At 38.6% G+C, this 530,349-nt stretch overlaps 3 protein-coding genes and 3 long non-coding RNA genes across 13 annotated transcripts in view; 1 reads left to right on the forward strand and 5 right to left on the reverse strand.

Moving 5' to 3' along the window:
- Positions 1 to 84,980: 84,980 nt before the first annotated feature.
- LOC149917663 (uncharacterized) lies at positions 84,981 to 101,419 on the reverse strand. The gene is made up of 4 exons (XR_016467223.1): positions 101,338 to 101,419; positions 90,150 to 90,283; positions 88,967 to 89,151; positions 84,981 to 85,202 (listed from the first exon to the last, which is right to left on the reverse strand). It is a non-coding gene; the product is annotated as an uncharacterized LOC149917663 (long non-coding RNA).
- Positions 101,420 to 105,875: 4,456 nt separating this feature from the next.
- NELL1 (neural EGFL like 1) lies at positions 105,876 to 389,424 on the reverse strand. 4 transcript variants are annotated; one of them, XM_090140191.1, is made up of 20 exons: positions 389,244 to 389,424; positions 385,195 to 385,323; positions 366,996 to 367,146; positions 351,830 to 352,000; positions 334,995 to 335,091; positions 329,037 to 329,109; positions 328,721 to 328,803; positions 323,670 to 323,804; positions 322,728 to 322,830; positions 319,340 to 319,413; positions 312,013 to 312,112; positions 303,744 to 303,872; positions 250,747 to 250,872; positions 217,949 to 218,071; positions 173,106 to 173,201; positions 124,996 to 125,070; positions 115,823 to 116,016; positions 110,736 to 110,912; positions 109,125 to 109,349; positions 105,876 to 107,130 (listed from the first exon to the last, which is right to left on the reverse strand). In XM_090140191.1, the coding sequence occupies exons 1-20, from the start codon at positions 389,290 to 389,292 to the stop codon at positions 107,080 to 107,082; spliced, it is 2,361 nt and encodes a 786-aa protein (XP_089996317.1). In that variant the 5' UTR covers positions 389,293 to 389,424; the 3' UTR covers positions 105,876 to 107,079. The 4 variants fall into 4 exon arrangements, with proteins under 4 accessions (XP_089996317.1, XP_031463184.1, XP_089996318.1 ...); XM_031607324.2 differs by having other exon boundaries at positions 124,996 to 125,136; XM_090140192.1 differs by lacking the exon at positions 173,106 to 173,201 and having other exon boundaries at positions 124,996 to 125,136.
- A 9,235-nt stretch (positions 389,425 to 398,659) lies between these two features.
- On the reverse strand, positions 398,660 to 424,412 carry SLC6A5 (solute carrier family 6 member 5). Its single transcript, XM_031607310.2, has 15 exons — positions 423,906 to 424,412; positions 422,738 to 422,876; positions 421,461 to 421,592; positions 421,185 to 421,358; positions 420,545 to 420,686; positions 419,985 to 420,117; positions 417,477 to 417,611; positions 416,229 to 416,332; positions 414,092 to 414,216; positions 410,853 to 410,965; positions 410,443 to 410,574; positions 409,269 to 409,368; positions 403,617 to 403,717; positions 401,196 to 401,363; positions 398,660 to 399,182 (listed from the first exon to the last, which is right to left on the reverse strand). The coding sequence occupies exons 1-15, from the start codon at positions 424,410 to 424,412 to the stop codon at positions 399,027 to 399,029; spliced, it is 2,361 nt and encodes a 786-aa protein (XP_031463170.2). The 3' UTR covers positions 398,660 to 399,026.
- A 17,824-nt stretch (positions 424,413 to 442,236) lies between these two features.
- PRMT3 (protein arginine methyltransferase 3) lies at positions 442,237 to 496,875 on the reverse strand. 5 transcript variants are annotated; one of them, XM_090140193.1, is made up of 16 exons: positions 496,616 to 496,874; positions 496,333 to 496,415; positions 495,107 to 495,156; positions 493,704 to 493,806; positions 491,888 to 492,041; positions 489,736 to 489,877; positions 486,916 to 486,981; positions 482,690 to 482,811; positions 479,859 to 479,958; positions 472,693 to 472,771; positions 470,195 to 470,275; positions 467,322 to 467,509; positions 464,732 to 464,818; positions 453,968 to 454,018; positions 453,686 to 453,773; positions 444,814 to 446,042 (listed from the first exon to the last, which is right to left on the reverse strand). In XM_090140193.1, exons 1-16 carry the CDS (start codon positions 496,771 to 496,773, stop codon positions 445,933 to 445,935), a joined length of 1,662 nt encoding a protein of 553 aa, XP_089996319.1. In that variant the 5' UTR covers positions 496,774 to 496,874; the 3' UTR covers positions 444,814 to 445,932. The 5 variants fall into 5 exon arrangements, with proteins under 5 accessions (XP_089996322.1, XP_089996321.1, XP_089996320.1 ...); XM_090140196.1 differs by lacking the exon at positions 495,107 to 495,156 and having other exon boundaries at positions 442,237 to 446,042; positions 496,616 to 496,875; XM_090140195.1 differs by lacking the exon at positions 464,732 to 464,818 and having other exon boundaries at positions 444,812 to 446,042.
- Positions 496,876 to 496,937: 62 nt separating this feature from the next.
- On the forward strand, positions 496,938 to 505,472 carry LOC149917664 (uncharacterized). The gene is made up of 3 exons (XR_016466610.1): positions 496,938 to 499,166; positions 499,757 to 499,837; positions 502,575 to 505,472. It is a non-coding gene; the product is annotated as an uncharacterized LOC149917664 (long non-coding RNA).
- Positions 505,473 to 523,632: 18,160 nt separating this feature from the next.
- LOC149917665 (uncharacterized) overlaps positions 523,633 to 530,349 on the reverse strand; it is a 39,851-nt gene continuing 33,134 nt past the window's right edge. The window contains exons 3-4 of the long non-coding RNA XR_016467224.1: positions 526,922 to 527,056; positions 523,633 to 523,694 (exon numbers count right to left, since the gene is read on the reverse strand). This is a non-coding gene — a long non-coding RNA (uncharacterized LOC149917665). The remainder of the gene's footprint in view (positions 523,695 to 526,921; positions 527,057 to 530,349) is intronic.

Genomic DNA, 530,349 nt, shown 5'->3' on the forward strand with positions numbered 1-530,349 from the left:
TGATTACATATTTATCTTTTTCCTATTAATCTGAGATCAGTAGCTGAACTCTGGGGATGTTCAGCTCAGAGAACTCAAGGAAATTCAGCAATTATACTTTATTGTGAGACCTGGAGGGGTTTCTCTGGTAGTTATCTGCCATGGTTTTATGATTTTTGTTATCAGTATTCCACATCATAACATCATGTAAAGCACTGGGAGTTAAAGAGTTAATGCCCCACTTCTGTGGACTGCTGATCTTCTGAGAGCCAGGTATTCTCTCTCATTTTATTTATTAGTCTCAATTCCAATTAATATATTGTATTATAGTGTTATCTTACACTCCAATATCATATTTAGTAAATAAACTTTCCTCCTCAGATTGTTGCTGCTGTTCTGTTTTTTAGGCCTGTCTCCCTACCCTTTCCCAGGTGTTCTCCTACCCCATTAGTCATAGTACTGGGTCAAACCAGCCTGTAAACCATCAACACCCCCCCCTTCCCTTTTTGGGCTGGTGGGCCTGCTGTCCTCCTGTCACAGACACAGATAGGTCTAGATAACCCTGAGACAGTATCTTAAGAAGGTGCTAACAGTGCCAAAAAATCTGCTGGCGTGATGCATGTGCATGGAGTTCTGAACAGCCACTGTCACCTGTTAGAACTGCATGTGGTTTTGTCTGCGATGAGCAGAATTCCTCTGCCTCAGGGCGAGCAGACCCACTTCAAGAACCTACTCTGCTTCCTTTCCTGTTTCCTGCTAGGAACTGAGGACTTAGTGCTGCATCACCAAGAGAATGACTACCACAAAAGCTACTGTGACTTTCTACTACTTTGTCCCTAAAAATGTTTAGCTTTGACAGTATTTCTAATCACTTCATGTCCCAACAAGTCTCTTATTAGCTGTGACATAGAATCAGCGAGGTTGGAAAGGACCTCCAAGATGATTTAGTCCAACTGTCCACCTACCACCAGTATTTCCCCCCCCCCAAGCCATGTTCTTTAGTACCACATCTAAACATTTCTTGAATGCCTCCAGTGATGGTGACTCAAACACATCCCTGAGCAGCCTGTTACAGTGTCTGATCATTCTTTCAGAGAAGAAATTTTTCCTAATATGCCTCCTGAATTTCCCTGCACAACTTGAGGCCATTTTCTCTAGCCCTGTTGCTAGTAAAACAGAAGAAGAGGCTGATCCTCCCTTCACCACCACCTCCTTTCAAAAAAAAAATTTCTCCTGAGCCTTCTCTTCTCCAGACTAATAAACAATTCAAGTTCCCTCGGCTGTTCCTCATAAGACTTGTGCTCCAGATCTTCACAGCTCTGTTGCCCTTCCCTGGATGTTCTCCAGGGTTCTAATGACTTGTAGTCAGAGGCCTCAAACTGAACACAGCTTCACCAGAGCTGAGAACAAGAGGGATAATCACCTCTCTGCTTCTCTAACTTACACAAGCCAGGGTACCATTGGCCTTCTTGGCCACCTGGGCACACTGCTCACTCATGTTTATAATGATGAGCTGAGGTTGTTCAGGCGGGACCTTCCTTTCATGAGTCCATGCTGACTTGGTTTGATGCTCTGGTTGTCCTGCATATGTTGTGTGATCTCAATCAAGATGATTCCATAACCTTCCCTGGCACCAAGATCAAGCTGATGTGCCTGTAGTTCCCTGGATCCTCTTTAAGACCCTTTTTGGCAGTGCTGAAGCTGTTGACCATGCTGCTATTAGATGAACCCTGACACCCTTCAACTAACTGAGAAGTTAGTGTTGGTGAATTTCCCACATGTTGTGAAGTAAACTACAGTATCACTTTCAAGATTTAATATAAAACCTTTAGAACACTGCATTCCTTAAGGGTACAAAAGTACTATCCAGCTGAAATAATTTTGCCAGGCTATTTCTAGGAAGAAGTAAGAGTTCAGCCCCTCCACCCCCCAACTGAATCAGTCATCATGCTGTGAGCAGCTACTGAACCTGGAGAGGTGATCTGGGTGCTTATTAAGTTGTTGAAGGATGGATCTGACATCTGTGTCTCATCAGTATAAAAACATACAAAGCAAGCAGTCTCTTGAGAAATAGGTACTTGACTGTTCATTGGTTCTTTCTCATGACTTTTTAGTGTAAAGGATGCTTGATATGAAATGAGGTTAGGAGTATAAATAGCAGAGAGGATTAATTGCATACTGTGAATGAGGAAGGGCTGGTGTTCAGAAATGGTTTCTACTTAGCTGTTAGAAAAATTTAAACTGCTGCATCCTGCCTTGGGTGTATTTTATAATGGTGATGACACTTACATGTTCTCAAATCTGAAACTAGAACTGTGACTAGTATGTAGTTAGTCAATGAAGTCTCTTCAATCAGGTTAGTTTTAACATGTTCCAGGCTTTTTTCTTTTTTCTTTTTTTCCACTGATGATTCTGTTAAATAAAAAGAAATCTCAATATTCCTTATTTTTTTTTTTTTAATGTAAGATGGTTTTTGGTTGCTCAGTGGAATAAATGAAGACAGTTGTTCTTAAAAAAAAAAAAAAACCAAAAAACAAAAAACAAAAAAACAAACAAACGAACAAAAAAACCAAGAAACAGAAAAAAACAACCAAGGCTTTCATTCCTGTCATTCTGCTAGACTCACTTTCATGCTTACCATTAGATTCTCTATTTATGGAGAGGCACTGATGTAAAGTGTCCGTTATTCTAAGATTGTCATCAATGAGGAATTATATTAATGAGGCAGAAATTAGCTGGGATTAAAGAGTTATAAAAGGGAAACTGCCAAAAATGAGGAGGATTTCTCGCAGCTTAATAACTGAATACATTGTTCACATAATAGCAATAAAATCTGATCTAGTGATAATAAATTTGCAAATGAAAATGATATTTGGATGCATTTCACATTTTCTTACTGATAGAGGAAAATGCAAGAAATTCACTGCTGTCATCACAAAGTGATTGCTACTGTTTATGATTGTGCTGCTTAGTATTACTAAAAATTAAAATTGATCTACTGATAAAGCTTGTTATGAATAAGTCACAGCTCACTCATCTCCAAAACAGCATTATAATATATCCTGAACTTCAGGAATGTGTATCAGAAGGTGACAGGAATAGGCAGTGCAATAAGAGTATTTGCTTTGTCTGTTCCATCTCCCCATCATCTCTTCATTTTCACATGTAAAAATATGACTGTCTTCCTTGCTCTTTCTCTTCCCTTGCAAGTGATTCCTACAACCATTGTCATACCAACCTAACATCAAAGCACGAAATCTTCATAAGGATTTGCAGTGTGCGTATTGTAAATGTGGGTAAATTCTGTATCTTTCATAGAAGCAATAGAAAGGATGCTTATCCAGCCATTCTTGATCTTATTCAAACTGTATTGCAAAAAGAGGTTGATTACTACCTCAAAAATTACCTACTAAAATCCCTGTCATACAGCATAAATGGCCATACTTGTACTCTTCTCATGTTATCTGTAAACAGAATCTTGCCTTGTTGCACACTGTGGGTACCAGTACTCATCAAAATTGTTTGCCTTCATTATTAGCATTTATTAATAGTCCATTTCCTTATGTGAATGTTTTCTGAAAATAACTGTTTATCTTCCATTAATGAATCAAAAATGTACCTATGTGATATTTCTGCCCAATCTCAACTGGCTTTCAAAGAAGAATAGGTGTGTTTTTAAACACTGAAACAAACAAGGAAATATTGAAGACAATTCTGAATCTTGTTCTCATGACACATTTCTGTATCTATGCTCTATTATTTGTTTACATGTTTACAGGATAACAGCTCTGGTCCTCAGGCAAGCACTTAGCAGTAGCTATACTGATGTGATCAGGAGATTCACTTTGCTGTCCACTGGAATTAAACATGGGCACAAAAGGAATGGAGGAGGGTGTTTCAATGAAGGCTTACAGATCCGAGGTAGATCATTAAGAAGTTCTGCCTTTGAGGTATCTCAGGACTAAACCTATGCTTTCAATTTCACACAGCTACAAAGTTCTACTTTCTTGCAAGATATGAATCAGGCCAAAATTTCATTTGGGCCTTATTACGTTAGGCTATAGACCAAATAAAGAAGTTCAAACACTTGAATACACGTGGAAATGGAACAGTTCATAACCCTTGGGTTTCAAATGACTGGAAAGCTATTGTAAATAGAAGATTAAGAAAAGTAATAGGTTTTGTGTAATGTGACTAAACTAGAATGTCTGTGTGAGACATGCGTTGTATGGGATAGCTACAAATATGTGCAGTGCATTGTCCACTTAGTAAGTCTAACTCAAACTCTGCACAAAATTTCTCAGAAGCACTTAAGTCTTTTTTTTTTTCTCCATAATGCTGTACCTGTTTTTCAGGAGGGAGAATCATGGTAACGAATTAGAACTCTTTAAATAAAAATACTTTTTCCCATGATAATTAAAAAAGAAAAAAAGAGGGTGAAATGTCTTGCTGAAATTATAGAACGGACAAGAGTAAGTTACTAAACAAATTTTTGAATGGAGACAAAATGGAAGAGTTTGGACTAAGCAGTATCTCTCTAGTGGAAACAATCTACCAGCCTCAGTTACAGCAGCTACTGTCACCTTATTATAGTAAATTTATGGAAGAAATACTTTCCACGCCCACTTACAGTGCCAGGACCAGTGCTTCAGCACAATGACTTGCAGGTAAAGTAATGGATGTGCTTGGAACAGCGCTGCTTTTCTGAATGCATTAAAATACAGTGTATTTTATTTCACTCTCCCAAAAGGTTAAAATACAGTACCAGTGGCACATGCTTACAATTTGTTCATGTTGGATAGAGTTTCACATAAACTTTCATGAAGAAAATCTTCCTTTTGATTGCTTTGAATCTTGACTCATTGTTCAAGAATTTTATTTCTGCCATCATCGAGACCAATTTAGTTTCTTCTGCACAAACTTGTTTCCATCTATGGGCATCCAACTGCTGTCCTATGGTGTTTTATTTTCCTAGAAGTATTTAGTCCTAAAATACATATGTGTGCACTCAGCTGTGCCTGCACACAGAGAATACGCATTATGTTTGTACATACATTCACCTACTCATCTTTATAATTAAATGCTTAGAAAATATTTTGTTTTAACAAACAATTCTCTCTAAGTCCCTCAATGCCTATACAGGTATGTATGAACATACAAGTTAATTATATTTATTCCTGCTCACCTGTGATAGGAGAGCTAGGAAATACAGGGGAAAGGAGCAGCCTTCATGCCCTCAAGGGATGAAAAAGGGATGAGATGAGAAGGAAACCTCCAGCAGCTCCTATCTTGGCCATGTCTAAGAGGAGCAAAGGGCAGCTAACTGGAAGATGATCCCCTCTATAAGGCAGTTCTGTTCAGTGTCTCAGAGTAACTGAAGGTGTAACTTAGCCTCATGAGGATGTGGTTTTGAAGAATGATGCAAAGAACTAGGGATGATGTGCCGAGGGAAGATAGCACTCAATGCAGTCTTAACTGCGAACTTAACCTATGTTTCTCCACTGTTTAAGAAAATCTTGAGTAAAAAAAAAATTATTTCATTCTTTCATTTTGCTTTATAACAAATCTGATTGGAACTGGGTGGGGAAACAGAGCATATCCTTCAGATGAGAAATTCTTACAGCTCCATTGCAGGCCACTTTTTCATACTCCACAATGCTTATGCTAACACAGTTAATTTCCTCTGTGTAATGATGACTGTTTTGCAGATTCGTAACATGGTAAAATAATTGTTCCAGTGATCAGCAGTGGATAGAAATCCTCTGGGTATGTAGCAAGATAATGGGAAGAGCATGTAAAACAAATGTAGACTGAAACAACTTGTAGTAACAGTGATATCTGTACCTTTAGAATAGCGGGGGTAGTTGAAGAACATAAGGAGGAAGTCTGTGGGTAGAAGTAATACAAATTATTAAGATTTTACTTGATGTGAATAAGCATAATCACAAAATGCATGTGCCAGTGTATGTAGATAGATGCACTGTGAAACTAAGTAAAAAAAATTCTGGAAGTAGAAAGTAAAAAGACACTTTTATTATGCTGATTGACATTTAATTATTTGGATGCCTAGCATGCATTTTGCTGTTGATTAATTAGTTGTCATTTTCCAAAAGCAATTACATTTTAAATGTTACCACAGGTTTTCAAAGGGGAACTTAGACTTTTTTTCTTGTAACTCAATTGGTATTCAGATCTAAGTAAAGCCTTGCACAAAATGCATTTTCCTCAGTGGGAAATGTATTGGCAAGCAGTGGTAATACATGGCTGTAGTTTGTGTCTCTCGAAATAAATAAATAAATGAGGATTTCTAATCAAGCTAGCACATACAGCTGTGCAAAGTGATTCTCTGATTAACCTCATGCTCCATGAACACATTGTTTCCTTTACACCTGCAGAATTTCTCCCTTATTGTATGGATTTAAATGCTTTGGCTTCAGTTCTTGAAGAATGGTTTCTCCCATGTGTCTTGAAAGTGTATCCCTCTGCCAGTTGTGTTTCCTTAAATTAATCTACCTGTTTTCATTCCTATGGGAGATCATTCTTTACTCCTCCGTGTAGGTTTACTTGCAACAGCTGAGCTGGAAAACAGGCAAAAATTAGGGAAGCTAAAGCTATCTCAGTGGCATTCAGATACCATAGACATTTTTGCTGCATCAAATGCTTTATGGGTATATGCAGAATGTGTGCCCAGTGAAATCAGAGTTGAGCTGTTGACCCAGTTACAAGCGCAGGGAAGTTCCTGAGAATTTACTCGTAATAGTTTTGGATAAGAACAGAGATTGAGGATCACCGCAAGCTTTTCATTCAAACGCTTTCCTCAAAAAGTAAACTCAAACACAACGAGTAACTAAAACACAATTGCCCTCTGAGGAGTGCATGGAGTACTGGTGCTAACAGTGCTCATACACACACAGCTGCCAGCAATGGGAAAACATGAAGCCAGGGCTGCTGTGCATGCAAATGCAGCGTTCCATCTAGCAGCTCACAATGTATAGGAACTCTTTTCTGTATCTCATGCCTTTTTTTAGGTTTCAAATTTGTTCAGTACTAAAGTGGGATGAAATGAAGGCTTTTCAAAGCTTTCTGTGTGAAATGAGAAGGAAAGACATTTGCTGGTGATGTCAGAAACCTAAAGCAAAGCCAGATTCAAGCTGGATTTGAATTTGGCTTTTGATACGTTTCTGCTTTTATGCATCCTCTTGGAGTTCTTTCATTTACTGCAAATTGATATTCACTGGGCCAGAGAGCACACGAGATTGGTAAGAGCACTCACGGAAGATGCGTAATATGAACATTCAGTTCCTGCATTCTTGAGTTATAGACAATTTCAGGACAGTTCTAATATCCATATGGATTTTAGACTATTTCAAAAAGGCAACAGTTAAGTATGAATAGCTCTGTCTATTGTATTATTTTTGCTTACTGCAGAAATAGAGCTGAAGGCAGTGGCTTTTTAACATCCTGCTGTGTCAAAGAACAGAAAATGGAAGTTTGCTGATTAAGATAGTTTATCCTTTAAAAACCAAGACTGTACAACGACATTGAAGCAGGCTGATGCTGACTGTTATGTAACCAGACAAACTGCATTCTTCATGTCCAGATTTGGTATGACTTTGTGTTTCTTTCTCATTGGATAGATGATAATGTTGGCACTGTGTACAACTGACCCAGTGTTGAAGGATGAGAAACTGTTTTGTTGTTCCTAGATTAGTCTTGGAATAATGTTCCTTTTTGACCTGCTTGTATAATTGAATCCTTCTTGGACAGAGCTCTGTTGTTCCTTCCTTCAGAAGTATATGCTTGAAATCAAAAATGAAAGCTTATGCTTAGATTTTGTAGAAAGATTGGGGTCCTCTCTTTTTATGGCATCTTAACGGGGAGATTACAAGAAAGCTGGGAAACATCTAAGCTGGTCTTAATTGCTATTTATACTGCCTCCACAAATGATGATTTTTAGCTGTATTCCCACTTTACAAACGACGTATGTAATTGGGTTAAACAGAATCATGCACAACATTTGTTGGTCAATTACCTCTTAAATTATGTACATTTTTTTAATTTGGAAATGTGATTTTTCTTCCATGCGTAAAACTCTTCTAAATACGTACTCAATATTTATCTGAAATGATTGCTTGTATTTGTGCATAGAAGGTAAATTAAATAGTTATGCTATTAAGTATGTACATTTCTATAACCAGCAAGATGCCTATATTTCTGTGTGTATAGGGTGTTCTCAGAATAATGGACATAATAATCAATGTGTCTGATCTTAATACAACCAAATGCACTCACTGTGTTCATATTTATTAAAAGAGCAGAGAATGGATGTTACAAAGTTAATGTTATCCTAAGGCTCAATTATTTGAACTTACTTGATTCCAGTAAGAATGTTTACTTGATTCCAGTAAGAATGTTTGTCTATGAAATGACAACTTTAAGTACATGAAATTTCGTTTTACAAAAATAATTGATCTTTACCATGAAAACAGTAACTAAAAGTGTTAATGTTTTTATCTTTGCTTTCTCAAGAGAACAAGCTGAAAACTAATCTGACAAAAACAAGCATGATGTTTGTGATCATTATCTGCTTCACAAATCTTATCTTTGGAAATGTCCTTGATAGAGCTGGAGTAAACATCTAGACTCTTTGCTTGTTTAAATTGGTGCTCCCCTACTGACTACTGGGTCTATGTTGATTGGTACCCAATAATTGGATTGTTCATGTAAACAGTACTATTCACTCCTATTGTGAGTAGCATTTAAATATGCCCAGATTTTGTCTTGGGCATGAATCATAACAGTAATATGAATCGTCTAATAATATTTGTGCTAAAACACTACTTTTTCCATCATATCCACTTATGATTGTACTTGACTTAGGTATTTCAACGTCTAAGCCCTTTAAAAAATATTTCTTATTTATTTTTACATCTCAGGGCAATCTATCAGTTTGCCAGGTTTAAGTATATGCATTACTACATAGGACAGAGGATCATCAAGAAAAGGGAAGTCTTTGCCCTTTTTTGTAAGTTGTGTATGCGAGCAGGATTCTGAAAACGAAATTCAATGCAGCTTGTTATTGCAGACTGACTCTTTGCTAAGACCAAAAGAGGTATATAGTGCTGTAAAAAAATCATCGTTATTATAATTTTCTATTATCTAAAACACAAGAAAAGCTGCAGGGTGGAGCTGATGACAGATTGCACCAGCATTGCGCTGCATTCTTTTTTGAGATACTCATGGAGTTTACAACATACAGCTTATACTCAAGTCTGTCAACATGCTGTTTAATGAATCTTTAGGGTCACTTAAAACTGTGCCCCTTTCTGTCTCTTAATTGTTTGCACTAGTATGTGCATGTACACGTCTTCTGGAGAAAATTTCTTCATGTTTAATTTGATCACATTTTTTTTTTGTTTTATATCTTTTTCTACACTGTTTTCCTTATGCCTCTTTTTCCTCAGTGGCTTTCATAAACATAGACTTCATTTATTTCAGAAGTTGTAAATAGGAGAATACTGTCTTGCATGCTTGTCTGCCAACTGTTTTAAAAGCTGGTCTTACTTGAGTTGTTACCCAGTTTCACTATCTTACTCTCTTTCCTCTATAGTATATTAAGTTGTTGCAGAAGCAAAATAGAAAATGCAAAACATTAGTCTTAGCAGTCAAACTCTTTTTACCAAAGTGCAAATTAAAATTTATTTCATTGTAGTGTGTAGGAAGGTCTTGTGTCTTTGACAGTTATTTCAGTGAAACTAATATCTGAGTAGCTTATTTTGATTATTATTACACAGGAGAAACATACTTAAGTTTCAAGGAGATACCAACATATTCTTAAAATGGACCTGAAAAACCACTATATAAATGTAAAGTATTTGGATTAACTTTCTTTTTAGACTCTCTTGTCTTTGCTGCTGTATTCCTTGCTCCACCGTCTATCTTGCTTCTAGTGAGGATGTTTGGTCATTCTACTGTGGCTTCTAATTTCCTTTGAATATAAGATTGCGATGCTTAATCTGCCTTTGAATTTACTTCTACCCTGCTCATTGTTACAACTTCTAATTAGATTTCTACTTATCTTTTTTTTTAAGTCAGTCTGTTCTCAGGGCCTCATATACTCCTCTCTGCTGGACGGCTGTATCATAATCTAGCTATATCAAAAATTTATAAACTTCTAATTTTTTGTTGCAAGTTATTCATAGTTTTTCTATTACTACTTAGATTTGTACTAGTAGAAATATACGTATTGCCTCCTATTTATTTCCAGGGAAATAACAAGAGATGCAAAGAGCACAATAATACTATTTGATGGAGCAAATGCTCTACTAAGGAATGCTATTTTTCAACATAGTTACCACCAATTAGCCATGCATTTTTTTCAGCAAGGAACAAGAGCCTGCATTCTGTGCTTGTAAAAATCTGCACCAGTGGAAGTGACCCCCTATTTCACAGCTTCTACGATAGCATCTTTGCTAGGAAAAGGCGCCCATGCAGTCCAACCTTCACTGTACTAACATCCACTGTTTGGTCTCCATTTGTCTCCATAAGTGTTCAGCAAGCATTGATGAAGTCAGTAGGTGCAATTTGTTCCTTGCGGAGGGATTCAATGACACACCTTTTGCTTCATGTGCAATTTCATGCCAGAAACCATTTTCTCAGATCGTCCTGTTTTCTGTTGACTTTTTTTAATTGATTAAAAAAGTCAGCTTCTTTTACGTTTATCCAAAACAAACTGTTGATTCCTTTCCCCATTTAAGTAGGCCTTTATACTGCTTTCAATTCAGTTCATCTGTACTTAAAGCTGTATTCTAGATGAAAGGTCATCAGTGTTTGAGTTGTGCCAATGTTTCCAGTGCTACTGTAAGGTATCTTCTTTCCTCTAGCAATAACAGTGATGTAAAAGTAATAAGAAGGACATGCAGTTCTAAAGGGATAATAACTTTTCTGTTTCCTAGCTGCCTTTATGTTTTCTGGTAGTTTAATTTTCAAAGTCCTTCTCTTCCTTAGTCATTTCAGATTGAGTTCCCAGCTTTTAAAAGTTTAGGATTTTTGCTTAGAAGTTGAAGTTTCACAGTGTATGTTTGAACTTCATTCCTTCTCTATTTCAGAGCGTATGGTAACTGTTGAGTCATGGCCTGAACCACTGACTGATCACCTGGGGAAAGGACTGGGTCAGCCCCAGGAGCACACGTGAAGGAATTCAGCTGTGTGAACAAAAGGCTTCTCCTCTCTTAAACCCCATTTAAAGACTGATTGCCACTGGGGAAGGATCTCTGGTTGGAAATCTCTCTCTCACAGAGTTTTTCCCTGCAAGCCTAGATCCTCAGAGATGGATAAGCGTTCCTTTCCAGTTTGTCCTTTTGCTATTCCCCTCCAGTATTGCCTTTCCATTGCACTAATCTTTCTGACTGTAACACAGAGTTTTACAGCTTGATGTATTCTGTTGAAGATTGGCAAAACCTCTTCCCTCCTCATTGTCTTCAAATTCCAATAGAACATTCCTACTTCTTGTTTCAGGACTACGAATAAAAATTTACAGTCTTATGAATCCAATACTTGGTTTTAAACTATAGCCTGATATTCTCCTTTCAGCTCTACACAGTGCATTTCATCTTGTTTAGTTTCAGTTCAATTTCTAATCCATATCGTGTCTAACCCCGTGTGGCACTGTAAAATAGTGATCTGGATGATTGTAGTATTGGTTGTCTGACTTCAACAGAATGCAAGGATTTAAAGTAGATCTTGAAGGAAAAGATAATGAGAGCACTTATAGGGTTGATATAATTGCTGTGGTCTAAGGATATGTATCAGATAAGTTCTAATTAAAGAAACAGAGATAAAGAAAGAGGGGTACAAAATGAAGCAGAGATAAATGGCCTGAATAATTAAATGGTTATAAGTATGCCAACTGCTTTTCTCAAAAATGCAGCAGATTTAATCTACCTGAACTTCAAAATGTTTATCATTCCTCTTTCTAGAAAATCAGTTGTTGTTTTGAAGTCTGTAGCTCTGAAATCCATGAAGGAAGGAGCAGCTTCTGACTTCTATCCTGGTTCTGGAATGGTAGAAGGAGTCGGTGACTCTAGTTTTGGGCCTTTTTTTTTTCCGGAGAGGAAGGTTGTGCTACTTGTCATTGCTGCTACACTTTAGGGCCAGAATTGGCAGCAGTTGTTTCCGCTTATGAGTGTGCATTTCATATTTTGAAATGATTATTGTGAGTGTCATTGGGTAATAAATACATCAAATGATATGAATGGCAATTTGTTACTGATAATGAAACCATAGAGAGGCACAATGTGGTGTTATACCTTACTAATCTAAAGTAAGATTAGTTGGCTCAACACTTTTCTACCTGCCAAATCCTTGCTCAACAGAGCTATCAATAATTCCACTTGCTGGCGTTTAAAATGCATCGTATTTGTGATGACAATATAGTGTAACTTTCCACCAGCAAATATAAGTTAAAGATTACAAGAAAAAAATACAGAGGTGATGGAGAAAGTGAAATATTGTTTTCCAGAAGGCCTGAACTAAATATTTATTGTTTTCACTGTTTGTTGGCACATCTCCCCTTTGTGACAGTTGAACATAGACTAATAAGTGTAAATTTTCTTGATTGAGAGGGGTTTTTCTTTTAGCAGAAACAAAGGAAAAAAACAATTTAAGAAAAGCTAGTACATTTTAGGAAGGTGTACTACGGTATATGAGAATTTTTAATGTTTTCCCAGAAGTTGAAAACTATATTTTGTTTAGAATCAGCTGTAAATAGTCCTTGTATTACCAGGTGCTGTGCTTGCTCATGCACAGAATCTCCAAATTCAAGCTTTATTTTAAGAAACCCTGTTTAAGTTGCGCTGAAACTAACAGATATAATAGATATATTTTTTTTTCTCTTTCATCCTTTAGCAAATTCACCACTTTAGAGACCGAACTGTCAGGTGTGTTGCAGCCTGTATGGCTCTACAGTTCTCTGGTAGACAGTTTCCATCTTCACTTAGAGAGGCAATATTAGCTTTCCAACAGAAGCCAAGGTAGAGTCAAGGACTGTCAAAATGTGACAGACAGATGAGTTTCTGCTCAGAAGTTTTCCCCTGAGAATCGAGTGAATATAGTCTAAGCAAAAAAAAAAAAAAAAAAAAGCTGGAGGATTTGGACCTGCAGGATGCCAGCATATCCCTTTAGAACTCATTTATTAAGCTCTTGGGGATTAATTTTATCTTCCTTGCAGACACAATGGTGTTAATGTGGGGAAACCTAACAGAATTGCTGAGGAATTACATCCATACGCTTCACCCAAAAGTCTAATTGACCTTCATGGCCTTTCCAGGAAGTCTTCCATCTGTAGATTTCTCGCTTAAGCAGCAGTAGTTGTAGATAAAGAGGACTTGCAGGATCATTTATCATTAGTGGCTCTCCCCTCATAATTTCCTGAAACCTCAGGTGACACTGGTGTCAGAGGTGTTCTACAGGGGAAAAGATAACAGGAGATTTTACTTCTTTCTCTTAGATTAGCCACAACATACAGAATATCCTAATTCTATGGATTCTGTCCACTGCATTTTGTAATGGAATATCACCTTTTTAAAATAGCCTAAAATGCCAAACTTCACTTAAATAACTGAAAACAAAACAAATGTTTTAAGCAGTGTTTTACAAATTGCTGAACCCATTCCAAGTGTAGATTATGCCTTCCAATTCCACCTACAATCAAAACGGAATATATTGCTGTATTCAACAGCATTACACAGAAGAGCTGGTCTTCACTGAAACATAATTTCAACTCTGTGCTTTTGATGGATTGTTTTTGTTTGTAAATAATTCCATTTATTATCCCAAGTCCTTAACAAATATTGCATCTTCATTCACAGACTCTAAATCTTTCATAAGATTGCATCTTGATGTGATTCTTCAGCCCTGTTCCTCAGCATGTTTTATTGTATCTGCTCCATTGTGTATGGGCTGGAAATAAAACAAAACCAATTAATAAGTTTAACATAATCTTTTGTTGTTCAGTCTAGTATTTTGGACAGTAGCATGGCATACATATGATTTTATTGGAATTTTCAGTTTGCTCTCATCGCAAACATACATAGACGTAAAGCCTTAAAGTGTAAATACAAAACTAAAAATTACTACCAGAGAGGAAGAACAATATAACCTCAGAAATTAGTTTGAATTCACTGTCTAGCAGTAAAAGGAAGTCCTCAAAAAACCCATGACCATGCTATTCTAATAACTTGCAAGACATTCTGCAGGAAATTCCAATATTTATTTCATACTGGAAATCACAAAATCTTGCTATGTGGTAATATGACCATATTCTCTCGACTCCCCCTCCATCTAGGTTAGGTATATATAAATTAAGACTTTTCAGATATATTCCTTTATCTAACAGTGACACTAGCAGGTATTGTTGGCTTTGCCCTCGTAGTGTAATGCTGATGAATAAATGGCTAGATATCTAGCTGCATCTATTATGAATGGCAAGAGTTTAACCCAGGCAGGAAGGGAATATTATTATGTTTTTCTTGTTGTGTCTATGTTTCTTTTTGCTTTCTTTTAGTTTATTTCCTGCTCTTTGTGAAGAAATTAATTCTATTGTGTTGCCCTTGTACATTCACATAAAATTATACCTTAAAATAAAATAGTGGTGCATTTTCCAGCTCCACATATATGAAGGTATTTAGCTTCTAGTTTGCAGATAAATTGCTTTTCTCACTTTTGTTGCAATGTGCCAGGATTGTGACAGCTCAGTCAAAACAAGGCCTTTAATTTCTGCACCTTTGCAATGATAGGTTATTAGTGTCCACAAAATTACATGAGAAATTCAGTAGAATAAAAAGTTTAATCAACACTAAAATGTGAATGAAATGGATTCAAAATTTGATGGACTTGTCATTTGAAAAAAAGTTATTAACTTGATTCTTATAGCTTTTGCTTGTTTTTATGTTCTCACTGTATCAGTGACAAATGTATCTCCTGTACCAACTGCTGCTGTACAGTAATAAATGGGGAAAAGTAAGGCTTGAAGTCTATTCCTTTTTGCTAGTTCATGTGAAGTCAGTGAGTTCAGAAGACTTCACCGTCTTGCAACTTTGTGAAAGTTTCTGTTGAGTGTATCTACCTAAATTGCTTATAATGAGGCACTGTAACTTTAAAATATAAAAACTAATAGAAGTATAAAATGAATAGCAACCTCAATGAATTCTGTTTCTCTCTGTTTCCTTATGAATTTCTCAGAAACAGATATAGCTTCATTATATGAATATAATGTTCACTATTTGAATATCTATATCTGTTTAAAAATGGTCTATGGATATTTGAAACTTGACTTTTTTGGCTATAATATGCCATAGTTTTATTAGGGTTGGAGGAGTGCTGCATTCTGATATAATCGACTATGCTTTCAAAATCTAATTTCCTGTGAATATAGACACCAGTTCTGTAATGCACTAAAATGATGATTTTCTTTAAAGCAACTGTAAATATTTCTCCTGCTTTTAGACAACTCTTGCTTAATTGCACCTGTAAGAAAGCATGAGATAAGTTTTTTCTTTCTCTGCCACTTGTCATTTTAGTTTTCATGTATAGTGAAAGGATGAAAACTGAGAACAGTAGCAGTTTCAAGGAAGTAAATTGTTCATGAAGAAGTTTTGGTTTGTGCTAGGTAAAGGAAATTACAACTTATTTACTCTTTTCCCTCATCGATTCAAGTAAAAGAAAAATCTCATGCAGAATTTTATTGTATAAAAGAATGTATTCAGGGGAAACTGCAGGAAAGTAATGACACAACAGCTGCATTACTGCACAAATGTAGAGTAGTAGAAATCAAGCACACTTAAGTCCACTAAGTCAAGATGCTAAAAACTAAGTGGGGAAAAAATAAAACAAAGGAGAAAAGCAATATTTCTGTTAGATGTGGTGTTTGTTGCCAGTGGTATTGGATGTAATGTCTTCCTAAATTATCTACCTGCTTCTACGGGAAGCACAAATGGACTTGCATTATTCACACTTCTGTGCTGTTTACAGACCAAGGCAAAAGCTTAACCTATATACACTAGCTGTTGTGAAATGGGGATAAATTCACAATGAAGGCTGAGCATAAGTAGGTGGGCTTGCTCACACTTTCTCTTGTCTTCTGCTTTAGAATCAGGTCTTTCTTCTCAGGTGCATGTTCTACTGAAGAAAAAGTTATAAAAAGTTTCAGAATAGTTTCAGGCAAGCCTTGCAATGCCAGTGATGTACATGGAGGTGATTTTTCAGAGCCTGAGGACTGAACAGATTACCAGAGGAGAAAAGGGTATAATTGATTGCAGAGATGTATCCACAAGCTACTTCGATACTGAGATTCATGCTGTGTGAAAAATTCACAAGCTGTGCCTTCCAGGATTACAGAAAAATCAGGATGAACTTTGAAATGCTAAAATAAGCAAGTGGGATTGATAGCCACAGACTGCCACTAACCCTTCCATTCACAAATAGAAGTTTCCCTTGAAAGGACAGAATAATGTGGCTAAAAAGTGAAGTCTGGATGTTATACTGCCAATAACTTCCTTATTTATGATCATAATGCCTTTTATTCATGCCATGAGCATCTGGGAGCTTGTTAGAGCTACTCAGAAAAGGCACCATTTGTGCTTGGTGAGTAAATTACTAAAATGAAATCAAACCAATGAGTCCAGTGAAACATACACTCCAACAGCAAAGGTAAAAACAAAAGCCAGTGCATTAGTGCCATCCATTCACAAATGGCAGGCTGATTGCAGATAAATATACAGGCTTGTTAGATGAATGGTTTGAAAATTGCTGATAATTGTATGGCTAACACTTATACCATCCAAACCAGTTTACTTTTTTCCTCCTCACACTTGTATGGCAGTTTTGAACACATGCCAAGTTGAGAGGAGGTTTTATGAGGGGTCAGTTAGTGGGGAAGGGAGAGCCAGTGGCAGGACTACATTAAAACCTTGAGCTGAAATTCCTTGTAGGAATATAATAATCTCTGTAACTATTAATGTATTTACTATAAACGAGGAAATCTTTCTCCCCTCTTCAGTGCATAGCTTCGTGAGTAGATGTAAGCAGTACTTTCTGTGCTGTTGTTTTGTATTTGAGGGCTGGTCTAAGATTCCTCCTGGCACAGAAGCACCTTAGAGCACGTAACTTAGCAGGGTACTTGCTGGCATTGGCTTAAGCTGGACTAGAGGGTCATCCACTCTAGGATTTCTTCTCAAGAGTATTTTTTCACTTTGTATATAGGACAAAGTCAGAAAAAAATGGTGTGTCTTATGGTCGTAGGTGGTATCAGTTGTTGACCTCTGCCTTCCAACAGTTCCGACAAATTTCCACTTCCTGAACAATCTGTTTGGAATGCTCTTGTGCTGCTTCTGAAGAACATGCTCCTAACATTACAAGTGTATACGCTGGGTGACTCTGCCAAAATGGCTTTGTGCTATTTCATGTTTCTTATCCAGCTAAGATAAGATCATAGGAAAATTAATTCCATGTATTAAGAAGACTTCTTGACTTTTTTTGATGCGTTAGCAGTGTGTAAGTTGTTCAGAACTAGGGTTAGTGGTGGGAAGACTGCATGGAGCAGGCAAACAACGAATGAAACACTGGTTAGGGTAACATCACATTTTAGCATAGGGAATAGAGCATGGGTGTCCAACCTTCTTGCTTGCCTGGACCACAAGGAATGAAAAGGAATTGTCTAGGGCTGCATCTATGAAGGTTGCTCTGAAAATAATGCTTCCTGATCATTTCTGTGGAAGCTACATCTGATGCAATAAGGACAATAACACTAATTTGATTAACCTATTTTTCAGTGTAGTCACTGTCATTAGCTATGCTTTTTCACCGGTGATGAACAAGAGCCTGCTCATAACAATCTGTATCGGTAGAGGTGACCTGCTCTCACTGCTGCTGAAATGCACTGCTCACTGCTTTGCTGTGCTCACATCCACTGGTTGGTCTCCTAAAATGCTCAGCAAGTGTTTATGAACACGGTGCTATTTTTTCTGCATGGAGAAACTGAGAAATACACCATTGCTTCATATGCGCTTCCATGTCAGATACCATTCTGCCAGAGTGCCTTTCTGATGCCATCTGTCATATAGCAACAACATGTAATGTGTGGGAAAGTTCTACATCTACTGCCATACTACCAACATCATGAAACAGGAGGCATTATCTTCAGAGTAGCTCTCATAAAATACATAATTAATGTATGTTAGTAACAAAACTTTTTTTTTTTTTATTAAAGAAGGGAGCAACAAAACCATAAACCCAGTAGGATATGTGACTTATTTTTGTGAACCTAATGCATCAGTCTGGTTCCATGGCAGTGGATGCAATTCTTAGTGAGTTCTTGAGGTGTTTGATTTTGATGAAGTTTTTCTCCTCCTGTGTTTCATTCTTGAAAACGTTTGTTCACAAATGTATGTACTGCCATAATGTGATGATATGAAATAAGGTGTGGTTGTGAGGCAAGGGCTATTTCTCTCTAGGAAAATGAGGCTTATAAAAGTCTGATGAAGAGAGATGATCAGATTTCTGATTGCTTTGCTATACGTTACATTTGGAAATTCACAAGTGATGTATTTATACTGACTGAAAATGAAGTAAAAAAAATATACAGAATTATGATGATTTTGTTTGCAATCTTGACCTATTCTCAAGTTCCTATATCACAACAGAAAGCATGGCTGCATATTTTTTTGTACTGCAATCTATGCTGAGTAGCAAATTGGGAATGGTTGCAATAGAAGGACAAGGTGAGTGGTATAGTGTGTGCAGGGTAAATAGTCTGTGGGAGTGCTATGGGAAGAATTTGTATTGCGCTGTAATCATTCAGTTCCAGTAAGGGAAAATTTCACATCCAAGTCCTTTAAGAGTGATAGCACGTGTAGGGCAAATGCCATCATCTCTCTGAAAAGAGAACTGACTGATCTGAGTAGATCTACTTATACATACAAGATTTATCCACCAATCTTTTTCTGTCTTTGAATAGTAATATTGTGCAGTATTAGGCATGAGCAAATGTCAGCTAATAACACTTCTGTGGCTCCTCAAGGTAAATGTATCATGGCGCATTCTAGATTCTGTTCTTCTTAAAGGCTTTGGTTTTTTCCTTCATTTTGCTTTGTACTTCTGTGATGCTGTTTTTAGCTGTCTTTTTAACATTATATCCAAGAAAAATACTAGCTTATTTAAGAAAATAACAAGTACAAGCAGATTTTGAAGGCTGTAGCTGTGGAAATAGCTGCATTCACTGGAAGAAACACTTTGCAGATTGCTGTACTATTTCAGTATAGTCCAGACAGCGTCTCAGTGAGTAAAATAATAGGGTTCTTTTTCTTTTTTCTGTTTTCAATACTGAAGCATTTAGACTACCTCATTTGAACCTATATATGCTTAATAGCCTTATATCATTAGTGTTTCCATTGTGTGTTTGAATGCTACATTTAAAACTGTTGCCTGTCTTTAATTAACACAGGTACAACAGAGAGCACTTTGGTGACGTTTGAGTAATCCACCTCTAAGTAGTGTATATTTGAGTAAGAGCTACAGTAATATAATGGGTAAACTGCACCTTCCAGGGTTACAGAACTGGTATTATCACATAATTGTACTTAGGGACATTTGGCACTCCAATTCCTAATTTTGAGCTTCAATATCTATATCACAGAAGTTTTGGAGGTAGGGTTATTCTTTTTTAATAATAGGTCTGAGGTGTTGCTATTAAAATAAATGCTTCTCTTCTGTGAATTATCAATGATAATTACATCTGTTGAGGGATGGTAACCAGGTGACTCAATGCTGTTTCTTTGTTTTCTAGCTGTATATTTCAGACACAGACTTAATTCTAAGGAGCACTTAGATGTAAAGGATGTAAACTGAAGTACAGGTTTATTTGATTCATAAGCAGGTGGCCTCTGTCTATTGCTTGGTGTGGTTAAGTAATTATGAGTGAAATCCTCAAATATGGTAGGTTAGCCTTTGTTGTAAAACTTTTTGCTTGAACCTTGCTGTAGAAAAGTCAGTTTTCAACCTCTTTCCCCCTTCTTGAAAACCGACAGAAAAGTCTAGGCTTCTAGTTTTTTCTTCTTTCCATTTTTGTCAAAGATATCACTGAAATTAAGTGGACTCAACTCAGCTGAAACTAGTGGAATTACTGCCACAGCTCTTCTTAATGGGTTGTGTCTGTGCTCTGTGCCTCATTCCACAGACTCACCTTTTCTGAGTAATTCTGTGCTATGCAATATATCACTGCTGTTTTAAACTAGCAGTTTCTTATTAACATCCAATATAAAAGAGAGGTCCACACTTGGAAGGCTCATCCTTTCCTTCACGACATAATTATACAAAAAACACTTAGTGCAGAAATGAAGTTACTTTTCCCATGTGGAGCTGAGGTGCTGATACTGCTAGACTGTTGCTTGTAGGTCTTCATGCTTAGAAAGCAAATCCAAAATAAGATGAGGCATTTTTCAAAAATTATTCTCTTCAAATTAAAGACGAGTAACCTGATGCTGAATTTAATATTACTTTTGATTAAATTAATTGTAGTACTTGAGTGTGTCATAGATGTATGTTCCTAGTAAGCATGACTAGACCAGATTTTCTGGTAGCTGAACACTGGTGGTTTCAATTAATTTTACTTGTAGCTTTGCATAGTTGTTTTCAGGCTGGACTATTTAAAGGAACATCAGGGAATTTCAAGTTTGGGATCCTCATTTCTGCTTCCTTTCAAAAACTTGTCATACTCTAAGCACTGGACTTCAGGTGTCATTCAAATGCTGTTGCTTTACATTATTAGCCACATGCAAATAAAGGTGATATTTATGTCATCCAATTCACTGAGTACTCATTTCATTGCAAAGGACCAAGTGTTGATCTTATACAGTCTAAGCACTACAGATCAGTACCTATTAGAATAGCAATTGTTATTAAGGAAAATCAGGTGTAATGAGCGTTTCTAAAGTTGATACAAACCCTGTCATTTGCCATGAAACCAAAAGGAACATTTGATTATTAATTCTATTCTTTTTCTACAAGCAACCATGTCTTAAAACTCTTTCGATTGTGTAACTTTCTCTTTAAAAGTAGTGATATTTTCTTCTATTAGCAAACCAAATTTCTCTAGAATTTGTAACTTCTTTCAGTTTGTCTTTGTGATAAGCTTATGATCGCATGTTATTGTGACCATATTATGATCATAATTAGTGCATATGATGTGGATATTTGAGAATTTGCATAAATTTTTCTAAGCTTAATAATATTGTTCTGGGTACATACCACATGGTGTAAGAATGCCTATGAAAATGGCTTTGAACAAGATCATATGGTCTCTGCCCTCATTTCTGCCTGTGATTTTGATGTAGCTGAAGTATAGTTTGAGCACACAGTACTTAGAAATGGAACACTTGAGGTCTTTCTGTTAAGCTGAGCTGCTTTTACTTTTATGGATACAAACCTCTCCAGTGGGAACTGGAGAATGTGTTGAGATGCTGATGGTGCTCTGACTTTCCCTGCAGGACATTCTGGAGTTAAGCCAAAACTGGTTTAATCTGAAGTGTGTGTTTACAATGCTGATGCTGGACATGTCTGTAGACTGGACCCCCTTCAGCTGGCAGCATTTTAATCATCTTTTGAAGGACAAACACTGCTTAGTAGACCACCTCTGTTCTGATTAGAGAACATATATGAATTATGCATACAGTACTAGAATGGGAGCCAGGTTGATCCCACTATACAGAAATGCACATTTCGTACCTTTTGTAGCAGCACTGCTGCTTCCCTTTGGCAATCTCTCTTCAGATGCATGCATATTAGGATTACTTTTTTACCTGGATGTATTATGTGACTAAGCCACATACTTCTTTTGATCAACACAATTTCAAGATCATTCCTGGCCTCAATTTTTTTCAGAAAAAAAGATGTACTCTTAGTATTTCTTGTGCTTTTCCTCATTAAACTACTTACCTTCATGAGTTAGAAGGCATAACGAAATTAGCCCTGCCTGCAAAGCAACTGCACTGCTCTGTTACACACTATTATTGCTGTCCTCTCTGCCTTCTAAACCTTTTCCAAAGGCCAGACGTTATCCTTTCAGATAAATTCAGTGGTTGACAGTCAGATGGGTTTTGGTGCCAGAAGGCTCACTTACATCGTAAACTGCTTTTTGCCTACTTGTAACACAGGCTTTGAAATAAGCTCTATAAATGCTTTACTGCACTGATATTACACTTATGCAAACGTCAACAAACACTGCCACAAGCAAGAGAAAAAGAAGTTAAACAAATTAATTTACCATCTGGAAGATGGGGCAAATTCTGTACTAATATTTAGGGTCAATATTTACATTGTCCTCAATTTCATGCCAGGTAATACAGCAGTCTCATATGCAGATTTTTTTTATCAGGGTTAAAGCCAGCTATAACATGAGAGCCAAATAACGCCAGCCTATGGAAAAAAACAAAACACTAACTAGAGATCTGTGATTTTTCTACTTCACATCTTCAAATAGGGTTGAAAGATGGAAGCAGGAAACCAGAATTGTTCTGTGTCATTCGTGTGTATGAGGTGTACGATGTAATTATGCTTCAGCCTTGAGAGGACAAGTGTCTTAGGGTATGAGTTAGGGATTTATTGAATTACAGAATGTCAGATAAGAGTTGGGTATGGTTTCAAAGTGAAGCTTAATGACATTATAATCAAGACCAACCTTTCACCCTTCAAACCTTGCATAAGCAATTTTTTTTCTTTGTGGCTCTCTTTTCCAGACATATGAATAATATAGCAGGCATCATTTGTCTAGAACTGAGTAACATTAAAATACAAAGGCATATAAAAGCAGTTTTCTCCAAAATATAGCTTTTTATTTTTGTGTTCATATAAATCTCTTCAGTGAAATCTAATATGCAAACTTCACAGAAAGCATGTAAGGGCTTAGAAGAATATCAATCAATATAAAATAAATAGTGAATTTTGCTAGATGGTTTTGTCCAAGCAGTTTAACTGAATACATCTGTTTTCTTAAGTCTAATAAGTACATATTTATGACAATAATTGCTGTAATTGCCCCTTCATTATTCAAGATTCCTAAATAACAGAACAAATTTCTGTTATTCTGTGTCAAATTCACTTAACTAATTTTGCCCTGGACTAATGTTGCAAGGTGCTTAACTTTATTAAAGATAACAGCCGAGCGTGATGCCCAAGGATGACAGTGCTGATGACATTCTCTATTCTAAATAACCATACCAATTTAGGGTTTTAAACCAACTGCCCTCTAAGTTCTTTGTCCAATTACTAGGTGTTGAGTTCAGGCTGAGTAGGAGACATAAACTTAGTCTGCCTATCTGGACAGTAGCCATGCATACAGAGCCTGACTGAGGGTAAGCTTGATTTTTAGAAGGAAAACCATTGTCTAACTGAGGTAGGTTTTTGCCATATTATATTTGTAATCCTCTTGAAATGTCACTCAGCTACTAAAACAATTCTCTTAATCTATTTATATAATTTCACCCCGGCATTGTTTCACTGCCTTCTTTCAGGTAAACCTACTTGATGGAAGACTTACTAGTGGGTTCATATTACTTATCCCTCAGCGTGTAGGACCAGAACAGCTTAATCAGATTTAACCTTGAACCTGTTTCATCCTTTACTCCTTTGTCACGTATGCCACATACCTGGAAGTTGTGTGCTGTATTATTGCACCAGGCTCCAACCTTCATTTCATCCGATCTTAAGATTTGGTTCTGCCAACTGCCTCAAAGTGACCTGGGTGTAACCTCCTATTGAGATTATTGTCAGAAATACTGTCTCACTTCATGTTTTTACAGCTCTAGGAACAATTAGCTTTCAATCTTGACCAGTACCTCTGGGCACCACAGAACATATATAATGCACGTGAGGTGAGAGGATGGATAGATATTTTTTTCCATAATAACTTCTACACTTTCTGTCACAGCATGATCACAAGCTAATGAGAAACTTCAGGTGACAAAATCTAAAATTTATTCTTTTCCAACAGAAAAGTAATGATGTTTTCCTAAAAGCTCTACAAATGACCTTAAGGTCCTGGTATTTTTAATTTATAAGGTAGCTGTGGAATGGCCCTGCACACTGCTTTATTTATACAGCAGCACACAATAAAAAGTACATACAACCTTATTAGTTACTCCATATATCTAAAAATCAGTGTTGTATCACAAAACACTATGTGGAAATGAGTCAGAAATGCTGTATTCTGTACTTCAGCTTAGTCCAGTGAGTTCTTTTTAGAGTCAGTTTTGTGTTAATGGGAGTTACTGTGACTGCAACATATAACAGATTTCAAGCAAAATTACGAGCTTAACAGTTCTTGTTTACTTTTACCTAAAAACTTATCAGGATTCAAAGAGAGATTCTCGCTTTTTTGCTCCAAAGCTTTATATTCACCCTGTTCTTCTCCTTCACCCTTCTTAAAGTTTTCATTATTTCTTCTAATTGCTTTTCATTTTGCAAGTTCCATAGCTTTACCATAATAGTCTGGCACGATTACTCTGCTTGCATATATGGGTCACTTACTGCCTATGAACTGAAATATTTGCAAGGGAAAATACTGAATCCTTATGAGATTTGAGTTCTATAATAAAACAAAAGCAATGTGATAAATGTAAGTGCCATACATTTTTCAATAGGTCAGCTGTCCACTATTCCCTAATATATCTCTGCTGATAACTTCTGAAACATTCTAACCATCTAAGGCACTTCAAGCACATCAGCCTTCTAGAAATTAATGTTTTGCTCACAAATGAGCACCTTCCTCCTAATTTTCTGTGATAGTGTTCTTCTTTTCTTTTGCAAATATGAATTCAAATGAAAGCTAGTTTGAGACTTCTCAGTATAAGGTAAGTTAAAGTTATTTTGTGAGTCTTTGCTGAGGAAAACATGATTTTAATCAATTGGAAAAACTGCTTTTATAGAGAAAGAAACAAAAACAGTGCATATACATTGTAAATACAAATTAAAGCACACTTATATGTGATGAGCAAAACTGCTCAGTAACTATTACTGTGCTGCCAAAGGGAGATATTGTGATGCACTGAAAGACGATCCATAAAAGTCGGGGTTTCCCAGAATTTTAACCCCATTACCTACAAACATTATGGTATACTAAGTTTTGGGTTGGTGGAACTTAGAATCACTTTAAAAACCTGATATAATATTTTTTAATATCTCCTTTAAAACAGTGATCCAGCTCTAGTGCTGCTTAAGAAGTTCTCTGGTTCTCACCAGCGTAAGAGGAAATAGAAGCTATTTGAAACGGCGTAGCTCCCCCCCCCCCCAAAAAAAAAGGAAATTTACATTAAAAACATCGCCACTCAGGATAACATTTATTTTATAGAAGTTTGAATTATGTCCTCAAGGCCTAGAAAACAAGTAGTGAAAGCACCTTTTTCTCGGAGGCAAAAGCCTGCATCGGCTTGCTTTATCAGTGTCCACAGCTGTCAGTGGGGCTTAGAGCTGTAGTTTATACACAGACTGTTTTATCCCTGACTTCAGGTATCTGTCAGATCTCTAGTGTTGTATTTAAACCATGCATACCGCATTGAAAAAGGACCGTGCAGAGTGATGATACTTTAAATAGACTCAGCATATGCCTCATGCCAAGGGACAATTTAAACCACAGCAATATTATTACCGATACTAGGCAAACAAGCCCGTAAGTAAAATGATTGATGATGATGATTGTCCTACTGCAAGTTGGTGGTGGTTGTTTTTCTGAAACATCCATTTATTCACCAAAATCTAATCTGGAGAGAAAGAGTGCCGGATAATAGTGATTTTGTTCTATTAAGAAAAGAGCACAATAACGCATTTCTGTGCCGTTTTGTGATTTGTGTATGTCAGGCTTGCATTCTCTTGCAAACTACTTCTGGTATAAGCCATTACAGGACTCAGGCTATATTTGTTTTTGTCACGCAGACACATTCATGCTATTAACTTTTGGATAACACCAGTGCCTCATCCAATGAAAATTAATAGCATAGACAAAGAACTCAAAATATTTTGTTTCAAGAAAAATCTAACTGTAGACCGGTATTTTCTGCTTTGCCTTGTGTTACATTGTATGAGAGAAAAAGCAGTGCAACTACATTTATTTATTTCTTTTTTCTTTTAAAATAGCAGAACTGGTAAAACTAATATGTGATTCTGTCTAATATTTCTATATTTGCATATTTTATAATCTGTGCTGTGATGTGCCTCTGCTTGCTAATTGCATAAACATCCATGCATTGGTGATGCTATGAAGAGAGGGGAAAGATGGGAATAACCAATAAAAGTTAGTTGAGGGATCCTCTGTTCATTTTTCTGTTCTAAGACTGAAGTTGTTTTGGGACTGAAACTGATCATTGTTGGCTAAAAATTCTGGGGCTACAAACTCTGGACTGTAATTGTGGATCCCTGAAATCAATGAGACCAGTGGCAGCAGTGCTAGTTTCCCTCTTGTCGTTCTGCTAATACATCTTAATCAGTCTGGGTGGACCTCAGCTCATCATGGCCCTTCCACTGAAGTTGCCAGCAGGGATTTCAGTTGCTGCTAATGCTCTCCTGGTTTCCTTATTTGGATGTTTGTCTTGCTACAATCAAATTGCTAAGAGGACAGCATTTACTATTCTAGGTCTAGAGATAGCATCGTGATCTTGTCCTGTGTTGCATGGTGCTTGTGTTGGACCATGTATTCAATCACTGAAGTCAGTGGCTTTGGGGCTTCTCTAATTTGTACTAATTTCAAACCTCAACTTGCTGAAAACTTGCAGAATCTTTATTTGCTCTGCTACTGATTTGTCCTCATTGTCAAGGTGAAGGCTCTGGATCTAGAAGCTGTTGGTTAAAGGAGTATTTGTACTACTTTATTCCAGCTTTTTTAAAAATTATTTTATTCCAGTAATATGCCTTGGTGAAACTGAATAAGAAAAGCAGGGAAGAAGTGTGAGATAAAAGCATATGACAAAGCAGAAACTTTATTGTATGGGTGAAGTGATTGTCAGAAACTCAGAAGTTCTATTTATATTGATCACTATGAAATTTTATAGCCACTTGCCATACCACTGCATAATCAATACAATTCTTGTTTAAACTGCTGCATTCTTCCTATAAATACATTGCTTTGCAAGTTTAGATTTCTATTAATTTTTAAGATTCACAGAAGTTAGAATTAGTTTACCTTTCAGGATATCTCCCTGTCTCTCCCTAACATCCTAAATAAAGCAACTGACGTATAGCTTGTGCAATAGAGGGGTTGATGGTGATGCTTTGACAGCTCTATACATTTGGTACACAGGTGTCTGTTGATTCTGCTGAGAATCAAAATCTGAGTGATGCCTTTTGTTAGCAAGAATGTTTTTGTGGATGGATTATATTTAGTGTAAAGGAAATATGTGTATTTATGAAATGGTTTTTAACATTATATTATGTTTTGGTCTCTGTTCCTTTCCTATAAGAAAATTATATCATTCTCTGTTTTGAGTCTCGTTTAACATTCAGATGAGATTCATTCACAATATCTTTTACACAAGAAATAGAGCCAGTCATTCTGTATGTGCAGTTAGCCTTCAACATTTTTCCCAATATTTACTACTGTGAATTTACTGACAAGCAACTTAATCATATTAACACTCATTTAGTATGAGACCTTGCTGTGACTCCTGACACTCAGCTTCTAGATTAGATTATCTGTAGTCATTTTCTATCATTAGAAAACTTTCTCACTGCAATAATCATTTATTTCATGTTTTCATTTCAAGTGATGATGATCAAAACCTTTTTTTTCTTGACAGTCTCATTTTACCATTATTTTGTTGATGGCTAGTTGATCTTTTTTTTTTTCAGTTTGTGTTTTTTCTCACTTTTGGTGATTTTTGTTCATTTCTAAAATCCTACATACTCACCATAAAGTGGTGAAAATCTAACTCCTTATTTCTTACACGTATTTTACCCTTTGACTGTTTATTTTTCCTGTAACTTCTCATTTTTACATAGTTAGCATTATTAAAGCTACCCATTAGCTTTAAAGGTAGTTTTTTTTCTCCTGCAAAAATCAGTGTGTTCAAATATAAGCAATGTTGCAAAGTGGATTTTTGTAAACTACATCCTGAACAAGCTCTTTTGCACTAGTTGTCAGCCAATGTTATACAGTAGTACTTGAGCATTGGCTGTGCATTATTCAGCAAGAATTATTCCTCTTCCTATGGGTTCCTCTCACTAGTTAATAATTAGATAATAATTAAATAAAAAAATCATAAAACTCATTTAAAAAATCATAAAAAAATTTTGAATAAAAAATATGCTTATCTTACATGTTAATATCTGATGTGATAGTTAACTGAATTATCTGGTGATGTCTTTACTGCCTTCAGGGCTGCTCTAATGTTCCTTTGCATTTTGATTGTTACTGTCCTATTCCAATTATACATTTTAGTAGTACAGAATTTCCTGATTGTCAAACCTTCTGTTTTGTACTACATTTTAGTACAATTACTTATTTACATTACTTGACTTTAACTACAATTTTTGTTTGGTTGTTTTTTTCTCCTGTGCCAATATGCTTTCAGTTATACATTTATCCTAATGTTTTTATTGTAATGTTTTACCCCTTTTTATTATTCCGCCAAACTCATGATGTCTTTGTTTATTTTCCATATTTAAGAAGTCCATCATCCTTATTTAATGATTCTTTTTGATGCTAGAGCTTTTGGACTCCTAGTGTTTATAATAAATACCCTTGGTCTTGCTATTTTTTCATGTCTTGCATAATTACAATTTTGTGAGAGTTCTTCATTACCATCTACCTTAGTTGGTTTCCTCCAATTTCATTCCCTGAGATTGAGGTTTTTATCCCTTTCTTGATATCATTACCAGATAAAATACCTCATCTTAACATGTATGCTTCACCTATCAACTCTCAGTCTGTCCCATCTTCCATCTTGTTGCCCAAACAACAACAAACAAAAACAACACAACATTCCTATCACCTTTCAAATACTAATGTTATGATCTCATTTAGCAGCCTGTTCCATTTGTTTGGACTTTTTTTCTTGTTGTTGCATAGTGTTTATGTATTTGATCTGTTGGTTGTTGGAGGGTGAATATACCCCATCTGTTAAGATTAGTTGATAAAATTTGGTCTTTGATATTTAAAGATTCATAATGGAGTGAGAATATTTTCATGTACAGCATCAGTAGTAAACCAATCTCAATAGAGATAAATTCTAACGTGGTGAGGTACTTTGTCATGACTTCAATGCATTGCTAGTAATATTTGAGTATGCTAGAATAATAGGCTCTGATTCCAAATAATTCAGCTTTTCAAACCTGCTAACTGAAAGCCCTTTCTAGCAGTGTGTTAGAACAATGTGTAACCTGACTGATTTCCATCATCACCTAGGTGAAATATAGCTTAAATTCAAATAACAGGTTGGCAGTGCTGTACAACAGGCAAAAGTATAGCTGTATTTCAAATGTCTTTGGAATATCGAGGCTCTCATATATAAATGCCTGTATTTTCAAGACTATTTGAATGTGCAGAGCCCATAAAAATTCAGGATCATACAGATTGCATTATCAGACAAAATTGAGCTTACTGGCTGCTCATTCATTTCTTCAGCTGTAGTCAACCAAAACATGAGAACACCCAAATATGTGCAGTAAGGACACTTATTTTCAAGTCTTTATCCTGTTTGGCCTTTCTGTAGGGGCTTTCTGATTGTTGCTTGCACTGTCCGTAAGTTTAGAAAGTATCAGCCCCAGATTCGTTTTCAGGCATGTTGTGGGAGCACGTGTACAGCATTGGCCCTGAAAGGATAGCCTTCTTCCAGGACAACTCACTTTCTCTGGCTTGAGTTATTAAAAAGAGAGGAGATAAAAAGGAAAATAAACACAAATAAAAATTGTTGGCAGAGGTAAAGTGAGAAAAGGATCCTTTGGAGAGGTTATTTTTTTTTGTTATTGTTGGGTTTTTTTTTGTTCTTGTTATTTTGGTTGGTTTAGTTTGGTTGTTTTTTGTGTTGTGTTCGTTTTGTGTGTGTGTGTTTTTTTTTTCTAGGATAAAATATATCTGCCACTTCAGTGGCTAAATTTCCGGAAAACTTCCATTGATATCCAATTAGCTCTGCAGGGAGCAATCCAAGTGGGAAAGCATTAGATGGAACTGAACTTGTGATAAATCCTCCTACAGCTAAGCGTTAGTCAGAAATTCACTGATCTAATAGCAAGTCATGATTACAGTTTAATCCTGCCTGGTACTTTCAGAATTACAGATAAAATGTATCATTTAGTGTTGACTTTTATGATTCCCTAAGGTAACAATGTGGAGTTCTCATTAACTAAAAGAATTATTCAATTTGAGGCAGAAGCCATGTAACTGCGTGCTTTTTACAGGGCTGGGATCATCACTATTGTTGCAGAGGTGTATGTGAGTTGCCACTAAATCAGATACTAATCAAATCCCCTTTAGTAAATTTCTAAGCCTCTTACTTAAAACATTTTAACAGGTTTTTAAATTTCAAATGACTCTCCAAGTTTCTATTTGAGGAGAATTCCTCCTTCCCCACCCTTCCCAATTGTGATAGGCATTGCTCAAATGCTGCATTCATCTAGGGCCTGAAAGTACAGATGCAATAGAGTGAATCTCTGGGTGTGATAAGTAAGAGATAGAAATAATTTATATTTATAGTATTTCTAGATTTTGGTAAGATAAAAAAAAAGTGCCACTGGTTATTAGAAGTAAGATTACTTCTAATTAGTGTTAGAAGTGTAAACTCTAAGTGTTTTTACTAAAAATAAGCAATTTCCAGAAGATAAAAGATAAACTAATTCTTTTTAAGTGACTTCACATATCATTAAGCAGCATTTATGATTAAACTACATTTATTTTGTGCTATAAACATACATTACTTTTGAAGAGTTCCTGTACATGTTTGATTTCTGCAAGAGTTGTGCAATATATATTCTAAGATTACGAAAGCAATTAACATTAAAATTATTCATAAAAATATTAGGCTCCCACTGGCATCTGCTTGATAGAAAACAGTGCTTGCTCAGTACCTGCTTGGGTGATGATATGTCTTAAATGATATATAACTAGCATACATCTTTATTTTTCCAAATATTAGTACATGCTCCAAGTAATGATAATTACAAAGTCATTTTTATTATCACATGACCAAATAATATATTCCCAGTTCTTTCAGAATATTTCTCATGAGCCTATAAGCGAATGTTTTCAGATCTGGTGTGCAGTAGAACATGAAAATAAATTAGACATTGAGAATTTGAAAGCCAAGCACCGTTTTGCAGTTATTCTTGTTTTTCAGATTATCTTTGTATATAAATAATTCTAAGACCAAAAGCATACTAATATATTTCATGGCTCTTCTGTTCCTTGAAATGTCTTTTTGTTTCTCTCAGTATTTTGTCTCTCTCAATATTTCAGAATATATTGATTCTGGTGAAGTCAGACATTGGACTTCATTTTAAAAACTGAAAGATTTCCAGGGCGAAGAGGAGAAGAAATCTATCCTCAGATAATACTTCTCATTCATTTCAAAAGAAAAAAGCCCCAGTATGGGGAAAGATGAATGGAAGATGTGGTTCTCACTGCAGCTCCATTTTGGATCAGAAAAGAGAAAGAAGTTAGTGAGTTTTTTAGGGAATTTAGTCTGGAACTAAGAAATCCAAGTTGTTAAAAGATGAGGGAGAAAAAGGAATCTGATCTGATGTGGTTGCTGAACGCACAGCCAAAACAAAAGCCTTGAATGACTGATGAAGATCAGTGCTTAGTTAGGTTGATATAAATGAATAAAATATCTTTCTACCACTTTCCTGCAAAAAAAAGAAAAAAAAAAATCAACAACCAAAAAAGAATCCTGTAAAACAGTAAATCCTATGAGACCTCATGAGATCCTAGTGCAGAATTTGATGCACGCTACTGCTGACCGGGAGGAGAGAAGAGCCAGCTGTGGTTGCACAAGGGCCATCTAGTCTTACCCAACCTTCCTGATCTGGAAGAAGCAGTGAGGCTCCTAGGTCATCTTTCCTACATCTGCATTTCTGCTGCTTCCTTGAGAGTGGCTAAGGAGAGGTATCTCAGTCATGAGTCCAGAGTAGTGCATAAGACTGGACTTTACTGAAGAACCAGTTGTTTCTCTCCATTCTGGCACCTGAGAAAACAGCTGCCAGGGACCTGCTCTGCAGAAAGAGGAGAGCCTGAGGCCATTTTTACCCAGGGCGTGCCCCATCCCCCAGCATGTTAAGTATTCTCTTTGTTCCCACTTGGCACCTGGGAGGTAATTTGGAATATGCACATTAAATCTCATCCATGGCCAACTGGTCTGACAGTGTGGAGGGACAGACAGCTGCTGTGGTAGCATCCGAATTTTGGTGTCAGGTCTGACAGTAGAATTACACTGGCTTCTGTTAAGTAAATCCTAATTAAAAATTGTGCAAATGTAAATTGAATTGCATTCACAGTTGTGATGAGTTTAGGTGTGCTTTTTTCTATACAGATGTTAGTATATATTTTTATTTTAGTATGTTTATAGAATACCACTTACGATATAATCTTGTATTTAATGTCTTGGTGGTGGTGGCGGTGGCGGTGGCTTTCCTGCTGCCTTATAGGGTGGTCACCTTTCAGCATAAACAGTTTAACAATAATGTCTGTATGTATTCATATTCTAAACAATCATTCCAGCTTCGTTTTCTTACTGTTAAGCGACAAATTATTTAAGCCATACATGGCAATGAGTGTGTTGCTGCAAACAGAAACACCTGATTGGACAGAGAACAAAAGAATTTAAGATGCATGTTCATCTGAAAATCTCTTTGAATTTTGCATAATGACAAAGCAAAAGGTCCTTGAGTCTCCCACATGTTGAGGTGACTCACGTGTTTCACACTGACACATTTGTCACTGCCTGATGATATGACTCTATATATTGAAGAAAACATTTCCTGTCAGACATTTTTCTTTTGTTGCTGTAGTTCTGAAATATGAAAAACAACAACAACAAAGTGCTGAGAATTATAGTGTATTAACATAACTGCCAACTACAATGAAATAATTTTTCTAGTATGAAGCACTAGGGTTCTGATTTTGTGTAATGATTTATATTCATCTGTAATGTGGCCTGTTGCAAAATTACTGTAATAAGAGTTGCAAATATTTGTCAAGAAAAATGAAGAGATTTGAATTAAAAAATAAAAGCCTGTTTAAGAAAATCCAATACAGCACATAAATATGGAGATTCTACGATCCAGATAAGCTGCAGCTGAACAGCCCATCCTGAACATTCCACCAAGTTCAGGTTCTCAACTAAATAGCAATAGATTGCATTATATCTCTGGAAAGACAAGTGCTCTATAGCTTTACTCCAGGAAATTCATTTAAGTGTGAAGGAATCATAAACATTACCCAGCAATGGGCTTCTAGCAATAATCTCTCCTTTAGTATCCAAGGGCAATCTTTCTTATAAAGAAAAGCTCCGACGACAAACATTTCTTTTAGCAACAAAATGAATGCTAATTATATTTTTGCCTGAACTTCACTTTCCCCCTGTGGTGGTTTATTCTCTAGGTTTTTGGAGGCTCCCGCAGCAGTATTTTAAAGTATATTTTAGTAGGGATCTATTTTGATATTTAGTTATATAAAAAATTATTTTAGGTAATCAGGAATAAAAGCTTTAGATGAGGCAAATAGTAAGAGCTGATCTGTAGATATGCTTCTGTTACCCCCACACATCATAGGATGGATTTGAGTTGTCTTCTGAAATAAACTGTCATCCTATATATTTTGGCAATTGGTATAGCATAACGAAGTAATTAAGGTTAGACAGAGAACTTTTAGACTGCTAAAGCTGAGACTGTCTGTTAATCATTATTTTAAGAGCACAAAGTTTTTTTGTTAGTGTTAAGAACCCTTGATTGCTTTACAATTGCATGTGATATAAATCTACTTAAATCAACCTCCTCGTGTTCTTGTTTCAGCAGTTGAAGAGCTGCTGTTTTCCAATCCTTTTCACTACAGTGTTGCCTTGAGTTCTTTTATGTCTTTTTATAGGCTGCCAGAAGGGTGTAGCTGGCAGGTTCATGAGTTAGGAGATGCTAAAATTTCATAGGGGATCAGGAGGAAGTTGGAGAGTTTCTACATATGTAGAAATGATCTCTTGGCCTAGAAATAGCAAAAGTACTTGGAAAGTTCTGATCTGATCATCCTTCCCTAGCATCCTATTCTGGCATCTGTTATAGACATGGGCTTGGGCTTAAAACCACCACACCTGGAGTCTACTTTTGGGTAGACTGCAGGCCATCAGCTCATAACTTGTCTTCTGTGGATTGTTCTTCATATTTCTCCCTTTTCAAATTGCTGATGTCAGCGTGACAACTGTGGAAAGCACAGAACAGTGTGTGGAGAATGGTAATTTATTAATTACCTGGGTTGGCAATTAATTTGTCTCCCCTTTGCTTGGCATTACAAGCCAAGCGCTTCTGTAATTTTCACCAGTACAAATGATTTACTAGTGCAGCAAGTAAGTTTCCTCTTGTGTGTGCTTACATATAAACATGAAGACGTACACCTATACCAGCATACAGACATGAACTTTATTTCCTGTTGCTTTCCTTAAAGTGTGTTGAGGCTGAAACTATACAGGACTTTTATGTTTCTAGTTTATAAAGACCAGGAGTTTCAAAACATAATTTTATTCTGTGCTTACAGTTTCTAAGTATAAAACAAACAAGTTCAATGAATGACTAATTCACCTACAAATATTAGCTTTCAAAAGCTCTGGATGACCTAATAGCCAAATATACAGAATTCCTACTTCCCTTGTTCTCCTTCAAAAATCCTTGCTCTCGTAATACTTGTTAATAAAAACTAGTGTCCTCATCCCTGAAACTGACAGTTTGGATAAGCCAACATTGAAAATTGTGTTTATCTTCACATACTTTCAAGCTGGGATTTAAAATCCCCATCATTTTTTGTTGTTTACTTGCTTACTATTAGAGCACTGTCTTTAAGCTTGTGATTTTTATGACTCTCTCACTAGTTCAGCAGATGTGTTTTCATTACCTTTACTAAGAAAGACTGTTCAGGTCATGTATTTGGGGTCACACGTTCCAGCCCATTGTATATGAGCAATACTGTGCCTATCAGAGAGCAGTCAGTGGCAATGAAAAAGCAGAGGAGGTTATGAAAAGAATGTATGCTGCTCTTAACCTGCCACCAAAGCCTCATTTGAAATTGTTCTATGTGGTAGGAACACCATTAGCAAAGTTTCTGCAGGCAAAACTACCTAAAGGGATTTTGGAGGTCACTTAAGGCAAAAATCTTTAGAGCAAAATAGATGCTCTAATGTAAGATGCTCTAAAAAATGTGCAGAGACCTATTAAAAGTATCCAGTATTATGGATAAATAATGCCTTATTGCAGAAAATGTATTCAACTGTGACACGCTTTTCAATCAGTAGTAAGTATTCAGTACATTTCCTAGAGTCATTAACTGAAGTATTTTAAGAATCCAGCAGTAATGTTCTCTGCAGATAAAACTCATGGCAATTTTTGGTACTGGTGTTTCTGTTAGTCTTTTGTGAAGCTATGTGTCTTTGTTTGTACAGTTACTCATCCAGAACTCTTAGCTAAACAGTTCGTATCTTCTCAGTAATTTCCAAACAGGTAATTGAATTCAATAGGATTTTTTTTTTCCAAAGAATGTTATTAACGTATGTTACAATGCAAACTATTCTAGCATTAAATACTGTTGTTCCTCTGTTGTCCACAGCAGTGTATATTCATCCTAAATCTCACTACTTTTCAAGCAGTCAGTTTCCCCGGTAACAAAACTAGTAATACAAGTTTCTGCTGTAAATGGGAGCAGGATAAATACAGGCTCATACTGCTGACTTCATTTGAGGCTCTTCTGAAGCAATTGGAAATGGAATCAATTGTATAATCTCTGATTTAAAGCTTTTTTTCACTTCAGGTAATTAATCAATGAGCGGTGAGCTAAATAAAACTACAGTATACTCTATAATGTCTTTTGTTTTCAGATCCTTTGCTCTCTCCCCTGTCAAACTATTAAATGCACGAAAAATGTGTGTCCCAGGATAAGTCCTTTCAGCATGTCTGTAAGAGAGTAGTGTCCACTCTTCTGACTGGATTCATTAGATGAAGCAGTAGAATCTTAGAAGCACAATTTTAAAAGTGGGATTTTAGAAGTATGATCTGAGAAGCACCCTAATTCTCTTCCACAGTGTTTTCTAAAGAATCAATCTTCACATAATTCTGTTAGTTACAGGCTATATCTACCACTGAGATTGGACAAAGTTGCTTTTGTAAGCAGTGGAGTACTGTTTGACTTCATGTCAGCAGTTGCTGCATTGAAGTTGCTCTATTCAAACCAGGCTGTTCAAGAGAGAATAGCCAAATAATAAAACAGCGTATGATCTGTGCTTAGCAATTGAATTTGCTCACTTCAGCTTGTAATCTGTAGCTGCTTTTGCAGAATGCTGCTAATTTAAATGTCAGTAGTACTTGAGCTTCATGGTGTGGTTTTTTTTTTCTACAGGCCAGCAATTGGGAGTTTATGGAACCACTTATCTCAATTTTGTTGGATGAATGTCCAAGTTATGTCTTGACTTAACACTGTACTGAACAGTTGTCTGACTAATTTTGACTTGTAGTTATAATACCATTGGTGTTATCTAAATCACTGCCCATCTGATCACTGCCCATACATGCTTTAGTGTATGATGTGTAGAATAGGAAGAAGTCATTTGAATATGCAAATTCAAGGCATTTCTGCATATTTCTCTATCGGTCGTGCTCATTTGATTGTTTAAAGTTTACTTCACAGCAACAACAGCTGGAGACTTGTTTTGCTTTAAAGAATATAGAATAACCAAGAAGAATTCAGCCCCTGACACATGTGTGAAATGTTGCCATGCTCTGTCATGCTGGCACCAAGCCAATACCAGAATGTCTGCCACAGCATTTCATGCCCTGCTGCTTCCCTTTCTTGCCAAAATTAGATTTGCATTAATGACAGCATCTGGGACAAACCATACTGTGTCTTAGATCTATGCCTTGCCACCACCTGGAATAAATGCTGTAGATTAGAGCTGGAACTGGGGAAAATTTGACTTTGTGACCTGTGGGGAGCACAGCATTTCTGTTCGTCTGCTTTATGCATTTCACCTTAGATCCACCTGAGAGGACCACACGTATAACTAAACTAGCAAATGATGTTACCTTTTATAAATTATTCAACAGCAGTTAGCTCTCAAGCTTAATGTGAGCAGATGACTTCATGGTCCCTATTCCAAACTCATTGTTACTGTGCTACTCCTTCCATATTCCCATCCAACTTCCACTCTGGTTGTGACCTCTTTTTTTGTTTTCCCTTTTGAATATTTTTTTGCTTTCTTGGTGTTGATATTTGCTTGATTGCTGCAGAATCCTCTGGTTAAAGCAATGAATTGCAAAGGTGTAGTTTGCCAGCTGTGTGCCTAGGTGGCCAAGGCCAATGGCATCCTGGCTTGTAACAGGAATGGTGTGGTGAGCAGGACTAGGGAAGTCATCCTGCTCCTGTACTTGGCATTGGTGAGGCCTCACCTCAAGTACTGCGTTCAGTTTTGGGCACTTCAATGCAGAAAGAACATTGAGGAGCAGGTTCAAAGAAAGGCAACAAGGCTTATGAAGAGTTTGGAGAATGTGCCCTATCAAGAGTGACTAAAGGAACTGGGACTATTTAGTCTGGGGAAGAGGCTGAGGGCAGACCTTAGTGCTCTCTTCAAATACCTCAAAGGTGATTGAAGTGACAGTGGGGTTGGTGACAGGTGGCAGGATGAGGGAAAATGGCCTCAAGTTCTGCCAGGGGAGATTTAAGTTGGGTATCAGTAAAAACTTCTTTAGAGAAAGGGTTGTGAAGCACTGGAATAGGCTCCCCAGGGAGGTGGTTGAGTCACCATCCTTGGATGTGTTTAAAAATCATTTGAATATGATGCAATGGATATGAGACAAGATTTAGCAGATGGTTGTTAGAGTTAGAGTAGTGTGGTTAGGTTGCGGTTGGACTTGATGATCTTGAAGCTCTTTTCCAACCTGAGCAATTCTATGATTCTAAGTAATAATAAAAACAGACCTAGACACACAATTGGTATTTAGCCTACCTGCGGATATGAACCATGGAGCTCCACAGTTTTATGGTGTGTTTTCTTGTTGTTTTGTGTTTTTTTTTTGTTGTTGTTTGTTTGTTTTTTGTCTGTGTGGCTTTTTTGTTTGTTTGTTTTTATTGATTTTTTTTTTTTTTTTTTAGTCCACTTGATGGCTACGTTTTTAATTTGCTTGAGTCCCTATTTTAGTTATTTGTCTTTGGGCAGCTGCATCACTTGGTTATCTCTGAACTGCTACTCTAAGTCTGTATCCAGCCATAAATTGTCATGCTGTGCTAAGAAGCCCTATCTTTGGCTACTACTCTGTGAATCTTCTTGATAGATGGGCGGGTGCCTGTTAACCTATGGCCTTGGTGTCTAGTAGCCCGTGATCTCTCAGTGGGCTGTGTCATGGTACCTTGTCTTTGTAACATCTTGCAGTTTGTCTCTGCAATCATACTGCCACATGGTTGCACGAGGTTAATCTTTCTTGGAAGCAGGGTTGTTAGCAATTACATTAGTGTAGTCTGTTGTGGAGATTGGTTACTTATGTTCTTGGAACTCAAGTGTCTCAGTAATGCCAGGGTGGATATTTACCTGGCTGTCATCTCTGGATGATCTTTAGTACCAGCTTTACTCAGTTTTTTACTTTCTTTGTGATTGGTATATAAGGAAGGATAGTTGGGAATGCAGTTCTCTTACTATGCTATTTGAATTTAATTACTGGTGTGCTCAGCCAATACTGTGTGTCCCATATATCTTACAAAAGAGATTTAGTTTCTCTGTTACATTTATTGTCTAATCTGAATATAAGAGGGCTGAATGCCTCCTTATCTCTATCTTACAATGTTTGTTGAAGGTACAGGATTGGTATAATAAACAAATCGCACATGGAATCAAGCATAAATTAGGCGATCTGAATGAGTACTAGTTTTTTCTCTCTAAAATAGACTAAAGCCGTGTAATTTCTTGTCAGTCTACCTCCTGGAGATTTTGGAGGGTGTTCCTGGGTGGTGAAGTGTCTTATCTGCTGTTTATTATATATGCCAGAAGAAATCATATTTAATATGTCACAATATCCCAAGAAAGTCCAACCTTGGAATATCATGGAATAACAGAATTGTTTGAGTTGAAAGGGACCCTTACAGGTCATCTAGTCCAACTCCCCTGCAATGAACAGGAACACCTACAGCTCTATCAGGTGCTCAGAGCCCCTTCCAGACCTTGGATGTTATCCAGGGATGGGGCATCTGTCAGCTGTGAAAATGGGGCAAGCTGTTCCAGTGCTTCATTACCTGTATTATAAAATAGTTCTTTTTTTGTGTCCAATCTAAACCTCACTTCTTAAAGCTTGAAACCATTTCTCCTTGTTCTGTCACCACAGACCCTACTAAAGAGTCTGTCCTCTCCTTTCTTATAGCCCCCCTTTAGATATTGAAAAGCTACTCTCAGGTCTCCCTGGAGCCTTCTCTTCTCCAGGCTGAACAGCCCCAGCTCTCAGCCTGTCCTCACAAAGAAGGTGTTTCATCCCTTTAATCATTTTTGTAGCACTTCACTGGACATATTTCAACAGGTCCATGTCTCTCCTGCACTGAGGAATCTACATCTGGATGCAGTACTCCAGGTGAGGTCTCAACAGTTCAGAGCAGAGCACAAGGTCACCCTACTGGTCATGCTGCTTTTGATACAGCCCAGGATACAGTTGGCTTTCTGGGCTGTGAGGCACCCTGATGACTCAAGTCCAGATTGTCATCCATCAGTTACCCCTAAGTTCTTTTCAGCAGGTCTATGCTATATCCTTTTGTCTCCTTGTCCCCCCAGCTGGTACTGATAATGGGAACTGCCACAACCTAGCTGTAGACTTTTATCTTGGTTTTGTTGAACGTCATGAGGTTCACTAGAGCCCACTTTTCAAGCCTGTCTAAATCTCTCTAAAAGGCATTCTGCCCCTGGAGTGTGTCAGCTGCACCACACAGCTCGGTGTCATCCACAGATTTGCTGAAGGCACTCTCAATCCCACTGCTGTCACTGATGAAAGAGCACTGATGCCTGTACTGATCCCTGAGGGACACCATTTGTCACTGATCTCCATCCAGATGTTGAGCCATTGGCCACCACTTTCTGGGAACGATCTCATCCATCGAATAGTCCACCCATCAAATCCATATCTTTTTAATTTGGAGAGAAGGATGTTATGGGGTCAAAAGCCTTACTGAAATTCTGAACATCAGTGACTCTTCCGTTGACCACTGATGCAGTTACTTCATCATAAAAAGCCACCAGATTGGTCAGTCAAGACCTGCCCTTGGTAAAACCATGTTGGTCCCCACCTTCTGAACCATCTGCTCGAGAGCTGTGTGTAGAGCAGTCACTAGTGAAAACTGAAGCAAACAAGTTGAGTACCTCAGGCTTCCCCTTGTCTGTTGTAACTAGCCTGCCTATGTTGCTCACTAGGAAGGTTACATCCTCCTGGGCTTTCCTTTTCTGGTTGAAGTGCCTATAGAGGCCTTCCTTGTTCTTCTTTGCAGTCCTTGCCAAGTCCAATTGGAGTTTGACCTTGACCTTCCTGACATCCCTGAGCAGCCTAGCAGCATCCCTATACTCTTCTCATGTTTCCCATCCCTTCATCTGCTGCCTGTGCATTTTCCTCTTGCTCTCCAGTTTGACCAGCAGGTCCTGGTTCAGCCACGCTGGTCTCTTGCTGCCTTTTCCTGACTTCCTCCACCTGTGGATGGAGAGCTCTTGAACCCTAAGGAAGGCTTCCCTAAAGATCTGCCAGCTCTGAGAACAGTATGCCTGAGAACAATTTTCTCTGGCACTCTGAGTGAAAGGGTATGCCCCTTAAAATCTCAGGGTGTCTCATGGATGAATACAGTGCAAATTGAATCATCAGACAGAAAGGCAAGCCCTCAAAAGATTGTACTATTCTTTTTCTGCATAACCAAGTAATGAGGAATTATCTCTCAAGTAGGTCACTTCAGTTAACATCATACTATGGACACTTCCAAAGTAGATCAGATACAGAGAGAGAGGGATTGAATTTGTTTAGTAATTCACTTTGCTGAGCTTTGAAGTAAATGAATACATAAAAAACAGTTTTATAAAAGCAAAAAGCTCAACACAGTATTATCACAGAACTGATTTAGCTAGAATAAATCAAAGGGTAAGAAAATTCAGATAGGATTAAGCATGAAGATGTAGCGCACCATTTTAAAGTGGTTTGGAACAGCACAGACAAATACATTATTTGTCTTGTTCTGGTAAAAAGCAGATACACTTCTATGAGTATAAGACTTGAAACATTCCTAGAGTATCTTCTGTAATCAAAGGAATGACTGGTGTTTCCAAGTGTATGTTGTGCTCTTCTCATTTACAAAATCTTCTCAGATGTTGTACTTCAAACCTCTCTGGATATTTGATTCTGTGAGCAGTTGCTGAACATTCGGATTGATTGCTTCTCCTCCACATACAGTTGAAGAGTTCATTTACGCCTCTGAAGTCTGGTTTAGTTTATATATGAGAACCATCTTGAGCCTGTGTTCAAGTCCAAACACAATTTGTAGATACCAGGTACATCCATACTGCTCAGACCTAAACCTGTGCTTAGCAGCAGACCTTAGAAAACTTCGAGAGTCCAAGGAAGGAATGGATGAGAGCTGGATGAGGGCTGATTTTGTCAGCCTAAGTCCTGGTGCTAATCACTTTTAGCAAAGTAAAAGAAGACTCAGAGTTTCTAGCTTCACACAATTTTACATAGTTATTTCATAGGAATTAGATGAATATTTGTAGAGAGCTCTGCCCTTCTGCCATTCTAGCTATTAATGTTCTTACATGGAGGTTTTTGGGTTTTTTTGCTACCGAGAAGCAGTATCAGAAACGATATCAAGATGAGACATTGATATATTGATGATATGCTAACATATTTCTTTACTTTCTTCTCAAAATGTACTAAGGCTGTCTGTATTTTTTAGCCAAATATTTTCTTTAATCAAAAAAGAGTGATAAAAGAGATTTCTGTGTTTAACTATTTGATGCTTTGCAGTTTGATGAGACCTTTATACTTGATCAGCATTCCCACACTATTTAAAGAGTTCTGGCAGCTAACAGAAAACTACACTTCTGAACTTCTTTCATTTTTTTCCTATCTCACTTCATACAAATTTTTTTTTAAATCTTGTAATTAGCTAAAATGTTTGGTAACTAGCTAACCATTTGCAAATTAGTTTTGTTATGCAAAATGTAATTAAAATCCTGAATCAATAAAAAGCAATTGTGGATGAGCATTTTATAACTTTAAGAGCTAACAGTATCAAACAGAAACAGCAATTTTGAGTGCCATCAATATTATTGCAGAGGTTATCAAGCAGGGCATATTAGTTTTCACATGAGAGATGTGCTGTTGGAGAGAATGTAACATTTTAAAAGAAGCACTGCTCTCATTCACAAAAGGCAAGAAATTTTGGAACATTAGGCTACTCTTTAAGAGATGCTTTCTCTAACATCACATTTAATTTCAGGAAAAACTTAATGATAAATTTCTTCATTTTCTTACAAAATTTGGAAAGTTAAAATGGGATCTTCTGCAGAGTCTTCTGCAGCCAGGAGTCCTGATTCTGACTGGTGAAATTAATGAACTTCATTTAAACACAGCAACCAGCTCAGCTGTGAAAATGGGAGCCTGGTTTAATCTTAGCTATGAATGGAGAATGGAAAACATACATGGGGAGGACAGCTGTAGAGATTGCTCAGTTTGGGAAGTGACTTCAGAACAGCATGCTCCTCTTTGTACTTCTTGTGCCTCAGTTATTTTCTGTATGAAAGCCAGTCAATCAATTTGTTACTCCAGAGTGGTCTTGCATCTCTTTGCTGGTCCTTGGAAACCCAAGAGTGTGTAATGATAAACACTCTTGTGTTACCTCTTTTCAGCTTTTTGAACTTCAGAGTGTTCTTTTGCAATTTCATTCAATATCAGTAGCAAAATAAATAATCCACAATCATCGAAGTCTTCTCTCAGTAATCAGTAAACCTCACTGAAAGTTCCATTCAAAGGTTTTTGCTTATAATTTGTAGTTTAGTAGCGTCAACAGATCTCAGAAAGAGCTCTGAGTCAGATACTGAATGAATATATAAATACGTTTTGCTCCCCAAAATGCATAATGTAAAGAAAGTCTAAATAAAGAAGTCTGGTAAGCAGAGATTGTTATCCTAATGGCTTTTCAGTGATCTTTCAGCAGGCTAATGGGCATCTTTTCTGGCTGGAGAGAAATGTGAAGTGCAGTGAAATGATCTCACAAGCCTATTTAGTCAATGTTTAACATACAGAACAGAGTTTAGAAACTGATGCTAGTTGTGTTAAACATTTCTGAAAACACGCATCCAGGTATTTGAGATATGCAGAAGTAATGGTTATACATTTTTGTGGTATTTCATTTCTAGTTATGAAAATACATCATCTTAATATCTCACTAATATCTAACCTCCAAAAATCCATTACTGTCCTTTAATTAACGAGAGAAAATTCTAGTATTTTTCTCTCTGGTATAATTGCAATTCCCAGTGAAGCCTGAATAAAGCTAGAATTCTGAATAATGTTGATATATTGGCTCACTTAGAAAAGCATTGTTAGCAACTGATTGCTTATATAATCTACTTGGCAATTTTTTTACATTTACATTGTCCTTATTTAGTTAAAAGAAAAGAACATAGAGGTTTTTACTTCCATTTGGTCCATTAATTTTCCCAAATCATTTGAACAGCAAGGTATTTAACCAGTCTTCTATGCGTTTGCAATGCAATATTATTTCTAAAGCACCTAAATTGAGTGCTTTTAGTCTAAGGCTTAAGGCTTTCTTTAGAAACAAGCCACATTATCTGTGAAAGATTAATGCTTGTGTGAACAAGGAGGGTAATGTAGTCAGTAATAGTAGTATTATATCATCATAAAAAATGGAGCTCGCTGAAAATCACAGCAAAAAAAAAAGGTTCAGAATTTGAAACAACCCCCCATAACTGGTTCTTTTTATCATTAACAACAAATTAAAACTAATTACCTTCCAATCACAGAAGAACAGTCTGATGTTCCAATCATACTTTGTGGTGATTATAAAGGCAGGTGTGGAGCAAAGGCAATGCTCGACTCACAAGCGTGAAAGACATGAATGACTAGAATTAGTTCTGAATTTTATGCTAATATTCTTTTGGGTTTTCCAATCTATATGGGAAGTATATGCTACTTTTTTTTCCCCAAAGATGATCTGTTCACAGAAGTACATTTTGGTGATTTTGTAAATACGCAGCATTTCAGCCAAGTAATTTGAAGATGCATTCAAGCTGGATGCATTTCCCTGTAATTCTAGGAACTGTAATGATAGAGAAGGTAAAGAGCAACTCCAAAATTCCTCATGCTCATTCAGCTTTCTTTTGTTACATTTTCTAATATTGTGTTGGAGAATGAAGAGGCATTTGAAACAGCCAAAGAAGCAAAAACCCGAATCAAACTTTGATTACAGCTTGCTGCAAAGTCTCATTCTAATCAGCGTGCTTTTGAATTCGCTCTGCACGGTATATAATATTTTGCTGACTATTTATTTTCTTGTTTCAGAAAGAAAGCTGAATGATCTCACAGTCATATGTAGATTACCATGGGACTTAATTCTTACAAATTTTGATCATGCCAGGTTTGCTTCAATTTCTTTTCCAGTGAAGCTGATCAGTAAGGTGAACTTCTATGAGCAGTATCCACTGTGATTCCAAGTAAAATTGAGGAAGCCAGATCCTAGGAGAAGATAAAATATTCAAAAAGCAAACACCCACAAGTGAATTAAAATGATTTTAAACTATTAAATATAACAAAATAATGCCAGTTGATACTGTTTTAAAGAAAAGTGATAACAAAAAGTAATAAATATTTTAGAAACACGATGAAATAGGAGAGTCCTGACACTGAGTGTTTTAAGAGGTTGAAACAGGCTCATAGGTCGCTGGCCAAGTGCCAAGCTGTAAGGAGGAGAGGCTGCCATTGCACCATTGGATGGGAACTGCTGCAAAGGTAGCTCCAGGGCAGAGTTTCTCTGCTTATGGGATCACCACTACAAGAAATTTTATTACAAATATAATAAATGAGTGTATTAAGTGGTTGTACTTACTGTTTTCAGGCCACATGACATTTCTGCATCCATAAGTCAAGCTCTCACTTTGGATCAAGGTCATCATGTGCTTTTTATGTAATCCTATTCATGCTTTGCCAAAGATTGTAAATGAAGAGAGTCTTGGTTGGATTCTGCCAGGAGCTCTCGGACAAGAGTGCCAACAGGGTGCCTTCATCTAAGATCCTCTCTCACCTCAGTATAGAAAGTATGTTGGGCGTGAGGTTTAGCTGACTAAACTGTATCATGTTGGTCCTCCAATGTTGTCTTCATCTACATTCTAAAATTACGGGCAGACATGCAAAGTCCAATGCAGTTAATCTTGTCTTTCCCAGAATTTAATGAAACGTACATGCAAAAAAGAAGTTCATTCTATTTCTGTCACTGTTTGTTGTTTTTTTGATTTTTTTTTAATTATTATTTTTATTTTCATACTACATTATTTATGTATAGCAGCATTTCATGATTTTTTAATTTCTTTACCGATTATTAAATAACTTAGGCTGGAGGGGACTTTCAAGGTTGTGCAGTCCAGCATCTTGATCAAAGCAGGACAAGCTTTAATTTTAGAGCAGGTTGCCCAGGGCCATGCCTTGGTCAGATTTTAAATATCTCCAATGACAGGGTGAGCAACAAGTTCCTCACCACACTGAACCTGATCATATTCTCCTTTACATCTAGTTGGACTTCTTATGCTGTAGACTGTGGTCTTTGCTTCTTGTCAATTCTCTGCATGCTTCTAAGAAGTGTCTTCTCACTATAATCCTCTTTCAGGCAGTAGAAGACTGTGATTAGGTACCCTCTTATCTTTTTTCTTTTTTTCTGTTTTCTTTTTTTCTCTTTTTTTTTCTTTTTAAACCAAACAAGTCCTTATTGTACTCCATGTTCTCCAGCCACATAACCATCCTCATGGCCTTTTGTTGGACTTGTTCTAATTGGTCAATGTTTTGTTCGTATTGGGAAATTCAAAAATAGACACACATGGCAGTTGTATTTTCACAGGTATTGCATAGTGGGGAACAATTATTTCCCTTGATCTGCTACCCATGCTGGTAGCCTAGCAGCAGTAGTCCTTCATCAGCCCAGGAGCACGTACTGATTCTTGTTGAACTTGTTTGTCAGGGTACTAAGGTCTTTTCCTGTGGATCTGTTTCTCAGCCATCTGATCCCATCCTATACTGTCTCATGGAGTTTCTCTTTCAGGTGCAGAGCTTTGTCACTATTTAATTTCATAATGTTCTTGTCAGTCTATTTCTCGTGTTTGTCACAGCTCCTCTGAACTGCATCTAGGCTTACCAGTAGATCAGCCCCCACCTTTGCATCACTATCAAACTTTCTGAGGGAGCTTTCTTCTTTTGCAAGTCATTGCTGACATTGCCCAGAATTAGCCTCAGTAATGACCTCTGAGTAAAGCCCTCAAAGCCGACATTGAGTTAGACTTTAAACATTTTACCATTGCCTGAGGAGCCCAAAGGTCCAGCCAGTTGACAACCCATTCTGCCTGGCTCACCCTAGCCATCCACAAGAGTGCAATGGGAGACCATCTCAACATGAGGACTACAGAAATTGTGACAAAGTATTTAGTTTTTATGAACTAGTGTGCAATTTTAGGAAGCGTAATTGAACCATAAAATCATACAATTGCATTTATTCATAACTCAAGTAATCCTCTTGGTGGAAGATAGATGTGTTATTTATGTGATGAGGAATGCACATGCTGGTGCCCAACATCAGTTGTTCTATGTAGCAAATATGTGGAACTGAAAGAAAATTGTAGAGTTTTGCATGTTACATTTACTGTATTTGGTATTTCCACTTACATTTCAAGTAATTGCATTTTGTGAATCAACTAGTAGATCTTGTTTTACGTTACAGTTCCACAATTCAGGAGTTCATAATATGCAGAATGTCATACAAAACCAATAACTCTGGCAATACTGACTTAAGGTAAAAGGAACAGAGAATGGCATAGATTCACTATCAAAATTAAAATCCAGAAAAGAGTCTTCTTTTTTCAACATAAATTTCATGTTGTCTTATATTTGTTTCAACATCTTTATCTGGGCACTGCTGTAAGGAGCAGATTTAGTTAACATGAGAAATTTAATAAATTATGATGATCTCAGAGTGCCAAATCCCTGCTAAATCCACATCTTTTCTGCTCTCCTGTAATTTTAAAGTTCTCTATCAACAACACAAAATGCAATTTCCAATAAAGCATAGTTAGCTGGGGGTGAGTTTGGTTGTTTTGTTGGTTTTTTTAATTTCATGTATGTGGAGTTTTTTTTTAAGTAAACAGTTACGCATGAACGTTCATTTTGTGTCTGGTACTGATAATCATAATAATAATAATAAAAAAACTTGATGGGATTAATTGTTAGGCAATTATGTATTTAAGTAATTAAAATTATTATCTATTATATTGAATACTCTAAATATTCTCACATAATTGATGTTAGTCTTATCCAGAGAGTAGGTTTTGTCTCCAGTGAAAAAGAATATTATTCCCAGACTGGAAAAAGTGTCTGGCTTGTAATACACCCTCTCCCTCTTCAGCCTTCCCCTAGTGAAAGTATGCAAATCCTAAGTGGCTTGAAAATTATTTTTTTTTCTTTTAAATGTAGCTTGAAATGTAGCAAGACATTTTGAGATTACGCTTCCTAGATCCCATCCATATGTAATATAAAGAGCACAGTGATATTTTCTTGAAAAAGCTTGCAGCAATGAACCAGAATTTGCATAAACAAATGAAACTTATTTGAATGTCAGAATATAAATGCAACTTTTGACCAAGAAATCAGTTCCTTCTATGTTTTTATTTATATGAAATATATTGAATGTAGAAAGGTGCTCAAAACAAGTTGCAAATAGAAAAATGTCAATACCAAAATTTGTCTTCTGTGTTTGTGGTGCTGAGCTGTGAGAAACTGAAATGACACTGTTCTATGTTTTATAGTGCTCTATGGAGCTGAAGCCTCTATTCCTGCTAAATTTTCAGAGTATTTGCATTCAAAAGACTTTTTAAAATAGGTTTTATTAATATGCTTTGTGTACTCCTTGCCTAACCAGAGAAACCTGACAATTGTTTCCATATGGTATCACTAATAAGTCCTTTGAGACAGTTCAGCCTTCCTTGCAGCCAATCATTTGCGCAGAATATTAAATAGGCATCAATAAGGTGATTACCTATTTTCAGTTATTTGCTTTAATTTCTTTCAAAAATACTGGGTGAACAAACCATGAAAACTGCTGCTGTCAAGATGACTGCTACAGATGCAAACAATTATGAAGATTTCTTGGTTTTTATTTCCATGAAGGGGGGAAAAAAAAACAACAAAAAAAGTTCATTTAAATTTTCCTTTTATAATAAAATTTAGTAGGAATTTGGGTTCCCATGTAACTTCATCTAATGTTTTGTGAGAGATGCACCTGAATATCTGAATCTTATGAGAGTGTATTGAAAGACAAATGAAGCATGTTGCCGCAGTTCCACCAGCAAGGGACCAGTTATGTTATCTGTTATGTGATATGTTATTGTTATACTCAGTATAGTGTCTGTGAATTAATTCAACTTGGCTCTTCAGAACTTTGTTGAAATGAATATTAAGAGAACAGCCTCCCCTTTAAATACTACAATATGTGGGAAAACTTTCACTATCACCACTTTAAGTAATGTTTAGTGGCAAAATAATCTCACTTTGGTGTCATAAACACATCTCATTAGCAGCTATGTGTTTATATATCCAAAATTGCCAACAGTTTACAGTGTGATCATTATGGCTAATACTCTTGAACAGTATCTACCTGATCTTTTATTGTCTTTTCCCTGAATTCTAACAACCACCCAGAAGAATTAAAGAATGAAATTAAAATTTACATTTTGTAGAATTTTTTTCAAGGTGTTTTCCAAGATTATAAATCCCGCGTTAATTAGAACAGTAGTGTAGCTAAAACAGTCAGTAGGCAACCCTTACCTGTAAAGTGTTCAAGTGATGGTGTAATCTAATTGGATAGTTAAGGATTTTCTGTCTAAACTGAATGATGTTAATTTAAATAATTCTATACTTATTTTCCTTATTGTTTCAGAGTCATTAACAGAGTTCAGTCTTTTCTTTTTTCCTCCATGTGGAATAATTCTGTATACTTGCTGACCTCTAGGACAAGGAGTTGCCTACCTGCATAAAAGGATATGATGCAGGTAGCAAAGATGACTTCAGACAAAGACTTTTGTTTTTAATTAGGTATCTTCACTACTGTGCTATCAGTTTCAGAGTTGATTAGGAGTGTTTCTCAAAGTCTCCAAGTTAAAAAGGAAATTGTACCGTACAGTTTGATATGCAAGATAAATTGAAAAGCTTTCATGCTTTTGTTACTGCTATGGAAAATGAGATCCAGAAACCACATGTTCTTCAGAACCTGAGCACATGCATTTGTAACTACTATGAACTTACATCTACTTAAAGGAAAGCAGTTTTCTTTTATTCAGCCACAAAATCTTTCCAGCACGATTAACTAGAATGGTATTGACTTGCAGAATCAAACTTTATAACCACAAAGTAGTTACTTTGTGCTTATAAAGCAAGTATGTTTATTCAGCACTGCACACACATGCTGGATGCAGGGGGGGTTAGCCCCTCCTAGCCTGCATGATGGACACACATAAACATCTTTATTTATAGAACAAATACATGCATATTCATTATATCTCTAAGTAAGGTTATTGCAATTACTTCTAGGAATTCATTACAATATTTCATACCCATTCTATGCCCTGAACTCCACCCCTAATTAAATGCTTCTACACATGCGCAGTGCCTGTTGGTGGTCATCCAGTTGTCATTGGGATGAAGGCCATATGTCGTCCTCACAGTGTACTTCTGACCCTGGTGTAGTTTGAGGAAGTATTCCAGCTTCAGCTGATTCAGTTTCTGGAATGTGGCTCCTTGCACAAACCAGCAGGCTCTTTGGGTTACAGTTGAGGTACCCCACAATCTTTCCCATTGTTTGTGTTCTTCTACGATTTTAACAATATAACAAATTAGCCCTTTATTCTTTAGGATCTTTTTAGGAATTAATTCAGTTCTTATTGTTCCAGAAGTTGGTTTTTCATTTCAACATTCTAGGGCTAGAATAGTTAAAGTAAAAAGCCATGCTCTATCTCCATGCGTATGATAACAAGTTCCTTTGATGGTACAGGCATACAGATATGCTTGCAGCCATTCATCCCATGTTTGTGGTGATAAGATGTCAGGGTAGTATTAGGTATAAGTTCAATGCATGCTTATTGCAAACAATTATTTGCCTGCCTTTTTTTGTGTGTGTTTTTTTTTTTTTTTTCTTTAATATAGACTTAACAATTTTGAGAGGCCATACAAAAATAGGTTCAGACATTAAAAGTAATTCCCTTATTCAGAACCATATTGGACCAGTTTATTCTATAATGCTTTCATGCATTCATGTTAATGTTGGATCAATTTATCCAATTTAGACAGTCGACTTTCAAACACTGAAATATCTGATTTTGGAAGACAGAATTGGTTTGTACTTTGTTTCACACATCAAAACTGATAGCTGAATTTAGATCACAGAGTCTGCTGTGTTATATATTCATGTTTACAGATCTCAGCAGGACTTTAGGCCCTGAGCTTGTAAACTTTTAAAATGAGCTAATTTGGTTCGGAAGACATAAAGAGAAAAATGAAGTATGAATTTTTGTATCCATAGACCAATTTTCTCCAAGTAAAAACCTCAATGCTTATACAGGGATCTGACCAGACTGGAGACAAGAGGCATACAGGATGAAGTTTTAGAATTTAGAGCCCTAGTAGTAGCACTAAGGATCATAAATATTAGGAGCAAAAAAATCTCTCCAATAAGTCTTAACCTTATTACCTAGAATGAGGATAATGTATCACATGACCTTCTTCAACCTCCCATCTTTTCCAAACCTAAGGCTGAAACTGGGCTTACACTTTTTCATATCAATTTGTTCGACTATAACTGGAGCTAATTTGATTGTATTATTTATTTACTTTATAGACAGAGATTGTACTTCTTAATCATATGTAGTAAAAATTAATTAGCTAAGAAAACTATCAGCTTTTATTCTATCATTGAGAAAGAACTTGTTCTTGCTGTCTCTCACACCTATATTTTCTAGCTCCTCATTTCTTCTCTAATTACTTCTTGATTGTGGGGTAAATTCTCTAAGCTGCATTCGAAATAAAATCATTGTCTTTTTATCTTCTCTGTGGGGAATTCATTCCACTTGTTTACTGATGTGTGTGGCAGACTGAATAAAATTATTCCTAATTAGCATATATGAAATAATCATTGGTCTATCTGCAGTCATAATTAATGCATTAGGAAGAATTTACTGCGTGTCAAGGAGAAAGATATTAGCATAAATGAGCTTATTCTAGATGGGCTGCAATTGAGAGACTACTTTCCAGTAAGAATGTTTACCAAAATTAAGCAATGATAACATATCAATTTGCTAAGAACTATTAGTGTGCATGATCTGAACTATTAACTTCTGCAAAGAAGCTTCAGCCACTTGAACACCTTGCTAGCCTAAACAATTCATTGACATCTTAATAAAGTTACAACACCACAAGATGCTTTGGGGATGAGAAGCGGAGGCAGTCTGCAGTTGCACAGAGAGGTTTTCTTTAATGTGATCGTGGACTTTGGGAAAAACAGATGCTATGGAATCCTATTATCATCCTAGCTGATAACTTTGGGGCTTTATTGATTAAAACATTTTCCTACTGAGAGTGTAACCTGTAGATAATAGCAAGACAGAATGATGATCCTTACGCAGGCAGCAGTGTTCAAATAACTGTCTAGCTCAAATTTCTCTATTGATACTCTGTGAGTGAGGAAGTGACAAAATGGGATGCAATCTTTAGCTGTTTTCGTTCCTTTTTCTCCTTAATCATTCAAAAAGCACCTGATAGCCTGAAAATAGATTTTAATCTTTAGAGGACTCTGCACATTGAAGAATGAATGCTCAGAGAACAAGGGAATTTCAGGAAGCTTAAATATGAGCCCTTCATAGACTTAATCTTATAGGATTTATTAGCTTTATATTTTACATATTTTAGCATAGCTATCATTATGTTTTATGCTGAAAAGCTTTTACTGCAGATAGAACCCACCTGTGGTTCTGTATGCCATTGGGTTTGGCTAATTTCAGACATGACAAACTGACTAAACATGGTGAATCTGACTCTAGCGTAAGTCAGGTTAGTCAAACTAGTGAATTCCAGTACTGCATTTTCTTGATGAAATGGTAGTCCATTACAGAATTATAAATTTACAATAACCCACCAAATATTGTAGGAACGATCATAACCACTGTCATTAGTTCACATGGGGAAAGCCACAAGCCTGTTGATACCTCTTTCACTTCTTCACCTCTGTTCTTGTATATCCTATGATCTTGAATAAGAGACGTCACTGTTACATACTGTAAATCTTTGAAGTAGTTTTTGCTTCATATTCCTTACTTTTGTCTTTTAAATGAAACTCCACACATGGATAAGGCTGATGATGGTAACAAACCATGGAACACAACTAGCCACATACATCAATCTTTCTGAAGTCAAATTTGAGCTGATGTTTTCACTGTCATAATATTTGTGCTTCATCAAGTGGCTTGCAAGATGACTAATAACATTGGGAAAAATTCATCTGCTGACTGATGAGTTCTTTGTTATTGTAGCTAGAACAATCAGTATGTTGATTTATTTTAGTATTAGCTTTCAAAAGTGAATTGAAAAGTCACATTGAGGGGAACTCAAAAATGGAAGAAGGGAGTCTCAATAGCACTTCACTGTCCAGATAAATACAGCTATTCAGATTATTGCATGTATCAGTACAAAGCATTAAAAAAATCGAAGGGTAGGGAAATTCACAGTTTTAGAAAAGAAAACATATTTAGGCTTTCTCGCTGCCACTTTTATTACTTCAAGAGACATAAAATGCTTACCAGTAGCACAGCTCTGACCTTTTTTCTGATGAAGATGTGAGTCTTTATACTGGCAAAAAGTAATTACGATATTCCGTTTTATTTGTGCTCCTCCTAAGGAGATACCATATCTACCAACATGTCAAAAGCTCCATTTCAACAATTACATGCAAACCACTGTAACAAGTTATGTTAAGAAGTACCATCTGCATGGTACTGATGTCTTGGCCCAGTGATAAATACAGTAGCATAAAAAGACCATTTTCTCCAGAAAGGTCAAACCCTAGTGAATTGAGTTGCATAGAATCTGCTTATTGAAGAAGATTGGTTTGTTGGAAAAAATAATTGTCTTCATTTTTCTTTTGTTTAACATGTACCAAAATTATTTTATGCTTCCATGAAGTAAATTAAGAAGAAAGAATGTAAAGATGTCCTCATGCCTGATCCTGTCTGTCTCTGTAGATGTAAAGTTCTAGAAAGATTTGGGATATATGCCTTCATGACAGTCAGTCTTATTCTTCCACAGGGCTAACATGCCTGTTAATTTCTAGTCTCTACATAAATAACATCCTTAAAATATCTTTAAGATATTTTATCAGGCACCAGATCAGGTTGCCCAGGGCCATCCAACCCAGTCTTGAATACTACCAGGGATGGGGGCACCCACAGCTTCTCTGGACAACCTGTTCCAGTGCTTCACCACCCTCTGAGTAAATAATTTCTTCCTAATATCTAACCTAAATCCCCCTACTTTTAGTTAAATGGCATTCCCCCTTATCCTACCACTATTAGAGCATGTAAAAAGTCTGTCTCCCTCCTGCTTGTAAGCTTCCCTCAAGTACTGGAAGGCCACAGTAAGATCTACTTGGAGCCTCCTCCATGCTAAACCTTCTCCTTCAGCCTTTCTTTCTTTCTTTATAAGAGAGGTGTTCCAGCCCTTTGATCATCTTTGTGGCATATCATCTTCTGCAGCTGAAACAAGATAACCTCATCTGGGGGCTCCCCCTTATCAGGAGGTCTGTAGTAGACCCCAACCACCAGACATCCTTTACTGGTCCAGTCTCATCTTATGCCACAAGCTCTCAGCCTAATGATGACTGTTTCTCAGAGGCAGCTCTTCATACTCTATCCATTTCTTGACGTAGAGGGCAATTCACTTACCACTCCTTCCCTACTTGTCTCTTCCATAAAGCTTGTAGCCCTTGATCATCATGCTCCAATTTTGTGATTCATCCCACCATGTTTCTGTGATTGGAATTAGGCATAGTTTTCCAATTGGACTGTGGCTTCCAACTCCTCTTGCTTATTTCCCATTCCACATGCATTGGTGTGGAGCCACTTCAGCCAGGCTATCATCAGTGTTACCTTCTTCAAGGAGCCTCCCAAGTTCCTCTGGGACAAATTCGAGGTTTTCCCCTGCTGTTTCCTAATGTGACGATGTTCTTCAGCCTTTCATTGCCATTTAGAAAACCATCCCCTTAGCCTATTCAGTCTAGTTTAAAGCTTGTTTTCTGATGCTTCTGATCAGTATTCCACATGATAACACCATGTCCATTGGGAGTTAAGGAGTTAATGCTCCAGCCCCGGGTACCTGTCCTAGAAAAGAACTATTACATCCTCCAGAAGGCTGTTTGCTGTTCTGTTATCATTTTGGATCAGAGGGAAAAGACAAAAGGCCTTCGTAGGTCACTTCTTTTTTGATTGTCTGGCTCGTATCTGTAGTGGGTGCCGTCTCATCACAGCATTAGGCCTTCCACTTTTGGACACTCCCTCTCATTTAATTTGATTCATTAGTTTCAATTTTAATTATATTGTATTATATTGCATTATAATGTGTTATCTTGCATTCTGATATCTTATTTAGTAAATTAGTTTGTTTCTCCTCAGATCATTGCCACTGTTTTGTTTTTGGGCCCATCTCTCTACCCTTTTTCCTTTATCCATTTCCCAGGGCATGGGTCTGTGTGTCCCCCCGTCCCGCTAGCCACGGAACCAGGCCAAACCAGCCCATAAACTGCTGACAAAGCTATACTGATTAGTCCAGCCAGCTTGCTTCCCAGATATTTTTGCCCTTCCTGGTCAGTTGCATCCCATGCAGTCAACATGCCTGGTCTCTCTAAGGTGTATTCAAGACCAAAGTATCCCAAACCCTGTGTGTGACACCATTCACACAGACATTCATTCTGCTGATCCATTCTTCTACTTCTTACCCAGGTCCCACTTGCCAGCTGGGAGGATCCAGGAGAACACTGTCTGTGCTCCTAATCCCTTCAACATCCTCACAAGGAACATAAGGTCTCTTAATGTTCTGCAGTTTCCTATGATGCAACTTGAAAGAGTAGGAGTGGATATAGGGATTTTGTGAATATGCTGCTCTTTGCATACAGTCAAGTTATGAATTTTTCTGCACCATCTTTCTGACAGTGGATACAGCCTAACTCTGGGTATTTGACATGGGGATCAAAATGCACCATTACGTTTCTGTTTCACACTGTTCACACTGACTTTCTTTTAAATCACCATTTTTTGACTCTTCTATTGCTGAGCATTTTCTTAACATTATTTCTTGGCATTAATATGTTCTGACACACTATTCTGAGAATGTCTGACTTTGCTGCCAGAAGAGGATGACAGGTATGGAGAACTAGCCTCAGAAAATGTAAGACTTTTATTATTTAAAAGAAAAAATTACACAGATGTCACGCTTCACCTGTAGGAGACTGCTATGGATTCTCTGTCTATGATTTTCCTGTCTCAAGAGAAGTTTATTCAGAATGATATCCGTATTCTCTCTGCAGCACTTCTCTAGCCTGAGTGTTTTCCTTTCTTTTAGTAACAAGAAAGTTACTTTGGCAATTCTGCTCATTCCTCTTCTCAATTCTCTCCCCACCTCAGCAGATCACATGGCACAGAAGGCAGAAAACTTTTAGCTCAGGAGAGGGGTAGGGCATGATTTTGTTTGACTTAATCAACTTATGGTGTACCTAGGAATGCCCATACTTGAAAGAGATGGACAACAAACACTGCTCTGTGATATGAGTAAGGAAACAACCACAAAGTCAAATAAACAAGTTTGAATAAATGCCTTTTCAAGCAGAGGCTTTACCACGAGCATTTGGGCAACTGGAAGGAGTTGCACACATTTGCAGCTTCTGGTTCGTTGATTGGTGATGGCATCTCTCTTGAAGATGTATGTATTTCTGCTAATCTGACTTCGAACCAGAGCATTTTCATTTGATTTCTCATTCACTGTGTAATTGCTATATAAGAATGAAAATGCTTTTTATAATGTAATTCATAAAGCTGCTTATGGCCTTGCATAATTAAAATGGCTAAGTGGAAACAGCTCACTGCACTTTGAAATGCATGCTAAGCTAACCAGAAATTTTTCAGCAAGTATAGTTTCTAAGAGACTGAAAACTTTGGAAATGTTTGATAATGGTGCAATCTAAATTACTCTGGAAGGTGTGTAAAATTAGCAGTAATTATTACATGAGAGTTGCATCAGTGTAGAGGTTGCATCATATAGAGGTTATTAGATGTGGCAAAAGTCCTTTTGGTTTACAAGCAAATTGGATTTGTTCTGCCTTTTGTTCTCCCGTTTGCAACTGCTTTTAGCTGTTTGCACATGATCCTGCACTTCTTGTTTTTTTTTAATTATTATTATTTTAAAGAAATTAAACATATCTCTGCCTAATTGAGGCCAATCCAGATATTGAAGCAATGGGGAAACATTTGCATGATTGATTACATCTTTTTCTATCCCATCACATTCACTTTTCCTCTGTCAATCTTCAAAGATTGCTGCTGTGACTAATAAGTTAGGACCCATGTAGAAGTATGGGAACTGAAGCATTAGCAGTGTACTGACCATCAGCTAGTTAGACATGAAATGACAATCTTTGGAGCAAATTTTCAATTCATAATACAGCATTAATTAACATAATTGCATAATTAATCACTTAATGTAACTAGTTGTTCTACTACTCCCAGTTTAAAGCTGGAAAAATTGGGGCATTGACTTAATCAACTAGGAATCACAGTGATATTTCTCAGCCCAACATTCCTGAAATATTACATGACATTTTTTTTCAACCCCTTCCCAGTGGGGTGCCACACAGCATCCTGTTGCTTTATATTTCACTCTGAGGTTAAAAAGCACCAGGCAATAAAGTTCTCCATTGTCTGCAGCCATCTCAGGGCTGTCTGTGAGATGAGTCAGTCTGCTCAGAGGCTATTGACATGTTTCCATCTGTGGGTCATGGCTCCACTCTTTAAAGGCAGCTGTGTTAGTCTTTTTTGAGATGTGAAGATTCAGAGAGCAGCTGTACTATTAAATCCTGAACAGTGTGATTCCAAACACATAGATTTAAAAAAAAAAAAAAAAAAATTAAACCCATTTTCATGAAAATGGCAGATTTTATTCTTGGAAAACAAATAATTGTTGTATTCTCCTCCCTCCTCCCTGTTCATATGCTGTCATCATTCATGAAAATTCTTTTTCTTTCCCCCTCCCAGTTAATGGACTCTAATTATCATGCATATGAGGGACATGAACTTCCAGCATAAATGGGTGAATACTGCCAATAAAAAGCCTACACTGAATGCTGTACATGTGTCACCTCCCCCCATCATTAATTTTCAAGCACAGAGATGGCAGTCATTTCTGCTTACAAATGGCATGTTGATGTGTTTATTATCCTGTAGTTGAGTTCAGTGCTGTTTCTCATACCTTTTTTCAGTACTCTTCACTACCTGAATAGCTGCCGACTAACAGAAATGAGACCTTATCTAAGACCCCTGAAACCTTGTGCCTAGAGATTGGTTTGATATTGACCTGCTGTTCAGAAATCTCTGTTCCTATTTCTTCAAACAGTCACTGCCCTTTTATTAAGGTCTGAAAGACTGCACCATGGAATTTGAGCTTCATATAGGGATTATTTTGTTTCAGACAGTGATTCCTGATGATGTTTAAATAGCACTTTGGGAAATAATGTGGTTGTATCCCTGGCTGGGACCTCCAAGTGTTCTCATAAATGCGATAAGATACTGTTCCTAAAAAATCGCTCGGTGAAGCAAAGAAAAGAGGGATTATGCTATCTCCCTTGTAACCCTTGACTGATTATCTGATGCATCAGCTGCATTCATTTCCCTGTAAATGTTATACACTTTTGAGTCAGCATGAATTCTGTTCAGGCCATGGGTGCACGGGACTTTGTAATTGCTATGATGCTACATTGCCTTCTGCTAGTCTTTCTGTTGCAGAGATCTCTCTGCTGGCACTGGCAGAAGAGCCTGGCCTAGCTCCATTGCTACCATATGGCAACCAGTTGATACACAGATGCCTCTTATTCTATGCCGCTATAGGATAGAAGACTGCTCTGTCAATCCTCGACATCAGTACATATTGAAAATTTGCTTAAAAAGATCAACTCAGGAAGAACTCTTAGTCTTAGCACTGCTCTCATATTCAAACTGCCATGGAGTCAGGAACCCTCCAAAGTAGAGTCTCTCTGGTAGCACAAAGTCCATGGATGGCAGAAGGTCTCTTCAGCATGTACACAGAGTAGGGGTCCATGCCTTGGCATGTGAGGCAGCAGCTTGCCTCTGCCATCAGAGCAGATAGAGCACAAGCTGTTTCTGAGGCACTGGGTGGCCACTGGACAGATCATGAAGCACACTGTGCCCATGAATAAACCTTCAGCTTTTGCTAGAGGTAGTTGTTGATTTCCAAAGTGATGTATTTTAGTAACCCTGCACTTGTTAATCCTCAAAACAAAAAGAGCTAAGCTCTGCAACTGAGAACTGTGAACAGAAAACAAAGGCAACACATTAGGCTTCAGAAGATTTATGCTTTGGCTTTCATTGGGATTTTATTGGAGTTTGAATTGCTAATAAAAGAAGATTCACAGAACGGAAAGTGAAGTCAGGTGCTTGAGCTGGAGCTCAGTTCTCACAAATTAATTTTATAGTTAGATGTGCAAACAGGACTTGTATGAAAAGTACCAGAAGATCATTACCATTTTTAGATTGTTGATAGCATCTTGATTTTAGAGACTGGTTCAAATGATCCTCCACAAGTAAATTGCCTGGAACTTATTTTACTACTCCAGAAGGTGAAGGACTGAAGCCACTCTGCCAGGACTTGAACACGGAATTGGTGGAGGCCCAGGTAACACACACCCCAGGGCTGTGCCATACAGCCATAAAGACACTCTTCAGTACTATATTCTTGTGCATAGCTCCTGCTCTGTTGATTATAGGGGGACCAAGCTGTCTCAGTGGTAATGAATGGGAGGGGAGCTCTTTAGGTGCAGGATATGCTGTCTAGATGCTAGTCTACATTTAAGATTTCCAAGTATAACCGGCAATATTAAAAGTTTACCATTTTTGCATATTATAATTACACATTTCCATTCCAAGATTTGCTACACACAATGGTAAATTTGTGCTGCCAGTTTTAAAAGCTGAACAAAATACAGCAAAGTTTTAGACCATTTTGTAAACCAAGTCAACTGTATTTAAATACACAAGCATATAGCCACCTTTGCAATACATAACCTTTGGTAAAACAAAATTATATGATGTTGCTATGACTGATTTGTACAATAGAATTATTATGATTCTGTGAGCTCTGTGCTCTGAGCAGTACTCACAATCTCACAGCACCTGAAATGGACTTGGGAGTCAATAGTTACTATTGATGAGTAACAGTGGTTAATATGAGGCAATTCTGATTCTTGTTACTATTTGGCTACCAGTCATTGCCACTCAATTAATGGCACTCGGGTTGCTCAGCTCATCTAATAATTAGTCTGTAAATGTAATTTATTTTCCAATTAGAATGAAAAAAAATCAAATATTTCTGAGAAAATGGGATTTTAAAGTAAAGAGCAGCAAAGAACTAGTAGAACAACTATCTTTTGTAGCTTTTTGTGACCTGACAACCCAGTTAACCTTTGCACCTGTCTCTAGAAGTAAATAATTATGTTATTTTGAAATATTCTTGTGATAACTTGAAAACTTTAATATTTGCTTATGTAATATCAGACAAATGTTACTTGCAATAAGGTCTTGAGATGCTTGAATAAATCACACTATTCCACAGCTTTCTTAAGCAAGAAAGGAAATGTGTTTGACTCCTGTCCACTTTCTTGATCAACCTCTCCCTTGCCCACCTTCTCCCTCTAATTTGATCCCAAAAGTCTTGGGAAAATGAAGAACGAAGACTTCATAAATGCTCTTTGCATCATCTTAAAGTCGATATTAGTGATCGTACCACTGCATACAAAGAGTATTACCCCAGTTTTGTCTGCATGTTCTGGGTTTTACGGCAATAAAATCTGTTTGCTACAATGCAGGTAATACCGGGAAAAAGGATTGAAGCAAAAAAAATTGAGTCATTCTGTCTTTCCTCTCAAGGAATCAGAGAGTATAACAAGCTAATGAATACTTGATAGAAAAGGAGAAAGGAGGCAGTCCAGTAAAAATTATTAACATGTAAAATATTGTAGGGTTTTTGAGTGATGGAAACTTCTGCACAAAAATTTGCATGGTTTTTGAGATAGGTGAAGAAAGATGAGAAAAAGCAAATTTGTATAGGAATTACCCCTGTAATCTGTGTAGACAGTAGTGTTATCTAAATCAAATCCAAATTCAGATAATAATCATCATCTCCTTGATTTTCTAGTTTAAAATGAAGTATTATATAGCTATCCTCTTAAGACTTTGCTTGTGTAGTTAATATGCAGTAGTCAAAAATGAAAAGCTTGTTGTGCTGTTCCGCTGTGGTTTGGACCAAATAGAAATTATTCTTTATTTTCATTCACATTTTCTGAAAGTTGCCTAACTCTGAGAAATAAGAATCAGGAGATCTGAATTCTGACTTTGTCAGCAGCTGATTGTACTTGTTTGGAAACTTGTTTATTCTGTGCCTCAGCTTCATCAGTAAGTGGGATTTTCGTGACTTCTGTACTTTACCTTGCAGACAGTGATAATTAGTTTAATATTTTGTATCACCTTGTGATTTTTTGGGTATGGCTCTGTATTCAGATAGAAAGTAACACTTCTCTGCGACCGTTATTTCCCTGTTATTTCCCTCTACAAAGAAGCTTTGCAATGCCAAATCCCAGTACCGTTGGCCCAGCTTCAGTCAGTACAGCATGTCACTGAAGAGAAAAATTTGCACTTCTTGTTCTTCCTCCTACAGAACTCCTGATAAACATTTCAAATGGCAGTGGTGTAATTATCTTTGATTAGTGACTGTGCTAACTTAAAAAAATAAAAAAAAAAAGGAAAGTAGATGTTGATTACCAAGCACTAATGTAGTGCTTTCATGCACAGCTATAATTCTACTCATGAATATACATTAATCTTATGCATCAGTTATCTTTATCTACAATCAAAAGATACTAACTAATGCCGCTTCATTTTGTTTTATGAAACATAAAGAAAGCACAGAGATGACCACAGTGCAGGACATTTCTGGATAGTATAAAAATCTTAAATGTCTTTTGAGCTTTGCTATTGGAACTAAACCCTGGGATTGTTGAACTGTGGATTAGATACAGTTGTTGTGGTGGGAGCTCCTGAGGGACATGATTATTGTGAGGCTCAAACAGCCAGGAGTTGTACAGATTAAGGGCTCTGTTCTGTTTCTTCCTTTTCCACTCATTATTCTGACTGATGTTTGGCAGAACAAGGCAGGCACAGGACCTGTATTTCCAACTCCAATTCTTTTGGCAGCTGTGCAACAGTCTCTAAGATGGCAGGTTGGATGGAGCCCTGGGCAGCTGGTCTAGTATTAAATGTGGAGGTTGGTAGTCTCTGCCTATGGGGGCCAGGGTGGGGGGCGGGGGGAGACTGGAGATTCATGATCCTTGAGGTCCCTTCCAACCCGGGCCGTTCTGTGATTGTGTGATGGCAATTGATTTTACTGCTGTATAACTTAAACATATCCATGAAGCATAACAACTGTGTGACTTATTCTCCTGGCTTTTCTAAAACATCTCAAAGTCTTCTACATGTCTTCTGTGTTTTCCTGTCAAGCTGAATCTGTCAAAATTCTCTTTGCTTTGTTGATGCTTGCATTGCAATCACTGCAGTGAGGACAGAGGCAAAGGTTCCCCTCTCACAAGAAGAGCAATGCAGAAAGGTGTTTGCATTTCATGGTATATTGCTTCACCACACAGTTTGGTCAGTTAAGGCTTTGTATACAAGAAATGATCGTTCCAACCACTGTGACAGAAAAGCCAACTGCCTAATCCTTTCAAACGGTACTTTTCACTTTGATGTGCAAAGTGTTGCATGTTATTTCTTCTCCCAAAAGTGTATGAGTCATTACTGATAGCAGAAGGAGATGAAGATGTGCTTTCAAAGTAAGTTCAGCTAGATGTTTTGTGACAAAGATCAAAATTAACTCATAAGAAGAAGTGCAATGCTCTTCCTCTGCTGGCATAATTTGGTTCCGTGGTTTTAAGTGGACTCAATCTTTTGCAAGGAAAAAATGAATTGTTTTGTACTTGAATTTATAAAGGATTAGAACAAGAAAATAATGAGGCATGGCTGGGAAGCAGTGGCTCAATGTTACTGGTTGTGGATGTTTAACCAGTCAAGATAAGCCCAGGCAGTAATTGGTTCTGATCTTTCTTTCAGTAATTTTACAGCTATTTGATAAATCCGCAAGCAGAAGGTTTCTTTTTAAAATGGACGTGAGATGAGATTCAGGTCTTATTACCAATTCTGATTCTACTGCTCAGACCCATTGGTTCTAAAAGATTGAAGTGTGCAAGAATGATTCATACCTGTGGATAAAAGGCCACACTGAAAGCCAAAGCTAGCAAGTCTGTAAGATGCTTGAACCCTGCCCAGTGTACTAAGTTGTCTTTGAATTCAGCAAAAATTACCTTTTTTCCCAGGTGACATGCAGGACACTGAGTTTCTCAAGGTCAGAGAACTGCTAAAACTCAACCACTCTTTGTGGTGAACCTTTTGGGAGATGTGAGGGAGCAAATAGAAGCTTTGTGCTATTCTCCATTTCTCAAACTAGATTCCAGTTGTATCTGGCCCCATTTTACATGACTTTATTCTTCCCAGGCTTCCAATTTAAGCCAGTGACTGAAGGCAGCAAAATGTCAGTTTTGCTGAAACAATGACAAGAGAGCTGAGTTCAGCTAGTTTTCATTTAAAATTACCCTATGCCTCCAAATTGGATTTACATTAGGGGTGAATCCAGTCCAAATAAATTTCTTGACCTTTCTAAGATTATCATGGCATAGGATGGACAGATTTTCTCTAAGTCATTAGTTACTGTTCTGGAAATGTTCTTTTAAACTACTTCTAATTTAATTTAATATTCACACAGACAAAATATTTCATGTGCATACAAAAAGTAGTTGTTCTCATGCAGCTAATTTCATTTCTAAATAGCTCATAATGCCAAGCAGAATCTTTCCTCCTTCTCATTAACTGAATTTGGTGTGTAACTGTAGATATTTTGCAAATGGTGGAAACATCCCTGAAATTATGGCATGATGACACCTGCTCAATTGGACTTAATGTAATGCTTTACAGTCTGTAGCTTTGAAATCAGAAACGTAGTGAAAATAAAGAAGATTAAAAGCTATTGGAATTCTTTTTCACTCTGTTGGCATTACAAAGACTGGTATGCACACTGCAAGCATTGACACAGAGCACTACAAACCCTTTACCCTTGGGCACACAGAGGACATTGAGAGTACAGAGAACATTGGCTTCATGGTGGAGCACAGAAGGTATTATTCTCTGGAGTTCTACAGAAAGATTTGCTGTTCTGTGTACAAGAACAGAACTGAATTAATGTGTCCTCTAATATACAGGATGACAAGTTGTCACACAATTAGTACAACAAAGGGATAATAGTATAAAAGGAAAGGTTGCCATTTCATACCTCGGTGCTTTAAAGGGTATCTGTTAATCATATGTTCAGTGTTAGACCAAGAGCATAAATGAATGTTATTTGGCTTGTAACGTTTAACAAAACCTGGTCATTCTTGAGTCAGAGAGGAAAAACTCATTACATAATTGTACTCACAAAACAAATGTGCCGTTATTTGGCTCACGTGTAGAGCACCCCTTCCTGAATATCTAAGTAGAATACTTACACATTCAAATGCTGTGTTTAATTGTGTTTGTGCCTGTAATTACATCTTGCAATTACTGTTCATTGATGCCATGCATGCATTCTTAAAAATTAAACTTCATGAATTCATACCTCTAATTTAAATGGCTGACACAGATGTATCTGAAACCTGTGTATATAAAAATGACATTTAACTAAGGTGACACAGTCAGCTATTGACTTCCTGTTTTGTGAATGAAAATCTTGAGTTCAGATTTTAACTTCTGTATTCGTTTATTTGATGGTCTTGGAAGTCTTTACATTTCTCATTTGTTTCTGAGCACAAGCATGCCAACGGGGCTGCTAGAAACATCACATGAAAATCTCTTGATGTCTTTGCAAAATCAGCTTGCAAAGAGTAACAAAAAATATAAAAAGTAGAGCTAGTTGGGAGAAGAGTTTCTGTGATGTGCATGGTACTTCACAGATTTTTGGGTGAAATCAGCCAGTGCTACAAAAATTACTGAACAATAATCAGCAAGTAACCTCTTTGATCCCTTTCTGTCAGTTGAATTCAAAGTACAGATTTCCAAAAGTCTTCTCAGTGACTACTTAACACTGCACAGGCCTCCCTGTCCACTGTGATACCTCAGTGCTCACCTAAGTCTTTTCTTTAGTGAGCAGCATGGTACTTAATCTCTAGCAGGATTCAGAAATGAAAACTTCCCTTCCCCTTAACACCTGTAAAGACTGGTCAAATAAGTACTCTTAGAATGGAAATCCAGGTGAGATTTCATACTGAACAGAGCAGTGTTGTGCATTTCCCTTCTCTTTTATTTGCAACCTGGTGCTTATGGTTTTTTTGCTTGAAGGGAGTGATAAAATGAGTTTCAAATCCTCCTTTTGTTTGCTTAAAGCAGGCATCTACTTCTAGGAGCATGCGCTTGCACACTCTGAGATAAAGTTCTTAAAATTTCTGCTTTCGAAGTCTTCCTGCAGCCCTTTCCTTCTAAGGAGGTGAAGCTTAAGCCCATCTCCTTCAGATTCCTTGTAAAGAGTTCTGATAATTGAGAGTGCCATTTTCTCTGGATTCGTATAATTTTAGCGCTTGTATTGTGGAGATTATGGCATGGACAATAGCAGGGCATTTAGGTTTAGGTGGAGCTGTGCCTAGCTGTGTAATGTAAACCACTGAGAATGTTTTAGTCCCTTATGGGTAAAAAAAAAATCAGTAGTTTTCTCAAAGAATATAACTTATGCAAAAATCCACAGTAGAAAATATGGAAAATTGTTTCCAGTATAAATTAGAGGTGGAAGGAGAGTGATGTTTAGTACTCACAAAAAACACCTATTCCTGCATAAATTTTGTGTCTTGATGATTATACAAATCAGTCTTCAGCTTGTGATCTTATCTGAAAAGATGTAGCTGTCACCACAGACCACAGGCTCACTGTTTCAGTTCTGTTAAGATGGAAAACAGGCAGCTCCTCAGTTGAAGCATTTGTACAGCTCACTTCTGCCTAGCTTTGGATTTAGAACAGCCACAGAGAATAGCAGGACCATAGGTATCCATTCACACTGCATGCTTATTTCCTTTGTCAGCTGGAGAAAAAAGGAAAACTTTGAAGGGAATTGGTAATTAAGTATAAGATATCTGAAGGTGATAGAATACATATACGTATAAATATATAGTAGGTAAAGTGTTGTTTATTGGAACCAACAAGCAAAATATTGCTTGTATAAAAGTCAACTCTACTTAAAACTTATGCTGCAGTTACTTGATGGTATCTATATAAGAGTCTGTTTTTTCCTAAGCATTGTTAGAATTGAGTACCCAGTCCTGCCTGGTTGTTATGTTAACTTTCTGATTAAGATTGAAATTACATATTTGAATGGGACTCCATTTTAGCAGACTTGCATGTTACAAAGGCCTACTTCTTCCTTTTTCTTTGTAATAGTTCTCTGGAGTTTCACAAACAAAGAAGAAATTATTTCTACAGGATCCAAGCTCAACTGTAGTCCTGCTGCCCCTCATGGTTACATCAGATAACTTGTCCAACAATTAATAAGAGTTAAATTTGATCAGTTTGCAGAAATGTCATCCTCTTCCATGCTCCTGAGTGTCTTCAGTTGCATCCAGTGTACCCAGTTGCTCTCTGAATCAAGGCCTGGTTATGAAATAGAGACTCTCATGATCTCAGCCATGGACATTTGTCCCTGCCATTTATCCTCGTCTAATTTAAAGTTAATAATACTTATCTATTTCACATCACTGCTAAAATGTCTAATTCATGAGCTCATCCATCCTGGTAACTGTTTCAGAAGCCTATGATGATGTTCATCGTTAGTCCAAGGCTTTTTTGTGTGTGTTCTACTGCAAGAAACTGAAGTGCCCATGTATGTTTTGGTCTTTTCGATAAACTCTGGAGAGCTGTGTAGAACTTGTTTGCTCTATGAGTCAGTGGGTAAGTCTGTGCAGGGGAGTTTCTAAATTCACTTGACGTGTGGGATGTCCCATGGAATAATGTGAAATACTTTGATTTACTGATTAACTCTAGTGCTGTTTTTATCAGGTCTGAACAATGCTGTGTCTCACCTTCCCAGTATCCAACCAAGTTTCAAACAGAACATACAGAAAATGCTAAGTGAGTTGAACTGTAATGTTTTGTTTTTTCCTTCAATGAAAATTTTGTTATCATAGAATTTTTTGAGTAGAAGAGCACCTTTAAATGTCCTGCAATGAACAGGGGCACCTATACCTTCATCAGGTGCTCAGAACCCCTCCAGCCTGATTTTGAATGTTTCCAGGGACAGGGCATCCACCACCTCTCTGGGCAGCCTGCTCCAGTGCTTCACTGCCTTTACTATAAAATACTTCTTTCTTATACCCAATCTAAATTAATTAAGCAGCTGGGATTATTTTAGCTAACAAAACCTCTTCTACAGAATACTACTCTAGCTTTCCCTGTCAAAATAGCACAGTTCAAGAGGAAAAACTGTTCTGCTGATGCCTATTATACCTCTTAGCTTAATTAGTGTATTCTAGAAATATGCTGAAGTGTAACAGAAAAAGAGCCTTCCCAAACATTTCTTGAATGTAACCTGCAATTCTGGCAAGGCTGTGAATTCTGCACCATGGCATTGGTAGGGCTGTCTGGGATAGACAGCAACTGCAATGGTATTTATTGTGCTAAACATGTTCTACTAGAAATACCTGTATTCTGCAAGATGCACTAAAATTGAATGATGAAAAATAATAGGTTTGTGGTTACTAGCATCCCTGTCCAAATTCAAGAGAGAATCCTACAGATGAGAGACTGTCTCTCCCACAACCCATCACCTCATTGTCTCAAAGGAAATCTTTGGGTGAAGAAAGAAAGATAGAAATAATAGCAGACTTTATTTCTCTGGTCTTAATATATCAAGAAAAAAAGATTGTTGAGAATATTGAAACAGCTCACTTTCTTTTGCTGAAATATTCTCAGGGTAAATTGTACTAGTAGTAACTAATTAATACTTGAATATTGACTGCTCAGTAACTGCTGTAAGGTGCTGTGACCCACACCTACCATTTTACTAGGCTGCCTTTAGCAAGCAGGATGGGCTAGAGATTAATATTGTCTTTTTGCAATGAAAAGAAAAAAGAGATATAAACAGGAATACCCTCCTGGGCTTCCTGATAAGTATGCATGCAAAGTTTTTAGAAGGACTGGAAAAAAGAGCTTCTTTAAAGAGAAAAGCATGCTGATTTGCACAGACGCCAATTCTGTTAAGCACCAACTTGCTTGATTAAAAAAAAGGGGTTGAGACCTACTTAGACAGGTGCTTTGAAGTTAATTCTTTAAAGCACCATACTCATGGAAGGAGAGTGAGCATTATTTAGCTTCACAACATGCTGAGATAATATTCATTTTCTTTTCTTTTCTTTTCTTTTTCTTTTTTTTTTGGTGTATGTAATTTTATAATATAGAAAAGGCAGACAGAATATATCACAAGGTCCTCTTTGAGGCTTTTGACATTACAGTTGTTTTCCTCACCAGTGGATTTTATAATATAGCAGGTACACAGACTGAGAAACATAGAGGAAGGATGTAAAAGGGGACTGGCTATCTCAAACTTTGATCTAAATACTGCTGTGGTCCTATCCAAGAATTTGTAGTACCTGAAGAGGAAAGATTTCTGGGTTTGGGCCTAAATACTGACTAGAAAACATATAATGGCCTGAAATAGGCAGGACAAGGAACATACCATAGCTGAAAGTGTGACAATGTTTTCTTGCTTTTGAAGTTGTAAGGTGGAGCAGATGGTGACAACTTAGTTAAATACGAATGGTCTATTGAAATAACTTAAACTGTCAAGTTATTATTCTATAGAGTGTGGTCTATGCACCATTTTAACAAATTTAGAGTAGCCTTCATTTTACTCAATCAGTTGGAATTGCCTTATTCAGTGAGTAGTGAGTTATGCTGGACTTACAGGGCCTTGCAGAGTATTAACTGTTTCACTTTGGTGTCTGTGAATGTTATAAAGCTGAGGAAAAAGCCTTGCAAGTTAACAAAAAAAATCCATACCCATTCTACTCTCTGAGTCATCTTGCTGCAGGAAAACTTCCAGGCAGATATCTAATGAGATTAAGAGCATTAGCAAAAATGTCATGTCTTCAGTTCTCAGCCCAAGGACAGGCTGCTCTTATCAATGCACTCCAGATCTGCTCGGCAAGGCAATAGCCAAGATCAAACCAAGCTCTGTCAAAAACATTGTTTTCTGCTTTTGCTTAATACAACGTGTCTATGCTGAGCATTTTAGAAGCAGGTTGCCAAATGTCTCTGTGTAGGTGTGAATGAAAATGGCTGCTTGATGTGGGGATGGCAAAGCTTGCAGAGCCCCACACATTAGTTACGAGGCAGCTGAAGGAGATGCTGCTGCCTATGGGGCCTCATCACTGTGGTGTGATGCCCACCTTTCAGGACTGGTCAGTCCTAGCCCAGTCCCTTTAAGGCACCTAGGCTGTCCTATACAAAGCAAAAAGGAAATTGTACACACAGAACTGATATATGTATTAAAAGACTCAGTGGCATTCAGCAGAGAGATATCTGAGATTGCCTCTACAAATCTGGAGAAGAGGCTATGGCTTAACTCCCGGAAAGTAGGTGAGGCTTTGAGATACAAATACTTACTGGGAGGTAACTTGCTGCTGATGTTGCTAAAGCAGCTCAATTTGTGATAACCTTCTTTGTGAACGCTCTTTTTGTGTGATAAATTTGGCAAACGCAAGGTAGTTTATCTCCTTTTCACGCTGTTGTGCCTCTCTCTGATCAGGGGCACGAACATTTAATTTTTCACAGTGAATGTTCCTGTGTCTGTGCCATTTTACCTCCTTGGAACTCCTATCCTACCTACAGATAGAAGTGTAAGCAGTGCGCATCCTTCCTCAGAAATGAGAGAAGCCAGCATTGCCCCACTGTCCATGTGCCAGAATAATCATCTTTTTCTTCGGAATCCCTTTCCTACCTGGTCAGGAATAGAGATTTGTCCAACACTACACATGAATGTCCCAGCCATGGTATTACAGGTGATTTTGAGCAGAGTCCTTTCCAACATCTTCTATAGAAACACTCTATTGAGTATTGAACAAAGAAGTCACTGAAAATTAATGTAACATCCAGAGCCACTGGAAAGCTGGTTTTCACCTAAAAATTGCATGTGAACCAAGGAAAAACCCTGAATACCTATTTGATCAGCCTATAGCTAGGAATTACCTATCTATTTCTTTCCATTTTTGGAACTGATAATTTACAAGATAAGAAGCAGGATGAAGTAGAGAAATAAAACTATGTTTTGTTCTTAATCCATTTATACTTTTTTTCTGTGGGAGAGATGGCTACTTATAAAAATAACGCTTTGAAATTGATGTGGAAAACTGTTCTTAGATTACTGCTCAAAAAGTGTGAGAAAGCCATTTAGGCGTATTCAGGTACTTTCAAGTCCCAGGTAACTAATCCTTCATTCTGAATGGCTACAAAAGGTCTAATGCTATTATTCTTTAAATAAAGTATATAGCATATTCTTTAAGAGCTGCAAGGACATATTTTATGTGCCACATTGATGTAGTCTGCATTTAGCAGTGGTTAACAGCTGAAGTAAATAGCACTTTGCATATTCTTAAGGAGTGTAATGAATCTAATATTCTTCCTCTTGACACTTTTGACTCTGAGTTAATGCAGAAGAATGCCCTGGATAAAGAGTCATTCCTTTAGTACTGTGTGTTTAGAAGAAGGTGAAATTCCTTCCACTGTTGGTATATGTAGTTGGTCTATGCATACAATGAAGAGTACCTGTTAACAATCTTTTTCTGAGACTAAACAGATATAAAAGATAATATTAGTACATTTTATATGTCTGAGTATGTGTGTGTAAGTTTGTGTGCATAAATAAAATGATCTTCAGGCTTTCTTTTATCTCGAATACTAAAATGACTCTGTTGCTCTACTGATAAGGTAAAATGCTCTTTTGAAAATCGTGTGCAGAGGTTTTGATAAGGATATATCTTGAGAATAAATATGTCTTTGGCCATTGGATTCAATACACACAAGGAAAATATCAGCTTCCTAGACTGTAGTACATTCTGAGTCTACATAAAGAAAAGGAAGCTTAACTTATAATTGCAATTTCTTGACTTAAAAAAAAAAGACTGTGAAATGTAACACTTTTTCTTGTAACAAGGCCTCATTACAAGAAATTTCTTCATTTAGAAGAAAAGGAAACCCTACGGACTAGTGAGACTTGTTGTAAAAGCCATTTTGGCATTTGAAGAGCTCTCCTACAGATATTTTAGGTGGATTCCCCTCGTAACTCACCAATTTGTGTTTCTTAAGGAAATGTAAGCTCTAGAAACAAGCAATTATTGGTTTGGTGCTGCAATACACGCAGTTCTGTGTGTAACAATAGGGAAAGGATGTTATCATGAATGAGAATAGAGAACACAAATGCAATAAAAATGGAAACTAAATAAAAACAAGATTAGATCTATTAAATAAATTGAAGTCCGGGCTCCTTCAATCCTGGGAGCTAATGTAAATCTAGAGGAAGGCAAGTCCTTCAATTATTCATGGATGCACAATCAGCAGCTTTCCTTTCATTATAAGATTTAATTTGGCATTGAATACTTAAACCAGCTGTCTTTTTCAAAAAGAATGTACATAACTTTGACAAGACATTAGCACCAATCCCCAATTATCTCCATATTGGATCCAAGATGTCATTCAGGAGAACATTTGTATGATAGTTGTGATCAAAATAAAATATAGATATCATTCTGTTTATGTGAAATAGTCGTCCCTACACACATATACTTCCTTGTTGCCATGGTTTAATCATAATTTCATTGCAACAAGATTCAACAAGGAATCATCTTAGGAGAAAATTCCATTTGTCACTCACTACTGTGGAGGTCTGATTCAATTTCCTCTCTTATAAACTGAATAATTGTAAAAAGGCCAATGATTCAGACTTCTCAGAAGAACATCTAAGTATTTCTAAATTGCCACGAATAGTATTCCATAAATACACAAAGGGAGAGAAAAACAAAAATCTCTCTCTGCTTACTGAGTGGTGACAAAAGAAATTAAGTTCAGTTAGTCATTTAAACTCTCCAATATGGTTTTCTCTCCAGAGTATTCACAGGAGATTTGAATTCTTCCTATCTTGAGGCAGTGTATCTGTCTCTATAAGCTTTTGTTTTCACCCTTTTTTTTCTTCACATCCAATTTTAGCATGCTTTGACACTCCTTTTCAATTAAAATGTAAAACACTGGTTTAATGAATTAGATGAACTATTCAGCTTACAATCTGCTTCTATCTGAGTTTAAAACTTTATTAGGAATGCAAACTGAGACAGAAGTATTCACGAAGTTTACACAGAATCGTCCATCTCTGTCTCTTCTTAAAGCTGCTCAGTAATGTCCTGTGCATGAAGTCTGCCATTTGATAAAAGACAAGCAAAGGCAAGTCTCACGTAAGATTGTGGCAGTGACAGAGATATACTTTTCCTGTTCCTTATTTCCTTAAACTTTGTAATGCAAATGTGAACTTTCTAGACAAATGTTATTTGGGTCCACACATTGCATGACAAAAAAACAATCTTGTTTACAAGAATTTCAGGATGTATCTTCAGCTAAAAGATCTCATCGTTACAGTCACTGTCACTGGTCCTTCTAGGGAAGGAAGGTATTCCTTTGGTGGAAGTCATGAGGAAGGCTGTACTGTGCTGCATATATTCTACTGTTTCTAGAGATTTCACTCACTTGGCTGTATGGTTTTCTTTACTTTACCATTTCTGAATCATGCTGCTTTCCAGTGACAGAAGGGTATGTATTCTAACCTGAGGTGTGAGGACCAAACATAGTTGCTACTCTTCTCCTTTTTCAGTGCTATTGAAAAATAATGAAGATAGCATGTTGAACTTATAGACTGAATTAATGATGTGCAGAATAGAATACATTTCTTACAGTCAAAATGATGGCATACTTTCAGGCATTTAAGGAGTTACCTCTCTCATCCAAGATCATAAAGTTAGGACACATATTAAATGGTGGACTTAAGAAACTGTGGAAAAATCAATCTTAGCTTAATAGAGAGATCATTTGGCATAAGAGGTTTTCCTTTACTCTTCCCCATGGCCACAAGGAATGCAATGTCAACCAGCTAAAGAGGATGTCTCAGCACCTTCACAGCATCTGCTGGTTTGCATCAAGCTAAGTGAAAAGGAAAATTGCTACTGCAGAACAGGATGTCTGCAATCCTGTCTGGAGTTGTAAGACAAGAAGAGAAAGTGTTCTGATTGAGTAATGAAAAGGATGACAGGTCACAAATAACTTGTGCTGTCAGTTAAATGACACCTGAAACAGACCAGGTCTGTCAGAGGGAGCTTATTCCTGGTTTTCATGTAATCCTTTCTGGACTTTTTAATGGAAGTTTAATTAATACTCCTGGTAGACACAGGGCCTGGCAAAGGTCATTTGAAATATTTACTTTTGTTAGTAACTATATTGCAGAGGATGCACATTCAATACATTCTGCCTGAACTATTTCAGAAAAATATCATTTGGGGATAGACTGCTACCTTGTTAAGGTTAAATAAAAGGGATGGCTCAGTTCTCCTGCAGAATGAAGCAAAAGGATGGATTTTTTTTTTCCCTCCTGTCCAAAATAACAGATTTTTAAAGTATGATAAATTTGAGCCTACTGTATTAATAAGCACAGTCCAGGAATCTGACTAGTAAAATGCTGTTTCATAAAAAGCCAGCAAATCATGACCAACTCAGCAAACAATATGGATCAAAACTTGTGCTACGTAATACAGATCTATGAACTTAATTAAGAAAACTGATGGGCTGCAAAAGGTGTTGCCAAAGTAATAAATACTTAAAGATCTCAGTGTATTCATGACTATGGCACCCCGGTGAATTGAGAGCAGCAGTGAATGAAACACAAAGGCTCTCTGAGGGAAAAAAAAATATATAGTAAGTGGGTGTGGAATCCCTCTTCTCAGAGAATGGAAGACTATTTGATTAAAACATTCAAGATGCCTGCCCTAGAAAGTCCATGTGCTCAGATAGCCAGGTGGTCTAACAGAGCTTATAGCCCATATTCTTTCTGCCTTAAGCTGTGATTCAATGCCTTGTGTTGCAGCACAAACGTTGTTTCCTCCTGTACACACTTCCCAAGTAGATCCACTCTGTAATTTGTTTCTTCTGCTGTGTTCTGGCACAGCAAAGGTGAAAGCACTTTTTCTTTTGGAGCAGATTTGTTCAAAAAATAAATGAGCATCCAAGAAAAAGCAACATTTTGAATTTGAAACATCTGGAGGGGGAAAGAAAGACAAATTAAATCCTCTTCTACGAAAGAATACTGCTTTTGTCTTAGAGAACAACCTTTATCATTCAGATACGCTGTTGCAGCACTCAGCCATGCCAAACATCTATTCAAAGAGAATTCCTTTTTATTTTCCTTTTATTTCATACCTTATAAAATGTTCCAAGACAGCAATCATTATCTAAATGATTATTCAGCTGGGTAGTCCAGCCATTATCTTAATTGTCCATCCAACCTTGCTGCAATCCTTCAACCAGCACTGCTTATTTCAAAACTCCATTTCATCTCCTGGGAGGAAGTAGGAAGATTTAACCTTGGGGTAGAAACAACTAAGGAAAAAATTCATATGAAGTGTTTTAATGGATATTAAAAAGAGTGGAGAGAAGAGGGAGGAGCAAATTACATGGTTATTAGTAATCATCGTTAATCCATTTTAATACTAAATTAACAGATACTGTAGGATGTTGTGATACCTATACTATGAAGTGAAAGGTTCAGAAACTTTCATCTGAGATCTTCATCAAATGTTGTAGGAAAGGATATTTCTATTATATACATGTATTAGATATACATTTGACTGTGAGTATTGCTGATGGTTTTAAATTCGTCTTTTAAGAGAGGACCACCTATTAAAAACAGTATAGCTCCACTGGCAACTATTTAGTTGTGAGTTAGGAACATACATTACCCTCTGCAAGCACATCTACACCAGTTAATAGAAAATCAACTTTGGATCACATGAAAATTTAAGCAAAGACTGGGCAACCTGCAGAAAGTGGGAGGCAGTAGGACTAGCTGATTAAAAATATTACTGCCATAAGTAGCTATTTCTTAAGAGGAAGTTAAGCATGTTGCTGCTCACCAACACAATGTGCCAAAATTACTACCTTATGTTAAATGTTGCCCTTTATGCTGTTCCAGTTCATAGACTTTGAGAGGGGGCACAGGGGAGGTGGCAGTAGCCTGGAGGTGTTTTTCTTGCTTGATGCACTTACTAACAGCTTCAGCACAACAGCAGTCTGGGGAAGATGCCTACTTGATTCTGCTGAAGTTAGAGCTTCTGCTGTCTTCCCCTACATGCACATACACATTGCTGCTTGCAGGAGTGCAAAAATGAAAGTGTAGAATGATCTCCCTGGGAGAGTGCGATGTGATGGGTACAGGACGGAGCTGCAGCCCCAGGCCACTTTGCTCTGCTTAGTGAAGTGTACCCAGAGTCCGGAGCAGCTTCCTGCTGAGCTGGAGAGCCTGTTAGGAAGCAGGCAGAGAACAAGGAATCTCTGAGGCTGTTTTCTCTTACAGAAGATGATGATTTACTCCTGAATAAGGAATGCTTGTAGGGAGAATGAAATCACCTTTGTATTCCACTCATGCTGGGTGTTGCAGAGCCAAGCACCAGGTCTGTGACTGAACCACCCTATTTTCAAGTGGGATTACAGCCAAGACACCTCAGTTACAATGCTCACACGTTTGGCATTGATATCTGTATGAACTGTTTGCAAAATGGCTGCGGAGTGCAGAACAATAGCTTGCTTATACAATTCTACTTCTCTTCCTGATCTGTTTAAAGGATTTAGCTGGCTGAAAGACTGGGATGCGAAAAGCAAAATGGTGGTGACAGTGTGAATGAATCCTACTGGTCCCAGTGTCAGATTTAGAGATGCCATACACATCATTTCTGAGATGTACTCTTACTTTCTTAGAAATTTGTCCATGTAAAAAAGAGCAGAGATTAACATAGTGGTGTACCTGGTTCTTTTGATTCTTTGGCAGTTTTAACTGAGGGTTGCAGAGAAATGCCATTCCCTGTACTCAGATCAGCCACTCCACTGAACTACCCCTATGTGATAAACTCATCAGATTATGGCTACAAAATATGAGCATTCTGCTCATCTGTACATTTGTTGCCAGCTAGCATTGCTGTACATGGTGCTAAATGCTCTGCCTGGAGACTTGTCATGGATGCGTTAAGCAGTGGTGATGCACATATGCAGGGCTTGGACACATTGCCTGTATTTCTGCCCCAGGCTGGGAAGAAACAGAAAGGTGCAGATAACTGGTTATGCATCCTAGCACCACAGGGAAACATGAATCTAGAGACGATTTACTCTTCAGTAAAAGAAGATTGCTCTGCAGTGGTGCAATCTCATTTCTTCACCCTCTTTCCCAACTCACACTTTAGTTCTTGAACAAGTCCATGGAAAACAATGACTTGAAAGAGGGCAGTATCTGTGCATAACGTTTTGTCATTTTCTCTAATTTTCTGTCTCTACTTTTATAATCAGTGCCAATGCTGTCTCCAAGTCTCAATTGCTCTATTTTTTATCTAAGCTTACACGAGCTATTTCTGTGGTAGTATTCAGTTCATTTTCCCATTATTTCTTAGCTAAAACTTTCAAATTATTTTGTCTTTACTTAAAAGTCTTTGCTGCTTCAAATTCACCGTGGGCAACTTCATTATTTTCCTTCCCAGCTATCTATCCTGTGTCAATTATGGGACCATTACTTCCGTTACCAAAGCAATGATACTCCAGTTTTCTAATACAGAGATAACAGTGTTTGGTTCGTATTTATTTTAATTGCTCATGGATATTGATCTAATGTGAAATTCATTTGTCTTTCAAATGTGATGAAATAGAAATGTGGAGGTCTTTTAAATGAGTGGAGGGCACGAATACAGGCAGCTACTGTACAAACTGCTCAGTGCCATGGGCTGATTTTCACTGCTAAACGTGCCAGTTGGAGGCATTTCTAAGGCACTCAGTGCCACTGAACCAAAGAGCCAACCTTGAAGTAAGAATCTCATTACAGGGAGAAGAATACTGAGAATAAACAGCTATCTCGCGGGTGCCTATACTGCTTAAATTGCTTTGTTATTCTTCAAATTTACTAGTTGTCATTAGAAGCATCACTTAACCAAAATAACAGTTTCAGATATTTTGGAGGTAGTTAGGTCTGGCTCTGAAAACAGTATTTGCCTGCAAAAATTGCCTCACTGATTAGTTAAATCTAATTTTCAGCCCTAACTTCCTAAAACCTCAGAGATTATTTATTTTATTTGGAGCCCCAAATAGGGTCACTATTCTGACTCCCATTGTGGTTATTCATAATGAGGTGCTGAGATGAAGCTCGATGAGCTGTGCTGGCTCATATTCCTTGCTCTGTGTGACGCATCGTAACCAAATCCCAGTTCTTTCTGTAAGAGACTTTTGCAGTGGTTAATGGAAAAGAACAAAGCAGTGTCTTGGGGAAAGGGAGAACTGGAGGGAGACCTAGCCTGTGTTCCCAGGAGTGCAGGAGCTTTCCCCATGAAAAGTCTGGCAAAGGCAATGTTGGGTGGGATGACGTGAGTTTGGGGGATGGAGGTGGCTGCCAGCCACAGGATTTGTAAATCAAAAGAGGGGGAGCAGATTGGGAAGGTGAAATCAATACATAAAGCATCCCTTTTTATTTATTTATTTATTTATTTATAAATTCAGAGATTACCTAAAAATGCTGCAAAAACCTAATGTAAAGGCTTGTTTCTTCAGCCTTTAGGAGGATGTGTTGGCTATGCTATAAATACTATATTAAGACAGTACAAAGTTGTTGCAGGTGACTGGTCTGTTTTCAATTTCCTTCAGAGATTGTTTTTGGAACAAATGGCGTTCAAGTTGGGGCTTATCCCAAGGCAAAAGGAAAAGCAAATTAAGGGAAAATAAGTGCATCTCAGATCCTGTAACACTGTTGAGCTGATAAGTGCCTGAAGCGGGAGAAGTACAGCCTTCATTTCTCCTTGATGGCTCAAGCAGTGCCAATTCCTCTCTGTCAGAAATTTCATAGCCTGCTTCAGAAGCACAATAACTTTATCTCCAGCTGCTGAAGCCACCAAGAAGGGTTTGTTTCAATATGCTAAAGGTTTAGATTTCTACTAAAACACAAATAAGTGTATGTTCTTAGCTGACACTAAGACACATGCTCTTTGTAACATGCACTGTGTGCTCCACTGCTATCTAGCACACGTCCATTTTCACAGAATTGGAAAATATCCACCAACCAGTAGATTAAATTTCAATGAAGTATGAGTTACAATACAAGTCTTGCTTGCCTCACACATCTTTGCTCCCTCCACAGCACACCTATGTGAAATTATACGTTCCAGGAGGATGTATTACTTAATACCTAGGACAAAATGTCAGCACTGTCACAATTCCTGAGTGTGAAACAATTTTGCTAATATATATAAAAAATACTTTATGATAAGAGAAAATCATTTTCCAAAGTCACTGCATCCTATGTTGGAAAGAAATATCCAACAGAAATGTCATTCTTGGAAGTTAGGAACTGTCTAAGTAATAGTGAGATCTCTGGAAAATAAGGAATTTTTTTTAAGCATTATTATCCTTTTGGCGTGAGTGACTAATGGAAGAATGCTTTATTTCAATTAAGTGCAGAAACTGGACTCAGTGCCATGCATCCTTGATGAATTATATTCAGTTACAGCTCCCTCAGGTGCAAGAGGTGTACAAACAGCAGCTCTCTGCTCTCCTACCAGACCAACCCTGAGAGTGAATGTTCATTCTTTTCAGAACTCTTTATAGATACCTATACACGCTCAGAGTCTTTTGAATGTGCTTAAGGTTGGCTTTCCAGCACTCTTGCTGTTGATGATTCACCAATTCCTTTCTTGAGCTACTTCTCTCTTTTTAATTGCAAAGGAGTTCCAAATAGGTTTAGCTCAGAATTGACCAAAGTTTCTCTCTCCTATTGTTTTAAATGAGCAGCAGGAGATAAGTTGCCCATTCTGAAAGAATCTCACTGAGAAACCTAGAATAATTTGGGAGAGACTTTAAAACTGTGTCGTATACATATCTGGGGGCATTTGCATTTGAATAATGCCAATTAAAAGTGCCCTCAGAAATGGCTGAAATAAGAATAATTTCTGAGCTCTGTGTTGCTTTCTAATTACAGCTTGTTCAGAAGTTATACTCCCGTGGCACTCAGCCAGAAGTTACAAATGGCAAGTGCTTAGATGGCTTTCACAAACTGTTTTTTCTGTCTCGCACTGAATTTCCATAAACCTCTTGGACTGTTCAGTCAGTGGGCTGCCAGTGTTTCCCCCAGGAATTAGTTCTATATGCTGATATATTTTGTGTCAGAAAGTTTTTCTGCTATGAAAACAATCACTTTGCTGTTTTTAACATCATTCAGTTATTTCTAATCTTCTCTCTTTGATGTCTGAATCTTTAGCTGCTGGTGCCACATTCGTTCTGTTCAGCCCTTTATCATTTAATAGCTTCTGACTCCCAATAAACTATTCTAAGGAAGAGTAGCAAAAACTACTCTGACCACCAAGGTTTGGCAGTGGCCTTATTAATGTTGTTGCAGCAGAGAAGATTAATACTGTTGTAGAGAGAAGGATTAATGTTGTAGCAGAGAAGGATACCTATGTGTTAGTCAGAAATGCCATGGTGTGACTTAATTTTACAAATATTAAAATACTGTTACTAGACCTGAAAGGCAGGACACATTCACAAGAAACTTTTTCTGAAGTCTTACCATGGCAGGAAAGGAGATGGCTGTTGTCTGTGCTGCTCCAGCTGTCACCTCAGACTCTCATCCTGTTACCAGATAGCAGGGGCTGGGGAAGCCTTTGGTGTGCTTTGCGGCCATGTGAGGCCTTTGGGAGGAGCCAGCTATGGATGCAGAGGCTGTGTCAGCTCTCCTTTGCCTCCTTCTGATGAAGAGATGAGTAATTACACAATAGAAAAAAATATATATAATTTGAATATTCCCACTTAAGTCAACCAGTGCCTCTAAACAAGAGAGTCACACTGCACTTCTTAAAGAAATGCTCTTCCATTCACAAGGCTAAGTTGCTAAGAGTTTCCTACAAGTAACAATACAAGCACCCACTGTATTTTCTTTTCATTGTCTATTTCATCACCACTTATTTCCAGGCTTCCTTCTTCAGCTTTTACATTCCCAAGGAAGTATCATTCCTGAGGAAGTACATTCTAGAGGTTTTATCTGAGGTTTAGACCTCAGATCCTACAAGATGAGATACTGAAAGCCCAGAGTCCCTGAGGAGCAGCTAGGATTACCAAACTAAGAAATGTCAGTAAGATAAGAATTCACTAAGCAGAGCTTGTAGGTCACATTGTCTGCTTGGCTCTTTCTGTTGAATAAACACAAATCAGCAGGGAAAACACAATGTCTGAGGGGACCTAGTATTTTCACACAATTTTCAGCTTATGTAGGTGTCCATCTGTAAAGACGTGGATACAGCAGCCCTGGTGAGCTCCAGAGTACAGAGTACCTTTTTGCTTCGGGGTGTTAATGAGTCACTGGGACAATTCAAAGTGAAATTTATTCTTGGATGAATGATATTCAACAAGAAGTAAGCTTATGCTGCATCTCCAGTATTTCAGGTATGTGGGGCAGAGTGTGACTCTGTGACTGCAGAGTTCAGCTGGCTTGAAGCATCAGTGTGAAAGTAGTGCAACTGCCCAGATTTTACAGCAGTGTTCAGGACTGACCAGCTGGTAGCTGATTTCCTGCTACAAGGTAGGAGTACATTTTCAGCTCCATTCTTTCACAAGCAAGTGGTTATCCTTGGCTGTATTATTGTCAAGTTCTCAAAAAAAGATAGATGTGACTGCGATGTCAGACAAAACCAGAACATTTTAAATTTAAGGATTAATAGTAGTCTTGCTGGAAGGGAAAAATACCATGAAAGGTACTAACTCTGGCAGTAATGTCTATTTTAAGTAGTAATGAAAAGCAGTCTGCTATGTAAGAAAGCTATTGAAGACAGATCCAAAGAGCAAAGAAACATTGATATCACCTCGCTTGCCCACAGTGTAACTGAAGACTGGGTATTTTGCTTTTCTGGACATTGCTTTCTGAATTAGTGTCTGCCAAACTCAAGGCATTCATGGACACCATGTGATGCTCTGCTTTGACCACTGGCTTAGTGGCACCAGAAATTTTTTCTCCAACAGGCCCATTAATCACACAGTAGAGACTGAAACCAAAGCAGATGATATTTTACAAAATAGCTGCATAGCTGATGCATTCCTGTTAGTATATGTTTTACCATTAATGTGAGGGGAGCAGGATGTAGTACCCTTCACAGCAGGGCACTGCCAAGCGTAGTACTATTTAGATGTCTATTCATCTTCTAAGATGAGCCTAAAAAGTGCTGCAAAATTATTTATTGTCTTTATTAAGGTTGTGCTTCATTTATGCTGATTTTGTTAAGGGAAAGACTGTGTTCTGTATCACTCTTATGCATTTATGCACAAAGGCTGTGGCAGCAGGATGTGGCTCACAGAAAAGCAAGGAGGAAGAAGTTGGAACTTTAGCTCTTTTGGCTTCAGCAAGTGCTGTTAAAAGCCTGGGCATTTGGAAATGAACATATGGACTTTGCATTGTCTCACTGTTCTCCCTTGGAGCCAGTCTCTGTCCTTCCCTCTTGGAATACTTTACTTTGTGATGCTTGTTGTTTGTTTGTTTGTTTTTTGCATACAGTACCCTCACTGATTTACTTTGTTGTTTTCTTTTTTTTTTTTTTTTAATGAGAACTGGCACAGTGTATCTCAAAAGATTTGAAGCAAAGCTAAATCCAGCTTTAAAGAACTTCCAGAGGTCTACCACAGGGGGCCCAAATGTTTCTGAAAGGCACAGAGCCCCCAAGCAGATGTTGCTGCTCCTCCAGCAATTATTATCAGGAAATGGAGTCCCCTTCTGGCTTTCTCCTAAGGAGCAACCACTAAGCAAGGTGCTTCTGCCCTATGTGCCAGTCAGCTTGCTCAGCTGTGCCGGTTAAATGGCAAACAAATGTGCAGTGTGACATATAGGGTAATATAACCCAACTGGGCGTGATGGAATTTTCTCCCAGGCAGGGAATTTTCTCTCATGCAACCTCATTTGTCGCGTACTATAATGCAGTGTCATCATGATAATTGCAAAGTGAATAAATAGTTTACTGATTGGCTTGAGGTAAGTAAGTTAAAATTAACTACTTTTATTAACTAAAATGGTGAATGCTGACAGGAGAGAAGCTGAACGGACTCAAGGAAACCATTACAAGACACATGGAGACGTGTGCCATGGTGAGAGACAGGCAGCCTGGGAGATCTGTTGTCAGGACTGGGTGAAACTGGAGTTGTTAGGGGGTCAATGCTCTGCAAAATCTTCATAGACTATACAACGTAAAAGAAATTGTGGAAATGGAAAATGCTTTTGTCCACTTGGTAACAGTGTTCTTTGCCAAACAAGCAGCCACTTATAAGTCCCTCATGAAATAAAAAAGGGCTGGATACTGTTTTTCATTTCTGACCTTAACTCTTTGTTTAACTAACTCTGCTTTCGGTCGAGGACAGTGGTGGGGAAGGTATGCACCAGTCTCCCTTCTTTCTCTTCTCTCAAAAGATCTTGTCTGAAGGCTGAAGGTGGAAAACACAAACTTAAAGATGCTTTGTCCCATTCGCATACATTTAAAGTGACACTGGAACTGGAGAGCATCTAGGAGTGGCCAAGGTATTATAATTCAGCAATGACAGGCCTTGGACAATCTCAAGGGTCATCAGGTGAGTTCCTTTCTTCAAATAACCCCAAAGAGAGGATGAGGCAACTTACTGAGGACAGCTAAGCTCTGAAATTACATGCATGGAAAAAAATATGGCAGCAGTCAGCATGTGTGGGTTACCCTGTCACAGAAGAGAAGAGGAAAAGAAAAAAGCTGCTTACAGATGACAAGACACCCCCTTTTTTGACATTCTGGCTTGTCTCTGCTCACAGCCATATCACCTCAGATTACTTAGACTAAGGCCTTCAGTTTTCAGACACTCTCTCATTTTATTTATTAGCTTCAATTCTAATTATATTGTGTTATATTGTATTACAGTGTGTTATCTTGCATTCCGATATCTTATTTAGATATTTTATCTAGACTCATAGAATCAAAATTAGTTTGTTTCTCTTCAGATTGTTGCCGCTGTTTTGTTTTTATGCCCATCTCCCTACCCTTTCCACTTTTCACCTTTCCCAGGGCATGGGTCCATGGGTTACCCTGCTCCACTAGTCACGGAACCTGGCTGAACCAGCCCATAAACTGTTGACATGGGATCATTTGAGGGCCCTGCTCAAAAACTTTCTGGACTCAAAGGCCATCTAAGCACACTAACTAGCATTCAGGGGTCATCTGAGGTCACGACTTGGCCAGTAAGGTCATTTGAGGCCACCCATCCAAAAATTTTGGGACTCAAAGGTCATCTGAGGACACCAATTAGTACCCAGGGATCATCCGAGAACACAACTCAGCCAATGAGGTCATTTGAGATCTCCACTAAAAAAAACTTCTGGACTTACTTAAAGGTCCTTTGAGATTCCCTATTAGCATGTGAGGTCATTCACCGTTATTATTTCAAACCTCTCTGCAGCTTCTGATTTCCTTTAATTTGGCGGTACTTCGCTGTAGTGGGCAGTTTCTCAGCTCTCCTCTCTCCTTCCAGGATCCAATCAGCAAGTCTGAGTTAACTGAGCCCCAAACTCATACCCCATGTCATGCTTCTTGCACTCAGCATGCAGAAGGAGCAATAGTGATGCTTTCCTTGGCCTCTTATTTCCCTTACAGGTTTAGTTAGATCCCTTTTTGTTTTTCTTTCATTTTTTTGTTTTTGCCCGTTCATGTTACCATCTTGCTTTTGCTTCATGGATTGAATTCCCCTTTCTTACACACTGACTACTTAAAATGCTTAGACACTGCTACTGTGGCTCAGGATAACAGAGAAAACCAACACCACTCTGTACCCACTGGTATGCAGTAATAGAAAGTAGACTTCATGCTGGAGATAGCGTCAAACACAAGACTGTAAAATCACAAATTTATTTTATTCCACTGTTATTTATTTTAAAAAGAAAATAAACAGACCATCACTAGCTCCACAGCTGCTCCCATCGATCAGCTTTATTACATTCCACTGGGCCAACACTGTTTCAATGCTGTGTATTCTCACGTTCATTGTGGGGTGAAAGCTAATGACCAAAAGTTGTTTTAAATGCTGAGAGCAGAAAAAGAAGAACAGTGTGAAGTAAGTGAAGGCGATGATACTGCCTTCTACCATGATATAATCATGCGTGTAAAGGTGTTCATCAAGATGTAGTTCAGAAGAGTACATAGGGACAAGAGGCTTACCCTTTCTTGAAGGTTGGTGAAGTCTCCAGATGGGCTTCGTTTGATGCAGCCCAGGATACAGTTGGCTTTCTGGGCTGCAAGGGCACATTGCTGGTTCATGGCCAGATGCCCTCCACCAATAACCCCAGGTCCTTTTGGTAAGGCCATGCTACATCCTTTTGTTCCCTAGCTTGTACTGATAGTTGCTGCTACCCAGGTGCAAGACTTTGCTTTAGTCAATAAATTATGGCTGTCTAGACTGCATATTCTGCTATGCAAGTACGTATGACAGATATATACTCTCACATACTCAGGTTTCATTGTTTTATATTGACAGGAGAAATCTTGGCAGTTAGTTGCAATCTGTGTAATGCTGCATACGTGGATTCTGAAAAATTCAACTTAATCAGTTTAATCAATATAGGAACCTTTGCAGAGCCAATAGGAAATCAAAGGCTTTACAAACTGCTCATAATCTCCTGAATACAAACTTCCCCATCTGTAACCAAGCCAGCAAATAACTGCAGGAGTAGATACCATCATCACTCAGAGATGTATTTTATTGCTAGATCCACTCTTTAGCTTAGAATTTTAAAAAAAGAAAAAGAAAAAGCAAGCCCTGCTTATGGAGATCTCCTGTCTTCAGCCAGGATTTTGCTGATATTCTGGAGATGACTCAGATTCCAGTAAAACTGTGCGTGAGTGTAGGGATGTGGAGTAAACACAAAAGTCCTCTCCCCTCCAGGCTGCAGCAATGAGAAAAAAAAAGGTCTGTCTGGAAAGATTAAAAAGCTTTGTCAGTTCAGAAATATTCTTCAGGAGCCTAAAACTCAGGAGACAGAACACACACACAAGAAATATATATGTATATTTTTAGTCAGCCAAATATGCTGAGCCTGGCTTGGGTTTTAAAGAGATTACTCCACTGTTGACAGTGAGACAGCTGAGCACTGCAACCATAAGGCTGGGTGTGATCCTTCCCACTTCAATTAGCCACAGCATGTTCATTAGTGGCAGCTAAGACACAGCTGGGCCTACAAATTGAAAATCCCATAAGGAACTACTGCTTAAGGTAGTTTAATGCAGAACTAATTAATTGTAAGTGGTTTCTAACTAATGAAGTTATGCAATGATTTATATCACATTAAAAAACACAACAATTTATGGTCATATTGGTCAGATCACAGTACACCAAGGAGTTCTCTACACTGATTCTATGATTCTGGATTTAGTTATCTATTGGCAGTCCCTACCATAGGGATAGATTGACTATTTAGATCAGTATAATCTATTTGCCCACCCACATCACTTTATGTGGAACCCTAATGCACAAGTGCTACATCTGACACCCCGATTGGAATCTAACAGCTTGAAAAAATGGGCTCCTACTGCTCACGCAATAAATAAATCCTGCTTTCTACTGGCACCGTTTAATTCACAGCTTCCCCTAATGCTCACCTCCTTTCTGTCAGGTTCTTTCCTTGAAATAAAAGCTCTTCCACCCCCTTTTCCTTTTAGGACCAGCATGTTTTCTACAGTGAAAGAAGCATCACGCACTGAGACCACAATGGCTCTGCAGCCCCTATGAATGGGGGACCCATCAGCAAGTGCTGTACTAATGAAGAACCTTGGCTGGTGTAGCAGAAATACAGCCTGAACCAGTGATTTAGCACCTGGTGGGAAGGCAGGGCCAACCCTGGGGAGCTAAGCTGTATGCAGCACATCTGAGTGACCAGAAGGGATGAAGCCAGGATCCACCCCTTCCCAGACATCATTTAAGCATTGGCAGAGGCAAAGAAGGTATCTCACTTGAGATCCCTGCCTACCTGAGGCCCTCCAAAGGTAAGCAGCTCTTTTCCTCCATTTCTGCATCCATGGCTGATGCATCTGTGCTCATTTGCTGCAGCCAAAGGCTTTGCCACCCTGCTATTATCACAGTACTTTCCCTCCCATTATAGCGTTACACTTGACAAGCCAGACAGATACTTATTGGATTATCATAAAAAAAAAAGAAGTGTTGGAGACCAAATACACCAAAAGAGGAACTCTCATGGGAAACCACGGGACTCCTGGGTTTCCTGTGGTTAAGCACTGCTCAAGTTATTGAAGAATAGGGATCTATAAGGGATAATGGTCTCATTAAATCCCCTTCAGAAATGGCTGACTTAAATAAATTAGGACAAAACTTTTTGACAACTGACAAAAAGAGTAGCGCCGTGGCATGGCCACCAGTGCTTCTCACTATTAACACATATCATTCCTCAGAGGAAGAATTAAAAGATGAAAATGAGTTTTTGAAAGCTTTTTTGACCTGCACATAGCCCATGTAGTTCCCTCACATGGCCACCTGGGAAGTCAGACAGCACATGGAGAATGTCAGTGGATTACAGAGAATTTAATAAGGTCATGCTGCCCATTCATGCAGCTGTACCCTATATGGCCTCCCTGGTGGACACATTGAGTAGGGAGATAGAAACCTACCGTTGTGTCCCAGACTTGGCAAATGCATTCCTCAGTATTCCCATCCATGAACAATTGCAAGACCAGTTTGCATTTACGTGGGGAGGCAGGCAGTGGTGTCCTGCCGCAAGGGTATGTGCATTCACCAACATATTGTCATAACTTAATTGTGTGTGACCTAGCAGAGTGGAATAATCCTAGTAATATCAAACTCTACCACTGTAGTGATGATCTCATGTTGACATCCAACTCGCTGGAGGGATTAGGAAGGGCAGTAGACTCGTTAACTGATCATTTACAAGAGAAAGCCCTGTACAGACAGCCAAGACATGCCCCAGTGCAAGCCGAAGTGTTTATCCAGGACAGGAACACAACCTGTATCTTGCCACTGAAGGCAGACCTACCTCTTCTGGTACTTCTGAAACATCTATACTACACCCTGCGAGTCTCTTTGAGTCCACAATATCACTGGGAGGAACAACATGATATCGAGATGCTCCAGTGTCACTATAAGATCAGCATGACACCCAGAGGTGAACTATATGAGACTGATGGAATGCAAGCTGAACCTTCTCTTGTCCAAGCAGCTATGTGCCTTCAGGAGAGCCATTGAGTACTGGCCACAAAGGAACATGATTCTCAACTAAGAACCAATCATCAATTGTCTTATATTTTGTCAATCTACACCGAGACAGGCAAAATTATACAAAGCATCACGGTATACTGGATCACCATAATGGAAAGGGCTTATTACCTTTAACCTACTCAATCATTGGTTCACACTATGAAGGGGTGGAGTGTAGCAGAAATGCTAACTCACAGCCTGAACTAGTGATTGAGTGCCTGGTGGGAAGGTAGGGCCAACCCAGGGGAGCTCAGGGACATGCCCTTCCCAGACCTTATTTAAGGGTTGGCAGTGGAGGTGAAGGCATCTGACTGGAGATCCCTGCCTACCCAAGGCCTTCCAAAGGTAAGCAGCTCATTTCCTTCATTTCTGTGTCCACCGCTCCTGCACTTGGCTCATCCTCATTTGCTGCAACCAAAGACTTTGCCACCCTGATATTATTGTGGTACTTTCTATCCCATTACAGCATTACAGCTGGTATCACAGTAATGCTTAAATCAAGGCAGAAAAGGTGTGAAACCTTGTGTCCAAGGGAACAGAGTCACTTTACAAAAAAAAAGTGAGGAAATGAATAGGTCAGATTCAGTCTCTTATTACTAGACATTACTTCACCTATAGGCCCTCCTCTTGCCTCACAGATGTAGCTTTTTTTCAACAGCAGTTCATGCATTTCAGAGGGCCAACAGCATAAAAGGAATCTAAAAATAAGTTAAAGACTGAAACCTAAGAGCAGCTGTTTCATTAGCAATGAGAAGCAGAAGGAAAAAGAATTGTAGGACAACATATTGCTGAATGATTTTTATGTTATATATTTCATGCTATCTTACAGGTCTTCAAATATGTGGTCGTATTTCAGATTTGCAGTAACTGACAGAGCTAGAACCTACCATGTGTGCTCTTCTCATCTTCTTAAAAGGAAGATTATTAGGAAATGGGGATCTGAGACATGAACACAGCATGCAGAGCTATCAGATGTCTTACTGGATCATGGAATCATAGTATGACTTAGGGTGGAGGGGACCTTAAAGGGGACCTTAAAGAGCTTGAACCACCCTGCCATGAGCTGATTGTCCTCCACCAGCTCAGGCTGCCCAGAGCCTCATCCTTGGGCACCTTCAGGGATGGAGCATCCATAGTTCTCTGGACAGCAATGCCAGGGCCTCTGAGTAAAGAATTTACCCCCTACCACCTAAATTTCCCCTTTTAGTAGAAAGCCATTCTCCCTTGTCCTATCACTATTAGACCATGTGAAAAGTCATTCGCCTTCCTGCTTATAAGTTCTCCCTTCAAATACTGGAAGACCCCAATGAAGTCTCACCAGAGACATAATCTTGCACTAGAACGGGAAGCTTGAAGAAGCTCAGGTGATAGCAAGAGGCTGCCTTGTGTAGAACGTTCCAAGGGGAAAAGAGACTGCCTGCTGGGAGCTGCATTGCTGCTGTGCTCTTACTTACAAAGTATCAGCTGTAGAAGATGAATTTTCTGCATCCTACAGGTCTTTGGACACCTTCACTTCTGTACAGAAGAGATCTCTTCCATCCAGATCTTTATTCAAGAACTCTGCAATTCATCAAAATGCTGATCCCAGCCTTGAAAGAGCCTGACAAGCCAAGTTCTTCAGCAATCTTGGAACAACAAACTAAAAACAGACAGCCAAACAAAGTAGGATTCATTGTGTTAGCTGGGATGAGAGCAAACAGAAAATCATGTGTAAGTATGTGGATATGGCAGTTTAGAGCAGGAATTAGATTTAATAAAAACAAGGTTAGGGATGACAGCTCTCAGAGCTCATATTATGCAATCATTAGCTGGTATGGACTTTCAGGCCAAAAATGTGATCAGAGAAATAACAAGTAGGGTGTCAAGCCACTGGCAACTATATGATATGAGAAAAGACAAAGCTAAATCCTCCAGATCTCCAGATTACAGGGAAGAGATGCACCAACATTCAGGCTACAAGCAAGGCTTGGAAATGAAAATTTAAATCCTTCTTCTGTAGACACCTGAATTTATCAGTGACACTTCATTCCCCAGTCTCTAAGAAGCTACCTCAAGGGTCATTTCACTCTGAGAATGCCAACTGACACATGGAAATCATCACTGTCCAAGGTCAGTTTTAAAAGGAGGGATGAAGGATACCCTTGTTTGTGTCAGTAGAGAGAGAGCACTGTGACAAGATGGTGACACACAGGACTTGCCAGTGTTTCATCATTTCCAGACTTCATTCCTAAGGACATGCTTCACTGCCTACTTCTGTTCCTGGGATGGGCCTGGTGTGTGAATGACCACTGGTGACTTCCTATGGTTCCTGTTACTATTGCTACCATTCAGCAAAAGGTAAGGAAGATGGGCAGCTTCTGAGGAGCTGCAGAGAACTGTCAGGTTCAGTTGCAACCTGAGGGGTCAAGACAGAGGGCCATGAGGAGAAAGAGGGCAGGGAAAGAACAGGAGAGGGAAGGATTTGTCAACAGGAGAGCAGATGTTGCAGAGAGAAAGCAACTATAAGTCCTCTTTTTCTCACTGATGGAGGTCATACACACAGAGGCTGCAATGCTCTTAAGACTAGGAGAAGCAATATCTTTGAGAGTACAAAATGACCACAACCAGCTCAAGTGTTTGGCAGCAAAAAAATCATACCTGAAGAGATGCTGTTATCTGAAAATAGCAAAGCAAACAACTTTCTGCACAGCCTCTCTTTCTGTTTGTGTCAGCTTTAGCCTCAGAAGTCAGCTGATGTTTTAAAGACCTTGGCACCCAGGGGTAGAATTCATCTGAAAAAAATCAATTAACAGGTCCACCTCTGAGCTACTTGGATTAGCCTCTCTTTAAACTTAATGGACACAGTACCATTCATCACACACTAAAATAGGCCAGGTGAGTCATGCCTAAAAATACCCAGTCTTCTCCATTAACTAATAAGAGAGCCCTAGAGCTCTTGGTGCAGCTGTAGATGTATATCCGTCACAGATTTCTGAGGTGACAGGGGTGAATCCCTCCTCAGGTTCCTGGCAGTGACCCTCAGACCAAGGAATGAATCCTTGATCCAGTTGACCCATCCCTCCTTTTCCAGCACAGCCTGAGGATCAGCTGGGAGAAATGCCTGTACTGTGCTCTACTACATTTCCCTCACTTAGTGCAAGCAGGGGAGAGGAGTGAAGCTTTGGGATTGTCTCATCTCCAAGGCAAATGGGGAAGGAGAGAGAAGGTGAAACTGCCCAGGGGGATTGTTACTGACAGGAAATAGCCATCTCTGGAGCTGAGAACCACATAGGGCTCTTTGAAAGAAAAGCTCTTATAACTGTGAAGAAAAGGTTTTCACTCACAGGACTCAACAATATCAGTGGGAAGACTGATGGTCTTGAAAGCTTCATTTACTCACATTGCTAGCATCCCCCCAGAGGTTGCTATTGGGGGGGGGAATTAATTATTTGTGGTTCAGCAGTCTGGAGGGGATGGGAAAATAGTTTGGGCAGCACAGCCCTAAGCAGAAACTGTACCTGACTTCTGTGTCAATTCCAAGAACAACAGTTTTTCATCAAATCCTTTTCCAACATCCCAGGGTATTTCTCACAGTCATTTCTCCCCCATGACTATGCTGGAAAGTAGCATTATGTAAGACCTGCTTTCCTCATGGGATACCACACTGTCCCAGACTGGGACACCCACAGTGCTGCTGAGCTGAGGATGTGCTGGTGCTTGCCAGCAGCCCTCTGCCAGCACTCAGGAGTGAAGGTACAGCACTCAGTGCTTAGGCTTACAAGGAAATACTGATATTGACACTTTCATTTACCTGTTTATACATACACTTAATGTAAAGAATTTAGACAAAGCTCACTTTGGAGTTATCAATCAGTGCAAAGACAGATGCATTCTGTATGGATACCCCAATGACTGCTGTGCATTCTTTGTAATTTGCTCTACACTCATTAAAACTAATATAAAGTAAGTGCACAACTGAGCATGCTAATAATAGCACAGTCCATTTCTTATACTGTTTCCATAAAGATATTTTTTATAGCACCTTTGGCACAACTGAGACCTTGCATAATTAAATTTGATTTCACTTTCTTACAACTCTAAGCTTAACTGGAGGTCTCTAATTAGTTACAATTATTCATTTCTGAAATGTGTTCTACTTAGCATAATCTTGTATTCATCTAGCCAAACACCATATGTATTTATTAATATCTCCTACTGATAGCTTTGTAACTGAGACATTTTGACCAAGTGAGATAAATAACTACGTGCCTCACAGCCACAACTCTGTGTGGCATCTGCTTTGGGTGCTAAGACAAAATACTCAGTGAAGAATAACAGACTACACATTACAACTTCAGACATGTACTGATTATGTAAGTTACTTTGTCATAGCAATGCTTACCAGTTCTTCAGAGCTTTCTATTCACAGATGTAGGGCACAGTATGCCTTTGGAAGCTATCTAGCACACACAAGGCTTTGAAAAGATCCACAAATAAGTTAAAAGTAATGGAATTTGGAAAAGCGTTTGCACCTAACGAAAATACTGCAGGATCTCAACGTCTTCTAAGTCAATGCCACATCTAACTTCATTCACTGTTTTCTCAACACTTGGCATCCAAGAATCTTAAAGGTAACACCAACATTATGTTATGTAAATAAATAATGACACCATTTCATTTACTCACAGATTTCTGTGCACACAGGTTGGATGAATGCTCTGTGCTTCCAAAATGTTTTATTTATTTTTTTTCTGGATAGAAGCATCGTCAATGTACCATGGGCAAAAGAAGCTAAAGATTTGAGTTATTGCATTTCAGCTGGAACACTAGTGCATATCATGCCCTTCTCCCAGAACGTTCAAATCAGTGATGAAATTAAAGCAATTGACATTAGTTTGGCTTATTTTCAGACTGAAATGTAGTTCATAGAAATGCTCTAAAAAAAGAAAAAAGAAGTCAAGCTGAAATGTCATGTCTTCCATGATACTTCTGGGTACACTTATTAAAAGACAACTTTCTGACTTTATGAAAATTATTTTGGTACAAAGAAGTACTGTTTTATGGAATATAGTAGAATCCAGCCCAAAAATTTTAACGTGCCAGCATCAAACAAGAAGTTTCATGTTCTGCACTTACAGTTCTCTATTCTAGGTCACAGATAACAACCCTCACTGTAAAGTGGCTTTATAGTTTATACTACTTCTCCTTTTGAGTATTAAGAATGGTTTCTTATCTTTTTATCGGTTTGTATCTGGTACACCTACTTCATTAGTGATGTAAAGAAGCAATTCAAAATGCAATCATTAATTTTCACATTAATCTTCCCTGTCTAAATAATTTATGGGAAAGATGAACATGGACACTTGGAGTCAGCAGTCATTATTGCTTCTGCCTTTCTGATCTCTGTGGTAGCAACTCTTTGTCAAGCCACCTAGAGAACACGTCTTGAATTGCTCAGCCTCTGATGAGCCAGATTTGAAACTGCCTGAATACAAATCTCTGCTCACTTCTCCAAAATCTGTTTTCCAGAATCTACCCCATTTGTCTCACATATACTTAAGCGCCTGATTTTGCATTAAGTCCTCCATCTTCTGCATCACAGGGAATCTGGGAAGCCACAGGCTGCTCATCCTGCAGCTCACCTCTCTATCCAGACATCCAAACACTCTGGGTCACTATGCTAGGCAGAAGGTCTAGCAGCACAGTGCCCCTGCCTCACGACACTGCTGTACCCTAGCAGCACAGAGTCACATTCTACTTCTCTGCAAGGATCTTCCTCTGCTGCATTCATAGATGTCAATTTGGGAAATCCCAAACTATGGTCGCTTTCACAGCACTGAAAACTATGCCATCTTCATCCAAACTTTTCTAACCTTGTATTTCGTTATCCAGTAATTCATGTCAATATACATGGCCCAAGCCCATAACGAACCCCAGATCGTCTCTTACAATGCAATGGAGAAACTCATCTTAACCCTGAAACTGCTCATCTGCTGGGGCTGCCCAGGCATCTCCTAACAGGAGCAGTATCTTTCGTGGTTTTAGTACAGCTTGTGTTACATGATTTCACAACCATTAATATATTCTAATAGATGTGTAGGATGACCTCCTTTCATAACATCGAAGTTTAAAAATTCATTACAATCTGAAGAAAATACTCTGGACTGGAAAACAGTTCATTCTGAGGAAGATAAGTTGGTGGCTTCCTGCTAATCAGCACTGCTAACATTTTAATATATAAAGTATTTCCTCAGAATGTTGAATAAAATTGTAAGCTGTAAGAGGGAATAAATGTTATAAAGATAGAAATCTCTCATGCCATTTAAGTGATAAGTTAAAAAAAAATCCATCTTTTCATGCTTGGGGGTATTTTTCACTCAGAAGTCACTTTTTAATCTGATTTAAATCCAATTAAGTCTGAACATCTAAAATGAAGAACAAGTCTTTGAATTTATGTATAACTGATTTAACTAATCACTGTTTCACTGCAGAGCTACTAAGCAAACAAACTATGAAAAATAAATGTGAAATCAGACCCAAACCACAGACAGCCTTGATTTTAGTTTTTAAATAAATTAGTAATCATGTTGCACAAAGCACGGCCTTTTTTTTTTTTTCTTTTTTTGCTACCAGCAAGCCTAAGTTGCAATTATTAGATGTAGAAACTAACAGTGAAAAATGGTATTACAGTTCACAAAAGACATTTTTTTGCCTTCCCATTTAGGACAGAAAGCACTTGTGATCCCTGATGTGCCCAGAGACCCAGAAATACCAGTTTCTGCCACATATTATTGGTAAGTTGAAGAAAGAATGCATTACAGTCATCACAACTGTAGCCAGCTGCATGCCACAGAACATCATAATTGTATAACTACAGGATAATGGAAAAACTTTTAAAGCTCCCTGTCATAAGATATCTCCCATTAAGCTGCTGTCTGCCTGGCATGTGGAAACTGCCATCTTATCAATGATGATGCTGCCAGAGGATCAGTGCCTGCTGCAGCAGCTTCCTCGCTGTGGGTCACAACCCACTGCTACAGGATTGCTCCTCCCAGAGCGCCCCAGCACCTGGGCACCAGCCTGCTGGAGGCAATCTCTCTTCCATTTCAATCTCCCTTCTCACATGCACGCTCCTGTCCATTGGAACCGAGCTTCCAGAGGCTTTCCATCAGGAAAAGCATTACGCAGAAGCAGCTCATTCCTGAAATCCCAATCATCTGCCTATCACAGTGCAGAGACAGCTGCAAACACTGCCTCCAGCAACTGCAGCTGAGAAACTCTGTGGCTGTTTGGCCTGAACTGGAAAAGGTGGCAGCCCCCAAATGACAGCTCCAAACACCTCCTCACTCTTTCCCATGAAATAAAGCTTTTCTCCCCCTTTTTGAACTACGCAGCAGTGCACACCCATGCCTTGGAGATGCAAGGTGTACATAGGGGGAAATAAACTGTCTGAGATTATTTCTGAAACCTCTACACAATTCTGCAAGTCCAGCTCAGTACTGTGGCAACAGGCAACAAACAGTCAGCTCACATTGCCGTTTTCCAGTGAATTTTCTCAAGATTTAAATGAAAAGATTACTTAGAGAGGGGCTCTTTTGCTGTTTTTTGTTGTTGTTGTTGTTGTTGTCTTTTGTTTTTTTTTAATAATACTTGTATTGATAAACTAGTATTTACTATAAAGGGGAAAAAAAATCTTCCAAATTAAGGCAATTGGACTTTCTGTTCTTCAGTCCATAACATTCAAGCATTCCATTTTTTCATCGTTTGCTGTCCTTGCCTAACAACCCTTGGCACTAGAGAGGATTAACAGGGTGATGGTTATAATCATACCAGACCTGCCAAGCATTAGCTGAGTGCCATTAAAGGCCTAAGAATTTCAGCTGGAACTACAGGTATTTCTCTTGCTACAAAAACAGCACTGGGGAGCCCCCAGGCAACAGGAGTAATACAAGAGGCTGATAATGCAAACAAACCCCATATTTGATCTCAGAGATGATGTTTCAGTCCTGAAGCTTTTCATCACAGGCATCTGCCAGCCACATGAAATGGGTTGCATATGTTGACATTGTGCACAGCAAGCTGGTTGACATTGTGCACAGCAAGCTGTTTCACCTTGTACTTGTTACACCTCCACTTCATAGAATCATTAAGGTTGGATAAGACCTCTAAGATCCCCAAATCCAACCCCAGTTACTCAGGCTATCATGAAGGAGTACATTTCTGTGCACTCCACTTTTAGGGCTGACATACTTAGAGATGCTTCTGAGTTTGTTTATTTTTTTTCCTTAAACATGGACTACCTGGAAAATTAAAAGGAAAACATACCATTGAGAGATCTGAGCTATTTCCTCTCTCATATGGAAAAAGGTTAGTTACAAGTAACACAAAGTGATGGATTTGTGGGAGAGCAAAATTAGCTATGATACGGTTTAAAGCACTTTAATAAATTTATTAAAAGTCAAGATGTGCTTCAAAATAAATCTCAGTGCACTTTCAAAAAATTGCATGGCTTAAAAAAGATGCACTCAAGGAATGAAGCAACACTTTTTCTCTCTCTTTTTTTTTTTTTTTTTTTAATTGCATTGGGAATTATCAGTGTGGTTCCAGTAGCAGAGTTTTTGCTGGAGCATTCTAATGAGCACAACCAGATGTATAAACCTGACTGCTTCAAATTTACAGAAATGGGGAGACATGGTCTTACGTACAAAGCATCTGTACAGTGTTTATTACGGAGCAGTTTTCTCTTCACCTCCATATACCATAGTCACTGTAGGAAACACAAAGAATGGAAAAAAGAATGGATGTGGCTGACAGCAATTACTGATGAGTTGGTTCTCATTGTTTTTCCCTGTATGATTGTGTTTCAGTATGTTGCTATGTTAAATATAGCACACTCTGTCAATTAAGTTATATTTCCCACTTATAAACCCATAAACAAAGCAAATAAACCAGTGGAACGAGGGGGTGGGAGGCAGGCACGAGAGGGAGCACAATTTAGCAACTGCTTGAGACCACATACGATTAAGACAAACAAGGTATGGCAATTCATGCGCGCACAAACACGCTCCTATTATTCAAGGCTGAGCAAATCTCCCAGGGGACAGTTTAATGGCCTCTATCTACCTCAAACAGATGAAATCCCTTTTCTTAATCCCCAGTCCCCTGAACTTTATTCCACTGCTATTTAAATTTGTCATAAAATCTTTTATTTGCCTTGCCATGTTATTACCTAATCAGTGAGTATATTATGCTCTAATGATTTGTATGTGCTCGCTTCAGTGTGTGAGAAGAAGCCAGGTTACAGTGCCTTCCCGAGCAAGCTGTAAATAAAAACACTGTACAAAAAAAAGACAGAGAAGAAACCATACAGCAAGATCAAAAGGCCCTGGGTCCTCATCCTAGGTAAGTATCAGGAAAAGACAGATCCTTTCTTCTTTTGCAAACACACTTTTTTCTCTTCTCACCAGTATTTAGTCTGTGCCGCCTTACCCCTCAGCAATGCCTGCAGCAGGCAGAACAAGCTGATAGCCTCTGGGACCACATCTGCAGCCACATGTGGTGACTCTGCAGGCATAGGGTAAAGACAGAGGTGCTCACAGACCCCATTCTCTGGCTCCCGAGTCACCACTACCTGACAGGCCACAGGGTAACACCATGCTTTATGCTGCCCAAAAGCAGCAAGCCAGGTCACAGGCTGGATTAGCACCCAGAAAGGGGCAATAATTAAAATGTGAATTAAATTGGTGTGAAAAACCTACTATCATCCCCACGTCCACACAGGGTTTGGGTGTGTAACTCAGGGCAGGTGCGTGGTGCAAGTCACTGACTTGCTGTAAGGCTGTTAAAAGAACAATACTGGAATTGAACATGAGCTGATGGTCTGTCTCCCTCCAGCCTGAATGGAGCAGCCAATAAAAGCTATGAGAATACAAGAGGCAAAATATTTACTGCCTGTTTATTTATGCATGCTACCTTGAATTATAACATCACTCCTGTGTTTTACATCACTCCTAGCTGTGTTTTGAGCCTTCTAGACTCTTTTTTTTTTTTTTTAAACCAAGAGAGTAAATTGGGCAGGAAACAATATTGAACCCAACACATCACTGTGTGCTCATGGCTGCTAAAAACTCCATGACTGTCCTCTCAAGTTCCACTAAAATACAACATACTTAATACTTTTTTTCTAAACTAACTGTAACTGTATGTATAGAAAGCAAGTAGGAAAAAAAAAACAAAAGCCAGGGCCATGACTACATCTGGTTCTAGCAGAACCGTGAACTGCAATTTGGAGTTTCTTGACAGAGGCAGAAGTTATAAATATCAGCAAGTGTTGTGCATTGCTTCCCCCGTGTCCCCTCAGAGCAATTTGTTCATTGCTTCAAGACCTCAGACAGCCATGTATTCTACTTTCCCTGTCAGTAGCCAATTTGCAAGAAAGCGAGTCATAAAAATTTACTTTGTAACAAGCAGTACAGAACATTATCACTCAACACTGATGTTGTTACAGGATAGCAAATCAATCATCAGTTCTTATTTAGTACCGTTGTAAGCCACCTGTTTCTATCCCTCCAAAGCTGGCTCTGTTGCAACAGTCATCACTGCTGTACGATCAAACAATTATTTAATAAAGTCAAAAACAATGCTGCATCATAAGGTTTCTAACTGCCCTACCACTTAATTCAATGAAATGGTTGGATTAGAAAGAAATGTTGTGGGAAGAAGTAACTTGCCACTCCTTGTGGAGGTTCACTCTAAACAATTCTCCGAGTCAGAAGAGACCCTGAAAGGTCATCTGCTCCAACTCTCCACCTTCCCAACCCCAGCCATGCTGCCAGCTGCGGGCCCTTCTGTAACAGACTCCTGTCCACACATCTACATTAACACACAACAGCTCCCACCACCCAGTGAGGCAGCACAAAGGACATCTATCTGTTAGGGCACCGTCTCCCTTGCACTACTTTTCACGTTTGCATTGCTTAAGAGTTTTTCCTATAAATCACTTGCACACTTAGTGTCACCAGCTTCATGAATTCATTTGTCTTCACTAAAAGCATCATTGCGTGTGTTGATATCACCTGGTTCTTCAGCCTGTGTGTTTCTCTTGCACACTGGTCTTCTACTTTCAGCTGCTCAGTGCCCAGGTATCCAACACTAAGGAATATTAGTTGGATTTGCTTGACTTCAGTTCCACTTTTCTCTCATTCAACAAGCCAAAAGAATGCTTGTAACCTAAAATATTCAGTGACGTTCCATTACATATTTGATAATGGCTTTCCAGTTTGTGAACTGTTGCCTCTTCTTTGCATCTGGCAATAGCCTGAACTTAACAAACCAGTTATTTTTGCTATCGGCAGTATTCTCAGGTCATAAAAAATGCAGAAATCTCATTCTGGAGTTACTGCTCTCTTTGACATAATGCTTTATTTTCCATTTGGTCTCTCCGTTTGCAAGCGTTGGTATAATGATTTCTTTTGCCTCTGTTGCTGAGCATTACCCCAAGTACAGAGGAAATTCCATTAACCAAGACTTTTTTTTTTTTTTTTGCTATGCTACTCTGCAATTCTTTTCCTCTGAACTATCTGAACAGTTTCATTACTCAAGCCCTTAACACTTGTTATTTTTAAGCCATCACAAATCATTTACCTCTTTCAAATTAAGACCTGATAATTCCAGAAGCCAATCACATATTTTTAGCTTTTCTTATTTTTAGTTTTTTAAACTTAGTGCTTTGCCGATTGGTTTATTTCACTTTGACTGCATTTGTTGAAAGATACTTTTTGAATAGCACATATTTTCTGAGAGGAAAATGCTTCTGCATGCACATTTAAAACATGCCATGGTGCACAGTTCAACCACACTAGAACTTGCTGGCATGGTGCTAGATTCGTTCTTCTGCATTAAAGCCAGCGCTCTGAATTTGACCCTGCTATTGCATTATAGTACTCTCATTATGAACTAAAATTGCTAAAGATATATACTTTTGTGTTTGGCTTCCCTCATAGATTTCTGCTCCTACTTAAACACAAGAGTTGGTCTCATTTAAACACAAATTCAGAGCAAAAACTCTGAAAGCAGGTCAGCACAAACACCACGTTTGACTCTTTTCTAAACATAGACCTTCCTCCAGCTTTAGCTGCCTCCCCACAGTTCTTGAACTCGCATAATGAAAAGTAGGTATCTGCCACCCATTATTTTGATGAGGGCTCAGACACACATTCAGTTTGGGCTGCCACAGAGACTGATGGACCCAGGCCTGGAGCCGCCCAACCACTGCCTTCCTCAGAGGGCAGCCAGGCTCCTGCTCCAACCCTCCCCAAGACCATAGAATTGTTAGGGCTGGAAAAGGCCTCTAAGATCCCAAAGTCCAACCCAAGCTCACCCCCATCATACCCAATGACCACATCCCTCAGTGTCACATCTCCACATTTCTTTAACACTTCCAGGGACAGTGAGTCCACCACCTCCCTGGCAGTCTATGCCAGTGCCTCACCACTGACAATAAGTTGTTACTAAAATCCAACCTGAAACCTGCTCATGAAGCTCAGAGCTCCCTGCAGCCTACACTACAGACACGCAAGAGAAGTTTTCCTGCATATTTTCCCAGCCTATCCTCTCACTGCAGAAATTTTAGTTACTCGGCCCTCCTTCCTTCAGGTGTCCTCTAGACCAGGGCAGACTGGAGACTTTGCAAGAGTAACAACACAATTTCAGCACTAAACCCCCGGCCAACTAAAAAAAATAAAAATAAAAACAAGCAAAAAAAAAAAAAAACAAAAAATCCCCATGTTTTCAAATCCCATACTTTTCTAAAGCTCATCTCTTTAATTTTAGTACATCTAAGGCATAATTATTGAACATAGGAGACTGACATTTCTCATTGCTACTCCCGAAGAGGATGAACTTGCCAGAAAGACATGGCATACTTTTAATTCATTTGAAATAGTATTACTTACACTGGACAAGTTTTCTTTGTCACAGATTTAAGAGACAATTTTCAGGGACTGCCATATCATTTGTCAATTTCACATATGCTGATAGCGAATGCAGTGGCTAAACAGAGGTGAAAAGGACATCAGGGATAATTTCTCTTTTCTTGACTGTAGAAAACATAATATGCGTATACTGTAATCCCATATAGCTTACATTTCTGTAATGCTTTAACTCAGGAAGACAGATTGCTTTGAACTTTCTCACTGAGCAATACTTAGACAACAAAAACCTTCATCTTAACGCCTCTGAACTTTGCAGGCACATAGGAGGGCAGCCAATATTTGTGATTTAAATCATCCTACACGTTCCTAAATACTTTCCAGTGATGACTGAATTTTTGTTGGTTTGAGAATCGTGCTGAGGCTCTAAGCAGAAAGGACACTGAACAGGCAATCAGGGGCAATCTGAGGTCATTCTTTCAAATGGTAGAGATACAGATTCTTTGGTGCTAAAGAGGATAAAAATTTAAATGAGAGTTCATAAAACAAATGAAAAAACTGCTACAAGTTAGGTAACTGATTTAGTCACGTTTCCATTAATACTATCACTATTTTCTAAGACTGAGGTCCAGGATAGTACTGGAAAAAGTGACCTTGAAATGAAAAAAAATAATAATAAATCACGGTTCCAAATTTCCCTTTCCTATAAGCGTAAAAGCAAGTTTTATTTTACTAAGTATTCACACTGTCTTCCTGGTCAGGTTGGAAGACTGTAGCAGTAGAGAGGTCTGAGAGATGAGCAGTCAAGAGAGTGGAGAACGAAGTGTAAAGAAGTCACTTTCATTTGTTTTCTTTTTTAGTAGAATTGAAAATATTTCCCATTTAGAAAATAAAAATAAAAATTGAGCAGTACTTACTTGGTTTTCTAAGATGCCTCCTACCCTGAAAATTCACAGAACAAATGTGCGCACAGAACTTCATCAGCTTAATGAATGGCCAAAGCTGTGGTCAGGCAGCAAACCACCTACATCACAGCTGCACATGTACTTATAATCTACCTGCTTAGGTTTCCTTAACCCTTAACTTGACAGAGAAGAGTTTAACTTTAAAGTTACTGCTTACATTAACACGCCTCTGTGGTTCTGTGATTATATCAGCAGAGCTGTTGTGTTAAGGCATGCCTGCTCTGAGTCTTAAGGTACGGTGGTGGTAAAGCATTTTGCATAATATTCAGGTATGAAAACAAATCTGCATATTTAACACTGAAAGGGAGCCTGTTAAAATTAGTACAATGAGAAGCAATGGATTAAATCAAACACATTTGCATATCTTGTGACAGAAAAGGTAGACATAGTGCATCAACCAACAATCAATCAACTGCATTATTAGAAAGCAGGATTTTTCAACTCTGTTTGGTAGTGATAAACTCCTGATCTCTGCTCTGTGTTGGGGTGATAACGTGGTCAGCTGCAGAACCTCTAAGTCTCCCTGCACTGAAGTGTCCACTCAGTGTGCAAACACATAGAACCACAAAGGCATTTGATAATAAAGAGCTCTGGCACAGGTACTGGTGTCTGGATGACATGACTCATCATTTGAAAGGAACTACAGAACAGAGAATGGCAACCAAAAGCCCCTTGCAGAGGTCACCTGTGACCGTACATGGCACACGCACATCACAATAAGATCACAATGCTATCAAAGCGCTGGCTGTAGCAGTGCCACACAAACACAAGTGAGCCAGTGAGGGCACTCTGTGCCTTCTCCCAAGGAGTTTTCCCCAGCCAGGACTGGGCACGTGTAAGAAAGAAGCCTGAACTGCTTCACGTGTGCAGTAGCACAGGAAACATTCTAAGGCTTGCTTCCAAACACCACTCAAACCCACTCCATTCACTTAAATAAAACAATCTCATCTACAAATTTAGGAAGAAAAATAATTCAAGTGCGAAGTGCTTGGCCATCAGCCAGAAATCCACTCCTGAGAAGTCAGTACACCCTTGCACCGTGCAGCTTGAGTAACACTAAATAATTTAAATGACCTGGTTTGGGAGCCTTTTCTTTTTCTTTTTTTTTTTTTGGCTGGGGAAGGCCACATTTTCTTTCTTCGTGCTGTGAACCTCCTACTGACTGTTTCACTTAAAAGCCTGAATCTGATCCTTTCTGTCATCATAATGGGGCACAACCCTCTCAGGCATATGTAAATCTTATTTTGTGGGACTGTTCATTGGCAGCCAGTAACAGCAAATAGTATTACCACCATCTGCAAGTAACTTTTGCAGATTACAAGCTACAGCAGTGCTTCACTAACATCTCCCTGCAATGGAATACCAGCTAAAACAGTGTCATGGATTTATGACTTTTGGATATAGGTATTCCACATCATGACATCATGTAATGCACTGGGAATTAAGGAGTTAATACTCCAGGTTTGGGTATCTGTCCCAGAAGAGAAGAACTACTATGTTCCCCAGAGGACTGTTTGCTGTTCTGTTACTATTTCCACTCATGGGGAACAGATAAAAGGCCTTGATAGGTCATTTCCCCTCCCCTCTTTTTGGTCTCAGCATGTGAGCTCTTTTCCTTGCTGCTTGACTGACCACATGTCTCGCCTCAGCAACAGAGTAAGGCCTTCAATTTTTGGACACACTCATTTTATTTGATTTATTAGCTCCAGTTCTAATTATATTGTATTATACTATATTATATTTTATATAAATACTATATATATATATTATACTATATAATAGTCGGTGGGCATGGTGGGGGTAGGTACTATAATATATACTATAGTATATATTAGTGTATGCATATATATATAGTAGTATATAGTATATACTGTAGTATATATTATATTATAGTACCTACCCTTCCATGCCCACTGACTGTGGCCCTCAGTGCCACATCTTCATGGTTCTGGAAGAGGTATTTTGGTGCAGAAAGATCAGAGCCTGATTTTTATCTCCCTTGTATCATTTTACACTCCAAAAATGTACCTTAAGAGGAACTTGTTGGCAGGTATATATTTCTGGTGGCAGAGTATGCCCCTCAAACAACTTCTGTCTTATCACAACATTCACTTAAAATTTTCCATCAAACTGTATCATGGGACTTTTCTAAAATGCTTTCACTAATGACAATTATGTAAGTACCTTTAGAAGTGAGACATTCCCATATTGCTAGTAGGAGTTATGAATTAATTCTATTACAGTCTATTCCACCATTTGTGTAATCACTGCTGACATTTTACCTTTTGCTTTGCAAAACATTATCATCAAAACAAAAACAAACCAAACAATGTTTTGTTTGCCATTATAATCTGATTGGGAAGATGCTATTAATTAACTGCTGTAATTATACTTGAAAACTAGTGCTAGCTCTTAGGAGAAGATGGATTACAGAAAGACAAATGTTATTTAGGTTTCTGAAGCAATAAAGACATATTAACAGATCACCACACATTTCAGGTATTAGTATTTGTGGGCAATAGCTCAGATATGCTTTGGTCTGAATGGTTTTGTGGTTTATTGGGTGTATGACTCCAGGAGCTGCCAGAACTGAACACAAATATTTACTTGCTTCATCACTGCAGGTGAGTCTGAAAGTACATGAAGAGTAGAACTGAGCAGCCCCCTCCCTCACAAGTGGTGCGTGGCACCATATGTCGTATGATGTCCTGGTCTAATACACAGGCTGAGATTTTTTCCAAAAGAAAGCAAAAATATTTTACAAGATCTGGAATTATCTGTTTCTCACTTAGTTACAAGCAGAGGAAATATTCCTCTACAAGATATCAAGCAGAAACAGACACAACACTCCACTTACCAACAGTGACAGTTTGGACTAAGCCCCGTAACTAGTAGAAAGCTGCATGTCGACAATCTTCCTCACTTTAAAATTATTGCTCTTCTTTCACAAAGAAATTTTCAGAAAGCATGCTTCCTGTAATTGTATCTCTCCTTGTAATAAAGGAGATATAAAAATAATCATTATTTTGCAGCAGTTTTACTTCAGTGCCCACAAGGTTTACAGCGAACAGGGATCCAAGGCCCTTCAAATGAAAGAGGTTTTGAAAGTTCTTACCTCAGTCACAGACGATCACAGTGAATTGCATTTTGTGCCTCAATCCCATCTCTGAGCTGAGGATGTAGCTTCTGATAGGAAACGTGATGTGATTAGTGATCACACGGCTTCATATGGAAAAGTTCATCATAGAGTAACTGCTTAAAATGCAACGTAAACAGGTCTGTGCCAATATTTTGACTTCATGTAAACAATTCAAGCTGTGTAACTTTGGAGATAATGACACATAATGCAGTATAAAATGCTCTGAAAGAGTTTTGTTGAATTAATCTGCATTGGGTTCAGGAAGGAAATCCATATATGAAAGGCAAAAAATGAAGTTCTGTGTGCCTGTTGAATACACTCTTAACAAGGTCAGGAGCTTTCAGAGAGCATCCTGGAAAAGGGCTTCACTACTGTGAGTTAAATGGGAAAAGAATGATTTTGAAACCTTGTGCTGTCATTAATTCCATTCACAGAGAATGATTTTGAAACCTTGTGCTGTCATTAATTCCATTCACAGAGCTTCACAAATTGGTTTACGTGAAGACTGGAATGTATGATTTTGTGTAAGTATAAAGGAAGAATTTCTTGCAGTTCTGATACTACTTCTCCAGGCAAACACTCCTCCTTTTAGCAACATCACAAGTTCAAGCCTGGAAAGGACAGCAATTAGCAATTTAAAATCCCATTAATAAAGGAAAGCAATCTGTACATAGGAGTTTATTTAGATGCCCACAAGTTTTAAATCATTCCCCTTTATATCTCAGCCCACGGGATGTCTCATCCAACTGAATTACCGTTGGGTTTTACAATGTGATATACAAAATGAGCTGGCATGATTTACAGACATCCTTGGAGTATCATACAAAACACAACCATTTCCCTTATTATACAATCATTATGGCAATGCAAATATAGTCAATACATCAATAGCTGGAAATGATGGGGCATTTAAAGAAAACAAATTTACCACACAAACCCGTTAGATAAAACAAATAATGTTTGAAAAAAAAAAAAGGGAAGAAAATTGTCTGAATCATCACAATATTTTTTATATTGTTTTGCCACTTTTCCCCTTGTAAGAAACATGACAGTACTTCATTTAAGACTTTTTTCATTTCATAGTCACACTTCATTCTTCTTTTAGCAGTGTCACGTTTTCTGCATGAAGCTATGAAAGCCTCACAGATGTTGACTGTCCAGACAGTAGTCACTGTACTTATTCCTGCACTCCTTTCCACATACTCATTGTTCAGTTAATTGATTAAAAAGAAAGACAAACAAAAAAAAAACACTGCACAAATGAGCAGAACAAAATACAACAGCACATTAAAAAGGTGACATTTAAGCTGAAGATGTCATCATCATAGAAATATATTCTTGCTCTAGTGTCACAAACTTTCTAGCTTCAGGAAAAAAAGTAGGCATAAACAGAACAGAAACTAAACTCTAACCTCAGTACAGGGCTAAGAGTTTTCATTTGTATTTCTATCTAAACGTATGTACTAAAAGACACTGTGTGCATGGTAAATTTAAAACTTTTTCTGTGTTGTAAAATACGAAAAGAGAAGACCTGTTACTGAGCCATTAACTGGGTAATGAATGTTACCAACAGTTAAGGTCTGCTGTCCCGCATGTCACTGGCACAGCAGCTTCTGCACTTTGCCATTACTGTAGCAGTTACTGAGAAGGGGGGACATCATTATCAGTGCAAATACAAAGAAGAAAAAAATCTGAACTAATCGATGACGTTACAATCGACAGCAAAACCTAATCCAGTCCATTCAAACTGTATCATCTTAAGGCCGACCATTTTCTCACTGCAGTATTGAGAGGGATTATACCCTTTTTCAGCATCTGCAGTTTCTCTTGCAAAGCAGAACACAGATAAGGACTACTGACTCTTCTGAATATGTGTTGAAATGGCGGTGTGATGTTTTCGTAGCATTGCTCACTATGGGAGTCTTGCTGCAGCTCCACACACTTGGAAAAGAAAGTGCTTTTTGCCATGGCATTTAGTAAGACAGACTCAGTTGGATTACTTCCATTCTATCCAATCAAATATACCTTTCAATGTTTTAAAATGTTGGACAGCTGTGAAATATAAGTACTATGCAATCTGACTGTACATACATACATATTTTCATAAATACATCCGACAGGGACCTTGGAACTAAGTATGTGATATCATGGGACAAAAGTCACAACAGGCTGTCTCGTTTGTAACATTTAGATCCAAAGTAAGAAGAGCTGAATTCTATCATGTTGTCAATACACAAATTAAAACAAAAATACAGCATTAGTATACCCATGAAATAATTTAAACATGTTTGCAAATGTCTTGACAGGAAAAGTGTGTAATTTACAACACTGAAAACTTGTAACAACCATTGACTTATATGCGCTGTACTGTAAGTCACCCAGACAAGGCTAGCAAGGATGAGCATAGTGATAGGTCCCAAAGGCAACTCCCAAACATCTTCCTTTTGTGGAGACTTTGGTAATTGTCTGTTGTACAAAACACCAACGCATACGGCTTCATTTCAGATGTTAACTTCATCAGTTTTCCTCCCCCTGCACAGTCCAGTCCGAGGATGTCAGTTATTGTTGAGACACTCTAAATCCACCGAGCAGCAGACATTCCCATTCTGCACAGACAAACAAGTGGGTGTCAATCACTGCTGCAGAACAACTTACAAAAAGCACAGGAGATACTAGCTGGTGGAGGCAGATGCATCTACTACATGCAAACAATACCTGCTTAAGCCATCATCCTCAAGTGTCCCCATAGGTCCCAACTGTGGAGCCTTTTTGAGGAGGCTGCTATTCTAAATAGCAATTAAATTATCTCCACCTTTTCTCCCTGTACTGACTATTTACCAACCACCAGAACTGACCTGAACTGTGAATTAGAAACTGGTTGTGAAAGACTCTGGCCTCCATAACAGAATATAGCGCACAACAGTGACAACAAAGATGACTTGATTCATTTTCTCCCATGCACGAAAGTCGATGGCAGGAGTTTGGATCCTACCCATACAGAGTAGCTCTCTGTTTTTCTGAAATAAGAAAATCGTTCACGTTCTTGGTTCAGGGTAGATATGTATGAAGAAAAACACCATGTAGCTTTTGAGCTTTACTCTATCGCTAAATAAATTTCTGCAACATTCAGTCATTTACAAAACTATCATATGTACTAAAAACTACAGAAACCACAAAACCTCCAAATGAGCATTATGTTTATTTATCTATTTATTTTGATCCACCACAAACCAATTGGGAAAACTCTAAAGAATGGCAGAAAAGCTGACTTCTATAGTTTAAAACCCTGAGCAACAGTTTAGTTTGCCACAGTGAACATTAGAACATTTTATACAACACAAAACACATCTTCATAATTCTGTTCAGTAATTTTTGTCAAGAAGCAAGAGATCAGTTTTCACTACAAGAAATACAAAGCACAGAATTCAAGGCTTAACTTCTGTGAAGTCTGAAAAAAGCAGTGGAGGCCAGGTTGGATGCAGCCCTGGTCAACCTGATCTAGTGTCTGACTTCATGCTTGGTAGCCCTGCCTGCAGTGGGAGGGGTGGAACTAAGTGGTCTTTGAGGTCCCTTCCAACTCAACCTATGATTCTGTTATCTGTTCTTCATTAGTCCTAGTCTGTAAGCAGAATTTATCTACTAAAGCCATAAATCCACAGCAACTGGCTTTTGTGACAAGTACCTCCAGGTACTTTTTTTTTGTGAAGTTAGCTATCTTCACCTTTTTATTTTTCTGAACTATTTTGCTATTTCTGCTTATACTACAGCCTTTAGAACAGCTATTTGTGTGAAGGGCAGTGAGGTGTGGCAGAGGGCAGGAGCAGGTAAGAACCTAGTGGACCAGAACAGATGCAAGAAAGATTACAACTTCAAATAGCTTCTAAGCTACTAAACTCAATCAATTGGGAAATGCAGCACTCTGATAGGAGAATTGGGGTAAAAGGACCCAACTCCTAGAAAACACTGGAAAACACCTGGACACAGTACTCCAGATGGGGCCTCACAAGAGCAGAGTAGAGAGGGACAATCACCTCCTGTCCCTGCTGGCCATCCCTCTTCTGATGGAGCCCTGGATACCATTTGCTTTCTGAGCTGCAAGAGCACACTGCTGGCTCATGTTCAGTTTTTTATCCATCAGGACCCCAGGTCCTTCTCTGCAGGGCTGCTCTCAAGGACCGCTCCTTCCAGTCTGTATGGATGCCTGAGCTGCAATGAGTTTCTACTTTCATGCATGCTGGTGAAACTTTTATCAGTGTGTTTGTCTCTGCTTGCCAGCTCTGCAAAAAAACACATTTTCCTGAACGTTCACATTAACCAATTATTAAAATATTAGCCTGGACTCATACTAAAAATTCCTAAAGGGCTCTCCAACAGAATGCCTGAAAATTGCACTAGGATATTACTGATCTGTGCTCAACATTTCCAAGAAAACAAGGACAGATTGTTCTGCTTCCACCCTGCAGACCACAAAAGGCACAGCCTTTTGGTGGGTCAGTTTTTCTGCCCTCAGGTCTTATCTACATCCCTGCAACCAGAACGAGTGCATCCAAGGGCAGAAAGTGACCCTATCTTCATTACCACTTTATCTTGCTCATCATACCTTGCATTTGCAGGTTGTACAAGGAGATCCCACCATTGTCCATACAGCACCACTGAGTCTCGTGATTCCATAGCCATCTAGACAGGTTTTCCTGATGTCATAGGTGATGTTGTCAGCCAGACAGGGGTCACTGACACAGTGAGGACAGCACTCGCCTTCTGAAATGGCTGTGTACTCACAGTTTAGATTTGGACACAAAAGAGGCCAACAATCCACCTCTCCTTCCTGCACAAAGATGAAGGAAAGCTCATTGAATTTATTGCCATTTATTAGCTAGATCTCCATCCTGTTAAAGAGGAAAGTGTTATTTTGCCAAAATTGATATATATTTAATGGATCAGCTCTTGGTGTGGTTGATCATGCAGCTTCAGAGTATCATTTGGTAGTTTCTTGATTTAAAAAACACAGTGAATACAAGAAGATAATCTGAGTTCTTGGGGGTTTAAAAGGCAATATTGAATAGTGCCTTCCAATAGTTTTACATAAACTGTAATTTTTGCAGTAAATATTTATATCCTCTTTCTACTCATGGTCACATAAACGCCACAGTAACTGATTAAATGGGAAATTAACACTGCAGATACATGTAGGCTAGTATGTTAGAGAAACATTGAACATTGACCTAACTAGCAACAGTCAAAATGGGCTTTACTGTCAACTGCTAAAAGAATTGTTGGACCAATGGCAGGTACATTCCACTAGGTGACTTTATGTTAGTATTATGTTAGTATTTAGTATTATATTAGTAAAAAACAGACATTGCTTTAGCATTCACGCGTCTGTACTAAATTGGACTTGCATTAAGCTACTTTCTAAGCACTTCAGATATTGATAACATCATATAATGCACATAACCTGATTTACTGCATCACTGTCTTTCAGCTCTGTATGTTTGTTAACCTAATATTAAAATTAGGCAAAGAAATGCTGACTACAAACACGGTAACCCCTGTAAAACACATCATGTTTTATATTTACCATTGCTATTGGTGATGTTTCAGTTTCTAGCTGTTCTTTTGCAAACATTAAAAAAATTGTAGAATACAAAACAGAATACTTACTGCTGTACATTATGGATGATTATCACTTAATGGTAACTTAGCTTTGAATGTAATTTGTTTCCTGATGCTCAGACACCTCTTGATTAATATCATATGTGAAGACAACGTTATACAGACAGCTATAAATGGAAAACTGATCATTTTAATGAAGTTCACTGCTGCAGCAATTAGTATATCTGTGCAAAAATAAAGCTTTGGGGAAATAATCTACAGTGCCTAATGAGAAAAGAAGCACTCTTTATTTTTCATGCTTGTCTAGTAATTTTGCTTTGCTTTATTCCGTCTTTTCTTGGTTAATTTTTTGCTAATTCACCATATGGCACTGGCACTTCACCCTTCCAGCATCTCCTGAGTTAAAAATGCACTGTTTATATTGATAAGACAAGTGGACCAGCTGATGTAATTAAAAGCTGAAACTCCTCCAACCGAATCCATCACATGTGAAATAACTTTAAAAACCCATTTAAAGAACAGATGACCTTATAAAAGCGGGCTTTGCTAGAAATCCCAATCATTATCCTTGCTCCCCTCCAAAACGCTTTACCCATACCAGGCAACGACACTGCTGACAGCTGTAGGTCCAGTTGTCCCCGCTGCGGTAGAGCTTGTGCCCAGTTTGGTCGAGGCACTGGCTGGTGACACGGGTGTCACACTCCGGGCAGCAGAAGAGATCAGCGCTGGGATTCTCGCAGTCACAGGCCGTTCTCCTGCAGAAAATTTTCCCATCCTGCAAGGACATATTGCCCCAATGTCAACCACAAACCACCAAACGGCAACATCTGATGTTAAAGTTGGTCCCTTTAACTTTGTAGGAATACGACGTAGCGAAATCACAGTGGCACTAATTGTTCTTTACTGTGAACTCATAACTGGATCTATTCCACATCTGAACCTATGAGCTTAAAGTTAAACGGATTACAAACTATCAGCAACCATGATAACTCTTTCCATGTATTAAAGATAACTTGTTTCCCCACAGGCTCTCCAAAATATGGTTTTGCTAAATATTTACATAATGCATTGGATGGCACATTTTGTTAAAGACCATTAAACAGAATTGTTTGGGATAAACAAAAGATTTGCTTCTACATCCGAAAAGGATATATACTCTTTGCATCAGAGAAAAACAAATTGATTTTAATTCTAAACATGAAAATTGGAGGAGTTTTGTTTGAAATTATACTGTTTACTATAGGTGAGCCAACATACTGATATGCCACATGTAGACTTGGAGCAGAAATCATAGTTAGCAACAAGGAGATTATTGAAAAGTTTTGACATCAAATTCTTTTGAGTTTAATGCTGATTATCGGATTACTCCTTATTCAGGCAAGCCTCACCTGCAGCCAATCTGAAGCTGGTGCTGAGGGACAAATGAAATTATAGTCTGCTTTGAATCACATCTGTACAGTATGCAAGACAACTGCACTCATTTCATTGGAGCTTTTCCATATTGTCATCAGAACCTTGTTCTGAGTTGATAAACCCGCATCTGATGTAAGCGGGACACGTTTTTTCATTGCCATCAAATAAAGGGATATCTATCAAAGCAAGGAAATATTTTTCCTCTTGATGCTTTTCATCAGTGATTACTAAAAAGAGGCACAGCAGTCCTGTAGGAATTCGTTTGTAACTTGTTTTTAAACAAATCCAGGCTTGATCACAATGCAACATGTAGAAAATCAGCATCAGGTAATCATAATGTCTCCATCAGGCAGTGTCACTGATACATGCCATAGTATTTTTGCACTGATTAGCATATTGCTTTCTGGTGTAAGAAAAATTAGAATGGCCTATTAAGGAAAGATAAGAGAACTCAGGATTACAGAAATGTAGAAAATGTACCAGCTCAGCATGGTTCTGAAGTGCTTTTGATAGCCAGAGGGAATCTGGCTAGATTGCCCCACTGGCTTTCTTGTGCTCTGCATCAAATTAAGGTAACTGAGAATTCTGTGCTTGTGGCTGATTCGTCACTTTAGCGATGGGAGAAGGAATTAACAAGCTTTGTTTTCCCTGGCTCTTGTAGTTGGGGTAAATCAGAAAGTAAGGAATACAGTTCATGACCCAGTTCCTTGTCTGCTCCTACTGGCCAGATGCAACACGTGGAATTAAGCTTCTCCTCCTCAAAACCAAAGTCATCCTTGCATTTCAGCAAGTGGTGAAAGAGAACTGCAAATCTTCTCCAGTGGAGAGTTATGACCAAATCTCTGTTCTCAAAGGTGGGAAAGGAGGACTGTCTCTACCTCTTGCCAACAGCAGGCATCAGGTTCCAGACAAGCTGTGCCAGGTGTCTTTTGCAGCCTAGTGCCACCAACAACAGTGCTCTCTCTCCTCTTCGTAATGGAGTGCTGATAAATAATGGTTAGCAACTACCTGTCTGCTTGAGCCCACTTTACTTTCTGAGCTTTTAAGAATATTTTTCAAATTCCTCTTTCAACTGGTGACAGCACTGGTAGTTATCCTCTACTCTGAGCTACCACGCTCCTACCTCTGGGGAGCAGCTAACCTTTTACTTTGTCTTCACTCTCTGTATTTCAGAACACCGACTAGACTTGATAATTTTGCCAGAGACCTTTTTGTAATCATAATACACTGCTACTGTCCTTATTCCTTAACCATCTGTGTTTTATCTAAAATCTCATTAATTCTATGCCTTTCAGAAAATGTTTTTATTCCTATACTGCAAGGACATAAAACCTCTGAAGCTACAACACTATACTTGCATCTTTGCAGGTCTGCACTAGCATTATGGGTTTTGATAGGAAAAAGTAAGAAATAGAAAGAAAATAATTTATTTCCTTTTGATGGGATAATGACATTTAGCATCTTATTAGTATCTCTTCCTCTTTGATTTTCCTAAAGTTCTATGGGCTTCATAAGCATCAGAGCTATGAACACAAAACTGCTCTTAACAAAGATAAACTAAGTTGCAGAGGAATCAATGAGGAATCAATGTAAAGGGTGACTCAAGTTTCCACAGAAAACCAAAGCCAATGGGACAGAAGTCAGAACCTGAAGAAACCAGACCACCATGCTATTCTCACCATCAGGAACACACTTCATCTGGGCAGTGTTCCCAGTGCTGTGCTTATCTCCCAGACCTCTTTTGCATCACAAATGAAGGGTTATCTGAATTAGGGGACGGACACAAAAGCTCACATATAGCCTGACACACAACCAAATATGTATCTCTTTGCAGCAGAGGGGAACTCCCCTCCACTCCCCTTCACATTTCTATCAGTCTTTGTGTGTTAAATTCACCATAGTTCAGGAAGATACTTTTAGAGGATGCATCAAACACACTATTGCTACGTTAATTATACATTCAACTAATTATTTTTTGAGAGTTTATGGTTTTGTAAACTTTGTCCCATTTTGAAGAGACTGTGTCTGATGAAACACTGGAATAATCCTTCTGCTTCAGAATACAACTGAAGTAATACAACTTCTCATGTTTGATATTATCCTACTCCACCTTACTTAAAGAACTTCAAAGTGAAGTCTGCTATCTGATTTCTTTTGTACCGGATTCTGAGTCAAATTATTTTCAAGACAGGATCCATTCCAGTTGCTGCACAAAATATATTCCCCTCTACGATAAGTTTAACAAAAGAAAATCCAAAAGAAAGCATATTATTTTAAATCTGAAACACTGATTTGTTTCCTAGAGATAACAGGTGAGTAGGATCATTTTAAAGTCAGAGTAAGAAGTATAAGGAATGATTTAGTTACACTCTGCCCTTTTCCTCACTGAAAACAGAGCAAGCTGCACAAAGGTCAAGCAGGACCAGCTCTCCATGCAACTGCATTGAAATGGTAGAGCCCTGCAGTAGGTTTGGAGAGTCGTCTGGTATACTGGAAGCAATCACAATTTATAAAATACATCTCAATAACAGATTTCAATAAATGCTGAGTGCAGGCTTTTTTTTATGCTTGGGATATGATGGAGAAGTAGCTCTCCCTGTTTTACAGACAAGAATTTGGCTCTTGAAACAAGGCAGTTATTGGCATGAAATAAAATGCAAATGTTAATTCACAGAGAAAAAAGACTAGAAAATGAGGAAGATATAAAGGAAGAGTCATAGCAAAAAAACACTGCCAAGCTTAGTTTAAAATCTCAATGCACTAGTCAATCATTTCATGTATTTTCATATACTAATAACAGCATTCAACATAAGAAATAAGAGCAATGAGAAATGGCAAAGAAAACAAATTACAGGCAATTTAAAATAGGAATACTAATAGTTATAATTCTGCAAAGGCAGACCAGATGTCTTCACATGTATTAAACTGTTTACTCTATTGACTAGAAATCCTTTCATAAGCCAGCCTGTTCCCCAAGATTACAATAAAACCTTGATATGTATTCAGTGGAGTTGTATACTTCAACTTCTGAAGGGAGGAGTTTTAGGGAGCTTGAGGCTACTTGAAGTAAAAAAATACAGGAACTAACAAGAATATATTCCCATCTGAGCCCAAAACAGCAGGGTAGTTTGTGGGTTCTATTCATTCTAAAGTCTTGATACTTGATAGTTGATACCTTTCTGGTATCCTACTGCAATATAGATAGGGTGAAGTTTCCAGTTTCTTGTAACATGAACATAACTTTTCATCCCTGTACCCCTCCAAACCCTCTGGTGTTTCTATGGCTCACAAGCATTAGGACACAAGAACAGACAGACCACTTCTCATTCTTTATGTTCAGCTTGTCACAGTAGCCAGAATTTCATTTTAATTATGTAAGGACCAATAGTGTTTCTGCAGTATCTAAGCACAGCTTTACCAGTGCTGTGAACATATCAGATCAAAGTGGCCATGAAAGATTTACCATTCCTCAGACTGGTGCAATTCTACAGTTCTGCTGAATGTTAGGGTGCATTTCAGTGACAGTGCCCCTCTTTAACCAGTGGAAATGAAGAAAATATTTTAATTTCATTAGCATGCTCGAAAAGAATGGTCAATTTCCAGAGGGGGTGGGGGAAGGGAGGGAAGGAAAAAAAGAAATAGAGGGAAAAAGAAAAAGAAAATGGCTCTGTTAACTGTCAAGTTGTTTTTTATATATCATGTCTGGCTTCTCCAAAGTTGCAAAAAGTACCGCACTGCTTAAGTGGGAAAACTGCCAACACAGCCAAGCTGGGATGCAAAGGAGAAAGTTGGCCTTTGCCCTCTCCACTTGAGAGAATTAAGTGCTTAGTGATAAGTCCTCTAGTCATGCTTAGGTATTCCTTCTTAACCACTTAATTCACACGTATTCAGGCCAAAGAGAAACACAACTGATGAATACTTGTCCTGAGAGATGCATATTCACATGAAACAGAAGCTGAAAGCCCTTTTTAGCATCCAGAGTAAGCATGCTGATCACCTGCACGTTGCACTGAAGGGTGACATGAGATCCCCATGAAGGCCTGCCCCAAATGGCTCCAGCCCACAGGATGTCATGGTAGAAGAGTTAGTCACTATTCAGCTGCAGGTGCTTTGGCACAATAAAGAAAAAAGAAGTCAGACCCAGTGAATTTCCCAATGACTGCTTCAGAGCCCACAGTAGAGCTTACCTTCTGCCCCAGCACCGTGGGCTCAGAACAAGCATTTTGCCAGCACCAGTGGCACTGCAATATGGGGTTTCTGACATGATCTCACCTTGCAGGAACAAACGGAGCATCTGTCCTCCCTCAGGGTCCACACCTGCCCGTTCCGCTTGAAGCCGCCTTCATGGAGACAGTCTCCAGTACAAGATGGTCCAGATGGACAAAGGCAGTCAAACCCTCCTGCCAGGTTCACACAGGCTGAATCATTCCAACAGGTGTGGGTCTTTAAGGCACACTCATCGATATCTGCAAGACAGCAGATTTATAATGTTTTGGGCACGTTTTTCCACAGGGCAAATGCTATTTTAATAGTAAGTAATTACTGTGTTTTTACTGGTGGAAAAGAGTATCTTCTTTCTGATATCTTCCATGTATGTTTGATATTAATCACTGTTTTTTTCCAACATATTCATCAGTGTTCATTTAGATTCCACAAAGAATTCTTAAACTCTCACTAATAGGCTTAACTGTAAATGCTGAGACCAACACAGCTATGGAACTACCTATCACTGATCACTAATCTGCCTTCAGACAAGGGTGTTTTGTGATTTTCCAGTGACTAGAAATCAGTCTGTTAGACTACTCTGTTCTGGATTTTGCATCAAAATAGTGGGGCACTCTTCTTCATAAGCTCCTAGCATGGTCAATGTTTCCCATACTAATAGCTATGAACTGCATCCTTTTCCTGTAGTAGGAAAGCAAAGTGAATTAAAATAAAAACAAAAATCAAAGAAATCAGAGGCATCTTATACACACACACAAAAAAAAAAAGTATTGAAGCTGTGCAGGAATAGTGTGATTTAGCAATGGCACAAAGAAGAAAGTAACAAAATGAAATCATTATACACTAGAGAAAAGTGAACTACAGTATCCCATTAAAATTTCTTCTGGAGGAGAGCCAGTAAACCAGTGAGTCTCTTTTGTTTCAACCTTAACAATGAAAGCTCTAAACAACATTGGGAGGGAAACTAGAGAAGATCCTATGGAAATATCTGATGGTTTTTTTTAATGAAAATTTCTGATTACAATTACGTGAATTCAGATATTACAGGTAAGAATCTTCAGATCATTTAAAATGCCCTTATTGCTAGGGTGAAATTTATAATTGTTTAGTATTTCCCAAAAGTACATTTAATTCCTCTCTAAAGCAACAAATTTAACAATTCAATAGAATTTAAGAAGAAAAAATTGCCTAAACTCTAATTAAGTGGGATGTGATGGCTATTTGCCATGCTTCTTGGATAAGTGCCATGGGATCACCAGTCCTCTCCTCAGAAAGCCAGAACTTAAAAAAAGATGTTAAGAATTCTCTGAACAATCTGAAGGAAATTAACAATCAATTCACTAAATTTCCACTGTTCTGATTAGTAAAATTCCTTGTTTGATTCATTTCCTGTTGCCCAAATGGCATTAATCACCAAAAAAGAACATTACTGCTCTATTTTCATGCCACAGCACTACAGAGTATTTGAAAAGCCCACTAGCAGTGCTGTAGCAGGGATTCCACAAAGAGAAACTGAAACTTGTTCACTGTTGTAGCAGAGCCAGAGTATGACAGAAGTAAAAGCCATGATGAGTGACATGAAGAGAGCCATGAATAAATTGGTATGGAAGGAGTTACACACAAACAGCTAGAGTAAGACTAAAAATACTTTTTAAAATAGCCTGTTTTCCTTTCAATAAACTTTACATTATATTATTTTGTCAAAGAAAAAGGCACAGGTGCAGCATTCACTTGGTCTTTGTTGACATCAACAAGCAATATTCAATTGTCAATATCCTCTTTGCCATATTAAGGGCTTTTTGAGCTGCATATATAGAGTATGCAGTGGGATCACAGTGCAGATTAGAGGGGTATCTTTCACAGTTCAAAATGGAAAGGATTTCACAGGTGAGCATAAAGCCATACTGCCTACACAGCTCCATGTAATTTCTTATGACACAGAAAACTGATTCTGCTTCCATATAATTTAACAGATTTATGGAAAGCCAGATGTTAGCAATTATCAAAACTAACATTATTCATATTCTCAGTGGTGTTGACCTGTTCATACGACATTACTTAATGTGTTATATATATCCAAAAGGGAAGAGTGCCCAATTTACACACTGCTGCTTCTTTCAGTTCAGCATGCATAAAAAGGATGCCCCTATTAAGAGAGGCCCAACATGGTAAATGGGACATTCTTGACAAAGAAACCAATCGAGCAAAGCTGAGTAACACAGCATGAACATAAATTCCTAATTGCTACTCCTTTTGCTCTTTTTTTTTTCTTTCTTTCTTTATGCAAATGATGGTTTCTTATTATTTTATGACATTTATTATTTAGAAGTTTTAGCGATAAATCAAATATAAAAGGCTTGGACACTGCACTCATTTCCAGCTGAACTTTTAATAGAGCTAATTTTATGAGAACATCCCTCTGGCATTTTTTTCTTGTCGCTGATTACATTTCTAAAAGTCTGAACAAACAGTCAGCATTCCCAGGAACTTGAGGAAAATAAGTCATAATGTTGTATTTTTGTACTTTCATTCAGCAAGCCAAAAAGGAAAGAAATGGGGGGTGGGGAGGGAACATACACACACACACACACAAAAAAAAAAAAACACTGACAAATGCTTCCACATTTTTAGCTCCTAGTTAGCTTAATGAGGTACTTTAGCTTAACGGAGATCACATGGTATTGCTGACATTGATGTTAGATCAGCATGTATATGGCTGTGTAAAAAAATAAGGAAGAAAACACATAGAATCACTCCGGTTGGAAAAGAGCTTAAAGATCACCAAGTCCAACCACAACCTAACCATCCTACCCTAACTCTAACAACCCTCTGCTAAATCACGTCCCTGAGCACCACAACCAAATGGTTTTTAAACACATTCAGGGATGGTGACTCAACCACCTCCATGGGAAGCCTATTCCAGTGCTTCACAACCCTTTATGTAAAGAAGTTTTTCCTGAAATCCAACCTAACTTATCCTGGTGCAACTTGAGGTCCTGTCACCTGTCACCAGTGAGAAGAGACCAACCCCGCTCTCACTGTAAGCACCTTTCAGATATTGGAAGAGAGCAATAAGGTCTCCCCTCAGCCTCCTTTTCCCCAGACTGAACAGCCCCAATGCCTTCAGTCTTTCCTCATAGGGCACATTCTCCAAATTCTTCACAAGCCTTGTTGCCCTTCTTTGGATCTGCTCCTCAGTATCCTTTCTGCATTGAAGTGCCCCAAACTGAACGCAGTACTTGAGGTGAGGCCTCACTAATGCCAAGTACAGGGGTAGGATGACTTCCCTAGTCCTGATCACCACACCATTCCTGATACAAGCCAGGATGCCATTGGCTTTCTTGGCCACCTGGGCACTCTGCTGGCTCATATTCAGCCGACTGTCCATCAGTACACCAAGGTCCCTTTCCATCAGGCAGCTTTCCAGCCACTCCTCCCCAAGTCTGTAGGGTTGCCTGGGGTTGTTGTGACCAAAACACAGGACCCACAGTCATATTTACTGTGAAATTTCTCTTAACAATTGGAATTTATGTGTCAACTTAGCTGTTGAGAAATCAGCATAGTTTAAAATTCTGAACATGTCCAAAACAATCTTCTAATGAATATGAAAATTGTATGATAAAGCTCTTGCATATAGATTATTTTTATATTATTCAAATCCTTGCTCAGTTCAAATTCCCCATGCTCCCATCAGGTTCCATTTGCTTTCCCACAGCTGGTTTCAGAGGATATTGGCCCACAACTGCAACATATAACAAAGCACAAGGCAAAACTGTACACAAATAGTATTGCCCATCATAACAACACCAAGCAGAAGGTGAAATACTCATCGATAAAACTAAGCAGTTTTTAAGAACAGACAAGCAAATATACAAAACAGCAAGGAGAATTCCTAGTCTTTCTGTATACATAACTCAAGAACAAGACATCTTTATTGAATTTTGCAGGAATCAGTTCTTCCATACAATCTGCCAACCTGTGAATACAATTTCATTTTCCTCTTTTTATTCAAACTTAGAGTATGATTTTGCAAGATTACTCGTTATATTGCGATCATCTGTTGCATAAACTACTAATTAACACAAGTAAACAGGGCAGAGCTTTATTTCTTCACTGAACAGCTTCTTTTCAAGAGTGAAGAGTGCAAGAACAAACAGCATTGACTATAAACAGAAAGTTGTTTATGTGGCTAGCCTGCTATTTTATACCAACAATACATCGCCAACAGCAAAGTGACTGTTGCTAAGACTTGCCACCTCAAACATTGTACAGGGCTATTGTAAAACTGATCGAAATCTTCACTCTTCAAATACTTTAAATGTATGCTTCTCCTCACAAGCACACAACAGAAGTACTTGATAGATATTTTAGCTATAATGCAACCGGTCCTTTTGTGTGGATGGGAAAAAAAGAAAAGCCACACAAGACGTACTGACTTCTTAATATGCTTTTGAAGTACATAAATGTAGCTTGGTAACGTGGGCATACAAGAAAGCAGAATCAAAATGGAATAGAATAATCCCCTGAGATGCAATTTCCTTTTCCATCCTTTTTGGCTATAACGAGAAGTAATTTGCCTCAGATATTATGAGAGGTCCCACAGACATTGTATTTGAATGGGTAGAAGACAAGCATGACTGTACATATCAACAGAAGTTCATTAACTTGGTTTCACTGAAATTTCAAACCAGTCCCCAGCCACTCCATTTCTTAGCTTTTCAGGCTATTCAGGTTTTAATGGTGTGACTTTTCTATAGCATCTTAATAAATGTGTGCAAGCATGTCATGCAGCGAGGTGCTCTGTAATATCATGATAAGTTGTTGCAGAAGAAAGAACCCTACTAATGTGCTAATTCTAACTGTTATGCTACATTAAGCCATTACATATAATGTTATGTGAAAAATATATGCTTGACTCCCAAACAAATATGTGTAACTAAGCACTGTTTTGACAATTCATTTTTCAGATGCAATTTGTCACAAAATTATGTATTTCTCCTCCTTCTAAAACAAAAAAAAATTGACTTGGATTCATCTTTGAAAAATCACTAAACAGATGCATTCTTTTCATTAGAAAATATTTTATGATGGTACTTGTATTCTATAGAGACATAATGGTCTATTAAAGAACACTGTACAGAAAATGAGATTCAGAATGTAGGATTTACTAATGCTTTCTAGAAGTATAGAAACTACAAAGCACAATTATCTTAAAGACATGAAACTCAAATTTCTCACAGAACACAAGAATCAGAATTTACTAAGCGGAAAGTAAGCAAGATTATCTTGCAGCACAAAATCAACAGATAGAGACTAATATCATATGCTTTATGTTCAGTGAGCAAAACAAAGTTTAAGAGTTGATCCTGGATATTCTGTACACGTAAACCTTTCTGCCCACATTCCACTTCTCTAATGATAGGAAAGCAATGGCAGAGAGAAAAATTTCTGAAGGATGGGATGGATCTAGCTTTTTGTTTGACAGAGAAATAGGGCACAACAAACAGAAAACAAATCTGTTCTTCCATTGATTTCCAACCTAGTTAGTAGAGAACACTGTAGCACACTATGGAGTGTATTAAAGCCTACAGTGCATAAAAGGTACAGTGTATAAAAGGAATCGGAAATTCAGTGCTCTGTGAATTGAATAATTCTCTACAGATGAGAATCAACTCTCTTAAAGGGATATGGAGAGAGATGTGTATAATTTACTTTAATTTGCTTCTACTTTTCAGCCTGCAGATAGGAGTTTTGTGACACGCTGTTTACTTCTCCTAAGAAAGCATTTTCTTTGACAGTTATTCCCTTTTTTAGGTTCTGATAATCTTCAAGGCTGACACTGAAAATTCAGTGTTGAGAGTTTATTCAATAATAACCCATTGCATTAGCAGTATTTGGACACAGGTACTTAATGCAGAGCAGCAGCAATGCACGCCAGTTGCATCAGCGTGGTTACAGTGAATAGTAGTTAATACTGGGATACTGTGCATCTTGACAAGAAATGCTCTATAAAGCATTTTGATGGGGTTTTTTAATCCTAAATTGTAACAAAATTCATATTTAAATAAAGTAGAGAAGGGGAAAAGGGAGGAAAGGGGGAAGGGAAAAGGAGAGGGAAAAGAAAGGGAAAAGAGAAGGAAATAGAAACACCTAGCAACTACAGTCTATGTATTTTTTATTGCAAAAGAAATTTTGGTAGCAACTTAGACATAGCAATTGTCTTTTGTCTGCAAGCAGTATTCTAAATAATATAGTGCAAAAGGCCAGTGCCTCATCAAAACGATACCACTGGAAATTAAATTACATTCTCTTAATTTGAGTCTGCTCACCATCTCCCTATTAAGCTGACATCTTTTGTAAAAGCATGGCTGTGAAAATATATTCCCTTTTCCAAGTCATCTATGTTGACGTTTTGAGCAATAACATATTCAGTCAAGCTTGAAGCGCCCTGGCCAAGTCACCCATCTTTTTGCCCAAGCTCTAGCACAATATTATGACCTTCCCCACCACATCTACTGTTATCTCATAGGCAGTGAGGTAAAGCTTTTAGAATCCCAACACCCACCATATATACACATGTATATATATTTTAAATGTTCTGAAAGCATTGCTGAGAACCTACAAGCAATGACCAAGTGCCACCTCCAGAGGGAAAGGGGAGCCACCCCACACCAGCTGCCTGGGCTTTGGGCTGTGCACCAGAGCTCAGTATTCCCTCTCACTGCCTTATGATTTTTCATCTGTTATTATTATTATTTTATTGTTGCAGCTTTTAACATTTTTATTTTTATTTTCTCCTATGCCTGCTTATTGTTCTCCAAGATCTGTCCTTCAGGAAGGAAGAAATGCTTCAAAACATACTGAAGGGCAACAGGCCAAATCCAGCTCAGGTGCATACTAGGATTTCAGTAAAATACAATCCTAGGACAAAATGCTGTTGCTAAGCAAATGAACTCTCTTATTTGAAATAGAGAATGACTCTGGCCTTGACCCTAAGTACTCCACTGTGTAAATAAGCTGTGTAACATGACAAAAGCCAGTGTTCAAGTAACTAAGTTGAAGCAAGAATGTGCATTATTGTCGAGCTGTCATTTTGACCAATTTTTAGATGTGTTTTTAAATAAACTTCACATTTTGAAATCTCTTTGTTCATATGGATTAGCTCATATGGATTTTCAGTTCATTTTTAAGTGCTTAAGCAGTATAATGAAACAAAGGAAATGTTTATTCTCTTCATTACTGGTATCCTGCAGTAGTTCAGAAAAGCAACTTAGATAATAATGTCACTCGTTTCACATTCTGTTTATAACTTGCATGTGGCAAGAAGAGCACCTCACATAACCAACTCCCAGTGTGCTGTGCAGGTCAAAATGAGGGTGGTTTATCTTTACCAAAACTCATCCTTTCAGTTTCCACAGAACATAGAGAATTTGGGGATCCTTCTTGCTCTGAGACAGCCAAGAGTCCTTCACTTTAATAGCAACACAGACTTTTCAGCAACTGAGCCTATCTATGGGCCATTCAAAACCACAGCCATGTCTGTGCATCTGTCTTTTAGAATCATAAAGGTTGGAAAAGACCCCTAACATCATCAAGTCCAATGTCAACCCATCTGAGTCTTGTATTTTCCAAGCATGAAAACAGCTACCTAAGATCAGCCTGAAAAGAGATGGAGATCACCATGGCAGCAGCACAAGCACCAGCAGACACCAGGAATGCTGCAAATGCCCTTTATCTCCAATTTCCTCAGAGCTTTTCAAAGGCTATTTCACATCACTTTGATTTCTGATAAAATATTTTCAATATTGCTCTGCCCATCACTCATTTTGCAGTACTTAAACCAGAGCAGAATTCTTAACATCTGAGAACCTGGGGAAGAATGTATGATTTTCACATGGTATTTAAGTAATAAAATGCTGTAAAAAGTGATTAGGACAATATATAAGAAGCTAATACGTTAATGGCAGGGTAATCTACAAAATACTGTTTTTTGAAAATAAGTATTTTTCCTCTGCATTTTTAAATCACAATGCTATCTCATTCCAAGAACCCATTTCCTCTAATAGCTACAATTTGCGAAAGATTGGAATGTGTGTTACAACAATTTATAAATTCATATGAAAAAAAAATGATTCTAACTTTTACTTTAATTGTATACTTTAAATCTTAAAGAGAGCCCTTTGCACTTATGCATGATAAACAGGATTTAGTGTGTTAAAAGAAAGTCCTTTACAGAAGAAGCAAAATGCTCTTATAGAAAATTTATAGAACTGAGTAGAGATGAAATAGCTGCATTTCCCAAGAAAGGATAGAGAATTAAGAGAACTGCATCAGTAGTAGCTATAATGGCATCCTTGGCAAATTGTTTTAAACACGTCTGATAATATCATACAGAAATTATATACGAGACTTTCGAGAATAAGTAAAAGCTAGAAAAACTGTTAAGCAGAGGTAGCTGCCTTCACTATCCTTTCATTACTGCTCACTTGCTGTGTAGGGACACAAAATGTTATGAACATTCGGGGCACCAAATTGCGAGAACCAGCTCTAAATAAACCTTCACGGAGCCTCATCCTTTGTCCTCCCACAGAAACAAATGATCACAGGAAGAACTGACAAACTCCTCCACACCCTTTAAAAATTCCTCTCCCTTCATGCTTTCAGGGTGTTTTTCTCCAAATATGGTGCACAAAGTGCAGGGCGCTATTTGCATAATGCCAAAAATAAAATGATGAAGATACGAAAGAATGCAAAAATAACATATCAAAGTGGTAAGGACATGCACCAAATGTGTTCTCATAGTGCTGCGCTGAGATTTGAAAGCTGAGGAGCATCTCTTTCCCTTCTGTGGGCCATTCTCCTCCCCAGAAAGCCCTCCCTCCCTTCAGGTTGTAAAGCAGCTTATTGTGATAAATGGCAAAGCATACTAAGTCACACTCTGGATCTCCATGTGCCTCTTCTCCTGTAATAACCGTTCAGAAATCTGATGCCTCTTAAACTAGCACCCGCACCACATGGCTGGCGATGCTGACAAACGCAGACACGCTTGCTTGCTTTCTCATTTTAGCCTTAAACACAGAAACTGTTAAGGACAGTGTCTCAGCAGTGACTTTGTAACACCATGCAGAACGCATAAAAACAAAAACAAAAACAAAAAAAAAAAACAAAACAAACAAAAAAAAAACCAAAAAAAAACCAGCACTATGCTGATCATTGCTTACCAACACAGGACTCCCCGGAAAGAGAATAGCTTCCATTGTCATGGAAACCGCTTCTGCACTCACAGTGGTACCACCCTGGGAGGTTAACACAGCGTGAATGGTTGTGACACTCAATGATCCCCTCTGCACACTCATCAATATCTGCCTCAGAGAAAAACACAAGCCATCCAGGAAATTAATTTCCTTTGACACCAACGCTTTAGGTTGTTTTTTTTTTTTTTTTTGTTGTTGTTGTTTTGTTTTCATTTTTTTAAAGTCTTCCTTGAACGGATCATGGTTTATCATGCTTCCAAACAACAGACACTTCAACAAGACCAATGCAGCAGTAAAACAGAACAGCAGTACATCGTGGGATTTGATACATATATGACATTCATTCACAGTGCATTTGGTTTAAAATGCAAAGCAAACATACAGAAATTTTGCTTTTCTTGTTGTTGATGTGAGTTCGATTTGTTGGTTTTAAATCACAAGACTGCAAATGTAAAGCACTGTAGAGCAGGTTCTGGATTGGAGAGGCCATTCCAGCAACGGTCCTGCTGTACATACAGACTGTGTGTCCCAGAGCATCTTGGAAAGCAACAACCTTCTCTTTGGGATTGGCCTTCCCAGTGTTCAGCTGCAATACTTTGCAGCTCTCTGGCACTCCATGTGCCAAGACATCAGGACTCTTTGCAAACAAGAATTAATCATTCGTGTTCATATGAACAAAACAAATACCTAGTGCTTGCATAATAGACACAAAGAAAAGGCAGTTTGTGTCTCATCTGCAGTAAAGCATTTAGCTGGAAGAGAATGAAGCCAACGATACCACACCAGTAAATCTAAAGTAATGGAAATACAGAGCAAGTTGAAAACCATGCTGAGTTTCAGTAAAAGTGTTTTTAAAATTTCCATAACATGGTTAATAGAGACCTCCTAATTGCTAGTAACCTTGGTTAATCACGCCTGGCACCTGGCTGCTTCTCCCCTTTGAGCATACTTCCAGCACATTTTGTAGGGTAGTAATTAAGATTAACAAATTAATTATATGTTAACCTTCTGGTAATTTAAGAAGCGATTATATTTGATACCTCTTTGTAGCTCAGCCTTTTTATTATTTTATTTAATGTTGGACAGTTTTCAGCCAGTACATTATCAATTAAAAAGAATCTCAAGTCATCCCTAAATATTACATATACTTTCAGTCACTGAGATTTTTCCTTGGCATCCTGCACACTGAAAATACAAACAAAGTGGCCTTTACTGAATGCACAAATTTTGTGAAATTAGGTTCTCAATCTACATTTAGTTCTGCAAAAAAACCAAAAGACTGTCTGTTAAAAAACAAATACTGTCTGTTCCTGATGGAAGACTGAGTTAAGGCTACTGAGTAACCACAGGGTGTAGTTCTTATCTCAATAAAAAAAATACATACATCAGTGTGGTTTCATTGACTGCAGGAAGTCACGCTTACACACAACAAATATGATTTGAATGAAATATCCTTCAATACAATTCCTTCTTTTTTCTTTCGGTTTGTTTGTTGTTTTTTTTTTTTTTAATGTTTTACAATCTCACTGCTACAACCTTTTCTGCACTCCCTTTATTTCGTAGAAGCTAATTTTCGTGTTAAAACAGCATAAATCTAGCTGTCCATCAGTGGCCAGTGCTGCTTGCAAACTCAGACACTTCCAATTCATTATGGTGAATGGTATTTATAACCATGATCTCTTCACATGTCATGGCTGACAGAACAAGTTTAATCCTATTTGGAAAGTGAGTGACTTTGCTATTGCGGGTCAATTGTAAATGAATTCTTCCTGCTTTCTCTTCTTCCCCAGAGTCAAATCTGAGAATGTTCTCACTCAAAAACTGCTGCCATGGGGCAGTCCTGTCCTGGGGCTCTTTCCAGTCAATTTTATGTTTTTAACTTACAAAACTTATAGTTTTCTAAAGGTGCATTTCTTAAACTGAGCCCTTTTGAAAGTGCATCTGACTTAGGCTCATGCTATATCAAATTAGTTGACTGGTAAAACACTTTTCATACAGTCTGCCAGGATACCAAAGCTGATCAGCAGCTTGCTTAATGGAAAAAGAAGAGCATGTTTGAGTCTCTGTAGATTATGCCAATCAAGTTAAAATAACATACCCAATGATCTTAAGACTAAATGACTTTCATATGGCAGTACTCTATCCATCAGTAGCTTGTGGTCTCTGAACTTTAGGGAGACACAAAACAATTTCTTAAGCCTGCAGAGATGGAAAAAAATGACGGGCTTTCAGTCATATTAATTCTTCCTCTATTCCTTGATATCTTAAATGAGTGGAGTTCCACCAGCAGTGCCTTACCCATGCCAGGAACAGAAATAAATGGCGTGTCATATACCACGACACTAGTTCATTTGGTAGTTCATTTCAGTCTGGAAGTGCTATGGTTTCGATAGCAGTTCTTTTCATTCAAGTTTTCTTACAACATCCATGCAAAAAGCATCTTGTACAGATCCTTCCATTGCCTGCTTCTACCCCATCTCTGTTATCTAGCTGTCATTACTACAGAATTGTTAATGGATCTGGCAACACTCCACTATAATGGCTTTGCAAAAGCTCCAAAATGGCACATTTTTGTATTGTATAAAAAAGGCACCAGTTGGTTTTAAATAAGCTCTCGCAGGATTTTAATCCAGTCTGTTAAGGACAGCTCTGTAATTTTTACTTCTATCATCTCAACTTCTTGCATTATTCATAGAGGTATTTATGTATACAAGATAAATAGCATAATTTACCTCCAAATAAAACACAGTGGTTTCAGACCTACTGAAAAAGAAAAATTAAAATGATTCCTTTTTTTCTAATATTTCATCATATTTAAGTTACAGTATGATAATACAGAAAGGAAAACTACTCAGTGTGACACAATAGCTAACAATCTGCAGTTTCCATGAGTTTTGTAATAAAAGCATCTGTTCATCACACTCTATGGTACTCCTTTTCATGCAGAAAAATATACATCTCTATCTTTGGTTCGCTGTTGATCAGGAGACCTAAGCAAGAAAGACATGTACCAACAAGAAGGGGTTACACTAGTCTCAGGCTTCCTGAATTAAAATCATACCCTCACAGTTAACTCTGTTATCCACAGAGTACTACAGCTTTGTGTTCCACCTTACAGGAGAACACCAGAAAAATGCACCCAGACAACTGCAGCACGAGTTCTGTGCACAACACAATCTTCCAGGAGACAGCATTAGCAAGAAAGAGATGTCACACAGCTGCCCTGCTGCAAAGAGTCATTGCAATGCTTCAAATCAACCCTGAAAGCAGAGACAACTACTTCAGATGAGTAGAGATGAAAATGTCTCTCACTAAAGAAATCTCCCACGTGCCTAAATTGATGCAAGCAAATCAAAATCGTGCAAGTTCTATATGAAATTATGTACAGGCTGAATTTTGTTCTTTATAAGTAACTCTTACATTGGCCATATGATTAACTCCATGTGGGTTTTGGGAGTTCTCTGCAGTCACCAAGAAGGCACTGCATTTATTTTTAAACACAGACGACACAAAGCACTAATACATTGACAGTGGCCATCCTAGGTGTCTGCTACTTTTTCCTAGTGAGCAGTATAAGCTGCTACAACACTCTAACCCTGTCACAGGTTACAATCCAGCATGCCTGGAATACCAATGACTCAGACACAGTACAGCAATTTAGTCGTTAAACAAATGGCAACTCAGAATAACACAGATAACTGCATAATTTACTTGTATTTGGATAATGACTCGTGGCTGCCACTCAGCCTCATGAGGCCAGTTCGTTATTAAAACCACAGAGATGCTAAAAATCAGAATGGACAGAAAAACATCTCAGTCATAGTTACTGACAGCTTCAATAATCAATTTCTTGCCTCACCATTGGGGTGATAGAGACTCCACTTCTATCTGACCAAAGCCAGGGACAGGCTGCACAGGAAATCCTTCCTTGACATTTAGCCTCTTTTTTTAATTATTTTCATTTTAACTCATTAGGAGATTGGGGGGAGTGGAGGAGGGAGCAGTGCCAAATAACATATTCTTCTCTTCCCAGCAGTCATGGCTGTTTTCACAGACTGATTTTAATTGCATTATATTTATATTGGCCTTTGCAGTTCCTTCTCAGGCAGGAACAGCGTTTCCTCAGTAAATGGCACAGCTTCTGCTCTACTTTTCTATTTTAAGGACCCAGCTTTAAACTATAACACTTTGGATTTGTTGAGATAGTAAACACAACTCAAATTCAGGAATAATCAATCTCACAGAGCAATTTAATGGCACAAAATGGCTTTCAGAGATTAAAGGTGCACCCACCACTCGTTATAATTAAAGAACAGCTGTAATATGCTCTATTGTGTAATGCCACATTGGTGTTATCAAGATTTTTAATCATCTGAAACACAAGTGCAAATTTAGCATGATGAGTTTAACAAGAAAAAATGAAATTAAATTGGTATCAGTATAATAACACAGACCAGTGGTACCAGCAATTTTTAAGATTAATTCTTTTTATATAACATCTAATTTACTGAAACTCATTTTTAATACATGCGCCAAGCTGATGTTTTTATCACTTCAGTTCATGTCTCTCTCATGCACTCTTATTTGTCTGTTTGTATGCTAAACAGGCAGCACACTTGGAGTCTGCAGCCTAACGGACCTGAATGACACCAATAAATGTCACTTCACAGCACCCGAGCCGAAGCAGGAGTTTTTGATTGCCATATTTAGGGACTGCTAGGTGACATGGGAAACAAAAACTGCTGTCAGGCTGCTCGTTGATAAGCATGGCAGGGATATTCAAGGCAGGGTGAAGAACTATCTCATATTTAGTGATGCCTTTCAGTTTCCATTGCAAACAGGACTGTAATTATCACTTTACAAGCCAGAAACATACAGACTGACTTTGCAATTAGTAGGGTAAGTTTTAAACTGAAGCACAGGCTGTTTGTCAGATTTTAGGGTCAACGTGCCTCTCCAACTACATAATCCTGAAAACAGAAGGGATTTTAGGCCAATATAAATTTTCTTTGGGCTCTTCCCAAATGTTGGAAGGATACTGCGATCATGCTTGGTGTAGCTGGGTTAGATGGAAGAGAAAGAAACAGTTCTAAACATCCAGTTCACCAATTACAACTATTGCTGAGCTGATGACTCAACTTCATGAAAATAGGTCAGCCTACTTGTTTGTACCTGCTGGAAATCATAGAATCATAGAATGGTTTGGGTTGAAAAGGACCTCAGTGATCATCTAGTTTCAACCCCCTGCTATGGGGATGGTGCAGGGTCACCAATCACAAGACCAGGCTGCCCAGAGCCACATCCAGCCTGGCATTGAATGCCTGCAGGGATGGGGCATCCACAACCTCCTTGGGCAACCTGTCCCAGTGCATCACCACCCTCTGTGTGAAAAACTTCCTCCTAATATCTAACCTAAACCTCCTATGTCTCAGTTTAAAACCATTCCTCCTTGTCCTATCACTATCCACCCTAGTAAACAGACATTCCCCCTCCTGTTTATATGCTCCCTTCAAGTATTGGAAGGAAATACCCAAAACCCTCAGGAATTCTCCTCTCAGATTCTCTTGATTTCATGCTTTTCCTAATTGTATCAGAGCAGTTAGTCAGGACTCCAAAATGGCTTTTTTCTCTCTATTTTTGTAGAAATATGTAACAATTTTGCATGATCTCCATCCTAAGGTCAACCATGTACACTTAGTCTGTAACAGTTTTGTACAGAAAGCCAGACCACTAGTCAAATAGTATTTATTAAATTTCTTTGGTTAGATTTTCTGCAGTATCATGCACAATTTACATGTGAGATAACTAAGATACACTAAACTGACCACAGCTGCCCAAAGCAAATATGTGAGATGCTCCTTAATCTTTAATTGCAGTTTCCTGGCTTTGAGGTTATCATTCTCAACACTCTAAAAGAAGCTCTCAAATTGCTGAGAAGACCAGCTTCAGAGCAGGTAAGACTGCGCTGGGTAAGGGATCTAAAGAGGTAAGGAGATTAAGAACCATCAGAGAGTGCGAGCGGGAGATTGGCTGGTGGTGTGACTCTCTGTGAGAAAGATGCAGAGATTGCACCCCCCAAATGGTAGTGGACCCTCTCCCTTGCCGCGGTCAAACTGAGAGAGCAAACTTGAGGGCAGAGGAGGAATGGCAGCAGGTCCCAGCTCGGCGATGCAGGCAACCCCCATCCCGACCTACCTCGGTCCCCCAGGTGCCTCTATGTAATAGGTTTGAAGCTCTTAAACTGGAGGGTGCGGTGGCTGAGGATGAGGTGGGAGAACTGCCTCCAAGCGTTCCCAAGGAGAGGCGTCCAGCTCCACGCTTAAAGACTGCCTCCTCCAGAAAAGAAAGGAGGGTAATAGTCATAGGAGACTCCCTTCTAGGAGGAACTGAAGGCCCAATATGTCAGCCTGCCCCCACCCGCAGGGAGGTGTGCTGCCTCCCTGGGGCCCAGGTCAGGGATATTTCTAGGAAACTTCCTAGTTTGATCCGCTCCTCTGATTATTATCCCTTATTGATAGTCCAGGCTGGCAGTGATGAGGTCACTGACGGAAGCCTGAGGACTATGAAAAATGACTTCAGGAGACTGGGGAGGTTAGTTGAAGGAGCAGGCGTACAGGTAGTATTTGCCTGTATTCCTACAGTGGCAGGGAAGGATGCTGAGACGACCAGAAGAACGCACCTTATAAACATGTGGCTGAAAGGCTGGTGCAAAAGCAAGAATTTTGGGTTCTTTGATCATGGGGCGGTCTACTCGGCACCTGGCCTGGGGTCGGCTGATGGGTCTCACCTGTCTCGAAGGGGGAAACGGATCTTGCCCAAGAGCTGGCAGGACTTGTAGAGAGGGCTTTAAACTAGATATGAGGGGGGTAGGGGATAAAACCAGGCCTGCTAGAGATGAGCGTGGGGGAGCGGCAATGGGATTAGGTACGCGGCGAGGGGCTCGGCTGAAGTGCATCTACACCAATGCACGCAGCATGGGCAACAAACAAGAAGAGTTGGAAGCCATGGTGCAGCAGGCAAGCTACGACCTAGTCGCCATTACGGAAACATGGTGGGACTGCTTCCATGACTGGAGTGCTGCAATGGATGGCTACAAGCTCTTCAGGAAGGATAGGCAAAGAAGAAGGGGTGGTGGTGTGGCTCTGTATGTTAGAGAGTGCTTTGATGTTACTGAGCTTGTGGCTGGGGATGATAAGGTTGAATCCCTATGGGTAAAGATCAGGGGAAGGGCTGACAAGGCAGACATATTGGTGGGCGTCTGCTCTAGACCGCCGAACCAGGATGAAGAGACAGATGAGGTGTTCTATGAGCAGCTGGCAGAAGCTGTGAGATCGCCAGCCCTTGTCCTCATGGGGGACTTCAACTTCCCTGACATATGCTGGGAATTCAACGCAGCGCAGAAGAAGCAGTCTAGGAGGTTTCTGGAGTGTATGGAGGATAACTTTCTGATGCAGCTGGTGAGAGAGCCTACGAGAGGAGCTGCCCCGCTAGACCTGCTGTTCACAAACAGAGAAGGTCTGGTGGAAGATGTGGAGGTTGGGGGCTGTCTTGGACAGAGTGACCATGAGATGGTAGAGTTTTCGATTCTTGGTGGAGCCAGGAGGAAGAACAGCAAAACTGTTACCTTGGACTTCTGGAGGGCGGACTTTGAATTGTTTAGAAGACTAGTAGGGGGAGTCCCCTGGGATTCAGTCTTAGAGAGTAAAGGCGTCCAAGACAACTGGTTGCTCTTCAAGAAGGTAGTCTTACAAGCACAGGAGCGGGCTGTCCCCCTGAGCTGCAAAATGAGCCGGCGGGGAAGGAGACCAGCGTGGATTCTTGAGGCTCCGGGAGAAAAAGAGAATCTACCTCCTGTGGAAGAAGGGACGGGCAACTCAGAAAGAGTACAGAGAAGTTGTAAAGATGTGCAGGGAGAAAATCAGAAAGGCGAAAACCCAGCTTGAACTCAACCTGGCCGCTGGGATTAAAAGAAACAAGGAATCCTTTTACAAATATATCAACAGTAAGAGGAGGACTAAGGAGAATCTCCATTTCTTACTGGATGAGGCTGGGAATGTGACTACTGACGATAAGGAAAAGGCAGAGGTCCTGAATGCCTTCTTTACATCTGTCTTTAAAGGTCAGACCAGTCATCCTCAGGGTACTCCACTTTTTGAGCTGGTAGTCTTGGCTGGGGAGCAGACTAAACCACCCACGATTCAGAAGGAAACAGTCAGAGACCTGCTACTCCAACTGGACTGTCACAAGTCCATGGGGCCAGATGAGATTCACCCGAGAGTGCTGAGGGAACTGGCGGAGGTGATAGCCGAGCCGCTTTCCATCATCTATCAGCGCTCCTTGTTGACGGGTGAAGTACCAGAAGACTGGAGGCTTGCCAATGTGACTCCCATCTACAAGAAGGGCTGTAAGGAGGACCCGGGGAACTACAGGCCTGTTAGCCTGACCTCGGTGCCAGGGAAGGTTATGGAACAGATTGTCTTGAGGGAGATCACGCGGCAAGTGCGGGACAACCGGGGGATCAGGCCTAGCCAGCATGGGTTCACGAAGGGTAGGTCCTGCTTGACCAACCTTATCTCCTTCTATGATCCAGTGACCCGCCTGGTGGATGAGGGAAAGGCTGTTGATGTAGTCTACCTAGACTTCAGCAAGGCCTTTGACACTGTCTCCCACAGTATTCTCCTGCAGAAGCTGGCAGTCCGTGGCTTGGACAGGTACACTCTTGGCTGGGTAAGGAACTGGCTGGAGCGCCGGGCCCAGAGAGTGGTGGTCAATGGAGCTAAATCCAGCTGGCGACCGGTCACGAGTGGTGTTCCCCAGGGGTCGGTGCTGGGGCCTGTCCTTTTCAATATCTTTATTGATGACCTGGATGAGGGCATTGAGTGCATCCTCAGTAAGTTTGCAGATGACACCAAGATTGCTGGAAGTGTCGATCTGCCTGGGGGTAGTGAGGCCCTACAGAGGGATCTGGACAGGCTGGATAGCTGGGCTGAAGCCAATGGGATGAGGTTTAATAAGACCAAATGGCGGGTCCTTCACTTTGGCAACAGCAACCCCAAGCAACGCTACAGGCTTGGGACAGAGTGGCTAGAAGACTGTGTAGAGGAAATGGACCTGGGGGTGTTGGTTGACGCTCGGCTAAACATGAGCCAGCAGTGTGCCTGGGTGGCCAAGAAAGCCAATGGCATCCTGGCTTGTATCAGAAGTAGTGTGACCAGCAGGAGTAGGGAAGTAATTGTTCCCCTGTACTCAGCTCTGGTGAGGCCGCACCTTGAGTATTGTGTCCAGTTCTGGGCCCCTCACTGCAAGAAAGACGTTGAGGCCCTGGAGCGTGTTCAAAGAAGGGCAACAAAGCTGGTGAGGGGTCTGGAGCACAGGCCTTATGAGGAGCGGCTGAGGGAGCTGGGATTGTTCAGTCTGGAGAAGAGGAGGCTCAGGGGAGACCTTATTGCTCTCTATAACTATGTGAAGGGAGGTTGTAGCGAGCTGGGGGTCGGCCTCTTCTCCCGTATAACTGGTGATAGGACTAGAGGGAATGGTTTCAAGCTGTGCCAGGGAAGATTCAGGCTGGATATTAGGAAATACTACTTCTCTGAAAGAGTGGTCAGGCACTGGAATGGGCTGCCCAGGGAGGTGGTGGAATCCCCTTCCCTGGAGGTGTTCAAGGAACATTTGGATGTTGTGTTGAGGGATATGGTGTAGCAAGAACCATTGGTGATAGGTGGATGGTTGGACTGGATGATCTTATAGGTCTTTTCCAACCTTAGTGATTCTGTGATTCTGTGAAATAACCAGGTAGTGGTAAGGCCAACCTTCATTCCCGTCATGGGATTAATTTTTGAAGAAATATTCAGTGTTTTTCTCCCTTACTGCTAATTCAAGTAAGTTAGGAGAGTGGGATTGTATATGCAGTTATTCCAAACAAAGCAGTTATTCAAAATATTAGATATGCACACTAGAATAAAATGAGAGAACAATAACAACAGGAGAGATCTTTCATGTCAGTAGCCCGTAATCAGTGAAGCTCTCAGCACACAGAGAAATGCTTCCACAAAGTTAGGATTATGTAGACTTAATATATATATATATATATTCAAATCTGTCCTTAATAGCACAGTACTTTTTATGCTCAAAGCCGCTTAAGGTTAGTTCAAAGCATAAATGCTATACATTCAGATTCATTTAATGTTCAGTGACTGGTAAGACCATATTAAAAACAAATTACAGATTGTGGAACTACATTTCAGTAAATCTGGATGGCAAAATGCATTATGTACATGATAAAAAGATGAATTTGTCAACCAGAAATAAAATTCTTTTGGCAATTGATTTTGGCATACTGCGACTGAAGAGCTACAGATTCCTTACCAACATCACAGAATTTGAGAAGAACCACCTTGTGGGGATATTTGTTAAAACAAAATAGGTGATGTTCTGAAAAGGAATGCTCACTCCAAATAAAATTACTAAAATAATTTAGATGCAGGCTGCAGGCTTGTTCATCAGGGTTACAAAAAAATGAATGTACCTTCTTATGAAAGAGGACACTGACAAATGGTATTCTCAACCAAACATACACATCGGTGTACTGCACAGAAAGAGTCATTCAAATGACATCAGCTATACCTGCAGAGCTTCATTGATGAGTCCTATGTTATTATCCAATGCTAGCAGATTAATTCATTTACAGTCTTTAGGTATACCACATAATGAATACATCACTCTATCTAGCACCTGAAATACTAAAGTTCAGTATCAAAGAGCCACAGAAATACCTATTATTTTATCTAGTACATCCTGTGACAGAAAAGAGATGCTCCCTACTGTGCATTCTTCAGTGATTTGCCTCAAAGAATTTTCAAATGATTTGCATAGTAAGTTCTCTTCCACTTCACTGGGAAACTTATATTGCAGGACCAATAGTCTGCAATGTTAGGAAGTTATTTTGATTAGTTTGAGCCCTTCCATAATCAAAGGGTAAAATAACTCTTGCAAAAACAATCTCACTGCTAACAGGAGGCAGCAGCTGATGAGAAAATGGTAAAAAGCTTTTGTTCACTGTGGCTAGGTGGGGGAGTGTCAGCCACTCCCCTTAAAATTATTCTCCAAGTATACATTACTGTACAAGGAGCAAAGATAAACTGCAGGTTTAGATTATAATAGTATGTACACCCTATAGCACTCCTGAGACTTTAGTAATAATGGGAAATATTCTCAATTAGTTTTCTTTAATCGTGGAATGATTAACAGCTTCAGAAAAGCATTCTCATCCATACAGTAATAAACTCTCCCAAGAAAGCAAATCCCCAAACAAGCAGTGTAAAAAGAGCTCTTGAGATCATAAAAGGAATAATGCAAAGCTCTCTGCCTTAATTAGGGAAAAAAAAATGGTTCAGGATGGGTTGATCAATACAGAGCATATGGTAAAAGTGCATGCTCTTGGAGAGTGTACTGACACAGTTTCATAAGGAGGGTGAAACTTGTGGTGGATATTCCAGACAACACACTGAATTACAACTGCTATCATTCAATAGAAGATGCCTGTCCACTCTGGAATATATACATATTTATTTCTGGTAATAGGAAGGCTATACAAAAAGATCCTTTATAACAAAAGACCAGAAGAATCATTTAAAAGAAAACAAAACTCTTTCATCATGTTCATAATACAAGTAAAGGTCATTCTCTATTTCAGTCTGCTGGAACTTCCTCCAATCACACCGTTACCCATGCATCCATCAACACCCAAAGCAGTTAAATTTACCCAGTTTCCTAACTCTGTCACAACATGTGCATCATAAAAGAAAAGCAGTGTGTGTTGTGATTTCCCACGCACAGTTCAGTAAGTGTATTGAGATGCATGAAAGAAGCGACAATTTGGACAGCACTATATTTCATGGCACTAAATAATAAGTAAAAATGTTGTAAGAAATCTAGTGAAATTTTCAGAACAAAAGAATGATCCAAACATCACACTCAAACATGCAGAAAGAGGGCCAGGATTAGCCTCACTTGACTAGGGATGTTCAGGAACTGTCCTGTGCATCCTCAGCAGTCAGTGAACAAGCAGTTGAAAAGGCTAATACTGACTGCTTAACATCTCCCAGCCTTTTCATCCATTTGAACCAGAATTCATGGTAATGATAGGCTTGTTTGTTCTACATGTTATTACAGATTTTAAAAGTGTAAACACAGGAATTAAGCTAAAAATGTTCCCACATGGAAAATCCAAAGTTATTGGTTCCCACTGCAAAAAAGAAGACAGAAAATCAAAATGCTTGAAACACATATCAAATGAACCAGCCACTCAGGTGAAAAACTCAGCAAATCCTTGGGATTAAGAACTTCAGTCATTACTGCTGCCCTTTTTTCAAATACTGCAATGAGTATTTCCAAACAAGTAAGAAGTGACTGTTTCCTTAGCACAAAATGTGCACTTTGAAGACACACGCTTTCTCTTTCATTTTTTAATTACAGACTGAATTTATAACTTCACTAAACCATTAGTTGCAGACTTTGATCAGACCCAGTTTTCCCAGACTGGGTTCTGCTTCAGACATCAATAATTCCAATTAAACCAACTCTGAGATATGACTACATCATTTCTCTAAGCAATTAAAAATGTGCAACAGAAATAAGTAGAAAATCCAGAAAGAAAAGCCAGGGGACTCATCAAATGTTAATAATAATCATAAATACATTGCACTTCTATACCTTCTTTCATCCTGTGATCTCAAAACATTTCCTAAGCGTTATGTAATATTACAGTACTTTGTGGGGGAAAATGTAAAACTGTAACAAAATTTTGTTTGCAGTTATCTTAAAGGGGGTTGATTTTTTTCAGTATGAAAATAGTCTTCATTGCTTACTGTGTGAACATTGTTAAAAAACACATTTATCGAAATTAGTTTTGTGTCCTCAATTTCATTGAATTAAATAAGTTTTGTTATACATAAGTTGAATGTAATTGCTTTTCAACAGCACTCCCAAAGTTAGGAATTTCTTATAGAAATTGATTGCATTATTGGAACGCCACAATGTAATCACAGAATAGCTTGGGTTCAAAGGGACCTGGTGGATCATCACATTCCAACCCCTCTGCCACAGACTGGGCTGCCAAGCACTAGATCAAATACTTGACCAGGCTGCCCAGGGCCCCATCCAACCTGGCCTTGAACACCTCCAGGGATGGAGCATCCACAGCCCCTCTGGGCAGTTTGTTCCAGCATCTCAGAATCACAGAATCACATAATTGCCAGGGTTGGAAGGGACCTCAAGGATCATGAATCTCCAACCCCTCTGCCACACGCAGGGCCACCAACCATCCCACCTAATGCTAGATCAGGCTGCCCAGGGCCCCATCCAATTTGGCCTTGAACACCTCCAGGGATGGGGCATCCACAACCTCTCTGGGCAGCTGTTCCAGTACCTCACCACTCTCTCTGTAAAGAACTTCCCCCTGACGTCCAACCTAAATCTCCCCTCCCTCAACTTAAAACCATTTCCCCTCGTCCTGCAGTTATCAACCCTTTCAAAGAGTTGATTCCCCTCCTGCTTGTAGGCTCCCTTTAGGTACTGAAAGGCTGCAATGAGGTCACCCCGCAGCCACCTTTTCTTCAGGCTGAACAAGCCCAGCTCCTTCAGCCTGTCTTCATAGGAGAGGTGCTCCAGTCCCCTGATCATCTTTGTGGCCCTCCTCTGCACCCTCTCCAACAGCTCCCTGTCTTTTTTGTACTGGGGGCTCCACACTTGGACACAGTATTCCAGATGGGGCCTCACAAGAGCAGAGTAGAGGGGAACAATCACCTCCCTGTCCCTGCTGGCCACCCCTCTTTTGATGGAGCCCAGGATCCCATTTGCCTTCTGAGCCGCAAGGGCACACTGCTGGCTCATATTAAGTTTTTCATCTATCAAGATCCCAGGTCCTTCTCCACAGGGCTGCTCTCAAGGACTGCTCACTGTTCTCTCAGTGAAGAATTCCCCCTGATATCTAATCCACTTCTGTAAGATGCCCCTGCACAATCATTTCACAAGAGCTGGCATGCTAAACTACATTCAATTGCATAAGAAAAATCGTTTTGAACTTTGTGGAATCTCAAATGACTACATGGTCTCAATATATGTGTTTGGGGTTTTGGAGAGTTCCAAAAACTCAGTCAATCAAGTGCGCTGAGTTAATGGGAGACTGGAAGCACTGGTGCTACACCACATGATGCTTTGTTTGGTCTTGATTAAACTCTTCTTCTGCATTTGTTTCCTTGCAAGCAAAAATCTTTGATACTACAGAAATCTGTAGCAGTTCTTCAGTCAATACTTCTGATAGCATGGACATCAATGAATACACTGATACATTGATCTTACAAAATGTTCTTGTTCTGCAAAGAGTTTCTAAATATGCATACAAACAGTCTGTTTCTGAATTTCATCACCAGTGAAACTGACTTGGTTTATGACACATGGGATACCAGAATATCAAGAATTTAAAAAAAAAAAAGAAGGAAAAAAAAGCGAGCACTTCTGAGAAGAGCTGCCCTACATATATTTATATATTTAGGAGGAAGACTTTATTTATGAGGGAAAGATAAAAAAGCCATACAAAGCACAGACATAGTTCATGTAGGATTATTTATTTATTTTTTCCTAATTGCACCAGGTATGTTCATTTTCACATGACATCTGAAAAAACAGAGTGTTTCTTCTATGAAAATCATGGTGACTGATTAGTATTAATTGGGGAGGTTGGTGGCCCTGCATGTGGCGGGGGGTTGGAGATTCATGATCCTTGAGGTCCCTTCCAACACTGGCCATTCTGTGACTGAACACCATGTACCTCAGAGCCAGGTCAAAGTCTGAGTTGAGTTGCTCTGGACAATGCAATGACTGTGACCTTTGCAATGTGAACAACTGTAGCCACAAACATCAGACAATATGAGAAAGAAAAGGGGGAATGGGGATTGTGGTACACTAGTAAAAATACATTCTGCCTTTATCACAGTTACATGTGATAAATCGCAGTTATTTATCACAGTTATATGTGATTAAATGATAATGGGCATTGGAAATTATTCTTAGGGCTATGTGAAAGCTCCTGTCACAGTCTTGAAGGTGTACGCTGCTTGAAAATCCTATAAAGTGCTCCCTACATGACAGTGACTTAGGCCAAGGGTCATTCCAAAGCAGGTGAATACTAAATCCTAGTAAAGCATGTTGCACGCAGTTACCAAGAAACTTGGGACCTCCACAAAAGGATATATGACATATTGCTTTCCAAAACAGGCTTTTCAAGCCTACATTGCTTGTGAGATTCAGTGGGGAAAAAAAAAGGCAAATTTTGAGATTCCTATTATATATAGTTCTTAACCCATGGCAACTCAGAAATCTTACAGGCTAACTTCTAATTTATTAAATATACTAAATACGTGTCTTCATGAAGAACATACTACCCCAAAATTAGCCAGTCTTTTGAACATGAGCCTTGTTTGCTTAAACATAAATTCAAAGAATCTTTCTTTCTTTTTTTGTTTTAAAGAAGAGGCCTTTTATTAATTTCCTTAGGGATATTTTCTTGGTAAAACTACCACCCTTTTCATTAAGTGAAAATGCAGTCTCCAGCTTCACAGATTTTCAGTCATCAAAACAACTGCAGTTCAAACATTATAGCCTACATACAGCTCTTTCAGAAATGCATCCAAATGTACATCTAAATTATAATCCTATCCAATATGTTCACTTCAGCTGCTGATAAAAGGTTACTGCCGTTAAGATGTTGTCTTCATTTGGTTCAAAACAGTAATTTTTACTCCCACATTTTATCAAGAAGCAGAATCATCTTGTCAGGGTGGTAAGCACTGAGTGCTAAGACAGGTCAATCAGGGAAGCTGCTGACAGGCAAGAAGGAATTGGAATAATAAGACAATATTTACAGTCCTCTCCCACTTCTGCCAGCTCTGCCTCTCAGAAGCATAGCTGGGAAAGAACCAGCATTACTGAACCAACTCATTTTAAGTACAGTTCTTTGTTTCAAAAGAGACTGTGTATTTCATTAGCGCAGCTCAGCTTTTAACTTAAAAAATGAGAAATATGAGGGCTAAGGGCCACCAGCTGCTTGCTCACAAAGACTAGCAGCCTCACCTGTGCCAAGCTGAAAGCATTTGTTGGCCAGAGCAACCACAGGGGAGGAAGGCAGTGCTGGTGATAGATGTACTCAGAGTAAGGGCAGAATGGCACTGCAGTCTTCTGTGTCACATGAGAATTGCAGAAGGGACTCACAGGTGCCTAATTAACCAAATCCACAATTCTTTTTCAGTCACTTTGATTTTGACCTTACAGTGAAGCACTTGCATGCATAGTCCACTACTGCCTACCTTTTAATGATACTTTCTTCCCAAAGAAAATCGAACATTTAACTATTTTATTGCAGTGCCCATGGCTTAGCAGTCAGGCACCAAATAGCATGCATGGATCCTTTTGCTTTTGAAAAATAAAAACAAAAACAAAAACCCCAGCATAAAATGGCATTATCTTGTTGTCCTCTGTGTATCACAGAAAAACATCTGTTCCATGGTTTTGAAATGATTCCTCAGGATCTGATTTTCCAACAAAGAACAGTCACCTGTTGCTCATCCTGTGTATCACAAAGTAAGCAGTAGAAGTGTGACTGTATCCTTTATTCCCATAACAGGCATCAAAACCCCTTCAAGCAGAAATATGATAAAGTGACATTCATCTCATCCAGCTTTCAGATGGATGGAAAGAAGGTATCTGTCTTAGAGGTAGTTATCTAGATCCCATTTATCATCAATGAAAAGTTGAGTGCTTTTACACTACAATTTATCTAACACTTACTTCAGATGCCTCCTTAGAAGACATGATGATTTAAAAATGCCTGTTTTTCTCCACTGACTACAGAAGTTGTTTAGCTGACTATCTCAAAGGCAGACAGCTGTAATCTCTCCCGTTGAAAAAGGGTAAGACGAATTCTATTTCATTTAGCAATGTATTCATCTACAGGAAAAGGAATCAGTGACAAAGCGTTGCAGTGATTTGTAAACCTAAGTTATGCAGCAGTGTCAGACTAGCTCAGGCTGGCAGGGCCCTGAAAGGCCTCTGTCCCAAGCTGCTGCCCCAGCAAGGCACGTGCTGTGAGTAGACCTGAATGCTCAGGGCTGCATCCAGCTGGCTCTGCCAAGGATGGAGACTGCACAGCCCCCCTGGGCACCTTCAGTTGCTATTTTTGCCTCATGGGGAAAATGCTCAAAACTCTCCTCAGTGCCCTCACCTTGGCTGTGCTCCTGTTAGCACCCAGACAGAGAAATTGTTCCTTGTGTGCCTGCTGTGGTCACTCATAGCACTGGCTGCCTCCTTCTGACTGACTTCCTCTGGGCAGCTGGCTCTGCCTGGCCACTGCAAGTATTCCAAAGGCATCTTTGATGCTTTCTTCCCTCCTCCCATTGCCTAGTTGCTCTGTGGACACTGCCTCCTGTTTAGATGAGCATTCTTGAGCCATCGCTTTGTCAACTGATAGATTCCTTTTGCACTGGCAGCAATAATAACTCCAATAGGCTGCATCAGCTCTGAGAAAGGACTCTACAGAACCAATGTGAGGTTATCTGTTCAGTTAGCTGAAGATGAATTAGAAGAGATCATCTTCAAGGTGGTGGTGGTTGGATAGTATGTACAGAAACAAGCTACTGGGGATGTTCTGGCCTCTTTAATGGTCTACTGGGAGACACATGATGGAGGAAGCAGTTTGAAAGATATGAAAACAGTGCTTCTAACGATGCTTTAAGGGAGCAATTTTACAATGAGCCCTTGACCGCTTTCTGTTCTTTATCAATTTTTTCCCCTTTTCTCTTACAGAATGAAATACTCAGGTGACATTACAAAGAAGAGCTACTAATCCTCATGCAAGGAAGAATTCCAGATGTACTAACACAAACAGCTTCCTTTTTGTTGGACAAGGTCTGTGGCATTGTTCTAAGCTGGGTGTTTTTTTGTTGCTCTGTTCCAGAAGAGCATTCCGACCTTTTCAAAGCTAAACAACTCATACATGCTCCGCTCGCAAATGCATCAACAAGCTCTGTGCCTGCTTGTACATGCCAGATGTCAGTCAGCCTGCATTTGAATTCTTTTAAAAATGCATCTGCAACAAAGACTTTTTTTTTTTTTTTGCTTAAGCACTCACAGAACAGTCTTCTTTTCAAATAAATTTATCCATTTCTGAGGAGGACTGGAATCGTCTGAACTGCTTTAATAGCTTTCATATTTTATAACCTTCCTCATCAAAGTTTAAATTTTTACCTTCATTAATGTTGCTGTAAGTCAAAAATGACTGTTTTTAAGTTGGTAGAATTATACCAAAATACATAAAAGACAAAATGAGGTAAGAATAGAGCATCCTGGGAAGAAGTGAATATGCATGCATTTATTTTTCTACCTGAGACTCTTCATTCAAGAGAAGAAGAGAAGAGAAGAGAAGAGAAGAGAAGAGAAGAGAAGAGAAGAGAAGAGAAGAGAAGAGAAGAGAAGAGAAGAGAAGAGAAGAGAAGAGAAGAGAAGAGAAGAGAAGAGAAGAGAAGAGAAGAGAAGAGAAGAGAAGAGAAGAGAAGAGAAGAGAAGAGAAGAAAAGAAAAGAAAAGAAAAGAAAAGAAAAGAAAAGAAAAGAAAAGAAAAGAAAAGAAAAGAAAAGAAAAGAAAAGAAAAGAAAAGAAAAGAAAAGAAAAGAAAAGAAAAGAAAAGAAAAGAAAAAAGGGAAGGGAAGGGAAGGGAAGGGAAGGGAAGGGAAGGGAAGGGAAGGGAAGGGAAGGGAAGGGAAGGGAAGGGAAGGGAAGGGAAGGGAAGGGAAGGGAAGGGAAGGGAAGGGAAGGGAAGGGAAGGGAAGGGAAGGGAAGGGAAGGGAAGGGAAGGGAAGGGAAGGGAAGGGAAGGGAAGGGAAGGGAAGGGAAGGGAAGGGAAGATGTTTTGCGTACTCTATTGCAAGCCATCAAAAACTGTACACAGCATACAAAGAAATCTCTTTCTTTACCAGTCACTTCCAGTCCTGGAGCAATCTACATAAGCTAATTAAGGCATGCAGTTATGCAGGCAAGGACAAAGAGGAAGTGGTCAGAAATTAGAACTAATTTGCCCAAAGATTACTTTTTTCAAGATTCCTTCCTGTCTCTGTCAAAGTCTTGGACCACACCACAGTCAATAAAGTTCAACTTCACATCTCAAATCTGCTGTGCTTTCACCTCAGAATAATGACTGTAAAGGTGCTGTGTCCTCTGAATCACTTCCCAAATGTGGATATACAGCACCATGCTTTTCAGGTACTGTACTTTCAGGAAGGAGATTCTATACCATAGGTGGAGCAAAATATTTTATGTCATAAAAATAAATAGAAGAAAATTAAAAAATAACAACAACAACAACAAAAAGCAAGCATGGAAAACTTAGTTCTGAATGAAACTTCCACCTTTATGACTACATCAGGGTGTGCCCCATTTTTTGCAAAGGAGTTCAGCAAAGATCAAAGCATCCCCTGGCTGTGCTGTACTGTAGCTGAAGTGTCAAACTGTTTCACTGCAACACCGATAAGAAATGCTTTGATGTATTTGTGCATGTGTGTGTAAAGCACTTTAGTCACTGCTTAGCAGCTACCCATAATGTTTTATAAACAGATTACCCAAACTGTAATTTCACATTACGACTTGTCACTGGAAGCAACCCATATCATTATATTAGTGTTGCTGACTTGTTATCAAGCAGGATAGAGATGAATACTAAAGCAACCTTCTGAAATGGAGACATTTCCCATGGAATAGATATTTGGTGCTTCCATCAGAGAATGTTGTGCAAGGGAGCAGTGACAGGACTAAAGATTATCAGCCAGGTGCTTTTTTAGATTAAATTAGAGCTATGAAACATGAATGTCTGGAGTTTGAACACCAATGAAAACAAGAAGTATACAAAGAATCTGTCTGGAGTCTGTCCCCAGGTATGCCCACAGCCAACAACTCCATGATAGGCTCTTCTGTCCTCAGTGAGTTATCTCCATAGCTTAATGTCAAATCACATGTAATCTCTTTCCAAAATATGTACTGAACAAAAGCTTACTAAAAAATGTGGACCCCCATTTGTGTCACTGGATAGCAAGAACCTGCCTCTGGGCAGAGCCTCTACTCCAGCACCCATAAGGGAAGGGAGGACACCCCTCCCACAGTGCTGTGCTTCTTCTCAGTCCTCCCACCAGCATTCAGGGACAGCATGGCTCCCACTGCAGCAGGATGCAAAGGAAATGGAAACCTTCACTTGAACAAGTCACCTTTGCATCTCCAAAGAGAACAATTAGCAGAAACCTTCAGACAAGGTTTTGCAAGGTCTTTGCTATTCTTTTTTTTTTTTACCATGCAAAATATTAGAAAGCCAATTTCATTCATAATTTCACAACTGAAAATTAAAAACAAACCCACTATAATAATTCTATTTTTCTCTACTGCTGTATAGTTCATGTACTATGATTATAACTGAGAGAGAACACAGCACATTACTATTTTAGCTCTAGAGGGCCCAACTCTGAAACCGCCAAGCAGCACAGACCGTGCTGCCAGTTGCTCCTTTCATGCTGGAACAGTTTTTATCATTTCCAGGAAAACTGGAAACATTTTCATGTGCAATTAACCAGTTGGATTGCTCAGATTCACATCAATTACCCTTATTATTTGGCTACGCTACTCTTTTTGGCAAAAGAACACAATATATTTTCCTTTAATTTTAAAAAGTCCCGTTCAACTTGACAGATCCATACATTTCTGCCTGTTGAACAGCATAATATTACTTTATTTCTCTATTTTTCTTTTCTTTTTCTCTCTTATTTTTTTTTCTGTTGCTGTGTAGCTTCCACCTAGAGTTTGTGGTTTTAATGATTTAGTAACTACCAATGGCTGTATTGATAATTAAGAAGTATTTGCTGATATGCATTAGCAAGACGACCCAAAAACAGTGGTCCATTTCAATAAATTATGGAAAATATACCAATATTGTATCAAAAAATATCTGATCCACGTTTTCTAGCACTGACTGTCAAATGCAGTTTTCTCACACATCAATAATATTAAATAAATCACATGTTCTTATCATTGTCTTTTGCAAAATTGTGAGTTTCCTTTTACAAAAATTTTAAATTTCTTTGATTTTCTTGTTTTATATTACTTCATAACACAGTGTGCAACACTAGTGCTGATAGACAGCATTTTAATTCCTTTACTTCTTAAATAACTCAGGCAGTTGCTGCTTGATACTGCTTCTCTAATTTCTACTGTAATTGAATGGCTCAATACTAACGCATGCACGAGCCACAAAAAGCCACCAAGGAAAAGCAGTAATATACAAACAGAACAGCAACGCCCAAAATGAAATTTTAATACACCTACTTGTGTATTTCTAAAAATATGTGTAGATTAACAGAGCTGAATACTTCTTACCAAAACTTAGTTTTTGATGCATTACTGTGTTCTGTAAGAGTAAATTCCAGCTTCTTTGTTGCACCAACATCCTGAGTTGAGTTACACTCCCAACACGTAACATTTACCTGCCTTGATATATGGTTAACAGTCAGAGAAAAATGAGCCTGAAGACATGAAGGAAGCACCTCCACTCAAGTTAGTGGCCTCGTCAAGAATTAAATTTACAGTCCATGAATTTATTTCTGACTGCAGAAAGTAAATTACACCCCCACATGCGGCAACACTTTTTAACTGTGACAGTTTGGATATCACTTAGCGTTTAATATAGAACCTTAAACGGTATTAAGTAGCCTGAACAAAATCTGCCGCACTACAAAGAATGTACAATTTCATAGATGAAAGAATAATTTTCATTTCTGTTACACGGTACTAAATTAAATTTCTTTTCTAGAAACAAACCACTTTCCATTTGCATTATAATTAAACTACATGACACTTTCCATGAATAATAAAAGTACTTTAGGGTGCTCCATTTTGGCCCTTTTATCTTTTGAAAAGCAGAGCTGGAAACAAAGTGGCCAGAAAAAAATGACCACAAATGGTGAAGATATAGAAAGTGCATGTGAAATAGTAGCAGTCCAGTTCAGCACCAAGTGCATGCGAAATAGTAGCAGTCCAGTTCACCAGCAGATCTTTATAACGATATATTCCTATGTATTACTAGTATTACTTCTATTAATGAAGACATTTCTACTCTGAAATGAGCCTATTTCAAAACCTTGTTTAAAGATTTCTCCCTACCTCACTCCTCCAGCTGCAATGGTGGCAAACTAATCCTTCCACAAAGAAAGGAAGATGCTTTGAAGCAACAAGAAGCATTTTATGTACTGCTTCCCCCTGATCCACCAGCAATCTGCTAGCTCTTTAAAAAAAAAAAAAAGAAAAGAAAAAACATAATGGAAATTATTTTAGTCCTTGTGTCCTCATACTGGCAGACTGGCAGTGCCACTGCTCTGCTGGGTAAGGATGGACACAACACTAAGTTATTGGTACATACATCCCCAAAGACTTTGGGAATGGGAAGAAGCAGAGCTACAGAAGAAACAGGAGCACTGCTCCCAGACCTTATGCAGCACATCACAGACAGGAAAGACAAGCAGAGAGAAAAACAGACATGCAGCCATCCCTGGATTAAACATTTACCACCACTGGAGGCCAACAGAGTCACCTAGCCACTCTCCTAGGACACAATGTCCAGGTTTACATTGCCGGACCAATCAGTCTCTCTGGGTTTCTGCAGTATGGAATGACACCATCAGGAAATCATAAGGGGACACTCCTGCACACATCTGAGCGGAAGATGAGAGAGGGGGAAAGAAAGGGATGCACAACAGCTTAAGCACAGTCAACCTACCTGAAAAACATGAGGTTAACAGTATCTGTGCCCTAATGCACTAACCGTTTGGCCACTCTGCAAGCCACGTACACCTACAAACAGAAATGCTCAGCATAATGTCTCCCACAAAAAGCAGCAGCTACCATTGGGTCACGGGTGTGCTGGGTCACAAACCCAACTGTGGGGAATGTTCTTGCAATGCTATATGTTAGTATGGTGTCTCAATAAAACTTAGTTGGGGAGTTAATTTTGGGGAGTGGTTTTGGCATGAATTTGGTGCAGGGCTGGTCATTACAGATACAGACAGAAGTAGAATTTAAAGTCTCTAGAATTGTTTGCCTGTGATAACAGGAGTGTTCACAGACATCTAATTAGAGAAATTAATGGGGGACTGTACAGTGAGACACCTGTCACAAACAACCACAGTCCAAATAGCTGAATTGCCTTAGAGAGCCAAGCTTTTCCAATTATGCCATTTCAATACACTCACCAATAACACTGAAATGTCTGTATCCTTCATGTTTCTGGAAGCTTACTGATAAAAATACAAAAAAAAAAAAAAAAAAAAAAAAGAGAGAGAGAGAGAACTGGAGGAGATAATTTCTTCAAGAATTTGTCTTGGAGATCATCCCATGTTTTCAGCAAAGACATACAAAACTAGGGCACAGCTGTTGTTGGTACAACTGATACAACTTTGGAAAACATTGCCAATGCCAGGGAATACTGAAATTTCATTCTGAAAGAAGGAAAAAGTCATTAGGACTTGACTAATAGAAATGGAATGAAAAGTAGCGATATAAAGTGCCTTGTGATTCTGCTTGAGAGCCTAATAATAAGCATTTCTGCTAAAAGATAGGAAATTATTATTGAGGAATGACTGGGGAGGATAAAGACCTATTAATCACAGGATCACAGAGTAAGTAGGACTACTTTTACTGAAAAAGGCAAAAGCTATTCTAGAATTTATCAAAAGAAGAATTTACAACAAAAACACAAAAGTCTTAATGGTGTAAAACAAGACATGATGACACATCTCAATACAATTTTAGTAACCTCTGCTAAAAAAAAAAAAAAAGAAAAAAAAGAACAAACTTCAATGTAAATGTCAACAAATAGAGCCACTGGGATATACAGGTCAATTAATAATCTATTTTATGAAATGTAATGTAGTGTTCCTCATTTATCCAGTTTGGTACATTCAAAGCCAAGAGGAGATAATATTTCTTTGTGTAAGCTCATTAGGGGGCAAACAATGGAAAAAAAAAATTCCATTTGCAACAAAGAACAAGTGTGAAAATATCAGTGTAAGTATTACTTGTCAAGGCTGGAAATCATGGAATCTAGCAATATCTAGGTAAGCATTCTAGGCTAAGTAGAGTGCTAAGGTGTTTTGTTCTTCTGTTGATTTGTTTCTTTTTTTAAATCGTGAAGATGATTAAGTGACAAAGTCACTTGTGGTAAGTGGGAACTAAATTAGATCATCTTGGAAGTCCTCTTGTGCTGTGTACTATGCTAGATATTTTATTAGTTCATAAATAATAGTTATTAATATATGATAAAATTCTAAACAAGTCAAGACTGTTCACTGATATAATACCAGACACCAAAGGCAAAATCCTGTGACGCTTTCCCCTCACTGTCTAACAAGGAACTGTCTGATCTCCATTATAATGCTGTTCTGCTAGCTATTGAGAACTAGCTAACACAGACAAAGAATACTTGCTTATTCTTAGACTAGCCTTGAATACAAAACATGGTTTGTTTTTCTTTTGAGACACAAAAACAAAAAGGACCAAGGAAATGAAAGCTATTGATATTTCAAGATACACTTCCCAAAAATACATTTTCAGCTTCTCCTACAACGTTCCTGGAAATCAGCCAGATCTATCTAAATATAAACCACATAGTTTACAAGTAACTATCTTCTCTTTCCCATAAGACCCAATAGATTGTAAAAGCTAATTTAAAAACATTACAATTTCTTGTTCAAATGTGCAATTAAGAAGAGAAATGAAGATTGAGAACAACAATGGCAGAAGAACTCTAAACTTTATATTACACAATTAACATTTTAAGTAGGGCAGGTCAAAACAATTGGACTGTTTACTTGTTTTGCAACGTTGAAAAGTGAAATAATCATGCTTCAAGTCAAATAGTGCTTCATTTGTTTTTTAGAATTATTTTAGTTTTTTCAAGGGTTTGTAAAAGATGTTTCTCACAAAACTGGAAACATTTACAGAGGCTTTCAAGGCTGTTCATAGACTTTCAAACAGACAGAAAAGTACATACGACCTTTACATATGGAATAGCTATGAAACATTGTTGGGATGTTTATTAAGCTTTGTATATGTGCAGAAAGAACGGTTCATATAATCAAACATTACTCCCTCTGACTATGGGGAAAAAAAAACAAAGTTAAATGCTCAAGGTTATAAAAGAATCTTCCAAAGCTTGTCAGGAGTACTGCTAAGCACTAAAGCCATACAAAAACTTTTTTTAATTCACTTAGCAGAAAATATGTAAATAATACAGGCCAGTTTTCAGTAAATTAGTAATCAGTAAATTTCAGATGACATAGAGATGAGTCACTGTGCTCAGGTTGTGCTGCCTTGAGCACTGATATTGGCCCAAACCTTCTGTCCAGAGGAAAGGGAAGCCAACACAGCATAGCAAGGTACGAAGCAGATCTCAGTCCGAACTAAACATGGTACAAAAATAAAAGCAAAGCCATCACCACCTTGGAAAGAATGGACAAAAGTATTTGTCCCTTCAGCTCAGTGCTCCTGGTAGGGTCGTACCTGCAGCAATATTTCCATCAAAGTGCAGACAAAGAGCTTAATGTGAGATGTGGACCAACACATGATCTGGAGAAGATGCCTAGAAAACAAGGCTTCAAGGGAAGACCAAGAAGCAAAACAAAACAACAAAACATCACATTGTTTCGTTATGCAGCTTTCATTACTTCAGTGTTCTGATAAATGTGTTTATCAGGAGAGGAAGAACAAGAGGCAACACAGCTCAATGAGTTCAGATATTGGCACCAAATCAAAGAACGAGCCTCATGCCCCAGATATAATATTTAAAATTCTTTCTGGTCTATTAGATACCTTTATGTGAGATACTTTTAAATATACTGCTATGAACAGCTTCTTTTGAGTACAGATTTGTAAAAGCCCTCCTATTTCTCTTTCTCCTGCCCACAATGGAAAGAACTCACTAGTTTGCTTTTGTGACTAGCCCATCAAATCAAACTTGGCAGGATTCTTTTCTGTTTCAAAATTTTACCTTGGTTTTTCCATAGTATTCAATCACAAAGTAACTGGGCTCTTGTTGAAGAATGTCCCCATTAAAGAGTTTTACCTTGAGGAATTGGAGTGTGCCACATTCCTATAAGTAGAATCTTACAACCTCTAGATGAGAGGATGACATTTCTGTTCAGCCACATTCACAGCTGAAGTATTACACATTGTGTCAAAAAGAAAAGTCAATAGACAGATGAAAAAAAGAGAGAGATTTCAAGAAAATTTGGTCTACTGTTATACATTACTGACAACTAGCTCAACAAGAGTTATAACTGTATAAAAGCAGTGCAACTCAGAATAAAAGAGAGTGTTTTTCCTCAAAGGCAGCAATATATTTGATCATATTTTAGGGCAGTTGCTAAATTCTTTATTTGGTAAATATTCATTTTAAGAGTGTTTGACACCAAGTGGCACAACCATACATACACAGAATGGAATATATAAATTAAATTACAGGATATTGAAGGATGTCACCATGACATTTTCACTGAAGAAGCTGACAGTTCTGTTATTGTCTAGAACAGTGCCTGTTAACTCCTAGATAACATCTGATTCTTACTTCAACACAAGCATATTCAGTTTACATTTTTAATGACTTTACAAAAATACTTCATCCTACAGCTTGCCAGCTACAGCATATAGCTACAGATGATACTGTGGCTAGAATGAAATATAAGTTCCTTCACATCATCAGCGAAAGAGAAGAATCAGAATAAAAAAAGAATAAAGCTTAACTGCAAACTTAACAGATGTGGAGGCACAGGGTGGAAAAATATAGGGAACAAACCCATTCCCCATGCTTCCATGTATATTTTCCAATTCCTAGAAAGCACTTTGGTCTTTGGAGTGATTACTGTCAACGAGTTGTGGTAAGCCTGAGTTTATGGCCTTTCTCATCTCATTTCTTAAAGCATTTACACTGTAAGGTGCCTTGCTAAGTAGTGTTAGGCTGTCTAAAGAGGTTAACCACTTCTGTGAGGAGGTTGAAGAAATGCTTCTTACTGCTTCTATGCTATTATTTACCTCTTCTCAGATGTGGCAAGAGACATTCAGAAGCCCTCCCGCTCTCTCCCATCCCCAGGAGGTCAGGGATGCCCCTGAGAAATGCTTGGAGCAAGGGTGGGATTGCCCCCACCTCCCTGGAGCAACACAGAGAACAGTGGACCTACAGATGGTCTCTCTCCACAGCAAAGAGGTCAACCCAGCTGAGGTATCTCCTCCCAGTGGGGCAGGCCTTACAGAGGCAGCAATAAAATTCAGTGTAAACCTAATCTGAAGTGTAACCCACCATTTGAGGCACTCCTATGAAAGAACACTATAAAAGTCTAACTACGAAAATTTGTGGTTAAAACTGAGTTGAGATATAAGAAGGCAATGTCTCAAAAAACAATGTATTTCTGTCTTTTATTATGGAGGTCAAAACAGTAGAGTGTCTTCTGCAGTTTTACATTAAGGAAGGGAAAAAGAACTCTCAGGCAGAGTCCCTGCATGTTATTTTTATGGCTATGTAATGGACCCTGAAAGCAGAGGGCTTTAATAGGATTGCCAGTCACAGTCTATAGCTACTTCCATGTTAAATTGTGACATCAGTGCTTAGTGAGATTTTTCAAGCAACGTTCATAACAATGTGAGGCAGCTAATCTGCAGGTTATTGGGACCAAGAAAATTCATTCAGGAACTTTGCACATTTCCAGCACTCAAGCCTCCTACTGTTCATGAGGTCAAGCAGATGTACTGCTAGCTAGGCTCTCATTTGGACTTATTTTAATCATTTTTAAATTGGATATGGTTCTCTCCTCACTATGTACAGCATTACTCAGTCTCTTATAAATCATGACAAATTCCCTATCAAGTTAGTCATTAGTGTGCTATTCAGGACTATAAGACTGTAACTCATAAACTCCATCAAAATGAACACACCGTGGGCGTTTTCATTTTGAAATGGAAAATTATCACTGCCTTTTAATTACAAGACATTTTCTAAAGATTTTTTTTTGTGTGAAAGAACAACACTCTCAGGTGAATTAATAGGTAAAGTCCTACTATGCCACTCCATGTGCAATTTGTCATCAACCTTAAATGGAAAACCAAAGAATCACAGAATGGCCAGGGTTGGAAGGGACCTCAATGATCATGAATCTCCAACCCCCCTGCCACATGCAGGGCCACCAACCTCCACATTTAATTCTAGACCAGGCTGCACAGAGCCCCCATCCAATCTGGCCTTGAACACCTCCAGGGATAGGGCATCCACAATCTCTCTGGGCAGCCTGTTCTAGTACCTCACCACTCTCTCTGTAAAGAACTTAAGAAGCAACAACAACAACAAAAGTCCCACTGGTTCATTCACATAGCTTTAGTAGGATCAAAGGGCTGCAAAGGTTACTTTTCATAAATTGATTCAATGGATATCTGGTCATATTAGATTTAGCAACAGCCAAATCAGATGTAGGATATCTTGTTGAGGTATCCATTTTTAACAACAGTTAACCACTGCATTCTTCTGTATTGTAAAGAAATAGTAATTCTGATCTTGCTCATCTTCACACCTAAAATGTACTAACACATTACTCAAGGGAAACAGTTTTGAAATACAAGTGGTTTGTTTAGACTTAAAGACCTCTGAAAACACGGTGTTTCAGAGGAAAAGCTAAACTACCCCATGTGTTCTGGGTGTGAAAGCCATACAAAAACAACTCCATCCACACCTGCTACAAACAGGATGACATTTTAGTTTCTCAGATATTCAAATTCAAAGCACCAGAAGAAACGATCTGACATTCAGAAGATTATATATGGTTCTCAATGAGAACCAGCCAAGACTCTTGTTCTGCATCCTTGTTCAGAACAATCAAATAAGCAGTCTTATTACAGGACACATACATATACTTGTATTTATACAAAGACAGATTCAAACTGAAGCCTGACATAAATTCGATACTCTTCACCTTCTTAGGAAGATATAATTGCCAATAATACAGTAATCTGGCCTGGCAAAATACACTTCTCTTTGGAAGAAATTCATTTATCTGGAATGCTAATCAAAGGGAGAATGTTCGCTGAACTTCAGGGCTTACAAATATCCTTGATACGGCTATCCTTTTTCATCATTTCTGTTACATGCTCTCTGACCAGATGAGGAGGGCAACAGACAACCTGGAGCAGCCAAGGAAACCGACAATAATCTTATTTTCAGCTGGGGATCAAAACAGGCTTTCCGAAAACCAACTCTGGGTTTTATTTTCTCATAGAAGAAATGCATTTGTTTCCCAGCGTGCTTGAGCAGCAGGAGATCTATGAACAACAAAAACAATGTATACCTCAAACCAAAAAGAGCCATCATTTATTTCAGTCACAGAGCAAAAGAAGCTGCATTCACAAAGCAGTCTCTCCCCATCCTTCTACAGAGACTACACACTGCATTGTAAGGACAGAGGCACAAAAATACATCTTATCTAATTAGTACTCCTTGAGGTTAATGCAGCATTCCCTGAGGATAATATGGATTCGAAACAATTTAAGTCTCTAGTTCAGCTGCGCATTGAAATACTTAAGGTCTCCCTCCCTTTCTTCTATTCTCTCCTATTTTGATTTTGTAAGATAACACAAATGCCACAGAAATACTCAGTTTAGCTGCGGAGATTAACAATGGTAAAGGGCAGAGGAAATGGATAAGGGAATCAAAAATGGTTTGAATACCTTGGATCACCAGGGATGAAAGCACACAAAAGCAAGCAAAAAGATCAGTAAACAGAAGTCATCAGCACAACATTCTTAATCCAGAACCAAGCAGGCTCCATTGCCACTGAAAGCACAGAGCACTTAAAACTGATGAGGTTGTTGGCTTTTATCAGTTACATACCAACACATTCTTTCCCCTTTTCTAAACCTGGAGAAAGCATTTCCTTCCTACTCTGGCTAAGTCAGTCTTTTTGCATGGAGAAGACTGAGCAAGCTCATCAGTACTGGGAGGAACCACTTCTGACTCTGCTAACCTCCCTTCAGTGAACAGAATAGAATCATTTCAACCAACAATAGCCAAGAAATACACAATTTTCAGTCACAAGAACAAGCTCTCTCACGTAAGCTGACTGCCAAAAGATTTATTAAAAGCTGTAATTCCAGATATGCTCTGCAAAGTACAACAAAGTTTGCAGTGGGAAGAAATGGACAGGAGTTGGGAGACTTTTGCAGACAAAGCAGATTGAAGACTTTTCGATCACAGGACATTTTTCATATTGTACTCACGTAGGAAAGGAGGAGGAGGATATGAAAGAACAGTTACAGTTTATAGCTCATATAAAAGGTTTTTGTATAATCCGTGTTTTATAGTATTATTTTCTTTCAATCCCACTTCCCACAAAAAAAAAAAAAAAAAAAAAAATCAATAAAGAAGCCAAATGCATGAAGCTGAGTGCGTTTAATTGGAAGCTGAGAGAAGAAATATTGCATGTGGGGTATAACAGTTCTTCACTTTACACTGCTTTTGTAGCAGACACAAATGATGATTTTGGAGGAGTAGCTGCCATAGTCCTCACAGAGGCAATCAATCTTTTTTCAAAGAACTGGAACCGTGAGAAGTTTCAAACGCTTCTTGCTCAGACTTCCAGTGGTCAAACCACTGATTCCCCATTTCCTGTACTTTCTTCCTCAAGATATCCAGTTGCAATTTAAAAACTGACACTAACACCTGTTTTTTACGCAATAAAATGAGAGTTAGCAATCTCCTGGGATGCATCATATGTTGTTGTTGGGATACGGCCCACACGCTCAATCTCAAGAGCACTCTGCACTAAGTTGTTCTGTGTGGGGAGCTTCTCTGTTGTCATCTGTATTGCATCTCCCTCACAGGCAAACCCACGCCTGTTAATAACAGGCCTCGGTGAACATATCACAGCAACCATTTGAGATTTAGTGCCCTTAATGCAGTATTACTTACTTACCTGCTCTATCAGACTAACTGGAAAGCAAATGATGACAGTTCCCTACCAGTCTGCTGAAAACAAGAGGTCACAAAGACAAAGGTTTTTTTCTTTTGGAGACGAGTTAAAAATCTTTATGTCTCTAAGCAAGAGCTCACTCCAGCCTCTATCAGCTGGCTGTATAACATTCCTCTCTGTTTGGACATTTCTTCCAGCCTTGCTCCAGACAGGTCACACTGAGCACTGTATGGGCAAACCACAGTCAATCTTATCCCTAGCGAACGAAAACAACCAGCACAGAATGTGGCATGAAAGCAGTCTGCTGGCTGAAATAACAAAAACCATGTGCAGGATGTTTACCTGTCACCTGAGTGCATGTATTCAGTCCCAGCCATTGCTCCCGGCACTCTGCTGTCAGAAACTTCACACCTACTCAAAATGGTAAAACAGAAGTCTGCAGAATACTGAAGAACTAAGAAGATAAAGCTAGGCAACAGCCCGCATTCTGTGAAATAAGAGACATACAGAAAACTTTTTTTTTTTCTCATAGCAAAATTGAGTCTCAAGACTTCGTTACTTTCTGTGCAGAAATGTGTTCCTACCAGAAATCTTTAAAGTCATTTATGCAATCTAAATAAATACTAGAAACAATCTATACTATTTGAAAGCATAATTTAACACTAATATCTATCAAGAGCAAATTAGCTTTAGTAAGAAAGTCTGCAAAAGCAGCTTGAAGTCAATGAAAAGGCTAATCAAAGACAACACACCTTCCTTTTACAAACACTGAAATCTTGGTGCAGAAATATGTTTAGCCATATTCCTCTGTTGGTTTTAGTGCAAACAAGTGATATGGGAAATTAATACATGGACCTAAAAAGCCACACACAGGATATACGCACACAAAATTAGTGCCTTTGTTCAGAGATTATTTTCCATTATATTAAATTCTCGCCAGTTTCATTACTTGTATACTTCTGATGTAAGCAGATTTGGGTAATTACAACAGCAAAACGGAAGGCTTGTGCTATATCTATCTTTCAGAACAAGGGACCAGTGAGAATCATACTCAATAACACAAACTGCATTACACTGTAAACAAAATCTAGCTCAGGTGAAATGAATAAAGCTGAAAATGGCTGTATTAAATGAAGATGACAGGGCAGAAATGCTTTCTGTTAAGATACAGCTCCATAATATAATAATAGCCAGCAGCATTAGAGCAGTTTCACACCAGCAGAAAATTTCTCAGTTTTAAACCTCTTTGCTAAAACAAATAATTACATCTACTCAATCATTTTAGAGAAAAGGCTCTCCTTTAAAATATTAATAAGCTGCTTTTTGTACTGAATTGTAAATTACAGTAAGAAGTCCAGCACATGGTTGGTGTTGTTTTTTATTTTTAAATCTAAAATATTTTCACCGCATTATTCATTCATAATTCTTATATGGATACAAGTTCACAGTCTGCAAACAAATTTTCAGTACACCGTGTTAGAAATTCTCACATCTAAATGCTCAGAGCAGATGAACACAGAAACCAAAAGCTTGATCTATGAAGCTCCACAAGGACAGGATTATCTGTGCAGCATTATCTATCCACATGACCATGCAATCTGTCTAACTACAGAGGTAGATGTAAAAGATCTCTATTAAAAAGCATCATAACCCTTTTCACTACTCAGTTAACATCCTTCGAGCACTGCAGTTCTAAAGAAAAGGAATTCAGACTCCTTCCTAATGTAAGCCTGTCCAATATTATTATTGAGCATCGCATACAACCCTGTAAAGATATTTTATATCATCATTATCCACATCTGGATAAAATAAATAATGGAGAGAAAGTTAAATAGACTACTAGCCACAGTTTTGCACAACATAAGCATGCTACCTTCTAGTGGAGCTGCCTTTACAGCTGTGGAGGTGCTGATAGAAAAATCTTTTGGGAAAATGTCTCAAGTCTTTGAAAAATCATGGCACCAGCATTGCAACTAATGGTGCTGCACACAATACGATCAGATGAAAAAGACATGAAGTTCTTTTTTCCTCACTTTTTTTCTTGACTGTGCAGCCCTTACATCCTTTGTCAGCCATTCCCTCCCCACTAAGCCACTCTAAATTGATACAGACACACAGAGCTAGCAAAGATGAAACCCAGAATTAGAAAGCAAATGTCTGATTTTCATTCCAACTTGTCATTATATAAGGATTCCTCTCCACGAATATTCACTTGCCTAATTCTGTAGTTTTAGGATATAATGTTTCAGAACAGATAAATGACATTAGGAAACAAACAAACAAACAAACAAACAAAAAACAACCAAGAAATGGCCACACATTATTTTGTGTGAACTGATCTCCATAGAGCAAACACATGCAGAAATGACAAATTATGCTTTAGAATCAGTAACACACAGCCCTAATCCTTGTTTTCTGAAAACAAGGGATGACCTAAACCCCTACACTGCACATGTAAACCTGCTAATCTTGAAAGCATATTTTAACAGTAGCTATATTTACACTGAATTTAGATTAGATTATCTCACTTCCAAATTACTTGTGGAAGTAACAGAATGCTCACAACAACAGTGGGTGTTTTTGAGAAGAAAGAATAAGGAAAAAAAAAATGAGAATTTGTGAATACTATGATTATCTGACAACATTTACAAATAATTTTTGCACTCCTTTCTCAGGAATTCAGAAAAGATGCATACTTCAATCAAATACAAACTGTATTATACATGCATTACATATCCACAAACTGTATAGGCGTAATTTAATGTGTTGATTGTGATTTTCCTCCTCGAAGCAGGAGGAAACACATATAGCTGAATCAGCTGTAATAATATAATGTAATATAATAGCCATATAATCTTTCCAGTATAAAGTTATTCTCAAACAAGATTTTTCCTTGATTGTTAAAACCCAAAGGCTGTCTGGTTCAGTTAGGATGGCTATGTCCTCAGTGACCTAGTCTATAACCTTGCCAAATTCAGTGGGATCTTTACTTGTTAAAGGGAACCCAAGATTTCTCATAACTTTATACCAGCTTTTTGTTCGCCCTTTGTCTCACCTGCCTGGTACCTTAGAAGAACAATTGCAGGCAATTTCATGGAATAGCTGATTGCTGAGATAGATGAAAAACTACCTATGACGTCCACCCTTTTCATATGACAAATTTATTAAGCTGTTCCCAAAGCAGAAACAAACTCCATGTCCACAAAGTGCCATGGTCCCTCATTTAGCTGCTATTTTATATGACATAGCAAAAACTGAGCTGTGTTTTAAACGAACAACATGACAATCAGGTTACACTGCAATGGCTGACCTGCTCAAATTTAGATTGTATTGTTAATCTGCTGAAATACCTAACCTATCATTATAATCTTGTTTATAGTCATTAAATGAGATTATAAAGAGAGTACATTGTTATATACAACACAACCAACTTTATAAAACATGTTCCATGCTAATTCAGTGATTCCGAGTTTCAGCATGTACTTTTTCATTTACTAGAACAATTTGAACTTGAGGATCAAACCACAACATTATGTTGAGTCCAGAAGTTTGGATTAATCTACTTATCTGGAAAAAAAAAAACTGAGTACAATTCTTAAACTTTATGCACATTCTTAAATAAATATATAAATAATCCGTAGCCTTACAAAATACTCCAGGATCTGCTTAAAATGTCAGATAATATTCTGAATGTTACTTAAGAGATGTTGTTATGAATGTATATTATCCCTTTATATTCCTTCTATTATTTCTTTTGAATTACTTTATTGCATTTTCAGACAGATTTTGCTACCTCACATTTCAGTGAACTGTACTTTCCATCACTACTAGATAATTGAAATCATTCTAAATACTCATATTGTAAGACAACTCAGTAAGGTAAAGACTGACAAAGAGTTTCATGACTCTGACAGCTAACCTAAGTTTTTATAATAACCTTTTTCATTAAATAGAAGAATGTAAGATTCTCAAACTGTTTAAGTGCAGATGAGGTTGGCATAAACCAAAACACTGAAAACAAGAAGGCTGTAATGTTCTAGTTTCCTAGACAAAAGTATTGGGTTTTACATTATGGTTCAGATATGGTCAAGCACCTCAGCCTAAATAATGCATTTGATTTGTTTCTGATATTCAAAAGAGGGAAAGAAAAAAAAAAAAAAGGATTATTTCATGGTTTGGTTGAATCCTTTTCTCTAAGTCTCAAAAATATTTTTCTTTCCGAGGAAAACAAACTTGTTGTTTCTTACAAAAGGCATAAAATGGAATTTGTTGGGTTTTTTTTTTTTTTTTTTTTTTCAGCTTTCATGTGCAAAAAAACCCTTCCTTCAGTTCTTTCCCAATTTATCCTAGAAACATTGCCTGATCCCTTTAAGTCCAGCAATTAATAGCAACCTGAAGAAGAATGAAATATGAAATCCATAAATGAGAATATAATATATATAAATTTCTTCAGCTAGATTGAATATTGTTTTCACAAAAAAATATCGAATGAAATGCAGTCAAGTGAGGTGTGTTACAGAATGAGCAGAATACCAATGTGGAAAGTATTACACTTCCCAATTTGCATGTTTCTTCCCTGGAAAAAAAATCTTCCAAACAGGCTATCATTAATTATTTTGAAGTACTCCAGCTCACTGATAAAAGCATTCAGCAAGTGGACTGATAGTTAATCAGTCTCATTTTGCTAGTTAGTTAACACCGAGTACAGAAACTGTTAGCAATACTATGACAAGCTAAAGCATCAACAAATAGACACCTTTCTGTAGTAACTGGACTAGTGGACTACCTACTCCTTGTGTAATTCAGAGCTTTATTCTTTTTACACTTGTAAACCCTGTATCATGGAGGGATCTGAAAAAATCTCCCACAGTGAAACCAGTCAGACACACTCTAGGATCAGAAATTCTGGTCATTATTGATCAGCTTCTGTATTCTCAGTGATCGACTGTCATCCAGCTATTCATGCAACTTTCTTTCATCTTATTTAGGAATGAACATATCTAATAAAGCCAACTGAGAAAAGGTAGTGAGACGATTGAAAAAAAAGTAATAAAAATCAAAGCTCTCTTTCAAAAGAACCATATGACTCAGTCATCTTAAAGGAGAGGCTATAGGAATAGCTAGGCATTATCACACTGTATCTGACTCAATAGCCTATGAATGATTAATGGGAGCACTGAGGGAGTTATTATTGCTATCAGCACACACATCTCACAAACTGCAGCAGCTCTCTCTATATACAAAGTTGGAGAAGAAACAAGATTTGAGACAAGAAGACGGAAGAAAATTTCTGGGGTGTGAATTAAATCTCTGCTTTCTCCACACAACCAGATACAAAAAAGAGAATTCTGCAATGGACATTATTAGGGTAATAAATAAAATAATTTAACGTGGGGAGTTGAAAGGGAGGCTTTAGCAGGCAAAGGAAAAGGCAGCTTCCATTAACTGCAGGATTTACAATCTGCCTCAGCTGTAACAGATGCAACACAAAAAGTCCTTGTGGCATGCAGAGGTTTGGTGTGTGTTTGTTTTTCTTTCTTTTGGAAAGAATTTATTTTGGACACACAGATAAGCTTTCCAGAGTTATGGTAGGTAAAAGAGGTAGCCAGGATGACTGCTGTAGAAAGTCACAGAATGAGCATTCATCAGAAAAACAAACACAAACAAACAAAAACTTGTCATATCACTAAACTTAACTTTTTGCAAGGGCCAAGCCAGTTCACAGATATTCTATATTCAGACAATGGTTAAAAGAAAAAGAAAAAAAAAAAAAAAAGGAACTACCAACTATCTTTCTAGAAAGTGTAAGCACAATTACTTTTAGCCAGAGAATTACCCGAAGTAATTTTCTTCCATACATAAATCATTACCCACAGTGTACTACCACCTGTGCTCCAAAGCACCAAATGGAAATCTAGGGGTCTACACAAAACATTTCTTAACTGAAATTCAATCTTCATAACTGGTCATATAAGCAAGTAAAATAAATGTACTGGCCACACCTTCTGATTGCTCAACAGCAGAACAATTTAAGTATTTTTTGAGTGCTTAAGAGAAGAAAGAACTCTCATAAAAGTTCTTCTGAGCCTGAAAACTTACATTGGAACTGTGAAAGAAAGGATCAACTGTTGTCAATCCTGGCTACTAATTAAAAAACAAATAAAAACAGAACAACCAAAATTGTCTTGGAAATTAGAACAATCTTCTTCATCTCCCTTAAAATGAGGAATATCTACTGCCAAAGTCATTGGTGGTTTGGCTGGTCAGTAGCTGAGTGGCTGCTGTAGGATAGGGGAATACATGGGATCCTAAGCAGAGTTTGGGTGTCTCTCCTCGTTTTGCAGCTCATCAAAGATGCTGACTGCCTACTAACAAGAAGATCCAGTAAAATCATAGACTATCCCTAGTCAAAAGGGACCCATAAAGATCACAGAGTTCAGTTCCAAGCATATGTGTGAGTGCTTTTACCTGTTCCTACTGAACTCTGCCATCCATGTGGGAGATATCACTACTTCTAGGACAATGCAGTAAGGACTGTGGATGAGCGTGCTCACATTCACAAGTCTATATGCTAGTACTCCACCTAAGAAAAAATCCCATTTAAAACAATGTAACTGCTATCAAAAGCTGAAAGAGCCTGCAGGCTATCACAAACACAGCCAGCTATGATGTTAAGGCATGGGCTGCCCCTCCATGCTAACCAGACAGCTATTTCAAACAAGTGATTTCTCTGACAGACATTGCTAAAGAATGGTTGAGTTGAAATAGGAAATAGGTTCAACTGTATCTTTAATGACCAGGAGTGTTTAGGGCTTTCATTTTATGTCTCACTCAAAAGATAAATGAGTCCCATTCCAAAGATTAGATTGCCAGCATATGGAGAATGTCTCTTCAGGAAAAAAAAAAAAAAAAAAATCAAATAAGAAACTGGATTTTACTCTTTCACATAAAAACCATGCCATTTATGTTTGCATCTGAAATGACTGATCTACTTAGTAGATATTACATGTTGAAAGAAATAAATCGGATGTTACGCTGGTTAAGTAGTAGAAAACTCCAGCTATTGAACTGAGCTGCTAGATCAGAGCTTCCATTTTCAAAAGCAAAAAAAAAAAAAAGAGACTGATGCATTGAGTAAGAACTCTATTTCTGCAAATGTGAAGGATTGAACAGATCTTTATCAGAGCATTATAAAAAGTTGGAAAATAACTTTGACACACAGCTTCTTGAGGTAGAGTATGTTATTTTACAGCTACCACAATCATAAAGGAACTAGCAAAGAAAACATTCAAGCAGAACAATCCACGTTATGTTTACGCTTTCACACATACATTAAGCACAGCATTTCTTCAGCATCTTGTATATTCTTTTTCTGTCACAGAAAAAAAAGCCTAGCAAAAGTAACAGGAATCTGCAATCAATTTGTGAGCTCTGAATCTAGACCAGACTTTAACGCCACTCTTTTCAGGAGATGTATTCATGGCCTTTCTTGCATCCAGTAGGTTTTACTCCATTGATTTTTTGGTAATTCACCATCCATAATATATAGGATTATCCAGGTGAAAATTCAGAGCTATCTTTGGATACATCATGCACTTTCTGAAGCAAAGTAGACATTTCACAATCAAACAAACTACAAACAATGAAAATGTTTCATCTGATGCAGAAAAAGCTCAGGGAGAGGAAAAACAAGGTTTCAAGCTTCCAGATCAGCAAAACCTATTTCTTTCCATGTCTGTATAAAGATGTGAGAACAATCTGAAAGAAGGACTTGTTTTTTCTTGGGTTCATACACTAATTTTAATTCGGCTACAAAGAATCACTACTTCTGTGGTGGGCTTTTCTTCACTGTAGTGGTGTGGGCAATATTGGTGGTGGATGGACAGTTGGGCTGGATGATCTTAAGAGGCCTTTTCCAATTTTAATGATTCTATGATTCTATAATAACTCAAATCTGAAATGCTGCTAGGAGAAAACCATTCAAAAAAGGTGTTACTCTTACAAAAATACTCAGAAAAACTGGAATTCAGCTTAATTATAAGTATCACAGAGGATACTTCAGTTAATAAAGATTACATTCTTCAGCAAGAGTTTAACTCATTCTCACCTCTATTCCTGGAGCACTATAATTGGATTAGCTATCCTCACTGCACAATCTACATAAGTCATCTAAGAGGGCGAGAGAACAATGTCCCTTTATTTGCTTTCCAAATATATGAGTGTGGATGTGATCTCTTCCTCTGTATGTCAAACAAGTGAAATCAAGCTGCAGCGGCTGTTTTTGTGAGGTTGAATTCCTACCCATATGGAAAAAGATCTTGCTGGTTACTCTGGTATCCTGGTAGCTGACTTGTTTTTCTGTTGTATCACTTCTAGCAGCTTCAAATGCCCTTCTTATACCATAGCTCTTCAAGAAAACAAACAAACAAATCAACCCACTGTAAATTAAAAAACAAAACAAAACAAAAAAACCACAAACCACAAGAAAGCTGAATTAAATTTCTAACACATCTACAACATCAGCATGTCGTTTTGCTCCATTTCTTCCATGTCACATTATTCCTTAAAGAAATAATGCTGATGGTTCTGATTACTGAGCTACATTTTCTCTCACTACACCTTGATTAACTTCTAAGAGATCACACGTGAAATACATTAGTATTCACTGCATTAAATTTGGCAGAAATGCAGCTCTATATGGTAAGCCTCTGAGCAGCACATTTTTCCTAAGACTGAGTGCTGTACCCAGCTTAAATAGAACCTTACTTGTAGACTAGCTAGTTTCATTTGTACCATAGATCAATGAGTTAAAGGTGGCACATTTATCATTTATAAATGCAACTAACACAGCTTGTTTCACTTAAAAAACCCAATCTAAATGTTCTTTTATTTCACTAAAGCAGTTTATTTTTCATTTCAAACAATTCAACTGCACCAGATCCTGATGCTTTAACACATGTGAAATTCTCCCTGAAGCCAAGAGGAAATGCCTTAAGAAACACAAGTACCTCTCTGAGTGAACTCAGAGCATCTCAAGTCATGCTTCTTGTTTATCAGCAAATTTCAATATTCACTGTTGAAAGGCCAAAGCAAGAAGGCCATCAGCAGTAAACAAACTCCACAGCCTCGGTCCAAGCAATGTTTTTGATCAAAATTTGGTTCTGTAGGCTGCAGAAAGTTCAGAGAGAACACAAAGCTTTTATTTAAAGCTCAGGAGTTTGCTACTGGTTAGTTTACCCGTCTCTTTCAAAACATTGTTTTCCTTTTGTACTGCATAATTAGAACTTATGGATGAATAATCACCTAACACTCGGTGTGTAGCAGCAGCTCAAAGAAAGAAAACAGGAATAAGCAAACCTCTCTTTATGCAGAGATTTCCAGGCACCAAACAGACCGAAAAGAGAAGCCCTAGCAATTTTTAGCTGCTCAGCTAGTACTGTCCACATTCCTCACAGCACGCTCTTCTCTCAGCTAGAAAAGACAGGCATCTCCTTTTTGCCTGCAAACATCGCTTTCATCTTCAGCACTGTGTTCTGCATGTTCTAGGAATGTTACAGAATCCAGCCACGTGGGCAACCCTCTATTTGCAAAAATCCCTTCAATCTGAGAAAAAGCACCTTATCCTTTTGACATATGCATTTCAGAACAGGAAAACAATTCTGAAAGACCTGGGACTGTTCAGCCTGGAGAAGAGAAGACTAAGGGAGGATCCCATCAATGCTTGTAAATATCTCATGAGTGGATGGAGCCAGGCCCTTTTCTGTGATGCCCAGCAACAAAACAAGGGGCAGTGGGCACAAACTGGAATACAGGAAGATCCATACAGAGATGAGGAAAAACTTGACTTTGAGGGTGACAGTTCACTAGGGCTGTGGACTTCCCTTCCATGAAGATATTCAAAACCCATCAGGAAACTTTCCTGTGTAATCCACCGTAGGGAACCTGCTTTAGCAGAGGGTTCTGGCCTGGATCATCTCCAGAGGTCCCTTCCAACCCCTATGAGTTGGTGATTCTGTGATTTTCTTCACAAATATATGCATGATGATGCCCAAGGAGCACCTCCAGCAGTTCTGTCAGCAGCACTGGGAGGCTCACTAAGAAGCAGGACACACAGTGCCCACAGTCCTGGGGAAACACAAAGAAAGACTCTCATTCTACTTGGAAGGTTCCCAAAGACTCATCAGCTCATCGCATGTGGCTAGTGAGATGGGAATGAAGCACACAGGGGCTCACTGATGAGTTCCAGGGAATGGTATTTGCAGAGGCACTCAAAGAAGTATAGGGCATGTAAGCATTCATGTGAACCATGCTCTTAGGCTCCTGCATTTTCTTAGACTTCACAAAGTTTATGCAGCCTTGTTCTGTGAAGGGCCTTTTAGAAGTCCAACTTCGCCGAAGTTTTCATGTAGAGCTTGTCAGAACCAGTCAGTATACTCTAAACTTTCTTTAATGAAAGCTGTTTTTCAGTTCTCATCACATCAAGAAGTTAAGTTGTCATGTAATTTCAACCAGTTCCATCCATAATGCTTTAAAGATAACATCTCTAATTTCAAGACAATTTCTAATAGCTTTTTAATAGACTGAATGCAAGTCGCTACCTTAGTCTAAAGGAGATGGCATAATTTTGTTGGGAGCTTTTCCTTCTGTTAATTGTTTCTTAATCACTGGAGATCTAGACAAGCCAAAACTTCTTTTTCTTCCCTTCTAAAAGTACATTCTGTCATTTTCTTCTTAGATTTTTTTACAATCTACACATCAGTAAGAAAGATGCAATGAAGGAGTCAAATCTATTGCTCCATTACAAAAGAAAGACACAAAGCCACTGACATCCTCAAGTTGTACCTATTCATTTCTTTAAATATCCCATGTATTTTCATTTCACTGATAATGTACTAAGGAAGAATGAAACCATCTATTTTTATAAGCTTTATAATAAGTTATATTCTCCATGATAAAGATGGTCTTTACAAGATATTAATTCAAGAACATCTAGAACTGGAGCTGGGACACAAAGAAAGATGGCCTGCCAAGACATTATTTAAAGGTATTTTTGTGAAAATGTAAAGCAAGAGAACAAAAATATTAAAATCTAGGCTTGGATTTTCTCTGCAGTGTAAAGTCTGATCAACAGAAATTACCTCTTGATTACACTGCACTGTATTAAATCAAATGCAAATTAGATGTCAACTTGCTAAATCTTGCCTTTTTCTTCTTTGAATAAAATTGCATCAGTAATACTTGACAGGTACAATTGGCATTTAGACACTGGTGGGGGGAGGAAAGTAGAATTTGAGAAGTTTCAAAGTGTGGAAACCTAAAATAGCATGCACTATCCCAACCAGAATCAGCAAAATAATATTACTCAATTCCTAAGTACAAGTTCTGTGGATCAAAGGAAACATAAAATAATTTTCTGTGACTTAAAAAAATAAAAAGATCTCTCTCACCAAGTCTGAAGACTATGAAAGAGAGATTTTATGACTACAGGCCATACAAGAAAATATTAGAATATTAGAGCCATTTTTTAGCTGGAATGTCAAGATATCATCTCAGAACAGTAGAGATTAATATAGCGGTTATTGCTTTCATCAAAAGCAAAAGAAGTGTATATACCCAGACAGCTGAACATAACAAAAACTACACAGCAACAAAAATATCCCTTACAAAACAACAACAAAACAGATCTGGTGACTGGTTAATATTTCTCCTGGCCTTTAAACCTCAGTGTTTACAGAGTATGAGGCAGTGAAAGCACTATAGAGGACAGCCCAGTCTCCTCATGCTAAGGGGATAAACGGTCTTCTTGATCTGGGAGTCTTCACTTTTCTTGGCTTAGTTTGGCACTGTGAAAAAGAACAAACAACTTTTTGCTTCTACTGAGAATTATTTGTTGATTTTCAGACAGATGTCCCCTTGATCCTCGGAGGCCATCTTAATCAGATTTTTCTAGTAGATATTCTTTCATCTATTCCCTGATATCTTTACAAATGACAGCTTTGTTTCTTCTATCACATTAAGATATCACCTCTTGCCATTTTGCAATAAGTACCACTGGGATAAATGCTGTGAACAGCTTTGCAACAAGTGAAGCAGGGTAACCTCAGCCACCTGGAGCATCTGCCTTCTCTGGATCTGTCACACCCTCAGGAGTGTTGTATCAACCACAACCACTATTTTCTGTAATAAGTGAAGCACTGCTCACTTCAGCCCTTCTGTACTGCACTTTATTATCTTTGCTTCACCTTGAAATGAGAGGCTTTAGAAAGAATCTAATGTAAAGCCTTATGCCCGCAGCAGCACAGCTGGTTTGTTTCCCAAAATAAACCTTGCTTCATATTCTACAAAATATCTTTGGATAGAGACAGGTAGGGAGTTTTGAATTTTATCTTACTGTACTCACTGAAAATCTCTTCCTCAGTTTTGATTTGAGTTTTTGTTTGCTTATATTTTAAAACTAGGTTCCTCACCTGAAATGTCTGTGATAGTTACATGCCCAAGGTTGATCCAGCTCAGGAATCAAACACAGCACATGGAAATAGAATTCTCACATTTCTTTCTACCTTCAGGGTCCAAAGGAATACAGACCGCAGGGAGTTTTACCCAAAGGACTGGAGAAAACAGTACATTCCAAAAGAAGCAATTTAAGTACACAAAGCAGCATGCAGTTGCACAGACAGCAAACAACTCTAGATACTGCAAATAAAATAAACCAAGTAAAGGCCTCCTCATTTTCCCGAGAAATACACAACTTATCCAACTTGAAGGTATAAGCATAGCAACATTTCATCACCCGCCTGTGAAAGCTATAACTGCACTGAAGAGTCTCATCATAACTAATACAGTTATATAATTATTAGGATTCAGAGCACATTTGTCAGCCGTGGCCCATACTGAAAAATGACCTCTCACTTCAATACCAGACAATCTTTTGCACGCACAGTCCAAAGTCACACACAGAAGTATAACCTCAGTAATAATCACATCCTGATGCTTCTCTGCCATGCCTTACCCTTGCTTCTCACTGTTTACAATCAGCAGGTAATTTCTGGATGCCATTCACCCATTCTATGAGAAAAATGGTCCCTTTCGCTTTACACACACACACAAAAAAAGCATTTACCTCTCTAAACTCCAGCTAACACATAATCCTTCTAACATGTCAGAATCTTATTTCCCATTCAATATGCACCAACTCAGACAACACCTTTCATGAGAGACTGGAGCAAAGATTTGGTGCAATTGTCTTGAATCCCTTTTGGACATGATGCTCCACCACTGCCAAAACCTACAGGAAAAATACTGCCCTTTACGTGACTTGCCCCTAGCTGCGAATCTATTGCTTTAAACACTTTTGCTATTTCCTTCTCATTTCCCAAATTCATAATCTGTGCAGAAGATACTGTAAATAGGTAGCTTATATTTTATAAGAATTAGATTGGGACTCACTGGAATGATTGCCAGGACTGCGTGTTGGAGCATGGTGTATCTAGCCCAGGATGACCACCTACTTTTCCATGGCAGTTCTTCTCCTGAGTTGCTGTACTGGACACTCACGCTAAACTTGCAGTGCAATTCCAATTACCTGAAATTTCTGCCACTGCTGGTCACCATCCTGGAGCTATATAGAAGTCAGTCTGTTTTTCCTAGGGTTACCCACAACACTCCTCCACATGCCTGAAGGTGTTCATGGAATACCTGCAGCATACTGTCATTTCTAAGTGCTCACTCATCTGTTTACTCCTGCTATGGATACCTCCCCACATTGTGCTGCCTATCTCACTCTCAGTGCTTTACCAGTGACAGTAGTGACTAGCATTCCACTAATAACTGAACAATGGCAAAGCCTGTCTCCAAAACCAACAAGGCTACTCAACTATTCTGCAGCTCGCATATTGAGACAGAATATATCATGGAACAACGTTGTGGTCTGTTAGTTTTTGGGGTTTTGTTTGTTTGTTTGTTTTGACGCTGCAAAAACATGAGATGGAGAAAACATCACTGGATGGAAGATTGGGGCATTTGACTCCATACTGCCAACAACTCTCAGAGTACTGTGCCTGCACTCCTCTCTGCACAGCAAAATGTCTCTGAGAAGACTTTAACAGAGATCCCTGCCAGGAGCACACCTGGGCTTCAGCCAACAGCATTACATACAGTTAAGGATGCACATCTCCAGCTCAGATGTCAGACACGTACATACTGGAATCGCACAGCAAAGTCAGCAAAAATTCTAACATCAAAACTTTCCAGCATAGGCATCCCAACTGTGTTGAATATCACAAATGGTAACGATCACATTGCTCAGTTATTTCAGCCATGGCCAGCTAAACAAAGCAGGCAAACAAAAAGCTTAATCAGAAAATAGAATCAGATCCTAAATAGAAAATGACAAGAGCTCTGTAAAAAGAATCAAGCTCACACTTACAGAAAACAAAGCATTATAAGGAATGGATGAAAAGAGATACTTGACAGAATCTCTGGATACCAATCTGCAGTTCACACTGGATGCAAAAAGGAAAGGCAGCCCCACAACTGTCTTATGGTAATTCCTCATTTCAGGTAAAGCCAGCTGGCAATAGCTAAATCTTCTTAGCAGCACAATGAATTATGTATTTGTACATACACCTTAAATGTATATTTTAATTTCACCTTTTCGACTGAGTAAGTTACCAGCATATATTTCCCACTTCTCAAGTATCTCTGAATTTTTAATTAACCTGATATCATTTCCACCAGGCAGACAAAACCAATGAGCAACACATGATTCATATTCAGAAGTAAATGCACCTGCTTTTCAATGACCTTTTTAACTGATGGTTCATTTTACCCTCTCCATGATGTTAAAGCCAATTTGAGTCATACAGTTTTGAGCCATTGAGGAGTCCTTTCTGTTCACAAATAACATAAGAGGGATTGCTGTGTGGTTGGCTTGAAGGGCATATTTAAATGCAGCATGGCAAATAGAATGCATTACAAAAACACATCATTTTACTTCAGACATGCATCAGCTCACCATCAGCATTAGACAAGATTTTACCAGGAACGTTTAAGCTTTAAATTAAATTGATGCCCCACCCTTTCACAGTCTGCAGACTATGTCAATGAAGGAATGCTATCATACGTTAACAATAACAACGTGTTTATTTCTAAGATTTAAGAAGGAAGAAAACATGGCAAATTTCAGTGAGACTATGGAGGAAGTCTTCACTGAACTACCTCCTATTCCTGACACCACTATACCTTACAGGAGTCAGCAGGTAAGCAAAGGGGCCTGCTTCAAAGATGGTTCATCACCTATCTACTCCCAACATACAGTTTGCTTTGTTTTCTCAGGGTGTGTGCCTTCTGATGGCTGAAGCTGTTACCACAGAAATGTGACATTCACCTAGCCATTGCAATATGAATATGGCATAAGGTATATCTGCTAAAGGTTTCAAACATGCTGATCCAACTAAATCGTGACAACTTCTCACATCCAAAACTTCATTTGCTTTCAAATCAGCTTTCAGGTTGGATTTCTCAATGTTATCATCATTTGCTTGAGCAGTAGAATCCTGATAAATCCTATACATCTCCAAAGAACAAAAAACATTCCTTCTGGTTTCAGACTTCTAGATTTCATACACAGAAGCTAGCTCCTTCTGATATACACCTCTAAATTTACAGATATACCAAGGGTACTGTGCCTACTGTGTTTCCTTCACTTGGTGTGCTAACTCCCATTTTACATCAAAACAATACAAAAGCATGAAAAACATAACCTTCAATTGCAGTTATGTCATCCATTTGTCAATTTTAAACCATCACTTCATCAATTTAAAGACTGTATTCTGGTTAAGAAAGTCCCTTTACAGCCATAAGGAAAAAAAAAGATGCTTTTAAGATTCACAGATGAAAGAACGGTAGGCAGCTGAGCTGAAAGCTGCCCTAAAGCCACTGGCTGCCTGGATCAGCAGAGAACCCTTGGACAATGCAGACACTGGTTGTATAGGGCCATTTTCACATAGATAGGACACATACCAGCTATCCAGCATCACTCTGCTTGTACTATATCCTCTGAATAACAGACATTTTGGAAAGAAATGAACAAACAACACATCAGAGAAGGTAACTAGCAGGATTAGAGTGGACTTCTGAAGAAGGTTTTACTCATATTGCTTGAGCAGGAATGCTGTCTTACTGCTGAATGTCAGCAGCTTGGGAGCTTTGTTCTGTTTAAAACAAATAATCGAAAGGGCATAGGCAAGAGAAAGCAGGATTCAAATTAAATCAAGATGATGAAAATATTAACAGCCTATTTCATTCACAAATCATTAAAAAAAAATCTGACAAATAAAAACTATGGGATTTTAGTATTCAACCATTTAAGTACATCCATAAAAGCTTTAGGAGTTTTCAGAAGCTACTCAAAGCAAATTTGTTGACAATTGGCTTTAAATTACTCTCTATTATACCAGAACAGCCGAGATTTAAACAGACACTTATACGCTAATTATTTAATTATTGGACAAGCTCTGGGTAAAAAGTGGTTCCAGTCAAAAACTGGCTTTTTAATAGTCATTTCTAGTTTGGTGTGTGTTTCATACCAAAAAAAAAAAAAAAAAAAAAAAAAAATTATTAAGAATTCCAGTGAAAAGCAAGTATCCAAATTCCGATCTACTATGCCAACAGATTCAGAAAAAGCAGGTGAATCTGAGCTTGCATTACAGAAATAGGTGTAATATATGTTTTCTCACTTACCATATTCTGTAATTAATTAAAAGTGTCCACTGAAAGCCAAAACCAATACATCCCTGATCACTTAAAATTTCCCTTGTTTAATAGAAGACTTACAATATATAGTTTTTCAGTAAGAGAAAAGCAGCTGTGGAAGAATCAAAATACATATCTTCACTGAAAAGAAAACATCAATCAGAATGAATTGAAAGCAATACAATGGAAAGCAGCATGTCTTATTCCTCATTACCAAAGAAACTGAGTTTGAGCAAAACTTTACCTTTCTCACAATGATTTCCTGTGAATCCAGAAGGACAGACACATTTGTTAGGGGCTACACAAGTTCCACCATATCTGCATCCTTCTTCACAGAATGCTGAAAAATTAAAGGAATATGTGATGCTATTTAACATTTTTTCAAATGTATAATGCATTTGCAAGCTACTAACAAAAACATCCTAATTCTAAACAGAATTAAAAGTATTAAAATTCAATCCAATTGCAACCATAAGGAGAAATAAGTCATTTAAATGATATAAGGAAAAATTCAGATTACACCGTTGGCAAACCACCAATAAAAGATTAATAACCATCTGGAAGAGGAGAGGGAAAAATATGGCATACAATTTTAATGGGGCTGATCTTTCAATTATACCCAATATAAGTAGTACAATTTCAATGCTCAGGTGATCCACAGAGAACAGGCTGGTCAGATGTTGTTAACTGCTTGTTTCTCACTTCCAATCAATGCATTTTATTGAAAGGTCCATAAACATAGTATTTTCCTTCTGTTTTATTTGTAAGTACACTCACAAATTACAAACCTTCAATTAGCGCACATTTTGTGGAATAAAAAAGTGAATTAAGAGGAGGCTTGTGACTGAAAAAAGAAGGTGTCAAGCACAGGAGAATGCCTCTATTGAAGTGTGATTCTTGACAGAAACTCACAAGTACTTCACAATTGTACATGTCAGATAACTAGGATTTGAAACAAATGATGAATCTCACAGCTTTTCTATCACTGTGATATTTCTCAGTTGCACATGTTTGGCAGGAAGTCCTTTTTGCACCCACTAACTGTGCAATTCAATGATACTTTTTATTCTTCCCTTTTGTTGAGTCTCTTTTTTTTGAAAATTAGTGGGCAGGTAGGATAAAGGAGAAGGAAAGGAGTACAATAAATAACAGTCATACTTGCATTACATTAGGTCATATAGTCATATAGGTCATGCCTATATTAGGTATATTATACCTATAATATACCTGTAATAGGTATATGCCCATGGTACGTTGTAGTGGCTGATGTATTTAGCTGTAGATATGTGAACTGTGCTGTATGGAAGCAATGCTGAGAAACAGGCCTATTAAAAGGTACATTTATTAAATGTATCTCAATATGTGAATTTTTATAAAATTAATTTTGTGGTAAAATTAATTTTGTGATATATTATTGTTACTTTACTGAAAAGTTAATTTTGGTGTGGATCAGGAAATAGTATTTAATATATGTCAGTTTTACTAGGGAAAGTGACTTTTGTATCTCTTCACAGTCAAGTAATTTTCCTTTAAATTTGCAGGATGATTACTTGCTTTTATTTGTACTTTTCTTTTAATAAAAATGTGAATGATTATAATAGAGATTTTCACTATATATTGTATAATATATAATAATTACTGTCTTATGCTTGGAAGTAAGAATAAGAGCTCTCTCAAAACAAGAGTTACACAGTGCAGTACCTGCACTGGAGCACAGTGAAGTATTGAACTGTACTACCATACAAACAGGACACCAAAGGTAACCTTCCTTAGCTTTTTGGGATAATAGATTGGAACCCCAAAGCCAAACTGAGTCTTATAAGTAGAGTGCTAAAGAGAGGCTACAATTTTCAGTGCTAAGCATTTGAAGCTGTGTTGCTTTCATCCTGACTGTCTTATGCATTAGTGTCTAGATTGAGGAAAGAAGAAATAGAACAACAACAAAAAAAAACAAAACAACAAAACAAAACAAAAGTTTCATGCCTTCCTCTAAAAAAAAAACAGCATTAAATTATTCTTTTTCTTCGTGGGGATGTCCATAATACCCTCAACTGGGAATGGAGATAATTGTATTTATCTGGACAGGCCCGTCCTCCATAAATAAGTTGCCTGTGGGCGTGCAACTTGAGCATGTGCAGTACATGGTGCCAAGTCTGTGGGTGTATTCCTGCTGCTTTTTTTGTGGAGCTGTAATGTAAAAATTTCTTGTCCCTGCAACGTTTCACCAAAATGGCAAATTGAGCAGATTCATCATTTTGATTGCTTTGTACTTGACAAATCTATCAAGGAGGAAATACTTCAAAAATCCAGCTCCTCTGCAGAGAAATTTTATCTATTTAGGAAAGATCTTTATATGATAAAGGCTTTGACTATGGAGGAAGAAATCCATTAGCATTACAGAGAGTGATGTTCACTTGGGCAGAAGTCTCTTGACGTTAGTAGATTCTGTTTCCTTTACGTACAGAATACGACTTTACAACAAAGGTTTACTGTTACTGTCTTTACTGTAATGGCATCTTCTTTTAATTTTCCTCACAAAACCTTTATTGCAAATTCAGTAACCATATTCCTTTTCAACAAGATTTCCAGACTGAAAATAATTTCAGTGGCAATATCTATTTGTGGGAATACATTAGAAGAATGATTGAACTGTGATTTATTTTCTTTGCATTAACTTTTTCCGAGCAGGAGGGAGACTACAGCCAAGGTTTGTAATTGGTAGCTCTGAGGTACTATTGGAGCTTTTTCCAGCCATAATAGAGTTTTGATATTGGAGGGTCTAAACTACAGTGCAAGTCATAGATCTCCCAGCCCCTAAGATGTATGACAAACCATAAGCACCAAAGCAGGTAGTTTTATGAGAGCATGGACACTCCAGTTGATTTACTGTTCAGTCACAGCTGCTCCCTGTTGGGTCCTCTGTTCCGTGAGTAAGGAGTAAGTACAGAAGTGATGTAAAGATTTTCCTTAATTGATCCCTCCTACTGAGAGTACAAAGGAAAGACATCATTGCTGGGAAATAATTAATTTTGATAAAATATTCTAAAAGTTTTCAGTCAGAGGCAGAAATCTGTTAGAGAAGAAAGTTCAAATGAGTGAAGCTGGTAAAATTACAAGCAGTTGAAATTGGATTTTGAGCATTCTTAACATTCAGAGCTGTGCTATCAGCACTGCCTGAGCTCTTATTTCTGACAGTTAAGAAAAGTAGCCTTCAGACAAACATACTGATTTTGTAACTGTGTTCACAGATTTGTGGTTTTGATGTTCTCTCTTCCTGCAGACCTACAATACAGGAATTAGAGGGTTTGTAGAAGAGTCATTTGAGGAACAGCAGGGTAATTGTGGACGTCTTCCTTGGCATTTCCTTTTCTAGCATAAGAAGAAAGAAACAATCTCCTCCCCCAAAGCCACCAAAGCCTGAGCAACCAAAACAAGCCATTCAGAGCAGCTGGTCTAGATTGCAGGGACCTTTTCAGCTTCTACAGAAATTGAAAAGAAGCATTAAATTCTTTCGTTCTTCAATCACTGCCCAACTTCTTCCACAGTTGCATCCTCATTCTGACATCCCTGTGACAGGCTACTGTCTGGGTGACTCCTCCATACTGGGCAGTACAGGAACTTGTAACTGTGATCCCTATCGCTTTTTGTTTGTTGTATATTTTTGTGTTGCTTTTTTTTTTTTTTTTTTTTTTAATAAGATGAAATTACTGCATTATATGGTACGTAAAGGAGAGATGAATTTCAAAAGGCTTAACAAGAGCTCTGTCATGTTTGCGTATACACACAGGAGGTGTGCTTGGGGATTGGTAAGCAGGAGGGATCAGGACTCATGGCAGCCATCCCAATTTCTCTCCCAGATGTCAACATCATGCCTAGCAGCGCCTGCAGGTGTCAAGACTCCTCTGCTGCAGATGGAACATAAGTTTATGCACTTAAAAGATCTCCAATCCCATCTCAGAAACCCAGAAACCTTTTTCTCCTATTTATTTTAAAAGCAAACAGAACAAAACGCAAGCACACTGTGCATGCCTCAGGATAGATGTGTTGTAGGAAGCAAACATTGCACTGTGTTGGTTATGGTGGCAAAGTGTGAGTGCTCTTACTCAAGCCCCATCAATAAATGCATCTCTCTTCAGCTCTGATGACTTCCACTGAACATGTGTGATTGTTATAGATTGCTTTTTGTTTTTTTTTTTATGAACTTTATTACTTCTATTTTAAGAAGCTTGTTCTTTCACTGCACATATGTGATTGTTGTAGAAAATATATATATATATTTAAAATTCTTTATTACTTTATTTGAGAACTTGGTATAGTTCTTTCCCTGTTCAATGTGGTACATATTGTGAAGAAACTATTCACTTTTTTTTCAGTAAGGCTGATATTTTTTCTTTCTTTGCCCTTTATGTCTGCTTTGCCACAAGCTCCAATTCTTTTGTTGTTGTGCAGAAACTTATCACTAATTCAATCTCTGCTTCCTCTTGTTTTCAAATAATAAAAAATAAAGTAGATGAATTTAACTGGAACCTTTTCTGAGTATGCTGAGACTAGAAGTGAGCAAACTCTCTCAACAGCTACAGCAGGCACCTTTTACATCTCATCATGTTTTTCATGTTTTCTTTCACACTACTAATTTCAGCTTTCTGCAAAATCGTACTTTTCTACAAGTATTTAATGAGAAAGAATCACTAAGTGCTGTTCCTAAACCTTATTTCTCTTTTAAGTGGTTTCAAAATGGATATATTTCAGCAGATTCACATGTGGAGTGTGTGTGTCTATGAGTAGGAAGTGTTACTGGACAAGAAGAGTGCTTTCTCCACACCATTGCCTTGTGCCAGTCATAGGAGAGCTTATGTTCCCCTCTTGCCATCTTCTCTAAATCACATCAGTGTTTCTCTCCCCATGTTATCCTCCACGAAACAGTATGATGTGCTACAGGTTATATTAGAGTATATCGATCTCTGAGTTCCAGGAAGATAAGATGATGTGCTCTTTTGCCTCTAAGCAGTTAAAAATTGCAAAAGATGCTTCCTAGTCCTCAGTACTGTCCTCTCTTAATTTTTCTTTTAAGTGCAATGGAAAATAAATCTGAAACATTTATTCTGTTATCTAGCACTTTAGGCTTTTCATAGCATTTGTAACATCTTTTTGCCAACACTCCATCTGTGATTTTAGCTTGCAGAAAACACTTTTCAATTATGTTATTAGCTGTTATTCTGTTATAAATACAGAGAGCTACTGTTTAAATATTAATTGCAACTTCCCTCCTAAGTGCAGGTAAGCTCACTGATTAATTTGTGAAGTTCAATACCTATCTAGGAGATGGTGAAGACTGTGTTTGTGGGTTCAGGGCCCACATTTAGCCTTAACCACGTTTTTGTTGGAGTGAGCAGTGCCAAACTGATCATGTCCTGATGCTTGCAAATTCCTTTCCTCTTACCTCAGTTCCCCTCCATTAAAATAGAAGCACCTAATTTATTTAGGGTCTCTTCTGTTCCGCTTGAGCATGAGCAAATATTTGAACTCACAAGTAACTGTGCAGAATGGATAGTCCTCACTTTCTCTTCATCTCCACAGCACCAAGAAGTAACAAGGACCAATGTTCTAAGAGCATCTGTACAATTTGTTTACTAAGCAACAGTCCTCTTCAATTTGACAGCATAAAGGGCAAGAGAGGTTCAGTAGTGAGTGCTTTAGCAATGGGTTCTCAGTTGGCAGCAACAATCGTAACACAGCTGGAGGTGAGCCCATGCCCTAAATATGGCAAAAAAATATCACCTTCTTTGCATTTTTGACCCCAGAGTACTGGGTGCTCACATTCATCCAAAACCATAGCTGGCCTCATAATAACATCAGTTTCAGTATGTAAGCAGATACAGCAAAGAGAGAAATTTGTGCTTCACAGTCATAGTCACAGGTATGAAGCCATACAGTACTGTTTTACAATTAAACCCACAGCCACTTTCTAGAGGACTTCAATTCCAAACTTCAGCCTGACACTTACACTTACTCAAAGATTATGTATTGGTACAGTAAGTTATGGGAAAAAGTATCAGCAAATACATCTTTTGCAGGTGCCCAGTGCAGGCTTCTGCTCAGTGCTGAATTCCCTACCTGAAATGCAGAACACAGCTCCTTCCAGTCACTGCCTTGGCAAGCACTGACCCTCACCTTACATCATCTCTGTTTTCCTCCTAAATCAGCAGATTTCTGGAGACTGCTGCACTGGGTACTATAAAAGAGAAAGTCATGTTGACTTCTCATGTGCATTTGAAATGCCATCTTACTGATTTATTTTCAATGAGGTGGTCTATAAAATGGTGGCATTTGTCTGAATTCCAGGTCTACATGTACGTCAAGTGAAAAAAGGGACATTCAGGAAAGGTGAGGAAGGGGTCAGGCACAGGCTGCATGGATAAAAAAAAAGTGTGCTGACTTTTGGAAGAGATGGAGTAACTGAGCCACACAAGCAATTTGATAATCAATTGATGGAAAGACCACAATTTCATTAGCTGATTGAATTTTCTCAGCCAAGTACACACAAGGTCGTAGCTGATAACAATCCAACTGTGTTAGCCAAATATCAGAATAATCAGAAGATACCAGTTGCTAAGGTAGGCTTAGAGGACAGCTGAGAAAGTAAGGAGAAAGCACGCAAACAAAATAAAGACTGCAGGAGAGGTTCTACTCTTTTTCTCTGTACTCAAGTGTGATGGTATCATTTATAAAAGCACAAAACTCTCCTAGGTTCAGTGAACTACAACCGCTGGATGTAGGGTGTGACTTATTTAACACAAAGTCTGCCAAATGCCACTGCTGCCCTTTTCCAGCTGGCTGGAGTCAGAGAAGGCCATATCTGGCAGGAAAAAAACATTGTGCAAAAGAATCGAATGGAAAATTTTCATCTCGTGTTGGAGTAGAAAGGGGAGCGTGGATCAGCCTGACAATCAGCACATGAATACATCTGATACCAGAAGACAACTCCTCAGACAGGCAGTTCCTCACCTTTGTGAGTGACTTCCAACGTAATTTACATAGGAGAATTCACATGGTATGCATGAGGGTTACTTCAACTCAGGGAGAGCCTATAAATCTCAGGCCTCCGACAGCTGATTGTAAAACTGTTATTCCTGATTTATATTTATAGAGACTACACATGTATGAGTAATATTACATACAAAAATGAAATGAGTATAATGCCTAAACCTTAGTCAAATCCTGCAAGTACAAAACTATTACTTAGAGCTAAGTATGAACAAAGATCAGTGATCTTGAAATTTGGGTTTGGAAAAGCATTTGATCAAAGCACTCAGAAAAACGTGAAGGAGTTCATTCAAACTTGGGGCAATGCACACTAAGATTGAAAGAAACTGGAAGGATTGTAAGTAATAATGAATATATCAGGTAGAAATGATGGGTAAATATTGTAGTGTGCGTGTACGCATGATTTTATCTGCTCATATATTTGCATATATAGTATTTACCAAAGCAGTAAACTACTGTAATAAAGATTGACATTAGATTATTTTAGCTGCTTTGACAGTCAATATTTTCAAGTACCTACACAGCACTTTTGAAATTAAGACTGAAGTGAATTTGGAAGCCTGAGCACATCTCTCAAAAGGCACTGAACTCTTAGATGCAGGCCCTTCCTTTGCTGTTAAATGATATTAAATTCTCTTGGTGTTTTGCTTGACTGATACGCAATCAAGGTGTGGCCATTTGTACTGCAGAAGTAAGCTGTTCATCTGAGTGCTTGCAGGGTGGGCTCAAGTGCTATTTGGCTGGAGATGCTGGTGGATTTTTCGTTGGGTTTTTCTGAAGAATGAAACATCAACTCCTTTAAAATTAATACAATGAATCACAGTGATAAATATTATTTCCTTTGAATTAATAGAATAATAGAGCTTCCTTTTGGATGTGGAAGTTATCCATCGTGATTAATAAAATTTTCACCTAAAATATTTTCTAATGAACAAGAAATGGCATACCATACTGCTGGGCTTTTCCTTTGTAGCACATCAACACAATGTGTATATTCCCATTTTCTTTCTTTCTTTCTTTACTAAAAACTGTAAGTATTACAGCAATATTTTACTCTTCATCAAAACCCTAACTGGGAAAACTAAAGACAATAAATTATCACAACACGGTGCAGTTCTCTTTGTCCCAACATACAGCAGCAGAAGAGAGGGAAGATATGAAGTTTCTAATGTGCTTCCACTTCACAGCCACAATACAGTTGCTCTCAGCCCCTTCAGAAATCAGTTGTGCTTAATCAATCCCAATTTAAAGATAAAGAAACATGTTCTAGAAACACAATATAAGCATTTTCCCTTGCCTAATCTGATGCATTATCACAGCCTTAACAAAACCTTGATTCAAATCCCATTGAATTTGCTGAAAAAACTCAGAATTCAGTAACCAGTGCAAGCAATTTTAGGTGTGTTAGAACCCAGTGCAGTATATGGAACATTCAGACAAGCTAAAAATAGTTTTCTTGCAGTACACATTATATTCTGCGTGCGTCTCCTGTTTTCTGGATCCTAGTACTCTGCTCCACGTTCTTTCAGCCTAAGACTAACAGGATTCTACCCAAATATCACACACATACAGATCACAGGCCTAGCTTGAACTGAACTTGGCAAGGGAGGCCACAAAGAACAAAAAAGGCTTCCACAGATATCTCAACCAGAAAAGGCCAGGAAGGCATACCCACCCCTAGTGAGTAACACAAGCATGCTGGTAATGACAGACAAGGAAAAGGCTGAGGTACATAAGTTTTTGCCAGCTATCTGGACTCGAGTGAGGCCTTTGACGTGGTACCTACACCACAACATCCTTCTCTCCAAATTAGAAAGATATGGATTTGATGGGTGGACTGTTCAACGGACAAATAACTGGCTGCAGAATCTTAAAATGGCTTGTGTTGGAAGGGACCTCAAGGATCATAAGCTCCAACCCCACTACCACATGCAGGGCTGCCAACCTTTCCATTTATACTAGATCAGGCTGCCCAGCGCCCCATCCAACCTGGCCTTGAACACCTCCAGGGACAGGGCATCCACAACCTCTCTAGGCAGCCTGTTCCAGTACCTCACCACTCTCTCTGTAAAGAATTTCCCCCTGACGTCCAACCTAAATCTTCTCTCCTTCAACTTAAAACCATTTCCTCTTGTCCTGCTGTTGTCCACCCTTTCAAAGAGTTGACTCCCCTCCTGTTTGTAGGCTCCCTTTAGGTAGTGAAATGCTGCAATGAGGTCACCCTGCAGCCTTCTTTTCTCCAGGCTGAACAAGCCCAGCTCCCTCAGCCTGTCTTTGTAGGGGAGGTGCCCCTGATCACCTTTGTGGCCCTTCTCTGGACCTTCTCCAACAGCTCCCTGTTTTTCATGTTTTGGGACCCCAGACCTGGACACAGTACTCCAGATGGGGCCTCACAAGGACAGAGTAGAGAGGAACAATCACCTCCCTGTAACTGCTTGCCACCCCTCTTCTGATGGAGCCCAGGATGCCATTTGCTTTCCAAGTTGCAGGAGCACACTGCTGGCTGGTTCATGTTAAGTTTTTCATCACCCAGGAATTGAGCCCAGAGAGTGATGGTCAATGGCTCCATATCTGGATGGAGATTGGTGACAAATGGTGTCCCACAGGGGTCACTTCTAGAGCTGATACTCTTTAATATCTTTATCAGTGACTGTTACAGTAGGGTTAAGCGCACCCACAAGTCTACTGATAAGATCAAACTGAAGGGTGTGGTCAACACACCAGAGGGACCAGATGCCATCCAGAGGGACCGAGACAGCCTTGAGCAGCAGGCCCATGTGAACCTCATGAAGTTCAGCAAATCCAAGTGCAAGATCTTGCACTTGGGTCAAGGCAACCCTGCTGAAAACGACCTGGGGGTACCGGTGGATGGAAAGCTGGATGTGAGCCAGCAATGTGCCCTTGCAGCCCAAAAGGCCAACTATATCCCGGGCTGCATCAAAAGCAGCATGGCCATCATAAGAAGCAGGGCGAGGGCGGTGATCCTGCTGCTCTGCTCTGCACTGTGAGGCCACATCTGGAGTACTGCACCCAGATATGGAGTCTTCAGGGCAGGAGAGACATGGACCTGTTGGAGCGTGTACAGAGGAGAGCCTCAAAAATGATCCAAGGGATAGAACATCTCTCCTATGGGGACAGGCTGAAAGCTGGGGATGTTCAGCCTGGAGAAGAGAAGGCTCTGGGGAGACCTGAATGCAGCCTTTCAGTATCAAAAGGGCGCTATAAGAAAGAAGGGGACAGGCTCTTTAGCAGAGTCTGTTACGATAGGACAAGGGAAAGTGGTTTCAAACTTAAAGAGGGTAGATTTAGCTTGGATCTAAGGAAAAAAATCTTTTATAGTGGGGATGGTGAGGCACTGGGGCAGGTTGTCCAGAGAGGTGATAGATGCCCCATCACTGGAGACTTTTAAGGTGAGGCTGGATCAGGCCCTGCACAATCTGATCTAGTTGTGCATGTCCTTGTTCATTGCAGGGGAGTTGGACTAGACAGTCTTTAAAAGGTCCATTCCAACTCTAAGGACTACGATTCTACTTTTTTGCTTTACCTAGAAGACCTGATTGGGGCCTTCACCAATTAAGCATAACTTTATTTACCTGTAAGAAGTAGCATTAAAGGTACTCTATGTAATTTAATAAAAAGATATCCAGCAACCTCAAAAAAACACCTTCAAAAGTATGTTATTAAAAAGAATAGAATATTGAATAGCCATTAAAAAAAACTCCTAGCATCTATAAAATGTCTTGTGGTATTTATGAAGAGCATTATGTTTTGAAATTGTAAAGAAACTTCAGGAAGAGCATTTTTACTTGCAGCTGGAAGTAAGCACATTACTTTACAGTGTTAGACTCAGCAGTATTATTGTAAAGGCTGCTGCAATCTCCCAAGCCCAACAGCTGAAACTGAAAACAAGTACTTGTTTTGATAGCTAAACCCTATGAATAATTACTTGATTTATTACTCCACTTTCTGTGCAGCAACCTGATAGCGACAATACTGGAAGGTAGAAGAAGAAAATATGAAATAAAACAACATTGGCTCTCCTGGTGAATCAAGGATATGTAAAGACATCCTATGAAGACATTACTAGACACAGAGCAGTAACTTTAAACAAACACACTGGAATTTAGGTGTTACCTCTCGTTGTCTTAACATTATACTTCTGTTGTGCTGCAAGGAACATTATCTCTGAAAACATTTTTTAATGGGCTTTTGCATCATCTTTTAAATCACATTAATTCTGCCAAGCCATCCCACTCAAAATAAAATGCCTTTTTCAAAGGATGATTGCATTTCATTGAACACAACACATGAAAGATGGGAATTGTCAGTTTCAGAGATCAGAATCCTCTGGCATGGAAGGACTCGCTTAGCCTGTTTGTTTTCCTGTAGTACGAAGCATTCAGAGCTCATACACAATACCCATCCAATCTTCAGTCCTTATCAAGAAAGACGCCATGTTAGTTGTAGACATTTTACCACTAAGGAAAAGAAGTAAGAGTTAATCTCCATTTGTAAAATCTAGCTTACCTTGCAGTCTCTAACAGATAAAGGACTGTATTCACTAAGAGACCGCCAAGCTTGCAGCCAAGAGATGAAAAGCTCTGTATCCCATTAGCAATACCCCAGGGTATTCTGTCTCAATCATATCAAGTTTATATAAGGGAAAGCAAGAACGATAAAGAAAACAATGAAGGGGAAAAAAAAGATTAAATTACATTGCTAAGGCATATCACAGCACTTAGGTCTGGATGACTTGCACACTCTTTCACTCTTCGTCTGACCTTTGCATTTGTTGGATTAAAAAGGGAACGCAAATAACTATTAATAGGATGGAAATAATGTCAGTGCTTATCTGCATTTTCAATTAGAAGGCTTTACAGTAGCTAAAGCATTACCAGAAAAGCAGAGTTTTCTTGAGGGGAAAAAAAAAATGTAGATTTTTAGCAATTATTTTCATTTTCCCAGTGGCAAAAGACCTGTTCATGGTCATTGGGTTTACCTGGGATAATCTTATCAGGTAAGTTTTATCCTGAGATGTAAGGAAATAAGATAAAATGAATAAATTTTGATCTTTTCAGCTGAGATAGCTGCCAGACTTTTCAATAGAGAAAAAACACTGAAAAAAAAACTGAAAACACAGATATTGTTCTCACCACTACATTGAAATTTCAGCATAAAGGTTTAGATTGTTTTTGCTCAAGCTGGTGTGACAGCAGGTGTGATATGCATCGCCATCAGCCTTATAATCATCATAATACATTGCTACTACATGATTCCTTTCATCTCAAGCTTTTTCACATTATAAACAATTAAGCCTTTACAACCCCCCAGTGAGGCAGACACATTAAGAACCTGAACCTGCAAGGCACTTTTTTTTTTTTTTTTTTTTAAAGAAAAGAGTCAACTACGAAATATAATTTAAAAAAGAACGTATTTAATAAGTAAGAGCAGAAAAGCAAACAGTCCTTGCTTGTATAATCTTTGGCTGAGCCAAGAGCATCGTAGAAACCCATGGGGCCACACACTGCTCATGTCAATTAGTAAAACTAAATCAGTTTACATAGTGACTAAGAACTTACGCCCAAAATTCTTAATCTCCAAGACTCTGAGGAATACATTTCAGTGGCAATTTATAGGAGCGTCCCACTGACTTGTGTTCCTACAGACACAAAATCACACCAACATTTTAGCTAAGAGCTAGGAAGAATGTGTAGTGCTGACTAAGGTTTCTGCCACCTGCTCCCTTCCTCTGACATTTCCCTATGGAAAATACTTTGGGAAGTCAAAGGTAGGAGAAGTGCAAAGGGAGATGAAGATGAAACACAGATCCTTAGTTGCTTCTTACAGAGAAAAGCCTATGTGGGCACAAATCTAACTGCAACGATTCTACATCAGCTGCTCTGTATTCTGCTGGATGGGAACTAGCACAATGTCGTTGTGCTTCAAAAAATCAAAGTAATGAGATAATGTCTACAATTGGTGTGGGTGTCCCTTAAACATGTTGGTTCAAAGGTGCACAGCACTTCAAGGTTGGTGTGCCTGACCAAAATTTTCCTCCCTGATGTACACAGAATGTTCCAGATCCTTCATGTTTGCTTCACAGCTTGTCAATAGAGCTTTGCTAGTGCCACAGAGCATATGCTCTATAGGTATTTTTAGTACTTGGGATTCATTTAGAAGGATAAGGTTCAACATAAATGTGAAATATCCTTCTACTCTATAGCCTGCAAACAGTACACAGTATATTTTTAATGTAAAAAAAACAAAGCCAGTTAAATGGCAGCTGCAATCTTCCTATCAAGTAGTGTGTGCTCCCAATGGAATACATTTTCAAAATAGACTTCCAGCATCACCTTCTTACGATATCATTTCACAATATTTAATTTGCAAAAATTGACTGAGAGAATACTTGGTGTATTGCTTGGCAATGCAACATTTAATTTTATGGTGCATAGAATGCACTTTCTCTTAACAGATGTATCAGTTTCCCAGTATCATGACTAAACTGCCTCATACCCATTAAATGCTGTGTGAGGAACTAGCAAGGGTATGGCTTTCATTTTTGTTGCTCCAGCACACGCTTCTACTGCTCATAACATCGTGCTTCTTTGAATAACAAGCAGCTAAGCCTGCTCTTAGCAGACTCGATTGTATATGTATTCTTCATACATTTGGCAGTTACGCACACAAAGATGCCCCAGGTTTGCAACCTAAAGCACAGAAGAATGACAAGAGCCACTGCACAACCTCTGGCAGCATCACGCTAACTGTAAGGCTGAAGAAGTCATCTGGATAAAGACAAAATGGTGCGCCGTATGGCCTATGTAAGTTGTGATTTAAAGGATGTAAGGCTCATTTTGTTAGCTTTTCCAGCTGCCTGCTGTGAGCGGCTTCTGTGAAAGCCAGTGAAAGAATTTCTCGAACAGCTCCACTTTCCACACATGCATGTTTCTGTTCTTAACATCCCTCACACTATGGGTCTCAGCAATCTGATAAACAGCAGCTCTGGCTGATAACAAGCTCCCGACGTTACAAAACACAGACAACCTGAATCCCTGACTTCGTGCCCTTCGTGCCTATAGGCTGCCTACTGGAGCTTATATTGGTTTCGCTAAAGTCTTTGTTCTAAAAAATATTTTCAGAAAAGATATGTTTTGAATCTCAAGCACGTCTTAAAAGAACAAGCAAATGAGCTCCACAAAGCATGTGCTGTTTGAAGCAAGTCACAAATAGGAGTGACGTCTGGGAGAATTAACTTTTAAAATATTGTGCTTGAAGCATCAGCAGGCAGATAGAGAGGAAAAACTTGCAGATGAAAATAAAAAATAGGTTGGATTTACGTACTGATGCAAAGGCACCTTCACGTATTCCAACGTTATTAGGAGCAATCACAGTCTGGACAGGGAAGGAAACTATTTGAGGTGACGTTTATTTTAACTATCCAGTGCAAATTATGGTAAAGGAGAATGTGCTGTGCAAAGCAGTGGTGCAATAGTTCAGTACTCACTTCCATATTAAAATGTCACTCATCAGGGATGAAAATATAACGTTACTACACCATGATTCATGAAATCATCCACTGCAATATATTCTCTCATACAGTATCTACTCTCCATATATCTCACTGGAAATGAGTGCATCCGAAGCATAACTTTAAATGACAGCTGAACACCAAAGCATATTACTCAAGCCAAGAATGAGCTCTATATGTGTAGCATTAAGACATACTTCAGACAACATGGTTTTGTTTATTGTGAAGACATTCGTGTTTGTAATTATACATGTGCTAAGCTGAAAACACATCTAATAGTGCCAGGAAAAAAAAAAAAAAGAAAACAATCAAAGAACAAGCAATGAAAATATTCTACAGCTTCATTAATACTCTGCTCCAGAAGAGTAAAGAAACCTCTTGAAATTGTTCCATCTTCCTTCAACTGAAAATAAAATAAAATTTCTGAAACCTTAAACAGAGAATTTCCTCCCACAGTTGGCTGAGAACAAAAGCCATTTCTGTTTAAAGACAGTTTTTGAGTGAAATAGGGTTTGATCTTGTAAAAAAGGTATGATTCCACTGAGCAGCAATCAACTGGTCCGCTCTAACCTACACTGACAAGGGAAGTCAAATTGGGGGGAAAAGCAGCTCTCAGAAGAGCTCAGTGAACCTTTATGCATGCTATTGTTACACTGCTGTTTATTTGTGGGTTTTCAGAAAGTCTCAATAAAATTACTAGGTTTGTTCTACACCATACAAATATTACATACCAAGAAGAAATAAATCTCTTACAGTGTATGTAATCAATCATAAGCAGCAAACAAAAACTGCTGCTGGATAGAATTGGAATATGAAATCTTGTCGTTATATAAATAGAAAACATTAAATAAAATATACACTGGACAGAAAGCAAGCTTCTAGTTAACCTGAGCATCATTCTTGTGCATACTGCAGCTGACATGCCAAGATTTCCTTAGCTGACGTGTCATTACAAAACCAGAGCTCTGTATTTGTACAGGCACCAAAGAGACTTAAGGAAAGTAATGGACAGCAGACCATTTGCAGAGAAAAATCCACTGCGCAGGAGTGCACATCCTGATGGGTGTGTAGTTTCTGTCTTCTGAATGGCAACCTGAAGTCATCTAGTTATCCACAGAATTGAATGTCTGTAGCTGGGCAGAATTCTTCAAACTGCCATGCTCATAGTATACTGCTAGAGACTTCTATGTCTATCTAAAAGAAACCTTTTCAACAGTGTTTTATATGGCATGTTAGCCACCACAGTAATTCTCAAGCTCGAGGGGGTGGCAGAACTTCAAAATGATGGGGGTAAGATAAAGACAGTGCAAGTCTTCCAGTAGAGTATCATATATAAATAATACTGGCTACTAGCTTCATGGTTTGTTTTGGTGGGGGGTTTTTGTTAGGTTTTTTGTTTGTTTTTGCAATTTGCTTTCTCAGGATTCACAACCACATTTACTCAGCTGGCATTTAAATATGCATTTAAAATTGTAAGAAGCTGAACAATGATACTTAGGAGAGCTCTGATTCTTGACATTTCCAAAAAAAAGAATAAAGGAAGGAAATACTTCTACATCAGTTAGACATTTGGAAGAATTCAGGCTAGGTCATTTATCTATTGCTTTGTCTTTTGTTATCACTGAATAAATCAACAAATCCAGCATCACAATACAATTTTTACAGTGACTTACATCTGCCTTTATCTGTATTATACCACTGAGAAGGCGCTTCAGTGAAATGGGAATGTTTCTGCATATGGAGTTTAGTGAAGCAAATGAGATTACAAGAGTCATCATGTGCAAACTTGTAGTAATCACATCAAACTAAAAAATGTTGCAGTGGACCAGCAGCAAGACAAATAAACAAGGTACCCCATGGGAACAATACATGCTTAAAAGACAGACAAAATGTGATACTATTCACTCATGCAAAAGCAAAAGAATAGCACTGTAACTCAACAGAACAACTTCCAAAATCGTTCTACACCAAAAATACATAGAGGTAGTTTATTCAAGTTGAGTCGTATTTCTCTGGCAGAAAAAAAATCACATATTGCTCCTTGATAATTCAGTATTTTATAGTGCATATGTCACCAATAAAACTGTAGAAAGCATCACTTTACAATAACAACTACAATTCAATGTTGTCAATACTCTTAAGGAGAGGGCAGGAGCAGTTGTTATTAGAATCTAATACTATACTAAATGCACCCTACTGTATTCAAAAAGTGTAATAAAATTGATGTCTTACCTTTGCTTTTTATAGCAGGCATTTCTCTAAACCAAAAATGAAACATGAAAATTTACAACTTCTTTGACCCCATTTTTATGATATCCAGTGGGTTCCAGAGATCAAATGACAGGGAAAACTAACATATTGGCATTTTGGTTATGCAACAAATAACATCATGCATTACTCGTTTGGAGAGTTTGCTTCCCCACTGTTGTGATCTCTATGGTTCTTAATCTCCAGTAAGAAAACGTATGAAGATCCTTACTGACAAAAGGAAATCTGAATGTCATCTCAGCTGGTTTCTAAAAGCATTGCAATCCATCAGAAAGTCTTTCCAAATCTGCCATTACAAAGCAGTGTATTTTGGTTTTTTTTTTTTCCTCCCCTCCCTGAACATTTTGTGGCTTTATCTCTGTTATTATTAACTTGTTTCTATTCCTGTTAAGGACACTCTTGATGAGAATATGTCTACTGGGGATAAAACACCTTGAAGCCAAGATTTTCAAGAAGAATGGGTTCGAGAAGTCACTGGAGTGAGAAAATAGATGCATTAGACAGTTACCCAACATGGAAAATTTGTTCCTGTTTGGCCAGGCTCTGAAATTTACCATTTGTACTAATCAGAATCTTTGGACAAACTCCAAATTCTTTTAACATGCTGAAAATCCATCCTGTTGTTTCTCTTGTTTTAAATAGGCAGAGGCAAATAGTGCATTATCATCTAGTGCACTAATTGATCCAAATGCGGTGTAAACTAAATTAATGGGGCTGGAAATGCTGGAAAAATTAAACACAGCATTCTTAATAAAGCTGAAAATAGCTTAATAAAGCTGAAAATAGGATCCAAGCATCCCAAGGCATGTTTATTTCTGTTTAAATAGATGTCTTCCTGTAGACTGTTATCAGCTCAGCAGGAGCCTTTACAAGAGAGGCATTTTTCTCATTCTGTGCATTTTAAGTTAGATTTCTGTGAAGTTCAGCCTGCCTGTAAAAGCTGCTGCCAATCCATATAAGAACTATAACTGTGGCAAAGAACTGCTAATACCCTGAGAGCAAGCAAGCTGCAATATCGAGCTGCAAATTCAATCTAAACCTTTATCCCCAAAAATGGAAGTTTCTGATCCATCTTCCAGATAGTGAGCTACTGCACACAAAAGGAAGAGCCTGTCTAAAGGAAGATGGAGTCAATCCTCATCAGAAAGATTTTCATCTATAAATGGCTGGTGGAAGTTCTTGGCTGGCAGCAAGGCACCTTTTTGCTCTGTTGCAGAAAAGGACCCATCAGCATTGGCAGGTGTCACAGTGGATGGGGCTAAACAGAGCTTTTCTTGTTAAGCACACTCTAAATTATATGTGAGAGGACAAAGCACCCGAGACCCAAGAGAGAAATGGCTGAGGGGCCTCTCTGAATAGCATTTCAAATACAATCTCCTTGAGCTGCTTTCTAAAGAGCAGAAGCATCAGCTGGGCTTCAAGAGGAAAGAGAATCTCCAGCAGAAAGCTCTGCTCCTGCTCAAACTCTGCAAAAGAAGGGACAAATGTATTGTACTCCTCTTTTCCAAAAGTTTCCAAAAGTTTCAGGAAGCTTCAACAGCTGAAACAAAAGAAGTCGGAAAGTGTGAAAGTGTGGAAAAAGTGAGCAATTATGGAACTACACACAGAAGAAACAGAATACCCCTAAATGCCTTAAATCGGTAACTACCAGAAGAATGGAATATTTTAGCTACACAGAATCTTTCAAGATTTCATTTTTTAAAATCAGAAGTAGGCACAAGCTGACTTGGAAAGGCAGAAGAATTCCAGATGGGGAACTAACCTGCAACACCTAAAACTGTGCAGAAATGAAAATAAAAAAGTTATCTTCAGAAGAGACATCAATGACAAAGTCACTACCTCATTATGCATATGATGTGCATAAGATGTATCTGAAAGAGAAGCTTCTATAAATATTATGACCAAAAGGTGACCAACAACAGACACAAAACAACGGTCCTGACTCTGTTTATAATTTTAATTCTCAACCCTTCGTAGTAGAAAAATATTTCACCTGTAAAATTAAGGGTAAAAATATTGCTCCAGTACCTCAAGCATGTACAAATTGATCATTCACTCTAGTGATTACAGCTCTTCAAGACATTTTGCAGCAAAGATGTTACATGTACAAATGCTTTATAAACTGTCAGTGCCGCTATCACTATAAGCAACTGAAAAAGAGCACTCTGTAGGTCTGGTGAGAATAAGAAATATCAGCTTCAGTGACTGCAATTCCACTGACTGCTCTCCCAAATAAGCATCTGAGTTGGCAGCTCAGTCTAGGCATAATGCTTTTGAGTCCAGAAGGATATTGCATGCTGTTGTCTTCCACACTGATGTCACTGGCACACACCCAGCACTGAGAGAGTACTATTTAGTTACAGCTTGGCCTTTTGCACATTTAATGATGGTCACAGATGTAAGGGGTGGTGATTTGAGTGGTACAGTCCTGTAATAAAGCTAACATCATATATTTCTAATACGCATCATAGCTTTTCCCGAAAGCCCACTGCAGCTTTGATAAGTATATGTGTCACTGATGGACAGAATTTAGCCTCCAAATTAAATTTCCAGTGAGAAATGAACGTGAAAATATGTAAGTTGAAAGGAGAAAGGCTAAACATTATCTAGAATAACCCATAATCCCACTTATTCTCTTTTTAAAGTTAGAAATAAAAATCACTGGCTATACAGAAATCTTCAAAAGTGGTACAAAAAATGCTTGCACAGAAATGTTTCCCAATAAAAAAAATCATGATCAAGACTTGCCTTGCCTGCCTATGACAACATGCCCCAAAAAGCTGTCAGTAAGCAGGAGGCCACTGTATACAGTGACTCCATATGTAGCCCTATGGAAGGGACATAGAACACAAAATCTGTGGTATGGTGACTGTTCAGCCTGTCCTCTCACTACCAAAACACATAAGCCTCTAAAGAAGTAAAGCAAGGAATTAAACAGAAGAAAATTCTCTTAGAGTTCTGTAACACAAAATGACTTCCAGTATACTGAAATAACACCCCTCAGCCTCCTCCTCTCCCCCCCCCCAAAAAAAAAATTGGAAGATAAATTTTCCATAGAATCATAGAATGGCCTAGGTTGAAAAGGACTACAATGATTGTCTAGTTTCAACCCCCTGCTATGTGCAGGGTCGCCAACAAAATTTTAATGAAGTTGAATAAAAGGCTCAGTGAAAATAAAGCAGAGTACAAAATAGCATATCCAGGCTGGTATTCTGACATAGCCTTTTAAAAATAGCAAGTAGTTGCAAATCACAGCCCAGTTCTACCTCTTCTGGGCTATCAGTTACTAAAATCTCTTCCACTACTTTCAGTCAGGAAGTTTCTTTGAGAGGCAAACCTTTTCACTGAGCAATTGCCCATATTTAAAACCTCTCCTCTAGGACACAGCTGCTGAATGAATCAGTCCATCATTCACTGTCAGGAGAATAAAATGCAATAGAGCTTCCAAACCTGAAGACACAGGAGTTGAGAAGAAGCAGAAAAGGACATCTCTGGGACACTTGTTAACTGGAAAAATTCTGAGACATCTGGACCAAACTGTTCTGTTGATATTCCTATCAATGTTACCAGCTGCTAAGAAAGTGAGGGGAAAAGCAGCAAGGGCACTGATGAAATACCCGAATTCATCTCCAGGAACAAATTATCCTGTCAATCTGCTGGATCCTCAAACCTCCAACAGAAGTTTTCATTTTCAGAAAACCAAGATTTATCAACAAGCAGATAAAAAATGAGATTCAAAAATGGAATAATGATTTCTTGTGAGCTGCCTACTCATCCGGTGCTCTGAAGCCTTTCAGGCATCTACATTTTCTTCATAAAATTATTACAGGAAGCACACAGGTTTCAGGAATAGTCAGATGGACATAAAGCTTCACCTTGATGTCATGGAGAGTAAGGGAGAAAAAAAGAGTCTCACTGAGTTTCTAATATTTTCTCATGATGCTCTTACTGAAAAGGTACCCGAAGAACTTCTCCACTTCATTTTTCCCACTGGCCTTTTTGAAGCTTTCAAGAAAATGACACCTGGAAATAGAAGCTAATTATGTATGGGCAATCTCCACCATTGATCCCTCATGGAAAGGTACACTCACACTATGATCTACTCTGCACTACTCATTTGGTATTATAAGGTAATCACGAACAATTTGATGAGGAAGAAAATCTGAAGGACATCATGGTAGTACTCTCACCAGAAAGCGTTCCACTAGGTTGCTGAGAATTTGTGCACTTCTGACAGTGAAGTACTTAAATTCTGAAGAGGAAGTTTAAAACCAACTTACAACCAACTACACAACTTAGCTTTCACACACCATGTTTTCCTATTCAGTTTACCGAAGTAAAAAAATCATCGTGCATCACTACTTGCAACTTCGTAGCTGAGGCCATAGGCCAAGGTCCTACTCCCCTGATGATGAGAAATGCTGCGCTTGCAAAGGATCGCCTAAAAGCCAAGATCCCACCGAAGACATACAGAAAACAGTGAGGAAGATGATTCTTTCAGTCCACGTGCATGACAGTACTTTTAGATAGCATAAATAATTCTTCCTTTGAAATTCTGAAAAATTGATTAGGGCTGAACAGCCAGGGAAGCCAAAGGAAGAAATTCTCGTCATGTTGTCTAACAAAGGTGCAAATGCCAATGAGCCCAGATCAAATGGGAAAATTGCAAAGGCTATTGTTACAAACCATGCAACAACGACAAATTAACCCACAGAAACTATTTTCACCATAAAATACTCTTACTAGTATTGCAAAAGGGATGTTTGTCACTTTCAGAAGTCCTAGATCTGAGACAAAGTGTGTTTTTCCCCTTGATCCAAAGAGAAACTGCAGGAAGAAAATGTGACTGTTTCAGCTCCAAACTTGTGACCTCTGAAAGGCTGTGGCAGGTCAGCAAGGAGGTGACAGGAGGAAATTCTACAGTCTTTAATGGGACTGGCCAGCTCCCTATTGCCTCCTGGCTCAACCCTGGCTTTTCTGTTGTTAGCTTGTCCATCTGCTCAGGAGCACCGTGCACTCAAGTGCTTGTATTCCTTCTGTTCCAGATCAATGTTAGAGCTCGCATAATCTTGCATGAAGCAGAAAGGGAAATTTTTCTCTAAGTTAGATCTGTGCTAGCTTGCTCTTCACTCTGGAAGATAAATTGCTTATTTAGAATATTGAATGGAACTAGACAAAATATGCAGCTTAGCAGTCTCTCAAATAGGAAAAAAAAAAAGCATTCTTCCAAAGAGATACTAGAATTCTCTTTGTTATCCCAACTGCAGCTGCAGAAAATGCTGTTGGCTTTTGGGATTTCTGCACAATAACTCTGAATTCTCTTTTCTTGTTGCTCTACCGCAGTAAAATTCCATTTAGCAGATATTCACTTTTTAGTCTCCTTTGCAACAGGCATTCATTTACATCTATTTTACATGAACTAAATTTGGCATTAACTGTAGTAGACCAGATGCTTAAATGATACAAGAACTGACTGCAGCGCTCAGCTTTATTTACTGCTCTGGCTTAGACTGTATTTATTCCTAAACATTTGTATGTATGCTGGTGAGATCTGAATTCTTCTTCTCAGTACCTTTTATGAAATGAATTCCATTTTTCCTCAGTCAAGTGTGGTCTCTAATTTTGATTCCTGTTTTTAGCATTTCCTTATGTAATTCAGAATAAATGTAGTCATGGACCAAGCAACAATTGAAACTATACCATCAGTGTTTTTCTTTTTCCATCTAAATACAAGTCGCTTACAGGGGGATATTTTGTTAAGTCATTTTCTTAAGCTCAATGTCAGTTAGGCAGAGCACTTTTCCTCATTTCTTGCTTTGAAAACAATTGCATTTGACCATTGCATGCAAGAGCTGAACTTCATTCAGAAATGAAGCAAAGCTTTTTACACTGATTTTTCTTTCAGTGAAAAAATAGGACAAACATTTTCTTCCACTTAGATCTTTCATAAATCTACCTAGATACATGTATGTACTGTACATACAAGAATGATAAGCAGCTTTGTAAAATAGTTGGATAAAACAGCAACAACCATCCTATTAACCACAGCTGAGTTAATGCATGGAATATATTATAAGGAGAAAATCAAATTTACATGATTCTCATGCTACCATCAAACCTTCTGTTCCTCCAAACTTCTAAGTTTCAGTTTGAAATAATATACAAGTATTTCTATCTCTGTTTTTCTCAAATAGTTACATTCTCATTTTGGTTCAATGCATTTAACTGTAAGGTTAGATTTCTTACACGAGGAAAAGGATTTGGGGGTGTCTGTTGATGAAAGACTCAACATGAACGAGCAACATGTGCTTGCAGCCCAGAAAGCCAACAGTGTCCTTGGTTGCATCAAGAGAAGCGTGACCAACTGGTCAAGGGAGGTGATTCTGCACTTCTACTCTGCTCTCATGAGATCCCATCTAGAGTACTGTGTCGAGTTCTGGGGCCCACAACACAAGAAGGGCATTGAGCTGTTGAAGCAGGTCCAGAGGAGGGCCAAGAAGATGATCAGAGGGATCTGGAGCACCTCCCTTACGAGGACAGACAGAGAGAAGAGAGGGCTCCAGGGGAACCATATAGCAGCCTTCCAGTACCTGAATGGGGCCTACAGGAAAGCTGGAGAGGGACTTTTTGTAAGGTCGTGTAGTGACAGGACAAGTGGAAATGGCTTTAAACTAGAAGAGAGTAGATTTAGACTAGATATTAGGAAGAAATTCTTCACTGTGAGCTTGGTGAGACATTGGAACAGACTGCCCATAGGAGTTGTGGAAACCTTCCCCATGGAGGCATTCAAGGCCAGGCTAGATGGTGCTGTGAGCAGTCTGGTCTAAGAGGGAGGTGTCCCTGCCTACAACAGGGATGATCTTAAAGATCCCTTCCAACCCATACCATTCTATAATTCTATGATTTATTAAACAGACCTGCAGATTTTTTTTTTTAACCCTTTTCTCAAAATGCAAACCACATATTTACGGTGTCTCTCAACCTCTTAGAACAGCAGAGTTCACTTGAACAATACTTGTCATTTTGCACCTCCTCCTTAACAAAAGAACTTGATCTACTGAAGTTTTGCTCAGAAGTGTTGCTCCAGCTGCAAATGATGCAAGCATATGAAATAACTAAATCCTTCCAGCCCATTTCTGTCCCCTCACATCTCAAGGCTAATTGCTCCTCAGATTCATCAGTAAAATAACTGTATGTGGAATCATTCACTAGAAAAATTCTCTTTACTACTCAAGTGGTCAGAAACCTTCTAATTTTATCTGATTTTATTCTTAAGTACTTAATATCATTTGTTCTTGTTTCAGTAGCGTCCTTCAAAATTTTATCTTCATTGATATTCACCTTTCTCTGAATTTGTACATGGTAAGAATACCCTGAAAGCTCTGTTTAGCTAGGTTAAAAATAATTAGCTCTCTTAATCAGAGCGCTTCTCCATTCTCGCAAACATGTTTCCAGTTTAAAACCATCTTTTGGGAACAGACATGACAATATGGCCAATGAGGGCTTGCAAGATTTCTTGTACTATGATATCAAAGCTTCTTTGTATCTAGGAAAAACACTTGACCTTTCTTTCAGCTGCACCGCAGCAGCAGCTCGCGTACATCTCCCAGTTGACTATCAGACCAAATACCAGCGCACTTCCTATGTTACTTCAGACTGAGAAGCCCCAGTCACGCAGGAAAATTCCCTGTAATCAGCTCCTAAGAGTTCTTCGGTTATTACAGCATTTAAAGTGGATGATTGCTCTAATCCACAACGTCATACAATTCTTCCAGGAGGAGAACTTGGGGTGAAAGTCTCCATAGAAACCCCAAAAGTCATAATTAATATGCTAACTGTTAAGATTAATGAGGCACTTTTTGTATTTTGAATGGTGATCTACAATGCTATTAAACACTTTTCACACCATGCTTTCAATACCACCCTGTAAAAGAGCAACTTCCAGCAACAGACAGAGATCCACCCTCACTAAACCTACAGAAAATGACCTCCTGAATTTCACAGGATTGAATAAGGCCTGTAGAGGCTGTGATACAGTTAACCATGCTAAAACACCCTCTGCTTTAGTACATAGAAGCATCAACATTTCCAACAAGTATTTTGCATTCAGAAACTACTCAAACCAACAAGGGTAAGCAGTTTCATCCATCTCAAAAGACTGTGCTCAAAGATCTTCCTATGCACAATAAAGAAATTTACCCAAAGACACAGTAGCAAAATGTCAGAAACCAAGGCGCTGTAAAACCTTGTTGCAAACATACTGCTAAATGTAAGCAGATACACAGCATGAGTGTTTTTCCAATGGCAAATGTAAAGAGATTTATATAGGGCATCCATAAACATTGCAAAAGGCAATACACTTTGATGTTGCAAGTCCTCAAAGTCCAAGAGAGTGTGAGCTTTCAAAACAAAGCTCTCTGCACTCATTTATTTGATGTAGAAGATGCAGTAATGAGGGAGCCAACTGAATGCAAAGTTTCCTTCCTATAGCATCATTTGTCAACAGAGATTGCTTTTTGAGATTACTGTCATGCTGCCAATAGACAACAGAAGTCTGCCATTCTTTTCAATTCCATATGCAATTTACCACCACAAAAAAAAAACAAAAAAACCTGCTAGTCTTTCAAAAATCAATCTTTCCAATTCGTGAGTATCAGCATGCAGCAATATCTAAGTAAATTCCTAGGCAAAAAATTGCTCATAGAGAAATCTAACAAATATTCAATTCATTGGATTTTATAATCCTCAATGAACACAGCTAACAACATGTAAAGCCATCATAATGGATGCCCACGCAAAACAGGCATTGCAAAGCAAAACTGATATTGCAAATACAACAGAGAAAAGGAATAGTTCAACCTTAAAGAACTTGCTTTCCAACAGACTGAGAAGTACTTGTAATCAAGGAAAAAGGTACAGCTACTCTTTCCTGCTCTGCTATATAGCTACTAGATCTTTATGCTCACTGTACTAATTAACTAACAACGTCCTCGTATAAGGTATTTGTTTATTATCAAGAAGTCAGACTGGGATAAAGAGAAAGAGAAGAGATCCATAAACGTGTTCAAGACTCAGATGCTACAAATGGGAGTCAATTCTCTAGAGACGTATTATTACAAGAAAGTGGTGAATTATGGATGTCATAAAGGACAAAGTTTTAACCTTGCTGAAACTCACTTTAGTCCCTGTGAGATACAATGATCTAGAACCATCTGTTGTACTACAGCAAGTGGTGCTGCCACTGCCATTTGTAAGCTTTTCTACTAGTTTTAAAGCTCAACAGACAATTTTGTTATCTAATGCAAGCAATTATTAATTATCTCCTGTTTAGGGGCGCAAGAAATGGATGGTATGAAAACATTCTGCACTGGAAAAGAAGAAGGAATTTGAACCTAAGCCTGGATCTCTGAAGATGTTTAAATGATTGCAAACCTCTGGTTTAAAAAGATTCTCTAGCTCCATTTTCTGTGGTTCCCAGGACTGAAAGGTAAAGCAAGCAGAAATAGAAACCACTGTACACTATAATCATGTCACAGCCATAAATTCAAATGTGTTTTTGTCTCTCTTCCACTTCAATATTATGGACTGCTGTAGGCTGTCCTGTGATACTCAACCATGTGATTTAAAAAATGACAATACAGGAAGCATCAGTTCTTACAGTTACAGCTGTGTCATCATTCCTAAAACCCAGAATTCACAATTGTGGCTCTACTTATTTTTCAATACTGTTTTCATTTTTTCAGTGCCTGTTTTTCCAGACAATAAGCTTGCTTCCATGTGCCTGCCCTGCTCTCCAGACATCCACAAGCAGATTGCCCATGCCTATGCCAAACCCTGAGAGAGAGCGAACAGAACAAAACAACCAATTCACTGTCACCTGGGAGAATCTTATTTTTGTACTCCTGCATTCATTTTCTTTCACCACGTTCCCATAACATGTAGCGCATTGCAGTTCAAAATGCATTTCACCCAGCACGTTTTATCAGCATATTGTCTCTATGGATTATATTAAGTTGCTCCTAGGTACTTGCAAATAAGTATTTCACAACCCCAGGTAGAGGGATATCACCAAAATAATAGTGTAGACATTTCAGTGGTAGAGCAGAGATCCCTAGAATACATTAGAGCATCACTGCTTAACAGTCTAGCCCAGTACAGCACAGTTCTCTCCACCTTCAACCCCACGAGCAGAGCAATCATTTCCCACAACCTGCTTATATAGCTTGTGTTTGCTTGACTCCCCCATGCTGCACAGCCACCTGTTCCATTCCACAAGGAACATGAATACAGCTAAAATATTTACACTCCACTTCATGCCTTGTGTCTGGGCTTTTCTGGTGAATTAAGTAGCATTAGAACCTGTGTTTGGCATAAAGGCATGACCTATGCTAAACTTATACCCTTGCATCGCCTGACAACACCAAGCTGAGTGGTGCGGTCGACACGGTTGAAGGAAGGGATGCCATTCAGAGGGACCTCAAGAGGCTAGAAAGGTGGGCCAGGTGAACCTGATGAGGTCCAACACAGCAAAGTGCAGAGTTTTGCACTTGGGCCGGAGGAATCCCAGGCATCCCTACAGACTGGAAGGAGCGGTCCTTGAGAGCAGCCCTGTGGAGAAGGACCTGGGGGTCCTGATGGATGAAAAGCTTAACATGAGCCAGCAGTGTGCCCTTGCAGCTTGGAAGGCAAATGGTATCCTGGGCTCCATCAAAAGAGGGGTGGCCAGCAGGGACAGGGAGGTGATTGTTCCCCTCTACTCTGCTCTTGTGAGGCCCCATCTGGAGTACTGCATCCAAGTGTGGAGCCCCCAGTACAAGAAAGACAGGAGCTGTTGGAGAGGGTCCAGAGGAGAGCCACGAAGATGATCAGGGGACTGGAGCACCTCCCCTATGAGGACAGGCTGAGGGAGCTGGGCTTGTTCAGCCTGGAGAAAAGAAGGCTACAGGGTAACCTCACTGCAGCCTTTCAGTACCTGAAGGGAGCCTACAAAGAGGAGGGGAATCAACTCTTTGAAAAGGTGAGTGACAGCAGGACAAGGGGAAATGGTTTTAGGCTGAGGGAAGGGAGATTTAGGTTGGACATCAGGGGGAAATTCTTTACAGAGAGAGTGGTGAGGTACTGGAACAGGCTGACCAGAGAGATTGTGGATGCTCCATCCCTGGAGGTGCTCGAGGCCAGATTAGATGGGGCCCTGGGCAGTCTGGTCTAGCATTAGGTGGGATGGTTGGTGGCTCTCCATGTGGCAGGGGGGTTCGAGATCCATGATCCTTGAGGTCCCTTCCAACCCTGGCAATTCTGTGATTCTGTGAAGTTAAGGTCAGTTGAATTTGGTTTATGTGAGAAGCTACTATATTTGTGCCTTTCTATCCAGGCTCCAAGGAGGAAGAAACACGGTCTCTCACAATGTAAAATAAAAGCATCAGATGAGAGAGAAGTCCTGCTACAGAACAAACCCCAGGGAGACATATCCCAGCAGTCCACGTGCTGCAGATGAGTGAGTACAGCTGTCAAGACAGAGAGAATTGCTGAAATGGTCAGCATTTATCACCTCCATCAGCTACATCTTCGTCATGTATCACTCCCTTTCAGGACAGATTAAAACGTAAAAAGTAACTCAAAGTGATAGCTTAAGTTTATGCTGTAGTAGGTATCATTTTTATTCCTTTACTCTTTTACTGGCATTAATTACAGTAAACTTAGTTTCATCAGCATAAGTTTGCTACATTACTTTATCCTTTTTATTTTTAATTTGCATGCTTTATCTCAGATAGCATCTTACTCAGTAACACTTCTAAACCTGAAACCATGCTGTAAAAAACAGTACTGTGTAGAGGTACTGTCTTACCCACTGCTGAGATACAGATCTCTGGAGCTCATCAACACTGAACAGCAACTAGAATTTCCCCTGGAAACTCAGAGATCGCATCTAAATGATTCTAAGTGCTGAGGTATTGGATCTTTGTTATTTACATTTCATACCAAAATGGAACAATCAGCAGCATACTGTCACGCAGTGACAGCACAGAATAGGATTAACCACTACTTATGACGAGGGAATTTGGGCTGTTCAGTCTGGAGAAGAGGACGCAGAGGGGAGACCTCATCGCCCTACAACTACCTGGAAGGAAACTGCAACAAGGAAGTGTTCAGTCTCTTTTCTCAGGTTACAAGAAGTAGAATGCAAGACAAAGGCCTCAAGTTGCACCAGTGAGGTTCAGATTGGATACCGTAAAGAGTCTTCTTGTGGAGAGAGTGGTCAAGCATTGGAATGAGCCACCCAGGGAAGTGGTGGAGTCCCCATTCCTGATGTGGCATTAAGGGACATTTTGTAGTGATCACATCACGAGGTCAAACTGATGTTTGAATTTGGTGATACTGAAAGTCTTTCCCACTCTAGATGATTCTGTGATTCTTCAGTGGGTCAGAGGTATCAGCTGGTGTTTTGCCAAGGAACCTGCCTCTGTACACTATAATAATTAATTGCATTACAGATCTCACAGATACTTAAGTCCTCCTTCTTTTCATCTTCCTCAGTTTCTAACACTTTTAGTACACATGTGGCATAACACAAATAGGGTACTTTCTTTTCACTTTTTTTCTGCTCAGACTGTAAGATTTAGAAGTTTTTCTTGTTTAAATTCATGTTTTAATTAAAAGAAAAAGTGAAAAAAAAACTCCAATTCCAGACGTAATTAAATCTAATCTGTTCCAAATCAGAAACTCTAAGTAAGTTTCATCATCTCCTATCTTTAATCATCACCCAATCAGCAAATACCTCCAGCAATTTCCACTCCCTTCTTCCACTTCTGCCCCAAAGCACAGCTGCCCCCCAAACCTAACTGAAACTTAAACATTTTCTCCCTGTACGAGCTGGCCACTCTTGTACTCCTATTTAAAGTTCACAATTAGAGATGCTTTTAATGTTGGAAAAGAAATAATCAGCGTAAGAAAAAAATATCTTTCTTGAAATACGTAAAGTTTACATTCTGTGAACACTGTTTTGTGGAAAAAAAAAAAAAATTAGAAGTGCAAGCTTCAACCAGAAAATTTACAAGTTATCTTACTTAGGAAGAGGAACTAAAAGGCAAAGAACCAAACATAAAGAAAGACAAAGATACAAAGATACAGTAGAAAGATAAAGGCATACAGATTGTAAAACAGAGTAATGCTCTTAGTGGCATCCAAGTAACAAAACCTAATAAAAATAACTTATTTTGCCAGTTTGCTGCCAGTCATTACAGACAAAACCTCCTGGAGTTTATAGCTCTCCCCTTGCTTGGGAATGGCACTTTCTGTTCTGATTGTCTGTGTCACACGACATACAGATTGAGTTGAAGACTTCTGACTCTAGGACTGTCAGTCTAGAATTCATTCACACTAAATAAACTAGCAAAAAAAAATCTATATAAAAATAATTGTATGTTTGGTCTGTGATGGTTTGCTAAATTCAGGAAATATTTCTCTTGATAAACAGCAACCTAGAACACTCTAAAGGGACATTTCTTCCTATCAATTTAATATTTTACTATTCATTCAGTTTCACAGCATGTATTTTCAGAATCAATAACTCCAATACACAGAGGCATCCTTTCACCCTATCAGGTAAAAAGGAAGACTAAGCCTCAGAACCACATGACAGCAGAAGAAATGCTGCCCTGGTAGTAAAGCAACTTTTTATGTTGCCAGCTGGGAGATTCAGGAAAAAAAAGTGACCTTAATATACTCCTTTATTGAAGCTAGTGGAAAACAAATGCACTGAAACAGTTAAAGTGCTTCATCCCAGGGAAGAGCTAACCTAAAGGCTCTGCACAATGTCTCAGTGAGCTGTATGAACCAATATAAAGGAGACCCCCAGCACAGGCCACAGGTCCTGCCCTTTCATCAGAGCCTCATGGGCAACAACAGCAGCAATTTGGACATTAGCAAGATATGAAAGAAAAAATATCAAAAACTATCTGAAAACCCCAAGGACTAGACAGAGGCTGTCCACTAGCTACATCATTAAAATCAGAAAGGAAAAGATGAGACAAGAAGGGATACGGGCAATTGCATATGTTGTTTCTTGGATTCTTGTCTTGTTTCTTGCCAGTCCACGTGTGGCAGCAGTGGCTGCAGGCAGTGGCAGACGTTTGTAATAGACTTGTTTCCCTGCCCTTATTAACTTGTGTTCTAAGACACTGACAATAACGTTTACAAAATATAGTCTCAATTTGCTCTGCGTACAGAGGCAGTGAACAACAGGGTAAAGTTAAGACTCCTGAAGGGGAGAGGAGGCAGTTTTGACCTGACTGATCTGACTGACTCGATGAGCATGTGTGCTGAACAGAGCATAGATGAGGCTTCCGCATGTTTTGCACAGCTACTGAACTCACTTGACTTCCCCTCTGCCTCCCTCTGTGCATTTGCCAAGTCAATATTGATCACATTAGATGAAAGTACACAGGGCTCTTCTCGAACAAGTCAGCAGCGTGCCACAGGAATGCACAGCCTACCCAATCTGTAAGTGAAGGAACCACATGAGAAAGGCTGATTTGAAGGCAAAAGCTGCCCACTCACAGCCAGCATTCAGCAAGCCTTCATCTGACCGCCCCAATACAGGAACCGCACACAAAGACGATGGCAGCTTGTGAGAATCCCTCTTTGTTTTTTGGCTCAAAGCTTGCTTCCTGAGGTATTTCTCGTGATAGGAGTGACTTGTCTAGGAGATGAGTGATGGATGTTGCCTTGTGGCAATCAACATCACTGTGTGGACAATTTTAGCTGTTAGCTTCCAGAAGAGAGTGCTCAGGAGTGTTTACTGGCAGAAGATCTGGCCTGTGACTAAATAACTCCAGCTTGCTATGGGAAACTGGGGAATAATGCCATTGTATCCTGTGAAGGCAAGATACAAGTTGGCGCCTCCCTGCTCCCTCTTATCTGCTGGCAAGGCCTGGGAGATAGGAACAAAGGAGTTCCTGCTAAGATCCCAAAGCCAGAAGCTGTCACTCCAAAGACAGGTGACTCAACCACTTTGAAAGCATTGAAAAGGGGCCATCATCGCCATGGTTGCTGTCATCATCGCCAACAGAACAACAATGCCCATTACCCACCACTACTGAAGATCAATGGCTGAACTACGAACCACAGTGGATCCATGGTGGTGACTATCTCCCTCTTGCATCCTATAAAGACTCCTTGCTTCTTCTTTCCTATCTTTTCTATCGCCCTCCTTCCCTTCCCCATTGCCCTAATTCATACTAGTGTCCGTCCTCCCCTTCCCCATCTCCCTAATTAAGATCTGTAATAAACTGTTCAGACCAACATTTGAACTGTTGTTTCTTAATCTCATGCTGGGTATACAGATATTAGAAGAACCTCCTCTCCCTCCCATAAACTGGAGTGAGATACAGCTTCAGAATCTCTCTCCTAACAGAGAAATTCTATCATATCAGTACATCTCATACAGGATTGCAAATGCTCCAGACAAAACAAAAAATCTTACTAAATCATCATTATTTTACCTCACCCCAAAGTCTAAGTAATTGTTGTCACAACTGCTCTGCATCTTAAAAATTGATCTCAGTATGTATTTAATTATGCAATGAAAGCAGCATCACATCAAAAGTAGCTAGAGTCAACTTTTGATTTGTGAATTACATAATTCTCATTCCTTTTAAAGTAAGTTGGCCAACTCAACAAAATGCTACTGTTCCGCACCAAAGTGTATTTGAATTTCCTACAATTCATTTAGCAACGACAACCCTGACTTCTAACAAACACTTTTGAAGAAACAAATTTCCAATCAAGCCATATTTTGGCAGCCCAGCCACAATTCAACATCACAAGAATACTGCAGTTACGTTGCAGAAATGCTTCCTCTAGCATCATTTGAATGCACAGCTGATACTAACACATGATCTCTTAGTGCTGAGGATCAGATTTGAACCTCTCAAGTATCCACTTTTTTATTTTCCAGGCCAAAAAAAAAAAAAAAAGAGAGATGTTAAGCTTTGTGTTGGCTCGAACTTCAGAGATCTACGTTGTTTTACAAGGTCACGTTGTTTTATACCCAACAGTAACTTCCCTGCATACTTGAAATAATGCAAGAAATTTCATGTCGCCTAGTTGACATTGCTAGTGAAATGCAAGTAAGATGCCAGCAAAAAATATTTTAATACCATCTATCAGCAATATAATTATCATACATAAGAAAGTCTCACCCGAGTTACAGGAAGACTTTTCGAATTGTTATAGTTTAATGAGAAATACCTAACATTACTGAATAAGGTTGGTTACCTAACTGGTGACTTTCATGACATGGCAGATAGGCTGGGTTGAACAGAAAATCATCTTATTATATTAGCATCTATGTTACATAAAAATAATTGTGGTATCCTGACAGAAAATATTAGTATTATTCCAGGTGACGAAGTACAAAGGAAGAATGCACCTTGCACAGCAACACAGAGAAAGCTGAGATGACAGTGAGCAAGCAGCAAGGTACGACACTTAGGCAGGGAGCAGCAGCCATGCTGTGCTCAGAGAGCACCCCTGGAGGTGAACAGTGCCTGCTGTGCACAGGGCTCAGCAAGCCCCCAGCTCTCTGCACCCAGGGCCTTTTTCTGCTCTGGCCATCACGGCACAGCTGGAGCTGGCAACAACACGGGGCCACGCTCCACCGCCCACTGTGGAGATGCTCTTGGTCTCACTGCAAGCAGATTTGCAATATAATTGCATGAAAGCTTCCACTTACTGCCAGAAAACTTGCTTGCTTTTCTGCTTTTTCTACATCGGCAGCCATCTATCACTGCACATGCTGAAAAGGCTGCATTAAAGCATCTGAACGTGTGCTCAACAGTCCTCATGAACAAATGTCACTGTCCACATAAATGTGAGTAACTGCCTGCATAGACACAAAGTTCTGCACCCTCTATCTACTGCACATTTTATAAATTGGTGTGTTACCAGCTGTAGGGTTAAATTAATTTCCCTTAAATTAGAAGTATTCTCATCCTCGTAGTGCAGTCTGGGGATGACAGAAGTGCACTCGTGGCTCAGCTACATGAAAATAAATGTTGCTTTTGCAGTATGTTTAAGTCACCAATATGAGATACACAAACACAACCTATGACAGAAGGGCAATCAGTCCAATGGAGAATTTCAGCATTGCAGGGTGTTCAAAATAAACAAGAGTCAGCAAAGTGCATTAACTCTTTAAATCACTGAATTGTGGGGGGTTGGAAGGGACCTCAAGAAATCATTGAGTCCAACTCCTCTGCTAAAGAAGGTACCTACAGCAGGTTGCACAGGTAGGCATCCAGATGGGTCCTGAGTATGTCCATTGAAGGAGACTCCACCTCTCTGCACAACCTGTTCCAGTGCTCCATCACTGAGAGGAAAGAAGTTCTTCCCTTGCATTAGTCTTGTGTTCCAGTTTCTGCTGTTGCTCACCATTGAGACACACCATCAATGGTATGAACAAGTTCCTGATGAAGATGTTCCTACACATAGGAAGTAACAGCTTAAGCTCAGGTAGCAGTTCAAAATATCATCTACCAAGCATAATTTTCATGGCAAGAACAGACTGCCTGTCCTCTTACACATAACCTCATTAACACGTGTCAAGGATGCCTACCTAGAACAGATGGGAGCCAGACTGAATCTATCCAGTGTGACCCAGGAGACATGGCTTACAGGGTTTATCAGGGTTGCAGTGTCAAAAAGAACATAAAGCTTTAAATAACAATTAGCTAACTATTTTCAGAGGCAAATACAATATACGCCAGGTTTGCTAACTTTGAGCTCAGCTGCCTTCTACAGCACAGTTTATTTATATTGGAGGCCAGCATATTTCTCAGTGACTGCTGGAATACAGCAACATAAACGACTTTGAAGCCTATACAAAAACATAGTTCAGGGCTCATAAACACATCATAAAAATACCTGAAATTATATTTCCAGATGTATATCATGCTTCTGTTTAATGTGCAATCTTCAGTTTTAAGCACTCAGCACAAAGAGACACTGCTTGCAAATTTCTAACATCTACTTTTATCAGTATCAGTTAATTAAACTAGTTGTCATGCAGTAGATTTCATGCAATGGGTGTAATTTACTGTATTCCTACATGTAGTCCTCCCAGTAGACATTCAGACAAACAGAACAGAAATAACAATACATAAAGGAAAAAAACAAACTGGAAAAGATCCTGAAAAGCATTCAAATGCAATGTGGTCAAAATTCCAGTTAGAACACTGTCATGCTTTTGCCTGGCAGAGAGTTTGTTTTGCTTACAGAGGCTTGTATGATGCTGTGCTTTGGATTTTTGATGAAAATAGTGGTGATAAAACACCAATGTTTCAGTCGTTGCAGAGCAGTGCTTGCACAGATCCAAGGACTTTTCTGCTTCCTGTGCTTCCCTGCCAGCAAGGAGCTAGGGGGCACACAAGGAGATGGCAAGGACAGCTGGCCCAGAGTGGCCAAGTGATCTCCCATACCATGTGGTGTCACATTCAGAAATAAAACCGGGGGAAAGGAGGAGGAAAGGAGGGATGGAGAGAGTGATGGCATTTGTCTGCCCAAGAAACTGTTGGGCATGATGAGTTCGGTTCTCCAGGGAGTGGCTGAACATCTGCCTGCTGACGGGAAGCAGCAAATTAACTCCTTGTTTAGCTTTTGCTTTATTTCGACCACAAGTTCTCAAAACTTATACCTTTCCAATTCTCTCTATCATCACACACAGGGGGAATGAGAGAGCGGCCATGCGGTGCTTTGGACAACGCGGTTTAGAAACACCGTTCAGCACTTTTCTTCAGTCCTTTTCACCAGTCCACCTGTTAGAGACACCAGGCACCTGTACAGAAACCTTGAAACAAGGAGTAAACCTTTGGCATGGAACTAGATGTTACCAGCTATAAGCAGAAATCAAGCTGCCTCAGTCTGTGAGCTACTCCCAGCCCCGCTGTCCTCATGCCCAAGAGCCAAAGATTCCCACAGAAAGCACTGACTTCCAACAAGAGCCTCCCGTCCAAGCCCAACCCAGGCTATGCAAGGATGCACAGCTCCCTGCACAAGTATGCAGACATAAGATATCTACTGCCTGTCTTCTACCCACGCTGTGTGCAGGCACTTTTTTGCTTCTTTTTCTTTCATCTGATAAACATTTAATGCAACGGATGCATATATTCAGCAGGTCAGACCTTACCACCTGAATTATTTCTAAATTTCACTCCTTTTATAGTATAAGAATAAATAAATAATAGAGCACTCAAAAACCACTTGACCAATAGCCATTAGCAACCACTTACAGATTCCCACTCATTTTTATTTTGGCTCCAACAACTTCTCTGGGATGTCACTGGAAAGTAACCTCTAAGTCTTGTTATCTCATAACTTTACACTGCCTGCTTACTTCCTACAAAAACATATTGATTATTTTTACAACATAATTCTGAAGAATCTTGAAGCACTGCTAGTACTAAGTTGACCTACCAGCTCGCTCCCTTGCTGAGGGTTCAAGGACAAGCAGTAGGCAGGTTCAGCTATCCTGTCTCCAGATACAAAAAAAAATCAACCTCACCTTGGTACCACAGCAAAAGATGAATGCTTATTGTGTGTTTATCCAAGCCTCTGTGATACAAACACAGCAAAGCATATTCAGCATGAAACCAAAAGCCTAAGTGCCTACTGATGTAAGTAGTCTCAGTGGAGTCAATCACTTACTTTTAGTTAGGCACATACCTTGCCCAGTCAGGTCTAAAATTACCACATTAAGAATTTTCTCACTTGCCTCTCTCCCAAGGCTAAGGGAAAAGAGCTCTGTGCATGCAGGACTGATTTGATTACTTCAATCTTTTCTTGGAAATAACGTATGTCATGGCAATGTCAGACGACTATTGTTTCCTTTGTTCTGTTCAGAGGGAGGAAATAATAGGTGTCAGGAAAGCAGTACAACCATGTGTCGTAGTAATAAAAGTGGCATATTAATGAGCATCCGTAAACCATTATAATTAATGCAAGGGAATGGATATTGCCTATTTAAACTCCGCAAGCATCCTTGTAGCTCCACACCTAACTGCCATTTTATTCCATCCCAGGCCTTTCTGCTCACAGCAACTCGTTTGCAAAGCCATCAGAGACTGAAATAACGTGCTGAAGGGAATGGGTGGATACATATTAATACTACATATAATGGCTGAGAACAGCCATCTCGTCTGTTCATCAGTGGCAGGAAAGGCATCCTGTAACCTACGTGAGGCATGTACACTTTATACCCTTGAGGCTAAAACATAATTAACAGGCTATGGAGAAGGATGGATAAGATGGATGTGCACAAAGGTACGGACTAGTATTGCTTTTACTTTTTTAAACAACAAAGGTAGATTTGCGAAGTTTACATCTTAAAATTTCAAGCCCTACTTGATATGCCTGTGTGTCATGTAGCCATCAAATAAATAGTCCATTTTGAAGTTTAGCTTCAAAAAACCAGCCTGACAATTCCCATTTTTAGGTGCACGTCTGAAAATAGAAGGAAAAGTGCAAGTACCATCAAGGTGACACACTAGAATGCTCAAGTATTTATTAGCACAATAATAACATAAGTCACACAGCTCTGCCCCGTCAGGAATAACTTTTAAAAAAACCCTCCTCGTTTCTGTGATATATGAATTGCTCATTTCCACTCTTGGATGACTGAATTTTAAATCATGTTGAAAAGTGAGACCCCTTCAATTCCCACTTCTTCGTGGTTTACTTTAACTTCTAATTCTCTCTGCACCTAATGTGTTCCAAGCCATTTTAATTCACATTCTTCTTGTATTTCATGTACCAAATTCACCCAATAACTCATTTTGATGATGCAATCTTCAAAGCACCTTTCGTGTTTTTTTCAGTAGGCTCTGGAAAAGATTCTTTTTCACTGCAACATTTCTTTCAGGTAACATCCACAGTATACTGTTAAAGTTTGCCATTAGTCTTGTACTTAGCATAAGCTCACTTAGCAGAGCAGCATTTATTATTTTTATTGTTGCACACTTCAGATAAGAACTCTACACACACACAGGGGTGCCTCAACCTTTCAGTATGTTGCAGAGGCAAAAACACCAGCACCACTGTGAAAAAGCTGCGAACTGGAGAATCTTTTAGGGTTGAAATATGCAAATTATACCACCAAATAGCCTACACAGTTTTGCCATTCCCAGTACTCAAGAAATAAAATGCAGTCTGCAGAACTAGTAGGTAGTTGAGGAGGGTTGCAATCCCCCCTTGCCCCTGGTTCTTATTCTGATGCAGAGAGGCACCTTTTGCTGCTCCTCTGAAACTCTACAAGCATTCTTGTAGCTCCACACAACTGTGAAAATCCAAACAAATTTGGCCAAATCATCTCAGTTTGCAAACGTTTATCACAGCCACTGAATGCTCTTCCAGCATTCACCACATTTCACAGTGGTGCAGCAGCCAGAATAAGGCAGAAGGCAAAAGAGGACAAAGACACAGAAGGAAAGTACAGCTGGGAAACACTAAGAGAATGGAGCTGCCACATCTGCCAACATGAATAGAAACCCATATCCCACATCCAAAGTTCATTTTGAACTTCACAAAAATTTAAAAATTAAAAAATTGAGAGAGAAACTGTCAACCTGGTAACGTCAAAAACTGTCTTAATATTATTTAACACAAATACTGGATTTGCAAGTCACTCCTGGAACGATTCAAAAGGCAAAGGACAAAATGAGAATGTGAATAGGACCCAACAAGAGTATCTTGCAAAACAATGTTCCAATAAAACCCAGTTTAGTGCCCAAGAATTCACAGGGAACATTGCCATTAACTTCTGTAATTAGCTTCAATTATTTTGCACATACTGTACAGGATGTTGATCCTAGAGTGAATCAACATTAACCAAAGCAATTGGAGACAAGAAGCAAATGAGTCCAGAAGAGAATTTCCTTTTTATAATGTAAACCTAGAAACCCTCACAAATACTCAAGCATAGGCCTGCTGAGGCCTTTAGATGTACACATGCAAGCAAATAAACCTTATTTCACTTGCATATAACTAAGGCATTTATACAGATAACTATAGCTGCTCTAGACTGGACCACTTACTCAAACATAAATCAGTGTTACATTCTTTTTACCTGGGCTGTAAATCTAGAGCAGTGAGACAATCCGTGACAGCAGAGAGATCGGGATCTGAACTCTGACAGGACACATTAATCATGGTTTTTAAATGGTCTATTTCCATAACTGATGTGCATTCTAAATCATCTTGAATAGTCTCCCACACAGAACAGGATCTCATCAGCAGGAAATATTTTGCCCTTGGAAAGGCTGCAACACTGGACTGTGAAACAGTAAATATCTATAGTTTAGTTCTTCATACAAATATAATTACATCTGAATTTCAACATTTCACATGACAAAATCTAGATGATGATGTACTAAGGACAAGAGAAAATTAGTCTTAATCATCTTAATTTCATCAATATTTTAAATCCTGACATTCCAAAGGCAAAGCAACATTAAAACTGAAGTAACAATAAGAATGTGGCTAAAGCACCATGTTTACAGAACTTCAAAACTAATTCACCAACAGAGCAACCAATGAGAAATATAACATATTGATAACTGCCTCATCATGAACAAAGCCATAAAGATTCCCACACTGAAAATTCAATTTTTTTTCACTTTTATTACAGTGAATTTAGGACTACAAGAAATGTAGTAGCTTGAATCACATCGTTTTGACTCTGAGTCCAGCTGTGTTACTTTTAGAATGAATAATCTACAAGAATTCTGATCTCGTTGTGTATCTTTTTGTGTATTCTTTTAAAACTATTAATCAGTTCTGCCTGGAATGCTTCAATCACAAGTATGACTATCCAGGGTCTTACACTTCCTATGGTACCTTGCACATGCCAAGCAACACCAAAATACACATGTGAACGCATCTATTTGCTTTTGCAGTGATTTATTCACTAGGTGCTAGGTAAAAACAACTATGTAAAGCTCAATATGGTGAAGAACAGAGATCAAAATCTCCAAACAAGTCCAAATTATCATATTCTTTCACGCAACTTGAATATTTTAAAACAAAACAGCAATTAAAGAAATTATAAGCTATACCAACCACTCAAAGCCTTATAACCACAAAAGTCAGAGGCTGAGGGGAATGATTTTTTCATTCCATTCCACTACTGTGCTCAACGTCACATAATTCCTAACACATTCCAGCACTCCATAAAGGCTTTCAAATCCACATCCAACTGACAAACATACACACACACACAAAATATCTAAATCTAGTGTGGTAGTTAGATCTCTCAGAGTGATCAGATATGCTTTTACAAAATGATATTAGCATATTGAACAGTCTCACATTGCTGGTATTTAATCTTAGTTTTGCTGATGTCAATGTAAGAGGGATGCAAGAAAAAAAATAGAGAATGCAGCACAGGAATAAGCAATTAGATTAGTGATCTTTTCTTCAGCTCTCATTATTCTTCAGTATTTTTCATAACAAGGAATGAGAATTTGTCTTTAGCTGTCTGTTTTCTACACTGTCCAATACAACATCTACACACTGGAAGATACGCAGTTCCTTTCACCTGCACTTATTTCAGGTTATTAAGTATACTTCAGGCTAACAATTACTTTACTAAAAAAAATTCCTGCTTGGAAACAAAGGAGAAAACTGCAATGAAGGACAACTCTCAGACTGCCATTTGTTAAAAAAGGGTATGTCCATGCAATTGCAATTTGTGATTAAGACGGTGAAAAATAGTCCAAATTACTGATTAACATCTGACAAAGTTAATTTTCAAGCCTGTGATTTACTCTAGTCATCAGTAAACGTTTTGAATGTATTATGAATAAAAACTCCATATCATTATTCCCATTTCCTTAGAAAAGAAAACAGCATTCATTCAAAATCTGGACATTTTTCCATAGCAGAGTTCCAGTAAGATGTTCATAAGGTGACCAGTAAGTCCTCCAGTAACAACCATGCTACAAAACACAATTTTCAAGGTAAATATACATGAAGAATGGCAGTATAATTAAGACACTAATCTGGACTTCAAGATTTAACCAGAAAAACAGAGACTATCTCACTTTAAAATTACAGCTGCCTTCTTTAAGACTTTGCCATACACTGCGTTGTAATCCCCTGAGAGTTTTCTGAGACACGCTGCAGGAAAAAAAATCCTATTTCATGTTCTCAGAAATAAACGATTCTACAACATGAAAACTAATTAGAATAAACATTGTTTTGATTTTTATGTCACAATACCTGATGTGACAGGTATTAGTCATACTGCACACATTTGCATTAATGTTTATGACTGTAACTAAACCCACCTCATTTAATCATTGTAATAAATCTACATCTCAGTAGAAACCACCAAATGAGGTATTAATAGTGCACCACATAAACCTGTTAGGCAGACTATACAAGTAAAACATAGAAATAAAATGAAAAATATTCATCTTGGTTAAATGTTAGACTTTTGGTTGTTCTGCACAAGTGAGATATACAAAAAACAGAGTAGCCAACACACCTTGCCTACACTGCAGGTGAAAGTCTCTTTTTTTTTTTTTTTTTACCACCCGAGTATTCTAAAAAGGGTCACTGCTACAGTTCTAGGGCAGAAGTTACCTTTCAAAACAAACTTTAGGACAAGGATCATATACTACTTCTAGAACTCTGCATGAAACAAAAAAACATCCAATTGTAACACAGCATTGATGGTGACTCGTCTTTTGCTCAAATTGCAAAGACTGATCTGCAACTCCAACAGAATCTGCAGCGTTTATTTATTTGGGGTTTGATGTCTGTAAAATATCATCCATTATTTTGGGAAACCTGATGATGATTCAGTATATCTTTGCCTCTTTCTATGACTTTAGACAGCAGTACACTGTATAAACTCATCTACTAAACTGTAGGACCACAGTTTCTGCTTCTGCTTAGACAAATACTCCATTCAACTGGTTTTTAACCACTATCCTCTGCCTTTAATGTCACAGCTTCTTTTCTAAAAGACTTTCTTATTTTACTTTTCATTTTTTGTCAAAGCAGTAGGATATAAATCCTTTCTTATTCTGGCTCTAGCGCTCTGTCAGATTTGCTAACAGTGATGGAACAGCATCATAGTCCCTTGTCATTTCATCTCAACTCAGCCTCACTCTTTTTCTGAACTATCCCCAAAATTTCAGTATCTTTTTGAGGTACTAAAGCCCATTTCTTACAGGAAAATAAAGAAAATATCTACATTCATAGAAAATAAGTTCTGTTTGTCCCTACTCTTATATACAGTCTCACTGCCTATGTTTTGGTACCTATGTATTTATGAACATTTTCTTACATTCACCTCTACTTCTTTTTTCATTTTTATGTCATTTAAAATACAATTGTATCTATTTTAATGAAAAAGAGCATTTGGACTTGGACCGTGCCCTTTTCCACGACTTTTCTTCATGATATTTTCCATACCTACTTTCACATAATCCAGTTCTTAATTATACAGTCTAGTCTACCACATTCACAGAAAAGCAAAAAAAATTCTTACACATGAAATTTATTTTTCTACTTGAGAATGGTGGCATCCTGGTTATGCAATTATTTTTTGAAAAATATTTGCTTCACTCTTCACATCTTATTGTTTTTATTTCTAAGCAGCAACTATATTAATTTCCAGATTACTTCTGTCCTTATTATTTCTCCATACTTTCCATCCATCCTCGTTATGAAAAAGTGCAAATATCACCAACTGGCCTGCCAAAATAACTTCACTGTATTAACCAGTATTTCACTACGCAAATTCATTTAAATGCTCATACAATTTCTAAAACAGAGCTACTGGTATTTGTTTTCTTACAAAGATGTAAACACAGCATTAGTCACTAAAGTAAAAAAAGCAACGTTACTCTGAATTTATAACATTGCAAAGATAAGGTTGAAATATATTGTACAATCAGACAAAAGTCAATATTACTCTCTCATCATAAAATTATTTTTCTACTTCTATTCTCTATTCTATTACGGACAATATTAATAAGATTTCTTACAGAACTGGAGAGATGTTACTTCAGTAGGACTTGAGACAAATGCTTTGTGCATGTAAGCATCTATAACATGTAAATATAAAACACTTACAGGTGACTCAGGGAGAACGTTTGTCAGCTTCAGATGGTATTATATCAAACTTACTACCTTGGTTTACATATACTTTTTTGCCAATTTACACTGCCTGAAGATGAAGCTTAAGAATTGCTAAAAAAGATGGCTTAAGCTATGGATAGTTGTCCTGACAAGCGCACAACTTGCGTAAGCCAACAAGTGTGGTGGTAACTGCTTTTTCTTTCTGCTTTCTTCTGCTTTTTCTGCCCTTTTTTTTTTTTTAGCCAGATTATACATGTCACTGTTAATGTGTAGAATGTGAATGCCTTTCAATTTAGCTACCCAAATCGTAAAAACCTCAAGTGACCATAGAACCACAGGTTGAGAAACTCAGACCATTCTTGACGTGGCATGCTGCATTATTTGCTAACACACTGCAACATTCTAGTATTGTCTGCCTTGCAAATGACTATTCCATGTAGCAACAGATAATTCTCAGCCCTAGTGAATATAGTAATTAGAGTGCAAGATGCTTTCCTACCATCTCCAGTTTTCCCCTCAGTTCACGCTTCCTAGTCAGAATGTAAGAATCACTTTGTTTTCTCTATTTCCATGCACATTTATCTCAAACAGGTAACTCTAAGTACCTCCACCTGTGCAATTTAAGGCATATTAAATACATATGTCTAACCATAACTCAGCTTTCAATAAATTTTGAGGATGAAAACATCTTTGCATTTCTCAAGTATAATCTCATTACTGGAATATTTAGTTACTTCAACGTTACTGGATTAATAAAGATGCAATGAGAGTTTGAGTTTTTGGCACATTTAACCCAACATCAGGTGCCCAAAGATCATCAGAGTGAAAAGATGGTTTGTATGTGCTAATCCAAGCATTCCTGCTTCAAAAGAAATACCATTAAGGTTTTACATTGTATTACCATCAGAAAACAAACAAATAAACAAAAAATCAGTGAAACTCAGCCAGGCTATTCACAGAGACTTCCCTGAAACTCTTTGTCTATGCTGTAATTTACATTCACTGTAATCTAGTAAAGCATCTCCCCAGTATCACCTGAACTTCAATATGAGCGGAAGGTTTAACTTGGCCACCATTTTTTAATGTTTCTGTGATACTTCTTAAAACACTGCAAACCATTTTACAGTTTTGAATATAGCATTGCCCCTGTGCAGATGAGCAGTCTCAAAACAAAGTCAAATCAAAAAGCAATCAGATGGCATATGCTAATTCAGTGGCCGACAGGCCAATCTTAGTGAAGAACTTTAGCTTGTAACAAGAACGATATCAGTCCTACTTCTTTAAAGAATTCCTTGGAAGTCCATAACACGCTATTTTCTCAATTTCAATAGCTGTCATTTCAAAAAATAAGTTAGTTTTCAGTTATTGCAATTCAGTTTAGCAAGTCAGAAATCATGCAACCCGAGGCAAGGCAAAAACAGCTTTTTATGCAACAAGACAATTCATAAATACATAAGAGGTAGAACTGAGTAGGTACCTTCATGACAGAGCCCTTGCTAAGCCAACTGGTTAACAGAGTCACACCACTGCCTTTAAATGCATCGTTGCATGTCCTCCACAGAAATAAAAAACCTTCCTAAAAAGCTGACCTACTTCATCGAAAGCATAGCCAACTCCAGATATTTCTTGCTTACATAAGAGAGAAAGCTTCAAAATAAGCGTTCAAATGTGAAGAACAACAACAACAAAAAACCCTACTCTGATGTGAGAGTAGGAAAAGTGCAGCAATATGTTTAGAATAAGAGATGATTATCCTAATTTATAAGGCACCTGATTAAATTTTAAAGACTAAATGTGACTGCACACATTAATAAACAACTAATATAACTTAAAAGCAGAAAGATACCTAACTCAAATGACGGTATACAATGACAGTAAAAGTCCTTTTCTCCTAGCTTTCCAGAAATAACTCCTTGCTGAAAAGTTACGCACAAGTCAATTCCCATCATCTTTATGTGCATTCCAGTTGCCATATGATAAATCTCACAGTGAATTATTGACAGAATCCAGCCATCATCACAAGTTAACGAAATGTGGGTGACTGTCAGAAAATATTAATAGAGTATGCTGGTTTTACAATGCTTCTAGAGTAACAGACTTACCTCGGCAGATGGTCCCATTCCCCACATATCCAGGTTTGCAAGTGCAGCTATGTCCCCTGACAGTGTTGGTACAGATTGCATTCTCATCACAGTTGTGCTGCCCACTGCCACACTCATCATGCTCTACAAGGGAAAAAAAAAAGAACAAGAGATAGCGAGCTTTTCAGCATAATGAGGGTGCCACAGCAGCTGATTATTGGGAGTTTGGTCTGGGAGCCAGCAATGGGTCTGCTTTCATTACAAGATTCAGCAACATCTGTATGATGATTGTTTAGGTTTAAAAAGAGGAAAAAAGAATCAATGAGGATGCAAAGTATTGCTAAGACAAAAACCTATGTAGAAGGCTATCAATGAATAATATGTTATGAAGACTAACCCTTATGTCATTGTCTATCACCAACAGAAATAAGCATAAATATAAGACAAGTGAACTCAGGAGTGAGGATCCCATCAATACTCTTAAAAACAACAGCAAAAAAAGCACAGTTCAGTTTTCACAGCCACTTGCTCTAATATATGCTGAGTAGTATCTTTATTTAATGAAGTGTAATGATATTTTATCTTTTGAGAAAACTATTCCTACCACTGGATCCCAAAGAGGCTTCCATGTTTTGCTTTCATCCAGCAATTCTAACTGCTGTCACTGGGCCTAATTCACTGCAGCTCCTGCATTTTTCTCTTCTGATGTATTTTATTCTAGAAAAGCATCAATTAGAAGTGCTGAGCTACCTGACCCTGAAGTTTCTTGCTTCATCCTCCAATTACTAGAGACTTCCCTCACACAGTTAGATTGCAGAAAGAAAACCCGAATGTTTTACTCTTCTGTGCTGGTGGACTTACTGTTTTGTTCAATGGAATCAAGAAAACGCAGAAATATTTCTGAGAACCATATGCAAAGGATTTCAAATATTAGACTTAAACAAAACTCAGAGTTTGGCATCCTTCTTGATAGTCTTCATTCATGCAAATGCAGTAACCAGACTATCACCTTTATACTAAGAGGTATAGTCAGGTTCCAGAGGCTTTCTGGAATCAAAGATAAACTTTGGTAATACCAGTAAATAAGGAGCGTTCAAAGGACTACAGGCTCAGTTCGGTCTTCTATAAAGTACAGAGAGGCGATGCCTATAAAATTATTCATTGTTGCATACTCTGAAGTAACCCTTCAGAAGAGCCTCTCCATTGACAACAGGATCACAGGTTTTGGCAGGCTCAAGTTTGCCCCTTTCTTGCCTTCACATTTGTACAGGATGATAGCAAATTTCAAGATAACTCAAGAACATGTAAATTTGAGTGGTAGATTCCAAGGAACCCTTCAAACCAGTATTTCTGGAACAGCTTTAATAGCTGTTTGCAGAACATTTATCCTATGTTTTCTCTTTTTCTAATCCATTTGACAGCTAAATGGGATTGCCATCATTTTCCTCATTGAGCATCAATGCAAGACATCTTTTGCTCTCTCTTTGCTTTTAGTAAGAAGCTCTCATATGCACACACTCAAATGTGTCTGGCTTTTGCTGATAACTTCAGGCCTACATTTATACTTGTTAGTTTATGTTGATCCCCATCTCAGCTTAGTAATTGACTCCAGCACCTTTCCAATTTTCAGATGCCTTAGATATTCAGAACGTTAGGCTTCCTCATGAGCTGCTTGTTCTCTCCTTCATTCCTTCTTCCTGCTCTGGTCTCATGGTGCTCAGATGGCTGCATCAGATGCAAACATCATCAAGCTACCCTTCAAACAAGTGCTTCGCAAGCAAGTGAAACTGAATGATTCTTTCTTTTAAAAAAGAAACCCTTCTCCAGGCTTTCTCCCTTCTCTTACTACTTTTATTCATTATTGTTATTAGACTGCAGGTGTACTGTGTTGTATTCAAGCTACAATGAGAGGGCCTTTGTCACAGGCTCATGTACACAGATGATTCCTACTGAAATAATTGCCAGAATTAGTTGATTACCATCTTAGCACTTCAAATATGAACAACAGATTTCCCAGTGGTAACTTTTCTGTTTTGCCAGAACACAAAAGAGGTTATGCTCTGCTATGCTTTCCTAGGACTATGACAATGTAAATTGTTCTATTTACTTCTCCTGCAGATGTAGAGAACCTGGCAATATTATTTAGAACTGACTAAACAGAGGTCAGTTTTTCTAAGCGGACAAAACCTGAAAGAGTCAGCAGCTAAGTTTGAAAAGTGGACCCTGGGAATCTGCCCTTAGCATAAGAAATACCAAGGGAATCTCTGCTTGAGGAATCCCAAGATTTCTTAGCAGCAGTTTGGTTGCAATTATGGGAACTTTAAAATGAAATTTTCCCTGGTGTAAAGGTGTCTATAGATCATGATGCTACAGTGTTAATAAGAATGAGAAAGCTTTGATTTTCTGTCAACTTACAAAAATCTTTTATTCCAAATGGGACAAGTCCTTAAGAGTCTGTCAGTAGTGAGTTATTTTTTGTTTCATTCTCCCTCACCCTCCTGGTATCCACAGTGGGAAGTGTGGGTTGAAGGTCAGCTCATGTTTTGTTTAAACTCAAAAGAGATTACAAGTAATTTGCAAAGAACATCACTTTCACACATCACTTTCCAAAGTCTCCCGTTCAAGTGCTGATCAGGAAAAACATACTTTTGCTTTAATGTTATGGTTAAAACCACGTAAATAGATAGGCTGGAAGAAAAGGACACTAGAGAACAAATGCAAAGAGTCACAGACTGTATCATTCCATAGCAACATAGGAGAAAACATCTTGAGGCCACATCTTATTTTAACAAGAACTTCACTTTCAGCCAAAAATGTGCAAAGAAAAAAATCCATCTCATTTTTAAATTTTTTATATATAAATATGCATGCATAGATCTGTATATATGTAAACATGCTGCCATGAAATGACAGCTCAGGAATGGCAGTGTCATAAAGTCTGACTGAATTTATCCATCTCCATGTGACTTTTGTTACTACTACATAGCACAAAAGGGGATTGTGATCAAAGACAGAGCTGGGAGTCTTAGTGAGAAGGATGCTATTGGAGGAGGCAGGTCCCAGAAAACAAAAGAAAAACCACTTTCCATTAGGTTATTAATATTCATCTCAAGAAACAGGTACCATTTCAGAAGAACAGTTACAATTATAACATCATTCCTTTCTCACTGACAATTTATCTACAAAATCTCTGCAAATTTTCTTCTATATTACAATTTCTGTTACTCAAGTGTTTGGTTATTGCCACCAGAGCTTTCGGATAAAGCTAGAGGATCATCTGCTTTTTTGTGACTCAGTTTCTCTCTAAAATGAGAATGTTTCAAGATTCTATACCTGTTTTAGTATTTATCTGAAGTCCTCAGAAGCTAAAGATCTTACAGAAAATTAAAGGATATCAATATTCTACAGTTAAAAAAAAAAAGAGAGATCAAATACCAACTGCTAGTTTACGTTCTGCTTAGTATTTATTTCCCACAGATAGAAAGAAGGTATGAACACGCAATTGTGTCTCAAGCTTTAGATCATATTCTTGCTTCCTAGCCACCTAAGTAAAACCACAGTTACACAAGCTACATATTTAAGCCTGGTATTTTTCTTCTTCGTAAAGACTTGGCTGAATTTCCCAGAGCTTTCACAGACTTTTCCAACATCTTCAAGAGTTCCTACTTTAAGCACACCAGTTTAAGAAGCAATGACTGAAAAGCTCATTCCTTCCTCGGGCTTTATCTGAGGATGGCCATTTGTCTCCAAAAGCACTTGAAAGACCATTGGTAAAAAATCAATAATCTTTTTCACAATAATCTCTCTGTCGCCTTTGTTCTGTGACCACAGAATCAGGACAGGTATCAAGTGTGAGTACACTCCATGTGTATGGGAACTGTTGAGCCACAGTCTGAACCACTGATTGATCACCTGAGGCAAGGACTAGGTCAGCCCTAAGAGCACAGGAGAAGACAATTCACCTGTGTGACCAGAAGACTCCACCCCTCATAGGCCCCATTTAAGGGCTGACTATGACTGGGGAAGGATCTCCTTCTGGAGATCCCTCCTTTTTGGAGGTAAGTATTATAAGTACGGATAAGTATTTCTTCCTTGATTGTTTCTTTTTCACCACAATAAGCTTTCCAACTATAACATCTGTGAAGAACCATCCTAACCATACTACTATTCCAACTGTACACCATGCATATGTTAAGCAATGCTTATTTTGAAGAATATCTTTAAAAACATATATTTGAAAAAAAAAAAAAACAAAAAAACCACAGCATTAGAAAGTTAACCCTGGTTATCTACTTGCCTCAGGCAACCTGAAATTGCTTCTGTTTGAACTGAAGTCCACTATGAATCTGAGGACACTGATGCTTATATACAAGTAGTACTGCATTATAGTACATGCAGTGGTTAAAGATAAGTACTGTTGTTATCTTTGCTTTGTTCACAGGCAACCTAATAAAATAAGCTTATCTTGATGAACGGAATACCTGAGAGCAGTCTGACAAAATTTGTTTCAATATTACGAGGCATTACAAAGGTAACAATCACATTAAAAAAAAAAAAAAGTTAATTCCCCAGAAAGTAGCTTCAAGCTTATTTTAGAACATAGCAATATATCCTACAAATCGCAAAAAACACCTTATGCTAAAAAACAGGCTAGTCTACATGTACACTGACACTAGGTCACAAACAATACCTCTTTTCTCCTGAAATCCCAAAGAAGAAACTAGGTAGAGTGCAGTGGGAAAACAGACTGTTTCCTGTTAAAGCTTCAGTAACACAGATACATAGGAAACAGCTAAAATAAGCACAATTACCCAACTGCCACAGAGTTGGGACAACCCTACACCCCCTGCTCTTGGGCATGTGGACAAGACAGACTGACTCTGCTGAAGCAAGCAGCACACCGCTCCAACATCTGCAACCAATGTTTATTGTGCAAGCATATAAAAGGCAACAGGTAACTAATTCCTGAGTGAGAGGGACATTGAAAATACAAGCAAACTCTGCATCCGTCCAGAAAGTATTTACTATAAAAGATCACACCTCTTCTAACAGCTGCATTAGCTACACCTTCAGCCACAACAGAATGATCCATCATGATGCATTTCAGCTGGGAATCCATTTACTTAACAGACCTTCCACTTTCTTCAAAACACAAGTATGTATTGAGGCTAATAAAGGTAAAGCACCTATGTGTTGCAGCAGCCTGTGTTTTGCATACCTCAAATAGGCACACGTTCCAGCTGCTGCACCATTAATATGCAATCCTTTTGACAGGCAGTCTCTTTTAGTGTGAAGTATAAATAAGTATATTCAAACATCAAAGAAATCAACCTTTGGGCACCTGTTTTCCTGCAAAATATTCTGTATACACATTTCTCCAGCCTGATCTTACTGGGGAAACGCATCGCTATTCTCTTCAGCATTAGTTCAAAAACAGCTCTCTGTTCTGGGCTGCAGTGAAGTAGAAGAATGCAATAGGGAACATGCTCGGGAGGCAGAGTACTGCACAAAGATTTGGGCTGCCTAAAGTACTGTATCCTGCAGAAAGCCATCCAAACCACACTGCAAAATTGTACGTAGAGTAAAAACAATCACACAAAAGTAATTCAGAGCACGTACAGAGCAGAAATAAGATTCAGCATGCATTTGTAAATACAGATGCGTGTTAATTTCCAAATAAACAGTTACAGGTAAATACAATTTTTCTCCATTTGTGTGCATGTGAAATGCAGTGCTTGTAAAAGGTTCTAGGCAGCTATGACAACCAGCATCAGAACTGTCAGTAGTAAAAAAATGGATTACTGTCATACTCTTGAAGTTTGTAATATTATAAATATCATCCACTTTTTCACTGGAAAGATATTTGTAATAAATTATTTTTATTATTACACAAGAGGAAGATAGCATTTTGTGTGTATATTTTTAAAAAATGCATTCTTCAAAGTACTTTATAATTCTTAGGATTCTTCTGTTTTCCCTTGCTGAAAGAGACACCACCAGTAGGCTTACCGGGTTGGTATGGGCTCTAAAGGTAGACTTCCCTTTCATTCAGCTTCCTTTTTTTTCTCTCTGTACGTACTTGGGAAAAAATCAAGTAGTTGGGTTGTTATACTATTTGTCCAAGTCTTTAACAGAAAATTAGAACCACGTTTGAAAATATATAGACATAGCAAAGCTAAGCACCTTTTAGACAAGAATCACAGGTAATTGTAACATTAGGATAGCTTCCCCTTACAGAGTTCAAAAGCCTATTCTAAAAAAGATATTTGATTTAGGATTTATTTTTTCACAAGTATGTTGACCTTTCTATTTTTTTATTTCTTTTTTTATTAGATAAGAATGTTCTTCTAGAAAGGACAGGCACTAGAATGCAATTACTGGAGACATATCCCATAGAATGGTCCTTCACCAGAGCTGCTTTCAATTCTCATTACACGAAAAGGCCTCAATTTGAATTGGCTCAGAAGATGGGAACAATTTTCTTATTGTAAGGATTTCCTTCCATTAGTTACCCAAAGCCTTCACACTTAATAGAAAGCATTCATCTTTGGAAAACATTGTGAAAAGATTCTGACTATTTCTATTTATTCTTACTTTTACAACGTTGAAAGGAAATCCACGTTGACCTCTAAATGGAGAGAGGACGACTGCTTCTGGGTTATGTAAGCACAAATGCAGTAACCATTGCTATACACCAACAGACGTATAATAGAGAGACAACTCACTTCAAGAATAGCAGGGTCATCAGATTCTGCCATTTTTTATTAATAGACACCACTTGTATAGAATACATGCTCTCATGTCAAATTAATTAGCTGTCTGGCTACACTTAAGCCAATGGTCTTTTAAAAACTGTGAAAGGAGAATGCCACCTCCCTGAATACTTTTAAAAGAACAAACAAAGCTCTGCTGCACAACGTGAAGATTCAAATGTCTATTTAATTATTAAGGCTTTAAAAATGAGAGATAAAAAATAGAATTTAAGAAATATTGTGGACTTAGCAGCAAGGGGATTTCAGCTCACAGGAAATTCTGATGAAACAAAAAGGATAGCTTTGAAATAGGCTGGATAAAAAGAAACTTTACTCTGTACACCTGGGAAGACTCTCTCCCAGAAAATAAAGGCAATTAGGAATGAGATGAATACATCAAACAGGTTACGTACAAGAAATTACCTTGTGGATGGTAAGCTGGTAAAAGACAATAGTGAACACAGACAATCCTAAACAAATCTGTATTTTCACCTACTTGCGAGCAGCCATAAAGTTGCTGAGAGAAGCCCTGAGAGCTATCAAAAGTGACTTCTGATCATTAGGGTGGTTAGTTGATAGAGCAGGAATAGAGTTTTCTTCTCTCCCCTCGCTGGTAGCAAGGGATACTGAGAGGAGCAGGAGAACCCATCTGATAAATCCATGGCTGAGAGGCTGGTGCCCTTTCAGGAATTTTGGCTTTATTGACCACGAGGCAAATTACTCAGTGCCTGGCCTGGTGGCTGCTGATTGCATTCACCTAGATAATATGGGCAAAAGAATTCTGGCCCCTCTACATTAAAAAGTGGATAACTGCAAAGAGCTGCCTCTGAGAAACATTCTGAATTTTTAGGTTAAAATTAGGGACTGGACCAAAAGAGGGCATCTGGTGGTTGGAGTCTACTGCAGGCCACCTGATCCAGGTGAGCCTGTAGTTGAGACATTCTTGCTTCAGCTGCAAGAGGCATAACACCATCAGGTTCTCATCCTGGTGAGGGATTTCAACCCAGATATCTGCTGAGAAAACAATACTGAGAGTTGCAAGCAGTCCAGGAAACTCTTGGAGTCCATTGAGAAAACCAGTTTCTGATTCAGGTGTTGGACAGACCCACCAAAGGTGAAGCGTTGCTGGACTTGGTGTTCACTAATGTGAAAGAGATTGTAAAAGCAATTAAGATTGAATGGCAGCCTGGGCTGCAGCAACCATGCCCTGGTTGAGTTGACAGTCTCATGGAACATGGGCCTGGCAAGGAGCAGAATCAGGACCTGACCTTCAGGAGAGTGAGCTTCAGGCTGTTTAGGGAACTGTTGGATGAGACCCCTGGGAAACTATCCTTAGGAACAAGGGAAAAGAACAGAGCTGGCAGTACTCAAAGGATACCTTTTTGAGACTGCTAGAGCTCTCCATTTTCCAGAGTAAGAAATCAGGCAGATGAAGTGACAAACCAGCATGGCTGAGCAAAGATCTGCTGGTAAAACTGAGGGGAAAAAAAGAAAAATAGTGGAAGCAGGGATGGGTGGCATGGGAAAAATATACAGGCATGCTGTTCCAGATGCACAAGGATGGACTCAGGAAAGCCAAGGTGCAGATGGAATTGAACTTGGAGAGGGATGTGAAGAACAAGAAGGATTTCTTCCTCATATCCCTGAACTTCTAAGTGAGGTTTGCAGTAGCAAAATCCTTCCCAGTGTAAGAGTAGAGCAACTCCAAGACCACCTCATAATTGAATGTGTACAAGTCTTTACACAAGGAAGGATGTGCAGCTGGTGGAAAGGGTTTAGAGTAGGGCTGCAAAGATGATCAGAGGGCTGGAGCACCTCTCCTATGAAGAAAGGTTGAGGGAGTTGGACTTATTTAGCTTGGCTGTGGGGAGATCTCATTACAGCCCTCCAGTACTTGAAAGGAGCTTACAAGCAGGACAGGGACTACCTTTTACACAGTATGACAGGACAAGAGGTGAATGGCTTTATACTTAAAAAAGAAAGATTTTAGGTTAGATCTTAGGAAGAAATTGTTTACATAGACAGTGGTGAGACACTGCAATAGGTTGCTCAGAGAGGCTATGGATGCCCCATCCCTGGAGGCGCTCAAGGCTAGATTGGATGGGATCCGAGTCAGCCTCATCTAGTGGCTGGCAACCCTGACAAGGCAGAAGGGTTCAAACTAGATGATCTTCAAAGTCCCACCCAAACTAAGCCATTCTACGAACAGAGAAGTCCCATTTCCTTAACATAAGGATACACTGCAATTTAATCCTTATGAGCAGTTAAATATACAAAGCACTGGCAGAAGTATTTGCTTTGCAGTTCTTTTTATATGCTTTTAAAATGCTATTGTGATTTAAGACACAATGAACAGCTTCTGGTGTTTAATGCCAAATTATTTAGACTGCATTCTAAAAGAGTAGACATATGCTACTCTTAGGTAATTAGGAAGAAATAGTGAGATTTAATTTGAATATAAAATTTTGAACGTTCACATATTTGCTGTCTGAATAACACCTCTTGAATATTTACACTAAAGTAATAAATTAAAATTCTTCCCTTTTTTTCCCTGGCACAGAACTAGATTTTGGTCACATTTTGCTATCCAAAAATCAAGCTTACTAAATACAATACTAATCTAATCTATGCTTATGCACTGTTTACTCTCTTTTTATTTTTAACATTGTTATTGTTTTATGTTGATTTAGTCTGTTAAGCCAGCCTGCCTAGAACCATCTAGAAACTGGTGTAACAATATAATGAGATTTGCATTCCTAAACTGGTATTCAGAGAGAATCAATGAGATTTGTCTGGCAGTTTCCTGTTCCTCAACAACTTTGGTTATTATTTGGTATAGTTAAGATACTTACTCCACAATGAAATCTCATAGTCACATATGCAAAGATCATAAAGGAAACTATTGTAATCTTATTCATGCACATAACGTGATAGGAATAATTGTAGTGGAAAACAGACAACACTAACATATTCTAAAGAGACCAGTGTGCAAACATGAGAATTAATGATACTTGTAACATCCGTTTGAATGATTCCAGCATTCAGCAGGTGAAGTATTCAAACCTATCATTTCTGCAGCAAAACACTTAGCCTTCCTTGTTTCTCCTCAGCAAGAAGCTGAAAGCAGAGGTAAATATGAAGGTTTATATCCTATTCCAGTATACAGAAACTTCACTATTCATGGCTAAGACATTCACCTTACCGATGAGCCCTATTCCCACAAAACCCATCAGGTCCACTGTTAGCTTATATATATATATGGACAGAAATAAGAAGAGCCCTCTAAGTGCACACAGGACTCAAGACGTCAAAACATCCTGGATCTGTACAACTGGATACTCCTATTTTTCAGTTGGTATTCAATACATTATTTCCCAAATGTTCACATGATTCTGCTCGAATACAGCTGAGCTATAATTTGACAGTTTCAGTGAACTACCTGCAGTAATTCTGATATCTTTTCTATGAATGTCAATAGCTAATTTAGAGCATTTTTATATATACCTCCTTTTTTTTTCCCCCTCAAGGGAAAGATTCTTTATACTGTGATACTCTGTTCTACTTCATAAAAACAACTACGAATAGAACCTACTTGAGTTTCATGAGAGAAGTTCACTATGCAGTTCTAGGAAATTCTAAATTCTACTATAGAAGCATTTTTGGCCAAACCAAGATAAACAATAGCTACCTTTCCTGAACAGTAACTTCTCTGTAACACAACTGTAACTTTTTCAAAAGTGTAGAATGCATAGCAGGAAAAATAAAAAAAAAAAAATCACTTGCTAGAATAATACATATTTGCACATATATAATAAATGGCTATGTAACAGAGATTTGTTTTCACTGTTTCTGAACACAGTATAAACAAAGAAAATAAAGGAAAAAGGAAAATACAAAAAAACAAATTTGGAATAAAAAATGGTCTTAAGCCTAGACTCTGATAACAAGCTGCCCAAGGTTAAAAAAAAACAGCACTGGGCAATAAAGTAGGAAATTAGATCAAATGTTGAAAAATTCAAGAATCATTGGAAGCACACACCATTGGTCCTTCTGCATTTAAATTTTATTTCCTACACTCTGATAGCACATTTGAGTTGAGTAAATGTGCCAAATTAGTAAAGAATATGAAAATAATATTAATATCAAAGCTGTGCTACTAGTTTTTTTTTGTGTGAAGAGTCACAGTATCAAGTGTTTTTCTGCATTGAAATCCCATGTCATATATATCAATATTGGAAATATTAACCATTTTGAAGTTTTGATGTGCAGAAGTTCCAGAATGCATCCTAAAACATGCAGGTTGATTAGAAAACACCAAGCCCAACTGTCACCCATTCCATTTAAACTGGACACTTTGCTGCAGTTTTGTGGAGTTCTTATTGAAGTCAGATTAGAGCTGTTTGCACACAGGGTTGTGTTGTTTTTTAATGCTGAAAAGGAATCTTAAAAAAATCCATCTGTAAACAATTCACACTAGGGTAGCTTGTATGACTGTGCAAGAAGATTAGTCCTTTCAAATCTTTAGTCTCAAAATATTTTTCACATAATAAATCTATCAAGCATCTGTTTTGTTAGAGATGTGCATCTTTCTTTCTAAAATTTACCTCCAAACTCTGAGAGCAATTGTAAAGGCAGGCATCAATCACAGAGCCTAGGTTGGAAGGGATCCCAAGGACCATCACATTCCAACTCCCCTGCACAGGGCTCAGGGTTACCAACCTCCAGACCTGGTACTAGATCAGATTGCTCAGGGCCCCATCCAACCTGGCCTTGAACACCTCCAGTGACAGAGCATCCACAGCCTCTCTGGGCAGCCTGTTCCAGCACCTCACCTCTCTCAAACATTTCCCCTGATATCTAATCTACATCTCCCTTCCTTTAGTTTAAACCGTTCCTTCTTGACATATCACTATCAGACTGTAAAAAGTTGATTTCCCTCCTGTTTATAAAATCCCTTTCGATACTGGGAGCTCTCAATGAGAACTTTTTGGAGCCTTCTCTTTTCCAGGCTGAACCAGCTCTGTCCCTTCAGCCTGTCTTCATAGGAGAGGTGATTCAGCCCTTCCACCATCTTCATGGTCCTTCTCTGCACCCTCTCCAAAAATTCAATTTGGATTAGATTTGTAGACAAAATTAAGTAAAATACTTTAGGGAAGAGTGCATATTGCAAATTAAGAGATGCAAACATTAAAGAAAAAATAAATCCATTCTCAAAGAAACTCCACTTCAATGTCAGGGGGAAAAAAGCAAAAAAAAACCCTCTTCTGTTATCTTTAGGAACATTTTAAATTTTGCTAATGAAATACAGCACAATATTTTTTAAAAATACTAATATCAATGGTGCAACTGAAGCTGCAGTGGCAAGAGAAATGATTCACAAAATTACCAAAAACGTAATACTGCACATGTGGGAAACAGAACTATGCCCTCATCTGTGAGATCCCAAACATCTTAAAGGTCTTTTTTCTTATTGAATTTATGATCTATTTATGTACGTCTAGAGGTATGCAGTAACCTGGTCTGCATGCCAGCCTCTCTCCACAAGACACCTGTAATCTTCAGCCTGATCCCAAGTTGTGAATGTGATTTATATTTGTTCATAAAAAAACTGGGCACTATACCGACAGAGACAAAATCCCAGGTCCAGTCCCACAATTTATCTAGGACAATTTGTATATTTGTAAACCATTAACTCTTCCAAATTCCTTTGAGTAGTTCTCACTTTTCTTGACATAGCTATGAAGCAGAGAATTTCATACAGAGAACAAATTAGCTCTCATAAAGAGAGTAAATAAAGCTTTGGGACTCACTGTGATGTACTGTGCAGAAAGAAAGAGAATATACAGTCCCAGCAAGGCTGGAGCAGTGAGTAACGAATATTGACAGATGAATAGTAAGAACAATTCTATGAAGTCCTCAGCTTCTCTAAATCATAGGACATTCACTTAGGAAAATAAAGAAATCACAGATAATAACAGAATCTGAAACAGCATAGCAGTTGCCACTGCCTAAATTACAGTTTGCAGGAGAGATGTCTGTTACCATTACATCTTAAGATACAGTTTTATTTTGCCTGTTTTGCTCAGAGCTGAATAGAGTCCAAACACCTGCATTGTGTCAAAAAAAAAAAAAAAAGCACCCTAAAGCAATATGGTACTGATTTATTTATAATTGCAATATGACAATCTAAAAGGACAGGCTGCTTTTTATCCAGAAAATTGTGGAAGCTGCATATTTTATGAAGTTGATATCAGAATCTCATCTTCCTGGTATTTTCAGTTCAACAATAGCTGGAAGCTTCACTTTGCAGAACTCTCAAAATCAGTAATAACTAAACTTATGAAATTTACCTTTTAATGCAGCTTTTCAACACGGCTTGATGAACTTTGTATTAGTGACATAAATTCAAAAGATTTTCTTATGCCAGCGCTCCATGACAATTTAACTTCCACACATGAAAAAACATTACAAAAACCATACAAAGCCTAGCTCAAGCTTCACTAAAACTTACTGGAGCTATTGCAATGTATTCAGTTGAATTGTTTCTTAATGCAAACACATGTGTGACAGAAGCACCAATGTGCTCACACAAGAACACAAAATCACACTTAAGGACACATTATTTCTTTACACCCGTTAGAGATGCAAGGAAAGGCCTGCAGATCGTTGGCACACACTTTACCAGTGATATGGAAGCCACAAAGACTTAGACCATTTTTCTCAGTTTGTTGTTTAAGAAGTCGGAGTCAAGCTGTTAGGTTTCCCCCCCAGACTTACCACCTTTCTGTTTTATGTATGAGTTTCTAATTTTACAAGTGCTGCAAAAATGATGGAGTCCATTATATTTTACTCTTGTGACGGAGTACTTACAGCAAGTAAATAGAATATTTACCTAGTTGCAACTCCCCTAAGTAAGTCGGTGAGTGCAGATTATTAAAAATACATTTTTAAAAACTGACTTCTAACACAGTATTTAGGCACCTAAATTACCAAATGGGCTTCTCTGAACCCGGCTTCCCCCAGTGAGTTTAACTAGGAGAAATGGGCTCTCAGCTCTTTAAAAAGAAAGTCTCCTTATGTCACTTTTGGGTATCGGTCTTCAGTTTGCTCCTATGACATCCCAAAGATAACACAGAATTTGTAAATGGAAGGAAGAGATCAAATCATCTTACCCCTTGAAGCGTGCAACTCCAGCATTGTTTACTCTCAACACGCAGAATCAATTTTGATTTGTAGACAGGAATGGCAACTAGTGAATCACCATTTCCTGAGGCATCTATGTTTTTCCCTGGAGATATTCTACTGTAATAGCAATCACACTAGACCAACCCTGTCCTATGAGACCTGACAATAACCCAGCCTGAGTTTCTTTGGTTGCAGCCGTTCTTCCTTACAACAGCAAAATATGACAGTGTGAAGATGTCTCCGCTGAGAAGAAGATAGATCAAACAGAATTCCTGTGCTGTGCACTGCTCAGCCTCTTGTAACTAACTGCAGGATAATGATGGTGCAAATTTTTTTTTGCACTTTTCTCATTTAAGTAAAAAATAATAAAAATTACTCAGCTATGCAAGCATGCACTGAAGACTGAAAAAATGCATGGTTGATGAAGGTTCATTCAAAAAGAATATTCTTCTCTACAAGACCTCTAATACAAATGCTTGAAAAGTCACTGGCAGGCAAAGGAAGCTGGCTACAAACAGTGTCTACTGCGATCCAAGACAAACAGGAATCCAAGCAGAGGATTATGCAAAAGAGTGCAAGATGTAAGAAAGGTATCTCTTCTCCAAGAAAGCTTCACACAGCATTTTAGGGAGAATAGAGACAGTAACCTCAGCTACCTAAAATCATTGAACAAGCACTGCAGAAATATATTGGAGATACCAAACAAGAGCCTCTAGGGGATGAAGTGGCATACATTTTCTGGCTCCCTTTCCAATGTTAACCAGGCTGGTTCACAAAGTGCCATCTGAAGCCTCCTCCTTGCTGCAGGTGGTAGGATGCTGCACTCAGCCTTTGGCAAAACAAGAAATAACTAAGAAAAACAAAACACCAGGTGTCAGGAATGGCTTCATTTTAAAAGATATTCCATTAAAAATCAATTTACAGAAGGTAAAATGAAATTCCATGTTTAGCTCGGGTATCTAATATTGATAGAACAAGTCAATAAATGTATGCATCAATTAAACAGAGAAAGTAGCATTAAATGACCACAAAGCAGGAAGGAAACATGAAAAATACAGAAGGTTAGAACGTTTCAGTAGAAGAAGCAAGAAACAAACAAAAGAAATAAAATGAGAAATGAGAATCAAGCAATGGTGAAATTAGGAAGAAATGCCTTCTCTTTCAAACAAAAAACATCAGCACAGCCAGAGACCTTAAATGAGCATCCAGAAGCCTCTGGTAAAATTTAAAAAAATTAATTAAAAAAATACTAAAAGTATGTCCTTTTTGGCTTTTTTGCTTTTTGTTTTAGCAGTATTTTCCATGTTTTTATACTACATACCATAGAATAATATCATGAGGAAAGTCAGTGGAAAACAAGGTATTTCATTTTACAGGCAGCTGTCTTCCAGGATGCTTTTAGATCTACAGAGCATATGAAGAAGCATGTATGTTCTGACACACCTGTAATTTCAGTTCATGGCATTATACAGAAGACTATTTTAATCTGAGTCAAAACCTATGTCAGAAGGAAATGTCCCCTCTAATATCAAGGTGAAATATTATTTTCACTGCAAGCTATGAAAAAGTTTGAAGATCAACACATACCAAAGGCCTAAATTTTATCTTAATTTTTTTTTCTTTTTGAATGATGCCACACTTAACTTTTAGCACTGCATGAAAGCATGTGCACAAGTATTTCAAACTCTTTCCATTTTACAGCATGGAGTATTTCCCCAGTACTCTCATTTAATCCTCTGAGCCACCAAAGCTCCACATTCACTTTAAGGAAAGATTTCTGCCAGGCAGGCTCTTCACTTCCTGAGCTTTCTCCCACTGCCAACTCAACCCCTCGCTACATTCCCACCTGCAGAACAGTCCAGGCAATCCTCCACAAGGCTTATTACTTTCAGTCCCCCCAAATGTGAACAAGTGTAAAGAAGTCTTTGCATTAAAATTGGAGATGAATATTTATAGGAATAAAAAAGCTTAGAACTACAGTTTGCTAACCTCTTCACCTCAAACAGTATCCACATTCTAATGACAGCAGTGAAAAAGTACTCCTATTAAGAGGATCATACTTCACAATGGAAAAGTTGTGAAAAAATGCCTGCAAGTTAAATTTGAATCCACAAAATGATTGTCCTAAAATGGATTTAAAAAAAAAAAAAAAAAAACAGAAAACAAAGGAAAATAACCTCCACAAAATCCATGCATCTATTCATACAACTTGCTCTAGCATTGCTTTGTATCTAATTACAAGATATATTCCAGGGAAGAAAAGCAGGATTATAGAGAGCACTACAGCACAGCAAGAGGAGCAGAGATGCTGTTAGATAAACTGAGCACAGGCCTTCCTGCAGTGTATGCCTAGAGCTGTAGAAATCACAATCCAGTGGCAAATACAACTGGCACAATCTGAATTTCACTCCTCTCTCATTAAATGATTGCATGACTTAGTGACTCTTTTGCCACCTCTTCTGCATAGCAATGTTTAGAAAGGTGCTATGTCAGTGCAAAACTCATCTAATGTACTGAAACTTTTTACCAACAGACAAGAATGGGAAAGATATATATATAGCTTTCACATATTTGAACCAAGGAAATGAAAAGGTAAGAAATGCAGATGAAACCTGATATATGTCCATATTAGTTGGGTTTAGCACTAGCCAGACAATGGCAAGGAAATTATTGGAAGCAAGGCACCATATACCCCAAGATTACTTTCCTAGACTTTGTATCAAAAGAAACACAATGATCAAATGCTTTTATTTAAATGAAGGCATACGCTGTATAACAAATAATAGTCCTGCTTTAGGCACCATCCATTTCTAACCAGCAAAAACATTGTGTGTCTTTGCTGCCTATTTCTCAAATGAATTCTTCCCTATAAATAGAACAAAGATACCCCAGTTCTTCCACCTCCTGCTCCCGCTGATGTCTTATGGGGCAAGTGTGAGAAAAGGCAGTGATACAATTACAGTTGGAACATAATTTTGATAAAAACTATTATTTCAGGGCTTTAATACTCCTATCTAAAGGGCTCAAACCCAATTGTTAACGATCAGTGTTCTATGCATCACTTCTGTGACACAGCTGATAGATACCTGTGAACAAAGAATACTGTTTCAGAAAAGAGGTATATGTCTTTCCAAAGGATGTACAAGTGCTGCTATCAGCACTAAATTAGCATTACAGAAATTAAGCAGCTCTTCCCCATAGAAGACAATGGAACTTTTCATTTTAACCACTCCTTAGAAAACCTGAACACACAGACAGGGCCTGCGGCATACAGTGATGAATTCCCTAGAGGAAGCCTCCTGCCACAAGCTCCCATACATACAAATTGGATGTCAGCTAGAGCCCTCCATCTAATCTCCATTTTACAGCAACAGAAGCAGTATTCCTATGCATGACACTGACAAGCACACCAATGCTGCAGGAAAAGGGCTGTGAATTAAGATGTTAAAAATGAATAGTAATTTGAATAGATAAATATTAATAACTTAATTTAGAAGGAAGAAAAAGGATTTATTTTGATACTAATTTGGCCCCTTATGCCAGTTGACAGAACTGTGAAGATTACAGGTGAAACAAATTAGTGTAACAAAACAATTGACTGGAACCACAAATTGAATTGCAATGGGATACCTCATGCCACCATAACCCAAAGAAGTTATTTTGTGTGGCACACCTCACTGCGTTCACATGCAGTTAGGAAATTAACAGGATAAAAATGTTTCAAATATTTAACAAGAGGTAAGATAAGGTCAACCACGATAATTTTTCAGCTGAAATTCTGGACATAAACAATATCGATTCTTTTAATTCTCCTGTAATGAGAGGAATGCCATCATCTTCAATCAGAAAGATCTGTATAACTGGTACATGTCTGGCATCCTATGAAGTGTTCACACTGTCACAATTGAGCAATGTGTAACTAGCACTGTCACCAGCAATTACACCAGCACTGGCAAAACTGCTGTATTTTCAAAGAGCTTGCAAAGGCAGGCATGCAAAATAGGAAGTTCACTGGAGTTAACCCTATGAGAAACCTGAATGACAACACAGCCTAGTATTTGATTCTTACTTTCAACGAGAACCATGGTAAGGTGTGGAGTTTTGGAATTAGTCCAACACAGCTCAGCAGTTTTCTGCTGGAGAAGTGACAGTGAGGGAATATAAAGAGAAAATAAGTGTTAGGAGACATCTCTGTTTTTCATTAAAAAAATCCATGGATACATAACTGTGCTACAATAAAGAAGAAAAACATTTTAAAAATGAGTTTAATGAAGACAAACAATGCCTTCAATGGAGGCTGCAGCATCTGGCAAGAAAAAGTCAGCCATACAAGGCATTCAGTGTTTCCCTGAAATGTCACTAGCCAAATCAGCTATGGGAAACCAGTACGTTTGGATTGGGTGAACCAATGGTCCATTCTGCAACCCAAGTCAAATTTCTTCTTTCTAATCCATACTGCTAAAATACTCTTCTACTTTCCATTCTCTTTCTGAACAATTCACAAGGAAGGCTGATATTTTGTGTTTATTCCCTTTGAAATACTTGACATGATTACAGCCCAGGACTTTGTTTTGTAAGGTTTTCAGAAACCCTTTCAAAAAGGAATAGTTACTATTCTGTGTTGCTTGCTGAGTGCCATTTATTGCTTGAAAAGGCACAATGTAAGTTGTCTAATAATAATATAGCCATCAAAAGATGACCATTAACTACAGAAGGATTACCACCTCATTTTAGGGTGGGTTTTTCTCATTTTCCATCTAGGCTGAAAGGGATCACCATATCTCTACTCAAGGCTGGTTTGATAACCACTGGGCCAGGCATTGGAATATAAAAAGATTTAAAGATGACAAGCAACAGTAAAGGGGAAAAAAAAAAACCAACTAAAACTGAAAACTGTTCAGAGTCTCTCTGAACAATACGTATAACGAGAGAAGCTTTGTAACTCAAATTTCAACCAACTGCACACAGATGAAAAAGCAAAGGAACGAGATATTATTTCTATTTGACAATAATAAAAGACATGACAAAGCCATGGAATCAATAAAATAGAACACAAATAGCTTTATATTCTAAAGATGAGCTAATGAGTTACAAGTACAACTCCATACTAAAAATAAACCTGACATAACGCTGAGCTCCAGAAAGGAAAAACTCAAACAAAAATGAATGGAGATGACGTACATCTGAATATATAACAGTATTTTCTGTTGAGTAAAACAAAAACACACCTGCATTGACACAAATTTCAAGAAACTACAAGAAAAAGCGTGGGCATCACCATTATACAATGTCTGAAATTCACATTACTAAGGTTGAACTTTCCTGCCCCAGACTGAAATCATATGTGGGGCAAGAGTTATCATTTGAACAGTTACAGACAATTAAAAATAGAAAAGATTACAGATATATATATATATGTATATATATAGGAGCAAAAAAAATCCCTGCAACAGAATCTTCTGTATAATCTGCACTTTACTGTAAAACTAAGACAACCAATTCACAGAAATATTAAAATGTTTTGAAGTATCTCAAAGGATTCATATAGATGTATCATAGGACTATAATTATTACTGTTGCAGCTGTTGTTAAGTACTCTCTAGCAGTTACTTCCCTCTGACTTTTTTGCTTCTAACCAATCAGTTTCAGTCACATCAAGTTCACCTCATCTAATTATATCAGATATTTCATAATAACCTGACCTGTGTTTCCAGAAACAGTTTTAATTTAATCATGTTAAATGATCATATTTTTAATATCAGAGCATACAATGCGAAGACATTGATATTAAGGTATTATGGCCAATTGAAATTATACCAACAAATAGCATTTGAAGGATTTAAACAGAAAGCACCAATTATCTTCCTCTTTGTGAGTTATAAAAATGATGAAAATGATTATTTTTCTGAGATCCTTATAACACTTGTGTACCTGCTTAACTTTCTACCTTGGAAGGTCACACTTGTTTTCTTTAAATAAATGAAAAGATTTAAAAGATTATGAGTTTTCAGTACTTGAATGAATAGCAGCTACAACAAGGGTGTATAAACTAAATAAGAGAAGGCAGGAAAAAAAATATTTTCCCCAGTGCCAAAATATATTTTTTAAAAGGCTCTCTTGCTTAGTGAAATAAATGAAGTAAAAGTTAAAAAATCAGAGCAGACAGACAGAAACAGTCATTTTACAAGCCTAACTGATAGAAGACCTCAGATGATACCTAAGTCCAATAACACTCAGAACAGAAGCTCTTTTACACACATGAATAACATGAGTAGTTTCATCAGTTATGATTTAATTATTGATTGTTACGGTTCAAGGAACAAAATAATCATGAGAGGGATGGAAGGATTCCTTCTACACTTGTATGGAAGCCAAACATTTTCTCTGAGGCAACCAAGTTTGCTATCAAAGAATTAATACTAGATGAACAGCAGGTCAAGGTGCCAGTTTCTAATAAAAAAATATATTTTATATTTTTAAAAAATAAACAACCATGGATATTAGACTGCTATCTGAAGAATTTGGGGGTAAGACAGAATCCAGGATTAGTTTACACATTCACTAGCCTTCCACTTCATACAACTTTATTACTTTCATTACTGGCTCCTCATGTTAGGCTGACAGAAGAACAAGTTTACACTCATGTTACCTTCATCTGAGGTTAGCTGAATCACCTCACACAGGAGTATAGGACTACTTAAATTAACTCAAGGAGGAAAACCTCAAAGTGTATTCCATACTCTAGTTCCTAGTGGTTCTTAGACAAAACTGAAAGCGCAGAGGTGCGGTCACCTATGAATCACCTATGAAAGTACAGACATCATTGAGGACAGAATAGCATGGCCTTTAAAGACTAGACTTGCATGTTCTTCATCAGGAGGCATTAAGAGTAGGTTTCTGATGTCTTAGCACTAGAAAGGCTAATGTGTTCAGCTGCACTACATGAAGATTTAACACACTCCATGAACAAAAATGATGGTCTTTCATTTTAGGCAAATCAAATAATTGGACAGAATTGATTTCATTTCTCATAGTAGTGGAGAAGACCTTTAGTCTCTGCAATGAACATCTTAAAAAGCTTACAGAATTTTTAGAAGTTAGCCAGCCTGTTCAGGGTGCACTATGCTCTATCATTTCAAACTACTCTGTGCTGTAACAAGTGAACAACCTACAAGAGTTGACAAAGAGGCATAGTTTGGAGTTATTCTTCCTGTAATATCATGTCTTATCCTAACAACATGTGTTTCTAAAAGTTAACATCACATTGAATTCTGTAATCAGAGAGTGAAAAAGGTTCTGACTAATGTTGCTTTTATGGCAAATCTCATTTATTTAAAAAAATCTAATACTAGGAGTTCATAATAATTGCGATGATGAATAAAAATACAGTAAAATTTACCACCTTTGTAAAAACATACCTCTTAAGCTATGAAATGCTCAAATAAGTGACTGAACCTGTATATTCCCCAGTGAAGATTGATTTAAAGAACTTAATAAATAAAAGATTCCAAGATGATCTGAGAAGTCAGAAGTCCTTTTCCATACAGAATCGCAGAGCCTACAGAGCTATCAGATGAGAAACACAAGCAGTAGTCATTCAAAAAATTATTAGTAAATTCCCTGTGCTAGCAGTTTATTTGACCATTCCAAAAAAAGATGCTTTGATTTGTCAGAATACCCAAAACTTTTCCTCATGCAATTTCTTACAGCAGAAACCTATTACAAGGTTTTTTGCTTGATTAAACAGTCACATGGAGTTTTTTTCTTTCTTTGTTGTGGGTTTTTTTGTTTTTTGTTTTTTTTGGCTTTTTGATAATCTGAGATATTAAAAGACCAAAATATTAACAGTTTTATTTCTAGATGTGTGCAGTTAATGCCCTTAATTACTACTTAAAACTTGCTTTCTGTTCCCACACAGTACGTAGAAAGGAGAGATGGAAGAGTTCAAAACAAGGCAAAGTCTACACATAGTCTGAGATTTGCTGACAACTCACTACCCAGACTAACATTCAAAAAGTGAAGGAATTAAATTTGCTGCAGATGCTTAACACTGCAAGCTCACATTCAGCCTAAAAAGTATTGTTTTTTACTGGAGAGCAAATACAGGGCTACAGCAGCATCCAGCAGCAACCTTACAAAATCTTACCTATAAATTAATTAGTTCTTAAGCTTAGTTAGCCTTAAGTTTCTATGAGGCACTACTACTACTTGCCTTGATTTATTTAGTACACAAATCTTAAAAGTTCATGAGTTGCACCATGCTAGTAAAACAAGAATAACAGTTTTTCATTTTAGTAATGATTTACTCTTATACCATCTGTTGCTCAAAAACTTATATAATTAGGATCATCTACAGAACAGGATTCAACATTGATCTGTTAATGTTGTTCAAGAGCTGTCTGAATTCACCAAGCATGGTAAGCACTTAACCTTCACATAACATTAGTTGCTCAAGTTCACTGTACTTTGCTAATCGGTTTTAACCTCAGCATCTCACATTAACTGTGTTAAGCACAAAACACTTTTCATTAGAACAGACGTTTAGAACATAAAGGCAATTAACCCATTGAAATAATGTGAGAAAAACAAATATCTCTAAGGGCTTCTGAAAAAACAAAAAAACACAAGTGAGAGCTTCATATTTCAAATGTAGTAAGAACTCATTTTTTCAGGGAATTAATTGGCCTCTTTTCTCCAGCACAAAAATAAAATCTGCACAGAGTAATAACTACCCTTGGTTCCCAATCCAATTTATGGATCCTGTCAGGCAGTCTAATGGCACGGATGATTTTTAATAAATCAACAATCTCAAAGCCACAAATCAAAAGTAGCTGCAATTTTAAGTGAGACTTTTTCTCAGAGTCCAGTTTGACAGTAGACCTAAATAAGCACATATAGTGCAATTTCTACCATCTCTACACCCAGCCTCTGGATTTTGCAGGTTTATAGGTAACCTCACTTTCAGCAGCCTCAGTGTTGATTGCTATCTGACTATTTAGCCATACAGCTTTACCATCTGAAACCATGTATAAAGAAAAACAGAACAAAACAAATCCTTGCAGATTTCTACAGTGATTTTTTTGCTAGTCAAAAATGCTTATCTGACTATTTATTGATAAAACATGCAAAAAGCTGGCTCCCTGGTAAAAGGGCCTACATGATTTACATATCAGAATATTAAAGGACAGTTAAATTCTCCAAACTCACTACTGCTCATTTCCAAAGTTTCTTTCAAAAAAAGTTATGTTTCAAATTCTATTGCCTTGAATTAAGTCTTTCCATATATTTATACCATTTCTTTTTATACCATTCCTTCAGTATCTGTGTAATAAGGAAACCTCTTACTGTCTTTACAAGTATCAGTAGCATTCAGCTTTGGATACTCCATCACTCAAAACTGGTGACAGGTTTTAGCAATGCCAGATGGGACAGGGCTGTTCTGTTGCCCTTAATAGCATTCCTTTCAGTTTCTTCTGAAAGCATAACCTTGAAAAACAGCATGTATGCTTATACATCTCACACTGCCCAGTGCCCTGAGCAATGACTCTCTAAGACGTGCAATTTCTGATACAGTCACACATCAATCAGCTAGGAATCTTACTTTTTTTTTTTTTTTTAAATTTTCACCTGTTACTTTTTCATTTTAATAATCTCAGTTTGTGGTTCAATTCTAACAGCAGCAAAACAAACAAAAAAAAAAGTACAAAGGAGCCCACATCATCCACACAGATTTTAACAGATCAGGGAGGATGGAGAAGTGTCACTCAGAGTGGGGATTTTACATCTTCATTGATGAGTAAAATAAGCCTCATTTCCTAAGTGTGAAGTGATTAAAAGATAATTATAACTGCTTTTAGCTTGCCAGACAGAGAAGCAGCTACCCTTGTTCCTAAACAGGAAGAATTAACTCCTGTGCCTAAAACCAAATCTGAACCTGGATGGGCCATGCCAGTTAGGAAAGGCCTACTGACTCCACACCGCAGAGCCATTTTCCTCAAGAGTTGAACTCTGATCCACACTCAGATCATAAATATTTTTCTCTGAGATTTTGCCATGGTCCCAAAACCTCCACATTCTTGCTCTGTTGATGAAGATGGGATGTGCCGTAGCGCATGCACAGAGCAGGACTCACACAGGAGTGCCAGCCAGCACCACCCTGCTTAGGTTACAAAACACCTGCAAGATATTTCCTTTTCAGATCTCTGTATCTGCAAGCTCATTTCCACCCTGAAGACAGTCTTGAAGATGCAGTGAGGGCAATTAGTAACAAGACATATGCAGAAAAGGGCATACTGCAAGAATGGATCAAATCTATCTTCTCGCTTTTTCCTATTGAAAAATGCATCTAGACACTGTAAAGCCATGCAAGAGAACTATTTGCTTTTTCTATTCAATCACTTAAAACTGATGACTTTGCATAATGCAGTACAGGATTTGTGTAATTCTTTAAAATATGTAAAAAATGAACAAGAAGAGAACATTTATCTCTGGACGGAGCAGACACTCCTTGCACATACAATAAAGACAACAACATTTTACATTGTGCTGGAATGTAATTACATTTAGAATGTCTCTGCTTTATTGCAAAGCGACATTTATTGCCTTAAGTAAAATATGGGATGCAGTTCAGGACTGGATAGATACTGAGGGATCTACCCGAAAGGTTCTGAAAATCAGAGGATTCCTCTGCTTCTAAGCCAAAAACTAGCAAAAAGGACAGATGTTCACTGGTAGTTAGCATTATGAAAGTTTATTTACGTTACATTTTGTGAAAGAGGACCTTCCATTATGAGAATCATAAAGCAGATTAAACCAAATCTCTATGATCTTGGAAACGTTTTGTGAGTTGGAAACTTTTCTTCACCAGAAATTAACAGAAAAAAAGTATATTTTACTCTTACAGGTTATCAAGCTCTCTTTGTGGTCTTTTTCACCTTTTTTACCTTTTGCTTGATAACCCTGTTTTCTGGACCTTTGTTATCTTCTGCAAAAACAGCCTTCCCCAGCTATATTTTCCCAACTTCTCTAAACTGTATTTTCTAAATATGAACCTCCTTTATTAACTCTGAAAAGAAAAAAAAACTAAGCTCATGAAAGCGGCAAGACTAATCCAACAATTAGCAAGGCTAAATCATTCATTTGTTTTGCCGTGCGGCCCACTTCTGACAGTGAGAAATAAATGTTATTTCTGAGACTCACCAGTCCCCAGGTATGAGCAATTATTACATGCAATCGTGCAACTAAACAGGAATATTTTCATATTATGAGGCAAAAAAGCCTAAAGCAGAAAGTATAACAATACTAACTACAAGGTGAGAGATCAAAACACCTCTCCCTTGCTCCCCTTCCCTGTGCTACTTCCAAAGGACCAAGAAAGTCTGCTTGCCAGTGGCAGTTCCTCTGAACCCCTTAAAAGTATTTCACAAGCATTTCAGTAAGGCAACACTAACAGATTTTTGCTTATTCAGTGATGTTTGCCAACTCAGAAATTAGGTTAGTATAGCTGGGCTATCAGGCACACCGGAATTCACCTCCAAATATTATGCATAGTACAACCTTCCTGTTGATGGATAGAACATAAAGATGCTCTAAAACTAGAGCAAGACAACCCATAAGGCCTGATCACATTGCACACTTCAGAGGAAAGAGATACTCTCTCATCATCCACACATACGCACAGCTCAGCCACTTCAAACAAATACCAGATTGCCATCATTAAACCAGATAAAAAAAAACTTTAGGACTTAAGATAGCTCAGAAGGCAATTCTTTGATCACTTATATACAGTAACTGATATTTAAAAATCAATAGTTAATAAAATATTGACTTTCTCCAATCAATATGCACACATCTATGAAATATTCAGCACAGGTACAAAAATGAGATCATAGTGAAGGAAGAAACAAATATTATTTCCTTGAGTTTAAAATACACACAGATTAAAAAAGAAAAACCAAGACTTGCAAAAAGCTTTGGCATATTTCTCACTGTAAGAAAAAGCACATCAGACATAAGCACCATGAACTTTATGAAAAAAATTATTTTGAGCTTAACAAGCTTTATATAATTCCTTTGTTTCAGAAATAAAGGCCTTATTCTACAAATCTTAAATTCAAGCAGCAAATACAAGTTCCAACAGCAGATCAGCTAAGTGCTACACATTTCACAGCTCTGCCAGTTGCTCCTTGGCAGACTGGTCTCATCTACCATGGCACACTGCCTTACATGTGGAAATCCTCAACTCACACATCTGTCAAATCCAAAGTAATAGACTGCAAGTCCTTGGCCTTTCCAAAGGTCTAGCAGTGGCATCCCTGATCCTATTTGTCAGTTCTTAAATCAAAGCAGTAAGAATTTGGTATGCCTGTAATCCACCCCTGAGGGCTCCTCTTTCCTTATATGTAATTTCTTCATAAGAGATGAGTATGCACATGATATACATAGATACACAGATTTTGGTCACACCAGACTGTGGATGCTACATGTCACAAGATATACATAAGCATAATAGAGCAGCATTTGAGCCTTTTTTTCCTAACCATGCTGGCCATTATTGCAAGCAGACCAGTTACAAAACCTGCACATGCAGCAAAAGCAAACACTATATATCTGGCCATTAGTCATCTATCTGAAATTTCTTCTTTCTCTACCTGAACAACCTGCTTAGGCAGATTGGATGTTATAGCAGGGAAATAGATAATTTCTATCCAGTCAGATCAGTACTGTGCTTGGCTAACCAGTCTTTGGCAGTAGACCCAGCCACATGGTCCTAGGTTATGCCATCCATTTAATTTACTATGCTCACTGCACCCTTTACCTGGGGATCATGCTTCAGAGCTCCTTTCTCGACACACAGCTTCTGAGACATCACAAATCTGAGAGACACAGACCCAGATCATTCTGAGGGGAAAACATCAAGTTACAAAAAAAACCCTTGGAACACTTCTGTACAGTACTGCCATTAACCTAAAAATAGACTTTAAAGATGGGAAGAATAAAGTATTCATGAAAAAAGACTTTAAATCTCAAGAAGACCTGCAAATAGAAGGGTCAAAATGTCCTCTGTGTTCACTAAGAATGTGACAAAAGGTGATGGGCTTAAATTGTGGAGATTTAGGTTAGTCATTAAGCGAGCCTTCCCAAGTGGCTGAGTAAGGACTGAGAAAATTAAAAATAAAAATAAAAAATGGGATGATATGCGATAGCATAGCACAAATGGCTGCACCTAAGAAGTCATGTAAAAATGCTAATTGTCTCTAAGTCAAGAAATATAACTATCAGCACAATTTGCAGTCAGTTGTTTAATTAATTTTACTATTAATAAAGTTACAGAAAATTGATATGTCAAAAGGACTTGAAAGGATTACCAGCTCTCCGGGACAAATTAGAAACACATCCATACCTCAAGCTCAGAAAGCACAAAGATCTTTAATAAATTATTTACCAGAGAGGAATTTAAATCACTGTACGTATTACATTTTTTTTCTGCATTTTTTCCTCTGATTGAAAGCACTTAGGAGCAAGTAATACACAGTTCTCAAATACCATATCTTGAAAGAATTTTAAAAACGTTGGAGTTAAATCCAGTTAATGCAGGTGAAGTTGGGAACAACCAAATGTAACGTGGCATTTAAAAAGTAGAAGACAGAGGAATAATTCAACTCCAAAGTAACAAAAGCTGTTACAGAACTGTATGGAAAGAGCAAGGAGAAAATTTACGACATGAGAGTCATGTGGTTACTCAAGGCCTACACTCGCTGTGCTACAATGAATTGCTATTGTTTCCTGTGGAAATATTAAACTTTCTTGGTGTAAGTCCATGTTTTTCCTCACACCAAATATTTCGGACTCCATTTCCTAGATTCTCCAGTGCTGCCAACTGTCTCACCGTAAGTTTAAGCAAGAAATTCCACTTCTCTGTACTTCAACTTCTCCTTTTTCAAAACAGCAATTAAATACTTATTAGTCTTCTAGGGATGCACTAAAAAACTAACTTGTTCACATTAGTACAGCTTTTTTTGACAGTACAAAAAGATTACTCCATTTAGTATTATTATAAAAAATAATAGTATGTTATAGATGTTATGATAGTAGTGTTATAAATCATTATAAATGGCACTGATGCGCTAGTTCTCTCTGTACAGAACTTCTCCAAAGACAAAGTGAAAGCAATTGAAAGCTTTCCTTGGAGTTGATGAGTTCTGTGTCAAGTCCCATGCAGATATCAGTCATCTGACAAGGATTTTTTATTTGTTTGTTTTGCTAGATTGAGTACTCTTTTAGTTGTCTGCTGACTTGTCCTGAAGAGCAAAGAAATGTTCTCTGATGCAGACAATACTCACTGGTGCATAGATTACATGCTGCTGAACTCAGCCAACAGCCTTCTGTTGGCCCCAAACAAACGTTTCTCTGTTCCAAGGCACCTGAAACTAAACAATATTTTCCTTCACAGTTCGGGAACAGGGATGCTATTGACTGGAGTTGGAATACTACCTAAGTCTAGCAGATAATTCCTGTCCAGTGTCATAGTAATCAACACATAATGACCTCAGGAAAGAAGGGACTGGAATCAGAGTATTTCATGCCTGCTGAGTTAATGCAACCGTAGCATCAACCATTCATACTGACTTAAGACCAATTTCCAAATGCATTTGGAAATGTCCAAGTATTGCCCTGAAGATAAGCTGCAACAAGAAGAGAAGCACAAAAAAAATCAAGATCATAAAAGGATAATAGGGAATGCTTCAGAGCACTTTATATCTATGAATTACTGTCAAAATCAGGAGAGTTCAGATCTCACTGAGGTACTTACCCCCAGTAATACCATGCTAAACATCTGCTATCTAATCTATAAATGGTGACACATAACTATGACCTAAATTCAATTTCTATTTTCATAATGTTTCTTTAAAAATGATCTAGTGCAAGACAGGATACTTTAGAATATCTAAAGAACGTGCTTCCCTTGAACAAGTCTGAAAACTATTCCACTACAGACCTATCTTGTCTGCCTACTGACTCAGATTTCAGGTTTTCAGCTAGCAGACAAATCCATTCTGGCCATCATGCGAACTGTGGTGACATTTTTTTATTGACCTCTGAGAGCATGCAAGACTTTGCAGTGTGTGGAAAGTCCAAGTGCCACACGCACACACACGGAAGTTTCTTGCTTGAATGCTAATTCAGTTCACTAAAACGAAAGAGGTAGAAAGGAGGGTCAGTAGGCTGGATTGCAGTAAGAGCACTTTTATTCAGCGACTATATTATCAATTGGCTGCCTAACAGCTTCTATTCAGGCCTTTTTCAAACACATGCAGCACTTCTGGATGAGAGGCCAGCAACCTGCCCTGATTGCCACTTCACCGTTCTGAAGCTCACTGCATTATTAGTATTACTATATGGTCAAATACACCATCTTGAACCTGACAGGTAAAATCCAGCAACAAAATTCTTAAAGCATCAATTTTAGTGATAGCAAACACTTTGAACCATTTTTGCCCCAGCCACAGCAGGAAATTTCTGCAGCTGAATTACTTTCCTTGGACAGAAGAGGGGAAAGAAGGAAAGAGCAGGAGAATGGGGCTGGTGGTTTTTTCTCCACTTCGAATGTATATTTCACAAAACTCTACATCTGCCCATTCTTTTAGCACAGTATATCTACTTAATATGGACAGCTTAGTGTTTATGAATATAACACCACATTTGCTAAATTGATTCAATTACAGCGGGGCAAAAAAAAAACTATATGCTCTTGTTTCAAACTACAAAAGAACAGACCTACACACACAGTTTCAAAACCATATCAGAGAATTGATCCAGCCCAACAAAAATATCAGTTTTAATACAGAATTTAAAATACTTCAAAAAAGCATTAAACAAAGCACACATTTGAAACAAACTCCCCAACTGCTACATAAGAAAGCAACCCAAAAAACTTATTTTTCAACAAGCAAGGTATAAGCCTGAGGTAGTCAATAAAATGCTTTAAATCAGTAGTTCCTAGTAAATGAGAGCATCTGGAGCAACAAATCTTGCTGCCATTTTCAGAAAGACCAAGACTGTGATTTACCAGAGAACAGATAAACAACCTGTCAGTGTCATTGGGAGAGACTGAAAGAAGTTTCCTATTCAAGGGTGACTTTCTTAATAAAACTGTCTTTCACCGAACAACTTAATTAACATTCAGAGCTCAAAGCTCTAGGAACAGGAAAGCACAAAAACATTATTAATGTATCTTCCCTGGTGAATGTAGGTCAAAGCTATTGCTAGGCTGACTAACCTATCAGAAAATGCCATGGGGTAAACCTCTGCTCACCAGGTCATCCGCTTATGCGACACTAATATTAATTACTTACAAAAATATTCATTACCTCATTTTAAATCATATTTCAGATTTTAACAATTCTGAATTTATTCAGAGTTTTTTTTTTTTAGTTACACCTTTGTCTCTGTAACAGCATTTTCTATGCACTCAGCACAGCTTCCAATACAGCAGCTGGTTGCTGATAACAGATGGAAGTTCCTGCTCCACAGTTCTCACTATCAGGGCTCAGAAACATTATTCAACAACTGATTGGGTGGAAAAAAAACAATAATTCATCGACATCAAAAGTAAAAACTAGTTTGAGAAACACAAAGGTCTATGAAAAAATACACAGGAAGCTGAATACCTAAAATTCAACAACAGGCAAATTAAACATCTCAATTCAAATTAAACATTGCTCTGTCCAAACTGACCTAGCATTTCAATATTCCCTTAATTTCTTTTTAAAAAGATAAACCTACCAACATCAAATTGAAATACCTCATTCAGCTCAAAATAAATGTTTTCCACATATCACTGCAATTCAACTTTTAACAAGCCAACAGACCACAAGAGCCAGCAAGCATGGGGCTGGCCACCAATACAAGCCTTTCTCAACAGCCCCTGTCACAGAGAACACTGTGCACCTTGATGAATTAGAGTCAGCTCAATGAATTATTGTCCCCAAATACACAGTTCAGAAACAAGATAATTTTTCACTTAATTTGAATAAAGAGAAAAATAAAATGGAGTTATAGCAATAATCTGTTTTGCTCATGCCTGCTTATACACTGGTGTCAGCATGAGGGAAATCTAGTTAAGTATTCCCACCTGTTTTATTTTTCTTCTATCGCACACTTACTTTAAATAACATTTATTATTGTAACATACTATTATTTCTAGATACAACAGGCAATGAACCAAGCTTCTCCTCATTTATGTTATATACTTGCTGTGCTTTTTATCTGTGATGTCAAAAAAGAGAAGTCACTTCAGCAAGATAATAAAAGCTGCAAGAAATATTTACCTCATTCATTCCATTATTTCTTTCTTACATCCGTTCTGGATTTTTGTTGTGTATGCACATTCATTTAATTCCTCACCAATTACTGTCAAGCAACTGGTCTTACTACTCTTCACAGGTTTGCTGTAAGTCACAAATACCCTGCTTTCTAAGTAATTTGCATGCTTAATAATACTGTCTTCATAGAAGGAAAGGAACATAAGGAAATCAGTAATGCATATACGGAAAGCAAGTGTCAACTATCAGAAACACCTTCCCCATCACTGTGAAAGTCACTACCTCACCTGACACACACACCAAGAGCAAAATTTAAGTTCTGAAGCTTTCCTGGCATATAAAAGATCAAGAAAAACTCCAACAAGAAACACACAGCTATTTAGTATCAGCATCTCTCAAAAGGTGAGCAGGAACTTCCTGAAGTTTTTTATACTACATAATCATAGCTACAAAACACACTGTCATCACAAAAGTCTACTTTTCCTGTGACCTTCCCTAAAGAGGACTTGTGATACATATGCATTACAATGTAATTATTCCAGGCTAGAAATCATTCTCATATTGAATACTCCTGTGCCATCTTTTCACTTGAATGAATAGCTCACCAAATACAATTCTAAACCTAATATTGTGTCAAGTTTGCTTATTTCCATTTCAATAAATCTGATACTTTCATTCTTTGCCAGACAGGTGCACCACCAAAATAATCCCACAATCAGCCTTTTTTTTTGGGAGTTGTGGTTGAAAGATGCTATCCAGTTTGGTACAGTTAGCCAAAGCATTGCAGTAGATTCTCACTTTTTCTTAAAAATTGCCAGGGAAAGGTCCTTAAAAACTTGTAGCTGGAAATGAGATCCAACTACCTCCAACTCATTTTGCTATATTAAAAAGGTATCATTGGATTTATAATTGTCACAGAAATGACCACACTGCATAATTTCTCTTCTAAATAAGGTGCCACTGTCCTGAAGATATTCATTCTCAATATTAACAATATTCATGCCATCTAACAATACATTATCAATTGTAGCTTTACATATTTATTTCAACTTCAACCATAAAACTTTTCCTCCTGGATAATTTTTTGTTTCAATTCACTGCCCAGTTTAAACTACAGCTAATGTAACGTTACTTCCTCTCACTACACGCACTAATCCTTTCCATATCCTTGCTAAAAAATTAAGCAAGCCCAATGGTTTGGACAAGTTATTCTCCCATGAAGAAACAGGAATGGAGGATTTAGGTAATGGGCACATCAATGCTGGGAACATGACACGATCCGATCTGCAGCTATCCACCTCAGACACAAGTGGTGGAACACGAAGGGACCACGTCCTGGATGAGAAGAGCATTCAGTTGCACCTATTGCAGAACTTCCTGAGCCACTTGCCAGTTAATCCCAAGGGGCAACACATGGAGGAAATGAACCACTTCTACCCTAACTGTGAAGAAGGCCAACTAGAATATAGCCTTTGGTACGGTCCAGAGACTAAATAGAAAGTGATTATTACACACCAATACAGAGAATAACACCACTGATATATACATAAGAGCTCACCTGTACATGAGAAATCATCCACTCGGACGTATCCCATGACACAGTCACAACGATAGGATCCAGGCAAGTTAACACACACAGTATTAGCATGGCAGTAATGCATTTTGGCAGCGCACTCATCGATATCTGCAGTGAGAAAACAGGGAAAGCCACAGTCAAGCTCAGTTAAGTTAATAAGAGGAAATAAATTTCACTTACGACTCCAAAGGCAAACTGATTTAACTCCAACATTAAAGAACGGAGCGAGTTTAGTTGAAAAATATTCTTTAAAATAAAGCTAAAATTTCTGCATCTAAATGCTGAGTTCCTTCTACTGTTCTTCACCAAAATTTAATTAGGATAATAAATATTATTATTCTAATTGGAAAAGTAACATACTTTTTATTATTATTATTATTTACAATTTTAAAAACAAATTGATGCAAATTTAAAAGCATAAAACAGAACCATAAATATGCAACACTCAAGATGTTAACTCTGTCTTACAGGTAAACTAAATCATTAAGGCATAGTAACTTTGTTCAACATGCTACCAGTTTCAGTGCTGAACAGATAAAGTATGATGATGTTTCTAAAGGTAAGAAAAGAATTTCCAACAGGGAGTTGGTCAGCGAGTACTCCAGATGTCCCTGAAACAAACTTTAGCCACAGGAATTTCTGATCAGCACTGTGCCATTTCCACTTCCCACACCACCAGATCAAGTGGGTTCACTGTAAGCCCATTTTCAGCCTAATTTACATCATTCCAATAGAAAAGAAAAAGATTATTTGGGAGCGGTAGAAACTTTGCCTCATATTTCTGTTTGCTTGAGCAATCCCTATTGTAAATCCAAAATTCAAAATTATTATTTTCACAATAGTGAATCAAACCTATCATTTACTAGCCTGTCTAAATACACCATGCTGTAAAATCTTCCCCCTTCTTTTCCCACCAAACCAGATATTATACTGAAGAATTCTTCTATTTTTTCTCAGCAGGATAGATTTTCTGCTTAGTAGCACAGATTTTACTCCAAGTAATTCATGGCTTTCAAAAGATTAATTCTAGTATTACATATGTTCTCGCAAAAGAAAAAGAATCAGACATTTTTCCCCTGTTACTTTCTCAGTTATTGATCACTCACACTCAAGAAAGAGTATGACAACACTATAGTAACTGACAACACAGCTGAAGAGCCTCCTTAGCTGGTGGGGTTTAGAGGAGTTCGTTACCCCACAGTGCTTTCCTAATACATCCCTCTGCATAGTCATGCATAGACCAAACTACAGCCTCCCACCTTCATGACCACAACATCCTCGTGGAGATACAGGGAAACACACACTACTTCCACATTTAATGCTAGAAGGGGGATGGTCATTAACTGTGCAAACATTACATTTGTAGTTGCCTAAATTCAGGTACCCCATTTAACAACCCTAAGCAGTGGTAACTGCAATTGAGATGCAACCATATTTTTAGCCCCTGAAAATGAAACGCCAGCTCTGCTTATACTTTCTGTATCACAGACATCTATCCAGTAAGAACTATGAGCTAAATCACAATGGTCAACAACAGATGTCAGTCGGTAGTGATCTTTGACTCTTGAGCTGAAGCAGAAACGATAGTCCAAAGACAAAAGTCTTTATATACCACTGCAAACACCTTGAACTATCTTGCTCCCGCATTTCTGTTGTTCCTGCTGCAGTACCACTGGATTAAATGATTTTTAAGAATGCAGGAGCATCAACACACAGAGGATAAAAGCCAAGAAAAATGCCCCCACATCATCTTATCACACCAAGTGCTACAGCCACATGGGACACACTCAGGTGTTGATGTGTGTTCACATTGTTCTGCTTGCAGACTCTATGCAATAGGTTTTTGGAATAGAGCTTTGCCGAGTTTTGTTCTTGCATATCTAATAATCTTGCTTTTATGCAAGGGAGGAGAGGAACAAAAAAATGTGTGATAAGAAAGCTATAACATCTTAACAGCAACAAATGCACTTGAAAATTAACCTGATATATTGCTACCTCAAGCCTTCTCACTGAATTCACTGGACAACAATTCCCCTTTTTCTTCCTCTGAGATAAGTAAGAGGATTATAACTTGCAAAGGTGAAGGAAGTTGAACTTGGACTCATTGCAAGCATGACCTACATTACTGTAATACAAAATATGAGAATTCACAGGTATTAAAAGAAAATCCACAACCTCTGATATACGAAAATATCACTGTGTGAGGACTTCTCACAAACAGATGAGGATCTTAAATCAACAACCTGACTACTAATAAGGCAATTGAGAACAACCTACACTGGGTTGCAGAAGTCCTTGAGTCCAGGAACAACTGGGCCTAACAAGGAATCAGAAGCAGCAAGAGATCCTTCTCTTCAAAATTTGCTCATTTATTTAACTCTTTTCTAAATGTTTTTCTGTGCATTTTCCAAATAGCCTTTCAGTATTTCACATTTTCTTCTACCTTAGCAGCATTCACCTTCAGCTGATGCTTCCATTACAAAGAATAAGACTGAAAGGTAAAAACCTGCAGTGGTACTTTCTTATTAAAGCCTGGAGAGCAAGACTGAAGCTTTGCTTTGGGACACACTTTTACAAATTCCTATAAAAGGTTAGATATTCATCACAAAAAAGCTTTGGGTTTTTACTTAATATTGTTAGAATAAAATCCATAAAGCACACAGTGGTATATATCAGCTCAGCTGTAATGGAACACAAATTGTGATTCATGTGTATAGATCGCTTGTTGCATTTGAAATATTAGAGCTCATCTTCTAGTGGTCTTTTGAGGTGATAAAAATACATTATTAATGTTATTCTCCAGACTAGTGAAGTAGTTTGTTTTTCTTCTAAAAAGGTAAACTTACAGTCTTCAAAATGAGACTTGACACATCATAATGATTCACATATCACCAGCTTTCATCTACAGAAGCCAGTTCTTTGCAACAACAAAGGCATTTATTTGGGCTTCAGTTCCTCTGTTACAACTGCTACATTACAGGGTGGTAGGTTTGATGAGTGCTGTTCTGCTGGCTTCAAGATTCCTTAACAGTTGCTGAAATAGGGTTCACTGCCTGTACAGAGCTCTCTCTACTGCAGTACTCACCTATCCTACAGCTAATCAGGTATCACCATTACTCCTTACAGTTGTCAATAGTGTTCATTAACTTAAAGGAAATATACATGTTTTACCTTCTATTATCAGTACTGGTACACCCCCAGCAACACTCTGAGTACACTGGGACAACACACAGGAAAAGTACCTCAGTGGACATACATGCTTAGCACCTGGTATGTATTTTGTCACACCAGAGGCACTCATCATCTCATAGCAACTGAAACAAAGCAAGATGGAAATCAGATAGGTTATATTATGCTTTGGTATGCAATGGTACTGCCTCTTTACAGATATATCTGATGCAAAAAAAAAAAAAAAAATTGATGCTGTCAAGCATCATTATTTCCATATGAAATCTAACTAAATTAATATAAACACTTTTGATTAATGTATTTAAAAAAACTGGCTTATTAAACTGCAAAATCCAATAAAAAATAGTTTGTGCGTCCACTCTGTACAGGAGAAAGAAAGAAAGAAACTCCATCCTTGCTGCATCAAAAATACGTAAACAGGAAAAATGAACATTTTGGTTGCAAAGACATCCTAGTATATAACAAAGCAGGGAAAGTTACCAAACCCAACAACTGTTAAAGATTTTCTCATCTACAGATGTACTTTAAAAACTCTACAAATTGCTTAAACCCACAGGCCTACTGTCCCCCTGTCACAGGCATAGATTGATCTAGATAACTGCACAGAATCACAGAATGGCCAGGGTTGGAAGGGACCTCAAGGATCATGAATCTCCAACCCCCCTGCCACATGTGAGGCCACCAACCTCCACATTTAATACTAGACCAGGCTGCCCAGGGTTCCCTCCAACTTGGCCTTGAACACCTCTAGAGATAGGGCATCCATAACCTCTCTGGGCAGCCTCCTCCAGCACCAACTCTGTGACACTGGAGCTTCATGGTTCCCGTAATGGAAGACAATAACACTCAAATGGAAACAAACTGAAATAGTCTTCCAGAGCACTAGCAGTTGATGCTTAAGTGTAATGGTTTACAGGCAGCTTCAGCCCAGTTCTGTGACTAGCAGGGCAGAGGCATCCACGGACCCATGCACCAGGAAAGGGAAAAAGGGGAAAATGGTAGAGAGATGGGCCTAAAAACGAAACAGCTGCAATGATCTGAGGATAAACAAACTAATTTACTAAGTAAGATATCAGAACGCAAGATAACACATTATAAGACAATATAATTAGAATTGAAGCTAATAAATCAAATAAAGTAAGAGCATCCAAAAGCCAAAGCCCTTACTCTAATGCTGTGATGAGACGGCAACTGCAACAGAGATGAGCCCAACGATCGAAAAAGGGGGAAGGAAGGTGATCTGCACACTTTCTTTTTTTTTAATCTTCTCCCTCTGAATGGAAACAGTAACAGAACAGTAAACTGTCCTCTGGGAGACCTAGTTGTTGTTCTCTTCTGGGACAGGGACGTGGAACCGGAGCATTAACTCTTTAACTCCCAGTGCACTACATGATGTTATAACGTGGAATACCAATAATCAAAAATCATAAAACCATGACAGCAAGTATCCAAATCAACTACTTCAGTTGCAAACCTCTCATAGTTACCCTGCTTTCTCGTTTGGGAGCAATTTTTCCCAAACTTAATTCTAATTTTTCAAGTACTCTGTAGAAAAGCATAGCCAGAAAACAAAAGACAGGAAAAGACAGCTTTGCAGAAAGCTCCAATCTCTAATTCATGATTTCTCACTAGAAAACATTAGTAATGATGGGAGAGCGATGGTTAAGCTATCCCAACCCTGTCCCTTCTTTATTATTAGCTACTATTTGTTACTGATGGTTTGAGTCATATTAAATTCCAGCCCAAATAATCTGGATTTTTTAAATGTAGAGATGACATGTGTTGTTGTTCAGATGATATCAAATCCTAAAATAAATTCACAAGCTGATGGAGTCAAGATAAAGTTTTCAAAATAGTGGAACACAACAGCAGTGGAGCAGAAGAGAGTTCTTAAAATTTCAGTTACACTATGTTTATGCAAAAACAAACACATGCTGTTTTCACTCCACTCATTTAGCAGCTCCTTGTTCATTATGTTTACTTTTTTTTTCTTCCAATTCCCCCCAATCCTGTCCTCTCCGGCTCTTATCTCCTTTCTGCTGCCAGACCCACTTGACTTCATCTCTTCTCATCTTTATTTCCCCCTCCTATTCTCTCTCCTTATTTGCATAAACCTAACATACACCATACCTGATTTTTACCTCGAGCACAAGGTTGGTTTCTCAAACTGTGCAACACAACCCTCAGCAAAAAGCTTTCAAGGAGCCATAAAGCATGAGAGCGCAGTAGTCAGCAGTTCCCTGAGATGACAGCTCAGCTTCTCTCAGTTGGCCAAGTGGGAAAAGACTAACTCCTGACTGCAAATGTTTAAGCTAATCTTAACACTGTTTACCAACCTGCTCTCCTTGATGGCAATTCATCTCCTGTCACTACAATCACAGGCAACCCTCATCATTCCTGACCTGGAGGGACAGTGCTGCTGACCAGTCAGAGATCAACAACCCCATACAAAAGCAGATAAGCCAAAGGAAGAAATCCCTTTCAACCAGGCTGAGAAGCATTATCCTGACATTCTAAGTAAGCTAGCTAAAAGGCCTTCATAAATTAGGGCTGGTGTAGCATCACATGGGAATCCATAAGCAGTATAACAACTACCAATACGACATCAGAAAGTACTATCAATTTGAGAGCTTCATTAAAATGATGGCATCTTTTCCTTCAGGCACAGTGTAAAAGTGCTTTACGCTGATATACATATAGTTTACGATCAGGACAAGAGTATCAGTATTCCATACCTGCTCTTTATCAATTTAATTGCCCCTCTAGGGATTATAACTGTAGAACTATCAGGTTAAATACACAAATAAGCATTGAAATACACATGCAAATCACACTTGAACAGGGACACTTCCCAGAGCAGAGCAGCTAATGCCTGAACTGATGTAACATTACTGAGAAGGACAAAAAGATACTCAAGTACATCCATCTCCCACCCTGCCTCTTCATTTCAGCCCTTTTAGGCTTAAACTCTTCTAGCAAACACACTCTGGAAAGTAACTAGTCATTCACAGGGAGCACTTCTTGTCTACCTATTTCTGAGCTACATTAGTAAAGTGCCCAAACATCGGTCATATAGGAACGTGCTTGTTTCCTAAAATCCCTTCTGGTAAAATTCAGTCTTAGACATTCAAACACTGCCTAGGCACAAGACGAGCTCCTCTTTACCATTCTTGATAACGCTTACACCACAAATACAAACTGTTACTCTCACTGCATTGTGTTACAATTTTTCTTATTTTTTTGCTTTAAAATGAATTAAAAAATAGAGCTTTTCATAGAGTGAATCTTCACGAAAATGATCAATACTTTGCAGACAGTACATTTCAGCTACAGTAATTTTTCCTATCAGTTCTCCAAATACCACAACCCTAAGACTATGCTGGACTCTTTAAAGCTTGCTGACTGGACTATCTTGTGTCGAACTATCTGTCTAGTTGGAAGATTTTCCTTTTATGATTCTGCTGAATTGTACTCCTCTCTCAGCCAACCTTAAAACAGAGTTCCACTGTTCCCGTGTGCTTCCCACCATTACGCTGACAATTTACAGTGCATTATTAACCATCTGCATGGCTGTTTTGGGAGGGTGACCCCTCAAGAGCCTTGAGATTTCCTAGGATAAAAACTGAAGTTTCTGTTAGACTGAGGTTTCAATAAAAGCTCATTTAAATTAGAAAGCTGCCCTTGATGCGTTAATGTTGAAAAAAACCATACAAGTAATCTGTTGTTTTAACAGAAAGAAGTTGTTTTCTTAAACTCTAAATGAACAATTTCATTCATCTGATAAAGACATTAATGGAAATGTTCACTGCCTTATGTTATTCATAAAAAATTATACACTGCTATAGCTTTTAGGGGTAGATAGTTGATAACTAATTCAGAAGGCATCTCTGACAGTTGAAAATAAGTTATTTTTAAAAACGTGCATCCTGAATTCACATATGATAATACAGCTTGAAGAACACACGTTAAAAATAATCACAAAAAGCAGAATGAAACATTTGGGGAAACAGGTTTCAGCCAACAGCAGCATCTCACTCATTTGCTCAAACATGCCAAAGAAAATAGCAAATACAAGTCAAGATTCTTCTTGTATAACAGAAGTCACTCTGATGTTTTAAAATCCAGAGAGTTTGACCAAGGATTATAAATACTTTTTTTTTTTTTTTTTGCTTTCTGATTCATCTCTGAAAATATACTGATACTTGCAAGGCTGCACAATAGGCTACGTAATGGTGTGCCTGAACAGGTCTGGAGCTCTTTCACTAACTGGAATGTAGCAGTCATGCAGCTTTTCACAGTTAAGAGTTGGCAGGCCATGAGGATTCATAACTTTTACCTAAGTTAGTGTCTTTCCAGCCACTTCCTGACCTATTGGATTCTATCAGTGTGGATCAACTTCTTTGAGGGAAACTCTGCCTTAAGGAATTTGTGGATTCTGCAGAACATTCATTATGCCCTCCCACTGACATTATGGTGAACAGAAAGGTTCCTTATCACCCAAAGGTGTTTTAAACAAACTCAGGAATACCAGCAGATTCTTTAAGAAAAAATCCTCTATTTCAGGGAAATGACCTGGTCTCTGCCAGGAGAAAAAGCAGAGAACACTTACATCCTCTCAAGAACTATGAGGAGTAAAGATTGTTAATGTCACTGCTCCTGGCTACGGTGAGAGAACTAAAACAGTTAATCAAATTCAATTAATTAATTACAACCCACTCGCCCCACAGGAGTAGTTTGCTCTTAGAATTCTGTGGGTACAAAGCTAAAACAGAAGCTGTCCACTCTTTGGTGGAGAGTAAGCATGGAATTTCACAATATACAGAAAACTCTCTGTATTGCTCAAGAATAGGACTATGAACGAAACATTACCTCTACCAACAGTCAAAGTAATCTCCTTGACAACATTACCAAGGATACTGCAAAACAGGTAGGGGTTAAATTCAGGGAAAGATAAAAACTGAAAAAAAAAAGGATGCAATTCAAGTATGATGCATTTTGAACTCGTCTGTTATAAAAATAAGAAATTTTATGTAAACTCATATGGTTCTAAATCCCATGATGGTGTCAGTTTGTTCTTCCACCTGAGAAACTGCTTCCTGTTCTTTTTAAAGAGAAGTTATGTTCTGTAGTTCATGTTATAAATTCAATCATTCATCACTCATACTTACTAATGAATCTCTAATGAGTCTATGCAGAGAAACACATAAATAGTCTGGAAAGTCTACTCACATAAATGGTACTTATCAGTGCAGTACAATTTGCCTGTTTGGGACATGGAGTTAATTGCTTTCCAGGGCTAGAACTCATGACAGAAGCTTCAACAAACTACTGCAGGGTCAAAAGAAATAAGGGTTATACGTAATATGTCTAACTAGACTATTCTCCCTTAGTATTTAGTACCAATCTTCCTCATTTTTCTTCTTCAAAGGTTCTTAATACACAAGATTTCATTCTAAATTTAACTATTGCATGCTTGGCTGTAAGAGTTACCATTTCAGAAGTCTATGTCAAATGAAAGGTTATGCTACTACTGCTCCCAAATTTATTACAACACATTAGAAAACAAAGCAATATAACTACATCATTTTTACAAAAATAGTTCAGTTCCCTTGAAAGATTGCCTCTGATTTACTGATTAAATAGATTTAATGATTAAATAGACTCTCCTAGTCCCGTTTGCTTTAGCTTTGATTTCACCTACAGAAGAAACTCCTTTGGATCTCAGTACACACTGATAAATTAAGTACTGCTTTTGGAAAAGCAATATTAGATTTCTGTTACATATGCATCTCCTTATTTATTGTCATGCCTTAAATCTTTCCAAACATGCCCAGCAATGTCCAGAAGCTATACTGGGAAAGGGATAGGAAGAAAACATTGTTTTACTGTAATCTTCCATTCAATCACACTAGCCAAGCAATAAGATTTATTGAAATAATTCTACCCTTTTTCATTTACCTAATACCTTGCCTTCTCAATCCCTTCTGTTCTATTTTACTAATGGCTAAGAGTGAACAACAGATTACTATCACCAAAATGAACAATCCATTCCCCACACTGCTGTACTGAGAGCAATTATATTAAATACCTGTTTCATCAGCACTTGTCTCATACCACTGTCCACTGTTTTTGCTTCACTGCTCTATTTTTACCCCTAATACTCTTACTCAGTTTGTCTTCTCCTATGCATGTCCTGCAATATTGACTGGCTTATTCTTTCAAATGCACATAAATTGGGAAAGGCTACCCATATAATTGATGTAGAATCTCTGTGCCCAGAGCAACCTTTTACTGTGGCATTTTGAAGGACACTATATCTCACTGAAAAATTAAATGCTGATGAAAATTGTGATGATTTTTGTGCTTCTTTGCCATGCCTCAAAATATCTAAGGTCCCTAGAGAATTGCTTCTGCATTCTATAATGACTTTTAATAGATAATGGTATAATAAATGAGACTTGTGGTACGTTAACAGCAAAATTCATACATAATTAACACTTGACCATTTTCACACTAGAGTAATTTGCTCACTCAGTGATCATCTCTGCAATGCAAAGCAGCACACATGTAATAGAAAAATATCCTCCCATGTTGGTAAATACCACATGTTGCTATACCTTCTATTATTTATGGCCTTCACAACACTATTTGTACTTTCCTAAATGTTCTCTAAATATCTTTGTAATCAATTATTTTCATCAACTTTTTTTTTTTCCTCCACTCAACTCTTCAGAAAAACACACATGGAAATATTTAACTTATCACTGTTTTTAAGTTGGCAACTATGGTAATTCAATGATGCAGAAGCTAAACCAGATCATTTAACATGACACAGATTTTACCGATTTTATTTTCATGGTTAAAGACTATTTCATCTTAATTAGGTTCCACAAAAGGGTAGAGCCAAATGTCTTATTTAGGTAAGAAAACTGTAGACAGCTGCAAAACAGTTTTTTCCCCAAGTATTCCTGTAAGCCATGCTAAATGATTTTCTTTGTTCTGTGCTCTTGTTACACAATCTAGCCTTAATTTTATATACTTTTCAAAATTTAATTTATAATGTGAAAATAAATAAGCAGACATCAGCAGAAGAATAAACCTTAATTTTAGGTAATATAAACTGCTGTTTTTTTTTCTTATAAACTTAATTGACATAACTGAAAAATGCAAGATGTATTTCTCATCATAGCAAAATAAGATAATGGAGTGATTTAAAGCACAAGTTACTGAAAGAGACATTTCTGCATTGGCAATTGCAAAAATACTGCATTCCTTCGGCATAACCTGAGGTGAGCTAAACAAGAGCAGCAATAAAAGGGAAAAAAATCTATCCAACAGATGATCATTAAAAAAAAAATCCTTCACCTGCAACCCTAATTCCCGCCTCAAAGTTTAGTACTACATTTTATTTTAATTGCTTTGCTTTTGGCTATGAAGTTGAAACAGTGATTTAATGCTTTCCCCTTTGATAACATAGTCAAAGTTTAGCTGCAGTTAAGAAATATGAAACTGGGGCACACTTCCTTACTCTTTCGTTTAAAACAGCAATGAATGACTGTATCCACTACCACAAGGAGTCGCTTTGTATGTGTGTATGTATGTGTGTAACACAGTTACATCACCTCTATTAAAAACAAAAATTCTAACCTAATTTCATCAGTGATTCTGCATTAGGTGCAAATAAACTGTAAGTTGATTTATCACCAAGTTTGTAAGGCATGACTTTCCAACATGGCTTCACAAAAGGCAAATCATCCCTAACAAACTTGGTGGCCTTTTATAACCGAGCTACAGCAACAGTGAATAAAAGAAGAGCATTTGACATCATCTACCCGCTGTTTGACACTGCCCTGCACAACATCCTGGTTGTCAAATTAGAGAAAAATGGATTTGATGGATAGACCATTCACTAGCTAAGGAAATGGCTATATGGTTGCTCTCAGAGTTGCAGTCAATGGCTCAACGTCCAAGTGAAGACTGGTGACAAGAGATTCAGGGATGAGTGCCAGGACTGATGTTGGATAACATCTTAATAGGTGACACGAACAGTGGGAGTGTACCCACAGCAACTTTGCAGATGACACCAAGCTGAGTGGTGTCATTGACACCCTAGAGGGAAGGGATGCTATCTACTCAGAAGGACCTGGACAGGCTTGAGAGGTGAGCCCATGCCAACCTCATGAGGTTCAACAAGGCTAAGTGCAAGGTCCTGCACCTGAGACAGAACAGTCCCAAGCACAGACACAGGTTGGTTGGACAATGGCTTGTGAGCAGCCCTGAGGAAAAGGATTTGGGAGTGTTAATTAATCAAAGACTCAACATAAGTCAGCAGTGTGTGCTTGCAGCCCACAGGGGCAACAGCGTCCTGGGTTGCATCAGAAGTGTGACCAGCAGGTTGAAGGAGGTGATTCTGCCCCTGTACTCTGCTCTCATGAGATTCTTCCTGGAGCACTGTGCCCAGTTCTGGAGTTTCCTGCACAAGACAGGCATGGAGTTTTTATAGCAGGTCCAGAGGAGGGCCACAAAGATGATCAGAGCATTGGAGCACCTTCCTTATAAGGACAGACAGAGAGCTGAGGCTCTTTAGCCTAGAGAAGGCTCCACAAGGACCTTATAGTGGCTTTCCAGTACCTGAAGGAGGCCTACAGGAAAGCTGGGGAGGGACTTTTTAGAAGGGCATGTAGCAACAGGACAAGAGGAAACAGCTTTAAACTGGAAGAGCAAAGATTTAAACTAGATATTAGAAAGAAATTCTTTACTGTGAGGGTGGTGAGACTCTGGAACAGGTTGCCCAGAGAAGTTGTGTTTCCTCCCTCCCTGGAGGCATTCAAGGCCAGACTGGATGCAGATTTGGACAACCTGGTCTAGAGAGAAATGTTCATGGAACTGGAGTATTTAATTTTAATTACCTGTGCTTTACACAATGTTATGATGTGGAACACCAATAACAAAAATTTTTAAAAATGACATTTTATTAGCAGCAATGTAGCCTTGTCACATTGAAACAAACAGCATGAAGTCATCCAGATAGTACCACCAGACAGTGCTATCTGCTTATGAAAACATACTGCTAGCTGTTGCTAGAGACATCACCAGAGTGGTGATGACTGTCAAAGTAAAGGTGTTCCAGTAGAATTCACAAGATTACAAAGACCATACTTTGAAGCATCTCTAGACTGGTTTTCATAACATAACAATTCTTTTCATGTTTTTCATAACATAATTTCCTGATTTTCATTGAAGAAAAACTGATAACACAAACCTTATGTCAATGAAAACTAACATGGCTATATGGTATTTCCTATACATATAGGAAGTAAGTTACATATGAGAAATACCAGTTTGTAGCTGCCAAGAGCAGAGCTGCAACTGGTAGGACTTGGTCCTTTACTGGGCCTGGCAGCTGCAAATTACCACATATTGGCAAATGTTTCTCCAAAAAAACAATCACACTTCTTACCTTAGCAAGTATCTGCATTAATGTATGCTGTGTCACTAACATGTGCTCTGTTCACTTGTCACTGTCCTGTGTATCCACTGCATCCCTAAACTGCTTCTTGTCAGTGTTTTTGTGCAGCTATTGCTGCAGCATAACAACTGTCAAAAAGCTTTAATCTACAAAGATATCACACTGAATGAGAAAAGAGTTGAACAACCATTACTGATTTCTAATGCTGCACTCTGTTTATACAAGAACCTGTACTTGCAATGAGCTTTCAGTGAAAGGCTAAATGGACTCACAGCTGATTAATACAAAAGCACCTGGCAAAAACCAAGCAGAAAGGCAAGCACAGGAGAAGACAAACCCTCCACACAGCCCAGCAGAGCTGTACAAAATGGCTTCCATGAAGGCAAAGGGGAAAGGCCACAGTTTCTGGTGATGGGTTGTAAAACAAGACTGAAATGGATGTATAACAGATGAACACAAAGCATTCCGTTTTCACAAGTCAAAGCTTTCTCAGCAGAATGAGGCACTCCCGTTTCAAGGAGGAAAAGCACTCTTGGATTAGAAAGTCAGAAGTGATGTCATCATCACTTAGACCACATGGCTTTCTGCAGAATTGTCAGGGAAGCACACATGAAAATAAATATTAGTATAAATGGAAAGGTAAGGCTGTGTATACCTCCTCACATTAACCTTTACTTCTTCCTCTTTGAATATATAGTGATCCAGATACTAAATTATCACCAGATTTATATTTAACTCCATTCAATCTGACTTCACTTTCCAGACTATTTTAACTGCACGTAGCTATGGTGCATCATCTCTCCTGCAGTTTTTAGTCCTTATCCTCTGTGAATGTGTGGCCTTTATTCCACTGTTTTTGTACACGGTGTCTTTGAATAATGAGCAATTCTCTCACATCTTTTTTCTCTCATAAAACAACCTTGCCTCTGTGCAATTTTGGATCTATGCAATCCTTTAGAGAACTCAAAACTCCTTCTACTCTTGTGGTGTTCCACACAAAACTGATTAGACTATTTGAAAATAATCACTATGATTAACTACAGAGCTCCATAGTAACGGCAAATCAGATTTGTAAGTTTTGCTTACCTATCTGGGAACTATAATTGTATCTCTGATTATTGGTATAAAACAGAATACATAGAAGATTTGTTTACAATTGTGTCTATAAAAGACACCATCAAGGGGAAAAAGTGTAATTGTGGCACATTCCCAAACTTGTTTCAACTATATCTACTTCCAGCTCCCAGAGTCATGATCCAACTCTGAGGTAGCAGCAGTTCTGTGGCTTTAATCCTACTTATATCCAAGACAAAGCATGGTACTGGCTAGAGATTCACTATACCAAAGTGCTACTGTTAGGTATACCGAGGAGATTATAGTCTGGCTAAAAAATAAAAAATGAATTCATCTTAGTTCACATTCCTTGCACTTCTGGTTTAATGGGATTTATGCAGTAGTAAAAGCAGTACTACAAGTAGTACATCTAAACAAACTTCCTTCTTTTACATATTTCCCAGTAAGAATTTTATCTCCTTCAGACTGTGAAAAAGTAATCTAAGAAACTGTATGACTTAAAAACAAAGAATCGGAGACCCATTAAGGATGGAAAGGCAAATTCAATAATTTTTATGTTCCCTCTGCAAGAATTATGATAATATCTGTCATTTTAAGAGCTGATAGATGCAATTTTAATTAGTTAGGCATTCATTTGTCATTAAGGTGAGTGATATACTGAAATCCTATTGAGTCACAAAAGCATCATTTAATACAACCTTGAATGTAGCCTTTTTGAGACAGTTCATTTGACATTCTATTAAACGAAAATAGAAATGTAACAATTGTATCTAGACTGCATCAGTATTCCCAAGTACAATAAATGTCAAGGGAAAATTAGTAATGCAGAATAACAAGATTTCTACGCAGAACACATGCTGCTTTCTTACACAAAACACTTATGATAAAAAATAGTTTGTTTTTAGTCATCCACCTTCTTCCAATAAAGAACAGTTTCTTGTCCTCCTGTAGTACTTTCATCAATTCAAATACAAGTGAGCTAACTAATCTATCAGCACAATAGACCAATCAATCCTATCACCTAACAAAGATAATTATATAGAAATTCCTCCTTAAGTCTTAACTTTTATTTACTTTACAAGGAGTTCCTTAGTTCTACCTTCTCATCATCTTGGTGACCCTAAAATATTTCTTATGTCTAGTCCACTATCTTCAATTCACACAAAAATTGTACTCTGTTTATTCCTCTACATATCTTAGACACTTATGATCCTTCTATGCCTTCAACCAAGTTATCTGCATTTAACTTCTGGTCTTGCCTCATAAATCAGTTTCTATAAACCCTTCGTTATTTTACAGTCCTTTCTGAATGGCTTTCTATTTATTATTTTTAAAATACTTAGCTGCAAGTGCCATTTGCCTCAACTTGTCATATGCTCTGACCTCTGCTTCTGAAGTGCAATGAAGATTTTGGAAGGGTAAGATTATATGCAGCTTTGACCTTGGGAAATTATCCCAGGACTCAATTCTATTGAAACAATTTTAAAGGTAACATTAAGGAGGGGAATGATATAGGAATATAGAAATTACTGTGCTTAATTTTGAGGTTTAGGTTATGTCATAAAGACCTCCTAACCAAAAGACGACAAACAAATAATAAATACAATACACTTATGTAGCATATAACACAATAACATAGCATACAAACTATATAGATTCTAAGTTATACAAATCTTCCTGTTTTCCAACTAGGTCCTAGATTCTCAGGATTTTTCCACAAATCTGCAGTTAATTAAAATACAAGGAAGACACAGCATCCCAAGGATGACAGACAGAGGATGTACTCTCTGGCATAAGGACAAGACTTCAATCATGAAGCACGCAAGAACATCCATACACCTAATCTTCAGCTAATGAAAAAAAAACTGTCGTATGTACAATTTAAATTATCCATATACATACACATTCAGGTATAATTAAAGCAGCCCTTGATTCCCCCAGGCAGATACAGGAGGGGCTTGGCTCTCTGGCCAAGCCATGCTCATCTTAAACACAGGCATCATTTACACTTCAAAATCCTGAAATCTCTATACTGATATCCTAAGCACAGGCATATAATTAAAGGGACACCAAATACTGTAATTTTTTTCAGGTTCCAGTAAGAAAAGATAACCACTAACACAAAGTATACACAAAATTCAGAAGCATCTATGTTCATTCAGTCACAAGGATGCTTTAACGTTTGGATAGTAAATACAATGAGCACATCCAGGCTATTATAACACATGCTAAAATCTATATTTGATGTTAAGTCAGCAAAGCAATTTGTTATGACATCACATATTAAAGCATATGATTAGTCATGCTGTTGATACAATAACAATAAAATGTTTGAATAATAATTCAAATACCTACTGACAGATGAAAGATGAGCAGCTTGTTTCCGAGGTGACCAAACTGAATCATATTCCTTACCTAATTTCTTTTAGGTACGGCCAACTTATGACTACCTTGAAATTTGCAATTGTGCAATTTAAGAATCATTAATCAGCCATTTTATTTAGTGTTTCAGTATCAGTAAATGATGATAGATGATGCCTTACATTCCACACAAAGAACCCAAACACCTTAAAAGCGTAAAGAATCTGGCTTGAAATAGCTACTGATGTAAAATATGAAGAAACACATACTACAACTTAAAACAGCCTGCTAGATTTTTTGTCAGAGACTGCTAGACTTAGCCATAAACCTGAGTTCTGAATTAGCCATAAACAACAGGAAAGAGATTTCTGAATTCAAAATCACTTTTGTACATATATAATTGTATAAATTTCAGAAAAAGTAACTGTAGGCATTTATGTCTGTGCAGGCAAAAAGAAGATGGGGGCAAAGAAAACAAGCCTCCCATTGCAAGTTAACATAGACAGCTATAGACTAAAGCCATGCTCAATTCCCAAGGAGGTAGGCTTTCCAGCTTGAAATCTTCCATCTGGTTGGGCTAGACTATCTGTCCAACTACTGATATCAGCATGACACTGTATCTGAACAAAGATCCTCTACAGAGCAGTATAAAGAAAAAGTGCTAGTATGAATAGTCTGGCCTTTGATGTCTTAGTTACATGACTAAGCACAACATCATCTCATTGCATTGTTAGAGATAAAAATTACAGTTCCAAGATCACTCTGCTACCAACCTATTGTTTGCCCCAAACAGAAAAAAAAAGAAAACAGAGAAAGAGACCCTGTGATAGACAAATTTCACAGTAGACACAACATTCCCACAATAAAAAAAGAGAACTGCTACACTGACTGCTGTTGCCTCCTAAATTAGTCCCTATACTACAAGGACACAGGATCATAAACCACTTCAACACTTTTTAAGCTTCACAAGAGGTAACAAAGAAATGTCTGTAATTCCCACGAGAGTCACTCCTGGTTGTAAATTTAATGGGACACATGCTACATGACAGGGGGTGACAGGCTAAGCCTGATCTCAGCAGGCTCCACCAGCAGAAGTTGGTTGTGATGTTCTGCTCTGCCTGAAAGCCCCAACTGAAGAGATGCCATGGAAAACTCCCCCTTTACTGCAGGCAGTGGAGTCTAACAGGCCCCAATTCCAGCTGTCTATTTGTCCTGCAGTGAGGAAGTTAACAGCTGAACAGAGAAGATTCTAAGTCCTCAGCACAAGTCAACAAGGAAGCATCCATTGAATATACTGCATAAGGTTAAACTGACCTGCCACCTCCCTGGGAATAGCTAATTAAGATATACTAAGCACTGTGGAGGACCAGGATAGCAGCACCTGAGAGAGGAACATGGTTCCTTTCCTCACTGCATTAGCCATACCCTGATTTTCCCAATACTGAGGGTAACTATGGTTACAACAGCAGGAGGCTGCAGATCACTGACTTCCCTTGAAAACAAACCATCAGGAATGGCCAAAGCCAACGTGTTGTTTCACACAGTTCAGGAAGAAATTAGGCTAACACTTCCCAAATTTAAAAGAAAAAGAAAACTTACATGACCTCAATTCAGAAATCAGCTTGTGAATCTTCCCCCGTTTCTGACAACAGCCTAGCCTATCAGCATGGCTTGGTAAAAGCTATTGCCTTTGGATCTTAAACCTGGAGCTCAAAGAGACATGCTACCTGTGATCTCTGGAAGGAAGTTACAACTTCTGAGAGCACATCAGCAAATGGTTTTTAGGCTGTAAAACTATTCCATGTACAACACACAGCCCACCGGTAGAGCATGTCTGCCTCTATTCAAATGCCATTTTCCTCAAAACTTTAAGTGAAAAGAATAAAGACCTCTCAATAGAAAAAGAGGAAGGTAAAGGCAGAAAGATTCAGCACTGTTCAGTTGTTCACTGCCATTACTGCTTTTTCCCCAGTGAGCAAAGGCAGATGGGGAGATTTTTCTTTCCACATCTGGCAAGTTCTCGATTCTTTGAGCTGATAGCTGTGTGTGTTTAAAAAGCAGATATAGTCTCAGATCCTAATCAGGCTCCCACTTTAGGAAATATCAATGCACTCACATATTACAGTGACACAGCCAGGCAGCAGCAAAATCTTACTTTATTTCTCCATCTACTTTTACATATATTTTTTTCAATAATAGTAAGGCTCACAGTCTACTGTAGTGCATGTAATTATAGCTATAGCTACTAAGTATGAAATGCTCATTATTCTACATCTGTTTCTCCTTACTACCTCGTTATGCCAAGAGTACTCTTAAAAGATTAACTGTACAAACTAAACACAGACACAAAGAGAAAGTGATGTCGATTCCCTACCTATCTAATAACCCCAGCTTGTACCATTAGGAGCAGAGAGCCTGTCAGTCATTTTCAGACTCCTAAATATTTTAGAGAGCTTTCCAAAGACCACAGACACAACCTGGAGTTTCTCCCTGAGGAGTGGAAGCAGACAAATTTAGTACAAGAAGCAGCAAGGTATAAATACAGATGGTCTTGTACACGGAATGCAGAATAGGCAGCTTTTGAGGAACAGAGCTCACAGAACCTGAATTAATCTCACAAATCAAAACTAGAAATAAAATCCAGTGCTGGAAATTATTGATTAGATTTTGGAGGGGTATTTAGCAGGGCTAGATGACTTTTATTTTTGTAAACTAATCACATGTCAAAAAAAAGTTTCAGCTCACCTGAAATCATTCAGGACTTTAGAACAAATTAAGAAAGCAGAGCTCAATAACGCAAATAAAATACTTTTTGAAGGGTGTGATATTTCTGAAGCAACATCTTTCAGTCTTGCAAGGGAATAAGTGCCATATACAGAAGAGAATGTAGAGAGGTTTAAACAAGTGTCTCTCCCACCAGGATATCATCCCAACCACAGTCTGGAGAAGTACAGAGGTTATATCAAAAGGTTGTCTTGTTTGGGGTGGTGAGGTTACCTCTGTGGGAACTTGTGGTTGTTTGGTTTATAACATTCCCCAATTATAATTCTCCATCCTGTTGCTATGCTTTTTCAACATTGCCATATATGTTAATCACTCACTACTGATTCTGCAGCATAACTTGATGAATAATAGCTTCAGATAAATATTCTGGTATATAAGTAGCTCTGAAATATGTAAGGATCAAAGGTGTTTTTTATACTAGTGAATAATCATTTACTCAGAGCATTGGGAGTTTGGCCTTCTCATGATATCAAATCAAAAACATAGTAAAAGATACAGCATTTGGATCACGTTTTAGTTATTACTCTCACAAGACCTACAGACTCCCTTAGCATTCCTATCTGCACTAACTCCAACTCGTGCACTAAAGTGCATTATTAGTTCGTTGTTTGCTTGGTTTTTGTTTGTTTTTTATTTTATTTTACTAATTTTGACTATGATTTCTCTTTTAAGTCAATCTTTGATGAATTTTGAACTGCTTCTGTCTTCACTTCAAGCTGAACTTCTCTGCAAAGGCAATCTGAACCTTATATTCTGTCTAGTTCAATTCACAGATAAGAATATTGCTTGAAAATTTAAGCAAGCCGCCTAAAGAAAGAAATTGGTCAAACAACTTTGTACCACTTTTTTTTTTTAATTAAAATATATTAATAGAGTAGATCAAAGTTAAGAAAAAAATTCTTTACTATGGAGGTGATTAGAGACTGGCACAGGCTGCTCAGAGAAACCTCAGATACACACCATTGCCTGGAGGTACCCAAGGCCAATTTGGATGGTACCCTGGGCAGCCTGATCTGGTGGGAGGCAAGCAGCTCACAGAAGGAGCTGAGGGGTTTTAAGATCCCTTTCAACACGATCATTCTCTGCTTCTATATATAAAAACTTGGCTACAAAGAAAAAAATACATGTATTTGGGATTTAAATGAGTGCCAAAGTTAACAGAACCACAGAAACACCAAGATTGGAAAAGACATACAAGATCATCCAGTCCAACCATCCACCTATCACCAATAGTTCTCACTAAACCATATTCCTCAACACAACACATATCCCTTAACACAACTGATTGGACTTTACTGAGCTCAAAAATTTGAATGAGAACAACATAATTCAATTACTTCAATAAAAGGCTGCAACTATCTGGAATAAAAGTGAGAAAACAGCACACAAGGATTACAAGTGTATTTCAAAGATGTTTTTTGTTTATTCCCGGAGTCATACAAGGACAGAAAAGAATGACTAACAAGGTAAGCCATGCCTCCTAAATTAGCCACAGGGTAAGAATAGTACTTGAGCTGGACCTTTCAAGGGAAAATAGAACAAATCATGAAGAGGCTTCTTTTTCTGTTCAGCAGAACAGAAGGAAGACATGAGGAAAACAAACAGGACCACAATTTAACAGGAGTTAGATTCAATTAAAATCATCTCTGCATTGCCTCAAGCCTGCATGAATATCCCAGTTTCTCATAGGATAATATTAGAAAGGAGCATTCTCAGAACATAAAAATTCCAATTTAGTATCAAGTTATTAAGAAAATCTAGAAAGTTAGAAGCTTTCCCTTTATTTTAGTTAGTCTCACAAACCTTTACTCGAAAATTTTGTTCTTTGTGCACCCCATATCATCATTGCTAAAGGAACAATAACATTGGGGAACACCAAACACAGATCACCAAACACAGATCCTACATTCCAAGGAGGGAAAAGTGATATGAGTAAATACATATTGATTTTGACACTGAATATGGCAGAGATTAGGAAAAACAGCGATTGAGGGTATCTAAAACATCCAGTTTTAAGTTGGGCATTTGATAGCATCCCATAAGAAATTACTATTGAAAGTGTAGGTTATTAGAAACGTTGTAAGAATACATCATAATATAGACAGAAAATCATCTATATGAGACACTACAACAGCCCATGCTGTCAAAGCAAGTCTTAGAAAGGAGAAAACTTGAGAGTATTTCTCAGGAATTACTCTTGGGATTGATCCTGCATAATCAGAAGTAACCTTGGTTCAAGGACTAGATTATGAAATGCTAAGATCACAAAGTTATCAGCATGGAAGAGGACAAGATCACACAGGAAGGATGAGATGACCTTGTGGTCTAGAAAACTAAACGGAACAAAATTTAAAAGCAAGAAATGCAACATAACAGGAATTAATGAACAAGCATTTCTGCTTAAACTGCTCATAAATTTTTAAGGAATGGAGAAGAATAAAGCTGGTCAATATAATGATTCTGAGGTACCAATGTGTTGCAGCTGCAAATGAAATTCTGGGATGTGGAGGACATTTTCAGGCAATCAAGAAGGACTAATCAGATCTCATACAGAGTGAAGATTCTCATCATCTGTTTTATAATTCTACTATTATTTACTATTTATTCATGATAACTGCAATAAATAACATTTATTGTTACTGTATACACGTCTAGAAATGGCTTCTAAGGTAACTCCAAGAATGGGAAAGTAACTTTCATGAAAAGAATCAATGAAACCTTGGCCTTGTTAGTCCAGTTAAAGAAAGACTCAAATAGATACAATTATTCTTTGTCATTATTGTATCTAAGGGTAAATCATGAGGTAACCAGGAATAAGAGAAGTACCGACAGTTAAAGAGTGATCCTGGCACATAATCAAATGGCCTTAATTTCTGTATGAACTAAGAAATTGCAAGGCAATATCTGAGCAGTGAGCAAAGAAAAAAAAAAAAAAACCTGTAAGCCAAATATTAGGAAGAGGGAGCTTAGAGTTGCAGTCCCTGAGCTGCTGTACATTTCATTCTATGACTCAGATTCAAAATGGGTGAACAATTTTCAAAGCATGCTCTACTAACCAAATTCCACTTCTTATTGGGTAGCTTTTTTCTTTTATTTTCTCTTCACTTCAGAGAATCTTTTATTCTTGCCCTTCAAAACAGCCCTGGTAACATGAAGGATTGCTCATCTTAATTTAGATTTTAACATAGCACTTAGGACTCCGTGCAATGCACCAACTATACTCGGCTTTTTCTCATGACTAACTCTAAATATAGGCAGAATGCAAAAGTATTACATTTGTAAGCCAGCTCTAATCTGTCAGGGAAGAGAAGACCTCAGACAGGACCCCGCAGTGTCTGATAACCCTGTCAATGACCACATACAGAGTCAGGATCTAGGTTTTGCTCTCAGACTCACCAAAAGACTACCTGTCAATTACTGTGAAATCAAAAATTGAACACCTGCAGACTATGTTCTGAAACTGGCTCCAAGTGGGGAATAAGAAGGAGAAAGTATCAACTCAGTTAGCAAGCAATGGTGCATTCATATATAACAGTAAGCATCTCACAGCAGCTATAGTGTTACTAAGCTCAAAATGGGAACCCCTCACCATTATAAGATCCTTAGTAAACCAATGCTCCCATAAGCAACAGCTTGAATTACGTGATGCAACAAAAGCCTTCCATATGAAAACAAATCCCTTCTGTGGCAAATAGGGGATTTGTCTAAGCAACCTGTTCACACATCAAGTGTCACCTCATAGCCTAATGGCCTAGATCAAAAAAAAAAAAAAGAACACATAATGTACATAACCAACTGTGTAATGCCACTCAGTGGGGAAATATCCCTCCCGTAACACTGCAGTGATTGCCTTATGCCTTGAAGCATGAGAGCTGATGATCTTTATCTTACCTTTCATAACTACAAATGCTACTACTGGTCATAAAATTATCCAAGCATTTCAAAAACTCAGCCACAATATTTGATTTGATGACCTCCTGCACAAGGGACTAGCAGAAGTTCGCTAGGCATTCAATGTCTGGCAAGTCATTTGTTTTAAATTATGCTTCTATTTTCATCTTGTGGAACAGGATTAGAATAACCTTCTGAATAAGTTTCACTACAGCCCTCATAAAAAACTGCAAGCAGCTAAATCAAAGCTTGCTTAAGGGCTTCACTGTGACTTCAACTCATGTTATATTGCATAATAAATCCACTCTTGGAGTAGATGCCTTCCCAACTACAGCAGGTGGACTAAAAATGTGAAGAACACAAAGACAATAATCCCACCTCCTCAGCTTTTCACATGAGCCAGCACAGCCCTCACAATCTGCTGCAGGTGTCTCATCACTTCTATGTTCCTTGCAAAACTCTGCAACGTGTGAACAGGGTCTCAAGCAGAGAGAGGTTCCTGGGTCACACAACACCTTCTGTCATAACCTTTACCTATTCAGTTTTAATAGCATTTGTTCAGGCAAGTATCAAAAGGTACAGTTCAGCCTTAAGTCTTTTCCTTTTAATTGTATTACTTTGGATGCTTAGTGTGAAGAATATTAATATCTTTACTTTCTAAAAGAAATTCCTACTTCTTTTTCTTTGCTTATTAAGATACAATCCTATGACTCAGGTCTGAAAAAAAGTTTTCCTTTTTTTTTTTTCAGGCAGCTCAGTAAAGAAAAAAGAACTGACTCAGTTGTAAAACAAGCAGCTGCTCACCTCTTCTCCTCACCCCATTGCCTCCCACAGCCACACACACACAAGCTGCTGTGCATCCCCAAACTTAACCAGGAAAGAAGGCAGACTGGAAGAAGGAAAAAAAAAAATAAAGCAGGTATTCTCAGCAAGACAAGTCACATGTGTGAAATTTCATTTCCCAGTCAGATTATGTAAGTGAAGCCAGCTTGGCTCAATCACACTTGCATACCGGTTATTAACACAGCTTCTAAAATGAGAAAGACTGGGGGAGAGAGAATAGGAGGTTTCTATATTTATTGAATAAAAGCACGTGAAAGCTAACTATTTATCCAAAAGTACTCTTTTAGGGAAAAAAAAAGGCTATTTTATCCCCCAAAAATCAAACTACTCAGCAGAAAATATTTAATAAAATGACTATTAAGCATCTGTCAAAGCAATCAAAAAAAACCACTATTTCTTTGTCAGTAGTAACATATTTAAGAGGATGCTTCCCAGCAAACTGCCATGGCAACCACAACAGCACCTGGGGTACAGTGCTCTCCCAAGGAACAAAATACCTTCTCTTCAGAAATCAAATATTTTGCAAAAGTGCAAGAGAGAAGACGTTTTTAAACAAGATAAGGAACTTCACTATTCACCCAGACTCCAGGATTAGGCTCCTCAACTGTGTTTCTTTATCCAACGATATCCAGCTCAGCTAAAATTATACAGCACAGCAGAATAATAGAATGGTTTTAGTAGGAAGGGACTTGTAAGATCATCCAGTTGTAATGCCCCCACTATAGGCAAACTCATCTCCGTGTATATGAATGAATGCTTTAAACATAAACCAATCATTGTCTTTCATATTTAATTTTGTTCAGAATGACATAATAGCCCGACAATCCAATGCTTTTTGGAAATAATTCAGCCATACTAGATGCTGTTTCCATTTCAAAAGTGGAACAAAGTTGGGCCACCACAAGACGACCAAACCCAGATCTTAACCAAGGCACTGAGGCTAACACTCCTTCAAAACCAGCCAGAAGGTGGCATGTGCCTCAGTTCCTCACTGTGAATATCATTGTTGAGAAAAAACACACACTGATCACAATATTTCTTTCTGCAGCTTCAAAATTTCATACCCAGAAATAGCCCACCTAATCAAGTTACCAAAGATCAGAGGAAGGAAAAGAGAAAGGAAAACCTTAGCTATGGATCCATGAGAATGGAAGATTACCTTCCTGTAGTGATAAAAACAAAGTTGTAAATAGAGGGGTTTTTTTTTCCCTGTTGAATTGACTAAGAGCACAAACATTGCACACACTTTAGCTCAGCTCTTTTCTACAGATGACTGCACATAGCGATTAAGTCATCTTTAGAGAAGAAGCAATTCAAAATCATGTCACCCTGAAAACTAAGTTTTTATACTGCATGATTCCTGAATATATTTCATCTCAACTCTCATTTTTCGAAAAATTATATTATGCACCACCACTGGGGCATAACAGCACTCAAAGAAAACTTCCCTTCCCTTGCTTTTCTGGTTTTCCTTCTGTTCTCCATTCTCAAGACTAAGGGAGAAAGAAGTTACACAGATCATCTCCAGCAACAAAAGGGAAAATACTGCAAGTAAATAATAATACTGCTGACAATGGCAGACACCAATTATTTTCTTTTTCTGACACCAGAAGAGCTTCCAGTACTTTTAATTTGCAAATTCATGAAAGTCACTGACTTTTGCATTTCTAGCAGATTCACTTATTACCATGCTAACATTTAATCAAGTTTATTTTTCTCTCCACCCCCCAACCCCTCAACAGTGTTTACCTTAACTTTAAAACATTGCTTGCAATCACCAAGCAGGCTGATGCTGTTATTAAAGGCACAGTGGAACTTGAGAGATTAAACACTTTGAGTCATCTCCACCTGCCACTACACTGAAGGTGCTTTTGTTTGCTTTGAGAAGGTGAAACAAATTGCTCTAACCATGCATTTATCAGGAATAACATTCACTTCTAATGGATAAAGTACTTCTTCCTCTTTTTTTTTTTTTTCCCTTCTTTCAACTCACTTTAAAACCACAGTTTGACATATCATCATGTCCTGGTTACTAGCCAGTACCATACATGAAAAGAATGATATAACACAATTAGTGTGTTGATGATTCTCTTCTTGGTCAAAAACTTGCAGTTAAATCAAATGTTTTCTTTTAAACAGATATATGTAATTCTTGAATCAGGTATTGATCAGTGCTTTGATTTTTTTTCATTTAACCTGTAAAAGGGAAAAGTTTAAGCCACCCAAGACAATGAACACTGAACAGGAGCAAAGCCCATGATATCTGAAGTGCTTTGTAAGCACTTTTACTACTTTTTTTTATTATTATTATTACTTCAGCCCTGCAGCAAGCCCAAACCAACTGCTGTATGGATTTTCTTTGGGTCTGACAGTAACAACTGACAGTCTGGTCTGGCTTCAGTATACAGAAGGACCTTTAGATATCCTCATCTACATCTGTAATTAATCTACTTTTTTTTTTTTTTTTTTTTTTTTAAGACACACTGTTTAAAATTCTAGACTGGTTACAGGTGTGAGCTTGTTCAAGCTAAGAACTGACAGTCTGGTGACAAATACAATGCAGTTCAACAAGGACAGAAAACACGAGGGAAGCTAAGATAACAGCTTTATATTATATAAACACAGCTCCAGCTTTCTATGCACCATTACAAAATTAGATTTTCAAGAAAAAGCTCCAGCTTTTTCCTCCTAATTTTAGGAGGAATTGCAAATTATTTAGAGGTTTGTGAACAAAAGACTTTTCTAATGCCTGACATTCATGAAGTCGTGATCCTGCAAAGCTGAGAGTTTTTAAGACAGCGTCTTTATTCAACAGAAATATCTTCAAAGGGCGTAACAAAGTGCAAAGCTACAGACTGGCAAAGCACTTCACCATGTATTCAACTCCAAGTACCTGAGTGGCTCCAGGTTACTCAGTGGGACTATTCACAAAATTAAAAGCTAAAACCTAACTTGGCTTAGCTAGCTGAACTGGGACAGAAGATTCAGACTCTGAAGCAATGATACAGTTGAATCAACTGAGCATCCACATTCCTAACTCCCAGAAGATGCAGTGGTCACCACGAGTATTGAGCATGTCCACTGCTGTATAAATATTTATATTTTGTGAGAAGAATGGACAATATCTGGAAAGCCTAACATAGAACCTACTTTATCTATGATAGGATACAAAACATTTTAGTCCTTTTATTCTTTAATTTGCCACTGAAGTTCCTAGTGATATGAAGTCACCATCAGACTAAGGATTTCTTGTGACATACATCTTGTTCTAAAATCATTTATCAGCTGTTTGTGAGGTTTGTGTTTGTTTTAATAATAAGACTTGATATTAAGTACAATTTACACAGGGTTTGTCCTGACACTCAGTTATTACTCAGCAGCTTTTACCTACATAATGAAGTAAAGAGTTTACAGACAAAATTTGCCAGTGATGCTAACAGCAAGCTTGGACATGAACACAAAAATAATAAAACTACACTGATACTGGAAGGAAGCCCAAAATGAGATTTTTTTTGTTCCAAAGTAACTAATTAACTCTCCAGGGTTTTGAGATTAAACATATCACAGCATCCGATGAGTCAGTATCACACTGCTGCAAAATGAGGCCATCTCCATTGTGAAAGAAACAGGAATGGTAACAGATTTTTCTGCTCCCCTCAGTATTGCAATGCATCACTTAGAGCATCTCCTCCAGATTCAGGCTGTACATGTCAGATTAGGACTTACTGGAGGAAGCCCAAGGAAACCCAGATGTTAAGCTAACATAGCCTTCCTTGAAGAAACTGGGGGTTTTAGGCCATGAAGAGGATAAGTCATTATAACAATCTTTAAGTGCTACTGCTACACATGAAATAACCCATTGTAAGTATCTATGTTGATTAGGGGATTGAAAATGCATCACAGATTAGTTATTAGAAAAGTATTCCACATGCTAAGAGAATGAAAGCAGTGTAATAAAGTAACTGTATAGTTTCCACTTCCTGCAGTGTTTGAAGACAAGATTAGATAAACATAGGTCAGAGTGTTTTTATCCAGCTCTCCATTGTAAAGCAAGTAAAACGTGCTATAGTGATCTCTTAGATCAGTTTCCTATCTTTCTGCACTGGCTTATCTGTAAGTGGAAGTACAAAAATATGTGAAATAAATTATAAGGAAGGCTAGTTAATATTTTTATTCCCTACATGGCTCTGCCAGTGCATATGAGAATTCACTCATATTCCAGTGCTTGGAAGAGGGGATGTTCATACAATCATCTTTCAAAAGCCTGAAGCTTGTACTTCTCATCAACATTTAAAAGATAAGCAAAGAGGGGATGTATTAGCACAGACCAGCAAAGGTAGTATATTTTTATAAGTTAAAACACTGACAAATAGATTTTTCCCCTCCTACACAAGATTTTCTCTATAAATCCCCCTTGATGATGATCAGCAAAATGGTTTTTTGAGGTAGAAATAAGTTATGAAGAACAGAACACAATTCCTCATGACCCGGCTTCAACAGGAGACAACTTCAATGTGTGGTTGGAACACAGTGAAAACTGGCATTTTCACTAATCTCAGATCTCATTATGGAGCTGAGGCTACAGAAGGAGTGGAGTAGATGCTAATTTGTGAGAAAGGTATAAATTCTTAGCTATCAGTATTGATTCCACTTAGACATTGTTGGAAAGGATAAAATTGTGCAGACAAGAAATGTGCTGTAAAATTGTCCCCTATATTCTATTTCAAATGATCTGCAGAAAAAGAAAGTACAAAAGAACTGGAAGGACTTCTAAAGGACCTTGAATCTCTGTAGGTGGTAAAGAATAGCACTTTTAAATCCAGCTCATGAAACTTGGCTTTAAGAAAAGAGTACTCTTTACTCAAAGGGAATAAAAGAACTCAAACAATCAAAGCTTATAAACACTCCAAGCCAAACAATTTCAATTTTACTTCTGTGATTTTTTTCAAGTTAGGATATAAACTTACTCAGCCTTTAATGAAGACAGTAAATGAAGCATGAGACAAGAGAGCTGAATATTATAGAAGTCTGAGGAAATTCAAATTCTAACAACAGATTTGCTTGCTTTTATTTCAAAATGAATTTCCTAGTTCCTCTTATTTGCTGCTTCTATTGCCATCAATCAAAAAACTCACTGATACTCACATAATGTAGATTATAGAAACATCATCCCTACAGACAAAAAATAGCACTAGTACTCCTACAGATGCACCTCCCTAGTTGTTGTTTTTTTCCACTACATGTTTTGTGTTGGCTTTTTTGTTTTGGCTTTGTTTTGTGTTTTTTCCAGGCAGAGCATCACAATTATAAGCAATTAAGTACAACTATTAAGGACAACAGTTAATTACTGCACATGACACTCACCTAAACACTGCATGAAAAACGGCTTATTCTTTATGGCTTTATTTCCTGTTACCTTCTTCCCTCACTCTTCTCAGTACAGACGACAGGTTACACAGGTTTCAAGTATATTATTCTTTCACCTACAACATCCATTGCTCAAATGTAATCCAGAGGTGTCCCACATGTCCTCAACGTTGCTCCACATTGCTGGACAATAAAATATGTTCTAACTTTCAGAATGTAAGGATCTTATACCATGCACTTAAGAGAGGACACAGATCTTAATTTACCTTTCTCTCTCATTTTGGGAAAATTGTGCAGTTTCCTAACAGGAACACAAACATCAATTACACCTATTGATTATATTTATTGAAATATCTTAATCAAATCTTTTTTGTTGGATTGTGTGACTTACTCAAGTAGACAACACATCTCAGAAAAAGCTTGGCTCATTTCTACTTATTTTCCCTTATATTTACTTATATTTAAGAATGGAAAAAAGTGCACACTTTTTCCTAAATTATTATCCTAATTTTTATCTTTATGCTGAGCTGGCCAAGAGCACTGCTCAACTGATAGTTGAGATAATTACTGTGTTTACTTAATGCACACACACAGTCTTTCCAAATATCACAGTTTAGCCAAATAACAGAGGTAGATAAGCTTGCATCCAGACTGCTGTCTGAAGGTCACATAACTATTACTAGGTCCCCAAGATGTAGCAGGTGTCTGTTTCCTACATCAAAATCTACAGGCTGAGGCAGGTACCCAGGTATCCATATATAAGTGACTGGTGATTAACAGTATAGGATTCAGATTAGCAAGTAGGATGCCAGCAAAAAAAAAAAAAAACCCATAATGGCAAGGGGTTGCCTTAAATCTCACCTCTCTTCAAGGCTTACAAATCCCCCCCCTCCATTTCACAAGGGACACCTCATATTTTCCTGAGAATATGAGCACCAAGGGGTGCCAAGGTGTGTAGACTCTTAATTCCTTCTTAAGCACTTAGGACACCCATTAAAGTTGTAAGAATTTAAGGATTTACAATAGAAGATTAAGATCTGAAATCTCTTTAGGACTTGATCCTCCCTTCATCCTTCCCACCTCTCTCTCCAAACAGTGACAACCTTCCCTCTCCCCTCCTCTTTTCAATGGAAAAAGCAGCAGCTTCTCTTATTTGTGCAGCAGCCCAGTCATGTTTTCAGACACACTGAAAATCCGGGTCACTCCTACACTTCAGAGGATTTACACTGCTGTTGCCCTGGTCACCATTCCAAAAATCAGAGCAAACTCATCTTCAGGTGAGCTTTGGAGTTGTTTTATGCTTCCTCATAAAAATATTAATCAGGAGAGCACGAAATTTCACTAGTAAGATTAATAGCCATGTTATTAACCAAGGCAAGAGAAAAGCACTGACAGCTGTTGTCTAGCATGAGAATTGTACATTTCCTTTATGCTGCATTCATTCTCATGCTGTAACTGGTACACTATTTGTACAAAAGAAAATCTCAACCATTTTCTCTTGTGATACAACATTCTGGACACAAAAAGTTTGGCTCTAAGAGGGCTGTGAGCATTCTTATTAGTTTCCATCAGCTAGAGAGACAAAAACAGAGATTGCTTACCTGAGTATCCTAGAAAATTTTACAATGAAGTTCTCTTAAAAATACAGACCCACATATACAAAATATCAGAATAAGGTACAGATTATAAGAGAAGAAACGTTACAATGCTGAGAATGACTTGTTTTCAATTGCCAAATCAGGAAATTGTCAACATACAAGCTCTCTTACGATAATTTAATAATTAAAGTAAATTTATATCTTAATAATAATTTAAGTAAATACTGCTGTCCTGAGAAAGTCTTATTTCCTGACCTTAAAAACAATACCTAATGTGATTTTTTAAGTTTGATCAACAGAGCAACACTCAATGACCCAGGCTGTCACCTACACAAGGTGTACAGATTACTGCTGTTCAAAGTGCCACAATAAATCCCAGTGAACTCGATTCAAGTTTGCCTTACTGGCTCAGAAGAATCATGCTGGGGTTTTTTATTCATGCCAAATAGCTCATGCAAGGTCGCCTTAAGTTTCCACTGGAAAAAATCTTGTGTCTGCAATGGCCAATTGTACTCTTAAGTACAACTTTTGCCTTGTGAGAATGTTCCATTTATACTGCATGCTTTTTCATCTGTCTTGCAAGCAGAAACTTTTTTCTTTGTTTGCTTTAAAGCTGCTGGTTGGGAGCATTGCCCATCCCTATGGCAATCAGCATGCATCTGCACCATTACTGCTTTGCAACAACAGCTCCAGGCACCCAGGGAGACACGTTCTTGGGATTCAGCCTGGGGGGAACTGTGGCAACACAACAATACCAGGCCCTGGAAATCAGCTGCTTTTTTTGGTAAAGCACACCAAGTTCTAGCTCCACTGAAATGGAATTTAGGGAACCCACAGGAAAGTAGGAGGTCTTTTCAGTAACTTCAAAAAATAAGACATTAAAAAAAGTAATGTGAATGCACAGACAATGAAAGGGAAGAAAATAAAGGATAAAGGGCTTGGGAAACTATTTGTATACTACTTAATTCTCTTACAAATGGCTATTAATAATTGTGCCATGCCCACCAATAGACAGGAGGGCAAGTAAACTTGAATAATTCACTTCTAGCCCTAGAGTCAGTGACCAGTGGGTAAAACCATGAGCCTAAGATGTATAGAAAATAAACACTGAACACCGTATACATCAAAATGCCCAGATAAAAATCACAGAATCACCACCAAAGTCGGAAAAGACCTCCAAGACAACCTTGTCCAGACAACCACCTACCACCAATATTTCCTCACTAAGCCATGTCCCTTATTACCACATGTACACATTTCTGAATGCCTCCAGGGACAGTGACTCCACAACCTCCCTGGGCAGCCCATTTCAGCACCTGACCACTCTTTCAGCTTTGCTAATACCCCACCTGAATCTAAATTTGCACTACTTGCTTTTGCTTGTCTGTCACGGGGTGTGGAGAGGTGATAGACACATGAAACTTGGTGTGAGACATCTGTACTCATTAAATGGAAGCAAGCAACAAAATAACTGATAAGTACATAACAATTTGATCATATGCTGATATTTATCCTCATACTTACATCTCTCTATTCAGACATCATTCAATGCCACTGTGACAGCTAAATATCGTAAGAATTGATCTCTAAGTGCACAGGAACATGAGAACAGTGCATTTAAGCCAGAATTATCTGAACTCTTTATGTGATGTTTAAATTCATTACTTCACAGCTGCAAGTATAATCACCAGCTTACTATGTATCAAGAACTTCACTCTGTGATTCTGTCCTGCCAGGCACTCATAGGAAAAACAACTTAAAACATTTAAGGAAACATATTTCATCTGTACATAGATTACCACAAGCTATCTCATAAGTAGTAATGCTACCACTGCACGGACTGCTGAACTCAACACCTGAGCCCAAGAAGGCTAGAAAAACAAAGATGAGTGCTGCAGAGAAGTCCTCCCAAGTCTAAACAATGCTTTCTCTTGTATCAGAAAAGTCAGCAGAAGAGCCTTCAACTCTAGGTTCAGTGGCCATCAGAGAACCGACACATGAAAATGATACACTACATAGCACTTACCAGTCCTACTCTTGGCAGTTTCCTCTGTTGCATCTAGAAACTATACAAGTCAATACATGACCTCATACTTACATTATTTAGATTGAATAAAAAGATTTAATCACACCTTCGCTATACTTTTCCTGATTGATGTCCTATTCTGTTTGCCCTCACTTTTAAAAGGATCATGTACTTTTCCAATTTTAATTAGAATCACTCATTCAGTGCCATGAGGTCCCAACTAGAATCAGATCATGACAAGTAGCTTAGACAATTTTATTTACAAAATAACAAAAACCAAGCACAGTCACTCATTCCGAGAGTGTACTTGAGATTAGCTCTGAATTAACATCACTACATATCTTGTCATTCCCTTCAAAACCACCCTGGAATCATTCTTTTACACCACGTCTAAAAACCCTGACAAATATTGCAGATTCTCGCTGGGGTGGAATTGAGCTACTGCTCCCTTCAAACAACTGTCAACTCTTTAAAGCAGGGCAGATAGGAAACTCTTGCTGAGATCTTATCTAAAACTAGGCATTCAGGACTCCTCTTGAGGGCAAAGTCTGCTGAAGAGGTTCTTAACTTGCATGGAAGAATTTAGTGCAACTTTCTGCTTTTCAGAGGAAGACATTCCTGCCTTCCTTTTATCTTCACAACTAGTGCATGTAAACAGAATTACGCTAAGTTCGCAAAAACAGATTTTAAAGTAAAACCTACTCCCTTAAAAATCCGAATTTTACCCAAGCAAAAAAAAGGAAGCTATTCCAGGATCTCAGTTTCAAACCACGTTCCCACATTTTTCTTTTCCTCCCACCTAAAATATTGTCTCTTGTCTTACATTTGACTCATAAAATCAACTGGAAAAGAGATCTCATTTTAATCATACCTATGAATAACAACCCAGCACGGTGAAAGCTTGAGTCCCAAAAAAGAAGTGCTAGATAATGTAGAATTAAAATATATCTTTAGATCTTCCCATTTTATGTGATATATATGCACTCACTGATTTATATCATCATGAGTAAGAGAAGACCCTAAGGCTAGAATGGTACCCCGTAGCTACCCAACGACTATAGTGGCATTATATAGTGTAAGAGTATCACTGAAGCGCAGGGGTTGGAAGGAACCTCAAGGCATCATTGAGTTCAACACCCCTGCTAAAGCAGGTACCCTACAATAAGTTGTACAGGCAGGCATCCAGATGGATTTTGAATATCTCCATAGAAGGAGGCTCCACAGCCTCTTGGGAAACCTGTTCCTGTGCTCCAACACCCATACCATAAAGAAGTTCTTCTGCATGTTTGTATTGAACTCTCTATATTTAAGTTTTAGGCCATTACTCCTTGTCCTATTGCAACACTCCATGGAGAAGAGCCTGGCCTCATCTATTTGCCTCCCACTTCCACTTAGACACTTTGTAGAATCATACAATCACTTGAGTTGGAAGGGACCACCAAGTTCCAGTCCCCTTACCACAGGTAGGGCTGCCAGCTCCTAGATCAAGTACTAAATCAGATTGCCTAGGGCCTCATACAACGTGGCATTAAACACCTCCAGGGATGGAGTAACCACAGTCTCTTCCGGGCAACCTGTTCCAACATCTCACCACTCTCTCTATAAAAATCTTCCCTATGACATCCAATCTAATTCTCCCTTCCTTTAGTTTAAAATAGTTCCCCCTTGGTTCTAGCACTATCTACCCATGCAAAAAGTTGATTTTCCTTGTGTTTACGTCTTCCCTTTAAATACTGGAAGGCCACAGCAAGATCTTCCTACAGCTGTCTCTTTTCCAGGCTGAAAAAGTCCAGTTCCTTCAGCCTATCTGCCTGGGAGAGGTGCACCAGGCCTCTGATCATCTTTGTGTCCCTCCTCTAGACCCCCTCCAAAAGTTCCACATCTTTCCTGTGTTGGGGACCCCAGATCTGGATGCAGTGCTCTAGATAGGGCCTCATGAGGGCAGAACAGAGGGGGATAATCACTCCTCCCCTCCTGCTGGCCACCCTTCTTCTGACAGAGTCCAGAATACCATTGGCCCTCCAGGCTGTAGCTGCACACTTCCGGCTCACGTTCAGTTTTAAATCAACAATGACCCCTAAATCCTTCTCAACAGGGCTACTCTCAAGGAGTTCTTCTCCCAGTTTGTACACATATGGGATTACCTGACCCAAGTGTAAAACCTTGCACTTTACTTTGTTGAACCTCATTAGGTTCACAAGGGCCCACCCTTTGAGTTTATTAAGGTCCCTCTAGATGGCATCCTTTCTTTCTGCTGTATAAACTGCACCATTCAGCTTGGTGCCAGCAGAAAATTCTCAGAGTGCACTCAATCCCATCATCTACGTCACTGATAAAGACGTTAAAGAGTACACCAGACTCGAGACAGTCCCCTGGGGAACACCACTCACAACCAGCCCCACCTGGAGATAGAGCCATTGAGCACAACCCTATAGCTGCAACCTTCCAACCCAATTCCTTATCCACTGAATAGTCTAGCCTTCAAAAATCCATCTCTCTCCAGTTTAGAGATAAGGATGTGGTGAGGGACCACGACAAAGGCCTTGCACAATTCCAGATGACCTCAGTTGCCTTCCCGTTGTCCACCAATGCCATCACTCTATCAAAGAAGGCCACCAGATTGATCAGGCAGATTGTGAGAATTCTGGCTTCCAGTGAATACTGAGACAATGAACTTGTTGAGTAGCACAGCCTTCTCCAAATTTGTTGTCGCCAGTTCTCCTTTCTCATTTAGCAGAGGAGGTACACTCTCTTTGGCCTGTCTCTTCCCACCTATGCACCTCTAGAATCCTTCCCTTTTTCTGTTATTTCCTTTTTTAAACATATCTCAACAAATTCAGTTCCATCTGTGCCTTACCTTTCCTAATCCTGTCTCTGCAAGTCCGGACAGTATCCCTGTACTCTTCCCACATGATGTGCCCTTGCTTCCACTGTCTGTGCTTGCCCTTCTTTTCCCATAATTTGACCAGCAGGTCCTTGCCAAGCCATGCCAGTTTCCTACCTTCACTGCCTGCATTCTTATTCCGAGGGATGGAGAGCTCTTGTGCTCTCAGAAAGGCATCCTCAAAGAGTACACTGCTCTGTTCTGCTCCTTTGTCTCTAAGGACTTCTTCCCACAAGATTTTATTCAACAATTCCTTAAACAGCCTGAAGTTCACTCTCTTGAATTTCAGGATCCTGACTACTCTCTTTGCCAAGCCTATGTTCCTCAAGATCACAAATTCAACCAGGGCATGGTTGCTGCAGCCCAGTCTGCCTCCGATCTTTACATCTTTAACAATCTCCTCCACATCAGTGAACATCAGGTCCAGCACTGCTTTACTTCTGGTCAGTCTGTCCACTATTCGAACCAGAAAGTTATTGTCAATGAACTCTACAAGTCTCCTGGATTGCTTATAACTCACCATGTTGTCTTGCCAGAGGATATCTGGGTGGTTGTAATCCCTCATCAGGATGAGCGCCTATGAACATGAAACTTCTCGTAATTGATGCAGAAAGGCCTCATCAACAAGCTCCTCTTGATCAGATGGCCTGTTGTAGACCCCAACCACTAGCTGTACTTCATTGGTCCCATATCTAATTTTAACCCACAGGCTCACAACCTGCTCCTGACTGTTTCTCAGAGCTCCCTGCAGTTTATCCACTCTTCAACATAGAGAGCAACTCCCCCACCCTTCCAACACACCTTAGCAACACACCACAAGCACATCAATCCAGGTTAAGTTAATAATATGCAGATTCATACAAATACCCAGGCTGTTTCCTGTCAATAATATTACCAAAACATCACATTATTCCAGGATTTCCAGGAATTCAGATAAGCATTACACATCAGTCCTACTGTTGGTTAAACCAACTCAAACAGAAATACATTCTCAATTTTTCAAAGCAGCAAGGATTTTTTTCTTGATATAGCCTAACATTCACCTGATACACTCTACTACATAAAACCAAATTCCTATGATAAGACATAAAACTGACATGGTAAAACACATTTCCCTCCCCCCCCCCCCCCCAGGGTTTAAACACACCCCTAATCAAGAATATCAAAGAATAGCATCTAATGCTTCTTCAGTTAAATCATCCCTAACTCATTTTATTCCCTGGAGCTCCAAACTTTTTTTAACTGATTATAAAGTCCTTCTATCTACAGGTCAAAATATTGCCTACTGCTATATATACATTGCAAGATATATAACACCACCAGCAACTTAGGTTAGTTGTTGGATGCTTGCTTTTCCTGTCTCAACAAAACAGTTTCAGTATCGCATCTTCAACTTAAATAATACTATTTTTTAAGACTGAAGTCAAAGAAATGACACCAAACAGGTTGTAGATTCAAAAACGTTTTTCAACTAATTCAAGTTCTAAGACAAGAGAGAGCTGAAGCCCCTCACACTCTTAAATTAGAAGGGTATATACCCACACCTCCAGTCTCAGACTCAACTGGATGCCATCTCAGCCTCCTTTACATCTTTCTTCAGGGAATTAAGAACTGTAACCAACATACTAACTAATAAAATACATAGTTCAATGCAAATGTATCGGTTTTCCCTCAAGATTTCTGCTTTTCTTTCAGTGTCCAACTTGGACACTTTCTAGCTATCTAAGGCTTTCTCAGCATCACTGCTGGGAATCCAATATACTTACTGATTTCATAGCGGTCAGAGATTAGGGCTGTGAAAACAAGTAAGAACTTCTCTCTTTTAGTAATAATACTCAATAAAGAGTTCTCAAGTCAATCACTTTAAAATTAATTCAAATACAGGAGAAACTACCAGGGAATTATTTATATTCAAGGGGGATTATGGCTAACACTGACATGTTTACAAAAATCAATGGCAACCTAGCACAAAACAGATACAGCTCAGGGGAATACACATTGATTAGATTCCCATGTAGTCCAAGAGAGTTCTCTCTTCCATTTTCCTCATTAGTTCATTACAAGATTTACGAGGATTGCAAAATAGATGTAACTGAGCTTCAGTTATTTAGTTTGTGTTAACTACGCAAAAAATAATTCTACTTATCTGAAACAGAAATTCATTTGTTTCCCAGTATTTAATGAGAGAGGATGTTCAGTCTGTCTCCACATTCATCATCTGTTGCACATTAATGAATATCCAATAATGTCAATACTAACTGAGAAACAGCTGCCAGAATCTGTTGGCACTCAGATGGGGGCAAGTTGCAATTTCCATTGCACATTCGCAACACAGAGGTACTCGAGCTGATTGGCACAGAGTATGTTGTTTCCTATACTGACAAAACTTGTCCATCTTTGTGCAATCCAATGTTTCACCACCTTTTAGGAGGCAAAGCACTGACAAAACTTGTCCATCTTTGTGCAATCCAATGTTTCACCACCTTTTAGGAGGCATAGCACTGACAGTAAAAACAAACCCAGCAAGGTGCTAATTATTAAAAGCCCTTTTAGTGCACTGCAGCCTTGGCATTAACACCAGCTGCTCTAGGAGCCAAAGAGATGTGTCAATTTTTACCCAAATTTAATATTACTGTTGATAAAGAAAGAAATCACTATATGAAAATCACGCAATTGTAGTGCCAGATTCCGAATTGATCCTCGTAGCAAAGTAAGACTAGAAATTGTGCTTTACATTCTTCCACAAACCAACTGCACTTCAGATTACTGCTGACCTTTTCACAACAGCATTGATTCAGCTAGCTAGACTTGAAGCCAAAAAGCAAATAAAGTCACCTAAGGGGTAATGGGTTAAAGCAAGCTGCAGAACAGAGCAGAAGGCCTGACATGAGCTTTTGAAGGTCAGTTGTGCCCAAGTAAATGGAGGAAACTTTTTATTATAATTCTAGAAAAAGTTATTAAATAGAAAAAAATAATTCATGTGCATGAATCTGGCCTCTTTAAGGCCACTGTTTTAAGAGTCTGAATCAGCCTAAATGTCAGTTACCCAGGTACTTATATCTATCCAGCAATGACCTTCATCGTCTTAATATACTTGCAGTTTTCTATTTTGCCAGTTCAATTACCATTTAAGTCTGCGATTTTTTCTTCTGTCCATATTCCACTGGCAAGGAAGAATTTCATGGAGAGAAAAACACCATCACTCCTACTCCTGGTAACAGGAATACATTAGTAAAAATTTCATGATGCTGTGGGATTCCTATTGTCCAAATGATGCAGTGTAGTCTTTGAGATGTTTTAAAAAGAAATGTAAGCCAGCTAGAAGCAAGAACTGAAGAATTGAATCAACTTTGCATAAAATGGAGCTTTCCTACCTTAAGAGTGGAATCTGGAATGCAAGGGAGCAAGGAACAGACAATGCTGTTCCTGAGGTAACAGAAAAAGCAGGAAAAGCAACAGCTACTTCTTGATCAGCCACTGCAGTGATAGGTCTGACTTTACAACATCTCCTGGTCAGCAGAAGCAAGAATCCAACTAACCTAAGCCTTGTGTCTTCAGTTCCACGCATGCAAAGCAACAAGCATGCATAGCAACAAGCATGCATGTGGTCCAACTGCCCTTACAGACATAATCTAACTTGGGAAATCCCCTGCTTTACCCATGCTAAGAGCCAGCCGATAATTTCTCAGCATAATCTCATTACAGATTAGATCCCTCTTTTTCCAAGACATAGTGTCTCTGAGCTAACACCAACTCACATTCACACCTGAAGAGATTCCATTGCATTCATGTAAAGCTACTAATAGGTACAGATGCATTCTCCAGTGAAAGCTTGAGGGAAAAATACGAGTCATAAGAGTTAGGCTGACAAAAAAATGAAAATGAAGATGACAGGTAAACAATCCTAAGGAAAATGAGATAGAAAGGAGTTTGCATTTCAGGAGAAAGGCATCTGCTTGTTTGTTTTAGAGCACGTTAAGCAAAACAATAACATATTTAAAGGAATCCAAGCAAGAAAAAAAAGAATTAGAACTGAGAATACGTAAACTTAACATACATTTAATATAGCCAATTTCACGCTAATCGTTTTCAAGCACTTTCCTAAGCCTGTAAGTAGAAAGAAAATCCAATTTCTACTGTTGAAGCACAGTAATCTCTACAAGGACAATTGATATGCAATACGTACAGCTTCAGTGAGAGATTTCAGGACAACAACAAAAAAGCAAATCTTCAAGAGAATAAAGCAAAAAATGCAATTAATCAGAAATAGCAAGAAGGAAAGTGGTGATGTCTAATCTAGAAAATGAAGGACAAAATTAAGACTAGAAAGAAAGGATAGTAGTAAGGATAGGAGTTCCTAGAACAACCAAAGGGTAAAATTCAAATTTACCCTTCAGATGTGAAGAACAGATATACTAAATGAAAAAAATGGCAGGGTGTCTTACTGGAAACATTTCTGAGTACTGAAAAAATCATAAAAGTCATCAATTCAATCGGAGATAACTTATATTGATGCCAGTTTCCATAGACGCTGCACACACTTCTGTGCTCAATTCAATTACTTGAATCAATATCTTCCCCAAGCTCAAAGAAGATGATTATTAAATAGATGCAGGTGCCTTCAAAAATAGATTTTTCAAACACATCTAAATAGCCAAATCAAATTGACTTATTCTGTAAGATTTCTGGTAGAAAGAGGAATTATCTTTCAAGAAATTAAATCTGCACATGAATATTTTATTGAATACCTTTCCTCAGCTGTCAGTAGAGTTAAATAAATAAAAATGAATATTTAAACATATTTTTAATTGTATAAACAGTATGCTTACTCTTCCACACCTGCTTCAGGCTATTTTCTTGTATTGTCATGCTGTTCCTTATCAATCACCTTCATCCAATAGGCCCCACAACACCCCAGCAAGACAATGGAAGATTGTTACACCATTAACAGAGCTTCCAGACAGCAACCCAAAACAGAAAAATCTGCACAGAGATGCACTAGAAAACAGGCAGATCCTTTATACTTGAAAAATTCTAACTTCCTTTTCTTACCAGGACATTGCAATTGGACAAGCCAATCTCATTTTTTGTTTCAGGTCCAATACAGCTTCTCATGCAGTACAGTAATACAATAACATGTTGGAATTTTTCTTCACTAAAATTACATGTTTCCACAAATCAATTACACTGGAAAAGCAGTGAATTGATTACTTGAAAACACCACTTAATACAAATACATAATACAAATATATGTCTCAACTTTGAGCTGTGAGGAGAAACAGATGTATTAAAATTGCACCAATGTAAGTCAACTGCATCTGGATTATGTCAAAGCCTCAATGCCTCTTAATAAAATCAGGGCAGTTTGCCCTTAAATAGACACTCTCTCTGTACTATCAGTGTACAAGCTCAATCTCAAATTTATCTGAATAAAAACCAGAAAGAGAAAAGCCAGGAAGGAATGTAAATTGTGCCTGCTGAAATTCCAAAAAGGAAGTAGGCAGTTAGCCATAGAGCAGAGAAGAGGTCCTTCCAATAATTGCTTACCTTTTTTTGCCTTATTTTTATATGCACATTACTTTCTAATATCAACAGGCATATCAGTAAGTCACTGGCTAGATTGTGTGGGAAAAATGTGTCAGTATAAAACCAACATTTGTCACAGATTTAGACTTGCATTTTTTAGAGCCGATTTTGCTTTCCCATCTACTGGAAACAATATAAATTCACACAAAGAAAAAGGCAGCAGATATTTACTAGAAGAGCCCTCAGCTAAGCTATTACAAAGGGCAAAACACATTTCCTGTTAAACATAAAAGAAAATAAGTATTTTGACAAGAAACAGAATTATTTTTCTACTTTGAATTTTTTGACTGAAGGTTAAAATTTATTAATAGTTAAAAGCTGTGGGGAGAAGGAGGTGGTTTGTTGGTTTATCGGTATTTGTTTGCTTGCTTTTGAAACTATCTTTACCTCACAGCAAAGCCCTTAATCTTAATCCCATAACTGGTCTACACACAACACCTGGTAGATATCCTTCTCTGGGTGCAGCAAAGTTGCCGTACCTGTTACCTATACTACAGACCCAGGGCACTGTAGGGTTTCTAGCTCTCCAAAAGCCATCCTCTCCCTGTCTGTTATTTGGACATCCACTGTTTAAGAGCAGTGGAGAGACAGCTGGAGCATCAAGTAGCTGAAAAACAGTCTTACAAGTATCAGCACTTAAATCAGATTTTTTTTCCACTTCAGAACTTCCATCTGTACAAAAGAGGTGCCCCCTCTACTCCCCACTTCTCCAAAGGGCAGTCACAGAAAATTAACAGTATCTAATGTCTCTCCAGTGCTCTGATGCAAAATACTGCATAGGATAAGAGAAGAAATGCACAGACATACAAAAGAGGTTGGAAGGGTCCTCAGAAGGTCGTCTGGTTAGCCCTGCTTTCAAAAGGATGCTGAACTTCAGACATTTGATTATGTAGAGTCCCTATAACCCTAGGTACACAATCGCTCCAAATTACAGCAGCTACCCAGCCATAGCTAGAATACATTCCAGAAATAATCTCTCAAATCATGCTTGTCCAGTCGTCTAACATAAACATACTGGCCTGTTACTGGCATGTGTTTTTCAGTTGGTGCTTTCATTGTTGAATTTTCTTGTCAACTTAAATTGTGAACATCCACTAGTTTTTAAAAGAAATGACCTTCCAGATAGTGAAAAACCATTAGTGATAAACTACACAGTAATGATGTCCTTCACAGAACACGTATCATAAGAAAGAAAAGGACAGCTGTTTTAATCTTATGTTGAATGACATTTCCATTTACTAGAACAAATCCATGATCTCAAAATGTATCACCATTGCTGTTTTGTGCTATTGAAAGCAGCTGGATTTGGCTGCAGTACTCAATCCCTTAGCTTCTCTCAAATACTCATACAGTATACAGCTCAGTAAAAGCATCTGTACAATGTATGCAGCCCTTTTTAGCTCACTGTGTTTATCACAGTAGGGACTAAATTTTCTGACAATCCCACATTCAGGAGAGAATTCAGACAGCTGATTTAGTATGCAACCCAGAAGATTTTAGATCAACTTTAATCATTAATGCTTTTTGTTACTATCAAGGGAATCTGGTCTCAAGATAACATGACTTCTTACTGTCTGAAAAGGAAATAAAAGCAACAGTACTTTGAGAGAGGAAGGACAGGGTCTGATAGGAATTCATCTCTGAAACTGGCAGACCTCCAGATGAAAGCATGTGGCCTTGGAACCACGTTAAATCATTGCATCAAGGAGACTGTTGCTTGTCACAACCTTTTCCCAAATCTAGGACCTCAAATAAAGTCTATGGACAAAATTTGAAAGTAAAACACATCACTGGGCTGTATATAATACAGAAAATCAATGGAAGACAGAACCTCTATGACTTACTAGTCCTCAAATTACCTAAAACACACATCAAAACGATCCTCAAATCCTTTATCGGTTCATAAGAAAGTTGACAGTAGCTTCCTGAGCAACCAAAATCTTTTGTGCTGCAAGACAGACACTTTTTCATACATGCAGACACACAACACGTCACAGATACATACTTCTGTCATTTTTGAATCATTCCAATTACACTACAGATTTAAAAAGAAAGGCAAGACTGCAGCACCTCAGTTTAAATTTTAAAAGCTGGACATGCCTTTTTCCATGATTTGGAGAAAGTATCGGCAATTTCCATTCAAATTAAAAAAAAAAACAGTTTATTATAAACACATACGTCTCAGCATTTTATAGTCCAGCTCAGCCACAAGCAAGCCCCTGATAATTGTCAGAAAAACCATTCAGACTTCTGTCTTTGCTTTGCTCCAGTTGTTTAATGCAAACATTTCCCTGGTAACAAATTGCCATTGCTCCACTAAAATTTTTCAAGTTTTTCTGCTGACATCAGTAAAAGGAAATATCACAGTTTGCATGAGGTAAGGAGCAGAACTATAACAATTTGAAGAAAGAACACTGGTAATATCAAGTCCAAGTCTTAATGGATAAAGAGCAGCAGGAACTCTTTCTGCTCACAGTGAGGAAGACTGACTTAAAACATCACAATTTCTGGCGTGAATTTCTGTCCTTTTCAGAGCTGCAACATGTAATGGGAACAATTTGCTATAAGAGTAATAGTCATTTTTATTCCTCCTACCAATGAGCTCTTATAAATAATAGTCAACAACATTATCAGGCCTTTGTTTAACTCATTTATAAATGAGACCAAGCTCTTTTTTTTAAAAAAAAGAAAAAGAAATAAAGGTTGTGAAAGGGCAGTTGATGATATAATACACTTTGCCCTCTACTCCTAACCACCCTCCACAAATCTAAAAATACATGAATGCTTCCCTGTGCCCAAATCTGGAGTCCTGGAACACAAAAAGATCTTGAGTTGTCACACTGGAGGAGTAAATCAAACTATAGAGTAGAAAAGACCATGAACTGCTCAAAGACAGACGATGAATAAAACACTATTGTTTCGTTCTGTATTAGAAATGATCTGCCTATTCTTAGCAAATGACAAAAGTAAAAAGCCAAGTTTTATGTAAAAGATATTCGATTACGTTCAATACAAATCAGGAGAATGCACTTATAACACATAAAAGCATTTGTTGAAGTGGAGATGGCATCCCCATGCCCCTCCATAAAGACAAACGTCCAAACAGCCTCAGAATAGGTTTTCCATTGCAATTCTGCTGGAGTGAGATTTCCTTTAATAGCAATGATTGTAACGTATTCAAATGCAAGTTGCTAACAGAAGAACTGACAGTTGCAAGGTTGAATTCCTTTGGAACCATAATTATTTATGACACGTTATTACAACAACTCTAAAGCATATGGTTACCTTATTAGAAGTTAAAATTCATTTTCATATAAATCTCAGCACGACATAACACCAAAGGAATTGAAGTTACTCCAGAGGATGGCAAGTAATTTCATTTATACTGTTTCCAGAGCTTGGTAGGTGGAATATGAATTTAAACTAATTTACTTTTAAGTATAAAAACAGTTCTGATAACATAAATAATCCATCTAGAGTCACATAGAGCATTTCCAACAAGCTTTGGAATCTGCTTAATATGAAAAAAATATCTATTTGAAAACTTTCATCCACTAGCAAGCATGCCATCCCCATCTTTCCATCTAGGTAATTACTTTCAGGATGGAGGTCTGTTTTGTGTTTAATTCTGTCTCCTCCACTAGCAAGTCATAATACAAGGAAACTGCAGTCTCATTTATTAAAGCCCTTAACAAAGTACAAATGCATTATTTGGGTTATATTGACAAGAGAAGGGACTTTCACTGATAAATATACATGCGTGGAAGTTTGAAGCTGGCACTGTCAAGTAAGTAAAGTCTTGAAAAGCAGGTTGTAGGCACTTTTTAAAGAAATTGCGAACTTAAAAATATATATTTTTTAATGGTATCAAGTCCTATGCTTATGAAATGGAGACAGATAGATTTTTTTTTTACTGTTGGATTTTTTTATTTTTTTATTTTTTTATTTTTTTTTTTACTTCTACATTACTATGTGAACATTTAATTCTGGTTGAAAAACTGCCACTGAGTGAGTCTATGCAGCAAATATGGTGAACTTGCATATAACACTTCCACGTTCTCCTCCCACTTTCCTCTGTTAACATTTCAACAGAGAATTTCAGTGCATTTGCAAAGAATGCAATTCTTTTCTATCAACAGATGCCCCATTTTCTTAACGGTAGGTAATATTGCTAAGTATCCAGTGCATGTAGTTAAGCATATATGTACATCTATGCAGTACCGAATGTAAGTTGACTAAGACATTCAGTGAATAACAACTGCAGGAAAAAGTAACACCTTGTGAGGAAGGGCTTTTTTGTTGAATAGACAACAAAAGGATAATCATCAAAAGTTGATCCAGAAGACAACCCAACGGAAACCATCTAAAACCAGTCACTATATATCACTGCCACATGGAAGCTGTGTTACTACATAATGTTAATGACACCTGCCAATCAACAATGTAGTGAAATTAAGACAGCTGCAATGAAAATTCTACAGTCAGTGTCAAAGGAGGAGAATTGCACAGTAAATTCATTTACTTCATACAGCAAGAAACTAAGGATTGCCAGTTGACTTGTGCCTGAAAGACCACGTGCAAGACAGGGTTTACTTCTTAGTCTGTTTAAACTGCTTGAGAAAAGTTCTGTACACTAAATTGTTGTTTACAGATAAGATGTAAATGATCAAAGGATTAAATGTAAGAGGTAACCTTAATTGAATTCTCTTAACTTAAGAACAATAACAGAAGTCACATTGTATGGTTCAATATTTTCTTCTTTCTGGCAGTATAGCAACAGGTTTTTTTATTATTTTTCATTACAAGTCTGCTGTGCATTTGGTCTTTACTTCTGGAACAAAACCAATAATATCAAAGGGCTATTTTTTCCTGATTTCTGTGAGGATGGGTTAAAAAAAAAGAAAAGCATGCCTTTTTCCTCTACATTTTGCTTTTCTTTCTGCATTGCTTTCAGAAAACAGGTGTCTTCCAGCCAAACCTATATGAACATAAGCATCTTTGGAGTGGAATTTTTCAATATATTTATCTTTCCGGAAACTATTTCACAATTATGTCTGACACCACCAAGCTTAAATGAAAAGAAACAGAAAAGGGGCACTATGTGTCTGGGACTCACACAACAGAAGAACTCTATGTGGTTTGAAAGAATCCCGAGGACTAAAGCTTATTGTTTTAAGTTGATACCACAAAAGCGCCACGTACCTAAGTTAATTAATATTCTTGTTTCCCATGGGGCAGTAAGACAACACAATATTGTTCTACAAACTTAAGAATGAGATCTACTGCTTTACCAGATTAAATGCTTAGATAATTCACTTGCAGAGCTCTAAATCAAAATAAACAAAAATGACAAGAAGAAAGAAAAAAAAAGATGAAGAAAAATATCAGCCATTAAATTTTATTGTTAAGTGAGATACTAATCTTTACCTAGTCTGCCCTCAGAGGCCTGGAGTGAAAGCACAACTCCTAGCCCCACCCTGAACCAAACTGGCAATGTCCCTAATCACACCAACTGTCCATAGCTACCATGACATCATGTGCAGCATCAGGCTGTGGCAGAAAGAAGACTGTATGCCTGGCAAGGGAGAAGTAGCTGCAGAAAGCCACTGCATGGTGGTATGGTAGATCAGGCAGACAGTTCATCTGGTCTGCCCACATTGCATGCTTGGTCCATGCTCATGGGCAAATGAGTGCTCAGTTTTCTCCTCAAGGCCTTCATATGTTTCTCAGATATCAACTTTAATCTTAACAGGGTTTTACTTAGACATGAATTTAAAGGCAACACTGATGAGAATAATGGGATTACAGCAACGTGTTCTTCATTTTGCAGGACTTTTTGCAGAAATTAATTCTGCAAAAACATAAGACTGATTTTGATGAGACTGCAGTATAAAATAAGAAAGGTCATCTTCAATTTAGGTTGTTACAAACTCTAGGAACAGCCATAATTCATTAGTCAGTACGAGTCATCGTCTTAAAAGCGGTCAAATTCCCTTGAAAAGCGTTATATGCAGGTGAGTTACTACAACTAAGAGCAGACTGATCTAGTCTTTACTGGATATATTTTGTGATTGTCTTGCTTCATGTGATAAAATCTAAAAGATTTAGAAGCCCCAGGAATACTTTCTGCTCTCATTCACAGATGTAAATCTGGAACAGCAAATTAAATGCAGACATTCACTCATGTTTTTGAGGGTCTACTGACTCCAAAGCTTTATGCTTAGCCATAAAATTGAAATACAGCCTTTCTCAATGCTATAGTAGACATTAGACACAGACTTGACCGTCATTTTGCCTCTGCTGGGCAAGAATCCCTGCCTGTTAATACCACAGAACAGCTTTTGTTCTGGCTGTGCTATAAAACCCCATTTGAACACCTGACCTGTATCAACCACTTAAAGCCTGAAGAGAGATCTTTATACCATCCAGTTTTGCGTCTCTCAAGTACGACTCTCAAATTTGCTGCCAGTTTCCATCTTTTTGACTTCACAAGCCAAATCCTAGAAAGATTTAATTTATATAATTATAACAGAAATTATATCACAATAGTAAATCATTTCAACTTTTCATATCTTCAGCTGAATGAACTTCAGATAAGACTGGGAGTTTTGTTACTATGACCTGAAATGAGAAAAAAAGAGCAAGGAGCTGACGACCCCAGTTCATCCTCTGTCATCTCACATCCCCAGCAGTATGTAATGGGCACTGCTACTAACACTGCAATGGCTAACATTAACAAAGATAAGAATAAACATAAATAAAGAACTGCTATTTCTCATTATAGAAAGTATATCCAAATGAGTGATAGTTTGCTAAACCAATCTTACAGAAAAATGTTAACTAACCAACCTCAGGACATTTAGACTGCTTCATGAAATTATTGACTACTCCAATGCAGTTTTCCAGGCCAATAATTTCAGGCTATAATTTGAAAGATTTTCTAAGACAAATGGGGAGGAACCATTCCTCTCGTCCAACAGTAATGCACTGCTGAAAATCAAAAGTCAAAGAGTTAATATGAAGCTGAGTTCAGCCAACAAGTATGAAGGAGGATGTTGAAATTTCTCATTAATCCTAGTAATTTAGGTAAATTTTTAGGAAAAAGACAGGAGTGAAAGATAAGTACTTTGGAAATGCTACTGTATGCAGTGAGTCACAATGGACTACTCAAATTAAGAATAACAAAAGATCAATCACATGTTAAATGTATGGTAATTTTTTTTATATACATTTTATATATATGTTTCCTACTTACTGATTTCAAAAATATTCTGTAGGAGATGGCATATTATGGATTCACTTGAACTCACACCAAAAAAGTTTGCATACAGCCTATTTCTATAGGTGTGCTTAATTGCTACACTGAAGTACAGGCATAACAGTACTATTTAGCTTACTATAAAAGGAGAAACATTTTATAAGAAGAATAACATTGCATCATTCTCCAAGGAGTCTGCCAATAATTGTTAGAACATATCAGCCAGATTGGTGAAGACACTGATAAGAAAAACAAAAGTAGAAACTCTATCAGTCAAATGAGGCTCCTGGGAAGTTTTGTTACTACTCATTTAAGAAAACTGAATAAGATTTTCTTGATGAAGATTATCAAAATGTCACCTTTATGTTTATCTCCCCAAAACCTGTTAGCCCAACAAGATCACTGTAACTACAAACTGAACAGGTTTTCTGCAAAGTACTTAGTCTTCAGTTAATATTTCACAATTTATGTGACATTTTGGAAAAGAGCAATAATGTGCAACAATTTCGTAATGACAAATTAAAATAAAATGTTTCGGACAGAGGAAGGAAATAAGTGAGTAAATCCGAAGTTCCCTCTGAAGGAACATGCTGGGGGATCCTAGAACACGCTACCAGGACAAAAAATAGAATAGTTCTCACAAACAGTAAGGCATTTACATCTTGCTAACTCTTCATGCTGAAGTAACATCAGTGTGGTGACCTTAAGAGAGCATATAAAGAAACTAACAATGCTGCTGAATTAATCTCACAGAAGTACATTCCTCACAGATCTCCTGTCACTGGCAACCAGTAAAGAAGGGGGGAACAGGGAGGTGGGAAGTAGTACCAGGCATTCTCAACAGTACATTTGGCCTTAGAATTTTCAGCCTTTTTAAGGGCTCCTGTCCTGTCGTCCTCCTCCAGTATACAGGGAAATAAAACACTACAACATAATACTGAGAATATTAATCTTATAGGCTCACTTTAGTCAATGAATCCTTTTCTACATTATATCCATTACGACAAGAATGTTCTGGTGTGACAGTGAACAAGAAAGGAAAAAATACCTCTTTGTAGCACGACAAGACATCTTGTGGCTACAGTATCACTTATACTAGATGCCTCCTGGGGATATGATTAGCTCTGCATGAAGCAAAGAATATTAATACTAATTTTGTTTGATGCACTCTTGTCAGCAAGAATAGACATGCATTTATCCTAACGGGGAGATTCATCCCACTTAAGACTTAAGCAGCTCTCACAATGAATCAGAATCCAACCACAATTAGGTAATAATCACTTTTGTACCAGCATACAGGCAGAAAATGGTTGTCAGAATTTCAAGCTAGATAGTAGTAAAGAACACAAAAGTGAAACAGGAAGGGAGAAAAAAAGTGATTTTTGCTTTTGCTCTTTACTGGGAAACACATAGCAGAATCTCACCAAGTTCTTTTCAGAAGACATGACTCTTTGTTTCTTAGCATCTAGAAGGCAAGGATAGTCATGCTAGTGACAAGCGTGACTTTTAATTGATTTGGTTTTATTTTTCGCATTTTGTCTCCAAGCTTCCAGACTCTTCACTTACCAATGCTTTCCCTTCTCTCTGCACATTCAGGAGTCCTGTTGGTGTTTGTGAAGTAGTCCTAGACTGTGAAGCATTCCGGCTTTTAAGTAGTAAAGTATATTTGTTTATCTTCTGTACATCACGTATCATGTCAGGAAGAATCAATGTGACAGATCTAAATGGTGTGCTAAGAAGTCACAGCTGCACGTCATATCAGTCACCAGAGACTCTGGTTATCTGTGCAGTTACCAGAATTTATCCATGCGACTTAAGTAAAAGAACAGGGGTTTAACACTTGCACCTAAGTATCTCACATCTGTAATTAAACCTCACCAAACTGTCTAACAGATATTTCCACATATCACTCTGCAAATAGCAAATGCTTTAATTATGTCTCACATATAGAACACGTGCAAATGGACCAAGAAAAACAACTTTTGCTTTTAAATATGTCTGTATTCTATAAAAACAGATCTCTGCTTTCTGCTCTCTCTCTACAAGCTTTGTGCATTCTTTTTCAGAAACAATCCTCCTTAAAAATACTTACGTTATCTCTAATAGTGAATAACCATTCACCTGTACATTCTGACATGAAGAGCTGATAACTGCTTGAATAGTTACTAGGAATGGACTGTAAGAGCTTCTCAGGGTTATTTTTGTAATTTATTTTCCAAATAAATAAATAGATAACAGCAAAGCTAACTGAAATGCAATTTGTCAGAGATCTTGCAAGATCGAAATGGTGCCATAAAGGTCAACAGTACACCAGAATTAAACTTAAGAGTAAGCAGGAATAACCATAAAATACCACCATGCATTAGAATTCACACACACACACAAGTGTTCCAAGTACAATGGCAGAAACAAGAAATTTGAAAAATTTCAAGATCCAGAACATTCTGAACTCAAGCGCCACTTATAGGCATGCATCTTAAGTACAAACTAGTTTAATCTCACTGTCTCAAAGGAAACCATAATCTTTCTAATCACATCTTTTAATTTTAAGGGCATAAGAATATCAAAGGCAAAACCAAAATTACAAAAGATATCTTCCCTGCTCCCACAGGCATTTTGTATGGGTTTTACTTCTTGTTCAGGTGTTTCGTTTGTTCAGTTCTTACACAGTACACACAGAAATCCACTACTCCACTATACCAACACTGACAGATTCCACCTTCAGATACATCTACAATCTCACTGATTTAAATACCAGCTTTACCATGTCTTCGAGAATATTATAAATATATTATTTATAAAATATTATAAAGCCAAATTACGAAATTATTTTATTTAGCAGATTAAACATAGATGAGATAATGAAATTAGAGGAGCATACAAAGCAATTTTGCAGAAAAGTGTTCTAAGGAATGAAATGAAATCCTTTGCAGGGCTGGAAGAAGTTCTCTCTTGGCTAACCAATTTGTCACTCTGTAGCTACCCTTGTTGATAACAAGAAGAAAAAGGTATTCATCTTCTAAGAACTATTCTCCATCTAGCAAATTTACAATTTTGTAATACCTAGAAATCCTCTTTCCTCTATCACTGTCTCAGATAGCAAAGAAAGCTGGATTTATTCGGTTCTGTCATGCTTCATTCATAAGTACAAGTTGTCAGGGATATGATTTACCCTTCCAAAACTCAGTACAGCACAGGCCATATACAAATTCAAGCTAATTTCTTCCCAAAGCTCATTTTTCACCCCACCACTAGTGTACTGTCAACACCAGAGTTACTTGGCTCAAGGTTTTTCAACTTTTGTCATAGAGAAAAAAGGAAAATAGACAATCTGCTACTGGATTAATAAAAACACTGGATATTGCTCGTAATTAAAAAGGAGAAAAAGAACAAGTACTCAATTCTGCATTGTGGCTGACAAGGAGCCTTGAATTTTGCTTTCTGCACAGACCTTGTAGTGCCCTTATATAGCAGTTCTCATACTTTTTTCTTTTTGTAGGAAAAAAATATAACAAATAGTCTCTTTGCTGCCTGCCTTCTAAAAGAAACATACAAATAGTTTTCACAGACACTGAAAGTGCATATATAGGACCATGCAAACTTCTGTTTGCAGAGAACTGACTAAACACCACAAGATTTGTAAAAACAAGTTACCAAATAGCTTTATGAACTGTTTAAAGCAGTCCTGTTCACTTAAGTATTTTTTTTTTTTTAAATCAACATAGGATTATTTAAACCCAGTCCATGCACACCTCTTTTATCCTTTCATCCTGACTTCCAATTTCTCATGTACTTTAAAAGCTTGTCAAAAAAATGTCCATCCTGTCAACTAGTACCACTAGATGAAAAACCTAGGGGATTTTTTTTTTTATTTTTTTTTACAAAGTATTTCTGAAACTTCCTATGATAGCCAAAAGATTAAATACTGTAGACTAAGATACAAGAGCATTAAAAAAAAGCTTCCTAGGCAAAGGCAGGAAGAAATGTGCTGTATATTGATTCACCAATCCATTTTCTAATATGTAGATCATTGTTAAAAATAACAGCAAGCTACAGAAAACGCAGAGAAAAAGAGAATATTGCATCTTTTCCTGTGATGGAAAAATATATCAACAGAAGTAACTCAGCTACAGCCCTCTCAGAAACAGCATCTTCTGTATCATAGGAAGACCATTTCAGATGAGTACCTGGTCCACAGAAATACACCAGGAAGTACAGCAGATCACCATTTCTGTGTTCAAGTCTCCATATCCCTTCACACTAACCTTTCTCATGATTGCCAGCAGAACACATACTTCTTAAATTTAATACACCTTATACAGATGTTACTCTCTAGAAAACATTTTATAGGGTAGGTTACAGCATTTGAAAAATGGTATCTTGAAAGTTGTCATGACAGCATGACCATAGAATGCCAATACAAGAACACACCAATGAAGGAGAACAATAGATAACCTGAATAGTCCAGCACCAATTCCTCCTTTTTTGATTATCTCAACTTCATACATTCAAAAAGGACCCCATTTGAGAAGTGATACTCACTATCTTGAAATTCAACTTTGCAATGGAATTAATTCTTCCATCACTTGTTTAACGCTATTTTTCTGAGCACAATGTTAAGGGGGCGGATCTTTTAATATTTTCTTTACCTTCACAATATGCAGAGTCCCCCTGGACAGAGAGATAACCATTCTTGCATTCACAAGTAGCCTTTGTATTCCAGTTTTTACACTCTGAATTTTCACCACATTTGTGTCCTTCCGCACAGAAGTTATGGCCTGAAACACAAGGAAATGCAAATAGGTATTAAAACATGCTTATTTCAGGTTTAATATTCACATCGACCGTACTAATTTCTTGAAAGCTTCAGCATGTTTTATGTTAGAAATTCACTCTATAATCAAATTTGGTACACAAGCTTTTTGGATTCCTCCATCAATTTGTACTCAAGTCTTTTTTTCTTTTTTCTCACTCCAAGCCTTCAGTTGCCTGGATGGCTTTTTAGTAAGGAAAAAAGACAAGTTCAGAGGAGGAAACCATGGCAATACATTAGTCTTCTACAGAATCTATGCACTTTACATATTTAACTTGCACCGAAAAATAAGATGAAATGTAATTTAATAATTAAGGTGCAGTTATACTCTCTTCAGCCATTTATGCTAACACAGTATTTGTCTTTTTTCGCCTTTGTAATTGAAACCGAGCACTGGAACCCAAAACTCCTCTATTCAGCACCAACTTTATCATCTCTAAGCAAGATTTCTACTCTGTTAACATTCTAGATATTACCCAAGAGAAAAAGGTGTTTTTTGTTCGGTTGTTTTTTTGTTTTTTTGTTTGTTTTTTTTTTTTTTAATATTTTCTTTTTCACTGTTTCCCCTGACACCATGACATTCCAGGCTATTTTCTGCTCCTTCAGAATAATAATTATTTTCTGAACTAGTATACAGCATTAACGTGATTAATTATTAGTAGTAGATACTGCAACTAAGAGCCTATATAACATATCAGTGCATTACATTAGTCACTATAAAATACCACATTTCAATTTAGTGTAGATTATTACTACTGTGCTGGGACTTGACAGACGTAGATAATCAACTTCAGACAATGATAAACCACCACGATAAAAAATACACGCACCTCTTTCCTTCTCATCCAAACCTTTAAAAAAGGATTTTTCTCAGCATGTTTTCATTACAATAGCCCTTGTATCATTTTCTGCACCAAAACATGATACGAGGCTCTCTTTAACTCAATCTTTAATCACATGACAATTTCTTGGCAACTTTAATACTTGTAGGTAGCCAACAGGACGATGTCCTGGTCAATTTTCATCACAAGTTCTAAGTCCCAGATCAACCATTCATTTCTAACAGGACTTCCTCCCAAGTATGATTCCCCGTGTAGTTTTCAACACCACATCATACTCTTCAGAATTATTCACTGTTATTTACCACCTCTGCAATTCAACAGAACATATGATTACTCTAATTATCCATCCAGGATCCATAGAGATGCCTTTTTTTTTTTTTAAACCCTCTCTAGAAAATCTAGTATTGCTTTAATTCCCTTGATATGATCTGTATTTGAGATTAACTGTCTGAGTTTGGAGTCTGATTCTCCATTCAGAATGTGACTCTTGTTTTCAAGCTTCAAGACTTAAGAGCACACAAAAAAAGAAAATAATGCTCGGGTTCTACAAGTAAGTTTTGTGAATAGGCTCTAAGAAACTTTTGATTGTTCTCCTCTCATTAGGAATATATGATAACAGAACCTACTACTTTTCTAGATTGCCTTAGCATTTGTTTTTATAAAAGAAGCATGAAATACCATTTCCTGCCTTTTAAAAATGTTAACCAAGAGTGGCTCAACCTCCACTTCCCATAGCATTTCAAAGGATTTGTTCAACACGTCCATAAGCAGAAAGCAGCAAACCTGTTCTTTTAAGAGCATGCACAGTGCTGTATGCTTTCAAGCTTTTACAAAACAAACGTCACTTAAGGTTAACCTGCAGAAAAATGTGCATGATGGTATAGAATTGTAGGGGCTCACTGTGCCTCTGTCAGAGTATACATTCTATTGAATCAGAGGCTCTTGCAAGTGTTTTTTCCCCTACAGTGAAGACACACATCTAGCACTTCAAAAGAACTAACAGGCTCATATCCAGGATGTGGTGGTGTATTTCTTAGACCTTGGTCTGCATTCTCTCCAGCTGGGGTTCTGAAGGTGAAGAAGGAATAAAACACCATCTATTCTTGCAAGCTCATATTGGGTCCGAGTGTTTATCCTGCTTTTCTGGCAAAAAGACCACTTAGTATTTGGACTGCAATGTGGAAAAAATAAGCTGTGTGTTGCTCACACCTTTAGGTCTGATTCAAGGACTAATTCAGGTAAACACTTAAATTCATTCATATTCAGCAAAACAGTCTGGAACACGTCTAGGGCTGCTGACTGGCTAGTGCTGTGCTTATACTCCTGACTAAGAAGAGAGGGTCCTAAGTACTAAAACGTCAATCTATTGATGGGAGCAACCACTCACCCTCAAGCAAACAGAATGCAAAAACCACAAATATCTGATATTTATTAGTTCTTGACCATGAAATGATCTATAGGGTTCCTTCATAGTACCTATACAAATTGCAAAACTATCCAGTGATACTGCAGTAGTACCTCTGAATGCAAACCAGCCGTGGATGAATCTAGCAGAGGGCACACATTGCTATTGCCCAGGTGAAAATAACTGACTGAGACTTCCAAACATTCAGCCAAGTCTTACCTGAGAAGGTCAACACCTCTCTAAATACAAGAAAAGCCTTAAAATAGAATCATCACGTGTGAGCAAGCAAGCAATTGGAAAGGATTTTGCAGAAGCACAGAAAATCTTAAATAGTTCTGATAATTTAAGCTAATTTCAGGCCAACACAGATGACAAGGCAAATGAGCATGAATTAAAATTACAGATAAACGCATTCAGAACAGATGTCAGAAACCATTTTCCCCCCACACATACTGTCATGAATGTTCACAACAGCCCTTCAAAACCATTCAAGATGGGAGTTAAATATTGAAGAGCGTGTTTAGATTTTTTATAGGCACAATGACCTCTGTTCCTTGTCCAAACATTTCTAATAGCATTACTCTCTTCCTTATCAAGGCTGCAGAAATGTTTGCTCCCATTTTTCTTAGGAACATCATCCATATCTTTTCATCAGCAATATCTGACTGCAAAACTACCACCCCTAAACGTACTAAACCAAGTGTGAAAGAGGTCAATTTTCATTATGCCAGACGTAAAACTATCACTTGTGTACCTATCAGAAATTGCAGTTTACTGCTCCTAAGTCAGATTATCTAAAATTAAACACTCATTTTATTTGGGGCACCCAAATGTTGCTCTCATTTTTCCAGGCTCCTCAATATCTTCACATTCCAATTCCCCAAATCCGCTTTTCCAAAGCAGTGTGCTAAACTGTTTTGCGATGACATCAAGGTTTGTCTGTCTTTTTAAGTATCAATTATATTTGGTAATTTAGTTTAATTGCTGATTTCAGTGATTTCTTGTAGCCTTTAAAGTATGGCTGCAATCAAACATACCCTACATACATAACCTCACATTGATGAACCTCCCAAATTTCTGAGGGTTTCCTTGTAACATCTGTAATGCTTTCTGCACTCCTTCCAGTTTCTCCAACTGTTCACTTAAGGAACTATAATCCCCTCTCTCTCCTGCTGTTCAAGAAACTACCCTGCAGTAATCTACACTTTCACTGTTTCACACGTCAGAGGCTTCTAAAAAGAATGCTGATGATGCCTCCATTAATAGCATTAGCTATGTTTAAAAGGTTCAAGGTCACTTCATCCTCAAAATCTTTTAAATTCTTATGCTTTAGCCCCACAGTTACTATGTAAATATGTAAAGTAAAGCTGGGAAAACATCTCATAGGAAGTCATAAAATATGCACTAGCAATTATGTCCTTTCACGATCTGAATCACTTTTTAAAACAAGTCATGAGCAATGAAGCACTTTGAACAGCAGTATTTATGCCTTCAGTGTCTGAGGTCCCAGAACTAAGTGATATGACATAAGAGCAACTTCATAAATTCTTTCAAGGTGCTACTTGACTGCAGATCTTAAACACTGTTTATTTCTGTGCATTAGAGTAATTGTACTGCACATCCTAGCAAGATTCTAAATATTTTCTTTTCTCTTTTGCAAACAAAGGTCTTTTACATCCCAAATACAGTTATAAATATGTACTGCTTCCAGTACATAGTTATCAACTTCTGTTAAATCTTCATAAAAATAAAACCTTGATATAACACATACTTCACAGCAATACAAGAGAATTATTTAATTTCTGAAAAAGCAAAGTCCAAGCTTGCAGCTAGGCAGAGAGAGATGGGGAGTATGTTAATTGAAGAGTGTTGTCATGCCATAAGTGAAATAATTGAAATCCCCTTAACACAAATCGAAGCAGAACAAGTGAGAATGGCAGAAGCCACCATTTTTAGATTATAATTCTGTGTCAGGAATAAAATGCATGCTTAAGCTTATCTGTAGGATTCTCTACTTCCTGCTACATCAGTGTCAGCAATCAATCCAAATCTACCAGCCAAAGCATATTACAGGACAGCAAATAAACATTACTTTCTGCAGGAAATCAGCTCTTGTTACTTCATTATTTCCTTACACCCGTGCATTTAGGGAGAGCCTGACTGAAGAAGTTAGGGTTATTATTGAGGCTGTTCTAACATATCAAAATTATGAGCATAACAAAAATTCTCATGAAATTTATTTGAATCACTCATGCAAAGGAGAAAAAATCCACTCTTTCAAAATTACACACTGTCTTTGGCAAGCAGGAAAACAGCTGAAGGGAACAACATAAAAAACTTTCACGACACTATTCTTTCATATTATGTTTGTCCCTGGGCCATAAAAAACATAGTAGGCATGCTAAAAAAAAGTGACTTGCAAAAAAAAGTAGTAAAAAATAAATTTTAGCACACTAATACTATTTTTAAAATTTTGCAATTAACTAAACTTTCTGTAAGCCTGAAAGAGAGCTTAATAATGCCATATTGACTTGCTAAGAAGTACAAAGTAGCCACATAGTTTAAATATCTATTCATGTGGAAACATACAAATCCATGGTAAAACAATACACAGTGTATCTAATATTCATGGATAGATTCTACCTAAAGATCAGTTGAGGCCTGTTTGTAAATTCAAGTACATCAAATCACTAAAACTGTCACCGTACAGCAAAGTTCTTTCGTTCTCTGTCTGCTTTGCTGTACACATCACACAATCATTTTAAACAAAGACTGAACACAACAGCTAGAGCAAGTTGGCCATTACTGGTTCCACAGAGAAGGTGTGAATGGCTCATCTCTGAAGACATTCAAGGCCAGGCTGGACGTGGCTCTGGGCAGCTTGGTCTGGTGTTTGGCAATCCCTGCACATAGAAGGGGAGTTGAAACTAGGTGATCATTGTGGTCATTCTATGATTCTATGATCTACAAGGTCTCTTTCAACATAAGCCATTCTACAATTCTATGATTTTACTGAAATCCAGAAATTGACCTTTAGCAATCATCTACTCATGTTATACTATAAACTAAAATGTAGCAAACCTGAGGAAGAAAAGGTCTCATTCACCAGTTTTACTTTTCTAATCATTTAGAAATAATGACCATCTAAGGAAGCCCGCCAGCTGCGTACGTTACAGTATTCAACTCAGACTTTTGTTGATTCATGATTTCCACCACCATAAATACCAGTTTCTTAGAGTGGCTTTTTTGGTGTTTTTTTTTTCTTGCATACTCTATTTTAAGCAGTTAGCTATTATTGTGGTAGATATTAGAGATCCCTGAAAAGTGTGTAGTTTTATACCACCGCACCATGAAGTTTCCATCCTTCTGTTTCTTGTTTTTCCTCTTGTTGGCCCTCTACATTTATTCTTTCATTCAATTGAAATTCCTGCCACTAGGAAAGCAAAGGCTGCAAACTTAATCTTGCCCAAATTTAGTTCAGCAAACATATTTTATTTCAAAAGTACGTTCTACAGAACATGAAATTCAGTAGAAGTTTTCCACTTTCCACTTTTCAACAACTGAATACTAAAGAAAGCAAAGCCTGATACAAAGAAAAAAGCGATAGAAAACAAAATCTGCCAGTCAATAGTGTGTACTAGTAAACTTTGTACAGAATTGTTAGGCATCTAATTTAATATTACTAGTAAGGATTTATTAATCTCTCTGTTGACTGCTACAGCTAAATGCAAATACAAAGTATTATCTCTGCCATCGTGCACACAAAGTGAAATTTGCACCTGCAAGTGGTCTAAACAGCACTCGCTGCTAATTGCTATATTTACCACTGTATTTCTTCCTCACTACTTTATCTTGGGCAGTAAAAGATGTGTCTTGTCCTTGTCTCTTAAGGAAGTTATTCTGAAATGGAGAAGCTTTCTATTCTTTCTCAACTCTGGCCTGTTTGCCATACCAGAGCAAAATTGTTTGAATGAGAATATCCGTGCCAAAAATTTAATATATTCCTTACTCCTTTACATATATATACACACATATATATAATATATAAACATACATGTATGTATAGCATGGAGATACATACATACATATAATAAAATTATTTGCTATTAATTTGGATCACATGGAACAGAGGCAAAAGTGACAAGCATATATTCTAACAAGATAACAAAAAAGACCTAGGAGTGCCAACTTCAATTTATTATTTTATAAAGTTGACAAAACTGATCATATCTTTGCTTTTTCAAATTCTTTTCAGAATTATGCGTAAAGATGAACTTAGAAAAAGGATTGCTTTAATAGTCAACTAAAGTAGAACTGACATAAAAGTTTGATGTATCGTTTTGAAAGCACTATCAGAATCCATAAGAAGTAGAAGCACAATTCTTAGCCTCTGGAAGCTATCCCACAAATATAGATATTAATGTTATTTAATAAATAATAAAAACAGTTTGGGGATGAATACATAAAAGGATTACTTATAATTAGCAATAACAGAATTGAATGATTATAGAACTTATCTTTCATCAACTTTGAAACTTTCAGATTTCTAGTGCTTTTTAAAGTAATGAAGCTAATTTTTTTTTTCAGTGCTACACTACATCAAACTGGGCCATCTGTTAAGGATCATTAAGACACAGAGCCCTCTGAGGGACAGAGAAGTAACATTTAGAGCTTGCTTAAGTACTTACAGATGTTTCTAGAAAGTGCTTTAAAAAATTAGCATGTATATTCTCAGTCCATCATCCAGCAAACTGTCTCAAATGTTCTGGCCCCAGCAACCACACACATACCCTTGCAAGTTCAAGGCCTTAATAAATATTTAACAGCATGTGTTTATTAATTATTTTTTACTGGCTAAGGAACAGATCCAGAACTCCTTCATTGACATCTACGACAGCTCTCTAGAGAAATTTACATACGGGCAAGAAACCATCTAAGCCTGGAAATATTTCACCTCCCCTAGGCACTCCTCTTGCTTGAACATGCCTGATGTGCATTGCTAAGTCCTGCTCTGAGAGACCAGATGCCCTTAAGTTCACCTGAGTGTCAGTGCCATAGGAAAGGTGTGGAACAGAGGTAGCATAAAATAATAATTCCTTGGATATGACCTTAACATCTTTACACCCCAATAAGTCACTGCTTAGAACACACCTGAAGAAGAAAAGTTATTTGAGTCCTCTAACCTTGTCAAACTTGTGTTATCCTCATTTAAGGGAACTTCCTCAGTGAAGACAGTAGCTTCAGCTTGTTCAGTCTGGTGCAGCATGCAACCAGGGTTCACAAGAAATGAAAGAGCAATGAAAGGAAACCTATGTCTCAACACCCCATAGAAAGGAAGAAAAATGCCATTCTGCACTCCAGGGTCATTTTGTCTTTTTAATTTCATAATTGCCCAGCTCATCTCATAAACAAGTCCTGAAAGACTTCAGTACTAAATCAGCCTCAAAGCACGCATCAAACTCAAACCTCATTTTAAAATAGAAAGAGCTCAAAGTGTCACCCCCCAAAAGCTCATAGCCCTGTACCTTCACAGCGCAGTTGCAAGTAGAAGCAACAAAATACCTCTCATTTAAACAATTTCTTTCTAAGGAGAATTCATAAGAGATATCAGACCTCTTCTCTCCCAACTCTTCCTTTTCCTTTTCTCCTTCTCTAGTTCACAGCAATTACACCCATTTATCTGTTAAGTCTTATACCCAAAGGAATATCACAATCTGGCATTATGTGAAGGCTAATTACAGACTCAAGTTTATAGAGGTACCTAATACATCGTTAAAAAGGAATTGTTCCTTACAATGTATCCCTCAGTTGAATCAGCAACATACACTCCTTCAAAGTATGTGTAGCTTCTGGCTTACCTCTGCAAACACTGCAACATTGGTTCTCTGGAAGAACATGATCTTTTTCTGAGCAGTTCAATGGTGGACAGGTCTCTGTTACTTTGACCAACACTCCATTCTGAAAATAAATAATAATTTAAAAAGAAAAATTTAAAAGATGACATTAGTGAAAACACATGCAAGGGAAAGGATCACAATGTTCCATCTACAGTTCTGGCAATCTCTAGTAACAACAGCATATTAGCAGGGAGCAAGCTATAGAGTTTATTTTATTTTATTTTTAAGTATAACAGAATCTAAAGCAATCTAGTTGAATGTTTCTTTGCCCACAATTGAAAGAGAAATTATAACACTTAAGTACTCAAAGAAATTAAAGAACTTCCCTCTAGGTTTTTGCAAAAAAAATGATCAAGCTTTATGAAAGTCCAAGTTTTACTTGTCTTAGTTCATATTCTGCACACTCACTGTTAAGCTACTCGAGTTCTCACAATAGATAGAGGTCCAACATTTTCAGATGTCATGTAGTCCTCTGCTGCATCCAATTAAAAGAGGCTGTTCTTTAAAAGTACTGATCACCCAATTTCCAAAAATTCCTTTGAAGGTATAACAAAGCAAAAATATCATCTTGATGTATTCATACAGTAATACCTATATAAAATGTAAATCAAAGTGAAGACAGTCCCACGACTTTGATTTCTACTAGATTTAGAGTAAGATTGTACACAAACAGTCTAGTTGCTTGCAGGAATTTTCTAAAATACTTGACATAGAACAGATCTGGAGAGATTTAGCAACAGTTTTACTTCATCTTCTTCCTACTCAGAAAAATCAGCTCCATCATGCAGATCAAACTGCTGTCCTATTCTTTGTTTAGTTGATTCTATAATCTCGTCTCAAAGTAGCCTTCTGCATTTCTTTCTTCCACTCCACCCTTCTCCATACCTTTATTTATTTCATCAGTATGTCGTCTTCTACAAGTGTACTGGCAAGTGTACGCTTGCAAACAAGCTTTTGCTTAGTAATATGTATACCAGCAATTCCACAAGACTCTCTACGCTTGAGTAATCTTATTTTCCAAAAGACTAGAAGCTCCACTAAGGAAGCTGATAGCCTATAATATTGCCAACACATCTTTTTAATATGAGCCTCGCCCCACTCCTTCCAAAATGTTTTTCACACTACAGAACAAAAAGATGGTTTTAAAATAACAAATCACAGAGAATATGTAAATATTACCTAAATGCATCTAAGGGTAGGAAAGCATAGAAAAGCCATATAAAAAGACAAAATATGTTAAAGGCAACAATCTCATTATCTGGGGGTTAAATACACGACTTTGAACAAAACACATTGACAGCACCTATTTGTTCATTTAGTATGAAGCAAGATGCTCATGCCAGCCAGAAGCTTTCTTTCACATCTACAAAGCATTGTACCATAGCATGCTGAAGGACTAATTCAGGTGTCAGAAACAGTGCAGGTAATTGTCCTTGCTGTTAAGTAACCTCATCAACAAGGCCACACTGGTTCAGCCGCATTTCTTCAGACTCCAGGTCCTGCAGTTATGCACATGGAAATGCCTCTGAATCTACAAGGTGCAAACAATGCACAGGACACCCAGCAACTTCAAAAAACATAGGGAGTGACAATTCTACAGACACTGCCAGAGACTGCTCCTGAAACCGCAATCTTAAATCTAAGTAAGGTCAAGCTGTATTTCCTAGCTTTCAAGCTACCCTTGCTGCAAGTTGCATAACTTGCTGTCAAGAAAAACAAATAGGAACAAGTATTCATTTTTTTGTTTGGCTTGTTTTGTGTTTTTGATTTAAAAAAAAAAAACCACTAACAACTGCCTATACTATCATACAGCACACATCAAAGCAAGTGCCTACACAAGCAGAGAAGTTAATGGAAGTATTAGATTTCCTGCTCTGACTTCCATAAGTGAAAGGGAAGAATGCCTCACAGTTCCCTGTGCAACCGCAGTAACAAAGGTGATAAAAGAGCCAGGCACAGTGAGCCATCACTTACTATCATGTTATCAAACTACCAGCTGGATAAAGCTCTTGCTATAACTCACCACTTATTAAAGCTCAGAGAAGGCAACTGCAAAAGGGGTACAGTATGCCATCATATGAACAAAAAGTGTTGACTGACATTCAATCTAGTGAAATGGATGGCAAGAAATAAAAAAAATGTTGAAGACAAATAAGCCAACAGGATAAATCAAGATGCTATTAAAGAATTCAAATCAAAAAACCACGCTGTCTTAATGAATCAGGAGATTAAAAAAAGATTTCTATTAACTCAATTATCATGAAGATTCTATTTCCTTAAATTTTCCAACTCGCTGCAGAATATTCCTCTTGAGAAAACAAACATCATTCAGAAGCTTTAAAATAAAAATATTTTCATATTGCGTATTCTTTGGATTATAATCAATTTGCTATAAGCTAGTACAGATCCAATTATAAGAATTATCATCATCATATTTCAGATTTTATCAACTTATAAATAAGAGTAGTTCACATTTCAGAATTATTGCTTCAGGCTGCCTTAGGAAAATGACTGACTTTTTATGTTCAATTCAAATACACAGTCACACATTCCAGATGGACATAGACGTCAAAAAGCCCTCATTTTTCTGTGGAATTAATAGGTCAAGCTCCAGCTGTGGCATACAAAGAATGAGATATGGAATTAAACATTTACAAGATAATTAAGTTTCTTTAACTACAAAGCTAAGTATATTAAGAAAAAAGAGTAGGGTATAAGCTGAATCAGTGACATGCAATGGAAATTTGAACTACAAGCAGCTTGTGTGAGATGGCTAACTTCAGAAAATAATAGCAAGATGTCTGGGTTATTTTGGTTGTTTCTTGCTGTTTTCATTGAGGGAGGAAGTTATCCCTTTTATTACTGATAAGCCTTTCAGTTCCGAACAGAATTCTCAGTTAACACTATAGGTAGGACATTAATCCTTATTTTCATGAAAAACTTATAAGTCAAGCTTTCGGAAAGTTAACAGAGCCTTATCTACCTCTAGAATTCATATGGCAATCTGACTCCTCACTCTAGCAACAATTAATAACATCTTCTTGCACATCAGCCAGTTATGAATAGGAATCAAGTCATTCACAGGCACTAGACTACACTGATCAGCAGCGAACTCCCAATCCAACAAAAGTTACAGATCTCTTTCTATTGTCTTCAAAAGAGCCACATTCTCACACTGGTGAAATCCACAAACTGGAATAAACACTGAAAGCACACAAGTTTTCTGAATCACAGACACTTTTACTTTCCATAGGGACCTCAACAGGCTGGAAAATGCAGTAACTGGAACCTCAGGATTATTTGTGAAGTCCTGCATTTGAGAAGGAACAGCCCCCGTGTTCTACTTATTTCTGATGCTATTTCTGACAGGTTCTTTGTAATAACAGGCAGAAGTATTCACAGGTGGGCTAAAAGTCACATACAGAAAGAAGTATTGAACTCACCCAACTGGTGAAGGTGTTTCTCTGGCTGTGCAGCACTCCTCTCAGGAAGCAGCCTACATCCAAGAGAAGCTCTCCCATCAGTTGCTGGCCTTCGTATGAGTCTGGGTGGCTTCACCCCTTCTGATCACATGGGGAACACAGGTGCAAATGATCTGCCTGTGCTCCCTGGGCCAGAGACAACCCTTCACCAGGTGCTTAATCACCAGTGCAAGCTGTGGCCTAACAGTTCCCCTACACCCAGGCACCAGTATGCACACATTCAGGACACCCAGCCGGAAAGCAGCTAGGCAGAAAAGGACCTGGAGGTCCTGGTGGACACCAAGTCAAACACAAGTCAGCCACATGCCTATTCTGCACAGAAGGCTAACACTAGGGAAAATCTTGCTAGCAGGTGTGAAGAGGTGATCCTCTGCTTAGCACTACTGGTGAGACCATACCTGGAATATGGTGTTCAGTTGAAGGCTCCTGAGCGCATAAGAGAGATGGAAGAACTGAGGAGTGACCAGTAATGGGTCACTAGGATAATTAAGGGACTGGAACATCTCTCCTATGAGAAAAGGCTGAGATTTGGGATGGTTTAGCCTACAGAAAACAAGGTGGGGTGGGGGCAGAGTTGATCTTATTAATGTTATTAATGTCTGAACAGATGATGCAAAGAAGACAGAGCTAGGCTTTTTCCAGTGGTGCCTGGTAACAGAACAAGAGACAATAAGCAACACAAAAAGGAAACGAGATTCCCTCTGAACATCAGGAAACTTTAAAAACTATTTTTATTGCTAGCGTGACAGAGCACACTGGCTGCCCAGATGTTGCAGAGTCTTCTCCTTGGACATCTTCAAAAGCCACATTGATGTGGTCCTGGGCACCTCATTCTGGGGCAGCCCAGCTTCATCAGAGAGGCTGAACTAGGTGATCTCCTGAGGTCACTTCCAATCTCAACCATTCTGTGATTCTTAGAAATACCTGTGCACTAACTTTGCCATTTTCTCTTTGTAGATTAATCTAGAGAGTGTTTTCAGGCAGGATTCCAGCTGGAAACAAGTAAATGGCTGTCTATCAGTAGCATCAGTGCTTACGGTTAAAAGGACGTGCAACATAAATACATTTTTTAGTCTGGATTAGTTTTCAGTAATAAAAACTGTTCACAGACTGATCAAGAAATCCTTTGGTCCATATGGATCCATAGGTATTATTATCTTTGCAAAATGATAAATCTAAGTTAGAAGCCTCGTTAGCTTATGTTGATTCTTATGCAAGAAATAAAACTGTATCTTCAAATAAAAATTGAAGTATGTAATCTTAACTTTATCTACTTGACATTAATACACCTACAAATACATTCTCCTTTACAGACTCAAGACTTTTTCCCATCAGTATTTTTAAGTCATTCTACATTAATAAACTGACAGCTGACCCATACCTCCTACTGTATGTCTTTCACGGATCAACAGCTTTTCAAACTTGAAATCTGTTTTTCAAGTCTGGAAATTAAACCACACAGTGTTTTTTTTTCTCTTTTTTTCTTTTTTTGGAGCCATTTCCCTAAGCACAGAGCTCTTTCTTTTAGTCATACAACACAAGTGGAAAAGCAGCAAAAATCTCCAACCTTGTCCACCAGCAGGCCTGTACTGAATAGAAAATGATCACTTACAGCAAATGTTCGGACTCATCACCATTCAAACTTTATCTAGCAAGCATTGCTAACTGAGGCAGTAAATAAGCAAGTGTTTCACTCAAGGTCATGCTTGAGATACAGTGAATGAACTTCCTGTCAACAGATACTACTTCTTGTAGATGCTGAGAGAGGCACTCCCTTAAATACTGTCCAGAGTCAGAATGACAACTTTTGCCAGCAAGATTTGACATCATCTTGAAACACAGCTGTGGAGATCCCCCCCTTTTTTTGAGGCTCATTTTTTCATGATATCACATTATCACATTAACAGATTCTGTTTCAAATACTTATTAATACTTTTCATTCAGATGTAAATAATGCAAACTGCAACATTACTCCAATGCACACTGCCATACCCATTTCCTTTAACAGTGTGCATTTTATTATTAGTTCCATCCTTCTTAATATGAGAAATATTTTATGGTCAGTGTGTGCTTTTCATCTTCACAAATGTATTCTCATACTCACAATAATGAGTACAATGCTCTTGTTTACAGCATAGAGGAGTTCCACAGAGGTAGTTCAGATCACTCTGTTCTCACTTTAATATGAAAATCCTCCCATTCTCCTCATCTTATTGCATACAGTCACTCTCCCTCCCAGATGTACAGTTTTAGTCATGTTATAAATGCAAGGACCAAGGCAAGGACCTTGCCCATGTATTTGTATATATGTCGAGCACCCCCATACAGCCATACACTAACAATGGCAAAGTAATTTTGCACAAGCTGCTTTTGCATCTACAACCAGCTATTGTCCATTTTCATTAGCGCACAAAATTACTGCTCCGCACAGTCACAAGCACAACAATAACCAGATCATTGTAATTTTTTCCAATAACTGCCCTAACATACTGATCTATTAATAACACATGTAAGTTTTCCCTGTATCACCTTCCCTCTCATAAACTCAACAAGACATAAAAAATCAGAAATACTTGAAAATTACATGTGAGAGCAAATGCGTTTAAAATAGCCATGCCTTTCTGAAGTGATAAATCACAGTAAAGACACAGACATACTCTAGTTACAACACATACATGTCTCAGCAGAGAAATGAGGTTTTATAATAATCTACTACTTTCTTCTCCTAAGGTAAGTTTTGACAAGGACTGGTTTCTGCCACACTTGCACACCGTGTTCAGCACTCATATTCAGTAACATTTCTTGTTATGAATGTTTTCATCTAACACAGCCTCCCTTTATTTACGTTCTGAAATACCAACTGCAGTTCATAGAGTCATAGAATGGTTTGGGTTGGAAGGGATCTTTAGGATCATCTAGCTCCAACTACCCCTGCTATAGGTGAGAACACATCCCACTAGACCAAGTTGCCCAAACCCATATCCAGCCTGGCCTTTCACAGAGGTGAAAATGACTGGCGTAGAGTTCCCTGGATCTTTTTTTTTCCTCTTGAAAATGGAGTTACGTTTCCCCTTTTGCAATCAATGGGAACTTCACCAGGCTGCCATGAGCTTAGCAACTTCATCTGCCAGTTCCCTCAGAACCCGTGGATGATTCTTATCAGGTCCCATGGACTTGTGCACCTTCAAGTTTAGATGTTCTCAAACCTGATCTTCACTCACAGCAGGCAAACCTTCCTTCTCCAAGTTTTCCCCTTTGTCTTCTGCAGCTTGGGTGGTATGGCTAGAGCTCTTGCCGGTGAAGACTGATGCAAAGAAGTCACTGGGCACCTCAGCCTTCTCCATATCTCTAGTTGCCTAAGAGTTATGAACTTGACAGAGAAAGACCTCAGCCCAGTCCTTCATAATTTACCTTAAATAGCAGTAGGGCAAGATAGATAGTTTAAGAAATACTTGGGCAAATTTTGAATAACTCAAACAAAAGTCAGGTTGCTACAAATCTTAGCATGTGTTTCTTAAATTTGCAACTGGCTCAAGATGCTACTTCCTCTTTGTCAGCCTCATAAAATCAAGACATAAAAGAGGAAACATCTCTCCAAATCACTTCACACATTTTCACTACACTGCAAAGGTCATATTCCTGCCTTGTTTATATGTCTGTGGCTTTCATTGACTTCAAGGTCCCCTTTTCAAGACAACGGACATCACACTCGCATGAAGAGAGCTTTAAAAAAATATATCAACTTATCATTGCATTTGGACATCAAACATTTAAAATCAGGGAAAGTTTCTACAACTTAAACTTACTTGACATTCCCTGCAGCTCTTAGCTAATACTCGTTGACCTTCTGCTAGCACTTTGCCTCCGTAGATACACTTTGCTGTAATTTGGGAAAAGAAGGTGAGGGATTAAAAATGAGCATTTAAGTAACAAAAGCAGAAGTATAACACTACTCTAAAATCAGTCATCACATTCATATAAATACATTAAAAATATGATACATTTTGTTTTCATCAGAAGTCAGTAAGATACATAATTAATAATAAATTCATTTTAAGAGTAACTCATTTTAAAGAGCAGATTTCCTCAACTGAAGAGGAATAAGAGCATAAGAATAAATAATAGGGCCCAATTCATTAGCATTCGTTAGAAAATATTCTCATTACTGACACTTAGATTAGCTACTATATATGTTACTAGAAGTCTTCATTACTTCTTTCAAGAAAACTGAGATGTTTCATGTACATCAAAAGTCATATAAGCACAGATCTCAATTAAACCTTCAAATTTTTTTTTTTTTTTTGCACGTACAAAGGTGAACTCTTCAACTTACTGAAGCACTGGCAAATGGATTTGATTTAGCAAATGACTCTGTTGCATCAATGAACTAAAGAAATACATTTCAGAAAAATGTTCTGAGTATGCACCTGAAATAAACAGGTTTTTAAGGAAACTGAAAGTTCCTACTAAAAAATTACTGTCTGAAGTTTTGACCCCTCTGCTAAAGGCTAGCAGCTCCAGACACAAACCAAGAGATTAGAATGTGAACTTTCCTCATCCAATGAAAAATCAACTCGCTTAGTTTAGAATTACCACCACTATAAAGAACACAAATTCAAGCAAATCCATGGCAGCCAACAGTTTGGTCAAGGATTACCATAACTACTCATAGTAGTCTTGAAACTGAATGTCTAAGTTTCAGTCCCATAAAGGACAGTAAATACACTAAGCAACTACTCTATTTTTCACAAATCAAGTATCCATCACAAAGGCACTCTACATTACTAACAGTTCAATGCTGAACACTGATCATATGACTTTTCTTGCAGTGTTTCTGCTATCTCTATGCTTGACCAGTAACAGACTGGCCAATTACACTAAAAGGAAAGCAAAAAGATGTACTGTAAGTGGCCAAAGATTTAAACATTTCCTGAGTTGCAGCAAAAGCACTATGAAAGTGGAAGCATTCAAAGCACTCAAAACTCAGAAAATAAATCACAGATCCACTTCTCTCATAAGCACCTACAGGTGTGCACACAATTTTAACAGTTGATGCCAACAGGCAGTTTTCCACAATAGCAATTGTCACAGCCGATTTGATTACAGACACCTTGAAACTAAAGAAATACTATGTCCATCATCATCATCTTTCACACACAAATGTGCTTCTAAGGATCTTCAGTTTAAACTTACATAACTGACATGTTCTTTTAAATAAAAATAATAAAAAAAAATTTTTCAAACAGAACTGTTTTCATTGTCCACTGTGCATATGGAAATCAGATTTTTTCCTTTGGTATCTCAGTTTTCTTGACTTTTTCTAAAAGTACCCCATTTATATGGCTGAGTTGCAATCTCACAAGGAAAAACTTCACATTAGGAAGTTTCATTTGCATTAGTCATTCAAGTAAATATTTTTGGGAACAATGAATTAAAGAACTTCTCCGTTTTCTTCTATTTTTTCTCCTGACATGACTGCTTCTAACATAAAAATGGACACACCTGACAGCAAGTCAAGTTAAACCACAACTGAGAAAAAATGATGAGATTTTCAACGCAATTATAGTCTTTTGTCAGATAGTAATCTAAAGCCAACACAAGATGGCAGGGATCAAAACAGAATCACCTCGTTTTTAAAACCCTTAACATATCAGACACCAAAACTGCTTTGTTAGTTAACCCACAGCTGAGACAGGAAACTTCAATAATCCAGCCATTCAATAATCCCTAGAGACAGCAAATTACAAGTGATGATTCTATCAGAGCAAAATAAGAAAAGCTCAGAGAAATTAACACCTGCAGTGCAGCCCCCTGGAAATCTGCAATTACTGCTACATACCCAAAAGCAACTGACTGTGGCCCTAGTATATCATTCTGTCAAGGAGCTGGCATTTGCAATCAATTTCAATCAACTTCGATACATCTCTTCCCACTGACTGACAAGCTGAGTTCTTGTCAGAATAACAAGTCAAGTTTGTGCCAATCACTGACAAAAGACAAGTTTGATCGTTCATCTTTCCATTACAAATATCAGGAGCACAGTTTTTCATGGGGATATAAGCTGAAACTACAATTTGGTGCCCAGCAATTACTTCATGTCCAATTTTAACTGTTGTACATACATGTGTCAACAAACATATGTCAAAGCATCCGGTACACCACAGGATCATGAAGGAACTTTCTAGACTCTCAGTGTTTCAAATAAAAAAATATTGAGACAAAAAAATTAATTCAGGCAAGATCACCTCTCCACCTGAGTACCCTGTTCATAGGAGTCTTTTGGTGAGCAGAATACTTAGGACAAAATACAACTGAAAGAAATGAGACAGCATGAGTAAACAACTGAACATGAGATAACAGCAAGTGACCTTCACGACATTCGTGCAGACTAATGAATTCAGTGACTAAAGCAAGCCAAAATAAGTCTAGAAGAATGTTCATCTTTTCCTAATAAATCTTAAAATAATTCAACAGCTTTGTCTCATAACTTTTAGAAAAAAATTATGCATGAAGTTTGATGCTCTACAAGAAGAGGCCAAAACATTTGTTTTTTTCTGCTTCAGAAGGCAAGATGGGCAACAGTACTCAGGTAGAATTCCCATATATAAATTGTCTTTGTCCCTTATAGTACCATTAAGGTATCAAATATTGACTATTTCTTCCAAGAATGTTACCTATAGCTTTCATTTCCAAAAGACTAACAAGACTAACCACAAAATTTACTTTTCTTTTCATCAACTTATTCTGAAATGAGCAAAAACAATCATTGTACACAGTGATATTCACTCAGGGTCTGAAATTCTATTATGTTTAATGAAAACCTTCCAAACTGAAATAAAAGAGACAAAAAGATAACACCCAAGTTTATTACTTGTCACTATGAAAAGTTTAGAACAAAGACTTTATCAGCAAGAGCTACAAGCTGAAGCAAAGAATATTTTTTTATTATTGCTTGTTTTTCACAAACAAGCAGAAAAATACTTTTACACTGACAAAACATGGCAAGACAATCTTAAATTTGCCATGTTTGTTCATTTAGAAGAAAATTACTGAGAAAAATCAGATTCACTGCTGTGACTCACCTTACCTGAATTATCAGGAGCTATTAAAGTCATTATAAAATGCACCTGCTTTTAGGGCAAGTTTAGGTGCTTAACAGAGGGTGTAAGAAAAACATTTTTATGATCTACTTACCCTTGCATACTTTACAGCACTGGCTATCCACATGCACTGGGAGAGCATCAGGAGGACAATCAAGAGTGGGACATGACATCCTTCGGCATTCTACAACTCCACTCTAAGAAAACATTTTTAAGACAAAATTCAATCACAGTAATTAGTGAATATTATATACAAAATAGATAACGCGGAAAACCATTATGGTAAATGAAATCACCACTGTGCATTGTACACTCATCTTTCATTAAGAAGTTTAGTCCAATCCAGCTACAGATTTGAATCCAAAGCCATCTGAAGATGAGCCATCCTTGTGTAGGTACTTATTTACTGGTTTTACTCTGCTGTCTCTGAGTAAAACACATGAAGAAGAGAACACAAGCTCATCTCTACAATAACGTAAGCACCACTTTCTGTAAGCTGTGCCAATCATCTCTGAGATTTTTAACAATCAGCTTTCTATTTTCTTGAACAAACAGACTCTCTTCAGATATTTATCAAATAATTTCAACAAGACAAGATTTACATATTAATACTCTTCTGTTCCTTAGTTTTTCATAGTGATAAATGCTGAAAACAAGATTTGCATGTTGTTACCATTCAAGATGCAACTAAGCATCTATGAATACTATTAAGATAACACCTCCATGTAAAAAAACTACTGTGAAAACAATTCAAAAATCAAATAAAAACAATGTCTGCATTCACCCCAAAACCATAAAGTCCTCACAAATGTAATCAAAACAAATAAGACATGATTGTCAAGGGAAATATTTCATTTTTAAAGCTTCTACATAAGATGTGTCAGATTTTCATTTATTTTACTATTTACCTCCCTATTGTTCATTCTGCCACTAGATGCATGCTAAAAACATAACCATTCTTAGAATTCACATTATGTATTCAAAGACTGTTTTCACATTTTGAGTCCTACTTCTTAAAGTCCTTAGAAAGTCTTACTTTGCACGTGCAGTTCCTGCAGTGATCATCTTCAACCCATGAATCTTTGTCTCTATAGATCAATCCATTTACTTGACAAGTCTTCTCACAGTGACAGTCTTCTAATCGACTCAGTCTTGTTTCTGCATAATTTAGCTATAAATGAAATCAACTTGATGAGATTTCTTCAGTCCAAGCATGCGATTTTTAAAAAGCAAATATGAGAAAACATTAAATTTATTTTATCTGAACCAAATTTAATTGCAACATTTGAAACTCTGAACCAAGATGTCAGCAGGTAACAACTAACCCTGCTCATCTGACTTTGATGGAGCTGTGTGTGTGAACTAACATCAGCTTAATGACAGACACAACCGTCTCTTGTACTGTATTGAACCCCACTAAGATCTCCTTAGGCACTACGAAAAGTGCATAAGCCACAATTGATTTTAAATTAAATTTCTGAATTGCTCATCAATTTGTTTACAAATCATAAATTATGATGGCTAGCAGACTTTTTCTAATTACTTCCACCTCTTCATTGTCAGCATCAGCTAGATGAATGCTCTCTGACTCATAGAGAGGCTGTAACTTTATAATAATAAGATTTATAGCATTCTAATACAGAATAGTATTCCTAGACTGATCCATGGACAAGTCCTGCTCCTGGAAAAAATCCTGGATTTGTGGATAGCACTTACCATTCCTTAGTGTTCATATTACCTATTACCTACTACTACTATCTACAGGCTAGCAACTGCTGTATTGACTAATGAGATACAATGCAATAAGGGACATACAATGCAAGTAAGGGCAAAGCACATTCACAGCAGCAGAAAAAGACAAGGCTTTTGGAATTTCCCCCCACCACCATAGGCTTTCCCTTCCTCGGAGGCATTGTCTTAAATTGAGATTAATCCAGGGAGGAACACTCTCACCATGTGCATATCTGGTAGCCAGTGTCATCATCTCTAACCCTTAACACAACTTATAGCGACATTCTCATTAATTAAAAAAATCCAGACTGCATATTTGGAAGTAAACATACGCATTCTTTAGACCCCACAACTGCCACTACTCTAAAAGCCATCCTATTGCCAGCCAGAAGGCAATTTCTCAAGCTCTTGATTTTTTTTTTGCCTTCACATTGGAACCACTGCAAACACTGAGGTTACCTAAATTTGGCAAATGACAAAATGAATGCATACCTTATCCTGTTATTAATCCAGTGCTGTAATTCTGCATTATAGGCTTTATAAAGATGAATGTGCAATGCTGTAGGCTTTTTTTACATGATGGTATATATTTGATATTTGTACATTTTTGTCCTCTAAAATTCCAACAACTTTACGTGAAAATATTCTAATAAGCCTTTTTTCATTTCTGCCAGTAAAAGAGCAAGATATTTGGAGGAAGGAAAAAATAGTAGGCAAGTAGCTGTGGTCTTTTTCTCTGCAGTCCTGGAGAGAGAAAGCTCTGAATAACTGTTCTTTATTTCTTACGTTGTTAATCTGGTGTAATACTGGAATTGATACTTATCTCCCTAAAATGCACATCTGGTGACTTCAAAGCTGCTCTTCACATTTTAGAAACAAAACTATCCACTTACTAAGTTGCTTGTTTTCAACAGAATTTTCTAATTATTCTATTTAGTCATTGTATTTACCTTGTAAAAGCCATATTTAGTTTTGTTTAAAAAGTGTCTGATCTGTCTTGTGCTTCTACTTTATAAGAAGCCTTGTATTTAAAAAAAAAAAACAAATTAAAAATGAACGTTCACATACAAGTTTGTTCTACAATGTTTTTAACTTTTTTTCCTCAGAATATACATTTTTGAAAATAGTATGTAATATCCTTTGTCAGTACTATAAATTACTCCAGAAAGGGAAGAAAACAATAAAAATAAATATTTTCTGCCTTACAGCTTCTTGTATTGTTTATATCATCTTGCTCAGTAAGCTTTTTTTGTTTGTTTAAATCTCATTTACCTCCTGCTCCATGAAAAATCATTTGAAAAACCCTTTCAAATGTTGTCAAATGCACAAAACTAAATTTGTCAAACACTTAAAATCTGGGTCTTCAAATATCTTACATCTCCTAGGATATGAATGGGAATATACTACTGAAGAAGCTTACAGCATACCAGTTTCCACATACTAGCCTAATCCTGAGTTCTTAAAATTCAGGAATGTTTGGCTAGCTGTTATTCACATAGCATACCTTCCATGCTTCTCTTTTGTCCATACAAATAATTGCAAAGACAGATTTCTGTTTGAAGCACATTATTTCCATTGAAATTAATAACAAATGTCTCACAAAACAACCCATCAAATGTGGCCAGGAAAATTTTGTTCACAGAATTATCAATGGTCAAATACATTCATGATACAAACAAAGTAGATGAACTATTCCAGAACTCAAGAGTTTTATTTATTTTTTAAATATCAAATCCAAGCTGCAGTCTATCTGACCTGAGTGAAGGAAGGACTCACTAGAAAGTTTCGCACTGACAGTCTTCAGAATCTCCTTCCAGCCCCAGCAACAAATAAATGAATGAAAAACACACTTTCACATGAGCTCATAATTTACCAAAAATAAATTATAATCCACTCTTAGAGTGGATGCAGGAGATGCCCGCACTGATTTCAGTAGAGTGCTAAAACTGCACTGTTTTACCTATAATTTTTAAAGAGAAGCCAGCAGTATTTCAGCATGTCAGTTGGGAGTGCTGAAATATAGCATGCTCCTTTATACCTGCAGCAAATTAACACATTAGCTCAATTTTTAACACACTGATTTACAGTGCTTCCCTACAAAAAGACAGAAGATTAAATCAATTGAACTTATTTATAGGAAAGATTCAGATAATTCAAATAATGGCAAAATAAACAGGAGCTTTAGAAACTATGTCTTTACAAACATTGTATGAAGAGGATAATCGCAGTAAGCTCGTTTCAGGTCATCATTGTATACTTCTGTTTACTGTCTACATAACAGCTTTCTTTAGATAGTGCTTTGCCTCTGAGCCAGCACAAGACTCATGGGGCCCTAAGATAAAGCTCAAGGGAGAGTTCTCATAGCTCCTCTCCTATCTACTGCATAATTTGCACCGCTACCAAAATTACAGGACCCCACAGTCACTAGATATGATGTTCTCTTCCCACAAAAACCCTGGTCTTCATCTTCATAGTTCTGCATTATATAAACAGCACTTGCACATTCATTGCAAACATTCACTGAGTTATTATACATCTGTAACCAATTACAGACTGAGGGAGTAAGTGAAACCCTAGCTATCACAGATCCTAAAAGCTACAGTTGAACTTGGAACTGCAGGGCCTGCTATTCCAAAACATCACGCTCATTGTCTGCATCTCCTCCTGCAGGGCCAGAAGCCAGGCATCATTGCCCATGCACGTTAGCAGGCCATCCTCCGACCACCTGCCCTGCCAAATGGGATCTCTGCAGGATGCTTTACATCCTTCCAAGTCCTGCTCTTTGGTTGCCAAATGTCCCATACAATATTACTCATACCTGCACTAGTATTACTTGTGGCTACTGACCTCCAAGACTGGAAAGATGGATACAAATCTTAATGCCTCTCTCACACCTGTTTTTAATTTGCATTTGTCTACCAAAATGTTTCTTTTTCTGCTGCATGTATTTTTCTTGAATAATAGTATTTCTGCACACATTGCTACAAAAAAAGAGTCTACACTACTATCATTGAAAAGGAGCTCACAATGAAGGATTATCTCAGCACCATGTTCTGGAAGTACAGACTCTGCAGTACAAATGCTGTATTATTTGCTTTCCCTTGTAAAGTACTAGCAAGCAAAAATGTAATTAACAGCAGTGCAAGCAAGTTACTCAGTACAGTGCATAATTGGAACTTGCTCACGGCACCAGCAGGGCTCAAAATAATTGCCTGTTTCACACTGTAAGCAGTAAACTCAACTAAAAGCTTCACATTTCTATTTGGAGTCAGCTTGTCCAAACCATGTCAACTGGGTAACTGGATTCTCAGTATAACATGCACATTGTCTTTAAAAAGTTCCCTCCTTCCTGTTAGGAAGAAAAGGACACTTAGAAGCAGCAGAGTAACAAGTATCATACATATTAATGTTTTTCTACTAGTAGCACTACTATGCACATCTTAGTTTTGAAATTCCAGTAACAGCACTAAGATTGAAAGTAACTACGGAATGGTTTTTGTTGCACTCAAATCTACAAGTAGTTAACACATAAATGCTGATTCGTATAAGACAATTGCTTCTTAACAAGAACAGACATTTCACTGACATTAACATCAAAAAACGTTCCCAGAATATCCTTCAATATAAGACAGGGGATCATCCACCTCCAAAACGCAGGTTCCTAACCTGGAACTTGACCACAGCCTGAGCTGAACGGCTTTAGGTAAGACAGATATTGGCTGCACAGTGTGGGAGCAGAGCCTAAGGAAAATCCTCAACAACAACAACAAAAAGCCTGCAGCTTCCTATTCATCATTTCCCCAATCCAAAGCAGAAGGGAGAAAAAAACCACACCACCCAACCTGGAGCTGGATTCACTTTTGCACTGTAAAAATCATTGATCAAAGGTGTTGAAATCAGCACAGCCAGCAGATTTATAGGCATTTCCTCATTTCAGCTCCCAAGGAGAAATGATGCCAGTCCTGAAGATTTCACAGGACTCCCCACAGGCAAAAACACACACTCTGACAGAATCACATGGTGAGGAAATTGTTGAGGGATTTCACTCCTTTGTTTCCACATTTATCCCTCAGCATGGAAAAGAAAATAAAGCTAAGGTTTCTTACAGAAATCAAACTCCGGGCATTTTGTCACTGTCTACCAAATGGTGAGCCAGACAATAGAAGCTGTATGAGAATTAAGTGACATCCATGAAACTGTCTCCTTAAGTCCACTGCTAGACAGGGCTACTGGCAGAAAGAGGGGAAAACAGCTCTACCATGAAAACATAAAATAACTGCAAAAGGAACAAAGACTTATATGATGGTCTTAGCCCAAAAAGAAACAGGGAATTGACAAAGATGATTAGGTACCTACTTTTGCAGTCATTTTTGCCAGGAGTTCTTGTAAATCCATGATTCCTTGCACCAGGCTTAAGAAATCACTGCAGGTTGGGCATGCTCAATAAAGGAAGTTTAAAAAGAAAAAGGAAGGGAGAGAAAGACATTATAACCCATAAATAAATAAATTCTGTCACACAGCTAACGTCACATTGCTGCTTATCTGAACATAAAATACAATCTGTTTACAGACATTGTGTCAGCACACGCAAGAATGACAATCCTGAAAATATTTTTTTTTCCAAGATTAAGAAATCATCCACATTAAAAAAGCAGATTTAGAAAATACTTACTGCGATTCAGATTAGGACACTGCGTTATATATCCATTAGGTATAAAGACAACTTTCACATCTTGAATAACACCCTTTGTAAAAGAAGAGATAACTGGTAATAAAGAATACAAACATTCACTTTGACCTTTTTCATAATTCAGTTGTTGATGGTGTACAAAGAAGTGACCAGTTCAGTCTGATAACGTGGAATATAGCTCAAGATGATGGAAAAAAACAGCAACTCTTCCCCCCTAGCTTCTTGTGTAATTTTCATACCGTGCTTTTTTTTAGTTTTATGTTTTGCAATCAAACGTAAGCTGCTTAAATGTCTCAAAATGAGACTGAACAAGAGAAAAAATACATTAAGAACACCCATTACATGAGACACTTGACCCCAAGATAATAAACACCATAGCACTACTCTTTAGTGATTTAGCCGAAGAAGACTGTGAAATCTATCATTATACAAAGAACAGTATAAAGAGCAAGAGGTAAGCATCTATATTTTGACTGCTGGGTCGTGCAGCCTGCTGGCTTTGTATCTCAGCAAACGGTTCACATAATCACACTATCAGTTAGAATTAAATCTGCTCTCTAACCCAGGCAGATGGAGAGATCCCCTGTGTAGGACTAGAGGAAATCAGGACTCCAAGGTCAAGAACAGACTGTGCATGTCACGTGAGGCTCAGAGATCAGACCAAGCAGGGCATGAGAAAGTACCAGAAGACTTTCTCATGCCCTTACCAGCCTGCAAGTTCCCTCTGACTTGCAAAGCAAGTCTCCTGACAAAAGCAGGAGACTCAAAGAGTCACCCTGTATTTCCTGCACGTCTGCCTTGAGGAACCCTAAATCTGTCCAGTAGCTTAAAATGTTGGAGCTGGCATTCACTCAGTGCAAAGCTCTTCCAGGCTTTTTGTTTGTTTGTTTGTTGTTGTTTTTTTTTTTTTACTGTGTAGCCTGCTTACTCCCCAGCAGCCACTAACTTTAATAATGGCACGGTCATTAAGTAGGAGGAGCAAGGGAACACAAGGGACTGTGAGCACTGCAAATTACATTTCCCTGACTGTTCATCAGACAGAGTGACATGCCTGTCTCCTCTCAGACACAAAAGAATTTAATACATTTCCTTTCAAATTAAAGATCACGGCAGTTATTACCTAATTAAATTACTGATTTGTAAGATCACTACAGGTTTTGGTTAAATCGCAGTGAAGCAGTCTTTGCAGACTAGGGGCAGTCACTTGCTCAAAACGCTCATCTCAAACCATAAATAAAATATAGGCCATTGTGCTTGAAGCCTTGCAAATGCAGCAACATTTCACATTTACATATTCGCTTTCTAAAACAGCAGAAGGTAATGAGAAGCACTGTCTTACTGCTTTATGATAAAATATTAACTGAAAATATTAATAGACATAATCAGATCACAATGTCTTTCTTGCAGAAGTGTATACATTTATTAACCTTTTCATCTACGAGAATAATGAAACCATCATAATATTGAGAAGCAATGCTGTCATCAGGTGAAGAAACATCCTGAAAGCCATTTTATGTGCTTTCTGCTAGTAGTTATCAGTAAGAAATCAGAAGCTGAGGTACAAAAATACATTTCAGGGCTTAAGCCTCTCCAGTGAAAGGCTTAATCATGAAAAAATGAGTTTACAGAGTTTCAGTGTACCATAACACAGTTAACAAGACATCATCCAGAGAAAAGCAATGTTTTTTTTTTTTCTCTTCAGTAAGTGCGTAAGGAATTTTCGTTTCATTTATTGCATTACAGCTTCCCTTCTCTACTGTCATTTGGACAGATACGCATTCAAATACAGATAAAGGGGTGTGGGGGTAATCTCATTTGCTAAAATTTTGTCTTCTGGATTCGTTAGTAGCCCCAAGAGCACAAACAGAAGAGAAAACATCAGCTATTTCTGCTTCTTTTCCTGGCTACATGAAAACACATTACTATGGGTTGATGCAAGAACACCAATTTAGCAGGATAGATGCATTCTATATCAAAAAAAAAAAAAACCTTTTGAAACAGAGTCACTGTGACCAAATACAGAAGTGAACCTTTAACTCGAAAGAGCACAGCTTTTGCTAATGTATTTTTTTAATAGAAAGACTTCATTACACACAAATGCTCATTACAGCCATAATTGCTGCAACACTTATGAAGGAACCTGGACTATTCCTCCTTCAGCATTAAGTCTAGGTTGCTTAGAGCTTTCTACAGCTGCAGCCAGATGAATTAGGCATGCACAGCTCCCAGCAGGCAAATTCCTGGTTTAGTTTAGGCAGAGTTTCTCAATACACATTCTGTGGTAAGACATGAGAATTTGGCCTTGATAGAGAGATATCAAGTGTCAAAATCTTCTTTGCTTCTTTGTCTCAAGGAGACATCACAATTTACCTTTGATATTTAAACTTATAACTACAGCCAGATCTCCATGATGCTCTAGTGTGAACATCCTCCATCTGCACAGATTACCAGCAGTGAGACTAAAATCAGGTTTTTGGCACTAAATACCAAGCCCATCCCATGAGGATCTGCAAATATGAAAACCCTATTTATTGCACTTTTCATATCCATATTGTATGGAGGATTTATCTTACATACCGTGAAAAGACCCATACGATGCACAAGCCCTTTATTTCTACATTTTCACTTCCTCCATTGCTTTTCACCCTCTTTAAAACCTACTTCTGCCTCAAAAATTGTGCCTCACAGCTGTAAAATGCATTGGCTAAAGTTGGTAATAGACTCTGCACAGATGTCTCAGCAGCTGCTCTCTAAGCCCCATGCCTAGGCAGTGCTACAGCAATCCCACTAGACAATCACCAAATCAGCATTACCCTCCTCTGCACAGTGAAGAGGAACTCCATCTCAGGCACCTGAACGGCTGACTTCACCTTAGTCTTTACAACTATGGGACCAAAATGACTACAGAGGCCTGCATATATGTATGATGATGTACAGTTAAAACACCAAGCACCTGCTGTACCCCAGAAACAACAGTGGGATTGTAAGATGAAAGCCTTCTAGAGCAGATCTGAAAATTACAGTCTTTCAACAAGGACCATTTAGACAACAATGCATTAATAAGCTCATTTCTGCAGTAGTATTTGGAGGGAAACTTAAGGGGAAGGGTCCTCCTCAGTGAGGAAATGAATTTTTGCAAGTAATTCTGACAACGATAGCCATCAATTCCATCCTAGAATAAAGGTCTTCTGCATGCCTGGTATCACCATCTTTCTTTTCTTTTGTTTCCCAATCTCATTATATGAGCATTCTTTAGCACAAAAACAAATCTTGCTTTTGGGCCACACAAAGAAACCCGAAGAGTCTACACATGTTTTTCAAAGGAAGTAATTTGTGAGATTCCCTTCAAACCAAACAGATCTAGCTGTATTAAATTTGGTCTGCATTAGCTCCCACTGGTGATACGCTACAACTACTCAGCCTTGGGTGAATTCTTAATGTTTGGCTATAACAGGCAAACTACATAGTGAGAGATCCTAGTCGGAGGCTGACACCTCCCCTCCCTTGATTATGCCATACAGCACTTGATTCCCCAGCAAGCTTACTTGTGGAATAATCACTGAGAGTAAGAATTGGGAACAAAACATAAGGAAAATGGCAGCCACTGACCAGCTGCTGTGCCTTAGAAATATTTATTAGAAGACCATATCCTTCCCCTTGCTCTTCTGATATACTGAAGAATCACCAGTTGAAATTAGCATGAGAACACGGCCCAGAATGTGTTCAAATGCTATTCACTTATAGAGTGAAAGAAGGAACAATTAATTAACTAGTTATTATTAAAATAAGAATATTTTTGCAACAGCATAGATGATGCTTAGAACAGTATCCAGTGCTTTTCCATACAAACATATATTATCATGGCTCCAACACAAACACAAAATACACTAATCCTTCTTTAATGCTCTTATTTCCCTGAAGATCACTGTTTATACTAGGGAAAGCAGATTTATTTATTTATATGCTAAAACAGTGAAACAAATTAACCTGAAAAAGAACAGGAGGTCCTGCTGACCATGTAAATACACAGAAAGGGATGCGTGCTCTTTACAAGCTGGCAAAATCCCAAGTTTTTGGTATAGGTAACATACCAAAGTAAGATTTCTGACACTATGAAGCAGGATTAAAAAATATAACCAATTCTATTTCTGCTCTGAAGAAAGTTAGAGAAATATTTAAGCACGCATGAAGCAAAGGCACCTGTTGAGTTTCATTACGATCAATAAAAATGGCCAGCTTATGAGCATATCATTAGCTACCCTGCTGTTTCCAAAGTGTTAATATACGTTGAAATATTAATTTACAATTACATAATATATCAGAGTTCTGAGGCATCGAATGTCTGCATAAAATGAGAATTTAAGATGAGCAAATCCAAAATGACTTTTTTTTTCCTACATAGCTATAAACATATGTTTACCATCTGTGGAATTACGGGAAGCAGCTGAGGTAAAAAAAACAACAGCTGTAAAATAAAATAATACTATCAATTTCACTTTACAGTGACAGCTCAGCTGCTCAAAGATGGAATGAACTCCAGGTTCAGAGCAACTCTTTGACTGTAATTTAACTTAAAAGAAAAGTTGGCTTTTATCTCTGTTTCACGATTAAAATTATTTGCTACAACAATCCTACCCTAAATAATTTTAGCATAAAAATAAATTTCCTAGCGTCTCAAAAGGTAGAGACTTTGAGGCAAGGTCCTCAAAAATGCAGCAACTTGTAGAATTATCTTATGAATTGACTGCTTCAAAGTGAACTGAGTGGGCAGTAAATCACCTTGGCAACAAATCCATGCCAATATCAAGGATATACAGATTGGCCTATCAATACACTATATAGGCTCTTTTACTGATAGTCCATGGCTTGTTAACCAAAACCTGAAGAAATACTGTCAGCTTCTCTGTAGATTGCTTTTGGAGTGAAAGTATTAATATTAAGGTGGAGGAGGTTTTTTTTGTTGGTTGGTTCTGCAACTGAAAATCAATCAAAATCATACAGGATCATCAAGAGCCAAAACAAAAAAAAAAAAAAAAAAAGAATAAAATAAAATATATAGGAGAGAACTTTTCAAGCCTTTGGTCATTTATCTTTCCTTCACAAATTTTTATCTCACACGAACATACTGGCATATTCAATGACAGTATCTTGGGAAGACTTATAAATGGTAAGACCATCCTGCCAGCTAGTCAGCCTTTCAAGTAGCCTGGGCTATTTGGAAGCAATAGAAGCTCCTAAAGGACAAAGAAGCTTATGAACAAAACCCAGTCACCCATTACCCACTCTGCTGAGACATGTGATGTGTTTATCTGAGAAAAATACAAAGAAATGAAGTTATTCCAGAAATAGAAAATCTACTGTTTTGCAGCAAGGCACACACATTGCATGCAACAATGAGTGTCTGCCAAAGACAGCAGGAACATGGCCTAGAAGACCTCCTCTAATCTGGAACTCAATGCTGGAAAAGGCAAAGAAAAAAGAGACACCCTCAGGCAACTAGGATCATGTGAGGATACTCTGCTAATAAAGTCAAGGAGAGAGAAGTCTCCAAAAGCAATTAAGATCACTACTGACTGGACAGGAGACTACAGCTCAGCTTTTGCTTTGGGAAATTTTGAAGATTAAAGCCATCATTTCTAATGCTGTCAACACAGTCTCTTTACGAACACGGGAGTGGCAAGGCAGGGCACAGTGAAGTAAGTGGGTGAAGTAAGGAAACCAAACCAAAACACCAAATACTTGACATTTCAGCCAGTAGCTACAGTATTCTACCTTGCACAAACAGATTCTTCTGTGTTGGACCTGCCCCACATCCCAGGCCCATTCAGGTTTCAACTGAAATTCATACAAATCACATGTCAGGAGCGTAAGATAACTAATCAAAAATATTTTGTTGCCTACCTAGTTTCCTTCTTCATGTACTATTTCATACCTGCTTACCTTAAAGAAACCATGCTTCCTGTTCCTCTGTCCAAGCCATAAATTACTTTCAGGTATCAGATTTGTTTCTGGGGGATCAATGATGCGTTCATAAATCCTGCAGAGAGAAAGCATTACCATTACTTAAATACTATTTTTCTTCTTAAAAATTCCTGCTCAAATTCAGTCAGCACAAAAATACAAAGCAGAACAAAAACAAAGCCCTCCATTAAACACAATGTTTATTACTGACAGTTTTGCAGTTACATAATAATCTTAAAAGCAATAATAGAAAGAACTATGAAAACCACTAGCACATGGAGACTCAAGAAAATCGCAGTTTCCCTTGTGCAACTGTGCAGGTTGCTAAGCTGAAGAAGCACAATGCCAGTACCCACACTGCTAGGGAAAACAAAATAGGAAACCATCCTTTCCTTAGTAGTCTACTTCAAACCCAGCTACCAGTCCTGAGGAAAAAGAGCAGACATAAATAAGATCCAATCAGAGAAATACCATCTCAGTACTTTCACACTATCTCGAATTTTGAATGAACTTTGCAAAGGCCATTTGTTCCACCTCATACTCCCATAGCCTTTTAGGCTTTACACCTATTTTATCCATCCTTGTGCCTGGACCTTTCAGTTTATCCACTTCTCCAGATTAGAGCTGCTCCAGAACTCATTTGGCTTGCATACATATTCTCCACGTATTCTGCCAATATTACACAGCCAGTTTGCTCACACCAATGGGACAGATCTGATAAAGAATAGAAAACTTTTTCCATTTGTTCAAGCTTTATAGACTGCAAAAACTTGCACATGAATGCAATAATCTCTGTCTCAAATTTCTAAAATCAAATCATGGTAAGTTGCTGTAATAATGCATTTTGAAGTTCAAGAACATGTAGAGTTTTAAAAAGACTCTATTTTTTTTTTTTTTTTGATTGCTTATTTTTTGAAAATCAGTAAAGAAGTTTACTTCAGACCTTCTTCAGTAAGTCAGACCACTACAATGATGATATCATTATACTGGATTATGAAAAATTCAAGACAAAAGATGTTACTTACTCTAGATTCTCACGTCACCATGTTCCACAGGTGCTAGCCACAAACTTATTGCTTCATAACAAAACCAGCACATTTAATAAGGATTACTGAAAGATGACATGTATTTCTACTACTGTCCAGCTCAAAAGGGTGCGTGCTGCTCTGTAATCATACCAATGACAGCCAGTAGAAAAACTCCAAATATGTCAAATTTGAAGGAGTGATTTGTATTTTTTCTTTAAAACTACAGCTTTAGACTGAATGTAAAAAATGAACACCAAGAAAAAAATTCAAGGCATTCAACACAATCCATCACAGTAATTTTCCCATTTAGAGTCCAAGCATTTCTAGCTCAGGCTCACCTAGAAAAATCATTAATTCCTGTGTTGTGTATTGCCATGCTGTTGGAAAATTTATACATTTGGAGGGACCTAAAATGACCTTCAAGTATGAAAGAACTTTAAGAAAGCTCTACAAAGTACAAAGAGTCATATGTGCTACCTCAGTTTGCTAATCCTGAAAAGAAAATGACTTATTAGAAAGAACCACTACCACTGCTAAGAACAAAATAGTTACATGAAAATTAAGTTTGTTAGTACATTAGTCAGATGATGCATTCTAATAGTCAACATTTCGTTATTATAATTACAATCAATTCTAGTTCATCACATTCCATCAACATGATATATTCAAAGCTCCAGAAAATTTATGCCTCTACTAGTTAATTACTTGTTACTATCTCTAAAAAATTGCTATGCTGAGTTGTTTTGTTGTTTGAACAGGTAAAACAAGATGGTATTCTTTTAAATAACACTTCAAGAATTACAGGAATTTGACATGCACTATCTTTATCAATATTTTAAAATGTAAGCAGAACTCTTCCGCCATGCCTCCTGTAAAATTAAATATCTACTCAAATGCAAAACTGTTGTAAAATACTGAACAGGGAACAAAGAATTGAGGTTCTCAAGAAAGCCAGTCACTGAATTACACTACTATGATGGAAATTTCTCTTAAGTATAACATCTCCTCTTAATTGGTGAATATTCAAGAATATTTTATTGTCATTTACTCAGACTAGTTATAGGTTACAGTGTAACTATGTTAAAGAATAGAATCATAGAAATTGGAAAAGACCTCCAAGATCAGCTAATCCAACTGTCCACCCACCACCAATATTGTCCATTTACACCATGCCCCTAAGTACCACATCTACCCTTTCTCTATCCACCTCCAGGGACAGTGAGTAAACCACCTTCTCTGGGCAGCCTGCTCCAGTTCCTAACCATTCTAAGAAGAAATTCTTCCTAATATCCAATCTGAACCTTCCCTGACATAACTTAAGGCCATCATGCCATACCTTCCAGCTGTTATATGGGAGGAGAAGCCAATCCCCACCTTGCCACATCCCCGTATCAGGCAGTTGTAGGGAGGGAAAAGGTCTCCCCTGAGCTTCCTCTTCTTCAGACTAAACCCAGTTGCTCCCCATAAGGCTTGTGCACCAGACCCTTCACAGCTTTGTTACCCTTCTCTGGGCACGTTCCAGGGCCTCATTGCATTTCTTGTAGCAAGGAGCTCAAAAGAACTCAAGGTGTGGCCTCACCAGAGCCAAGTACAGGGGGTGGCTTGCTAGCTGCACTATTGCTGATGCAAGCCAGGATGCCATTGGCCTTCTTGGCTACCTGGGCACACTGCTGGCTCATGTTTAGCCAAGCATCAATCAACACCCCCCCAGGTCCTTTTCCTCCATGCAGCTTTCCACCCATTCTGCCCCAAGCAATGCATGGGATTGATGTGACCAAAGTGCAGGACCCTATATCTGTCTGTTACACTGTATAAAAAATTACTCATCTCCATGGATATGCCCACTAAGTAAATTGGGAATCAAAAGAAGGCATAAGAAGTAGGTTGGTACTTTCTTTCCTAGGTGAAAACATATCCTGGCTCACACTATTTGGTTCATGAGCAAAGTGAACATACTTTACTATTGCTTGCTGTTAAACATCAGCAAGCATGCAGACAGCCTAATGCTACCACTGTAATACTCTTCATACTCTTGGCAAATGAAAAGGTCAAGAACTACACATGAATTTATAAGAATAGCAAAAAAATCTGTAGCAGGCTATGGAAAGAAAAAACAACCACCCACACATTTGCAGAGAACAGTGTTTCACCCAGACATTTAGATTACCCATGTGCATACACCTCTTACAAGCCTATGAATAGCTACTGATTATTCAGTTTATTTTCTACACTGAGAAAAGCCTGTAGAGCATAAACATTTTGTAACCCATCTCAAAGTGTAATGACAAAAGTTACTACCTAGAGGTGAAATTCTATTATAATTATTATTTGTTAAACAGGAAAAAGCCTTTGCTCTACTCCTCCTCTTTCCTGCACTGACTTTCTTGTGGAAGAAAGTGCTCTTCAGACTAATAACTTGCCAAATAGCAAAAAGCTTTTTTGTTTGTTTTGGGTTTTTTTGGTTTTTCTTTGTTTGTTTGTTTTGGTTTGGTTTTTGTTCATTTATTTAGAGCTACATTGATACATTAAGCTTTTGCTTCATTCACATCTCCTTACTTGATTTTTCTGGGCTGAGGTGCGTCTTCTTCCACAGCTTTATCCACATTTGACCATACTGATATTTGGTATTTGAGTAGCTAACCTGTATCTACTACACTTCCATGTTTATGAAGTACTGCTCTAGAGCTCCTCAGAGATCACTTTGAGACATTTTGCTTTGATGCCCAAATAGAGGACAGTATACTTCACAAGAATAAGAACGTTTGGAAAGAGAACTCCAGGGTTCATTGGTCTTTAAAACTGCTGCAGACTGAATAGTTCCTCTAGAACCAGCAGACCAGGTCTCCAAGTTAACAGAAGTTCTTCTCCATGCATCAGACTTGCAGATTTATGACTACTGCATTCACTGTCCATGAGAAAGCTTGATTTGTACTTAATTTATGCCAACATATTTCAAAGGAGCTAAATCATAAACTTGGAATAATACAACTGTGAACCAATTCTTTCTTGAAATACTCATGCTTAGAATATGTTCACTAACGACTCATTTAGCTAAACAGAGTAAGAAGAAGATCTGCTAATTCAGGAAGAGCTAGGATACTCTTGCGGTGTATTTTTTTTTTTTCAGGTCTTTTGTTTGTTTGAATCTATATATCTGCCCTATCTGCACTCATTGATTTGTGAAGTACTCTTGCTTAGAAATGATCCTTAGAAACAAACACATTTTTCAAGGACACGCTCAAGAGAGGCATCTGTGACATAATGAATACAGTAATATGGCAAATCTTTAAAAGAATCAGTGGATTCTTTTGGAATGAGTGAAAGGAGTAATTTCAAAGATGTCTGCGTGCAAATACACTAGCATACACATTTCTCTGCATAGAGGAAGACTGTCTCTAAAAATTCACCTCTGCTGGACAAGAGACAGTTTCCTTACACATAATCAACTTAAAAACTATTTTTACCATCTTGTTAATGTTCCAGTAGAACAAGGAAGTCTTGTTTCCCTCATTTTACATGCGTGCAAACTGAAAGATAGGAAGAGTGACACTTTAACCAAGATAATTTCTTACGTGAAACTTCACCTGAAAAAGCTAACACCTGGACAGTAGGTCTACTTCCATGGTAAAGCAGATCTTCTTTATGCATATAATATTTGCCATGTCAGTAGCAGTTTAGAAATAGCTGAAATATTTATCAGAACAAGAAAACTAGCTGCGCGACAAGCAAACCAACACAGACTGATCAGGAAATGCAACTGTTTCAAATTCTGCAGTAGCCCGTAACTGCAAAAATTGTTTTTAAAGCAGCATGCCATATCATTCCAAATCCTTTCAGGCCTAAAGTACAAGTAGGTTACTAAAATACAAATATGCGTTCTCATATTTACAGACTAGTTTCAAGCCAGAGATTTATTAGTAGTATAATTAGGAAACTAAGAGCTGCAGTGTGATGTTGCTGTGGCTGAGGTATGGTGGGAACCTCATTTCTCAGTCCCTTTTCTTTATTAATCAAAGAACAGGCTTATATGATCTGACTGCCATGCTTACTCTCATGAAGCTATAGCTTCACATGTAGCAACCAGGTGTTGAATTCATCATATCCAATTTTAAATGTCTCAAAACTTTACACCTACAGAGAAGCTAGTCCTCACGTCTCTTCATTAACAAAAGAGTCTAAAATGTTTCTAGGATATGATTCATCTTACTGTAAATTATTCACTCCTCAGGCCCCTCCAGTGACAGCACAGGAGCACTTTCTGACATCAAGGTGAGTCATCTAAACAGATTTTTGCAATTCAAAACCTGATCCTCAAAGTTGATGTTCTCTTGCAACCATTCTTTTACCTTATATATACACACCTGTATTCTCAGATCCCTTAAAAAATAAGGGATATAGATAAGTCATACAAAGTAATGCAATGTTATAGCACTCTAATTTTTTCTTAATTAAAAAAGAAATAAATAAAAGTAAACCAGGAGAGGGGGAAGTTCCTCCCATGTTTTACACTAGAATTTCCCCTGATCTATTTCAGAGGAATGCTGACCTCCCTGACCACTGGTACCATCCCCAACTGAGGCTGCAAACAGCTCAGTACATCCAAAATCGCTAGCATCAGACCTTGTAACACAATCCATTGCATGGGCCACATTTACAAGTTTGTCGAACATGTTTCTGGATCCCAACTACACAAACTGTTGATTTTGTCAGTCTCTAGCTTTAAGATACCTCACTGGTATTTGTCTTAGAGTCTATTCTTCTGAAGGGATTAAGAAATGATCTTGAAAAGAAATACGAAGATATCATATGACTCTGCTTCAACTCATTTTCTAAATACTTTCCAATGCCAATGTGGCAATACTAACATTTTTTTTAATAGTTTTTACAAATAGGATACACTATTTGACAGACATTCTGTTCTAGAGCAACTTCAACTAAACTATTCATTTCATTTCCAACATTCTGCTTCAGAGAAATAACCTTCCTTAGGGAAATTCTAATTTCTTAAGTTATCTAATCTGTCATAGGACAGAAGTTCACAACCACTCAAAATAGGAAAACAATTTAGATTAAAATTTCAGGTTTTGAGGGAAGCTTTTTGTTATTAAATTTTGAACATACAATAGTAACTACAAACTATTTAATCAAAAGTAACTGTTCAACTCCTAGGAGAAAAAAATAGCTATTCAGTAAGTGTATGTGTTAGGTAAAGACTCAATCGAGATAGCATGCTCAGTTAAATTCTTCTCAAATTCTGTCACCCAAACAATTTTCCAGTATAATCACCAAGATAAGGTGAACATACTCTACTTCTCGGCTTAATTATTTCAACTCTAAAATCTAAATTCAGAACTACAAAACACCCCTAACTAAAACTCTACAAGCATCTTCTTTTTCATTCAAAAGATGCAAATTAAATTTTAAGATCATGCAGCAACAGGAGGAAATGAAACAAACAAGGAAAAATGGTTAGAAGAGCACAATTCGCTGGCTGATTTGGGGGACTTACTCTCCACACAAAACTTCACAGAGATGTTGTCTATCCACGTGAGGCTTTTTTTTTTAAGCAGAAAATAATAGAAATATAAGATGACTAGGCTGCTTAGGCTTTTCAGTCTCCTACAAAACTATAACAAAATTACTGCTGACTTACAGCAGCGTAGCTTGGGAACTGGACTAAAAACAATCATTGTTATTGATTTTAAAAGAACCAGACCCAGTAAATAATGCAAGATTGGCCCCACAAAGGACAGAAAGTCGTCTTTCTCAGAACACTACAGGGTGTCTTTTATCTGGAAATTCCAAGGTGCCTTTACAAACAAGATCAATATAATTAACTTTGATTTGAAATGAACAAAAAATAAAATCTCCTGATGATAAGATCCTCCAGAATACCTCAATAGGAGGTTAACAACCTGTCTACAAGGCTGCAGTGTTTACCTGTCTTCATATAGCACTCCTGAAAGTATGAGAAACTCAGATAACAGCTACTCAGACCTTCAATATCAAAAATGTGCCAATACCTGCAACATATAAGTAAAAAGGCCCTACACTGAGACTATAAGGACCTTCATTCCCCACAAGTACACTCTAGTCAGAAATAGCAAGTTAGCCATTTGATTTGAGCTTTCAAGAGTTGTGGGAGGAAAAAACATAAAAGGACAAACTACAAGGTCAACTACTTCACACGATGTATCTAGAGAACTCTGCACTTTATAATACATGCACTATTCATGTTTGTTAGGGTTTTTTGTTTGAAGATAAAATTACAAGGTTCTCAGCACAAAACCGGTTGGGCTCAATACCCAAATGGTTAGTGCACATTTAAATTTTGACAATTTTTTTTTATAGCTTTTCTTAAAATCTATCTTGAGCTGTTACTTCTGAGGTAAACATCCTGCGGCTCTGATCCTGGCTGTGAGCATAAGACTTGCATGTAACCTGCAGGTAGCTGAAGCAAAGAGATAAACACACTTGTCACTTTTTCTGGTGAAGATGCCAGCTTTTACCATATTCAAGCCTGTTTTGCCACAGTAGGACTAAAAGTAGCATCTGAGTCAAAAAAAATACCTTGAGTGGAGAAGGAGATATCACACATACTTTTCTTACAATCAAGGCTAATTCTTACAAATTCATGTGAATTTACTTATCTTCAGACATCTCAATACAGAGTTGAAAGCTACATACGCCAATTACAACTTTTCAAACAAGTTCTCCAACTTGCCAAAGATATTTTGGCTGTCATTTTACCACTTGTGAGTAACCACTGCTGAGTGCCAGAGCATAAAACATGCGGTATGAGGGGTTTATATGATAAAGTGACATAGATGCAAGATTAAAAAAATCTCTATTAAAGTACCCATTGAGTAGTAAATAGTTAAGTCTATCTTGCACCAGAAAGCAATAGGTAAAAACATTCATCATCACAGCACAAGACATCACTGGTACTTAAGATTTTGCAGCAATATTAACCCTTAAATAACATTCTATGAGAACAAAGAAGTAAAACCATGGTTACGTGGCTTATCTCCATTTTGTAATGAAATGTTAAGATTATTGTTGGCGTTCTACATAAAATGTTTGTTAAGTGTGAACTGGCAGTGCAGAAACTTGGCTTCCATTACGTCTACCTGCATTATGTAGGGACAAGCTAGTCCCTGGCCCAAGATCTGCAGCACACGGGTCTGCACAATTGGCAGTTTACAGCCTAGAAACAACCCTTCTTCACAAAGCATATGGAACATCCTGTTTTCTGTTTCAAGGCTACTCTAAACCTCAAGGTCGTTTCACCTAGCGCAGTAAGACAGATGTGACTGTGAGAAGATTCAGGCTCTCGACTCCAAGTCCTTTCTGTACAGCTGCAAAACACAAATTTAAAAATAAGCCAACCACAAGCAACCTTCCTGCTAACCTTCCCCCTCCAAAAAAAAATCATCTGCTGAGAAGTTAATTGCCTCATAGTATCTTGTCACAGGATCATCTCATCAAGGCATACATGTGATCACTAAATGATTTGTGTGCAGTCAAATAATCTCATCCATATTCCACAGCTAATTTCCATTAATGACTGAAGGTAGCTATGGGTTGAGGACCCTGAGTTTTACTTACAAACATCCTACCTGTGCTCCCCCGCTCCCACCAGAGCCCTGCCATCAGTTGTCTCAGCACTACACAACAGCACACAGCTCTCCCCAGAGCTGCCAGTGCTCCCCATCAACTGCTGCTTCAGTAACCTGGCACAAGGATGACTCATTCACATCCCCCAGTTCTCACTGAAGGTTCATCAGATAACCCTCATCTGTTTTCCCACAGATTTCGAACTGCCCATTTTATCCTCGGTGGTTTGCTCTCTCATAATAACTAATTGGGCATGACTGAGAAAATGTATGAAGCATACAATAAACATAGAACAAGCCATTATATTGGTTCTAAAATTAAGTTTTGATGGAAACTCCCAGGCCAACAGGCAAAAGCGTTACCCAGGGACAGCATTCGGGGTTGGAGCTCATTTCTTTCAGCATCTGACAAGCTTTAGAGGTGAAAGTGTGGTTCAACAATGAGATTTTTCACTGCAGACTTCAATGGGGCTAGAATTTCACCCTGGAGACACTCTACAGCACATCCTTCAGTCAAGTTTAAGGTAAGTGGCTGGTGTGACACAGAAGGAGTCAGCTAGGGCTGAGGAAGTTCTTTCAGTTGCATTAGTTGGCATAGTGATTTACTTTCATTCTTATCATGCTGAAGTGAATGCTGCTAGACTTGCAGCACAATTATGTAATGCAACTTCCATTGATTCCTTCATTAGTGACTGGCCTCACAGGTACAAAAAAAAATCATAAAACCAGAAATAGCATATAACCTTACTGTTATGCTGAATTCTGCTCCTTCATAATATCATTGTACTGGTACTACCAATTGTACTGGTTCTTCACATGGTTAAAAACTAGACACAGTAGCCAATATCTACTGCGTTATTAAAAGATACATCTCACTAAACACTTATCCATGAAAAAATTGAGTACTTCCTGAGCTCCCAGAAAAACTTTGCTACCTGAAATGTGAGATAGGACTGCCTTAGCTATTCCCTCAGCAAAAAGCAGTTCTCACCCCACAGGCACTCTGTTGTCCCCACATGCTCAGTACTGGGCTCACTTGCACCCTGACACTCAAAAGGACCATTCAAAGATATCAGAGGACTGGACAGAGATCTCCCACATACAGCAAGTCTGCAAATATGCCAAGAGGCTCTGCACAACACATGAAGTGAGAGAACAACATACCATCACTGCAGCAGGAATCTTACTGCCACGGCCATGCACATCCTATCCCCAAACCTTGACACCTTCCACTTCTGAGCACCTGTCAGCTCCCCACACACAGGAAGCAAACACAATCACTCCTAAACCACTAACTGCATTCAGGGCTGGCAGTTTGCTTGGATACCAAGCAGTGAAACGACAAGCAACAACAAATGATTCAAGCAGCCTCCATATATTTCTGCAATAGTCTGACAATTTTGGATGAGGTTAGATTTCCAAGAATTACTTTTTGGGAATCATCCCCATTTAAAACTGTCAAAGAAAGGTTTCCCAATAACCAGAGCACTTCAGACAACTCAAGGCTGGTTTCACACAGCCTTGCTGCTGTTTTCTTGGTCACTCTCACACCCCACAGTGCTCTGGAGGTTTTACATCGTTTGGAAAGACTCTGGATTATTTGCTGTATAGAGACTCAGATCTGAAGTCAGCTTCTGAATAGTTCAGAAGGTTCCCCTCTGCAGTCTGGCACAGGTCCAATGCTTTCCATGAAAGTATCTGCTCAAATTATACTACCATTTTTCAATTCAGCTCCAGTATTACCCTCTGTGACTTCCAGTTCTGAACTCAGCTTTCAGCTAACCATTTCACAAAGGAGAAGAGTTCCTTTACGTTGTGGATCTCTGCTGGTCTGCCCAGTTGATGCAAGATAATTGTTTTTACAATCTGAAAGGAAGAACCCAAACTATTTGCTTCACGTAACTGATTCTCCAATTATGACCATCTCCCTTCTGTCCATGCGACCCCATTAGCACTCCAGCAAACGAAAAGAGAAACTTACCAAGCAGCAGGAGACTTCTGAAAAAGACCCAGAGAAACTCATCTCCACATACATTTCAAATTATGCATGCTAAATTTTTCAGGGTCTGCTCTCGTAAGTAATCATCCCAATTTAAGTGATTACTGCTTAAGTGATTAAGTAATAAATTCTTTTAAAAAGTCAAAATGCATACAGAACAAACAAAAAAAATCTGAGAATGAGATAATACACCTGTTCACACATTTTATGAAATGACAAACTCAGCTGAAACTTACCAGTCTTGGTTTAATGTTATTTCCTCTATGATTCTCCATCCTCTCTAAGCAGGAGCTATACAGTCTCCCTGCTGCAGCACAGCTCCATGCCAGGTGCTGAGCTTGCTGGTACTGCCTGTAAGCAGTTATTTTCTTCTACACATGGGCAAAGGCAGCCAGGCACGGCTACAGATTATGATTATCTCTTTTCTATAGCACTTTTTCAGCACTGGCATAAATACTTACAACCTTCTTCCCATACTATCAATGCAATAGACTAAAGAAAAATTTAACAAAGTTCATCTAGGGTTAAACTAAGAAATTTTCAACATAAACTAGATTAAGACATGCCATCACTCACATCCATACTATCATTCTGTTGATGTTGAGTATCCAATGAGATGCCCCAGCTATTAAGAAAAAAAATTAAGAGAAAATATATATTTTATTGAGTCCAACTGAATGCATGCTAACATTTCCTTGCAGCTTAAGTAGACTAACTCTAACAATACATGATGGACAGCAGCTGATATGAAAAGCCAGCTGGAGACCTCTCTTACACTAAAGAAGTTATTGCTTTTCTGTCAACCAGAAGGAACAATCACTAGGTGAAAACTCCCAACTCAGAGTATCACCATGAGAAGTTGAGTGCATCTGTAATGCACAATTAAAGCAATCTGACTAAGCAACCAGCTCTGTGACAATTTTTGCTACAGATTAAAGAACAAAGAAGCAATCTGGGACGCCAGAAGTTTTCAGCACAAATTACCTAGCTCTGTGACACTACCAGCATGCCATCTCCTCTTCCAAGGGAAAGTGTTTCAAAAGTAAAGCAATGAATATCCCTTCAAAAGGATCCCTTAATTTTCAGTAATTTATTGTTTTAATCCACAAGTGTCCAACCTTTTGGCTGGCCCAGGCCACACTGAGTGAAAAAGAATGGCCTTGGGCTGCATATAGGTTGCTCTAAAGGTAATGCCTCCTATTTATTTCCTTGGAAACTACAACTGATACAATGAGCACAGCAGCACTTTTTGATAGAGCAAATTCCTAGCACATTACTCTCGTTCAAATGGCAGTGGGTACAATTCTTAGTGAGTTCTCAAGGTATTCAAATGTTTGATGAAATTTTATTTTTTCTATGCTTCATCCTTGACAATAATTGTTCACAAGTGTGTATAGTGCCAAAAAGCAATGATATGAATACAGTGTGGCTGTGAGCCAAGGAATATTTCTCTCTGCAAAAGACAGTGCTTATAAAAATCGGGTACAGAGACACAACCAGACTTTTGAGTTGAATATCTGATTGCAACTCTATACATTCTATGTGAAAATTTGCAGGTCATGTTTTTACACTGATTGAAAATGGAATTAAAAATATACAAAAATGTGATCTTGAAACCTGTTCTCAAATTTCTTTATCACAATGAAAAGCACTGCTGCATATTTTTTTCCCCGTTCAGGACTGTGTTTAGCCAATGTATCAAAATGCATACAGCTTGTTGCCCTAACTTGAGGCAGCACTGCACTGCACCCTCCTCCTGGCTTTGGCTGCAGCTCAGCTAGGGTTAAGGGTGCAACAATGCTTAGTCATTGCTCAGTGACAGCATAGCACAAGGGGCTGCCACGTTGTGAGCTGTGCCAGGTGACGTGCGGCCAATGGGCTGCAGGTTGGACATGCCTGTTTTAATCAAAGTCACTGAATTTGATTAAGAGAAGTTGAAAACTTCAGGCTGGCAGCTGGAAAATCTTATTTATGAGGATTCAGGGGGTACTGGATTCCGTTGTTTGGATTACATTGCTTTAATTTATTTATTTTTTCAATTAATAAGGTCTCAATGCTCATGCATATTTTATTCCTTAGTGCTCCATTCTAACAGAGGAAACAAAAGATGCCAACTACATGTATTTCAAATGAAAACTACTTTAGCTTTATCCAATTTCATAATCATTTTCTTGTACTTCACCAACCTCCCCCATCAAACAGCTAAGAGTATCCATCAAAACCATAGGCTGAATTCATAAAAAAAGACACTAACATCTATTGGAAAGCATTAATTTTCACAGAAAATTGCCTTCTCCCTTTTACACCTGCAGACAGAGCTGAAAGAAAAGAGCCCTTACACTCTGCACAGGTGAGTACCTTTGCAGCAGCATGGTTGATGAGAAACAAAAGAACCAAAATAAAAAGCAAGCAGCCTTCAGCTTACCTCCCCAGAGCAATTAAATACACTGAAAAATATAAACTCAAAATTGTTGTCTTTATTGACAACTTAAGGAAAAAGCATTTTAACACAGTTACTACCACCGGTTAAAACTGAAGCCCCCGTGCTGCTACTTCAGTCATTGGTGACATTACAGCCTCTGTACAGCTGAAACTAATTCTCAAACTGAAAGGAAATGGCAGCTATTACAGGCACTAACAATCTCCTGGGGTTGAAAGTCTCCTGACAACACAGCCATGCACTGCAGGATCCTTTACCTCTGCTCTCCAAAGAGAACAAATCTGGGAAGGTGCTTGGCAGGGCCTATTTCATTACAGAGCCAATTTATTTAACGATCTTCTGACAGTCACTCTAGGTTAGCCCACATGGTCATCAGAAAGGCAACCTCTGACAATCTCCTTTTCCCTACAGTAGGAGAGGTACAGATAACTAATGTTTTAAAACAAGATTTGTATGCCACTAGTGGATTCAGCATTGGGGATGGAAGGAGCTGAACAGCATTGTAATTAATTTTCATGTTGCTTTCAGCATAGGTTTTACTTGTGCAGCAGCTGGACATTCATAACAAATATAGTCTTCTCATTTTTCTCAACTTTCTGAACCTAATCAAAATGTTCCAAATCCAGTGACGTTTACAAGTTTGTAGCTTCCTGTGTCTCATCAGCTCCAAGCTCTAGCACCAAACTCAGCAACAGCTCTCACTCTCTGCTTTCACAAAGGAACACCAGAAAGAGCATGACACAGTAGGAACTGATTTCAAAAGGTCACTATTGTACTTGCACCCGAATATACAATCCTTCCATACTTATACCTTCCCCACCATCTCACATACAGATCATTACAGTAGCAGCAATTACACTGTTTTAAAGATTACCCTTAAAGGCACCGAAGGCCTCAGGTAGCTTTCCCTAACCCTGCCAGGTCTGAAGAAACAGAAGTCAGCTTTGACTTGAATCCAAAAGGCAATCAAGTACCAAATGGCAAAGCAATTTTACAAATCGGATTGAGGTGGGTGGTAAGGCTGTGAAAAATAAAAGTAGATCTAACTATCTGTTTACAACTCAAAAGTTTCTTGTCCAATGCTTTCTGATTATCTGCAGTTCTTACAGGCCAGAGGCTACATTTCAGTATCAAAGCAAATCCTGTAGCAAAAGTATTGGGAGTCTGGATATTTCTCCCAATGCAAATAGTTTCAAAGCAATCTCACATACAGGCGAAGTTTAAGAGCACCACATTCTCATATCACTCTTCAAGTATAGTCTACCAAATGTACAGTGTTCTAGTTGCTAAAAAGGAGTAATGCTCCCATGCAAATTTACACACATTTGAAAGTCGGTAAAGTTGCAACTTCCTTGAAGAAATTCAGTAGTAATCCAAGGGGTGAATTTTCTTCTTCACTTTTGTCTTTCTCTTAAAAAACTAACAAACAAGAGATGGGGAGTAGAAACAAACACAGCACAGAACTCTTTCTCTAGACAGATACTCTTCAACCTAACTTCTTGTTATGGTGAACTCTATAATAAAGAGTGCACCTCTGCAGGATGTGGGACAGGTAATGCAATTGTATTTTCCTTCCTTGTGACTTTCCATTAAGTCTGCCAAAGCATCAATTCTCATTAGGCATCCTGAACTTTACCAAGAGCCAGTGAAACCACCGTAGCCCAAAATGGTAACATTTACACAAAGCCTACAGTCTTTAATACTGGACTCTGTACACACATTAAGCTACAGCTTTTCTAACTCTAATATTCAGAAAGCTTCAGGGTTTTGGTAGAGCTCAGAATTACCCCTCATTGACTTGCCCTTCTATAGGCCAAGCAGATCATTTTCATATCTTCTGACGCCTACTGTAGTGTCAGCCAGAATTGCTGGTGCCAAGATGAAAAAGATGCAAATTCATTCTTTGAGACCAAAGATACAGGGGGTTAAAATATAAAGCAAACTACAACACCAACCTGCACAAAGGTCTCTAATTAACTGAGCTGAGATATCACAGCTGAGCCAGGAACCCCCTCTTGTTTAATTTAAACTTCTACTATTATCTGCCCTCAAGTCAAGCTTTCAAAACTATTCCCATCACGTTGTTCAAGAGTTGATATAAACAAGCACAAATGCGTAGCCAAATAGCATTTAGGTACGGATCTGTGTTGGGAGTAGCCTAGAGGACACTCATAAATGCATGACGCCTGCTTAAGGCTACCTAGCAGAGACATCTATACACATTTATCTCCTCATATAACAGTATACCTAATTCCATAATCTTATTTATCTACTGCTGTCTGTTACTGTAAAGAAAATAAACCATGATTCTATGCAGCTCTAAGATAGAATTCTATACAAGACTAGCTTTTTGTATCGTCTTCCTTCCATGTAGTATTCAAGAAGGCAGACAGTGATAAAATATGATGGTCTTCCAAGAGCACACTTGCTATTCATAAAAAAAAAAACATTGGACATGATGAGTAATCTGTCCCAAAATCCATTATGTCAAGAAACAGAAAAGTACACTGTGGTAAGCCAAGAAATAATAACAGATGAACAAATAAAAGTTGGATAAGTAAATCAAAAGACTGAAATGAAGACAATCATTTCATGCCTAAATGAAATTAAAACTGCTTTAAAAGCACATAATTGCTTTTAGGGTCCAAACAAAAGGATTTAATGAGCAAGCTTGCTTGAGATGAAGTTTTTACTGTCAATAATTAATGCAGTTGCAGAAAATGGTTTCAGCTTTCTTCTAAAACAGTACCTTACAGTTACTTCAGTCAACATTAAAGCTTTTCCAGATGTTCCAACGACCCCTTACTCCTACAATAGTCCCGTAACTTTTTTCTGTCCACCTAAATGGAACAAGGACTTTAGAAATAAATATCAGCTGTCACTTCACCCATTCAAGTGCCACAATTCCAAAACCCATGTGCTGGACAGATCTCCTTACTGAAGACAAAAAAAATATTTTGATATTTATTCCAGCACTAGAGTAACTGAATATAATGGTTGTTTTCCTCATTCCTAAAAACTATTTCAAAGGTCTCAATTTTGAGTTGAGTTTCCCTATCAATCATTAAGTTAGCTAAGGCCAGTCTTCATCACGTGAGGTCATATCCCAGTGGACGAGATTCTGGGGCAAAGAGAATCTAGGTTTGTGGCTTTTTTATTCCTTGAAATCCTGACAATCTGCCTTACTGCAATCTTCACAACTTCTACAGCAAACAAGTGAACTGACGGACAGAATATTCCACAGAAAATAAACAGCATCCAGTTCTGTATGTGCAAAAAGGAGTTTTCACATTTCTCAGAAGTTTCCGAGTGAAGCAGTGGGTGGAAATCAAAATAAAATGTATGTTGCTTACGTGAAATTAAAAAGCCTCTGACACATCTCTCTGTTCGAGTTTTCAGGTACGCTGAGTGAAGCGGTTCACAACAGAACAGACTGCACACTCAGCTATCACACTTAAACACGATATGTTATGCCAAACATAACATCAGTAAGTGTCTAAGCTACAGAAGTGCATTTAATACTCCCCAGTCAGCAATCAACCACTTCCATATTAGTTCATAATTAACAATGTATTGCTTCAGCTTAATGCTTTGTTTTCCTTTTCTTATTTTATTGCAGTTTGCTGTACTTTTAAAATTAAGGGCTTTCTTTAATCACCTTTTGCAATGCTATTCTTGGGCAGTAAGCAGACAGCATTTTTCAAGAAATAAAACACAATGTATTTTCTTACCTGTTGCAGTCCACATGGAGCAGAAGGTGGGATGCACTAAGTGACACTGCAATCCTGTGCCACTGTCCATCTGCCAGGCGGTATGGGAACACCTCTGTTCTTGACTTCCCATTAAACCTGTAGTGATATCTGATCTCATCCCGTAAGCCACTGCTCTCCAGTTCAAAATAGCTGTATTTAAAACATAAAAAAGAATCAGTTTCATTTTTGGTCTATTCATTGCTTTTGTCACTTTCTTCTTAACTCACAGAATTCCTTAAGCAAACACTACATGGAAGGTCACCATCTGAGGATGTTACTCAGCATAAATTGTTCATTTTCTAAAAAGAGGTAGGGAGACAAGTAGTACACATTCAGCACATTACAAAAATAGCAATGCCATTTACACGAAAACAGCTCATGTTCAAAACCATTTGATTGTCCTAGAAACTGAAGTCCTCTTGTTATCCATAGAATAGGGTCTAGAACAAGAAAATGATCCTTACTCTACTCACCAAGATATTTTCTATAAATACAGGTTTCATAGACAATGCCAAAATAAAGAACCATGGGTATCATTACCAATGAACAAACAGTAAGCCATTAAGATAGGAAAGCTCCAGGTAATCACTGAATTTGTATTCACTATTTGCAAGTCTAGTTTAAAAATTGTTTACTTTTAGGACTCCCCTACATGCAATTATGCTTTATTCATTTTCTCAGTTTTATTTTTACAGCTGTAACCGTTCAGCTTTACAAGGGAACAAAGCCTCCTGGCTAGATTACATGTCTCAACATCTGGCATAAGCAATCAAAGCCTTCAGAGTTGTCACGAGAGGATAGTCTTTGGGCAGTACTGTCTTGTTAACAAAGTAAAGCTATTAATTGACGTCACACTGGCAGGAGAAGCCAGATCATCTTCTAGGCTGAATTTAGCCCTTACCATTGGCAACGCATTGACAGCATAAATTATTAAACCTCGTCTTGGAACCTCAGATCACACACAGTATTTACAGCATATCAAATCAAGTTGCTCTCTTGTAAAATGATAGCCCCCTTATAGAATGGTGACACACCTCTTTTTAAAGTAGAAAAACTTCATTTAAGAACAGATGTTAGGTTTTATAGCTAGTCCTTACACCAGCCTGCCTTTGCAATATCACGTTCTCCCAACTGGGCAATACCAATGTTAACGCTGCAGCTGAAAGATGGATGCTGATTTGCGATGTTAAAACAGAACAAAACAACCAACCAACCAGAAAATAATGAAGTTTATTTCCATAAAGCAAAACAAAAATCCAAGATAAAAGAATAAATACGTAGGTATTAATTTCCATTTTCACTCGAGCCCTTTACCCATCTCGACTGTGCACAGACCTCATCAGCTGGTGTGGACAAGCATGGACAAGGGGTATGTAAGAATTATTCTTATCAGTGAAGCAGCGGCAACTCAGAACCAAGTTCCTCTCAAATAACTCAATTTTTCAGATTTTATTTTATAAAATAAAATGAGAGACAGAGACAGGCAGCAGAAAACAATAGATTGAGAAGGGGAACAGCAAGACAATGCTTGACAAAAATAAACTTCATCCCTCCTTCATACTGACAATGCCTTGCGGTTCAGACAGATAAGATTTTTTCCACATAGAACATAAACATTATCAGGTCACCTGAAATAAATAACAAGAGCAAAGCAGATAGAGGCAAAACTAAAATTAAATGAAAACAGACATACATATGAATAGAAGACAGAGTACAGAGAGGAAAAAAATAAGAAAGGCTGGTGTTATGAAGGAACTGCCTACTTCCTACATATAAAGCCAGGAGGAGGGCAAAGGAACAGGATTCTGCTCAAACAGAAGAGCAGAATCTTGATTAACTACCATTACCATCTCCTTTAAATACCTTAACTCTCATAAGAAATCTGGGACGGAAGTTTTTATTATTTTATTTTAATACTTGGTAAAAAACAGTCAACATACAGAAGACATAGGAAAGTACTATAGCAAGTACCATGAGTGAACTGAAAGGTTTCATAATTGCCACCTTTTGTCAAAGCTCAATAGGAAGTCATTAAAGAAACTTTCACTCTTGTTCAGATAAGCAGCAGAGAGGAAGAAAAATATATCAAAAAATACCAAAGAAAGGAAAGAAGAGTAACGCATCTTTCTCACACACAAAGTATTTACATAAATATATTTACATGGTTGATCTTAGAAGAGCCTGAGAGCAAGGCCAACTGCATCCCGGGCTGCATCAGAAGAGAAAGGTGATTGTCCCCCTCTACTGTCCTTGTGAGGCCTCATCTGCAGTACTGTGTCCAGGTCTGGGGCCACCAGTACAGGAAGGATGTACAGCTGTTGGAATTGGTCCAGAGGAGGGTCACAAAGATGACCAAAGGGCTGGTGTACCTCTCCTATGAAGAAGGGTTGAGGAAAGCTGGACTTGCTTAGCTTGCAGAAGACAAGGCTCTGGGGAGACCTCATTGCAGCCTTTCAGTACTTACAAGGGAGCTTACAAGCAGGAGAGGGACCAATTTTTTACACAGTCTGATAGTGATAGGACAAGGGGGGAAAGCTTTAAACTAAAAGAGGGGAAATTTAGATTTCAGGAACAAATTCTTTACTCAGAGGATAGTGAGACCAGAACAGGTTGCCTGAAGAAACTGTGAAAGCCCATCCCTGAAAGCACTCAAGATCAAGTTGAATGGAGCCTGGGAAGCCTGATCTAGAGGTTGACAGCCCTGCTCATGGCAGAGGGGTCAGAGTTTAATGACTTTCAAGGCCCCTTCCAGCCTAAGCAACACATGATTGTAGGACAAGCTACTGCTGTGGGAAGCACATCACTCCCTGCAGTCAATCTTCACAACGCCGTGTAGCTATGGAGCTAATCACTGACTATACAGTGTTTTGTTTGGTATTGAAAAAGGCAATATTCCAGCTCTAGGAATGGCAGTCAGATATCGCACTTACTCACATCTATGCCCTATTATTTGAACAGCATAAGGAATTGCAAAGCAACACAGCTTCCATCTGATAAGCTTTAGCTTCAACGGTTACTTCTGAACTGAAAACAGCTGGTCATCTGTTCCCTGACTTTTTTTTTTTTTTAAAAAGAAGCAGAAGTAATTTGTTAGAACTTCCTGCAATAGACAGTGCTAACTATATATGTATACCTGCTGCACTGCCAAGTGCCACAGGACTGTCCACAGCACATTTTACCTCTTCCGTTACTGGAAAAGAGGATGACAGCAGACAAATTCTGCACTTATTTTTCACCACCCTTCAACAAGTGCAAATCAGAAGCAGTTACACCAAACATCAGCAAACAGCAGTCAACAGAAACCCAACAGTGGAAACTGGCTGGTTAAGCCCAGCTCACATCTCTAGTATTTAAATACAGCAGAGCAGTTTAAACCATCACATCTGCATGGATTTTTAGTGTGTTTCTTATTTTCCTCAAGATGCACAATGCAGAGAACTTGTCTAAATAATCACATACACAGAGGTATGTTCACAGCTCAGAAGGTACAGTTGTCTTCTCTCAACCAGAGTACAGTTCATTTACTACCAAGAACGCAACTTGTAAACATCTTTTCTTTCCTCCTCCAACTAGACTCTAGAAGAAAGCTTCTTCAAAAGCAACTCACCTTAGAGTTCACATGCCATTGCACAAGTTTTCGTCTACTGTAAATTTACAGGTAAACAAGGGGAGGAGATTAACAGAAGCTTCCATGCAATAGGAAAGAAAATCAACTGGTCTCCAACACACATCTTTCTATACATTCTTCCCAATATTTTAACGAGGAGGAGAAAACACAGGAACAGAACAAGTGAGAGTTCCTTAAAGTATTTCAGTACCTGGTAAAAATGAGCCGGCCTTCCACACTTGTACTGCCTGAATAAATGCATCAACAGCAAGCGTGAACTTTCAATCTTGCCATGAGATCCATATCAGTAGCCCAAGGGAGATTGCTGAGTATTACAACCAGTTCTGCTGCTGCATAACAGCTGCGTGAAGTCTGACTGGAATGGGTCTCAGACATTTGTCAGCTCATTGCTACAGTTAGCCCCCTGCTGCCCTCCTCATCACTTTTTCCAAGAGATATGTCAGAGACACCTATTTGTCAACTTGTTAGCACAAAGTGATGCTTATTCATTTTCCAATGAGTGGGGTTTTTTTTTCTTTTAAAACAGACAAGATCATTTTGACAGATTAAGTTCCCAGAACATATGTATTAAAAAGCATGCTGTTCACAGAACATAAATACAAAGCATTATATGACCTTGTTTGAAATTATTCCACAGCTAGAATTTCCATATTTGCTAAGCATATAAGCTACCACTAATTTTTACCCAGATACAGAATTCAAACGTGGGTTTTTTTTTGTTGCTGTTGTTTTTTTTGTTTGTTTGTTTGTTTTAATAAATGTGACAGCAGTCCCTCTCATTCAAATCTCAATGTATAAAAGAGAGAAAAGCAAAAAAAGTGTTTCTAAATTCAGATTTTTTTCTATGCACAAAGAAGTTAAGTCGTTTTAAGGTCATGGAATGTGCTTTACAGATGGACTACAATATTCCACAATCAATATAAGATGCTTTACAACTCTTTCTGACAACTTTTGCAACCCATATCTACCTCCTATAAGAGCACAGTTATGAGAGGATAATGACCAGTTTACTGATGTTTACTCTTTTTTGTCTTTCATTTTTGTCACATCACAGCAAAGATGATAGTTCATTTCATTTCCAGATAAGAAGAAAAAGGTTCAGGTTCCTGAAAGCATACTGTAAGTACACAAGCTACAACCTCCAGAACAGTTCTAGGATAAATGTTCTTATGAACATCTTCAGTGTGTACAGCACTTTGTTTTCATCTTGATGATGCTAACACCTATTATGAGACACTAAAACACTGCACAGTGAAGACAGGGCACCATCTGGCAAGGACAACCTCGATGAAGGGCTTTGATAAGAGCTCTAAGAACTAGGCATAACTACATTTTGCACTTCATTCAAAAAATCATCCCCTTTATCACATCCAAACATAAATAAAGCAGAGTAACCATTTTGATTGTACAACTTCAGATCCCAGATCAAGTGCCAAAGTCCCACAGCCTCTTTTGAGAAGCAGCATCAGCACTTACAGCAGATGTTTGTAGAGCTACTGAGCAGATGTCCCAGGGCAAGGCAGAAGGTACAGAGAGCATCCCTGTGAATGTGTCCAAACTTAGGGCTGCCATCTAGTCAAAACACTCATGCATCTGCTCAACTTTGTGTGGGTTAAGGTCACAAAAATCACACAAGACTAGAATCACTGTTCACCATGCACAACCTGCAGAAACACCACAACACCAGATCTCTCAACTAGTGAAAAAATAATTGCAATAATAAGAATTAGACTTGTTCAGTGAGGTCATTCAGCAGAAGATTCTGGACAGTTAACAGCCTAGTCAAGGCATTTGTTTTTGTTTTTAAATAGCAAAACAAATTCAAGGGAAGTTCTATGATCATTGGATGTTATTAACTAGAAATTCAGAAAGCTTCTACACCACTTTGTCTCTTTGCACATGTTTACAGATAGACTTTTCATTTAATAGCATCATGCCAAGCAGAATATCAGAACATTTAAGGATGTTAATAAAAAAACTACTTCAGAAACATTTCTGGATGCATTCAGAAACAGCCATGGCACCTGAGTCCATTACCATGCAGATTGCAGGGCTTTCAATCTGCAGACATTCCGTGACAAATCACAGATCATTACGCTTTCAGCCTAATGCTGTTCCTTGCTGTTGACTGAGCATATTGTTATTTTGGTTCTGCCAAGTGGTTCAGCCCGGACAACAGCAAAAAAGAAACTGAGACCGTGTTCCAATGCTCTCCTGATGGAAAGTAAGTCAGGCAGTGAGAATACATTGGGAACACTGCTAAATTCTGCAGCTGAGTTAGTAGGTCTGTACCCATAACCATCACCACAGTCAAGCCAGGAAGCCATATGGAACAAAAGAGATGCCTCTGAAACAAGAGGCACCTGACTTCAAAACAAAGTAAACACCTTGCAGTTGTTACCAGAGTTCTGTAAGAATGCAAAACTAGAACAAGTTACAACTGTCAAGTTAAATATCTCAGCTGCTTCCACAGGCGCTATTCTTATATCCCTAGTTATGAGAAAGTGACAGGATAAAGCTACCAAGTTCTGAAACACTGTAAGAGCATTTCTTCAAAAACTAGTGCCTGACACACTCAAATGTGCAGATCCAGCTCTCTGCCACAAGAACATACTTACAAACCATACAGAGCTACTTTTTGCAGCTAGTTTAAATGTGGACAGATTAAGAGGCTGCACAAAACCATACATAGCAAATCTTCACTTACGTGGCATTAAAGACTCAATGCTATTGTAGAGATTATGTACTAATATCAAAGGCTCTGAGCAAAATCAGACTGACATCTGGTAGCACAAAAGGTACAGTGAATAGAAGAAGGATCATCTGTAACACTGAATGTATCTTGCTGAAAAAAAAAAAAAAAATCAGATTAGCTTTCTACGAAAGCAAATGCAAAAGCTGAATCCCAAATGTTTCACTCTGATAATCTACGACTCCAAAGTATTACTCCCATACAAACAAATCCAAAACAAGCCAAAACTTAAAATACTAAACTCTTTCAAATCCTCAAAGTAAGAGCCCAGAAGTTCAATTTGTGTGCTGTTGGCTACCTAAGAATAATTTCTTTAAACACCTTTCACTTCAAATAAAAGGAACAAAACCTAGGCAATTAACATCTTTCTTTTTTCTGTTCTCACAACTCCAAGGACAATGCCTATCTAAGCCTATACCAGCCAACCTTGAAACACCTAACAATTGTATGGGAATCGTTGAATCACAGCCTGAACTTCTGATTGATCACCTGAGGCAAGCACTGAGTCAGCCCTGGAAGCACAGGTGAAGGCAATTCAGCTGTGTGACCAGAAGGGGTGGAGCCTGGCTGTACCTCTCAGACCCCATTTAAGGACTGACTGCCACTAAGGAAGGATCTCTTTCTGGAGATTGCTCCCTTTGGAGTTTTTCTGCGAGCCCAGGAAAACTGAGCATTTTCATTTATTTTTGATTATCCCTTTTCACTGTGATAATCCTTCTAGTTACACAACCTGTAAAATACCAGCCTAACCACGCCATTCTACTAATTGTATATTTGTTGACTGTACACAGTAATCATACACGTGACATTTTCTATGATAAAGATTTACCTTCTGTTCTACAAACCTTCCATGAGGCAACTGGGTCTACAAGCTGCAAGGCTCTAAAGCACTGATGATGCTCAAAGTATGCATTTGTGTACCTGCAACAAGGCAAAGGTCATCCAAATACAAATTCATTTTCTTCCTTGATCATATAAGGAAAAAAACATGACCCCACCATCTGCCTGCTGGCTAATACAGCTTGAGTCAGAGCTGGTACCAAGCAACTACTTATTTTCATGGTCATGTGTTGTAATGGCTGAGCTTATTAAGTGTTTCTGTTTCCATTTCATATGTCTAAACATGTCTTCACCGTAGATGCTACCCCACCTGTCTGAAAAAAGACATGCAGCATCCCTGCGCATAGGGAGCCTAGAAGAGAGTCCATTATTTGAAGAAAGGTGATGACACAGCCTTTCAGATGCTTCCTCTAAAATGCACACAGCTGCAATAATTGGGACATCTGCCAGACCAAACTTATGCAAGAAGCCAATCTATCCAGCCAAGTAATGGGACAAATTTTGATTATGTCACCTTACAAAAAGCAGACGCTGATCTTACAGAAAAGGATGAATGCAGCTTAGCACTCCTTTCCTGAAAGGGCTAGTCTCATTCTGCTGCGTGCTCATTCCAACCTTATCCTTTGCATCTGACAGCCTTTTGATTACAACAAGCCATGTCAATCTGAGGAACTAATCTGATAGAAATGTAACCTAAAGAAAAGGGGAAAAAAAAGGAATCATTCACATATCACCACCACTCCAAAAGTGAATCATCCTGCACTCATACAATTGCTGTATCTATTGCAAGGAACACAATCCACAGTTGCACTCTGGATTACTCAAGTGCTCCTCAAAGAGCTCATCGCTAAAAGTGCCTCAAACAAGGGTTACCTTCCCCAGTGTTTCAGTGGATCATCTGCAGTCCATGAGTATTTTTATCTAAAGATTTTCTAAAGGACCTGACAATTTTTCTGAAGTTAGACACAGGACGTTGAGGCAGCATTAGCTGAGGGATCATCATGGAAAAAGAGGAGCCATTGGAGCAACCAGAGAGCCCTCAGCACAGCTATAACCAGTGCAGAGCATAATCCTGTCCAGTCCCACACCTTCCCTCATACTCATCACTGCTGCTCAGCAGATTCCCCAAATTCAGCCTATAAAATACCTGATTTTAATAAAATGAAAGAGAATAACGTGGCCTTTTAACAAAATGAGAACTGCCACCTGAGAGCCAAAGCATGATATCCAAAAACAAATTACCCTGTGTCCTGTTTTCCCTCTGACCTTGCCCTCCAAGCCAGCAGTTTTTCAGTGATTTCTTGAGTTATGACCAATTCCATACATTTCTGCCAGATCCTGCAAAAGTCTCCCTTGCCACTCCCTCCATCAAGGCCCAGCCACGTGTCTGCTCTCTGCTCCTCTCCAGATGTCCCCTCAGTCTCTACCTGCACTGCACACTTCCTCCTTGCCCTCCTCTCCTCCCCACTGTCAGCAGCAGCCTCCCTCAGCTGGGAGCCCGTAGGGTAGGCACTGTGCCCCTCTTCCTTCTCATAGGACAGCACTTAGGGCAAAGCACACAGACATCTTTACTAAACTGCAAACTAAACAAATGAAGTAAAAATAAACATCAGGCATCACCTCGCCTAATGTCCAACTAAGAAAATGACCACCTATGAATAAAAAGTTGTGAGCATCTAAGCCCCTCATAGAAGCATTACTGTGTTAACAAGCAACCAAAATTGAAAGGACAGTTTGCAGAAAGTTGACTTCAGCCTAAAGAGAGACATTTCAGCACTTTGCCTATATCTAAGAACCATAAAACAAGCCAACAAAATAACACAGTATGTTGGAGAAGACTCCTGGGGAACCCCACACATTCTGCTCCTGGTTGACCACAATATTTCTGCACTGTCCAAACTCAGTTTTAAAGAGTTCAAACTATCAGCCATTCTGCTCCAACTGCCAACAAGGTCCAATCAGTGTGTTTCAACAGCTGGTTATCAGCAGCATGTTAATGCTTTAAAGCCAGCCTAGTGTACACAAAACAGCTGCTTCTCAGCAGGGAGCCACAAGATGGAAGATAGCTCCTCGACCAGTAACTCCTTTTTCACAACATTTAAATCAGTGGGAGATATATGGAATATAACACTCCTGCTTTGTTTTTGTCTTTTGCATATCTGAATCAAAAAGTTAGAAGCAGGAGAGCATAACTCTATTTCCACTTGTATGTTTTTCCAAAAGGTTTTAGACATGCAGGAGGCAGAGGGGCAAGGGGGGAGAAAAGGTGTCTAGATGCTTCTCATTTCACACTATGTGGTGCAGAGGGACAGAAGTAAGGCTGCATCTTTACACTCTCTAAACAGCTTGCCAGTTTAGCAATTCTACATACAAATATTAATTGAAGACATTACCTTTACCCTAAAAGAAAAAGGATAGTGGATACATTTGCAGGGTTTTTCCTGCCTTTTGTTTAAAATACTGGGTATCTCAGAAACCACTGCACCTATACACATCTTGCTGTGAATCATCTAAAATGCAGCCTGGGCTAAAACCTCCAGGTTTGTAACTACGGCCAGAAGGCACTTGCACATGCTCCTTTTCATTAGATCATTTCAGTGCGTCCTTCAATTAGCTTGGTACCTGCTAAGTACCAAACACTGTATCTCCATAACATATTCCAATTGTTAAATGTGAACGTACAGCTTTCTATCTGCTCCTCAACAGTCTCAGAAGCTGTTTGTGGTGTAGCCTGGGGAAGTATTCAACTTACTAGAGAGTTTCAGCCAGGTCCCCTCTCCCCATCCCATCCAGATCTGATTCACTAATTATAAAAATCTTTCACTACCAGCCTAACATCTCTACTAATACAGGTTGCTGTTGCAGAGTGAAGAGCCAAGCTCTCTACTCAATAAACCTACCACGGCAGCGCAATTAACTTGCAAACTTCCAACTACCCAGCATGACAAAGTTTCTGAAGGACTGGTCCTAGACCAGTCCTAGGTTAGTGCTAAATGTTAAAAGAATAAATGCATTTTAAAAATCTAAAAAAAGCTTTTAGTGCTTCCTGTAAGACAATCCTAGAAACATGAATTTCATCTCCTTCTAGCTCTATCAAAGGGGATCTTCCTTCCAAATACTCTTCAGAAAGAACAACAACACATGGATAGAAAGTTAGCATTAATAAGCACGAAGCACGGAAGACAGACCCAGGACACACACAAAAAATAGAACAACAAAGCAATTGTGTTTGGTTTTTTTTTCCTTAGTGCTTCTTTAGCAAACAGCAGCAAACACAACAATAACTTCTTTGGGAAGACAGGAGGGAGGAAACAGAAAAAGACTAAGTACTGCTCAAGGTTCAGTGACCTTGAAAAATGCATAGGATGAGATCTCGAAGAGAAGGTCAATAGGTTTTATTTCATTTCTTATAAGTAATTTCTAGATAACAGTTCCTCTGTTTACTAGTTCATTTTCACTCATTCTGCATTACCATGTCTAATTTCTCCACTGTCAACAAAAACTAAAACCAATAATTATCAAGAAAATCTTTCTTTGGAGGACAGCTTGTTACAGAACAAGTAAATAACCAACAAGTTACTTTCAAAAGATCAAAGGGAATTTCACACAATGAAAAGTGAGAAAACTTGAGTCGAGTTTGTTACCTCCTACATCATGAGGAGACAACAGCGTGGCTGTCAGCTCCCTCCTCATATCATCAAATTATAGTATCATAAAAGTTGGAAAAGACCTCTAGGGTCATTGAGTTCAATGGTCAACCCTTCCCCGCCTTGCCCACTAACTATATCCCTCAGGCTACAACTACACCTTTCTTGAACACCTCCAGGGATGGTGAACCTCCCCATAACAAAGATTGTGTTTCCTCTTTTTCCTTTCAAGTTCCTCCCTGCACTGAATGGTCTCTGATACCTTAGACCAAACAGACCTACAATATGAGTAGTAATTCAGGATAGGCCGTTCCAATAAATAAACAAAGAAAAATGATATAAGTGAGTCAGCGATGTGGCCAGTAGAAGAAATCTGCACCCACCATGTCTTACCCATCATTTCCAAGCAACATAACCCTACATTTTGTATGTTCTTGGTAAATACTAAGAAAATAAATGCTTGCCTTTCCCACTCACTGTCGTAATACCATGGTACTGTAGGAAAAGTTTATGGCTAATTTGGGGGCAAAATTTTCACATCAAGAGAAAATAGTCTTACAGCTGTGAGGTTTTTTTTTGTTTTGTTTTTATAAATAGCACCCTCCAGGATCAGGCAACCATAGCCAGCTTCTTTGGTGGCAGCCAATATTTCAGACTCTAACCTGGGTATTTGAGCATCCTTGGCAGATTTCACCAGAGGCTGATCTTTGCCGGTGCTGGGAAGGAGCTATCAATATGCATCCAACTCAAGGAGCAAAGAGAAAAAGGAATGCTGATTCCCATTTGATTTATTTTAAGGGGTTTTGGATCACAGAAGGCCAAAATAAGTAAAAAACAGACAACTCTGTGTTAAACTCTACTAAATCACTTTTGAAATAAGGTTTCATAATGGGTGGGTTTTCAAGCACCTTGATGGCCTTTTCCAAGCTTCTTCATGGCTGAAAGACTCAAAGGCTGTGAACAGCCCACAAACATTTAGATAGAAGGGGTTAGCATAATTCTCCGACAAAGAAAATAGTTTCTGCATCTCTGCATCCACAAGTTACATGTTCATCCATCCTTCATTGTATTTTGTCCTCTAAACTTCAGAAAAAATATAGTCTGCAGATTCACCTTTGTATTCCAGATAACTGGCACATAGTCTGCACATACCAGACTGTTCAATTAGACATAATCTGTGTTAATTAATTTTTCAATTTTCCAAGCTGTATATTAATACATTTGGATCATGAAAACAGAATCTTTATCATCAAGTTGATTCAACAAGATAAAATATTAACAAAGACTCATTTATCATCTCTGCAATATAAATCCTGTACATCAAATTATGATATAAATTAATGACTAATCTCTAAATGCTGTGAGATACCCATTTAGTATAACAAAACAGCATTCATGAACAACTGACTTAAGGAAATGTTGTATTCATACTAGTTTAATACCTTTCATATTCAATTTCTGTTTATTCATTAAGATTTAAGATCCATTTACCTACATATTCCTAAGACATCATAGTCTTAGTCATAGGAAACCTTGGTTTCAGAGTTCCATGTTATTAATGAATAATAAACCCCAGCAAATACATGCTAGAGAAAGGCAATGTAAACAACATTCAACACGTTACTACTTCATAAATTTTCACTTATACCTTACAGAGATTGTCTCTACTACGTGACATTATGCAAAACAACCTTTTCAACTAATTATGCTGACACGTGTAACTTAGAATAAAATCTATTTCTCATCCACTAAACAAGCATGCAGCAAAAGGTCTCCCACAAAGATACAAACTCATCCACCAATAACTAACACAACTGCTGCTTTTATTATTTTATTGTTGACCTGCATGTTCTCAAGTCTCAGGTTTTCAGTTTTGCAAATTTTGGTATGCTGGCAAGTCAAAAACCACTACGCCATAAGTATTTCCTATTTTTTATGTAAGGGAAGATTTCTTGACTTATCTATAGTTAAAAACCATAGTGGTTAGGTAATAAGGTACCCCTAATACTTGTTCTCACAGGTCTTAATCACTCTGAAATCTAGTGTAAGATTCTTACTAATCTCTTTGTAGTGTGTGTTTTCACAGACATGTGAAAGTTGAAAATAGCTTAACAAAATAAGAGACAGAATACAACCATATTAATTACCAAAAGCTTGTTAGGAGCAAAAGTATTTACAAGGGCTTACTGGTATGTCAAGGACCTGTGGCACATTTAGGTTCACAAGTCAGGCTAAGACATAGCAACCTGAGCTGCTGGTATAACATTCAACAACAACAAAAAGAACATTCTGCTATTTCACTAATTATTATCTAACCACCATACTCTTCAGCCACGCACCAGTGTTACAAAATATTTGTTCAACTCTCATCCTTGTTATTCATTACTGTCATCACAGACCTAAGGGTTTTAAAGCATTATCCTTCTCAAGGTCCAAGTAGCAACTTAAGACATTAGGAAAAGAAACAATCCATTTTAACAGATACACACTACATCTGGAAAAGACAAATAATTGCAGTAATCCATCTGACTTACAGAATGTAGCAGCAGCCACTAATAACCCATACATGTCTGTTTTGGCTATTATATAGAATTAGGCAGACTGAAACTACTTTGGCTATTGGATGGAAGTACAAAGATTTAAGTGAGGATAGCATCCAATCCTCTAACTACACAATGTTTTAAACCAATATTAACTCAGAATACTGGAGATAACCTCAGGGCCAAGGACAGCAGCAGTACATTTTATTCAATCAAGATTACTCCTGCATAGTACATCTTCTAACCAGATGCTGTCTCTGACCACCAAGATAGAGAAGTTAGTAGTTAGATTCAGTAGAGGCCATATCAAAAAACCCATGTGCCTTGCATTGTATAATTATTGCTGCCTGTCTGGTTTGACCTTGAATTGCTGAGTACGTGCATGTGTCCCTAAACATGATGGTGTTCCTGTGTCAATGTCTGTCCTCAACGTCCTCTCTCTCAAATAAGAAAAAAAATCCCATAACAATGGCAAGCTGATCTTGTTAACCATGACTTCAGAGAGCTACAATCACCTGGAAAAGCTTGGAAGAAATAAAAAGTAATGACAAAAAGGAAGGATGGGGTGAGAGGAGGTAAAAAGGAAGAGACAGATGGATTTTTGTGTAGCAAAGTGTTCTTATAAGAGAGAGAACAGCCCCAAAAATGAAAGCAGGAATGAAGTAAGAAATTAATATGAAAGCTGAAGTGATGGAAAAGTATTATGATGAATAACAAAGAATTAGAGTCCTTCTCTTAGTTATCCTTGTTCAGATATCTGCTGCTAAACAAGGAAAAAGCCATCACTGATCATTTCGTCAGAAAAAGTCACTGCCATCTCCTCCATAGACTGCCTCAACAAAAGGTAACAAATGGGGCTGGTAATTCCATACCATATACACGATTAGCAAAATTAAATTCCAACAGGAACTTAGAAACATTGCAAATTGAACTTGAAACAGAAGTAAGCAAAAAACATGGTGTTTCTTGTATTACAACAGAAGGTCAAACCAGATGCAGAGATCCTTCAAGCCCAAGAGTTATATATACTTATTTTTAAGTTACAAATAGTTCAAGTTTTCAAGACACTTTGTGACACAATACACCCTTTACAACATCAAAACATCATTGAAATCAATACTCTTTATACCACAAAGTGCTTTTTTTAGCTGTTTTTACAGAAACTGCTATTTGCTACTGTAACAGCTAATGAAAGAGACCTCTTCATTACCTCCTACACTGACAACAAGAAAAGAAATGCACACAATAAGAATATAATGTATTTATGCCAGGAAAAAAAAAAAAAAAAAACGCTATGCCAGATGGAAGCACACGTTTGAAGAACAGCTTAACTGCTGAATCTTGAAAAAGCAAGCACATTAAGATATTTTAAAACATAGTGAAGCAGAAAACATGAGATGGAGTTTAACTTCCCTGAAAAAGCAAACTCCAAGTGCACATGATAAACTAATAGCAGAAACTGCTTTACAATTTCCAAAATACATTTTGTCTACACCTTATTAGTTTTTATCTTCTGTTTCTTAAGTTGAGTCACTTTATGGACCAGGACGTGTAAATAATGCACACCTCCTATTTAAATAAAAAACAGCAAGTAGCAGCTATTGCAACCTAAGTCAAGAGGCTTTAACTTACATGTCAGATTTTATATCTACCATTTCATCACATTGTCACAATGGGCCACCAAACACTCAGTACTTTTTATGTCACTACAAGTACAAGAAAGAAAATTTTCTCTTACCTGTGCTCTAAGTCCCGGATGGACAGTATAACTCCTGAAGTCGATGCCTTCTGTTGAAGGGTCGCCAGAAATGTGAACTCACTTTTATTCCGAAAGAGCTGAACCAACTTCTCACTCACATGGGGCGCTGCATGGATTTCTCTTTCTACATCTAAGGATTTTATTTAAGAAAAAAAGGGGGGGGAGTGGGAGGGAGAGGAACAATGGTCCAGTAAAAATGCTAAATCAAAGATTCAGATTACATTTTTCATTTTGCCATTTATATTTTTCATTTTCAAGAGACATCTACCACACGCTACCATTGCATTTCTTCAGTGAAAAAAAAGCCCAAACAAATGGCACTTTGTCAGCATGCCTGCTTGACACTTCAGCAAGTTCACAAGTGGTCAGCTACTGATTTTCTGACAATTTTTAATGGGATGCCAAGCCATTTGTGTCTGCTGTGACCAGATTAAATTGCTGTAAATAAGGTGTGCTGCAGTCAGATAAATAGGCTCCTAAATTCAGAGAAATCTCAAGCACTGCCTCTCCCAACACAATTCACCAAGCTCTAATTTCAGCTTTTACCATCAGCTCCGTTACTGTCTTTTCATCGTACATCAGAGGGAACCTGTCCTTGCACTGTTTAAGGCAGAAATGTATTATTGCTAATAATGCTATATGGTTGTGCTTCTGCCCAATAAATAAATACAAGACATGCTTGCAGTATGCTATAGTTTCAGGGATTTCTCAGTTTAAGCAAGCAAAGTGTGACAGCTCATGCAATATTTATTAAAACTGTGGTGTGACCAGGCAGATCCAGAAATATTTCAGTCTCAGACAGGACTAATCTGTCCACGTCCAAGCAGCAGCACACCTTCTCCTATTTCATCTTCAAAGATTCAAATACACCATCTCCCAACACATTCATTTTTATTTCATCCTTTTATTCACACTATATCATCACTCCCAAAGATGATTAAATGACAAAACGGAAAAATCATGGCATTTCACCTTCCCACCCCTTGTCATGTTACTCATGCTGGGCCTTTGTCACACATTCACGAGACCTATGCTGCTTGCAGTTCCTGGGTGTCACAACCAATTAGAAGCCTAGCAAGCTTCCTTTAGAAAAGATTTATTTGAAGCCAAAAATGCCAACACAAATTCTCAGCTGGTAGAAAACCATATAACTCTATTGAATCTTGAGAATCTGGCCCAGCATGAGTGCTGTAATACACAAAGGAGTGATGAGATTTACAATTCAGAATTTCACACTGCAGGGGAGGGGAGGGAAAAAGCATCATTAACTGAGGCTTTGCAAACTGAAAGAGAAGAGGCTGGCTTAAAAACAACCCGAAACTCAGAAACATTGACTATGGAGAGAATGCCACAGACTGAAACCAAACTCTAAGGAAGAAGTATTCAAGCATGCTCTATAATTGGGTGTCTCAACTTTTCCTGTACAGCTTAAAGCCCTTCAAATGAGCCTCCATGCTCAGAACGCATAACAGACTTGCACTTTGGACAGCTCACCTCTGAAAAGTACTGCAAATTAGACATCAAAAATCACAATTCATCACTTAAAAATCTTTGCCAGTCTCAAATTCACCCGATAAATAAATATAAGATCCCCCTTACAGCTCCTATTTGTCTGTCTAATACCACTTCCATCAGAAGAGAACAAAGCTTCAAAGAACAGAAGTAGTTTCCCCTTTATGTTGGCTGTAGAAATGAAGAAAGCATACAGCACAGAAGAGGAGCAGGTTTTGTGTTTACCTACAAGATTTCATTATGTCTATCATTACACTCGCAGAGCTTACCAAGCAAATGTTATTCCTGGCCATAAATACTACTGGCCTTCTTTGAAGCAGCTGACACAGGAGACACAACACTAAGTATTCCATATACCAGGAAGCTCTCCAATATTACACCCAACTACTAAATGTATCCTCTACTACACTAACTTAATGCACTTTTCACTTTTAATGACTGCCAATTTAAAACACACAGTCGGTTTCTGACCTACTACACTGACAGAAAATCCATCGGTACCAAGTACCAAAGCACAAGTACTGTTCATAGATAAAATTTCCAAATGGTGACAGCTAAAGACAGCTATCTTGTTTTGAAGCTTAAGAACCCTCGTATCTCGCAATTGTGTTGTTAAAGGTGCTACACTCATCAGAAATAATATATTGCTTATTTGAAGCTCACAAGAATTTTGTTAAGTGAAAGCATAGACAGTGCTGTCAGTGGAACCCATGCAAAAATTTCAATCAAGTCATGCAAAACCCAACACATTCTCATTATAGATGGTCCCGGATATAAAGCTACATCCCCCCATTTATGCACCAAATTTTATACAAATACTGGGCTCCTTAGTCAGATTCATCAGTGAATAATCAGTGAACTGACTACTCCAGTTAGAAATGTGCTTGGAAATATCATGTTTTATTCTAGGCCAGTACTTAGTCACAAATACACTAACAACACGTACAGCACGTCACATTAACTCCATTGATTAAAAGCAGTACTTGCCCTAGATATAACATCCTGAAATTCCAAAAACATGGGTACAAACTGCTTGATAACAAACATTATTCAGGTGCTGTTTTGCAACCCTGTTCTAAAGTAACCCATAACAATGAAGTTATTTAGCTTTAAAAAAAAAAAAAAAAATCAACACACTTCTAAGGATGGGGCTGCTTGTTTGGTGTAAATCTGCTCATTACCAGACCAAGGAGGTACCAATGCACAGGAGCATCCTACCACTGCATAACCAAAGACAAACCTGCAGATGTAGAAACATCTACAGGCAGGAAAATAACAAGGAGTAGAGAGGGGGGGGTTTCCCAGCAGTGAGATAGCAGGTGAAATAGCAGGTGAAATAGCAGGTGAAATAGCCAATAGGCTGCAACTGGACCTGGGAGCAGAGGAGTTCCTGAAGGCTCACAGGATCCAGGAGTTCACATCTGTAAGGCAGGGTGCAGGCAGCATGCTGTTCCAAAGATCACAAGTCTCCTGAGGGATCACAGCAAGGAGGCACACAGGGCCTCAAAGACAACACAGCGGGGCTACATAATCTCTAGGTATGTCATCAATTCATGTTTTGCATCACTTCTGCAGGAAGTACCATACTAATGAATTGGGAGTACTTAAAGCAAGAGCTTTCTATTTACAAGCTGATTTTCACTCAAAAAAAAAAAAAAAGAAAAAACACCCTGAGAATACATACATACACCCCCTCACTACAGGTGTCCAGAGGGAAAATATATTTTACACTCTCTATAAAAATTACTGCCTGCTTGTAATGAAATGCCATATTTCCTACATAATATAGAACGATATAGGCTTATATACAGTAATCTTCAGTGAAAAATCACTTCATGCCTGAATGATAATGCAATCTCAGCAATAAATTAAATAAATAAATGCAGATACAACTTTCATATGCCCTTCTATGTGATATTTTCTTAATGTGAAACACTGACTATCTGGAGGGCTTTTTAAATATACTAGAATGCTTCTAAAAGAAAAAACCCACTGTCTGAAAGTACAACAAGTACAAGAGATACAAATCATCTCAGAGCATTAAGTGAACTTACTTCCTTCAGACAGACAGCGAAACACAAGATATCTCCACATTAAAAAGGCAAAGTTCTCAGTGTCAATAACCCAAGGTATGAAAGGGAAGGGAATTACATGACTGGACTGGAGTTCAAAGCCTTGAAAAAAAATCACACAACTGGTCTTACAAGATGAATCCCAATCCATCTGGGAAATCTTTATTCTTCACTAAATGCTTCCATTAGAAAAAAAATCACTAAAAATGCAGGTCTAAATCAAGCCAGGTCTTCTGTAACAAGATACAGTTTGTCATTAACTACCTTGCTTTACTACTTCTTTGTTTTACTTTTTTTATTTCAGCAGGGAATGCAGAGCATGCAGCTTTATTGGTAACCTCAATCACTGCAAAACTATTTGTTTAAACGTGCTTTCAGGACATCCTTTGCACAATCACACCAGACAAGCACATAGAAATTAATCCTACAACAAGAGAAAATCTGGATCTCAGTGACAGCAATTAAAGAATCGAACGTTGCAGCACACTGGCTTTTACGTTGCTACGGGCAAAATCCAATAAGACCTAAATCTCTCCATCGAGGAAAACACAAATAAAAATGGAGTGCTGAGTAAGTTATTTAAGACGGCAGCTTTTCAAAATGGAACCAAGAGTAGAAGTGGCAGCGTCCAGAAGTTGCCTGGGATGGAAACAGAAGACAGTGCCACAAAACCCTTCTCAGTGAAGGCAAGCATTCACCAAAGCATAGATTCCTTTCTCCACATTGGTCCCACATGCTATCTATCAAACCAGTGTCAGATGCCCCTGCTGCCCACCTGCTCCCACTCCTCTACAACCATTACTTAGCCCATTACTTAGAGGGTGACAGAACTTCTCCCTTCCCCTTTAGCTGCTACCAAATAGGCTCACAGAAGACATGATGCTTTTCCACGAGTACACCTCTGCTGCTAGGTATTCTCACCAGCACAAAAAAAGACATTCTAATTGCTTTATTCGCCCTTGCCTTGCTAGCTCCACTCAGAGTTGGTAATAAACAGTAGGAAATCACATTTAACAGCACAGATTTCTAAATTATGATTATTCACTATAAATCACTTTTTACATGTTGCTTCAAACAACGTTCCTCAAGAATAAGATCCATCTGCAGTGAAATGCTTGGCAATTTTAATATGCAAACCTCCTACAGAGATGATGTCTCATTTTAATTATTCTTTCAGCTTAATGGGTTTTCATTAAATTAGAGGAAGGAGCAATTATCAGGGTGAATAGCTAATGTTACAAAGGTACCATGACTATACAGCAAAGGCGGTTCTGCTAGAGGTGGAAAAATAGTATAATGCAATGTAAACTCTTCCTTTGCTCCATGCAAAACTATCCTGGCAGTAAACATTCAGATATCACTGTCATTCCGATGTCTGTTTATCAACTAGTTTACAAACTAGGTCTTGCCTAACAAAATTAATCTAGCATTCAAAATTATAGATACATTTCATTCCATCCAGGAAGCTACTGCAAACCCAGTCCTAAAACTCCGGATGCCAGGGAGAGCGGAATTCTGAGGCACTAAAGAAGCAAAACCGCTGCTCAACAACTCACCGCTTCTTCCCAGCCAATCAGTTAGTTGACTCAGGGGCTTACTGTCAGGTTCTTCACTACTTGAAAGCTCTCCCAGCCTGAGCACTGGCTGGAATGACCACACATGTTAATTAAGTTGTTGATCAAGAGGTTAAGCCTCATGCTTGCTTTATCAGCATTTCAACCTGAACCAGGGAAACTGAGCTGCTCTGTTATCCCAGATATATTGTGCAAGACTTAGAAATTAATACACACAGAGAGAAGGAAGCCGCCTCTGTTTGTCAAGGCCCAGCCCAAGCGGGGGCAACAGAATGGGCACAGCAGCAGAGAGCTGCAGCAAAGCCTACACCGCAGGGGCAGCCCCTCTTGTCTACATCTAGGCTTCCCTTCTCCAGAGCCCTTCTCATTTCCACGCAGGCAGACAGAACACTCAAGGCAAGTGACAGTCATTCTTCCCATGACAAAAGGACAAGCAGCAGGCGTGGGTGCATGCACAACACAGCAACTAACACCACCTTCCAGGCATTTGGTGGGTATGGAGCACAAGCAGGAAACTCACACGAGCCCAAAGGCTTTGCAACAAGCTTGCTGTCAAGAGCAGCATTCACCTTGCTGCATATCGCCTGCTACTCAGGCAGCTCCTTTTCCTCGCTTGCAATGTTTCAAGCAGCTACAAGGCACAGGCTCACCTCCTCAAGTAGGCTCAACTTTGTCCTCAAGGGACTCACGCTGAAATCAACACTATTTACAAATGGATGATCCCTTAAATTAACTGCTTACTCCAGAGCTGGTAGAAATGCTCCAGAAGTTACACTACCGCTAACAGTGCATCATCTGCCCTTAAATCATGTGAGTTAATCAAATTACATGCCTTGTTAGTTAATTAGCGCAGGAGTCACTGATTGTAACTTCTTTTCCACTGTTTATCTATATCAGCTAACATATCACATCACTGCAATTGCGATAAAGGCTGCTGTTAGCAAATTCTGAAAATAACAGCTGTTCAGAAGAGGACTGGCTACACTAGCAACACAGTCCCAAGGAACAGTCTGAACACAGCCAGCAGCCCTGGGTGCCACACTAGTGAGCAACACTCATTTCCAGGACTTATTATTGACACAGCACAGTCCACTCTAGGGCTCTGCTTCAGAGAATGTTAAGTGCCACTGCCACATGGGATAATGAGCCACCAAAAAATACAGCTTCTGTTCTGGCTTCATACAAAAACAAACCCAGCCATCTTTTCTCTCCCTTCTACAAAAGATCTTCAGAAAAGCTCAGAGCGACAGCCCCTCAAAATTGGAAGTGATCTCAAGAAAAAAAAAAATGGTAACACACATTGAACTTGGCAAAACATGCTCTTCAGCCACACATACAAGAAATCTAAACGAGGATGCTACCATAAGGAGGTGAGTCTCTGGAGCCAAAAATCAGATAGAGAGTACATTTTGCAACTACTGATGGCACTCTGAGCACAGTCCCTCCATCTACACCCCTTCCCCCCTCCCCCCTGGGGCATTTGTCATCTAGAAACACACTTCAGCTTTGTCAACTGACTACGCAGAGGGAGTGATTGATTTGTCATTTTAGAAATTTTAATAATTCTGATTTCTCGTTGACAGAGATAGCCTATAATCCAGATTTTCAGAGTAATGCCAAGACCCAGCAAAGCAGAAGAGGCTGAAAGCCCAAGTTGGTCAGTGTAGAAGATCCCAGCCTCACCCCAGCAGGGCTGCTCAGAGAGCAGCACTCGTCTCCCTGGTGAAGGCCTGTGTCCTTCAGCATCTGAGCACCAGAACTCAGCAGTTGTTAGCTGATCCTTAAAACAGAGGCCTCTGGCTCATTTTCTTTGCTTGCAGAGAGAAATTACAGTGCCCAGTGCTACTTCTGGCAGCAAAGAAACCTGGCTACATCAACACAGAGGTTTTGATTTCCAGTCCAATAAAGCCTTTTAATCACAGGAATAATCCAACTGAAGGCAGTGAAATTATCCCACAAGTTCAAAGTTAGTATATGATGACATGTTCTTGTGGTCAGAAGCTCCAACAGTGGCACTCTAAACAGTTGCTTAATTATTTTAAAAGCATTTTGCTCACTTACTACTGAAAATCATATGCTTTTTCATTTTCTTTATGAAATTTGTAAACAAGTATGTGCCATGAATTCATTGTCCCTTCTGTTTTCTTTACCTCAGAAAAATCACTTGCGTGTTGCTGCTGAAGAAAATTAACTCCTGGCTGCCTGCTTGATTTACTAACTGCATGATAATGGCACGGGGCACAATGCATTTGTCAAGGCCTCTCTCTGCTCAAGTATAATTTCTCCTGTCAGCCTCTTTACAATTACATTTATATTGAATATTATAGCCACCTTTGTTTTGTGGGATACACATGAGCACACATTTACACCCTTGCCCCAAATATGAATCAACTCCATCTCTGTGAAGCCCTGCATACAGTCCCCCAGCAAAGAGGCACAACCACAACTAACACACTTAGTCATTCACTGCAAGTTTTATATGAATTATTTGAGAGATCTAACAATTTTCAAAAATGCCACAATAATAACTGTTTTATCTTTTTACACCATAATTATGATTTTGAGCATCTCTTTTCTTATTTCATCCGAGCATACCACAACTCATGAATAAAATATGACAACTTTGATAGCATCCATTGCTGTGGGTTCATCCGTAACAGCAAACGTGCTCAGGGTACTAAGTGCTCCCTCTTGCTCCACAAGCCTTTGTTTCAGAAAATAAGCTTTTATTTAAATAGAACTGCCACATGTGTCCCCCTTTTTTGCATTTCTTGCCGTTAGCAATAACACCAGCAATCATGTTTACTTTCTGTTTTAATGACTACATTTTGAAACAATTAGGATGGCATAAAGCTAGAGAAGCAGAATATCCCATCTGAAAGCTGGTACTCGCAAGACATCAAAAACCATTAAAAGCACTGCTAGCATCAGAGAACAAAAGACTAACACAGAGAGAGGAATACTATCATTAAAAAAACTTAATTCTTTTCTGGTTTTGTAATTAATTACAATGAAGTAAACCTAAGCAACTTCCCCTGTTTCGCTAAGACCACTACTGTAACTAATACTGCAGAGTCCTGCTTTGACAGCTCCTCAGTAAATTCCCTTAAAAGGAAGGCTGGAGATAAAGGCCAGTGCATGAGGTTTCCAAATCACCAGCATTTCCCAATTTATACTCCAAATGTCACTTTCAAAGCTGCACTGCTTCATCTTTCAAACAGCATGACGAATATCTGCAGAGACCTCCACAGACCACAAAAAACCATGACACATGCATCAAGCCCACTCTCCTCCCACACACCTTGGCTTGGTTGTTTTCCCTAGTCCTGAGAACAGGCTCTGAAATTCCAACAGTGGTACAGGCAACGAGCAGAGAGAGAAGCAGAGACAGATCTATGCGTCGGCAGTAGGTAGCCTTTCATCAGAGAAGCAACGAGTATTTAACCTCCAAGATCCAGTTTCATGCTTGTTGCACTCTCAGGGCATCTACACTACCTTGCAGGTTACAAAACGTAAAAGGAAAAGGCAGGAGAAGGAGGAGCAGTGAGAAACATAACTGCCTTACCAAAACCAACTTGCCCGCTGTAGGAATCATCTGCTCCTACTACTGAAGAACTCCCAGCTTCAAATGGAGGAGCTACCCATATGCACAGGGGGAGCACAGGCACCTAGAGTAATCCCTGCAGCTGCAGTCATCATATACTACTTTTGGGTTTTTTTTTCCTATTTGTAGCAGAGAGGATCAGTGGGATATCCAGAAACATTAGCAGACAGGGTGGGAGGAGGGGGAATGAAAGATTTTAGAAAGCCAAAACACCAGCCCTCAGCTGGAGTACTGACTGTATCAAATCAGTGATTCACAGGCCCCTCTATTGTCAGAATTACAGAGTCAATTTGGCTGTTTTAGCAGGTATGCAGCCTATGTAACTACTGATTTAATGAATGTTTTAGTGGACACCAGGTGCCAAAATCTTCTGGTCCATTTACTTAAAAAAAAAAAAAAAACTACTAATGCTCTGCATTTTGTATCATTGAAAAGGCCACAAAAGGCAAGGCAATCACATGACATAATGCCATAAACCAGCACAGTATGACATGATTACTTCCCACCATTTATGTGGCAAAAATGAAAAATGAGGAAAAAAACGTCCCCCTCGTGTCATTTATACACCCACACTGCAGGTGGCAAGATTAATCTAGAGTTTGGCATAGAAGAAGCAGGCTGAGGTCTCAACTAGCATCTAATTTTTATTCTTGATAGGTAGTTGAAGACAGCAGGGCTTTTCACTGCAGGAAGTTTTCCATGCCCGCCCCTTGCATTTAGTCTGTATCTGCTTTTATGTACCTTTTTAAGATACAAAAATCTTAAAAAACATCATGTATCTTTTTTCATTTAATTAAGCAGAACAAACAAATATTCCTATCAAACAGACATTAACATGTTTCCATTAAAACCGCTTTGAGAAATCTAAAGACCCCTCTTCAGGTTCAGAGCACCCATAAAGGGCCACATGGCTTCACTGTCTACAGTGAGAACCCAGCACTTCTGCCCCGTGAGCCATTTTACCAAGCAATGCTCCTATTCAGCTCTCTTCTATCCCAGCACCTGGCCCGCAAGCCAGACCTTGCAATAGGTGCAGGGCTCACCATCCTAGGGCAGAGGCACAACTCCAGCACTCACCCCACATCGCTTCAATTTCCCAGGGCTATCACTAGCACAACACCTGGTCTGTGAAACATTACAGAATTATACTCTTACGGCACTGTAATTCTCATTCTTCTAAATAAGTAGTTAATAAAACCTGATTATGTGCAGTATAATCAGACTTAAGAGTATCAGGTCACTCATCTCCTTTGTGGAAGGGAAAAAAAAAGACATTTTTGTTGTGTTTCTGTTCTGATGAAGATACAAGAATCTCAAACTCTCTTTACTAAATGGATTTCCTCTCATTTTAAGAACTTAGCTGCTCAGGCAGTGGGGCAAGCATGTCACATTTACCAGCAACGTCAGAAACCAATTCCTCCATTCCCCCTCCCCACCCACTGAAGAGTACAGACCTTTTGCTTTCTTTCTGCTTATCTTCCTTACAGGCCTTTGTCAACAGTTTGCCAGAAGCATTTCAGGCTTTTAGCATACTGCAGAAATACTGAAGTGCTTCTCCCATGTCTCTCTGTACTTGCCACGGTGGCAATGAAGATAGACAAGGAGAACAATTATCTCCCAGCAAAGCAAAAATAACTGCCAAGAGCAGAGGAAAGGCATGCTCATAATTCTTCTCTCATCATTAAAGACATGATGGGAAACCCAAAAAATGTCAAGTATAACAGAAGGCAGCATGACAACTTCCAGGATGGAAGAAAAAAATTGGAAATCAGTCACTGTAGTTTTGTATGGCCGTGTTTCTATTTTAGACTATGCTCATATTTTATTTTTAGGAGGGTGGGGTGGTTAAAATGGGTATAATGAACAAGAAAGTCAGTGAGGATTTACAAATTGTATTTTCGTGTATGTGGGATACATTTTAGTCTTAGGGCTCCAGGGTAATTCAAATTGAGACAGGAGTGGAAACAGCCAACACTGGATGGATACACAGAAGCATCTTAAAAACCATGTCTGGGCTCCAGCAAAGGGAATAGCAGATTGCCTAACTTCAGAGCATGAGAGCACCACTCAGTACTTAGGTCTCAAGTAATTGTTGATTTCTTGATGATTCAGTTCACTCATCTCTACCCATCTCATTGTACTTTGACTCCAGATCATCTGCAAAACTGACCACTTTCAGTAGAGAGAGAACATATAAACCCCTTAGGCTCATTTCTTCATCACCAAAAAAAAAAAAAGTTTACATCACTTACACACAACTAAAACACAAGCCATATTGAAAGGACAAATATAAATAAGAAGTCAAGCAGGTGTGTCAGTATTGAAGCTCAGCCCTGCAGGAACACGTTAGAACACCGACCTCAATGGCAGGATCACACACTGCTTTCCAGAGGGGCACAGTCATTGCACAAAGCAAAGATCAAAGAACAAACAACACCTGTTAACAAATAAGGATTTTGTCTTATTTTTATTGTTCAAGGCACACCTTGAAGAGTAAATCTACCGTATTTAAATCCTTCTCTGAAGACAGAACAGACCATGACCGAGTTAATTATTCTAGCGCAGTATCTGAGACTGCAATTAATTAATTCTTTTCACACCACTGCTGTTAGAGGAAAGGGTATTAGTACCTCAGCTTTACAGGTGAACAACCTAAGCAGAGAAAATTAAGGTTCCAAGTCACTAATTAAATACACACGATCCAAGTTTTATCCTCCAAAAACATTTGTTAACAGTTAGCACGAAGCACAGACACCCAGCACTGCCAAATCTAAGCTTCCAGTGCTTTTTCCCCAATTTTTCTATCTTTACTGCAAGCAAATCTTCACCTGAACCCTACCCATCCAGTGTAAGACTGCAGCACTTAAGTTTTTCACTCAGTTTCAGCTACTCACCTCTCCCTCCAGGCTGCATCTCCCTGCTGCTCTGGTGACCATCCTCCTTATTCCAGTGCCCACCTGCCTTCCCCTCAGCTCAGCACCCTTACACCACTCATCACTGCTTTCTTCCCAATCTCCACCAATCCCCTCCTTGGCCTCAAGCTCCTTGCCAAAGCTGTTTCTCTTCTCTCCCCCTCCAACTATCTCCCAGTGAGTCCCAGTTTCCTTGCCCTGCCTGTCACTGTTAATCTCATCCAACTGCTACTCACCACCCATTTCCCAGCATCAATCTGTATCATTCCCTACCTCTCAGGAGAGCTCCTTCATCCCAGCTGAATTACTGGCTCTTTACATACCCCTGCATTTCCAGCTTTATTTTCCTCCTTTTCAAGCTTTCAGAGAGGTCTGAAGAAGAAGGGTGAAAAGCATGAGAGCAACTACAATCTCAAAGAGACTGAGTACCTGCTCACCATCCTGCTGACAGACACAAGCTGGAGAAGCTGTGCTTTCTTTCATCACCCTCAGGCAGGACCACCAAGGAGCAACAGGCCCCTAGATGCTCATACACACTGCCCAGTTTCCCCATAGAACTGCCAGGGATCCAGATAGTCACCCATGAAAGCACATCAGTGAATTTAGCCACTAAAACTTTCTGGCATCTTCGCTCCTAGCAGTACTTGACAGAGAAGCTTTCACCCCACAAACCTCCCCCACACAGCCAAGCCCAGATGCTGGCCCAGTCCCCAGCCAACAGAGCCAGCAGCCCCAAAGTTCTGAGTAAATCCTAAAATGTGCTATCCTCTGGTGTTAGTCATAGCATCATTACAGTTGGAAATTATCTTAGAGATCCCCAAGTTCAATCCCAACCCACCCCTACCCATCCCTCAGTGCCACATCCCCACAGTTCTGAAACATCCCCAGCGATGGTGACCCCCCCAAGCCCCCAGGCAGCCTGTGCCAGCACCTCACTACTTTTCCTGAGAATAAAATTCCTAATATCCGACCTGAGATCTCAGTGGAAAAGAGGGCAGAAATGGTCAAAACTGGAAACACTACCACACGCCGCTCAGGGTAGCAGGCTGGGCTGCCTGCACCTCAGGCCTGCACAATGCTTTCACTCACAGAAAGGATTTTTATTTTACCATTGCACACTTCTCTCACAGATACTGCAACTCTGCATTTGGGTAAAACAGGAAAAAAAAGAGGGTACAATGCAAAACCTACCCATTTCTGAACACAGACCCATGCCAGGTGCTGAGGTGCAGGCAGCAGAGACGCTATGACACAGTAGAATGTCCCTGCAGAGCACTCTTGGCACCTCAGGAAAACATGTAGGAAAAAAAAAAAAGGGACAAAAACAACAGCTAAGGGGACTACACAGGCACCAGCTGCCAGCCAAGGCCAGTGAGGGGCTGTACCCAACAACAACAACAACAAAAAAGCAACTCAATAGAGCTCCCTTTTCCAAAGTACAAGAATCCCTATGGGAGGCAGGAAGGAAAGACCTTTGCACCATTGGTGTCCCAGACCTCTCCCATATGACAACAGTGAGAGAAGTGCTCTGTTCCACAGAGCTGGAGGAGGAGCAGAGCTGAGGTGACCATGATGTGCCCTCCCGTGCTTTGCTTCCTGCTGGGTAAAAATGATATTGCTTGCACCTCCTGTTTGCTATGAACATCCCAGGAGAGATAGCAGGAAGCAGTGGTTCTGGCTGATTACCTTGTGTTAAGAGCAAGCAACGCATTCAGCTCCAAAACTCAACTTCAAAGGGTCTGGAAACACCTTCGCTCTCTGACAGAGGAATTAGCAAGTCAAGAAGGGAGCTGTCTAGAAATTGGGATCCGTAACATCCTGAGAGGAAATGGCTACAAGGAGAAATGCGCTGCTTCTGGAAGCTCACAGGAGCATACTGAGAGACACCTCTGCCCTGCAGCCCTGCTCTCTCCTTCCACCTGAAGCAAGACAACCCACTCATTGCAGGAACTCAACAAGATTTCCTCATTCCTCACAAAATAGTGCTTTGTGCTCAAAGACACTCGTAATTCTTTCTCCTTTCCTGTCAGAGGAAAATGCAACTGTATAGAAAAAGAAGCCAGAAGTAACCAACACAAAGCAGAAAGGAGCACAACTGAACTCTGTGCTGCAGGAGCCACAGGCCAGGTTTTCCCTTACAAATCCAGTGCTTGTTTAATACAAGTCAAATGGTCAAGCAAAAAAGGACTACACAGAGGTGGACCTTCAACATTATGTGGTGGTAGTCAAAACTACTCCAAGCTACAGATAGCACATAGAGTGAAAAGACAGTTCCTAAGTTAAAGACAAATTGAAAAATACTGCCAGATGGGTAGGAAGGGGAAAAACAAAACCTTAACCAATTCCTTGTGGGAACTGCTTTGTAAGTAATGACTTTAAGCCTCTATCAAAGAGGTTCAAGAGAGGTGTTGAGAGAAGAAGAATTAGAAAGAAATGAGTGTAGCTGACAGGTTGTAAAACGAATAAAATTTTCCTTCCACAATGAGAACTGAGTGCTGAACAAAAAGTCACCGATTAAGGTAATTACATAACGTAACAGGCTAAAGATTGGGCTCACTCTGCCTAGGAAAAAGCTGACCAGCTAAATGCCTCCTCAGGCCTTATGTATAACTAAAGCCTTTCTCTGCTTCTGAACCTTCAGGATGAGGTTTCCCCACTGCGGGTGGCAAAATAAGCCCTGCTTCTCTGCTATCTGAAGTACAGGATGGGACTGAGCTCCGTTAAGCAGGATACGCACTGCTTCTTAACATAGTAAAATGTATACCATAATCCTGTTATAGTAACTCCAGTATCATTTCCTCATGTTGCCAAGATAGTATTCGCAAATTTCTTTCATGCAATCTTTGTTGTAATGCATTAGGGGGATGATCAATACTTCCAATACATTTCTTTGAGTTAGATTTCTCACCCACTCCCCTAAACTCATTCCCTGAATTTTTCAAACTCATGGCTGAAGGCAAAGAGATGTGCAGCTGGACACCAGGACCATGGGATCCCATTCTCGAAGAGCACTCTAGTCATGAGTTTCCCCTCACGTTCTTTTATCCTTTTCTGCTGGAATAAGCAGTCTGGATGCAACGATTATTCCCCCCTACTCTTTCAACTATTAATGATAAATAATACACCACAATTTGAGAGATAACATGCTGTTTGCACAATTGCAATTGTGAGTTACAAACTAAATTTCATCTCATTTGCGCTGTCAGCACCTACACCACTTTTCTGATTCCCTCATCCCCATTTCATAGAGAACAGGATTGAAACACCCAAGTAACAGAACTGATCAATCAAAAAAAAAAAAAATCAAGCTGAAATAATCAAAGAAAAAATCCCAATAGGACCACTCAGATGACTGCACTTAATTGCAGGTTTCTATGATTTTCTGAATTAGGAACAGATTTGCTTGTCCAAAAGCAACCCACATCTCTCAATTGCTACTTTGGTTCTGTCACGCTGTCACACAGTTTGCAATGGAGTTAAATTTAATTCTTTGCCTGTAAAACTGCTTTGCATGGCAATTTGAGTTTCAGCTCTTACTATCAAAATTATAAAATCAGAATACTGCACTGGCTACAACTGAGGTAGTTTGGGACTTCAGAGAAAAAGTCCTTCTACATTTCCTCTGTGATACATCAAAATCCTGAGGTCAATCTCCAGAAGTTTTGTAACAAACATTACTTCTATAAGAGAGCTAATGCCACTGATCAAAAAAATCAAATTAAAGATAGTCATTTATCTTCCTACTGTACACTTCTTCTATCACTCCTATTCCTCCTTTTTTAATTTTTCTGCCTCTAAATACAACTGAGTGTCCAAAACTCATAAAACTTCCAGCACCAAAGAGCTTAATTCACACAAGAAGAATCCTGCAAGGGAAAACGATTCACATTTTCACTACAGCGCTATGCCATCCGTTAAGGGGCAAAGTTACTATTTCTCTACCTCACTGATTTAGACTTGCAGGGATGCACAATGTAATATTCCCAGTTTGAACAGTGAAGTCATAACAGGAAAAGCATCTTACAAGACAGAAAATGTTCCCTGAGGAGCATTTGTCTAAGCTCAGAGACCTATTCCATTGCTGCAGGGACACAGCCAAAGTGAGGGTGAGGAGCAGGCAAAACTGCCCTGTGAAAACCACATCCCAGACAACAAACTCACAAAATCACTTTCTCTTTCCCTGAACTAGGAGACTCTGAGTGGTGAAAGCACAGAAGTGAAAAGGTCTCCAAAGAGGTGCCCTTATCAGCAATCAGCCTGCCAGGTGTGGTGGGACCCCACCTGCCTGGTGCCCCACATGCTGACAGAAGAGCAGCAAGGCACAGCACACACCAGCTACTGACACCTGCTAAGAGCTAATCAGAGCAAAGCTCTGCTGAAAGAGAGCAGCAAGTCCAGCAGGATACAGACATTTTTCAACTAAGCACTGACTTTCAATCTTTTCTCTCCCCCAGGACTGTCACATTGGCTGGATTTCTGTGAAATTCTGTGGGGAAAGAAAGTATTATTTTTTCCAACCTATGCTTAGCAGTTGCCCATACATCCCTGTGGGCTCTGTACTAGTCTTAAGGTATGGCAAGATAAAAATTGAAATTAAGCACCTTCTGGTTCCAGCCAATAGACCTGGCACATAGCCTAACTGTAGCTGTAAACTAAGTCACCTCCATTACTAAATGAGACTTCATACAGCTGCTGACATTTAACAAATAACAGATAGGAACAAGAAGGGAAGCAGCCAGCGGGCAGCCTCAGACTTCCATCCTATCCAACAGCAGCAGCAAAAGAGCTCTCACAGATCTCTCTCAGGAAGGAATAATATTCCAAAGGTCTTGAGTCTTCTCCTAGCTCAAGGGCTGATGAGCTTATCTGAAGACAGTAACTTCCCATGCCATCTTCAAGAAGTTTTTTACTATAAACAATATCCAAGAACAAGACTATTCCTGTGTGCATTGAAAAGATTTTTTTTGGTGGGGGAATTAGAAAAAGCTTTATTTAGCTAATTACAGACTCTGAACTGTATATTCACTTCATATCATGAACTCTTGTTCAATGCTTCTGTGAACATCTATTTTTTAAATGTCTGCTCACATGTACTGCCTGTAAAGTTCATTTTTTTACATCCGTCTTCTCTAAAGTTTGTAAGCTACAGGTGCAGCATTTCAAGGCAAACAGGACTGAATAGACATAAAATTTTCACCATTGGTCTACATACAGTATCAAGGGATTCAATCAGTTTCGCCCTCCAAAAAAAAAAAAAACATCTCAGTCATCTTCCCTACAGCTACAACTACCAGTCTGCAAAATCTCACCATGAGAGTTCATCAGCACAGGTGCTGTTAGCTGCACAGAATGGCATTTGGAAATAATCAAATAATTTAAGTTAGTTAGGCCACTGCAGTCTTTGGAGGAATATCAGTACTATTCATCTGTAACACAAAAACCTGTAGTCAAGTGTATCAGATGAAAAACTACTGGTAACTTCAAGTGATTAAATTAACACCCATCTTCTGGACACTGATCTGACAAGCAGTGAAAATTCACTACTCAACATAGCATAGGAAATTGGAAATACGACTAACAAGATCTGAGATGGTCTCCAGAAGTGTCTGCTTTGCCACCTAAAGTGGCCTTGATCAGGTAAAAAATGAACTTCAGTTATTCCAAGTAATAAAAGAAGCAGATCTGTAAAGTTTACAGTATTGCAGATCCAGAAGAAAAGCTAAACGAGCTCATAGTCTTTAGCCTCTACGAACATCTACAGAGGAGAGGGAGAAATCAAAAATTAAGACCATAATTTACCCACTTTAATGCATATAAAAGAAAAAAAAAAAGAGGGATTCTCCATTATATATGCTCCTACCCACGCTTTAATGTTTGTTAATATCTAGTGACATAAGTGTCCCTCTCATGAGACTTTCTCTCTTAATCCAGGCTTCTGGTAAAGCTTCCCAATTCATTCTGCATTTCAATCCATAAAAAAAAATGTTTCTCAAGCATTATCTTAGAATATTGGATGAAAAATTACGTTACCTTTCAAAGTGACTGGTACTCAGTTCTGACAGTTAAACACAATGCAGTTTGATCTTCTCACTTTGGTAGTTCTCTACCAAATGCTAGTAATGCTACACATTACTAACCAGTGTCAAGACATTAACTGCCTTCTCTTGTCTACACAGCCTCAGCTCTGTGCGTCTCTTATGTGTACAATGACAAAGTACCCAAGAATACAACAATCTACACTTTGGAAACATTCTGATATGCTTAATTGGAAAAAAAATACTGGGGAGTGTCATAAGTCTACCAGAAAAAAACCTTCTCTAGAGGCTGCTAGTCTTGGTGAGCTGGCAGCACACACACACAAAAATCAAGAACCAACAAAACTATATGTATCTGAGCAAAAGAAAGTGACAAGCGAGACCACTATTACAGGGATTCAGGCATTAAAGCTCTTATGAGCTCATACAGACAGAACTGGGGAAAGAGAGTCAAGAACACATATCTTACCTTGAAATAAGAATGCTTTGCTGGCATTGTGCAGTCCCAGTACTTGTGTTACCCCAATGGTTGTATTCATGAGATCCAGTTCTGTGATGATATCAATTTGTAAGTCAGGATCCATTCCAAATCCTACAGCTGTTGGAGGGAAGGGAGAGAGAGAGGGAGACAGAGTTAGATCAATTTTTATTTCAAATCAGATAATGAAAAGCATGGAGAAGAATACCTAGTGTAGGCATTTCCATTATCTTCACGCACACGCACCCCGTATACAGTAATTACTTAGAAGACACAGTAATTCTGTTGCAAGAAAAAAAGATACTCTTTTCCAAATCTTTCAATTAAACTATTTCCTTTTCACAGCTTTTATTACGCACAACTTGAAACATTACAAAACTGATACATTAACCCAGCATCCTTTTGAGACTGAAAAGCAATAAAGAAAAAGCATAAGCACCTATGCAAAAGGATGAAAGAGATGTGCAGCATACAACTATTGGCTACAGAATTTCCAGGGAGACACAAGGGCTGGAAATTCCTCTCACATTTCACATGTAACTGAGACCAACAGACCAGGCCCTACAGGTCAGTCCAAATATAATCTATTTTCCCAACTGCACAAAATGACCCTGGAGGAAATATGGTATCAGGATGAAAGATGCCATAATCACAAAGCCCTGGGTGAGTCACAAAGCCAATAAAGCGTATGGAGCACATCTTCTGTATTTAAGCTCAGCCAGCCCCCACAAAGCACACCAGAGCCTACCTACAAATAAGAAATGTTCATTAACTAAACCTTCTGATCTGCAGTGGCACCTCCTGCAGAAGGATGAATCCAGACATAAGATTTAGAAAGGTTCATGCCCAAGAAAAGGCTGATCGCCCCTTTAATTGATAGGGGAATCGATGAGATTGACAGAAAAGATGCACATACAAGTAGTTTGAAGTTACTGCCTTCAAAAGTTCAGGGCAACTTAATGGCTATGGTACAATGAATTTTTAAACATATCTCCTTTTTCAAGGGATGGCAAGAGGCCAGCCTGACCACAGTATCTTTCTCAATGTAGTAATAAATATAGCACGAGACCTGTGCCTGACACATAGGTCAAACAACCTCACGCAGGATCCAAGCACTTTCCTAATGAAAATTTTTGCTAACATCATTAGTAATGGGAATAGGTTCTGAGAATGAAAGCCTGACGCAGCCAAAGTCAATGGTAAAACTCCCACTGACTTCTGTGGGGCAAGGACATTACCTGCGAAACATATCCAGATTGATATCTACTGAGTGGACTCCACATTCAGGTCTAAATTGATTTATTTGGCATTCCGAGACTGTGCTTCTGGATCATTTAAGCAGTCTGATTCTTTTAAAGACTCTAAAAAAAATTACTGAGGTGTACAGAATGAACAAGAAGTTGCATATTCTGCTCATAAATCATCTGTTCCACAGTACTTTCTTCTTTATTTGGATATTAAAATGCCCTCTGATAACAAGCTGTGCTAACACAGAGGACGCTATTGCACAGGAAGCTGAGTAGTAAAACACAGACAGTTTTAGTAAAAAGAGACAGTTTTAAAAAGGTCTCTGTCAACCTTACTCTACAATGAAAACCAAGATGCAGAGGCACTGGCAGAACTGAACCTCCAGAAGTGCCAGTATATCAACATGTCCACATATACAGTGCTTTCATGAGGATGGGGGAGTAAATACCACTTTGTAGGAAGTTTAAATGAACACAGAAACTTCTCCAAAAGAAAAAGCTTCCTGGGTAGTCAGCAACATCATCAGGTTTCAGTACTACCTGTGTCATCACCCATCCCAGATGCTCAGGCACTGCAGGGCTACAACTGATGCAGGGCATATCAGCAGACCAAAAACACTCAGAGAAACCCTACAGCAACTCTTCCAGTGCAAGGGCTGCAACCTGAGATCCCCCAACACAAACACAGATGATAAAATATTATTAGAGAGAGCAGCCTTTCTGGTCAGAAACATTAAAGCAAAGGTTGCTTTAAAAATAATAATAATAATAATAATTACTTATTGTTTCTTCAAAAGGATTTTATTCAGAAGAAAAGCCACACACTGTAAATTGTGCAAACTAACTTACCAGACTATCTCACCTTCCCTACCAAGAGGGGACTATGCTCTTCCTTATTGGAAAGAGGTTAGATGTGTCTGGAGCAATGAGAACCTACTGTTATGAGGGCAGACAGGGTAGAAACTAAAACTTGCTCAACAGAAAGGACAAACCACATCCAATAAGACAAATCCTGACCCCGTTAAAAGCAATGAATGCTCCACCACTGACATCAAGAGGGTGAGGACAGAAACCACATCCAGCATATACAGACACTCCCATAAATCACCAAAGCTCCGTTGCTCTGTTAAGGCTATTTATTCCAGCCTGGATACCCAGGGCTCAACAAGTACAGATCAACTGCAGCTCCACAGACTTCAATTTCTGCCAGGGGGGAACCTGCGTGACAACTTCAGTGTGCCCCCTCCCAGCCTTTCAAATGCTTTCAAGAAAGGAGATTATTTCTAATATCACAGCATCCATTTAGCAAAAGACTAACATTGCATTAAATACAGTCATTTTTAGTCATTTTCCTGTGCTGGCTCTCCAGCCTGCAGCAAGCACTCAGAAGCCTAGTTAAATAATTAATAAACAACAAATCAGCAGCTTCAGTATCATAACTAAGTCTCCTTTTCCCCTGTGGTCTCTCATGCTCTATCAAAAGGATTCCACAAGCATACCAACTGCATCTAGCATGTTCTGCTGCCTCCCTTCAGCAGAAGGAAGGCTGGAAATGCTGCTTCTTTTGGAAGTCAAAATTAACCATCAACCTATAAGTCCTTACTGGAGAGCTGTGCAAAGCTCAGGCTCGATCCTGACCAATGGTGCTTTCAATTCCTATTTAAAGTAATTGGGCCATTTCCCTCACATCAGTGGCTTACACAAGCAAAACTCCAACTAATTCACTCAGGGGGCGGGCACAGAAATCATTTCAGGACTTGGTGGATTTGGCCCAACGCAAATTGAAGGCACTAGAGTAGATTAAAGGATTAAGCCATATAATTATGAGTGATGTCACTAGGAAATCCCTAAAAGAAATTAATTCCACCTCACAGCTCTGACAGCTCGTACACTCTGCTTGCACCTTTATCACCAGCACCCAAACCCTGGCAAACACACCACGCTCCAGCTAGCTAATGTGCACCATACGATGTGTGCAGCACATTGTTAATTTCCTCGACCCCGCCGTATGCAGGCTGCCTGGGGACAGAAAAACTTTCAAAGCACAGCCGACACAGCTCAGCTGTGCCCACACAACCACGCGCAGTCATTCAGGTGGTAACTGGAACCTCCACCTGAGGCACTTTGCACGGCCCTCCCGCAGCTCCAGCAGCAATTGTTGCAACCAAAGAACTTTCCGAGAAGCTTCGCAATCCCGAGCAGGAGAGTTCGGGCTCCTATTTACCGTCTCAAGCACCCGGCTGCGCTGCTGGGGGGAACGCCGCTAGGAAAGGACGATCGGCACGCTCTCCCAACTATTCCACGTACACCACCTCTCAAAACCAATGAATTTCAATGGGAAAACACTAACAACAATTTTAGAACAGCGCTTCTGCTAATCGCACCGGGAAATTTCCCTGCGAACACCTACAGACACCAGCGAGGAAACGTCCCCCGGGCGAGCAAGGGTGCGCTCGGGGCAAAAGGGAGAGAACAAAGCCGCCACCGGGAACAGGCGCCGGCAGCGCTCCGCTGGGAAAAGGCACCGCGGCCCCCACGGGCTGCACAGCGGACAGCTCCGGGCACGGCGCCGCCGGATCAGCCCTCCCCGCTCCTCCCCGCTCGCAGCCCCGCGGGGCGCAGCCGCCGCCCCGAAACTTTCGCTCGCCCACACCAACGCCCTCGGAACTGCCGCTCCCCGCCGCAGCTCCCAGAGCCGAGGCTCGGCCTACGGCCCCCCGCAAAGTTTCCACCCGCCGGGCTCCTGCCGCGCTCCCCTGGGAGACGGCTCCGCATCCCCGTCCCGTCCCTCACCTGCCCCGGCGGCGGCCGCACACGCCCAGAGGAGCGGGAACAGACCCATCGGCGCGGCGCGGGCGGCGCCCGCCTGCCTCCCTCCCTGCCGGCAGCTGCTGCGAAGCGGAGCCGAGCCGAACGCAGCCTCCGACTCGCGGAGCGGCTCCGGCAGCGGCGCCGGCTCCGCCCGCTGCCCAGGCACGGCCCCGACGCCCCCGCGGCGGGGGCTCCCCGCCCGCCCCCCGCCGTGACGCGCGGGCCCCCCCGGGCCTCGCCAGCGCCGCCGCCCGGCCGCCGAGTGGGAGCGGCCCCGAGCGCGGACCCCGGCCGCCGCCCCCAGGCTCCTCAAAACGATGAGCCCCCTGCGCCGCCCCGTAGGCCGCGGGAACGCCGGAGCGGAACGCGGAGATCCGTGTCCTCCCGCGGGTTTCCTGGTGTCCTTGCTCGAGTCGCTTAATTGCTCTCTTCTTCACGTCCGTCAAGCGTGAAAAGGGGAAAGCACTTCAGTATGCTTGCAAGTCATCGGAGATGCTGCTCCAATGGCTGTTCTAAAGAGCTGCTTCGCCTACTTTTTTTCTCTCTATCCATGATTTCAGCTCACTCACATAGAGAAAATCGGGTCTATCTCACAATTTCCTCCCATCCTCTTGAACACCTGATTCAAAGTTGGGTTAGAGATGATAGGCCCCAGCTGGAGCTGCTGTAAGGCCATCCCAGCTGGTCCTGCTTCGTTACAGTTCCAATCAAGCCCCAGCTGGTGGAAAGGTGGGTGCTCCTCTCTGCCTTTTCACCTCACCATGCTGTGGTTAGGCTCTGCTTAACACAAAGCTAGGCCAGTTTGCACACAAAAAATATATGAAAGCGTACATTTGGAGAAAACCAGGATGAAACAAACAACAAAATAAAAAACTAGATTGGATGTAAGGAAGAAGGATTTTACAGTGAGGGTGATGAGGCACTGGCAAAGGTTACCCGGAGATTTAGTGGAAACCCCATCCCTGGAGACATGAGAGGTCAGGCTGGATGAGGCTCTGCACACTTGGTGGAGCTGTGGGTATCTCTGTTCATTGCAGGGGAGTTGGACCAGGTGGCCTTGGAAGGGTCCATTCCAACTCAAACGATTCTACAATAGAAGAAAATAAAAATAAATAAAATAGAAGCTATTCCCTCTTTAGGGGGCAGTTGTGATTGTGCACATTTAGAACAGCGTGATCAGAAGACAGCATGGCTGCCTAATCATTAATTTAGTAAGATCACTGAAAACAGCTGTTCCTGGCTGCTAGCAGGGTGTGTACTCCAGGAAACCTCGAGGTGCAGCATCTCAGACATTTGCCTCCAGTTTCAGCCTTCACTCAAACATAGCTTGCTTTTGTTTAGTGTGTTATGTTATCAGCACTGCTGCTAGCCCTCAGGCATGCAGAGGTGCATTGTATACACATGTGTATATGTTATGTAGCCATAGCAACAAGAAAACAAGGCAATGGCACATCCTCAGGTGAAGGCACACCTTTCTATCCCATCTCAAGACTCTGATGTAAGAGATTTCTTTCTAGGAATTTCTTTCTACAGCTATACATCCCATTCATGGTAGCTTAGTTACATTTGTGCTTATGAAATAACAAAATCAGGATAAAACTACACACAAAATCAAATCTAACCCAACTAAAGTTTCACTATAGTTTTCACTTCTAAGCAAAACAGGTGCAGAGCATTTAGTGGTTATGCAGTTTAAACTGGTATTACAAAGATTTGTAAGAAACATAATTAGCTTTAACCTGAATCTGGATTAGATGATATTTAAAAAATTACCATGAACACAAGAAAAAAAATTGCCCTGGCATATTCTCACCTCTGTTGCGAACATGATTGTTGAACCATGAAAGCTGAAGGAGACTTCTAGGATCCCCAAGTCCATTCCCAACCCACCCACTTTGCCCACTGACCACATCTCTCAGTGCCACATTTCTACACTCCTTAAACACCTTCAGGGACAGTGACTCCACCACTTCCCTTCTCACCATCCCTGGCTTGTTCTTCTGTTGGACAGAGCCCACAGGCAGCACAGCAAATAGCCTGCCACGTGGGCAGAAGCTCTCTGCACAGAGCAGGTTCCATTACATGGGTCCTCCCCTAGCCCTGTGCCCAATGATCATGAATTGGCTAAGCACTAGTTATTTTGCATGCATTTTCACTTGTTTATATTGGAGAAGAGTAGAAAGGAAGGACAAAAAAAAAAAAAACACCAACTAAGTAGCTTTCTCCCCACCAACACTGTCCCCATACCTACTCTAATGGCAACAAATTATAGTAAAGAAAAAAATAATAATAAAATAAATCTGATATTCTAGTATGATCTAGTTAGAAATATAAATAGCCACAAGGCATGACATTCAAATAAGACTTACAGCTGTATTCATGAACGTTCGTAGCAATTTTTAAAAATCTGATGGCACTTTAGCAAGAATGAAGTGTTATTCCTGGCAAGCTAGCTGGATTTCAGGTCGGATCGTATTCGTGTGAAAGATTCTGTTCTTGCACTGCCAGTTGGACATTGAATGCTTCTTGGTTTTGACCTAAATTATTGTGACGTTGCTAGCTGTGTGGTGTTAAGCTGCTAGTTCTTCCAGTAACAAAGCTTGCGGCATTCGGTTATTTGATGGAGAGATCCTGACTAGGCCTGGCCTCTCTCAGATGGCTGCAATGCTTTTTGCAGCTCTCAGACAGCAAACAATTAGAAGTGCTAAGTATTGCTTACAGTGCTGCCAAGCATAGGCTGGGTTGCCAGTGGATGTGCAGACACTGGGGAGACAGCAGTGCTCGCACCTGGAGAAACACCTCTTACTTCACAGAGTAGGAAATCTTCCCATTTCACCCGTGCTTAAGGCTCACATCCCCTAGAAGCCTGTTTCCCAAGCTGCTTGGCTGTTCATACAGGCGAAGTTTACTTTGCAGCAGTAGAGGGCAACAAAGTACAACGCCAAAATACTAAGTGGGTTTAAGGAGGATGCTGTTACACCCACCTGTCCTACCCACTGATACGCAGCTCATCACAGCTCCTTAATGTCGGTTCAGCAGGTTGAGAGTATCCACGTTAAGCTGTATAATCACATCAGCAGCTTCCAAATCTTCCAGCACAAGGCCTGGCAAAGAGAAATCCGTTGTCTACATCAGTGCTCAGCTGTGCTGCTTTTTAAATTCCTAAGTGCGTGGTTAGATCTTGTTAGATCATGTCTAAATTAAGCTTTGAAACTGACCTATCCTGCAGAGAAGAACCTGGTGGACAAGAAGCTGGACATGAGCCAGCAGTGTGCACTTGCAGCCCAGAAAGCCAACTGTGTTCTGGGCTGCATTAAAAAAGGGGTGGCCAGGAAGGAGAGGGAGGTGATTGTCCCCCTCTACTTGGCTCTTGTGAGGCCCCATCTGCAGTACTGCGTCCAGGCCTGGGGCCCCCAGTACAGGAAGGATGTGGAGCTCTTGGAGCAGGTTCAGAGGAGGGTACTAAGATGATCAGAGGGCTGGAGCACCTCTCCTATGACAAAAGGTTGAGGGAACTGGGCTTGTTTAGCTTAGAGAAGGCTGCAGGGAGACCTCATTGTGGCCTTCCGGTACTTGAAGGGAGCATATAAACAGGAGGGGAATGGCTGCTTACAAGAGTGGATAGTGATAGAACAAGGGGGAGTGATTTTAAACTGAGAAATGGGAGGTTTAGGTTAGATATTAGGAGGAAGTTTTTCACTCAGAGGGTGGTGACACACTGGAACAGGTTGCCCAAGGAAATTGTATTGAATCCCTGGAGGCATTCAAGGCCAGGCTGGTTGTGGCTCTGGGCAGCCTGGTCTGGTGGTTGGCAACCCTTCATATTGCAAGGGGTTGAAACTTGATGATCATTGTGGTTCTTTTTAATCCCGGCCATTCTATGATTCTATGATTAGGTTGATACAAGATGTGCCCTTGGGTCTGCAGTTTTAAAGCAGCAGAACCTGGCAGTGACAGCAAAGGACTACCTCTTCTTCCCCAAATCAATGTGTTATATCATTGACTTCTATTGTTTGACTTTGGAGATCTGACCAATTCCCTGTGCCTCAGCTTTTCCTCCTAATGAGGAGACCACTGGAATTCACCTGTCTCTCAGGGCTGCTGCAGTGCTCAGTGGTAACTGCAGCCCTCTCCAAGATGAAATCTGTCTTACATGCACAAATTCCTGCAGTACTCCATCATTAGGTCCTGCCACCTCCTCTGTCTGCACACACACTGCTCAGAGAAAAGTAAGTTTTCAGGTAAAAGAAACAAAAACTTTTCTGACCACCAGAACAGCTGGAGCAGTCCATGTGACTGTTGGGTCACCCTCAGGATGAGGCTTGGAATCGCCATCACATTCTTGGCAGAGCACTCATGTATCATTTGCCACCATATCTGATGCCGTGTTACAATCAGGTATCACACTTCAGTTATTGTATTTTGGGAATGCTTATTAAAAGCTTGTTTCCCAGAAGAGGAATCGTTCAGACTAGTATCATTAATGTTATTGAGTATCATTAGTACAACAGTATTGCAGCACACACTGTTTTGTATTGTACTCACCACACTGCAGGAATTCTGCTTTAAACAAAAGGTGTGATAACATCAGGAAATGTGGGCTTAGCCTTCACTCTTCTGTTGCCTCTGTCCCCTTTCACCTTCTGTTTGTTTGTGCTTCCATCAGATACGAACCTCCATTATTTGTAACAATTCAACAATCTTTGGGGTGACTTAATTCATGGGGTAAAATGGATTTAAACAAAGCCAGTTGATCCTCTGATAAGTAATCAATTATTCTACAAGCTCTGGAGCATGCAAACAGTTACAAACCCAGCCATTTAATTGTTTCATGTTTCTGCAGCTGTGCAATATCTCCCTTTCCCAAGGGGGCTGTTTCCAGTTGCTGCTCAAGGTTTCTAACAATCAAATGGATCAATTCTGCAGATACCTTAAGGCTGTGTGTTAAGTAAGAATGATGTTTGTAGTCTGTGTTGGGTGGGGAAAGAGAGTAGAAAAGAAAATCTATTCACTAGGAGATGTTAAGTAATTTTGTTTTAAACACTGGACATTTATTTAGAGTCTTTAGAGTTCATACATTATTGAATAATTTTAATTTATCACATCCAAATATAATAGGCAAATATATAATACAATAAATTGCATTTGTAGACATAAATACAAAATTTGAGGTAGGGCCTCAAGAATAATGACTTCTTAAATGAATAACGTACAGCATTATATTATGCCCTACATGAGATATGTATGATGCAACCTTAGTAACATAATACATCTTCTCCACGTACAGCTAATGAAAAAAAAAAAAAAAACAATGACCTGGTTAGGGTACATATCTTTATCCATAGGCAGCAGTACCCCATAGAATGCCTGTAAATATATATATATATATATATTTATATATGACATTACGCAAGTAATTAAGATTTAACCCATCAGCGATGGGTCTGTAGTAAAGTGCCATAGGACACAGGGAGCAAATTCTCAGCTGGCGTAAATTGTCACAGCTCCAAACAAAGCTGTGACAATTTATACCACCTAAGCATCTACTTTACAAGCTAATACTACATAATATAAATGACAGATAACATGTCATAGTCAATTTACAATTTCCCTAACAATGGAAGATAGCTATAAGGCAAATGGTTACCTGAAGATGCATTTAGGTATTATGGGCAAATAATAATATTGCAAGCGATAAGGTCCAGCCTGGTTCTTGCCTTACGTTAAACCCATCAGGAAAACCTTCCCTCTTTGGTGATAGGCTGCCTGAAGACAGAAACCATAAATAACCCACCCACCCCCCTCAAGTCATCAACCCAAGTCCCTCTGGAATACCAAGATCCGGCCATTTTACCAGTACCTGATGTGCAAACAGCTTAGCTACCAACTAACAAACACCAGGCACAGCAGGGTTCATGGTGAAACAGAGACGCCTTGGGAGGCCTTTTGCCAAAAGCTCTGCAGCCTGCAACCCACACTCCATACCAGTCTTTGACTGCAAGAAAAAGTGGAGTTGCAGAAGAAGAAAACAACAGGAAATCAAGCTCTGTCATAAATAAGCAATTGCTTTTGTCACAGGCAGCAAGAAATCATATTATCCTTATAACTTTACATATATTAAAAACAAACAAACAAACAAACTGAAAGGTATCAAAATAAATCAGCATTTTGAGTTTCATGGTAAGGGATAGCCACAGTGCATTGGAAGCAATGACCTTCAGTGCCAAGGCTAATGCAGACATCAAAACAGAGCAGAACCTAATAAAAAAAAAAAAAAAAAATAGTTTGACCCAATTGAGCATCATGTAAAGACAATCCAAGCCTCTCAATTAAAGGTCATTTTGTTAAACCCTTTTCTTGGGAACAAAGTGCTGCCATGTCTAGTTGAAACACAAGTTTGGAACATTGCATGTTAAAAAGACCAGTAGGAAGACCCCCAACGAATTTGAAGATGGCGAACATTTCATTGTGATCATTAACACATACAACAGTGCATTTCGGCTCGTTCAGAAGTTCAGTTTCATTTCAAAGAAAATATATGCAATAAAACTAATTCTCATCAAATTTGAACATTTTTACTCACGAGACATAGATCTGCAAGTAAGCACATCACATTTTTACTAATATGGCTTTTTCCCCCCTTTTTTTTTTTTTTTTTTTTTAATGTTTAAAGATCTTTACCAGTACTTAATTAGTTACTAAATTTCTCTTTAGAAAATTATTAAAGTACGTGCAAACTTTTGTAGAACATACTAAGCTAAGTGCATTCCCAAATAGCAAGGTTACTTCTCATTTAAAGAGGACACTGCTGGTTAATTTAATCTCAACATTCAGATCTGGACAGTGAAATACTTCTTTTTAGAAGCCTAGCATGAAGAAATTCTGCTTTTAATATATAGTGAACATTTCATATCTTCTATACTCTTCTCTCCACCTCTCCAAGTGTTTTTGCATGTCTAGTATTGAAGGTCAAAGCCAAAGACAAAAATCAACTGGAAGAACATCACTCTCTATCATCTGTAATCAGTTTGAAAGTCAGGTCTAATCCTGTGATAGGGATTTAACAGGCACAGGAATAGCACAAATGAAAATAGTGCAGATTAACTATAGGATTCATGGAAGGCAATTTTTCATATGTATTTCATTTTGGCAACCCAAACCAAAGGACAGATCTCATCATCTAGCAGTATTCCTTCAAATTATATTTCTTTTATTCTTAACATAGACAGCAACCAACTTCCTCATACTGAGACAATTTTGTTGCAATTAGTAAATTACGGTCCCAATGCACATCCTGAGACAAAGATAAGATTTGAAAGGATTCAGAACCGTTACATGATTTGACTGTGGTTTGTTTTTTTCTTTAAGAGGAACAAGCCTACAGATCTATTGTTTCTTATCACAACAGTAAGAAAAGCAAACCGGACTGGACTCCAAAAATCAAGCCAAGAAGCTAGATACTATCAGTAAAGAGAGCCCTAGAGCTTTCTATCCTGACCAAAATGCATAAGTCTCACTGACTTAGGTTCCTTTCTTCACCCAGAAGTGCTCTCAGCCTCAAGCAGATGTAGAGGCTAAACTTCCATTGCATCAGCGTGGCTTCTCACACCCTCCTCTGCCAGGACAATAAAAGCCAGAAGAATAGAAACCCCCTTAAAGAAATAGTGGGCAAAGCTGAAAAGTAGGGGCACAGCTTTAAGGCAGAGAAGCTGCAGTGGGGTCCCATCCTGCTGCCCAATGAGACGAGGACTGGCAGAGCAGAGATTCAGGGGCCAGCACAGATTGTAGCTAAATCCAACCTCAGAGACAGCCATGATGGCATTTTCTTGTCCTGCATGAGGATTAAAGGTCTCCAGCAGTGCTTACAACTGGCAACACTAATTGCCCCATGAAAGAGGAAGTTCAGCAAAATGATTTATATATTTCATATACATATATATATATATATATACACAGAGAGAGAAAACAAGTTAACGCATAGAAGTGTTACATCAAGATTTAGGTTTTGCCTTGTTTTCTTCTACAGGAATGGAACGACACGACACATTTACTGATCTACAGACAAACTAACTGAGGATTTACCTGAGACCCTGTAATATGAAGACAGACAGACAAAAGAACTGGAAACAGTCCCCTGCAAGGAAAGAACATTTACTGGCTACTACAAGAGTGTGTGTGGGGAGGGAAAAACAAGCTAAACTACTCTAAGCTCACCATTTCTACACTGGTCGATAAGATATTTATAGGGACGTAAAACATCACTAGTACACACTACATGAACACTGATCACTCTTAAAAAATATCATTTAAGTATGTATAGGATATAACAAGATCATAAAGATTATTATGTTTTTGCCAATTAGTGTAGATATATTTTTCTCCCTCATTCTAGTGCATTTACAATAAAATGGGCTAATTTTCTATTCAGTTAAATAAATGTACTCCTAAAAAGCTCTATTTTTTACTTTGCCCAATAAGTAACAATTATTTAAGTCTAACATTCCTATTGCCACACAGAACTGATGCCTAAAATATAATGATTTAGAATGTCCTATCACTCCCCCACCCCCCCCCCAGCCCTCATGTTTTGTACATCTGTTGCTGCATCCCTGAGGATGACTGCAGTGGTTAATTGTTGCTTTTTTTTGTCTTCTTTCTATGTCATGAAAACATTCTAAATAGGAGAAAAAAGAAAAGAAGAGGAAGAAGAAGAAGAAGAAAAAGAAGAAGAAGAAGAAGAAGAAAACTATGTAAACTATGTACATTCCAGAGAATACCATTTTGAAGAATTTATGTGCTATATATATAATATATAGACAACTGGGGTTTTGCCATTCCCCATTGGCTGAAAGAGAAGAATACATCTAAAAGTAGTATAAAGAATGAGAATGAAGGGGGACTCACAAGGCTGAACAGCACATCTAACTTCTAATAAATGTTGCCGAGTGATAACCAGACTACACTTACCACTGTAAGAATACAAAGTTAGGCACAAATTATATGATGGCTTCTTGAGGAGATACTGTAAACGAAAGCAGAGAAACAACGAAACCATGTTCAGATACCGAAGAGAGTAAAACCGCAATTTGGAGGAACATGTGTGCAGTTGGCCAGAGCAGCCAGCTTTCAGATGTGTGGTATAACTGAGTTATTTCCAATGGAAATGACAGATACCAAACTTCGGAAGGAAATGTGTGGCAGCACTCTAATTGTAATGCCCATGCACTTCATGCTGGCACTATTTCCAAACCACCTCTTGACTCAAATACAATTTGCTCCAATCTCAAATGATATTTTCTTTTTTTCCTGAACTTTGCTTTACTTTCCTATGCAAAAAAAACATCAAATGGACATAGATCAGTGTTTCTGCTCTGATCCCATATGTTGCTTACTGGCATTCTGTTTCAACGGTCTGTTTGTTCACTCTCATCCTTCCCTTTGATTACATTGGTAACAGAATTTTAGTCCCACCTTTAGCTGTTATAAAGGATCTTTTGTTTATTCCTACACAGCCCAACAAAACCTGGGATGTAACCCATTGTGCAGCATGGTTTTGCTGTCTCAGTCAAGACATAATACAGCATGGGCATCACCTACGCCTGGAAATGGTCTAGCTAGGTCTCCCCTGTGGCATGCAACAGTAAATCCTACTTCTCTAAGCAACCACTTCCAGGCATTGCAGGGAAGAAAAAAAATGGTGGGGAAACAAATCAGAAAGAATAGCTGAAAAGGATGACAATGTTTCTGTCACCAAGGTAAGAACAATTAGCATTGGGTCCCCAGTTCTATGTCCTTCACTGGCAGTTTAAGTCCCAAGGAAGAGGTTCCCAGTGGATCAATCATATTCATGTAACGTTCACCACGGTGCTTGGCCAAAAACGGACCCCAGTCTGGCTGTGGAGAGCACACCAACTTGAGTCGCTGCAATGTAGGGAAGAGAAAAGAGAGTCTCATTGGAGTTACGGAGCAAAACATAGTGCAGAAGAAAGAAAAGCAGGTTTGTTTGAGGTTTTTGACAATGACCCTGCAATGCTCCACTGCTCAGTGTTTGTTTCATACAAAGTTTGCAAGACTAATAGAGGATAAAGTGCTCAGATTTTAATCATTCATTCTCCCTTGCACCATATGAGGGGAGCTCAGATCTACTGCTACAGATTGCCAGGCTCGCTTACTGAAGGACATGTGCACAATTACTTAGCCCAGTTGTCTAAGCAGTGGGTAAGCATTAAAATAATTGGATTTCTGTTTAGCATATTTCCCCAAAGTATACAAATGACCAAAAAGTAGAACATTGCTATGAATGAACCAAGATTCTCATTTTGAGATGACAAAATATTTCACTTCTATCCTCTGCAAAAAGAAAGAGGAGAACATTAATGTGGCAAGCAACAACAAACTTTTCATCTTTCCGCTGATTTCCTTATTGAATAGATCATACGATTGGCTATTTACAGGTAAAAAGGAAAGAAAACATATTTCTGATGACTTAAGAGGGAGCAATTACATGTTTATTACCCAATAAAGTGAATCAGGCCTCTATAGCAGTTATTTTAATCTCTGCTTAATTGCCAGTTTGCAACACTTACCTCCCAGATCAACCATAATAATTTTATGAAGCAGACCCAATGTTCAGAAAATACTGGGCTAGGGATGAAATAACTTCAGCAAAAGCCCCTTCAAAATATGTCCGACTTTTTGGCATTTCTTTGGGTGCACTACCAGAAGGACAGTAAGGGTAGCATCTTTTTTTTCAGGCCACATACTCAGTACAGTACAGGTGAGTTAGAAGATCTGAAGCACAGCTATTTGTCTGAACAAGAGAAGCAGTGAACAAGCAATTCTAATTTCATGTTAAGTCATCTCCAGTAGTAGTTCTCTCTCCTGACCTCTGCGCTCCAACATGCACTACACAAGGGCTGAACAGCCCTTTAGACAAGTGACTTTGCTGCCTAGTGCCAGCTGTGTACTTGGATGCTCTCCCTAGGGCAACTCACCACTTCATGTTAAATTTCTTTGCTCTTTATGAAATGTAAAAACGTGATCTTTTCCCTTGGGCACATGTAGTGTGATATATTGAGAGACCAAGTGAATATTCTACCTTAGTAAATTTTGCTCTCTTCATTTTTCTAGGTGTAAAACAGACCCAATGGATTTTTGCAGGAGAGCCAAATTGACAAAACTGCTATAAAAAGGGGAGATGAGTGCCTGCTCTTTATCCGAGGAGAGAATGGCACAAGCAGTAACAGCAAGGACAGAGCAGAACTGAGAAAGACTCAGAAGGGGACCGCCTCATTTCCAGAGCGATGAGAGGAAGCAGCAGGTATCTGATTTACAAAACAAAGCCTAAAAAAGCAGCCTAGAAATCAAGTGCCACCTGTTGTTTTTTGGTTGTTTTTTTTTTTTTTTTTTTTTAAGCTCAGACATCACAGCAGAAGAGTTTATTCAGTCAGCAAAGTAGGTTGAGCTGTAGAGCATGAGATCTTTTTGTCTTTCTTATATTTAGCCTTCATGGATGGGCACAGCCTTCTGGAACACCCCCATGGGACGCGGGTATGACAGCCTATCACTTTGCAACCTGGCATGTTGTGATGCCATCTCCTAAAGCCCATGGGGCTCTTTGCAGTGCAGCACATACCAGTGGTTGGGTGAAGATTACTGCTTTGACACGCCACAAAGCTGGGATAACTTTCTTCTATTGACACCATTTCCAGGGCTTATGAAATTTGCAATGGCTACTTCTCTTAAAAGCCATTACTTAACAATTTAGGAGCATTTTGTTGAGCAACAGGGATCACTTTGCAACACAATGACTAGCTTACCAGCAAGTAAATCTTTGCAGCATTAGCCATTCGATATTACAAAAATTTATGTAAAATAAAAAAAGACAGTCTCCTGCGTCCACATTTTTAAGCAGCAAAAAGAAAGCAGAGTTACCTCAATAAATTTGCCTGGGGCCAGATGCATTTTTATCACAAACATCACTGGGATCCAAATAACTGAGCAGGCCAGCATCAGCCACCCAAGCACCATCGACCAGCCAGGGTAATGATAAGCTCCATAAGTCATCGGTTCCCATTGGTAAAAACTGAAGCAAAGAATAAACTGGAAACAAGGGAGAAAAAAGTCTGAATGAGCAAAACGAATTGCTATGTAGCCAAGGGCAGGTAACTGTGCACACGGTCTGCATGGGATATAGATATAAGTACATACTGCTAGGCAGAGGGCTCTCACCAAATGTAATGAGCAGGTCAGAGAATGAATCTAATGAGTTTCATGGAAATCTTGCAAAATCCCACAAAAATCTGTATTTATGCCAGAAGAATTGAAATTAGAATCTTGCCCCTAGAGTAACAGGCTTTATTACATGGTCTATTGGCAGTTTTATCTAATGTGATTATGTTAAGTTACTCCATTTCATTTATGGTATGAATAGCAATACATCTGCTTACATTTGTGCATAATTCAGTAACTTTTGGGAAATGCATGTGCTTACAATAATTGCACACAGAAGATTTATAGTAGCATAACTAGGTGAAGGTGCATATAAAATGATTGGTTTTCTTTCCAGAGATGCGGAGGAGCTGAAAGTCTAATATTAGACTATTCAAATGTATCAAATATTAGTTTTAAAGAAGCCATAATAGAAAAATAAATGTATTGCTTGGTTTTGCTTTGTCCATTTCCATAGTACAAAAATTGAACTATGAGTGATCAGTCTCAAATTATTTCTCACTCCAAGGTCACTAAATATTACAGATGGAGAGAAAGCAGCAAAGCATGAAAGCCTGAACTGACCTCACTTGCTTTACAAGTTTGCTTTTCGTAAGAGACAACATAATTTTGTATTCCCTAGTTGTGATTACTGGCAGCAGCTAAGCCTGCAAGTCTGATCAGTAAAGCAACCAACCAATTAGCAGAAATTGCTTTATAGTTCCCTTCAGAAGCATAACAATGGTTCTAAAGCAGATCTTGAAAACAGTCATGGAAAGAAATAGGCGAAAAAGAAAAGAGAATATGTGCACACGTTTCTTAACAAGACCCACAAGGAAGCATATGTTCACATTGATACAGTCCTAGCACTGTTAATTAAAATGGGCTACACTTTCAAACGTAATGTCCAAACTGTCCAAATGCTCATAAATTGCCACAGCTGCCACCAGGCAGGTGAGCCAGATCTACATGTTTTCCAGGCATGGCAGCCCTATGCTTTGGTGAAGACAGTCAAGAAAATCTACAGGAGAGGGCAGAACACTTCCATTGCAAATGATTCTGTAAACACCTACAGCATGGCTGCTGGAAAGATGGTTCTCAGCTTAGGATGTTTCTTCTTATTACTCAGGGTTCTGTTAAGTTAACTAAAACCAACCAGTCCCTTCACCCATATTTCTCTATGCTAACACAAATTTCTTCAGTTTTCAGAAGAAATGACCTAATTCCTGAACTAACATTACCTGAAAGAAGTAACCAACTATGGAAGATGCCTTCCACCTCCTCTCCATCCCAAAATCAAAGAACTTCCCAACATTGCGCTGAGAGCCTGATTTCAAAACATGGCACACACTCAAAGAGCGTAATTGTATTTTGGGTAAAATATAAAGGAAATATTGTGTTAGAGGGTCAGACTGTCAACAGAGCAGCAATACGTTGAGCCCTGGACTTGGAAAAAAGTCCTATGTTTCATAATGGTAAAATGAAGTAGAAGTCCTCTTTTAGACTAAACGGAGATGCTATGGAGACGCTACTTGGAAGTAAAGCCTATCTAAAAGATATCGATTTGGCAATGTTCATCTTGAAACGTTACGTCGTTAAAGGCAGGCGGGCAGCAGCGCCGGCAGCCTGGGGGAGGAGGAAGAGGAGAAAGAGGAGGAGGAAGAGGAGGCGGCACTCCCACTTCCTGCAGGGCGCTGCCGCCACCTGCTGTCCTGCGCTGCCACCGGCACGGCGTGCCTCGGGGAAGCCCCGAATTCCTCGTTATAAGGAGGGAGAAACACCGAAGGGGATTATATTTGTTATTAAGGGCATGCATATTCCAGCCTCTGCAAAAAATAGCTCCGGCTTTGCAGAGCAGCCGTCACTGAGATCTCCATGAAACTCTTTCCGAAGCATACAGCGTGCTGAAAACAAGATTTTCCCTAACAGCTTGAGAAGAGAAAGGGACTATGTCATTCTCTCTGTGTATATACACACACATCAAATACACACACCCAGAATAACCAAACCATGCTGCTGTGCCACGGTATGCTGTGCCAGCATTTGATGCAAACAGGGAAAGGCTTCAACAGCACTGCAGGGAGTCCCACCAGCCCAAGAAGAACAAAAAATACACAGGAAAAGGCACCAGCAATTCTTGCTTACTGTTAAGATAGTCGGGGTCACAAAGGCCCAACAGACTCGCCAGAATTTACTTGGCTGGAATCCAATCATCATTTCTATATCTTCACAAAACCTTTGCAATCCTGGAAGTTGAAAAGGTAAATGCAATTAGAGGTGAAAGAAACTGGTTTCAGTTTGTGACACAGCTTGTGATCCTCCTTATGTCTAATTACAGAATGAATTGTGACATGTCTAATTACAATAATGAATTGTGACATGTTAGCTGAAAACCTCAACTGAAGGATTCTAACGACAAAGTCAAAAGTGACACCAATTCCAATGAACTACTTGATTCCCAAGGATTAAAAACAAAAATGGAGTTTTTAGCAGAGATTAATCATTGAGTTTAGAACCTTCCAGGTGGAGGCATGATGCAATTCTGTGCATACTTGTTACATTTTTTTTTGGGGGGGGGGGGGAAGCCTTACTAACAACAAAAATTAAATAAACTGCTTTAGTTAAGACATGTCTTTAGGTATGACATGATATGCAGCCAGTAAAACCAGTCAGCTGCATACTTGTATCAACACAGATAATATCTGAGCCTCTATACCTACTGTATTAAATAGCCTAATTTTGACACTCATCATCTCCTGATATTTTTCAACCAAAATGTAAGCAATGCTTAGAACTATTGGAGAGCACCACAGAGTCACAGAATGGCCAGGGTTGGAAGGGACCTCAAGGATCATGAATCTCCAACCCCCCTGCCACATGCAGGGCCAGCAAACTCCCCATTTAATATTAGACCAGGCTGCCCAGGGCCCCATCCAATCTGGCCATGAACACCTCTAGAGATGGGGCATCCACAACCTCTGTGGGCAGCCTGTTCCAGCACCTCACCACTCTCACAGTAAAGATCTTAAGCACCAGTAAATCTTTAAAATTCTATTTAGTGTCATTCAATTGAACAGACTGACTGACATGTTGATCCTTCAGATTATTGTATCGATTGCATCTATATGGTCACTTGAGTTAATAAAATGCAGAAGATTGGGAAATGCTATTTCAGACATTTCCAGTTATCTCCTTGGCCATGCCACCCAACCAAAGCCAGTCTGCGATTCAGCCTGGCTCTGCACTGCTGTAAATATCAATGGGCCCTCCTCAATTCTACAGCTATTTGAGATTTAACCACAAAAGAATTAAAAAATTCAAGGCTGAAACATGTTACAGCTCGTCCAATGGTGATGAGAAGAAGGAAACCTAGGGTCCTCCATTAAGTGGACATTTCAAACTTGGGCCAATTTGATTTGATAAAGTGGGTGATTGTCTCTGCCATTTACACTGTACAAAGCATTATTCTACACAACTTAGTCTTGTTTCTAGGATGTGGAGACAGGGATGGAGCTTAAATATTGCTGGAAAGTCCTTCAGTGAAGGAGGAAATACTCAGAAGAAAAGCAAAGAGTTGCTTTATGTTCTCAATGCCCTTATAGCCAGCCACTGCAGCTATAGGGATAATCCCTAGGTTTTGTCTCCCTAATTTTGAAGCTTTTCTGCTATTATTGAGGAGAAATTAATCTATCCACCTGACTTCTAACAATTAAGAATGGATGCCCTAGCATATAAAAAATAGCAATGTCTCAGAGCTCAGTGGCTCACTGTTCAGCATCTTCTGATGCACCTCAAGGAGAACAGCAGGAGCTAGAGCAGCCCAAGAACTGAGCTTAGCAGTGAGCCCAGAGTAAGCCAGCATAGGCAGATAGCATGCAAGAGAAAAGCTGAAAACTGTTACTGCAATAAAAAGATGAAAATCCAGAAACTAAAGAATGTGGTACTGCAAGATCTGTGCCTATCTTATTCATCGTGTGCTTCTCCTTTTTGTAACACAAACCTTTGCATGCCTGGACTGAATGTAACACCCAGGACTGCTCTGTGATGGATGTGAAAGCAATCTTTGCAGTAGCTGGATGATTAGCCCCTCTGGTGTGTTTTCCTGCTCATTCCAGCTCAGTGAACTATCTGCAGCAAGCTATTTGGGAGATGCTCAGCAGCAGCCATCCCTGCAGCACACTGCAATAGCAACCAAATTGGTTAAACTGGTTGCAGCAACAAAAAATGTAGGCTGAAGTATCCACACGTATTAGAGCTAGTCTGAGTGCCTCTACCTTGGCCACACTTGGAACTGCAATGGAGCTCTACCTGATTATGTAGTTACCATAGGATTCTGCCTCTAAAATTTGGGCAAGCTTTGTGCAGATTTGACCTGACTTGCTTAAAACTTCAATGTTTAGGAAAAAAAAAAAAAAAAAAAAAAGAGCTCCTTCTTGGAATTGTTGGCAAAAATTCAGCTTCAGGTGCTTTGAAGTACTTACAGTACTTCAGAAGCCAATGCATGTAAACACGTGCAGAGCTGATACAGAAGGTGTCTCTCAGTGAACAATAGAAAATAGGTTCAAATGTAAAGGACACGTTAATTAATAAAGCACTGATTCAATCTCAGTGCACCTAGTTTCTCCTTCAGATCAGTCATACCTGCTGCATGACTTTGGGAAATCAACAGTATATCATATTTCAGTTTTCACCTTCTAAAGCAGGATGATGTATTCAAAGTGCTACAGGCATAAAACCCATTACGAAGTGCAATGCAAACTAAAAACAGGATCTGCTTCAAACTTCTGCAGGTAAAATGTTTGGAACGAGTGACATACTTCCTACCAACACACAGCAGCAGCTACCACTCACTCTGATGATGAACCTTCCTGACAACAGACTGCCAAAAAAAACAGTCTGGAAGGAGCTTGAATCAAGTTAAGGTCATGCATTTTCAATACCAAGCAATTTCCTACAGTGTTTCACTCAAGCACAAAGATATTCTTAGCTTTGCATGACAATACACAACAGTGGAAATAATGCTGATGATTAAGTTAATACCCACAGCTTTAAGTTATTCTTCACCAATCATGCATCATCATCATCTAACAAGTGGAAAACAAACATCTATGCTGGCAAGTCAGACAAAAACCTGCACTTGGACAGAATAACATAGCATGGGCCCTCCTGAAAAAAAATAAGTGATTGCAAGGAAATAACCAAGCGTGCCTCTTTTTAATTTAAAAATCTCAAGAAGCAGAACATGTAACAAGAGCTAAGAAAGATTTATTTCATCATAAAAGCACCTGCCACTATTCTGCCAGCTGCTTGCCATGAAGAGTACAAGTGTACAGAGAAAGGTGTCAGTGGAGTGTAAAACAAGTAATTGTCAGAGCTTGAAAATATATTATGCCAATTTTAAGCACTGCTTGAAGGAATTTAACAAGGGCAACAGCCTCACTTGCATTTGCAAGGTACAAATTTACGAAGATACAAGCCGTATTTAGATTTAATGTAGTACAAGTAGTTATGGTGCATTAGTGAGTGAGTGATGAATGTAAAATAAACCTTTCGTTTTTCATGCTGAGAGTGGAAGATTTCAGTGTTTAAAAATAAAGGTTAATTCCTGGTAATAATCTTTGAAATTGTCATATGAAAGACATGACTAACATCTGTCGATTAACAATCTGTGGGTGTGGAAAGCACAGAGCAAATTATTTGCCATTTGCCAGATCTTCGCCACATCTGATTACTTTAGAGAAATGTGTAACTAAGAAAAGATCTCCTCTACTCAAATCCTTCCTCAAATAGCAGCTCTGTAGCTATTCTGTATTATTTTACATTTTCCACAGAAATTAGTATTTTAAGGAGTAATTAATGTATTAGGTAAAGCCAAGCAAATCTAACAAAGTTCTGCACTATGAAGGCAGGCTTGTAGTTCTTCTGTCACTCAATGTTTGAAGGTGAGATAGAGGTATTTTCTTCCCACTTACCTTCATGCTTATTTAAGAACACGCAGAGCAAAGGAATTCCACAGACTGAAGTAGCTTTTGAGCTCTTGAAAAATATTCTGTGCAAGGAATTTTTCTCTTGTGTACTGATGGCAATGGCTTAGAGGACACAATCTTGGCACAGGCCAAGTGACACTAATCATAATGATGGCAAAGAAGGGTAGCATCAAGTGCTTTTAGCAGGGCATTGTTAAGGCATGTCCTCAGCAAACACGCAAGAAGGAAGGAGGAAAAAAACAACTAAGTGCTAAATGCAGTGGTAACTGGGAGGACAGAATGTGCAAACTGTGCATGTTTTCACGGAAACTGAAGAGCGGAGAAATTACAATTTGCCAGCATTGAATTTCAGACCTAGAGTTCTGCTAAATAATCCCCCAGATCCATCTCTAGACTCGACCTCAGGGGGTATCTCAAAGCATTACTCTCAGGTCCTTTGAGAAGATTGTTCACATGTGAAGCTGATAGCAGTTACCAGTATCATCTCACTCACAGATATTACACTTCTAAACCAGCCCTAATCAACATACATACATTTCAGGGACATTAAAAAATAATAGTAATGATAAAATAAAAATCTGAGCAATCAAAAACTTTTGATGTGTTGTTTTTGATATTTTTCATTATGTTCTGTAAGATTGCAATAGGTCATAGCTGACTTAGTTTAAACCACTTGAGCCTGCTCACTGGAGTGGACATCACCAGAGCTAGAATACACTGCTCTATTTTCATGAAACTAGGGAGAACAGGGCAGGATGGATTACCAGTCCTTTCTATAGCATCCAATTCTCGAGCAAGAGTTTTGAGTTATGCCTGGTTTTTCATACATCTTATTTAGAGTGTACTCTATAACCTAAGTAGATTTAAGCATCCAGTGCACAACACTAGAACCTAAGATCACCCTGCTACGTATACATCTCCAGAAGAAAACCTCAGGATTGTTGAAGACTAGCTGATTGAAAATAAATCATTCACTTCTGGCTATGGCAAGAGCACAAACAGCCTTTACCTTGTTTTCTTTGACACCAAGACTCAGCACTTCCTTTGCTTTTGAAGACAAGTCTTAAGTGGCATCAACATGCTCCAGGCATAAATTAAAAGCCTGTTATATAGCAAAATCATCACATGTCCTATTACAGTTATCTTAGATAAGACATTTCCAAGAATCAATTTCCTCAAAGTGGGCAAGTTTGGGAAGAGTAATCAGCTGATACTGTCAGCTATGGAGGGATCGAGGTAACTGCACTACTTTACAATAACTGGTAATCTTTCCCATAACTTGAAGTGAGGGTTGATGTAAGTAGTCCTACCATTGTGCATAGGTAATCACTCTGAGTAGCAGCATATCTTCATTCTGTGTTATAGAGAGATAGGCTAAAGGGAAAGCTAGATGTGCATACAGAAAATAAATTCTTCAAAAGCTGCTATATGCAAGTTTGCTTAGAGTTTAACCTCATAGAGTTGGTGTGTGGATGAACTCCTGAAAAATTATCACTAAATGCTTTGTCTATTCTTAGCATTGGCTAAGAATGCTTCCATGCTCTCAAAACATTGGCTTTAAGCTATTGACAGAAGAAAGGACAGTAGGCTGTATATATTTTTTTGAAATAAACACATTTAAAGGAATCATAATGATGAAATCTCATTATGTTTCCATTCAAAAAACGGTTCTGAATTCTTGGGTTTTTCTTTCTACAAAAATAAATAAATACAAATAAATGTTGCACCTTTTCTTGAGAACTTAATGATAACATTTACTTCACCGTGTACTGAAACACTGTTTTGACATAGGCAACAACAATATTCTTACCATAAATGTAGGAAACTCCAACAAGCTCAAATATGGCAATGATGACAAGGGAATAAGAAGCTGCGTAAGTGTCCACAAGTTGTAACATATACATTCCACCCTGAGGAAAAAAGAAAAGAGCAGTTACTCGTGGCCTACATGCCTCTCCATGTTCCAAAATAACCCTGTACTAAGCATTAAGGTAGGAAAAACAGACAAGAGCAGGACACAAGATACTTTTCTAAGCAAGCATCCAAATATTGAAGAGATAGAGATTCAAGCCACATTACTATTTCTTCCTTCTACTAAAGGAGTAGCAGATGTTCTGCACCATAGACCATCTCAGCTAGAAAAAAAAAAACAGAAAGAATGCCAGATTGTGGTGACTGAAACACCTTGGGAAGGGGAAGACATAGATGTCAGTCCTTTTAGATTAAGGAATGCAACCTGATCTTCAGTTGGCACCACGGAGTACAACATCCAAAGCAAAATCACCATTGAAACTAGAAATAATAGTGAGTCCGATTGATTCCTCTGGTGGAAAGGATATAATGCCCTGTCCTCAGAAGAAAGCCTGAAGCAAAATAACTTAAATGAATGAAGGACTAAATCCATCCCAAACGTTAGAACAGCAGAGTCACGCTGGTAGCTGGTGAAGAAAGGCAAAGAAAGCCAAAGAGGGGAAAAGGATGGATAAGGGTAAGAGAGTCTGCACACCTCTTCCTGAAATTTTTCAGTTTACAATGTGGGAGGAAGTTGTGGAAAACAGACAGCAAGGATCATCCGTGGTAGATGAGAATTTCATAATTAACTCCACAGTTTGCCAGGGCTATCAGTGCATATCTATGTTACCCATGTGAGGGAAGTAATGCACAGGTTTAGGTGGCATACTAACGTTTGGGGGGTTTTTTTGTTTTGTTTCTAATCAAATACCTGACTTATACGACCACTTGGAGATGCTTGGTTAGGAATTAATTTTAAGAGAGCCAGACTTTCAGAAAGATTTGAGAAACCAAGTCTCTTCAATGCATCTCAGCCAGAGCGTCCACACACAAAGCTTTCAAACTCACCTGGTGCCTTTCATCATTTGGCTGAATTCTGCATCCTGTTTTGCAACTGTTTCTTGCAAGAACAGGCAACGGCCACCAGAGGGAGACTGGGGGCAGAGAGCGGTGCTCAAAGACAAAATCTTTACCTGAGTGATCATAGGAAATCCCATGATGAAAAAGGAAATGCAGCACCCAAGAGTGAACAGTGCCTTGTGTGTACGTAAGTATTTGGGGAATTCGTCTGAAACAGAGGTCACTATAGTCTCGATAGTGGCAAACTGAAAGACAAAATAAAGAGATTCATTTTCATACACACAATGTACTCAAAATGGTCCAACTGGATACACTGCAAAGTGAGACAGAGTGTTCTGAATTTTTGGTGTTAAATGCTCGGATGCCAATGCCAAAGCATTGCCCAAATCATTTCAGCACTGATAGCCTTAATTCTTCTCGCTCTTTGGAAGGCAATACATAGACCACACAGAAAATAGCAAGCATTCCCCACACATAAATAGGAAAAGCACCAGGAAAAGGATGGAAAATGAAAGCATTTTACCATAGTGTCCAATCCAAGTGTCAGAAGCATCAAAAAGAATATGATAGCCCAGAATGGAGAGAGGGGAAGCCTAGTTAGAGCTTCTGGGTAAACAACAAAAGCAATCCCAGGACCTGGAAATGATAAAAATAAAGTTTGTGATAAAATTAATAGTATTAATTTGGTTGACTCTATGGGGAAAAAAGGAGGGAAAATCAAAAAGTAACATTTCAAAGTATAATGCTTGATAAAAGTAAAAAGCAATCCAAGTCAGTCTCTGCTGTGTACAGAAATATTTTACCACTGTAAGACTGAGTCTCAAATGATTAACTTTCATTTTAGCTATAAGGTTCAAGACATTTACACACTGCTACCTTCCAAGCTGCAGAACACACTTTTAACCACTATGCTGATACACTGATCCAAACAAGGATAAACAAAACCATGTATTATGGCTATTTCTTTCTCACATACCAGAAAACACGTTCTATTTGAGCAGTATATGAAATAATCTACATAGTCAACTTGTGAAGCATTTCCAGTTCCTTGAAACAAAAGACACATGAAATTTAACAGCAGTGTGGGCTGTTAAAGACAGGAAAACTCCAAAGGTTTTGCACGTGTTGGAATTTGAGAAGTCAAATGACCTTGAACTTTCATTTTAAATTACTAAAGCCTTTCAGTAATGTTGGAATGTTCTTAATCAAACCGTGAGAGTAGAACCAATATAGATTGCCTCTCCCTTTGTGAAGAGAATTTTATTTTTCATCAGAAACACAAGTTTTTCCTGAAAGACAGATTCTAACTGAGAATATTATATAGTACTTCAGATTAATATGTTAACAAAAAAAAAAAAGGTCCCTTCCCATTCCAATCAACAATTTGCATTCAGGTTACTGCATGCTTTGAAGGCAGATTACATTGCATCATGGCTGACCATCTACTGTCCTAAATAATATGTCACCTCCAGGTAAATGTACCAGGTTAACCAAGTGATTCCTCTACCATCCTGCCACCCAGATCCTCCAGCCCTCTCCTCAGCTGTCCCTTCAGAGCTTCCACGGCAGATTCACCCAAGGACGGTGCTCCGTACGATAAACTGACTGCACTGTGGTTTGGATTGCAGGATGCTTGATCTTGATCTTAAATAAAAATTGAGTGTAAACCCAATGGTTGCCCTTTAATTCTTCCCAACCAACAGCAGTGTTTACATCAGAAATTGATAGATGTCCTCTTGCATCATGTCCGTCTCTCGTCTCACTGCTGAATTGATGATACCTCTGTAAAGAGGTTCTTTATCTCACAACCAGAACCTTCATATAAGGACTATGAAATGCAGACATGCTATCGAGAAGGCACATATGATGACACACAGCAATAAAACCTGTCTTACTAACTTGGCTGGACTCAAATGACACTTAGCCAAGATAAGTTTAACACAACTTGGAGATGAAGACTGACCGTCAGCTAAACTCACACAGTTTTTCCCAAACACAATGCTCTAAATCATCCAGAAGATAGGGACTACAACGAAACTTTTCCATTCCTATTTAGCTGACTGGCAGACCAAAAAAAAGAAGAGATGAAGCACCAAATAATTAATTGACATGGCATAGGCCTGCAAGGGTACTAACCCCTACTATATCTTGCCAGTTGGCCATCCTCTCTGGTCATCTCAGAAGTACTGCAAACTCTGTGTGATTATGTATATTTCAGTTTCAACTAGGAAAAAAAAACAGAATGAAACTAAGAGCCTTTTATTTCTCTTAACTGGCAGAGCATCTTGTTCCCTTCAGTGTTATTCCCTTCCTTTTACCTTCAATAGCAGGTTTCTAATGAGCAATGAGAAATATTAGGGTTCTGAGAAAAGATCAATCCATTTTACCGGTTCTTGTTCCATCAACTACAGGATTTCTGCTTCCCATTTATCTCTGATAACATTATCAAATACATATTAACCTTAATACCTAATTTTTCTATGAGTATGAATGTTACCATACATAAATGAAGGAAACTTTTCCCCATTTCTATCCCCTACTACCGACTCGCTGATACCATTTCTGAATCACAGTTCTCAATCAGTCAAGTACCTTAAGCAATACATAGTGCCTTATGGCACTGAATTTATCTACACAACAAACCTGTCAGAAAAGATGTTTTGTACCTTCGCATTAATGCAGGCAGCGAGACACTTCACCTACAGAAGTGCACAGCATGCAAAATTCCCTTCTTGAACTCCTTAATCTTTCTTCAGTTCAGAGCCTTCTTTTACTCCGTGCTATTGCAGGGTGAAGGGGGCATAGCATGGACAGCCTTCCCATAGCTCATGGAGAAGCTACTAAAATAGATTATTTTAGTGCTTCAAGATGGCTCTATGTTGAAGTTTAATACAATACACTTAACCCTCACACATACACAGAAACAGCTATGGTGGGAAGTGTAAATCTGCATATAAGTTATTGTAAAATGACTTCAGGCTTGTCCTTTTAACGCAGTTTGAAATGATCCTAACGGTTGGCTTAGAGTTGAAGTGCTGCACATTTCACAGGGAACATAGCTGAACTATCCTATTATAATTCAACCCTGTAAGCTTCTCTGAATAGTACCCCTTCCTACATCCTGCTGCTTCATATCAAATCATACACAACAGCACCAATTCCTCCATCGGCCACATTCTACTCATATCAATTCAGCTCTACCAATTAAGATGTTACAGACCCCCATTTCTAATCATCTCTCTTCATTATTCAAGACTTTCTTAATCTGTACCACTATAATACATTCCAGACAATTTTTTACACTTCATTGTAGAAGCATCTCCATATTCCCCACAGTTCAGAAGCATAATCCACATCTCAAGTTGTATTTCTTCCACCCTGAATTGCAAAGCCCACCACTTCCCATCCAAGATCTCCATCATCAGGAACAACTTCTACATCGACCAGGATGTAACAAGGCAGCAGCAAATAGCAGCTGACTGCTTGGATTATATAAAGGAGATATCTCATTCAAAACACTCATTTAAAGAGCTTTGAAATGAATTTCACCTTGTTGCTTTCTCTTATCAAATGAGTGAGATCTTTACTTCCAAGTAATGAGTACTAGACTTTTTTCTGTATCAAGGTGCACATAAGTAGATTACTAATCCATGCCATTTAGAAGCCAGTATTCCCACCTTCACTGCTGATAGAATCATCAATAATAGAGATAAAGGCGTCACCAGAATTGTGTCCAATTAATGAAATGGCAGCATACCCTACCTTGGTCTGCCACAGCTTCAATATTCACTTTGAGCTCGTTTGCCATGAAGCCAATAACTGAGAAGATGACAAAGCCTGCAAATATACTTGTCGCACTGTTGGTACATGTGACTATCAATGTGTCCCTGGAAAGAAAGCACAAAAAGGGAAGGTTCTGTATGCATTTCAAGACTCTCACATGACATATGTATTCTGTAGGAACTCTGGCGAAGAGGAACTTTTATACTTATCCAGTATTTTTGACACCAGTCTGAGACGGAAGTCTTCACATCACAAGAAGTCAGCTGTGCAAGTTTTCAGGACTCATACACCATGTAGGAAGCCACAGGCTAAACAGAAGGCTGAAATTTTCTGCTTCTGGCATCACTAAGGACAGTAGCAGTGACGTAACAGAGTGCTTTAATTCTGCCTAATGTGGCCATCTACTCACTGCATTATATGTGGACTACTCATCAGAGCCAACACAAGATTTCCTAAATAATACTGTACACAACCCATTTGTGGAGGATTCTCCACTACTGTCCTCATTTTTTGGTGCTGTAATGGGAATTTCAAGAATTTGAATTCCATGCTATGCTGGGTAAGTATATGTGGTCTGGCAGGAAGCAAGCCATCATTGCCCCTGTCCACAATTAGTGCATTCCTTATAGGATTTTTATTTCATCTTCATGATAAGAGCTTGAAATACTTCCCCTTACACCACTGTGACTGAAAAAGAAAGAAGTAGTTTGCTCTAAATGTCTTCCAAACATGGCTATAATTGCTAAAATTGCTTATTCTTATTGGTATTTCTTTGTCAGGAACAGAATTAAATACAAACTGAAAAGTTATTAAGAACTTCAATGAGTTGACAATGCTCCTGGAAAGGATGACAGAGCATCACTTAGAAGGAAGGATTACATTAACTATTTGGACATGTATAAAAAAAAAATATACTTAAGAAAAAAAAAAAATGTGGATTAATATTCTTCCAAAAGCCAGGTAAGTTTTAAGCAAATATTTTATGTATGTATCACCAAGTGATTTCATATAAATTTACTCCAATCCAAGATTATCTAGTAATGCTTCAACTGTATATGTAACAGAATTCTAGAATTCCATCTGCATTATAATGTAATGGTTTTAAAAAGTGAAAGAGAAAAAATTGTCAAGCTTGATTTCAGTATTCAAGATACATTGTAGAATTAACCAGATTAGAACTAAGTCTTTCTTATTATTTTTTCTTCTCCCTATCCCTATCATATGTTAAGCATGCACAAGAGCTTTAGTATTTTTTATATTTCATTACCACCTATTACATTCAAATTTTTCATTAATATTTTCAATTACTGCAAAACACTGCTAATATAGCATAGAAAAAAAAATAGTATGACACCTGAACAATTTTTCCCCTTACACTCGTAATGTATTCATTCCTCATCAAAAAATAAAAGTACAGGGCAAACATATTCAAAGGCAGAACCCAAAGAACAGGAATCAGAATGGGTGTGTTTTAAGGGAAACAAGACTGACCCTAAAGATAGCATAAAGCATCAGTGAAGCTTTCTGCTAATCTCCCTTGCTTTCATTTTTGTCCCCCTGTCTGCAGGTAGTTATTGTGCACATTTCTTGACAAAACCTATACTATATCACTAAAACAATCACTTCCCTCACAAAAGTAATTTTAAGTGTTGGAAGCTGAAATAATTTCACACAATAAGTGTGATTGGGGAAAAAAAAAATACATAAGAGAGTTGAGAAACACATACAGAAATTGCATGCTAAACTTAAGCACATATGAACAATAGCAAACTTCAGCTTATTCCACACCCAGGTTGTTCTTCAATAGACACTGACAATTGGCATGGTTTCATAAACACTGCTCACAGCTGTTGGCAGCTTCTCAGATTCTCTTTCAACCTACAGCTGCCAACTCTGAAAATGAAGTGTCAATAGGGACTATAATTAACTGACAATTCATCTTGAGACCCAAATTAGGTTAGGACCTGGAGAGAAGAGGCAACAAGACAAAAAGGGAAGGGAATGAAAACTAAACATTATGGAGCAGTAGGCATTTCACATTTCTGCAAGTTGGAAAATAGCAGCATTTTTGGACAAGATCTCTTTAATAAGTCTGATGAACTTTATTCCCACATACCTGTAGCAGTTATTATGGAATTTGTTGTAAGAAGAGAGAGTAATTAGACCTCCCCATGCTGCAGATAAGGAGAAGAAAATCTGAGTGGCAGCATCCTTCCAAACCTAAATAAGACAGACAGGAGAGGAAATCACACTGGCTTCAGGAAAGAATTAGTGAGATCAATAACACTAAGAATTACTGCTGGGGATTAACACATAAGTAGCTCAAATAACCTTTGGGGCTGTGGATGTAAATAAAACGGCATTTACAAATAAAATCCTGCCCTGAAATATAGCACTCATTTTATTAGGAATACTTGTTCAGCCCAACTGAAATGATACGTCATCTTGGCACAAGGGCACAAGTATTCAGCACACTGTGTTGCTGGGTACATGTCATTCTAAATACATTCAGCAAAAGAAACATAAATGAAGAGGAAAAAATCTGCATTGGTCACTGATGTGACAGTTCTGTTATCTTCTTAAGGAAAGCAGTGCGATTCTGTGATTCTGTATTGTTTGTGAAAGATGTAATGCTACCATCACCGAAGGATTACAGTACTCATTGTTTATAGAGATAAGGACATGAAGACCTGTAAAAGCCACACCGCTATTGACAGAAGGAGGTGCTCATGTGCCATTTCAAGCAATCGAAATCCATGTGTGGATTCATGTCTGCACAAATACAGAGTAGGTGTGTCTCTGTAGCGTGTTTCACTGGTGTATTTAGCAACAAGCAGCATCACAGCAATCAGCTGAAATTTAAGTGAGAAAGCAGAGCTGAAGCATTCAGGCCAGCCTATTTTTTTCAAAGAGAAAAGCCAGGTACTGAGTCCTTTATTTCTGTATTGTGCTAGATGGAAAATAACATTATTTCTTATGAAGTAGCTATTGTAATGATCACAGCTGTTCCGTGTAAGCCTAAACACTGCTGAGGGGGGAGGTGTTAGAGTAAGTTGTATGATTTACATCTCAGGTTCGTTTTTCAGAACTGTTGAATTTATTCAGTGAGAAAAACTTCTCCAAATTTCTGAAGACATTTACAGAGAAGTGCAGCTTGTGTTACCAATTAAAGTTTCATGTGTTTGTTCAAGTCAATGCAGCATCCATTTGGATAGTAGCATGTAAAAATCTCTATCTCCTTTTTAATTCCCCACAGATGATAGTACTGCCTCTGCACACACACAAAATGGTTGCAACAGCCATTAAGTGAGAAATGTGTACGGATTATTCATCCTATCAGTTACAAGTGCAGCAAGCAGCTCACCATAGCATCAATGAGCTTCTCCCACTTGGGCGTGATGAAGTACCAGATCCCAGCTCCAGCCCCAGGTAGTGTCACACCTCGTATAAGTAGGATGATGAGAACCACGTAAGGAAACGTTGCTGTGAAGTACACGACCTGGACAGACCAAAAAGATTGTTAGAAGGGGTCCTTTGGATCTATAAGAAGAGGAGGAAAGAACTGGAATTGTTACACTATTGCCTTAAAAAAAGCAGTTACTGGGGATCAGAGAAAACAGCCAGGGGATAAGACTAGAACAGAGATGTAATTTTTTTTACATCTCTTCTTACTGCTGGAAACAGGAATAATATTAATGATAACAACTGGGATTGCAGGGGAGAACAAAAAGGAGAAGAGAAAGCCTGGAGAGCAACAGTAATTTAAAGCTAAGTGGGAACACCATATTTGATCTTTTTCCAGATCTAATACAGCTCACTGGAATTCAAACGAGCAATGTCACTCAAATACCACCTAAAGATCCAAGTTTTTTCCCATGTATTGTGCATTCTTATTTAACTAAGCCAAAAAATATCTTCTAAGTCAGTACCTCTTATCTCTTAATAATTACATATATCAGCATAAAAATATTCATGGACTCAAAGCAAGGACAAAAAAAAAAAAAAAGTCAGCAGAATGATTCAGATAGACATAATAATCATTGGGTCTAAAAACACAGCAGAGATTGTGTACTAAATGTCTTCATAATTATCTAGTACAGAGCAGGGCTCTCTCTAGTCAAATAAAAAGGCAAAGTTACAACCCGTTAGGCCATACTCTCTACCCAGAAGTATTTAAAATCCTTTTACACTTCAACTTCTGGATCCCACAGGGACCGGAATCCTCTGAGCTAAGGTGACTTTTGAAACTGCTTTTCCAGCTTTCTCCTTGCTGTTTCAAGGGGCATTTCAAGAAGTTGCGCTTGGTGCAGTGAATGGAATTCCATTTAACCATAGTGAGTGATAAAATCTATTTCCATCTAAGCAGTATTCCTGGGAAATAGCTACATCAACATATTTGCACTTGGTTTTTAAAGACATGTACAGGCAGATCAGATTCCTGTTTTCACAGCATCTCAGAAGCAACTGAAAAAAATTACTCCAGAGAAAGAGAGAAAATTTTATCCAGGAGAGCCAGACATATGGCTGTTTCAGATGAGTGTTGTTTCCACTCTTCATTTTAAAACAAATTTACTTGAGGTTTCTTATGTAAACTGGAACATAATTAAGCTAGCCTGATGTATGTCATTCAGGGATTTTGTTTTTATGTTAAACCTAGCTGCAATTCTGTCGTTTAGATTAGACATACACAACTTCAGCAGGTTAGTAGTCTCCACATCAGTACAGTACATACAATAATCTAAGCATTGAGACCTCCAAAACCAGACTTTACCAGTCTGGTTCTCAGCTCATTCAATAGACAGACCAACATTGCTGCAATTCACCACAGTGGGCACTTTGCTGACAGCCAGACTCCGGAGCCAGAGACAAAACTGTTTTCAGACTGACATATCTCACTGTTGTTAGAGTAACTTTTTCCTAGCCTCTGGATTTTTGCTATCCCAGAAAAATTCTAGCTAATCCATTCTATTCTAATGCAGGGTTGTTTTTTTGTTTGTTTGTTTGGTTGGTTGGTTGGTTGGTTAGAGGGACATTAATTTTTCTCAGTCTACACTTCATAAATAAACTACATTTTGCTACAGTTCATCTAATATTTTAATCTGCAAGCAGTGCAGTGGCATTGATGGAAAAGTCTCAAACACTGCATTCAGTGCGATGAAATGCACCCAAACCAGCACTGCCAGCAAAGAAAGGGCAGTGTTTCCCTGCTCAGAGGGCTGCCTTGCCAACCAGTGCACCTGTACTTCACTGTCCATGAGATCACAGCTTCCTTCTTTACATGGTCACAGGCTGTGATAGTTGGCCCCAGGCCAACTGGGCTGGAGATTCAGGATGCAGGGGAGGGAATTACATGGAGGTAGGGGAAGGAAATGTGAGAAGCCAGAGGAAGGGTTCTGGATTAAGGAAAGGAATAGTTTCAGAAAGTTGCCACCGATATTCAGGACAACAGGATACATACTCCCACTGCTCATATCCACCACAGAACTGTTCAGGTTCAGTACTGATTTAAAACTTGTTGCGTATCATCTTTGTTTACATCAGGGCTTCTCTAATTATAATGATAACTGAGACGACTGCAGAATTTTTGATGAACACCACACAGAATAGGGAAGGCACTATTTTTGCCATCCAATTGCTAAGTATAGCAAAAGGGCTCATTTTAAATTTAGTGCAGATTAGGGAGCAAAGGCTAACACAAAATTATCTTTTTGATATTACGGCCAGACAACAAATCTTAGAAAGGAATAGGGCACTTCATTACTACTTAGACATTTGTTGAAAACCAGTTCTCAGAGCTTTAAAGAAGGGCATGATTCCACCAAAGCAGTGTGCTGCTTTCCTGGAAATGTGCAATTGCAGATGATTTCCTTACTTTTCCCGATGACTTGATTCCTTTAGCAAGGGAGGCATACACAATCACCCAGGCTAGAAAAAGAGACAGCGCCAAGGGCCACCTAATCTCACCAGGGTATTCAATCCCTGCTGAAATCTTCAGTACAAAGTACCTAAAATAATAATTAAAAAAAAAAAAAAAAGTACATTTTAAAAATATAGAAAAAATTATATATAACAACTGCAGAGAGTAATTCAGTGCAAAATCCTACAGTATTTTGTTCTGCTTTAGCATCCTCAGTGGTTCCTCTAGAAGGTTCCAGTGAATCTGACCACGTATTATTTTATGTATCTGCATTGCAGTGGGAAATAAAAATGCCAAGCATGGGCCAACACTCCAGCTGTGCTAAGCACCACAGGAATAGGACAAAAATGATACAATCCTTACAGATGAGCTTTCATTGTTATTACACATAAAAGCGGGTATCATTTATCGTCCTTAAAGACAACATTTCCATTCTTCCTGCATTACTGAGTGACTATCTGTGCTGCTGCAGATTTTGAAGTAAGCAACATAACATTTTTAAGTAAAGATCTTACTTGAAGTATTCTTCACTTCCACTGACAAATGTCTTATTTCCTTCACTGGTGAAGTTAACCATAGTCAAGTTTGGATAGGCACTCATACAGAAAGTAGAGTTCTTGATTTGTATTTTTGGGTGATCACCAACGATGCATGAATCTGGGGTGGAGGGGAGAAGAAAAAGGAAAAGAAAAAAAGTTGATTGGATTGTTTTACCATTTGAGCATAAAATGACAACGAAAGCATTACTTGAAATCCAATGGTGTTTGCTTTCTGTAATACTTTGCTTGCAGGAGGCTCTAATAGTAGTAAGTCTCAATATCTGACCATTTTCCTCCTTACAGCTAAAAGCCCAAGGCATAAAAAGGGTCTGAGCCAAACAAAGTTCACGGGGAAAGCTTACATCAAGCTCATTACAGGCCTGTCACATAACACCTTCCTTCCTACGTAGATGTAGACATTCCTATCGAGATGCTTGGAAGCTCAGATCCACAAAGGAGAAGCACATCACTGGCAGCAGGATGGGGTCAGATTTTATCCCAGAACCAAATGCATGCTCAGGGACACTGAGCCAGAAATGGAGCATGGGAAAAGGCATAAGCCATCACTGGTTAGTGTGGATTTTGGATGAAGAAAGCTCCATCAGCCCCCACTTACCCAGTAAAAGTTTGTTTTTGTCTTTACAGTCTGGCGTGTTCCAGGGGTTGTTACAGGACGCCCAAGGGAGCACGGGTACAAAGGAGGCAAAAAGGTAGAAAAGAGTGTAGCACAGAATAATATTGTAATATATGGCTATCAGAACGGAGATGATCAACATCGCAATGCCGCAGCCTGAGAGAGAGAAAAAAAAAACAACAGCCAAGAGGGAGTCCAGCAGGGGGGGGCTCCCCAAAAGCAGCCAGGGGTGGGGGGGGCTGCTGCTATCCCTCTCACCTTGCAGGGCAGGGATGGCTTTCCACACCGAGACAGGGCCCTGGCTAGCAAACTGCCCCAGGGAGACCTCCAGAAAGAAGATGGGAATGCCGGCGAGAGCCAGCATCATCAGGTAGGGGATGAGGAACGCACCTTGGGGGAGAGAAGGAGGAGAGCAGAGCACAACATGAGTCACGGGGGGGCGGCAGCGGCCCGGGCAGCGCGCAGCACCGAGAGGGTTCGGCAACACCGAAAGTGGTTCTCTTTGTTTGAGGGTACCGGTGCCCGCAGCCCCGACGGAGAATGAGCTTTGCTACGTTTCCAGCTCTATCTCAACATGGTAAGAGCTTTAGCTGAGGATTTTAACAGCCCCCCGCTTTTGTAAGCGTAGGGAAAAAAAAAAAAAAAAAAAGAAAAAAAGAAAACAAACAAACAAACAAACAATAAACCTGCACAACTTTTTAATCTATCTATATTTTAAAGATTAATATCCTCTAAACCTCTGGCACAAAGCAGTCCTCACGGGGGCGATGCAGCTGTTTAACACGACCACAGCACCAAGAGCCCCGTGCCATAGCGCTGCGCTGGCAGCTGCAGCGGGTGGGCAACGCGAACGGGAGTTTGAATGGAGCCTCTGCGGGCACAGTTTCTTCCTTTTGTGAACCGTTAACCCTCCCCTTCTGAATCTTTTCCCATAGAATCATATTCTATGATTCCATTCGGCCGAACAGCATTTCCAAAGAGTATTTTTCAATTTGTCACCAATTGCGTTAAGACCAATCCTCAAACAACTCAAAACAAGACGAACATTGACTCTGCTTCCACTTGCGTCCTGGAATCCTCTTTCTCCCCTCTCCCCTGCCGCTTTCCCGTCCCCACATCGGGGACCATTGGGTAAAGGATGCGGCTGAAGCGACCCGTCGTTCGTTCTTCGTTCTCCTCACTCTCCTACCTGGCATTTTTTTATTTTTCATGTGTGTTTCGTTCGTTTTTTTTGTTGTTGTTTGTTTGTTTTTGTTTGTTTGTTTTTTAAAGGAAAACAACACATGCGAACGAAATCTCGTTGAAACTTCCCTGCTGACCACCAGCTTTTCAATAGGAATAATAATAACAGAAAACCCATCCAAACGGAAAGCACAGCGAGGACTTGCTCTCAATCTGATGCTGCGGGCACGTACACGACTGCCCGGCCCCAGCCTCTGCTCCCCTCGGGTTTCTCCCCACCTAGGGACGGGGGCAGCTCCGAGCTCAGCCACGTACGGTACTGCAGGAAGAGAGACAGGAAAAAGCCATCCTACCTCCCCCATTCTTAAAGGCCAGGTACGGGAACCTCCAGACATTGCCCAGCCCCACTGCATAACCCACCATGGAGAGGATGAAATCCAGCTTGCTGGACCAGTTCCCTCGGGCTTTGTTTTCATCCCCTACATCGTCTTCCTAAAGGGGGAAAAAAAAAACGAAGGGGGAAGATCGGAAAACAGCCACGGTGGCAAACAACCATCGCAATTAGCGGCTGCCCCCAAAGGAAGGGAGGTGGTGGGTGTGGAGCTACGACCGCATATGTATCCCCTGTCCGGTCCCCCTCCCGTGCTTCCCCTGGGGCGAAGGGCGCAGGGCTCGGCCCGACATTTCCCTTCGAAGCTCCAACCCCTGCAATGCGTATCTTTGGCCCGAGGGGGGGGAGGGAGGGGAAGGGGGAGTGAGGAGAGGGGAGAGGGGGAGGGGGCTCAGTCCCCGGAGCGGGATCCCCACGGCTGCAGTTCCGGGGTGCCCTCGGGTGTCCCCGCCCGCTCCTGCAAGCTCAGTCCTTTACCCCGAGAAAACTAAAAATCGTTTTTGCGAAACGAAGCCTCTCCATTTCTCCTTTCGGGATAAAGCCGGCTCCGCAGGTCGGTAGGGACGATGGGGGTGGGGTGCTCCTTCCCGGTCTCCCACCTCGCCAATGTCAATCACCTCAGAGCGCAGGGGCAGGGTCTGACATTTTGGGGTCTCGGTTGATTGATTTGGCCCTATTTTTGGCGCCGGGGCGTTCAGCTCGGGTGGGGGCACGGAGTGCACGGAGTGCACAGCCCGTGAAGGCTGCAGAACCTCCCGCCGGAGCCAAGGGATGCCCAAGGACCCCAAGTTTCCTTCTCTGCTCTTTCTCCTGGGGCAGACTCAGGCACGAGCGCAAGGAACATCTCTCCCACTGGTCCCAGGCAGCGTCGGTGCCTGGAGGGCACGGCTCGTCGAGCACACGGGAATGATCCTAGAGCTATTGATCGGCGTTTATACCGATACCTCGTTATTAACGACAACCAGCGGCACAGCAGCTTATCTGCTGCCCTCTCTCCCCTTTTCTCTTTCCCTCTCCCTACTGAGCAGCCCCCATCCCCCACTTGTCGGGTCCGCTCCCATTAGAGCTTCAGCCCCAAATGATCTCTTACTCCCTCAGGGGGGCGAGAAATCCTGCAAGGAGGAACTTACCCCCTCCACTCTGCCGGGAAGAATAGAGGTATTGCCATCTGTACCCAGTACCACGGTGCTTTGGCTCAAGGTCACCCAGGTGCTTTTGGCATTGTTTTGCTCCAGTGTGCTCTTTCCCAGAGCTGGGTTACCGTCCCCGTCTGTGCTTTGCAAAGCGGCAATTTTGCAGTGAGGGATCACAGCTTGCCCAGCAGCCGCTGCCCCGGCCACTTGCTTGTACGGAAAGGTCTCAGCAGATTCCCTCCGGAGCATGGAGTTGGTTTGCACCGGGGTGCTGCTGAGCTTGCAGATTCCGACTTTCGTCCTCTCCAAATCATTTTGTTTGGTTTCTTCGGTGAGAAGCGTTTTGTAGTCGTTGGAGAGCGACCGTGGGAGCCTAGCCATGGCGGCAGGGGGTTGCAGTGGGGCGTTCTGCGGCTCGTTTTCAGGGCTGATTCTTGCAACACCTGCACCTTCATTTGGTCCAGGAGGAAGTGTTTCAGGACTGTTCACAGCCTGCCTGTTCATATCCCTTTGGCTGGTGTAATCCTGAAATAACAATGTCACATATTTTATTAAAATAATTTTTAAAAAATGTTCGGACTGCAGAGATCTTACTGATTTCTTTCCCCAGGCACAAAATGTGCCCGCTAGAAAATTTGGATTTCGGGGAAAAAAAAAAGAAAAAAAGAAAGAAAGAAAGAAAAAAAGAAGAGCTTCGGCGAATTTCGAGGTGTCCCGGTTTCTCTGCTTGCTCTCTCATTCAGTGTTTATACTCTGCGGGAGAAAACAGTCAGAAACGATAACAAAACAAAAAAACAGTGGCTGGAAACCCGCAATTCGAGTTTTAGATAAATGTTTCTACAGCACTGTTCTGCCAGACCTCGTTAGGTTTCATATCACGAGTGTAGGATGCTCCCTTCCCTATCACCAGTGTAGAAAGATTCTTTAATTTTACGCCCCATTTCCTTTCTGTCATTCAACAATGCACATTGGCTTTTCTCGCTCCCCTTTATTTTTTTTAATACAGGCAATAGACAAGCTGCCCTGTAGGCAGGCAGAGATGTTAAAAAACGAGTGAAATAATGCTAGTGAGCATTTCTGAGCTGTCTGCCACCTTCCAAAACCCAACAGCAAGGCAGTGATATAGGCAAATAACCACACCACCACAGAGCAATTATGACCAGTAACAGATGGCTTTCCTTCTTATTTTTCTAGCATTTTCTATTTGCACATCTCTGAAGTTTATTTTTAAACATTCCCTCTAGGCTGAACTGAATACTGACATTCCCATCCACCTGTCTTTCCCATCAGTCTAAAATTATATTATAAAACACATCATCTCTTCTTTTACTTCAAGAAGCCCGCAGACGGTCCTTCTCTTTTCTCGCTGTTAAAAATTATCTTTAAAAAACGTACCCTCTTTTCAGACCTACATGCAGTGAGGTTTCACGGAACTACCCGTTGCCTTGCAAGTTCTCTACACCATAATCCCATCTCCCGCCCAGTAGCGGCAGGGCAGGGGTGGGAGAGGGTTCATTTCCTGCTCCAGCACGGCACGGACGGCTCCCCATATCCCCCCAGCCCCCGGCCCGCGCACCCACCACCTTGCAGCAGCCCTACCCCGTGCTGCGGGAGCCGTCACCCAGCGGCGGCTCCACGGGCAGCACCGCGGACAGCTCCTCAGCACCGCGGACAGCTCCCCCGGCATCGCTCCCTGGCGATGGACGGGTGGCCGGGAACCAACACAAGCACCAAATTCACCCAAGACCACCCCCTTTCCCCCCTTCAGTCCTTCTGAATTTCAAAGAAAAGAAATCGAGAGCTTACCACGTCTTAAATAGCAACGGATCGACTTGGTAGAGGTAAAAGCTGTAGTATAGGCAATTGGTGGACTGGATTTTGCCCAGTCCAGAGCAAAGCTTCTATACTTCCGTGGGAAAGACTGGGTTTGCGTCAGTGCATAGCAAGGTGCCCTTCGTTTGACATTTTTGTGATAATAAGAGTTTGATAAATCATTATCCTTGGATTCAGGTTTTAAAGGGACAACGAGAAGCCAGAGCGTTGGCTAGCTGTCACTCATGCAGCAGTGGAATTGCGTGTTCCGTGTGACTCATATAGGGGCTGATTACTAAACCAAAACCAGCAAGAGCACAGAAGAACTTTCTTTCTGGTAATTAGGGGAAACACGTGAGAAACACACAGTACAGCAGCCAGAAATGTGCAGGAAGGGGGGAACAACCATCCATTTCTACACCTCTCCCCCTACCCATGATTCTCTTTTTTTTTTTTTTTTGCCATTCTTGTACTTCACATTATAACCAAATTTAAAATATCTTATATATATATAAATTATATATATAGCCACATATCTATTTATAGAGAGAGGCATTCACTGTACATATAGCGTACAAACATTTTAGTTGTCTTCTCTGGACTCTTTGCACCATCACACAACACTGCATTGCCTATTTTTTACAGTGCATCATGGGGGGAAGCTCTCACCCCTAAATAAATGAAAACGATACACACTGTAAGCCATTCTCCTTCACCAAAACTGTCCTGATAAGACTTAAGAGGGAGCCAAGGTGAAAGCAACTGCAGTTAGGTGAGTGGAGTTCTTCCCCACCCATCAAACGCTTTTTTGTTTGAGAACTGAGGGACGATTCCTCATCGTTCTAAGCCAGAAGTTAAGCTACAATCATTTTCCCCACGAAGTAACCCACCCATAATCATCTGTCATGTTATTTTCTACGCAAGGGAGATTTGCTGTGTACAGGGAAGCTTTACTCTCACTGAAGAAATAAAAACGCGTAGGCAAAACGGGACACTCCCTAAGCAACCTTCCCAATTGTTTTAACGTCAGAAGGAGAGCTGCTGTCCCTCCGCATACGCTGTGCTAGCGTCAGCTCCTCCCGAGACTATTTGCTGTTTCAGCGTGAGCAACGCGGGGTGCACACCTACGCGTGGGACTGGCGCTGCACTCCCGTGTACCAAATGCAACTCTCTCACGTCCTTGGCACCACGGGTCACCACCGGGGGCTGTGGGGGCGGCCCCTGGCCACTGCGGACGGCAGCAAGAACTCATCTGCGCGTGTTCTTCCATGAGCCACGAAAGCAAAGGAAACTGGTGCTAGAAAAGCCAGCTTTTCGCAGGGAAGAGCATCGTGTCTTCCCGGCGGAAAAAAAAAAAAAAAAAAAAAAAAAAAAAAAAAAACCGAAAATCTTTCACCTTACAGCAGAGCTTCAAAGTGTTTTTACAACATAGATCATGCTGGTGCTTAAAACATACTTAAGCCTGATTGCCTGCCTTCTCTTTTCAGGCGTATAACCATATGCATACAGAGGTATTTTTATGCTCATACACTTCCATGCGTTACTTTACGCTTCTCTCTTCACCTGCCTCTATGTTTCCCCGTACCAGTGCGTGCGGCACTGAGGGCACACAGCGCGTAGTTGTGCTGGGCGGGGGAGCGTCTCGTTGTCAGCGCCGGGAGCGGAGCGGGGCCGCCAGCTCGGCTGTCTTTGGCCCTGGCTTCGTGCCTCTAAGGTCACGGAGCAAGCTCGAAACGACAAGACACCAGCTCCAAACTTCTTCTAAAACCAGAGGGTTGATTTTTTGGGGTTTTTGTTTGTTTGTTTGTTTTCAGATGATTTGATGCAATTAATTCACTCTTTTCTAATTGATATTCTTTCCCTTCTCAATTAGCACTGCAACGTGAGATCGAGGTTCTACTCCCATTAGAAGGCCCCAGCCCCCTCACTCGATACCCACCGGCCCCCCCTTACCCCCCCTCCCCGCTCGGTGGGGACGTCGGGAGGCTCTCACCGAGCTCCGCAGCGAAGGTTCGGAGGGAAACCCGCCGAGCAACACAGCGCAGCACCTCTCCAAAAAGGGGAGACCTCCCCCTCCTTACGGAAAAACCGAGCCCCTCTGCGAGCCGGCGGCGAAACCTACACCGCTCAGCAGCCCCCGGGCGGGCGGACAACCCGCAGCTACCAGCCCTGCTCTGAGCCCCACTCGGGCTTCAGCCGCTGCTCCGACATCTGCCTCCTTCCCCCTCCCTGTCCGCTGCGAAGTTTGCCTCCGTTGGACGGCTGCAGCCGCAGTGCCAAATTGCTCCCGTGTCTGCGCACCCGCTGCTTGGCACCGATCCACCGATCCCTGGGGAGTTAACCCGCCCCCGTTCCCAAATCTTGCGGAGATGTTCCCCCTTTGGGCAACGCGGCAATGCTGATGTGTCTGCGTGCATTAAATACATATGTATATATTTAAGAGCGATGGTGGTAACCATTGTGATAATTCACCTATAGCGATGCGTAATGCACGTAATGCAAAGCATTGCATTCCCGCAGCTATGAGCAATCAAATTCAGAACAACAGCAACAACAACAACAAAAAAAAAAACAACAACAAAAAAACCACTTTGCAGGATCCTGCGAAGTGATACATCTCCAATTTCCTCTTTTTCAATTCTAACCAGACGTAGATTATTTTTATAGCCTTAATTCAGCTGAACACAGTCTTCCACGTAGAACCCTTCCCATGGATCCTGCCTTAAGCCAAAGAACCTTATCAGGCTGCAATATTTCCCCTTTCTCAGTTAATTACGTCCAAATAATGAAGAGACTGTAAAAATCTTTAAGGTGATAATTACCTGTTAATTTTCTCCCGTGATATGCCTCAGGCTCACTACTGGCTCTACTATACACTTTTTGATGCTCTCCTCTCCATTCGCTTTAACCCGGATAACTCACTGGGTGGCCCTCGGGTTTTCAGCACATTGCCAAAGTCGTGCATCCTCACTGCGACAAGCACCCAGTTTCCAGAGAGATTCCGCTCCCTCAGCCGAGATCACTATAAATAATCGAAGTGAAGAGAAAGGGGGATCAGGTGGGAGGGAGGGGTGGGGGGGAAACAGAAGCATCTGGAGGAAATTTCTGCACCACTGGCCAGGCATTGATGCTCCTAACAGCTATTTAACCCATACATGCATGTTTCTTCACTCATCCAGACACTTTCCCTAACCATAGGCCAATCTAGGGCATAATAAACACAGATTTGAACCCACCAATCTCTTATCAATAAATAAATAAATATACATAAATGAAAATTTTAAAAAGAAACAAACCAAAACAAAACAAACGACTAACTTATTTAATAGAAATCACCAAACAGATGCTATTTAGAGCTCTGAATATATTCCCCTGGTTTACCCAAGGTTTTAGTAGTGTCACAGTGGCCTCCAGGCTTACCCCTAGCCTGGTCACTGAGCTCATCCCTCTGACCCAGGTAAGAATGACCTGCCCTTGCATCACAACAAGATAAAAACACCTCTGTTGGAACTAATGGTGCTTAACACTGGGATCAGGAGTTTCTGTTGATTGCACAAATGCATCTTAGGTAGGGTTAGTGCAGAGAACGAGGATGCCACAAACATCCCACAGAAAATACATCAGATTCTAGCAAATAAGGTCAATTCTAGCATTTTTCACTTTGTGTTTTCTTTTTCTTTTTTTTTTTTTTCTACTTTTAACTGTTAGGTCAAAAACAGTATCGATGAAATGCAGTAGCACTTATCCCTGTGAGGTTGTGGGACAATACATTGTGTGGTCCAATTTTAAGAAAAAGCACTCAAACACTAATGTAATTGCTTTGGTGTTTCACAAGGCACAGCCTGATTGTCATTTGGACCTTTAGAGTTTCTAACTTGGTGGGAGAAAAAAAATGCCTTAAACTTTGTGTGTGCTCTCTCATAGAGGATACTTAATTTTCCCTTGTTCACCATGAAAAGGGAAACCTCCCCAGAAAAGTGATTTGAATCATGAAAATTTTTCACACAGAGATAATGAGTCAACTGTGATCCCTGTATACCAGGGGTGGGGAGTGGGGAATCCTATACTTTCATCTAAAGGGGTGCCAAATGAAGAAATCCATCACTTCACATGTTGATTTACAGTCAGATTTACACCAGGTTGGGATGTAAACCCGAATCAGCTAGTAGTCTGTAAGACATTCCTAAGAGCAGAAAGCTTCTGAGGCTGCGGGTTAAATCTAGCTTTCCTTCATTTTGACTGAAGAATAAATATTAGGGCAGATATTCAGATAGTGCTACTCTATTCAAAAGATGTGGTGCCAACTCCCTGTCCTGAGCTCTTACTTGAAAGAGATCTACAGGAATATATTAGTGGTAACACTTCACCTAATTGCATCCACCTTAGTAGGCTGCCTGTATAAGGTCAGGCAAAGCCCCAATCTGGGTCCAAACCTTGGATGAAAGACAGGTATGCCAGCACTGTGGCAGCTGGGAACTACCCCACGGTTGAGGAACAGAAGACAGGGATATATTACACAGGCACTTTTCAGCTTCATTACACTGTCAGATGGCTCAAAGGGGCTGGCATCACAGCAGAGAATCTGGCTTACAGCTTGTACACATGCGGCTGTTACTCACAGGCTTCTCAGCTGTTAGTCAAAGCTACATAAACCCGTCACATCTGCACTTCACTGAGAGCAGACCCATGTTCTCTAATGGCACAGTGCTTTTTTTCTGGTCATGCTAAACTAGGCTTGAATTGCAACATACCTTCAGCTTCAGCTCTGAAAAGAAGATTCCAACAATATTAGCAGCAAAAAAACTTCTTTTCATTCCCTAAGACAACCTGTTCATTAAATTTAGGGAATTAGATTTAAAACAAAGGCATGTAATTGCTTAAAAATAACTACAAAAGCAAGAAAGCTTCTACCAGTCTGTTCTACCTATGAAAATCAGGTTTAACCATCCTCTCGAGTACAAACCTCAAAGTAAATAGGATGACGTTGCTGTCCTAAGAAGTGAGATTCAATGTTTAAATGAGGCTTTTTTTTTATTGCTATGGACAGTTTCAACACTGAGTTCCAAATACAATGAATGTCTCGGTCATATTAAAAATTCAAAGTGATCCACTGTCTAGAAGGATGGAAAATTGAAGCCAGATTTACGTGTCCAATCTACTGATGTTTTTATACCACATTGCAAAGAACTTAAAACATAGCTAAATACCATCACTTCTCTTCTCCAACTAAAGAAACAGACAAAACAGGACCAGTGTATGCAGCAGATGGATAGAACCAGAGAAAAACTTAAGGGTAACATGAATTCGGAGTTGAGTTCTACCACAGGCTTCAATTTGAGTAAACATGGGCCATACACTCCACTCTCTCCCCTCTTGTTCTTTCTTGCAAAAAAATATTTATGTAAGTAACTTTTAAAGGTATTAGTCAGATTAACTTTAGGCAAATGCATGAGTATAAGCTATCGTTATGCTGGCAGCCAGGATAAGGTTTCACAAGTTTAACAAAGCAAGTTCAATCCTCCCCACTTGCTCCAAAGAAGATCTTCTTTCAAGCCTTAACAGAAAGAGAAATTGGTATAAAACCCATTTATGAATCAGTTCTTATTACATATTCTCATGCCTCTGGAAATAACAATGCTCCAGGGCAAATTACTGTCTTGAGGCCATCGTGCAATGGTAAATCCACGCTATGATTTCCAAATTGCATCATAGTGCTAGAAAACCTTCCTCAAAACTTCAGTTTTTTTTAGCACGTTGGCATTAAACACCTCCATTCCAAACAGGTAATTCATTTATTTCTTGTCCTTTGTACAGAACATCAGCTGACCTGACTTTATTGGCATTCTCCCTTCACTGTACCATTTTACACTGACATCAGAGATTAACACTTGATCCAAAAATAGATGGAAGCAATCAGAATCAATACAATCAGATTCCTCAGAGCGGCAGTGGGGAAAAAATATATATATATTCCAACAGCCAATTCTGTACAGATCCCAAGATTAGGTTATGAGTCATCTTGAGTGCAGCATACAAGACAAAAAAAAACCCCTTGAAGTTTGTCCAAGGTAACAGTTGACTAAATGTAACAACATGCACTTACTATCAACTCAGCAATGTTCTTCAGCTGAAGGACAGAATTCCCACTGACTCAAGCTTGGCTGGTAGACCATTGCCAAGTACTTCTGCTCAGAAAGGTAACCGAAGGGGAGACTGTCTAAAATATCTAATATTTTCCATGTCAGAGTATGCATGACTGTGTATTGCACCTATGGCATCAGTGGTAATACATACTCATACAGACACAAATCAGCAGAAGATAAAGAAGTTATCCTGCTATCCTAAAGTTATCCTAAAGCAAATCTTTGCTTGTGGTTTGTTTCCCTCCTCTGTGGGTGTTTTTGCTATGTTTTGTGTTTGTTTCTCCATTTTTATTTCTTTCCTTTAAAGTAGTATTTTGTTCTAACAGCAGCAGTGGAAAATAACTCCAACATCTAGCTAGTTTTTATAGTTTGTTTTTTCCCCAAAAGAAAGAGCTTACCATTTTTAGAACTTCACAAAATAGCTAACAGATGTTATTTTGTTTCCCTTTTTCCATTTGTTTCCTTGATGCAACCTTAATAAAAAAAAAAAAAAAAAAAAAAAAAAAGCAAGCAGTGATACGGTGATTGGTTTCATACCTCTACATACCTCTATGTATATATATTTCCCAGTTCAAAGAAAACAATGAAAGAAAACCAAAATCACATTACTTGTGAAAGACAGAAGTAGATGCTTATAAATGGCTTTTTTTTTTTTAATTAACAGTTAAATTAACAGGTTAAATTAACTTTTAAAAGTGTCAACTCAACAACCAATTTAATATACCCTTGTTGCATGAGGAAGAGATTATGATTACTTTCAGCCGCCCATAGAATCACAAGGTTGAAAAGGACCTACAAGACCATCCAGTCCAACCATCCTTCCATCTTAATTGCTACCACAAGCACTAAACCACGTCTCATAGCTCCTCATCCAGACGCCTCTTGAACACTGCCAGGGACAGCAACTCCACCACTTCCCTGGGCAGCCATTCCAGTGCCTGACCACTCTCTGAGAGAAAAAGTTTTTATGTCTAACCTAAACCTCCTCTGGTACAACTTGCGGCCATTTCCTCAGGTCCTATTTGTTGCCCGGGGGAAGAAGCCAAGCACCTCCTCATCACAACCTCCTTTCAGGAAGTTGTAGAGTGTAATGAGGTCTGCCCTGAGCCTCCTCTTCTCCAGACTAAACAATCCCAGCTCCCTCAGCTGACCCAGACCCCTCACCAGTTTCGTTGCCCTTCTCTGGACATGTTCGAGGGTCTTTCTTGCAATGAGGGGCCCAAAACTGAACACAGTACTCAAGGTGCAGCCTCACCAGTGCTGAGTACAGGGGGATGATTACCTCCTATTCCTGCTGGTCACATTATTTCTAATGCAGGCCAGGATGGCATTGGCCATCTTGGCCACCTGGGCACACCTCAGTTCATGTTCAGCTGAGCACCAACCAACACCCCCAGCTCCCTTTTCTCTTCAAAGTTATCCAGCCACTCAGCCCCAAGCTTATAGTGTTGCGTGGGGTTATTGTGGCCAAAGTGCAGGACCCAGCACTTGGTCTTGTGTAGTTTCTAAGCAAACAAGCTACCACACTAAATTCTGCTTTGTTGGAGACTGCGCATATTGAGGACATACGTTAAATGTTAGCATCTAAGCATGTCTAGATATCCTTATTACAGAGTTGGAACTTTTTGGATGATAGGCTTCAATTATAGTCTTTCATTAGGTGATACTATGAAGACTTTTCTTTTTCCCCCACTCCTCTCAATATACTGCTTAAGATTATTTTCTCTGCTAGCTTTATACTAATCCCCCTGTTCTCTTCAAGTACATCTAAAAATCAGAATACAACCTACAATTCATATACCTGCATCTCCTATATTATGGTAATAATCTCTTTTACTATCAAAACCATATTCCCATCCCACCTCATCATTGCAGCTGGGCAAACTAGTAGAAACTATGTACTTACTCATGTGATGTACTTGAAAGATACTTTTTGACAGCAGAAATTGATGCTTTCCTGTCAAGGCATGCTGGTTCTGCCACCTCAGCATAAGTGTGGGATTTCGCCAGGTGAGGAGAAAGAGGTGGGCTGCTGACTCACTTTTGACGTCACCATTCCCATCACCAAATATAAAATATAAAATGGCCATGGCACCACTCAAGTTTGGGTATTACACTGTAGTGAGACAGTTCATGCCTGTACAGATGTATGCAATATATCCACCTGGACAAACCAATTACTTCAGTGTCATTATTCTCGTCTCTGCTATGTCAGAGGAAATTTTTCAGAGTAATAGTTGTTACTCTGTAATTGAAATAAAATGAACAGAAACTTCTTGGATCTAGAGTGAGGCTCCCATCTCTTTCCACCCGATCTGCTCATCCTCAAGAAACACATCATTACTCAACTTCGAGCAGTGACATTTAGACAGACAAAATTGATTTTGATGTCTGGAGACTTGAACCCAGAGAATTTCAGAGAACTTGACCAGACATTTCTTCCTCCAGCTTCCCGCTGGGATTGATGATTATTAGTGGTTTCTCTTCAGATAAAAAAAATGTTTGGTCTGTAGCAGACAGAGGAAAATCCAAGTATCACATAGCCCTGATACTGTGGAAGAACAAAGAACCTCCATAGAAAGTGAAGGAGCATTACAAGCACATACTTCAATGCAATTTTGATGGAGACAGAAATTAAGTCTGGGAACATATGTCATATACAAGGAAAAACAAAGCCAGACCAACATACAGGCTGGAAACAATTGCACTGTGCAAGGAGTAGCAAAAAGATTTGCAAGACAGCACTGTTCTTTTTTGAATAGATGTTCTGAGACCTACCAACAGCACACAGTGTCAGCTGGTGGTCAGCAGTGTTTGATCAGGACATCCAGGATCTCCTCATCTGATTTTTAACTTAGCAAGGTAATAAAGAACTGTTGCAAACCTCAGACCTTGTGACAAGAGGTGACTGAACATGACACATGGCAAGAAAGTGACACATATCTGCTTGGTATTTTCACCAAACACTGAGTTTAGAGAGCTTCTACGTGGAATCACGAAAATATTAACACCTATGGCAACACTTATGTCCCTTTCAAATCCCAGGAAACTAGAAGAAAGCCAGAGGAAAGCATGCTAGTGCAAACCCCAGTCCAGACAGGGTACTACAAAGATTAAGTGTGATCTGTACAATCTACAGCTGGCCTTCTATCAGATTCACACATAACTCCCTGTAGAAATCCTCCAAGTGATAGCTCATACTTTCTTTTCTGTTACAGATCATGAAAAATAGCTTCTTCATGTACACTGCAAGAAGCTGCTAGGGAGCAAAAAGAAAATGAAATTAGACTTGCAGAGGCGTCTGTGAAGCACTGGAAAATGTAATGGGCTCTAGTGATGTTTTGATAAACCATATCGAGTTCTAAGTTGAGATTATTATTATACCAAGTTCCAGGAGAGTTGTTGTTTTGTTGTTTTATTTTGTTGTTTTTTTTTTTTTTGTCTCCTATTAACTTTGCCTACCATCTGTGCTCTTGCTTTGAGCTTGGCTTACGGACCCCTTTCCTTTTTTCAACTACAGTTCAAAAGAAAACGTAAACTGCATTTTGCCAACTCAACCTAGGATATTATTCTATATGTAAAGCAGAGAAGAGCAAGCAGAGGAGAGATACTCTGGACAGAGGCTGTCTATTGAAAATACATCACACACAAAAGCACGTAACAAATCCATCTATTTCTCTACCCTTGATCTTTTTCTATACACAGTTCTTTCATCACCCTACACAAGCCCAGTATTCAAGAACCAGTTTTATCATTGATCCTGTTGGTTGATTAAAATGCTTTTGGTCTTTTCTGTGTCCAATTTCATGATATTCTTATGACCAAATATCCTTTTACGATCATTATGTTTAGACATTGATGAGGATGAGAAGCAATGTACAGATTTAAGAAAAAATTCTGACTCTTGCTTTATTATATAACTTAATATCAGCAGCTCTGATTCTATGCCACTGGACTAAGCTTTGTTTGCACTGCACAGGCCACATGTGGCAACCTGCCCTCATCTCATATAGAACCATATGTTCTAGACTGTAGAATTGCCTGTTTCAGTGAATCTCACCGCACTTACACTCTACTTTGAACATTTCTGCAGTGCATAAGACTCTTAATATTCACCTCAGGTACCGCATCTCAGTCTTAGCTTGATGCTCAGATCACAACTAAAGTTCAGGTACTGAAATTGATATGCCCCTATAAATTCAGATAGATTATTATAGCGTTCTCACACTTTTCTATGTCATAGCCACAGAGCAAAAGGTTCCACTGGAGAACATTTCATAAGCTCAAGTTTCTACATGCTAAGAAACCCCTGAATGGCTTGAAGTTCTGCTGTAATATTAGGTAAGCATAAATAATTCTGAAAGGGAAGGTGCTTAGATCCAGCAGTAGAATTTGCATTGACTCCACTTTTAATAGGAAGATGCCCCCAAACTCCTACATTAACACCTACCTTTCCATAGAACAAAATACTTCTTTAAAGATCACCCTTGGTAGTAAGAAAGTTAACTCAGTCTCCTATATAGTCTGGAAGGTCCTCTGCTTCCCATCGTATCATAGAATCATATCATAGAATGGTTTGGGTTGGAAGGGACCTTAGACATAATCTGATTCCAACCTCCTGCTAGAGGCAAGGACATCTCCCTCTAGACCAGGTTGCTCACAGCCCCATCCAGCCTGGCCTTGAGTGCTTCCAGGGAGAGGACATCCACAACCTCTCATTACTGAGGCTTAGTTTTGGATCCTGCCCCTCTTGCTGCAGCTGTGTCACTCCCATTCTGGAGTGCCTGCCTGCTGCCTTGTCATTCTGTCCTGTTTTCCTCAAAATACAGCAACCTGGGCTTGCTCACTTGCTCCCAGGAATGGAAACAGTTTACATCCAGAAGTCAGCAACCAATCCAGGGTAACAAGGGAATTCCCTGCAATATGTTTTCAAACAGATTGGTTAAGTGTTGTCTAATGTGGAAAAAATGCCCAACCAATAAATCAAATAGTGTGACTATAGAAGTCTGCCTCTTCTTCCTCAAATAATGTAAAGCTGTACATACCAAGTAGAGTGAATGCAGGTGTGCAAGATCATTTAAAAATATGTACTTGTCTTTTTCCAAAGGATCTGTATGCTCCAGTGCTTTAAAAATATCTCTGGCAATGACCAACTCTGCTGAAAAACAGATTGATCAGCAATGGCTTACTAAAAACAAGGCTTTCAGTACCGGTAATCTATTAGCTGGGCATACTGACTAATGGGAACGACTTTCATTTTGTTTGCAGGGCCATAACAAGATGTATAAACACATGAAGTTATTGAAAACATTCAAGCACAGAGCGGTCTCAGAGGAGCAATGGCAGAACTCAGGAAAAACAGACAAATTGTGGCAGGCATATGAAAGAGGAACATTTTATTCCAACCTCATTAAACTCTCCTATAAGCTTATTGAATGCCTTTTCCCAACTCTGCAGACTACTATGATAATTTCCTGCTGGTAATGAATTTAAGTGGCACAGGAAAACAATGAGATGGTCATAACAGTTCAATTGCTTACTTTTCCCACTTACAGAAGCAGAGATTTCAGATGGCAAACAAATAAGGTAACCATAAGATGGTCTTCAAGGGTTGATTTTGCTATGATTCTTCTGTTGACAGCTCTCTGCCCTCAGTAATGTCCCAGTTACTTCAGGAATAATTAACTGTCATATGGATAACTAAATCAGGCACGAAACATCTGATTTGGAAAAAAAACAATGAAAAAAAACATTGTGTGAACAACAAAATTCCATCAAAGAATGGTCTGAACCACAACCCTTACTCTACGATAGATTCCTTTGCTAGACATTGCACCTAACTTTCAATGCAATAGCACTGACTAAAATCTTGAATCAAAATGCACTCTAAAAGGCGTCACAAATTCAGACTTTAATATAGCCATTACAATACCTGTCATCTTGCCTGTATTCAAGTATTCATTTTAATATAGGGAGATGAGAAATAGCATGATGCCTTTAATGATTAAAGCAAATGATTAAAACACAGACCCAGTTAATCTTAAGAAATAATTTTCAGGAAATCTATTTTAGAGAAAACAATCTTAAACTGCATATAAAAATAAAGGCTTCCCTTTTCAACATACTTGAAAGAATGAAAAAAAAGTCTCTATTTTACCCCAGGAATTTCAGGTGTTATCTCACCTCATTCTTTCTTTTAAAGCTTCTGGCAGCTACATAACAATAGCAAATTGTTGTCATACACAGATATCAAAGGAGCAGGAGAGTCCAAAAATGACCAAAAATATTGACAACTATTTACCTTCATTCTCAAAAAAGTTGTTCTTCACTTAAGATACCACAAAAGGGTTTTCCTTTAGGCATTTCAGAAAGATGAACTCTTGCAAAAAAGAACTGTTTCAGCAGAGAAAAAAAAAAAATCATAACTGAATGGTTTGATAGTAAAAGAGATTTACATATTTTCCTTAATATCCTTTAGTTCTGACATCATTAAGTTTTCTGGCACTTGCATATTCTCATGAAACCATTCCCCTTCCATTTGGTCAAAATTACATTCAAATCAATTTGCAAGAGCATCATTTCCCTTTCTGGGGACACTGAATGGTATTTATTACCACCTAAGCTAGATATACTTTAGGGCCCAAATAGATGAAACAGTTGTGAACACTCTAAACACACAGGTTTCAAAATGAACAGTACTCAGAGTAAGGCTTCATATTAATTCAAGCAGGCAAGCATAGTGCCACTGTAACATGTGAGTTGCAGAGAAGTCCTTCTTCTCACATCCAATTTTCCAGTTGAGTAGACTTTGTATCAACAATGTCCAGCGTTGTGACAGAAGTCAATATTATTAGGAAATTCCCTCTCTGCACTGCTCCTCTTTTTGCATAACCCATCAGATGGTTTAATCAAAGTCCAGTTCTACTTACTGAATCCTACTGGTACTTTAGGCTTAATAATCTAAGCCATCATTATCTAGACTGGAGCAACATTACTTCAAGGGAGCTCTCACTGATACATGCCAGCCAGAGTCTGTAGATTCTGTGCACCTCCCACCAGTAGAACTTGCACACCCTCAACACTTTTCACCCAAGCACTGTGAAACACACTGGATAGTTAAAAATAGTTCTTCGTAAAACTAATATTTAATGAGAACTACTGCTAACAGGAGTACTGGAGAGTACTAAAGAGATACCTCAAACTTATAATAATTTGTTTGGACAGTACCAAAGGAACTTTCCCTGTTTTACAGATACATAGGTCATATAATATTTTTATATAGTGTGAAAACAACCTCCTAATGTGGATACAATTTAAAGCCAGGTGGGAAGACACGAAGACAAGCCTACATAGCACTGGTAATAATGCACGATACTCAAGATGTGTTTTCACTAGTGGAAGTTTCCCAGATATGAACATCTTCAAGGTACCTGAATCACCCATATCACCATTTTTTGTTATTCACTGCATGTTACTATAGTGTAAAGATGTACTCTCTCAGTTAATGAAAGCTGTTTTTGAAAAATCTGCCCATCATTTCATGTATGTTGTAACACGTCTCAAGATGCCAGAGTGGTAAGGAGAACAAAAATTGGCATCCTCAGTTCTGCCTAGCTTTCTTTAGAAGGAAAAAAAAGAAAGGAAAAAAAAATTAAAAAATCAGAAAAGTCTCCAAACAACCATCTAAAGCAGGATTATTTTAGCATCTGGCAACTGAATCCAAGAATTGTTTTATTTGGGCTGTAGCTCTCACTTGTGGAAAGATAGCTTCACTTTGCTTGTTTTCCATGGGACATTTTTGTTATCACTGTTACCACTTTGAGCACTATTAATTAGACCATAGAAAAATTCCTGGAAGAAAAAAAGTCTTAAAAACTAACAGCTTACTCCTTTTCAAGTTGGCAGGCATGTCTTCCTACCAGCGTTCTGAATCCTCTTTAGACCTTTAGCTACTTGCAGTTTAAGGTTTGCTTTTATTTGGATCACAGAAGCTGGAGCTATCTCATTATAGCATGCTCCATCAAAGAGAATTCAGAGGGTCAAACTAAGGTGCACATGGAAAACTCCTACTAGAGACCTCAGCATAACGCACACAAAAGAGATATTCAGTAGGACTAGGAGCATTTGTCTTTCTTGCTTACCTGCTCTCTGATGGGTACAAACAGAATGAGCTAAGTAAAGATTTAACTGTAGCTAAATAAACATTTAAAAGCATTACAGAAAACAAGGAAGATTAAATAACAAATCACCAGAAGGGAAAAAACCTGTAGTTTGGCATCTACATGGAGCTGTAAGCATCAATAGTCTTTTCAGATGGAGTTTTTTATGTTCAAGGGTGCAAACACAGATAGGCAGACGAGAATGTAAGCCAATCTTCAGTTTCATATGAATACTAAAAGAACTTTTAAGAATCACCAGTCAGTTTAACACATCTGACCTCAGGCTAAGTATAACATATACTACGTAAGCATGAATGAAGATTGATATTTGAGGATTTTTAATTGGGAAAAAGGTTGGATTAATTGTCCTCAGTGCTATTTAGGACATACTTTCTTAATTAAAAAAAAAAAAAAAATCCTCAGTTATTTATCACCAAACAAGCTTTCCTCCCCTCCCTCCCCACAACCCAAACCATTTCCTATTCAAGAGAGTAAGCATAAAAATAATTATGGGTTATTAAAGCTATTTCAATAAGGCAATATTTTCCTCAATATTGGAGGAGGAACTTTGCTAGCTAAAATAGCCCAAAGCACTTCCAGAATTATTAACTTGCAAATTAATTACTGAATATCAGAAATGATAAATTTTTCAGGAATCTTGCTTAAGATGCCAGACTACTTTCCTGAGATGTTAAAACTCACCTATTAGTTTTAACAGTGGAGAAAAACGCTAACCATATGCAGACATTGATTTCATGTTCAATATTAACCGCAAGAAAACATGAAATAAGCAAGATTAAGCCCTATTAATCAGAAAATACTTAATTGTTCACCCAGCAAATCACACTGCTGACAGGTTAAGATCTCAAAAGGTTGTATTTATATTCTACTTGTTTACAACAGTAAGAACATTCAATTGCAGTTCTCAAGATATAAACACCTCTCCATTATCTTCTTGGTATTGGGGGAATCTCAAGACAAATGCAACATTTACACACTAGTTAACAGAGAACAAAGCCTTCCCTAACATGTAAATCCTGCTTTCCTGATAAGGGCTTCTCTTGTTATGAAGAGTATTTTTGCAGAAATTATCTTAACTACAAAACATTCACTGAATATAGTATTGGTCAATAAACATTGTTACTAGTATACAGTATTTTGAAAATGCATAGTGCAAACTTGGAGGTTTCAGAGCAGTTACAGTATATTCATATATATTATGATGTTTACACATGTAAACAGTTCCATGACACTCATACTCTCCATTCCTAGATGAAATTGTAGTTTGGCAAGCAAACCATCTTTTCCAATTGACAGCCACTGACAGTAATGGGAAAGGCCAACTTTCATCCTGTTCGGAAACAGACATGCTACTACCATCATGGGTTCATCTGCCCTTTACTGTATAGCAGTTTTTTAGTTTTTTGAGGGGAGGGAGACATATTTCATACATCTGATAACTGAACTGAAATTATGGGTCTTTGTATTGCCTTTTTTCTTTATATCCTCCTACCTGCCTAGCACAGGCTAAGTCACTGCTCTATTTCAGCACATTTTAGCAGTTCTCTGTTAGCAACAGTAACTAATTCATAAGTTCCAGGGCCAAAACCTCTATCAACCCTTGTCTGTTCCTGACTTATTGCATCAGCATTCTGTTTCTGCCATAGCTGCAAATCAAACACAGTTTGTACTGATTCCATCAGTATTGCTGATCACTAAAGCAAAGCTTATGTTTGTACACAATTTTTTGCATCTCTCAAGAAAAACTGCCTATTTGACCCTTCTGTATGTAAAAGGCTGCAAGGAGAATGGAAGTAGTCTTGCAAATGGGACAGACTTGGGTAAGCCAGAATCTTTAGACACCAGGAAGCTTCAGTCATCAGAAATAATGGAATGCTTTAAGGTAGCACAAAAAACACAAGAGGAAGATTGAGTGGTATAAACAAGATGGCATCCAACCAGCAGTGAGGCTTCCTATATGCATTAAAAATTGCATTTGTACATATCAGTATGCAGAAAGGAGAGGGAAAAGAGGTAAGAAAAAAAATTCTCAAGGAAAGAGAGGCAGACAAATAAATGCCATGTTTGAATTTTAAATCTAGACAAACTTAATCCACAGGACACATTCATTTGGTATTTCTTAGTAGGAAAAAGACAGATTTTGACATATAATGAGTTGCTACTAAGAAGAGAAATACCATGAGAAAAATTAGTTCATTTTATTTCAGCTGGTCTGACAGACAAGCATCAGTGAAATTCAGCTTCTCTACAATTTTTTTTTCATTTTTTTTTCAAATACAGGTACACAAAAATCAAGTAATATATCTATCTGAAACTACAACTAACTCATTTGTTTAAAAAAAAAAACAGTATGTGAATAATAGACAAATGACTGTCTGTACATTTCTAGAATTACAATTAGGATAGCATCTGGGCTGCATCATGATGTCATAGAAGGAATTTAAAGAGGATGGACATACAGCACCTTTGTCCTTGGAAGTACAGAAGTATTGTACAGAAGTACAGTACAGTATTGCAACTCCAGGTCAAAGAGTAACACCTTCATTTGCACCTTTGATCATATGCCTTAGGATAAAGGAGTATAATCTTGGACTGCATGAAATCTACTCCCAGCAGTTACTTGTCACTTTTCTGCCTCTGATTTGTTTATTAGAGTCTCTTCAAAAAGAGTGTTTACTGATCCCATTTCCTAAACTATTGAATTCTCAGAATTACAATTAGAAAAGATAAATAACTAACTGTGCTCTCAGATAAATCCTGTACAATCCAATTCCTGGGTTGAGAAAAGCCATTTATAATTGATTGGTTCCTTCCACAGTATGCCATGTGACACTGCCTATTGGATCAATTTTCACCCACATGTATTGGAAGTTCTTTGAAACAGCAATGGATTTATCACAGTAGCATCAATCCACCTTTTAGTCATGCTACTTAACTGTTATATTCATTAACATCATTCACAACTCCCTCACATCTTGTCCCAAATTTGACAAAAAACAACAGTATGAGAATCTTTCAGATTTGATTTTTTCAAATCTAAATACTGAATACTGCCCTAATTCTTAACAATTATTACCATTTAGTCCTCCACCTCTGCACTCCAAGTGATTTGCATCCAGCTTTATCTGTTTCTGCTGGCTATCTGGACATGCCCTGGTCATGCTGCTTCAACAGTTTAACTCCTCTTTAGTCCACCTCCTACTCTTTGCTCCTGGAAGACATTAATGTCCAAATCTCCTCATCTTGATGCATTTTTGTTTGGTTTTTAATCACAGCTAATGTTTTCTCTTTCCTTTTAAAAATTTACAACTATTTTTTCATTATTCTCCCCTGCTACCAAAGATCAACAACTCTTTAAAGGCCTTTATACTGCTCTCCATTTCTGTTCCTTTTCTTCCTTGCTCTTTATCTCAACATTTATACAAACACACTCTACATTTCTACAAAATCTGGAGACCCATTGAAAAATTAAAATTAGAAGGAACCTTGCAAGATTAGTGTCCAATATCTCAAAATTCAGTCATGCTCAAAGCATGAAACTTAACATGTACATGAAACTCTCACAGTAAATTATGTACCAAACAAATTCACATGCATGTGCTTACAGCTTGATTGCCACAGTGCTGTGAATACCCACCCTATGACAGTTTCATTCAGTCTATCAATAAATTGCCTTCCTACAGTGCCTTGCAGCAGAGGACAAAATCAGCATCTCCTACCCTTCATATTTACTGCCTAATACTGATAACTATGTCACAAATTCTATTCATCAGTTCAAAGCTAACTGCTAAAATTCCATCTGCAAGATAAATTTTTCACAGAATCACAGAATGGCCAGGGTTGGAACGGACCTCCAGGATCATGAATGTCCACCCCCCTACCACATACAGGACCACCAACCTCCCTATTTAATACTAGACCAGTTGCATAGTTGAACAGTTTGAGTTTCATTCCAAGCATTTTAACAAAAATAAACAATCTATTTTTGAAAGGAATGTATGTTACCAAGCTAGAAAAATGGTGGCAGGTCACAAGAAGCCTATGCATCAACTGTATCACTGTTGTGTGTTCATACTTGTCAAATACTACTGTGAAGTAAATCATCCATCTTTATTTTTTATTTGTCTCATTTATTTTTACTGTAGTAAAGCCTACCTTGAAAACAAAATCCTGAAAATACATTGAATGTCAGTTGTGTGCCATCTCACTTCATAAACAGAGGCATCTAAACTCAGTAGAAGTAATGCATTAATTACTAGATGAACACAATAGCCAAGGTGTCAACACAGGTTTAAATCCTTTTGGTGGTCAAGCCCTCATTTAGGCTATTAAAATGAATTAACCAGACTAAGCGAATACACTGAACACTCCCATTAAGCTGCACACATGAGCTGAGATCTTGAACATCTAATCAGGACATTTCAGGCTTTAATGACAATTCATTAGTTTTCACACAGGAAGAAGTCCCCAATCCTCCCAAGCACACAAAACAATTTGGTTGCAGATGAGTAAGCTGTGTGTTTCCACAAGAGAGAATGGAACAGCGTTGAGATGGCACAGAAATCTACAAGGCTGTTTACAATTAAAAATGTGGTAGCACTGTACTAATTGCGGTTTCCTCCCAATACACATTTCACTGTGTGAAAAAAGTGCTGCCTTGCAAGAGAATTTCAGCTTCTGTAATACAAACTTTCACTTTCTTGCCAAATTGGCATAATCACTGATAACATTCTACTAACCTTTAGTTACAGGCAAAAAAAAAAAAAAAAAAAAAAAGGAATTTCCCACACTACAATATCTAATTACTCAAATTTTGTGGAGCAGAGTCCAAGGCAAAGAATCTCTTTTTCTTAGTCCATAAAAAAATAACAAAAAAAAACCCCACACTTTATAACAGCAGAGGCAAGTAGCAAAACCTTTGCTTCTTGAAATGGCTTTTGAATCAACATTTGGTATAAATACTGGTGTACAACACAAGTACATAAATAGTTTAGTGTTAAACTACATTAGCATTTGAACTAAGTGTGTTTAAACATCATGACACACACATCAATCTTTGACTTCATATTCAATCTCTGTAACTAGCCAAACCAAATGTACTGTTGCAGCAACTGTTCTTAGCATTTTTCCTAAAGCTGCAACAATATACAATTCCACCCACCCATGCTCCAGTAGGCTAATACAGAAAAAAACCTTAGTCATAAATAAATGAGCCATCAACGGACAGATAAAAGAGTATCCAATTAAATGGGGAAAAAAGGAAACAGGCAACTGCATTATAAAACACACTCAGATCATTTATTTAGATTAATGTAACTGAAATGTGATATGACTTTTTATTCACAGAGTTGTAATAAAAATAAAATCTTTGGTGCTGCAAGCCTGCAGTTGGAATTCCAAATTTATTTTCATTGTGATTTTCTAGCTACTGCTGAGCCGCAGTGGCACATCATTTAACTGCTTTTTCCTTATTTTTTTTTTTAAAAAAGCACTTTTTCTTATTCTTTAATGGTAAGTATTGCCAGCTGGAGAATAAAGTAATATTCAGATATCATGATTACTTTTCCTCACAACAAAACTTTAAACTGATTTTTTTCATTCAGCTGTCTCATCTAACCAAACCCAACTTCTCTTTCTTTCCCCTACATTATGTGAAATAAAGCAGAATCTCATTTTGTCATTAGTTGCCATACACAAGTGCAAGAGCATCCAAAATTTCAATTCAAAATTTCCAAAACTCTAAGTTTTAGGTACACTTAACATACTGTTGCGTGCACACACATACAAAGTTCCAACCTTGTTTACCATTTTTAGCTTTCAGAAACAGCTACCAACAGTTAAATCTAACAGTTAAATTGGACATTTTTCATAGCTATACACATAGAACTTTCATTGAAGATTGTAGGTCTGCTTTACATCCTTAACCAAAAGGGTTATAACGAGGGACCGCGGATCTTTTCTGTTTTTGCGGACTGTTATCTTTCCCCTCAAGGCCTCTCCTGCAAGAATGAAGAAAAAAAAAACATTAACATGCTTGCATTACTGTATCATGTACGCTAAGAGGACAGATGCATTAAGTATGTTTATGTTGCATGAGAAGTTGCTCTCAATTAATCAGGGTCTACAAAGGTTTCCTTTATGTTTTCAGAGCTCTAAGCAACAGTCCTAACCATCTACAGTTAAATTGGTTGAGGTGTTGAGTCATACAGATGCTTTATCTCTCAGTTGACCCACCAAGTGCTCAAGCAAGAAACTAACTTTAAAGGTCTACAAGAATTTATTCAATGGGTTTCATTCAGGTATTCAAAAGGACATTTGTGCCTCAGATTTATGTGCATGTTATAAGTTCTTGTGAAAGCTCAGGAATTACAAATGCTGCTTCAATAGCCTGGCTCAAGCTTTACAACCAATCTACAAGTTACACTCTTTTTACGTTTAGGAAACTACACATCAGTCAATATTCTACTAAGTCAATTAAAAAAATCCACAATTACAAATGTTGCTTCATATCCTAAGGAAATACTACGTTTAAGGGATTTTTAGTCACATTTTAAATGAGCTTACCAAGCAGATATCTCAATTTCACAGTGCTTTTGTGAAGACTGCTGCTTCTGCATATTAGTAAAAATTAATCCGTATTTACTTTCAGTCCTTAACAAGGCTTGTACTTCCAGTTATATTATCAACCATGTAGGAAATCCACTCAGACATTTCACACCATAATTTGCAAAACTCAATGCTCAAGGTCTACAGCATTAAATACTCTGCTACTCTTCTTTTAGTCCTTGCTCCATTCACTTTCATGCCTCACACCCACCACACTCACTGTTGCTTTCTTAATGTGATTTTAAAAGCTACTGTTTGTGACCTGCTAAGGAGTTGAAAAAAGAATTGCAAAAATGTTTTCATAGTTTACAGAGACAGATTTGCCTGGTAGAAGGACAAGTCAGAGAAAAAAAAAAGCATTATAGCTTCTCTTCCGTGGGAAAATTTAACCTAGTTTGAACATAAAAACATTTTCAGAAATGCACTGCTACCTAACTACTTCATGTTAATGTTCCCTAATACCGAACATTTTTGAAACTGTATAGACTGAAGTAAAGAATCTCTACAAGCAGAATTAAAATTCTATGACTTAAATCAGCACAGACTGCAGTCCTGCCACATGAAACATTTTAATACAAAGCAATACAATGAATGAAGCAAAGATCTAAATATAATTTCAAAAAATACGGCTGACTTCACTGAACAGAACTCTCAGATTCTGTTTGTATGACAATTTCTGAAACAAAGCATTTTTCTCAGCTATTTTCATGCAGTAACCACATTAGATCTGCCTTTCTAAACAATCTTTTCTGAGGGCTGAACCAAGCAGCAGCACTGCAACCAAGTAACAGAAAGGTAGTTCTGAACAATTAATCAATGTCACATAGATATAAGATGACTGATGTTTTTTCACCATTGTCCTCTCCTACAAGCTGCCTGGAGGAAGCTGTCTGTGGGACTCAGCTGCATCACCTTGCTCTTATCACGCTTAGCTGAATGCAAGTAAACTACACAGTGCCACTGCAGTTTGATTAGGACAAAACTGAATGCATTATGGTCCCCTTCCAGCATTTTTATTAGACTTTGCTAAGTCCTGAGCTTTGTCCAAAAAGAAAAAAATGAAGAATTCAGCAGAACTGCTGTAGAAGCTTGCTAGCACAGAATAGGAGAAAATAAACAAACAAACAAAAGAACCCTACTTCTATACTGACCCGCTACCAAGTAACAAAGCTCATTACATGCTCTACAGAACACTCTGTACACATGCTAACCCTTAACACTCCTGATCATTCATTTTCGTTCTGACTTTCATCACCACTGAAATCATAAGCAATCATAACTTTTAATTACGTCTGTGTAACAAAATCACCCACACAGTGATTCTGTGAGATAAGACACTTCTCAGTGCAAGAGCCTCTACCACTAAATTATTTAGGCTAAGCAAGCAGTATTTTTCAGTTTAAAACTTGATTCATCTGATTTGATTGAACCTGAAGATTTTGTGCAACCTTCCGCGTACGTATCCATAATACCTATGTAAAGCTTGAAATGATCCATGGCAATGAGCTTGCAATGTGAAGATATCCTCTGCCTTTTAATACAGCTTGGTATCCTGTCACTGTTTGATTACAAAAAATATGGATCGAATAAATGAAGGCAGGCAGCAATCAAGACCTTTCAAGACTTTTTTCTTTTCTTTTTGTGGAAGAGTTTAATGAAACTAATGGTGAGGCAATTATGGTGAGCATGGTGCTTAAAGCATCCTTTATTCTGACCCCCCATTAAAGCTTGAGATCTTCAACTTCAAAGATCTTAAGATCTATCAAAGAAAAATCTCACTGAAATTGTTTCAAATAGAGCTCTTACAAGACTGCAGTAGACTTCTGCTAAAGATACCTTAACTACCCAACTGCCATTGAGAAATATCTTTAGAAATCCCTGCTCTAAGGCTGTGACAGTCCCCTACACAGCAATAACCACAGGCTTGTGAGAGGTAGACATTAATTTATTAACAGTGAGATTTGACACCTCTATCGAAGGTAAGTTCTCACATACGAGTGACATTTTAAACAAAATCTAGTTTTTCTCTCTATTTTAAACAAACTGGAATCACTATCGAAAGCAACACTGAGGTCTAGCAAGTAACTGAAAAAAAGCAAGCATCACTTTGGAAGAGTTGGCTAGAAAACAGTTTCCATATATCATCCATCTTTGAAAACGAATAGGAACAATGAAAGGTAGAAATCATTTCTTGCAGAACAGAGAGCATTTCCCTTAAACTCAGGGAACTTGTCCTTAATCCCACCATTCATCCAAGTAATCCACAGGCACCTACAGCTGTAGGTGAACCATCACCTTTCCATTTGGCCACGTCACTTACTGAATCACCAACTCAATCTCCAATGAGCAGTTTCTGAATTGAGCAGAAATCACTGATTTCCAGTGTTATTCATCTCCTCTGTAACACCACTCTTACACAGTCTGTTTCGTTAAAATACTTTTCTGTCTCTTCACTGTTCAGCCTGTTGTGAAACTATCTTAAGGTACTGTGTTTTCCTGTCATACACGAGCCTGCTCTTTGGCATACTTCTGAACCAAATTGTTTCAATACCCCAGGTCAAAACCGAAACTAAAAAACCCTGAAACTAAATCTAAAGAAATCTACACAGCACGTTAAGTAAGTTAAGACAGCCTAAAGTGACTGCCTAACATCTACAACCCACATCTGGCAGTGCAAAAATTCCCAGTGTAGATCAGGCACCAGAAACACTTGCCAGAATGGACTGCGAGTACCATGCAAAAAGTGGAGCTGTAGGAGCCAAACTTACTCACCTAGAACTAGTCTCAACTCACTACATTTTATAATAGAGATCCATCATGTGGCCTGTCTCAATCTTTCTCACAGCAGTTGGAATAAAACTGAGAAAACCATACTATTGCTGCCATGTGTAGCATATCTCCTTGCAATTTCAGACTGTGCAAAAGGAAACACAGTGTGGCACAATAAGTCTGTGCAACCTTTCTTGTATAAATACAGAACTTCTATTTCCTTTCAGTGATAAGAGATTCTGCCCACTCTTTTGTGCCTAAAATACGTTTACAGATTTTTCTGACAAGTCAATAGGATAATTTTAAGCAGCAGACTTCATGAGTTACATCATAAGTCATGGAACATCTAGTCTGACCTCAAGATCCAAGTTTTAACAATTACTAGATATCAAATGCAAACCATTTTTGGAGATGCTACTTGTAAGTAAATAAGTGACTGTTCTAAAGGCACCACACTGAAACTGTAGACAGGCAAAACAAATAATAAAATGCCAATTATGAACCAAATTACCCCACTGGGATACATAGTACTGAAGTATTTCAGTATAAGATCTAAACACTCAGACAGACTAACTGCCAGTGTTATTTTTGTGTGTGTGTGGTTTTTTTAAATGTTTTTCAGTTTGTAAATTTACAAACAGCTAACCAATTATAGAGACTAGGGAGTTAAAGATAATCAAGGATTTTATGGGGGGTTGGTCATGTAAGCCCTTCTATTTTGCCGTGCTAGCCCCTTTTACCTCCACTGATAAACAAATCAAAGCTTTATTTCCACTGCAAGGCAATATCAAGAACACAAAATGCCGACAATATGCTGTTTTACTGCTAATAGAATTTGCTTGCATATAGACATGGGTTTTAACTTAATGCACTGTTACCGAACAGATTCTGTCACCCCTTAAAATAAAAAGCTTACAAAAATGATTTTATTTAGTAAGTGCTTGGGTCAACCAAATGAAAATGATATGCTGTACATATTTTTCTGCTTCTAAAATGACAGGAACGATGAAAGGAAAAGATTCACGTTTGGAACATTTGTAAGAGAATGGCATGGCTCTGGCATCTGAATTTCAATTTTTAAAATAAAGACTTTTTCAGGCTATTATAAGAGCTGCTGTGAAAAGCCTTGTACTCTGTAGGAAGTCTGCAATGCAATACTCTTGTTTGAGAAAAAAGAGTTTTCTGGCAATAAAGTATCACATGGCTTCTTTATTTCTACTGCACGCTAAGCAGTTAAAGTCTATCCAACATGCTGATGCTTTTTATTGGTTTTAATTAATCTTACATCAGCTTCAAGTCTCTCAGGCCAGTCTGTGAGGAGGAAAACTAGGTCTCTGAATACATGCCTAGCAAGAGACTTCCCCCCACTCCTAAAATAAATCAAATCAGCAGAAATTATCCATTAAAACTACGCACAAAACACTCTGTCATGTTTACTTATCAAGCCAAAATTCAGTAGCAAAGCAGACGTAGCAGGTGTAATTTTTTTGTTCCAGTCTCCACACCTCTGGATATTGGTTAAGCCTCTCTTATTTCCTCTCTCAGAGGATATGCAAACACTGCACACTTAGCAAAGGCTGCAGTAAGAATGGCAGAGCAGGGAGGATTAATTACAAGCCCCATCCTTGATCTTGTAATAGCTTGATTCTGTTACCACTGGAATCAAGACCAAAATATTCAATCTTTTTTATGACTGAGAAAATAGATTTACTTATACAACAAATAACCTGGAGTCAAAGAACTGAAAAAAATTAAGAGGGTTAACACGGCAGAACAAAAGAATTCTGCCATGGCATGAAGCAGCATTTCTGTGATAAATACGCAGCACGTTCAGATACCTGTAAGCTCAACCGATTTTGCAGAGCAAATCCAAACACAGTTTTACAACCACTTCAGGCTTATCCCCAAAAGCTGTAAAGCATCTGATAGAACTAAAATCAATTTTACTATTTTGGTCAGAATTGGAAATCTGGAGGAACCATTTTTCTTTACTGGAAAACAAAAGAAACAAACAAACAAATACCATGATATCCAGAAGACATATTTACAGAACAGGAGAATGTATACCAACAAATATACCAACAAATCTTTCTTTCATGGTCCATTAAAATACTGGAAGCAGGTGTCCCCACTGCACCATAATAAATCAGTCAGTATTTAAACCAAATACTTAAGCAAGCAACTCTCTCTTTAAAACAGTTTTAAAAATTGAACAAAATTTGAAATTGGACCATGTGGCATATCCTGTGTGCTGGTTTACCCCTTTTGCCTTCCTTAACTGAATAAGGACTACACTTGACTATTTTTAAAGCATGCACTTAAAGTAACATGACTTGGAAAAAAGATTTTTGGAATGCTAAAGGAGAAGACAACAGTTATTTAGAAATAAAGCAACATGCTTATGTAAGTATAAGGGAACACTCTCTGCCCTGATGGACTTATATCCTCCATGAACAACAAATATCCCACAGAAATTAATAACAGAATTACAGAGGAGAAGGAGATTAGGTCCGAGTTTCTCTCAGAACCTTGCACTAAAAATGACAGCTCTCTAAAGAAAATTTGTAATTCTGAAGAAGATATAAAATTAGACGGAATGAATAAAAGGGAAAGGGGGGCTTAACGATAAAGAGAAGGAAGCAAATAGAAAGAAAAGAGAAACATGGCAATAGCAAGATTTGTTACTGTTATAATTTAAAGAAATGTGAGCTAATAAAGAGAAAGGAAGAAGTTACAACAAAAATGACCTTGAAGGTCAATCAGATTGCATTCACTGCTTCAAAGCACACCATTTCTGCAGTTATCTTGAGAAAGTCGTGGCAAGCAGACAAAAATTCTAGAACCAGACACATCTCCCAATAATTTCAGAAGTTTTGTAAATGTCAAATGATCTATGTAATTTTTAATAATGTGCATATTCCAAGAAATGTCACTGCACTTTTAAAAAATTCCCTTCACACTCGGTGACATTGAAATGTAATGAACTGCAGCACAGAGACCTTAACCAGCCTCATCTAGAAAGAGAAGCTGAACAGAACACAAGCCAAGCACAAATGCACCCAAGTACTTGTGAATCCCAAGTAGCGACAGGATTTAAGAATAAGCAAATATAAATTATTTAAGAACATAAATCCAAGCATGACAAAAATGATTTGCCACGTAACATAGATCACTGTGCCTTTAGGAAAGGAGCACCCGGTAAAAAGCTCTGATGGTAACAAGCTATCTCTGTTCTTTTCCACATCATCACTAAGCCTCTTGACTTCAGTTTATTTTGCAGAATCAACATAAATTTCTGCATACTTCTCCCTCAATATGTCTGATCTGCTTATAAACTTTTCAGTTTTAGGCCATATGAGTTTATTAGCTGACAGAAGAACCAAACCCCACTGCCAGATCCTCTCTATCCTAATAGCCTGTAAAAAACCACAGCCTTCAATATGAGTAACGTTGCTTTGATGCATGTTTCTCTGCTGCATAACTATTACGTGATGGTAATGGACACGGTGCTGTGTTTACAAAGCAAAGAATACTTGCATGGAAAGTAACTTTCAAAACTTAATAAATACAGCTAATTAAAACCACTAATAAATATCAGTTTAGTCCTCCAAACTTTACTTCAGCAATTCATTGCCTGAACTTTGGGTTATCCCTCATGACAAGAAAAGCTTTTTTACTTTCTTCACATCTGAGCAAGATGGAGCAAATTACGGTAGCTATCAAGTTTATTTCAACATTCAGCATATCCAAATGACATCCTCCATACTTCAATGGGTCATGCTCTTGGCTGTGAGTTCTCTGAAACCATTTTCTATTGTGAGTAATCCCACAGCTCCAGGTACAAGACTCATCCACATACTAAGTTCAGCAAAGTTTATGAGCGGTACAAGAATTTCCATGCAATCACTGATACTTAAGAACACAACTAACATCAAAATTAAGAGAACATTAACAGCAGCACTCTGGTCTTAAATTTTTCTTGCATCAGAAAAAAATCATTTGAAACACAAGTAAGATTTGTCATTAAAAACAATGTATGGTACTATGTAAGTACTGGATATATGCCTATTTTTGTATACATTTGCCATTAAATTTGTGGAATATATACATATTGCCCACTGCTTTGCGTAAGCAAAAAAAAAAAAACCAGAAAGAGTAGCTGAAAGACTTTATTACTAATCCTTTTTAACGCTTATGTAATTCTTGAAATGTTTTAGATTTACATTTAATGTTAATACCAGTGTAGCACAACTGAATTTAAATATACCTGCTTCTACAGAAATTGGTTTATCCAGAAGAAAAACTGTTTGTTTCCAGTGTGTTTTGGTACACAGGGGACCAGTTGAAAACAAGACCTGTATGGGAAGAGTTCAAGAGTTTGATTAGAGAACAACATTTTTAATATCAGACTACATCAATCAATTACTAAACACACATGCATATGAGTGTTTGCTACAGCAAAACAGACTTGCTGCCACTTTGACACAAAAAAAGAGCTCAAAAAGTATTTTTTCTTGAAGTCATTTTTAAAATGCATACCACCACATACCTTGTTGTGACAGCCCTTCTCAAAAAATATATCGAAATAACCTGCAATTGCCTGTAGTAAACAAAATACAAACAAGATGAAGAATGACAGTAAAAAAAAAACCCTATAATAAAAATATTTAAAAAATATGGATGCATAATCTAAATGATAGCTAATTTATTCTTGTATTTTTTTCTTTCTAGTCTAAATCCAGAACAGACAACATGGTGGCAAATATATCTTATAGAAATAAAACATTTATGTTGAATCACCTGCTTTAGATTTTCAACTAATGGCACTCTAGAGAAGTTTGGAAAGCTGAGAAATGAAACAAGGAGACACTAAGGGACCTTCATGACAATTAAATACCAGATGTTGGAACTGCCAACTCTTCCATCCCTTAAGCAAAAGGTCCTATCACTCATTCAATGCTGAGAATCTCATTCTCAGTTGAATTATATCCTTGTCTCTAATATGCCTTTTTCAGTGAAGATTAAGAAGTTTGACACAGTTTTATTGACCCATCAAGACTACTTTTAGTGATGCAGAATTTTTCTGGATACTAGTCAGATATCTAAGCCATACCTCTCAATCATTACATCAATACTGTTGGTATGCTTGCAAATAAAACTTAACATATGATTACTGGATAGGGAAGACAAAGGTTGAGATAACAAAAATGCCTTAAGAATTGAAGGGAAAAAAAATGGCTTCCAGAGAAAATGAGACTACCAAGTTTTTGAGCAGAAAGCAAAAACAGTGCCCCAAGCTCCAAGGAGACATATCACAGCTAGGGTGGACGCAAACAGCTAGACACTCAGCAGCAAGAAATAACATCTGACATGCTACCCTGAGAAAACATCCCCAGATAAACATTTTTAGGGGATTAGGTTCAGGATGAAAGGAGACTATCATTACAAGCAAAGAAACCATTCCTCTGCTACCCGCTTGTTTCCTGTGCTCAGGGATAGAGGATTTTGTATACCTTCTGTAAAGAATCAGGACAAATAACCATTTAATTCCTTGTATTATAATGTTCTCCCAAACTAAAAAACCTAAAACACTACCCCTGATTATCTAAATCAAGAGGTCGTATCAGTGATAATTAGACATCACAACATCTACCATATGCAGGGTTCCAGGGATTCTACATTGTTTTCTACATTGATTCATTAAATTATTTTTTGCAGCATTCTAAAATGGATCCATTCCCTTCAATACTGAAACTGAAATAATTGTTGAGCTAGAAAAAAGACTTAAAAAAGAACACAAGACTTTTGTTGTGACTACAAAGCCATCGTTCCAGGAAGCGTATGTTTACCACTACAAAAAAAAAGTTTAAGATCAAACTTGCAGAATAATTTAATTTGGCACTTAACAGAAATCGTGGTCTCATACCAAAGACAGAGGGAGTACACAGAGCATTTCCATATGTAGGTTTGATAAGTAGCAAAATAAAAAATATTATTTTCTCAAATTCTCAAGAGTTTCCCATCTTGAATTTTCCTAGAACTACCAAGCCAAAAACAATATAATGTTTTCTTTCTTATTTCTATTTTCTATAGATGAGAACTTGTATATACATTATCAAACCAATGTTTGTTATCACAGGTCTTACAATTAGTAACTCTATCGAAATCATCTGGAGATTTTAAAACAATCACTTCAGAGAACAGGCTGAGAACAAGAATACAATTCCATTATTTGAATTTGTATGGTGGTGCTTTTATTTATTTTTTCTTTAAATAAATTACTGATGTAAATAGCTCAAAACAAACAGAAAGATCATCACTAATGGCATTTTCTCAAACCTGCACTCATTTTTCCATAAAATTACATTACACTAATAATAAAAATATTAATATCTAGAGCAGGTTTTATTAAATCTTTTGCCTTTGTTCATAGAGAAACATTTCCCTTTATGCATTTTCAAAAACAGCTACACTGTATTTAAAAAACCACCTTCTACTTTCTTTCAGATTTCTCCCAGAGTTGTTCCTCACAGCAAAGTCAAAATCCTGGAAATCCACTACTGAGTTTTATGCTTCTGATAAGCAATTAGAAAGTCAAAATACCCGATAACGCAAACTAACTGTGACTTTGATTACAGTCTTTTCAGGTGCTAAAATATCTTCTCTTCCATTTCAATTTCTATTATTTATTAGTAGAGTTTGGTGCTCTGTTACTGAAATGCACAATAAATATGTTCTGCATTTAAATGCATTTTACTGAAATAATTCAAAGTACAAAGTTCAAAGCATTTTCAGGTGATTTCACTTTAGAACATTACCACACAATGCAGAAGCTACAACAGTTATTCACGAACTTCTATTAGGAGGGGAATCAACTCTTTGAAAGGTTTGATAACTGCAGGACAAGGGGAAATGGTTTTAAGTTGAGGGAGGGGAGATTTAGGTTGGATGTCAGGGGGAAGTTCTTTACTATGAGAGTGGTGAGGTACTCTCAACAGGCTGCCCAGAGAGTTTGTGGATGCCCTGTCCCTGGAGGTGTTCAAGGCCAGATTGGATGGGGCCCTGGGCAGCCCGGTCTAGAATTAAATGGGGAGTTTGCTGGCCCTGCATGTGGCAGGGGGGTTGGAGATTCATGATCCTTGAGGTCCCTTCCAACCCTGGCCATTCTGTGATTCTGTGATTCTATTAAATATGCATTTCTACAAAGAAAGCAATTTTCAGTGCCTGCAGACTGAAGGAAGAGGAAGTCCTCCCTTTTTGCAGTAAAATTTAAACACAGCTAATCAGCTAAAAGGTAAGGAAAAAAATCACTGTGCACACATGCAGTAATCTCATGGACAAGGGCATATTAAAATGAAATAAAAGGCTGGCCAGATTTTAATGAAAGATGTAAAAATATTTTCAAAAGCAACTCGAAAAAAGATATATAGTCAAACTAAAAGGAACAAGACAGTAATGCCACTGTAAACGTTAAGTGACATTTTGGAACTACAGCATTGGTTTCTTTTGTTTTAAGCACTATGATAACAGTTATTTCTTCCACTGCAGTTTTGTTTTTACTCAACCTTTGACAGATCATTTACAACTTCACCAGGCATCAACCATTAAGAACTTCTCTGGCAGAAGCTTTCAAATGCCAGTCTCTTGAATATCTTACAACAAAAATGATGGCTTTTAAACTGGTAATAAATAACTAAAACTCTACTTAGACACATGTTCCAGTCTCAAAGGATGCTAAATATAAGAAATGATGCAGAAATATTATTCTTCCTGCTTTCAAATAGACTGTCAGAAAGAAAGCAGAGCCAGGAGGACAAAAAACACAACCTCAGAATAAACTCTCCACAATTAGCTAGGGACCTAAGAAGGTTAACTACAGAGCTAAAAAAATAATTAGGAATAGATTTGCATTACTGAGAAGGCAAAGGGTAGCAAAGTTTACTCAACAGTTTAAAAAATATATTCTTGAAATTATTATAGTATCCAGTAACCTCTCCTCAGTTTCATCCAACCCAGATTTTGACAAAGAATTCTCAGAATAGCTTAAGGGCTTCCCCCATCATTGAGGGATTCTAAGGTGTTCATGCAAGCATATGAACTGTAAATGAAGCACTTCCTCTCAATGTGACTCATTTCTTCTACAGATTTTCTCCCCTCACAAGTGATTTATCTTAAACCTATTTTTTCTTTTATTCATATAAGATGTACAAAATATATTAAGATCATAAAAGCTTTAAGAGCTGCAATAGGTGTACGTATTCTTCACTTATATTCTTCAATTTGCAGCCCTAAGCTAAAATGGGAAGAAGAGACCAAATTTTAATTCAGACATATCTGAACAGTAGGCTTACTCCATAATGACTGTCTGTTTTGTGCAGCTTTTTAACAGGATAAAACAAATGAGATTGCTTGACTCCTTATGGGAACTCAAAGGCAACCTTACCAATTCACTTAGGAACAAGGAAATTAAAAATTATTATATTATTATCACCGCTATCACCTCCAGTGAGTAATTTATCATTCTTGCTCTTCACTAGTATCATGTTCCAACAGTGAGCTGCTACAACAAATACAATTAGACAGCTGGCCACAGAAGAGGGAGATAATGTGCTTTTGATGGAGTTTATCCAAGCATGGAGATGGAATGTTTGTAATCCATGCGGCAGAGTTGCTGCCTTTTTATCACAGTAAAAAAATATAAAGCACTCACTACTAAAAAGAATTTTGTTTTGTTTTAAAAGGAATACAAATCTGGGTATCAGTGAAGAGGAGATTACCAATAACTGAACAGATTATAAGGCCAAATCCTGCTTTCTAATGGGATATTGTGGTCTTTCCTTTAAATAAGGGAGCAGACATTCAAGGTGTGTTTTGCAGCAGTACCAAAGTCAGACTTCAAACTCACAAATAAGAAATATATTTCCTCACTTAAGATTAGATGCGAATGCTCATTTTTGACTCCCAGGAGGAAGACTGAACATTACAGGACTGAACTGCCTAACACAGAAGACTTAAACATAGATTTTCCTAATTCAAAACAATTTTCAAGGCAACTTAATTTCCTTTTTCTCCTGAAGATTTTAATACATCAGTCACGTCCTGTGGTTATTATCCTTCTTTCACACCCTTCCTCCCTCCAACTTCTTATACACATCCCCTGCTCTTTGACAACATCTCCTGAGAGCAATGAAGAGATACTTCCATTTTCCTCCCAAGGGATATTGTTATTCAGCTAGGAAAGATCAACAATGATGGACTCACAGGGGAAACACTCACAAACAAAAGAGTAAGTTTGTCAAATTGATTTCTACACTGAGGGTAATCACCATTATATTTTATCTCAAAAGCACACACAGTGATCAACTCAGAATACAACTAATGCAATACTTTCCCAGCAGCATCTACTAACTGATATTAGCCAGATGTCTCATTAAAATCAGCAGTGACAAACCCTAATTCATTACCACGAAAATACACTTTCACAGACTAATTAAATTTATTTTTGGCCATTATCTTTGTAAGACTGCAATAAAGCCAACATGCACTTGAAAGTGCTTTGAGTCTATCAAATAAAATGATTCCAAACAACTGCTTCATGCTTTTATTATCGTCAGTCTTTGAAATCTTACTACTTCTAGAACACCACTAGGATACTACTAAGAAGAGAGTATTAAGTGGCAAACCACAGGAGAAAAAAAAAGGAAACATGAATACTTGCTCTGAGGAAAGCTCAGACTCCTCCCATCTCAAAATAGCTTCTGAAACATTAAGCACCACATAACAAACAATTCAAAAGAACTAAGAATGAATAAATTAAGAAGAGATCAATTTCTCTGTTGAGGCTGAAAGTAAACAATTTTAAATAGTATCTACTAAAGGGGAAAAAAACTGAGAAGAAACTGAGGTCAGAGTTTAGATATGTTAAACATCTTACCACTGTAATTAGAAGGACTACCTATACTTGAGGTCCTTAGGGGGTCCCAAGTCATAATGAAAGTAAATGCACTAATTAGTTGGTAAAGAGACTGCATTATTAGTTTGATTCCTGTCAATTTTTACTACTTAATGTCTGTCACCGCAGAAATAGAAACAGGTTGATGGGAAGAAGCAGCAGACTGCAAGCTAAAAGTTTTCTTCAATGCAAGCTGCAACTGGCTGAGGCTACAATTCCTTGCTCTGTGTACTTACTAAATTACCTCTCATTGTTGTATGCTTCTGCAAAAACAATTTTAGCAAAAGCAACAATGCTTTGCACTCTGCTGATACATTTCTATAGAATAATGCCTATTGTACAACCACTGTAGTATCTTGGAATGATGCAACAAAACCCACACCCCACAGCCCAAATAACAGTGCAAACTAGTAACTGATCTACTGTAGGATTCACAAAATGTTAATGTCATCTACCTGGACTTCTGAAGGCCCTTGACATGGGCCTTCAAGAACCCTTTGAGAGCAGCCCTGCAGAGAAGGACTTGGGGGTCCTGGTGGACAAGAAGCTGAACATAAGCCAGCAGTGTGCACTTGCAGCCCAAAAGGCCAACTGTGTTCTGGGCTGCATGAAAAAAGGGGTGGCCAGCAGGGAGAGAGAGGTGATTGCCTCCCTCTACTCAGCCCTTATGAGGCCCCATCTGCAGCGCTGCATCTAGGCCTGGGGCCCCCAGGACAGGAAAGACATGGAGCTCCTGGAGCAGGTCCAGAAGAGAGCACTAAGATGATCAGAGGGCTGGAGCACCTCTCCCTCTGACAAAAGGTTGCAGGAACTGGGTCTTTTTAGCTTGGAAAAGAGAAGGCTCCGGGGAGACCTCATTGCAGCCTTCCAGTACTTGAAGGGAGCATAAAAACAGGAGGGGGAATGGCTGTTTACAAGGGTGGATAGTGATAGGACAAGGGGAAAGGGAGAAACTGAGACATGGGAGGTTTTGGTTAGATATTAGGAGGAATTTTTTCACTCAGAGGGTGGTGACACACTGGAGCAGGCCGCCCAAGGAGGTTGTGGATGGCCCATCCCTGCAGGCATTCAAGGCCAGGCTGGATGTGGCTCTGGGCAGCCTGGTCTGCTGGTTGGCGACCCTGCAAACAGCAGGGGGTTGAAACTCAATGATCACTGTAGTCCTTTTCAACCCAGGCCATTCTATGATTCTATGATTATGATTCTGTGTAGAAACAAAAAGCAGATGCAAACCAGAAGAACATCAAATGTTATTTTCAAAGGACAAATTGCAATCATAGAGCACCTCCCCCAAAATTCTCAAGATAAATGATGGACTTGTATTGTTCATTTGCTGCAAGGTTAGGCAGCCTGATATGATGGATGAACTGTCAACCCCCACCTAAACTTCTACAATTCATCATAGAAAGAGTGGAAATTTCTCTCTAAACCTCAATAAACCTAAATGATGAAGAGCAGAATACTTTACAGAGTTCTGACCATTTTTTAAAACCTGCATTCACTGCAAAATTTCAGACACACTATTCTTCCACAGACTCTCTCACCTTCCCAGAAGTCGCAAAATTCAGGCGTGCATGTATCTGGATTTACACATTAGTGATATACTTGCCAGGAGAACAGAACTGAAACAAAGTTTTTGTAAATGTCTATTGCTGGGGAAAAAAGATTTTTAAGAAATAAACTGTTTTACTTTATCTAAGCATTTAAGATGACAAAGAATTTGGATCAATTTCTACCTGCTTACCAGTTATTCAAGTTAACTAAATAAACCCATGATTCCATAAGAGCATGGTCAGAAATCAACACTGACCTTGTCTCTAGGCAACAGCAGTTATTTTATGAATTAGCAACTGGAGGGGTTTTTGAATGAACAATAAAATTGGTAGATTTCCATTTAATAAAAATCAGAGATATTACTGTGTCTTATTTTGGTGATAAATGATGCACAGTTGTAAAGTACTCAATTACTACACCAAATTAGTATTTTATATTACATACATGGGAAAATTTCAGTTCAAAATGCCAACAAATTCACATGCATCCTGCTGTACAGCAACTGTGGTGACAAATACAGCAGTGTGAAATAACATGCAGATCCATCCAAAAACCAGTTAACTTGGGCATCCAAGATATAGTTGTGGGTTTATTTTATTTTTCTTTACACAGAAACATATTCTTCGTGCCTGTATCAGAGGAAGCCCACATCTTTGATTCACATACACACACAAAGTGTAAGTAAACTCTCTGTACTTCATCTTTACCCCAACTGCACTGCCTCCATCCCCCATATCTCCTCCTCAACTGCACATTTAGAAGTGTCTCTACGAAGTCTAAACATCTTTCTAAATTTAAGCTTCATGCAAATCCACATCTACAATATAAAACAACGTAATTGGAGCCTGCTTTTGTCTTCCAGGACAGAAAGGACTGTAGAAGGATCAGTACAATTCTGGGCCCATATAACCAGTCCCTTATACCACAGGACCTAATCTTGGAGACAGAGAACAAAACTAGAATCAACGTAGTGACAAAACTTCCACCCTTTTTTGCTCCTGGTCTGGCTCTCCAAAAAATTCCCAGTCAACCTCAGTCTATCTTAGCCTTTGGAAGAAAGATTTTGTTGTATTCACACCATCAGTTACACTTTTAGGTCTTACTCCACTTAACCCTCCAAGACAGACACATTATACAGACCTAATAGATGATGATTCAACAGCTTTTCAATATCTATTTTTTCTGGTCTGCCCTCCACTGCTCTATTTGCATGTATTGCCAATTCAATCATAGATTAGCTATTATTTTAGTACAAACTATCAGTCTAGCTTGCTTCTTAATTGATAAATACTTAAGTTGATTTAAAATAGAAGAGTTTATTTCAAGAGTTCAGATTGGGAAAACACATATGGAGAAAGCAATTTACGACTTTGCATTATGCCTGTGACACCCAGCTCCTCTCATGAAAGTTGCTAAGAATTAAATGCTCCTAAGCAACAGAACAATGATACAACTGGTATACAGTTGAGTTTGTAGCACGCTTAGAGACTCTCTGAGGTTCTGATAGGCTTCATGCAAAGTAATACATTCTGACCATATTCCTGTGCTTTCTCAAGTAACCAGCCAACTGAAATAGTTTATCCAAAGTAAAGCTGTTTCCTTGGATCAGTGAAGCAAGAGTAGCATAGAAAAAATAAACATATATAAGAAGAGGCTTTTTCTTATAGGCTGGACTGAGAAACATGACAGTTCCTCCAGCAATTTTCATTTCAGTGAAGTTTTACTCGCATGGCTTCTTCCATTGGTTCAGAACTTCAACAAGCCCTTGATTTGCTAAGCAGACCTATTGTCTCAGGAGCTTCCCTTTAGAGAACTTACTGGAATGCTCACCCTGGTTTTTACTTATATTCTTTTCAAAAATCCTTCAGAGAAGAAGAATACCACACAAAATCCTTCTATTTGATTCTTTATTTTGCAGCTCCAGTAAAGAAAGCAACCTGTGAATCAAGTAAAATCAATAAGGTATCCCACACCTGAATATGTCTAAACATTCTAAACTATTCTAACTATGATTATTATAGTTGAAATGCCTAACTTGTTTTAAACACATTCACAATGCCTTTACATCTACAGTCACTCAGGTGCATACACAAAATTTGTTGAATAAATATATCTAAATATCTTCCTTCATTTCAAAAATGGAACACAATACAAAATAAAAATTGCATGGGCACTTGCAGAAAGAAATACAGGACACTTTCAAATAATCAAAAAAAATGAGAAAACAAACACTGATTAACAGATACTGAAAAACCAAGAAAAAAACCCAAAAAGTGAACTTAGGTAGTTCAGTGTATGTAGCTTACCTTTATCTATTTTATTTTTACTATTTTTATTAAACTTAAAAAAAATATATCTTCAGAGAACAGTGACCAATTCATTCTTCAGCATAATGATAGCAATCTGTCTGAACAGAAAACCTGTGTTTTAAGAAATTAATGGTCTAAAAAACAGCAACAAGAACAATGCTAAGACCCATTATCATAGAATCATAGAATGGCCTGGGTTGAAAAGGACCACAATGATCATCTAGTTTCAACTCCCTGCTGTTTGCAGGGTCGCCAACCAGCAGAACAGGCTGCCCAGAGCCACATCCAGCCTGGCCTTGAATGCCTCCAGGGATGGGCCATCCACAGCCTCCTTGGGCAACCCGCTCCAGTGCATCACCACTCTCTGTGTGAAAAAATTCCTCCTAATATCTAACCTAAACCTGCCTTGACTCAGTTTAAAACCCTTTCCTCTTGTCCTGTCACTATCCACCCTTGTAAACAGTCATTCCCCCTCATGTTTATATGCTCCCTTCAAGTACTGGAATGCCGCAATGAAGTCTACCCAAAGCCTTTTTTTTTCCCAAGCTAAACAGACCCAGTTCCCTCAACCTTTTGTCATAGGAGAGGTACTCCGGCCCTCTGATCATCTTAGTGATGATCAGAGCCATGCTGGCTGTCTCAAATCACCTCTTTATCTCATATGTGCCTTAACATAGCTTCTAGGAGGATCTGCTCCATGATCATCCCAGGCACAGAGGCAAGGCTCACTGGCCTTTAGTTCCCTGAGTCTTCCTTTCTGTTTTTCTTAAAAATAGGAGTAATATTTCCCTTTTTCCAGTCACCAGGGACTTCACTAGACAGCCACGATTTTTCAAATATGATGGAAAGCAGCTCGACAACCACATCAGCTATCTCCTCCAGAACCCCAGGATGGATATCTTCCAGCCCCATGGACTTATACACACTCAATTTCATGAGGAGGGCTCAGACTTGTTACACTGTTACAGTGGGACAGAAACCACTCCCCACATCCTCACCTAGAGGCTCAGGGTCCTGGCAGACATAGGAAACCTGACAACCTGTGAAGACTGAGGCGAAGCACTCATTGAGTACCTCAGCTTTTTCTATGTCTGAGGAAGCCAGCTCCCCATTACTTTTCATCAGAGAGGGAACACTCTCCTTGGCCTGTCTCTTCCTGCCTATGTATCTGTAGAATCCGTTCTTGTTGTCTTTCACATCCCTCATGAAGTTCAGCTCCATCTGCGCCTTAGCTTTTCTAATCCTATCTGTATACGCACGGACAACAGCCCAGTATTCCTCCCTGACTACACAATCCTGCTTCCACTTCTTGTACATTATACTTCTCTTCCTCATACTGTACTATGTCATCATACTACAGGAGTTTAAACTCTTTTTATCACACCTCTGTAATGCAGAAATTAAAGTTTCAAGGCATGGAATAATGAAAAATGAAGCTTAATTTCAGACAGTGCATTAATTAAGAGGACCATATATGAAAAAATTAAAATTGTCTTACTGTACACTTTGTGCTTGTTCTGATTGTTAAGGTGAATTCTGATGAGAATTCTAAATCAGGAATAGATGCAGTATTACAGTCGATATGCTGTTGAAAAGAATAAAACAATTCTGTCAGTAACAGTGCTTAACAGAAATTGAGACACCTCTTTGGATGATTTTTACAGGTTGTACAGTTTCTTTCATATACAGACAATATCTATAGGGCAGTATTAATACAGCTTTTTAAAAATGAGAAGAGCCAACTATACATACACACTGACCAAGTACCTAAAGATCCTTTCTCCCAGATGTCAAATTCAATAGACAGTGAGGAGTAATAGATTGGTGCTAGACATTGTAGCTCACCGCATTCAAGAAAGTTGCTTTTAAGTAATGCTGAAAGCTTCCCATAGCTGACATTAAGCATCATTCAAAGCCAAATATATATTGGTATCCCGCGCAGCTTCTTGGGCAATCTGGGCCAACATTCAATCATCCTCTCATTAAAAATAAATAAATTCATCATATTTAAATGGAACTGCATCCCTGTGTGACAGATTCAGCTCTCACCAACTTCAACCTCATCAACCTGGGCCTGGTGCTCTACCATCAGGCTTCCCAGGACTGAAGAGAAGAGTAGGCTTCCCTCCCTTGACTTGCTGGCAACAGCCCTCTAGTGCAGACTGCAAAGTTGTCATCTGACAGCCTTCGGTGCAAGAGGGTGTGGTGCTGGTCAGCTTAGGCTTAATCAGGACACCCAATTGTGTTTCTGCAAAGCTGCATTCCAGCCAGTAGGTCCCAGTGTGCACTGGTATAGGGATTATTCCTTCCCACTGCAGGACTTTGCATGGTCCTCTGATGAACTGCACAGGACTCCTGTTGGCTCCTTCCTGCAGCCTACGAAGCCCACGCTAAACACCAGCACAACCAAGGGAGCATCAGAATGTGAAGTACGTATGATAGAGGAGAAGGAACACAGGAGGCAGAGAACAGCTTCTGTATTTTCAAATAGTCACAGAACAACAGCATCCAGGATAATGATGATACTGTCAGATCCAATTGCAACCTGTATTTCAAAGTCTTTTTTTATTATTATTTTAAATATATAAGTATCAAATACTAGAAGTTAAAAAAAAAAACAATTTTCAGTTAATAAAAAAAATCCATCACAATGGCATCGCAAGAAGTTTCTTAGTTTACATACTCAGTAAAATTAGCTTACATACATAAATGCTTTATCCAGGAATGTTATATACTGTTGACACAAAGCATTTCATATATTATTAGTCAGTTTTTCTTTGTTACTTTGTCTTTCTTTAGGAAATATCTTTCTTCCTGAAAATTACATTATAGACTATTTAAAACAAGAACTAGCTACTATGAGAAAGCACATTAAGATACTGTCTGTAATAATCTCATGATGAATTGGAACATTTTTAATCTTTCCCTCAAAAATACAATCTATTTGTTTTGTAGAATGGCTATTGATTTAAACAATTTACCTATAAGGCCACTTTTGCTCAACTCATTAATTTTACTATTTCGTACTATAACTCCAAAAAAACAAGCACATACACTGACTACAGTGTATTTTAAAAACCATGATTGTTACCAAAATAAGTAAGCACAAAACCATTAAGCACAGCCATTACGTTAAATGCTGTACAATGCGAAAGTTTGCTAAGCCCATGCAACTGTGCTGGCCAGTGACTGCTCAGAATTGTATATAAATTAAAAGGGACATGTATATTGTCTATGAAGATAGTTGGGTAAAAACAAGCTCAGTTAACAAAATCTAAGACATCTGTAATGACTACCATCTACAAGGAAACAAGCCTGAAGTTTAAAAAAAAAAAAAAGAAGAGATGTAGAAGAAGGTCAAAATTAGTTATTCCCAGGTATTTATACAATCTGGGAGAAGAACCCTTTGAGAGCAGCCCTGCAGAGAAGGACTTGGGGGTCCTGGTGGACAAGAAGCTGAACATAAGCCAGCAGTGTGCACTGTGTGCAGCCTGGTCTGCTGGTTGGCAAGCCTGTCCAAAGTGGGGAGGGGTTGAAACTAGATGATCATTGTGATCCTTTTCAACCTAGGCCATTCTATGATTCTGCAATTCATGTTAAAGGGATTATTAGTCTCAGCACTGCTATTTTTGTTGAAGAAAGCCATAGGTGACAGTGAATAATGCTGCAATTCAAGATTTTCAAAGCTAGCTAACTATTCACAGACATAGCTAAGGAATCACCCTGTAACTCCATGCAGTAACTTAACTGAAGAGGGAAGGAAAGTAAAATGAAAGTCTGTTGTTTTTTTGTTTGTTTTTATTTTCCATTTCAGTTATGCTAATTGTTATTTACTGAAATGCAAGTAAATTTCATTTTTTATTTTCATTTTAGATAGTTCTACCCTACAAGACATCATTATGGTCTTGCTTAAACTTGGAAAAAAACAATAAATATGGAGTCATATAGACTTAACATCAAGAACCTTATAGCATTTATAGAATTTTTGATATGCCAAAGTGTGTCTACATATCTGTTCTCTTGTCCACAAATAATAAAACGAAACTTCTAATCTGACTACTAAATATTAAGAAGGATCTGGAACATACCTTAATTATACTGCTTTCAGATATAATAGTGCTTGGATCTAGCACCTCCACAACAGCTTCTGGAATTACAGCTTTCTTCATGCAAGACATGTCAAAGCCATATACATCCTCCCAGAAAAGTAGCTTTTCTGTATATTTATTCAAATCTCCAACAGCTACTAGACTAATGGTGCAAATGTCAGGATAAACTGTAACAACAAACAGATGAGTTAAATTTTATTTTTAGGCATGCATAATTCCTTTTCTTTCTAAGTGATTAACATTTAAAAAGACAAAAACTTTTTTCAGTTCTTAAACAAGATTTTTTCTGCTGCTTTCTTTTCTGTATATGTCCACAGAGGAGACGAGACACTTTCTCCACACTACTCTGATAACAGTATTTACTCTTCAGGAGAAAATCTCTTTTAGCCGAACCCCACTACCAGGACACAAATGGATATTTTCATGTTTGATGAAAATATTTTGAAACACCCTATTCTGGCGTCTATACAGAGACTGCCCTGAAATACTTTTAATAATTCCTAGATAGATACCCAAAGGAAAATTCAGATAAGGAATCTGCAGTAGCAAGAAAAGACCTTATTTTCAGGGAAGAGCAAATATTCTCACTGAGGGATCCGGTTCCTGTTTCTTATTGTGTTCAGCTGATATATGCTTTAAATCTGAAAATGACTTCCAGGTACCCAAAAATAAGAGAAACTTCTATCTGTACCCAAAAAGCATGACAGGAATCCAAATAACAGAAGACAACCTCCTCAATTCTTCCCCTCAGTTTTAGGTCAGTATCTATCATTCTTGCATTATCTTCACATTTGTGCTCTCCTTTTGCAAGAATGTTTTCAGAACCCCATCTACTCACAGCTTTTCCAAACAGTAATGGGAAGCTGACATTTGCCTTTTTAAGAACTTCCTACAGGAAAGATAATCAATTCCTTATCCACTACTGATTGGAAAAGACAGATAGAACAGCTGCTATAAATATGGCTGTCTAAAGCATTATCGAATACTAAGAGCAGCTCATTTTAAAGCTTGTATTAAGTTAAGCTTCTTCCCAAAAATAAAATTCCCATTTTCTGTTAGAGCTTTAAAGGCTTCAAAATCACACAAGTTAATATTTTTTAATCTGGCTTTAGAACAAAATGCTTCCTATTAAGCACTTTTTTTTTTTTTTTTACTGATACATCAATGTGACAGCGCTAATAAAACTAAAGCAAAGTTTCTCTTTTTCTCCCAAAGAATCTAGTGAACTGTAAAATTAATTTCATCTTCAACTCTGCTTGAAATTGTAGCTTACCCAAATGAGCATGGGGGAAAGCACTGGTCAGAAAGGCATTACTTTTTTTGCCATGTAAGATACTGAGGATAGAAACAGTAAACTGGAATTATCCTGTTATACTGTGAGAGTATGTTTAACATAACTGAAAACATCTTTTACATGTTATAAAGATGACTGTTCTTTAAAGAAGCTATTTTTCATATGGAGATATTAAATTAGAGCAAACAATTACACGTACATTTCAATCTACTAGTTTATGCAAAATATGGACACACTCATTTTTCTCACATTCTGACTAAAACAGAATAATAAATAAAAATCATCAAGGCTTAAACTGGAATCACATTGGTAAACTATCATCCTCACTTTGCAGATGAGAGCTGAAAACAGAAGGTTTTTCCATGAACAGCCTACAATTAACTCAGCAGTAAGAAGGTAATTCAATGAGAATCAAAACAGGGAGACATTCAAACTGCCTTGTTTGAAACAAATTGTTTGATTCAGCACACCTGACGGCTGTCACACATGCACAAAAATCAGTATCTGGTGTTGAAGTATCTGAAAGTAGCTTCTAGAACCATTAATAAAGGATTCATACTTCTCGAAGCTTTCATATTGCTGCTTACTAGTGTGAGAACTGCATTACATGCTGTATCACTAAGCATTCCAAACCTCCAAGAGCAACCACGGACACTTCAAAAATTAAAACACAGCATGACACAACAACATTAAGTGACTACAGGATGCAAGGAATGCAGTGAAAGCATACAAGAGGAGTGAAAGAGGACCCAGATACAGAAAATACTTACAGAAATGTAAAGAACCTACATACAAAACTGACAGTGAAAAATGATGAACTATTCTACAACATTCCTTCCTTAGACTAGCTCGCATTTCCAGCATATTCTGTTAAAGTTTACTAAGCCTATCAAGTGTTCAACCAGATTTTATTAAATCTCTATCCACATGGCAAATCCTTCAATCAGCAGTGAAACATCTCTGACCACATAAAGTGCAAGCAAACAAAACAAAAAAGGTAAACACTGCTGCCCACACCTAATTTATAGATTTATTCCATCAACAGAACAAAAAAAAGCCAGACTAAGCCTGTTCTGACTTCAGAAAAATAAATCTGAGCTCCATAAACAAGACATGGGCAAAAGATTACAGTGATACATCAACTGCTTAATTTGCAAACCCAATCACATCCAGAAGCAAACACTATATTGAAGTTTGACTGAGAACGTAAGCACATTATCCAAGTATCATCCTAAATAATGCAAAAGCAGTAGAGTTTTGTCAAGGTTTAAAAACACCTGCTTCAACCTGCATTTCAATCATTATCCTGGATCCTCCAAAAGTCCCCTGCTTTTTCTGCAGCTTTGTAACACCTTCCTGTGCAGTCTTGACAGAGTTTTCATTTTCTTCTCCCCATGAAAACTATGACTTGATAATTATTCCTTCTCAAAGATGAGCTGACCAAAATGCTGACTGGACAAAAGCACATGCTCCACAATACTCTCAGATTCATCGCTTTGACATCTGTGTCCTTCTCGACTCAGTGCCTTGAAGTCATCTGTCACTAGTAGCAACTCACGTGGTGAACAGTACACAATGGGAAATCCTTTGTCCCTTAGCGATGCCTCACAAATTTCAGGACACTGAAGACAGTAGTCCCCTGGATATGCAGAAATAATTCCAAGTGAATACACCATCTTTTTTATATGAATGAGCGATTACATTTTGAACTATACCTTCCTTACCTATGTCACTCCTAACTGATGTGCACTGCACTCAAGTACATGGAAAAAATATGCACTCAAGCAAATAAACAGCTTTGGAGAACGAACAGATGGGTCACAGGCAGCAAGAATTTTATGTTCCCAAATAAACCTATTGTATACTGTACACATTACCCTAGACAGTTTGGCATAATCTGACTCAGTATGCCAATAGGCTAAGCTGAAGTGACTATGATACGACTGACTGGACACATATCTGGGAATCTGGATTCTCTTCCTGTCTCAGTCACTGAAGGATTTGGCCAAGTCACAGCTGCTCCTACTGCTTTTCTCAGCTTACAAACAGCCCCTATAAATAACCATTTTGGTTCAATAACTCTAAGAGGCTTCAGACAGAATTAATCTTCATGGCAGAACTCAGGAGTTTCTCTGTTAAGATATTAAGTACGGGATGAGCTTTCAGTTTCAGCTCATTCAAATTTGGATGCGTCCACACTGCTGATGCTGTACAACATCTATGCTGCAGAAGCACCAGTTTTGTTAAGCTGATTCTTGGCAATTTTGGCACGCATTCTGGGCACAGCCATTTACCTGCTATGCAAACTGGCAGAGCATTAACAGCAAAAGCATTCTGTTTAAAACCTGACAGTACCACTCTGGTACTGGAATACAGTACACCTAGTAACAAGGGTCAGCTAAGAACCCAAGACCATTCTGAGACCACAAAGGTTAAGTGTACTACAAAATCATTACACCCTCTCTCTCAAATAAATGGAAACCGTTGAAGCTCAAGCCACTAGCAAATATGCCAACAATACAGAAAGATCCTAGAGAACAAGATGCTATTATGGTTTCTACAGAGGTCAACAATTTCTGGCCCTATTCAGAAGGCTGTGGAAGTACTAGTAAGGAATCACTTTTTACTTAGCTATTTTAGAAGATGTCCTTAAATTTAATGATTACACTGTGATGTAAAATGATTAGCATACACCTATACAGAGCTCATCACAACTGCGCTCCATATCTGGCTGAAAAGAAAAATGCTTTTATTCTGTGTCAAGTTGTTCAAGTGGCTTCTATTTTCACACATTAACAGTAACCTCAACCAAATGTTAAAGTGCATTAAAAACATGCTTCTTTTCTTCTGCACTCTGTAGCATACAAAAGCTTACTGCAATCAAAGTGAAGCACTGCAGTGAGCACTGTTACACAGTCATTAATCCAATCATTAAGGCAGCGTAGTGAAACTAACTATGCGCATGGTTAGCACAACAGGGGGGAAAAAAACCAGACTGATGACTATGATTGAAAAGGTCAATACTGACAAAGGAATCAACTGAAAGGAATAAAGCATACGCAGAGCACAAGATTGCACCACATGCGTACTAAATATTTCCAGACATTTAAACATCGCTCAAGATGAAGCTATCTAATTTACTTAAAAGGATAAAAAAACTCAATTTCTAAGTGAAATATTTTTCTTCTGTTACTTCCCCACCTCTCCAACCAAAAAGTATCTTCCTACTGGCACAGGATAAACATTCTGAACAGAAACAGTGGAATTCCATAGTTAATTCATAATTTTAAGCATATGAAACCATATGTCTTCCCCACAGTTCCATTGCTCTAGAACGCACTCTATCCACTTTTCCTTTAATTCATCATCATGAATTCTTCATCTTAGATGTACCTTACTCTTTAAAATGTAGTACTGTTCGAGTAAGACGACTTCTGTTTGTGGTTTTGCAGAAACTGATATTTAGAGAAAGGAAAACAAATGCAAGCTTTTCTGATTGCTGCTATTTAGCTTCATGTATTTTGAAAGGTTTTAAACCCAGTGCCCTAATTTGATTAAAAGACTTTTATACATCTGTATTTGTCCAGATAGGCACTCGTTCTTCAAATCAGAGGATGTGGGGAAAAAAAACTGAGCATTTCTCATTTAAGTATACTACACAGCTTGAGGTTACCATCCAAATCCTTCAATTAAGGAAAATATCATCTCAAAACATAAAAATGTACTCTAAAGATGAAGTTTATTTGCCATTGTGTTTTTTTCTTGCCCATCTGCAGGGGTATATGTGGGAAGAAGTAGGGAAGAAAAATTTAGGCTGTGCTTAAGAATAAATAACCCCTTCAAATCTTAAAAACACCATTAATTTGAGACCTTGATCCTCACCTAATGCTCTTCTACTATCCACACAGCAAATTAATGCCTTGAAGCTCATGGTAATGGAAACATTTTTCATTTAGACTGGCAACTTTCTCATTCATGCATAGCTTATTCCAAGTCTCTGAGTTAAATTAGTTTTCCCTCAGAGCTAAATTTATTAAAAGAATTATGCACACCAACCTGAGCCTCCCTCTGCCAGGTACTTGTCCTTTGCATAGATGACAGAATCCAGCATAGACTCAAAGAGAAGGAAATAACCCTGTATGCACACAAGGGAAAGAATTTAAAAAGTCATTACAGTTCTCATTTAGCATATTTAATAAGAACACAGACAGACTTGCCAACACAGTTTAAGATCTTTACATGTTCACACTCCCTGCTAAGAGCCAGCACCTAGAGAATTTCTCAATAGCGCCATGACTTCAAAACTTATGAGATAAACATTCCTACACTACACATACCTTAACATCTAATAAATCAACAAACCGTAGGCAATAAATATCTACCTAAACCAATTGCCTGAGTTTCAAAATGTAAAATTCACCTTAAATCCCAAATGAAAAGCTCTAAGTATTATTTTATAGCAATAACTCACAACAAGAAATTCTTTTCCTACTGTGAACTGCAAGCAGCATTAAAACTATTGCAGCATAGGAAATTATTGAAACACAAAAGGAATGTATCTTTGCTTCTTGACATTTGCAACCTAGTGGTACCCTGTACCAGACTGGACAACACTCAAAAAGATAGGTGGAAATGAATCACACTGCAAATACACAGGTTCTCTGAATGGTCTACATCATATAACAGCACCAGAACTTAAAATGTTCTCAGGATAAAATTCCTGAGTACAATGTTTGCTTAGTTTTTTTGTGCTATGGTTAATTTTAGAGAAGGTTACAGTCTACAGCATAGACTAAAGCAGATAATACCACTCTAGCCAAGTAGAGCAGCTTATTGTAAACTTTCCAGATTTTCAGTCAGGCATTTTCTGAGCGCACAAGACAGAGAAGAGCATTACATACAATTAATATTTCAAATAAAACAAACTGCAACTACTTCTAAGTCAAATCCAAATTTCAAAGAGACATACAGCCAAAAGTTTTACTATCATCCTATCTCCAAGTCTGAATATGATTTCAGCTGAATAGGGCAACACATTTCATTCACGTTCTTATGGCATCAAACAAATTCAGACAAATCCAACCAGAACACACTTAGCTTTTTCACTTTATGCATAATCCTTATTTTTGCTCGTAACACAGGTTAACCATGTGGCTTGATTTCTACAGACTGACTGACAATAGAGAAGAACAAAAAAGAGAATGGGAAGTCCAGATTTCAAACTTGCAGTCCTACAAGCCAAACAGCAGGAACCAAGCAAATCTGTAAAGACTGTTTTCCCTCACTCTTCCTACAGTTCTGTATTTCTACAGCCACAGTTGGTTTTGCCTTTTTGTTCAATAAAAGGACAGTTGGAAAACTACAGAAATGTCCTTTTCTCATCCTATTTCTAAGATGACAGTGCTCTACAGGATACTTTTCATTCAAATGCTGCCCTCTCTTCCACTTTATTGCCTAACTTTCACAAAATCCTTAGAGTAAACCCCAGAATGAACATTACTGCTTTGTGAGTAATACAATCTTTTTAAGCTTTGCAAAATGGTTGAAAAGGCCAGGAACTCCTATTGGACCAGATTATTTCATGCTTTCAGCAAGCTGAAAGCACAGACTGGAACCACAGAGCTTCTCTTGATTCTTACAGTTCTAAAAATATGAAGCATTTGGCTCACAGAAATTCTTTTCAGATGCTTTTAAATGAAAATGCGACCTCAAGGATAAATCTTATGAATAGTTAACACCAACAGTCAGTGAGTTACAAAGCAACATCCTTATGGATGTACCCTTCACTTCCTCCTGCCAGAGATGCCCATTATCTACAATGTCTGGAAAATGCACGTTCTAATGAGCAATACAATGAAATTTGCACAGTCCTTTTCCCAAACTCTTCCACTCCAGCATTGCTGTTGTTTTTCCCCTTATCCTCAGTTCCATATAGCATTCTTGTAAAGTGCATAAATGGTCAGAGGTACTGAATCAGGTCATTTATTGCTTACACCAAAACATTTTGCCCTGTGCACTGTGTTCATCTGCAGTGTAATTTAGAATGTAATTTCACAGGCTGCTGCCTCACCTGTAGGTGTGCCATCTGGAGAGAGAACTATACCTGTTTTCTCCCCATGACGCTGTGGAGCAACATTCTTGCTTCCATGTTTCCACCTCAAAAAATGGTCAGTGTTTTGTGTTCGTTTTTTTCTTCAGTACACACTACCATCTTCAAGATTAATGAGTACAAAGAGATTTCTAGAACACAAAACTGTGTTCTAGAATAGAATACTGATAATTTTATCTTGCTACTGACTGAGCTAATAGACATGAAAGATGTCTTGCATGCCCCTTATATCCATATCTTGCATTTTGTATCAGGATTGCAAAACAGTCCGAGAACTTGGACAGCTTAGTATCCTGTATTGTTACATTTCCTTTATTATTCAAATAGACCACATCATTCTAAGGTTCACTTTCATTTTAATTCAATACATAAGTGTAAGCAGCTCTGTCACTGGTGAAATCCAGATATATCCAAAAAGTGGTATTAGCATGCTTAGAACAGCAGAAATTGCTAGAACTTTTACTATAGCAGAGAAAAAAAACACACGCAACAAGCACAGAACCGAGAAACAATATTTACCTACACACTTCTGTACGATTTAATTTAAAAAAAAGCAAAAAATGAACAACAATACATCCTGTCGGATCCTTAAACTCATGCAAGATGAGCAAGACATCAAAAGGGCAGATCTGAAGTGTGCAAAGTGACATTCGCTATTAACATGAGAAAATAAAATACTCTTTCAAAATAAAAAGGAATAGAAAAAAAACTAAAAAAAAACACTGCAGAGAAATTACTCAGCCACTCAGTACACTTCTTACACAGAATTAAAATAAAACCTAATGAAAATTTGAAAACTATATTTTATTGTTTTATAGGAGCAGAACCTCTACTAATGCACTCCCAAATATTAACAACATAGAATATCAAGATTACAAAAACACTAGCAAGTGTTAAAAAAAAAAAAACTCAAGCACCATCACTGTGTGTCTACATAGAAACAAGGGAAAGGAGTAAGGGTAGAAAAGATTGCTTCCAGTATTTCAGACACACTCACTTCCTAGTACTTTTCCCAAGATCCAGGCTACATCTACTCAGAAATCATATTAATATCATTTCAAAATTACATAAGAACAAAAAATGGGTTATTAGCTGCCTGAGCAACATGAGCATTAGATTCCGTTCTTGATTTTAAGAATCTGATTGTTTCCCAGTTTTTCCACCCTTTAAGACAATGCTGCATGTTCAGTATCATACAGCACTACATAAACCAGCAATTTATGAGAATGCAGAGTGTTCTGACACTGAATTTGAGAAAGCCATCTCAAACCCTGTACAATTAAGAACTGCAAACACTTAGTAGGGGGACAGATACTTGAGAGGGGAACAAACCTCTCAACCTCTACCTTTATATTCTTAACTGCAGAAGCAGAAGTAAAAGCACTGATTGAAAAAAAAAAAAAAGAAAGAAAATGACTGTAAACAGATACAGCTGAATAAGAACATTCTAGAAAAACGCTATATTTTTTGTTTCTTATCCTTTCAGTGGGCTGCCTACAAAGCTTATGACTATATGGCCAAACTCCACACATGCAATAACACGGCCACACTTTGTACGCTGATAGCAAATCTTGTCCTGTCATATATTCAATTTCACCAAAAACAAGCTTCAAGCACTATGCACAGAAGCTCCTCTTTCAAACTTATTTATACTTCATTTATATCTTTGCTTAGAAATTCATGTAAGCCTACAGTTTGTGTAAGAAGAGAAGAGATTTGTTTGTAGGTTTCCTAAGGTAAAAGCAGACAAGCAAAAATGTAACCACTAAAACATAACTGGTAGTTTCACAGCTTAAGGCTTCCAAAGCTTTGACACTCGAGGCAATTAAGGAAGATGGAGCATCAAAAGCTTACAGCTCTGGAACAGATTATTGGGCAATCCTGTACAAGGAAACCTCTATGAAGGACGCCAGCAGTGAGATCTGGTACAAGATCTGGTACTGTTTGTACATTCAAACAGTTTGTCTCCAACAACCAGAAGACCTTGGTCTAATGGAATCAGTTTGGTTAGCAGAACAGATTATGACTTGGCCATTCTTATCCACAAGATAATGTGGTTCATCAGATGAACTGGCTTTTCAGTCTTCCCAGCCTACAGCACTCAAAGTACGTGTCTAGCCAATAATACTTCACTAGTGTTCTGCTACAAAGAACCCACAGTTGTCTTCAGAATGCAAATATCGAAATATATGGATTTATCCGGGTGTCCAGTATTGCAAGAGGCCCTCCATCTTCAGCAGTCTTCCTTTTAGACACCAGCAGAAAAGCTTATAGCTTAAAACGCCTTCTACTGTCTTTCAAAACAGTTTGCTTGCTGGTTTTAGTAGAATACAATTATACAGATGCCCTTATTGCCTGATTTTAATTCTAACATATATACTTCAGAGGTCACAAGTAAGTCACTTAGTTGTTACATCAAAAGTAAGATCACTGTTCCCTGTCTGCTAATTTCTTTCACAGGCTGGAAAAAAAAAGCCACCAAAGAGGCAGTTGCTCATCATTCTGCCTCTAAGCCTTGAACAACACAAAACTGGACTGAAATAAAATTTCAACTGAAAAACATTATTTCAGATGATGACAAGTATAGATTTGAAATACTATTTGGATTTGTCTGTATCTGATATACAGACACCCAACCTACACATTACATAGTATTTAAGATGTTTCTCCCATTTCTGCATATTTTAAGGGAATAAATGTAAAGATGGAATAGGTAGGAACAGTAACCTGTGAAAGCCACAGGTCACTTACACAAGTAGAATAATCATCAGAAACTGCTACAATGAAGGTGCTCGTAAAGCAATATTGTACCTTTGATAACACACTCATGTGCCAGTTTTCTCAGAAAGTGTGTTCTAGAAATATTCCTGCTGGATGCAGCATCTTTTCCTCCCTCCAGCCTCCTTTCTGTTGCTGCATGCCTGTTTATAACTTCTCGATGCCTGATGCATCTAAAAAGCTTACAGAACTGATCTTCAGCACCATTCTCTGCCAAGCAAAACCAAGCGATGGCTCCATAAAAGCATTTAGTAATTGCTAGTGTAGCAGCTTACTTGCTAAAAGCAGCAGCAAGTTTCATATTTTTTGTTGTTACAAAGAAAAATTACTGTTCCCATTGAGGTTTTCCTACTAGTTCATCCAGGCACTCCAAACAAAGAACTGAAAACATGATATATTGAGATCCTTTTTGCTCCACGCTTAGCATGTACAAGATCTTCAAGCAAGTGGTCAGTCAATTTTCAAGCACTTCTATTCTCATATTAACACAAAATATTTTGCACTGCCCAGAATCAGAGAATGGAGAAGAAAAAGCCAATTCACACAGTTGTGAAAACGGGGAACATGAGAAAGCCAGACAAAGAGGAATCTTCATTTGCATCTAGATAACACAAGACTCCTCTCTGGACAGTGTTGGAACTGTCTTTGCTCCATATCCAGCTATCAATCTTACTCTCACAGCATTGTCCTCTTTATCTCCGTATTGCAGCAACCTATAAAAATAGGTAACATCCCTAAATGTTTAGAATACCTCATTAAGTGTGCATTTATATAATTGTAACATTAAAAGCTAAATCAGCACCAAAATGGGAAACAGAGAACGTCCATTACTTGCTTTCTTACATCAAGGGCTTTACATTGTCCTCTATTTCACCTTACAGGAATCCACTTACAACACGCTTTAGGTTCTGGAGTGCCCAAATCATTTTCAAAAAATCAAAGCTTGGACTCCAGAATAAAAAATATGCTCTTGAAAACATGATTCTGGCACGTATATTAGGAAACTGATTAGAAGTTTTCTCGAAAGAGCTATTGTTGTTTCTAGTGAAGTCACAGTGCTGTCAGAAATCACCAATCATAACACACTGTTTTTTAATCCACTACTACCAATAGTTTAAATCTCCATTGAAACAAGTGACCCCCACATTAAATTCAGCTCATGCTTCACATAACATTCTTTGCAGCAGTGGAACAAAAAATACTTATAGTTTGTCAGCACACAAAAATACTTAAGAACAATTTATTTTCACCTTTATCTGAAAGTTAAATACATACGGATGCATAGTGAACATGCCCAAAGGCCTCTTTGCATGTAGAATAGCCACAATTTGTCAAAAACAACACAAAAAAATATAAGCTTTCATTACTGATCTTAATGAAAAATTCTTCTAGCCTTTAAATTCAAATCCAAACAGTGGCAATTATTATGGAAAAACATCAACATTTTTTTTAAAAGCTTTTTCAAGGTCTGTGACATAGGAAACTGAATTGTGGAAGTCCACAAAAAAAGTCAGAGTATTTCCTATCAGACTTTTCACAATGAACAGACTAAGCCACTACATTCAGCCTGACCCTGGGTCTTGTCAAACAGATTTCTTTATTAGTATCCGTGGAAGGCAGCAAGCACAACTGTGTTTGTAAGAAAGCAGGTGAAAGAATTATAACAGTCCAGCACCTGAAATCAAACACATTCCAGGAAATAACCAAAAGGAAATGCATTAAGCAGCACACAAATTATCCATTATCATCACCATCATGCACTTTTACCATCAGTTGTTTCATTCATATACTAAAAACTCTGCAATCAGTAGCAATGATGTTTTCAAGTTCTCTCTATTTATAAATTTCCCAGCATACACACTCCTCTAATTCACTTTTCCTGCAGAGTCAGGACAGTCTTGAGTTGTCTTCATGGACTCAAAGGTATTTTATTTATCAAAATCATCTAAGCTACATGACTAATACAAAACATCTCAAGTATTATCATAAGAGCCACTGTAATACTATTATTCACAAATATAGAATACTTCCATAGATTTGCACACTCAACTATGTAACTCCAACTTATTGGCTATGTCCAAAACAGCTGAACTGTACTTACAGAACCTTGACTTGAAATAACATGAACAAGGAAGATGATGAATTTTATTTGAATACCATGTAATTTAAACTGTCATACCACCTCCTAGGTTATGAAAAACACTGCTATAAGCACAACATCTTGTTGGTTTAAAAAGCAATCCTTGAAGAACAACTTTTCAGGCACTTATAAAGAAACAATGAATTTATTTCCTAAGAACAGCAATGCTTTGAAAAGAACATTCATATGCCTTACCATCCATTCAGATATAATTACATCCACTTTCTCCAAAGGCAGATCTACTTCTTCAATTCTTCCTTTGATTAACGTAATGGTATTTTCAAGTTTATTTAATCTGCAAGTCATAACATAAGCCAGTTAGTTTATATTTCCATTAGATGCTGTCAAGAGAGATATAGTGATGTCTCTTACTTAGCACTTCTTCCCTCCTCCCCCAAAAAAGGACTAAGAGGCAATATTATTCTTGCACAGCCTGACATCTTACTCTCTCACACTGTCTGACTCTCAATGCAAATCAGTAATCACATTAAAAAATCCATCTAGAAGACAATAGAAGAAAGATCAGAAAAAAATGAGGGAAAGGGTCAAAGGGCTGTTTGAACACGTGGGCTGCAAGAAACATCAATTAAATTCTCCACATTTGACAGCCTTCCCTTAGAAGAATAGCAGTTCACCACTAATATCACACTTAGTTTTGTAAACAGGAGTTAAAACAGAAGTTCAAAGGGAAAAATAAAATGTAAAAGAACTATCATTTGTATCAATATTTTCAGAGTAAAAAGGACGTAAAGATAACATCATTAATGACACTGCACAAGGACACAATAAACCAGTATTTTTATTTACATATTTAATTTCAATTGTAACATATAAAGAAGTAGTTTACAGATTGTAGGAAAAAAACAACTCGGATGCTATTTATGCACATTGCAACTAATACTTAATAAAGCACTTTTCTTAACCAGATATTTATTTAACAGAAAAAGGTTACAGCATCCAAGTGTGATATGTTGTGTCCCCAGCATTACACCTCAAGAACAATATTACTGTATCATTAAAATCTCATGAACTGTGATCCCCAAATTCCTCAGCAGCTACTTTTGCTTCCTATTTCACAGACGCTCTGAATAAAAAAAAAGAAACATTATAAACCTCAGCTATTAACAATACATATCTTAACCTACATTTCCCATGCTTCAAGCTCAGAAATCCTTATGTGCTCAGGCATCACTGTTTTATTTTTACACAAACTCAAAGCCTCCAATACTATCCCAATAAAGGTAAATTAGTGAAACACAGAATAGATAAATAAATTATTACATGAGAGGAAAGCCTTCCAAGACCATGAGATTCAAAAGAGTTGAGATAAGTAATACAAAGTCTAAGAGACAGCCAGGTATCAGAAATGTCCCTCAGGATTCAGTGCTAGATCTGACACCAGTTGAGCAACATAAACGATGGGACAGAATGCACCCTTATAAAATTTTTGGATGAATCTCAACTGAGGAAAGCAGAAGAAACTGAGGAAATTAGAAGGTAGAGACCAGAAATGAGCTGATAGGAACCTCAGCTTTGCAAAGACCAAGAGCACCTCAGCTGGAATAATCCCACAAAACAAGACAGATTGGTTCTTGAGGGTTAGAAATCAACTCTGCTTGCTTCTCTCCACCCTGTTCTAACAAGGGGTGCTGGTGAACAAGTTGAACATAAGCAACCAGCATGCCCTTGTAGAAATAATCACCAGCTGTGTCACATACAGAAGATGGTAGCAGCAATCAAGGAACAAATATTTCCTACTATTTGACACTTGTGAAAATACACCTGGAGTACAGCATCCAGATGAGAGACCTGCGGTACAAGACAGTGACATGTGGGATCCACCAGTATAACCAGAGCCTGGAGCACATGACACTCAGAGAGACTGAGAAGTGGGTTTCCTTAGCTTTAAGAAAGAAAGGATAAAAGGTGAGTACCCAATGCTTGCCCCTACCTAACATGAGGTTGAAGAGAAGATAAAGCAAGCCTCTATAATATCACATAGACTGGACGAGAGGCAGTGGACAAAAGCTGCAATCATAGAAATTTCAATTTAATATTTAAAAAAATAAGAGTGAGGCTAGTCAAATAAGACATTTGCCAGAGAAGTTCAGACATAAGTGGCAATGTTCAGAACTTGACCAAAGGACATCTGAGCCACCTGCAGAACCTGAACTGAATGGTGGCTAGACCAGATGTCCTCCAGGGGTCCCTTCTACTCTATGTAATTCTGTGACAGTTTATATGGTACACACTGTATTTATAGTTTTCACTGAAACATCTTTTCTCAGCAACCCCACAAATAGCATGCTGGTATAGTGCTGTTAAAACGGATTTTTTTTCTCCTCAAACTATAGAAAATAGGGTACAATGGTAATCACCAACTAGTGCAAAGAACGGAGCACAATATGTTTCCAATTAAATAAAATGAGGTAGCAGACTTTTATTACTCTCCACAAAGAGAGAGTCCCTTAAATATACTAACATAGAAAATCTTTCTAGAGAAAGGTTAATACCATATAATCATAAAATTTGGAACATTTCTGTTGATGCTGTTAAAACTGGTAAAAATAGCTAATACATAACAGGTTACACAGGGAGGTGGTGTAGTCACTGTTCCTGGAGGTGTTCAAGAACAATTATATGCTGTACTAAGGAGCATGGTTTAGTGGGGAAATACTGGTGGTAGGCGGATGGTTGGAGTGGATCACTTTGGAGGTGTTTTCCAACCCTGGTGAGATTCCATAACAAGCTGTTTTGTTTTTTTTTTCCTTCAAATCCACCACAGTTCCAACAGGAAGATCTAAATATATATATATTTGTATTTAAATGGACACAGTAAAGTGAAGCTTTCAATTTTCTGTAATCTAGAAAATTAGCTTACAGAAATTAAAACCTGTTTTAATCTTCAGATCAAAGAATGACTTCAGTAAAAGACATACCAAGTGATACTTGATCATTAATTAGGAAAAATTTCAGTAACTTTTTACAGCAATATTTACCATACATGTTTTTCAGAGCTTTCCTACCTAATGATGTCCATGGCTTGATAAATGATTTCAGATTGGTCTACTCCAATCACTTTCTTCGCACCTGCTTTGGCAGCAAACATGGAGAGTATTCCAGTTCCGCAGCCAACATCCAAAACAACCTGAAATGAATAAGCAACATATTTCTGCTTCCATTTATTTCTTTTGCTCTGATTTTTCTTATGTGTCCTTCCACATCAGAAAGATAACACATTCTAATGGAAGAAAAAAAAAAGGTAGCATCAGATCTTCCTATTACATTCAGATATCCAAGTCAAATCACAACTGTAACTTCAGATCTCATACAGTATCCTCTGTCTTTTTTTTACAGACTGGCAATAAGACAGACCAGCTCCTGCTGCTGATTAAATCATTTGCACAAGAAAAATCATTCCAAGTAATTACTTAGGAAACAACTAAAAAGTTAAATAAATAGGAGAAAGAAGAAATTAGAGCCTTAAGAATTGTAATATTAGTGAATCATTCTAACAACTGAATTTAGCACATTGTAACTTTGCAGTTTCTCCTTAAGTCTAATGAAAAATTTTAATTCTTTCTAGCAGTTTAATTCCAATTATAGCACAAGAAGATAATGTATATATAAACATACACAAAGCCAAAAGCCTTTATATTTTCTTTAAGTAGATCTGTTAAGTAATTTCAGCAAGTGTAAAAAAACATTAACAAATTAATTCTAAAATATCTACATCGCTCATCATAAAAAACATCTGAAGTCACTGAAAATTCATATCTATTTGCATAAGAAAAAAGTCTCAACCACAGACTGTTCAACACTGAGAATGCATTTTCTCAACATTCTTACTATATCAATATTTATCTTCTTCATTGGCTATGTCCTTTTTAATCCAAAGTAAATTCACACAACTGTTCCTATCTTACATCTTAAGATTTCTGACTTTAAATCATAATTACATGCTTGTGTTTCATTCTTCTCTTCAAGTACAAAAACTCAATATGATATTTAAGAGATCATTAAGATTTGAAGATGATATGCTTCAAAACAAGAATACAAAAAGAAAAAAATGCCTAGTCATTTGTAACACCAGTGTGCCTTACCTACTATTAAGTATTAGCAGCATTGAAACTAGTAGTAACAGTAATCAAAAAGATCATCCATTAGAAGGGAGTACCAACTTATTTCACTAGCTCCCCTTAGCACAGATTCCACTGTTATAAAATGGTCTTCACAGCTTTCAAGACATGGCATTAATTCATTAAGGAAATATCACATCAGTTAGTAATCAATCTCACACTTGAGAATTACAACTCCTTTCTATAAAATATTTCAAGGCAATAATGCACTCTTACGAATGAAGAATTAAGACTGCTTAGCACAACAAAAAAAACTTACAGAAGCCCTTTTAAATTTCATGCTACAAATTTTCAGAATTTCAGCTCACGAATGTTCTATACAATAGGCATGTTTGTACTGGATATTATACAACTTCTGCATTTTGAGGGTGGATACAGAGCAACAACACTGAGGCCAAAGGAATTAAAATACCCTTTTATACTTTACAACAAAGTGTAAATTGACTTCTGTTGTGGTGTACAGGGAAGCAGCAATTGATGAAGTGAATGCCACCTACCTTCATACTATCTGGAATCAGCCTAGAAAACACTAGCATCCAAGGAACTACCTCTGAAACAAAAGTTGGAGATACAGTTGTTCTACTTGTACTCTGCAGCTTTTTTCCAAAGATCTGTGACCCATCTGCGACAAGTAGTGTAGGAGTATCAAAGGCTACAGAAGTGCTTAGGCTGAAATCTTCTGGAGACAGGAATAGAAAGTGAATAGAATGTTCCTGCAGCTGCTGAAATCTCATGCCCCCAGAATCATCTGTTCTAGCACTTGACCATGGTAGTTAACAGAACTGCTGAACCATGATAGCTGGGAGTCAGAGCCAAAAATAAACCTCTGCAAAAGAATGCTCTTAACATGCAGTTGCATGCAAGAGAGCAATCACCACAAACAGGAAAAAAATCAAAATGGACAACATTTGGACAGCTGCCCTGGTCCCTTAAAAACCCAGATGGAACTCATCTAGACTTAGGCAGGGGACAGGGATGGAGAAAAAGGTAAGGGAGAGAATATGAACAAGCTGGAACACATCTGAGGAAGGGAAAGACAAGCAGAATGATCACCAATTAGCCTAAGGACAAGGGTATGCAGCCAACACATTCTTGCAGCGATCACATATGGCCTCTCACCAGGGATCTGGAACAGCTGGACTAGTGATCTGACTATATCATAACACAATGCATTTATCATGTTTTTCTCTGCAGCTGAACCCAAACTGATATTCTTGTTCTCATAACAGGAAAAAAAAAAAGTACTTCAAATTCAGAAAAAACAGGATTTTAGCTAATTTGGTCAATTAAATTAATTCCATCTATGAATTCTTAGTAGAAAGGATGTTTTAAAAACTCATTGTTTCTCCTCAATACAGCATTGATGACATATAGATACTCTGTTTTCATCCAATTCACACAAATGCACCACTAAGGGACGCTTCAGATTATTAATTAAAAGTTTAGATAAGCTCTTTATAATAAACTACTCTCACAGCTATCCTTTCATAAACAACAAAAAGCATCGCCACCTATCTTCTACAAGGAAATGCCATATATAATTTCTATAGGTACAAGAATCTTGGAAACACTGTGTCAGACTATTCCTTTTATTCACTTTTTTTGGAATTATAAACAAAGTTTTAAAAGGAATCAGCCTATTTTCTCAAGATGGAAGTTTCACTCTTTAATATGATTTTGAGAGCATCATACGCCACAAAACAAAGCATGTGAACACCTCCTTAAGCAGAAATCTGCAACCCACTGGTCACCTCAATACAAGCTAATTGGGAACTCAGAGATCAACTGCCCTCTGTGAAAAAGTTAACAATTTCAAGGTTCATCTGTGAAACTTAACTACACACGAGAAAGTTTTCTTTCTTTACTGAATCTTTCTGCCCTGCTGGATGAGCTATCAAGCTATCCGATCATTCACAACTTTCAACAAACTGTCAGTATCGTGTTTTCAAGACACTTTTGCCTGCTGTCATTGCAATGAAAAGCTTAGCTGTGTTTAGTAAAAACAGGCTTATGACATGAGCTGAAGCAAAAATATATATATTTTTTCCCCATGCTGTTGCTAAAAGAAATCTGATGTAAGAAATATAAAGAGTAACTATAAGATGTGCACACCTTCATTTCCTCCACAATTACAGAATCACAGAATCACAGAATTGCCAGGGTTGGAAGGGACCACAAGGATCATGAATCTCCAACCCCCCTGCCACACGCAGGGCCACCAACCATTCCACCTAATGCTAGACCAAGGTATGGCTGTCAATGTGGTCTGCCTGGACTTCAGTACTCTCCCCCACAACATTCTTGTGGAGAAATTTAGCAGAGGGTTGTTAGAGTTAGGATAATTATTCTCAAGTCTTGCTGATTAACAAAGTATCAATCAAAATTCAAATAAAAACTGGAAGTCATGTGCTTCCATGAACCTGCCAGCTGAAAAATGGTTAAGTAGTAAGTGGATGAAAGCTACTCCAGAACAGAAGCCTGCGCAGCATAACTCAGACATCAAACTCATCAGAAATACCCAAGCAAAATACACAGGACAAGCAGGTTACAACTGCACTGGGGTCATAACCACAGTAGGATCATAACGACAGGTCTCTTTTTTCCTCACTGCAAGTGAAATACCAGCTGCTGATTCCAAGTCCCTTAGTAATAACCTAGTCTGCATACATTAAGCAACAATTCAACAAGTCAGTTGCGTGTGAATTCTTATCCAGTTTTAATTACTCAGTGTTCCTAGGATATCTGAAGTCAGGCACAGATTGAAATTCACTTAAATTCTGGTTGAGCCCCTCTAAGATGGATTCTGCTTAATATACTAGACAAGAAAGGCTCAAACCAACCCTGCCAACATAATTAATGAACATCCTGACACAGCACACACAACAATGACAACAGCAATCAACACTTCTGTTATCAGCACTATCCACCTTCCAGCAGCTGAATAACATTCTATCACCTAATAAAAGCTGAGTCTATTAAATCAAACCTTGTCAGTGCAATACTCCATTTCCAAAGCCACAAAGTAGCTGGTCTGTACCATTTCTACTACTTCAAGGAACAGAAACAAACAAAAAAAACAGAAATTACTGAATTTTCTGAACTGTTTTACACACCTTGTCCTTGAAGATATGTGGATTTTGATAGATGAAGTCACGATAGCTTTCTGTACGCACTTTATCCTATGATTTAAACAAAAAAACATACAATGTTTACTTGGCTTATCTGTATACAAGATACAGTTCAAACATGCTGAGCAACTGGCTTTTAACCTATCCTATAGATGTTTTGTTACTACTACACTTGTAAGGATTCTACAACAATGAAGTTCTGTACTACAATCCTTTAAAATTTACTGCCTAAGCAAATCAATTCAGCTGAAACTCTGTAAGTAAAGGAAAAAAATAGCAAAAACAAAAAAATCACAAAGAAAAAAAAAACAACTTACACCATATTGACCTTCTGTGTTTGATTTTTGGTTGCTTTAAAGCTCCTAATAAGCATCTACCTAAGCATTTATAATATCTTAATGTCTGAAAGCTAATGGTGTAGCTCAATCCGCCAGCATGGTGATATATTAATCCATTTAATATGCATCAGCCAGTACACAAATTTACAGCTAAGAGTCAGTTTTGAAATTGCTGTTGTAAGCCAAATGTTAGAACAATGCAAATGAAAGCCTTACAAAAGTAATCTTTATCTAAGAAATTTGGTCTAGAAATAATACTAAAGTAAAAAAAAAAAAATAATCAAGATTACATTCTTTTATTATGGCAGATAATTTTTAGAAAAAAATACATAAATTTCCTCTAGTGAGGAAGAAAAAGTGTTTTATTAGGAAAAAAAGATCAGGGTTAGAACAAAGGGTACATTCATAAAAAATTACTTAGACAAACTAAGCTACACTCAGTCTTGAAAACCCTAAAATCCAGGTTAAGGTTAAAAAGCATCATCTCACATACAGCCCAAACAATCTAGAAAATTGTACTTTAAAAGTACACAAGAATATGAATAAAAAAATGAATCCTTTAAAATTATATTTGATTACTACAAGATTATATAGAGAAAAAATATTAAGTTACAACTATTTTAGTAGTTCACTTCTATCACAGTATTTGCTGAAACAACCAAAATAGGGTAAAAGAAAAGGTTCAACATCAATCAATAATGCAGTCAGCTCGAAAGCTTTCAGCATTACATCCTGCCCACTCACACTGCCTCAGCACTGCCCCAGCTTAATCAATATAATGCTAGATCCTGTGTCTCCTATATGCACTACATCTTGAGTAAGCCACAGTCATTCACTTTCAGGTCTCTCTACTTATGAATTACTTTCACTCACCATTGCCATGTCACACTTTTTTTGTTTTATTTTGTTTTTTTAAATAAAATAGTAAGAAATTTCACTCAGATAATATACAAGACATTCTCAAGAAAAAAAATAAAATGAACAGGGAAATGACTAGCCATTTCACTACTGAAAAGCAGCAGTTATCTTTCCCATATTTGAAATAAGTGCAGTAAAAGAAATAAACAAACTTTGTGCTGTCATTACTATGCATAAAAAAAAAAGGTTTCAAAACAGAGTGTTGTCAGACAAAATGCAGACAGCCTCCTTTCTTCAAACTTCAAATGTAGCAAGTGACTTGCCGATTTAAATAAGGCTAATGCACCAAAATCTAAGTAAACATCAGGCACACAGCAAAACATTCAATTTATACATGGTAAAAATCAGTGCTCTCCTGTTCAGAAAAGAAGTCAGAATTCTGAAATGCATCCTGACAAACATTCCCTGAAATCAACAGAATATGATTTTTTTTAAAACCAATCCTTTGCAGAGATGCAGAACTACTAAGAACTTTAGTAGCAAAGGCTTCTTCATCCATGCCCAGTGACATCTCAAACACTTTTCTTAATTTTTAATACAACTGGCTGTCAAACCCAACTTCAATCATTTATCTTCAAGATTTTGAACATATTTCCCTAGCTTACGCATTCCAGAGAACATTTCTCTACCTCTGCAGAAGTGCTTTGTTCCTCCACAACACTCCCTCCCCCTTATAATCTACCTCATACTTACACTATTCTTAATACAGATTCATGAGCGTTTCTACAGTGGGGCCACTAAATGATCTACAACACAGAAGGATACATATACTACCTGTAAGGACTAAGTTACTTCACAAGTTCGTATTTTATCCATACAGGTAGGAAAGAATTTTGTTTATTTATGCCATAAAACAATAAATCTGCTTACAACATTCTTACCTATGACATTTTCTCTGAAAGGAAGCATTAAGGGATGTTGATTTGCATGCCAATTATAACATTATTTTTATTTTATAACATTGTTTTCTTTTTTGAAGTTAAAAGGGCATTACAGGTTTCTCTTTGAACAATTCAGACTATTTTATATCATCTTTACTATATAAGTAGTGCATATAATTTTTCCAGCTGTTCAGTGTTCTATTATCAGTATGTTGGATAGTGCACAAATACCTACAATTTCAGTTTACTTAATGCAACAGAAAACTACAATATTTCATATTGGAGTTTGCCTTACAAACTCCAATTGTTTGAATTTTTCTAAGTTTATATTTTCCATTGTCTGTACCACATTATTTCACTTGTCTTTTAAGCCTACACGAAAAGTTGCTTCTGCCAAGGTAGAGTTGTGGTATGGGAACTGCAACATTTCAAAACCTGTATCTGTAGTGAATGATTTTATGTATCTAGTGTTTCCTGTACAGTAAACAGAACTTACACAAAAGGAATAAAACTGAAAATAGGAACTCAATCTCCAAAAGAAAAAAATATTTTGCATAGAAAGGGTTAAAAATGCAGCTGCTCTGCAGTATATTTACAGGCACACAGCCCACTTCGTTCCATCTTTCCTCTTTAGTCCTACTAAGATGTAGTTGAGATCACTTTCTAACCTTCAGCATCTCTTCATGTATCCCATAATGCCCATAGGAGCTGAAGTAAACACCATCCTCATCCTCATGAAGGTCTGCAATGGTGTTGGATGATGAGCTGCTTCCGACATCTGCGTTCATCACGAAATCCTGTGCAAATTGTCTGTAATCAATTTGAAATATACTCTTGAGACATGCTTATGAGAGCACAACCGGGAGGTGGGGACAGGGGCTTGAAAGAGTTAAGGAATCCAGACTGCCCAGGGGCTTCTACAACAACGGGTCTGGCATAGGCTTTAAATGTGCACAACCTCCCTCTGCTGGCGCCTGGAGGCTGCTGCATGATGATCCAGCATTTGGTGCAATATCCTTCAGCATTTCTCTCTCAATTTAAGCAGTAAATATCAGCACTGAAACACTCACTGTATTTATCTATGTGCCAGCCACAATTCATATTTCATTTCTATTTTTATATAGGAATTATCTGTTCTGCACTTGCTGGTCTAGTACAAAAGCTAGAGCCACAGTGGTAAACATCTACAGGGCAACAACATAGGTCATGTCGTGTCACGTATATATGGACTCAGTAAAAAAACAGCACTTAAGAACCATACAGCATACATCAGTGAATAACTCGTGGACAACTACAGAATGAACTTTAAAGCTTTAGTATTAGGGTGAAACGAACTTCATCATAAATGACTGCAGAGCCTGGCAAGACTGGAGAAACATTTCCTCAGATATTACATCATACTCATTTAGCAGGCACTCCCATATTCTAGCACTCATAAGGCAACAATTTCCAGAGAGCTGCACAACTGATCCTAAACAGTCATTAAAACACCTACCATTTTTTCCCAATTCTAGAGAGAAAAATCTGCATAATATAAGCATGCTGCAACTGAGACAAATTACAGTTGCATTGTCTCCCAGGAAGTCGCTGCAGACAGGTAAAGCACGAGAAAACTCCTTCACCTAGCTTTTATATTCTAGAAGTTCAGGTCAGTAAACCAGCCTTCTAAATACTGGCATAAACCAATTTCAATGACCAAAGACAACAGAAAAAACAGGTTGTGTAGCTTAAGGTCCCTTTCATTAATTTCCACTTTGCATTTGACTTCTGAGCTACTTTAATTGCACTGAGGGAAGCCCTGTGTTGTCTACCTGAAAAGAACCACCTGTACAGAGTCATAAATAACAGTACAAACTGGTATCAATACAAATTACAGCATGTAAGCTACTATGATGTAGCTGGTTGATCTGTTTATAATTTCACAGCAGGCTGCTTTATCACATCTACATCTGGCTATTTTTCCTGCCGGCTGATCCTTCTGAACTGGAAAAACCTACACCAAAAAAGAGCAGTTAAAGGGTCTCACTCATACCAAGGGGTAGCTTGATGAACAAACCTAAAATATGTTAGGCTGAATGAAGCTTAGAGAGCTGAAAAGAAATTGCAAGTGAAGATCTGAAATTCTTAAAACAAAACTGCCTATTTTGTCATAGTTGTTGGGATTTGAAGGAGTGTATGAATTAAGTTCGGTTAATTCAGTTTTTCAGTGCCTGATCACTGCAGTCGTTTTCTTGAAATGATACTTCCATATAGCATTTAATCTCATGTGATCTCTAAAGAAACTTAAATTCCTGTTTTTATGCATATGCATCATTAACCTGCATTCTGAAGACCTCAAGATTTACAAGCATCACGTACAGACAGCTATTGAAGGAACTGGATTCCACTTAAAAACAAAAGTAAGCGGGGGGGGGAAAACTGAAGCTGAACAAAAATATCTCTCAAGATGCTTTATGTCTTAGGTTTCAGTTGATAATACCTCCCTCTTCTTCACTGTATACATCTTCAACACTTAATTCAGATTTAAAAGCCTACTGGAAAAGTAGGCTTTTTAAAAAACAGAGTGGTCTGAAGAAAAGTACACATTTCTATGCTGGGTGTTTATTTAGCCTTCCTAACCATACTTTATTTATGCAGTTTTTAGAATTTTACCCATCACTGAGAAGAGAAAAATTAAATCACCCCAAATTCCCAACACAACATATGAGTTTCATTCCACTGTTATATTCTACCACTTCTTTCAATTTCTGTTGGTCTTAGAAACTGTTTTACCTTGTCTAAAACACATCAGATAAAAAAAGCTTCAGCTGAAGCACTTACCTCATTTTCTGAAGATCATCTTGTGCTCTAGCAAACGCTGCTTCTGCAAGTCTTGCTCTGTATTCTGCATGTTTTAATTGTTTAAGGAGCACCGTGGTATCATTTAAACCATTAGAACACCAAATGTCTGTGGGTACACATAGGTCTTCCGTATCTGTTGAAATAGAGAGGCGGAAAAACCAAAAACCTCCTTAGAAACAAAATACACTACCAGTACTGCTATTTCTATCTTTGGACAATTTGTAAACGTAGTCAGAGCCTACAAGAAACATCAATGAATTTGAGGGAGCTAACTGCTGAAACTCAATAAAAGCAAGATGCTAAAAGTGAACTCAGAGTTAGCAAAACAAATAAATCCTGAGCTGAGATTTCTTTAAATAGTTGTCAGCAGTTAAGAAGACAGTGCTACTACATTTCCAAACATAGTAAGAAGATGATCAGGGGAGCACTTCCCCTTGAAGACAGGCTGAGGGAGTTGGGTTTGTTCAGCCTGGAGAAAAGAAGGCTGCGGGGTGACCTCATTGCAGCCTTTCAATACCTAAAGGGAGCCTACAGAGGGGAGGGGAATCAACACTCTGGAAGGATAGATAACTGCAGGACAAAGGGAAATGGTTTTAAGTTGAGGGAGGGGAGACTTAGGTCAGAGGGAAGTTCTTTACTATGAGAGTGGTGAGGTACTGGAACAGGCTGCCCAGAGAGTTTGTGGATGTCCCTGTCCCTGGAAGTGTTCAAGGCCAGATTGGATGGGGCCCTGGGCAGCCCGGTCTAGAATTAAATGGGGAGGTTGGTGGCCCTTCATGTGGCAGGGGGGTTGGAGATTCATGATCCTTGAGGTCCCTTCCAACCCTGGCCATTCTGTGATCCATTCTAAGCAATTGCCAGCTCGTCAGGCAAAAGACTTCATTAACAAAAATAAATAAAACAAACATCTCTATGTTTATTTCACTTAATGATAGCAGGCCAACTATTTGTTCCTCAAATACAAATTGATACTTAAAATACAATTTGGAGATGTTCACATAATCCATAACTCTTAGCAATCGCAAAGGCAGTTGAAAGAACCACATATCTCTGAAGTCTGTAACTTCTGTGAAGAGCACACACTGGACAGGCTTATATCCAGTGAAATGTAAACTAAATGCATGCTAGAGGACACTATCCATGCTACCAACAGCAGGATTTGTTTAGAAACAGACAGACTGTATGTACAGAGTGGGAAAATTCCAGGAGAGTTTAAATATCTTACAGTTTAGGTAAAAGAAAGATGCACAATCAAGTACCAAATAAGACAGTAGCAGGATCATAGGCTACAAAAGTAAGTTCAAAAGTCAAACTGAATTACTAAGGATTTCTAGCAAACATTGTCAGAACCAGTACAAAGCACAACTTTTATCTCACACTCCCTTCACCCAAAGACAATCCCTATAAAAGATGAAGATATTTTCAACACAACAAAGTCCTTGCTCCTTTCTTCTACTGTGGATTTTTATTCAAGTCACCTAGTTTTAAGTGCCTATGTTTAGAAGGCTTATAAATCTCATAGAAGTCTCACTGAAATATAGGTGGAACACTCCTTTGATCTGCTTAATTACTACACATGGCAACTATGAACATATTTAATGTAAGTAAATGCAGATAATAAACAAGGCTACAGAAATCCCAGCCATAGAAACTAACAGACAATATGACTTAAACTATTATATGGACTTTCTTAAGCATACTCAAGATAATTTCAGCACAAGGGCCACTTTGCATGATGTAAACATCACATTTCCTCCCAGACACAATATACTCACGCTAAAATACAATTATTTACCAAACTGAAGCAGCAGATCATCTTCTAGCTCTGGTTTCAGATATTCCTCTCCATCCCAAGGCAGTGGGCTGCTGAGTGAATTCAAATAAGCTGGCATAGGTTTCTAGAGGAAAGGAAAAGAGCATGTAGGCTAAATTCCTTTGAAAATACAAACCACTCAAGGTCACTCAAGAAAATAAGTACAGGTTTTTTCTTCCACTCATTAAAATAAACATGGCATTACCAAAGCAGTTTTATAGCAAGGGCTGAGAAAGATTCTGCTTTAAAGCACAAGCAGCTAGAACAGTAAAGAAATTAAGTTCTGTCTTCCATCCTGAGTCTGACAGCACACATTCAAAATAGCATACTGATGCTACAACCATGGTGACCATAGAACAACACAAAAATACATATAGAAGCTAGACTGGTAGCAAAACCCAGGTAGTTACAGGACTGTGAAACCCAGTACAAGCAGCAAGCACAGGAGACTGACTGATATCAAAAGGTATCTTTAGGATTGCACTGCCAGGAATCAAATTTACTCAGGTGTCCAGCTGTGTCAGGCTCACAGATTACAACAGAGCTGATCTGTGAAGCCAAGATCTTAATTGTGCAAAGTCTTTCTACATGCACAGTGCTTTAGGGATCAATTTCAGAAATGCTACATTCTCTCCCACTTGCATAATCAATATTTCTTAGGAAAAGGAGAGGTCAGATTCTGGACCAGTTTTTCCATTTTTATGATTTACTGTGAGTAGTTAGTTATGCTTTAAATAATCATCCAAGGATTCAAGTAAAATTTAATTTAAGTAAAATTGAAAATTTAATTTAAAAAACCTCAGTTTTGCAAGATGTTCTTCATTATAAACATAAACATCCACAGAACCACCAAAGAACCTATATTCAGGTCACCACAAACACAAAAGCTAGCCAAGCCTAACTTAAAACCAACAGCTTTTCTAGTTATTTTTGCAAAGTTTAGTTCTACATTCTGAGACCTAAGTTTCCAGGCACTGCAGCAGAGTTCTGCCTGGCCCACATTCCCACAAAAGCCTCTTTAGCACCATCACGCTTGCTAACCAAGAAACTTCAGTCACTGAGACGTGACCTCAGCACTAAGCCAGACCTCTAAGAGTCAGAGGCCGAGACGAAGTAACAAAATAGCATGACAGAACATGCAAGTATAAAATTTATCTCATAGATACAAAAGAAGTCACATTAAATAAACACATTTCAAATTAAAACAACTTTATAGTTAAAATGCTCGCACCTAAATAAACCAATCAATGGCTATGGAACTCTTATTTCTAGAAATATCATCCTAGCTGCCATACAGTTATTTTTAAAAGGAACATTGAAAGCATAGCGTCTTGATTTCACATTCTGCAGACATCAGCTACAGAAATATTACATGGTACACTTACCTTCAGCCTGACAAAGTTTATTAGTTTAATGTATCCATAAAAATCAAGTCCTGGAAACAAAAAAAAAAAAGCAGAGACAGCTTGTGTTGCTGAAAATCCACATGTTTTACAGTGATAAGATTAGTAATTACTTCTTCAATTGGCCAGCTTCCCCTTAGTGTGTACATCATTACCTGGTACAGTCTTCCTTATGCCATCTACAATTTTGTTCTTTTTAGGTCCAAACTATGAAATCCTCATCTTTAGCACAGATACTTTTACCACATCAAGAAAAGAAAACACGCAAACTCATCTCACTAGCAAGTATTTCCTTCATTTAGCAAGCAGTGTAGATTGGAAGAGCCATATTTATCTCCTACCAGCCCATCTTGCTGATATTTTAGACTGCTTGTGGTCCAATTTTCAGCTTTATGCTTAAAAACAAACAAACAGGTAAATTGATCCTACTAATCAAGAACACACACTTATACTGATCTAAAACTGCAGCCTAACTAAAAACAATCAAGTTACTCTGATTATGTACTTTCCTCAAGAGCAGAGAGGATACCACGTAAACCCAAAATACCTTCTACTAGGTTTTAGACTGTAAGCAGACCAGGTATTAGAATCTGCAGATTTCTAAACACTTCATGTAGTTCCCAACACTTCTTCTCTCCTATTTTTCATACACACTCCCAAAATACCGTTACTCCAATCCTCTCTTTCCTGTTGTCTAGGTTTTCCTCTACCAGCAGTAGGATGTGAATTTGAAGTTCAGCAGTTCAACACTTTAACTCTTCCAAAGCACTATCCCTTAGCTTCACGTGCATCCTCCTCTACATTCCTTCCTTCAGTGACCATCTTGGCCTAAACGCACAGGATTCTAGCAGAAATCAACCTTAAAAAGTCATCATTAGAGGGTTCTCCTGTGATAAGTCCAGACATCACATAGCAACTTGCAAAACAGGTGAACAGCTCAACCCTATTCATGGCCATGCACACTTACCTCAGCACAATGCCTAAGGAGACAAAGCAGAGACTCAGAGCGAGCCAAAAGAGAGCTACTAACCGAAGTGAGACTGGTTTTCTCAGTAGAGAAAACATGCAGGTAACAACCAGCACGAATATACATTTTGCTATATCCTATCGCCAACATGAAACCCACTAACATTAAGCTGATATTCACAATTTGTTTTAAACAGACACCGATACACAGGTACCAAAGAGAAGTCAGGGTCAGAACCTACCGTGTTTTCTGACCACATCACGAACATTAAACTGGTGCTCCGCGTTACAGTGGCAGAACACATCTTCGGGGCTGCAGAACCACCTGCAAGCAGAGAGTTACTAAGTATACAGCACTCAAGCGCTACTACGTGGGAGCTGTAACGCACAGAGCTCACACTACTGCATTCCGACACACGGGCATAACACGGCAGAGCCAGAGACACAACCAGAGGGGCTGGGAGCCCCACCTGCTGCACGCCTGCCCTTTCCCTGAGAAGAAGCCCGGCCCTGGGGGCCGCTCACCTATCGCAGAAAAGACAGTGGGCACGCAGCCCCTCTCCTGCTCCCTGCTCCTCCTCCTCCCAGGCCTCCTCGCCGTCAGACAGCTCAGCCATCTCATCGTCCCGCTCGGGCCCCGTGGGCACGGAGCAGCGAGCCGCCTGATCCTCCCGCGAGCCCATCCCCGCACCGCGCCCCACGTGCGCCCCTTCCGGGCCGGCAGCGCGTCCCGCCCCGCGCGTCAGCGGGACGCAAAGCGTAGCAGTGCGCACCCTGGCGGCGCCCTCCGGAAGCAGGAAGTTGCAGCGTTGTGGGCCGTTATTTTCAAGCGCGCGCGCCTCGGCGCCACGATAAGAGGGCGACCAGGCGCCACCTTGCGGGCCGAGGCGGGAAACGCCTGCAACGAGCGGCGTCCGCCTGACTGGGACTTAAATGGCGGGAACGGCAACTCCAAGCTGGCTTTTTAATAAAGTTTAGCAAGAGGTTTTCCGGACTACTAACCAGGATGAAATACAGAAAAATAAAGTTAAATACAAAAAATGAGATGGTTGGACACCACAACCTGTGGTGTCTGAGGAGCTGCAGTTTGCGTTTTGTTCTGAGTGAAGGCTTTATGCCGGTCAGTAGCTCCAAGTGTATCAATCCACAGTAGCGCTGGTAGAAATATTTCCAAAAATAATGGAATTCCTGCTTTGCCTTCCTTTTAAAGCTAACAAGACTTTTAAATAACTCAACAGATTGGAGCTGCCTCGACTTTGCAGTTTCAGGCAAACCTAAAGGGACATGAGAAAATCCAAACACAGAAACTGATTTTGGATATGACCAGAATGACAGATTTTAAAAAGGAAAGTTGTTTCTGCAGCTATTAAATCAGTCTCCTTCACAGACTCTGTTTTTAAATTTCATTATCCATTCAGCATTGCTCCTTGTAGACAGAGCAATATATAGCACTGATTCTGCTTTGTGGCGTAAAGCGATGCTCCTGATAAAATTTGGTTTCCTTACAAAGTGATTCATCACTGCTCCTTGACTAGGAAGCAGTGCAAAATGCTGTTAAAAAGCACTGCATGCCCCCAAAGTGCAGAAGAAACTAAGGCAAGCCAGATGCTGCTACCTCTCCTTCCAGAATAGAATCTGATCCTAGGAAAGAAACTGAAGTGACTCAGAGTGATAAAACACACTTTTTCCTCTGATTCAAGCAGCTAATCACAGAAATAGATCCAACAGCCGCTGTTGTGCAAGTAGTCCTTGGCTGATAGCAGCCATGCAGGAACAGCAGTCTCTTTGTGTTTTCCTGAAATTCTCCCCCACCGAAGGGGCAAGGGGTCACTGATTGCATAGTCTTTGCTCCATTGCACACCCTTAGCTATTGTTGAACCTACTCAGAGAGCAACAGACTGAATGTGCCGCCCAGCCTTGGAACTGAATCTTTTTTTTTTTTTTTTTAAATTGCTTGAAGTAAGATTCTCAATAAATGTAAAGCACCTGTTCATCCAGAACAATGTCTGTAACTCATTGGATGAAGACTGTATGAAGTCCTGCATCTGAAGCCCACAGCTTACACCAGAACCTCTTGGAATATGATCATCTTTGTTACCATCTCCTAATCCTTATAAAGGGATTTGCATGGTACAGGAAGATTTACAATGTAATTACTATTCCATAATCAGGGCCAAGGGGAAGAACCTTTAGATATTTACGATTTTTTTGGACTGCATTTCAAACTTTTTTTTCAGCTCTAGAAAGACAACACTGGGGAGGCCGCCCAAGGGTGTTCACACACCAAATACAGTGTCATCATATTGTTTGTAGGCTACGTAAATTTATTCTCTACCCATGTCACCACCATGCTTGCCATTATTCAAAAGCACAGAAAGTAATGGAGACTGCATGCAGAGTGAGTGAAACATTTTTGAGCAAACTATTATTAGACTGCTATCACTTTACCTTGGGTAATGTACACTGGGGAAAAAATAAAGAGAGAGAAAATGTTAAAAAATAAAATAAAACAGATAGTAAACCCAGTCAGTTGTATAGGTCTAAATTCACATAGCAGTTACATTCTTCAGTTTTAACCACTCAAGGTCTCCAGCAGAACAGTTACACAGAACCATGAAGATCAAGACTGAAAATAATGGTTCAGAAGCAGTGCTTATGTGGAAAGGCCCAAACATCTGAAAAGTTATCCCACATTCCTTTTATACTAAACCAATCCTGCTACATGTATGAGCTAGGAATGATACTCCCAAAATCACATGTACGATGACAATTACTATTTTATATTCAGTCCTCCCCTCCCAGTTTGTTGGACTTTTTATTAACGATGCAAACTCCTTGGAGCAAGCAGTCTTTGATCTATAAGCAGATACTGGCTTTTCCAATATGACTTTATGATGTCTAGCAACAAGGAGGTTCTTACAACATTGTCACTGCCCAACATCACACAGCAATGTAAAGCACAGATGCAACAGCAGCAATCGATGCAACCTCATGCTTTACACAGGGGCATCGCTGCAAGTAAAGCATCATTAATGCCAGTGACCACCTTGCACCTTTATTATCTCTCAGCTGAAGGGTGAGTTTAGACTGTGTTAATTAAGAGCAAAGAAAGATTCCATTGAAGCATAAAACAGAAAATTTTAGTGCCAGTTAGCATACAGTGGGAAACAAGATGTGATATAGTGAATACTAATAATAAAAAGACTCTTTATCCTCAGGGAAAGCCAGTAGTTTTGAAAGTGAGATCACAATCTGGATTTACGTACTCAATTAGTTTTTAGAAATTTCATAATGATGGCTATATTCCCCTTAATTCCGTACTAAGATAACAGGGCTGTGAGGCATTTTTTATCCAGGCAGACATACCAGAGAACTCTGTGTAGGGCTCACGCTGATGATAGGGTGGGGATAGGATTGCCTTTGACAGAGAAAGCCTGTATATGCAGCTAGAGTGGGGCTGGAAGGGAGCTGCCAAAGGAAAGCGTGGGATACAAAAAACACCAATGTTACCAGTTTTTCCTCTGGGCAGGTGGCTGCTAGCTTTCTTTTCAGGCTCACCCTAGAATTATGGCTGAGTTATGTTACCAAGTGTGAGACTCAGTGTGTTGCATGGATAATTTTCATCAATCACTCCCGTTTCTTTCTCTATTTTCTCTTCTTTTACAGTCAAGCAGCATTTCTCAACCTGTCAGAAAATCAAAGGCAATACAGAGCATCTCTTCATCATACAGTCCGTTTGCAACTCAGGTGACAGCTTTTATCCTTACATTTGAATATTGTCTCAAGGCACAGTTAGGTAAGATGATCCAACACATTTGTTTGCTCCCAGGTAGGGAGCCCTGCCATCTCCAGCATCCATTCCTCTGAGCACTTGGTACACTGACTCATCTTGCTAACTTGGCAGACTTGCTTGTGGAAGTGGCAAAGGGCAGTGCTCCTCTGCTGCAGAGTTGCTGCATTTAGGGGCAAATCTATAGCGCTGAAAAAGGAAATTAAAAAATAGAAATAACAAATTAAAAGAGCATTGATATTAAGAGAACCTAGAGCTTAGTGAGTCCAGTGCCTAGATTTTCACAGCTTGCTATCTGTAAAAGCTCACCTAAGAGGTGAGTAGAGGAAGAGTATGAAATTTTGTAGGTTACAGAGTAAATAGTAGGGAGCAATGTAATACAGTTGTATTTCTCATGTCTTCTACATATAGAGTACAAGTGATTTGCCTTGAATGTGTGTTAGGTTACAGCTCAGACCATTCTCTCTGTTATGGTGGATGCAACAAAAACACAATTATTTCTTACTCCCAGCTCCACTCTCCCTAATGTGTGGCTACCTCAGCAGCACGGGGAGCAATCTTGATGATCATGAGAGGCTTAAATGTCAGAGAAAGAGAAAAAAATTAGAAAGTAGAATCAAGCGTAGGATTAGATCTACTGACACAGCTTTTCTTGCAAAATCATTTTTGCTTTTTCAACAAAGATGTAAAAGAGTATACATCACACTGCATTTTTTATAAATAAGTTTCATAGCTAACTGGGCTCAATTCATTTAGTTATTTGCAGAAGAAATGTAGTGTTTTAACTGTGTTTCCACATCTGGAAAAATGACAGTGACTTCTACAGTGTTTTGACAATACAGTGATGGGGAGCATTTTAGGAGTTCAAGGTTTCTCTCCTTGAAAAACTTTGAAAACACTTTGCGGGAGAAGACACCAAAAAGTTTGGGAAAAGTATTTTCTCAGACAATCTAGCTACCCTAAAGGCTTCTCTGAAGAAAGGCAGAATACTTACTGAAACCTGCACAAATAGTGTAAGTAAACAGTAGCACAGTGTAAAGGTGCTATCAAAAGATCTAAAAAATAAAAATAAATTAAGGAAACGGAGGTATCTGCTGCTAATCAAAGATAGTAAGCAGCACTAATCTAGTATTTTGTTTTTTGTGCCAGCTTTTTCCAAGTTTTAGCTTGTCTTTTGACAGATTTTTGCCTCATTTTCTGTTCATTTCACTGAATAAAACTAGCAAGAAAATGGAAATATCCTTCAGCAAAACAGCAAGTTCTTCTGATAAATATTAATTTCCACTTTTTTTAAAAAGGTGCTTTTTTGAAGTTTTATAAGTAGTAGCTATGTGTGTTAAACCTCCCATTCTTCGCGTCAGCTTATTTTAAAAAAAAATAAATCAGCCAATCAGAAGTGCCTAGACTGACGCTGTCTCCCTCAGCTAATCCAAGGCCAGTAGAGGGATAATTTGATTAAACTGAGACCCTAATTTATTTAGCTTTAGTTCTGGATCAACCTCTCCTTAATAGAGTGCTGTCGTCTCCAATTGTTTGATGAAAATTAAAGTGACATAAATACCATGGGACTTTTTCAATCTGATTAGTCAGCTAACTTGCATCAATACTACCCCAGCCATCAGGCGCTGGCGTCCTTCCTTTCACCAGCCTCACTAACAACTGACAAGTTCTCCTTGAAGAACGGGCACCCACGCTGCCACTCAGACCCCCACACTTAACCCATCATCCGTCCTCAATGGCTCTTGTTTGACAAGGTGCCCACACCTTTTTCCATTGCTGTTCATCAAACAAAGCTAAATATTGTTTTATTAGCAATCAATAGCCTGTTAATCCCAAACGATTTCACAAATCCACTGAGCTCCCAAGCTGATTATAAACGTTTGGTGGGTTTTTTTGTTTTGTTTTGTTGCTTTTTTTTTTTTTTTTTAAAGCTGCTAAATTTCAGATGGATTTTCTCCTCTCCTGACCCTCTCGCTCTGATATGGGACATTGTAGCTGGTAAGCAAAGCCACAGAAAAAAAAAAAAAAGAAAAAAAAAGAAAAAAAAGAAAAGGTCTGCTGTTTTAATGTTGCCTTTAACTGAACTTTACAAAGTTTTGTCAAAGTTTTGCAGTTTAAATTTGATCAAACCTACACCTTGTGGTGTTAATCAACAGATTTCCTTTCTCCACTTTCTTGCTTTTACAGCAATATAGTAAATTCTTGCTTAGTCTGTGGGCTGATGCAATAAGGAGTGAGAGGGGGAACTAAGTTTTTATTTACAATATATAAAATGGTAACAAAGCTGAATGCTGCACCACTGAGTGATGCACTGTTCACGTCCAAGTCAGACAGAATGTTTGGGAAGGCCTGATTGACCCTGACAATCCTTTATTTGCAGTTTGGGTCATGGATGTGTCTTCCGTGAGGTACAAGGGGAGCAGCATCACAAACACATTTCCTCTTGGATTTACCCATCCTTGCTTGTTTTACTGTTTGCCTGCCTTCACCCCAGAAATACTGATCATGACAGCTGTTAACATAATGATGGCCCACTGACTATGGTACAGATCATGGCAGATCATGGCAGATGGGCTCTGCTGGGAGGCACGCACTGAGCATATGAAGTTCCTGGAAGTAGATTCTGAGTTTTGAGGCTTAGAGACTTAGCTTGGCACATTTGGTTTGTCCTCTGCACATTTGTTTTTTCTGTAGGACATGCTCCCTATGACAAAAGGAAAACAGGAACTATTGCAAGATAACACCTTAGCAATGATACCTCAGTGGGTCCAGAATAAGGCTGCAAGTATACTCTGGGAGCTGGAGCACCTGCCCTCTGAAGAAATGCTGAGGAACCTGCAGCCTGAAAAAGAGAAGGCTCTGGAGGAGATCTCATTGCAATCTTCCAGTATTTAAAGAGAGCTTAAAAGCAGGAGGGAGACTGGCTTTTTGCACTGTCTGATAATGACAGGACAAGGGAAATAGTTTTAAACTAAAACAGGAAAAATTTAGCTTAGATATTAGGTGGAAATTCTTTCCGCAGAGGGTGGTTGGGCACTGAAATAGGCTGCTCAGATTGTGGATGCCCCAACCCTCAAGGTGCCCAAAGTCAGGCTTGGTGGGGCCCTGGACAGCCTGATCTGCTGGGGGCCACCAGCCCATAGGAAGGGTTGCGCCTGGGCATCTTTAAGGTCACTTCCAACTTGAGCCAGCCTGATTCTACAATTCTATGAATGACTGTGCATACTTTGCCCAAAATAAATCTTGGAATAGGCAGATTTTGCTCTTGGGTGCAAGAAAAGCATTCAAAGGTTAGTCATCTTCTTCCTGGACCTGAAGATTCAGCTATGATTCAACTAAAAAACCAAAATGGACTAAGCACGTTTTATGCCCTCTGTGCTAAGCTTTAACATACCTAGATCTTGTATTAACTAGGAAATGAAAAGTTGTTTTGGCTGATAAATTCCTCTGGGCTACCTACTGAAACAAAACAGTTTTTCCACTTCATCAGACATCTAACAAAATACCAGTTCTGAAATGGAAGTAAAGTTTCAGAGGCAATGTTTAAATTAGTAACTACGAAAGTGCTCCTCCATACCTAGGCACAATTAATGTGAATGCAATTGCTCAGAGAATAACATTAAAATAGCTCCAAAGAGGACTGTATTGTCTGTTTTAAATGGCTTTCACATATACTCAGGTCTCTCTTGGAATTACCTCATATTCTTTTTCTATTATATTTTCATTTGGACAAATATCTATCCTGTCAAAAAAAGAATATCAGAAGATTGGAACATACTATCAGAAAATACACCTGCCTATTTTCAAAAAGGTTAACATTTTAAATCTCAGATATTTTGAACAAGACATGCAATTTTTTTACAAGACAAATAAAAATAGAGGATGTTAATTTTTTTCCCCACTTTCTTTCGGCTACTGCACATAAATAACCCTCTTTTGTTTGCCAAGAGTAAAAATGGGCCTACAGTGTTGAAGAAGTTGTTTTCCAGCTTTGTATTCTTAGGAACAAACAACAAAGACTAACACACCAGGGGCAGTTTGTTGTTCAATTATTGATGAAAATACACGACCTAAAAGATCTTTACCATTTTGTTTTAAAGGCAATTTTTTTTTCTATGGGAAAAAAAGAAAATAAATGTAAAAATTTATTGGTGAAAACAGAAGTTACAGACCTGCAAATACGGTTGTTTTTAACATAAATGCTGGCTTATAGCCATGACTTTATGTCAAGATTGTAGTAACTGCCATCTATCAAAGCATTTTGTTCCATTCCATAATATTGGAAAACAGTATCATGGCTCTAAAGTGAATTCCCCCAATGATCCCCACTTAACTTTGTTGTTTAGATCAGCAGACTATTTGGTGGACACAAAGAAGCTAAATGAGAGTCTTCAATCCAGGTGCACAGCAAATACATTCCAGCAGCAGAAATTAGGCTCTGAACCAATAGCAGCTTCTTCAGACAGCTTCAGACCACAAATGTGGTACAGATGGTGAACGCAAGGAACCAGACTGAATCTTAGCTGGTGGATAACTTAGTGTGGCACAGATGTAAGACCTCATGCGTCTCACTTCTGTTTATTGATCTGCCCCTAACAAATTACTTATTAATTTATACATAATGTTTTCTGGTGCCAGGCTGAGAACACTGTTACTCAAGCGTTCTTCCATAGAGGAATAATCTCTGTGAATTGTTACAAATTGTCACTACTTAGAGCAATTCCCCTATTGTTTCATCACTTCCTGTTAGGAGCCACCTGCCTCCACAAACCAACCACTGGTGTTCATTGATGCTCACACCAGTACAAATTCAGGTCATCCTACTTGTTTACTGGAAATCTGACTAGTAACCAAGTCATACATCTGGAAGCCAATGCAGATGCTGAGCAGCTGTTGTCCAAGTTACACAGACAGGAAGGAGTCTTCCTGCTTGCTCAAGCTGTCCAGCCCCCTGCTTCGTTTGGCAATATTCAGAACACAAAGGATACTGCAGCTATGTAATTTTCCTATTGATTGACCAGATATTTTTGTTACCTAATCACTTAGACACTACTTGGTTTGTTTAATGGCCACATGATTTGTGTGCCTAAGTTCTGCCTTCTGAATTCTAAGAGCCCAAAACTGAACAATGTGACACTCAGAGAAGCTGAAGATCAAATCTGGACCCAGACCCAGGGCAGAATTACACTGAGCCAGCAATTCCCAAGCAGGGTGTATAGTAATTCAATAAAACTAAAACTGAGTCTCAACAGTTTTAAAAGTAACGGCTTGTTTTGCCCTTCAGCTTCCATGCTTTGATATATATCAATAAATAATTCTATTCATGTTATTTTTGCTTTTGCCCCCTAGAGAAAAATCTATGATTGCAGAAGTACGAAAGACTCTGTCTTTGAAAAACAGCAGAATGAGAATTGCCACTTTATGTAGCCATTACAGTAAACTGGGTACAGTGCTATTTAGCTACTAATACTTGGCTATTTTATCCCAGTTCTACACCCCTCATCCCAGCAGCCTGTTTGCTCCTTACTAAAGTTATGTATTCAATCTCCTGGTTCCTGCTTTCATCGCTTACTTATTTCTGTTTTGCTACATACAAATCTCTGTGCTTGCCTTCTAGGAAACCCTTCTCATGTGGAGGAGATGTTACCAAAATACACTGTAGGAGGGAGGAGAGCCCTGCTCAACAAGCAGTTTGAGCTGCTTAAAGGAGAATGGGTGTGACCCTCCAGTGAATCCCTGATTTGTATACAGCAGCAAAGGGCACCAGATAACAAGCAACAATTTTCTGTGTATGGGCATAGATTTTCCCATTCTATCTCAGAAACTGTTTGACTCTTCACCTAGCAGGCAGCTGGAGCTGCAGTGCACATACGGAGCAGAGGGCAGGGCAGGGGAAGGGACTACTGGCACACCTGGGTGCCAAAACCCAGTGACTCACTCTGCCACCAGCATTTCACAGCCTCATGCAGCTCTGCCCAGAGCTAGAACTAGGCAAACTATTAGCCTCGGGCCCACTCAATGCAGTCACATCTGATTCTGTGAATGCTACAGCTTTAGCCAAACCCTGTGGTTTGTCAGGTCTGGTGAAGGTGGCATAGATGCTGTGTGGGCACCTGCCTTTGTGTTGGACATTCTGTGCTACAGAGGTTTCAGCTGCTTTTCAGAAATCTCTGAATGTGCTGAATTGTACAGAGTTGTATATACACCTGGTCTACAGAATGATTTCATTATAGCAGCCTGAATTTGCTGCCCATGAAAGCAGAGCATCTTGAAAAACTTACAGATTGTTTATGCAGCGAATTCAAAATTGGAAAATGAGACTTGGGAGCTAGCACTCCAAACAGTCAGATTTGACTCTAAGCATTTTTTGTGCGGTGTGGGTGAAACAGAGAGCATGGTATGCCCAAAGCAGATTAAATGGGTTTGGTAATATAGAATCATAGAATCATTAAGGTTGGAAAAGACCTCTAAGATCACCAAGTCCAACCATCATCCTGTCACCACCATGCCCACTATATATCTCTCCTCCTCAGGGGGCAGGCACAGGAAGCCTTGCATACTTATCGCTAGCATACCGTGTGCAAAACTAGTCACTTCCTCCACACTATGAAAGCACTTGGGCGAATCTTTCTCATTCCCACACACAGCCTTCACCATCGGAGAACACCGGGGGGCAGTGCAGCTCTAATTTGGATCCAAAAGCCATCGGACAGATGATCTGCACGAGGGAGAACAAGCTTCTAGTTTCTACCATTTCCCTTCTTATTGCACACAGCTGTAGTTACACCCTTTAAATCAGAGATGTCTTCCTCAGCCGCCTCCACATTTGCAGCAAATATCTAAATGCCAAAGGGGGAAAAACTGTGGAAGAAGGAAGAATGAATGGAAGAAAAAAGACAAGGGCAGCCCTCTTTTTCCTAAGCGTAATGAAGTTGCTCTATTGGTGCCACTGGGAGCCAAGTCCTGGAAAGGACTGATCACACGCAATTGCTCTGTAGTGCTACATCACAAGTGCTCAGGACCCCAAAACAGACTAACTGTGTCTGAAATCGATTTCTCAGTGGTCCCTAGTAGCAGCTCTGCAGGATGAAACTCTTCAGGCTTCCCTTCAACTGCAGCAATAGGGGCACTGCAGGGGCATTGGAACTGCAGACTGATGAGGTGACAGGGAAATCCATCAGCTCCTCTTCTCACATCAGTCTTTTTCAACATCTAAAATACTACCTAATAACTTGTGATAGGCAGAGTGTATCTTAAGAATGAGATAAAAAAAGGCAGTGCCAAAGGATGCCAGTGTGATGATTTTTTATTACTTTTTAAAAATATTTTTGGATTAACAATTCATTGACAATAGAATTAAGTGCTTCCTGGAAACAAAGACAAAAAATTCTTCCCACAATTTGATGTCATCTTGAACAAGGAGATAAAAGATTCCATTACCTGTCAAAAAGCCATAACTGCAAAATGTAAGCCATAGGTGTCTGACCTTTTGGCTTGCAGTGTTAAGTGAGGAGGAACTGTCCTGGGCCACATATAACACAGATAATATAGTTAATGTAAATATGTAACAAAACTTCTTTTTGAGTACATATTTTTAATTAAAACAGCATCAAAAAAGGGGACAACAAAAACATAAAATTAGCAGTTGGATGCATAGGATACAAACTGTGCCAAAAAAAGAGAAGCAGATCAAGAACTGTCAGTCCATGTGGCTTTAAAGTGTGGAATAAGTAGAGATGACCATTTGAAAAAAAAAATGCTTACTTTTTCTTATTAGTGCTTTGGGCAGATTTGTTCTGCTCTGCTATGATGGGCCAGCTGGAGAGTTCAAATTTCCTCTGTAAAATATATTTAACTGTCTTCTGTCACATTTATTTTAGTTTATCCATTTTATTTTACGGTGTTCCTTCCAACCAAACACTTCAGTGAAAAGACATTTTGCAAAGTAAATGACTAATACTACCCAAACAAAATAGTCATTGAAGTAACTGGGTAGTTTATATATATATATATATATATATATAAAATAAGGATTGCCTCACTTGGTACAAAAAAATCAGTGTTAAACACATTTTTTCCCAAGAACACTGCAGGAAAGTAAACCACTCACTGTTAACAAAAGTTTGTTGTTCACAGGATATTAACTTTAACCAGGCTCTGTGGGAGACCCCGCTGATGGACTGCAGAACCTGAAGAATGTGGTGGGTTTGAAAACTCTGCTTCTGGCCTGGGTCCTGGCACATCCCACAGTGCTGGGAAACACTTGGAGGCCTCAGCATCCATGAGATGTGTGGTATGCTATCAACAGAGCATGCTGCACTGCTGTGCAGTGCTCATGTACTCTCTGGAGCCACATCAGTGCAGAAGGGTTTGTGCTGAAATAGTTCTTAGGATGAAGCTTTCACTAAATTCTAGTTTGTCTATTTGTGATACTTCTGTGGTTTCACCCTTTTGGTGGGTATTATGTTCCTTGAGATTATATATATGCATAAGAGAGATAGATATTTTAGAAATGATTAGTGATTATTCTTAATTGTTGTTTTAGGAGCTAATATTTACATAAGCTACATTATATCTTAATATATATTTATGCATTTACCTTATATGTATTTCTAATTTCAGCTTACTTAGCAGTTAGATTGAAGGGCTATAAAGAAATCACACAGCCACATGGCTCCTCGATTCATCTCTAGGCCAAAGCAACATTATGATTCTTTAATGTTAAATCTCCATTTAAAATAAATGTGGTACCTTTCCAGGTAGTTATCCAAACCAGGAAAAAGAAACAAAAATGGAAGGCACAGCAATAGGGTAGGGCAGAGGAGCTTCTGTTAGAAGCAGCATCTTAGACTGAATGATGTAAACCTGAGACCTGAATCTGGGACCAGAACCAGAGCCCAGCTTCTGCTGGATTCCAGGCAGGCACAGCACTCTGATGAGGTGCCTCGGTAGGAACTTTTCAATGGGGACATTTTCTTATAAAGTCCCAATCCACAAATTAAATCTATTTGAAAATAAAAAGATAATACCACAGTGCATCTATGTTCTTCTTCTGCAGGTATATTTACCAGTGGGGGAAAAAAAAAAAAAAAAAAAAGAAAAGAAAAAGAAAAGAAAAAAAAAAAAAGTAAAAGTCAAGTAGTAAAAAAAAAAAAAAAACACAGCAGTACCAAGAACCTAAAAAAAAACCAAAAACAAACAAACAAAAAAAAAAAACACAAAAAAAAAAAACCCACAAAAAACCAAGAAAACTTGAAACTGAGAAGATGCAGTTCAAAAAGAACAATTTTAAGAAACAACTAGGAATCATTTATGAAGCTGATAACATCAGCTGCACTGGTATACAAAATTTGTATCTCTCAACTTCCTCATTTATAACAGGTTTGTAATGTAAAAATCTAACAAAATAAACAGAGTAGACAGTGAAAAATTATAATTAAGTTTTAAAAAGAAAGGAATCATAGTAGTTTGAAAGACTGCTATTCCTGAGTGGGATACTGGAAGTCTTTAATCTGCATTCATGCCACTATAAAGGCTATTTGTCACTGCAATCTATGCTGCTAATTAATGTACTATAGTAGCTACTCACATAGCCAACACCTTTGCAATTAATAAGTATTAACATATAAACTTTATAATTCCTTTGAATTTTGACAAAAGCCATCTTGTTAGTATGAATTTAAACAACATGATACAAATGCACAAAGCAAAAAGCGCACAGCAAAGTACCTGAAATTCAGTTTGCTCTGTATGGTATATTATCAGCAAATTGCATTTTCAAGATTCTCAGAGAAAACAGGTGACAGCTCTTAGCTTTTCTTCACAGACAGTAAGCAAAACAGTTTGCAAAAGAATTGTGATCAAGTTCATGTGACAACTAATCTTCCATTCCTTCCCTACTTCACTGGACTAATTCTGCTTTCATTCATAATCATTGTGAAATCCTTCCTGATACACAGGAATGTGTCAGAAGAAAAAAACCACAGAGGCGGTATCTTTTAAGCATTTATGTAAGGGGTTATTCAAAATGACAGAATTGTTATTTCCTTTTGGTGTTTCAAGAACATTCCTGAAGCAGCCATGCTCTCCCATCACCTTCAGGAGGCTGCATAGACAACTGGACAGTTTGCAAACAATAAATGTCAAGAATATTGAAGTAATGAGATCACTGCCTGGCAGGAAAACTGTTTTGAAAACTAAGATCCAAGATACACAACCAGCTCAGCCAGAAGATACGGCCAAGATAAAGGGATGGCCATACAGAAATATACCCTGAAATCCTATAATCCATTTGTCCATAACTATTTCCAGTCATCAGAATCAAGAGCAAACAAACAAAGCAATCTGACCTTAGCAGAAAAGATAAATTGAACTGCAAACAACTTCAGCGTTACCCCTCTCTCATCAACATGCTCAGAAAGCCCTCTGCAGCCCGCTCAGGAGAGCCGTGGGCGCAGCCAGCACTATCTCTGCAAACACAGCCCTGCAACCCACAGCTCTAGCCAGGGAATGAAAGCAAGTGCCGTATCAATTTCATTTCCATTCATCATTGTTAAGCTGCACTTTAAGAAAGTTTCATTGCCTATAAATGCTCAAATCATAAGCAGCTGCGCATGATATCATTTAGAGTGCAGTTGCGTAACGCGTATTTCCCCGGAGCTTTGTCCTTAAGCTGCAGCCTGACAGGCATCAGCCAGAACCAGCCTGCTCTTTAAAAAGAACCTTGCACAGTGTTTCTACGTTTAGCAGCTGAACCAAACTTCACAAAAGCGTCCAAAAAGAATTGGTAAAAGGTTGGGATAGATTGACTGTTTCCAAATTGGAATACTAATGATGATCTTTAATGAAGCCTGACAGTACAATCTGCTTCTTATTGTTCCCTAAGTGCTGGCTACTGATCATATTCACTGGCTTTAGGTGACGGGGACAGACAGGGACAAATGGGCCCCACTGGTGAGCCGGATTGGGCACAGCTGATCTTTCAACATGGATTAAATTAATTAAAATGATTCTCGCATCAGAAGAATCAATCTTTTTATTTGTTATCATCATAGTGGTTATTAATTTTGAATGATGTCTAATTGGTGCTGCTGCTGTTTGGGTCAGCTGGCTCAGTAATCTTCTTAGTGAGTAGTGAAGAATACATAATTTTAGCAGCTCTGGCAGGAAGCAGGAGAGCTGTAGGAGGAAAAAAAAAAAATAAATCACCAACTTATTTAAATACCTTTAACAACGTGGAAGAACAATAGAGAAGGCAGGCAAAATACCTGCAAGACCCAAATGGTGAAGTGCTCTTAACACACTGCCAAATCAAGACCCAACCACAGCCACTTTCTCACAAGGGCATCCTCAGAGAAACATTTTGTTATAGTGTTGATAATGATTACAAGCACAAATCCTTCCTTTCATTTTCTGGGCAAAGACAGCACCTATGTGCACGGTGTGCTCCAGTTGCAAGTGACATCCAGCCCAACCATTCCAGCCTTTGGCTCTACCTGAACCAAAGATACAGCCAATGCATTCATGCAACCAGTCTTCTGAAATCAATGACCATGACCACAAGCATAGTATCAGGAGGATCTACTCTCCTCTGCAAATTTTCAAGGTAGCTAAGCACTTAAAATGTCAGTGGGAGTTTAGGAGAAAATACAGAAGGATCTGGATGTCACAGAATCACAGAAGTTTGGGCTGGATGTGTTATCTTCACCGCTGTGTGCTCAAATGATTTTAAATGCTTAAAAACATTCCTGCAAGTGGATGTAGGGCTTATTATTTCTTATTTAAATAAAACAGAGTAAGAGAAGGCCAAGCCTTGTGCTGTATGCCGGGAGACAGATCCTACTGAGGTTAGTATACAACAGCTCTGGACAAAGCTGGTGTACCATGTAGTTTTTCCTCTTGTTACTTGTGAAAGGTTAATGTATGGCTGCCAGGAATGATCTAAAATCTTAGATGATATTCACAGACTCACAGAATTGCATTGGTTGGAAGGGACCTCGCAGATCATCTGGTTCCAACTCCACAGACTAAAGCTCTTGAGACTTCTACTGAACCAAGTCTTATCTGAATCTCACTCAAATAAGAATAATAGGTATTATTACCTATTTTTCATTTTCATACACAATGGCTTAGTCCTGAGAATTTTATTACTTCTTTAAAGCTGTTTTTAGTGTCCATTTTTTTGTCTCTGAATCCTGCCCAGGATCGTTGTTCACGTTTTCCTATCCAGCAGAGGAGCTAGCCATGCTGTCTGAGTTGCCCAACCACTTCAAGACTCAGAAGATCCAGAAGCACAAACAAGAACAAAAGAGGAAAGTCGCAGCTCAGACCACAAAGGAGATCCAACAGCTGAACTCACTGACTAAGGAATGTGACTATTTTCTGACATCCAATTTATAAGCTCTTATTCAAAACAGGACAATATAATCCTGAGAATTTCTGTTATTTTAGGGTTCTTCTAAATAATCTCCAATGCTGGATGAGACACTTCTTCAAATAATGCAAAATCAGAAGCCTCCAACAAGTTTTTTTTCCTTTGAGCCAGATCTGATTGTAAAATTACCACTTATTTTACAAGCGCTAAAAAAAAAATCTGGCAGATTCCAAGATGCATAACTACATCAAAGGAATGCAACATGGGAAGAGAGAACCAGTGTGTACATTGAAAACAAAGCTCAAATAGAGCCAAGCTGAACTATCTGCAGAGAAAGCTCTCATCTCTTCTAGCAACCATGATTTCCACACAACCTATTTGGATACTGTCAGATTTTTGTAAAGAAAACTCATCTCCTAATGGTGGTTTTCAGTTTATGTGTTGACAGGCTTTCTGGCATTCCACATCTCCACATTCTTTTTTGTTTCCCTAAATACTTTCCCTGCTGGAAAATGCACTGATTCCAAACAACTATAATGGCTAAGTCCTCCAGCAAATGTCTTAAGTACCTGATTTTGAATAACACCTTGTCCAAGGAATTGGTCAGTTGTTAACCTTTAACCCTACGTACCACCATGCAGGAGGAATCCGCTTAAAATTCTCATTGTAAATATACACAAGAAGCAGCATTACTGCTATTTCATTTCAGGATTTTCTGAAGGTAACTTTTGCATATAACTTTCACACATCTTTTTGCAGTTACAAATAATTCTTTAAACAACTTTTCATAGTGCATTTGTTTTCTATTTTGTGTTCTCATTTAGCAGTGAGACAACTGGTAATTCCTTCAAAAAACAAAAAGTAACAACAACAAAAAAAATTAGGTTTCAGAAATGCCTAAGAAAGAAGCCATATTTACTTTTTTGGGACAAAGGGCAAACTCACTATGACAGCAGATCTTTCAGATAATAGAGTTATCCCAAGTGGCCAGAATATTTCACTGGGAAAGATGAAGAGTCAGGATAGTCCTGCTTCAGGCATGCACTGAAAAGCAGTCCAAAAAACGTGGATAAATGCAATTACATTTTAACGTAATACAAAACAAACATCTAGAGCAAATACACCAAATGTAAAAGCTACAGGCCTATGATAAAACTCGCATAAAAAAACCAAAGTACTTATAACTCCACACTATGTGAAATTTTCTTTTAGTTAGAAAAACAGTCAGACTTACCCATTACCTTGCATGTAGGTTGTGGTAGAAAAGGTACTGAAAGGAGCAGCAAGACCTACTTAAAAAAAGTTTCAGCATATAACGCAGAGGTAAGGCCTTCCTCTGGTCATTCTTATCAGAAAAAAAACATCAATGTTATAATATATTTTGGTCTCAGTTTAACTCTGTTGAAACTGTGAAATTCTGCTCCTGTCAAGCTTGCTGGAAATTTTGCTGCTGACATTAGCGGTGCTAGAAAGTCATCAGTCAAATGGAGAACTCTCTTTGCATGTAGAAATGATTCAGCGGTAAATATGCAGCAACAAATACTGAACCCTGAAAACAAATGTGTGATTCATCTAACTCCCAACTTGTATTGGAAAGAAGTATAACTTCCAGGATGACCTAGTAGAGACTGTTAGCTAACTCATCCAACTGCAAGATATCACTGCGTGTTCAGTAAAGAAGATGATCTGCAACTATATACCTCTACACCTATTTAGCCTTATAGCCCATGCAATTTTTTATACTGGAATATGGCACTTTCTGACACACACACATTCATTTTTGCACAGTATGTTGGTTTAGTTTCATAACCAAATGGAGCAACCTTTTCCTTGGATGGGGTGTACATTTCTCCTCATAGTATGAGAAGTAATCATCCTTGTGTTTAAAACAAACAAAGAAACACACTGCACTTTTATTGTGTGCTTCTGCACCATTATTTAGCTCCCACGCATGCCAATTACTACCAATTTCATAGTACCACCAGAACAGGTATTTTTCCCTGAAGTTTCCACAATACTTCTGATCTGTTCTGTACAAGCAGACTTTTATTTTGCCATTTCTTTTGCACTGTTTAGCTCCATTGTAAATTTTTTTGTCCATTTTGTAAATTCGAGTAAAACAGTCAGCAGCATTCAAAGGTATTGTTCTTTCACTGAACAATTGTAAGAAAAGTATTTTCTTCTTGCTTTAAAGGGCTTCTGAATATTTCTGAGGATTCATGCGCTCTGTGACCATTGAGGAATTCTGGATACTGGGATTTTTAGTAGGTTCAAACTAGGTACATAGTGAAAGTCTTTTCTCAATTGGTTATTCCAGTTTACTGATCAGAAGGGCAAGAAAACCTTAAGAAGTGCCATGTAAGCAGATGATCCAGCCTCATTTATCCAAAAGACTTGGGTTCAAGAGACAGATCTAAATGTACAGATTTTGGACAGGTCAAAATTTGCCTGATTTTCAAATGTCTTAATGTTTAAAAGAACACAAAGAGTTCAGATGCAGAACCTTCCTCTAAAGATACACATTTAGGTAGGGTCAGCCAGAGTAAACAGAGGAACAATAGATATGTATGCTTTAAATCTAAGAGGCTTTGTGTATTTACATATACAGACTCACTTTTTAACTCTTCTTTTAAATCTTTGTCTCAGTCTCCCCGCATATGATGATGGTAATTCCAACTCAGTAGTTTTGAAGATGAACTCCAAGTTATTCACTTACTGAAGGCTACCTGAATATCAAGCTTCTCCTAAGACAGCTCAACAGCCTAGCAAGGTCCCTGAGTTTTAGGCAATATTTAAATGAAGCACTGAGTAATTAGAGCTACTGTTGTAAGATTTCTGACAGAATCTTAAAATGTGCCTTAAAGGTTCACTTTGAAATATATATTTTCATCAGCTGGAGAAAAAAAAAAAGCTATCATTCATCGGGCATCTTCTTTTTAACTAATTTTGGAACTCTTCAAGTAACGCACTTGGAGACTTCTACTGTTCTGGGTCTCCCATACACAGAAACAGTTATGCTTCTCTCTCTTTGTTTATGAAGGCTAGACCTTTGAAATTATGTGCTAACCCTACCTTAATTTCAACTGTAGACTTGTGTATTATGGCACCAGTGTTCTTTGAGCAAATACTGAAAAATGCTATGGACCCTGAGCATGAGGCATGCTCTGGTATGTGATCACCTTACCGATGTCACTCCATTTTATACACAGCACCCACACTGAAAAATTTTGCCACAGTTGATGTGGAGAACAAATGAACTGTGAATTGTGTAATGAAAGAACATTTCAAAGAAAAACTACAAGATGAGGAAAATGAAAAAGCAGAGAGTTGCTCTGAACCACCAAACCAACCAGAGCCCCAAACAGATTGCTCATCCCTAGAAACAGTGGATTTTGTTCTTGCTGTACACTTTGAGGCTGCCCATTCTTTCACAAAAGACAGTTGGATAGTTGTGACCGAGAGAAAATATATGTTAATCATATTGCTGTGCTCTGCACTTCCTTCAAAAGTATGCGATCAGTCCATATAAATGTTAAGCAGCTGTTAATTAAACTCCCCCTTTGCCCTCCCACAGCAATTTCCCAGGCAATAGGGGCGGAGGAGCAATCCCCATTTCAGTCATGTGCTGCTGTCTATGGCTAAATACCAGACCAACAGGATTTATTAACTTCATACCAAAGAGTAAGGCGTTCACGTCAGACCCACCACAGCACTAAGAGATCTCCTGACGGGTCACAAACACCACTACAAATGGCAGGGCCGCGAGCGCAATCACCGTGTGAATGGCCCAACATTAGCCAGCGCCTAATAACCAGTTTACTAACACCTGTATTAGTACTGTATCACGGTGGGGAGGACTGCTGTAAGACAAACCGTAATCCCATAAGCTTGGCATTTGCATATCCCTCATTAGCTGATTAAAACCTGAAGGAGGCAAGTTTTTGCAGCCGGTGGGTCCATTCCAACACTCCGTCTGCCTGGGTGGCTCGATAATGAAGTAACGGTGGTGAATGTGAGGTTTATGTGTATGGAAGGGATTAAGAGCATTAGAATTTGTGTGAACCGATGTTGTCATATTCTCTCTACTGGATCACAGTAATTGGATGGGAGGAGCAAGAGTGGATCCATTAGTTTTGTCTGTTTGCCCAGGAGCTGGGTGCTAGAGATTCAATTTTGCTTCCTTTTGCTCCTTTGCCTTTGTGAAGCATGTCTGCTTTGTCTGGGTGAGCCCTTAGCACCTCTGTACACTGCCTGCACTAAGGCGATTCAGCCACAAAGAAGAAACCTCGGCGACAGCCAGCAGAAAATGCAGCCTGGACTCAAGTACTACTTGAGGGCAGCACAATCCTGCCCAGCCCAATCCTGGGAGAGAAAGCAGGAGATAATTGGAATCTATAAACACCTCTGGAGTCTTTTTATTATTTTATTAGTTCTCCACATTTGGGCTTAACAAACCTCATCATCAAAGAGGCCGTGAGCTCCTTACAAGAAAACTGAATGGCTTTAAATTTCACTGACTTAAGGAGCAATTGTTGAGAGTATTTGCTGGGCTTGCATAATTCCAAAGCAAGAAAAATCCATTTCCTACATTATTTGTACAGCTGGAGTAATCACTCTGTGTGCAGAGTGCAGATGATGCAAGATAAAATAAATGCAAGACTGTTTCTCCCATGGTGCCAACAATGCACCTTCGGCGACAGCAATAAGAAAATGCACCAAACAGTCCCAAAAAGTGCAATGCCAAAGGCAGTCTTAACAGAATATGAAGCTACAAGTTGTATACAACAGGCACTGATTAGAAACACAATGTTTTGGGGGCAATATTTTCTATCATGACCAAGTCCCTCCATCAACAATTTAGAAAATGCTCTCTTCTGATCTAGATAGCTTCACATTTGAAAAATCACTGTGTAAATGAAGGTGTAGGGCACAGGAAAGATGGGAACACACAGAATAGCAATAATTGAAAAAACATCTGAAGAATATATTTTTCTTTTCTTTTTTTTTTTTCAATATTGTATTGTACCTGAAGCTTAACACTGTCATTCCGTTGATTACACCTTCCTGAATTTTGGTACTAAAATCTATCTTTGTTGCATACAGTTTATTTATTTAGTGTTTTTATCCTAAGCATTAGCATTTGATCACAAGATAAGTGTTTTAGACAGATGAGAAAATGGAAAATATTCTGACCCTTTGTGATAAACAAATTTGAGAGCAGCCAAAAGCAGAGTGGCAGTGCAGCATTAAGGAGTATTGCATGATTTGTTCTTGTGTTACCAAGATCTGCTCATCAAACAGTTTTATCAACAAGAAACTGAAATGTCACAGACCCTCTTTATTAAGCAGTGTTTCAATCTCACTCCATATATGATCGATTTAATTGCAAGCATTTAAAGTGCAATTTTTTAGTTATTATGCTATGATCATTTGTTGCCTTTTACCTGGATTTTAGAACACAAGGAGACTACACTGTGTTTCCTAGTACAGCCAAAGTGGAATGTATGAATTAGAGGCAGTCCAGCACTTACTCCCTGATCTTGTACCTGAGTTACATGAGCTCAATTAGTGCCTTCAGCAGGCCGTGAGCTGCCCTGATGAGTCTGCTCAGGGCTGTAAGAACAGTAGTTCTGCATCTTCCTTCCCCAGGCCATAAGAGGATGAGGACAGGCACAATCAACCTGCTTGGAGCCCTGAAATCCAAACAGGAATGGCAGTTCTGATACACTTCTCATTTCTGGCTGCCATGCATACTAGGATAGAAGAAAACTTGGGCAGGCTGTCTATGACCTTGTAGGAATTTCGGAAAACTATAGAAGGTAGCAGCTGGTCATGCAAGTGACCACGTGCCTCCCCCAAAGACAAAGCCCTTCATTTCCTTTCTCCCTACTCCTTCCTTTTCACAGCAGGGCACCCGCTGCCAGCCAGCTCCTCTGTGGCAGATCTGACAGATTCAGTTTTGCCTTGGGGGTAATGCTGCCTCCTATAATACCCAACCCCACGGCTATGAGAAATCAGGTCATTGCCACACTGTGTGGATGATTAATGAAAGAGCAACGGTTGCCAAACTGCTGCTGAAAGGACAACACACATTTGTCTAAATATTATGTTTCCAGAGACTCAAGTTGAGCCAGGACTAGAGACAAAGAGAAATGAGGTTGTGTTGGGGTGAACTGCAAGCATTTCAACAGCTCTTCGGGTGTTCCGCTCCACATCTCTGCTGGAGAAATCCAGGAAGGTCCCAGCTTCAAAAGCCAAGTGGGCAGAAATTCCCATCACATCTCTCATTCCTCCAAGCAAAGTTTACTTTTAATTCAGATTACTGGGTTTATAACATAGCCCCAGCTAGCACAGTCCCATGACCTCAGATCCCATGAGTTCAGTTCATATATTCTTCAGCTCTATGGCGTCTGGTCCCATGGACTCCACTCTTGTGGTCTCAGTTTTCATAGCCTCCCCATCCTCCCATTCCATGGCCTCATCTCCAACAGTCTCCAAAACCTCTGTCCTAATAGCTTGTAGACTTGTGCACCCTAGTCCCACGGTCTCCAGCCTGCATCCTTCAGCTTCCACAGTCTCTGGTATCATGGCCTCCTATTCATGTCAGTGTTACTCCCATAGTTTCCAATCTCCTGGTCCCATGGCCTGAGCTCCTGTAGCGTCAAGCCATGAGATTTCTGTTCCAGTTAGTCCACCTCCAGGCAAAACAGGTAACTGAAGTTTAGGCAAAAAATGTCCCCCTGAAAATTTGGATTTGGACAAGAGAAAAAGCTCAGCCCATAAAAAAGAGCTCACACAGAGACAAAGAGAGCTGGCAGCATTCACCACAGACACCTGTGATCTCACTACAGCCCAAAACCAACTAACTGTGGCTCATTCCAACTTTCACACCAACTCAGTCCTTGAGCTGCACTCCTCCCGCTTCTGCCTCTCTTCAAGCCAATTTTTTTTTCTCTCTGCTAAGTATTCATAATGAATTTGAAGCAGCTTATTATTATTATTAAGGGTCACACACTTTGTTCATGGGATACATCTTGCTGCCAAGCTGACTTTATGTGGAAAAAGACCCATGGTCTTCTAAAATAATTGCAATAAGCTGTGAGAGAAGACTGCCAAATGAATCATGCTGTTGCTGCACTGTGGTAAATTTCAAAACACATAATAATGCTCCCAGTTGTTTGTTTGAGTCATCCAATGATGCTATGTGCACATTTAGCTGATGTACCAACACTAATGGACCATGCAATTCTCAGAGCCAAAATTATTAAATATCTCATAAAAATAAACAGCTTTATTGCTGGGCTGATGAATGATAATCCCACAGATGAAAATCATTAATCAAAGAATGTACCAAGGTAATTACCAAACCAGGGATCTGTTTTATGGAGTTTGTGGTTTTCCAGTAATATTATGTTCTTCCTACACAAAGCAGACAATGGTTGCCTGTTGCTGAAAGCACACTGTGCCATCAAGGATCTGTCCTAATGAATCACAAAATCACCAAGGTTGGAGAAGAACTCCAAGATCACCCACTCCAATCGTCCACCTACCACCAATATTGCCCACTAAACCATGTCCCTCAGTACCACATCTCCATGGTTCCTGAACACCTCCAGGGACAGTGACTCCCCAACCTTCCTGGACAGCCCATTTTAATGCATTATCACTCTTTCAGAGAAGTTTTCCTGATATTCAACCTGAACCTCCCCTGACACAACTTGAGGCCATTTCTTTTCATCCTTTCACTGTTACCCAGGAGGACAGGCTAACCCCCACCTTGCCACAACCTCCACTCAGGCACTTGTAGACAGCGATGAGAGCTCCCCTGAGCCTCTACTTCTCCAAGATGATCGATCCCAGTTCCCTCAGCCATAGCCTGCAAGACTTGTGCTCCAGACCCCTCACCAACTTCACTGCCCATTTCTGAACAAGCTCCCGGGCCTCAATGTGTTTCTTGCAGTGAGGAGCCCAACACTGAACTCAGCACTCAAAGGTGCAGCTTCACCACACAGTCTCCTCCTTCTCCCACTGGCTGCACTATTTCTGATCCAAGCCAGGATGCTGTTGGCCTTCTTGGCGACCTGGGCACACTGCCGACTCTCGTTCAGCCAAGCATCAACCAACACCCCCCGGTCCTTTTCTTCCACACAGTTCTCAGCCACTGTCCCAAGCCTGTAGCAATGCCTGGGGTTGTCATGGCCAAAGCGCAGGGCCCAGCACTTGGTCTTGTTGAACTTCATAGAATCACGGAATCATAGAATTGCTCAGGTTGGAATAGACCTTAAAGGTCAACCAGTCCAACTGCAACCTAACCATACTACCATAACTCTAACAACCCTTTGCTAAATCATGTCCCTGAGTACCACATCCAAACGGTTTTTAAACACATCCAGGATGGTGACTCAACCACCTCCCTGGGGAGCCTATTCCAGTGCTTAAGCACCCTTTCTGTAAAGAAGGTTTTTGTGATATTCAACCTAAATCTCCCCTGGTGCAACTTGAGGCCATTTCCCCTCATCTTGTCACGAGTGAGAACAACCCCGCTCTCACTGCAATCACCTTTCAGATATTGGAAGAGAGCAGTAAGATCTGCCCTCAGCCTCCTTTTCCCAGACTAAACAGTCCCAGTTCCTTCAGTCTCTCCTCATAGGGCATATTCTCCAAGCCCTTCACAAGCCCTGTTGCCCTTCTTTGGATCTGCTCCAGCACCTCAATGTCTATTCTGTACTGAGTTGCCCAAAACTGAACACAGTACTCGAGGTGAGGGCTCACCAGTGCCGAGTACAGGGGCATGGTGGATGACTTCCCTAGTCCTGCTCATCATACCATTCCTGATACAAGCTAGGATGCCATTGGCCTTCTTCATCCCATTGACCTCAGCCCAGCAATCCAGCAGTAAAAATAACGGTACTCTGCCAATCCATGTTCCTCGCAGCACTGTCAGTACACTTCCTACACAGAAGAATTTCCCATCACTTTTTTTTTAGCACAAAAGCAGACATCTCAACCCTGCTGATTTGAAAGGACAACAAAACTCATTGCGCTCACTGCATGTTTATGCTTAACAGGGCCTAATTCTAAAATCAGAAGATTCTGACTCACACAGAGCTGCTGTGTTTTTACCTGTTTAATTTACCTCAGAGTGTGAAAGAAGCCCTCCTTTAGATATTTTTCAATCCCAGGCTTTGCAAGAGAGTATGTTCCTTTTGAGTAATGACAGAATGAAGCACAGAATGATGGCATGGGGCTGTACTTCTCTTCAAAGTCTTTATGTACAAAGTCTAAAATTAGTTTTAAAAGTGGAAAAATTTTGCATTAATTTCTTTGCTTACATGTTCAATTTCCACAAGTTTTGACAATTCATTTCCTGCTTCTAGTCAGCACCACCATTCCATTTGCAAGTGCTGATGTGACACGGCACTAGGGCTCAACACCACCACAAGAAGCCATTCATATCCTTCACTCTTTACCCTTTTTCTTTAATGCCTTCTCCCTTTTCACCCATGCTTCCCAAGAAAAACATTAAAAATGCAAGTGGGGAAGTAGTATACACACTCCAACCTAGGCAGGTCTCCAAGCACAGCTGAACCCAATGGTTCTGGGCAGCAAGGAATGCATGGCAGAAGAAAGCTCCTCTCTCATCAAGGGAAAAGGAAAAATTAGCTGGAAAAGAACAAGGGATCAACATCCAGAACTTCCAGAACTATAAACTTTCACGGATGTCAGAGAAATTCCAATCGCTTATTCGGCTTGCTACTGCACATATCCAGATATCCATAGCGTGGCTCACAGCTTACATCTAAAATGGGTAGAAGGTTCATTCTCCAGGTTGTCCTTATCCTGGCATTCTTATGATCCATAAAACCTGTGGACAGTGAAAATAAAGGGATCCTGCACTGCCTTTGAACAGCAGCACTGGCATCCATATCAACTGATGTGGCAAAGAATGATAGTGCTACTGGGAGCAAAGGAAAATTCCTCATCTGAGCTAGCCAGCATCTCTACAGGCTAGCATTTTATTTTTATGAGTGGTTCACAGGAACAGGCAGGGTGCCCAGAACCATATGCTGGACATGAAATGCTGAGAGGTTTGTGGAGGTACCTCCATCTTCCCAGTGCTGAGAGCCACCTGATGTGGACAGCTGGCTCCACGCAGCTGTGCTGGCCTCTGTCCGCAGGAAATGTGTTCCCACTGCTCAAGCACCCACAGCTGCTCAGGATCAGCTGCAGAGGACATTCAGTGAGAATCATTTCAGCTCAGAGGAAAATCAAAGTGTCAGTTCAGGATGACACTGGAGAGAACAGCTGAGGCTCAGCTTCACTTCCAAGTCATCTCCAAGTCACTGTGGCTGATTCAATTTTTTTTTGAGCTGTTTCTCCCTTTAGAGACAGTCCCTACCAATGATCTCATCATTTTTTCTAACCTAGTGAAAAAGAAGAGCCTTTTATATAATTTTATAACAGAGAAATGAATTGCCCTGCTGTACCACTACAATTCAATGTTCATATCCTGGGATATTTTGGAGTACAGCACCTTAAAAACCCTTTACAATAGCACAATTTCAGCATCATACAGCAAGTACACAAAGTAAATTACATAAAAGTTTAGAGCTGAAGCTGCAAGACCTCTATGATCTACTCAATGAATCACAGTCAAGAGAGTCTAATAAAGTCTGGCAATCAACCATTTAAGCAGAATTAAATATTTAATCATATTAGGATAACACAAGCAGAAAAATGGCTACATTGGTTAACTTAGTTTGTGATAAGATGTCCATTGTAATAAGACCCTTCTGAGAGGTTCACAGTTAATTCTGCATGAGCTTGGGACCACCCTGTGAGGCCACAACTTCATATCAACCAGGTATCAGGCTGTTCATGGACCTTTGTGTTGGTGGTGGCTTCTTTTATTGGCATTAACAAAACATTTTCTGGGGCATAGACCACTGCTACATAAAACCACACCATTTTTCAGCACCTATTGAAATGAATGCTTTTTTTTTTTTTTTTTTTTTTTTAACCTTGAAGGTGAATAAACATTGTAGGTTGGTTTTAATAGCTTCTTGCTAAACTACAGTCATGCTTTGAAGTCCAAGCCTGAAATCAAGACCTTGACTATGCAAGGCAAAAGGACAGAACAAGAGGAGTGCCCTTGAGACAAAGAGCGTTGTAGCCTGTTAAAACAGACCCATGGGTAGGGATTACTTAACTGTCACTCAGCTGATAGTCAGTCTCTGTCAGAGCTTCATTACTCCTGACTATGCTTTCCCTTATATAGGGAAGACAGGAGGTGCAGAGGTCACTGACTCACCTCTGGACACAGCCTCTGCTGTGGGAAGACTTCTCTAGCCAAACACCAAACAGTGAAGCTGACTGATGGGGAGTTTCTCTGTGCCTGCAGACACTTCCCTGCCATCTACCTGAAGCACAATTAACCAATGCTGGGGGAAAAAAAAAAGAAAAAAGGGTTTTTGAGGAACAACACATGGATTTGAAAAGTTTGAGTTTAGATGAACACACAGTTGCATTATTTAACACACGTTTCCCCCCTTGTTCTGTCTGCTCTGTCCCCACCATTTACTGCTAAACAGGTCCCTTATCTTTATTGATCACTTAATTTATCTTTTCTTAACACCCCTTGCTCCGTCTGGTGCTGTGTGTCCAAGGTATTGAGGCTAAACATCCGTCTGTTCATACTGTCATGACTGGTTTGCCTTTGAAAGAATAGGGGGAGCAGGTGGTGTGACTAAGTAGACCCTCGACAGAATAGGGGCACCATTGCTGTGTCCTGTCCCAACCTGCCAGTGATTCCCCACCCTCCCAACTGTTCCACATTAAAGCAGTCAACTGTGGCTTTACAGTCCAAGTTTTACACAACTGTTTTACAAACCAGGAAGAATTTCTTTTGTAGAAAACCTTTTGTTAGGCAGCACAGAATTGGGGGGGAGGGGGAGGCAGGGTAGAAGGAGTGGAGAAAGCCCGTTTCTGAGACCAAGTGCATTTTAATGTGTATGTAGATATACACTACATGATGTGCCAAGCTGCTGAGCCCGTTCTGTATTACCAAGCTGCTTTTAAGCTCTCTTTCAAAGCCCTTGTACAATGTATCTTTCAAATATATCCATCTTTTAAATTTTCTGGGGGACTTTTACTATTAAAGAAGTGTGTTTGTGGTACAATTTTGGTTCCTTAGGTCAAGCAACCTAATAAAATCAGCTCCTGTAATTCATGTGTGGGGTTTTTTTTTCCTGAATAAGTATAGAATATCAATTTTTCCGTACTGCAGAATGATTGGAAATCCATCTAAGTATGGATAGCCCTGAAGAAAAGTCCAGATGACCATTCCAGTGGTTCCATCTTCCTGCAAGGCACCATGCTGCTTCTCATCCCAAACATCATAAATCCTCACAAGGCTTTGTGGTGCTTATTTCAATGCAGATTTAGGAAAGCACTCAAACATGTGGGTTATCTCTAAAATAACAGCCCTGAAATGGTTCATGAGAGACAGAATATTGAGGCGCTCACAAAAGTGAGCCCAGAAAGAGCAAATATATGCTACAGCTGCAAAACTAATCTGACATCACTGCCAGAGCACTACAAATAGTTGCAAACAAAAGCTGAATTTGCCAAATTCTTCTGATTTGCTTTTTTTTTTTCCTCTCCTCCCTGTGAGAATTCATTAACTCGACCACTCAAAAATTTTTCGGACAGAAGATTTGAGCATTTTCCATGTTTTCAAAGGGAAACTACAAATATAGTTGTATTTCCATTTGCACCTGGATCTTTTTTCCACAGGCAAATATGTAATGAAAGCTCTATTCCAGGTGAAATTGCAGAACGAGGACAGAATTTTAATAAGATTATTATTAAATTTAAATATCCAGTCAATTGTTCAAATCCTCCAGTTGTACAGAAAAAAAAAAAATAATAATACAAAGCTTGTCTTCTTTCCTTTGGAGACTTGCCCACCTCTTGTCACTCTCCCCCTCACCGTCAGACTGCAGATGAAAGACAAAAGCTGAGACCCCGCTCTTATAGGAGTCAAATATCACCCAAATTGCCAAGTCCTGCAGCAACCACAGAAATCAAGGACTGCTGCTGCCTCAAGGAGGAAGGATCCACATTTTTTACAAGACTGTTGGGAAAGGACTGAATACTCATCCTACAAAAAATTTTGTTTTCTGCAAGGAGCCTGATCCTCTCAAACACCCAAATGATTGACTTCTCAGTTCAGAGTAGAGTTCAGGATTATCTTTATATATACATATATATATACACACACACGTATATATAAAGGGATTGCTATGGTTTATTTTCAGTCAAAATTGTTTCTCAAATGCAGCAAGGATTTCAAACAGTCTCTTTATAACCAAGAATATTTTTGGACTAGATAGCCTTCAGAAGTCCCTTCCAACTCTAAGGATTCTATGATTCTATGATTTTACAGCAAAATTGGTGGACAGTGATACATCACAAAAAGTCTACCCAGTCCTAAAAAACATTACTACAGAGATGAGGATATGCATCTCCAAAGACAAAACACTAATATTGCATGGAGGCTGAGAAAGAGGATATCTAGCTGTCTGTAGTCTTACAACATTTAAAAAGTGGGCATAAAAAACAGGTGTGAAGTCCACACTCACTCTATTTTATCTACTTTTGCACTTTAGTTTGTGTCTCTAGCATCTCATTGTGTACAACCTCCTTGAAGAATTAATCAAGTAAAAATTATATTTTTACTTGTAGGTGAAGTAAAAACTTGTATTTCACCTTGTATAACAGAACTAAGGACAGACAACAGAATAGCCAGACAGAGCAAGTGTAAAACTAGACATAGAGGACACAGTGTTCCTGGCAACTTGCAACATGAATATGAACTATCTAACGAGATCTGAAATGAATTTCATAATCTTTCCAATCCTTGATGGACATTTGCCTACATCACAAAAGTCACAAAATCTTATGGCACCAAGTTAGAGTTGATGTTTTCATAGAGGCTTATTGCTGGCAAAGCACAGATGTCATAGGTCAGAATAAACTGTACTGGTAGATTTGCTGTACACAAGGTTAAATGGCAACTGGCAAAGCTGTCTAGAATCAGTGCTTCCTTTCCAAGAGAATCTGAATTAAGCTTCTCTCATCCAGCCCATGGATGAGAGAAATATGATTTTCCAAGGCAGTCAGCTATATGCACCTATTAATTTAGTCAGAGACAAGAACGAGTTTTCTCCACAAAATATGCAGCCCTCAAAACATTTTATGTGGATTTTGCTGCTTCTGTGAAACTGTTGTCACTTGGTTCATACATCGAACTTGATATAACTTGATTAAAAGTCATATACTGAGAGGCTCAATATATATAATGCCTTAATTTTACTTTCCAAATGGCTGAACAAAATTAAAGAGAGAGAAAAAATAGTATTTTCAACTTATCCCAATGGAAATGTAATATTTATGTAACTGTGTATAATCATTTAAAGTATAATTTAATACATCCCTTTAACAACTCACAAATTATCACTTGACAACTAGAAATAATAGCTCTTTTTGTTAAAAAGAGAAAGCATGTGAAGACTAAAGGTTAAACAGGTCTTTTCATCATGATAAATCACTGGTTAATGAGCCTGGTATTGTTGGGTATTATACTTGCTCACTTTAATGCCATTACCTTCTGGTTGTAAAGCTGACACTACTAATGATCTTCATTCTTTGAACTTTTCCACAATATTGACTGGTTGCATAGAGCAGATGTTACTTGGATTTGACTGCAAAAGTGGCAATTCTTCTGAAGCCTGAAGCAGCCCTGAAAAGAGTGATACACAATGTATTTTGGTATCTCTAAGCCAAAAGACACTCTTCTCTAAGAGTCTGCTATTGCGTTTGCGGTTTCTCTATGCCACACAAAAACCAGACAGAGTAAATACCCTCTGTCTGCTATTTCTTCTATTTTCTGCAGTTTCTGCCTCTTAAAAACTTGCAATAATAGAGCAAGCCAACACAAGAAAGTTGGCATCTACCCTTTGTTGCTTGACCAGCATCACAGCCAGCACAAGTAAACATCTTTCAGTTCCATATTTCACATTTCTTCTTAGTATTGACTGAGGGACTTGGAGATCAGTGGGAGTGTATCAGTTGGCCAGGTGCTCACAGAAGGACGCAGAAGTCCTATGAACACATGGCAGAGCCCAGTTCTGCTCCAGCATGTGGTCATAAGGAGCAGCTCCTTAACACTGAGGGCTGTCTTTATTTCTCCCCACTGTCCTCAGAGCATGATGGAAGCAAATGGTAAGCAAACCTGGGATGGCCGAGTTTAGTTTAGACCTGATGCGGTGTGGAAGCTTTTTTCCTTTCTGAACAAAATTCAAACATTAGGAAGACAGGAGTAATTTCATCACAATTTGCATAAAGTTTTTATCAGAAAGATATTGATGCAAGACTGAAGAGAAACGGGGACAAGCAAACTCACCATCTCAGAAAGTCAAAGCTCCAACTGTTACACCCTGAGTGCACAAAGCCTTTGTACAGCTTGGTACAGCAGCAAGCATAAGAGCTGCATAGCTTGGCTGATGGAAAGGCCATATTCTGCCCTCTCTGCAAGGCTATGCTCTTACTCAAGGACTTACAGATTCTTTTGTACCTGTACGTAAGTAAGGGTTTATTTTTGTGTTTCTTCCAGTGAGAGGTGGGAGATGTGGGAGAATAAGGACGTGATGGGTTGTATGAATACAGTTTGGTTTGAATCAAGCTTTCTGTGAGGCAAAATAAAAATAGGGGCAATTCCTCTAAAGAAAAAATAAATAAATTAAAAAAGCCTAAAGCATCCCTGCTGAAAAATCCAAGCTCCACAAGGCATTGTACATGTACTGCTAACATTTCACTGGAATGTACATTTCTTAAGTGATTCATGAAAGTTTAATACTGAGGGTTTAATCCTTTACCTGCATGGGGAGGTTAAGGAAAATTTCAGTAATATTAACTTCATCTTATCAATGCAAACTTGAAATTTCTTGTTTCTCATCACTGCTTCTATTTAATTCAGTTGAATTGGGAAAAATACATGCAGAAGAGTGAGGTGCTAAGTGCAGCCAATTTTTTCTTTGTTCATATCTACAAGATGTGTTGTTCATCAAGTTGGCTGAAATACTTTGACAGGCATGTTCTTGATAAAAATTGACTTCATAAATATCATTTTTATTTTGTATAATATCACAATTGTTTTGGGTTTTGTTTTTTTTTTTGGCTTGTTTTTCCCCCTTTGCTTATCTATCTAAATATTTTCCAATTTATTGATAAAATAATAAAGAACAATGACTACTGCCTAGAAAAAAAGAAAGCCCTTTGCATATTGATTGTGAACAAATGCCACATGTATTTTCAGATTAAATTCTATCTAGATCCAGCGTATTTTGTGATGCCAGTATTGCAAACCACTCTCTGTCAGTGTTATATTCTCAGACAGCCTTTATTTTTGCCTTAAAAAAGCTTTCATTATTAAGAGCGATTTCTGATATTTTTCCTGGATGAGAAGCAAGAGCAGTGTCTGAACGCCTGCACTCCTTTGGACATTCAGAAATAGTTTAGTACCATGTCATCAAAGCACTTTGCATTATTTGGGCTGCTAAAAATCACTAGTGGTAAATACTTCTACACAAGCTAATGCAAATTATCCAAGCAAGGCTTTGTTAGACAAACCATATTTACTACAGGGGCAAATCCATTATGAGTATCAGTTTCACAGAGAGAGGGAATAACTTCTTTAATAAAAGGTAATGCCACATTCCACGTTTCTCCACCACATCCTAAGTGATTCCACAGTTCCATTTACTTGTCTGGATGGTGAAAACCAGAACTATGCATTGAGTAATTCCATTGAAGCTGTCTATCTTGGCTTCAGGGTTTGCTCTCTCCACAAAAACCCACTTTCACAGAATCCTCATTCTCTTATCATCAGATCTTTGATCTGAATGTATCTGACTTCATTCTTGTTCCAATCCAACGCAACTAGCCCAGTTCCCTCTTAGCTTGCCTCCCTAAATAAAGCTCCAATTAAAGTAGTATGCTAATCAAAATGTAACAAGCAATACCTTAACTTACCTGTTTTATTTCACTATTTCTTGAACCAGCAGATGTTTAATTGCATGGAATAATTATACATATATAAAATAGAAATAAAATGTTAAGTATGCAACATAGCATATGATTATGCACGCAGTTCATTTAACATATTTTCACATGTCTTACAGAGGGGTCATGTATAGAAGTCCAGAAAAGCTCTGGTATAGCAGCAGAACTGGTGGAAAATATGGGCAGACAATCCAACAGAAACGTTTTCCCAAAGCGCGCACACACACACATTAACACAGCCTCTCCCTCTGCCTGCCACCCCCTATTACTTGATCATATTCACCACCAAAGGCCCTTTGCCTTTGACCTCTCTCTGCCACTGCCTCTGATTTCGCCTTTTTTTTCTGAGGATTTACTATCAATCACTTTTAAGCACCTTTAAACAGGACATTTAACCCAGACGTGTGAAAGTACAAAATTCACTCAGAGAAAAAGTTATTGGCAGCAAATCATAGTTTTTGTCCCTCAAGATACTAAAGCCAAAAGAAAAAGAAAAATGAAAAAAGAAAATAAAAAAGTCGCATGTATTCCAGATGCCAGAACTTGCATTAGATTTGAAGCACCTCGTAGCATTGTCTACTTCGATAACCCCCAAACCAAGACTTCTCCTTAGAAAAGTGCTGGTGTCAACTAATTTCTCTTGTACCCAAATGTTGCATTTTATTTCCACTGATTAGCATAAAATTGGTCCCATTGTCTCAGCTACAGAGGCACACAATGGTGCTAAAGATGCCTGCAGAGGGGAGTTTCTGCATGTTTCCAGTCCTTGGCTTTCCTTTAGAATCCATTAGCCACAGGAGCACTGCATGCTCGGTGTTGGATTTCCATATTTACATCAAGAAAAATACTATTTTTCACTGGCAGCTCGCTGAATATTTTAATTACGTGCCTTCAGCAACCAGGGGAATTATTTTCCATCACTGATTGATGTGGCTGAAGACATAATATCCCTCTGTAAGAGATACTCTTTTT

This window comes from Phasianus colchicus, chromosome 5 (genome assembly GCF_987193195.1).
Source record: "Phasianus colchicus chromosome 5, bPhaCol1.hap1.1, whole genome shotgun sequence".
NCBI lineage: Eukaryota > Metazoa > Chordata > Aves > Galliformes > Phasianidae > Phasianus > Phasianus colchicus.

Coding starts and splice junctions, on each gene's coding strand:
- PRMT3 (XM_090140193.1), bottom strand. CDS start 496,773: ATGGGCTCGCGGGAGGATCAGGCGGCTCGCTGCTCCGTGCCCACGGGG. Junction 479,959..482,689: donor CAAGCCATGGACATCATTAG/GTAGGAAAGCTC, acceptor TATGACTTGCAG/ATTAAATAAACTTGAAAATA. Junction 453,774..453,967: donor AGAAGGGCTGTCACAACAAG/GTATGTGGTGGT, acceptor CTTCCCATACAG/GTCTTGTTTTCAACTGGTCC.
- SLC6A5 (XM_031607310.2), bottom strand. CDS start 424,412: ATGAACAGGCAGGCTGTGAACAGTCCTGAAACACTTCCTCCTGGACCA. Junction 422,877..423,905: donor TTCCCGGCAGAGTGGAGGGG/GTAAGTTCCTCC, acceptor TTCCCCCTTTAG/GAAGACGATGTAGGGGATGA. Junction 403,718..409,268: donor TGGAGTTTCCTACATTTATG/GTAAGAATATTG, acceptor TTCAACTTCCAG/GATTGCAAAGGTTTTGTGAA.
- NELL1 (XM_031607324.2), bottom strand. CDS start 389,292: ATGGGTCTGTTCCCGCTCCTCTGGGCGTGTGCGGCCGCCGCCGGGGCA. Junction 367,147..385,194: donor CAAAGCATTCTTATTTCAAG/GTAAGATATGTG, acceptor TAAAATCCTTAG/ATGTAGAAAGAGAAATCCAT. Junction 218,072..250,746: donor GGATGATTTCTCATGTACAG/GTGAGCTCTTAT, acceptor TTTCCCTTGTAG/AGCATGATGAGTGTGGCAGT.